Here is a 576,716-nt window from a genome sequence, read left to right on the forward strand (position 1 = left end):
ACCAATTCAAGTTCAGTACCCCGGAGTGGAACTCTTCGCCTGTCATCTCCAAGCGGTCTGTGCTGTCGGACATCTCCCGTCTCTTCGATCCACTCGGCCTTGTAGGTCCTGTGGTTGTGCAAGCAAAGCTTTTCATTCAAGACCTGTGGAAAAATCAAAGCGGATGGGATGAGCCCCTAGATAACAGTCTCCAAGAGCAGTGGCAGGAATACAAGCGTAATCTCACCAGTCTCGATACCCTGACGATTCCTCGTTGGGTCGGCTTCAGTAGAAATGTCGTCGCAATTGAGTATCATGGATTCTGCGACGCTTCCAACAAGGCCTACGGCGCTTGTATCTACCTGCGTTCTATCTCGGAAACGGGTGGAGTTTCAGTGCATCTATTGTCGGCTAAGTCCCGAGTAGCTCCACTACACAACCCGAAAAAAGCGGAAAAGACCGAAAACATTCCTCGGCTAGAACTATCGTCAGCCTTGTTACTCGCGCATCTGTACGAAAAGGTCAAAAACGCTCTGAACCTAGATGCTCGATCGTTTTTCTGGACCGACTCTATGATTGTGAAGTGCTGGCTATCATCGTCACCTTCTAGGTGGAAGCAGTTTGTCTCCAACCGAGTTTCTGAGATCCAACACATCACGATGGGGGGAGTTTGGAATCACGTCCCTGGAATTGAGAACCCAGCAGACATTATATCACGAGGCATGACCCCAGCACAACTGCAGTATGAGAAATCCTGGTTCCACGGTCCGAGCTGGCTGCAGCTAGAACAGAAACACTGGCCGAACGATCGAGGTGTGGAGGAAGACGAAATTCAAAAGGAAGTTCTGGAAGAAAAAAGCGTAACGGTTGCGCTTCCCACTGCTACCCCTAGCGAAGTCTTTAGCTGGAAATCTTCGTTGACGGATCTCGTTCGGATCGTCGTGTTCATCGACCGGTTCTGCTCGAACGCGAGACAGGAAAACCGGAACAATCGACGAGTTGGTGCAATTACGTCGCAGGAGATGGACGGTGCGCTGAAGAAGTTAGTTCGCATTTCCCAGAAGGAGAGTTTCCCGCAGGAAATCGCCGAGCTGACTAGAAAACGAGAAGTTTCAGAATCGTCGAAGATAACGCGACTACATCCAGAGCTGAATGATGGCATAATTTGCGTTGGCGGTCGGCTCGAGCACGCCGAAATATCAGCAAGTCGCAAGCATCCGTACGTTATCGATCACCGACACCCGTTCGCCAGACTCATCGTAGTGCACTACCACCGGAAGCATCTTCATGCGGGACAGCAACTTCTGATCGCCGCAATGAGAGAGCTATTTTGGATCACGAGTGTCCGAAACCTAGTCCGCTCTGTGCTGCACGAATGCGTTCCGTGTTTTCGAGTGCGTCCTAAAGTCCATGAGCAGCTAATGGCAGATCTACCTCCGGAACGAGTCACTCCCTGCCTTCCCTTCCTGCGTGTTGGAGTTGACTACTGCGGACCGTTCTCAGTTAGGTACCCACAACGTCGTGCGCAACCGGTAAAATGTTTTGTCGCAATCTATGTTTGCTTGGTGACAAAGGCAGTTCACTTAGAACTGGCAGCGGATCTGTCAACTCAAGGATTCCTGACAACACTCAAGCGTTTCATGGCTCGTCGAGGCAAGCCGCAGATCATCATGTGCGACAATGCGAAAAACTTCGTTGGCGCGAGACGAGAGATCGCCGAAGTTCATAATCTCGTTAAGTCGAAGGATTTTCAGAGCTGCGTCGTCCAACGTGCCGCAGAAGACCAGATCGACTTCAAGTTCATCCCCGCACGATCGCCGAATTTCGGAGGATTGTGGGAATCGGCGGTTAAATCCTTCAAGACGTTGCTGAAGCGGAGCATTGGAGTGCGAGTGCTCACCAACGATCCAGACGATTTCGAAGCGTTGACACCCGGACACTTCCTGATTCAACGACCTCTAACAGCGTTACCCGAACCTGACCTGGATGGAGTTCCAGAAAATCGACTTTCGACGTGGCAACGGATTGAGCAGATCATGCAGCGTTTGTGGCAGAAGTGGTCTACTCAGTATCTGTCAGACCTGCATAACCGAACGAAGTGGACAAAACGGAGAGACAACATCGCTGTTGGAACAATGGTGGTTCTCAAAGAGGACAACTTTCCCCCACTGAAGTGGCCACTAGCGCGTGTGACCGAAATTCATGCTGGCCCAGATGGGAATATTCGTGTCGTGACTGTCCAAACCAAGGACGGTAATTATCGCAGAGCAATTTCCAAAATTTGCATTCTACCAATCCGAGACAACCTTTCAACACCAGACGAGGAAAACTAGGACTCCTCCAACGGCGGAGGCCGACCGGCCTCCGCATACCAGTTAAGTTATGTAATGTTTAAACTTGCAAAAAGTTAATCCAAATTCTTTTTCGCAGTCACGATCCGCCTCTTTCCCCTCTCTGGAAGATTCACGCACGAAACGCTGAATCTCGAGTTGTCTCTGAGCCTCTGAGGTAATCTGTTTTGTCCGGTGGTGGTTCCTTGTTGCATGAGCATTCAGTATCTGTTCCTGTCTGGCTTTTCTGGAAGCCTCAGCAGCGCTTAGCGCCCGCACTGCGCGGCAGTGCTCTGTCTACGTGGTACTCATTTAAGTCCTGTTTGAACTTTCCGAGGTACTCTCCGCAATAACTGCAATACGGGGAAGGAGTGTACAATCCAACCCCTGGCCCAACGTAGTAGTCGTCAACGAGCTTGGCCAGTTCGTCCATCGACTACACCATCGTTCAGCCATTCGGAGCAGTGAAGGAGAAAATCTACCGTCGGAATGTTATCGTTTGTGGGAGTTCATCGACGCCAGAGGGCGTTCGCGGAGGCCACGAGGGCCTCCGTTCCAGGCAAGTTGTTTTTTGTAACACAAATTCAATTTAATTAGCACCCGCTCATCTGATTCCAGAGAAGCCACCACCAGTCGAACATATGTTCGACCGTTCCGTCAGCCTTAGCCGCAGAGGCAGCTCAAACCGCCGATCGTTCGATTCCGTCTGTCAGTCCAGCCACCGAGGCAACTGAAAATTTGCACGCGATCGAACCACTTCGCCAGTCGTGCCGCAGAGACAACTGAAATCTCCGTTCCGTACGTCAATCTTAATCCAACAATACTGTCAGCCCAGCCGCCGAGGCAGCTGAAATCGTCACCCGCAAGAATATCCGTTCGTCATGCTACAGAACCGAAGTTCCTTCTACGTGTCATCAACATCGTTGAAGTCGTCGTCGAAGTACTGGACAACCCTGGCAGACTATTGAGGAAATATCGTCAGGCAGCCAAAAAGGTCTGCCAGGTAAGTTGTTCCGGTTTTATACTGCACTTCTCCATGATACTATATCTCCGTTTTTCACCATCCCGAGGAAAACCGTTACCGGCGAAATGCGCTACGAGCCAACTACCACCAGCAGCAGCATTCAAGTCAGCTGATCGATGTAGGTCTTGGTCAGCCCGTCCCAGCATCAGCGGCAGCACAATAGCAGCCCAACTGTGTTAGTTTTAAATGTGTTATTTTCATGTCTAGTATATAAGCCAAAAGTAGCTTAGCAAAACAGAAAGGTCGATAGCTAGAGCAGGTAGTGTTTGAAATCAGGGCATTTCAAGGCGGCCGGCAAATGTTGAAGCCAAAAACAAACAACCACTGTTGCCCGACCAACGGGAATCGTGAATGACCAGATGCGATCCACATCTACCGTAGGTAGAGTGGTCCTTTTCTGCTGCAAGCATCTGGTAAGTCCGTCCCACTTGTTCATGTACGTGTATTATTTTCTGTTATGTAAATTACTCTCCGATCGCTTCTCGATCGCCAGCCAGCCAGCCAGCCAGCAATCAGCTGGCAGTTGAAAACTTACCGTCGCGATATATACACATCGCCGTGCGGCCGTAATAAACGGCAATAAAAATTTACTGTTTGTGTTCGCGTGAAATAAAGTGTAGTTCTGTTCTTCGTCTAAATAAACTGTTTAAGTGTTTAAGTTAAAAGACGACTTTTAGTGCTAGTCCGAAAGACCGTAAGTGCGCGCGAACAAAGTCATACAAAATTCGCTCTTTGGATTCCCACGATAACAATCCCTGAAACTAATGATAAACAAAAAATGAATCCGAAAGAGCGAGAACCTTGATGTTTCAATGTATGACAATCCAGCTTTATTGCATGTGAGAAGTTCTTGGTGATATTCTCACAACGGCCATTCAGAATGGTTCGACGGATGTAAATAAAAGATCATTATGATAAAATAAGTTATAAATTATAGCATTTTGTTCAACAATATTATATTATATTAAAAAAGATATTTAAAAATGAAACATTTAAGTAACAACAGTGCCATCAGTTTTCCAATTATTATACATATATCAGTAACACTACTAAACTATCTCTAATACCGCTACAACCTACCTTACTAAATAACGCAATACCGTAAAATGCCGTAATTCAGAACAATTTGGAAAATTTCTCAAAAATCGTAAATTATTGTTAATGATAATTTTAATTGGAACTATGATGCATTACCAGCATATACAAATAGCGGTATGGGCAAATTTCATTTTTTTTCTTAAATTTCGACAAATTTTGGACCAAATAATCGTGTTTCAAACACTTCGCATCAACCAAGGGTTAGTTCACAAATTTCATAACCCCAAAAATAATCATTTTATTTTCCTATGAGTGTTCAACAAATTTTGCATGAGCTGTAACACGCCAAATACACCCACCCACCCCCTTCAGCGTTATGAAATTTGTGAATGGGTTCCAATTGAACCAACGAAAACTGACTGTAATTGTAGTGCTACTCCTAGCCATAGTAGTGTAGTTTTGGTATGAATGAGTGATGCCAAACAAATGCTGCAAAACTCCATTTTTGCAAATTATCGGATCCTATAATTGATGAATAAGCGCAGGGCCGCATTTCAGGGAGTCCAAGGGCGCCAGGCCCCGAGCCCCTACAAATTACGAATTTCTATAGTACAGTGAACTTATACAATTTTATATTGAAGAGAGCATCGAGTTAGGGAGAATAACTAGATAATATAATACAGAACCAGTGCAAATGCGATCCAATCCATTAAAATAAAATATGTATGAACCGTGGTCATTGACTAGATCCCCCTTCCCCCCATAAATGTCCACGTGTCTTGTGGACGACCCCCGAGGAAATAATCTCAAAAATCAAAAATATAAACTCACACTCTAAGCCGAAATTGATTTTATATAACAAAGCATATGCAAGCGGTAAAAATTGCATTTGGGTTTCCTGAATCTGGAAAAGATATCAAAACCTTTGCAACTAATAAATTGTACTATTTTATTACTAAAATAAACATTTAGTAGACATTTACTGCCGTGAATCGCAAGTCAGTCCCATCTGAAAAAAGTAGGCATTGAGAAAATGGGCTGTGAAGTTTTCAAACTCATTTTCCATACGAATACCGTGCTGCATCAATATCCGGACGCTTAAACCGACAGCAATGCTCAAACTTAGATTTAGGTATGGTTTGTTAAAATATTCTTGTAGTGTTATTATTCAACATGTTTTTACACTTCCGATTTTCACAAAAGTGATCAAATTTTCGATATTATCCATGATTTTTACAAGTAAGTCAATGAAATATTGGAGCGTGTCTTGTTTTTAAATCCGGACACCTGATCCAACGATGTTTTTAAATCCGGACATTTTTTTTTTTTTTTTTTTTTTTTTTTTTTTTTTTTTTTTTTTTTTTTTTTTTTTTTTTTTTTTTTTTTTTTTTTTTTTTTTTGTATGGTATTCAGGTGGAGCTGCCTGACAGCTTAACTTGTCAAGGCTGAACCCTCGGTCTGGCTTTTGCCAAGTTTCCCCTCTACCAGGACCAATACTCAGACGGACTAGGCAATGGCGCCCACATGAACACTGTTTTTTTATTAGTATTGTGACGTGGTAGTTTTTGAAAAGTACCCATATTCCCTTGCTTCTGAGAAAAGGAAGCATTGTGAAAATCAGCAGCTCCATCAGAATTTGTTTGAAATAGTAGTGTAGTAGTATCATTACTAATACTGTCTAGTCGAAATGGTTTTGAATAATTTGTCATTCAAGTGCTATTCTGATTACTCCTGTCTTTTACGTAAGCTTAGAGTCTTAAATGTCAATTGTCGTCAAGTCTTAAAAAAATTAGGCTGTTTAGTAGTAGTTCTAGTTAATTTCATTTGTTGTTGTTAAAAGTATTTAATGGTCATTACGTTCATATATCCTTAAAGAAAAAAGTCGCTTTCCTTGTCTGTTCAAAAAAATTTCGAAACTAGCAAGTGTACCCTAATGATCGATCTCAGCGTCTGACTTTCCATAGTCATTTTTATAGTGCATATTGAAGAGTAAAGTTACCTTAGGCTTCTATTACAGTCTCCTACAAGATTCACTTTTCGGTGGCAAATGCAATGCTTCACAACGCCTACTTTCTACTTGTAAATTTTGCGAAAATGAAGCTGGAATTAGATTATTTATACCGCTGTTACAAAAGAGGTATTTCTTATTATGGCAATGTAAAGACCATATTAAAATAAGACTGTCGCCACTTATTTCTACTCAGTGAATCTACTAGTGATTTTCCTAAGAGTTCCTAAGTATTCCCTACGTCGTATATGATAACGATGTATCTAGCTAGCTAATAGTAAGAGTGGCTACGGATCATTCTGGTTAGCAAAAGGCAAACTGAACGTTACCAATAGTATTAATGTCCACTTCGAATAGATTGATTATTTGAAATGGGCATCAATTCTATCAATGACGCAGAATGTCCGTTGGATTACATCCGAGATATTATTGCGTCTATGCCATATGAATTATGACGCGGCTATAAGCAAAAAATGCCAAAATGTGATACCACCACTACAGGTTACGCCTTTGGTTTCCATCATATGGGCTAATGGATTATGCCCTCCCATCGCGGCAAGGTCGCATAACCAAGGGGAGGGTTTTTAAATCCGGACATTTTTGGATCAAAATCCGGACACCTGTGTTTTTATATGATATTTTTGCATATCTTTTCAAGAATATCATACAGATTCGTCGAAATAATATTTTTTAATCAATTCGGCGTACGTTTTCCCCTATACTGTCACAAAGAACAACACATAACTAATATTAGTGACTTAATGAACTGAACTGAAGCGCGTGTAGCTTGAACTCGTTAGCATGTGGCTGGAAACTCTGATAAACACAATTAAGTTTACATTACACCATGTCTTTTAACTTTCAACACTTTATATGTGTACATTTCAAGTCTTCTCTTGTTTCATATATAAAAAATATAATTTACACTAGTAAAAAGTGGGTCTTCCACACGATGTCCGGGTTTCAAATCACTGGCCCGTAATCCCGGACAGTCTCTTCACGTTCCTTGAAATCAGTGTTTCCCAAACTTTTTTGAGTTTCGCCCCCTTGAGACCAATATTTTTTGGAATCGCCCCCTGATATGAAATATGCATTAAGCATTAAACTTACGTTGAAGTATTGATCAATACATAAGAATACCGAAAATTTGTCAAATGTTAAGGGTGTAGCAGTCAAACACAATGCTTTAACAAAAATGCCCAGAAAAAAATTGTCTTCTATTTGTATATCAATAAAAAGTCATGCAATATATATAATATGTCTTATTTGTTTTTGTATCAACAAGTCTATTTTCCTGGCTAATGTGCGATCGAAATAGTTACGAATCACTTTATACCTTTTTCTTTTTTTAATTTTTCTTAAGTTGTTGAAATAAATTTACGAAATTTTGGGTAATACATTTTCGGCTGTTCTGAAAACAGTCCAATCTACATACAAAATAAAAAAATATATCAGTAAACCCAGACTTTTTTCAATTTTTTATTCACTGAAATATAACGTTCAATTTAGATTTTTCTAAGGTTTGATATATGCAGTTTCATGTCGCTTAGACCTATTTTTAAGTAGAGCTAAGTACGCATATGGTATTCAATGATATTATCATTGGAACCCGATTTTTGTCCACCAAAGTCACTTACATTTATTTATAAATGGTTTGTATTGTAAATACTCATTAGAATGCGTGTCAAAAAAACATAAAAATGAGTAGTTTAACAATTGCGTAAGAAATAATAGAAACTTAAGCTAGCTTGTTCAAAAGATCTCCTAGCAAAAAGTCAGAAAACTTTACATTGAACTCGGAAATAAATTTAAAACATCGCCAAAAGTTCTCACATATTTTCTGCTTCAAAATGCATTATTTTTGGCAAAAACCATTCAGAGTTTAATGACAATCGTCAAGTTTGTCTATCATAATTTAGAGGCGAGCGCGTTTGGAGGTAAAGAACCGATGAAATAGTTAGGTTTCAAATAAATTCTTCCTCAGCACACACACTATCATTAAAATATGCTTGTCTCTTACAAACTTTGAATCTATTTTTGTTTTTCAATTGTTCTCACTTTCGCCCCCTTTCTAGCATTTTCGCCCCCCAAATTCAGTTTTACAAATTTTCGCCCCCTTGAACCTGAAAATCGCCCCCAGGGGGGCGAATTTGCCCACTTTGGGAATCACTGCTTTAAATACACTTTTGCATCATAATTCACAACAGCTACGTTACGAAACATTGAAATGTCTCTGTATTTCATTGTGTTCAAAACACTCCATTAAAATATACTTCACACACTCTTTCTTCAAACTTTGGTTTGGTTTGTGCGTTCAAAGATTGTCAATCTTCTAATAACATGGAGCACGAATGAATGACGTCCGACAGAAACGATTAACGTGTTGTTATTTTTATTAATTTTCCGAACTGACTGAAACTCTCCGGATCCAAGGAAAGCAGCAAAAACCTGTCAGGGAAGTGTTGGCGGGCCTTGATTTAGAATATATGAATTTAATCTATCTGTTTTTGAAGCGTATCAATATCCGAGTTTGATTGTGTTCGTTCCCTGTCTTTCTTTTTCCCCTTCAAATTGTCCTCTTCTCGTCGTGTCTCCCACTAACCGTTTCTGTTTAGTTTCATTACAGATCTGGACATCCTGTCCCTTCAAGCTTCATCAGCTTAGTAGTCTTAAGAAATCCCGATAAATCCTTTCCTTCCCTGTTACAAATTTATTAACTAACCTTAAAACTTCCACAAACTAACATAGTATTTAAAATAAGTTCAAATTTCAAAATGTAAATAATGTAAAAAAGAAAAGATTTAGGCTCTGTTATGCCCTACGGCGCCTGAGCCTGCCATATAAACGATATAAGTAAAAAAAAATATCAATTATATAATATTATTATATAATCCCAAACATAAAAGTATTTAAATTATGTATAAATTAATTAATATTATCAAAGTGTCCGGATATCAAAGAACCTCATCAGTTCCACTGAAGTTCCACGTAATAGCTACATGAATTTTCACGTAGCATTTACGAAGTGTTTTAATTGATCCCTGGGAAATTTTCATTGAAAGATATCCGATCCAATTCATGGAAATCAATCCTGTTTTGCATAAGCTTTCTTTTTATTTTCAAATTGAAAGAAGGACCAAAAACTAAAGTATTGTACTTTATACTCCATCAAAGCTGCCAAAGCACTGAATGGCCACTATCGTGGTATCTTTGGTCCGAACGGTCCATGAAACGCATGTTCCTCGCAAATTTGTCCAGTGCCAGTTCAGTTCAAAACGATCAACGTTTCCGACCTTAACTACGTTTCGTATAAAGTCTCCGTCGATGCTCAGTTCCGTGAAACTGCCTTCAAGATAGCAAATTGACCAAGTGGAATACGATGCAGGGAATTTCGTGATATCTCCAGCTCAGCGTGGCGACCTGCAACCCGAATAACCCAAATTTCAGTTTAATTTACTTTTGCAACAATGTATTGTCCAACGTGTGATATGTGATTCATATGTTTAATTTCAATTGTGTTTTATCCGTTATTTCTGATGCAATGTATGATTTAAACTAAGTTAAACAAGCAATCTGTGCGACCTAGTAGGTCGAAGATGGTGTAAATAAATAAATAAATAAATTAATATGACATAAGGTAAAAAGTATTAATTTATTTGGGATTTTACGGATTTTAACAAATATTTACCTTGAAATTGTTCCTAAAATTATGTTGAAGTCTAGCAGCAGCAGCTTCCTGAAAAAATATTGGCCACCATTTTGACATCTGAGCTCAATGAACCTATGCACGAGTTCATCATTTCTCGCATAATTTCTGATCTCGCCCTAAAAGCCATTGGTAACCATGTGTGTAGCGCGTTGTTTTTGAGCATTTGAATGGATTTACACGTAATTTAACAACGCTATGGTGAAGAAAGGATCATTCTCTACCTGCCAGTGATGTGGGTTTGGATGTTTATTAATTCATTTGCTCAGAAACACCGAGCTACACACGCGGTTACCAATGGCTTTTAGGGCGTTATTCCAAATTATGCGAGATTTGAAGTTTTAGCGGTGCCGTGTTATTTATGTGACCATGGCAACCAGTGAATTCGGCACCGCTCAAACGTCAAATTAGTGAACTCGTGAATTGGTCCATAAGGAATGAACGCGATGACCAAATGAATTCTGGCGCCTACGTGATTTTCACGTAAGTGCGATGGACCGATGCAGGAGTTCACTAATTTGACGTTTGAGCGGTTCACTAGTTTCCATGGTGACATAAATAACACGGCACCGCTAAAACGTCAAATAGTGAACCCTTGCATAGGTTCATTGGTTGCTTCAGTAACAATCACCGGGTCTCCATTCAGTGTTCATATAGGGGGAGGGACGTTTCGCATAAGGACGTTTCGCATAATGGACGTTTGGCATAAAGAGAATTATATGCCTTCTTTAAAATGGTACCTGTTCCTATATGAAACTGCTTTATGCGAAACGTCCATTATGCCAAACGTCCGTATGCGAAACGGCCTTATGCGAAACGTCTTTATGCGAAATGGGTCACCCCCGTTCATATATGCTCTAGTGATTATTACCTTAGTCAGGTGAATAGGAGGCAAAATGAATGCGGAATAATCTACGTGATTTTTCACGTAGCAATGATGTTTGGATTATTGGTGAGTATAGAGCATCCCCCACATCACACACGGCTAAATTAAAAAAAAAATGGACGAAGCAATAATAATACGTATAGGTGTTTCTGTTGAACAATTTATTAGACTAAAACCAGATAATATTTATTAAATTTAACATAAGCACAGATAATAATAATTAACTTTTCGAACATAGGAAACGGCAGAAATGTTATGTTTTATGGGCATATCTACTGAATCATACTACCGTAGATGTTTTCAAAGCATATTCATATTGAATGTAATATATTGACGGTACTTGAAAGCATGCCTTCAACTTAAATATTTTTAAATAAATGGGGGAATATCTATCTTAGATCATTATTTTCAAGACAATACTATGAATTGTGAGAATAAAAGACTTGTTTCCAATACGTAACAACTTTTTAGTGTGAAATATGAATAACAAGGAATCAAGCACTATCGATTCGTTTGTAGTACATCTTCGGCATTTAGCACATCAAATAAAAATCAAAACAGATCAACGATATTTAAATCTAAAAATATATCAACGATGTGATCGTTTGTCTCTTATATATTTTTGTTTGTTACTAGGATTATGTTTGCGTTGTACGCAAACAACGCTAATGCTTGTAGCAAATATTTGAAAATAATTTCTGTATTCACTTAAAACAGTAGGTATCTATCATTACGCTGGCTGTTCGATCATTGCCGGTCAAATCGCCTCAAATTGGACCATTTTCAACTTGACTTAGATGGTTTTTTCGCCGATATGGTTTTCGTTGGCGGCTACTTCCGCAAGGGTTGCGAGCGCGAATAAAGCGTCCGCCTCAGGCACCAGGTTGCTGTCTGATAAACTTACATCCCGACGGGTGATGCTTTCCTTGCGAGCCTTCCGCTTACGGCTGCCCACAATTTTCTCCATCTGCTCAACGACGGTTATGTGGGGCTTGATCGTTGATTTGAATTTTCCTGCAAAAAATGAAGAACAATTTTTATATGTATCATTAAACTTGATTTCAGAAATTGGCTTGCGAACAATCGGTTCAACAATACAACAGTACTTTACAGTGCTGCTTCCTATACCTATTGATCTCTTTTCAATCGTTACTGGGCACGTTAGTGAAAATAAAATTTAGTTAGTGACGTTCTTGGACACCTCGTAGAAAAGCCATATAGAAAGTCACGTCTAATTATGGTTTATGGCACAAATCCCTTATTTGGCAGGGTACGTGCCGCTGAAGCCGGACTTCTGATGTTTGCTACTACAAACAAAAGGAATTTATAATTTTTTTTAGGAAAGTGAGTTTCAAAATGATCGTTAAACCATCAAAAATAGCAAGAACTTCGTCTTCGAAATGGACGTTTCTTCCTAAATTTTCTGAGTAACAAATCGATCTTCGATTCCAGTGAAAAAGCATAGTTTCCACCAATCGTGGTCTGTTTTTTTAATATGCATTTATGGAATTTGATCTTGCATTCCATTAAAAGACACGGACACCGTTTTCAGTCAGTTAGCTTCACGGACTGTAACTTAACAGACTTAACGTATAACTCCACTAAAAGTAGAATGGATCCTTCCGATAATACCAAATGTTTCAGATTGGTGTAAAGGAAATATGAGAAAGTGAAGCCCCATCTGAAGCAGTTTCTGTAAGGACACGGCTGCTAGTATTTACACTGGTTCGAGCAAGCTGTGCTGATGTGGATGAAACGGCGGAACATGTCGTATTCAAGTTTCGACACTTCATTATCGCTACGCTCTAGTGTAGCGCTTCAAGAGAAGTCGCCCGAGCTGCTGCAATCGATAATCGTTACTCTTTCCGCATTACCCCACAAGCCCATTCTTCCGACGCCGTATGCGGCATTTAAAGGCGGAGAAGTGGCGTGGGTGACTAACAAAGAGCTGGCTGAAATCATTCGCGTCAAACGAGGCACAGAGACCAAATGTTGCCCTAAAAGCGACAGTCAATGTGGATTCGAAAATGTTTAGAACCGCGATGCAACGCTTCATAGATCAAGGAATATTACCTGATGTATGGAAGCGACAGAAATTGGTGCTACTACCAAAGGCGGGAAAACCAGGTGACTCATCAGCGTATAGATCTATCTGTTTACTAGATACGACAATCAAGTTGTTGGAGAGGTTAGTCCTCAACAGGCTAGTACCGTATATGGTACGGACGGCGTGTCTAACAATCAGTTTGGATTCATGAGAGTTAAATCATCTCTGGACGCTATCCAGTCGGTCGTTCAGACAGCTAAGGTGGCAATCGAGCATACAAGATGCGATATCCATTAGTACGTGGTTGTCACTCTGATTATGAAGAATTCATTCAACTGCCCAAGCTAGAAAGCTGTTTTGATGGTAGGATTCTACTGTATGACACAGAGGATGAGCAGAAAAGCGTTTGAATTACCGCGGGAGTACCTCAAGTTTCAATCCTGTGCCCGATGTACGATGACGTACTGAGGCTGTCCCTTCCTACGGGTGTTAAGATCGTTGACTTCGCCGACGACATTACCCTAGTGGATGAAGTAGAGTTGACAGCAGCGCACTCAATCTCCATAGTTAAGGAATGAATGAGGTCTAAGAAACTGAGACTAGCACTTTACAAGACTGAGGTGGTGGTGGTCAACAACCGCAAGTCCGAGCAAAGGACGCTTATCTCGGTAGGAAATTGCATCTTGAGCTTCTGCCATTTTGATAATGTCTGTAAAAGGGCATCTACGACTAGAGCGGCGCTTTTGAGGATGATGTCCAATAGCTCTGCTGTAATTGCCAGCAAATCCAAGCTCCTGGTAGGTGTGGCGCTATCCATACTGAGGTATAAAGGATTAATCTGGTCAAAAGCGCTTCGAACGATCAGTAACCTAAAGCGGTTGTAAAGCAATCCTATACGTGCTTAAGAGTAGCAAGCGCATACCGAACGGTTTCTAAAAAGGCATTCAACCAAAGAGGTACCAGAGACAACGCTGTAGACAACGTGTAGAGAGACAACGCTCAGATGTTGGCAGCAGGAATGGGATAACTCTGCTAAAGGTAGATGGATCCATCGGCTAATACCAAATGTGTACCAATCTGACACATAAAACCACGAGGAAGTGAATTTCCACCTGATGCAATTTCTGTCAGAACATGGTTGCCATAGGCAGTATCTGTATAGGTTCGAGTACTCAGAATCTCCTGCGTGCCCCATTTGTGCTGGTGTGGAGGAAACAACGGAACATATTGTGTTTGATTGCCCGCGTTTCATTGGTGTGAGAGATCACATGCTCGCTTCATGCAAAGGGAACATGTCCCCGGACAATATAATCCAGAGTATGTGTTCGGATGCCGAGTGCTGGAATGCAGTAACTACGGCTGTCGCTCACATTATGCTAGAAATGCAGCGCCTATGGCGCGCAGACCAACAGTCGACTGCAGAGGACTACTCAGCTTTGCCAAAGCTGGTCCCCTGCAACATTGTTTAGCCCTCTCTTTCCCATGGTAGCACAGGTGATCCACCGATTTTCAACGAACGCGGGCTAAATCGAATTGGTACGAGTAGCTCAATAATAATTGGTATAAATTTATACGCTCATTTGTCTTACTAAACATCGAAATAAGTGACCTAAGGGTCAAACTATTGAAAAACAATCATTTTTTTTATTGTGGTTTTAAATAATATAGCTTATTTGGAACTTTTGTTCAAGCACTTTTTTAGCAACGCCATTTCGATAGGTAAATTGTTGAACAAAGCTGTGGGAAAGAAAGGGTTAAGTCGGCTACGAGAAGCTACTTCTGTTACATGTTTTAAGTGCTATATGCATTGGTTCCTCCCAGAAGTAATACTAAAAGGTGGTCATTAGTAGGTCGGCGGAGATGTATCAACCCCACACTTTGTCTGTTTGCAGATTTCCTCTTGTAACAAAGAGTGAGGAGATGAGTCTTGAGCGTCTGTTCACCTAGCAGGTGCGACGCACTAAATGTTAGTTGGGCAGTCAACTCTATGCGGTGGATAAAGTTTTGAAGGCTGAATCAAGATTTACAAGAGCGTTTTTATTGCGAATTTTGGTTTTGATAATTCGTAATATGCGTATGTGTATATGCGCGTCATGGTTTTAGAGAGATGAGTGAAAAAACGGCGATCTGTTTGCAGATTTTTGTGGCAACAAAGATAAGGTGATCGGGGGTTCGCTATTCCCCCTGCGGCCAATGCGGCTAAGAAGGAAATTGGGCTACGATTTAACATACGCGACTGTAAGACGCCGCAGTTAACCTTCCGGCCGTCGCGCGAATTTTTGTAATGCGAGTAGTCGCACGTTGTACTTTGTACAACACCCTTGGTTTTGCGAATATCCCAGGAGTCAGACCACTTAGAAAGATAACGTCTTCGACAAAATTGTTCCGTAGCTCAAGGGCTATCATTATTTTAGCCGAGAAGTTCGGGGTTTTGCCACAAGGCGGCGCTAGTGAGCATGAAACTATTGTTTCGTACATCTCAGGAGCCTGACCACTTAGAAAGATGATGTCTTCGAAATGTTGTTGAGCTAGTTGATTGAAAATTTTGCCACCAGGCGGCGCTAGTGAGCATAAAACATTTGTTTCGCAAATATCTCAGGAGCCTGATCACTTAGAAAGATGGCGTCTACGGCAGAGTTGTTCAGTAGCTCAAATTCTATCTTTGTCTAATCCTTAAAATTTGAGATTTTGTAAAATAATGATAGTTCCTGAACTTCTGAACAACTTTGCCGAAGGTGCCTGTCTCAAAGTCAAGATTCTGCAGTAGCCGCAACACAAAAATTGTATGCTCACTAGCGCCGTCTGGTGGCAAAATATCCTATTTCTTGGCCCAAATAATGATAGCCATTGAGCTACTGAACTACTTTGCCGAAGACACTATCTTTATAAGTGCCTGACCACTTGAGACACTGAGATATCTGCAACCAAAAGTTTCATGCTCACTAGCGCCGCCTAGTGGCTAAATTTTGAACCAACTAGCTCGAACAATAATTGTCCTCAACTTACTGAATAACTTTGTCGAAGATCTCATCCTTCTAAATGGTTAGGATTCTGAAATATCTGTAAAACAAAAGTTTTCATGGCCACTAGTGCCATCTAGCGGTCAAATTCCGAATTAAATGAGGTACCATAGGATAGTGTTTCACCTCCAGAACAACTTTACTATATTTACTTCTATATTATCTGGATTTTGAGATGTACCGATTTCAATCTCGAACCGTATATAGTGCGTTCATTATTATGCGACTTCCTTGTACATTTGTTGATTTTACCGTATTATAAAGGACCATACTGTAAATAAAAACTGTCGAGTATTGTTCTTAAGAAAATTCTTGAGGAATATATTTTGGTTTGATGTCGATAGATATCTTTGTTGCAAAATGATAGCATATAAATCACATCTGTTGTAAAAAGTACAACAGCGCGACAGCCCGAAGGATTTTAAAGGATTCTTCGTCAAAGATGCGCTAAAGAAAGAACAATGGACCGGCAAGAATAATCTGGGTGGACTGTGCATCCAGAGACAACAGTGTATTACGGGTGCCAGAAGATCGATCAGCACAAAAGTTTCATCCCGCCGGCAGTATTCTGGATCTATCCTGATGAATAAGTTCTCTTAACAAACTTACCTTTGATTTTCTTTTTCTTCTTGGTGTCTTTCTTTTTCGTGAGATACTCGTCCAGATTTAGACATGGTAGTTCATTGATTTTCTTGTCCAGATCGAAATCCGAAGCATCGAAATGCTTCGGATCATTCTTCCCAACGATGTTTGTTTCTTCATACGCGATGCATCCGGAGTAGTTTTGGTCCAGCGTGCCATTTGTTTTGGGTGCCGGATCATCGATGGCGTATTCCGTTACTATAGGAGCAGGGCCACTTTCCACAGCTGCCTGCGGCTGTTCCGCTCGGACGACAGTTGCGCTTTTTGATGTCTTCTTTGAAGCCGAGCTCAGTCTCGTATGTGTCATGAATTCCTTATATCGTTTACCCTTGCATGCGCGCGCAGTCTTTCTTGTATAATCTTCATCATAGTACTCGTAGTGCATTGAATCAAAAGCTCTCTTAAACCGTTTACTATCATAGGCACTCAACTCACGATTTACATCGTTTGGACGTTTGGAATAAAAATGATTCTTCATGTTGATACATGGTTCCATCGTCATTCTGGGTTCAGGTGAACTAGGATCCAGCATTGTGGACTCCTGTTTGGCTTCGCAATAGCCAGGACTTGAAGAATCTGTACCATAATAGAACAATTTTACTAAATTCTAATCTTCAAATGCGAAAGAGCAATGAGCAACTTACCGTTTTGATTGATCTTTCCTTCGTACGCATCCATCATAAGGCTATTCAAACCACCCATTTGTGCTTCATCTGCCAATTTGAAGACAGACATCTCCAAATTCTTCTTTTTCGGGCTTGATTCGGTTGGCAATTCTCCGTAAGTAAGCTCATTGTCGCCGGTAATAAACTCACTGGTGGTGATGTTTGTGCGTTGATCTGTGTCGAATTGCTCTTCGTCTTTTGTTTCAACTGTCTCATAGGATATCCCATAGCCATACTCGTATTCGGAGCCCAACCCTGACGGTTCCGTTTTCACTGGTCGTATACCTTGGGGCCGCAACGGTGGGGCTGGTAATTTGTACCATTTAAAATCCGGATGAGCAGTAAAGAATGCGTCCTTGTACTGTGAAACATAAAAGAAGAAAGACTGGTGTTATCTATGAACCACGAATGAACGACATTTTGATTTACTGTACCTGCTTTGCGAGATTCGTGTAGCTTGCTTTCTGATCTTTGTCTAAATTCGCCCACCAATCGCCAAGAATTTTGGTTATTGATCTGTACCGAAATCATAGTAAAACGGTTGAAATACAATCAAGTCATATTCTATACATGGAGTACTTTGAGATGAAATGGGATGAACAAAACTTAAGCAGTCTTTTGTGTTCTTGAAAATAGATTTTTAGAGGAAACTCGATAGGAGAGTCCTGTATAGCCGGACAGCCTTTATGCCCTGACACTTTTTCCGAAAACCAATGATTTTAATCCAAATATAATTTTTCGCAATCCAAAATCGATCTCATGTCGTTTTGAGGAATGATTTATTTTTACTCGCAAATTTGTGCTTTTCACTAAACATGCACAGCGAGAGAACGTCAAAGAGTTCATGAAGGTATCCTTTTAGGGTCTAATCAAACATCCAGAAAATAAACCTTTTGTTTATTTTTTAGCTATTTCATATTTTTTATAAACTCGTGAAAAATGAAATTGGTTTTAAAATTTAAAAAAAACCCTTCATCCTTATTCAGGACTGGTAAATAACTTGAGATTCTAACGAATAATAATCAAGAGATAAATGGACATGAAATTGAATATTCGAATTTGAAAAACGAGGAGATTTTTAGCATAAAGGAGGACGGGAGGACACATGAGGGTATGTTCTCCAAAAGATACCATCTGGTAAGCCTCTGCAAACCCTTAATTACCAGAACGATAACCCTAGGATGAAAACAGGGCGAACGCAACTTATAATGCACCGCGTAAAGGCGATTTACCTGCGTTACGATTGAATCATAGCTTAGCCAATGAATTAAATTTACTGGTTTGTTTTCCGTTGGTTACCTAGGTACACAAAGAAAATGTCTTTTTTAAGTACTGTAAAAACTAAAATTTATTATTGATGGTAAAAATTATTAACTAGGTAGAAGAGATTTACAATAAAAATAAGAAAAATCTAAAACCATAAATTCATACATCTAACCTGCTTGATTTTGCTTTGTCAATCCTCTCTGTGGCTGATAACTTTGCAAAAACAAATAAATCCAAAATGTTTCTTGCTTACAAAGCAAGATTTGCTGATTCTTTTTCGTACAATACTAAAATATGTTATGAAAATTGAATCAGTTGGCTGTAATAATACGAAGAGAGTAAGCTCTTATAAAAAAAATCAATGTCGCAATTACGATAATAACCTAAAATGTGCTTTGCTCGATTCTAGATACTAAAACTAACTATTGCTTGGTATTATTTCCTAAGTTTTCAACAGCAGGTTGTAACTTGCAGGCCGTGTTACTCCCAGCCTAGATGAGACGCCCCGTATCCAAGCCTCAGGGTCGGCGCTACGCTCGTGACACTCCGCGAAAGAAAACACTTATAGAGAGCTCAAATAAAACTCCCTCTATTTTCGGTCTCGGTGCACACTTGTATTCACACTTTCTTGACGTCCTACTTCCTGTTCTACACCTGACTTTCCCTTCTCTATCCTTGCGTCCCTCGAGTGTGGTGACGGACTCGAGGCTTCAGTGATCCGTGGATTCACTGGAAAGCCTGGGTTTCCAAGCGCACTTGGTTGTCGTTCTGTGGTACAGGTCTTCACGGACTCACTCCTGAATTAGCCGCCTAATGTCAACGTAGGTAGGTTACGGCGCAATGGCGTTTTTAAATAAAAACCGCGAGGTCCTATAGATGAAGTACATGGTACAAAAGCGCGAGTATTAGGAACTGCTTGGTTGGACTTGGTTCGGGGTAATTTGGGTTCTGGTTTACCTGGAAGTCCAGTTATCCCTCACACTTTCCTCCTCTCTACTAGTAAACGCAATTTAATATTGCACAGCACTTGCTCTTAGCTTTTAACAACGACGTTCTTCTCCAATGACCACCAGGCTAATGAAGTGTCGTTCTGGTGATCATTGACCCCGAACCATTGGCCGTTGACCCATCTTCGTCCATCTACGTCATCGATGATCCGCCTCATCATGGCCACCCATTTCGCCACCACTATGGCCGCCCATTCATGTGGTTTAGCGCAGCCTGTGTTGGCTGCGTTCGTGGGGGTTTTCGGGACATTCTACTCTAACCTATCTACAAACGTTTTCTTTTTCATTAAAACACATTTACGAAACTGAACGCGACAAATCTCATCAACACTAGACATCACACTGACACTGGTTACAAAGTACGCAAGGTAATCGATGTTTACCATTCATCTGTAACTTTTCACAGTTAATTTACTAGAATTGGTATCTTTTTTACAGAAGTTTCAACAAAAGAGTCAACAATTTAGATCAAACTAAATATTTGGGTAAAATAAAAAACTTACCTATTTTCCAAATTTGGGTGCCGATCTCTCACTATGGTTCTATGACGTTTGCAAAATATCAGGAAAGCATTCATGGGTCGTCGAGCGTGATGATCTGGTGTCGTAGGGGTAGCATTCTGCTGACTTCTGGCAATGTGATCCGATGACGATGATTGTTTAGCCGGAGAAACGCAATCATTCATGGAATCGGTAGTAGCATGATCGTCACTGTCGATGGGATCATCACATGAAGTATCTAGCTTTAAATCCGGCTGACTATCATAGGATTTGGAATAGTTGTGGTGTTGGTTTTGAAGGTCGTTCATGTTACTATGAACATTTGTACTAAGAGTAGTTGAAATTATGGTAGACTTTTGCTGTGATCCATCTACTGTGTCTTTTTGGTCGACCATGTTGCCCGTAATAGTACTGCTTGACGTACTTTCTTCTTTGGTTGCGTCACGTTTATCATTTTTAGCATAAAAATTGTACAGGCTAATGCTGTTCTGTAGTGTCAAACAGTACGATGCAGCATTTTTGGTTTGATGACTATTCACATTGTAGTTACTATTGTCAGATGTAGCTATGTTGTTATTAACAAAGCTCTTAAGATTATTATTGCCGTTCACTCCGCTGTCCGACGTTGACTGTTGCTGATCCGGTGATCCCAACATGTTTATGATTCTGTCACCGAAATGACTACTCACACTGTTGGCCATGCTTCCTGTCTTATCGTCGTGTGAATTGTTCTTCTCAAAACCAATACAAAATTTAGAAAGCCGACACGTAGAACAGTCGAAGAATAACTAAAAACTTATTTCAATGGTTCTGTGTATTCCAGTGGACTATGGAGGCATGATTATTTGCACTTTATGTTGATTTTATTGGGGCAACACGCATACACCACACATCGAACAGAAGAGAAACTGTTTAGGTAGCTGAAATAAGAGAAGCAAGGGATGCATTACTCAAAGGGAAAGAACGCTTTTGATTCTTATCTAACGTTTTTATGCTGACTAAACACAATGCTAATCCACAAAGCGTCGTCGATGAGAACCTTTGTTTATTTAAGATGAATGCTTCGGCAATCATATGCAGTAATCGAGACGAATGTTATACCAATCATCGTGAAGATATTTTTCTTACAGTTACAATGATTTTCAAATACGTATACAGGGCTGATTCACTTAAAAGATTTTTCCTCTGAAATTTTCCGCGCAGGACAGATTATTAAAGAAACAGATTAATTTTTTTGTGATGTATAAAAATAGATAAATTGGGTCATAAGTACGACCTTATCCTAATAACCAAAATGCCCAGAGAAAAACCATAACTCATTGAATAGAATCAAATATAACACAAAATGGACCTTTGACCTAAGCTACGGTTTTGCTAAAATATGCTTTCCATTATTAGTTTTAAATGTTTTGAAATGAGATGTCAAAAAATAGTCAGACACGAAACACCTTGGAAACCATTGGGATAAAGTTCCTCGAAAAACAATAGAGAAGAAAAAGTCAAAAACAATATGACAACAATCGCAGAAACTCCAGAATTTTCTAAAAAAAAACACATTTTTTTGTTCACTGCTACGCATGGCAATAGCAAAGTTTTTTTTTACAAATACGGCAGTAATTAAAAGTTTAAAAATTATATGTTTTTCATAAACTTCTCATTGAAGGAAAAAAATGACCTTCTAATACTCTTCTTACCAATATTCACAAGGAACTTCCAGCTAATAAATTTTGAGTATCATGGAACATTGCATCACGAGTGCATTTGTTTCTAGAAAGTATTTCACAATTAATACTTTTCAAAATGGAATACTATGGGTTGAGTATTCGTGGTACCATCTCTTACTATGATATGGAAATCAGTCTTTCACTTAGATTCAGTATGATTTCGTCTTTAAACAACATATTTCTTGGTTCATTATTCTAAATACCGTCGTTGGGGGTGAGAATGGGTCAAAAAGGAATATGTACGATTTATTTATTGAATAACTATCGCAATTTAACTTCAATAAATTTCAAATTTGGTGTGTATGTACTTTGATGGTACATTAACAACTGTCCAAAATATTGAAGAAAATTATTTATTCACAGCGTCACCACAAGTGAATGAAAAATTACCCAATCTCACCCCATAGAGGGGGTGACATTGGGTCACTGTAATTTAAATAACTTGTTTTTGAGAATATGATTGCAAAACCATTCACAGCTGTGAAATATTGATGAAATACGACGCAAATATATCTAAGATGTTTCACATAAATTTTTCTTGTTTTTTTTTCTTAAATTATCTTGAAAGTCTCATCCCCATTGCCATAAAGCCTATTCAGTTTCCCCAAAGGTGTACTGAAACAGTGAATATTTTAAACCTTCGCAAATAGTTAAATTTCGATGCGACATTCCACGATCAATACATTTCAGGCAGATGTTGACGTCATAATCCCAGTATCTCAGCGATCATTTGTACTTCCGTGAGATGTTTCGCGTTTGACGTGCAAATCCAACCTAACTGGGCTTCAAATGCGGCAACACAAAGTAACCAAAGGATACTTAGCAACTATGATCAATGTCACCGCCAACCTAGCAAAGAAAATCAATCGTTGACTTCGCCTTCCTTGTTGAAAATCTTACCGCATTTGGTGTTCCCGCATTTGATATTTGCATTTCAAGCGCACACAGCAATAATATGAAAATACTGATAAATAATTAAATTTAAAAAAAAAAAAACATTTGATAAAATTCTACGATGTTGCTGTGCACGAAACACAGTGGTTGGTTGGAGAAGTTGTCAAAATGCGTTGGATTGTTATTCAATGCACGGAAAACTCAAGTAGACTTGTTTGATGTTTCAGAGATGCTGTATTTTGAAAGAATAAACACATCTTAATGAAAAAAGAGAACACCCGCAACCGTAAAATGTCAAAAAAGAGGACTTGCAATTTCATTTACTATCGTTCTTGCTTGACCCAATCTCACCCCCATTCTTGATGTTTTAGACACCGTACCGAAAAAAAAAAAAAATTTGTGGAAAAATCGAATAGATTCCGGAAAATACGTGTGAAGTGTAATGAAAAGACTTTCAACCTTATACTAATATAACAATAGAGGTTACAGTACATGCGTGATACTTTGCACAGGAGAAATTTAATGTGGTAAATTTGATCTAGTTTCAACATACAAGTTTATTGATAAAGTAAACAAAAACTTCTATTTCTAAAAATGTATATTGTGATGAATTACGTGTAATAATATGTTCCCCAACATATGGATTATAAATTTTAGTAATATCAGCGTTATTAGCTGAAATATTTCATAAATCATATTTTTCCGTTTTGACCCAATCTCACCCCCTAGACCCATTGTCACCCCCATCGACGGTACTAAATATTAGCATATCCGACATATGATCCATAATATAGACCTGTTTGTTTTCCTCAATTATGGACCACTTACAAACGAAGTAGATTTCTGCCAATTTACACATTGGGCTTGACATTTCCAGGCAGTAGCATGAACGACCAGAATGCTTACAACATGAAGGATTGTAAATTTCGTTTTTAATCAAACACAAATGGTTCTTGTAGAACGAAAACATTGTTGTTCTACAATTCTCAAAAAAAACTTCAAAGAATACTTTGAAACCAACTTCATTGCTGAGACTCTAATTGCTATTTAAAAATAATACTCATATCATTTTTTGTATAAGAAAAAAGTCGCATTTTTTTAATTTGATTTTTTTTAAATTTAAAATTAGTTAGGACAGTTCATTTTATAAAGTGGACACTTTGTGCAACTTTTTAATTTATCAATAAATCGCAATTGGTTTTCTGCACATCATTTGACAAATATTGCACATTGGTGAGATAATAGAAAGGTCTCCAAAATAATTCAATTTCACACATATAAGGAACAACGTTTAGAACGGTCGATTTTTGAAGGTTAATAAACTCAATTAAGGTACCGTGGGGTAAGTGGATACAGCAAAATCAATAGTCAACTTCTTTGTTATATACAGCTTACGTGAATAATGTAATTCAAACTTTTTTCTGTGGATAACAAAAGAGGGACTAATTTACTTCAAATCGACATTTATTTAGATTTTTCTGATTTGTATGAATTGAGTATGAGGGACTTAAAAATTTGCGCCAAATGATCCACTTGCCCCACCATGGTGGGGTAAGTGGATCACCAATAAAAAAAATCTATTCTCAAAACATAAATGGTGTAATTATGTATACTAAGAACGATATTGCTCTCGTTCTTGTTATTAGTGCTAGTTCTGTGATGTTTTGATACTTTAAAAATTAAAAAGTGTATTTACATTATCAAAATATTATTAAAAATATTTATACATTAGTTCACTCTAATTCGAACAAAAAAAAAACATTGTAGCTGGAATAGTTTGGAGAAAATTCTTCAATATAATCACATTAGTTATACTGAAGTATTGTATGACTATTCCTAACGATGTTTTCGAGAAACACACGTAGTGTATAAATATAAGGTAAATTTAATTTGATTTAACAAACTGGAATCTTATTATCCTATTTATGAATGTATTTGTATCATCTGTCTAAAACAATTTATATAGGCAAATAAGGTACGATAATATGATTTCATTTGAAACATTTGTATATATTGCTCTTCTGAAACTCAGCTTTAATAAACCACGAAAAGTTATGTTTGAATTTTGCAATATCCATTATTTTATATTTTCTTATACCAGAAAAATTAAAATTAATTTTAGGTAGATTTATTCAAATTTTCTATAGTCAATTCGACAAATTAAAGCTAGTAATGAGAAGAAGTAAAAACAAAACAACATATGCGAGTATTCAAACTTATTCAAATTGTCGTAAGCAGTCTGCCAATAAATGATAATAATACTTGATCCACTTACCCCACCCCATTAAAAAGTAGGGGTAAGTGTACCATGTCCAATATATCTGTATTTATTTATGAAAATCACATATTTTTCACTGTGATTCATTCAATTAGAACTGAAATGTTCATCGAGCGTTGAAAAAACTAGTACAATTTGATTGAAGGCAGAGATATAATAGATTTTTCATTAACGGAAAACAATTTTGAAATTGATTGATTTTTGCAGCTATCAAGTTTGCTTGTGTTAGTCTACGTGTGGCTCCAATTTTGCGTTAGTATCAGTATGGACATAAGAACATAACCAAAAACGAAGCAATGGTACGAAAATATTCAACATATTCAAGTATTTATGCTCAATATGGACAAATGATCCACTTACCCCACTGATACACTTCCCCCACTGTACCTTATTGTTAGAAATTGGCTATAAAATTCAACAAACTACATTTTTCATTTTCAAAACAGGCTTGTTCTTTGAAAGCATCATTAATCAGAAGCCTGTAGGAAATTATCAAGTTATTTTGAAGCAACAATTTCCCAGATATCATAAAAGCAACCATTTTGCACACTTTTTCATTGATGTGTATTGTTTACATGCTGTCAAACTCGAAGTCATGTTTTTCGATTCAACGAAAATGGAGGTGAACCAACGCGAGTCGAGAGTACAAGTTCTTTTCAAACACCTGGAATTTCCTGACCTGTCACACCGGCAGTTGAAAAAAAAACATTCACCATTCAACCGTCTCCAGAGTGTTGAAGCTTTGGGGCAGCAGGGACGACAATAAATAAATAAATAAATAAATAAATACTGAAATTGCGACAATCAGTCCTAGCTGCAAAGCAGGACTACGAGAAAGCCAAGGAACAACTGGGCAAGGTAGAAGGCCAAAAAGACACTAGGTCGTGTCAGACCGAAGTGTTTTCCTTCACAAGCAACGCGAATATATCTGATGATATTATTCGATACGCGATGCGGAAGAGGGAAGCTTCCGGGGATGAATACGTGGCGAAAAGACGTATGGTTGCTAAGGGAAAAGTGACCTACGCGGCCGTCCTCCAAAGCGGAAAAGCTGGCACGAGCCAAGCCCCGCGATCAAGAGGACATGGCAACAAAGGAGAGGCCAACACCAATCCTAAGGCCAAGAAAGCCAAGAAAAAGGAGCCACGGGTTAACCGGAACCAGGCAGTGCATCCAAGGAACCACGGGCGCAAGGCAACAGCAACCCGTGGATACGAGTTGGAAATAAGAAAAAACAGAGGAGACCGAAAACGGAGCCCAAGGAGAGCGCTAAACCGAAAACAGCGAAACGTAGGAATTTAGGCGAAGCCCTCGTTATCAAAACGGAGGAAGCAAAATAAGCCGAGGTTCTGAAGGCGATGCGAAGCACAGAGAAGCTATCGCCATTGGGCGCAGACGTACGAAGCATAAGGCGAACTAAGATTGGTGAAATGATCCTAGTCTTAAAGAAGGACGCCAAGGAAAAGGGTGCAGTCTATAAGCAACTGGCACAAGAAGTACTTGGTGACGAGGTTGATGTAAGATCCCTTACTGCTGAAGCGACTCTCCAGTGTAAAAATCTGGATGAGGTCACCGATGCAGCGGAGGTCTCGGCCGCCTTCAAAGAGCAGTGTGACATCGACGTAGCCAGTAAGGCCATCCACCTTAGAAAGGGCCCGCAGGGCACCCAGGTGGCGGCGATCAGGCTGCCGGTCGCAGAGGCCAACAAAGCGAAGAACTTGGGCATACTCAAGGTAGGCTGGTCGGTTTGCCGGCTGAGCATACAACAGCCTCCTGAAGTTTGCTTCAAGTGTATCGGGAAGGGCCATAAGTCGTGGAATTGCAATGGTCCCGACAGAAGTAAGATGTGCAGAAAATGCGGCGCTGAAGGCCATAGGGCAAGCGATTGTAAGCAAATCGCTCAGTGCTTAATATGTGTCGACAGAGCAGACAACGGACACTTAACGGGCGGACCCAAAAGTCCGGGCACAAGCGGAGTATCAAAGCAGCCAAAACGGAAGTAATACAGTTAAATTTAAACCACTGTGATGCAGCCCAGCAGCTGCTTTGGCAGTCAGTCTCGGAAACCAAGACTGACGTGGTGTTATTATCGGACCCATACCGCATACCAGCCAACAACGGGAACTGGGTGGCGGATAGGTCTCAACAGCTAGCAGCTATAGGGACGACAGGACGATACCCAATCCAAGAAGTAGTCTCTAGCTCAAATGACGGTTTTGCGATAGCAAAAATCAACGGCGTGTTCTATTGCAGTTGTTACGCGCCCCCAAGGTGGTCGATTGAGGAATTTTCCCACATGGTTGACAGGATGATGGCCGAACTAGCTAATCGGCAGCCAGTAGTGATAGCTGGCGACTTTAATGCATGGGCAGTGGAGTGGGGTAGCCGCTGCACCAATCAAAGAGGCCAGCTATTGTTGGAATCCCTGGCCGCATTAAATGTAGAGCTGGCAAATGTGGGTACAGTGAGTACCTTCCGCAGAAATGGTGCAGAATCGATCATCGACGTGACGTTTTGTAGTCCTAACCTTTTAGGTACCATGAACTGGCGCGTTGATGACGGTTATACTCATAGCGATCATCAATCGATTCGCTATAGTATAATACCAGGCGGGCAGAAGGCAGCGCGATGTAACTCGACCCAAGCCCGAGGATGGAAAACAGCGCGCTTCGACGGCGAAGTATTCACTGAAGCCCTGAGGCGCGAACGAAACACTCTGGACCTAAACGGTGAAGAGCTAGTTGCTATGATACCACGAGCGTGTGATGCTTCCATGCCGAGAAAAGCCCCTCCTAGAGAGAACAGGCCGCCAGTGTATTGGTGGTGCGAATCAATTGCAAATCTTCGAGCAATCTGCCTTCGGGCTAGACGAAGAATGCAACGCGCACGCACAGAAGCACAAAGAGAGGAACGCGGTGCAGCATTCAGAGAGGCAAAGTTGGCTCTCAAAAAGGAAATCAAGAGTCGAAAACGGGCATGCTTTGAAAGTCTATGCGAGAGTGCCAATTTTAGTCCATGGGGTGACGCCTACAGAGTGGTAATGGCTAAGACCAAAGGAGCCATAGCGCCCCAAGAGAAATCGCCCGAGTTGCTGCGATCGATAATCGATGTACTCTTCCCGCACCATCCCATAAGCTCATGGCCCCCAGCGCCGTATGCGGCAGATGAAGGAGAAGAAGTGGCGAGAGTGACGAACGAAGAGCTGGCAGAAGTCGTGAAATCATTCGCGTCAAACAAGGCATCGGGACCCGATGGTATCCCGAATGTTGCCTTAAAAGCGGCAGTGAACACGGATCCGGACATGTTCAGAACCACGATGCAACGCTGTATTGATCAAGGAATCTTCCCGGATGTATGGAAGCGACAGAAATTGGTGCTACTACCAAAGGCGGGGAAACCACCAGGTGACCCGTCGGCGTATAGACCTATCTGTCTACTAGATACGACGGGCAAGTTATTGGAGAGGTTGATTCTCAACAGACTAGTACCGTATACGGAGAGTGCGGACGGCCTGTCCAACAACCAGTTTGGATTCAGAAAAGGTAAATCTACTCTGGACGCCATCCAGTCGGTCGTTCAAACAGCTGAGGTGGCAATCGAGCATAAAAGGAGCGGCATCCGTTACTGCGCGGTTGTCACTCTGGATGTGAAGAATGCGTTCAACAGCGCAAGCTGGGAAGCAATAGCACACGCGCTTCACCGCCTCAAGGTACCGGTGCAGTTGTGTAAGCTTCTAGAAAGCTATTTTGATGGTAGGATTCTACTGTATGACACAGAGGAGGGGCAGAAAAGCGTTCGAATTACCGCGGGAGTACCTCAAGGTTCAATCCTGGACCCGCTGTTATGGAATGCGATGTACGATGACGTACTGAGGCTGCCCCTTCCGACGGGTGTTAAGATTGTTGGCTTCGCCGACGATATCACCCTAGTGGTCTATGGTGAATCGATGGAGGAAGTAGAGTTGACAGCAGCGCACTCTATTTCCCTGGTTGAGGAATGGATGAAGTCTAGGAAACTAGGACTGGCCCGTCACAAGACTGAGGTGGTGGTGGTCAACAACCGCAAGTCCGAGCAACGGGCGCTTATCTCGGTAGGTGATTGCACCATAGAGTCCAAGCGATCCCTTAGGCATCTTGGGGTAATGATCGATGACAAGCTGAGCTTCGCTGGCCACGTTGAATATGCTTGTAAAAGGGCATCTACGGCTATAGCGGCGCTTTCGAGGATGATGTCTAACAGCTCTGCTGTAATTGCCAGCAAACGCAAGCTGCTGGCAAGCGTGGCGCTATCCATACTAAGGTATGGAGGACCAATCTGGTCAAAAGCGCTTAGAACGAACAGAAACCTAAAGCGGTTGGAAAACACGTACAGGATAATGTGCTTAAGAGTAGCAAGTGCATACCGGACGGTATCCAAAGAGGCCGTGTGCATCATAGCCGGGATGACGCCCATCGGGCTCATCATCAAGGAAGATGTTCAATGCTTCAACCAAAGGGGTACCAGAGGAGTCCGCGACACGTGTAAAGAGGAAACGCTCAGAAGCTAGCAGCAGGAATGGGATAACTCCACTAAGGGTAGATGGACCCATCGACTAATACCAAATGTGTCAGATTGGTATGGTAGAAGCCATGGGGAAGTGAACTTCCACCTGACGCAGTTTCTGTCAGGACATGGTTGCTATAGACAGTACCTGCATAGGTTCGGGCACTCAGAATCTCCTGCGTGCCCCAATTGTGCTGGTGTAGAGGAAACAGCGGAGCATGTCGTGTTCGATTGCCCCCGTTTCATTGTTGTGAGAGGTCGCATGCTCACTACATGCGGAGGGGACACGTCCCCCGACAATATTATAGAGAGAATGTGTGCGGATGCCGAGTGCTGGAATGCAGTAACTACGGCTGTCACTCACATTATGTTAGAATTGCAGCGTCTATGGCGCGCCGACCAAGAGTTGGCTGCAGAGGATTAGCCCTGCCGAGGCTGGTCCCTTGTAACATTGTTTAAGTCGGCTAGGAGAAGCAGTTTGCCTAGGCTACTTCTGCTACACGTGTTGTGCTATATGCACTGGTCCCTTCCCGAAGAAATACCGTAAGGTGGTTCCGGGGAGATGAGGGTCTGAGTCCAAGGGTCATGTCGATGCACTGTTCACCACTTGAGCAATTCTAAATGAATTGCTCATGCACAGTGCATAGGCTGGTTTTAGCGGGTCGTCGTTGGTGCGTCATCCCCGCATTCCCTGAGTTATCTTCTCAGGGGATCTGTTTGCAGATTTCCACCTTGTAAAAAAAAAAGAGTGTTGAAGCCAGGGGGCCAACAAAAGACGATTTCAGCGTAGCTTACAATAAAAACACGTTGAAGATAGTTTCTCCCTTTATTTAGTGGCTTACACAATTTTTTACTCATTTACTTGCATATTTCTAGGAATCGTGTAACTTTTGAGCAACAGCACACTAAAATCAATTTCGTCATTATGCGCCTTACCCAGCTTAAACACACGTTAATGAGTAGTTATAAGTTAACGTGAACAATCCAAAACTGTCAGATTCCCCAAAAGCGTCAAATTCCCAAAAATGTCAAAATCATGTTGGCCACGGTTTATATATATGGGGTGACACGCTTGGAGGGCCCGTGGTTGAAGCGGTTCCAGGAGCGGGTGACGTTGAACCACGGCAAAGGAGCTGGACGAAAACCGGGACCGGAGAACAAAAAGACGTTGGGAAAGGTGAAGCGGATGATTAAAGCAAATCCCAACGTCTCAAGCCGTGATTTGACTAAAAAGATCGGCATATCGCAGAGCTACGTCCAGAATGCAAAGAAGAGAGCTGGACTACATACATACAAGGTACAGAACTTCCCAAACCGCGATGAGCGGCAGCAATCGACGGCTAATACTCGGGCACGGAAGCTCTACGAGAAGATGCTGGCGAAATATGGCTGCTGTGTGATGGACGACGAAACGTATATAAAAGCCGATTTTAAGCAAATTCCGGGGTTGGAGTTTTTCATCGGTAAGAGCAAGTACGATGTGGACGACAAATTTAAGAAGAAGAAAATGTCGAAGTTCGCCTCCATATATCTCATTTGGCAGGCCATTTGCTCTTGTGGACTAAGGAGTGAGCCTTTCGTGACAAAGGGCATAACATTGTAGAATATTAGTTGAACGATTAACAGAAATCCGATTACGATGAAGCATGAAGAAAGTGTCAACTTTATAAAATGAACAGTCGTCAAGCGACACTCTGTTGCTATTAAAATATATTTCAACAGGTTTTCAAAGATTATTATCCACTTTTTTTTTTATTTTTCCCGTTTTACTGTAAATATTGATCCATTTTTTTAATTCCTTTATTAGTATCATTCCAAACGTTAAATTTATTTCTTGGTCCTATAACACTTCCCCGAATATCATTGCCCCGAAAACCATCTCTCCGAAAACCATTACCCCGAATGACACACTACCCTGAATGGAAAATTACCCCGAAAACCAGTTTCCCGAATGTACCACTTCCACGAAAGTCAGTGATGCTCTTTAAGAAATTCTTCAAGGACGCTCGCGATGAGCTCAAAAATCCATCTTCCTCGTACTTTCTAGGACAAGCGAAGTTTCCTGGTAGTGTTAAAATAGTTGTCGGCGTAATAACTACTAACATTCCTATCAGTGATTTGTTATTCTTTCAATCTGTTCCTTCGAGGTTGTTAAATGCCAGTGTAAAATTTTAATCAATGATTTCCCCTTTGAGTTATAGGCTGTTCTTTTAAGTTGTACTGTTTGAGTTAAAGCTGTCAAAAAAATCAATCGACACATTTGTGGCGAATTTCAAAGTTGACAGTGACTTCAGACGAACAACCTTAAAAATAAGCCCCTGCAATATTTGCCGAAGAATCATTCTGGTACCAAAAAAGATTCATAAATATCTGATTGTGTAGCTATTTAAGCTGAGAAGCAGGCTCGGTCCCAGTAGGGAAGTAAAGGCAGTTAGTAAAAATAAGAATAATAAGAAGAGTATGCGTAACCTGTTTCAGTGGTAGCCTCGAAATTTAACATGTTGACTGCTAGCGAGGTGAAAAACTCATTCTACTGCTTAAAACCAAGATTGCGTCGAAATTCAAGATGGCCGCCAGATTTTTCATTCAAATTAATTCTTCACTCGACTCGAAGAAAGCATAGCATAGCATAGACTGACTGTACATGTCAATGGTTGCTACTCCGTGATTGATCGGAACTGGTAAGAATTGCACTACGATCCAAATGAATAAGGGATGGGAGTTTCCGCTTACTCTCGAAGTGCAATTTTAGCAGATCTAATATTATTGATCAATAACGGCGCCGGCCAAGTCCTTACAGTCAGTTGGGATGGGGAAGGAATGTTAGGGTGTAATGATTGTTGCTTCTAGAGACCGAGAATACCTCTGCATCTCCACAATCACCACGGGAAGGGTGTTTATTAGTGAGGGAGGAAAAGATCTGGGAGTCACCTCTGGTCGGTGATGCGATCCATGGACAAGGGGGAAATATACGACTTATATTTAAAGTTAGTTTTGTATTTTTGTCTCGAGAAGTTTTTGGTAGAAGCTTTAAAAAATAGGTCAACATCTATAATGTCGAACAATTCAAAAGACGTTTTTATTAATGTCGAAAACTGAAAATTACATGTATATATTTCAAATTATATGAAACAGGAATATTGCCGACACTTGTAGTGACGAACCATACATAGTTTGTTTGAAACTGACATATGAGTATTACTGTGCATTTTGTCTCGATATGGTAGAAGTTTTAAAAAATACGTCAACATTCACAATGTCGAACAATTCAAAAGATAATTTTTAATAATGTCAAAAAGAGAAAAATATATGTATATTGAAATTGTATAAGAAAATAGCATAATGCCGACACTTATAGTGACGAACCATACAAAGTTTGTTTTAATATTACATAAAAGTTACGCTTTCAAGAAAAAATGTGTTATCATAAGCATGAAACGAACTCACCAGTTGGTAATCCATTCTCGACTGAACACAAAACTGACACTGACAGCAAAACTTCTTGGCGTTCCGAAAACAAACCGTCTTGCTTGGGCCTTCCCAAATACCTACCCAGCAAGACGCAGGGTACAAAAAAAAAATTCTCCGGCGACGAAAACACGCGCGAAACCGTGAGCAAAATCTATCGGACGACGCAAAACCGAACTGTCCTGCTTGGGCCTCACGAAGCACTACCAAATTCTTCACTCGACTCGAAGAAAACACCAAAACTTGTATCTTTGTTGTACAAAATATGATGTTTGCATTGATTGCACTCGCCATATACGTCAAAATCATAGAACATGATTTAGAAAATCGTTCATTTCATAGGGTAACCTAGCTCACCTAGTTTTTGTAGCCTATCTTTCTTAGTTCTTTCAGTTCTGTGAGAATCCTCTGAGGCATGTGTTATACCAATTTAGACTTTTCGGAACAAATTTTATTCAAGATAGATTAAAATTGAATTGCAATAGTGAAGGAAGATTAGAAAGGAAAATTCTACTTGAGCATCTCTTCGATTCAATTCTGATTTTTTTATTTTCAAAGTATGGTCATAGTAACTTTTTAAAAAGAAAACCTGCTAGAATAGCTATTTTTTTAAATTGAATCAAAAGCGGATATATTTGGCTTTGATATGGTATAACTTTAAGTTAGTAAAACAGCCAACGGGACTGATATGGAAGAATCTTCAATGTTATCGAGATGTGGCTCGTGGGTTTTACGCTAGGCCGCTCTGGTCAACAAATTCGACTGACAGTGTTGTGTCGGGCGTTTCTTTTTCAGTCGAATTGATCGACTCGGCTTATAAATCAGGAATCTAAGTCAATATATGTGCAAGATTTTTTATTCGATCAAGTTTTTGTACATACGCACTCTTGTGTTCATGAATTTTAAGAACTATATTTAAATAGTTATTTATGCAACAAGGTGCAAAATGATGATTTTTTCAGCACGAGTCGTACATTTATCCAACGAGGCTCGCCGAGTTGGATAAATACGACGAGTGCTGAAAAAATCGAGTTTTGCAACGAGTTGCATACAACATTTTTTGCAATAACGAAAAATGCCGGTAAAGTTGGATTTTTGGGGATATTTCAAGAAAATCCACATGACCATCCATGCTTTGTAGCAACTCAGTATTTCTCAATCAGGTAGGCTGTGGAATGACTGTCACAAATTTTCACACTTTTATTGCTGATTCTATTTTCAAAGACAAACCAGGTAAGGACGCCCTGCTTAGGATCTTCAACCATATTGTATATGCTGAATTGCCAAGATTACAAAAACCGCCCCATGACGCTCCCGTCCTTTTTTATAGTGAACCTTTAAATCCTCTACTTCCGCAAAACTCAGAATCCCCACGGTCAACCTGCTTCTGATTCTAGGATCTGAATCCGATTTAATTCGGTTCGTCAAATGGATAAAGAATCAACTTATGTTCTGATTATACATCCATTTGACGAACCGAATTGAATCGGATTCGGATACTGAAATCAGAAACTGGTTTGAGAAAATAACAGCATTTCAAAAAATCACGTATGGAGGTGCTCCGACGCCGATTCGGTAACTTCCAAAACAGTACTGAAAAGTGCTACTTTTCGATACTGTTATTAGTGCTGAAAAGTAACACTTTTCAGCACTGTTTGTATCGGTAGGAGAAGTAGGCTGTTATGTAGGTCATTTCGTTGATAAAAAGTAAGCTGATATGCAATCGAATTGCAAAAAAAATATTATCGACCTAATTTAAAAAAAAAAAAGTAAAAATTACACAGTTAAGTTGGTCAATTTTGGTGATATATGAATATATAAAGGCGTATCATTGAGTTATTGATCCATTACTTCATACGTAGACATACTTTTCGGTCAAGCTAGTTAAGGCTAAGGAATCACTTTCACTTTTAAGTTTTTTTGGTTCCTTTACCTAAACATTCACCTTGACTGAAGACTCTGCGCTTGCATTGACACACTTCACAGTGGTTGCCATTCAAAGCCGAAGCAACATAGTTCCTGCATTCAATGACAGGTAGCATAGCAACTCACTCTGCGGATATAATCGTACACCAAATTCACTGACTGGACCAGACACCCCCGTAACACTCTCACAGTCGGCAAAACACGTAACACTGGCCAATTTCATACACTGTGCTATGCACCAGAGGCCAAACATTAGTATGATGCGATTTCACTAGCACAGGTGTCAAGTATCTCATGTTTTAATGTTTTACTTATTGGCGATACTTGATTAACTCGTTAAATAGTTTTTCTTTATGATGTAATGTTAACAGCTCTTCAATAAAATAAACATACAAACCAAATCACATAAAGGCCTTTTCTTACAGTCAAATTTTGGCACAACACATTTACTTTCAACAAAGTCACTTTCATCTGCGCAATCTATCAACTTGATCGTCTCTTAATGAATGTTCAATAAAAATTGAACCATTGAGCATTATTTCTGCTAACGCACACACATTTCTTAGAGGAACCCAAATAGATCCTCTATAAACACTTCCAGACGAGCATACACCCATCTAAGACGCTGACTGGGCGAACGGGTATTAGCTAGGAGCAAATCCAAAAAATGAATGAACGGCATGAAAACAGCGATTCATCATCAACTGGTGTAGGTCATAGAATGGGCGACGACCGAATAGTGTTCATTGCACGATACAGAGGACAAGCGAACCATACGGTCGATGTTCCCAACGAGAGTAAAACTTTACCGTATTGTGGGGCTGATTGATCTTGAACTGAAGGCACAAGATATGCAGATAATGCAAGTTTTCCGGGCAGAGCTTCATTAACTTAGCAAGTTACTTACTGTAATGTTTTATACTAAATTTGTACAAATGAAATCTGAGACTACGCAAACCGTTCAAAGTTGTAAGGGAAGTATGAAAAAAAAAAATATTCAAACGGTTATATGCAGAAATAGTAGTTTACGGAACAAGTTGCAGAATGATTTAAAAATCGAGTTCTGCAACGAGTAACGTACAATATTTTTTGCAATTCGATTGCATATCAGCTTACTTTTTATCAACGAAATGACCTACATAACAGCCTACTTTTCCTACCGATACAAACAGTGCTGAAAAGTGTTACTTTTCAGCACTAATAACAGTATCGAAAAGTAGCACTTTTCAGTACTGTTTTGGAAGTTACCGAATCGGCGTCGGAGCACCTCCATACGTGATTTTTTGAAATGCTGTTATTTTCTCAAACCAGTTTCTGATTTCAGTATCCGAATCCGATTCAATTCGGTTCATCAAATGGATGTAGAATCAGAACATAAGTTGATTCTTTATCCATTTGACGAACCGAATTAAATCGGATTCAGATCCTAGAATCAGAAGCAGGTTGACCGTGGGGATTCTGAGTTTTGCGGAAGTAGAGGATTTAAAGGTTCACTATAAAAAAGGACGGGAGCGTCATGGGGCGGTTTTTGTAATCTTGGCAATTCAGCATATACAATATGGTTGAAGATCCTAAGCAGGGCGTCCTTACCTGGTTTGTCTTTGAAAATAGAATCAGCAATAAAAGTGTGAAAATTTGTGACAGTCATTCCACAGCCTACCTGATTGAGAAATACTGAGTTGCTACAAAGCATGGATGGTCATGTGGATTTTCTTGAAATATCCCCAAAAATCCAACTTTACCGGCATTTTTCGTTATTGCAAAAAATGTTGTATGCAACTCGTTGCAAAACTCGATTTTTTCAGCACTCGTCGTATTTATCCAACTCGGCGAGCCTCGTTGGATAAATGTACGACTCGTGCTGAAAAAATCATCATTTTGCACCTTGTTGCATAAATAACTATTTTGCAATTTAGTAGAAGACCACTTGAGGGTATTAAAAATTATATCGGAATGAATTCACCATTATTTTACAATTTCTTAAAAACTGTTGTGTTATGATTCATTACGCAACTCAAAACAGTTGCGTAATGAGAATGTATTGTTCATGTATTGTTACAGCATCTTGTAAAACTATCCAAATATACATTTAATTTTCAACTGAGAATGCTTGAATGCTACACGATTGTGTAAATTTAAAGTAAATTCAATTGAAAAATAATAGATTTGTCGTTGAAATTTACGTTTATTTTGATGTTCCAAATTTGTGCATAAAAATAAACTTAAATTTACAACATATTTTTACTGTGTAAATTTGATTCATTTGGAGTTTATTTACAAATTTCATAACGCCAAAAATGGCCATTTTTAACACCCACCCCCCCTCATAACGCATATTGTTATAGATTATTTTCCGAATTTTGTGTGATCTGTAACATCTTGAAAAAAATTCGGTTTTTGAACCTAGGTTGGAACTGGTGAAACCCGTTCTGAATTACAGTTTCGACCCCAACCCAAAACCTCGAAATTTCAAGAGCACAAATGTGAAGAAACAGACAAACGTTCACGCCGACAATATGATCTATCACCACCAGCAAGTGAAATATAATCGATCATGTTTACAGCTTGAATATATGTCTTTTTCCCAGATTTGTGCTCTACACAATTGGAGTTGGGGCCTTCCTTAGCCGAGTGGTTAGAGTCCGCGACTACAAAGCAATGCCATGCTGAAGGTGTCTGGGTTTGATTCCCGGTCGGTCTAGGATCTTTTCGTGATAAAAATTTCCTTGATTTCCTGGGCATAGAGTATAATCGTACCTTCCACACGATATACGAATGCAAAAATGGCAACTTTGGCATAAAAAGCTCTCAGTTAAAAACTGTGGAAGTGCTTATACGAACACTAAGCTGTGAAGCAGGCTCTGTCCCAGTGAGGACGTTAATGTCAAGAAGAATAAGACAATTGGAGTTGTGGCTACGACTCCACTTCATCCTAACCAAAAATCCAATTTGGGGACGGACCTGGAGTAAAGGTTAGAACACACGCCTCTCACGCCTGTGGGGCCCAGATAGCCGAAGCGGTAAACGCGCAGCTATTCAGCAAGACCAAGCTGAGGGTCGTGGGTTCGAGTCCCACCGGTCAAGGATCTTTTCGGGTTGGAAATTTTCTCGACTTCCCAGGGCATAGAGTATCTTCGTACCTGCCACACGATATACGCATGCAAAAATGGTCATTGGCATAGTAAGCTCTCAGTTAATAAGTGTGGAAGTGCTCATAAGAACACTGAGCTGAGAAGCAGGCTCTGTCCCAGTGGGGGACGTAACGCCAGAAAGAAGAAGAACACGCCTCTCACGCTGAGGACCTGGGATCACATCCCATCCGCGATATAATCACTTATGACGTAAAAGTTATAGTTGATAAAGTAGCACAGGACTGAATCTCGTTCATGAAGATAAAAAAAAATCCAATTTGTCTAATGCCTTCAGCTGTTGGTACACTATTCCTATACTACCAAGAATCGCAAGTAATTCCCATCAGTTGAAAGTAGGTATGGATTTAAAAATGATTGAATCTCTATTAAAATTTCAGAATTTTGTTTTAATGCCATTAAAAACATTGTTCATGTTATCTGTGGAAAATCCTTGAGAACATTTTTGCTATAACATTTTTCTAATATCTTTACAATGTATCTGGGACAAATTTTCCTATATCAACATTGACTACATATTTGCCTAAGACACCAATTGTCTATCTCAATTCTTCTAAAACATATTTTGCTTATCCGTCTTTCAGGTAAATTAATCAAATATTTGGTACCTGTTGTGCGTAAAGATGATAGCTATCACGCATACCAAATGACTGAGCAGCCAAAATCCACTTTCAGCTTCACTTACAGCATACAGTCTCCGCTCGGAGAACGAAGCGTAAACCGAGAAAAGAAAAAAAAAAACAAAATCATCCCGGACGCGCGAAAGCGAACTCGAGCGCTTGGGCCTTTGTATCGCATTGCCCCGGAGGGTACAAGCCACATTTCTATACAAAAAGATAAATTTTGTTTTTCGTGTTCTACTGTGGAAGCACACTCCGCTACCCTAAGATAAACGATAATGACCATCTAGGCCTCTACGACCGTTCGAATGGGATGGTACACAAAGTATGTCATGTTAAATTGGAACCTTTTCAAAAATCTCCAATCCCTTTTATCATACTTTTTGCAAAAAAAAACCTAATAATTTGTAAGGCTTGTCACACTGTCCTGACCTCCTTTTTCCTGAATGGTGACATAATTGGTGCATGACAACAATGAGTTAGATACTTATTGATTCGAAAAATGTAGAATAAGAGCTGCCCCTTTTGAATTACCGTTTTGTCTCAAATTCCGAACAGACTCATATTCCGAACACTCGGTTTTTGTATGGCGATTTGGTTGACATGTTTCGCTGAAATATGTCATCAAATTACAAGGGAATGGCAGTCAATTGCAATTCAATTTTAACGTCTTCCAATCTATTTTATACCTCTGGAGTAGTGATGATTATCTGGTTCGACACCAGTAGAACAAGCTCAAATACATTTATTTGCGAAATTCTTCTTTTGAATACGATTTATTCGTGCTGTTCGGAATTTGAATCAAGGTGTTCGGAATATGAGACAGAATGGACACAGTGTTCGGCATGTGAATCAAAATGTTGTTGGGTACTTTTACGTAAAAACAAAACTAAACAAGTTAAAATAAACATTGTTAGTAGCACAAACAACAGCTAACCGTTAAACTTTGCGAAGGAATTAAAATTTACACAAATATCAGGTAATTTATGCTCAGCAGATGCAATTGAAGTCACTGTCGTCCTTAAGTGTTCGGAATATGAGTCAAAACGGTACTACATGAGTTGAGAATATGAAAAAATACTGGAAACTACGCCAACTAAAAATCTAATTCCTCCTAATTCATCATGTATACGCGCTTCATATCAAGAGCTTGATATCAGCTTGCCATGAGCGCACAAAAATAATCGCGCGCTTGAGCACGTGCTATGGTGAGACACATTTTTTTAGATCTCATGTAGCAATGTACTAGCTCAAATGATCACATCTGCACTGGCTCATGCGCCGTCTCATGAGAAAATCTCAATGTGACAGTACATTTGAGCCTCGCAGGCGAAGGTTTCAGAAGCAAGGAAAAGGGATTAAACTATGGATCAAACTGCCCGTAGGCAGTTTCAAAGGACTGATGTACTTCAACGCGGTTGAGATTCTAGAATTTGAATCGAAAAACTTGGGCTGGCCAACGAAGAAGCATAGGTATAGACCGAAGTCGTATGCTTCCGTGGAGTTATTGTACTAGGCAAACATAACTGCATAAAAGTACTCCTAGTAAGCGCATGTGACGAGCCTCACGAGATGTCTCATGAGACTCGCTCACTAAGATATATTTTGTACGTATCCGCATCTCGTGTCTCACATAATCTGTGAGCTGCGATATGAAATATCGCATGGCACACTAGCTTATTTAGGTATACATGAGAAACCCGTTAATTCCCAATATATCCCACAATTGCACTTAAGTCCCGAAATTGTTATCAATACCTAATTATGTATTCCATAAAATATGATGAGAATCCAAAAACTTGACAGTTCCATAGAATTAATTTTGCATTTTATTAAGACAAAATTCGTGCTGCTTGATCCTTTAGAGACGGTAAGTGTTGTAAAAAATAATTTCGATTGGAATAGCTCAACTCAACTAATTGGAAGAAAATTTACGATAACTATGAAGGGTCCGGAAAATGTTAAAAGTTCAACTTTAACAATGCATATATCCGTCGTTTTCTAAGCGATTTTCAAATTTTTTGCAGCAATTTGCACCAGCTTCAACAACAGTTATATGTCGAATACGATGCCCACTTTCTTTGGAAACGTGTTGAAGATTGGATCACATGTGTATGAAATACTGCAAAAAAAAGAAAGTCACATTACCAAAACGCATAAAATTAGCGATATGATGTCTTGAGCAATGTTTTTCCTTACCGAATTCACCATCATCTCATTTGTAAAGAATAATACTAAGATTGGGTTTATGGACAAAAGGTCGAAAGACAAAAGGTGGAAAGGACAAAAGGTCGAAAGACAAAAGGTCGAAAGGACAAAAATTCGAAAACGATTTGCATGGTGGGAAATTTTTCCTTCTTCGAAAAAAGATTTTCGACCTTTTGTCCCTTCTTTTTTGTTCTTCGACCTTTTGTTCTTTCGACCTTTTGTCATAGATTCCTAAGATTGATACCCACTTTTGATGATATAAAATAATAATGTACTAAAAAATCATAGTTTTCAAACATTCAGGAACTCAATTTGCAATATTTTCGCGCAAAACAAACAGTAATGATTTTTTTTTTCCAGATAGCTTGAACCCCTAGGGATCTGCAAATATATAAAAACTTTGGGGTTTACGAAATTTTGCTGAACAAGAAATATCTTTCTTTACATTACTCCCGAAAATCTATTTTTTTTAAATCTCAAAGGGCAACCTCTAAACGTCATTTCTCAGAGTAAGGTTTGATTGTGACATCCTTAGCTACCGTATGGTGGTTTAGCACCTATGTTTTGTGGCAAAATGGTATTTTTTTCATTTCATTTCATTTCATTTATTTATATTAATAAGTAACTTAAGACGATTTGTCTTTTCTATGTTACATTGATGCATTGTAGAACAAAAGTGACACATTCGGTAAAGCACGCATTTCTGAAAAATTCTAATATACGTGTTTAAATAAACTACTATTTATCTAAAGTGCTCAAAACATTTCCGTCTAAATCCCATCCCTGATAATTGCATAGTTAATTCGTTTGGCAACAAGTTCCAATATGCAACACCCCTAACGAAAAAGGAATTACCATACTTTGACGTACGGTGCCTTGGTAGTATGAATTTATTACTTCTTCCACTTCTATTCAAAACTAATTTACTATGTAAGTAATCAGGTTCTTTTTGTGTAAAAATATCATGAATAATTAGACAAGATCTAAGTTTCACAAAATTTTCAAAAGAACAACCTATTAATTTACACTGCAAATGTGAAACATGATCAAACCGGCTAAGATTATAAACATATCTCACGCAGGCATTAAGAGCTACACGCAGTTTATTTGTAGCGTTCACTGATGCTTGCGGCAAAAGAAAATCACAGGCGACAAAAAAGGGAAAAATAAAGGTTTTGAATAATTTTAACTTTATTTCAGCACTGAAAAAATATCCGGTAAGCTGTAGTGTCCTCAATTTACCATAAATTTTTCCACATTGTTGAAGAATGAAGTCATCCCAACTAAAATCATTCTTAATCGTAAAACCAAGGCTCAAAGCTTTCTCAACGTACCTTAAAGAACTTCCATTTAAACATAACATAGGAGCGTTTTCACTGTTGGCACGAGTAGTTAAAAACATTGCATGCGTCTTTTCAACGTTTATTGAAAGTTTGTTTCTAACAGACCAATCCAATATCCTTGCCAAATCTTCATTAATGTACCTCGAATTGGTGTTAGCGTCAAATTCCGAACAATCAAAATAGAGTTGGACATCATCAGCGTATATATGAATTTTACAAAATTTCAACACGTTTGGTAAATCATTAATGTATAATGCAAAGAAAAAAGGCCCAAGTATAGATCCCTGAGGAACTCCAGATGTAGTTGGGATAAACGTAGAAAAAAGTCCATTATTGTATACACACTGAAAGCGTTCTGTAAGATAGGAATAAACCAATTGCGTAGCTTCAAAAGAAAAACCAAAATTAGTTTGCAGCTTAGCACACAGTTTAGTATGGCAGATCGTATCAAACGCTTTCGAGAAATCTAATAAAACTAAAACTACTGGTTTTCCATTATCCAACACTATTCCAATGTCATCTAAAACCTTCATCATGGCAGTTTTCGTACTGTGTTTAGACCGATAACCTGACTGAAAACGAGTCAAAAGATTATATTCTTCAACATGCTCACAAACTTGCTTTTTAAGCAAAGCTTCGAAAGCTTTAGACAAGACGCACAAAATACTTATGGGTCGCAGGTTTTGAATTGAATTTAACAAGGGTTTCTTTTTAATAGGAATAACTTTTGCTTGCTTCCAGCACTTGGGAAAACGGCTGCTACATATGATTGTATTGAACATATAAACTATCTGTGGTAAAATACTTGGTAAGCACATTTTTAAAAATTTTAGCGATAAATTATCAAGACCCACAGCTTCAGATTTGATATCAAATAGAGCATTGATAACTTGGACTTCATCGATATTACGGAAATTAAAAGCAGGTAGTTCTGAGTTTCTATGGATAGGCCTGAAAGAACGATCATTATCGCCGAAGGTTTCACAAAAAAAGTTATTTATATCATTTGCATCAACATTGTTACAGGATTTAGTAGTTGTATTGATTCCAGAATTTTTCAATCTCTTCCAGAGAAGTTTTGGGGGTAAGTTCGTATTAATTTGAGAACTATAATATTCAGTTTTTGCTTTTCTTATTAGATAATTAACTTTGTTTCGTAATCTTCTAAACAGAGCATGATCAATTGCGTTTGATGAGACCTTCCATTGTTTAAAAGATAAATCGCGATCAACTATCGCTTTTGCTATGCTATTATTAAACCATGGATTCGATTTTAGATTTCTTAAAACAGTACGTACAGGCACAAAAATTTCATGCATCTCGCAGATCACAGCATTGAAATATTCAGTAAGTATATCAGAATCGTCGATACTGTAAAAAGTGTCCCAATCAACCAACTGCAGTGACTCTCGCAAAGCATTTATATCGACACGGTTATAGTCACGATACTGGAAAGAACTCGGAACCCCGGTATATACCTCTATGTCTAAAGAAGCAAATATCATGTCATGATTAGAGAGCACAGGAAAGTCTATTTGGTTGAATCGTAAAACATTATCAGGAACATTATTTTGGGACACCCCAAAGTTATTTAACAAAAAAATACTTCCCAGTTTTATCTGGTACGGATTTGTGGCACAATTTAAACAATGTTTAAGGTGATAAATTATAATTTTATAGGCAAAAAATAAGTTCCAGAACTCCAACTTAGATGTTTGGGTTGGAATATAAATTTTTGATTTCACTCAAAATTTGTTTTACTCGAGAAATCAAGATAATTCCTATTTTTCAACCTGTCATATAAGTCGAAATTCGACACTATGACATGTAGTTTTTTGACATGAATTTGATTGTAGAAGCCGAGCGAACATACTTGGGCAGAAGTACACATTTTTGATTACACTTAAAATATATTTTAATTATCAAAGTACGGAAAATATCAATTTTTAAAGTTTATAAAGCAAAATTCAGATACACGAAGATAACTGGAGGTTTTCTCGACTGAACCATGACTGTCTAGTGTATATGTTTGTGCAGAAATATAAATTTGTGATTACACTGAAATTATTTCAATTTCTAAAGTACGAAATATCCGTTTTTTGCCAATATATCGAAATTTAAAGCGATGTCTGACATCTTGTTTTCTCACCATACATTTTATTATAGAAGTCTAGTGAACATGATTGAACAGAAATTGAAATTTGTGATCGCATTCAAAATTTATTTTTCTTGAAAAACGACAAAACAACTTTTTTAAAACAAAAATAATACCGTAATCCGGGGGCAAATTGATCACTATTTCACAACTTTTTGTCATGTTTTCTTTTGGAATTCACAAATTGTCAAATTTATTTCGGTAAAATCAGTACTTCATTGATCTCTATCGGTTTATGTAATCGATTTTTTATGAAATAAAATTTAAAATTTCAAAAAAATAATTTTAATGTCAAAAAATGAAAATGACACATTGGGGTGTAATTGATCACTATATAATAAAGCGTATTTTAGAATGTAAAATTTCCCTGTCTACTAAATTTGGGTCTCCTGAATCTGAAAATGATGTCGAAATTCTTACAACTCGTGTATATCATCATTTTATTACCAAATTAAACTTTGTAAATTTGAATAATACGCCTAAATGTATGCAATTTCCCTTGAAATAAGCACGTTACTCAACAGTAAACGGTTTTATGAGCAAAAAACTATTCTTGTAATGCTGTGCGATTTCAAAAATGAGTTCAGCAGTTCTCACTGAAGCTTATGTAACATTTTTAACACTCAAAGTTTACATGCAGGCTTAGCACCAGCGGATTGTTTAGTACCGACATTTCCAACAGTATTGCTAACACCTTCAAAAACTGTGAATATTTCTTTGCAAAACTGACCGTAATAAAAATGAAACAGTTTAAAATAATCATTAGACATCTATAAACCAGAATATATGGAATGTCTGTGATGACAGCGAAGTATTAAGCATCCTTGAAAGGAAATGCTATTTGGTACCGACCTGATCAAATTCACCCCAGTGATCAATTTGCCCCCGGATTACGGTACTAAATATGTGACTTCTGTAACTGGGTTTAGAAATAGATTTCAATAGGATGTTTCCTAGTTTAAAAGTAAAATAAATTTGGAATGTTATCTGAAATTTATGTTTCTGCTCAAACATGTTCACAGGAAATCTTAAAGCAAACTTTGTTAAAAAAACAACATGTCATTGCTTTGCATTTCGGTTTACAGGCTTAAACCTTGTTTTTTTCGTTGCTTTCAAGTAAAATAAATGTTTAATGTACACAAAAAGTATTGATTATGCTCTAACGTATTGACTAGACTTCCACATTCAATGTTGAGAAAAAAAACCTGTCACCACCATGATTTTTGATTTACAGGCGCAAAGAGTCTAAAACAAACAAGATTTTTAATAGCTTTTTTCAAGTACCGTAAAACGGGGTATCTTTGATAATGCGAGTAACTTTGATAGTGCGTTGCCCACCACATACAAAACGAAATATCATAATTTTTGTTAATCGGTCAAGCAAAACGAATGCAAAACTAAAGAATATTAGTATGACACTTAATGTGAGAGCTATTTTCATTTGAATCGAAAACATTTAAGGTTTTATATGCGGATATTACAATTTGATACGGTTTTAGCATTTTCGAAACGCTTATAAACAATCTGTTCTACGATCACTATTTGATGTAGTTTTTAATCGTTTGTCACTCATCCTTGACAGCCTAGTTATAATGGAACTTGAATATGGTCTCAAATCTCTTAGCGAAAAGCATTTTCACAAACTGGGACCCTTTTTGTAATCTACGTCAGAAATTTCCATATAACGTTTAACGCCTAGGAGTATGCAATGCTCTATAAATGTTTCATTATTCATTCAATTTTGTTCGATTTATACTCCATTATCAAAGTTACCCCAAAACAGAAAACCGACTTTCGATTATATGAAAAAATATTCATCCATTCAAAATAAATCTTTTGGCAATCTATCAACTGCAATCGATAGCTAGGATGGCGGTGCTTGTTTTAAAAATATGAATTATAATTCTTTGAAACAGTATGCATAAATATTCAAGTTTTTTTTTTCGAAAAAACTATCAAAGTTACCCCGTTTTACGGTAAAAGAAATACTGAGTGTTTTTCAAAATTTCTATTTCTGCTCAAACATAATTACTACATTTACTATCAAATAATTTTAAACTATGAGGGTTTTCTAGACTTTTTAGTAACACAAATTTTGAGTGTAAGCTAGAATATTTTTTTTTACCTAAACATGTTCACTGAACTTCTAAGCAAATTGATATCGAAAAAATATGTGTCATCGCTTTGAATTTCAATTTATAGGTTAATGGGTCGAAACTCTGAAAAAAAATAGATTTTTGCCTAAAGTCATAAAGTTTTTTTATCCGTACCTATACGTTTGTTTAGGTTCATGAATCCATCATTCAATCATCAGCAATTATCAATAAATAAAAACCTGTTTTTTCATTTAAATTTCAATAAGCTCGCATGAAAATCTATCATTGCATTAGATATAGCAAGTGTAATGCAATGATAGATTTTCTTGAGCATTGCTTCAATATTGAACAAAAAAACTAGTTTAAAAAATGTGTGAAACAATGATGTTTTTTTTTGTCTTAACAAAAAGCTATTTTGAATCAGCGTGTAACCAAGCAGCGATATACAACGGTTTGTTATCAAATGAATCGACGAAAGATTTTATTGCGAATAATTCCGGACATGCTGCCAACACAAGTGTGGATTTGTTTTGACCTGCAGCAAGCACCAATACAAATAGATATAAGAGATACGAAAACTTTCACAACTTCATGAACTTGTTGATATTGTAAATGTGTTATCCTTATATGCATTTTTTACACTGTGAAGGAGTAAACATTTTCAATTTGATGCGTAAATTACTAAATTTGAAATATATGATGTACTTAATTGACAATTTTTTTATAATGCTTCTTTGTAGGTTCTTGTGTACAATATGTCAAGTGTATCGTGAATGAATGACAGATTTAGCAGTATTTTGAACCACTACCATTTAAACCGGTTGAATGCAGAATACAAGTGCATGTGTTCAAAACAATACTCATACTGTTATAACCCAGTTCATTTGGTATGCTATGCTTTATATTTATTAATGAAAGGTATTTCATTTCTAGCCTAACATTCGAAAATCGAACATTAAACACACAAACGATACGTAATGGAGCTTGTAGTACAGAAAACTAAATATTTTACCAACATTTGAGTGTAGAGCAAGCATCAGATTGACAATGTAAAAATGGATTTGTTCCAAACAGTTGATTGACGTCCAGTAAAACAAGTCAAACAATATATATACCCAATTGATTTCTGTTTCATCATTTGGTCATTTTCACCTGTTTCACTTGCTTTCTGTTCTACACACATCTATCTTAAGTTATAACGTGTACATCTATACATCGTAATTTTCGCCATACTATGTATGGGTAATCGGAAAAAGACCACAGAAGTCAAATTAAAGTTACATTCGATTCTTACGGATCAGCTGTTACTGACAAACAAAAATCGAATGATTCACAAATAATAATGCCAAAAGGGGAATATTTTCCAAACACAAAACTATTCAAAAATACCAACTTACATATAGAACCACAGAAAATTCCTTGCATGAACGTGAAATAACTTTCAAGGTCGTTTGAAAACAAAGATGGCTTCAATGGCGCAGACAGTAATCGAAGAAATATAGTGGCACTTTTAAAAACTTCTCACAGTTCAATTATGTTAACTGAAACCATAACTTCTAACACTTTGCTGAGAACTACTGATCATTGATGTATGCACTTTCATCTACCACAAATTAGAGGAAACAATAAAACTTGTGAAATAAGGTGCTTGGTCCTGTGATGCACTCTGTCCGTGCAGAAAATTGAAACGATTTCCCATTCGGATGTCTGAGCAATATTGTTTTGGTCGATGTTTACTAAACTCTGTTCGTTTCGCATCGGTATGTGTAGCACACATCCCGATGTAAACTTCGACTCGACTGAAATGAACACGCGTCATCATTGCCCATGGCTATTCGTACGTGGACGATATAAAAATATCGTTACATGTGTGTCTCTGGCACAGTACCACAATCAAGAAATGCACTTTGTGATACAAATCGTGACATTTTTTTGTTTGAGGAAACTACGATATTCCAAAAGACTAGGCTTCAACGTCGTTTGTTATTCAATTTCAAACATATCAGACTTTTGTCGAATATGGTTAGTTTTTTCATGAAAAATTTGTTTTCGATGTGTTTAGTATTGAACAAAGTTCACTTGCCGAGAGCCTAAGAAAACTAATTGATCCAATATGTTCCCAAGCCCGTTACATTTACTAGTAAAATAACGATCGATCTGATAGGAATGCTATATTTTTAACTGGCTTATTGTTCAAACTAGTTTTTTAGTAGAAAAAATAAAGAAACACGGTCCCACACTAGGTGTATAGCAATTAAAATTATTTTCTTTGCTTAAATTCGAAAGATTATATTGATTGTAGCTCTCATTTGGCGTTATGGCAAAAACTGGTGCTACTAAATTCCCACATATGTTATATTTAAGGGGGCAGGATCCGTCATTGATTTCGGAACTTTCAAAAGCAGTTTTTTCCTTCAAAATTAAGAAAATTTACAGGAAAATGTGTTCACTGTATTCTTTTCTCCAACCAAAACATAGTGAACACATTTTCATCGAATAATTCCTAGTTTTGAACAGAAAAACTGCTTTTGAAGTTTCGATTATGACGATGATTACGATGACGGAGCGTTGATCGTTAATAGATCGCAACGCGTCCTATTTCTTTTTTTTTTTCTACCTACATCGCATCACTTAAACCGCAAAGTGAACTGATGTTTGTCAAAAATAATATAATTTAGGACGCGTTGCGATCTTTCAAATATAACATATATTTTTCCATACAAATTGCAAAGTCGTCAACCCTGTAGTACAGTTAACTCTCCCTTACTCGATATTCCGTATCTCGATATCGAGTTAGAGAACCATAGTAAAAGTTGGTTTTCATGGCTAACTCGATGGTCCCTTAGATCGCAGTTGCACTGGTTTTGTGTTCTGTAACTCGATACCTCCCTAACTCGATGGTCCCTTCAATATCGAGTAAGGGAGAGATGACTGTACTTAAATGTCATTTTCAGTTATCTAAAATTGCTCTAAACACGTTTTTTGGCAATGATTTATTTTTTTTCGCAAATCTAAGAATTTTGGTTTTTATAATTTTTATTTTTGAACATCCCTATTATATTTCATTTTTTCTTGAAGCCTCTTCTAGTTACTGATTTTTAACAATAATAAAAATTTAAGTTTTTTCGGTACTTTTGGAAAAATTATTTTTTTTTAATTTTTATCTGGATTTTTTTTTAATTTTCCGTGTAATTAACCGAAAAACAGGTTTGAAATTATTTTAATACCACCAAGCTTTTCTTCTGTGGTAGGTTGATCGTAGAAAAATATAAAAGGTACGATTTTTTTATATTACATGTTAAATGAATCCCAGGCATTTGGTTGTTATATAAGAAATTTTTCAAAAATACTAAAAAGTTTCAGGTCATAAAAAACTTTTCTTCAGTGATGCATTTTAAACTGAACGCGAGCCAAAAGTGAACTGAACGCGTTCTAATATTTCACGTGAACGCAGTAAAGATTGAACTCTCGTGCAAGATTCGAACGCTGCCCGTTCACTTTAAAATGCACAATGAGGCACAAAACTAAATGAAACTATTTCAAACTGGATTTGATTCATATCACACACAATGTATGGAACCTATCTTGACATCTTTTGTAAATCGTTCTGCATCGAAATGTGTTTTAAATCTGCCATGAAAACAGTTTTCCTTTCGCGTTCATTTTTCAGCTCTTTCGGGTTTTTTTGAACTGAACAATGTTCAAGCCTGTTTGAACCCTCTTTCAAAAGTTTGAACTGGAACGCAAACTGAAAGCGTTCAAATGCAACACTGCTTTTATTATATGCGTGTTATGAGTCAAGGTTTAAGCCAAAAATAAAATCATTTTGATTTCTGAGCTACGAAAAAATACACAAAATTCCAAAGTGAACCCCGTCTAAAGACGGGGTTGGGTATTAGAGGGTTAAGCATCGCCTTAGCCTTGAGGGCTTCAATATGTTGAATATCGGATATAGCACTTTGGATTTAGAACATCGTGTTATAAATATATTTCGAAATCAATTTCTTTGCCCTTATTGCGATTCTCAACATAATTACCGAAATATGGAAATAACCAAATATAAAATTGCAACTATATTTAAAACAGTTCATCACCCCTAAATACATTTATCATCTGACAATATAGAAAATAATGTACCGTAAAATGGGGTGTTAAGGACACGTGGGGTTTTAAGGGATTGAACTTCTCAATCAAGTTCGACAAATCACAGAAACGTTGAAAGTCGATATATAAGTCATCTGAAATGCTCGATTTGTTCGGCGGATTGTGAACTGCATTATGTAATAGGAGCTGTCTATTAATACGAAGTATTGTGGTTTCTAGAAACTGGAAACGTTTCAAAACACTTTTGTTTTGTTTTCAAAACCATGGAATATATTTCAGAAAAAAATTGCGAGTAACATAGAAGATAAGTAAATTTAATTGAGATCATAGTACAGACAAAAACTTCTTAAAATTATAGCTGGGTTTTGATTTTGAAAAACTTTTATGAAAAAAGTCTCGTTTTGAAACACCCAAAAAAGGCAATATGATGAAATGTGTTCCTTCGGTTAGAGACAACTTATATCAATACTAGCTCAAAGGTTTTGAGCAAAACGGATCCGATTATCACACTTATATAAAGGTTCAATCAAAGCTCTCCAAAAGGAACCGTTTTTTCGAAAATATGTTTAAGTCTCCAATGACCCAGGTATGAATCAATTCCATCATTTGGTATGGGCGTATGCTGGAGACAAGGCATGTGAAGAATCTCACTCCATCGTTGATGTTTCAGAAGCTTTTTTCACGCAGATATTGAACTCGACGTCCGTATGATAAAATTTAAAGGGATGTTTCCAATTCCTCTCTGGTAAGGTGAAAGTAACAGATAAAAATCATGTCCAAAGCGAAAAACTAATTCTAAATTGAAGAATATATATGATTCATTCACATTTTCCATGTAAAAATTACCTTAAAACATGATATGACAATTTTCGCATTTTTTTTATGGGCCATACTGTAAATGTCGAGGAGTAGCATACCTCATTATTAACAGATAGGAGAATTATTTTGGTCTGCACAGTTAACCCCCTTGAGTGAGTAGGGAAATAATAAGGTTCTCAGATAACTTCTGTTTTATAAGGCACGAATGCTCCCTAGGGTATTTTTAAATTGTATTCACTAGGTCTCGAGCCATCATAAGTGTTGTATCGTGTAACTGTTAGTTTGTAATAAATTACTGTAAATATGTATAGGTATTAAATATTGGTATACTTTAAATAAAGTGTTAATTGTTGACTACTGGGCGGAGTTTTAACCCTCTAATACCCAAATTTTTATTTTCGATCTTAATATCATTTTTAGTTATCTAAAATCGTTCTAAACACGTTTTGGGCAATTATTTATTTTTATTCGCAAATCTATGGATTTCGGTTTTTGATTTTTATAATTTTTATTTTTGAACATCCCTACCCTTTTTCATTTTTTCTTGAAGCCTCTTCTAGTTACTGATTTTTGGCAATAATAAAAATTCAAATTTTTACGCTAGTTTTAAATATATTAAATTTTTAATATTTTTCTGGAAATATTTTTATTTTCCGTGTATTTATCGGAAAAACAGGTTTAAAATTATTTGAATACCACCAAGCTCTTCTTTTGTGATAGGTTGATCGTAGAAAAATATAAAAGGTACGATTTTTTATATCACACGTTAAATGAACCCCGGGTATTTGTAGGTTATATAAGAATACAATTTTTCAAACAATTTTCAAAAATACAAAAAAGTTTCAGAAGTCAGAAAAAACTTTTCTTATATGCGTGTTATGAGTCAAGGTTTTAGCCAAAAATAAAATCATTTTGATTTCCGAGCTACGAAAAAATACACAAAATTCCAAAGTGTACCCCGTCTAAAGGCGGGGTTGGGTATTAGAGGGTTAAATGAACCATCAACGGATGGAATAGAACTGGATTGGCTCATAGAGCACGAGAATCTCGATGTTGGGAGAGACCCCCCTATTTCAAACAGTCCACTAAACTTGGCTTGGGCCACATCCTAACAGTAAAGTTAAGGGATCTATATCGTAAGTCATTGAATATCACCAAAAATGACTTATCTCGAAATTTGGTAAAATTGGTAGGAAAATGTAGATAAGAACTGATTGATGTGAATATGGGGTTTTCATAATAAGATTTTCAAAAGTTGTTCCATCACAATGTTTAAAAATTCATTCCTATTTAAATGATTATCTTATTTGAGATGGTTTTGAAGCTATTGATTCTATTAAGCACTACCTAGGTCCTAGATAAACAATAGTAATATAAGATTATTTCCGAGGTCTTCTTGGAAAACTTTTTAGGCTTCGTGGGCATGTGTTAAGTGTTGTTGACTACATTGTGATATAGTGTGTGCGATTTCCGCTATATTGAAAACTTTTCGTTAGGATTTTTTTCCGACATGATCGTGGGTGTTACATGCAAGTCCGGTATTCGGTGTGGTGCTTTATTCAAAAGGCAAATTGGACACTTGCCCTATTCAAACTAAAAACTTGCTGAAATTGTCCTTCTTTTGACAAAGTTGCTCTGCATTGTTTTAGGCTAAGAATACTACATATAAGTATTGTGCGATGCACTGATAGCTTGCTTGAAAATAGAATCAATAAGTATGAGAGATTCAGCAGAGAAAATAAAACGGTTAGTAGAAGTTGCTCGAAATTTAAGTAGATTTTTTTATCATCCCTTAACACCCCATTTTACGGTATCATAACTACTTTATGCATAAAACCGCTATCTATGCAGTGCAAAAAAGTAAACAAGAAATGACAATGTTGTTTGTTGCTTCTTTCGTGAGATTTGTGCCTTATAAGTTTCGGTACAATATTGAAAGGCGGCATCCACAAGTTACGTAACGCTCTAGGGGGAGGAGCCTACTCCCGCTCAAGCGTTACGGCTCATACAAAAATTTAAAATTTTTCATACAAAAAGCGTTACGGAGGGGGGGAGGGGGTCAAAAATTTCCAATTTTAGCGTTACGTAATAAATGGACGCCGCCAAATAGGGTCCTAAAGCCCTGTCCCAATTTTAGTGCCAAACGCTTAAGTTTAGACCAATAACACATGTTTACTCAATTTTCTAATGTTTTCCGTTAGTTTGAGTACAAAAAACATTTTTTTTTAGATTTTGTCACACTCTTTGGCTTAAAATCAAATTTTGGGTGTATTTTGTTTTTCGTGTCCCTTCCGAAATGTCAGATAGGAATAACCCCAGTGGTAAAACTAAAACTTCTGTGGTGTTTTTGTCGACTAAGCGAACGTCAAACATGGTCTTAAGTGTCAAGGTCCATTTATGAACCCAATTTTTAAATTAAAGTTTAAACATGATATAGCCGTTATTTAAGCGGGAAATATTGCAAAAGTAGTTGCAGTAAGATGCTCTTTCATGCTATTGAATAAAAACAAGATTTCATTAAAAATTTTAGGACCCAATTGGATTCTTAGATGTTTCACCGTAACGTTCATCCATTTTTTTTTCACCGTAACGTTCATCCAATGTTAAAAAGGGGATTCTTTTTAAAACAGTTTTAGAATAAGGTTGTGATTCTTCTTAATTAACTTTCTCAAAACCGTATGAAAGTTACTTACGTCGATTTGAAAAAATAATCAAGAATTCTTGCTTTGGCTTGAAGGATGTTTGCAAGGGAATTTCAGTTCAAACATAAGAAATACGAACGCACATCATCATTTGTTGCATAAGCAATCGAGATGAACTGAATTTAGTTTTGATCCAAACATAGAGGACAAGAGGTGTCCGGCCATAGAGGACTTGCAATGGTTTACAAAAAAGGTTGATTTTCTTTGAAATAGGGTGCCGGTGCCATTAGTGGACTACCTAAGCTATAAAAAATCATAACAAAATAACGAAAAGCCTTAGCAGAGATCTTTTGGCGTCAACAGAAAGATTTCAACCTCTAATATATGGGAAAAATATAAAAAGAGTGATAAAACTAATTTTTTAACATAAAATCGCTTGAGCCACTATTGGTACACGTGTTCCAGTAGTTGCGCTAGTGCTCCAGTAGTAGACGTTTGGGAATTATACAAGGAATTTTAAACAAAAAGGCAAATTTTTACACAGGTTTAACATTTTTCCCTTCGAACAGCAACTAATATCTTTCGAATGAAGCATTAAGAACATCTCTGGGACTTTTCTTCATTTTTATACATCCATTTTAAAAACTGCTTCCATTCGTTGATCCACTACTGGAACACGACGGCAACTATTGGTGCAAGGGAGCAAATTTTTTGCGTTAACTTAATTATTTATATGACTTTTTGATGAAATAAAAAGCTGAAATTTGGCAAATCGACTAAACTAGAGGCGATCTATCCACCAAAAATAGCACATGTCGTTTTTATCAAAAAATGTACGTTTTATTCCATAGTCCAATCTACTGGTACATTACAACCATTGGTACCGGCACCCTACTACATTTTCTAATAAAGTTTGCATTGCGATTGATGCAAAACTTACTGAAGTTAACATACGTAGACAATTCAGCTTAAATTATATGAAACATTTGCGGCTACACATGTATGAAATTTTATCGTTTCACATTTTTTTGTTAGATCGTATCAGAGTGAAACTTTTAACAGCTACTCTTTGTTTACGTTTGGACATGAAAACGTCATAGTTTGTATACACTGCAAAAATGTGTTTTGGTATAATCCTGGAATACTAAAATCTTGATATCATTATTCGGTTTTGGGAAATTCAAACTGTCCGGCCATAGAGGACTACCCCCTATCAAATATTGAAGAAAAAAAGATAAATAAGCAGTCTTAATATAAATACAACAAGATTTTAAAGCATTAAGAACAAAATCTTGCTACATTAGAAGTCAATAAATTGCACATAGGGCGTTTTGCCAACACACTTGTTTGACTCTATTAGATTGAATTATAAGTAACAAATACAAATTGCAATAACATTACACTAACTGAAATAGCTTAAAAATGCTTTAAAGAAAAAATATATTGCAATATGGAATAACAGATAAATAGCAATCAAAAGGATATTGATAATAGTTAGCTCATCTAAATTTCAAATGTTTTTCTATCGTACTGCTATAATTATCCTTCGAAAAATAACTTGAAAAGTCGAAACCAGTCAGCAATGTGCGTTTGCCGGAACCTTGATAATATTGTTACCCGTTCAGATTTGATGAATTAAATTCAGCTCACCACTCACACCGCTTGATTCACTACTACGTGTTCAGTTTCGTAATCGACAAGATGAAACATGTAGTTTTATTTTTTTTTCACATAATAAAATGCTTAAATTCACTAAAAATCATTATAAGACTTACAAAACTGATATCGAAAGTACAAAATCATCCGCACATAACTAATTCATTAGATTATTAACTTACATCACTGAAGAAATCGAACTAACATAGCTTAAATATTTACAAATTTCACATCTAAGTTTTAAGAACATACTCACCACAAATATATGAAAATCCTGGGAATAGACACAAGCCCTAATCAAATTCAATTATAATGCGTCAAAAATATCCTAGTCTGTAAAGAATGCAAGACAATTTTTGCAGCTGTATGTGACGTCACGTAAATTGCAATTTAAACCATTCCTTTGTAAAACATCCTCTTCCACTTATTTAATTCAATTCATTTATAGTACCTTTAAGACAAATCCATTCATTTGTAAAACTAGTTATGTCACATTAAGGAAGAAAAAGTGATTCAAAAACAATTTTGTTGATTTTTAAATCTCCACTAAAAATGGTGCTTAATTTACTTAAAGTATGTAATGTTTTGTTCGGTCTTCGCACAGCTTTAATGTGATAACAAACACAAAAAGCTACTCGTGATAATTTTGCTAGCATGTGGTTGTGTATCCTCTTCGGAACCAATACTAAATCAACTTTTTGGTTGTGTTAATGGCTGGAAATCAGCTGCAAACGCAGAAAGAGACAGAATTATGTTATGTTGTCATGTAATGCCATCACAGAGAGCGAGTGCACCGTATATACAAAACTACTTGATAATAAATATCAGTTTTTGAATTATAACTCAATTTTTGATCTTAATATTATGTACCACTAAGCAGTAAGAGTTACATATGACAATACTAAATTGAATACCATTTATCATTTGATATTCATTACCAGAATAACATGACATGCAGCCTCCAAAAAATGCAAGTAACCAAATATGTTCAATGTTTACATGGAATGCATCTCATTTACTCGCTTGAAATTATTTTCATTGCCTAAATTTTCACGGACATTACTCGAGTCATACTGCTCGAAAGTGTACTAGGGTTAGGGAGCGATTTCTGTCTACACATTAGTTTTGACTGTTATTTGGTCGCCGTTAAGTCAGAGGGGACCAAGTACAAAACTTGAGAAAATTGGATTATTCTCTCATTAGATGCAAAATTATTTTACCTTCGTTACACTTTGATCAGATTTGAAAAATGCTGTAAACTGCAAGAGATATGTAATAAATTTACTTTGGATGATCAACAAAAATCGATAAAAGTGTGCAGTCAGAATGGACCAAGTGCTTATTACCATAACAGCGAAAATGATCAGCGCGCTTAGGAATGCGAGGAAATGAAAGACATTTCAGGAGATTTGTCAGATTTTTCGACATTGAATCATTCTTCTACTTATCCATCAATAGAAATTTATAAATATTACATGATTCGATGCATTTGATTTTGTTTTTGAACATTTACCATATTCGGATGGGTGGTCAGAAATTGCAACAAATTCTGTGCAGACAGAGCGGACCAAGTGTTGAAAGCAATAAAATTATTGATTATCGCATTTTATGAGTCAATTTAAGAGTCCGATAGAAGTTTACGGTAGTTCTATGGTGTATGTATGGCATGTCCTACGATCCGCTTATTGGACCAGCATATTTTGGTCGGTACTCAAGATTTTCACTAGGTCCACTCTGACTGAACGCATATTTGAATATTTCTGGTCTTCAACGCCCTGACTCTGCGAAACCTTACTTTTCAAGCTATTGTAATGCCACTGATTTTGGTATTTACTATATATGTTATTTGGACGGTATCTAAAGAGGCCGTGTGCATCATAGCCGGGATGACGCCCATCGGGCTCATCATAAAGGAAGATGTTCAATGCTTCAACCAAAGGGGTACCAGAGGAGTCCGCGACACGTGTAAAGAGGAAACGCTCAGAAGCTGGCAGCAGGAATGGGATAACTCCACTAAGGGTAGATGGACCCATCGACTAATACCAAATGTGTCAGATTGGTATGGTAGAAGCCATGGGGAAGTGAACTTCCACCTGACGCAGTTTCTGTCAGGACATGGTTGCTATAGACAGTACCTGCATAGGTTCGGGCACTCAGAATCTCCTGCGTGCCCCAATTGTGCTGGTGTAGAGGAAACAGCGGAGCATGTCGTGTTCGATTGCCCCCGTTTCATTGTTGCGAGAGGTCGTATGCTCACTACATGCGGAGGGGACACGTCCCCCGACAATATTATAGAGAGAATGTGTGCGGATGCCGAGTGCTGGAATGCAGTAACTACGGCTGTCACTCACATTATGTTAGAATTGCAGCGTCTATGGCGCGCCGACCAAGAGTTGGCTGCAGAGGATTAGCCCTGCCGAGGCTGGTCCCTTGTAACATTGTTTAAGTCGGCTAGGAGAAGCAGTTTGCCTAGGCTACTTCTGCTACACGTGTTGTGCTATATGCACTGGTCCCTTCCCGAAGAAATACCGTAAGGTGGTTCCGGGGAGATGAGGGTCTGAGTCCAAGGGTCATGTCGATGCACTGTTCACCACTTGAGCAATTCTAAATGAATTGCTCATGCACAGTGCATAGGCTGGTTTTAGCGGGTCGTCGTTGGTGCGTCATCCCCGCATTCCCTGAGTTATCTTCTCAGGGGATCTGTTTGCAGATTTCCCCCTTGTAAAAAACAAAAAAAAAATATATGTTATTTAAGAATTTACGATACTGGTGTCGAAAGGTCTTGATAATCTGTTTATGTTAGAGATATGCACCCAATTTGACCATGCAAGCATTAAATGATTGTTATTTTTCAAGAAATTGTTCAGTCAGAGTGAACCAGCTCACTGAACGGTGGTTTTTGGTTCAGTCAGAGTGGACCAAGTACACATAGTCCATCAAAAAATCGTTCTATCAGTGGTTTGGGTTATGATTTTTTATGATTATCACTTCACATTATATTGTATGAAAGTAACATAAAGACGTGTAAAAATATTGAACCGAAATTTAAACGAGTTCAAAAATTACAGGGCGTTAAACTTTAAACCCATTTCTCTCAAAATATCAAAAATGTCACTTGGTCCACTCCGACTTAACGCCGACCATTTGGTTGAAACATAACATTTCTAACAGACTAAAGGATGGACCCTGTAGGCATGGTTGAACCGCTTGAAAAACATACAAAATCGAGATATTGAAATTTGTTCTACTGTGCGGAGTATGCGGTGGAATCGTTATCACAGACGTATTAAACATCGACTTTTTTTCGTGATTTCAAATCAATGTTTCAACAGAGTTTGGTAAATTAGCTATCATTATCTACCTATTTGCCTTATTGATGCCCTGGACAGCAAGTTCATTTGCTTCAAACTGTCTTGCGAAATCGACTCGCAGTAAGTTTAAACTATATGCCATTGCATAATGTTTATGTTAACGCGTAGTTAATACTTAACTACATAGAAAATATACATTGATTGATATTGATCAATCAATTTGCTTGGGATTCAACCAAGAGTACATTTTTGATAATTTTGAGGGGAGGGCTGATTTAAAAGAGGTGAGAACTAGGGTGATGTATCCAATACTCGGCCCATTTCATTCTCTTTGAAAGGTTTTTTATTTATTAAAAGATACTGAGCTCATATTTGATCACAATATGCGTCATATTTGAGTGCTTCTTATTGCAAAATTTCAGACAATACGGTCGAAAAAAAACATTCCAATGTGAATCATTAAAGTGCCCAAATAACGTAGATTGGCAATTATTACACAGTTATGGCAGCAGCGTCAGTTATTTGGCCTTTAAAATATGTCAGAATCCTAGAACTTATCAGAATTCACTAGCTTGTGTCATTGAAGATGGCGTAATATAACATTCCAAACAATAAATCCAACGAATTATGACGAGGGTGCATAATAATTGAAATAATGATTTTATCGAAGAAAAGGCCATTCCAAGTGCAAACTGCATTTTGTTTCCATTCTGTAACAATGGGCATTGCATATCTCGCGGAGTTTACTCATAGGCCTTTTCACATGACGTTTCAAATCAGCTGATCCGGAAGCTCTTTGACACTTCTATGAAAATGACAGGCCCGTGTTAGCACCGGTCCTCCACCGATGTAAACAAATGCCTAGACGGACCTGTCACCTGAAAAGGCCTATAGTATATAAATTAGGCTGCAGCTGTTAGCACTACGCCAATTAAGAAACGCTTTAATATTTACAATGAAAAACTCAAGAAAATCAAGAAAGTTTACCACACGTTATAAAACCATAATATAATTCCATTTCGATGAAAAAAGCAACGAAATCCATTTGAATTTGACTTCTGCATAAGCTATTCTATTGCGGGAATATTAAGCTCATAACGTAACAATTTAGGTGCTACTTGAAGTGCGCTGCGTACGATAGTTTTATTCTACTTCAACACCATATATGTAATATTTCCGGAATATGGAAATCTGACAATCTTGACATAATTCCCTGAAGAATAGAGAAGCGCCAAGATTGTACAGATATTTAACCTGCCGATGCACTGTGTTTTATTTTGTCGTTGATTACGTGTGCTTTTTGAATACAATAATGTCCCGATTTTGTCAGGTTGCATTTAGGGTTGAGAAAATCGGGAAAAAGCTAAAATCGGGAAAAGGAATTTCCGTAAAAAACATAAAGTAAAAAATCTGGGAAAAAAGTTATGATAATAAATATGATTTTAGGGGTCATTCACATACAACGGCATATATCTCAAAAAGTATAAGAGATAGAAAAATCATGTCTTCGACAATGTTTTTTTTTTTAATTGCCGCTTCTACAACTTTGCCGAAGACATCATATGCCTATCTAAATGTTTGATAGTTTTTCTATCTCAATGCTAGGTGGATTGATCACACAACTTTTTGCGTCAAAAGATGTGCTTTTGTCCCGAAATTGTTACCAATGTTTATCCCGAAATTGTTACCAATAAATGCGTTCCCATAAAATAAACCTACTTTCCTGCAGAGCGGTTCCACAGAAAATGACGACTTTTTTCCCAAATTTCATTTTTATATTTTTTGATTTGGATGAAATTTTGCACATGCTTTCTTTATGCCCAAAAATGCCTTTTTGCATCATCGGCTCGCCATTTTGACTCTAGCCTTTTGAGAAGGGCCTAAGAAAAAAATCCTTAATAATTTTCAAAAAATTATAACTTAGAAACGATTTATCCGATCAGTTTGGTGCCTTCCGCAAAGTTTTAGGTTATTGTTGGGACTATCTGGAAAAAAAATATACACTGTAAAAAAAAATGTTGTAATTTTTTATATATCGAAAATAAAGCTTAAAAATCATTTTTTTCAAAAATCGTATTTTTGATTTTTTTTTATTTTTTTATATGTTGAAGTAGACAAAAAATGAAGTCTTTTGCACAATGAGTCAAGATGGAGAAACCATGGACAAAAAAGTTATGATTTTTTGAAAAAAGGTGAATTTTTGAAAATGGTCATAATAAACTTTTTAAATATTTTTAAACTCGATTTTATGAAAGTACGCAAAATTTACAACAAAAAAGGTATACGGAAAAATCAGGCTGACTTTTACCGTTTTAAAGATACAGCGATTTTAATACAAAATTATGATATAATTTTCAATTTTCGGTCATTATAATATAACTTAGAAACGGTTTGTCCGATCAGTTTGGAGTCTTCCGCAAAGTTTTAGGTTATTGTTGGGACTATCTGGAAGAAAAATATACACTGTAAAAAAAATTGTAATTTTTTATATATCGAAAATAAAGCTTAAAAATCAATTTTCTCAAAAATCGTATTTCTGATTTTTTTTATTTTTTTATATATTAAAGTAGACAAAAAATGAAGTCTTTTGCACAGTGGGTCAAGATGGAGAAATCATGGACAAAAAAGTTATGATTTTTTAAAAAAAGATTGATTTTTCAATATGGTCTAAATAAACTTTTTGAATGCTTTTCGACCGGATTTTATGAAAGTACGCAAAATTTTCAACAAAAAAGGTATATGAGAAAATTTTGCTAATTGCTACCGAAACATTTGAAAAGTTTATTATGACCATTTTCAACAAATTCACCTGTTGGCGCGCCAACTACAAGTGGCAACCCTATATGAGTAGCTTAAGCGAATGCATAGGACAAAGGAAAATAAATCTCCAGGCAGTTGAATTGTGGCATAGGATTTGATAGGAAGTAATTATAAGATCTTGAAGATTTAGTAATATCGTAGTGAGTGGAAAGAAGCACTGTAAATTGTAAGTAGTGATGATAAGATTCAATGTGAAATGAAATTTAATAAAGTTATTAATAGTTTAAGCTGATCCACAAAAACAACGTATTTTGATCTGCTTTAAAAAGCTGTGAAACGATTGAATCGCCACCACAACATCACCTTTTTTTTAAAAAAATCATAACTTTTTTGTCCATGATTTCTCCATCTTAACCCACTGTGCAAAAGACTTCATTTTTTGTTTACTTCAACATATAAAAAAAAATCAGAAATACGATTTTTGAGAAAATTGATTTTTAAGCTGTATTTGCGATATATAAAAAATTACAATTTTTTTTTACAGTGTTTATTTTTTTTCAGATAGTCCCAACAATAACCTAAAACTTTGCGGAAGACACCAAACTGATTAGACAAACCGTTTCTAAGTTATATTATAATGACCGGAAATTGAAAATTATATCATAATTTTGTATTAAAATCGCTGTATCTTTAAAACGGTACAAGTTAGCCTGATTTTTCCGTATACCTTTTTTGTTGTAAATTTTGCGTACTTTCATAAAATCGAATTGAAAAATATTTAAAAAGTTTATTATGACCATTTTCAAAAATTCACTTTTTTTCAAAAAATCATAACTTTTTTGTCCATGATTTCTCCATCTTGACCCACTGTGCAAAAGACTCCATTTTTTGTCTACTTTAACATATAAAAAAATAAAAAAAATCAAGAAAACGATTTTTGTGAAAATGGATTTTTAAGCTTTATTTTCGAAATAAAAAAAAATACAATTTTTTTTTACTGTGTATATTTTTTTCCAGATAGTTCCAACAATAACCTAAAACTTTGCGGAATACACCAAACCGATCAGACAAATAGTTTCTGAGTATTAATTTTTTGAAAATTGTTAAGGCTTTTTTTCTTAGGCCCTTCTTAAAAGTAACGCTAGGGTAAAAATGGCGAACCGATGATGCAAATATATGCAAATAGGCATTTTTGGGTATAAAGAAACACGGAGAAATATTTTTACCTAATTTTTTAGTTTACTTTACCCAAAATTAAGTATATCGATTATAGTTTCAACGCAAAATCTCTCGGTTTTTTCTTTCTCCCACACGAATGTTGTCAAAAATAGAAAGAGCTGCATCTACCCAATGGAGGTACTTTGGCCCAATAAGCCAAATTTGGGTAAATGCAACTTTTCTTATTTTTGGGTCGAAAGAACTCAATTTTGTGTTAAATCAACCCAAAATTGAGTATATTTTTCTAATGGAATTAAAGCCAAACTACCTAGTGGACCTTGGACCTAGGGACCTTGGAAATTTAGCCAAATTTGAGTTATTGGGCTCAACTACGGAATTGCGTTGAAACAACCCAAAATTGAGTTGAATTCCGTCTCCGTGAAGCATATGCCAAATTTCAGCCAAATCAAAAAATACAAAAGTAAACCGACATTCGAATTCAAATGGAACCGCTCTGCACTGAATCGGCAAGTATCGTTGGAGAAATGTACAACTTGTACTGTAAGAATCGCAGTTCTACAACTTGTTGCAGAATTTAATGCGATGACTCGTGAATTCGTTTATTTCTGTCCAAACAACTTCCGCAAACAAACTTGGGTCGAAAAAACAACATGTCATCGCATTGAGCTCTGATTTAAAGTAAAAAAATGTTAAATAATGTTTCCTAGTTTTTAAAGTAAAATAAATTTTGAGTGTTAGGGGTCGTCCATAAATGACGTAGCATTTTAGGGGGGAGGGGGGTCTTCACGAATGTGTGACGATGTGTGACAAGGGGGAGGGAGGGGTCCCAACTAGTGGACGTAGCATTTTGAATCATGTCGTTAAAAAGAGTAGCGCTGAAAAAAATTGACATACAGTTTTTTTTATCAAACTTTTTTTTTTGTTTGGGTTTAATAGGGTTTTAAAATGGTGATTCAAAAAGATTAAATTAATTTATTTAAATGCAAACAATTTTAAAGTTAAAAACAATAATTTAAAATCAACACTTTAGACTTGGTAAACATTGTTTTCCAATTTGTTAAAAAGACATAATACCTCTACCTAATCAACTTAGCTATTTGTATTGATATTCAATTCTGTTGATGGAATAGCCTGGATAATAAAAAAGGCCATCAAATTCGAGTGTTTTGGAAATGACTCTATCATTCACAGAAGTGTACACACTTAGAATAAATCACAGAATTCTGTGAAATTTCACCGAAATCTCAACAGCAGATTTTTCTGTAAACCGTTCTGTGATTTTTTAATTCACCGAACGATCTGTAAAGATTGAAAATGATCATCTGTCAAAAATACCGAGAGTTCGGTGGTTTTTCACAGATTGTCTTGTGATTTTGTTGTTTATTTTTGTGGTTTTCACAGGACGTTTCGGTGCTTTTCCACAAATTGTACTGTGATTTTTTGAAAACATAATACTCATTTCACCGAAAATTCCGGTGTATTTTAACATTTGTCCTGCAAAAATATTTTTTTTTTTCGGATTTTAAGTGTGCTTTCTTCCTTTTAACTACCTCGATGCAACGTCTAACTTTATTTAAGCCTTTGAATATTTGAATTTTGAATTAGAAGATTTGACATCGTCTGGCCACTCCTCTAAATTGAGTTCTTCGTTTTGCTCAAAATCCATCACTTCACGTGGAGAAATCGCATCTTTTGTCGGATGTTTTTCAATGATTTGCCTTTGAGGGTACAAAACTTTCCATAGCGAGCGGTACATTTATGGAAAGTGCAGTCGAAAAACATTTCACCGGGTCGAAGGTGATTTTTCTTCACATGATCATTCATGTGGCGATGTAATCCTGACACATAACCAGAAACTGCGGCATGGCAGAAAGAACATGAAATCGACTACAAAAAGCCTTGAGTTCAATTTAGTGAACTCGTGCATTGATCCATTGTGAGCTCTGTTTTCACTTTTTCACTGACACTTTAAAACTTAGCACAGATCGCGGTTTTCAATATGGAGGCCAATGCAAGTTTTCACAGATGTACGGTGTAATTCGCGGTGTACGGTGAAATGGTCGATTTTCACCGAACAGCTTGTAAATATTTCACCGAACTCCGTCAGATTTTCGCGTTCACCGTATTTTATGTGAAATTTTGACAGTTCTGTTGGAAAAGTTAGCATTTCGCTGAAAAATCTGTAGAATAATATTTCACAGTTCAGATTCGGTGGTTTATTTTACAGACTTCTGTGATTCATTCTAAGTGTGTACTAAGGGATTTCTGGCAAGGTTCTTGGTAAGATGCTTGTTAGATTTTCATTTAGACTCATGGGAAACTTTTAATAAGATCTTTTCTGAAATCCTAACGGGAGCAGATAATTGATCATTTTTAATAAGTTATTTCTTAGAGATAACTGAAGAAATATTAGTAGATTGCTGATAAGGTAGGTTAAAAAATATCTTTGGCTGATATTGCTTGAAATTCTTAGTAGACTCGAGAAAGGCGAAAAGTTGAACAAAAAAAAAATGTCATATTTATTGGGAAATCTAGTTAAATCCTGAACAGATTAATTAAATTGGCGATTATTAATTGGCGAATTTAAAATCATTCATGAATCAATGGCGAGGTCCTTCAGGTATTCTTGACCATATCTTTGATAAGAGCTTGGAAGATGCAATTTTTTATTTACATCGAAATTTATATCCAGATTGATAGAAGAACAAAATTATATTTTAAGAAATATCGTGTCTGTTAAAAAGATCTCTCCGTCCAAACATGAGTTTTACTAGATCAAGAATTTCTCCAGGAACCAGCCATCGACAAGAGTCTAACTTATAATTCCAAAGGCATTTTTAGAAGTAAATGGGCAGTCTATTGTACTTTGCCATACGTGGAAATATGATCTAATTTTAGATACACAGAGCCGACATTTATCTGTATCTATGAATTTTTATGAATTCTAGGGGGTGGACGGTCATCTAAATATTTCATACATATTTTTGCAAAACTTTAAATTTAAATGATAATAATCCATAAATCAATTAGATCAAGTCTTCAAAATTTGTATGAAAAAAAACAAGTCACATGATCATTTTGTCATCCTCTTTTAATGTTTTGGCAACCGGGAAAAATCCGGGAATGGGAAAACTAATTTTGAATGAACACCCTGAAATAATTTGTATAGTAATCGCTAAGATTTTCGAAATATTACAATTGCTCTAATGCAAAGGGATAAGAGTGACATTTTGATCGGTTTTGAGCTGAGTACACTAAAAATTTCTACTGTTTTTAAGCTCTACAACGATATATTCAATGCACACTTAGAATGAATCACAGAAGTCTGTAAAATAAACCACCGAATCTGAACTGTGAAATATTATTCTACAGATTTTTCAGCGAAATGCTAACTTTTCCAACAGAATTGTCAAAATTTCACATAAAATACGGTGAACGCGAAAATCTGACGGAGTTCGGTGAAATATTTACAAGCTGTTCGGTGAAAATCGACCATTTCACCGTACACCGCGAATTACACCGTACATCTGTGAAAACTTGCATTGGCCTCCATATTGAAAACCGCGATCTGTGCTAAGTTTTAAAGTGTCAGTGAAAAAGTGAAAACAGAGCTCACAATGGATCAATGCACGAGTTCACTAAATTGAACTCAAGGCTTTTTGTAGTCGATTTCATGTTCTTTCTGCCATGCCGCAGTTTCTGGTTATGTGTCAGGATTACATCGCCACATGAATGATCATGTGAAGAAAAATCACCTTCGACCCGGTGAAATGTTTTTCGACTGCACTTTCCATAAATGTACCGCTCGCTATGGAAAGTTTTGTACCCTCAAAGGCAAATCATTGAAAAACATCCGACAAAAGATGCGATTTCTCCACGTGAAGTGATGGATTTTGAGCAAAACGAAGAACTCAATTTAGAGGAGTGGCCAGACGATGTCAAATCTTCTAATTCAAAATTCAAATATTCAAAGGCTTAAATAAAGTTAGACGTTGCATCGAGGTAGTTAAAAGGAAGAAAGCACACTTAAAATCCGAAAAAAAAAATATTTTTGCAGGACAAATGTTAAAATACACCGGAATTTTCGGTGAAATGAGTATTATGTTTTCAAAAAATCACAGTACAATTTGTGGAAAAGCACCGAAACGTCCTGTGAAAACCACAAAAATAAACAACAAAATCACAAGACAATCTGTGAAAAACCACCGAACTCTCGGTATTTTTGACAGATGATCATTTTCAATCTTTACAGATCGTTCGGTGAATTAAAAAATCACAGAACGGTTTACAGAAAAATCTGCTGTTGAGATTTCGGTGAAATTTCACAGAATTCTGTGATTTATTCTAAGTGTGTGGTGATTTTCCGGTCCAACAGTTAAAATAACATAGTTCGTATGAAATTGGCTTGGTGCTCAGACTCCCATATGATTTGTGTGGAAGAAAATAAACTGCAAAAAATTCAAAGTCGATTTTGAATTTTGAATTCGGATAATAATGACAGAGATAAAAAAAATAAAGAGGGGTGTCTTGATATGCTACGTATTTTAAAAGGGGGGGGGGGATTTATCAGAATTTGTGACTAAATTCTACGTGGGGGGAGGGGGGTGTAAAAAATCAGTGAAAAAATGCTACGTCATTTATGGACGGTCCCTTATATCAAATTTGATTTTTGCTCAAACATGGTCACTATACATCTAAAAGCAAATTATTGTCAAGTAAGCATATCATTGCTTTGTATTTTGATTTACAGACTTACAGGTTAAAACCTCGAGTTCATAGTAGCTGAAGAAAGTAGAAAAATAAGTGTAAACAAAAAGAAAGTAAAACAAGTGTAAACAAAAAGCTTTATTTCTGCTCTTACCGAGTGAACCACGTATCGTATGAGAATGTGCTTCCAAAATCACATATTCATACGTCCAAAATCAGAATCGCACAAGATGCCAAATTAAGCGTTATCAATGTCAACACGAGTTGTATATAAATCCCCAATACGATTCATAAACGACAATCTGTGTTGACAACAAAACATGTCAAAAAAAGTTCAACATAGAATCGCGTAAGTTATATAAACTGACAGATCATATATCAATCCAGAAAGCATCGTATGAAATCGCAATGACTTAACAAAAATTGCCACCTAAACTTGATATCTGCTGACGATGGACCTCAAAGAACAACAAATAATGTGTCGCTGTACTTGAAACATGTATTAATATTGGCAAATGATCGCTTGTATGTTATGTAGCCATTGGTGGTACAGTGGTAAGGTGTCCGATTCCTGATCCAGAGGTCCCGCTGTTCGAGACTTGCTGGAAATCTTTTTTTTATTTTCGTCCAAATTTTGTGGCATCGTATTTCTGATCGCAGAAAGTCTGAAAAAGTCGTGCTAAGTACGCATATAGCCTCCACTTTGGTGGGTTTATAGCCTTTTCATGCATTCTATACGATTGAATTGATTCATATAGAATGATGTATAACAAAAGTTATAACAATAAAAATGTTGACTGGGTACGCGTTACCTAGACTTCAACAAACAAAGCATTGTCGAAAAAATACATGTAATTACCCATTTCTCGTATCCGTGAACTCGTCAACAAGCAAAAATACACCGTGAACTAGATCATGTTTATGTGAACGTTGGTGGTAGTTCATGGTGTATTTTTGACAGTTCACGTTTTCCAGAACTCTTTTTTGAGCGTGATCAGCGTCTTGTAGATGGTTAACTTCGTGCGACGGCGAACTTTGCTCGATCGATCGCGTTCTGTGGAGTCAAAAGTAGGCACGATTTCCAGCAACGATGCGTCTCTGGATTTCTCTGCTGGTGTCGTTCCATCCACTTCTCCGGTAATACTTCCTCCTCCCAAATCTTGGAAATAACCCAGTGCAGCGCTCTCCCCAGTGCATCACCACCGTATTGTAGCAGTTCGCTCGGTAGTTGGTTCACTCCAGCGGCTTTGTGGTTTTTCAACGGACCAATCTCTGTTTATACCTCTTGGAGGTCTGGAGGCGGAAGTCTTTCGTCGTCTGCGCGTGCTCCCAAAGTTATTTCCGCTACTGGCCACATCATCATTAAGGTGCTCGTCGTAGTGCTGCCAGCACCTTTCGACCACCTCACGTTCGTTCGTGAGAAGATTTCCGTCACAGTCTCTGCACGCTACACATAGGGAGCCGGATCCTATTCTTGGCACTTTTGATTTACTTCGGCAGTGGATTTTTTTTGAAAGCTATAGAGCTCATAATTGGCCATCACGTGCGTCATACTAAAGCGCTTCTCATTGCCAAAAAAAAATATTCTATTGCTTTATATATTGATTTTAAGGCTAGGGATTGAAAATACAGAAAAAATAGAATCAGGTGATTCTAAAAGTAGAATCAGGTGTACCAAAGTAACTAGAGAATGATTTAGACATATTACAATAATCTAGATATTACTTAGTGCTCGAAGTATCCAAAACAATCGTATTACTAGAGACTAATAAATATCACTTATTTCTACCTAGTTTGAAACAATTAGCCCATTTGCCCATGTGTGTTTAAGCAGCGACTATTTCTATTCCAAAGCATGTATTTGGAACAGAAATAGTCGTTTGAAATCGTAGAGATAAAAGGGTAAGCTAAATTTGCGTATGAATGTCTGACGGATTCGTTGAAAATTTTTAAACCATTTCTTAATAAATTTCTAAAATAGTTTCAGAATTAGTTTCTAAAAAATCGATAAATAATTTGTGGTTTTAATTTTAGGCTTTTTGCTTGAAAGAATTTTGTAGAGCTTCCTCCAAAACCTACCCAAAAGGTCCGTCCGCTGGTTTCGCTAGAAATTTATCTAAATAAACTCAGCAGGTCTGTCAGGAACTGAACCGATATTTAAATTTTCAAACTTTATCAGAACTCTCATCTCAAAACTCAACAAATAAATTCAAGATATTCTATTAAAAAATGTCTATGTAATATTCACCTGAATTCTTCCAGAAAAATAGTAAAGAATCCTTTCCTATCTAGACACTTTACAATGATCAACAAAAAAATTGCATAGAATAATAAAAAAAAGTCAGTAAAACATTATTATCCTGCTATTTAAGTTTAAGAAGCTGTCGTTGATTTATTATCAGATAGTCACGAAAATAATGGCTTTAGTGACATTTTTTTTCTGAAAAAAGTTACTTTAGTGACTTTTCGTTGCAAATAGTGACCTTTTAGTGACCAGATCGAAAAAAGTGACCAGGTCACTAAAAAGTGACTCGCTACCAGGGCTGCATTGCTGAAAGAATTTTCGAAATCGCTTCGAAAACAACAGATATATGCATTGTCATAGCGGACTTCCGAGTTTTTCAGAGGGTTGGATAAGCAGGTATAAGGTATATTTGATCATGCTGTAACGCCATCTAGTGCGTGAATTCCGAAATATAATGCCAACTGAATGGAAGGTATCAGGTCTATGACCAAGTTCTCCAAAAATGACATCATTATATTTTGGGTCGTTTTCAAGTTGTTTGCACAAATTAAGGATGCTGGGCGTTCGGCGCATCTGGGCGTTAACAGGTTAATATACCAAGAAACTTCTACGAACAAACTATAAAGCTAAAAGCAACGGTTTCAGCGCTATTCAAAAAGTACCGTTTTGATTCATATTACGGACAGCTTCAAATTCCGGACACTCTTGTTTGTATGGGAAACATTTCACACGAAATGTTTCAATTTTCGCCGTCCAAAAGTTCTCATTTTCGAGGCTCGTTTTATTAGTTTTTTTTTTCCATAAATATCATTGCAAATTTATAATGCCCAACTAACTTAGACGTCTCTTAAGTGGTTAAACGATTTCAATTGATGATTAGACTGTTCCATTAATGATAATCATGAGCTGTCCGTAATTCGAATCAAAGCGTCCGGAATATGAGGCAAAAGTGAGGGAGCGTCCGGAATAAGAATCATGAAAAGACCACACGTTTTGATTTATTTAAAATTATTCAAGTTGCGGACGCGTATTCTTTACCCACCATCCGAAAGTTAAGGGCTTCCGACGCTCGATAACGCTAAAAAATCATACAGAATGATTTATTTTGTATGGTCCATGCTGGATTATACTTCACTGAGGCCTTAAGTGTCCGTAATATGAATCAAAACGGTACATGTAATTGACAAAATAATGCGATGTTTCTAGCTGTTGTCGAATTAGCTGGCTTTCCTGTAGCACTTTTTTTATTGATTTATTTTCAAAAGAACAATGATTCATATAAACGAAAATTTAATGTTTACCAATGGGCAATTTCGATTCCGACAACTCTTTTCAACTTCTACGTGTAATAAATTAGATTCGTTCCAAACATCTGAAGGCTTTTACTGATGTAACTAATCTAACTAAAAACTAACATAACTGCACTGTTTTTCATGCATACTTAACAAAATTCGCTTTCATTTGATGTAAAAAAAGTTCTCAATTCATCAATTATTTTGTAAAATAAAAAATAGTTTCTTTCAGTAGTGCTACTATAGGAACAATAGGTTTACTATAGGCGCAAAGGAGCTCAAATTTTAAGCAAAACTAATTATTTAGATCATTTTTTGAACAAAATCAAGCTGTGTATCAATGGTACTTAGATAAATAGCTCCTGACCTTCATGTCAAAAAATGTTTTGAAAAGGTTTATAGCAAAACGGCCTTAAAAAGCCACTAGTGCGACTATAGGGGACTGTCCACTAAAGGAACCGACCCTACAGAGTTCTTTTCATAAAGTTCTCAAATTAGTACTCAAATACAGGCAAAACTTTGCCTTAAGTGAATGGCATCGCTTTATTAGAAATCAAGAAGACATTTTTGGGCAATTATTTTTTCAATTTTGCAAAAATAATTAAGCTTACACATGTGATAAAAGCCCATATAAAGCATTAAAAGCGCATGCAAAGTCGTTAATATTAATCACTAATACATGCATACACAAGATGATCAAGTCAGTTGTAAATAATGCTACTCGATCGTACACTGATTAAAACGAACGGTATGAAGGCAGAAACATCTGGTTTCTTATGTTCATATGTTCCACAGTTTTGACCGGTCCAGCAAGGAAGTGACTTTCGATTTCAATGCGCACGGCTGGCAAATTTTCGTATAATCTAGTCATCAAAAATGTGGTTTAAGTGTACATTAACGTTCGCGGTTTTACTTAAAATAGCATGTTCAACAGAAGAAGATTTTGGTACTAGTGATCAAGCTACTTCATTCATTGATCTCTACGAAAAGGGAGTACAGAGCTACTTGTCGAACGAGTTTGAAGATTGTGTATATTTCCTGGAATTTGCTCTCGACAAGTACAGAAATTACTATGAAACAACCGCTAATTGTAGAATCGAATGCGAATATGAGAGCCGAAACATTAAAAACAAAGGTGATTTTCTGCATCCGGATGATGTGGAAAATTTGAATTTTTATGAATTGATACTCAAACGGACTCTGTGCCTTACAAAATGCCGAAAACGAAACTCTAACTATCTTCCGTTTGAGGGTGATTTTGATAACTACTTTATGGATATATTTAAAAACAGAGAAGCATACTCTTATCTACATGTGTGTTACACAAAAGTGAGTGTAATGTTCTACCGTCCCATGTATCAGTTTAATTAACTTGGAATGATCTTTTCAGACGAACCAAATGACATTAGCAGCATCCGCTGCACTAACCTACATGGTTAAGCATCCCGGCGACGAGATGATGAAGAAAAATTTCGAGATTGCTATTGAGAAGCCGGGTGTCGACAAGGAGGGAATCATCGATTTGGAGGAAAAGGTATGAAAGAATGCCGGTTTGCAATTTGGGGCATTTTGGACCAGAGTTGTATCTTTCATGAAGCTGTGAAGGTAGGATCCATAATTTACTTTCCAGAAGCAGTTTTTTTTTATTACAAATCAAAAAAAGTTCATATGAAAATGTGTTCACTGCAACCGAAATATAGTGAACAAATTTAAGTGAAAAAAAAGTTTTGAATAGACAAACTGTTTTTTTTTTAATTTATTGATGATAACGAATATTGAACGTTAACGTATTTGCTTCACCATAGAAGCGATTTATAATGCTAAAAAACATATTCGTAGCGTAAATTCGGGTGAAATTGATTTTTTTTTTCAGATTAATTTGGAAAAAAGCAAGCAGATACGACGTTGAAGCTTATTAACTCATGTGTCGAAATTTTGTAATTAGTTTTACAAATCATCTAAAAAATAATAAAAATAACATGGTCTCCTCATTTCGGGATGAAATTGATCACTTTTCAATGGGATTACTGCTGTCATTGACAACACCTCTCTAATTTCCGCTTGCTGAATCCGGATATGCTGACTACATTATAATAATTATTAAATAAGCTTAAAATATCACGGAAAACGCCTAAATGCAGAGGCGTCGCGTGACCTAATTATCCACCTGTGCACTGCTTACTTAACTTTTTTCTCTTTTTTTTGCAATATGTATGCTCCACGGACCAAGTTTTTTAGTATAAAGAGCGTAATCACCATTCTCGAATATGTGTTTTTCTCAGCTTTTCAATCGAATTGAATATTTTATATTTTATTTAGTAATCAAGCTCTTTAGTTGAATTTATTAATAGAGTCGTATATGGGTATCCAATTTATATATTCTAAATCTTCGTTAAAAATTTAACTAGAATCCTGTTTCAACATTTTCCGTGCCCTGAAACTGTTAATTCCCCTTGGAAAATTTTACTACAGGACGAGCTGTCGGGATGAGATGTCATTGAGCCTGAAATTTGAGCTTGAAATCTATTTTGATTCAGAAATCAAATTTAAATTCAGAATATCAAAAATAAGATGTCGAGCGTAATAATATCGTTTTCGGTCAATGGATCATTAAAATAACCAAAACGGACGCTATGAAAAGCACAGATAGCGCCACCGTAGTCTTGTGTGTTTGACATAACAGCGAAGCTGTCACAATTAGCGTTGGGCAAATTTGTCCAGAACATCGATGTTATTGAATCGATTCACATTTGAACTGCCGAATCGATTCACCGATTTAATCGAAACCTTTGAATCGATGTTTTTGAATCGATTCGAATCGGATAAAAATTGTCATTGTTGAAGCTTCAAATGAGACCAAATGCATTTGCATTCAATTTCAACATTTTTCAACCAAATCAGTTTCTAAAGTCAATGGAACAGATTTGCTAGTTCAAAATAAGTTCAAAATATGATTTCTTTTCCACAAACTCATTAAGAAATATAACACGATTTCAACAAAATGAATCGAATCAAAGAATCGAATGAAGAGAATCGATTCACCCGATTTTAGATGCTCCAAAAATCGATTCAAAAAATCGATTAATCGGAAAGCAAACATCGATTTTCGGAACATCGATTCAAAATCGCCCAACGCTAGTCACAATGTTAAATTCCATATACGGTAGCGCCGCTGTTTTGATGCGGTGAGTACCGAAAGAGTTACTTTCAATGATACATTTATTCGTGATCAAACGTCAACATCCCACCGCAAAATCGTTAGTGTTTGGAGGTGATGTTTTCTTCCAAAATGCGAAATCATCACCTCCAACTTAGTTCTAAACCCATCGTTATATGAATAATGGGGGCGCGTCAGTCGTCGCAAGTTTCTTGTTAAGCAATGAAAAAAAAAAACCGGTAAATTTGTCATCGCAAAATAACCCTATAATCAGTCATCATTCAATGATGAATTCTGAAGAAGTAGTGAAAATTTCAACAGCACTGGTTTCAAACTAATCTTGCAATTTTAAGCGATTTTAAGTGACTATCTATGGTCACCATGGTCATGTATATCTTTACATAGAATTGAACCAAAACAGTTTGCATCGTGTAAAATACTCGCTTTTGTTACATGTAGAACAAGCGTGGTGACGACGATGGCGCTGGGGGTGGGCGCGTCCATTCTGCGATTAATTATTGCAAAAACTACTGCGCAGGATGCGAAAAACGAGGTTTGATTACTAAAAGTCAACTAAAAAATACACACCCGCGCTTCACACCACAAGCATGGTGATGCTGATTGCTGACGGCGCGAATTCCAAAAGAGAGCAAGCAAAATGAATCTCTCTCGTGGATTGATTTCTCTCTTTTCATGCCCATCTGCACTCTCACACTGGTCGACTTGGTTGCTGTAACAATATGTGCACTGGTCGGAGTTGACGCTTTGGCTACTCACACACTGGCATTTGTAGTTCAAAAAGCTCTCTACCACATTGGCAGCATTGCGTGTACGTTACCGGGCAGCCCGTTTACCGATTAAAGTGCACACGTTGGGTTTCATCGTCCCAGCCAACAATGTGTAGCGTGGGATAAAGTGTTGCGTAGCATGCTTCGCGCTGTGCTCGAGCAAAAGAATAGTTCTCAGATCGTGCGTCACACAAAAATGCCTATTTCATTTAATTTGCAAAGCAAAATTTTAACAACTATTTTTATGAATTTAAATTATTTAGCAAACTATTGATAATAGTGATACTTGTAAAGGGCTACATTTTGTTAGGTGAATGAATTATTAAATTGTCATTGATAAGTTGTACATATTGTTGGCGGTCAGGATGAACGAGATGCCATTTGTGCAGTGCACATGTTGCACATGCGGACGCGACGCCTCTGCCTAAATGTAGGCAGTTTCAAAAGGAATGTCCCAACATCAAACAGAAAATGAATCATTAAAACAAAATGATCAAATTGGTACGAATTTTGATGACGAAACCTGTTTTGTGGACATATTTTAAGTATCCTCACAAACTTTCAGGCTGACACCATGCCCAAATCCTTGTTTCGAATTAGAAGTTTATGGAACCATACCGAACATGATTCTGGAATTTACCGTTATTTGCATAGAAATCAACATTTTTCAACACAAGAAACTTTGCAACACGCCATTCGGCAATAGTTAAGACAAATAACGATCACTTAGGGTGCAGAACCACTTGGCCACTTCCATGATTCACTTTGGCATCAAAGGAGCCATAGCGCCCCAAGAGAAATCGCCCGAGTTGCTGCGATCGATAATCGATGTACTCTTCCCGCACCATCCCATAAGCCCATGGCCCCCAGCGCCGTATGCGGCAGATGAAGGAGAAGAAGTGGCGAGAGTGACGAACGAAGAGCTGGCAGAAGTCGTGAAATCATTCGCGTCAAACAAGGCACCGGGACCCGATGGTATCCCGAATGTTGCCTTAAAAGCGGCAGTGAACACGGATCCGGACATGTTCAGAACCACGATGCAACGCTGCATTGATCAAGGAATCTTCCCGGATGTATGGAAGCGACAGAAATTGGTGCTACTACCAAAGGCGGGGAAACCACCAGGTGACCCGTCGGCGTATAGACCTATCTGTCTACTAGATACGACGGGCAAGTTATTGGAGAGGTTGATTCTCAACAGACTAGTACCGTATACGGAGAGTGCGGACGGCCTGTCCAACAACCAGTTTGGATTCAGAAAAGGTAAATCTACTCTGGACGCCATCCAGTCGGTCGTTCAAACAGCTGAGGTGGCAATCGAGCATAAAAGGAGCGGCATCCGTTACTGCGCGGTTGTCACTCTGGATGTGAAGAATGCGTTCAACAGCGCAAGCTGGGAAGCAATAGCACACGCGCTTCACCGCCTCAAGGTACCGGTGCAGTTGTGTAAGCTTCTAGAAAGCTATTTTGATGGTAGGATTCTACTGTATGACACAGAGGAGGGGCAGAAAAGCGTTCGAATTACCGCGGGAGTACCTCAAGGTTCAATCCTGGGCCCGCTGTTATGGAATGCGATGTACGATGACGTACTGAGGCTGCCCCTTCCGACGGGTGTTAAGATTGTTGGCTTCGCCGACGATATCACCCTAGTGGTCTATGGTGAATCGATGGAGGAAGTAGAGTTGACAGCAGCGCACTCTATTTCCCTGGTTGAGGAATGGATGAAGTCTAGGAAACTAGGACTGGCCCGTCACAAGACTGAGGTGGTGGTGGTCAACAACCGCAAGTCCGAGCAACGGGCGCTTATCTCGGTAGGTGATTGCACCATAGAGTCCAAGCGATCCCTTAGGCATCTCGGGGTAATGATCGATGACAAGCTGAGCTTCGCTAGCCACGTTGAATATGCCTGTAAAAGGGCATCTACGGCTATAGCGGCGCTTTCGAGGATGATGTCTAACAGCTCTGCTGTAATTGCCAGCAAACGCAAGCTGCTGGCAAGCGTGGCGCTATCCATACTAAGGTATGGAGGACCAATCTGGTCAAAAGCGCTTAGAACGAACAGAAACCTAAAGCGGTTGGAAAGCACGTACAGGATAATGTGCTTAAGAGTAGCAAGTGCATACCGGACGGTATCTAAAGAGGCCGTGTGCATCATAGCCGGGATGACGCCCATCGGGCTCATCATCAAGGAAGATGTTCAATGCTTCAACCAAAGGGGTACCAGAGGAGTCCGCGACACGTGTAAAGAGGAAACGCTCAGAAGCTGGCAGCAGGAATGGGATAACTCCACTAAGGGTAGATGGACCCATCGACTAATACCAAATGTGTCAGATTGGTATGGTAGAAGCCATGGGGAAGTGAACTTCCACCTGACGCAGTTTCTGTCAGGACATGGTTGCTATAGACAGTACCTGCATAGGTTCGGGCACTCAGAATCTCCTGCGTGCCCCAATTGTGCTGGTGTAGAGGAAAGAGCGGAGCATGTCGTGTTCGATTGCCCCCGTTTCATTGTTGTGAGAGGTCGCATGCTCACTACATGCGGAGGGGACACGTCCCCCGACAATATTATAGAGAGAATGTGTGCGGATGCCGAGTGCTGGAATGCAGTAACTACGGCTGTCACTCACATTATGTTAGAATTGCAGCGTCTATGGCGCGCCGACCAAGAGTTGGCTGCAGAGGATTAGCCCTGCCGAGGCTGGTCCCTTGTAACATTGTTTAAGTCGGCTAGGAGAAGCAGTTTGCCTAGGCTACTTCTGCTACACGTGTTGTGCTATATGCACTGGTCCCTTCCCGAAGAAATACCGTAAGGTGGTTCCGGGGAGATGAGGGTCTGAGTCCAAGGGTCATGTCGATGCACTGTTCACCACTTGAGCAATTCTAAATGAATTGCTCATGCACAGTGCATAGGCTGGTTTTAGCGGGTCGTCGTTGGTGCGTCATCCCCGCATTCCCTGAGTTATCTTCTCAGGGGATCTGTTTGCAGATTTCCCCCTTGTAAAAAAACAAAAAAAAAAAATGATTCACTTTGGCATGGGGGGTTTTTCTCAGCCAAATTGTCTGAAACTTTGCAATAAGAAGCTATGGCAGTATGGCGCATATTGTGGCCACCCAGACAACCAGAAATCACCTTTTGCGTTATGCGTTTATATGTGCAATGTTTCACGTCTAAGATGTCGTGAAAAGGCCTTATACGTACAAAAGAGGAGGCGATATACGTGCATATTTTATATGATGAAATATAGCATGCAATGCGAGTGTGTAGATTTTAATGCGAACTAATGTGTACTCTTATGCGACTTAATTTATGATAACAAAATTTATTTGACAGCTGCTACGGATTGATCCGATTTACTTTGTACGAGTATACGGGACGAAATGAAATGAACAAATGAACTCATAAAATAGCGTTTTATGCGAGGAAACTCATCGATGAAACGATTTCATTCACCATTTAGTGCGGTTGTGATGCAATTTGTATGAGTAACCGACTTTGTTCGTAAACTGTTATACCACTTCTGGGTGTCTGGGCAAATATGAGCTCTGTAGCTTTCAGAAAACCCCACTGCCGAAGTGAATCAAAAGTGCCAAGAATAGGATCCGGCTCCCTACTGAAGGTTATATTGAGATTGGTGATTTATTAGTGAGAAATAAAATCGTGTGGCAATACGAACAATTTCGCTCTAGCAACCCTTTTCACCCGAATTTGCGATAGCTATTCCGATCATTGAGATCGCTTGAAAAGGTCATAGTTACTTGAAAATAGCTACAGCAATTTACAGAAATTTAAAAAGCTTCTTCATTGATAGGTTACATAGATCAAACTTCCAGATCAACCAGCAAGTGACTTGCGATAGCGATCGATACCGATTTGTTTTGAATCGTTGGCGATCGTCATCGTTGGACAAAGATGTAACAAAATATAGAACTGGTTGACCGGGTTACGCATTAAAGCGGATACAAAATATATATTTAGTACTAACTCTAAAATATACACAAATTCCATTTGATTTGTTTGTGGAACAGAATGTCTAAAAACCGTGACTATGTGACCCATAATAATGTAAGCAGTGTATTATGACCATTGCAAATCTCTTTGAGTTCTAAAACTTGTCATTCTTTCGAAATAGGTGCAACATGACTGCATTACGTCTCGACTGGGACAGAGCCTGTTACTCAGCTTTATGTTCTAAGAGCACTTGTACAGTTATTAACTGAGAGCTTTATTTGCCAAAGTTGTCATTTTCACATTCGTATATCGTGTTACAGGCAAGATGAATAATGCCCAGGGAAATCAAAGAATTTTCTTTTACGAAAATATCCTGGACCAACCGGGAATCGAACCCAGACATTTTCAGCTTGGTTTAGCTTTGTAACCCTGCTACAGCTCTGATTAGATTGGGGGATGATAAAACCCATCTAAACAGGCTCCAAACCTGGGGGCACTATTGCTACAAAACTTTACGGATGTGTTAATAATATGCAGTTATATAAAACTTCCACCACCATCGATAAATAAGCGAGCAAAACGTGCTTTATCCTCGCTCTCTCTCGCTGCTGTTAGCTTGAAAACAAGCTTGTTACAACTTGCGAATTATTGTCCGATCATGGAGCGCTACAAATGGTATGTTTTTCTTTGCTTGCTCTGATCGTGCTTCTAAATCAAATGAGTACAAACTCCGCAATGCCTGGCCTTGGGCGATACTTCTCCAGATGCACCGAACGTTTAGGGTCGCCAGATCCTCTTGCACTGCATACAGCCATCGTATTCGTGGTCTTCGCAATTCTTTCTTCAGACATTTTCACTAAGTCACACCAGCCCACTGAGAAGCTCGACAGGGATCTCGTCCTTCCCAGCAGCCTAGTAATTCTTCAGTTTGCTGATAGCCCTTTTTTTAGCTCCTACGGTCAGCGAGTCTACAGCTTGGTCGTCATCATCAAATTTAATCTTGTTTCTTGCTACATTTGCATTTTCAATTGCTGAAAGTGCTCCTTCTATCCGGTAGCCACCGCCGTTTAATCGGTCAGTAAATTCCCTTCTCGATCATTGTAAATGGCGGGCACTGGTACGGTATTGTGCCGCGTTCCATTGACCGTTGCATAAAATCTCCACATTTCGTCCGGTTCATGCTATCTTGAACATCAGCTACTACACTTCCTTCTTGATGCTTTTCCTTTCTGCGGTGGATTCGCTTCTCTTCGGCTCCCGCAGCCCTGTCACTCTCTAGCACTCTTCATCGAACCTGTCGTTTCGTCTTCGTCATTGACCAGTGTCAATCAGTGTCGTAAAAATTCAGCCGAATGATACCCGATCAGTGCGAAAACGAACAAAAACAAACTCCGCTAGCAAGAAGCCAATCTGACTTCGAGTGCGAATGCGATGAGAAAGAGAGTGGGTGCAACACACGCACACATTCAGTTTCACCCACTGTTGGTGTCATTTCAAAATTCAGTTTCACCTAGAGGCACTGAAATTGAAAATTGAATATAAAAAATTACAAATGAATTTTATATTACTGGTGTAAGAAAACGGCAATGTGATGCCTCCAGTTGATGAATCATGATTGTCTTTTAATAAAAAAATACAACTTTTGCAATTTGCGGATGTTTTGTGGGGTATTCTGACGGAAATGATTTTTTTCACTAGTGAAATTGAATTTGAATGTCAGTAGTGGATGAGAATTAGTGTAGCAAAAGTAATTGAAAAACTGAATGCACGTTCTACCAGATTCGTGCATGTATTGTCAAACAAACATTCACACAAAGAAGAATTCAACGATGACGGAGCCTACTGAGGATCGGCGTTGTTGACTGTATATTGAAATATGCAGACACTGGTGTCAATCACTTCCCGCGCAGTTGTTGTTAAAGCTTCCCCGACAACCAAATTGCGTAATGCGAGGCTTACATGTGCAAAATTTCACGTAAATTATTACGCGAAAAGGCACTCTACGTACAAAAGTGGTGGCGATATTGTAGTAAGGATGACTGCAGTGGTTAATGGTTCGGTACAGAACAATTTATTTGACAAGGGTATTCCTAACTTCATAATCTCTAGCCTACTTTAACGGAAATGAAAATAAACAACGTACTAGATCAACACGCTACTACAATATAATGGCGTACAATGCAAGTGTATAAATGTTCTACCGAACTAGTCTGTGATCTTATGCGACTTAACCTATGATAACAAATGTTGATTTGACAGCTGCTACGGATTGATTCGTCTTACTTTGTACGAGTGTATGGGACGAAACAAAATGTACAAAAGAACTCAGAAACAAGTGTTTTATGCGAGGAAACTCATCAATCTCACGATTTCATGCACCGTGTCTTTTGGGTTTGTTGTAATCTGTATGAATAAATAATTATTACGTGAACTTTTATGCGACTTCTGATTGTCTGGGTCGTTGTTCATTTGCTCCTTAAGCGTGTGAAATCTAAGGATCTGTCGGGTATATTTTACGTATATTTACATGATTTCCTCTTAGTTCGCATACATTATACATTTGATGTAATTTACTTCAAATAAAATGTGGTATAATAAGAATAAATAAATACATATATCCTATCATTTCAGAAATTTGTCAAGCTATTCGTTGCTGGTATACTGGCGATAAACGACAAAGAGTGGGAAAATGCAATCTCGTTCTTGGAAAGTTCGATCATGCAATTCATCTACGACGAGAACCAGTGCCGTGCATACTGTGAAGGAGAATTCGATCACGGATTTATGCCAGATTTTGTGTCTGCCATCGGAAGTAAGTAACTATAGAACATGTCAAGAGCTATTTATCGAGTACATAGTCTAGTCACTAATTAAATGCTTGGGTTTTTGTTCATCAAAACGAAAAGACTTTGGAAGCATAAGGAAATTGTTTGTTTGTCTACGAGGAGTAATTTTTCATAAGTCTTCGCAAATTTTTAAGTTCAAAAAGTAAAAATTGCAGTTCGAAAATATGGAAGATGTGATGTATCTTCATTTTAGAGCATTCGATTGTAAGAACCCATTTTGAACATCACTCTTGCTTCTTAAGAAGGCGACAACGAGGAAAGGCTAGAAAAAGGCTGAATAGACACATCCTAACAGAACAAAGCAGACGGCTGCAGGTAGAGGAAGAGGCATTTTCAGTTATGTCAATTCTGGTGTAGTAGATGATGGTGATGTGTTCGAAGTTGTTGAACAAATGTTTACCTTGGAACATTTATGATAACGACAATTTCTGTAAAGTATAGGACGCATTGCTAAACATATTCAGTGCTCAGGTTGCGATAGAACAGAACAAACCCCGGAACTCTGTCAATGTCTACGTTTCGACAGAGAACGCAACGGCGTTGGTTATAGAAAAATAAAACTAATTTGAAGGATTGTCATCATTTGCAGAATTTAGATATACATACACTGATCAATTAGTTTTAACTATAATATAACTCAGATGAGTTATCAATCGATTGTCTTTTTTCTGAGCAAATGATAATAGGAATCTCTATCTGCGGCTTCGTTTTATCTTCACCTTAAGATGCAGATGAGTCGAAGCCAAAGTTCAAATTTTCAAGAGCACGGAGCTGGAGAACCAAACATCCGTTTGAGCTGAAAACCTAATCGACTGGTCACCACCAACTAGTGACCAATCGATTAAGTTTTCAGCTTAAACGGGTGTTTGGTTCTCCACCTTAAGATAACTATCTGAGTTGACACATTAAGATACAATACACATTACCAACGTTTTTGAGTTATTGGTAACGTGTGTTAAAAAATGTTAGAACAATGTCGAACAAAAATTTTCCCCTTTGTAAACTACATTCTTCTACATCTAAACAAACTTTTTCTTTCCAGATCATTTCACCAATGTGTTGTACTGTAAAAGGAACTGCACTCGAGAGATGGGCATGGTACGCGGGAAGTATTATTACAATCTTTTCGCCGGACATTATCAGTATCTGCAAATGGCATATTATGAAGGTAAATTGAGATAGCATTAAAGCGAATTGAATGCATGAAAATATGTTTTTTTTTTTTGCAGTTGGCAAATTCGAAGAATCGTATAGATCTGGTATTAGTTTTTTGATGTTCAACAAGGACGATTTAGACATGTTGAACAGCTTGAAAATGATCGAGAAGGAAATTAAAGGAAAAATGAATGAAAATTTCTTCAGAGTTCGCAGGGTAACGATACGATGGTTGATGTGAAACTAACAATTATCTGATAATGCAAATCATATTGTAGGAGGCCAACGAATATTTCAACAGGAATGTATACGAAGATAAATTGGCATCGTATATCAAAACAGAGTTCAATAGACTTTCGGAATCGGACGAAGACATCACAGATGAGCAACCTGGAGATGTACACAATGATGAAACGTTGAAGGAAACTGCTAATGATGCTGATGAAACTGATGAGGTAAGTGCGATATGAATAGCGTGGAATATATTTATTAAATATTAATACTTACATTTTTAGATCAATCACAAGTCTGTCCAAGAAGATATGATTTACCAAACTCCCAGTAATGGATATCAACGGGAAGAGCTTTAAGTGCCATTTTTATGCCAAATTTAAATTTAATTGTATATAGCGTAACGTTGGATATAAATGGATGTTTTACAAGAGAAATATAGATATGTTATGTTCGGCACGGACATATAAAGCATAGCAGATAAATGAGACATTCGTTTCAGATTTATTTCACTTTATAATATCTCACAAACGAACAAAGGCCAAAAGATTCTAGCCCACTCAGATTTATGTTCTTATTATACAATATGCGTATGTAATTGGTTCGATATAACAAAGGTAGAAAACTGCTACTATGTAGTTATTCTGCAAACAATCGTTCTAACGAATTTAGGTCTGAATTTCAATCGTTTCTCGTAAGTTGGATTTCTCTCTTCATTTGTTTCGCTAATGTTTCTTCTAAATGTTTTGTCTATGTTAATTCATCGAATATATTTACAAATTCCTGTCATTTGTATTCTTGTTATTGATTCTTCAATTTATTCTCATTGGTTGACACAATAGAAGTAATAAACCATAGAAGAAGAATGTCGCTGGCGTCGCAGTAGGAACATCTTTTGCTGGCGGAGATAGGCAGGGCTATAAATGTCAACGCGAAAATGTATGCAGTTTGACACTTATATACCCAACATGTTTCTGAGCGAGAACAAAGGGAACACCAGCGACATTATTCTTCTATGGTTTATTATTTCTATTGTTGACACAACCAAAAAATCACAGCTAATATCTAGTTATATATACTTTTTATCGATTTGTAGATACCTACCGTCACTATCGACTGATCACCAATGTTTACTAAACAACATTGAACAGAGCCCAAAGGCAGTTTGGTCAAGAAAACCTAGTCCAACTAATGAAGAATTCACGCTCAACGCTTTCATTCTCCTAATTGTATTTTACAAGTCTATAGAGTGAGTTCATCGTATTCACATTTTTTCTTGCGTTTTGATAGTTCTCTTTTTCGCATTAAAAAAAAACAAGATAACACATTTGTTGAGATTTTAATTTAAAAAAATCGCAGGGCAAGATTAACATATTTGGTGTTGTAACGAAAGCTACACAGCAAAACATAAATTGTGATATCACTACATATTTTAAACGTAACGCTACGGCCAAAATTAATCTGGCATTCTACAGTTTGAAAAACCCAAAAGAGATCATATTAGGGTAGTCTTCAAACTTTGGTCTAGATTGTTTGGAGACCAATCAAATGAAGCATCAACGATTAACGCCCGTTTTCGCAATGCTAACAAACGTTCACAGCTAGGAAACATGGATGGCGGGATAGGGATTGCTACCCAAACTATGACCTCCAAATCGCTATTGGACATGCAAATGCTCGGGTTGACCACTGGGATGAGTTCAAATTTCATTCTCATCCATCCAACATCCCCAATAACGATTTTGACGTTGTACAGGGTGGTGTCCGTAAATCATTCTTGCGATATTTTTTTACCCTTGAAATCTAAAAGCGATAAATTCAAATGTTCTATCATGATTTGAAATAATGTCCATCCCCAATAACTATTTTGACGTTGTACAGGGTGTCCGTAAATCATTCTTGGGTTGTTTTTTTACCTTAAAATCTAAAAGAGATGAATTCAAATGTTCTGTTATGATTTGAAATAATCTATAGGCAGAGCTGGGAAAAGTTCTGAAATTCACACTACAGTAGACTGTTACATAAGTTAAATTAGTATGCGATTTGATTAGTTTATCGAAATATGCAAGCTCAGAACAAGAACCGTAAAAACATTTTTCCGTGCGTACGAACCCGAATATGCCAACCTTGGCAAGTGAACGAAAAACTCGACGAAAAAGATCATCTGTCACTCGAAAGCGAATGAAAATTGCTGACTGTCCTTCCGGTGAATCACACACACACACACACACACACACAACGCTCGCAGACTCGACAGCATGCTAACCATAAGCCAGCAAAAGTTAATTGGTGGCAGAAAATCGTGCGCTGCGGAACAATCACGGACGGAACGCTCTGCATGGACATTGGTGAGTAGATCGCCAGCAAAAAGGGCAGAATAAGTGCTAACGTGGTGATTTTATCCCAGGAAAGCCGCGCGCATAAAGTTGAGCGAAATCACACCTAGAGTGGTGTCGAAAATCTTCCCACGTGTGAAATTTGGGCAGGACACGAATTACGCCCTCCAACACGCTACTGCTGCATCATTCGATAGAAGGTAAGATCCCGTCATTTGTGGTCATGGCAATCGGCTAAAAGGAACCTTTCCCATAGGTCCACACCAAGTGATTCGGAATCCGATTAAGGAGCGTGCTTCACCACGCATAGCCGTCCAAGCGGCCACGCAACAAGCAAACCCCTTCGAGATTCGTGCCGAGACGGAATAGCGGAACTGAGAACTCCGATAGTTCGACCGCAAACCGTACAGGCAACCAGCGCAGACATTCATCTGTCACGGGAAATCCTGTTGCGTCTTTGAGAGGCGGTCACTGGTTATCCGGAACCTTACAAAAGCCTTCCAAAAGAGAAGTAAGTGGCCGACTCACAATTGGAGGAGAAAATGCTAAGGGATTGGTTCCCCTAGGGCTTTTGTTTTTTGTTTCGGTGCTTACAGATTGCTTCGTCGCTTCGTTTGGAGGATTCGCAGTTGCTGGACGAGTACCGCGCGAGAGCGGGAGGGACAGCGTTCGGTCACAGGGCAACATCCCTTCGAAACCGTGATTGGTGAATGGCGGTGACCCCAAACACGAGCAGAACCAGCTGGAGCTGTTGGAGATCAACAGGCAGTCGATGTGTGTGTGAGCCGGCACGAGGGACGATTGGTACAGCCACGAGTCGTCGGCCAGGGGATGCCCAGCAGCAAGTAGGTGGTTCGAAGGCCCATGGCAGCTCCGGCGACAGGCCGATTGAACGGGTGCACCCAGAAGAACCGTGAGTAAGAAAATTGCACAAGAATGCGAGAAGAAAATATAGATAGGGAATAGTTAGCCAGGGCAGTGATATTGTCTGTGGTCCAAAACAGGGTTAATAAAGCTTGCACGTTATGTTTATGAGAATTTGTGGCGTTTAAGTTGCTAGCCGGTCCGATCAATGCTTCTTTCCATACGGCAGAGATCGTTTCACAACAAGACAAGCGTAGCAAATCACAGTCAGCGGAGCCAGTGAAACTCACGCGTATCGCTGCTGTAGGCAAAATGCCTTGAAAATAGCAAAACATCCGTTGCTAAGGGCAACTCAAAACTACTGTAGAAAAATGTTCTATTTCCCGCTGCATTTACAGCCTTCAATGGCATTACTGATTTAGAAAATTCATGTACCTAACATAGGCTACAAAACTAGGCCAAACTAAAACTGTATGTGATTGAAAATAATCGTTGATTATTTAAATATTGTCGATTGGACTCATTGCTATTGATTTTTAGTGATCTTTTTGATAAGAAATGATATGCGAAAATAGTTTTTACCCAGTTTGTGCTCTCCGAACCATTGTGCACAACCCAAACATGAGAAGAAGAAATCAAAGAAGCCAAGAAAACAAGCCAGTTGTCAGTGAGCTGTCTCCTCTCTCTCAGTTTTGAACTACTGTAATAGAAGAGCTACTGTAATGATTTTCGCAAAAACTCAAGTCTACTACTATTACCATTCCCAGCATTGGCTACAGGTAATTGGCTTCTGAATAGGCTGACAAAAATATATGGTTCAGATCTAGTGAGTTCAATGAACATTTCTCTTCTTCCCAAAACGGCGCGCGTTGAAACCGCATTTTGATTGATTTTAGAAATACAGTCGACTCTCCATAACTCGATATCCAAGGGACCATCGACTTATAGTATTATCGAGTTATAGAACACATCGACACAAAAAATCCTAAAATCAAAGGATCTAATTTCTGTACTTCCACTACTTTTATGATCACATTTGTAAGAAAGCAATATTATTTTGTTGATAGCATTTTAAAAAATCATATTTAAAAAAGCTTTTCTCAAAATTCTCGAGAAATCACTTATTTTTACTAAAAATCAACAATGTTATTGTCGGATTTGTTTTTCAACTTTCATTACAACATGCAAGTCTTTCTTCACTTCTAAACAAAAAGTGATCTATGTTTCCCTGTATAAAAAGGATTTTTAGAGAGATATCGAGTTATGGAGGGAAATTTACCTCACACGTGACATCAACTAGTGGAGAACAATGATACAATCGATCGAGAACAGCTATGGCAGATTACGCACGAATACGGTTTCCCGGAAAAACTGATAAGATTGATCAAGGCGACGATGGAGCGAGTGATGTGCGTAGTCCGAGTATCAGGGACACTCTCGAGTCCCTTCGAATCTCGTAGAGGATTACGGCAAGGTGCTGGACTTTCGTGTTTACTATTCAAGAAGAGCTGGGATAGATACGAGTGGCATGATCTTCAGGAAGTCCGTTCAGCTTTCAGGTTTCGCCGATGATTGGTTCGACGAAATATACAGGTATGTTTTGGAGGAGAAAAATGCAGCGCGGATTGCAATGATGCAACAAGAGACACGTCAGAACGCGGAAACGAAAGTGGAGCACGTCTATTCAGGGAAATTTCTACGGAAGCTCAACGCATCACGAAAACACATCGTGCCGCGAGCTGAAATAGATAGGGAAGATGCTGGAAGCATCTTGACGGAATGGTGTGAGGTGATCGAAAAGTGGATGCAGCACTACGACGAACACCTGGATGAAATGGAGAACACAGGAATTGACCCTAAGAAACCGCTGTTTTACTAGCTTCGGAGACCTATTTTCTACAGTTACAAGGTAAACCAGCCGAGGACCAAAGCCTCGTGAAAATCTGCAGCAGCAATAAACATATTTTTTATTGGTTTCGCTGATATTGAATTGCTTCACTTGGCTACTGCGATATGAATCTCATGAATTTCCCCTACTCTGCTCAAGACAGCGGACGAAACGACAACGTTAACATCACGGATGATGGAAATCAACCTGGCATGTGAAAAAAATCTAGCGTTCACTATCCTTAATGGACAGAAAACTTTCCGCGGACATTTTGATAATACAGTATTTCCTTGCGGCAAAATTAATAAATCGTGATGATTTTAACACATTTGGCTAGTCTAAGACAGAATTCACAAATTCTAATTCACCAAGATTTTAAACCTGGCGAAATTACTCGAAAATTTAAATTAGTTTCAGTAAATGCAGATATTCGAAATAATTTTACTATGCTATAAATTGAGAAAAAAATATACTAATTATAAAGCACTCTAAGGCAGTTTGACTTTTAATGGATCATCTGCTTGACGTAGTTACTAGAGCACTTTGCGATTTTTTTGGTAACAAAAAGCAAATGTGTTACCTTAATTTTGTAGTTGGTTTCAACATGGAAAACAAAAAACGTGGTATCAATGCATCAACTGTACATGTTTTTTCACAAAGAAAATACTGTTTAACTCATCTTCCTCAACAGTTCTTCAAAAATTTCGATAATGATGATCATTCATCATCGAGGACTAACTCATAGTATCTTTTTACTGTTTATCTTTCAATAATCATCTGTTTCTAACACTCTTTTCAACTTTGGTTTTACATGTCGAATACACGATAAATATAAATATATAGGATATTGATGTGGTAAGAAACGCTAAAATTTATAAATATACTATGTAGCATTTTTTTCTGTTTGTAAGAATATGGAATACAAGACACGTAAATTTCTCAATACAGTAGTCATAGGGTCAATTCATACGAATGTACAGTTTTTTTTTTCATGTGTCTTCAGACTCTGATTTTAATAAACTATTGCAATATAGGCTCTCAATGTTTTCGTTATAGATTTTAAGCTACGATGTTCTAATTCGTTTTACTTTTTTATATTTTTTCATTCGTTCGTTTTTAATAAAGGGAGAGGAAATGGTGAGGTATGATTATTTATGTCTTACTTTGAAAAATCACATCGTAGTGAACGGCTTACAGTCACTTCCGTAATTAAAGTGGTCAAGTATATTTTTTTTAAATTCGACAAGCTAATACAAAATAAATTTAAAAATAACGATACAACAAGGTATTTGTATAGCTTTAAAAATAAACTGTTTCTACTACTTACGGCAGGCTAAAAAAAACAAAAGAGCTTTATTTATTAGTGCGTTAAATGCTGTTTGCTTGCGATTATGTTGATGTTGGTTGGAAGCGCCGGCGGTTTTGAATTTTCCTTAGACTATTTAACGGGATTGTTCCATAACTACTGACGGAGGAGAGCGGATCAAAGTTTTGATTTTGCTAGCTGAAAAGTGTCATAACTTGCCTTCTACTATATTAATTAATTAACCTGTTTTTGTTGGATTTTACTGTCGCTTATGTGTGTATTTTATTTGATTTAGGTTTTCACGGCGACTAGTAAAGGAATTTCATATTATATCATGAACAACGCGAATTTTGCAACCATTAGAGTTTTTAATGGAACCGATCATAGAAGAGGGTCTTTCTTTGTTATATGCGTACTATCAAGGTTAAAGCTAGTAAAAAATTAGCGAATGGTGTGATTTCATTAGCCCGCTAGATCTGTCGTTATACTTCATCGAGTTTTGCCGTGGAAGAATTGCTAAAAATACATAATGTGTAATCAGATAGTTGAGCGAAAATTTGGATGAAACATGCAGTGGAGGTAAAACATAGATATAAAAGAATACGAAAATCTTTTCCAATCTTAATGCAGAGCGGCAAAATATGAATGCATATGATGATAAACATAAACTTACTATATAATGAGAATATGTAATTGTCACCTACAATTATTTCGGCACTTTTTAGTGCAGATATATGAATTATTATCGTCTGTGGCTGACCCAATAGCCAAAAAATAATTGGACGTACAAAGCGAATCCTTTAATTATCTTCCAAAACTTTTCTTATAATAGGTAAAAACGCCACATTAAATTGCAGACATGTTCAGATAAAATGAATAAATCAAAAAGAAATTATAAAAAATATAGGAATAAAATAAAGTAATGTACGTTTGTGTCATCAAGTCAACAAGTGGCATCAAGTCGTCAATTTTGGCATTGTTTTTTCGAAGGTCAAATTTTAAGAAATTTGCATGTACAAAATGGATGGCATCATAAGAATAGAAACCAGTATACGAAATCAATATATTATTTTTCTTGTTTTTGGCAGTACGTACCGATGATCAAATGCTTTTCGTTTTGATTGCCGACATTCAAAAGATTAACTTTACATCACTTAAACCGCTAGCTCTTCATGCTGTGCGTACACGAATTCTCTTTGCTCTTGGAAGTTTTTTTTAACTACCTAAAGCAATAAAACAATACTTCTCAGTGCCACTAAAATAGTACTTTCCTGTACTAAAATAAAAAAAGGTGCTTTTCATTGCTACTAAAACAGTACTTTTCAATCCTATTTTTTCTAGTATTGATCCCTTTACGACCCTTGTTTGGACCCGTGCCTTCGATTTTTCGTTGAACCCGTTAGCGAAATCCTTCTTGGACACTATCCTGGGAAAAAACCTCTTAGAGGTTCTCGTTTACTTTCGTTTATTCACTATACTGCCCATAACTGCATATTTGTAACATTCGCCAAAGTAGTCATTGAGTAAATGGAACACTAAGTGTGCATTTTATAGCAGTATGGGAGGAAACTAAAATTTCTAAAAATTACCAAGAACTCAAAAATGCTTATTTGAGGCTGATATTTTGTACAACTCATATCGCATACTAGGTGAATTGTCAGAAAATAATTCTGATAAAAATTTCATTGCTTTCACATTACGAGGCTCATTTATAATCTCAATGTGACTGTTATGCGGTTATAATTACCAATGTGACAAAACTTGGTATTTTTTTCGAATTTTCTAGAACAATCTCACAGATTTCAGTAAATTGATCGAAAGTATTTATCATTTGATAATTCTACATGGTATCACAGATAACAGATGTTCATGCTAGAACAAACGTTTTCTGAAAACCTGTGTAAATATTCAAATTGAAACTCCTTGCAATCACTAGTGCCGCTACACAGCGAATTGCGTCAATCAGTGGTGAATATCAGTGTCTTGAAATATTTCATATTCACCACTGACATCGTCATGGGAACTTAGCGATGACAGCGTCACCATGATGTTGCCACTTGTGTTGTCATTCAAAATGACCATTAATTGTCTTACACAGTTTTACAATCGGACTTCAACGTCTGTTATCTGTGATGGTATTAACTCCATTTTGTCAAAAATTGTCGAATGTGATAGTTTTGCAGTTATGGGCAGTAAACATGGTTGCAACTACCAACAAAAGGAAGGTTGAACCTCTGGATTCAAAACTTCTTTCCAAAAAAGTTGGGTTGAAAAGTGTTACTAAACGCGGCAAGAATGGAAGAAGAGACGTTTCTTCGGAATGCGCGCTTTCTTTCAAGGGTGAAATGGATAATGTTGATAATTTCATCGAAATGAGCAATCAGTTCGATGCTCTAGACAAATTTACCGAACACCAAATCGAAGCAGCTTCTAGCCTAGGCTCTTTGATTCAAGTGAGGAAGCAAAGAGTGCCGCCTATAAATCAAAAAGAAATTATAAAAAATATAGGAATAAAATAAAGTAATGTACGTTTGTGTCATCAAGTCGTCAATTTTGGCATTGTTTTTTCGAAGGTCAAATTTTAAGAAATTTGCATGTACAAAATGGATGGCATCATAAGAATAGAAACCAGTATACGAAATCAATATATTATTTTTCTTGTTTTTGGCAGTACGGTACCGATGATCAAATGCTTTTCGTTTTGATTGCCGACATTCAAAAGATTAACTTTACATCACTTAAACCGCTAGCTCTTCATGCTGTGCGAACACGAATTCTCTTTGCTCTTGGAAGTTTTTTTTTAACTACCTAAAGCAATAAAACAATACTTCTCAGTGCCACTAAAATAGTACTTTCCTGTGCTAAAATAAAAAAGGTGCTTTTCAGTGCTACTAAAACAGTACTTTTCAATCCTATTTTTTCTAGTATTGATCCCTTTACGACCCTTGTTCGGACCCGTGCCTTCGATTTTTCGTTGAACCCGTTAGCGAAATCCTTCTTGGATACTATCCTGGGAAAAAACCTCTTAGAGGTTCTCGTTTACTTTCGTTTATTCACTATACTGCCCATAACTGCATATTTGTAACATTCGACAAAAGTAGTCATTGAGTAAATGGAACACTAAGTGTGCATTTTATAGCAGTATGGGAGGAAACTAAAATTTCTAAAAATTACCAAGAACTCAAATATGCTTATTTGAGGCTGATATTTTGTACAACTCATATCGCATACTAGGTGAATTGTCAGAAAATAATTCTGATAAAAATTTCATTGCTTTCACATTACGAGGCTCATTTATAATCTCAATGTGACTGTTATGCGGTTATAATTACCAATGTGACAAAACTTGGTATTTTTTCGAATTTTCTAGAACAATCTCACAGATTTCAGTAAATTGATCGAAAGTATTTATCATTTGATGATTCTACATGGTATCACAGATAACAGATGTTCATGCTAGAACAAACGTTTTCTGAAAACCTGTGTAAATATTCAAATTGAAACTCCTTGCAATCACTAGCGCCGCCACACAGCGAATTGCGTCAATCAGTGGTGAATATCAGTGTCTTGAAATATTTCATATTCACCACTGACATCGTCATGGGAACTTAGCGATGACAGCGTCACCATGATGTTGCCACTTGTGTTTTTTTCAAAATGACCATTAATTGTCTTACACAGTTTTACAATCGGACTTCAACGTCTGTTACACTGCGGAACACGTTTTTGTCTCCAGCACCAAAATACCGCTATTCACTTAATTAAGGGTTGCTGAATTCGTTGCCGTTTTCAGAAATATCATAGCACGTCTAGTTTTTGAGATATTGACTGTTGAAAATTCAAAAAATGACTATTTCAGCCAACTTGCATGCAAGTTTGCCAGCTTGTAAGGTAATATATTGGCTTAATTTTCCACAGAATTCAAACTTTATGTGTATAACAATACTTATCACCAAAGTTTGTATTACTTTCGATACGGAAAAGTTATTTTTTGATGGTTTAGAGAATTGTTGTATTTTTCCATATAGAAGAAACGGAGAATTTTGTATGGAGACTGCAAGCATGTTGAAAAAATCGGTTTAATCGAAATTTAATCGCGCAATTTCAATCAAATTATGTCTGAAATGAAAGTTCAAATTCTATTTTGCATGTTTGGTGGATTTGATTACAAAAAAGTATGATAAATTGTACCTTAAATTTCATGTAAACATTAATAAAACCAGTGTTTTATACAACTTTGGCGACCTGTAGCTAAAAATTGTGACGTGCTGGAACATTTCTGAGAATGGCACCAGATTCAGCAACCCCAAATCTACTAGAGACACATAATTTGATCCTTGAGACACGCAAAAATGTCATTTTTGTTACGCTGTGTTATCTGTGATGGTATTAACTCCATTTTGTCAAAAATTGTCGAATGTGATAGTTTTGCAGTTATGGGCAGTAAACATGGTTGCAACTACCAACAAAAGGAAGGTTGAACCTCTGAATTCAAAACTTCCTTCCAAAAAAGTTGGGTTGAAAAGTGTTACTAAACGCGGCAAGAATGGAAGAAGAGACGTTTCTTCGGAATGCGCGCTTTCTTTCAAGGGTGAAATGGATAATGTTGATAATTTCATCGAAATGAGCAATCAGTTCGATGCTCTAGACAAATTTACCGAACACCAAATCGAAGCAGCTTCTAGCCTAGGCTCTTTGATCCAAGTGAGGAAGCAAAGAGTGCCGCCTATCGTGATCAGTTGTTCCGAATTTGGGGGATTTAGGCAGGACATCTTGAACTCCATTAGTGGAATCAAGGGCTCCTTCCAAATCGCGAAGAAAGGAGACTGTCGCGTTTTGTCGAAAACTCTTAAAGATCGCGAACTTCTTCTCAAACATCTTGAAGGGAAGAACCACATATTTTTACTTATAACTTTTGTTCAAAGCTGTCTTGAAAGCTCTCTCAAGCGACTATAAGTCACCTGAAGAGATCAAAAATGGGATAAGAATCTATGACAAAAGGTCGAAAGACAAAAGATCGAAAGGACAGAAGTTCGAAAGGACAAAAGGTCGAAGAACAAAAAATAAGGGACAAAAGGTCGAAAATCTTTTTTCAAAGAAGGAAAAAATTTCCACCGGACAAATCATTTTCGACCTTTTGTCCTTTCGACGTTTTGTCCTTCGACCTTTTGTCCATAAACCTTCCGAAAGGGCTTTCTCAAGAATATTGTTTAGTTCACATTAACAAAAACAGATCTAAATAATATTAAAGCTTTGAAAAAGCAAAACGTATGTTCGATGTCCGTGTGACATGGGAACATTTCCAGAACCCCACTCAGTGCCGTCGATGCCAAAAGTGGCTATGGAACAAAACATTGCGGCGTGGATGCTAAATGCATGATTTGCGGAGGTTTTTTTTTTCACGCTAAGGACATCTGTTCTGTAAAGGATGATACCACAAAGCGCTAATGCGCTAATTGCGGGGGCCATCATAAGTCAAACTTTTGGGATTGCCCTTCGCGTAGGAGAGTCGTCAAGGCTCATGCTAGGCAGATGAACGGTAATGTTTTTCGTTTTCGGAATTCCTTTGGTAGAGTATCGTGCAATGCTCATTTTTCAGCTAACGATCGCATGATTAAGAATCATACCCATTAGGAAGATTATAACCATGCTCATTCACAAACTTATTTTATTCCGTCGGGTAGCCGTTCGAATCTTTCTTTTAATTTTGAATGGATTTACCCAAGGAAAATCCTTTGTCGATATCGTAGCAGGAAATTTGAACTCCTCCCCTTTTCATACTACGAGTAATTGTTCTAATTGTTTCAAATCAAATGGAAAAAAAAACCCTGCCACCACGGGAAACTTCTATTCTGCCTCTTCGTCTACCGAAAGTCCTAACGGAAAATCATAAGATAATGTACCTACTTCACATAATATGCTTCCCTCTGATTTTATTTTTCCATTGAACAAATGAATCTAATGATTGATACAATGTTCAAAACGAATCTATGACAAAAGGTCGAAAGGACAAATTGTCGAAGAACAAAAAAGAAGGGACAAAAGGTCGAAAATATTTTTTCAAAGAAGGAAAATTTTCCCACCCAGCAGAAAATTTTAGACCTTTTGTCTTACGACCTATTGCCTTTCGACCTTTTGTCTTTCGACCTTTTGCCCATAAACCGTTCAAAACCACCACTATAACTGAAGCAGTCCAAGTTGGTGTAAAATTTACTACAAATTGTTATTGGATTACGTTTTTCTAATGGATCCAAATAATAATTTTAATATTTTAAATTCGAATGCTTGTTCTTTGAATTGTTTAATTTTTTAGCAGCTAATAACATACACATAGCAGTTATTACTGAAACTTATTTGAAACTTGAATCCTAACTCAAAAGAGATCCAAACGTTTTCGTTTATTGTAAAGATCAACTTGCCCACATGCCCCATATGTGGGGGAGTTGCAAACATCATCCATAGGCGCATAAAACATCAACTTTTTTCGTCATTTGAAACTAAAGTTTTTGAAACTTTAGGTGTTTCTGTTGAAACACAGCTTTGTAAATATACTTTCATAGCTGCCTATTTGCCTTTTAAATACTCTGGGGCCCAGATAGCCGTAGCGGTAAACGCGCAGCTATTCAGCATGACCATGCTGATGGTAGTGGGTTCGAATCACGCTGGTCGAGGATCTTTTCGTAAAGGAAATTTTCTCGATTCCCAGGGCATAGAGTATTTCGCACCTGCCACACGATATGCGCATACAAAAATGGTCAATCGGCAAAGAAAGCTCTCAGATAATAACTGTGGAAGTGCTCATAAGAACACTAATCTGAGCAGCAGGCTTTGTCCCAGTTGGGACGTAACGCCAGAAAAAAGAAGAAGATACTCTGGGCAGCAAGTTAATTTGCTCCAAACTGACTTGCGAAAATTGACTCGCAATAAGTCAAAAAAAAAATGTCATTTGTGACTTTAATGCCAAACATCGATTGCTCATGCTGATTTTGGTTCTGATCATGTCCCTGTCACATTTCAAATATCCCATGAAGCGATTCTCAATCCTATCAGCTCCACTTTCAATTGTTTTCGAGCCGACTGGAATACATATGAAACATATATCGATAGTAATCTTGATGTTAACATTTCTCTACAAACAAAACTTAATATTGACAATGCTCTTGAAACTTTAACAAATTCCATTGTTGAAGCCAGAGGGATTGCAATACCATAATGCTGAATCCGTGATTATAGACGTTGATCTTAAACTCTTGATCCGTTATAAAAACGTGAGGAGAAGGCAATTTCACCGCTTTCGCGATCCTGCTATGAAAATTATATGGCAGCATCTGCAAAAAGAAATAAAAACGTTTTTTGCAATTAGGAAACAAAAATTGTGTAAATAGAATTTCTCAATTGGACCCTGGCTCTTTGGAAATTATCTAAAATTTTGGAAAAACCTCAGGAGCCAATACCGGCATTGAAAGAGGAAAACAAATTATTACTACACAGTTAAAATAATGAAGATTACACGTCATGTAAACTTCATTTTTGCGATGTAAACATGACGTCATATAAATTTAAGTCTGGAATCATGTAAATTTGTGTTATATGTCACGTAATCACACAGGATCACACGTAATCACACATGACATATAATTGAAGTTTACATGACTTATCATCTAAATATCCATTATATTCCATGCTCCAATTATGTGCATTATATGTCTCAGAAATTTAAACGTTTCGTTCGAACTGTGTAACTAATTGTGAAAAAGCTCAAAAACTTGCTATGTAGTTTAAAAGCGCGCACAATTTTAAACTAGGACTTACTTGTCCAATAGAAAATCAAGTTACTCAGGACTTCGAAAATATTCTCAATCAAATCCTGGGAGACTGATTTGGAGGAAGTGAGAACTATTATTAAAAGATTCAAAAATATGAAAGCTCCTTGCAATGATGGAATTTTCTGCATCTTCATCAAGAAACTTCCAGAAAGTAGCTTATCATTCTTAGTTGATATATTTAACCATTTTTTTTTCAGTTGGCATATTTTCCTGACAAATGGAAAAATGCTAAGGTTGTACCAATTTTGAAACCAGACAAAAATCCTGAAAAAGTTTCTAGTTATCGTCCAATCAGTTTGCTTTACTCCATCAGTAAACTTTTTGAAAATGTCATTCTGAACAGAATGATGGTCCACATCATTGAAAATTCATTTTTTGCCAATGAACAGTTCGAATTTTGCGACTAAACATAATAATAGTCCTTGAGCTAGTGAACAACTTTGACGAAGACGTCACCTTTTTAAATGGTTGAGCTCCTGAGATATGTGCAACACAAATCTTTCGTTGACTAGCGCCACCTGGTGGCAAACTGTTGAATCAAGCCCTTGACTAATTGAACGACTTCGTCGAAAACGCTATCTTTCTTAATGGACATGCTCCTGAGATATCTGCAAAACAAAAGTAAATGTTTCATGCACATTAGTGCCACCTAGCGATCAAATTCCGAATTAAATGGGGTACCAGTTAGCGCTTCACATCCAGAACCACTTACCTGAAGACCCCATGTTTCAAAATTACTTGGGTTTTGAGATATATCAATTTAAAATTGTAGTCAACTCGAACTCGAATAGTGTGTTCATTGTAATGCGACCTATGTACGTACATTTATTGATCTGACCGCAGTATGAAGGGTCATACTGTAAACAAAAATTCTTTAATATTGTTCAAAAGAAGCTTATTGAGCAATACATTTTGATTTGGTTTTGATAGATATCTGTGTTGTAAAATGATAGCATATAAATCACAGCTGTTGTACAAAGTACATCAGCGCGACAGCCCGCAGGTTAAGGGGCCCAAAAGAGCTGTAAACACACAGGTATTCAACAAGACCATGGTAAGGGTTGGTAAAGATACATGGAGCTCCTCGAAATGAAAATTTTCATCTAGTGTTGTTATATTGATATTGTATTTACTCAATTTAACTAGAGTGCTCATTTTGCCTTGCCCGATACATATAAAATTAAAAAAAAAAACTAGCCGAAGGTGACTAAAAATAAGTATTTGCTTAATATGACCATTAGGCCTCTGATCCCCCTACCAACAGGAGGGAGCCCCAAGCGAAAGAGCGATTAACTTTTGCAAAGAATTTGTACATCCTTTTGTGACCACGAGGCGTTTTTTCCACTATCGGAGGGAAGGCAATAGGGGATCCCATCGAAGAGCCAAATAAGCACAGGGACCAAAGTTCGTAACATCCCTTCAAAACATGCCTAATTAGAAAAACCTGAAGTCCAAAGACGCAAATGTCAATTTGGACAAATTGAGATGCCAAATTATAATAACTCATGGAATCGTTCTGGTGGGCTTCGATCCCATGACTTAGCGTACTGAGAAGACGCTAGAAGACAGGACGCGTTAACCAACTAAGCCACAGAACGAGTAACGATTCTGTAGCGCTGTCGGCCAACCTGAAACCGTAGTCCTTCACGACCCCACATTCTCTTCCATAACTTTGCATCTCTTTCGGCTCGCTTAGATGTCCAATTCAACGTTCCTAAGCGTCCCTACGGACAACAGAAATAGATTGTTATTTTTAACGTCTACTGGGGACGCGTCCTGGGGAGTATGATTGATGCCCACTAGAACGATTCCATTATTTTCCATAATTTTGCATCTCAATTTGTTCAAATTGACATTTGTGTCTGTAAAGTTCTAAATATTAATTGGCTGGTAAGCCGTAACAGTGACAATAACCCTAGTTATGTAACATGCCTAATAGTTCGTCATTGTAAAGTGCTCGTTTAGGTAAGAAAAATATCAGGAAAAAATTTAAAATCCGTACGTGGACGCTAAATGGTCCTCCAACGGCCCTGAAGGTATAAGCGTAGATAACCCCGTGCGCAAAATAGAGCTCGCTGTTCTAGTGCACGCAGCATGAGTACGAAAAGCCACTAGTAACAAATTGTCCTGCGCACGTTGATAATCAGCATAGAATTTTGTTTTCTTTGGGACGATTCAAATATTACCTGACGCAAAATTGGTCGATTTTAGATCCCCTCCCTCCCCCACGTAACAGCTTTAATATGAAAAATTTGAAATTTTTGTTTGAATCGTAGATACGGAAGACCATCTCCCTTCCCCTATTGCGTAATATTTGAACAATTCCTTTGTAGTTCAGATTTTTTTGTCAGCGTGCAGTGATATGAAGATATCCACAGTATAAAATATTATTTTACTTAAAATTCTATGCTGATTATCAATTTGGTACTAGTGGCATTTCGTACTCATGTTGCGTACACTAGAGCAGCGAGCTCGATTTGGCGCACGGCGGTCATCTACAGCTATTACCTTTAGGGTCGTTGGGGGACCACTTAGCGTCCACGTACGGACTTCACATTTTTACCTGATATTTTTCTTACCAAAACGAGCACTTTACAATGACGAACTTATAACATTTCGCATTTTCGAAAAATAAGGGACGGCCTAATTGCTTAGTTATGCCCTCAAATTAAGGCAAGAACTTTTTTATTTTTTATCTGTTGGGAAGGAAGCTAGATCAAAATTACATTTAACGATACCAACAAATTACCATTTTTTAACAAATGTTTTTAATTTAATATTTGATTCAGAGAATTTAGTTAAGGAAAAGGGTCGTCTCATTCTTAGACCGATCACTTGATAAACCACACAAACGAACGCTGAGGCAATCCTTACAAGCGTAATTGTTTGGGCCAAACAAATCAATTAATTTCTTTCCTTTGCACGCAGATATTTAATCACTTCACATATATAGAATAATTTAAAATCTATGGATTTTATACTATCTATCCGATACTGAAACATGTTTTTATTTTAAAATTCGCTTGAGCTCGATGGAAAAACGATGTTTGATGATTTATGATTGCAATTCTATTTGAACATTCAGATTAAATAATTAACTCTATTAATTGTAAAAGCAAACAAGAATATTCGTTATGCAAACTGTAACTGGAAGTAACTGTAAATATGTTTATGTAGTACTGGGCTTCCATTCTGTTCAATGATCTTAGACTACACATGGCAAATACACTTCAGGAATCACGGTTTCATATAGTCTAAATAATTCCGATTATATAAAACTATGGATTTGGTATGTATATATTTCGGTATCTCATTTTCGCACTACAAACTACCGATGTTCATTTTGACAACACTCATGACGATTTTCGTAGTCGTTTTTGAAATGTACAATTTGATAAAAATATTTCCATTTCGTCAATCTCGCCATGGCCTTTTTTTCTAATATCTAATAGTACCTTAAATATCAGTATGGATACGCATCGATTTTTTTCCGGTTGTTAAAATCCAATCCGTCAGCTATACGGTTACCGGCAAACGTAAGTAGAGAAAAAAATATGTACATAACTTTAACATAGCGTTACGTTTGATATGGACAACTACCCACTATAGAGGTGCTTAAGCTTCTGAGATGAAAGGAAAAGGGCAGTGGAATACTAAACTCATCTAAACTACATCGTCTACAATGGTACTATAGCATTTAGAAGGGCTGTTCAAGCATTAAAGTTAGAAACAAGCTTATTGTATACATGACCTACGCTCTATGTTGATAGTTTGTCGCTGTATTAAAATATGTGGACAATGGCTGCTATGGACTATATAGAGCATCCAAATCCTCAAATGTGTTACATTTTGCTAGTAACGCATTTTGCCGTATTCTGGGATCAGTAAAATCTGTTACGCATAGGGTAACCAATATATTTTGGACCCCTATATATTTTGGACCCCCTGAGCCATTTTCCTGCAAATTTCCCAGTTTAAATCGGAAGACCAACTCAATGCGCATGCCATTTGGAAAGAGAGGACTATACCGCACTTGCATCAACCGTTTGTACATCCAAAATGTGTTTATTTTATCTAAAATTAATTAAATTTAATCGGGTCATCCATGCAACCGTTACAACACGTTACACACAGAAATTGAAGCCGTCAGAAATTTTTCGAATATAAACAAAAACTTTTTTCAAAATTCTGAATCAAAAGCGTAGAATTTCTTCGGTTTTCCATTGTCAATCGATTGATGAGACTACGTGCTAACATATTATACATACAGTGTCGTGGACTTAGTCGCCAAACGATAAAAAATGCCGGAGGTCCAAAATATATACTTTGAGGGTCCAAAATGTATTGGTGTGTCCAAAATAATGAAAAACAGTGCTTCACAATTCAATTATTTTCGACGATTTTTGGGTTGGACATGACCGTATGGGCATTTTTAGCTCGTAGAGGAAGTTTTTCTCTACATTTTGGCATGTTCTTTGACTTGGTTACACTGTGCAATTAATTAATTGGGACAAAAAACTAAAATCACTTCCTTAGGTGGTCCAAAATACGACCGTTACCCTACGCATCGCACGCTTAGGCAAAACATAAGATTTTTTTACTGTTGGAAAACTTTACTCAGTTTGATAACATCAGAACGCCATTTCATTTCTGTACATAAAGAATTGCAAATATTGAAAAATATAAGTAATAGGAACCATTGCAGTTTTATAAATAATGAATTAAATAGAGAAGAGGATTATCTTAATCTAACCACTAACTTTTTATACGGTTTTGCAAATTCTCCATATGATTGCTCTTAGTTGTACAATATCATGTAATGCAGAATAGGCTACAAAAACGGGTGTTCAGTAAAAAAAAATCAATACACTAAATTTTGTTACTTCAGTGTACCTTTCTGTAATTAAAGTAAAGAGCGTAAATTGTTTTCTCTATATACAGAGAGTTGCGCGAAGAGACTTCTTTGAAGGTTTATTCTTCTTCGTTTTCAAAAATTGCCCCTATCTGTTTTGCTGGTCTGCTCGATAGGTAGACAGTGTGTTGGTTTCACTCTTTGCGTAACTCTTCATTCATAGACTCTGCTAAAAAATTAGTGGCATGTTTCTTTTCGCTCGGGTGCTGCCAGTTCGATCGAAAATGGCGTCGAAACAGCAAACACTCCGCGTGCGTGTTGTGCGGTTTTACGAAACGTCGTACTTTCCGAAAGAAAGGAACCCGATCAACTTTCCCCGGTGCCGTCCCATTGAGGATGTTTTCGGTTCCCTCAGTGCCCTAGTGTATAAAAATAATTGGCGGCCAAGGATACGAAGCAGTTGACCACGAGGATCCGGAAGATGGACGTCAGTGCCGTCCAGCGCTCTTGTGAGAGCATCGCGACTAAGTTGCGTCCTTTTCCAATATTCTTAGAGGTTGTTTTATAATAAACAATGTTTTTGATAAAAAAATGAATTCATTGTTTTTAGTAAGTGTGTGAAAACAGATTTTTATCTGCACTAGTTTCAAAATGGCAGTATGGTAAAGTCGTGCCCATACTTTCTGGGACACAATAGGAATGTTTGGATGCGCCACTGCGACCAGTATTTAGATCTATTGTGGCATTACCCGTATCCTTAGTGTATAGTGCATGTCGCATTACTCCATTTCCATTGATAGGTAATGAAGCATCGATTTCTGTACAGTTCTTGTTTGATTCCTCAGATATTGATACAAATCGACTACGATGAAAAGGTCCCGCTATTTATACCGTTCATAGAAATTTACATCTCAGCAAAGGCGCGCCCCTTAGCAAACATAATCGATTAAATTTCTGAGGAACCAAATCGGTACTACTGATATTTGACCATGCAACGGAACTCTAGTCACATCCTTGTTTCGCTTTTAGTTTAGCGTGCGGTGCTTAACGATGGACGTAAAAACAAATTCGTGCGTCAAATTCAAGAATTTGCATTTATTTTACCAAATATGAATTTTTAAATATACGCATCAAGCAGTAGTGCAAATTGAGTAGTTTTCGGTGAAACGATAGAAAAGAAGCAACGGAAAATACGTAAAGACAATTGGAATCCATTTTCGGCGACTCAAAATCTCTGGGTGGCTATGATACCTTCGGTAATCTGGAATATTCGTTATTGCGGAAAAAACAGAAAAAACGTTTTACTCAACCTTGGTTCGGTGGGCAGTACTGGAACATTATGGATGGACTATTGTTTCAAGCACAGTGTTGTTGCTGCTTCCAAAATCGATGGAGTCCCGTCAACGTAAAAGCCCGAGTTCGGGCGGAGGAAGTGGCCTTGGTTTTGCGGATAGGCCAACAGTAAGTCTTGGCGCCCGGTTACATGTATAGCAGATGGAACAATGCGCCAACAGGCTCTCAAAAATGAAAAATGCAGTCTTTGTGGACTACCGGAAAACTCCCAACGATTGCCTCAAGCGTAACTTGCGATCATTGGTGGTAACAGCGGATCCACGATCCTGGAAAAAAAAAGTTGGTGCACTACTGAAATCTGGTGAGATCATGTTTAATACTTTATATTATCATTCTTAAGGGGGCCCAGATAGCCGTAGCGGTAAACGCGCAGCTATTCAGCAAGACCAAGCTGAGGGTCGTGGGTTCGAATCCCACCAGTCGAGGATCTTTTCGGGTTGGAAATTTTCTCGACTTCCCAGGGCATAGAGTATCTTCGTACCTGCCATACGATATACGCATGCAAAAATGGTCATTGGCATAGTAAGCTCTCAGTTAATAACTGTGGAAGTGCTCATAAGAACACTAAGCTGAGAAGCAGGCTTTGTCCCAGTGGGGACGTAACGCCAGAAAGAAGAAGAAGAAGAAGATTATCATTCTTGTACAAATTGCACACATGGTCTCATTTTTGATGAGTGTTTAAATTTATGGGTTACAAAACAGTTTCTGTTTTGTATAGCGGAAAGGGACAAAATTAGAGTTCATCTCGTTTCAGAGAGCGAGCAAAGGCGCTTGAACCAAGGCTCTAGAGCCAGGATATGAGGAAGAAATGCCTATGCCCCATCCCAGGAGAACAACAATGGAGTGTGCATTAACTTTCTTAGCAACGCCACTCCCAAAGATTTTACATATAACCCTGAATCGAAACGGTTGATACGGTTATCCCCGTTTCTTCTTTCTTAAAATTCAATTTTTTTTGGCTGTCAGTTTATTCATGCGTGAATAACCTAATCGTCATGATTTTTTCAATCTTCTTCAACCCCAAAGTCTGCACAGTGGGCCTGGCCATTTTAATATTTGCATCATATCGTTGATATTCTGCAAATATTAATACTGACAAGAAAATACTTGAATAAATTTAGGTATTTCCAGGATGCTTTTCAATATTGGCTGTGCAAGCGCTTAGATTAGATTAGATTAGATTAGAAAAATACTAGAAAAAAGGGCCTTTATGCTAGCAGCAAAACCGAATCAAGCTAGAAAATTTGTTTAGTAATCAGAATTCACGTGAGTCCTAGAATTACACTGCGGAACACGTTTTTGTCTCCAGCATCAAAATACCTCTACAGTCGAAGCTTGTTATAACGACATCGCAAGGGACCGTCGTAATAGGGAATTGTCACTGTAGAGAATGATTATAACATCAAAATATTTTTCAAGGGACCGACAAATGTCGCTATAGAGAGCTTTTGTCGCTATAAAAGTTGTCGTTATAACGAGCTTCGACTGTATTTACTTAATAAAGGGTTGCTGAATCCATTGCCGTTTACAGAAATATCATAGCACGTCTAGTTTTTGAGATATTGGCTGTTGAAAATGCGAAAATTGACTATTTCACCCAACTTGCATGCAAGTTTGCCACCTTGTAAGGCAATTTATTTACTTAATTTGCCACAGAATTCAAACTTTATGTGTATAACAATACTTATCATCAAAGTTTGTAATACTTTTGACCAAGAAAAGTTATTTTTCGATGGTTTAGAAAAGTATTGTTTTTTGCCATATAAGAGAAATGAAGAATTTAGTATGGAGACTATTATCATTTTGAAAACTCGGTTTAATCTAAATTTAATCGTGAATTTTCAACCAAAATACATCTAAAATGAAAGTTTAAGTCCTCTTTTGCATGCTAGATGGATAAGATGACAAAAAAGTTTGATAAAATATATTTCAAATTTTAGGTAAACATCGATAAAATCAATGTTTTATACAACTTTGGCAACCTGTAGCTAAAAATTGTGACGTGCTGGGAAATTTCTGAGAACGGCATCAGATTCAGCAACCCCAAATCTACTAAAGACACATAATTTGATCCTTGAGACACGCAAAAATGTCATTTTTGTTGCGCTGTGTTACCAGTACCGCAAAACGGGGTAACTTTGATAATGCGGGTAACTTTGATAGTGCGAGACCCACAACATATTAAACGAAATAACGAAGTTTCTGTTAATCAGTTAAGCAAATGCAAAAGTAAAGAGTATTAGTATGAAACTTCATGTCAAAGCTATTTTCATTGGAATCAAGTGCATTTGAGGCTTTTTATACGAATATTAAAAATTGACACAATTTTAGCATTTTCGAAACGCTTACAAACAATCTGTTCTACGATCACTAATTGATGTAGTTTTGAATAGTTGGCCACTTATCTTTGACAGCCTAGTTATCATAGAACTTGAATACGGTCTCAATTCTCTTAGCGAATAGCATTTTCACAAACTGGGATCATTTTTATAATCTAAGTCAGAAATTTCCATATAACGTTAAACGCCTAGAGGTATGCAATGCCCTACAAATGTTCGTTATTCATTCAATTTTGTTCGATTGATACTCCATTATCAAAGTTACCCCAAAACAGAAAACTAACTTTCGATTATATGAAAAATTATATATCCATTCATAATAAATCTTTGGAAATCTATCGACTGCAATCGATAGCTAGGATGCCAGTAATTGTTTTAAAAATATAAATTATTATTCTTTGAAACAGTATGCATAAATATTCAAGTTTTCTTCGTAAAAACTATCAAAGTTACCCCGTTTTACGGTACTTACAGTCCTTGTTGAGTTAATATTCATGATTCTTATCCTGGCTTCAAGTGTAGTCTCGGGAATGATCAACTCCGAGTCTTTAACCATCTGTTAGGTAAAATTAATTAATTTTCAGAAACTGTTGCCAGTAACAAGGACTTTGTACCGCGAATCCTTGAATTACCAGAACATATTACCCTAGCCCGACAAACAAGATGAGACTAGGCTTCAAATTGGTAGATCTTACCCAGTAACGCACCACGAAAAGGTGATCTACCCGCGTTACGGGTAGTGCAACAATTACAAAGATATCATATAACAAATCAAGCTGTCCGAAACTGGTGGACAGGAATTGCTAGAGCTAGACCAAAATTGTAGTTTGACCACATTTAGTTCAAATAAGGCAATACATGTGTGATCCAAATTGTTTTCCCATATTTAAAATCATTATCAATTCAGTTCAAATTTCTCTCTCAAACATCTATGTTTTTTTTAAAAAGGTGTGCATAGATCAAAGATGTGTTGTTGTACGCACACATTACTCGTCATAATAGGTGTCTTTTCTTCTGATATGTACATCATCTTGATCGGATCATGATTTCTCATTTTTTCAACGATTTGCAGCATAGAGCACTGCCCGGTACTGGGGGATCTCACCTATTTGGCTTAAAGTCCAAAAGTATCAAAAACTTCAGTGGGCGTTCGTCGACGACGTGAACGTCAAAGATGATCAAAATGACACAGTTGAAGTGTCAACACTTTTTGGAAAATTAGAGTTATTATGAATTAAGCATAAGCATAAGCATTGATGGTCGTACACTTCGTAGTTGCTACTCCGTGATTGACTAGAATAATTGAAGTTGCAGAAGGAACCAAGAGATGTACAGTTGTGTTCAGAATAATAGTAGTGGAAGTCGATTTTCATACAAAATGCTCAACTTAGGCATGCTGTTTCCCTATGTTTCGGCATGAAACATTTTTTTAGCAGAGCATCATAAAATATGAATATTTTCACACTACCGGTTTAAAAGTTAAGCACCAGGTGAAATCGCTAAAAATAAAAGTAGTTTTTATAATTCAAATATCTGCTGTATTTTGAGTTTTTGAAATTTTATCTACTCATCGTTTCAACCATTTCCACTCCAGCTATAATTGTATCAACAACCCAATTGTTTACAAAATTGTTGCTGAACAAAAATTTACAAAAGAAGAATTACTATAATATTTTGAGCGATTTTAACTGGTGTCTAATTTTTTGACCGGTAGTGTGAAAGATTACATATTTTGTGATAATGAAATTGAGTGGTTGTTGGACATTTCCCAGAATGACATTCCCCAGAATCCCATTCCCCAGAATGGGACATTCCCCAGAATCGTTTTTATATATTTTTTTAAGAGCGAGAAGAAATAAGTTTGGATTTATTTAGTCTTTTGTCGTTAAAAAAATGTACTTACCGAATAGGGTCCTAAAGCCCTGTCTTAATTTTAGTACCAAACGCTTAAATTTAGGTCAAAAACACAGGTTTACTCAATTTTTCAATGTTTTTCGTTTGTTTAAGTCCAAAAAACATTTTTTTATGTTTGTTTTAGATTTTGTCACACCCCTTGGCTTAAACTCAAATTGTATATTGCGTGTATTTTGTATAACGTGTTCCTTCCGAAATGTCAGATAGGAACAACCCCAGTGTTAAAACTAAAAGCCCTGTGGTGTTTTTGTCGACTAAGCGAACGTCAAACATGATCAAAAGTGTCAAGATTCATTTATGGACCAATTTTTTATATTAAAGTTTAAATATGATACAGCCGTTATTTGAGCGGGAAAACTTGCTAAAATAGTTGCAGTAACATGCTCTTCAGTGTTGATAAATAAAAACAGGATTTTATTAAACATTTTAGGACCCTATTGATTCGAGTTCCCCGACGCTTCAAATCCCGGACATCGACATCAATACACCCTATATATTATTTCGTTAAAATCATGATTATGGATCTCAAGCGAATACAATCTTCTTCTTCTTTATGGCGTTACGTCCCCACTGGGACAGAGTCTGCTTCTCAGCTTATGAGCACTTATTAACTGAGAGCTTACTATGCCAATGACCATTTTTGCATGCGTATATCGTGTGGCAGGTACGAAGATAGTCTATGCCCTGGAAAGTCGAGAAAACTTCCAACCCGAAAAGATCCTCGACTGGTGGGATTCGAACCCACGACCCTCAGCTTGGTCTTGCTGCGCGTTTACCGCTACGGCTATCTGGGCCCCCTAAGCGAATACAAGTTGAGTCCAAAAAAAAAATTAAAAGGAGAGTGTTTACTTCCCTTGTCTCTGGCAAACCATCTAAGGAGCCGCCCATAAAACACTTGGCCATATATGGGGGTGGGAAGGTGTTGGCCAAAGACTACGGCCCATATAAATTTCAATACGTTTGTTTGAACAGCGGGAATGAGATGGTCTTGAAAATCCAAAATAAATTACTACCGTAATCCGGGGTACCATTGATCATTTTTTTGAATATTTCTGAATATTTCGTTTGAAAATGCAAATGTTGCAAATTTTATATTTTTAAAACAAGTACTGCCACCCATAGCTTGTGACTATATACTGCATTTTCATTTTTTTAATGATTTAAGTATGTTTAAAAAATGTTTTAAGTGATTTTTTGATTTAGCCGATATGGGGTAACATTGATCACCTATGTAAACATGTTGCCGAATAACGACAATGTTACCGAACACATTGAAAATGTCGTTATTTACTTAAATCATGACCCCCGGATCCGAAAATGAAGGTCAAACGCTTACAAGTCATTAACTTTTTGAGTTATTTTAAAATTAAAAAACCGCGAACCACGGAATACGCCTAAAGGTAGGCAATTTCCTAAGTAAATTCTATATTCTTTACAGTAATTCGTTAATGTTGCCTAATTGAGCATACTTATGAAAGTTTTGACAACGAAATCGTTTTCAGCAATGTCATTTATAGTAAGAATTGCATTTCCCTTGTTCATATTGTTTGCAGAACTTATGTGAGACATGAATCTTCGGTAGTGTCATCCTTACCCATTGAAATCATTGTTCCGAAAAGTTGAAAAAATTAACGCATAAGGTAAACGCAATTTTCGCAAAAATCTTCACTTTCATTAGCTCATGAATATGAGAAAAAGAAACACCACAGATAAACAGACGTAACACTTAGAACAAATTGCGATCAAAATCATAGTCGCGAAAACATATACGCCCAATGCTAAAAACACTGTAGTTGGCCGATGGACCAACAGGTGGCGGTAGTGTGTAAACGTCAAACACGAACAAAAACGACGCGAGCGCTGCGGGTGGTCGATTGACCACCTACCAGATATTCGAATCGATCGTTAAAAAGTTGGTCGATGGACAGCGATGAGAGTGTGACGTCTGTTTGTCTGTGGAAACACCATTCATGATTTGGAAATGTTCCATCAATAAATGATGATACGAACTTTTTACGAGACGAGTCATTCCGATCAATGTTATACCGCTGATCAATGATACCCCGAATTACGGTACGTGATTCATGGCCAGACCCAACCAAAATCTGATGGGGAAAATGCTGTTTAAAAGCTGTTTAGCATGATTGTGTTACTTTTCCCCGAAAGCCATTTCTCCGAATGACCCGTTGCCTTGAAAAGCGTTGCAGTTTATAAACAGGTACATAACAAGAATAGACTTTAAGGACTGAATGCTGAACTATCAAGAATGATAAGCAATCAAAAGAAGGAGGGAGATTCGATAGATTATAAGGTCATTTCAGACTAAAAACATCTTTCCAAAAATGCCAAGGACGGTTTAATTCGGAAGAATCGCCAATCAAGTGAAGAAGGGTACATATCAGATGACCGGTTCGTTCATCACCTTGAAACACAAAAAGTTATGACAGCTAAAAACTTTTCGGGGAACTGGGCTATTCGGGAAGTATTTGGGGAATCGACTCTCGGAGAAAAGTAGCAAAACTGTTTAAGATAAACTGCTCTTACATATGTCACACTATGTTTAATAATTAAACTTGACTCAAGCTATTCGAAAAATTGTTTGTTTTGTATTCATAGTTATTCTGCCTTCTTTTAAGATTGGCTGTTCTTCCTAATTGTATTTTCAAAAGGTGACTTGTATTACTGTAATATTCTTTATATTCACAAAATAAATGGGTGTAATTTGTTGTTTTTTTTTGCTTTCATAGCATATTCTCCCATCTTTTGAATATTGGCTGTTCTTCTAAGGTTCATTGTCATCTTAATTATGAAGAATAATGAAACATAGATACTCTAGAAAATTTCTCTTGTCTTTGATAATTTCCTTTTACAGCAAATTTGCTCTTATTAATTAGAGGATGGATGCTGAGCAGCATCCAACCCCTATGAAACCTATGAAAACTGAAATTTGGTTTTCCCCAATTGTCCAGTTAATTGTGTTTCTTATTTACTATTTATCATTTACCTGAATTTTAACAGTCCAAAAATCTGTTATATTTTTTTTTCTGGGGAATGTCTCATTCTGGGGAATGATTTTCTGGGGAATGTCCTATTCTGGGGAATGGATTTCTGGGGAATGTCCCTTTCTGGGGAATGGCGTTCTGGGGAACGTCATTCTGGGGAGCTGGTCCGCTTACAATGATCGATATCAATACATGTGTGTGTATCTGACTTTACATACAGTTCCAGCGAATATCTCTTTTTTCGCTTTCTTTACCATATAAAATTCGGTTTATGGTGAATATATCTTAAAATGTTGATTTTTTATGAATACTTTGTATGAAACACTTTCAGAACTTTCAATTTTGCACATTCTTGCTGAAGGCATCAAAGAGCTATCTCGATTATTTCTCAAGTTATGGACAATTTTCGTTTAAACACATATTATTTTCAAAATTTTTTCAATCTTTTCCATCAAAAAACGTCCTCACAGTTTTTCACCACTAACAGAGAAATAGATTATCTTTCTAATAGCGATAAAAGATTGAAGATCCGTTTGCGCCTTTCGGAAATATCGGCATTTGAAAACAACATTTTTTTCGAAGAAAATTTCTGATAACTCTGTAACCATAAGAGATAGAACAGTAGTTTCTTCGGCAAAAAGTTGCGCAATCTAAAGTTCTGAAAGTGCTCGGAACAAAGTTTTTGCGAGAAATTATCGTATAAAAAGTTATCACGAAAAACCCGATTTTTCAGTACCACTCTAACTTTTTTGTTAAAAATAATCATAACTCGCGAACCATAAGAGATAGAAATTTGTGTTCTTCGGCAAAGTTGCTCCAAATTGGTTGTTCTAAAACATTGTAGAATATTGTGTAGTCCTAAATGCGTCAGCAAAAAAGTTTTTGTGCTGATCTCGTAAATCATGTGGGCCACCCTAATTTCACATCACTGAAAAAAATGTCTGAAAAATATGGAGAAACTTTGCCGAAGACACCGTATATCTGAAATTGACGGTTTAGGCGCAATCATTTTTGTCTCCCTAGATATGGCTTTGGGACCAATAAGCATTGTCATGATAAATTTACGTGCCATAAATATATTGTACGTTTAAAATAAAAGCATGAAACGAGCTTACCAAATAGATCATCCATCCTTGATTGAGCAGCTGTATCTACTTTTATCAGCATGCTCATTTCACAAAAGCAAAATATCACTTCGGCGACGCGAAAACCTGAAATCACGATTGCACTCAGGACGCGTGCAACCCAAAACGAAAAAAAAAAAAACTTCGGCAACGCGACAACAAAGAAAAACCTTTTTCTGGTGAAGATGTCTTCTTCTTCTTATTGGCATTAACGTCCTCACTGGGACAGAGCCTGCTTCTCAGCTTAGTGTTCTTATGAGCACTTCCACAGTTATTAACTGAGAGCTTTCTTTGCCAAACTTGCCATTTTCGCATTCGTATATCGTGTGGATATTTCCAGGTTTTTCCAGGGCTCACAAAATAATTCCAGGTTCAAGAAATACTTCAATTTTATAGGGCTGAATCAAAATAATGACAAATTTTGAAGTGTTTTTGATTTAATAATGTATAAATTCACTTCAAGACATTTTCAACGCATGCTGATGCTTTTTCAATATGAAGGAGCTAACAATACCAAAGTTTAAATTTTATTCAAATTTACTTTATTTCTCTTTAATGAATGTTCGAATCCTCTGAGCAATGATTGCCAATGATGGAGTCTCTGATTTCATTTGTAAGTGCTCTGTTCATCATCGCGAATGTAACGGAACTTCCAAGTGTATCATTTCAGAACTCATTTTAGAACTCTTGAACATTTCATTCGTAAATGTTCAAGAGTTTCAAATTAACATTCCCATTCCTATGGAAGCTCAAGGGCTCCATCGATTTTCGACAAACTTAAGACACACTGAATCAGATAAATTAGTTACGTAATATGATTCTATACACATCAATTAAACTCAACACTCAACTGTTCCAATAAAAAAACTTTTTGATAGACAATAATGTTTCTGTTGGAAAACAAGTAATTAGTTTTGGACTGGTTTCGAATAAGTTAGCCCATTTGCAACCCTACTTGTTCAAGCATTTTTTTTATAAAAACGCTTTTTTGGTAATGAAATAGTCGAATGAAGGCGTACGAAAAAGAGGGTTAATCATAATTGTTACGAAATTGTAAATTTAAATTTGTTTAAAATCCAGATTACTTTCTTTTTTTAATCAAACATCTATATAAATAAAATGTGGTGTTTGTATGTCACGAAATGGCTTGAGAGCGGATTAACAGATTAGCATAAGTTTTTTTTATTGTTTCACTCGACAAAAGGTGCGACATGTTCGTGCGAGGAAAATGTTCAGAAAAGTCCTCGAAATAATCGAAAAAAAGAGGAGAAGACTAATGTATTACTCTGTATGGGGAACTACATGACGTTTTCCAACAGGCTAGTTGATGACAAGACAAAGTTTGCCTTGACCACTATTATAAATATTGTGCATGAAGCTATTCTGGTTGCGAAACAGGAACCAGAAAGAGACTGAAAAGAGACCAAACAGTAAAAACGAAACCTAACAGTAACCAGGAGAAAAGAGTTTTATACGACCAGACATTTATCAGAGAATATTTCTAAGACTTGTTTTGGAAATTTCTCGTGCCTTACGACAATTTTTTTTTCAGGTTTGATGAATGGATATATAACTTTATTTGAAAGATTTCTTTTTTGTGATTATTTCCTATGAAATCTCTCCAACAAAAAAAAAATATTAAAAATAAGGAAATTCTTAAAAAAAAATGTGTTGGATCTCAAAATATTAAAAATTAAATACATCAGGGATTAGTAGGTGCCCAGATAGCCGTAGCGGTAAACGCGCAACTATTCAGCATGACCATGCTGAGGGTCGTGGGTTCGAATCCCACTGGTCGAGGATCTTTTCGTAAAGGAAATTTTCTCGATTCCCAGGGCATAAGAGTATCTTCGTACCTGCCACACGATATACACATGCAAAAATGGTCAATCGGCAAAGAAAGCTCTCAGTTAATAACTGTGGAAGTGCCCATAAGAACACTAATCTGAGAAGCAGGCTTTGTCTGACTTGGGACGTAACGCCAGAAAGAAGAAGAAGAAGACATCAGGGATTCTAACAGGAATTACTTCATGTATTATTCCTGATTTTTTCTAGAAAACCGGGAACGATTTTTCCAACGGATTTTCTAGAACATCCTCCAAGAGTGTCGTTTAAACATGTTGGAATATTCAACCAGAAACTACTCCAGTTGTCTCCAAGGATTTTTCAGGATTTTCTACAAAAGTGTTCTTCAGAAGTTACATAAGATTTTAACTAGAAATTTCGCTAAGGATACCTTTAGGAAATTCTCCAGAGATTACTTCTAAGATTTTTTTGGGAAGTCATCCAATATTTCTAAGACACTTCTCATTGATGTTTTCAAAAAATTGCAAGCATTGTTCCAGAAGTTTTCTATGTATTTCTCCAAGAAAATGTGAATGAAATTTTCCAGGAAGCTGAGAATTTGTTTAAAAAAACTTGTGGCGTATTACTAAAGCGAATCTTAGGGTTCTTAAGTTATCCTTTATGAGTAAGGATTTCTATAAGAGCTCACTGTTAAAGAAGTTTTACAAGATTTTCCATATTATTGCTAAGATAATTGAAAAAAAAATCAATTGAATCTCTGGATAAAATCCCGCAAGATTTTGTGAAGGAACTCCTGAAAAAAACATAGAACGAAATCCACAAAAGTGTGGGAATGATCGGAGGATTTCGTGAAAAAAATCCTGTGGTGTTTACTGGTGTGGAACCTTAAATGAACTTTTGAATATTCCATGGGAATTTTTTGACTAATTCATTTAAACATGTTTGAAAGAGCTCCAATAATCCGTGGATAAAATGCTGGAGAAATTCATAGAAAAAAAAACTAGGGAAGCTCAATATTGAAACACAGGTAAAATTTGAGGATTTATTTGAAATGTTCTTAATAGATTCACTCGAATAATTTCTCGAGAAATTTTTGGAGCAGTTTTTTGGAATAACCGTAGATGAAATGGCGTTATTGTCGTGTTTTTTGAAAAAAAATATCCTTGAACGAGTTTTACCATAAACTTTGAAATAAACATTTATGGGTCTTCTGAAAAAAAAAACCGTGGAAATCATAAAAAGATCTGAAGAATTCGGTTGAAAAGTTAGTGAAAAATATCTGAAGGAAGTCCTAGGATAGTCTTTGGAAAATTGTTCAAAGTTATCCTTGGGAAAATTACTGGAGGTATTAACATTGAAGTACTCGAGGATTTCCAGAAGCAAATTCTGGAGAAATACCTTTAAGCATCATTTGAATAATTATTGAAAAAATTGGTATAGGAATTTCTTGAAGAATTTATGGAGGAAACCCTGTAATAGTTCCTGATAGTATTTTAAATGAAATCTCTGGAAAAACCACTAGGATAATTTCTGGAGCTGTTCTTGAAAAATTTAAGAAGAAATTTAGCATCATAATTATCTGCAAGCAAGATAAGGAATCCTCTATTTTCCTTATCTTGCTTGTAGATAATTGTGATGATTAAATAACTTTCATTAAAAGTAGATATTTTTTAGAGAATTGCATGAAAATAAAGACCAATTCTCTAAAAAGAAACCAGCTATCGGCCCTAGATATATTAATCTTTTACTGATTAAATATAGAGATATTAAAATCGTGATCGTGGGGGCCCAGATAACGCGTAAACGCGTAGCTATTCAGCATGATCATGCTGAGGGTCGTGGGTTCGAATCCCACCGGTCGAGGATCTTTTCGGATTGGAAATTTTCTCGACATCCCAGGGCATAGAGTATCTTCGTACCTGCCAAACGATATACACATGCAAAAATGGTCAATTGGCATAGAAAGCTCTCAGTTAATAACTGTGGAAGTGCTCATAAGAACACTAAGCTGAGAAGTAGGCATTGTCCCAGTTGGGACGTAACGCCAGAGAGAAGAAGAAGATATCAAAATTGTGAATCATGTTTTGGTAAGTCGATAACATTTTATATTCGAATGGATCCTCCTTGAACAGCTCAAAAAATGTTTTGATAGCGGCGCAGCCGAACATTTTTTCGATAGACAAGAATTTTCTTGCAAATAATGGTTGCTCTAGATTTTGACGCAAAAATCCTTTGTCGTAAACACATTCTATCATGCATTAATGCCTCAAAATAATTTCCCTGATTGTAATCGAAATTCCCTGAGAATTCCAGGTTTTTTTCCAGGTTGAATAAAATTCCCTGATAATTCCAGGTTTTCCAGGTTTTTCCAGGTTTTTCCAGGTAGACACCCTGTACTCTATGCCCAGGGAAGTCAAGGAAATTTCCATTACGAAAAGATCCTGAACCGACCGGGATTCGAACCCAGACACCTTCAGCATGGCTTTGCTTTGTAGCCGCGGACTCTAACCACTCGGCTAAGGGAGGCCCCCTTGATGTAACGAGGCCAAAACTCAAATCACAAAAGCACAAATCTAGAGAACCAGACAGTGTTCAAGCCGAAAACCTGAAAATCATTCGATCAAGTCCGACCCGTCTTTCCAGACCTGTGCTCCTGGAAATTTGAGGTTTGGCTTCGTGGAGCACTTTTTAGAACAACATTATTACGCGGAGCACCTTTTCTTCATCACCACCCTTTTTTTTTTTAATTTCTTTATTAGTATCATTCCAAACATTACATGCATTTCTTATATCTAGGTGTTCTGTGTTATTAGACAACACTATCATCCTAATTTGGTAAAACAAATTTAAGGTTTAATTAACATTTTGTTAACAACATATTACATTTCATTTGCCGTAGCAGTTCAGTTTTTTTTTCAGGTGAGTTGATTTCACCTGCTTATAAGAGAAAAAAAAAACGTTTTTAATATACTTAACCTAACTTAACCTAAACATATAACTCATTAATCGTGGCAATAGAAGATTGTAACGATTTTTGCCTGAAATTATTAATGATTGTATTTGACATTTGTTCCAATGGTTCAACATTGGATATTCTATGTAACTCATTGGTACTATACCAGGGAGGAAGCCTCAGAATCATTTTCAAAATTTCATTTTGAATTCTCTGCAGAGCTTTCTTCCTGGTATTACAACAGCTAGTCCATATTGGTACAGCATACAACATGGCTGGCCTGAAAATTTGTTTGAATATCAAAAGCTTGTTCTTAAGACAAAGTTTTGATTTTCTATTCATAAGGGGATAGAGACATTTTACATATTTATTACATTTGGCTTGAATGCCCTCAATGTGATTTTTGAAAGTTAAATTCTTATCTAGCATGAGCCCTAGATACTTAACTTCATCTGACCAATTTATTGGAACCCCTCTCATCGTGACAACATGTCTACTTGAAGGTTTCAAATAAAGAGCTTTTGGTTTATGTGGGAACATTATTAGTTGAGTTTTGGAAGCATTTGGAGAAATCTTCCATTTTTGCAAATATGAAGAAAATATCCAAACTTTTTTGCAATCGACTACAGATGACACGCAGGCTTCGTCCTTTGGCGGAGAGGCCTGTGTCATCCGCAAACAAAGATTTTTGACATCCCTGAGGTAGCTCAGGTAAGTCAGATGTGAAAATATTGTATAATATTGGTCCCAAAATGCTGCCTTGAGGAACACCAGCTCTTACAGGAAGTCTTTCAGATCTGGAGTTCTGATAATTAACCTGAAGTGTACGATTTGACAGATAACTTTGAATTATTCTAACAATGTATGTTGGAAAATTAAAGTTTTTTAATTTTACAATCAAACCTTCATGCCTAACACTGTCGAATGCTTTTTCTATGTCTAGAAGAGCAAGACCAGTAGAATAGCCTTCAGATTTGTTGGAACGGATCAAATTTGTTACACGTAAAAGTTGATGAGTGGTCGAATGTCCATGGCGGAATCCGAACTGTTCATTGGCAAAAATTGAATTTTCGTTGATGTGGGCCATCATTCTGTTCAAAATGATCTTTTCAAAAAGTTTACTGATGGAGGAAAGCAAACTGATTGGACGATAGCTAGAAGCTTTTGCAGGATTTTTGTCTGGTTTTAAAATTGGAACAACCTTAGCATTTTTCCATTTGTCAGGAAAATATGCTAATTGAAAACATTTGTTAAATATATCAACTAAAAATGATAAGCTACTTTCTGGAAGTTTCTTGATGAGGATGTAGAAAATTCCATCATCGCCAGGAGCTTTCATATTTTTGAATTTTTTAATAATAGTTCTCACTTCTTCCAAATCAGTCTCCCAGGCATTTTCGAAAACGTTCTCTTGATTGAGAATATTTTCGAACTCCTGAGTAACTTGATTTTCAATGGGACTAGTAAGTCCTAAATTAAAATTGTGCGCAATTTCAAACTGCATAGCAAGTTTTTGAGCTTTTTCGCAATTAGTTAGTAATAATTTGTTTTCCTCTTTCAATGCCGGTATTCGCTTCTGAGGTTTTTTCAAGATTTTAGATAATTTCCAAAAGGGCTTAGAGCCAGGGTCCAATTGAGAAATTTTATTTTCAAAATTTTTGTTTCTTATTTGAGCAAAACGTTTCTTGATTTCTTTCTGCAAATCCTGCCATATAATTTTTATAGCAGGATCGCGAGTGCGTTGAAATTGCCTTCTCCTCACGTTTTTAAGACGGATCAAGAGTTTAAGATCATCGTGTCTATAATCACGGATTCAAATTTTACTTCACATTTTGGAATTGCAATGCTCCGGGCTTCAACAATGGAATTTGTTAAAGTTTCAAGAGCATTGTCAATATCAAGTTTAGTTTCTAAAGAAATGTTAACATCAAGATTAGAGTCAACATACGTTTCATATATATTCCAGTCGGCTCGTAAATAATTAAAAGTGGAGCTGATAGGATTGAGAATCGCTTCTTGGGATATTTGAAATGTAACAGGGACATGATCAGAATCAAAATCAGCATGAGTAATCAGTTGGCTACAAAGATGACTAGAGTCGGTTAAGACCAAATCAATCGTAGATGGATTTCTAGAAGAGGAAAAACATGTGGGGCTATCAGGGTATTGAATTGAGAAATATCCTGAAGAGCACTCATCAAATAAAATTCTGCCGTTGGAATTACTTTGAGAATTATTCCATGACCGATGTTTGGCATTAAAGTCACCAATGACAAAAAATTTTGACTTATTGCGAGTCAATTTACGCAAGTCAGTTTGGAGCAAATTAACTTGCTGTCCAGAGCATTGAAAAGGCAAATAGGCAGCTATGAAAGTATATTTACCAAACTGTGTTTCAACAGAAACACCTAAAGTTTCAAAAACTTTAGTTTCAAATGATGAAAACAGTTGATGTTTTATACGCCTATGAATGATGATTGCAACTCCCCCGCATGCCCCATCAAGTCGATCATTACGATAAACAAAAAAGTTAGGATCTCTTTTGAGTTTAGATCCAGGTTTTAAATACGTTTCGGTAATAACTGCTATATGCACGTTATTAACCGTAAGAAAATTAAACAGCTCGTCCTCTTTACCATTCAGAGAACGAGCATTCCAATTTAAAATATTTAAATTATTATTTGGATCCATTAGAAAAACGTAATCCAATAACAATTTGATTTGTAAATTTTACACCTACTTGGACTGCTTCAGTCATAGTGGTGGCTTTGAACATTGCATCAATCATTAGATTCAATTGTTCAGTTAGAAAATTAAAATCAGAGGCAGACATGTCATGTGATTTCCCATTAGAATTTCCGGTAGACGAAGAAGCGGAGTTACCCGTGGCGGTAGGGTTTTTTCCATTTGATTTGAAACAAGTAGAATGGGTACCCATGGATCGAACAGGGAGTTCGAATTTCCTGCTACGATATCGGCAAAGGATTTACCGTGGGTAGATACATTCAAAATTGAAAGATTCGAACGGCTACCCGACGGTTTAAAATTAGTTTGTGAATGAGCATGATTATGATCTTCCTGATGGGTATGATTCATGAAAAATGAGCATTGTTCGATACTATACCAGGCAAATTCCGGAAACGACCGTTATCGTAACGGATATTATCTTTCATCTGCCTGGCACGAGCCTCAATGACCCTTTTGCGTGAAGGACAATTCCAAAAATTGGACTTATGGTTAGCCCCGCAATTACAGCATATGAATTTGGTGGTATCTTCTTTCACTGGACAGACGTCCTTAGCGTGAGAAGAACCTCCGCAAATCATGCATTTAGCATCCATGCGACAATTTTTTGTACCATGACCCCACTTTTGGCACCGACGGCACTGAGTGGGGTTCTGGTAATTTCCTCCAGGTTTCTGGAAATGTTCCCATGTCACACGGACATCAAACAAAAGTTTTGCTTTTTCTAAAGCTTTAATATTATTTAGTTCATTTTTGTTAAAGTGAACTAAATAAAATTCTTGAGAAAGCCCTTTCCGAACAATGCCAGATTGGGTTCTCTTTTTCATAATGATTACTTGGACTGGGGAAAATCCAAGTACCGTCAAACGGGGTGACTTGCAACGGCGGGGTGACTTGCAACACATTGTAACTTACAACTGAATTTCGCTATAAAACACAAATTTCAAAAGAAAATTCGTTTCAAATCCGTGCTTCAATACGTTTGACTTACAATTCAAGTAAGAGTCACGATTAAAGCTGTTATCATAAATATTTTTATACATTAAACATGATTCATTTGAATTACTTGAAACTGATGCTTGATGAAGGTTCGAAATCGTGACTTAAAAACATGGGATAAATTTAATATACAAAAGTAATACTCTACCTGGTGTTTCTGTAACTAATAACTGATAATATGACGAATTTTATTTTACGAAATTGTAGCAACAAGTTTTTAATAACAATATTTTTAATAAAAATGTACCTATGCGGGGTGACTTGCAACACTTTATTTCCAAGCAATTTAGAGTTTTATAAAAGTGAAAAACTTTTGTGTTAGGTCTACTTTATAATCAAAAGAGTAATAATGCATCAATCAGCAACAAACACTCATTAAAAATATTATTCAGTTAAGGTATTCGACCTTGATGATTTAACACATCTTTTTCCCATACAAAAGTAGCTCAATTATTTTCTTACAAAAAGTTATTCAAAATGCTGTTGTACTGTTTCCAATGCTTTAAATACATGAATAACAATACTTAACAAGTGTGACAAATAAAAAATACCAACATTTTGTTGGCAAAAAGTAAATTAGCATTGAGTGTTGCAAGTCACCCCGCATAAGGACATTTAAAAAAATTCACCTTTTTGATGACTTTTGATATGATAAAATAATTCGATTCAATCTTCTGTCATCCCATTCTGTAGGTGGGCCAGCCATTAAAAGTTCTAAAAGGAATTCATAGTTTTATATAATGTTTAGATCATGGTTTTGGTTGATTGAAGTTGAAAAGTGTTGCAAGTCACCCCGTTTGACGGTATATCATTTATTCCATTTTTGATCTCTTCAGGTGATTTATAGTCACTTGAGAGACCTTTCAAGACAACTTTGAACAAACGTTCAGTTTTGTCGTCATAAGTAAAAAATTTGTGCTTCTTCTCTTCAAGATGTTTGAGAAGAAGTTCGCGATCTTTAAGAGTTTCCGACAAAACGCGACAGTCTCCTTTCTTTGCGATTTGGAAGGAAACCTTGATTCCCCTAATGGAGTTCAAGATCTCCTGCCTAAATCCCGCAAATTCGGAACAACTGACCACGATAGGCGGCACTCTTTGCTTCCTGGGCTAGAGGCTGCTTCGATTTGGTGTTCGGAAAATTTGTCTAGAGCATCGAACTGATTGCTCATTTCGATACAATTATTTATTTCACCCTTGGAAGAAAGTTCGCATTCCGGGGAAACGTCCTTTCTTCCATTCTTGCTACGTGTAGTGACAGTTTTAAAACCCACTTTTTTGGAAGGAAGTAGGGAATTCAGAGATTCACCCTTCCTTTTGTTTGTTGTTGATACCATGTTTAGTTAATAAACGAAAGAAGACGTGACCTTCGAGAGGTTTTTTCCCAAGACGGTGTCCAAGAAGGATTACCACCCCTAGCTTTCGCCAACGGGTCCAACGAAAAATCGAAGGCACGGGTCCAAACAAGGATCGTAAAGGGATCAATAGTAGAAAAAATAGTACTGAAAAGTACTGTTTTAGTAGCACTGAAAAGTACCGTTTTTAATTTTAGCACTGAAAAGTACTGTTTTTGTAGCACTGAAAAGTACTGTTTTATTGCTTTAGGTAGTTTTTAAGAAAACTTCCAAGAGCAGAGAGAATTCGTGTACGCACAGCACGAAGGTACGATGCGCACTGTTCATCACCACCCTAATATTCCCACCACGTGATATTCATGTTGGTCAAACTTCCATGTTTTGATAGCGTCCATTTATTACCCATTGAAAATTTTTGACCCGCTTTTTCAACGTCATGTGATTTGTGTATGGCGCCATTATACTTTTAATTCTAACAAAAAAAGCAAGGATTGTTTTTTTTATTTGATTGAACGACCTTTTTCTATTTCAGAGTTTAACCACTGGCTTGAAAAGAGCACGGCAGCATCGGGACAGGATTTTTTCTTAGTTTGTTTTAATTCGAACAATTGAGCGAGTTTCTGTGGCAAAACATTTTTGTTTTACCTCTCATACTGCCCATAAAAGTATAACTGTCCCATATGGATTTCCGAACCAACACCTTTTTTCATCGAAACATTCATGTTTTAACATATACTTTACGACGCATATATAAATTTACACATTTTGTTTGAAAATGTTGTGGAAAAATATGAAGTTGGTTCAGTCCCATATTGAAAAATAAAGGCATAACAGTCTCTATTTGTACTTCAAATCCAAATAGCAACTGAAAAACGTGAATTGTGTTTAAGTTTATATTTTTTGCTGATCAATAGAAGCAAAATGAGTTATCTGTACGGTAATGCCAAATGAATGTGACATGCAGAAATGTACTAGAAAATTATGAAAATTTGTATGAGAAGACAAACTTCAAACTTTGAGCGCTATTTTCTCAATGCCTACTAATTCAATATGGGACAGTTATGCTTTTATGGGCAGTATATATGTGTTTCAATGGGATAATCACAAGTTCAACAATCACGGTAATATTCCTAATTTTGTAGCACAGTGTCAACATTTTTATTAATAACGAAGTTGACCGGATTTAAGAATCTCGAAAAAACATTCACACCCTGATTGTTCCAAAATATTCTGTCTGTGTTTACGTAAAAAAATATTGTACCTCATATTTCGATAATGATCGAGATTGAAACCATATCTAAACTTCAAGTGAACAAATCTAGCCTTAACAGAAGCTTCTCTGCGACGAAAAAACGAAGTAATTTCGAGGTTTTTCTGAGCAGTAAAAAATGAACTTAAAATTCACAACAAACAGTTTATCCAAATGATGTCTTTATATAGCCTTGGTAATAGTTGATTGTTTGAAGAAGAACCCTTCAACAGTTCATTGAACATTTCTTAAAAAAAAAACTGTTTTGTATTGTATAATTATCTTGAATGTCAAACCGAAGTTAGGAACACCAAGAGCAGCTATCAGGTAATGTGACATTACATAAATTGTGGTCATTGAAAACGGATCATAGCTATCATGACAGTTTATATATGAGGGTACGGGAATGATCAAGTTCTCCCCACGGATCAACTACACCCCGAATTACGGTACAATTTTTTAAAACTGTCGCGAAGCACGTGCCAAGGATGCGCGGAGCACGATCTGAAAACCGCTGCTCTACCATATACGGAACAAGCAGACGACATTTTTAACAACTAGTTCGGATTCAGGAAAGCTATATCTACTCTGGATGCAATCCAGCCTGTCGTCCAGGCAGCCGAGTATGCAAATCCAGTATTAAGGTGAAACAATTTGGAATCAACTTCTAAGATTGCATTGAAACTTCAAAGGCACAAATCACGCGAAGAAAGCATCTAACAACAGTGAACTTTTTATTTTGGCTTTGGGCACTAGCAGAAAGCTTAAAATAAGAAAAGCAGTCTTGATAGTGTCATTCTCAAAACACACCCAAGCCGTTCCCATAGGGGACGTTAACCACAAGGAAGGACGTTTCAAGTAATACTGTTTCATATGGTATGCCCTCTTGAACATCTGATCCAATTTCTCTCGCCGTTCCCTTACGGTACCTATCCATCTAGTATTCATTGCTTTCTTCTCCATGCTCCCTTTTACTTCTAGCAAAATAGACCGATATGCCTGGTAAACAAATTCAAAATAACTCTTATATTTATACAAACTACATCCCTCGCATAAAACGCTACTTTCTAAGTTAATTTATAAATTTCGTTTATTCCCGTTCAAAGTGAGTCGGATCAATCCGTGGCAGTTGTCAAATCAACATTAGATATTATAAACTAATTTGCATAAATTCTTTACACTCGCATTCAATGCATTTTTTTTAACATTTATTTATCTTCTTCTATATACAGTGACTCAATCTCATTTTCGTACGGGGAACTGTTTTCATATCAAGTTGGTATAAATCTATTAAATGGTGCTTAAGGTCTACAATAGCTTTATTTAGCACGAGACATGAAAAATGAACTGTCGCACGATATGTATTAGAGTTCAATTTCAATTGTCCCTAATTACAGGTTCCCTCTGGAACATCCGGTGGTCCCGGAAGTAGTCACTGTAGTCAACTATCCATTTTGAGTCTACAGTTGCCCTATTTACGACAAGACATGAAGAATGAGCCGTCGCATGATATGCTTTGGTGTCAAAATCGAAATGTACCCTATACAAGGTTCCCCCGGGGCACTTGGCGGCGCCATGAGTGGCCAAATCTGTACAAGACTCATTTTCAACTTACAATAGGGTATTTAATGATGAGCTAAGGAGAATACAATATTGCGCGACATATTTTGAGTGAATAAATTGTTTGATCTCAATTCGGATCCACTACCGGCACCGATTCCGGGGAAATGGCCATATATTAATACTTGGCGCACCAATCGCTTCAGAATTTGATCTTCTATCTTCATGTGTAGTAAAATTATGATTTTTTAGCCGAGACATTTGCTAAAAACACATCATAATTTAACTACATTAGACATGCTTCCGGAAATCCAGATTATTACCGGTATCCGGTGGTCATAGTTCATCTCCGTGGATGCACCTCAAAACTAGATTAGTTGACCCGTCCATTACTTCTTAAAGAATTGAAATCGGTCATTTTTTGTCAAAGTTACAGCATTCCAAAGTTGGCCCAATTTTTGCCTGTCCCAGTTATTTTGACAACCCCCTGTATATCAAATATTCCATCATTTGCGATACTTTAAAAATGGGGAGGGTACAAAAAAAGGGGGAGGGCTCCCTGCAAATCTTATTACAACTCTTCATGTTGTATTTAAAGTTGAAAACATTATATGGCACATGAATTCCGCTGTCCTGAATATAAAACACTGTGTCGGTTTATTGATTAGATTAGATTTTTAAATAAAAAATGCTAAAAGTTCAAGTATATTTTAAAAATGACCTGGGGCAGACACGAACATTCTGAATACGCCATTATTTTTGTTTATTTTTATACTTTCAATCCCGGGGTGTCCGGTCTCTGTGCATTCAGATCGACTTTTTTTGTCGAACAGTGTAATGCTTGTCCGATGTCTAGTGTTGAGTTACAGTCTGTGCAGCTAAATGGCTGAAGACGGTGTCCTTGTCTTTTATATTATAAGAAAGTAAGACTGGATAATGAGGTTTGATTTCCATTTGGTCCAAAACACAATGATTTTTTGCACAGTATAATGGATTTACAATTGTTCAATACAATTCACAATGCTCCGAAATGGCAGCATTTTAAGTGTGGAAAAGTCAGCAAAATTAGACTGCTTCGAATTCATCTACTATGGTTCACCTACCAAACTTTGAAAAAAACTGATGTATCTCAAAAAAATCATAAACGATTTGAACTCAATAAGCTTTAAGGTACCGCGGGGCAAGTGGGTAAATGGGGTAAGTGAAAATAATCGGTATATTTAACTGAATATGTAAATTAACGTTTCAAACTCATGCGTAAACATTCGAGGCCATTGAGAACATTACGGTAGGTAAGATAATTCTGAGATTTTTCAGCCATTATTGCATAATAGAGCGAAAGATTGTTAACCTGTCAATTATCACTCCGTAACAAGTTGGCGGCGTGCAATCTTATTTTAATATTTTCAGAGGAAAAAAGTTGCGGAAAACAACTTTCTGTACCACTTCTAAGTTGTCCTCTCTGACAGTTTTAAACTGCAATAAAAAAAAGTTTCAGAATTGATTCGACATAGAACTAAAAATAACTAAATTGAAACACCGTCAATTTTCTCATCAAGTGGGGCAAGTGAAAAGTTTCCTATTAGAGATCGAATTTGTGTTTTCTCTTTAGGTATCTATAAGTATACAAGGTTCACAACTATCATAGAACAACAGAACGTGCTGATAATTCAAGAAACACTATACTCAAAGTGTGAAAAGCTATTATCATGGCCAAATCATGGAACTTCTCTAAAAAAAGGTTGCCAAATATTACGATATTGATATATTTACTGTGGACAGCCGATTGAAAGGAAGACGTTGATTGAAAAGTTCCAATATAAGAGAACGCACGTAAATCTCGGAATGCCTATGCAAAGCTAGTTCCAAATATAAAAAAAATTGGATATAGGTGTATCCACATAACAAAGTTTCTAAATACTTTATTGAAGGATTCCGTTCGATTTCTCCCGAAGAGTTATCCGACATCATATCCGATTTTCTTAACAAATAACAAGCGGTGTAAATTCTACAGAGCAGAAATGCAATTGCTGTCCCATGATGTAAGAAATAACATTGGAAATGTTCCGGTTATAATTTTGTCGAATCATTTGAACAAACATAACTGAACAGAAGAAAATTCAAGTAAAAGGAATAAAATTTTCTTTGTTACTTATATTATAGTTCATTGCGACGCCTTAACAAATGTTAAAAGTAATAGAAATCGTGAATATAACTGTTAGTTTTTGAATTTATTGTTCAAAACGATGAACTTTTCACTTGCCCCACTTGTGGGGTAAGTGAAAAGTAAGGAAACGTTTTTCGAAAACTTTTTCTGTACCTTTTTCTTCAATTTTTCATAAAAATAAATTTCAGCATACTGCTTATATTTGGTGGGAGTCAAGCTAAAAAATATACACGACCTCATTTGTTTTAATTTAAAGTCTCTAGGATTTGAAGAATCCCAACTATGCTAAATCCATTACCCACTTGCCCCACGGTACCTTATTCCAAAAAGTAGTCTTAAGTCTTCTATTTGAGGATAGGTTTACTTTATTATTAAATTAAGTTGCTATTTGTAACAAAAAATGTTTTTTACTATACTTCTTCAAAATTTTGAATATGTTTTAATACTCCGTGCATTCAATGTGAAGTGTTTCGAGAAAATGAGTCACTTACTATAAAGCAGTTTATGACCTATACTTTTTCATTTGATTAGTTTTACTTGCTACTTTTTGCCTCAGAGGTGAAAATTTCATTTTTATATTTCCTTATAATTTAACTGGCATCCTGTGTCATAACTCATTTTAAATAAAACGGATATTATTATAAGGAAGTTAAATTTGTATGTCTAGTTAAGGTTAATGTACAAATATTTGCATTACGATTACATTTACATGGAATAAATTTATATGATAGAATAAAAAAACTGGATTTGGACAAATTGCACTATTGAACAATCGAATTTTCAATATCACATGTATTACCAACGGGATAAGATCGGGAATCGACAAAAGTTAATAGAGTCCCATTTTCAAGTGATTTAGGGTGTTTTTGAGGTTTTGTCCGACTTTTATATGGAGGCGCGCCACCGTGCGATATCTTAAGGTGTCTTTTTTGCCCCCAGTTCCCTATCTCAATTTACGGAAAGGGCTGATATAAATTTAAAATTTGATGGCTTCAAAATTGAACTCATTTGTAATTTTGTGTAGAAGCTCAATTGTTTGTGTTTGTATTTCTGTTTTGCTAATATGTAGTATCTTTGAAAGAAATCGCAATTTGGTCCCGAATTGAGCAATTTCTTATGACCTCGGATTATCTCAGTATCTATTGATTTTCAGCGTTCCAGCACAAAAACCTTAAATAAATGGTTTTGAATATGATATGTAGGTATACAAAGAGCATCGTACTGGGGAAGTGTTTCGATGGTTCAATAATATCAACGGGTAAATTTCGGAAACCTTTCATTGTGCAAGTTCTTGGAAGAACATTCACCAATGGAAAAGAAACTATCTTTCTTCAAAAATAACTAATACTGAGTAGAGAAGGTTGCGGTATGTTCGTAACAATGCAGATTCAGAAGATTCCAACTGTCACAACTAAGTCCGAGTTTCAAAAGGAATTCTAATACCACTACATTAAAAAAAAACGCTATTCATTTTCATCTGTAATAACTATCAAATTTATTCACCATTTTTAAGACGTCAAACTACATCTATTATGCTATGACTAACGACATAGGTTTGATAGAATATTATTTCAAGCTTTTCAATTAGAATCTTAGTAATCATGTAGGTTGACTCAGAGTCAGAGATTACCTCAGTATCTGTTGATTTTCGGTGTTCCAGCACAAATATGTTTTGAATGTGATATGTATACAAAGAGCATTGTTCAAAACGCCGGGAGAAGTGTTTCAATGGTTCAATGATATTAACGGGTAAATTTCGGAAACCTTTCATTGCGCAAGTTCTTAGAAGAACATTCGCCAATGGAAAAGAAACTATCTTACTTCAACAATAACTAATACTGAGTAGAGAAGATTGCGGTATATTCATATCAACGCAGATGCAGGTAAACTATTTCCATAAAACACAAGAGACATTGCAATTCCAAACGGAAATAAGACGCCAACTGTCACAACTAAGCCCGAGTTTCAAATGGAATTCTAATACCACTACATTAAAAAAAAACCGCTATGTATTTTCATCTGTAATGACTATCAAATTTATTCACCAATTTTATGACGTAAAGCTACATCTATTATGCTATGACTAACGACATAGGTTTGATAGAATATTATTTTAAGCTTTTCGATTAGAATCTTAATAATCATGTAGGTTGACTCAGAGTCTCTAAATTTCTATTGTATTAATATATTATACAGCATACATGACTGTAAAGAGTGCCAAATTGCACTCAATAAACATCTACGTATCATATACAGCATTACAGTTTCATTTAAAGCACATCAGACACACTAAATCGGTCACTCTTGACCTTATTCTATCAAACAAGTGCCCTACTCAAAAAGGTGAAGAATCGCAAGTCGATATACAATTGTTATCAAAGCTTTGTACAGCTATAATGTATGTATGGAATTGATGATAATGTTGATCAGGGAAAGCACAGCAATTGCATTTTTGTCACATTGATAACATGCATTTGAATGATTCAAACGTAAATGAAGGATTTTTAAACAATCTCACCAAAATAAGTAAAATAATTCTTGCTTTATTTTCTTTTAAGCTAATAATTAACTTAAAGTTTGTATTATCAGAAATTAATCTTGTTGGTAATTATGAGGCTACATCTAACTTAAAATATTTCAAATCGATTTCGTAACAAAAATGAAACGTATTTCAAATTCTGTACTAATAATAACCAAGGTAAAGTAAAATCAAGCTTCAACATTGAAAATGGGAAAATCATGAGCATAAGCATTAACTGTAGATTCATTTTTGATTTAGTAAGGATTATTACGCATTCGTACTCTACCTCGGTTGTTATGTACTATTGAGTTATATGAAGGAACGTAGAGAGCAGCCTTTGCCCGTCCATGATCCTCTGCCACTCGGACGATCAATGGTTGAGTACCACCTTGTGGTATTACATTGTTCAATGCTGATATCGCCTCCTGGGCTTCTTCTCTCTTATTGAACCTTTAAAAAAAAAAAAACAAAAAAAAATCTATGTGAACATTTCCTTTAGAGTATATAATCTATCTACAAACCTAACGAACGCCACTCCACGCGGAAAGCCAGTCAGTTTATCTCTCAAGATATTCTTTTGTACTATGGTACCGTATTTACCAAAAATAATATCTAACTGCTCGTCAGTTATTGTTCGTGGAAGATTTGTGATATAAAGATTTGTTTCCTTGATGTCGTCACTTTGGGGCCTTGCATATGAAACCTTTAATCGCTTATTCCGAACAGAGTAACCATTCAAACATCTGATTGCGCGTTGTGCCGCGTCTTCGGACAGGAAGTTAACGAAACCGAATCCGTAACTGTAACCAGTCTGAAAAGAAGCGTGGAGAATGATTGTAGTACACAGTTTATTCATAATCATGGCTAAACTGAAATTACAGCTTATCCTTTTACAAGATTACCTACAAAGAAGAAGAATTTAAGATATGTTTCGAAAATATGATACATCGATCGGAATCATTAATTAACATTAAATGTATAAATGTATCGTTTTCTAAACATATGACAATCGTATTAAACTGGATTTATAATCTATTTAGAAGTTTTTTTTAATAGTATCATTCCAAACATTGCATTCATTTCTTATATCTAGGTGTTCGGTGTTATATGACAACGCTATCATCCTAATTTGGTAAAACAAATTTAAGATTAAAAAAAAAAAAAAAAAAAAAAAAAAAAAAAAAGACAATTTACACCGTCTTCAGCCATAGGCTGCACAGACTGAACATAACTAACATTAGACAACGGACACACAGAACGACCAGTGGACCAGTGAAGAATTTTTCGTTTGACGAAAAGTTTTCTCCGACTGGGGCGGGAATCGAACCCACACTCCGTAGCACAATACGCCTAAACGACTGACGCCGCTAACCGCACGGCTACGAAGCCCCAAACATTTTGTTAACAACATATTACATTTCATTTGCCGTAGCAGTTCAGATTGTTTACAGGTGAGTTGATTTCACCTGCTTATAAGAGAAAAAAAACGCTTTGAATATACTTAACCTAACTTAACCTAAACATATAACGCATTAATCGTGGCAATAGAAGATTGTAACGATTTTTGCCAGAAATTATTAATGATTTTATTTGACACTTGTTCCAATGTTTCAACATTGGATATTCTATGTAACTCATTGGTACTATACCAGGGAGGAAGCCTCACAATCATTTTCAGAGGCGTCTATTCCACCTGTTCTTGGAACAGGTACGTATTTGAACTGGAATTATAATTATATGGAATATAAACAATAAACACTGATAAGTATTTAATCTCAGTTGTACAGCGGAATCTTGAAAACTTGACCGCTTGTTGTATCCCCGCCCGTTCCATGTGCATGGAGAACGATATTAAGCATTCATCAAATTAAGCATTCATCTGAGTTCATTTTACTCTACACGGAGCCGCAAATCAACCCAACTTTGACTTCTTTTGACGCAATTCGGCTCTTCCGTGGGATAACCTAAATTTGGGTTAACTGCTATATACCTATCATTAGGTTGTTTCCTTTTGACAGCGGCAAAACACACAACTCAGTGCAAAAAAAAATAATCTACCCAGCGTTAGCTTTCGAAGTCTCCGTGATGGGTTAAAACAACTCAACGTTAGGTAAACTCGAAAGAACCCAAATTTGGCTTATTCTATTGAACTTCGACGCTGGGTCGGTGCGTCTCTCTCTGTTTTTGACAACATTGCTGTTGCGAGAGAGACATGCGAATTGATGCGAATGGTTGGTAAAGGAGAATTGTTACAAACTTCAAAAAAGGAGCACATTCCATGATAATATAATTGATTTACTTGGCAATCGTATTCAAAAACGCATTCCACTATTGTTTGAACACAAGAAATATATGTTGACTGAATGCAAAATACTTATTTTTTATGAGAATGAAACCTATGCATTTTTGTTCTATAACTCAGTATTTCCATGAGTCTGTGGTCTCTTCAATATCCACTCATGAAAGTATAACTGTAGCTATGGTGTAAAAACAGGTAGAACTGAAGACCACGAGACGCCTCTGATCACTGTTGTAAGCAATCACGGTAGTCGACACGTTTTCGCTAATGTGTGTGTTTAATCACAACACGAACGATCAAACGAATGTCGAACAGAAAAATGTCAATTGAATGCCACTGACCACGATAGCATCGCTAGGAACGTTACGTTTTTTTTTTGTTTCTGTTCTGCTTTCTCTGTATGAGTGTCACGTTCGACATAACAGGCAAGATCAAACTATTCATGTTGTTTATGATCCGATGTCTGAATTCTATACAAAACTTATGATTGATGCAAATGTCATCGTGTAAGACGACATTCAATTGATACTTTTTTGTGTTTGTCGACGTTCATTCTAACGCTCAGAGTCCATTGTGAAGATCCAAGCAGTCCGATTCATTTTCGCGCGCTCGGAGTGTGTTTTCGGTGGCTCCGATCGTTTGCCCGGGGCTTTACAGAGGCCAGAGCAGAGTGCGTGGTCTTTTGATTTGGTTGCGTGTTCCGATGGAACGCGCGACGGAATCAAAACAAAGCGTGTTCGATTCGCGTCATTTGAGTGCGGACAAAAAAAAAACGACAATAGTGCGTGGTCTTTTGATTCGGTTGCACAACGGAGTCAAGACCAATCGTGTTCGGTTTGTGTTGATCAAATCAAATCAAGATCGTTTCATGCTTATGATAATTCATTTTTATCGTTGCTATAAGTAGCTTTTATTTTATTTTCAAACAAGCTATGAATGGTTCGTCACTACAAGTGTCGACTTTTTCGCGTTTCATTCAAACTTAATATACCATTATGTTTTCGTCATTGATCAAAATAACCTTTGAGTAGTTCGACATTTTTTGTTGCAACGTAACTTTTTTTTTTAATTTTATTTTAATTTTCAAACATATTTTGAATGGTTCGTCATTACATGTGTCGACAATACCCTTATTTCTGTTACATAGGGGAAGACGGGGTAAGAGCGCCCGCCGGAGTAAGACGGACCACCTTCAGTTTGGCATGAAAATGGCAATTTTCTTAAAAGTTCACCAAGCACTTTCCATGAACACAAGATTTTTGACATTCCGGAGCATTTAGTGTGATATTTACATCGAATTTTTCATAACAAATGTCAAAAACAAAGTTTCTGCTTGTCGATAGTGAATTTGATCTAAATTTAGCAGATGCTTACTTAAGGATTTCGGAAGGGATTTTTTTGGTAAAACATAACAAATTACCCGTTCACAGAAATGTGAAATATGCTTCGGTGAAATGAAATATTAATTGTAAATATTAAGCTTTGAAATAAGGCCATAGTTGTGAAAATTGCGCAAGCGGGGTAAAACCGACCACTGTTGACGGGGTAAGACCGCCACCCATGATTTATACCAAATAACTGTGTAAACCATTTTAGAAGTTGTAATTACGTTGTACATTACTGTTCAAGTGAAATGAAATCAATTTTGTGAAAAATACAAGCTAAATCCGCATAGTTTTTCCAAAATATGGGTGTTTCAAGGTACTAATAAGTATATATTCAAGTTTTTAGGAATATTTAATCCTAAAAATGATTCAATATCCACGTTTATCAATGTAGAATTCATAAAACATTATACTTTTTAGAATCACAGGGAACTGATAAATTTTTTTCGCAAAATTGTGTACGAAAATCGTGGTGGTCGCTCTTACCCCGTGGGTGGGCGGTTTTACCCCGTTGCTAAAAATAATCATGATAAGACATCACTTTTTTAAAGCTTCAAGAAATAAATATTTTTCAGAAATACAACACCTGTGATATTTTTTGATCATGCCTAAGGCTTCAAAATACGACATGCTGCGTCGAAAAAGGATTTATTGATTCTTGATTTTGACATATGAATAAAATTGCTTAGGCGGGCGGTCTTACCCCGTCTTCCCCTACACTTTTAAAATACGCAATCTTTTCGTCTTCGTCATTACTAAAAATAACCTCTGAATAGTTCGATATTATGAATGTCGACTTTTTTATAGTTTCTCTCAATATATTTTTACTACGATACAAAAATGCAACACTAGTTTTAAGTTTCGTATTTTCCCTCCTAATCCATGGATCGCATCACCGACCAAAGGTGACTCCCAGATCTTTTTCCTTCCTCACTAATCAACCTGTCCCGTGATGATTGTGGAGATGCAGAGGTATTCTCGGTCTTTAGAAGCAACGATCATTACACAATAACGTTCCTTACCCTTTCCAACTGACTGTAAGGACTTGGCCGGCGCCGTTATTGATTAATAATATGAGAGCTGCTAAAATTGCACTTCGAGAATATGCGGAAAATCCCATCCCTTATTCATTTGGATCGAAGTGCAATTCTTACCGGTTCGGATCAATCACGGAGTAGCAACCATTGACATGTACAGTCAGTCTATGCTATGCTATGCTTTGTCGACGTTCATTCTAACGCTCGTGTTGTGACTGCTGACCATGGCAACAAAACGAACGTCGCGCATCATTTTCAAAATTTTATTTTGAATTCTCTGCAGAGCTTTCTTCCTGGTATTACAACAGCTAGTCCATATTGGTACAGCATACAACATGGCTGGCCTGAAAATTTGTTTGAATATCAAAAGCTTGTTCTTGAGACAAAGTTTTGATTTTCTATTAATAAGGGGATAGAGACATTTAACATATTTGTTACATTTGTTACATTTTTTTACCTCGTCCTTTGGCGGAGAGGCATGTGTCATCCGCAAACAGGGATTTTTGACATCCCTGAGGTAACTCAGGTAAGTCAGATGTGAAAATATTGTATAATATTGGTCCCAAAATGCTGCCTTGGGGAACACCAGCTCTTACAGGAAGTCTTTCAGACCTGGAGTTCTGATAATTAACCTGAAGTGTACGATTTGATAGATAACTTTGAATTATTCTAACAATGTATGTTGGAAAATTAAAGTTTTTTTAATTTTACAATCAAACCTTCATGCCTAACACTGTCGAATGCTTTTTTTTATGTCTAGAAGAGCAAGACCAGTAGAATAGCCTTCAGATTTGTTGGAACGGATCAAATTTGTTACACGTAAAAGTTGATGAGTAGTCGAATGTCCATGGCGGAATCCGAACTGTTCATTGGCAAAAAATGAATTTTCGTTGATATGGACCACCATTCTGTTCCAAATGACCTTTTCAAAAAGTTTACTGATGGAGGAAAGCAAACTGATTGGACGATAGCTAGAAGCTTCTGCAGGATTTTTGTCTGGTTTTCAAATTGGAACAACCTTAGCATTTTTCCACTTGTCAGGAAAATATGCTAATTGAAAACATTTGTTAAATATATCAACTAAAAATGATAAGCTACTTTCTGGAAGTTTCTTGATGGAGATGAAGTAAATTCCATCATCGCTAAGAGCTTTCATATTTTTGAATTTTTTAATAATAGTTCTCACTTCTTCCAAATCAGTCTCCCAGGCATTTTCGAAAACGTTCTCTTGATTGAGAATATTTTCGAAGTCCTGAGTAACTTGATTTTCAATGGGACTAGTAAGTCCTAAATTAAAATTGTGCGCACTTTCAAACTGCATAGCAAGTTTTTGAGCTTTTTCGCAATTCCATTAAAAAGGCAAATAGGCAGCTATGAAAGTATATTTACCAAACTGTGTTTCAACAGAAACACCTAAAGTTTCAAAAACTTTTGTTTCAAATGACGAAAACAGTTGATGTTTTATAAGCCTATGAATGATGATTGCAACTCCCCCACATGCCCCATCAAGTCGATCATTACGATAAACAAAAAAGTTAAGATCTCTTTTGAGTTTAGATCCAGGTTTTAAATACGTTTCGGTAATAACTGCTATATGCACGTTATTAACCGTAAGAAAATTAAACAGCTCGTCCTCTTTACTATTCAGAGAACGAGCATTCCAATTTAAAATATTTAAATTATTATTTGGATCCATTAGAAAAACGTAAACCAACAACAATTTGATTTGTAAATTTTACACCAACTTGGACTGCTTCAGTCATAGTGGTGGCTTTGAACATTGTATCAATCATTAGATTCAATTGTTCAGTTGGAAAATTAAAATCAGGCAGACATGTCACTAGGAGTGGATACATTATCTGATGAATTCCCATTAGAATTTTCGGTAGACGAAGAAGCGGTGTAGGAGTTACCTGTGGCTGTTTGAGATGTTTGAGAAGAAGTTCGCGATCTTTAAGAGTTTCCGACAAAACGCGACAGTCTCCTTTCTTTGCGATTTGGAAGGAAACCTTGATTCCCCTAATGGAGTTCAATATCTCCTGCCTAAATCCACCAAATTCGGAACAACTGACCACTATAGGCTGCACTCTTTGCTTCCTCACTTGAATCAAAGAGCCTGGGCTAGAAGCTGTTCGGAAAATTTGCCTAGAAGTGTTCGGAAAATTTGTGTAGAGCATCGAACTGATTGCTCATTTCGATACAATTATTCATTTCACCCTTGGAAGAAAGTTCGCATTCCGGGGAAACGTCCTTTCTTCCATTCTTGCCACGTGTAGTGACAGTTTTAAAACCCACTTTTTTGGAAGGAAGTAGAGAATTCAGAGATTCACCCTTCCTTTTGTTTGTTGTTGATGAATAAACGAAAGAAGACGTGACCTTCGAGAGGTTTTTTTTTTCCCAAGACCAAGGATCGTAAAGGGATCAATAGTAGAAAATAGTACTGAAAAGTACTGTTTTAGTAGCACTAGAAAATACCGTTTTTAATTTTAGCACTGAAAAGAACTGTTTATGTAGCACTGAAAAGTACTGTTTTATTGCTTTAGGTAGTTTTTAAGAAAACTTCCAAGAGCAGAGAGAATTCGTGTACGCACAGCACGAAGGTACGATGCGCACTGATCTATTTAGAAGTTATACACTACACTAGCCTACCCCAGATCACGGTGTACTATATTTAAGAAGGTGATATATTCCGAAAACTGACAGCTACTTGACGACGTCATTCCTATCTACCTCGAACAAATTTGCGAAAAAAATGATCTAGTGGTCCGGAAGGTATATGGTACGATAGGAGTGACGTCAGATGTTTACAATCAAACACGATATTTACATCAGTGAAGAGCCTGCCTTGTTAATTTTTATGTCGTGCCCCAGATTATAGAGTTTATGTTTAAGGTGAAGATACATCGAAGCTAAACCTCGAATTTTCAAGATGACAAATCTAGAGAACCAGACAACCGACCAAGCTGAAAATTTGATCGATTGGTTACTTGCTGGTGGTTATCAATCGATATAATTTTCAACGCAGATAATTGTTTGGTTCTTAAGATTTGCGCTCTTAAAAATTTAAGCTGTGGCTTCGATTTAGCTTCGTCTTAAAGAGATTTTTCACGATTGATCTCGGTTCCCAGTTATGGTGTTTTTTTTTTTACAAAAACAACCAATTTCTCTACGACTTTCTTTTACTATTAATATGGTCTAACTATTCATAGTGTTTCCATCCAATATGTTCAAGCAAAAATGATCTCTCCGATGCACTGAAGATCCGCGGTTTCGGCATCGTAGCGCAGGAGGTGTGCTGGGCAGGTTCGATGGTGCGAACGTTTAGAGGTAATCATACCATCTACCAGAGCTGCAGCAACACACAAGAGCTGGTAACAGCTTTTATAGTGATGGGTGATATGCAAAGGCGCGTGATCGGATGGTGGCCGATCAACGAAAGAATGTGCAATTTTAGGATCAAAGGCTTGTTCTTCAACTTCAGCATCATGAACGTGCATAGCCCTCACTCCGAAAGCACTGATGATGACAAGGACGCATTTTACGCGCAGCTCGAACGCGAGTACGACCGCTGCCCACGCCACGACGTCAAGATCATCATAGTTGATTTGAATGCTCAGATTGGCCAGGAGGAGGAGCTCAGACCGACGATTGGAAAAATCATCGCCCATTGGCTGACGAACAAGAACGGCCTACGACTGATAGATTTTGCCGCCTTCAAGAACATGGCCATTCGTAGCACCTACTTTCAGCACAGTCTCCCGTATCGGCACACCTGGAGATCACCACATCAGACGGAATCACAAATCGACCACGTTTTGATCGATGGACGACACTTCTCCGATATAACCGACGTCAGAACCTATCGTGGCGCTAACATTGACTCTGGCCACTATCTAGTGATGGTGAAACTGCGCCCAAAACTATCCGTCATCAACAATGTACGGTATCGACGCCCGCCTCGGTAGCGTTGCCGGAAGAGGGCGAGCTTGACAAAGCCCTTCTTGAGGACTGCTGGAGCCCCATAAAAGCAGCATTTACAACGCAGTCGAGGGCATCGTCTGTACGTGGAAAGGACGACATGTAACGATTGGTTCGACAAAGAATGCAGGCAGGTTTTCAAGGAGAAGGATGCAGCGCGGGCGAAATAAAAGTAAACGAAAGCAAAAAAAAACGCATATTCCGGGACAAAAAGCGTCGTCTGGAAGAAGCGGAATGTGAAGAAATGGAGCAGCTGCATCGTTCACACGAAACGAAAAAGTTCTACGAGAAGCTTAACGCATTCCGAAAAGGCTTTGTGCTGAAATGTGTAGGGTTAAGGATGGACGCATCTTGACGGACAGACGTGAGGTGATTTAAATGTGGAAGCAGCACTACGATGAACACCTGAATAGCATGGAGAACACAGGCGCAGAGGGTCACGATAGCGGAGGAAGTGACTAAGTCAGCACGGCCGATGAAGGAAACCAACCTGTTCCCTTATTGAGGGAAGTTAAGGATGCCATCAACCAGCTCAAGAACAACAAGGCAGCTGATAAAGCTGAACTCATCAAAAAGGACCCGGAGAAATCGAGCAGACAGGCGCTGATTGTCAGAATCTGGGAAACGGAACAACTAGAAGCAAGGGGTAAAATGCCCCATCTACAAGAAGGGTGACAAACAGGAATGTGAAAACTATCGTGCGATCACTATCCTCCGTCTACAAAGTGCCATCCCAGATTATCTAACGTCGTCTATCACCAATAGCAAATAAGTTTATGGGAAGTTATCAATCATCAACGGCCGCTCTACGACGGATCAAATCTTCACTGTACGGCAAATCCTCCAGAAATGGCGTGAATACCAAGTCCCAATTCATCACCTGTTCATCGATTTTATAGTGGCTTATGATAGCATCACCGCAAAGAGCTATGGAAGATCATGGACGATACAGCTTTTCCGGGAAGCGCACAAGACTAATAAGGGCAACGATGGACGGTGTGCAGAATAGCGTGAAGATTTCGGGCGAATATCCATTTCGTTCGAATCCCGCTGGGGACTTCGACAGGGTGATGGACTTTCGTGCCAGCTGTTCAACATCGCGCTAGAAGGTGTCATGCGGAGAGTCGGGTTCAATAACCGAGGTACGATTTTCACAAGGTCCAGCCATTTTGTTTGTTTCGCGTATGATATGGATATTGTCGGCAGAACATTTGGAACGGTGGCAGACCTGTACACCCGCCTGAAACGTCAAACAACAAAAGTCGGCTCGGTGGTGAATGCGTCAAAAACAAAGTACATGCTGATAGGCGGAACCGAGCCCGACAGAGCCCGCCTTGGAAGCAGTGCTACGATAGACGGAGATACTTTTGAGGTGGTTGATGAGTTCGTATACCTCGGACCCTTGTTAACGGCTGATAAGAACGTTAGTCGTGAAATTCGGAAACGCATCATCAGTGGAAGTCGCGCCTACTATGGGCTCCAGAAGAAGTTACGATCGAGAAAGATTCCCCAAATGTACCATGTACAAAACGCTAATACGACCGGTGGTCCTCTATGGACATGCAGCATGGGCGCGGGCGTAGTGGTCGACCCTGCCCGCTTTCAGCGGACAACGGGAGGTGAGGACCACTTGGGAAGCTGGCAAAGCGCCAGCATGCTACCTTGGTGGACCCCCCTAAGCGTGTCATCGATGTTCGTTGCTGCATGGCTACGCAGCTAACCTGGAGGATGCGATGTGCAATAGCCCCTCTTCGAAGCAATGCCTTCTTGGTGGTCCCGGAGAGACGAAGGGTTTGGCGGCAATGGAAATGGTTTAGTGGGTCGGGGGTGTAGTCCTGTTTACTGCTTGCATGTAGTAAATGGTCCCTAACCCCACACGGCGTCTGTTGAGCAGATTATCCCCCCATTGCTTAGAAGAAGAAAAAAAAAAAAAAAAAAAAAAAAAAAAAAAAAAAAAAAAAAAAAAAAAAAAAAAAAAAAAAAAAAATGGACCATGCTGGAAGAGGACCTGCAAGCACTTGGAGTGTTCGAACGAAGGGTGCTTTGGACCATCTTTGGCGGTGTGCATAAGAACGGAGTGTGGCGCACGCTATGTCTAAACCAACAGATTATGCAAATCGAATGTACCTCGGGTTTTTCCCGCTAGATATCAGTATTTGATCTATAAATTATAGACTATAATTTCATAATCGGAAGGTTATTTTTTCCCATACATTTTATGGGCCCCCATACATTGTATGGGCTGAAATGTGTAAGAAAACGTAATTTTTATTAATTTTCATAGCCTGTCTGTATATGGAAAAACAACTATTAAGTGGAAAAAATCAAAATTTCACCGATGGAATATTTTAAAACCTTTCGATTATGAAAATATAACCCATTTTCTGAACTCTAGCGGAAAAAAATCCGAGGTACATTCGATTTGCATAATCTGCTGGTTTAGACATAGCGTGTGGCGGCGGAGAATGAACCACGAGCTAGCTAGGCTCTACGGCGAACTCAGTATCCAGAAGGTGGCGAAAGCCGGAAGGGTGCGCTGGGCAGGACATGTTGTAAAACTACCGGACAATAAGATGCAAAGATGGTATTCGCGTCCGGAGCGAGGTGGCTAGATCAAGTACAACAAGATCTGGAGAGCGTGGGCCAAAATCGCCAACAAGTGAATAAATAAATCTCCATAGATTTTAGCACGCAGAGTCCCCAAGCTGCCTAGATTGCCTGAACATTGAGGAGAATTCTCAACGTGATTATTTAACTACCCAAGATTTGAAGCAGCGCGGATTGAAATACTAGCAAACAGCGACGGAGATGGCGTGCAAAAAAATTAAAATATCGGCTAAAGTACGTCGGGCCACGATCGAAGTTAACGAGATTCATCGTCTAGGGACGAGGCAAAGGCATTCTCCACCGGAACCACAGGACCGACCTTAGCATCTGCCCGGATTGCATCAGATCGAGGAAATCTTTGTCAGAGTAAGATAGTTTGGTCATCTAGTACTATGTATTTCGAATAGTTGAGCCAGTGAACCGGAAGGCATCTTCAACCTTGAATCGTTGGACTGATTCCAGCACTCTGCCGGCGAGCAAAAGTAGTAACTTACAACGCGAAACTCTTTCTGTTGCGGGCAGTGAGATAAGTAATTTGTCAAATAACAAATCAAACGCGCACACAATCCATAGGGCTCTGCATTGTTTCGATTTTGTTTGGGATTTAGAAGTTTACGTGACTTGTTGTTTACTAGTTTTATGAGAGAATAAAAGACAGCAAACAATTTTAGAGCAGTTCAATTATCATTGCCCATTGCACGGTGACGTCGTAAGAAAGTCGCTCTATTTCTTTCCTTTGAGAAATCTGTAAAGGGGTCGTCCATAAACCATGTGGTCATTAAGGGGGGGATGTTCTTGTTAATGACCACGGTCCATACAAATTGTGAACTTTTTGTATAAACAAAAGGCCACGAGGGTGGAGGGGCGGGTCTGAAATCAAAGTTGACAGGTAGTGGAACTCTGGCAGATAGAGATTAAGGGACCCTTAATTAAACTATTGATATGAATGATCAATAAAAAAGAAAATCATTTGCTCAAGCGAACGGGGGGGGGGGAGGGGGGTGCATTAACCTTGAATAACCAACCCCTCTCTCCATTTTCACCCCTTCTTTCTAGCTCCAATGCATATAACATCTCATATAAGAGTGCTGTTTAAGAAATTTCGGAGTTATTCGGGCCCTATTGATCGCAAGGTTCTTGAATCCATTCCAGGTTACCGCGAAAGCTTGTTTTTCCATAAGGCGAACCTATGAATTTCAACCCGGTTTCTAATGGCGAAATTTTATATTTTTTTTCTCATGTGTTTCGATGGTTCATTTGCCTGAGTGTACGCTCGGTTCATAAGTTTTTCAAATTTCCAACACAAGCTCATAGAAAAAATAAAATGATAGTCGCGAAATTTCAAATCGTATAGTATTCATTTAAAATGTTAATTACTACTTCATAATGAGTTGAGTTGATGTATCGAAAAAGTAATAAACAGAAATAAAGCATAGTGCGAACAGTAGAGTGATGCAAATTTTGAAGTTTTGGGTCCCCTATGCTTAAGGTGAAACATCTCGGAATCCAAAGATGGCCGGCACAATGTCCGACTTGTGCCCCTACTCACGTTTTCAAAGGCAATAAACTGGAGAAATAGTTGGAAAACGCTTCTGATCTTCTCATTTTAAGCTTTCTGCTAGTGCACAAAGCCAATATAAAAAGTACACAGATTTGTGCCGTTGAAGTTATAGAAGTTGATTCTAAACTGTTTCACCTTAAACGATTTCTATTATGAATTGAAGTTTATATGAAGATTACTATGGAAAGGGCAAAGGTTCAGCCCTCTATGTCTTCGTCATAATATTTTATGGAAAAGTGAACAAACTCTTCTCATGTGAAATCCTTTCAGCTACAAATTTGCCGAAGACCACATTTTGATTGGACGTCAGGATAAATTGTTATTCATCATCATACTTCACCAACTGTTCGGCAGGCAACATTGGTGCTCCTGGTGGGAAGAATAGATTAAAGGCAACTATGTTTTACACCAAAAAGCAGTGTTGCTCTGAAAGTAATTGAATGATCATCTCAGCATGATTTAGACTTTGTTATTAATAATAACAAATTATCCTTACGTCTCATCAAAATGTGGTCTAAAGTTGTAGCTGGGAAGATTTCACATGAGAAGGGTTCTTACAATTTTCATAGATTATTATGACGAGCAGTTAAAGGACTGAACACAAAAGGTTTGCCCTTTCCATGTAATTGCCACATGAACTTCAAATGGCGTGTGGACAACAAAATTTCTACCAAATCTCTTCAAATTTTGAGAGAATGATTTTCATCCTAATTGACACCGTTAAGAAATAGGGGAGCAAAAGCTTCAAAATCTGCATAATCTAGTGAACAGGTAAAATTAAGTGTTTGTTTTATCTTCCGTAGTACTTTTTTCGCTTCATATTTTTGATTTTACTACTACTAAAAAAAAAACATCTGTTGTCATTTTAGTTTTGACTGCCGCCCTATTAGGTGGTCCATTAATAATAATATGGTATCGTTGTTAAAGCTGGAATTATAATTTGCTGGAATGTGTTTAGCTATTTAGATGATATAGGTAAATTTAATGCGCCGCCATCGTAGAGGTCGTTAGGGAAGGAGAGAAATGTCATTGAAAATGTTTGTTTACGTGAAAAAATCAATTTTTCGATCCAAAAATTAGCTCACACTCAATTAATTATTGAACTATTTTCCATTGGCATAATGATGTTGACCCTTCATTCTTGCGATACGCGTCATTTCACAATAAATTTAACCACTAACAAAGAATCCGGAAGTTTATAACCTATGTAGCCAAACACCTTTTTACCAATTTTATCCCACTAATCGTACATGAGCACTGACCGGATCTGTACATATTCGAAGGAAAAGAAGTTTATCATGTTTTTCAATGCTCTCTGATCGTCCACAAATCAACTATTCTGAGAAAAAAGTGTAATATGTGTGCTCCTTCCTATGCTGCAAACGGTGCGTTCTTAATCCAACCTCTTTTATGACGTTTCTCCTACTATCCACCAGATGTCGAAGTGATTGTTAGCTTTGAAAAAGACCGGCATAAACTGAAGATATAGTGAACTTGGCTGATCTTCTTGTGTTAAGCTTTATACTTGTGCACAAAGCTAATAACACTGTTGTTAGTTTTTTTGTTAGAGAAGTCTGTGCCTTTGGAGTTTTCGAACAATGGTAAAGCTGGATTCAAGGCTGTTTCGCCTTCAGATATACTTATTCTTCCTAATTACACTAACTATAGATGTACGAAAAATGTTTTACGGGATTATGTAAGCACAATCTCAGTTTTGATTCGATTTTAAATATGTAGAAGTTTATAATATGTTAGAATAAACTTCGATCGCATTAATACTTGATTTCAACAATTAGAAATAACATTCAAATCAAATATTAAAATTTTCACTTACCTTCACATCTCTCATGATTCGACAGGTCTCGATTGGACCCATGGTGGAGAACATCGAATACAGCTCGCGCTCGGTCAAGTCCTGTGGCAGATAATTGACTATCAGATTCGTTCCCGCATTGTTGCTGCCAGGGCCAAAGTTCATTCCGGATAGCGAACTTGTGCTCGAAGACGATGTTTGTGGAGCGTTTCCACCGAACGTGCTACTCGAAGGCATATCAAACATTCGGGGCCGTGAAGAGTATGAGAAATCTGAATCCTGTCCATATGCATAATTCGACTAGAAAATTTCAAGCAATTTGAACTTGGCAGTTTAACATCAGTGACTAGAGTAAAGACGGATACTGGCTAAAGCAACTTCAGTACACATTTTTATCTGATTTAGCAAGGATGGTTTCGGTTTATCACATTTGACTGTTATTGCTGTTTTACTGTGTTTTGTATGCATCTTGAGAGTCTTGTAAGAGTGATTTAGACAGAATATGAAAGAAATGTAGACCAATGAATTCAGTAAGGATGATATAGAGAAGAAGTGTGAAAATGTGTAGCAGAACTTGTGTATATAATTTGTTTATATAGTCAATAAAAGGAAGATAGAAGTAAGATATAGAAAAATCTCATTTCTGCTAACATTCCTTTTATTTCATGCAGTAGGTATTATCTTTCTAGGCTTTTCATTATTGAAATTGGTTCGAACTTTACGATAGCGCAAAACAATGACGTCTTTAAGCGATTTTGTATCGATTATTGCCGGAATATTTTTTCCATCCCATTCGCATCAATTTATATTCCCCTCTTTGTAAAGATTTACCGTCATAGATGGAAACCGTACAGCATCACTGTGAATAAGCATCAAACTTAGCGTTGGTACAACGACCAGGATACAAATAAGTACCACATAAACCAATAGGTATATGCCGAACTTTTGATATTGATGTTAACACGGTTTCAGGATTCGCTTGAGAAATGCTTAATCTTTAGCTTTGACAACACACATGGATTTATGTTTAATTTTCAAAAAGCAGCGAGTGGATGATTCTAATCATTCCTCTGTATTACTTGAGTTGGCGAGAATATGTTACTTGGCTACATTCTATCTTTATGAGGCATCATACCGAAAAGATTGACTTGTCATTCAGTATGCATGAGGAAAGAGATAAAAGCCGCAATGTCGGGTTCAGTGATTCTTTACTACAATATACACTTGTGTCGAAAAGCTAATTCAGCTTCTATAAATTGAGAAACTAGTGGCAGTCTAGTACTTGGTACAAACATTTGTAACGTTGTCTAATCGTGGCATATTATTTAGAAATAGAACACTAACTGTTGTTACCATCAAAAGCTACTGCAAAAACAACAATCAATAAACTTTCCATTAGCGGTACCCTTTTGTAAATTGGAGAACACGTGTTAGTAACGTGTTTTGCATAATTCAGTAGATTGACTTCAAAGCACATATGTGTATGCCATCTGAGACGAAGGATAATTTTAAGGAAAATCAATGTATGAGACACATTCACACTACTTTTACGCATTGCCAAAAATCAAGACACCAGAGGAGGAATGGTTGAATAATGGTAATGTGGAGCCAGCCAAACATAAGTTCGCTCCTGCCAGATGATGACGCACCATTATGCTTGTGCTTGATCTGCATTTAGACACAATTCCAGCGGGACTTTTGCGCTAAGCGTCGTGGTGTCTAGCGTGAGATGTTACAAATCGTATCCCTTGCTGTTAATCATAGGAGAGAAACTGTTTGGAAACATAGGCTGTTTTCGCTGGATGTAATGATATTGGGTATTATGAATAACAGTAGTAAACTTAAGTTGACTACACTGAATCGGTGATGAATGTCGCTTATGGAACACCATTCTCAAATACCAGTGTAGAACTGGAAATGCTATAATGCCAATGAGAATTTCATGACTGTGATAACTTTTCTGAGATTTAAGAAAGAATTCTCAAATTTCAGTGGGCGTCCTAGAATTCCGAAAGAAATATTTCGATTTCTACGGTATATCCATTAAAAATATTATACTATTCTAAAAATAATCACAGGAATACAAACCAAAAATTTTCATCGGATTTCTAAGGATAACAAGTTTTTTCTCAATTCCCCCAGTACATCTATGGAAAATCAAAGGTATTGAGTGAAATCACCAGAAATACACCAATAATCAAAACAGAAGACTGAATAATAGGATATCAGCATTATCATTGAACAAGTTTAATAAATTTGTAACTGTGTAAGCTGTTCGCACACGTATGGAGTTGATCGAGATGTCGGGTTCGGGTTTGAAATTTTTTTTCTGGTTAGGGCTAGAAAAAAGTCGGGAATAGTCGGGTTTGGTGAACAGAGTAACAACCTGAAAGCTTCCCTATGCATCAGTAACAATGAATTTGTCATCTTTTTGAACTCGAGTTTAATTTTGTTTTTTTCTTAGAAAACTTTTTCGGGTTTCGGGTCGAGTTCAGGTTTGAACAGCGAAAATTTTTCGGGTTCGGGTCGAGCAAGGGTTTGAACCACCTCTATAACTATTAGAGTAAGATGGGGCCAAAGTTTAACCTTAGTGGTATAATCAATATTTTGACCATACCACACAGTGAACCTTCAACATACTGGCTACAATTTCGCTGAACAAACTTGTGTTGAAATATTTACCCATTTTTAGTTATAATAGTTTTCAAATTGTCTTAAACGAACATTTGCTCTACCGCCTGCAAGAGTTCAAATCTAGTGTGGGGTAATTTTTCGCTGGCCGAAACACGAAAAATCGATACTTTTTTGACAGGTATACTTTACTTCAGCCATAAACTTATGTTTACAGAGAATACACACTAAATTTTCATCAAAAAATGTCCAAAACAGGTTCAATTGCAATATAGGGAAAGTGTACCAGTTATGGCCATAGTGGTTCCCTATTTGGCCATATGTGAAATTTTAATAACTTTCACATTTTAAATCTTTTTGAATGTTTTAACATCAAGATATATCTTAAATCTAACTACTACAACACACAAAAATTTTCAAAGTTTGAAGACATTAAGGTAATCACGTATAGCGAAATAGGGAACCACTATGTCCATAACTGGTACACCTACCCTACTCAAAATTAGCAGTTTTTCGCAAAATTGAGTGAATACGTAAAATTTTGGTGACTTTTGTTTTGCACGATCAAGCGAATTTCGCTAAATTTGAAGACAATATGTAGATTTAAGGCAATTCGCAATTTTTTTTCACTAGATTATATGTGGGTTGAGCTTTTGCCCCACTATGGATCAAAAATGGTTTCCAAATATTTATGCAAAAACTAATACACTTCAAAGTATCCTTATTATAGGCCTAGAAACGCCCTTACATAAGAAATCAAAAAAGAGTTTATCTTTATTTGATTACATGCAATGGAAGTTCTACCGAAAATTACAATTTCCACGCCTAAAACCAATCCATATTTTTTTTTCAAATCGTAATCCATTTCTAAAACAATTAAACCATTTGTTTTGTATTTAGCTAGAAATCTTAAAAAGAAACTCTTGCTCCACTTCATTCTAAAAATATTTCCCCAATGCCACAATGGACCGAATCGACAATTTAGCCGGAAAAAAAGTGTTTTCTTTGTTCTCGTCTATTTTAGACTGTCGATGTCTTCAGAGAAGTTATCTGTAATTGAGTTTTGCATCTTTTAAGAAAAAATGTGAATATGGTGGCATTTATTTAAGTTAAAATTATGGCTCAAACATTTTTTTGATGAAATTTGTGGCTGCGCTCTTCTGCAAACTTTTAGAAAATGGTATTTTGAACAATATTGTCGAAGGCACTTTTGATCTAACTCTTCATTTGAGCTAAGTAAATTGATTTTGAAAGTTTTAACTTAGGGTGGATCCAAAAAATTAGTTATTTTGGTCTAACTTTTTTATTTTCAGTGAGTGTGAGTTACAGGCGAATTTCGAGTTTTTAAGTGTATTTTTGAAGTGAATTTTCTCAATTTACAAAAATTACGTTCTCACAGTTTTATCAGCAAAAGTTGTCTGTTGTATGGCCTTTCGAATGTCACTAAAAGAAAAAAATTATCGAACCAACTCCATGAGTTATGGGTAGAGTAAGGTGGGGCAAAAGTTCGACCTTAGTGGTATAATCAAAGTTTCCAGGAAAACAATAGCAGTTGAAACAAAACAAATACCATACATTGAATCTTCAACGTATTGGCTATAATTTTGCTGAACAAACTTGTGTTAAAATATTTACCCATTTTTAGTTATAACAGTTTCAAAATTAATTGTCTTATTCGAACTTTTGCCCCACCGGTGGGGCAAGAGTTCGAATCTAGTGTGGGGCAAAAGTTCGCTGGCTAAAACACAAAATATCGATCTTTTTATGATAGGCATACTTTACACCAGCCGTAAACTTAAGTTTGACGAAAATACACACTAAATTTTAGTCAAAAAATTGCCCAAAATCGGGTTAATTGTAATATACTCAAAAATAGCAGTTTTTCACAAAACTATGTGGAAATGAAAAATTTTGGTGACAATTTTAACACGATCAGACAAATTTAACTGCATTTGAAGATAATATGTGGATTTTAGGCAATTTGCAATTTTTTCCGTGATTTTATACATGGGTCGAACTTTTGCCCCGCTGATTCGAACTTTTGCCCCACTATGGGCTAAAAACTGTTTTAAAGCATCTATGCAAAAACTAATACACCTCCATGCAGCCTAGAAACGCCCTCACATAAAATATTGAAAAATATTTTAACTTCAGTTGGTTCCATGCAACGAAAGTTTGACCAAAAATTACAATATTCACGTCGAAAAACAACAAATAGTTATAACTTTTTCAAATCTCAATCGATTTTTATGATATTTGGATTGAAAGTCTCTTACTTGAATAGCATTCGAACCACCATGACATTTATAAGATTTGTTTTGAATTGAACTGGAAATCTTAAAAAGAAACTCTTACCCCACTCGAACTTTTGCCCCACTTTACTCTATCTAAAGATTTCATAGTTTTTCACCTCAATTTGCTTATAACTTCAAAATCACAAGAGCTTGAGCTTGAGCTTGATTGGCCGCCCATGGTTGCTACTCCAGTATCGCCAGATCAGCTGCACTAACACAAGGAACCAACCAGATGACTGCTTGGGATTAACAGGCACCCTCAGTGTATAAGTGCTGGTGATCTTCTATTTTTAGGCGACAATGGTGCCTGCCACGTCAGAATGCAGACCAATGAGGGGAAGGGGAAGGAATTGATGATGCATTCAACTGGCTCCCAAGGTTGACCGTATATACCACTGCGTCACCGCCAGTTTATGCGGGAAGGGTGAAAGGGTGGGGTATTTTTTATGGCAGAGAAGCTTGCTGGTTTGGTTAGAAGACTGCCTATGTATCAGGCGTAAAGGAATAGCATGAATGATGAACGAATGGAAGCGTAGGGAAACGGTTAAATTCTGTCCGTCTCGGGTTCTAGCAAATGCTATGAACTGTGATAGATACATCAACGTTGATATATTAGGAGTGGTAGATAGGAGCAAGTGAAAGATACAACTACAAAGTACGAGGAAAGGGACGGGCCTGGGATTGAACCCATGACCTTATGAATATGAAGCATAAGCAGTAGCCATTAGATCACCAACCCCGTCATTGCTTATAACTTCAAAATCACAAGAATTACAAACTTGCGATGTTCAGCAAAAATGTGTATCTTTACTTCCTCTGCAACTCTTTTGAAGACTACATTCACGTAAAACTGAAAATAAAAAAGTTAGACTAAAATAACTGATTTTTCGGGTCTACCCTAAGTTAAAACTTTCAAAATCACACAGCTAAAATGAAGAGTTAGATCAAAAGTGTCTTCGACAATGTTGTTGTTGTTGACAATGTTGCCACAAATTTTATCAAATACAAAAGTTTGAGCCATAATTTTAACTTAAATAAGTGCCACCATATTCACATTTATTCTTAAAAGATGCAAAACTCAATTACGAATAACGTCTCTGAAGACATCGAGAGTCTAAATTCGACGAAAACAGAGAAAACACTTTTTTCCGGCTAAATTGTCGATTCAATCCATTGTGCGATGATTACTCTAAAATGCTCTAGCTCGTTCTTTCAAGCATTCATGGGCTTGAGATAACCAGTAAAATGTGTACAATGAGTCTTGTATATAATGGGCATGTATTATTGAACAAATCTTGAAATTAATCCTTAGAGTATTCTTTGGAAAAATTGCCAAATGAAATTCTGAAAGAAACTCTGGTGGTACCTTTAAAAGAAAATCTTTAAAAAAAATTGAACGCGCATTTGCAGAAATTCTTCGAAGAGGGAAATTCCTAAAAGAAACCGAGGGAAATTATTGAATAATGTATGAATTGTATTAGATTATTTGCTAGAGAAATACACAGAGAAATACCTTGAAAATCTCCTGAAAGGTATGCAATACGAGTTCATGAAAGATTTTCTTTTAGGAGAAATAAATCCTGAAGAATTACATGAGAATCCCTAGTAGAATGAATTGCTCAAGTAATGCGAGGAGATATTTCGGGATGTGTTGATTGCAAATTGATATTCCTCATTACTTTTTCTAGAAAACTGATATTTTTTTTATTATTTTGTTTTTATTTCAATATAAGACTGTTTTAAGAAATTTAACGGAAATTTTATAGAGAAATCTCTAGAGAAATCATTTTTTTTTTGTCGGTAGCGATAGGGGTAGTACTGGCACTCTTAATCTGCCCTAAGCTCCTTCCCAGCATTTGCTTTTATAAGCCTCTATTGCGTTCATCACACAGACGTTCCTAAGCAATGTTGCTCAAATGGTCACTGTGTACTCTAGCAGCAATCAGCCCTTACCGTAGTTTTGCAGTCTAGTACTTTAGACTACTATCAAACTATGATAAGGCCTGAAATGCTACTAGAGTGGTTAAAGTGAAGAACGGAATAGTTTTATTAAAAGGTCCTCATTCCCCATTTCATTTCATCACTCACTATCGTCACTTTTATTTTCGACACTATCACGTTTATCACCGATTATCTCTCATCAACTTTCGTAATACACTTCAGATATACTTTCCATTATATCACTTTTCAAATCACACCATTTTCATATAAATTCATTGTTATTAGCATTTACCATCTGTTAGCATTACTAAGTAATTAAAATATATTCAATTTAAATGTTTCATTATTTTTGTTGCTGTAGAGTCATTACTATTCAAACTACAATTTAGCACTATCAACAAAGTTACAGTAAAACAAAATCACTTCGATCAATTTTTCTGCACTCGCTGTCATTATTAACACTTTTATCATGCATGTTTGAAGAACTAGGCAATAATGTTTATATTCAGAGAAATGATTGCAAAATGTATTATGGCCTTTATTAAATTAGTAGAGTTCACATCATTATACATCATCATTTTTATATTTATATTAAAACTATCAAAATCACTTCCAATTTAATTTTCAAATTGTCATCACCATAGATTTTATTATAAACACACTATTAGCACCAACACAATCACTAAATTTAATAACAACAAGTGTTACGCACAGTTCCACCAAACACCAATTTTTATGTTGCATTATAAAACGATTGATCACACGTTAGCTTCGAAACTTAACAACCATTACTGATTAGTACAAAGGATGCTACAGCTCGTGGTAAACGAACTGAACCATCAACAACCAGCACTGGTTTATAAGTAACTAATGACCTGATAATATGCCGAAACATATTAACAGATCCTCCGCCTGAATGCAGCCGTTTCATGATAAATCATGAACCGTTAGAGGTGTGCCAAAGTATTGGGAAGGTGATATGTTTCACAGACGGGTATTATTATGGTGCACCTTCTACTTTGGCACCGTCAAACCCTGTGATCGTGGCCAGGGAGAGAAATCTCTAGAGAAATCATCTTAGAATTTCTAAAGATATTATTACTGATCAAATTCTTTGGCGTGTCTTTACATAATTACTCTAACACTTTGAGGATTTCTTGATCAATTCTAACCTAAATTTCGGAATAAATTTATTGAGAAGTCTACAGAAAATCTCAGCTAATATTCTATAATGAATCTTTGGAGAACAAAAATTTACAAAAGAAAAACTACTATTATTTTGAGCAATTTCACCTGGTGCTTAACATTTTAGCCGGTAGTGTCAAAATTTTCAAATCTTGTGATAATGAAATTGAGTATATTTGTAGTTCACTGCCAAAATTTCATGCCGATTGCTCATATGGAAACAAAGTTACAGCATGTCAAAGTTGAGCATTTTGTATGAAAATCGGCTTTCACTACTATTATTCTGAACACAGCTGTACGAATGCGAAAATGGCAACTTTGGCAAAGAAAGCTCTCAGTTAATAACTGTGGAAGTGCTCATAAGAACACTAAGCTGAGAAGCAGGCTCTGTCCCAGTGAGAACGTTAATGCCAAGAAGAAGAAGAAGAAGCTTTTAAAAATTCCTCTGCCGAAGTGAATCGAAGATATGAAGAATAGGGTCCAGCCCTACTTTTTTTTCAAAATTATTGCGCGGATCACACAAATCGTCCCTGAGGGCAACAATTCTTGAAAACTTATGCAAACATCCGTAGTAAACCAACTTAGGTTATCGATCGTACGTGTTCTGCAGATGAAATTCTAAACGTTGCATTCTAAACCAACTAGATTTTCACATTTAGAACGTTTGATTTTCGAAATAAGTCAGATTTTCAATTTTCGCAACCTAGTCACTACTTTTAGGGAAACATGGGGCAGTATGGACACCCTAAGGCAGCGTCCATTTATTACGTAACGCTAAAATTGGAAATTTTTGACCACCTCCCCCCCCCCCCCCCCTCCGTAACGCTTTTTGTATGAAAATTTGCAAATTTTTGTATGAGCCGTAACGCTTGAGCCTACTCCCCCCTCCCCCTAGAACGTTACGTAATTTGTGGATGCCGCCTAAGGAATTTTCCTATTTTGACTGTAAAAACACGAATATTATACAGTTTTTCATGTGCAGTATGCTTAGAGTTCTCAAGCATTTGTTGAACATTGTTGCAAAATTTTGAAAAAAATATTTTCTTTGCAAAAATGGGTTTAAAAAAAGCTTATATTTGGTAGTCACCATCAAGCTAGCGGGGCAAAGTGGACACCCCCATGGGGCAGTATGAACACCTTGACGTTTATAGGAAAATTGTCCCACGATCATTCCCAAACCTCGAAAAATGAAGGACACATTCAGGAAACCATAGTGATAGATCACTGTGCCACTGAAAACATGATTAAAACCAATTTACGACATTTTTCGTAGTGATGCTTTCAATATTGCCTCCAGATTAGTTTTAAAACAGAACTGACGATTTTCAACCGATTTGTGGTTCCGAATCATAATCATTGCATTGCACGCTAAATATTTGTGGATAGTTTTGTGTATGAAGTTAAATTTCTTTTTCTTTAAAGTGTCAGCTCTACTTTGTCACTCGGTGTCCATATTGCCCCAACAGTATAGGAAATTTTCATATAAGTTTTTCAGTGTCTCAAAGTAGCAGAAAAAATATCTACTATATTTTTGAATTAAGCATAAATAATTGAAGATTCAGTCAAGAGCTACATTTTCGGTCAGCTTGCAGTCATTTGCCTCTGAAACCTTATTTGGTGAGGTGTGAATGTTATAATTTTAAAACCCAATAAAATCATGCTCCATTTTTTGGTTTAAAATCAATGTTTAAAACAATTTTTCTGAAATTTTAGTGGACAACTTACTCTTTCGACAGGCAACTGAAATATTGTTTGCATCTAAAGTATAAAATTATTCGCATATGCAAAGATACAGGGGGTGTCCATTCTGCCCCGGGTGTCCATACTGCCCCCGGTACCCCTACTACTGTGTTATATGGATAGACAATGTGACTTAACCACGAATCAAAACAAAACACTACTTGAGTCAATCTTACACTAGTACAAAAACGTCGTAAGTAATTGAATAAAACGAAAATGATACAATATCAGAATTTTTGAACGCGTTTGAGGAATATATGAGAATATCGGACTTCAAGCGGTGAATGAGATTATTTTTGGGTGTTTCCAAACGATGAAATTTCGTTTTGAATTATTCGAATAAAAAGCTTTGAATATGTCTAAAATTTCAATGAAAATATATCTGGCATTAAGTGTAATATGACACTACATTCATCCATGTAGGTGTTCCTGTTGCTCGACTAATTATTGATGATGTGGTTATTACATCAAGTCTGCCAAACCTTCCACATGTCTAAAGTAATTTTGATTTCCGCTATTTATAATTTGATCATTTTCTGCAATTTAAAATTTTGATAGAACAAGCTGTTATCAATTTAATAAATTATGATTAGAAAACTTCTAAAAATGAGATAATATTGATAAATTAAAAAAAAAATAACATGTAGATCTGTTGAATTTGCGGTAATATGCAAGTTTAAAAAAAAACACATGTAGATTGCCATTTAATGAATTTTAAGCATGTATTTAAAACTTCTTCACTTTTTACTTGCCCACGATACTTTACACAATGTTTTGGTTCAAAAACATAGCATTGATTAAAAATCAGAAAGTTTTGATAATAAAAAAACATAAGTTTGAGATATTTCCTTAAGCAAAATACAAATCCCTAAGTACATACTCTACACATATTCTTTGTAGTGATATGCGAGATCGATTTTACCATATTTACCTATCATGGCTTAGAATAGTACATCAAACATTACGTTTAACGCTTGTTTCAGTTGTTCCAATTGTTCAGTGCTTTGAACCGAGTATGTACAAGATCCATCGTATCATTGAAACTCTATCTCTTTGCACATTCTTCTGCTTCATATTATTGCTTAGGAACACATGCCAAAATGTATAATTATGCTCACAATCGACAGATTGTCGCCCGTATTAGTACTTAGTAGAGAGCAGAACAGCCTACGGGAGAAAGCTGTGTTATTTTTCTCCTTCCGTATGATTTCTATGAGCAGCACGTAGCATTATCTTATTCACCATAGCACACTCCTACTACCTCCACCCTCAATGACAGGTATCTGTCTGGGCTGGAAGTCTAGCCTTATTGGAATACAATCCTCCTTCACGATTAGTGTCACCGTTTGACGCCTTGACTATAACGTTCGAAGACCAATTTCCTTATACGACGGTTATTAAGTGTTTCTTTTAGTGATTTATATACAATTTTTAGCCAGTATCAGCCTCAACTCCACTCTGCAAAAAGGATCCACTTAAAAATTCATACCATTCCTGATGGAAGCGAGTGCGACATTCCCCACAATCGGCCGCCACTGAGATTCAGTCCATGAAACAATAGGAAAACATAGATTTATTTAGTATATTCGCGAGCACAAGTAGTCCTTCTGATTATTATCTGCTTTCAGAAAACTTATCCCTATTCCTAACACTACATAGCATGAGATTGATCTTTATTGATACTATAAATTTCCACACTTCTAGCGTAACATGTGACAATGACCTAAACACAAAATGAATTTGGAAAGCATAGAATAAGGTAGGCAGTTTATAGATTGTTATTATTAGTATGATTTACACAACTGAATAGTCATAATATTCATACTACCGATAGCGACTGATATACAAACCATTTGAAAATAAGATTCTGTGGTAGGTACACTGTGTTAGATACTCAGGTGTCATAAACTGGTGACTTCACAACTAGCAAAACCCTATTTGGATTTTGATAGATTAGTTCGCAATTTGGAACTACGTCTTTTTCAATTATTCCTCGCACAAAAAGGCACAACTTTTGAGAACATGTCGTGGCGGTATTCTTATTTTCGTAGTGTTCTATTATGAAAACTTTGGAGGAATGTCATTTTTACATTTACATTTTTAAATAAACCGTTTATATTTTAGCATAAATATCTCACAAAACTATGGTCATATAACATATAAAGGATCCTTATTTTAGTTTTGGTCAGATTAAAACTTCATTGTTCGTGCCGTTGGAGATGGAATAACCTCGTTCTTCGTACACAGCATCAGAGCGAGTCTTGAAGGTGAAACAGTTTGGAATCAATTTCTGAGATTGCACTCAAACTTCAAAGGCACAAATCTCGCGAAGGAAGCATCCAACAACAGTGTACTTTTTATTTTGGCTTTGAGCACACGCAGAACGCTTAAAATAAGAAGATCAGAACCGATTGCAAACTATTTCCCCAGTTTAGTGCCTTTGAAAACGTGAGTAGGGGCACAAGTCGGCCATTGTGCCGGCCATCTTTGGATTCCGAGATGTTTCACCTGAAGGTCGCATGGCAAAATCAAGGTTAACGAATTTTGCATCTAATTAATACATTTCAAAGCATCCAATAAACCCTTTAATGGTTTAGTATGAACACTACGTATGCATAAAAATCACATTTTTATATTTCTTCTTCTCCATAACAGCAAGTATTAGACATTTATGACTTTTGTATGTACCAGATGCGGGGGGTTGTCTAAAATGCATCGTGAACCTAATATTAAAAGATCGACATGTGACTTTTCATAGAATTAGTTCGACTTAAATACACACAGTATTACGTGAAACTTGTGTATCAAGAAGATTCGTTCCTGTTGGATACAGCATAATTTCAAAAACCAGCACAATCAAGCTCATGTTAATTTGTCAATATGAATGTTGAGAAAATTCCATCGTGAAGCTTCAAAATGTACAATTGTGATGATACGGATCATACAAAAATTATAAATGTTGTACATCCAGTGTTTTTTTTTCGTGTTACGTATTAAATGAACGCCACCAATTTTTCTAAAAACTTTGATTTTCCGGATGATAGGTACTGAGCAAGAAGCCGGAGCAAGAGCCGGAGGCTGGTTCGTCTCCAATGGTAAAATATGAATTATGATCAAACCATTTGAAAAAATGTCATTTTTTAAGGATTTTGTAATTTAAAAAAAAAAATAATCTATCGACACGTGATCACAAAAGTGGGAGAAAATTCCCAATAGTTTGAGAGTTTGTGAAATCCCAAAGGAGGGAAGTTGGTCAAGAGACGATTGCTCATGTTTTAGAAGCTCTCATCATCATAGTTCTCAATTATCCTTTTATTTCGACGAATAGTGACCAGGTCGAAAATAGTGATAAATAATAGTAAAATAGTAAGAAAATATTAAAACAAACATCGTTTGTTTTGCTTAAATCTAGGTGGCTCATTTTGCCCCGCCCCTTCATCATGAAAATAATATATTGTTTTTCAATTATTGTTTTTACGAACAAATCTAAATTCGCTCACGAACTGTTCATTATGATCAGAAGTTTCAATGGATTGGTAAAATTTACCAGAATTATAAATAAAATTATCTTATAGGCTTAATTAAAAACTGCCAAAATTATAAGCTTTTCATGAATAAGGAAAAATTTGTACATTTTTGTAAATATCTCGAGTGTTCAAACGAATATTCTTACGGTTTTTATTGTGGTGGCTATTTGAGGCATCCTTTAGCAGATCATAATGGTACTAGACACTAAAACACTGTTTTTGAGGTCAAAACCGGGGTGGCTCATATTGCCCCGTATGTTCATATTGCCCCCATTGCCCCTTACTAAGTCCCTAAATAAAGACACAATATCTGAGATTTCAAATACCTGAACAAGGATTCGATACGTTGTTCATAAGACGACAATTTGATGCTTTATTCAATAGGATAACTGCAGGTCAATTAAGGCTGTTTAAATTTGTATAATTTAGTCGAAAATGATTAAGTTTGTTGTTTTATCGAACAAACTTAATCATTTTCGACAGAATAATTCTGCAATTTTCGACCTTGTCACTAAACACGTCACTTTGCGTAACAAAAAGTCACTAAAGCCTCTCTTTTTTTACGAAAGTTGGCACTTAAGTCACTTATAGTAAACAAAAACTGCAATCTGGATTAACTCCTCAAACTGAAACAGTAAGACAGTAACGTTTTACAGAAATTATTTCTTCTAAAGATATTCTTTCTAATTTAAAAATCGAAGAGTCAAGAAATTATTGTTAAATAGAATTATACGTAACGTACCACAAGTCTGGTAGCGATTAAATGACTTAAACATAAGAATTTTAGAGACCTCGTCATTATTTTCTCTCGGAATTAAGTCAGGTATTTATTCATAGTTTGCTTCAGATAATTCAAATATTTCTTCTAGAGTTTGTTTAGTAATTTTTGCAAATTTTCTAAGAAATCCTACCAGAAGTTTTGTTGAAAATTCCTTCAAGAATTCAATTAGGAAATGTTTTCAGGATAATCACAGAAATTATCTCATATCCGATCATGAATTCCTTCAAAGATTCTTTCAGATTTTTTCTAAGAAAATCCTAAGGTCCTCCAGGAAATTGACCTAGAATTCCAGCATTATTTTCTCAAGATTTCCACCAATACTTCCATTTAAAACGTTCGCAAAAAATCAACCGGAATATTATCCATCGTTTCTAGGATTTCCTACACAATTATAGTTGATGGTTTAACCAGATATTTCTCTAAAAATACTTTCAGGAATTATTCTCAAGGTTATTTCAAAATTTATTCGAGGAACTTATCAAACAAGTTTACCAATGAAGTCTTCAAAGATTTATTCCAGGGATGTTTTCAAACATATGTCCAAAATTTTTCCTTCATGAAATTTTGGATACCACCATTTTTATTAATCCGAAAGATATTTTAGAAGGTAATTCTAAAGTAACATCTGATGACATTAATTAAGTTCTAAAGAAACCCAAGTTTCTCTGAAAGAACGCATGGACTCTTGAAGTAGTCTTGGAGGATTTCGTAGATAAATTGCTAATTGAAAAAATAAACAATCAGGAATTAATAGAATAATTACTGTATTATTAGCTGGTGTGAAACCTTAAGGTGAAGATGCATCAAAGCCAAATCTCGAATTTTCAAAAGCACAACCCTAGAAAACCAGACAACCGTTTCTGCTGAAAATATAACTCACTGGTCACTCGCTGGTGGTGAGCAATCGAACATATTTTCAGCGCGAACAGGGGTCTAGATTTGTGCTCTTGTAAATTCGAGGTTGGCTTCGATGAATCTTCACCTTAACTTGCCAGTTGTCACGCGATTAATCACAGAAAAAAGCACAGCTAATGCTGTGTACAAGGAATTTTCTGCTAACACGACTATTGAAGTTTTAAATGATCTTTAGAAGAAGAAGAGAAATTTATGGAGGAACTTCATAAGGAATCTCAGATCGAATTCAATTAAAAAAAATTGGAAGAGTATTAAATATACATTTGGTCTAAAAATCCTTGGAAGATTTTTTGGAATAATTGGCCGTAAATGTGGATGATTTTTTGAACGAATCTGTATGGAAATGCCTAGAAGGCAAACTGGAGAAACTGACATGGGAATTCATGGAGATATTCCTGGAAAAATCTCTTATCGAATTTCTTCAAAAACCGTGGAATGATTCTTTGTGAATTCACTTGAAAGTAACAATTAGGGAAATCAAAGGAAGAATTTGTCAAAGCATATCTGGGATAGTCTCTTGTAAAATTTTCACAGTAATCCTTGACGAAATGACAAGAGATAGAAGCGTTGGAGTACTCAAGGAGGCATTTTCTGGAGGCAATTCTGAAGAAATTTCCCCATAAAACACTTGTTAAAAATGAAATAAATTTAAACAAGCATCTTCCCATAGCAATCCATAAACATTTTTGTCAATAACTTAACGAAAATTACTATTCATTTACAGAAATAAAATTCCCTGAGATTTCCAGGTATTAAAAAATAATTCCAGGTTAGAGAAAGTCCCAAACATATACGAATAGTCAATTTTAGATGAAAACACATTTTTTATGAAGGGTATCTTTGAAAATAATGTTTAGCTAACAATAAATTTCAAAGTATTTTTTACTTCAATAGAAACAATTATCTGTTTTGTTTTAACGTGTAAACATATAATTCAAGAATCAAATTTAAAAATATTGTGATTTTTTATTTAATTGCCACCAAACCCAGATTTTTTATAAAATGATCTGAAAGTGCCTTCAATCATGAAAGTCAGAAATGAAAAAATAGTCTATTCGATCTTAAGAAAAATATCCTTTCTTTTGAATTGGGATTCAGGATTTCTGGAGAGTATAACTGTACTAGAAATAAGAATTTTAAAGACCTCTTGCTTGGAAAAAACGAGACCATACATGAATTATGGATACTAAAAGAAATCTAAGGGGGGTCCCGTAGCCTCGAGGTTACGCTTTCGCTTCGCAAGCGGAAGGTCATGGGTTCGATTCCCAATCCCCCCACACATAAACTCCGTCTAGCCACCAGAAGACGCCGCACGAAGGACCGTGTATTGGGGAAGAACACATCCATCCTTCGTCAGTATCGGATGGTGACTGAGACAACCTGACCCTCTTTGTAGGCCGTTGCCTCACACTACACTTAAAACATGGTAAAATGAACCACCGCACACCAATGGACTTCGATATGGATATGGATAGGACCAATGACAGCACTCTCCTCTACCTGCTTGGTATGAGAGAAATAGCAATAAGAATTATAAATAGATTCTGTATATATGATACTCGGCATAGTAGTGGCCAAAGTGCACGGAGTGCCTAACAAATAAAAGTAAAAAAAAGTAAAAGAAATCTAACAAGAAGCACGAGATGAGATATTGATTTCTAAGTCGAAAAGACATTTTTCTAAGTATAATTCTAAGGCCCTTTTTGGAATTTCTCGTGTCATTACAAAAAGTAGACCAGCTCGATTTACTATAGATTTTTTTACAAATTACTCCGTAGATCTTCATGAGTTTGGTTTGAGGTTTTTCACGAACCTTAATTAAGCGATTCATTCAAGATTTTCATTTTATATACCTTTAATAATTCAATTTGAAATTTTTCCAAAGATAATCACATCAGGATCATCCATAAAAAAAACATTCAATTGATTTCCCTAGGACTCCCTCCAGCATTCCCATTCAGAGCATCTCCAAGGTTTTTTTTTGAAAAAAATCTCAATGAAGTCTTCAAATATGATTTCTAGTCCAGTGAAATCTCAAGGAAATTGTTTAGATTATTTGGAGCAAATAAAAAAAATCTGCGTTGAATTTTGAAAGAAAATCCTAGAGTAATCTTAGATGAAACTTGTGCGAGTCCTAAGTACGTCTTGAAGAATTCTTACGAGAATCTCTGAAAAATCTCCTAAATTGTTGATGAAATTATTCTTAAAATATTAAAAATAAATAGAATCTCCAGATAATGTCCTACAAGACGTTCCGAAGAAATTACTTGGGGAAATTCGGATCAAATCCCTGAGCCTTGAATAAAGCTTTGAAAAATCCATGGAGACCGGGCAATTTTATTTGAAAAATATTAGAGAAATGTTTGACCCTCAGCAGCAACAATATTTTGATGATATGTTGAAGACAATTCAAGAGAAATTTATTTAGGAACCTTATGAGGAATCCTATGTAAAATATATCCAGGAATTTCTGAAAAGCTTATAATAGATATCATTGAATAATGCCAGGACTTATGAAGCAATTGTGGATGAATATTTGAAAAAATCCTTTTGAAAATGCCTGGAATAAATGAGAAAATCGGCTTAGGAATTATTGTAGGATTTTGAAGTAAAATGTCGAAGCGATGGAAAAAAAAATTGGAAGCAATGGAGTGCTCTAGGATTTTTGGATTAAAATCTGGAGAAATTCCTCTAAGCATCCATTGAAAAATCGATAGTAGCATCTCCGTACAAATTTCTGAAACTATTCAAGAAATTACTGGAATTCCTGAAGCATTCTTCGGGATCTGAGAAAAATATCATTAAAAACTTTTGGACTAGTCGCCTAATAGTTTTTGTATTGCTATTTTTGACTGAACATGTCAACTAGCGTTTTAATAGCGGCGCAGTCGATTTTTTTTTTTGATCAAGTATATTTTATGTCACAAGAACGACATGTTCTACCAGCTATTACTTTTTCAAAATAATTTCCCTGAGTGTAGCCGAAATTCCCTGAGAATTCCAGGTTTTTTCCAGGTTGAATAAAACTCCCTAATAATTCCAGGTTTTTCCAGATAGTAGACACCCTGAGAAATCTACAAAAAAGCGTGCAAAATCTCGTCAGGGATCTCATAAGAACTTTGTCGTAGAACAAGGACTAGTCAAGTTAGTTATCCAAATTAAGGCTTCTTTATGAATTAGTATCAGTATCTTCAGGAATCTCCCAAACAGATTTCATTAAAAAACAATTCCAACAAAATTTCCTATTTTTTTTTTTCAAAATTATTTTTTATCAATCGCTGGAAAATCAGCCAAAAGTATTTAAAAGAAACCACTCAAAATATCATTTGCAATCCACTAACCACCTTTTCAGCTATTTTCGGAAGAACTTCGGAGTAACTGTAATTAATCAGTTTCATTTCGATTCTTGTTAGGATTCCTGCAAAGATGTCATCAAGAATTTGTCATGAATTTCAATAGAAATCCACCAAATAGTCTTGTTATGAATCCCTTGCCCTAAGTATTATTAAACAAATGTTTATGGATCCCAATAATGTTTCAAAAGAGCTCCTTTGAATCTGCTCAATATCTTCATCCAGACATTCATAAAGCATCTTTCGCGGCGAAAAACCTGCCAAAAAACAACCAGGATTAAAACAAAATCTCCATGAGGTTTCCTTTACGAAACACTTTTTTTTTGTTTCAAATAAGTTACTGAATCGAAAAGATTCGATTCACTTTTGTCAGTGAGTCGCCTAGGATTCGCTCCCAAAATATGACCTTTTTGCCCATCTTTATTCTCTATTCAATAATCCGGTGATTATTGATATCTCCAGGAATCACTCTAGAGAATAACGAGTTTTTTTTTCAGAATTTCTTCTTAGAATTTGTGTACAATTCATCCAGTCATATCTTATACACATTTCCTTCAGTAATTGCTATGAATTCCCCATGGAATCTGTTAGAATAATAAAGCCATAATCAGAACACACAGTTCCATACCATTGTTATAATTCACTATTTTATACTGTCTTTTTTTTTTCAAAATTCATTCACGTTGTTGTGTGCAAAATTTACCTTCATTTAATCGAAAATGCATGTTTCATTGAAAAGCTGGGAAGCCTCGAGATTTTCCGGTACAAGCTTTATTTTTGTCCCGAAGCCCGGAAAAGCAGAACGGCCGAGAAATGGACACGCTATTCTCCAGATATCTATTCTCCAGATATTGCTGAATTGTTTGTTAGAAAAATATCATACGAAATCCAGGATAATAACCTTTAGGATTTCCTTGAGACATCCCTGGAGCATAATCTTTGTAGAAATGCAGAATGCTTGAAGAAACAATCGGAGAAATTACTGGCCTTTTTTTCAGCAACATTTGCTTATAGAAAATTTACAATAAATCTATGCAGAATTCATTTGAGAAATTACTCTAAATCTTCGGAAGACTGCACGAGTGACTTCTGGATGACTTTATAGAGAAATCTCTGAGGGAACTTCGTGAGAAATATCTGAAAGAATTTATAGAAGAATTTAGGAAGATAATCCTAATAGATTTCCTTGACGTATTTCTCGAGAAATTCTCATAAGGATTCGTGAAGAAATTGAAGGAATTCCTATGTGATAATACAGTCGACTCTCAACATCTCGATGTTCCATATTTCGATATCTCTCCTTATGTAAATGATTTCTTCGGTCCCTTAATATGCATACGTTTTCACTCCCCATATCTCGATATCCTCTATATCTCGATATAACCCTATCTCGATGTGTTCCTAGTTGATTTTCGTTCCAAATTTCCTCTCCGTTTGTGATAATGCCCAATATCAAAGGTTACTAGACCCAATTTTATTGATTCAAAACAGTCCGGAAAAATGAAGCAACATCTGCTTGTTTATTATTTTCCTGTTAACGGAGTGGTTTTCAATCTAGTATTCATTACAAGTGTGTTCTTTGTCTCGACCTTTCCTAAGGTGAAGATGCATCGAAGCCAAACTTCAAATTCTCAAGAGCACAAATCTGGAGAACCGAACACCCATTTCAGCTGAAAACTTAATCGATTGGTCACCACCAGTTAGTGACCAATCGATTGAGTTTTCAGATTAAACGGATGTTTGGTTTTCCAGATCTGTGCTCTTGAAAATTTGAAGCTTGGCTTCGATTCATCTTCACCCTAACTCGATGGACCCTTCAATGTTGAGAGTGTAGAGTTGATTGTAGTTGGAAGAATTTGTAAAAATATTAGCGTTGGAACTCCCTCCTGGAACCTTTTTTTAGGATTTTCAGAAGAATGCGTGCACAAATTTCTCCAAAAATTCTGAAATAATCCTTTGTGCGTTCTCCTGAATAATTCTTTTGGGATTTTTGAAATAACTTCTATAGGAGTAACATGGCGAAAACTATTTTTTTCTCGAAAAACCTCAGAAGGAAGATCAATAGTTTTCGAAACAATCATTGTAAAAATTACTGGAAGTATCAGATTCTGCTGGAATTCGTGAAAGCATACTTAAAATGTTTATGTATACCTGGCGAAATCTACAAAGAAATTTCTGGAAAATTCATTAAAAGAGTCTCTATGTATTTTTGATGAGCTCTTTTCGAGGTATCTAGGAAGAAATTTCTCAAGAACCTGTGGAGGATATGCGTGGAAATTTCTAAGAGAATCTCTTGATTTTCAAGCATTCCCACCAGGATTCATTGCAAAGATTCTTACACGCTATGTCATCTAAATTACTCAAGGAAGAATGGACAAGAAAATCCAGCTAAGATTTCAAGCAGAAGTTTCTTCAAAGATATTCCGAGGAATTGGGTCAAAAATATCCTGTCAAATTCTTCTCAAGTACCCCTGCTAGCTAATATTTCAAAAGGGGCTCGTTTCAAGTCTTTTTTTATGAATTTTTACAAACAATTTTTTCAAGATGAAGATGAATCGAAGCCAAACTTCAAATTTTCAAGAGAGAGAACCGAACACCCGTTTGAGCTGAAAACTTTATCTAGTCACCACCAGCTAGTGACCAATCTTCATCTTAAGGATTCCTAGAAAAATGTTTATAAAATAAAAACATAGAATTGAAAAATGTTTGATTTCTGTGGATAGAACTAAATCCGCGCGAAAGGTCAAAATTCACTTCCAATATCGCGTCAAACACGCGAAAATCGTGAAATCCAAGTAGTTGTAACAAACCTGTAATTGAATAATAAATAAAATTCGAAATACCAATATGATAATCGCACACCGTATTTTGCGGGTGAAAATTTTTAGGAAAAATCACATTAAGCACATTGGTTTTTTTCACATGTTACGCTAGAATGGTGCTCAAAATTAACATCCCTTGGCGTCCTTTTTTCAGCTCCCAGTTTAGCCTATTAGCAATAAGCACTTTCTTCTCTTATTGTAAACTAAATATATATACCTCGACCTGAATGTAGATGATGGATATCCATTCATTTTACTGTACATCTTCACAATCTTCTATTTTTCTGCTTGTTTTCCGATTTTCCGAGGCGTTCCTTCCACTCTCTCACACAAACACTCTTTTCCGCTGTTCCGTTCTGCTTCCTGCGTCTCTCTTCCACACTTCAGAAACTTCTTTTTTTTCTCACTCGATTCACTTGCTTGCTTGCTGGTGGAGATGGGAAAAAACGCGAAAACTCCTTCGAATCAAGAGAAACACAAAAACTAATGCCCAATTCAGCTAATGCTGTGTCATTTCTTTCTTTGCATCGCGGAATTTTGAAAGCCAAAGCAAAAAAACGGACCGAAATTTAGGGTAGTAAATTTTCGGGAAAATGCACTTCACACTTCTGACGGCTATCTGATCACGGATAACGACGAATGAAGAACACAGGACGATGAGCTCGGGTAAAAAGTTGCTTTCCCACTGAGTGAGCTTCTTTGAAATTACACCAAACTAATCACGCACACACAGGCAAACTATGAGTCGAAAACTGTTGTACGGTTCCTGGAACTACGTCGCCGATCCGCGAGTTGACAGCTCTCGGATACGCTCTTCTCTCTGCTGCTACCGCGTATCTTTCCTCACACTCACACAAAGTTCGAAAGACAAGAAGCTGTCAGGGGACACTGTAAACTCGGCATTACTCTTTAATGTGGAAAAAATACCCATTGTTACCACGTAACAAACTACGCACTGTCTTGATAGTCGAATTTATTTATGAGTCGCTTCAAGCTATAATGTAAAGGAAGATATTAAATATACGGAATAAATTTCCAATTATCTTATAAGAGTTCCAATTATTCGCTTACATTAACAGTGCGCCTTCTAATTATCGAATCCACTGATGACCCTTAGATCATGAACTAGCGCCTTTCACGTATAAATCTGCTGGGTTAATTATAGGCATATAGTTTAGCTTGAGCAATCATCAAATCCCAACCCACCTTTTATGCTTCCTGCATGGACAATTCACTTCAGTCGGGCGATGATATACTAGGCACTTAATTCAAGAGTTTGCTACGAAAATTCAATGAATTATAAGCTGATAGCGGATAACTAAATGAATTAACATACTTAATTGTAAATATGATGATTTGGAAAGCCTATTTGGTAAATATTATAACTCAAATTCAGATCGACGCACAAAACTGCTTCGTAATTGTTTTGTTCACATACATCCACCTATTTTAGTTTACTACCTACAACTGTTGGGTTGTGTGGAGCCCATTACCACTATCGCACTATTGGGTCTCTTGTCTAAGGCAAAAGCGTTGCGTGCCGGGTTGCCGGTATGGCGGTCGCATTAACATCCCCCTCCCCGTGAGGATCGGTAGGATCCTTCACCTTTTCTGCCAGATCGAGCACCGCCAATTTGGATACTGGCCGTCGAAACAGTCCAGCTGACGTTTGTACTAACGCTTGTCGAACCCTTCCGTCTTTGCCAGCAGTCACGTCTAGGACACGCCCTCGTACCCAGCCGTTCCTCCTAGTCTCGTCGATCACGATGACCAAATCTCCAGGCCGCATCGGCTTCGTATCATGCAGCCATTTGACTCGTTTCGTTAGGGTTGGAAGGTACTCTAGGATCCAACGCTTCCAGAAGTGATCAATATTCCGTCGAATCAGGTTCAGAGAAGGTCGAAGTGCTGCCTCTGAATCTATAAGCTTCACCGCAGGTTGCTTCACCCCTGTTGAACTTCCAAGGAGGAAGTGATTTGGCGTGAGAGCCTCTTGTTCCGCTGAGTCCAGTGGTAGATACGTTAGGGGTCGTGAATTCACTATCGCTTCCGCCTCTACTATCAGGGTCTGTAGTCCTTCATCATCCAGTTTGTCGTCCTGAGGCATGCTTCTAAACGCGTTCTTGACGGAACGTACCATCCGCTCCCAAGATCCACCCATGTGGGGGGCTGAAGGCGGTATGAACAACCACTTCGTTGTTGCACTCGTGAAGGTCGTCGCCGCTTCCTCTTCGAGGCGCCTGACTTGTTCCCGTAAAACACGATCTGCTCCGGTGAAGTTACGTCCGTTATCGGAATAGATTTCAATTGGCGCCCCTCGTCGACAAACGAAACGGCGAATGCAGGCGATGCATGACTTCGTAGATAGGTCGTACGCTACCTCGACGTGAACAGCACGCATGGTCAAACACGTTATCAGGCAAATCCATCGTTTCGCTATTGCACGACCTATCTTCACCTGGATAGGCCCGAAATAGTCGATGCCAACATAGCTAAACGGACGAATTCCGGGCGATAGACGGGCTGTCGGAAGTAGTCCCATCATCGGTGTCTGTGGACGAGCCTTGTGTATCTTGCACCATTGGCAGTGGCTGACTACACTTCGCACTGTGGTACGTAGTCGGGGAATGTGGTAACGTTGACGCACTTCGTTGACTACTGTTTCAAAATTGGCGTGTAACAGCCTCTTGTGGTAATCGTCAAGGATGAGATGAGTAATGTAGTGCTTCCTTGGCAGGATTACAGGAAACTTTACGTCAATAGGCATCCCTTTCGCCGCAGAGATGCGGCCGTCAACTCGGAGAATTCCATCGTCGTCCATCATGGGAGTTAGATTCAACAGCACACTTGACTTCTCCAGGCCTGCTTGTTTTCCACTGGACAGATCCTTATTTTTCGAAAGGACGGCTACTTCGTCGCGATACGCTTCGGATTGAACCAGTTTCCAGATCAGAATTTCTGCTGCATGTAGTTCATCTTGCTGTAAGGCTGAGTTACGGCGATTTCCATCAGTTCCGGTGCGTTTCAGCCCGCCGATGAACCGAACTACGTATGCTGCTGTCCTCAAAAGTCGATTCCATTTGGAGAACCGTTCGAAAGTAAACGGATTGTGCAGAACTGTTATATTCTGGTGCAGGTAACACGCTCGAAGATCCTCGTCGGTAGCTACAATGTTCTTTTCTTGGGCGGGCCACATTTTCTCTGGGAGTTGCAGAAATGGTGGACCGCTGAACCATCGACTTGACGCATCAAGACACGGCCTTTCATTCCATTTCGTGGCATCATCTGCAACGTTGAGTTTGCTCGGGACGTATCTCCACTGTTTAACATTGGTCGTCGATAGAATCTCTCCGACACGGCAGGCTACGAATGGTCGATATCGTCGATGCTCTGAACGCATCCAGGCCAACGTAACTTGCGAGTCCGACCAGTAGACGCAGCGCTTGATTTGAATGGTGTGGCTCTCCTTCACAAATGACAGTAAACGTACTCCCAGCACCGCCGCCATCAACTCCAGACGAGGAATCGACACGTATTTGAGAGGAGCAACCTTCGTTTTGGCCGACACTAAAACGCACGTTGCTGTTTCGTCCGACCTGATGACGCGGAAATACACTAGTGCAGCGTACGCCACCTCACTCGCATCGACGAAAATGTGGGCCTCCACCGAATCGTACAGAGCAGCAGTTGCTCCGTTAAAGTAGCACCGTGGAACGCGAACTTCGTTGACGTCCTGTAGCAACTCAATCCACTTCACCCACCGCTCGTTGATCTGTTCGTCGATGCATTCGTCCCACTTGATCGCGCTCCTCCAAATGTCTTGCATCATTATTTTCCCATGCACGAGAACGCAGGCCAGCAGCCCTAAGGGGTCAAATAGACTCATTACACACTTTAGGACTTGCCGCTTCGTTGGCTTTGTACCCGCCTCGATCAGTGTGGCGATTTCCTCGCGAAACGATGTCGAAAACAGTAGAATATCGTCTTCAGTGTGCCACAGCATTCCCAGCACGCGTTCTGAATCTGACTTTGGGGCGAGATTCTTGGTGGATTGCTTTGGATGCTCCCCTAGATACTCTAGGACAGCCCTTTGGTTGGAGGCCCAGTTACGCAGCTCAAAACCACCATTCGAGTGAATCCACCTTACTTCGACCGCCACTGATTTCGCTTCGTCGGTTGACTCAAAACTATCCAGATAGTCGTCAACATAGTGGCACTTGTGAATCGCCTCCGATGCCCGTGGGTATCGCTCGGAGAACTCCTGCGCGTTGCGGTTCTTGATGAACTGAGCGGATGAGGGGGAGCTAGTGGCTCCGAAGGTGAGAACGTCCATCATGAATACGCTGGGCTCATCGCCGGGATTTTCACGGAACAAGAAGCTTTGTGCCGGTCGGTCACGCTCAATGACTTGTACCTGGTGAAACATCTCCTTAATGTCACCACTTACTGCCACTGGATACTGTCGGAAGCGGAATAGCACGGAAGGGAGCGATATCAGGAGGTCTGGACCAGGGAGTAGCACGGAATTTAGGGATATCCCGTCGACTTTTGCTGCTGCATCCCAAATTAAGCGCACTTTTCCTGGTTTCTTAGGGTTGCACACAGCGCCTAGCGGAAGATACCAGGTCCGTCTGGGGTCAGCATTCGCAAGCTCTTCTGTAGTCGCTCGGTGAGCATACTTCTTCTCCTGGTACTCGCTAATTTGCCGATGAATGTTTTCCTTTAAAAGGGGATCGCGAGACATTCGCCTCTCAAGGCATTCCAAGCGTCGAAGGGCCATAGAGTAACTGTCCGGCAACTCTACAAGATCGGATCTCCAGAGAAGTCCCGTCGCAAATCGGTCACCCACTCTAATCGTCGTTTCCTCCATGATTTGTCGTGCTTTCAATTCTTCCCTGGACTCTAACTTTTCCGGGAAATTTGTCGGACAATCTTCGGCGTTGAAGAAATGTTTAATGAGACGATCCAGTTTCTCCTCGGATTTACACTCGCAAACGTGGTAGCTGTATTCTTCCGTTTTCCCTAACTTATCCAAACTTCCGTAGACGCACCATCCTAAGCGAGTCTTTGTCGCTATGACACCACTGTTTCCTTCCTTGATCTTCTGCGGGACGGCCAGCTGTAGGTTTCGTAGGCCGACTAATATCTTCGGTGTAGCGGCCTCGTAGCTCCGAATAGGCAATCCTTTCAGGTGGGGGTGGTCCGCTTGCAGCTCAGTGAATCGTATTGTTTGCGTCGGCAAGTTAAGATTCCCGACGGTGCGTGCGTGCACCAACTGGAACGTCTTCTTTCCTCCAACTTCCGAAACTTCCAGCGACACAATCTGTGACTCGTCCTCGCTTCTCGTCATGTTAGCGGTCCACCTGAGGCACAGCGGTACTGTTGGTCCTTCTATTCCCAGCTCTTGAACCAGGCTTTGCTCCACCAAAGTCGAAGAAGATCCCTCATCTAAGAAAGCGAACGCATTTACTGACTTGGATTTTCCGTGCAGTGTCACGGGAACGATTCGGAAAAGTACGGATTGGCCACAATGGTGATGAACATGGTTCTCTGCTGATGACCCAGCTGTGTCGATCGATGTGTCAGGTTTTCCATGTAACAGTTGATGGTGACGGAAATCACATCCATTAATTCCACATCGGCTGGACACTCTACAAGGGCGGCGACCGTGAGGATTAAGGCAGCTGCGACACAGTTTCAATCGTTGAACATTTTTCCACCGGTCGTCGACCGAGAGTTGCTGGAATTTTGTGCAGCTTTTCAGACGGTGGCCGACGCTTTCGCAAAATAGGCATGGCTTTTCACCTTCCCACTTTTCTTGCACTGGAGTGCTGATATTGTTGCCCTCGGAATGGGTGTTGACGAAGCTTTTATCTTTATATCGGGGCTTTTCGCTCCTGGCTTGTTGACCCCCCGTGTAAATCACCACCTTGCTGACAGACTCAACAACTGTCCCCATGAAGTCACTGAAGGTTCTCAAACTCGCTTCAGGTTCGAACATCAGATGCTGGGCCCATTGCAGCTTCACGTTGGCCGGCAATTTTTCCACCATTTCTTGTAGAAGCGCTGGGTTCGACAGGTGTGCTTGTTGCCCCGCTGCTATGAGATGCTGAGCCAGATTTCTAATCGACATTCCAAAATCGATCAGCGAATCCAACCTCTCTGGCTTTGGCGCGGGTGTTTCGCGCACTCTCTCGATCAACTTGTTAATGATAACCTCCGGACGACCATATAACGTTCGAAGAGTCTGTATCACATTAGGCACCGACTCTGGCGACAGCAAATAATAGCGTACCGACTTAAGCGCGTTGCCTTTCAGGCACCGCTGCAACCGTGCGAGGTTTTCAATGTTGTTAAATCCACACGCCTCGGTGGAGTTGTGGAAGCTGCTGTAGAAAATTGGCCATTCTTCTGGATCCCCAGAAAAGTCCGGAAGATCCCTCGGCATGACTTGCCTGGCTGCCAGTTGTTCGGGGGAAGGCCGACGTAAGTTGATTTGTTCCGGATTCAACGCTGGAGGTTGACTGTTTTGAAATCCCGTGTCGAGGTTGAAGTTCATAGAGGGAATATAGGGATTTGGCGGCTGAACAAAACTTGTCGCACTGGTGTTCGGAATCGTGAAAGAACTATCACCGAGTTTCACGCTTCTACCGACATTTTCGGTGGTTCTTGGGATGACACCGTTCGCGGGAGCGCTCAGGCGGGTATTTTCGTGTAGAGGAGTATTGAAACGAGTAGCAGGGGTTTCCAATTGGAAATTTCGACCCGTCGGCTGTAGCGTGCTGTTGAGTGGTGGAGGAATTGAGTGCGCGTGTCTGAATCGCGTCTGCTCAATCAGCGTTGATTCTACCAACGGCGGCTTCACAGCGTTTTGCTTAGGGGCGAAACGAATTCGGGGGCCCGCTCTACTAGTTCCTTTAGATTCGTCTCCCTGGGCGAGCAGAGTTGAACTGCGATGTCTTTGATCTGGAATTCCACTCTCGGTCAATCTCGTCTGGTTCGAACTCACTACAGAAATTTTGGGCGGTTTGATGGCATTGCGAACAATCGGAATCTTTGGTCTTACTCCTTTATTGGCAGTGGTATCTTGGCGAGGGTTGGTGAGGGCGTCGCCACCTGAGACTTCTTCTTCCTGCTGCATCATCTCCAATCGGCATTTTCGCAACTGGGATTCCAGGCTTAACAATTGCTCTGCTGAAAGGGGCTGTTGTCCGCACTGAGACAGCTGCTGTTGCAGAGTACGTAGAACAGCATTGCCTGCAAACGATTTGCCAACCTCACTAGCAGGCTCAGTAACGATGGGAAGCTGAAGCAGTGGATCAGAAAAATGTCCGACTTTATTGGTCGAGATATCGATGCCAGCATCCTGGGCTAACCGACGGTACAGATTTAACGATCCGATGGGTGGATCAGCGGTTGTTAACTCAGGGTTTGAATACTTTTCAACCCATTCTTCGACCTGCTTATCACGATCTTCGATCTCGATCATGCGGCTTCGGACGCTACAGTCGTCGGAATCATCCCCCACAAGCGACTCTTCCAGCTGATACATTTCCTGCGAATGTTTTTTCTGCAACTCTAACTGCTTCCTTTCCAGCTCCAATTCTTTTTTCTCTAACTCCTGTTGTTCTGCCAAGCGTTTGCGTTGCAAATCTGCTCTTCTGCTAGAAGTCGTCGACCTAGATGAAACCGGAATGGAGGGTGGGCGGCACCTCGGGCAGATCCAGTCACGGCTTGAAATAGACTCGCTGACCCCAGCGCAGGTGAAATGCCACCATTTGTCGCATTTGTCGCATGCCACCAGATCATCTTCCACTTCTGGGTTGTCACAGGCCACACACGTACAGATTTCGGATTGTTCCAAATCCATTGTCGATCCACTAGGCCTATCAGTGGTCATGATGTTAATCTTGAAGATTTGTTACCACGTAACAAACTACGCACTGTCTTGATAGTCGAATTTATTTATGAGTCGCTTCAAGCTATAATGTAAAGGAAGATATTAAATATACGGAATAAATTTCCAATTATCTTATAAGAGTTCCAATTATTCGCTTACATTAACAGTGCGCCTTCTAATTATCGAATCCACTGATGACCCTTAGATCATGAACTAGCGCCTTTCACGTATAAATCTGCTGGGTTAATTATAGGCATATAGTTTAGCTTGAGCAATCATCAAATCCCAACCCACCTTTTATGCTTCCTGCATGGACAATTCACTTCAGTCGGGCGATGATATACTAGGCACTTAATTCAAGAGTTTGCTACGAAAATTCAATGAATTATAAGCTGATAGCGGATAACTAAATGAATTAACATACTTAATTGTAAATATGATGATTTGGAAAGCCTATTTGGTAAATATTATAACTCAAATTCAGATCGACGCACAAAACTGCTTCGTAATTGTTTTGTTCACATACATCCACCTATTTTAGTTTACTACCTACAACTGTTGGGTTGTGTGGAGCCCATTACCACTATCGCACTATTGGGTCTCTTGTCTAAGGCAAAAGCGTTGCGTGCCGGGTTGCCGGTATGGCGGTCGCATTAACACCCATTATTTTCTGATATATGGAAACGTCAAATAAAGGGTACTTTATTTTTTTCGAATAAAGGGTATTTTATACCCATTTATATATTCCGTCTATTTACCCTTTAATGGGTGAAAAAATTCTTGCAATTTTGCAGATTAGATCAACGGAACAGCGTTTGTTGTTTTTTAGTTAGTTAATATAATGCATTTAAAAATGCGGATACGTTGAAGGTAGGTTACTTTTCTTTCCTTTTCGTGTCATTTATATAAACAAACAATAACATATTTTATAGAACGACTGCTGCCCAATACATCCCGTTACATGTCCCGCTGCATAAAACTACCAGGAGCACCAGCCCCATTAAGCTTGTTAACGAATGGATGGACATGAAAATAGGATCAGAATTGTTAATGTTAATCTTTTATTAAATAAATCTCTCTTATATTTATGAGTCTTGAAGCTGATGATTTTATATATACGAAAATGAACATTAAAATTATTATAATTTAATATTTGAAAAAAGGGTAAATTTTACTCTGTTTCTCAAAAACTATTTTTTGGATAATGGGTAAAATTCACTCGTTGATTTGACGTACAAGCCGTCTACTCTTTAATGAGTAAAGGTCCTTTACTCTTTTTATGAGTTAAACTAGTTTCTCTCAAAGAGGGTACTTTTTTACCCTTTAAAGAGTACTTTGATCTTACAGTGCAAGGTACTCCAAGGAAGGTTCACATAAAATCATGAAACGTATTCGCTAGGACAGGACGTGACAGCTCAACTAAGACTGCCCCGTTGTTTTTAAGTCGATAACCTTGACGATACAAAAGCCAGTGTTACCAGTATCCTTTTTAAGCAAATCTCAAATTTAAATATTAGGGCTCGTAATTTGATTGTTTCTTGCATGCTTCCTTTATTTAGTGCTATAGAAGATGCTATATTAAAAAAAAATCAGGTTTTATTTCAAGACCGACGATATTTTAGAGAGAAATGACACAGTTTCTATTATTAGATCTCAATTAGGTATTTTTTTTATTTTAGCATTGTAGGAGCACATGCTTTTAACTCAACATTGAATATGGATATATTTGAAACAAAACGATTTCAATGAAAATTTCCAAACTTTCGATAAAAACTCTAACCCTTGAACTAGCAACACGGCCGGGCTAGCAACAAAATGCCCTGTTGCAATCCAACTCAACGATGTGAAAGTAGGCCTTTGCCAAAACGACCAATGGGAAGTGGTCTTTTTTGACAGACATTTGGTTTCATTTTTGTACTTTGACCTGTCCGGTCTTGTCTTAGCGTATTCGTGACTACGAAACAAAAAGAGATTTACAAAGCACTCGCACTTATGGAAAACCTCGTAAGGAACTGTCATCGTGTGCGTGAAAAAAAAGCAAAAAATATATCTCTCCTTGTTTTTCTCACAGAAAACCGAAGAAAACATCAGCAGCTTCGTAGTCCCGAATAAAACGTATTTTTTTACACTGAAATGAATTTTATTGTAGAAACCACTGAATCCATGGTAAAATTAAGAACTGCACCAACGATTTTCAACCGGCTACATTAATCTGTTAACTCTACCAAAACATAGTCAACATCACTACACAAGAAAATTACTTCTGTTGATTTAACTAGAGTTCTCGCATAATCTGGGATAACGCCCCTAAAAGCCATTGGTAACTAGGTGTGTAGCTCGTTGTTTCTGAGCAAATGAAAGAATAAGCATCCAAACCATCACCACTGGCAGGTAGATAAAGATCCTTTCTTCACCATAGCGCTGTTTAAAAACGTGTAACTCCATTAAAATGCTTAGAAACAACGAGCTACACACATAAATACCAATGGCTTTTAGGGCGAGATCATAAGTTATGCGAGCAGTTGTAGTATTTTTGACTAGAAACATTTTTGATTTGAGAAGTTTAGCATCATACTTTTGACCACACTGTGTTGTACGGTGGGTGTCACGTATTGAAATACAATGCTTTGTAGTGGATGCTACTATGGACATAGTCAAATTTATTGCACTGTTCATTTTGACCAGATTATAGTAAACTTTACAGATTTTTGTAGTCGGTTGAAAATCGTTGGTGCAGTTCTTAATTGTACCATGGATTCGGTAGATTATACAACACAAATTGTTTGCGTGTAGCTTTCAAAACACGGAACCACACACGGAGCCACGAATCAACCAAGCTGACTACGCCAATTCTTGAAACTACCATGGAATTTCAGACCAATTTACTATGTTTACGGTACATCCCACCACATTACTGCACGCAGCAAACTGGACTATCGAATATCATACATTTTGCCTTATGAAAGGTGGAGCATAAATTGCAATAAGAACGCTTTATGTATCGTTTTAGCATCACTCTATATCAAGGCGTCGATAGGCGCGCGGTGTACACTCGGGCGTATCGATTGCACGATTTTCTTGGTTCGATTCCAGGTTGCCGCGTAAACGTTTTTTGTTTTCAAATTCTGGATTCATAAGGCAAATTTATGAATTTCAACCCGATTTCTTGTGGCGAATTTTCATAAGGGGTTCCTATGTTTATCGATAGTCCATTTGCCTGATAGTGGTATATTTGACAGAAATATTTTACAACAATCTAAGTTCGACTACAGACATGGTAAAATCAAGCGCATTTTGGTCTGCTGAAAACTTCCGGTGCGAGCGCTTAAGTTAACCCCCTAAAATGGTAGTTTTTACGAACAATTTTTTTGCGTGCAGCGTTAGATTTCGAAGTCTCCGTAGTGGGTTAAAACAACTTATTTAATGTTGGGTAAACTCGAAAGAACCCATATTTGGCTTATTCCATTGAACTTCGACGATGGGTCGGTGCGTCTCTCTCCCACTGTGTTTGACAACATTGCTGTTGCGAGAGAGGCAAGACAACCCAATCCCCAATATTTTTTGCCTTTTTTCACGCACACGATGACAGTTCCTCATTCATTTATTTAGTTTATTTATTTATTTATTTTTTATATTTTTTTATTTTCACAAATTTTCATAAAAGTTCGTATAGACTAGCCGAAATCAAAGAAATCAAAGAAAATAGTGAAGCGAAAACAGCCCGAATATGTAAGAAATAAGTGCAAAGTCTTTAACTGTGTAGGGGGCAGAAAATTGCATCCGTAACATCTTTTTTTTTCTCAAATGATATGGTGTACCGTCTTCCATACAAATGACATCACGGTTTTAGCGTAGCACGCAAGGGTGGAAAATTTAAAACTAGGCTCATGGATGAAAAGAAGAACAACTTAAAGAAGCCAGTTGTCCGATCTTATCTTAGATTTTACCATGGATTCAGTAGTTTCTACAATAAAATTAATTTCAGTGTAGAATCGTTATTGCCATTTCGCCATTCTTGCCGTTTATAGGCCTTTTCATCAGACAGCTCCATGCATGCATTTGTTTACATCTGCCGAAGAGCGGTACATACACGGGGCTGTCATTTCCGAAGAAGAACTGTCAAACAGCTTCCGAATCAGCTGATTTTAAACGTCTTGTGAAAAGGCCTATGCCGTTGCATTGTTTTTGACCAGGCTATCGACATGATGGAGACACCATCTTCTGTGGTGACAGAGGGCTCGATTGGCTTGTCAGATAGATCGGGCCCGGGACATCCTGTCTACTGCAAATCGCTGCAGTTGATATAGGGCATGTCCATTTCCTGTTTTTGACCCTTTGCCCGGATAAAAACGTATCATTCATGTAGGGAATAAGATTAGTAACGAAAAGTAATGTTTTCCATGAATTAGGATCAATCACAGTAATCAAGAAAATAACAGATCGTAGGAGTCAAGCATAATAAGAAAAGTTCAATAAATGAGTCTTAAAAGAGATCTTGGAGAGGAAGCACCATATAACACTTGTTCTGATTTAAAGTTTCATCAATTTGTCCGTTTGTCCCATCGTCAAGATCCTTTCCAATTCCTGTATGTCGTCTGAAGTCCGATCAATCCTGTCGTTGTCCAGTTATTCATTCAACTGCTTGTCCGTTCATCAAGTTCCGTCCAAGTTGCTGTCTAGCGTCTGCAGTTTGGTCAATTGCCCGTTCGTCAAGATTAGTCCCTGTTGCCGTTTGTCGTTCGAAGTCCCGCTTATCCTGTTCGTTCGTACATTGAGTCCATTTGTTGGTCGTCAGCCATTAATACCATGGGAGGTCACTACAATTCAGTGAATGGAATAAACCATTAATGTACAATATAACGTATTGGATACAATACAGCGTATTGTAATTGAATGTCAAAGCAACATTATTCTTGTTTGGATATACAATTCAAAAACTATATAATATATTGTAACAGAACACTGAATTGTTTTTAATTGGTTTTATACCTTACAATTTTGGTCAAATTCCTATTTTCGCGTAAAACAACTCTTGTTTTTTTCTATGTAGCTTTGCTGAAAGAAGCAAACAAAACAAGTTCCGAAAGCAAGAAATGTTGGGTGAAAAATATTCAAAACGTAAAAATAAGTAGTTTTTTAGAAGTCAGTTGACATTAGCTGTAACGACGAATGCAACCATGATAAATATCTTTACTTCTGTAAAGTTAAAATTATTTTGCTACTTTTGGCACTAATATTCGGTAAGTTGGGGACAATCCATACAAAATACAAATTCTACACTTTTCACCACTAATTAAAATACAGTTCGTTGATTTGTTTTTGTATTGTACAACAATACACGAATTGCTATTCAAGACAATACATGAACAATATATCGTATTGTATTTTCAAAATGTATGTATGAGAAAATATCTAGATTTGTATTGTTACGATACTTAACCACCCATACATTATATTGCAAAAATCTCATATACCATACAGTGAACTGTTCAAAACAATATATTGTACTGTCATTGTATTGTCATTTCACAATATACTGTATTGTATTTCCAATATATTGAATGGTACTGTTCCAATACGTTATATTGTTTTTGTATTGTATTTTTTATCCGGGTGGCTTTAATTGTGTTCCGTCGTTTTTCGACGTCCCCAAAAATGCATCTTTCAAAGTCCAACTGTCCAACACAAGGTATCAATCTTGGTCCAACAGCTGATATCCGAAAAATTCGAAACGTCAAAATCCTGTGTTGATTTTTTGTCCGCTGGCACTGAGTTCAATCAAAATTTGTGCAGAATCCTGAATAATTCGTTCATTTATTATAAAAATACCAAACAATGTCGAAAGTAGTGCGTCGAGACATTTCCCCCATGCTTCAAGAGCTTCGAAACTTCCTTCTGGGTGTAAGATATTCACGTAGAATGCTTCCATTGGAGTGCCCTGCACTAAGAGATTATATAATTTCAGAGGAAACACAATAATGCTCTCCGCTGGGAGGATGGCATTGCCGCCAGGACGCAACCGCCGCCGAATTTGCCCGAAGGACCACACCACAAGTAAATTATGGTTTGAAAGGTTTTCGTTCGGATAATTGAACTTGTTTTTCGTTCCAGATTATCTGCCAACCATTATGTTTTGCGTGATGCTCGCCGCGAAGTGACCCATCCGATTAATTTGTCTTCCCGAGTTTTGCTCGGTGAAAAGGGGTGAGTATCATGGGGCCCAGATAGCTGTAGCGGTAAACGCGCAGCTATTCAGCAAGACCAAGCTGAGGGTCGTGGGTTCGAATCCCACCGGTCGAGGGTCTTTTCGGGTTGGAAATTTTCTCGACTTCCCAGGGCATAGAGTATCTTCGTACCTGCCACACGATATACGCATGCAAAAATGGTCATTGGCATAGTAAGCTCTCAGTTAATAACTGTGGAAGTGCTCATAAGAACACTAAGCTGAGAAGCAGGCTCTGTCCCAGTGGGGACGTAACGCCAGAAAGAAGAAGAAGATCTAGGGTCGATGTATCAATAACCGCATAGCTAAGAAGAAATATTCGTATGAATTCGAGAAATAATGCTAGCGTCATTATTTTTACATCATCTGAAAGCTTTTTATCTTGATTTTGTGGGAAAAATATGAAAACTACGAAAACTCATGTTTGTATTTATTATCGCTTGTGCCACTATAGGAATACATGTGCCTATAGTAGCACTATTTCTAATTTCTGTTCCTATAGTATCACTAGCAGCACGGCGTTGGCAAAATACTAATCAAAACGTATTTTTACAAAGCTTTTATATTTTTCCTTCAAAGTGTGGATCAAAAGCTATTTTTGGATGTAAAAAAAAGTTCTTAATTCATTAAACATCATCGCTTTACAAATTTTCAAAACCAGTTTTTTTTTGCTCAACTTTGAAGGAATGTTCAAGAAAATCTATCACTGTATTGTGCTTGCTATCTGTATTGACCATTGCACGAATTTTTAGATTCTAATGAAATTGTTCACGTGCTAGATACAATTTGCACACTCACCAACATCAGCAGGCGTATGCCTCGAAAGCTATAGTGGTTATCACGCCCAATGGTATGGGTGCCCTAGTGTAGATGTAGTTGTGAACCTTAGAGGAAAACAATATGCACTCTGTCTCGAAAAACACCCAGAATCCGGGTGTAAATTTTTCAAATTGGGTAATATTTCCATATTCATTTTGATGAGTCTGGAAAGCGTGTGCAAGTTTCTTTGAGGAAAACAAAAACAAACTGTGTATGACGAGTGTATGCTAGTCTACGTGTGTTCAAATGTCACTAAGCTCTATTGATGACGTTTCAAAATAATTCCAAGCAGTCAAATAGATTGCATGAAAACTTCTTCATAGTTATGTTTATTTGAAAGTAACCAGCATTGGTATGAATAAAAGCACAGAACGGAAGGGTAACTTCGAGCAAATGAACCTAATGAAATGTGATGACATTCGTGTTCGAAAATTCAAATAATTTTATTTTGGTTTTCACCTATTTCATTTCAATCGTGTGATAAAACGTCAAATCATCTGGTATAAATGTTGCGCCATTATAGTCACAGTCGATTCCGTGAATTACGGTTTATTACATCAGACTATATTTACATTTAAGCGTTACTAAGGCTGATCGCAATGTTCAAAACCCCCACAATGGCTGAAGCAGTCCAAGTTGGTTCAAATTAACTAATAACATTGTTATTAGATAACGTTTTTCTAATGGATCCAAAAATTTGTTTAAATATTTTGAATTAAAATGCTCGTTATAATATGGTAAATAGGACGATCTGTTTAATTATCCAACGGCTAATAACACCACGGAACGGAAGTGTATCTTTGAAGTCAAAAAGTGATGAAAATTAACAGTCGTTAGTCACGACACCTAGCGGTAGAAGGCACACATTTTACACAGTAAATTGATATGGAATTATACAACATATTAGTCAACCTAGTATAAACAAGAATGTATCGAATGTATCAATCGAAAGGTGCAAAGATTTATTTGAAGAAGTCGTTGCGTTGCAATTTTACAAATTGTGTATTGCTTTAAAAATCTCTACTTGCTACACGTTACACGGACTACAAAAACAAAACTTAATTTGACTTCTTTTTAGTTAAATCGTGGATAACTTAGATTTGAATAAACTGGCATATAGCTCTCAGTAGGGAGTTTTTGCTTGGCAATGACCAAGGACAGGTAGGTAGTTTTTGCTTGGCAAGGACCAATGCACGAGCTCACTATTTGACGTTTGAGTGGTGCTGTGCTGTGGCTATGATAACAGGTGAAGTTAATAAACTCGTGCATTGGTCCATATCGAAAATGGCCAACACAGTATTTTCTACCCAACGTTAGCGTTTGAAGTCTCCGTAGTGATAAACTTTAAAAACCAAAATGTGTCTTATTTGACGGACTTTCATCGCTGAGTCGACGTGTCTCCGTTTTTTGAGAACATTGAGGTTGTGAGAGAGGCAAATCAGCCCAACTGGGGGTAAAAACTAAACGCGTTTTACTCAAATTTAAATTTCAAGAACTTATTTTTGGGGTTTCATTATTTCCGTGATTATGATTATGTAAGAGGTCCAGATAAGAGGAGGAAAAGTGTGAGATAACTTACGTGCGTCATAATTAATTTCAGATTTTCACACAAAACATCTTACCATTAGAGAAGATGGTGGTTCAAAAATAATCAATAAAAGTGGGTTCAATGGACCTACTTAAAAGGAAATTCTGTTGAATTGAGTCAGCATTTTACTTCGGATATACTAGTGTGCCCAAATATTCAATGAGTAATGACGTCACGGGGCAACATATATTATTTCTGAATACCGCACTATTTCGTCTCCTTGATGTTACTAGATAACTCGAAATTTGAATTTTTTGACTTCAATATGTCAAAACATTATTCTCAATTAGATCTGCCAAATATCCACAAACAAAAAAAAGAATTGTGCTTTGATTTATGTTTTCAGCATTAAGCAAATAATCACAAACGGAATAGTATGTGCATAAACAAGTATCACAATATTTCATTAATTAAACATGACGTCACCAGCTCCTACTTGATAAAGGATCGAACGGTACAAAACCATATATCGTGCGGATGCTTGTCCAAGGGGCAGGTGACCGACAAGGCCTCTTCGCTTGTTGGCAATACGTACAAATCCGTGGTACAAGCGAGCCAAGCGATATATATATTAAAATAAATCTCATATGTGAACGCAAATCTCATTCCGGAATAAGACGCTGCTTGAAGACAATAATGACGTCACCATCTCGTTCATAACAAGCTAACCTATTATTTCGTTTCATCCGTGGTTATTGTTGGATCAGATTCGGTTCGATTCCGTAGTGGTTTCTGCACTCGTGTAAATACACGTTACATGTCACGAATACTACTCAACAGTTGTAATGGAAAACATAAACAAAGATCAGCTGTCCCCGGCAAATTCAAAAGGGGATATTTTCCACTATCAACTCTGCGTTTGTGTTCGTGACACTACCCGGAGAGAGCTCAATTGTTGACGTTGTTGAGCTGGTATAAGTATACCAAAAACAGGGAACAGTTCGATTCCAATAATCCGTACCAGTGAAATTAAAATGAAAATTTGGGCTTCGGAGCCGAGGTTGAAGATCGTGTAAATATATTGTTCTTTGCATCTTTGGGGCTATAAAAGTATATTTACCAAGCTATGTTTCAACAGAAATACCCAAAGTTTCAAAAACTTTGGTTTCAAATGACGAAAAAGTAGATGCTATGATTGCAAATTCACATGCTCCATCTAGTCTATCATAACGATAAACAAAAATGTTTGGATCTCTTTTGAGTTTGTAACCAGGTTTCAAATAGTTTTCAGTAATAACTGCTCTATGCGTGTTATTAGCCGTTGGATAATTAAACAGATCGTCCTATTTACCATATTATAACGAGCATTTTAATTCAAAATATTTAAACAAATTTTTGGATCCATTAGAAAAACGTTATCTAATAACAATGTTATTAGTTAATTTGAACCAACTTGGACTGCTTCAGCCATTGTGGGGGTTTTGCACATTGCGATCAGCCTTAGTAACGCTTAAATGTAAATATAGTCTGATGTAATAAACCGTAATTCACGGAATCGACTGTGACTATAATGGCGCAACATTTATACCAGATGATTTGACGTTTTATCACACGATTGAAATGAAATAGGTGAAAACCAAAATAAAATTATTTGAATTTTCGAACACGAATGTCATCACATTTCATTAGGTTCATTTGCTCGAAGTTACCCTTCCGTTCTGTGACGGCAGTCAATATCCAGCAGGTGTAATGGGGATGGGCAGATTTTTTTTTTCTTTGTGAAGATAGTGTCTGATGGATCCACAATGATAACATCATCTAAATCGTCTTCGAAATCAGTGCCGTTTCCGCATATACAAGATATAATCGATTAGCAATTCAGCATTCCTCCTAGCGGAAGAACTTTTAGTAACTTGATCCTCGTCGCTGTCCAACGTCTCACTCAAGTATTCCACGTTGAGGATCGAACTCAGCTCGTTATCTAGAGCTATACCGGGTATAAATTCTGCACTAGTCATTGCATCTTTCTTTCGGTGGCATTTATGGCTTTGTTCTGATTGCATTCCTGGACCGAGTAAATTTAGTTCATCGGTTAATAAGTAATACTAATCCTTCCCCCAAACCAAAACAAAGACGAAAAAATTAATATCAAAGCATGCTGCCAAACTCGAAAGTAAGTGGATGTGTGTGGTGTGCAAATGTTCACTGTGCAAAAATTTTTTGCACAGTAGTCTAATAAGATGCAAAATGCTCAATATTGCGATGATAGATTTTCATGTACTTACTTACCTTACCAGTCAGGTTAAGGCCTGGGTGGCCTCTGCTGTACGGAGACGTCTCCATTCGACTCGGTCCATGGCTGCCCGTCGCCAGCCACGCATTCTGCGAAGGGTCCGCAGATCGTCCTCAACTTGATCGACCCATCTTGCTCGCTGCGCACCACGTCGTCTTGTGCCGGTCGGATTGTTTTCGAGAACCATTTTCACCGGGTTGGTATCCGATATTCTGGTGACATGCCCGGCCCACCGCAGCCTCCCTATTTTTGCGAGGTGGACAATGGTTGGTTCTCCCAGCAGCTGGTGCAATTCATGGTTCATCCGCCTTCTCCACGTTCCGTCTTCCATCTGCACTCCGCCGTAGATGGTCCGCAACACCTTCCGTTCGAAAACACCAAGGGCGCGTTGATCCTCTGCACGTAGAGTCCATGTTTCGTGGTACTTACTGGAGTACCGGTCTAATCAGCGTCTTGTAGATGGTCAACTTCGTGCGATGGCGAACTTTGCTCGATCGGAGCGTTCTACGGATTCCAAAGTAGGCACGATTTCCAGCAACGATGCGTCTCTGGATTTCTCTGCTGGCGTCGTTGTCGGCGGTCACCAGTGAGCCCAAGTACACAGTGCTGGAATAGTTCGCATCACGAAGCAGCTCACGAGTGTATACCAACGCATAATAAACATCACAGACTCGGGAACTGGCTAGGTGTGAGTAAGTCCGCATCCGTCTGCTCGGGAGAGCATGTCAAAAGCAGTAGCAACAAGCTCGGGAGCGTTTACTCGCGAGTAACCGAACAGGGTGTGATTTATTATGGTTTTGACAGACAAATTAAATGTATAACCATCATATCGACAGTAAACTACTAGTTTGTAGTCAAATGCGCTTGAAAACCATAAATCTCTGAGGGGAAGAAGCTTTTTTCCCAAAAGCACAATATGACTCTGAACAGCTCCGAACCAGTTCACGAATCACTTTTCGCTTCAGTTACTCGGGAGCCGACAGATGCGAGTAAACCAACGCTCTGACGCTCGGGAACGTTTGGTTTTGTTTTTGTTCCAGTTCAGAAGAAGTGTTCGCCACTTTCCATCACTGCAAGTACACGAATTCTTCGACAACCTCGTTTTCATCACCGTCAATATGAACTCGAGGTGGGGGGCGTGCCGTGTCTTCTCTTGAGCCCCTCGCTATCATGTACTTCGTCTTTGACACATTGATGTTCAGTCCGATTCGCCTAGCTTCAGCCCTTAGTCGGATGTACGTCTCCGCCATCGTCTCAAAGTTGCGTGCAACAATATCAATGTCGTCGGCGAAACCAAGTAACTGAACGGACTTTCTGAAAATCGTGCCACTCGTGTCTATCCCCGCTCTTCTTATCACACCCTCTAAAGCAATGTTGAACAGTAAACACGAAAGGCCATCACCTTGCCGTAACCCTCTGCGAGATTCGAAGGGACTCGAGAGTGTCCCTGATACTCGGACTACGCACATCACACGCTCCATCGTCGCCTTGATCAATCTTATCAATTTGTCCGGGAAACCGTATTCGTGCATAATCTGCCATAGCTGTTCTCGATCGATTGTGTCATAGGCCGATTTAAAATCGATGATTAAATGATGTGTGGGTACATTGTATTCGCGACATTTCTGCAACACCTGGCGGATGGCGAATATCTGGTCCGTTGTTGCTCGTTCGCCCATAAATCCTGCCTGATATTGTCCAACGAATTCTCTAGCAATTGGTGATAGACGGCGGCACAGAATTTGGGAGAGTACCTTGTAGGCGGCGCTCAAAATTGTGATCGCACGATAATTGGCGCAATCCAACTTGTCGCCCTTTTCGTAGATGGGACACACGACACCTTCCATCCACTCCTCCGGCAATACTTCCTCCTCCCAAATCTTGGAAATAACCCAGTGCAGCGCTCTTGCCAGTGCATCACCACCGTATTTTAGCAACTCGCTCGGAAGTTGGTCCACTCCAGCGGCTTTGTTGTTTTTCAAACGTCTAATCTCCGTTTCTACCTCTTGGAGATCTGGAGGCGGAAGTCTTTCGTCGTCCGCGCGTGCTCCCAAAATTATTTCCGTGCCACCTCCGCTACTGGCCACGTCACCATTAAGGTGCTCGTCGTAGTGCTGCCGCCACCTTTCGACCACCTCACGTTCGTTCGTGAGAAGATTTCCGTCACAGTCTCTGCACATGTCGGCTTGTGGCACAAAGCCTTTGCGCGAACGGTTAAGCTTCTCGTAGAACTTCCGTGTGTCTTTAGCGCGGAACAGCTCTTCCATCGCTTCGCGATCTCGTTCTTCTTGATGGCGCTTTTTTCTTCGAAAGATCGAGTTTTGTCTGTTCCGCGCCTGTTTATACCGTGCCTCGTTCGCTCTCGTGCGGTGTTGCAGCATTCTCGCCCATGCTGCATTCTTCTCATTCTTCAACTGCTCGCATTCGCCGTCGTACCAGTCGTTTCTCTGATTCGGGGCCGCTGGACCTAGTGCTGCTGTTGCGGTACTACCTATGGCGGATCTTATGTGCCTCCAGCCATCTTCAAGAGTGGCGGCGCCAAGCTGCTCTTCCGTTGGTAGGGCCACTTCCAACTGCTGAGCGTATTCTTGGGCTACTTCTGAGTCCCGTAGCCGCTCGATGTTAAGCCGCGGCGTTTTGCTTCGACGCGAGTTGTTCACCGTCGAAAGTTTTGAGCGCATACATACAGCAACTAGATAGTGATCCGAATCTATATTCGCACTGCGGTATGTGCGAACATTGGTAATGTCAGAGAAGAATTTTCCGTCGATTAGAATGTGGTCGATTTGGTTCTCGGTTAGGTTATCGGGTGATCTCCAGGTAGTCTTATGGATATCTTTGCGGGGGAAGAAGGTGCTTCGGACTACCATACCACGAGAGGCTGCAAAGTTGACGCATCGTTGGCCGTTGTCGTTAGATACGGCATGCAGACTGTTCCGCCCGATCACCGGTCTGTACATCTCCTCTCGTCCTACCTGTGCGTTCATGTCGCCAACAACAAGTTTCACGTCACGCGGAGAGCATCCGTCATAAATCTGCTCCTGCTGCACGTAAAACGTCTCCTTCATGTGGGCAGTGTACGTTGATGATGCTGTAGTTGAAGAAACAGCCTTTTATCCTCATCTTGCACATCCTTGCGTTGATCGGCTGCCACCCGATAACGCGTTGTCGCATCTTGCCCAACACTATGAAGCCAAAAGATTTTCATGTGGATTCCCTTAAATTTGAGCTTAGCTTAGCTTAGCTTAGACTGACTACACTTATCAATGGTTGCTATTCCGTGATTGACCGAAGTCAGTGAAAATGCACAAAGAATCAACTAGAAGTTCGGCTGGGATTGGCCATAATCTTCTTCAGTGTGCATAATTCAGTGCCTCTATTTATACAGGGTCAATAACGGCGCCGGCCACGTCCTTGCAGTCAGGTGGGATTGGGGGAAGGATTGTTAGTGTGTAACCTTTGCTTTTTGGAGACCGTGTTTGCCTCTGCATCTCCACAAAGGTTACTGGGAGGGATGTTTATTAATGGGATTCACTTTGATAATTCGAACCCACGACCCTCAGCATGGTCATGCTGAATAGCTGCGCGTTTACCGCTACGGCTATCTGGGTCCCAAAAATCTCCTTAATAAAGATTAAAAAAATAATGGAACGACATCAAAACAACAGCATGGAATTTAATTATAATAAAAAATAAATAAATCAATAACAGCTCTCTTGAAATGTGACTAACAGTTTCACAAGGATTTTGAAGTAATCTTTATGCACATTAAAATCGTAGGGGGACGCCATTTGGCATAAAGCCGTTTGGCATAAAATAATTTAGCATAACGGTCGTTTGGCATAATAGTCATTTGGCATAATCATTGAAAACTAAGTTGCTATGTTTTTGGCGTTACCACTGCTAACATTCTCATATGTGATTTTCAATTCAATTTCAATTATTTTTATTTTTACCTTAGCAATTACAAATTGTGTTTAGAGGTTAACAATCGAGATATGGAATTCCTTACAACAATGACATAGAACAAATGAGCAAATTTTGTGTTAATGAACGACAAGCAACTATTTGGACCGGGAAGGAAAAGAACAAAAAAAAACCTTCGAATTTACTTAGGAAAAAGACAGAAAAGAAAAGCTTAAATCTAATATCACATCAATCTATGCGGCCAGCTCTTGTAAAAGAGGATTTACAGATGACGAACAGCTGTTCATGAATTTGGGCATTAATCTCCGAAACCAATCATCGATCCGCTCAACGCCAGCAAGTCGGTGTACGTCGTCAGTCGGATGGAAAGGGCTTAAATCCAGCGTCATCTTGAGCAAACGGTTTTGCTTAACTTGGACTTTGTTCCGGTGGGATTGTGCACAGTCATTCCAAGCAGGAAAGCCATACGCAACCGTTGGCCTGAGAACAGTTTTGTATAGCAGGATCTTGGTACCAGGGTCCAAACGGGAGCGTCTTTTAACAAGAGGATACAGCATTTTAACGAGCTTATCGCATTTCTGGAGGCAGTTGGTCACGTGACAACCAAACTTTAGCTTCTGATCCAGGGTTATACCAAGATAGCCAACATTTGGTGACCATGGAATGTCCACGCCGTTACAAGACACGTTACTTTGGGGTAGGTGCCGAGGGCTACGACGCCTAGTAAAGAATATGGCTTGCGATTTCGTTGGGTTGACTTTTACCTTCCATTTTCTTTGGTACTCTTGAATGGAGTTCTGAGCATGCTGTAGCGTTTCGATTATCGTTCCTGCATCGCGATGTGAGGCAAGGAAACCAGTGTCATCAGCGAAAAAGTAGTACTGGACTCCGTTGACTTTTACTATGTCGGCGGAAAAAATGTTGTATAGTGTTGGGCTCAGAACAGAACCTTGAGGAACACCGTATGGTACGGACATTCGATCGGACGTACAACAGTTTACAGCCACTTGGAAGGAACGATCCTTCAGGAAGCTTCGCATTATTTTCAGAATCGACATGAAAATTGCCCACCAACATTTTATGCAAGATCGCTTCATGCCATACTGAATCGTAGGCTTTCTCTACATCAAGGAGGATTAAGCCTGATGATTTTCCTTGCTGGAAGTTCCGTCTTACTTCCTTCACCAGCCGTACGATTTGGTGGCTAGTAGAATGCCCTTTTTGAAACCCAAATTGTTCATGAGGAATCAAACGAACTGTCTCCAGATGTTTCTCGATACGCGTCAAAATGATGCGTTCGAAAAGTTTGCTTAATGTTGGCAGCAGGCTGATCGGTCTGTAGTTAGAGGGGATGGAATGGTCCTTATTCGCTTTCGGAATGGCGACAACTATAGCGTGTTTCCAGTCATCGGGAAAGTAGCATAGTTTCAGGCAAGCGGAGAAAATTTTAGCGAGAACCACATACCCTTTTCGAGGAAGTCGTTTTAGAAGCATGTTTTTGATTCCATCGTGACCAGGCGCTTTTTTGGGTTTCAAATTACGAATAATTGTGGCAATTTCCTTGGGGCGAACTAACCAGGAGTTGTCGGCAACAGGCGGAGAAAGGTCGATCTGTTCAACGGAACGCTCAACAGCTTCAACCGTGTCCCTGTCGCTAGTGGATTGATTGTTGTGAGCAAGTGCAAAACTTTCAGCGAGCAGTTTGGCTTTCTCCTTATAGGACAAGCGAATAACGTGTCTCCACTGCGCAGTGGGGGGCTGTACTTGGTCGTTTTCTTCAGCGCTTTGGTGATGCGCCAAAGTTTATTATCGCCACGCTCCATTGTAGCTAAGGTTTGAGAAAACTTGCTGAACCGTGCGTTTGCGCACTCCCCACGAATGCGATCGTTGAACGAAAGAACAATGTGTTTCAGTATAGGATCTCTGGTTCTCATCCACTGTCGCCGACGTCGATTACGAAGCTGGATGAGGAGTTTTGTTTCGTCAGGGATTTGCGCGACATCGTACGGACGAAGGGTGACTAGTGGCACAGCAACAGATTCTGCGTCGAGAAGAGCATCTTTGGAGAAATTGAGCGCAGCATTGATTCCGTTTTCATCACGGATGTTTGAAAACATTGGGTTATTCGAGCAAAGTTTTGTGTTTATCAACCGTTGGAAAGCAAGCCAATCTGCACGTGTGTAGCAGCGAACAGATTCAGTAGTTGTCACAGGATCGGACGACAGACTGATCTCGAAGGTAACGGGCAGGTGGTCAGACGACAGCTCGTTGTGTACGGTTGGTTTCGACATGTTGATCAAATTATTGGACAACACAATGTCTAACGTGGACGGGTGCCCTCGCCCTGAAGGAATAAACGTAGGAGAGTCCGGGAAGTTGATGTTAAAGCCGAAGTGTGAAGCCTCCTGAAACAAGATAGTTCCAGCTTTGTTATTCTTGGCACAGTTCCAAGAACGATGTCTGGCATTTAAGTCCCCAATGATGAAATACGGTGAGTTTTGCGTAACCAGAGAGCGAATTTCCCGTCGAAATTTGGACCACTCAGTGCTCCGACGCGTTCCAGGAAAATATGCAGCGATAATGCAAAGATCATTACCAGCTGATGAGATGGTAATGCCTGTTGCCTCGATTTTTTTGGTCGAAATATTCAGCTGCTTGAAAGCTAATCCTTTTCGAACAGCTATTAGTACACCTCCTCCTCTGCTGCCTTCATCACTTGATGGCCGATCGAGACGAACACAGGAGAAATTTGGATGAAGAAATGAAATATTTGGGCGTAACCAGAGTTCTGTTTGATCTTCCGACCTTGACGCTTGCTCCTGCGGGAGCGGGTGACGAGGGCAGGATCAAACATATCGCGCGTCGGTCGAGTGAAGTGAAAAAGTTCCGCGATCGGTTAGTTCTGTTTGATCTTCCGACCTTGACGCTTGCTCCTGCGGGAGCGGGTGACGAGGGCAGGATCAAACATGTCGCGCGTCGGTCGAGTGAAGTGAAAAAGTTCCGCGGTCGGTTAGTTCTGTTTGATCTTCGACCTTGACGATTGCTCCTTGGCAGTACGTCAAGAAAGCCCGAGCAGTCGTCAGTTGTTTTTCCTCTCGGGTCGTGCGCCTATTTTCTTTGAGTGCTTTTATATAGCCGAGCAAACGAGTTAAGCTGAATGCGGATTGTTGCTGCTCAGTCAAGGATGACGGATCAATTGGTGAGCTCGTTTCATGCTACTATTTCTAATCTATAAAATTTGTATGACTGCACATTTAATCGATACAACGGTGGGACGTGGATATGATTTTTCAGCAGGCTATGAATGGTTCGTCACTGTGAGTGTCGACATAAACTCTAATTCATGAATTATTTATGTTTAACATTTTTTTGTTTTCAAAACACCCCTTTCTTTTTATCTTTATTTTTGTAATTATAAAAAGAAACTTTGAATGATTCGACACTACAAGTGTAGACTTGCGAAAGGTTCACTTTATTCAACAAACTTTGGATGGTTCGCCACTGTAAGTGTCGGCATAAGAATAAGAGTGTTCTATGATGTTCCAGCCAATCGAGTTTTTGTTTCTTTTCAAATAAGTAAAATATGATAACACATGCTTTCGTCCTGGCAGCTGTGGGAGTGTTGCGTTTGGATATTTGTTCAACAAACTTTGAATGGTTCGTCACCTCAAGTGTCGGCATGGTTTTCCTTTACATGGAAATTTTTCATATCAAATGAAAATATTATATTTTCATAAAAGCATACTTATATTTGACAAAAAACTATTTATCATGGTCTAATCACTTATCAAAGTGAATCCTTTGACCCAACGATCCTCCCCATTAACAAACATCCTTCCCAGTAACCTTTGTGGAGATGCAGAGGCAAACACGGTCTCCAAACAGCAAAGGTTACACACTAACATTCCTTCCCTCAATCCCACCTGACTGCAAGGACGTGGCCGGCGCCGTTATTGACCCTGTATAAATAGAGGCACTGAATTATGCACATTGAAGAAGTTTATGGCCAATCCCAGCCGAACTTCTAGTTGATTCTTTGTGCATTTTCACTGACTTCGGACAATCACGGAATAGCAACCATTGATATGTGTAGTCAGTCTAAGCTAAGCTAAGCTAAGCTAAGCTAAGCTAAGCTAGCTAAGAAATGAAATATTTGGGCGTAACCAGGTTTCGGTGACGACAGCAACATCTATGCCATGACGTTGTACAAAATCGAAAAATTCTAGCGATTTGCTGTGAACGGATCTTCCGTTCCAATTAACTACGCGCAGACATGGTAGGCTAGTCATTGTAAACGTATTTGATTATTAGCTCGGATAAAGAGGTTGACGACAAACTTCTGTTTAAGTCGTCAACCAGTTCGGACGCGTTTATTAATTGCTCCAGCCCACCTGTGCGCGTTTTCATTTGTCATTAAATTTTGATTACATCAGCTTTAAGTAGCTACAGGTGCCGTGCGCGATATTGTTTATAATCGAATCATTTTTTTTTGTCACGCGTAATGAGTTGCGAAATTTGTGCTTGCGACACTTCTGTCGACTCGGTCTTGTGGTCATGCGTAGGCTGCCCGCGGAAGTTTCATGCAAACTGCATTGGTGTCACCGTGCAGAGGGGTTCACTGCGGAGAAGAGACAGAAAGGTAGTGGACTTTAACTCTTACGTACTTCCATGCTGTGAATCCTGTCAAGAGCTAATCCAGGCGAAGTTGGATTTTAACGGACTATTGGAGTAACAAAAAGTTCTCGAAAAACAGCTGAATGCCAATACGGAAGTGATGCACAGACTCTCGCTTCATCAAGAAAAACCAAATGTTGTCCACGAAGCTATTGAAGGTATGGAGATTTTGCTTACTAGCGTGAGGAATGAACTGGCAGCAATAAATAAAAACAGTAGCTTGACTGGGAGTGTCGTTGCCATCAAGAATCATATTACCGGCCTTCTTGATACCGCAATAACGGCAACTACTGAAAATATGTACTCCACGCTAAAAACGGTGACATCCGATATATCTACTGACCTGCGCAACATAAACGACGAAATTAGTCAATTAAATCAATTATCAATTGACACAGCGGCAAGTTGCGCGATGAATTCAAATCCAATGCTGGGGCTGGACATCCTCGATGAATTGAAGTCTTTGTCCGCAAATATATTGACAAATAAAAATACGTCGGCTCCACCATCAATAGAATATCCAAGTTTGGAAGCCGAATTGAATAACAAAATTGCTGAAGTGTCAGGATGGCGCCTACTTGGAAACAGAAAAGTTTGGAAAGCCGATTGGACGCAATATGACATGCGCAAAAGCTTTCACAAAAGGCAGCAAAATATGGCCGATAAAGCGAAAAAGCGTAGAAAGCGGAGAATCAGGAACGCTAACAAAAATTGTAATAAGAACAACATTAACAACAACGACGTGAACATTAATCACCATTGCCATAATAATGTCCGATCCAAAATTCATCACAAAGTAAGCAAACAACAGAATAAGAATCACGGAAATTTCGCCTTCAACAATAGCCAGGAAAGGAGTCATCAACTTCCTCCTGACAGAGAGCTTCTTGCAGCAGCGAAACATCATTTCTCAAGACCGCCAACAAATTATCGACCAACCATGCAGTTTAAAAGAGGAGAAATTTTAAACCCATATCCGGCGAGGGAGGCGCCCCGGCAGTCCGTTGCAGTACCACCCCCGAACTGGACGACGGAAGGATCTTCAACTGGTGGATCTAGTAAAGCATGTGGTGCATGCCGGCATTCGTGTTTTCTACGGAATTGACGGACCCCTCAGAGGCAGAAAACAATTCAATTCAACCCGGTAAAGCTAATCAGCACTTGGTAACAAATAATAATGACAATTCACCATATGGTTTAACAGACTTAAATAACGAACTACCAATAATTTCTTCTGAAACACAGCCAACTGAAATTTTAATCTATTGTCAGAACTTTAATCGCATGAAAAGTGCTTTTAAAATTAATGAAATTCATAAAAATATACTAAGTTCATCGTACTCAATTATTTTGGGAACAGAAACAAGTTGGAATGATGATGTGAAAAGTGAAGAAATTTTTGGTAGCAATTACAACGTATTTCGCAATGATCGTGACTTACTTTTGACACAAAGAAGATCGGGCGGAGGAGTCGTCGTTGCAATATCATCAAATTTCAGTTCTGAAATCATTGATTCACCTAAATTTAAAGAATTTGAGCATGTGTGGGTTAAATCAAATATTGGTAATGAAACTCATATTTTTGTATCAGTTTACTTTCCCCCAGATCAGGCTTGTAAGTCAACATACGAGAGTTTTTTCCTGATAGCAGAAGAAATCATAACTCAACTTCCTCCCGAAAACAAGGTGCATATTTATGGCGATTTCAATCAACGTAATGCAGATTTCATTCCTGATTTAGAAAACGAGAGTATTCTACTCCCTGTTGTTGGCGATAACGAAACTTTGCAATTTATTTTTGACAAAACTGCATCCTTAGGCCTTAATCAAATAAATCACGTAAAAAATAAACAAAACTGTTACCTAGATTTTTTATTGACAAATATGCATGAAGATTTCTGTGTAAGTGAGTCAATTTCACCATTATGGAAAAATGAAGCGTTTCACTCGGCTATAGAATATTCTATGTTTATGCATATTTATCATACTCCTCACGAATATGTGTATGAGAATATTTTCGATTATAGTAGAGCCAATTATACTAATATTAGATTAAAATTAGATAACGCAAATTGGCAATCTGTTTTGAGAAATCAAAATAATATTGAATGTGCAATAGAGATCTTTTACAATTTATTGTGGGAAACCATTAGGGAGGAAGTACCTGTTAAGAAGAGACGAAGGAATCACAACTCAAAAAATCAAATTTGGTTCAACAAGCAAATCATAAATTTGAAAAATCGAAAACAAAAAGCTCACAAAGTTTACAGAAGATATAAAAAAGACAAGACAATTTACACCGTCTTCAGCACATAGGCTGCGCAGACTGAACGATCACTAACATTAGGCAACGGACAACACGAAACACCCAGTAGCCCAGTGATGAATTTTTCGTTTAACGAAAAGTTTTCACCGACTGGAGCGGGAATCGAACCCACACCCCGTGGCACAATACGCCTAGACGACTGACGCCGCTAACCGCAAGGCCACGAAGCCCACCAGACGATTTAGAAAAATATTTGGTTATTTGCGACCAACTCAATTTAGCCATTTCTACAGCACTTACCGAGTACAACATAAAAACTGAAAATGAAATAAAGTCATGTCCAAAGAATTTTTTCAGTTACGTTAAAACTAAACTCAAATCGTGCAACTTTCCATCAACAATGACTTTGGATGAAAAATTAGGAAATAATTCTGAAGATATATGCAATCTTTTCGCAAAATTTTTTCAAGAAAATTATACAACATTTTCGGAAAACGATCGAGATTATTCTTACTTTTCACATTTTGCTGACATTCCGAGTGATGTTGGCGTTAATTCTATAAATGTTCAAGACATTTTGTTTGGTCTTAAAAATTTGGACGCCACTAAAGGATCAGGGCCAGATGAAATTCCACCCGGATTCATAAAAAACTTAGCAACTGAACTCACAACTCCATTATTTTGGTTATTGAATATGTCTCTTCAAACTGGCCAATTTCCAAAGGTATGGAAAAAATCATTCCTCATACCAATATATAAATCTGGTAAGAAATCGGACATTCGAAATTATCGCGGTATTGCTATTATGTCATGTATTCCAAAACTTTTCGAGTGAATTGTAAACAAAAATATGTTTGCCCAAATAAAAAATCGTATAACAAACGCTCAACACGGCTTTTTTAAAGGTCGTTCGACCACTACGAACCTTCTGGAATTTGTAAGTTACTCACTGAGTGCAATGGATAAAGGTTACTTCGTAGAAGCTCTTTACACTGACTTTAGTAAAGCATTTGATAAACTTGACATTCCAATGTTGACTTTCAAGCTTGAAAAAATGGGAATCGAAATGAGTCTCCTTAAGTGGATCAAGTCCTATTTAAACGACCGTCAGCAAATAGTAAAATTCAATGGGAAAAGATCAAATCCAATACATGTTACATCTGGAGTACCTCAAGGCTCACACTTAGGACCTCTTCTTTTTATTTTATATGTTAATGACGTTTCTTATATTCTAAACAAACTGAGGGTCCTTATATATGCTGACGACATGAAGCTATTTTTAGAAATAAAGAATGATGACGATCATAATGTTTTTAAGAATGAGATACAAATTTTCTACACGTGGTGCTGCAAAAGTTTATTGGAATTGAATATAAAGAAATGTAACCTCATAAGTTATAGCAGAAAACGAACCACACCAAATATGTCTATTGTTTTAGGAAAGGAACATGTAAATAAATGTGATAAAATAAGAGACTTAGGAGTTATCTTAGACTCAAAACTATCATTTGTAGATCACTATAATGCAATAATTCATAGAGCAGGAAATATGCTCAATTTCATAAAACGATTTGGCCAACACTTTCGTGATCCTTACACATTAAAAATACTTTATGTTGCATATGTAAGATCAATATTAGAATATTGTAGTATTGTTTGGTCACCTTACACAAAAAAACATGAAGAACGCATAGAATCGATACAAAAGCAGTTTTTATTATACGCACTACGTAATTTAGGCTGGTCAGTACTTCCTCTACCATCATATGAATCACGATGCATGCTTATCAATATGAAATCACTGAAAGTGCGTCGCACAGTGCTTCGAACGTATGGCACTTGGGGACAAAAGTCAGAACTGGATGTTTAATGCGGTTTTGCCCTACGAAGTTGAGGAGAAAGTCGTTGTACACAAAAATTCTCATTACTGGCATGAATGACACATATTACATCAGGAATGGCATAAGTGGCTTATACGTCACGTTTTACATTTGACACCATAGAACAGTGCTCGATTTTAAATAAATATTTAAAATAAAAACGCATGAAAACGTACTTGAGTCGTTTGCATATGTGGTATGAGTAAATGTAAAAGTATTAAAGCACGGATTATTCCAACGACTAAAATCAAACCCAATAAAAAAGGTTATATAAAATTTATTTTTATTAGCAATACAATTCATTCACCAGCTATTAATCATCCAAAAACATATCAATCGAATCATTATCTTCTTTTCTACAAAGATAGTTGAAATGTCGTGGGTTTCTGTTTGATGATTATTAGAAACAATTTGATACATAGGCTACGAACGCGAGCTCTTCAGGTTCATTATTGTTGATGAGATATATTCATTTAGGTTTTTCTTGAACATTCATTGAACGGTGTGAAAGGCCTTCCTATGCCAGCCTTTACAGCCGAATAGGATAGCTCTGCATCGCCAATTTTCTGTTGGCGCGGAAGCGAAACTGGCTTTGCTAATCAGTCGGAGTTTTGCTTCACAAAAATATCGTATGAACTTCTATATTTACCCCATTTTTGATGTATTTTGCAGCAATAAAATTTGCTAAACGTATTTAACTTGTTTTCAAATATCTGGGAGAAAGAATCAGTGCTATAACAACCGTACATGAAATCCACAACATGATTTTTTCGAATACGTGGATTGTCAGAATACCTTGAAACAATCTTTATTGATGATAGTGGCAGCATAACTTAAAAATCATAAAATGACATACAATCGGCAAACATATGCAGCTAGAATCACTTTCAGAATTTGAAAAATACTTAAAATTTAATTTTAAAGTGGATTTCAGAGAGGTACTTTGAGGTACTTTTTTGTATGGGCTAGAAGAAGATAGGAGTTTTAATTTTCTTCTGTATTAAAGAGCTTATTGTGCACAAGCATCTTTTTCTACAATTTTTAAAATAAATCACAGAAAATTGAACGGAATGACTCCTACTTACTTGTTTCAACACGATCCTCAACGACTTTCACTTTGAAAATGGGATTAGTATGGGAATAAAGCGAATTAAAAAGGGATTGGATTGACACAAAAACAATAAATTATATATAACGATGAAACAACTTGTCAACACCTGGTGTTTTGGTTTGTTTTGATAAGCGCACGGACTTTCTTGTATCTGTATTACACGCTCAAAATATATGTCAACACCATGGCCTACTTGATTCTTTCGAATATGAAAGTTGATTTTTTGACTTTTGGTTTCTTTTGTTAACGATATTGTTTCACAGCGCATTGATTCTGCTGATATACTTTCAAAACTGAATTTTTATACTCCAACTCGTCACTTGCGCAATCGTTACTTGTTTACAGTAGGTCATCATCGCACGAATCACGCTAAATTTAGTCCGTTGAATCAGATGATGATTATATATAATCAGCATTGTGAAATGATTGATGTTAACATGTCTCGAACAAAACTGAAAAAATACTTTTTTGATATACAAAACAATAGTAACTGAGGAATGTATTATGAATCGAGTATACTCAACAAATTTATAATGGTCTACAAAATGCTTGACGTCAAAAATAAATAAATAAATAGAACGCGAAAAAAAATAGCTAGGAATTGTTGCTCCTTAGAACAGCAGCCTTGCAAACGATGAGAAAGATCCCTCGCCAGGCAAAGAAACTCGCTGACCGAAAAAAGATTTGCGCATCGATCTGGTTGGTCAGAACCCTGTAGTACTTGCGAGTAAGAAGGTCCTCCGGCAACACTACGATTGTTCAGACGATTTTGAATGTTGGAATTGATCCTAGGGAGAGAGGTCGGTGGTGCGCGGGTGTTGGGCGCTGTAGTTTTCTTCGAAGCACGCTGACGATTTTCTTCGAGTTGTTTGATATAACTCAGCCGGCAGGGGCAGCCTCGGAAATTGGCTGTGTGATTACCACTGCAGTTAGCGCACCGAATAAGACTGCGTGAGACGGAAGCATCCTTGAGGTTGGCCTTCACCGGGAGCTTGCAGTTTGCTGTGAGATGTTTCTCCCCGCATTTAACACAGGATGGAGAGATGTTACAGAAGCGCATTCCATGGCCGAAGCGTTGACACCGATGGCACTGGACGGAATCGTCAGGTTTTCTGGTGAAAAATCTCCACTTCACCACCGTGTTGAACAGTGTCTTTACTCCTTGCAGCTCCGAGAGCTTGATAGATCCTTTCACGAAACAAAGCAGGTACAGCACACTTTCTTCAGGACCACTTTTTTTTCGAGAGAAAATTTTGAGGTCCAACGGGCGCACTTCATTGAGCAACAATTCCTCCTTCAGCTCAGCCAAATCATACAGTGCGAGACCTGAGAGTATGAATCGCACGGGCTGTTGGTGCGACGGAGTGTAGGTGAAAAATTCCGTGTTGGAGTCTTGTAGTACCTTGATGACGGCATTGAAAACATCCTCGTCCGTGGCATTAAGCTGCGTACCAGTTTTAACAGCTTTCAGTTGGTAGCCGGACTGCGGGATATTGGCAAGATTCATCAGCTCGCGAGATTGTTTGGTGCCCTTGTTTACAATAGTGATTGGAGGAGGGCGACGATTCTTCTTCGGGGCATTGAGTGGCGATTGCGATCTGTTGTTTACGTTTCCATCTGGGTCTTCAGTGGACAGCGTTTCGAAGAGGTTCTGAGTAGCAACCATAGGTTGAATTGATGGTCCGATCTCCATCGGGAAAGAATTGCGATCGTCGGCTAGAGAAGGCTGACAGTGAGTACGTTTTAGCCGCTTGGCATCGTTGCGATCACCGGAGTCGACGATTGAGGTTACCGACGGAGTTTTATCGTAATCACGGCGAATAATTATGTTGGATTGCGAACTTTGCACATTATTGCGCGGAATATTGCGACCCGAACCGTGGTTATCCACTTTAGTGGCACGAAGTTAATTATTCGGCGAAAAAAAATGAGCGAAATCAACGAAAAACAACGCATCAAATTTTGCTGCTTGTGCATCAATAGCTTTGACAGCTCGAAACTGACCATATGTGATTTTCCCTTCTTTTGGTCATAGGCTATTCTTTCTCATTACGTCGTTAAACTAGTGATTTGCATTGTAACTACTAACATTTTCATTGAAAATGTTGCCTTCTTTCCTACGTTGGCATTATAACTACTAATTTTTCACTTCTTTTGATCACCAGATCTTCTTATAAGTAGCACTATTGAAGTTTCTAATTTATTTTCTTTTATACCAAACGTCCATTATACCAAATGACCATTATTCGAAATGACCATTATGCCAAACGACTTTATGCCAAATGGCTTTATGCCAAATGACTTTATGCCAAACAGGGTAGCCCCATGCAAACAGCGTTTAGGAACATCAAAGATTCCTGCTTAAAATTATGTAAAAATCTGTCTGATATTCTTTCAACATGACACCTACTCGGAGACGCGGAACCATTCAATTTTATTTGTTTTAACGCACTTCCATAGTTGAGTACAATTTGGTTGAGACAAATATTAATTTTCTGTTAAATCAAAGAGCATTATGTTCGAGAATGCCTATAATACAGTGGAAAATTATTTTCTAACTTCGAGTTAGTAGATTCTTAATGTGAAAATTTGTATGCATAACCTGCACACACTAAAATAAAAAAAAATCAGCCACACCGTGTGTAAAGTAATTTACTTATAAGCGGTTTCTTCACTATCGCTTAGGCCTTAAACCTGGTTTAATCGTATGGGTAAACGTGGTTTACGGCTTAAGCGAAGGTGAAGAAATCGGCCCTAAATCACAAAAATTTTGTTAGTCTTGACATCGTCGTTTGTCTGTTGGTTTATGCTTAGCCAAATATTTGCACATATGACTAAGCGTGTATTGACAGCTTAATGCGAAGTAGGCCGTCATTGAAATTTGTACGCGTCGTTGATGATGGTTACTAAATCATGTCAAAATTCGAATTGAAGAAAATCAGTTGGTATTGCACTGAAGCGTCTGAAAAAGTATCAGCATATTTTCTGCATATCAGCGCATACAGTGATACTTTTCCGGATCAATGTGAACTATGAGGGCTGAGTTTTATCACTTTGAAATTACGAACTGCATTGTCAACATGGCTGCCAAAATGAATGACCGGCTACTTAGTCTTAAGGTGAAACATCTCAGAATCCAAAGATGGCCGGCACAATGGCTGACTTGTGCCCCTACTCACGATTTCAAAGGCACAAAACTGGAGAAATAGTTAGCAAACGTTTCTGATCTTCTTATTTTAAGCTTTCTGCTAGTGCACAAAGCCAAAATAAAAAGTGCACGGTTATTGGCTGCTTTCTTTGTGAGATTTGTGCCTTTGAAGTTTTAGTGCAATCTTAGAAGTTGATTCAAAACTGTTTCACCTTAAGGTCTAAGTAAAAATGGAGCAAATGTCAAATAGTGGAAAACCAAAATCTTCTTCTTTTTCCTGTCGAGTTTCAACTGGCAGAGCCTGCTCCTCAGCTTAATGTTCTTAGCTATGAGCACTTTCCACAGTTATTAAATTAGAGCTTTCTTTGCCAGTTGATTATTTTTGCATGTGTATATCGTATGGCAGATATACACATGCAAAAAATACTCTATGCCCTGGGAAGTCGAGAAAACTTGATCTTGCTGAATAGCTGGTTATCTGAGCCCCTAATTCCAAATCGCAAAATTTGTTTATAAATGCTTCCGTTTGATTGTATGTATGTATGTATGTATGTAGGTAGCCACCAATCCTTGCTTGAGTCTTGCTCTGCATGCGGCTCCACTCAACAGTAAGGTCAAATTTTATTACCAATCTGCATTCAACATATCGCTGTATGAAGGGCCAAAAGGGGGGTGGCGGACCCGTAAGTAGAAACACTTACGCGAAACCCGCGGGAAATAGAGAATCTCCTTCCAACCATATGATCCAACAGATTGAGTATTAGAATTTGCAATACTTGTTGAGCTTTCCACGGAAAGGTTTGTTTGAAGAAGGGCGCGTCAAATCTTTTACAACTGTTGGAGAGAAAAGTACTAGACGCGAACGACTAACACTTTTCCTCCTGACTCCGATTGGCACTCCACTTCATTGTCCAGTTGTAAATTCAATGATGCCCTGATGCTCCCTCCCTCCCCAAAACATGATAAATTCAATTATAGTGATATGTTATATAGTAGATAAGATTATAATATATAATAATATGATAATAAAATATGAAAATAAAATGGGAGTAACAATAAAATATGACGCAGTAAAACAGCATCTGAATGCATGCGGTATTATATCGGCCGACATATATTTTTCTGTTGAATATTTGTCCTACTGATGACATTAGGCTGGTCGATGGAAGAATGATAAAAATAACCAAATAATTTGAATAAAAATAAACAATCAGCGATTTGTTAATATTTTTTCCGGGTACATCAAAAACAAAATTCCAACTTCCATATGTTTAGGGAGGACAAACAAAATAATATTACATCCCACGCTTCGTTTCATTCGCTAAACTGTAGTAAACAGAGACAATTACATTAAAGTCATTTTTAAGTAGCATTATGTAGTGCAAGGATGCTACGGCACATTCTCCTAGATTCCGGCTGACACCCTACTACATCGTCCATCTGTGACTTCTCTGATGCCCTAATGCACCCTCTCAATACCCAGCATATAATAAATGAAATAAATATAATAAAATATATAAAATGGAATATATAGTTGTATATGATATGAATACAGATGTTTCAAAATTTCCATTCTTTAATTGTGATGAATTGAACCTCGTTAGGTAGTCTCCAAAATAAGGACGTATTACAATTTCCGGAATAGAACGACATGCTGAAATATTAATAGCAGTGATTATGTTAGTATCTCCGATGACTCCATGATGTTTCTGCAAATTATGCCAATATTGACTCCGATTGGCACTCCACTTCATTGTCCAACTGCAACTTCATTGATGCCCTGATGCTCCCTCCCTTTCCCGTATATGTTATATACAGTAACAGTGAAATGTTGTATATGATATAATATATAATATATATAATAATATAGTATTAAGATATAAAAACGATATATCTAACAAAATTCCATGATATACAGTACAACACGACCCAATGAAATATAACAAATCATAAAAAATATATTTATATATTGACACGGCCCACGTACGATCTCAATCAAGAATGGGTTTGCTCAATCTGTCTGTGTTGCACTACGAGATTCTATGTAAAGAATGTTTATAAGAGCACGATCAAATTTGAAGCCAGGTTTGTTAAGTGAAAATTACAATCCATATACTCTGTAGACAAAGCCTGTAAATGTTAAAAGTTATTTTTCCCGAAATATCTGGTTTGATTTGATATGAGGACTGTGACAAACTTAATTAAAACCAAAAAAAAATATTTAACCAATTTTTATGCACACTTCAAGCAATGATCATGAATAAGTCAAACGTGTAAAAAAAAACTCTTCAAACCTGTGCTACAACAATCAAAAAAAACTTAAACAATTTGATTTCGTCAATTTAGTAAAACCAAACTAAGGATAAAAAACTGAGCAATGTCACGTATTGTTGGCAATTTCCGTAATAGACCGTTAATCTGAAATTAATTCATTTAACATAAAGGGTCTACTGTTCCACATTTTCGGTGCATTGACACAGATTGGACTAAGCTTAATTATCAAAAAGCTGGTAAATATTCAGGAGAAAATATTTTGTTCTTTTCTTTTACGGATGTTGGAAATTGAGAGATACCATTAACGTGACATCAAAAAATCATGTGGTGAACCTTATGGAACAGGTTGGTGTATCTTTTGGTCAATCATGAAATAATAAATTAGAGTTACGTTAGCTAATGCTACAATTATTCTGCAGCATGTTCTACAATGACGTTTAAATAAAGGCAATTGCGCTGTTCGGAAAATTTACAGGGCATTTAATTTGTCAAAATTTAGTTTGCCACAGTCTTAAACAAAGTATAATAACAGACAAACAGACGTAACACTTAGAGCAAATTTATGCATTTATACATCTATGGTCAATGCTAAAATCCGTGTGTTTGGTCGATAGGCCAACATATGCTGGTAGTATGTAAATGTTAAATACAAACATAAACGATGCGAGCAATGCGCCATAATTTGAATCTGCCGTTGAAAATGTGCCCGATAGACAATAAGAGTGTGGCGTCTGTTTGTCTGTGGTAAAATTGAATATAAATTATTAAAATATATTATAACGGATAATATAATACAATACATAACACTACACTGTATAGCCTAATATAACACTGTATAACACAAAAGAATGTAATAAAATATAATCAAAGACACGCCGACGTAACATCTAGAACAATTGTCAATTCAAAACCTAGTCACGAATATACTACCGCCCAATGCTAAAACCGAAAAGTTGTTTGAGCGTCGCAGGTTTGCTTCCGAATGAGTCTGTGAATCAAAACTATTATTTCACTGTTGCATTTGCTCATGAATCCTAAATGTTTTTGCGAGGATAAATTTCAGAAAATTATTGAACAATAGAAATAAAAATAATAAAAAAAATCATTTAATTGAATTTCAAATACATAAAAAAATAAAATCTGGAAACCATGTAAAACTGAAAGTGTTACAACGCATGGTAAAATAAGCTACAAGCATACTTGCATACTAAATATAAAAAAAATAATATAAGACCATATGAATTAGAAAAAAAAAACACAAAATTAAATTTAATATACGAGTTAACAGTATATCAATTATGCACTACCTCTCAATACATGTTACATAATATGAATTGATTAATATAGTTAAACATAATAATCTAATGAATAATGAATGATAAACAAACTTGAAAAAAATTACTTCAGCAACTACATGGGCTTGAAAACAGCAGAATTTGCAATCTCAATCATCGTCGTGAAAACGTATAGACGAATGCTGAAATCATGATGTTTGGCCAAAAGAGGGACCGGTTTGCTATAGTGTGAAAACATGAATTGTGAATAAAAAATATGTGACCGCAGTGGATTACTTAATGAGCTCCTAATATATATTTGAACTGATCGTCAATAGATGGTCCATGTTTTGCTGAAATGATGTGAGATACTGAGCTACTTTATCTGAAATAAAAAAATACGTAACGTACATGTAACTAACAATTGAAATTATTATTCATAAAAAAAACATTTAAATAACGAAAGCAAAAGTGATAAAATCATCAAAAGTTTTGGTTCGTTTGTTCCAAAGTGATAAAGTTGCCAAGATGTACATAATAATACCATATATCAATGTATTGGAAACTGTGAACGTGTAGAACCATTTTTACGTAGTCTAAAAGGTTTTTTTTTTAATTATGCATAGAATTATGCAGTTATAAATACAACTGCATTGGGGTAAAAGCACTAAATTTCTACCTATAAGAAATCAAATTCCCAAGCAAGTAGGCCAGATCGTATGGATGGGTCGAAAACCAATGATGGGTCGAAAATTGGTACTCTTCCCCTATCTCAACCATGCGCAAAAATCCACGTGTCGCATACAGCATATGGGGCTCTGCACAAAACTCAATCCCTCTATTTCAAGCTTCCATGAAATAAGTAAACAACAAGACCAGTAAACGTCAAAATCCTATACAAATTCAAAACGGTGCAGCGCCCTATACCGTACCAACACTTTCTAAATACAAGATTGGCGCCCCTACTATGAACATTTACACCTTAATACTGTTACATGCTCAACAAACGTGCGCGTGTGAGTGAAACAACTTTTTCGTGTTATGTGTATTAGTAATTACGGTACGGCTGAAAGCCGGGCCGACCGCGAAACAACACTTTGAATCCGGGCACTGAATTCAGCATGCTTCGACATACACACACTGCCCCTCTACGCCTACTTGTCCCATGTTGTATGTAATGAGTGCGGGACAAATATGTGTAGAACGGTAGCACAGTACATCACAATGAAAAGACGCACAAATGGATCGCTCTCACATTCACTACGATCTGCCTGCTCATGATTACCCGTCAGTACTGCAACCCCCATCCCAAATTTCAACAACCACAATGAATCAACCTGAAACGCTACGAAGGATGGAAAAATTACTTGCGCATATGGTGTAGTTTCTATGTCCTAATACTCCACATCGGTGTAGATTGGAACAAACTCACCGGATTTTTCTGCAATCTGATCAGCAACTCCATCAGTCATCGTTCCGTTCCTCTCATATGGACAAAGAAGTACATAATTCCAATGGTGCGTCGTTCACTCTTTCACACACCCACACGTTTATCCGATTTCGGATGCCGTACGGCAGTCTGCACTTCACACAAACAACGGGTACACAAAACTGGAAGCACTTTTTTTTTTCAACTATTCAGCCACGTTTTTAAAAAAATGCACGGATTTAATTACAACGAAAGCCCAGTCAAAGTATGCTAAAGAAGACACATAGTATTCCTCCCGAAAAATCACACATATTTCTGTCAATTCTTTGATTAAAATATGAGACGAATGCCTGCACTTGCGGAACCTAAAAAGGATCGACTGCTCGCGACGGCGTTCTAAGCCGAACTGATAAATGCTTCCGTTTGATTGTACCAAAAAACATATTTAACATTAAGTGTTTTTCTCTTGTATTACAGTTCAGCCAAAAAGCTACCAACCCCTGGAAAATCTTACGCATGGGATAAACACTAACGCAAATAAGACACATAATGTGACAGAATAAATTGTTAAATTATGCGATATGAAATCAATAAAAAAAAATTAGAAACAATAAAACATTGAGAAGACCATAGTTCGAATCAAAGAAGTTACCCTTATTAATGATGTATTGTTTTTATGGATGTGGTAATATCATTGTAACCTGTAGAAGGAAAAATCAGATAGTTGGCAGTATGAACTTTTTTCTTTATTTTCTTCTTGTTAAAATGCATGGATTACATGTGCGCCTACAAAACACGCAACGCTGGCTGTTGGCTACTGACAGATTCGAATTGTTATCAAAGATAATGCTGATCATCAACATTCAAACGGTATGTACTAGACTGGATTATTCACTATTGTAAATATTTTGGGACTATATATGGCGTTTTGTTATTATGCGTTTAGATTGCACTATTGATGACTTTCTTCCTTGATTGCGGACGAATCCAGTTGCATGTCTTTGTTTGCTCTTTGTTGCATCTCTCCCGTCAGATTCGCACTCTATTGCTTGTTATTCTAACTACATATAGAGGACATATGTTAGCGAGTAAAGTTTAGAAAAGTTAGTATTGTTTTGCTTCAATAGCAATATTAGAGAAACTTATTAGAACTTTACAGTCTATTCATAATAAATGTAGTGCCTTACACATGTCTTTCTATTTTGCTTCAAAAATCAACGTTTTTTATTCAATGCCAACAGAATTGGTATTCATAACTGAATAAATTTCTCTAAACAAACAGTTTGAAAAGCACCGCTTTTGTGATAGTACTGAATTTTATAGTCTAGTTCTTGGGAATGCTTTTCTTGGATTTCTTAGTAGTTTCGTAGGAGCACGCGATCTCATAGTGGAACCTCTATTGTGATTTTGAAAAGCATAGCACTGACAGAATCGACTTTTGGCGAGTAAAAATGGAACTTCTTTATTAACAGCTCTTCCAAATAACACACAGTTAAATGATATGGATATTGCGATGAAATTGATGACACTAAGCGCGGATGATGCCAACTAATAAGGGATACACTATATCGTTGAACATAGATTCAATCGTGCCTTCCTTTGGATTCTGTAAAAAAAAGAACAAAATATTATTAAACACAATTGGTTGGTGTTCAATAGACTGATGCAAATTTTGAAGTTTTTGCTCCCCTATGCTAAAACGATGTCAATAGGGTCCTAAAGTCCTGTCCCAATTTCAGTGCCAAACGCTTATGTTTAGGCCAATAATACATTCTTCTTCTTCTTTGTGGCGTTACGTCCCAACTGGGACAAAGCCTACTTCTCAAATTAGTGTTCTTATGAGCACTTCCACAGTTATTAACTGAGAGCTTTCTTTGCCGATTGACCATTTTTGCATGTGTATATCGTGTGGAAGGTACGAAGATACTCTATGCCTTGGGAATCGAGAAAATTTCCTTTACAAAAAGATCCTCGACCAGCGGGATTCGAACCCACGACCCTCAGCATGGTCAGCCAATAATACATGTTTTCCGTTAGTTTGAGTCCAAAAAACATTTTTTTTATGTTTTTTTTTTTAGATTTTGTCACACCCCTTGGCTTAAACTCAAAATTTGGGTGTATTTTGTTTTCCGTGTCCCTTCCGAAATGTCAGATAGGAACAACCCCAGTGTTAAAACTAAAACCCCTGTGGTGTTTTTGTCGACTAAGCGAACGTCAAACATGATCAAAAGTGTCAAGGTTCATTTATAGACCCAGTTTTTAAATTAAAGTTTAAACATGATATAGCCGTTATTTGAGCGGGAAAAATTGCTAAAGTAGTTGCAGTAACATGCTCTTTCATGTTATTGAATAAAAACAAGATTTCATTAATAGTTTTAGGACCCAATTATGGTGAAAATCATTCTCCTAAAATTTGAAGTGTTTTGGAAAAAATTTGGTTGTGCACACGCCATTTGAAGTTTATATGGGAATTACTATGGGAAAGGCAAATCTTTTGTGTTCAGCCCTCTATCTCTTCGTCGTAATATTTTATGAAAAAGTGAACAAACTCTTCTCATGCGAAATCTTCCCAGCTACAACTTTGTCGAAGCCCATATTTTGATAGAATGTAAGGATAATTTGTTATTATTGTTAGCAAAGTCTAAATCATGCTGAGATGATCATTCAATTACTTTCAGAGCAACACCGCTTTTTTGCTGTAAAACATAGTAGCCTGGATTACTTTGCTCTATTCTGCCCGCCAGGAGCACTAATGTTGCCTGCCGAACAGTTGGTGAAGCATGTGAAATGCAAACCAACTTTATGATGGTGAATAACTGATGTCCAATTAAAATATGGTCTTCGGCAAAGTTGTAGCTGAAAAGATTTCGCATGAGAAGAGTTTGTTCAATTTTCCATAAAATATTATGACGAAGAAATATTTGGCTGAACACAAAAGTTTGGCGTTTTCCATAGTAATCTAACTTCAAATGGCGTGTACACAGTCAAATTTCTTCCGAATCACTTAAACCTTTGGGAGAATGATTTTTACCATAATTGAAATCGTTTAAGTATAGGGGAGCAAATATTTCAAAATTTGCATCACTCTAGTGTTCAAACAGACCGAAATAGATGACTTGTAGAACTGCTGTAGGTATGTACATCAAAAATACAATCAAACACTACTGATTTATGCTAACTACGAATTCTTGTATTCGTGATCAAACGTTAACATCCCACCGCAAAATCGCTAGTGTTTGGAGGTGATTTTAACCTCCAAATTGCCAAATAACCTCCAAATCATCACCTCCAAGTTACTTCTAATAACCTCCGTTATATGAAATATGGTGGCGCGTGGATCGTCGCAAGTTTATCGTTAAACAGTCAATAGCTACGCCAATGATGATAGGTGCTCCAGATTTCCATACACCCAAAAACGTTACACTCGTGACGGTTTCGATCACTTCCTTAAAAGTATTGGAAATAGGCCGAGTTGAGAAGCAATTATTAATGGAATAATTGGCATTATGTATTCCATTCAACCTACTCAGATGTTTGATTTAGATTTGGTATTCCAGACGAGATCGCTTTGTATCGATTTATAAGGTGTACCAATCAAAATCATTTGAATAGAATATGACCCATTTTGGGACGTTTAAAAACGACACTCGAGGTATGTGATTGGAATAAATAATTATTGACGCATTCGGCTGCGTCTGACGATTGCATCTCGATCGTTAAAGATTTCGCTTTATATGTAAATACTTAGGTGTATCTGATACATTGCTGACGAAACTTGATTTGAAATCAAGCCCCATGAGCGTAGCCAGGATTTCCGTCAAACGAAGAGGTGGGGGATGCTCTTTGAAGTTATTTTAGGAATTTGAAGGGCGATCTTTAAATTCAAAGGTTTCAAGGTTCACTATTAACTTATCCGAGGAATTCACAAGCAAGTTTTTTAAACATCCTTTATATCATTCATCTAAGAACTCCACTAATGATACATACATGAATGTATTTAGATAATCTTTAAATAATTTCCAGAGATACCACAGCAAATGCCTCCAATAATTCTTTCAGGATTCCCTCCAAGTTTTTTTACCAGAGTTTTGGGGAAATTATAAGTCTTGAAACAAACAACAATAGATGAAATGCAGTCCATGAAGGTAATTGAAAAAAATCCTACAGAAAAAATTGTTGGCATTTTAGAAGAGTTTCAACCAAAAAATTTAAGATGAATTATATGATACTCCTCGCAGAGTTTTACTCCTCTGGCGAAGAAATATCATGAGAAATTCCCTTAGGTAAATCTTTAGAAATACCAGAAAATATTTGAAATTTTACAAGAAATCAAAGGAATCCCAGTAATATAGCAACTTCTTGTGGAATTCAAGATAATACATGGAGCTGTTTCTTTAGAAGTTTCTATACATTTTTTGAGAACATCAGAGGTATAAATGGATGAATTTCTTTGAAAAGTATTGAAGAACATCTGCAGTCAAGTGTGCATAGTAGTTCCTTTCTCATGGGAAAATAATGTAGCAAATCATAAATCAATACATAAGAAAATTTTTGATGAAACCGTTGAATGAATTTTTCAATCCTTGTAGCAAATTTTGCCCAAATCCCTGGATATTTTTTGGGCAGGACAGCTTTTGGTTTTGAGTAACCTCTCGAGTGGATTTCAGAGCAACTCAGAGTAACTCTTGTTGCTCGATTTCATGTCTGCATAGCAACCAGTGTGAAAACTTGTTATTATGTGAAAACCGATTTCGCCACTAACGTGCGTTTGCGAAGACAAGCCATTTTTCTTCTTGATTCACATACGGATGGTTGGCCATAGAACCGTGGAATATTTTGTAATACTGTACTTTTCCTTGAAATTTTTGGACTCCGAGTTGCTAGTCTACAGATAGCAGATACAAATGCGATGGGTTCGTTTTCCATTGGCTGGAATTATGGGAGAGAAACATGTATAAATTCGTTTCCAAAAATGTTCTATTCCAGAAGAGCTGAGTTAAGGTTGAATATGGTTCCTGGGATGTCCAGGATTAATTTGTCTAGGACACGGAATGAAGCCGTGCGTGGCATCCATAATTACTGATTATATTATGGTTGTTATTTTTAATCAGTTTTTCATTGCAGTCCAGAAAAACGATTGTTATGAACGTTTTCCGAACCAATCAGCATTGCAAGCTAGTCCGTTATCCCATTTGCTTCTTCCAACAGACAAAAAGGCATTGAGAGTCGACTTCCTTGCAGATAAAACCCTTCCAGTTCGCAACCCCATTTCCCAGAGGTTTTAAAATAAAATTACAAAAGTTTTATACATTGTTTTATTATCACAACAAATTAAGGATTGCTTCAACACATGAATGATTCATTTGAATGGTCCTTTCCTCCAGAATTGACGGAATATTACTGCAAAACGGTACTCATATTGGCTGCAGCAAATAAAATTCCAGTACTAGAGATGTTATTGAAGTGTTGCAATATTGGCTTTATAAAATTGAGTGAAGAAACACTTCCACTGACACACTTAAATTTGGAACATCGCCGAACTTCACTTTTGTTGGACAGAAACACACAATTTGTTCAATTTATTATTGCTAGCTGAAAATAAAGTTTGACATACGAAATGTGCAAACTAGATATCGTTAGAATTCCAAATCCAAGTACCGTTTTGTCTCTAATTCCGAACAGACTCATATTCCGAACACTCGGTTTTTGTATGGCGATTTGGTTGAAATGTTTCGTTGAAATATGTCACCAAATAACAAGGAAACGGCAGTCAATTGCAATTCAATTTTAACGTCTCCAATATAGTTTATACCGCGGGAGTAGTGATTGTTCTCTAGTTTCAGACAAGAAGAACAAGCTCAAATAAATTTATTTGCGAAATAATTCATTTGAATACGATTTATTCGTGCTGTTCGGAATTTGAATCAAGGTGTTCGGAATATGAGACAGAATAATCACAGTGTTCGGCATTTGAATCATAATGTTATTCCACACTTTGAAGTAAAAGCAATACTAAAACTAATTGAATGAACATTATTATCGGTACACCCAACAGCTAACAGTTAGGCATTGCGAGGAAATTAAAATTTACACGAATATCTGCCAATTTATGCCAATCAGATGCATTTGAAGTCACTATTGGCCTTAAGTGTTCGGAATATGAGTCAAAACGGTAATCGCGAATAGTTCTGAGCAAAATGCGAGTAACTCAAACTTGCTCTGTGTTCAAAGTGTTGCTCTGAGCAAAGCTGTCCCACCCCTTGTTTTAGTATAATAGGAAGTGTTACCTTTAGATTATGTTTTGGTTAAATACCCTGAAGAAACTTATTACTTTTTAGGAAAACCTTAAAGAAAACTTCTAGTAATGCTTGCAAACAAATCTTACAAGAATATTTGACAGATTTTTTGGAAATTTTTTTAGTAGAATTACAGTAATATCAAGAGTAAGTCCTTAACGAATCCGAGAAAATCAAACATTCCAAGAGGATTGCTAATTACTCATAATTCTTGGTTTGTGCTAACGTAAGAACTGGACATCGTCCTGTAGATGGGCAACATCGAGCCCGAAACCGGTCGACGGAAAAGGTAAATTTTAATTCCTTTTTATGTTTGTAAGAACAATAAGTGTTGTGTCCAGTCTCGCGTCGTGTATTGTAAATGATTGCTAATTACCTGATAAATTCTTGCAGACTTCTGGGATGAACACAAGAAATAAATCTCAACGGGTATACAGTATGACCAGCGAAAAAAGATCTCTTTGCCTTTTGCCTTTTTCATAAAAGGGCCAAGTTTGGAAACTTGAATCTTGACTCTTAGAGCTCCGATTGTTCTGAATGTTTTTTTTTTTCGATAACTTTAAAGTGGGTAATCAAAATGCTGTGAATTTTTCACTGCACAAATTTAAGTTATTTCCTAGTTGAGGTACAAATTTCAGCCCAATTGGAGCTCTAGGAGCCAAGACCCTAGTCACTTAACTTGGTCACAGTTGGCAATCGCTCTTCGTGTGCGACACACGTTCTTTTACTGTGCTCTGGTTTAACTTTACTGTTTACCACGTCTATACCTACATTGCATTCAATTTAGAATGACATCTTATAGAAAGAACACCTTGGTGGTAGACTTTAGTGTCCTGCCGAAGCGACCAGATGTGGACCAGGTAGAGGAGTTTCTACGGGACTTTGTCAAACTTGACATGGCGGACGTTCTTAACGTCCAATTACACAACCTTCAGAATCGTGTGTACATAGAGATGAACGACGCTGGTGTAGCCCCGCGGCTATTCAAACAACATCATCTCCAGCATTGCATCGTGTACAAGGGAGTGACGTACCACATCCCAATTTACGCGGATGGACCTTTAACGACCTTGAGGATCCACGATCTTCCTCCGCAAATGGCAAACACTGCCATCAACGATATCACATGGAGCAATACGGTAAAATGATATCTATTGAAAATGAAGTGTGGAAAAATTATTTCAAGGGTTTACCGAACGGCGTTAGAATTGTACGTATGCGGCTGGATAAAGCGGTACCGTCGCACATTGTGGTCAACGGGCAGCATACATATGTAAGCTGCCAGAAAACAAATGAACCAAAGGCACAGCCGCAAACACTTCCAAAGTCGAAAGAGCAAAACAATAACGACACCAACCAATCCACTACAATAGAGCGCTTGCAGCAAATAAAAGTGTGCCCAACGGCTCCCTTTGATTTTGCTGGGTAACGGTTTGAAACGGAAAACACGTTACGAAACGTTTCCCAGCAAAATCAAAGGGGTCCGTTGGGCACACTAAACAAAGGCTGCAAGTGGCCTATGGGCCCATTACCGCCAGCTGAAGCTGAAACGAGCGACGACGACAACGACGACAGCACCGATGACGACAACGTAGACGATGGCACGATAGAAACCAGTAAGGAGTTGGACTTTGCGAAGAGGCGATTGTCAATCGATAAGGCGGATGGGACGAGAGAAGAACAATCATCAAAAAGAGCATGCAATGAGAATTCGGAATCGGTCTGGTAGGTGTATCATACCCGATCAAGAAAAAATAAGATTGTGACAAAAGATTAGAATTAATATTTTACGACACGAATGCACTATTCCAGTGTAAAGTATCGCTAATAAATAAATAAGAAAAAAGAAAACAAACATAGTCATTTTGTATGGAAAACAATAAAATGATCTTTGAAATTGAAATTTTATTATTTTTTCAAACGAATATTCGGCCGAATATTTGGCTGAGTTAAATTTCAATATTCGGCTAATTCCATTGTTATATTAAGTATGAATTAACATTCTAAATTTAATTAAGCCTGGATTAACTTTCATGTGTTCCAATCAGGCAGGAGACCTGTTAAATAGATAATGTGTCACCTCTTTGCATGATTCGAGCCTATTTACTCTTGTTTGGTCTCTCACTACGCGCCTCTTTAATGTCACTCCATGTTCTCTCATTTTCGCGCATCGGTCCGACTGGTTGGTGTGCTTTTCCTGTTGTCTTAAAATGCGCCAAAAAGTTATAAAATGGCCAAAAACAAACGTTCATCGATCGAAAACACAACGTTCATTGCGAAGTGGTACCGGGAAAGCGGCTATCTATCAGAAAGTTGTTCAAGATGCTATTGCAAAATCACGCAATATTGTAACGCACTTTAACCACTCACCGTTGGCATGTTCCAAATTAGCAGAAATACAAGAGAAAAATGAATTGCCCAAACGAAAACTATTACAGGACGCACCCACCCATTGGAATTCCCCATTTTACATGATAAGACATGACCAAAGGCCAGCTATACACACTTAGAATAAATCACCGACGTCGGTAATTTGTTTACCGAAATCTCAACAGCTGAACAGTCGGTAATGCGTTCGGTAAACGAAAAAAGTACCGAATGGTCGGTAAACTGTGATTTGCCATGAAATGTCAAAAATTGCTGACCGCTTCGGTAAATTTTAGGTCCACCTACCGATCTATACGGTAATTTATTTTTTTTTCCGCTTCGTTCCCCAGCTATTGGATCCATGAATAACAAAACAAAAACAAAAAACATCATCCATTTGATGCGATTTGTATTAAAATATTCGTTTATTCCTGTATTCATTTTACACGATTGAGTATAATATTTTCACCAGCGCCGCACGTTTTGCCAGTCCTCTCATTCTGATTTCGACCTCCATGGTGCTCGATGAAAGAGGAGTGAACGTTTGCTTCTAGAAAGAAAACACCGACGAAATTGTACAAACATCTGTCTCCATTTGCTGATCACGGAGCTAAAGAATACTTACAAACAGTTTCTGATGAATTATCGCCTTCGTTGCGCCTTTCAGGAGAATTGCGTTGCACTAAGTATTTGACTTTTTCTGTCACAGGCCGGAGTTGACAGTTCAAATTTACTGATGGTTCAGTCGTTCAGTAATACTTTACCGAACTCGGTATTGGTTCCGTTTTACAGATATTTTCGGAGAATTAAATTACCGTACTAGTTAAAATGGGACGAAATCACCGATACACTGTAGATTGATTTACAAATTTCGGTAATCTAGCTGGTAATTACCGAGACAACTGTAATATTAGAAATTACCGGTCTGTTTCGGTAAATTGCTTTACCGAACTCTGAAAGTCTGTTTGAGTGTGTAACATACTAAGCAGGATAAGTTTGTACGGTAAAAAATTTGACAGAGTATGAATGGAAATTAATCGGTCGTCTTCTCGAGCTTTTGAAACCATTCGAAGAAATAACAAGAATCGTCAGCTCAGAGGATTCATGCATTTCGGAAGTTATTCCATATTTCGCAACCCTTAAGCTTTACCTGGAGAAGCCGAAAAGCGAACATAAGGGAATCGAATTCTCAATAGAAACCATGCTGGATGAGTTTGAACTCTAGGTTCATGCATGTTTTTGACAATAATGTGTTCACTTTTGCTACAATGTTGGATCCACGATTCAAACTGAATTTTACACTACCTTAACCGATCAAACAGTAACCGAAATCCACGATCAAACTGAAAATCAACCGACGCCAAATGAGAAGCAACATTTAGCGCAGAACCATGAAGATTCCTCATCCTGTTTCTGGAAATGCTTCGAGGAAATTGGAGCAAATAAACCGCGGAACAACGAACCATCGCTATGCACCATAAAAAAAAGAACTTGGACAGTATATTTCGCAAGATATTGAGAGAATGAAAAGTCCGTACGCTTGGCGGACTTCAAACAAGTACAAATTTCCAAAAATCTAAGCTTGCCAAGCGGTACCTCTCAGCCCCTGCAAGTACTGTTGTAAGCGAAAGGTCGTTCTCCACAGAAGGGCTCGTGTATGAACAGCATCGTAATCGCCTGCTGCCAGAGAATGGAGAAATGCTTACCTGTATGAAACGTAATTTTAAGTATTTGGAATCAAATTGATCCGTAAATCGCAGAACTTTGATGTATCACATTTTCAATAAACCTGTACATGGTTTAAGTTTAAGGTTAAGAATAATTTTCAGAACAGAACAGATTCTTCGAGGAAGCGCTTGAAGAAATTTGCTGGAGTAGTTGCTTATATTCTGACAGTATAAATGCCTGCAAGAATCTCAGGAAGAACCACTGAAACAATTCTTGGAGCTGTTTTCTTAAATAGGTAATCTCATAAAAATCTAAAATAATTTGTCAGGAGTTAATTAGATACCGAAGATCACTCTGGGATAAACTTGGATCAATTATGGTAGTAATCCTATGATGATTTATGGAAGTTATTTATAAAGAGTTCTTAGTAGTATTCTTGTAATAAATCTGGAAGAAATCCATTTGTAAGGGTTTGTTCATAAATTTCATAACGCTAAAAATGGCCATTTTTGACACCCACTCACCCCCTCGTAACACTTTTTCTATGATTATTTTATAAATTTTGTATGAGCCGTAACATCACGAGGACACCCACCCATCCCCTTTAGCGTTATGAAATTTGTGAATGGGTCCTAACTGGTCATAGGGGAAAGGGAGGAATGTTAGTGTAACTTCCATTGTCACTAAGGATCGAGTATACCTTTGCATCTCTATGATTATTACACGTAAAAGCTTTTGTTAGGAAAGAGGGTTCAAATGAATGTGTATTTTTGAAACCATTCATCCTAACGAGCAACCTACCTTAGAGTAGTGTAAGAATCGCATCATCGGCAATCATTGCTTAGCACCAAAACTATTCAATGACTGGTTGCGTCGGTGTCAGTACAGTCCGGTGTTGGACCGAACCGGTGCTGGAATCTTCGAGGCACCCTTGTCCCGTCGCGGTGACATGACCGAGGGAATTTCCTTGCAGTTCGCCCCTTCGGACGTGGTGGACACAGTTGAGCTTCGCTTGGATTGCGTTTTCGGCGAATTGCTAATGGTCCGGTCGACTACTCCGTTATTGTTCACCCAAGCGGTAGTAAAGTCGTCATACTCGGTTCCACCCGGTGTCATGGGCTGCGGTTGATTCGAGGAATATTTAGAGAGCAGTTGCTTCACCTTCTCAATGATTTGCGTATCATTTTGGGCTCCGGCTGCAGCTTCCATTAGCTGTTGTGCCAAAGACGACGTTGGTCCTGTTTTGTTCGGAGATGTGTTGACAGAATTGCTAACAGGCTTAATCTTTCTGCCATTCTTGTCGTACTGGGATGTCCTCACTGGGGAATTACGGGATAGTGGAACTTGTGGAGAGCTTACTTTGGTATCAAACGTATCTGCTGCGAGAGGTGTTCGTTGCTTGGTGGTCCTGCCACTCCAAGTATTGTCTTTTTGATCCTGCGATGGATTTACTTTACGAACAGATCTATAAGTAGGGATTTTCCTACTCAAAGTCGACGCTTTGTCACTGGCGGCCGTTGACGAACCTTCGGCGCTCTTGCGCCTCGATGGCAAGGGTGACTTGGGAATTTTAGAAGCCGTAGTCGTTGGCTTAGGCGTTACAGGGCCATTTGAATCGTACAAATTTTCTGAAAATCCAGTCTTTCTTAAACCAGTGCTACTAGCGATATCAATCGTGATCTCATCATCGGTAATGAACACGCCGGATTTTGCGAAATTGGACTCTGGGGTGCCTGCGGAATCTACGGTGTCCGGAAGCTCTGAAACCCTGTCAACCTCGTCGGATTTGGCTGTCACTTCATCCGAGATTGTAGTTAAATCCTCATCATTTGCCTTGGAACTGTTTTCATCGGTTGGTGTAACCTGCGAGTCTGAGGTTGTTTGCTCGAGATGCACTAGATCATGATAAAGTAAAAGGAAGGAGAAGAAAAGGCATTACAATAGACTTATTGGAGCATTGGCATAATATATTAGAAAAAGCGATTATAGGATTCCGTTATACCTATGTTACAATACTCCATCATAAAACATAAAATACTGTGCGTTGCGCAAAAAATTCTTGCGTTGACGAGCTTGAGAAATAAATGTAGATCTCCGTAGTTATTTAAAATCGTGTGGAAGTCTTCTGTGCGATCATTCCTTGCTTTTTTTTGTACCAGAATGCGTTAAACTACCTACGGGAATCTACAAGCATTGTAAAAGGTATGTGTCGTATTTTCACTTGAAAACAATTTACATTCCTACAGTGTGCAAGATCTCCGAAGCGTGAATCTGCTGTGCCATGCACAGTGCAACTACTAGTACGAACATTCAAATAGCACTGAGGGAACTGGCATGGAGGTTCCAGGTAGCCGTGCAAATGACCACGTCAATTGGACATGCTGGACATTGTTGACAGGACATGATGGACAAATCATCAATGTTGAGTGAACAACCACTGCAACCAAAGGTACATTACATGGAGCACTGACTGTGTCTCATATCGCTTTGACCTCACTGTATCTGTCATGTTTATTATTAAAAGAAACCTACGAGACTTAATACACGTTTTTACTTTTTCGTTCAATTAAATTCTGTGTTCGTGTTTTCTCTGGTCCATCCGAAACCAAACCACTTTAGGTTGTGGACCCAGTTCGATTCCGGTTGTTACGGATGGAAGTGATTGGTACGATGGTAGAGGAAGGACACAGTGAGCGCTACCATTTGGCGCTGTTCGATGGAAGCAATTTCAATGCATGAAAGTTCCGGATGCAAGTGTTGCTTGAAGAGCATGAACTGCTGGAATGTGTAGAAGTGGAAATTGCCGATATCGATGAACTGAAAGAACTAGTAAGTGATAGTACGGATGTTAGAGCGGAAAAGAAGAGGTTGCGAGAGCAGAGGAAGAAAAAGGATCGAAAGTGCAAATCCTTAATTATTTCCCGGATTCATGACTCGCAACTAGAATATGTGCAAGAGAAGAGAAGCCCGAAGGAGGTGTGGGATGCCCTTCGGCGAGAGTTCGAGAGGAAAAGTATTGCCAGTCGAATGCATCTCAAATGCTGAGTATGCGTTTCGTTAGTGGCACTCTGCAGGAACATTTCCTGCGCTTCGATCGGCTTGTTCGAGATTACCGGAACACGGGAGCTGAGATGGAGGAAATTGATATTGTTTGCCATCTGTTGTTGACATTGGGACCGTCGTACTCGACTGTGGTGACGGCTCTGGAGACTATGCCAGAGGATAAACTCAGCCTTGAATTTGTTAAGTGTCGTTTGTTGGACGAAGAGGTTAAGCGTCGTGGCATTGGTGCGGAATCGTTATCCTCGCAAGACGACGGCGCTGCGTTTTCCGGTTCGAAGCAACAACAGTTCAAGAAGAATTTCAAATGTTTCGGTTGCAAAAAGGAGGGCCACAAGCAAGTGGATTGCCCTGAAAGGAAGAAGAAGTATTCGTCGAAAAAGCCTCAGCATAACTCGAAAGCAATTTTTTCGGAAGCAAGTGATAACAGTGTTTGTTTTGTTGGTGTCAGTGGTGGTGTGGAATCAGGAAAAGGTCATCATATCCGGTGGTATTTAGATTCCGGTGCATCGGATCACCTGGTCAACGATCGAGAGCTGTTTTCGGAGCTTCGACCACTGAAAGAACCGGTGGAAATCGCTGTGGCAAAGGATGGCGAAACAATCGTTGCGAAACACAGTGGTACCGTAAAAGTGGTTTCATTGCTTGCTGATAAGAAGATTGATTGCACGATCAAAGAAGTGTTGTACGTACCGAAACTGCGCTGTAATTTGTTTTCAGTGGTGAAAGTTGAACGGGCAGGTATGAAGATAGTGTTCGAAGCCGGCAAAGCGAAAATATACCGCAACTCCGAACTCGTTGCTTGTGCGGCGTGTCGGAATAAGTTGTATGAACTGCAGTTTCAGTCCGCAGAACAGTGCGAAAGTTCTTTGATATGGTGTCGGGACTAACGATGAAAGTATCATCAAAAGGAAGTGTCGTTGCGTGTGAACCGTGTATCGCTGGCAAGCAAACCAGGAAATCCTTTTCGGTCGGTGAGGGTAGACGCTCGTCGCGTGTTCTTGAACGAGTGCACACGGACGTCTGTGGGCCCGTGTCGCCAGTCGGATTGAATGGTGCCAAATATTTCGTGACCTTCGTCGATGATTGGAGCCATTTCACGATGGTTTATATAATGGAGTCCAAGAATCAGGTGCTGGAATATTTCCGGCAATACGAAGCGCTGGTTACCGCCAAGTTTGGTGTGAAGATTTCTAAACTGCGATGCGACAATGGTGGTGAGTATCGTAGTAAAGATTTTGAGCGTTTCTGTAAGAAAAAGGGAATCCTGGTAGAGTGGACGGTGCCTTATACCCCAGAGCAGAACGGGGTAAGCGAGCGGATGAACCGAACGCTGGTCGAGAAGACAAGAGCTATGCTCGAGGATTGCGGCATCGATAAGCGTTTTTGGGGTCAAGCAGTGCAGACGGCGGCCTATTTGGCAAACCGGAGCCCAACGAGTGCCGTTGATGTGAAGAAAACTCCTTATGAGCTGTGGGAGTCCAAGAAACCGGATGTGTCAAAGCTTAGAGCGTTTGGAAGCAAAGTTTTTGTTCACCTACCGAAGGAGCACAGGAAGAAATTGGATGCCAAGTCATGGAAGGGGATTTTCGTAGGTTACTCGCCTAACGGATACCGTGTTTGGGACCCGGTGCACAAGCGAATTGTCACAGCTCGCGACATTGATTTCGTTGAAACCGTTACGTGTTCGGGACGAAATATCGATGGAGGTGCTACGGATGATTATTTTCGAGTGAAGAGAGCAGCTGACGACCACGAAGCACCAACGGATGCAGAAGACGCTAACAATGTGGAGGAGGATGATGAGTGTTTGGAAGAGCAATCATCAGAAGAGGAAGAATACGACAGTATTGTGGAAGAAGATGAATCTGGAGATGAACGTTCTGACGAAGGTAGACCGCAGCGTAATCGTGTTGCGCCAGTGTGGCACAAGGATTTTGAAATGGAATATGCTGATTTTGCGTTGAGTGCCATGAGTTTTGTGGACAACATTCCGAACACTATTGCTACATTGAAGAAGCGCGAGGACTGGCCTCAGTGGAAGATTGCAATCGACGAAGAAATGGATTCGTTGAAGCGGAACAACACCTGGACATTGAAGAAATTTCCTGTTGGACGTTCAGCAGTTACCTGTAAGTGGGTGTTTGCTATCAAACGAGGACTTGATGACCCGAAAGGTACAAAGCGAGACTGGTGGCGAGAGGTTTCAGCCAGAAACCGGGTTTTGACTATACGGAGACTTACTCGCCTGTAGCAAAGCTTGATACTCTTAGAGCAGTTTTGGCGATTGCAAATCAGGATCGGATGCACATTCACCAAATGGATGTGAAGACAGCGTTCTTGAACGGTGAATTGCAAGAAGAGATATATATGGTTCAGCCTGACGGATTTCAGCAGGGGAAGGATCTCTATTGTCGTCTTAATCGTTCACTATATGGATTGAAGCAGTCGTCGAAGGCATGGAACGATAAATTCCACAAGTTCATCGAAAAGCTGGGATTTGTACGAAGTTCCAATGACCAGTGTCTTTACGTTCGAGGAGAAGGTTCGGAGAAGGTGATACTAGTGATTTACGTTGATGATGTGTTACTTGCAAGTTCGTCAATGAAGGTCTTGGAAACTGTGAAGCGGCTCTTGTCTATGGAATACGAAATGAAGGACATGGGAGAAGTTCACCAGTTCCTGGGAATGAAGGTTGAGCGGAACGTGGGAGAAGCTCGAATGAAAATAAGTCAGCGAAATTATTTGGAGGATTTGCTGAAGCGTTTTGGAATGTTCGATTGCAAGCCAGTATCGACGCCTATGGAGAACAAGCTGCGTCTGCGGAAAGGCGTAGAAGAGCTGATAACTTCGAAACCGTATCGTGAGCTTATTGGTTGCTTGATGTACGCCTCTCTTACAACCAGACCGGATATATCAGCAGCAGTAAACTATTTCAGTCAGTTTCAAAGCTGCCCGAATGAGGTCCATTGGGTGCACCTTAAGCGTGTGCTAAGGAACATCAAAGGTTCGTTGGATGTTGGATTGATCTATCAGGAGAATGCAGATATTCAATTGCTGATGGTTTATTGTGATGCAGACTGGGCCAATGATTTAGTTGATCGTCGATCTGTTACGGGATGCGTGTTCAAACTGTTTGGCTGTACAGTTAGTTGGATAACCAGGAAGCAGCAAACAGTCTCTTTGTCATCCACCGAAGCTGAACTTTCTGCGCTTTGCACGGCTGCTTGCCATGCCATCTGGATGATTCGTCTACTGGGTGATCTAGGAAAGAAACCTGAAGCAGCTGTTCAAGTGTTTGAGGACAATCAGTCCACCATCAGGATTGCTGAAGATTCGGAAGGCTGAAGCATGTGGACACGAAGTTCCACTTCTTGAGAGATTTGGTGCAACGAGGAGTGATCAAAATCAATTATGTGCGAACCACAGAACAGCAAGCCGACATCATGACCAAGGGTCTACCGAAAGGTGCCTTCAATCAAATGTGTTCCAAGCTAGGGTTGGATAGTTGCCGTGTTTGAGCAGGGGTGTTGAGTGAACAACCACTGCAACCAAAGGTACATTACATGGAGCACTGACTGTGTCTCATATCGCTTTGACCTCACTGTATCTGTCATGTTTATTATTAAAAGAAACCTACGAGACTTAATACACGTTTTTACTTTTTCGTTCAATTAAATTCTGTGTTCGTGTTTTCTCTGGTCCATCCGAAACCAAACCACTTTAATCAAGACGGATTCAGAGAGATTGGCAGCTCGTCTGCATCGTCTTATTATTGTCTCACCACCACCAAACCGGATCACGCTAGTTAGACTTGCGACGCGCCTCAACTCGCCGCATTTTGAAATCAGTTTTTTGGTGTGGCGCTGCATTCTTACGATTTTTATAAACACAGCGCACTATTCACATATTAGATGCGACGCTCAGGGTTCGAGAAAATAATAATTTTAAATAATTGTGGGTCTTGATTTCTACCGGATGCATAATATAAGAATGTTGTAATCAGGATAGCTAGCGGATGAGTGGAAGCAAATCTCGCGTAACTTTTCAAAACGTCCTAAGTAACAAATGTAAACAAATCGAGATTTTCATTGCAAGTCATTTGCGTTGCACCACTTAGCAGCACACTAGAACACTCGTTCTGATATATTAACAACAAATTAATCTATTCAAAGCTTAACAAAATGACCAATGTTCAAAACTGCATCGCTTTTAATCAATTGTTACATTGGACCTTTGATCAGAGAACCAACCACATGTCCTATGTAACATTTATGAATAAACACGATTCTAATGTTACATTGGACATTCTTTAGAATGGAGTTTAAAAGGTAGAATGATTTGTAGAAGCGTGTCTGAGACACTACTTAGATGCATAGAATGCCATAATAACTGCTTCTCAATCATTTCAGTCGATATTTTCAGAGTCGCACTGCCTCGCAAAATTGAAAACGCTCAAGTGACAAAAAGAGAATGAGTTACACAAAACTGTATTTTGGTCTTTTTGCCAAACCATGTTTTACCGTTTCGCTGGATTGGATCAGCTGCAACATCTCTTTTCATATTATTAGTGCATTGCGTGCATATAGGGGAATGATATTGAGCACAAGATTGAGCATCATGATGTCATTGTATCAATCTGATTCAGATGCATGGTCGATCAAGCATATAAATATGCTTCCCGGCAGCAACACGAGCAACGAACATGCGCGACTTGCTCACACATATTTGCAGAGCGATCAATCACCGAAGAGAGGAGAAGCTGTATGTATTTGTTAGACGTGGACTCCTTTTTCGAGTTCCTACAACAAGATGGACGGCGTCGTCATCGTCATCATTTCCCACCGCTATTTCTTGTTTGCGCCGACGGCTGGTGCCGAATGCAACACAGTCGTCACCACCCGTCGTGCAGTGGGTAACTCACACACGAACAAGTGTGGGCGAAACCAGCATTGAAACGGGGGGAATATTGAGAGAGAAACAGTGAGAAAGCAAAAAGTCCCAAATACAGCTCAACGTTTCCCCTCCTTCTGTTGTTACATAGGACACATAGACGGGGGGGAAAAAGTGACGGCGTGGCATTGAATGAATCAAATTGTTGTTGTTCGTGAGAGACTTTAACCCGAAGGTCATTCGTCTCTTCTTCAAATGAATAAAAACAAAGCACAGCTGGTGCCTGCGATTATCACACCGCAACAAAATGAGCAGTTCAACTTGAATGTTGAAGCAGTTCAACGCTCGTGGATACAAAATGAAATAAAACATGATTGTTGTGTGCTCAAATCAAAATATCCGATGTTACTATAACTGAAACAAAATGACATAAATGAATGTCCAATGTAACAATTGTTGAAACAGAACGACCTATGTGATTTATCCTATGTACATAATTTTTGGTCAAAACGTCCTATCTGATGTTTTTATAGATTTCAGTGTAATTTCCAAATAAATTGACAAAATTTCATTTCATCGTTGAACTGCTTCCCTCTACAAGCAACACAGTGGGGAAAAATTGTTTCATTTTGATACAGTTTCAAAATATATTTTCACAACCTTCAAGCTCGATTTACTCGAAATGTGTGAATTGTTAGATAGGCCGTTTTGAAAAGTTACGCGAGAAATGGTTAAAAAAAAAACTATCATCTGGAATGTGGGAACTATAAAAAAAACCTCTGTTGTTCTGAATGCTGCCAATATCGAAAGGGTCGTCCATATACAATGTGAAAACAAAAACAACGATTGGACACCCTCCCCGTGGACATTTCGTAAATCTCTACCCCCACCCTCATAAATGCTCACGTGAACTTATTAATTTGAATACCCAGCAAATTTGATCAATTGTCAAAAAAAGCTAAAAACGCTGGAAATTCCCCAATTCTGTTTAAGCGAGCGCATGAATCTTTAGAGGATTCCCAATATAAAAAAAATACTAGAAATGCGCTTTTTATCGTTATCGAAACAAACTTCAATGCACACAAGGAATTCGTTGAATTTTCACTAAAATGCTCCATTGTAATAAATATTCGTGCTGTTAAATGGAAGCTGAAACACGGCCTGCAAATAAAGCCTTTTGCGAATTACGAATTCAACTTAGGTCCCGCAACTTGCAACTTGCAAAATTCGCTGTATATAAAACAATGAAACTTTCGAAAGCAAATTGTAAGCCTTCAGGAGCTTCTAGCGTCTAGTGCGAACAACACTCAGTAAGAAACTAGAAAATGATGTGTGGTGCATAATATTATTAAGTGTATGGAATACGGCAGAATTCAATGGGCGGGTTACTTAGTGCCAGTGATGCATTTTAAACTGAACGCGAGCCAAAACTGAACTGAACGCGTTCAAATTTTGCACGTGAACGCAGTAAACACTGAACTCTCGTGCTAGTTTCTGACGCTGCTCACGAACGGCCCGTTCACTTTAAAATGCAAAGTGAAGCACAAAACCTAAAAACACTACTTTTAATTACATGGAATTCATATCACGCACAATGTATGGAACATTAAATGTTCCTTGACATCCTTTGTAAATCATTCTGCTTTTAAATATGTTTTAAATTAGCCATGAAGACAATTTTCCTTCAGCGTTCATTTTTCAGCTCCTTTGGGTTCAAATTTTTGAACTGATCAATGTTCAAGCCTACTTGATCCCTCGTTCAAAAATTTGAACTGGAACGCAAACTGAACGCGTTCAAATGCAACACTGCTTAGTGCGAATAATGTCGGAAGAAAGAATTGAGGATATAATATGCAGCAAGGAATCAATAAGAGGTCGGAGACTTCGTGAAACACCATGCATACGTTGGCTGTATGCAGTGGAAGAGGACCTGGGAACCTTAAACGTTTGGGTAAACTGGAGACGTATCGCCCAAGACCGACAAAGATGGAGGTCCACAATACGCCCGGCTATGTCATGATGGTACGATATACAGACAGGTCTCCTATAAGGCGCTGCCATCCACTTTGCTCCCTCTGCAATTTCTCAACTGTTTTCAGTCGGATGAAGCTGATATTGCTTTTGTAACTGAGGCATGGCATGAGCTTATCACCTATCAAATTTCACTAGAATAAATTTAACGACAGCTAAGGAATTACAGCGGGTGTAAAGTTAGTGGCACTTTACAATTTATATGTCAGAGACATTGATGATTGTCTCGTAGACAATTTTTCGCCATGTCCAGGGGCGGATGATTTGCAAAGACTACTGCAAGATACTCTAGATAATTTGTCTACTTGGGCTTTGAAGCTGTGTATCGAATTCTCTCCGTAGAAAACTGAGTTGGTTGCCTCTTCTAAGTAGCGTGTTAACAAGTTTTGTTATACGGCCAATTTCCCTCATTGATACCTCATTTTGTTATCAATTAGTTATAAAGATCGAATTATGATAACAAGCATTTGACGTCATTCAACCGTCGGTGGCAATCTTGATCTGACAGCTCGAAATTCGTTGATAACAAGAGTCTTCCTATTGGTAACAAAATATAACAAAATGAATTCATGATGTTTATCTTGTTATCACTATATTATGCGGTTGTTATTAGACTTTGCTCGGGTTCCTCATCGATTGTTAGGTGTTAAATCCTAAAACTTACTGATCGACCATTGTCGTGTTCTTCGCCGATCTGCGTTCATCACTCCATCGGCCCTACTGTACAATGGCATACCGACAAGCTTGTGGTAAATGCGCTTTACCAGTAAGTGGAATGGATGAGCACATCGTGTGTGATGGATGTAGCAAGCAATACCATTTGATTTGTATGAACATGAACCCATATCAGCTGCGAGTATGCGTCGAATTCAACAATGTACTATGGTTGTGCGACAATTGTCTTGCTTCTTTTCGTAAACAGCGCTCAATGTCGAAAAACGATGTAACAGTACGAGATCATGATCAAAACGCAAGCAATATTGAACGCACCGTGAGCCAGCTACAGTCTGAATTTGCTACAATGAAACAGTGCTTCGCCGAATTGAAGCAATCGTTCAACGGTGGCCAGAATACAAATGATAACACCGTTGATGTCCCTTCTACATCTACACCGCAAGGAAACTCGTGTCGTGGAAGAAGTTTTTCGCTGCATTCGAACGATACTGCTCACTTGCAAAGGGGTTCAAATGCCGAGATTTCAACTGGGTCCCGAAAATTTTGGCTATTCTTCACGAAAGTTGCGAAACATGTTTCTACAGATGCCATAGGCGAAATGGTAAAGCATTCATTAGAAACTAACGATAAACCCGAAGTAATGCGATTGGTACCACGTTGGAGCAACCTCGAAAATCTACGTTACGTTTCTTTCAAAGTTGGAATTGATTGGAAGCATAGAGGGAAAGCCATTATGGAATCGACGTGGCCGACTGGATTGCTGTTCAGGGAATTCGAACACCGTGAATCTTGCTGGGAACCGTGAATTATTTGCAATTGTGCATTGAAATGTGTTGTTTCACTATGTTGAAGTTCATTTGTTGTGTAGCTCTTGTTTAAATGTTTAGGATTATGCTTGATGTTTACACGATTATGTTGTTATATAGTAATAAGTTACTAGGGTCATTGGGGCTAAATCAGCCTGTTGATCAGTACCAAATAAATAAAAAGGTTTGCACTTTGATAATCCATTGGTGATTGAAAATTTTGCAAAACTAATCGAACGAAATTCTTAAACAAAATTTATGTCACTGTACTACTGGTACATGAGTCTGGAGGTTGACCTTTCATTGAATGATCTAAATCGTATTTGTTTCCCAGACTTCGCCAGCTCTACTGTAGGTTTTGATCTGATCATGAAGCAAGAAATCCATGGAATTCCAGATCGGTTCCGTTCGTATATTTTGTTACGTGTGTTACAAAATTGGCAAAGTTGTAGCTGACGAATGTACACACTCAATCACGATTTGCTTGTTCGGTAATTTTTTATACTGGGTACGAATTGTAAATCATAAAAAATACCGAACTTTCAGCTTTTTAATTGAAAACTTCTGAGGTTCAGTACACACTCAATCACGATTTGCTTGTTCGGTAATTTTTTATACTGGGTACGAATTGTAAATCATAAAAAATACCGAACTTTCAGCTTTTTAATTGAAAACTTCTGAGGTTCAGTATACTATATATGTAATTGTATCAGCGTAGCTCTAACCATCAAGAGCACATGGGCAAACACTACACAGCCAATTCAGATTACCGACCCCAGTAAAATTTTACTGGGTTTTGGAACTACGGTTTTTTCGGTAATTTTTACGATTACCGAAAAAACCCAGTAAATCAAAATATGTTTTGATTGATGGAAATTACTGACTTAGTCAGTAAAATTGTAAAGCGTTTTTACTGGCTTTCCAGTTTCCCATGCTCCGATTTGCTTTTCCGGATACTGTTTTTTTCAGAAATCAATACAAATTAACACCCAATCGACATGAACATGGACATCGACATGCATTTTTCGTACGAATAAACATCTACGGTATGCTCATATCTCAGTGGAAGTAATCGAAAAATGTGTGACAAAATCATTATTTGGATGGTTTGCATACAAGAGGCAAACTCAATGATGCAGATGACTTCACCTCTTGTATGGAAACCATCCGAATTTACCAACGTAAGCAGTCCTGAGCCTTTTTGGTTGCTTAAAATGGTTGAGTTTCTCACTAAATTTCGATTACTTACCACGAGAAAGCGCAAAATAGGTGCAGGAAAAGCATGGTTGCCAAAGCCGTGACTCCCGGCGCCGGACGATTTTACAGCAGGAGATTCTCATTTGACACTTTCCCGCATGCGGATCAGTTTGTTTTGATTTGATTTTGACGACAAGTCAGTAAAAAACATCAACTACTGAATAGTCGGTAATTGTTTTTACTGACTTTTCGGCCTGTTCGGTAATGTTGCAAAATTGGGTCTGACAGCTACCGTAGTTCAGTAAAAAGTAAAATTTATTACTGAACCTCAGAAGTTTTCAATTAAAAAGCTGAAAGTTCGGTATTTTTTATGATTTACAATTCGTACCCAGTATAAAAAATTACCGAACAAGCAAATCGTGATTGAGTGTGTATGACCGATTTAATGAATTGCTTCCTTTTCCCATAATAATTTCCATACACACTTTGAAGGGCTTGTGCAGTGTCAGTTTTCATCGAAATGAGCTCAAATTTTGGGAGCACACTCCGAATTCGATCTAGAATCGAATGAACAGTGTGGAGCAAAAACGATTTTTTGAACTACCTTACTATACACTATGCATTAGAGCGAATTGCCTCTCTTCCCTCTGATCGATATTTCATTTCTACGGATAGCCTCAGCTCCATTGAGGCTATACGTTCAATGAGGCCGGTAAAGCACTCCTCGTATTTCCTCTGCGAGATACGATCTATTGAGTGTTTTATCGAATCACACCATCACCTTGGTATGGATCCCTTCACATTGCTCGGTACTGGGCAATGAGAAAGCAGACTCGCTCGCCAAAGTGGGCGCTATGGAAGGCGATATTTATGAATGTAAAATCGTCTTCAATGATTTTTCGCAATTGCTCGTCAGCAAACCAGTTGGCAACAAAAATGGGACAATGGTGACTTGGGTAGGTGGTTTCATTCCATTATCCCTCAGGTGTCCAAGAAGCCGTGGTATAAAGGGTTGAACATGAGTCGAGATTTTATCAAGGTAATCGAAATACGTCTGTTTGTACCGTTACAGGTTGTCATGTCCACTCTACGGGTGACCTGCAGCAATAACGCGAAACCCTACACTACGCTGCTGAACGTCAACGATCATCCCCTAAGTCCTATCCTTCCCCGAAACTTGTTGTACTTCCTTACCTCGACCAAAACGCGAGCTTTGCGATTCCCCAAAACTAACGTAGAACGTTAAGAAGCAAATACGACCTTATAAAAAAATCAAAAGAATTCGGCATTTGTTGATTTTACCGCATTAAACAGGGCCATACTGTAAATAAAATTGTCGAGTATTGTCCTAAAGACGAATTCTACCCAGAACTAGTCGAAAAAAAAAATCGATAATTTTCAATTTGGATGAAATTTTGCACATGTTGGTATGGTATATAAGTGTTTTCCGTAGAAAAATTGATCAGTTTGACTCAAGAATAACTTTTGAAAATGGCCTATAATTTTTTGCATGCAACTTATTTGAAAAGTTCTAACTCCGAAACTGTTGATTTTAGAGAAAATGTTCTATGGAGAAGTTGAAGTGAACCGTTTGGACTATAAGAAAAAAAACTCACTGAAAAAATATGTTATATCTCTTCATAAAAAAATCCAAAATAAAACCTAAATTTTAAACTACACGAAAACCCCATTTTGAATATTGTTTTAAATTTTCACCATAGAATCTTGATAGACAGATGTTTGATATTTTTTTTTTCTAAGAACGACTTTAGGCCAATTTTTAAAATTTTGATTTTTTTGTCAAAATAAATATGTACGTTCTGATGATACAATGAGAATCTTGAAATTATTCTGAACCATAATGATTATCCTGATCACTTTTCTAGACTCATTTCTAAATTATTTAAAGTTTAATACATAAATATAAATTAAATAATAAAATAGGTCATTTTCATTTGTTATTCGCGATTCTCTACCAAGTTAAATAAGTAAGTGGGAAGAAATATGGTCTTTACTCACGAAAACTTAATATAATTTATGGAGAATCGCGAATAACTAATGAAAATGGCCTATTTTAATATTTATATAATATTTTGATATAATTCGAAAATGACTACTTCTAGAAGTTATCTAGATAATCATTATGGTTTAAAATTTCAAGATTCTTATTGTATCATCAGAACGTATTTATCTTGACAAAAAATATCCGAAAATCGACCAAAAGTTGTTTCTAGAAAAACTTTTTTATTAAAAATTTCTCTACCATGAAACTTTGTCCCAAACATCTGCTTACTATCAATATTTTATGGTGAAAATCTAAAAAATATTAAAAATGGGGTTTTTATGTACTTTATGTACATTTAAGTTTTATTTTTGAATTTTTCATGATAAAATGTAAAGTATTTTTTCAGGGAATATTTTTTACTTGTAGTCCAAACGGTTCACTACAACTTTTGTATAGAATATTTTTGCCAAAAATCAGCACTTTTGGAGTTAGAATTTTTAAAATAAGTTGCATGCAAAAATTTATAGGTCATTTTCAAAAGTTATTCTAGAGTCAAAATGATCGTTTTTTTCTATGGAAAGCATATTGTACCATACCAAAAACATGTGCAAAATTTACTGCAAATCGAAGATGGTCGAGTTCAGGGATTGACCAATTTGAAATGGAATTCGTCTAAAGAAGATTCTTGAGGAATACATTTTGATTTCTCGATCGATATCTCTCCTGGAAAATGATAGCATATAAATCACAACTGTTCTACAAAGTACAACAGCGCGACAGCCCAAAACATTTAATGAAAAAATAAATAAATAAATAAATAAAAGGCGCTTTTTAGAATAAACCATTTTCCCGTAAAGTTTATGGTAGTCATAATTGCGATTATGTGTTGGTGCAGATTTGTATGTTATACATTTATAATGGCTCAATTTACAGTTACCCAGTTAGGTAAAGGAAACTATTTTACATACCGCTAATTTCAGCATCTTCGTTTGAGGCTTGACTGTACAGGGACGCTCGCTTCTGTGCTTGATTTGTCGCTGTTCCGTTGGCCTGTATTATTCCCAAACTGCGATAGCCTTCATCGCTGATTTCGCTCCCATTGTCACTGATGTTTTCGTATTTGCTGGTTTTGTCCTCCCCGGAGGACTCAGTCTTGCTGCTATCAGTTATGATAGATCCATCACGATCGCACTCAAAGTGGACCGTTGCCTGGTGCAGTTGATTGCTTCCGCTATTATTAACAGTAGTTGCTTGTGCCTGTGCTGCTACCGTTGAACTCGAATCCAGCGAGTTTTGCTTTTTCTTCATATCTAAACGACGAGGACTAGGCGACATCGAACGGCGAGTCAAATTTGGTGAAGCGAGGTAGCCCTTCTCGTGTGTCTGTAAAAGAAGAGAACAATTTGGCATTTAATTCCAATTATTGTTTGCTCCACCGGGTAGTGAGTCACTTACGGTTGCCGCCGCCGTCGATTCATTGTTCTGGTTAATTTTACGCTGAGCACTTGGACTGCGGCTGCGACTGCGTGCGCGGGAAGGTGGCGACAACGTGCTGCCTAGGCTATCCATATTGGGCGATCCAGTCTGTGCGCTATGAGTGTTTGACTTCCAAGACGGCGTTGGTGATCTATTCAGAGCAAACAAATATGATACGAAATTGTTAAGGCTTGTTTTAGTTAAAAGTAGAAAAAATAGAGCTCTTGGAAAGGCATCACTGGCATTAAGTTTGGAATCGTTTTACTGATAAATTTATCGTCCCAACATATTTATAATCACATACATACAATACTGGACCGAATAAAGTACACATTGGTCGTTTTTCATACAAAATTGTCATGTTTAGAGGCTTGAATCTCGGCTTCTTGTGCTTCGACTGACCTGAAATTTTCACAGCAGCTTAAAAGTAATTTGCTAAGCTAAAATTTCAGCGCTTTTCATAAAAAAACTTTTGAGTTATCAAAAGTCTCAAGTTTTGACAGAAATCATAAAATTTTGAATTAGAAGTAATTTTTAAATGGAAATACTTACAGCGGTATACTTTACGACTCTGTTCATCGCGTGGCAACCAGTCTTCAAAATTGCCTTTGCTTTGCGTTGCTTTGATTTATAAAACAAGGAAAAGGAGAATGCGCGATCCTATTTTTTCAATCCAACAAGGCTCTGATTTGTTCCTTTCATTTTGGTGAAAATACGGCATCATTTATTTGAATCATTTGTGGCTCATTCAACAAAGTGGACTATGCAGTAGATGGGTCACGAACATTGTTGGTAGGCCTAGCAACCAATACTGTTTTCTTTTCATCGCGATTTCACTAAGTGCGCGTCAATGAACAAGTGAAAATATTTCTCAACATGGTAAACGATCTTGAGTGAACAGAGTGATTCTTCCGAAACATCTAAATATTCAGAATTCAACTCATGTAGGGTTGTTGATCTACGCTGTTGTTGAGTACCAGCTGAATTCGCTCATGTTAAATAGACGTTAATGTAATCTTTTTATTACAGCCACAAACAGTTTCAGTTGTCTTTTCTGAAATCATGTTGGCACAAGACAAATGGCATGATGTTTTATTGAATATGCTGCTCATGACATTGGCTTTATGCTCGAACAGAAACACCACCTCTATAGGGCTTGTAGAGGCATGGATAATTTCACGGAGCCCATATATTCTTGCCACGTTCAGAACATGGTTCTATGGAATGGACCCTGATCTTCGACACACTGTTATTCAATAATTTTATCTTATGTTTTATGGCAATAAAAATCTCTTGAAATGTGTGGAAAAGATCTACCACATTATCATGGAAAAAGTTCTTTTGAGTCAAAATAAAGTTTTGACATATTACACGCGCTTCTATTTGCACCCCAATTTGAACAAACATATCAAAATTCCTCTTTCAAATTCCGTTTCACCCGATAAGCAAGTTCTATTATGCCTGGATGGTCAAGTTCGACCAGTAACGTTACATATAAATTATACATTTTGAACTAAACTATTTTTTTTCACAGATATAGGTAATCTTTTAACGATTTATGTTACTCAAAGAAATTATTAGTTTTCACTCATGATAGGTACACCAACTTATTTTTCTCCTTTTGTTCTCCTTGGTATTACGTCCTCATTGATACTATGCTTATGATGCACTTCTATAGTTATTGACTGAGAACGTTCTTTGTCGACGTTACCATTTTTAGCTTTTGTATATTACAGGCACGATTATATTTCCCTATTCTTGTTGATGTTTGAATTCACTTTCGATCGAAAATCGTTTCGCCGTCCCGTTTACGTCAGCAAAATATTATGGGACACGGATTCGAATGAATAAGATTCTATTGAAATTTGGATACGCCGTAAACAAGAATAAGGGTGATAACCTGTGGGAGATTCTACGCCCAGGAACATCAATGAAATCACCAGGAGGCTCGATCGCAGACACCTTCAATTGAAAACCATTATTGTACACTGTATGTATGCTTACCGAGGTCTATGTCTAGAGTATGCAATTTGCTTTGAAATGATTTGAATCAATGATGCATTATTTTTGATCAAGTGAGCAAAGGAGCAATTAAATGCAAAAAGCGTGAATCCAATGCAAAGCATTGATTTTTTCAAAACATGCTTTTCAAAGTATCTGTGCAACAATGATGATCTTTGAAGACTGGTGGCAACCGTGACCGTCATTCGTTTTCCTCTTCCTGGCAGATACAAGTAGGATGCAAATGCAGATTCAATTCATCGTAGTTTTATTCGTTTCTGTATAGAATAAGTGAATAGTTATTTATTAATTTCATTTCTTTTCCAGGGTCGTTCTAATGAGAAAATAATTCTCGAAAATCAATGATGTAATACTGTCCGAACAATGGCGGTTCTCCAAACATCTCTTATATGGTCAATCCTTGACCAATATTCTAGAGTTTTCATTGGCACAAATATCCGATTGCGTACAATAAATATAACACGGATCTTCGGATAACAAGCATTGCTACTACGCCACGTCGGATCTGATCGTATGACTGTCTTCCGGTTTCTCGCAGCGTTCAACCAAAGAACGAATACACAGTTCCGAGGGGGTTTTATATCTATATGCGTGATTCTTGATCATTCATTCTAGATTTCAGTTGGCTCAATTAGCGAATACAATTCCCTTGTTGGAACGCAACTATGGCCTAATCGGATCCACGCTGCACCAAAATCAGTGTAGAAAAGGTAGATTGTGTGGTGGAATCGTGGGATTGAAAAATCAAAGTGTTTACACGAGTTTGTCAAACATTGTGGAGAACACGTTTCCGCGATCAGTCTAGTGATCCATGTGTTTGTTCAAAAACTGAACATGAACACGAGAGCAATCAAAGGAACATTTATGAACGCTCATAGAACATGAGCGTTCAAAATGCATCTCTGGCTGCTGACAAGAAAAGTAATCGCCAATCAAAATACGTGGGAACTTACCGTTTTGATTCATATTACGGACAGCTTCAAATTCCGGACACTCTCGTTTGTATGGGAAACATTTCACACGAAATGTTTCAATTTTCGCCGTCCAAAAGTTCTCATTTTTGAGGCTCGTTTTATTAGGTTTTTTCCATAAATATCATTGCAAATTTATAATGCCCAACTACCTTAGACGTCTCTTAAGTGGTTGAACGATTTCAATTGATGATTAGACTGTTCCATTAATGATTATCATGAGCTGTCCGTAATTCGAATCAAAGCGTCCGGAATATGAGGCAAAAGTGAGGGAGCGTCCGGAATAAGAATCATGAAAAGGTCACACGTTTTGAATTATTAAAAATTATTCAAGTTGCGGACGCGTATTCTTTACCCACCATCCGAAAGTTAAGGGCTTCCGACGCTCGATAACACTAAAAAATCATACAGAATGATTTATTTTGTATGGTCCAAGCTGGGTTATACTTCACTAAGGCCTTAAGTGTCCGTAATATGAATCAAAACGGTACTTGCATGCAATGGTCAATAAAATCCCATTTTTTTGATCGCAGTACGCAGTTGAGAAGAAATGTTATTTCAAATGGGGCTCTTCCCCATTCAGTCAAGGAAATTCGTGTCCAGAATTCTGTTCTGAAAGTCGTGTCCAGAATTCTTTAAAAATCTTGTTCAAATTTTGTCAAAAGCCTGCCTTTCTTATAATCCTGTTGGACGGTAGCGGGTAGTAGATTTTGTCAATTTATTGTTCGACTCAGATATAATTACAAAATTCTATGGTGTTTGCTACCCCTCAACTATACAATACGGTTCGTCGAATCCAACTTTATGGTCACTGTCTTGTCTGGTCTATACTAAATGTATGATTGGACCCTAGACTTGTCAATCGTAATACATCGATAATTTCAGTCGCTAAGGCTCATGCCCGCAAGCTAAGAGCGATTAAATCTATCAATATTAGTTCAATGGCGCATGTTTGTCTTACTCTGTAATAGCAAACATAGTTAGGTGAGCATTTAGTTCATTTCATAATCCATTATATCTCACATTTAATCATAAATTCAAGATTATCTGTATACTATATTATAAAATTCCCTAAGTGAACGGAATACTAACTTTAGATAAAGCAAATTAAAGGTGCACTTAAGAGGTAATTTCACAACGCTTTAGATTAGAAGTCGTCACGTGGCTGTATGGCTATTGTCTCTCCTTCATTGTGTCATTCTGCTGAATGTTGTGTTTGGTAGATAAATGACAACGCCGTGTTTGATGTTCAACGTCAGTCGCCATGGGGCATGAAGAGTTAGATGGGTTATTTGACGTGGCGCAATCAACACTCTCCCCCGGAATACGCTTCTGGACATCCTGACGCGTATGATGTTTAACGCCTACGTCAAGAACGGCTATTTTCACGACTGGTCGCTCGTATATCCCGCTGCAAGTATGTATCGTAGCACTCCGTACTTGCCCGTCTTTCCCACGCTTGATGCCGATGATTCTGCCTTTGGGCCAAGTATTCCGAGGTAATTTAGGGTCCACTAGAATGACAACGTCGCCAACTTCAACGGGTTTCACCTTCTCAAACCATTTTGTCCTTCGTGATGATGGCAAATAGTCTCGAATCCACTGTTTCCAAAATTGATTCGCCATGGCTTGGGATAGTTGCCAGCAATTCTTCAGCACTGTGGAACTGTCGTCGAACTGAACCCAAGCCCTCATTCCGTTACTGGACCCCAAAAGAAAATGGTTGGGCGTCAACACTGGTGACTGATCGTTATCGATAGGAATGTTAGTCAGTGGGCGAGAGTTAACAACATTCTCTACCTCTGCCAACATATTTTCAAGAACTTCCATAGATACACTGCGATTAGACTGGAATTTGTAAAGGTTTTGTTTTACCGTACGCACAAGGCGCTCCCACGCACCACCCATATGTGGCGACGCAGGAGGGATGAAAGTCCATGTTGTGTACGGTGTAGTAAATTCTGTCGCAACTCTTTCGTGGTCGATGTTTTCCATAGCTACCATAAGCTCTTTACTCGCACCTTGAAAATTTGTGCCTCTGTCGCTATAGATGACTGCTGGTATTCCTCTCCTTGCCATCACATTCCTTAATGCCATTATACAGGAGTTGGTAGTTAAGGAATAAACCACCTGAAGATGAATAGCGCGGACGGTAAGACAAGTAGCAAGCAGAATCCATCGTTTTTCTTGTCGTCGTCCGATGCTGACCAATAGCGGTCCGAAATAGTCAACACCCATATGAGTGAAGGGACGAGCGTAGGCGTCTAGGCGAGACAGGGGCAAATCACTCATCAGCGGTGGCTGCGGTTGAGCACGATAGTTTTAGCACTGTTGACATTCCTTTCGAACCCGATTGTACGTAGCTTTCAACCGTGAAATGCTGTAGCGTTGGCGCAACTCGTTGATAATTGTAGTATGATTCTGGTGTTGGTAGTTACGATGGTAATGGGCCACGATAAGCTTCGTAATTTGATGGTGCCTTGGGAGGATTACTGGATTAGCTGTATTTGTGTCTATATATTTACACGCGGCGGTTCGACCGTGTACGCGTAGCACCTTGTGTTCATCTAAGAACGGACAGAGTCGGTATATTGGGCTGGTCTTTAGAACTGTCAACTTCCAACTACCGGATACTTTTGAGTTAGATAATGCTGCTATCTCATCTGCGTAGGCACTGCACTGGCTTAATCGATATAGATAATTTTCAACTTCTGCCAACTCCGGTTGTGTCAGGGCTCCAGAGGTTTTATGTTCTTGGCTTGCTGCTCTCACGTTTTTGATGAAACGAAACACGAAAGCTGTGCTACGTAGTAGTGATGTCCACTTTGAAAATTTATTCGGATCTATAATCGGTTCCGGTAACAGCATGTGTACCAGTAGATGTGGTCGCAGCTCTACCTTAGTTGCTTCTGAGATGTGCTTCTTTGAAGGCCATTCGCTTTCAGTTTTTTTTTTCAAAAACTGTGGTCCATTGAACCAGCGACTATTTTTAGACATGTCTGGTAGCCGTTTCCATTTTGTTCCTTCGTCTGCGACATTCTCTTTGGTCTGTAGCCACTGCCATTCACTTACATCCGAGGACTCGAGTATCTCGCTGATACGGAAAGCGACAAACTGGCTATATCTTCGGTGATCTGAGTTCAGCCAACTAATTACGTCGCTTGAGTCGGTCCAAAAATATCTTCGATTCACTCTAATTGAGAGAGACTGTCCTATACTGGTCGCTAATCGAACTCCTATAACACTAGCTTGAAGTTCGGATCGAGGGATTGACAGAAATTTCAACGGCGCCACGCGGGTTTTTGAGGCTACTAAGGCAACTTCAATGTTGTCATCTTCGTGAAATCTCAGGTATACAACCGCTGCAAAACCTTGTTCACTTGCGTCGACAAATATATGCATTTGGACATCGTTAGAGCTTCTGACTGAGGTAGTCGTTCTGTAACATCGAGCAATCTCTACCTTCGTGACTTCTGGAAGTACCTTCAACCACTGCAACCATAATTCAAATTGATTTTCTTCAATGGGATCGTCCCATCCGATGGACGTTCTCCAAATTTCTTGTAATATCCTTTTCAGAAACATTAAAAAGTGCCCGATCAGTCCTAAGGGATCAAATATCATCATCAAAGTCCTTAGCACCTCACGTATCGTTGGTCGACGAATACCCGATATGAGAACAGGATCATATCTTGGCGATATTTTAAACGTAAAGCAGTCGGTAGCCGTATTCCACCACATTCCAAGGACTTTTTCGGTGCTAACTCCTTCTGCCAAGGTTAATTCTTTCTCCTCAGTTCCCTGCTCATTCAGAGCTGATAATACTTCCGGGCAATTTGAAATCCAATTTCGCATTTCGAAACCGGCTTCAGCGTGGATTTTTTTCACGGTGCGTGCTAAATCCGTAGCCTCTTCTTCCGTTTCAACGCTTGAAAGCATGTTATCCACGTAGTGTTGCTTGACAATAGAATTAACGGCTGTGGGATGCTGTTCTTCGTATCTCTGTGCATTGACGTTTTTCACGTATTGCGCGATACTAGGCGCACATGATACTCCAAACGGCAACACCCGCATCGCATAGACGCTGGAATCGATGTCCTGTTCATTTTCCTTCCAGAAGAAGCACAGTCGGGTATCTCCTTTCAACAGTATCTGCAGGTACATTTCCCTGATATCTCCACAAAGCCCGATCCGAAACTCTCTGAATTGAACAAGGACAGTCAGGAGGGATGTCAACAGGTCGGGCCCTTTCAACAATAACGAGTTGAGTGCTACACCGTGTGTTTTTGCCGCAGCGTCCCATACAAGCCTTACCTTGCCCGGTTTGTTGGGATTAAAAACAGGAAACATTGGTAAATACCATTCCCTTTGTTGGTTCTCATTCTGCAGCTCCTTGTATGTCAGCTTACAAATATATCCCTTAGACTGGTAGTCTGCTATCTTAGATCTCACTGTTTCTGCAAATTGTGGGTCTCGATTCATACGCTTTTCGAGACATAACCATCTCCTATACGCCATGCCTTTACTCTCTGGGAAACGAGCGTTGTCATATTTCCAAAGGAGTTCTGTTTCGTAGCGTCCATTCTTTAGAAGGGTTCCTTTCTCGAGGAGGTCGACAGCACGTTGCTCGTCAGTTGACAGTAAAGTCTTTTCGGGTTTGGAAATTCCAAGACTGTCGAGAGCAAAATAATTTTTCATGGCATTATGGAGAGTACTATCGATTTCGTTGTTACATTCACACAGAGAGATGCTGTGGAAGTTAACGTGATTGAGCTTTGAGTTTGTTTGTGAACAACTTCCATAGAGTATCCACCCTAAACGTGTTTTGGCAGCAATTGGCTGATTTAGTCTTCCTTCTCGACTTTTCATGGTGTGCCCTAGCTCAGCGTGGTCGAGACCAATTAGTATTCGAGGACTAACATTGTTATAAGAAGCGACTGGCAAACCTTGTAGGTGGCTGAACTTCTGTCGCATTTCCGAGAATAGCAGCATTTGTGGTCGAAGTTGCAGGCTCGTAATTGTATGTACGTTATCCATCTTGTACTGTCTTGATTGTATCCCAATGCCTGAAATTTTGACGTTGACTAACTGCGATTCTTCTTCCACCCTTTTAGTCCCACCAGTCCACTTCAAACACAATGACGATCTTATAACAGCAACACCTAGCTCTTTGGCTAGATCCTCTTCCATGAGCGTTAACTCCGAACCGTCATCTATAAATGCATATGTATGCACTGACTTCTGTGGTCCATATAGAATAATAGGCACAATCCTAAACAGAACATCATTGGTTTGCGTTTGATGGATGTTACAGCTTCCGGCTCCGTCAGCTTCGGAATTGGTGTTTTTAATTGCTGGTTTTTCATTGTGCAACAATGGGTGATGCAGCAATGTGTACTCCCGTACACCACATGGTTTTTGCTGCCTGCATATTCCGTTGTGTTTACGCAAGCATTTGCGACAAATCCTTCCTTCTCGTACTACATCCCATTTCGCGTCTAAACTGAGCTGTGTGAATCGTTCACATTTCGGTATTGAGCTACAACTCCCTTTACAAACTATACACTCGGCCGTATGAGCCGATTGTGATCCTTGCGATGTGGTTTGTGATGACTGAGTCTCATTTAGCTCACCTTCAGAGTGGGCGTTGATAAAACCATCGTTCTTAGTCCAACGATTCTTTGAAATACTACTTGACGTCTGCATAACAGTGAACGCATCTTCAGCGATCGCGTACAACCAACGACTGAAGTCCATTAAGTTGGGTGCGGGGTGGTTCCTAGAATGCCTAGCCCAGTCTAGTTTTAGCACAGGTGGAAGGCGTTCTATCAACTCATATTTCAAAGCAGCGTTGTATATGAAATCCTCAACATCACATGCTTCAATGGTGGCTACCAGATTTTCTATTGTCAAAGCGAAATTAATTATGGTGTCGAATTTTTCAACTTGTGGCGGTGGTAAATTACGAATCTTTTTTATCGATGCTTGAACGATGGCTTCTGGTCTTCCATATAACATTCTAAGAGTTGATACTACACTGGAAACGTTCGATGGATGCAGCAGCCGGCATCGGACGGCTTCCAGCGCTTTTCCTTTCAAACATTTTCTTAACCGAAGCATATTTTCTTCGTTCGAGTAGCCGCACATCTGTGTTGAGGATATGTACATTGAATAAAAGAGAGGCCAATGTTCGGGATTTCCGTAAAATTCTGGTAGTTCTTTAGGCACAGCTTGGCGTGCTGCCAGTTGACTGTGATTAAGTGTAAAGCGTTCTCGACAATGTTTGAGTCGTGATCGTGTATGCTCGGTTGTCTGCCTGAAAGTGTTTGATTGCCCATCACTGATTGCGTCAACGTTGATCTTGCGTTGGTCACAGTGGGTTGGCGAAACGGTATATCTGTTCTGAATGTTTGAGAGGGACCGCCTGCACCTCCAGTCGCTGACGTCGCATGAAACTGCACTCTTGAGGTGATGGGGGCTGCAACTGTATGAGGTTGGCTCCGATGGGGATTGCCATGCATAAAATCGAATCGGTCGAGCGAATCTATTCGGGGTTTCGTCATGAGTTGTGTAACTACTTCTCGGGGAGTAGAACGCAGGTTGGGAACAAAACTATGCTGCCCTCTCTGTGCAAGATGATCGATGGGTGCTTGCCTTCTATGGTCAGGTAGATTCACGTTTGCTTTCGATTTGTTCAAATGTACTCCACTATGAGGATCCTCTTCGACTAAACCGGAGTCATAGTCTTCTCCACAGTTTTCTGTATCCCGCAGCCAACCTTGAACTTTTGACATCTCTGCACTTCCCATAATTTCATCGCTCGTCACGGTTGCTTCATCATCATCCGCAGCGTCCAGCAATCGATACTTTTCCTTCAGATATTTTTGCTCAATTTGCTTCATTTCCTCCAGCATTTGTAACTGCCTATCTAGTTTTCGCTGCTCACTTCGCTTGCTACTTGTATGGCTGGTGGCTTTCCTCGAGTTTGGGGGATTTGGAAGCAATTCCTGAATTGAAGTTTCAGAACGTACCTCTTCTGCGCATGCTGGGTTACCTTCGTTCAACGAACACATAGGGCAATTCCAACTTTGGTTTGCAATCCCACCAGTAACTTCGACACATGTAAAATGGTACCACAGATCGCAGTTGTCGCATTGTACCATCCTGCTGTTATCGCGATCGTTGCAGAGTTCGCAGTGACTGAACCGAGTCACTCTGACGCGGATAGTCGCATTTGGTGGTTTAACGTGTGTTCTATTTTGCACCAGACGATTACTATCCATGCTTCTAGCTTCGCTCAATAATGCATTATATTTCGGCCTACTGGTCCCACTGCCAGCCGCGTTAGTGCTCTCCTGTACTCTAGACGGTAAATCGAATCCCTGCACTGCTGTTGCGCTCGTCGCGCCAGTTACCGATTTCACCTCATCATTCTTCGCTCCGCTTGCCGCGTGTTCCACGATTCTGAGGTTGGTGATTCCGGTTACTACAGCTGCTTCAATGGTAGGGGGGCTGGGGGCAAGAAGGACACCTTAAGATATATAGGTTCAAATCATGGTTGATTAGCACAATTTTTGAAGATTATTCCAGTGTAGGGACAAGCTCATCTCTTGTTCTAAATGATGTTATCGATAGATTTCAAAAATAAAAGAATTACATGATGATTTGAGATTTTTGAAAATGTCCCTTCTTATGAGGTTTTTCAACGAGGCACGGGGCAAGAGTGCCACTCGTATGGGGCAAGAGACCACCAGAGCAAAATGCCACAAATTTTGCATATTATTATTTCCCCACTTAAACGATAAATTCTAGAGTAAGTAAAGATAAAAACTGAGGGATAAAAGTTGACTTATAGTTAAAAAGTAATTTTACGAAATTAATTTAGTTCTTATCTTATTTGACTGTAACAATGATAGTAAAAAAATTCAGAAACGATTTTGAATGTCCAAGATGGTTTATTTTGATTTTATTTAGTAGGAAGCATTGATTTAATGCAATATTAAACAAGAAAAATAAAAGTTCATGTGATTTTATATGAGAAAATTGCGGTGTCCCTCTTGCCCCATAAGACATACTGTTCTTATATATGTAAAACTTAATGTCAAAAGAACTTTTTCGAAAAAAATTCCTCACAGCTATATTAAACAATTGAAAATCATCAATACTGTGCGGAAAAACAAATATATTTTGTATTTATTGGGAGTCAGACCTTGTTTTCCAGTCTTACATTCTTATAATATTTCGCATTTTTTGCGTTGGTGAGTTAAATACATTTTTCTAATTTTTTGTACTAAACATTTTTAACTGTAATATTTACACAACCCTCAATTAGTACTCAATTTATTCTTATCCTGCGTTAAACATCAAAAAATTGATTTGAACTACGTGAAATTAGAGGTGGCACTTTTGCCCCGGGTGTCCTTCTTGCCCCATGTCCCCCTACGTATTTTCGACTCCGGCCCTGTTACACCCTCCACGGCTGTGGCCGCGTCCAGCTCAGGCCCGGTTGGCGATGTCTTATTAGACATTTTGTATGCTTAGCATAGAATTTTGTAAATTGTTGGGCGGTAGCGGGTAGTAGATTTTGTCAATTTATTGTTCGACTCAGATATAATTACAAAATTCTATGGTGTTTGCTACCCCTCAACTATACAATACGGTTCGTCGAATCCAACTTTATGGTCACTGTCTTGTCTGGTCTATACTAAATGTATGATTGGACCCTAGACTTGTCAATCGTAATACATCGATAATTTCAGTCGCTAAGGCTCATGCCCGCAAGCTAAGAGCGATTAAATCTATCAATATTAGTTCAATGGCGCATGTTTGTCTTACTATGTAATTGCAAACATAGTTAGGTGAGCATTTAGTTCATTTCATAATCCATTATATCTCACATTTAATCATAAATTCAAGATTATCTGTATACTATTTTATAAAATTCCCTAAGTGAACGGAATATTAACTTTAGATAAAGCAAATTAAAGGTGCATTTAAGAGGTAATTTCACAACGCTTTAGATTAGAAGTCGTCACGTGGCTGTATGGCTATTGTATCTCCTTCATTGTGTCATTCTGCTGAATGTTGTGTTTGGTAGATAAATGACAACGCCGTGTTTGATGTTCAACGTCAATCGCCATGGGGCATGAAGAGTTAGATGGGTTATTTGACGTGGCGCAATCAACAAATCCTGTCAAGGAAGAATGTCGAACCATGACTAGAAACATTGTTGAAACACCCTGAATTTGAGATTTAGAATTTGAATCATTCATAAAATAAAATATCTAAGAGGATTTAAAAACAAAACAATTTAAAGATTTACTAGGTAGAATATTAGGTTGAAACTAAATTGAAAATTAAATAGGCTTAGTACCGTCAAACGGGGCTTTTTTTTACATTATTTCCACATTCTTCAACTTTGAGGATTTGTAGCATTAAAATGTATGGATACACACTAAAAAAATCTCAATTTTGACAGTGACTTATTGGCAGAATCTGACTGATTGAACCATGACGGAAATTGAAACATGATTCAATTTTACTTCATATGTTAAACAAACGTGATTGTCGACATTGTAAAATTAATGTATAATCATTTCGGATACATTCTTGGAATATTGAAATGCTGAACTCAATTTTGAGGCATGAGCCTTGTAAATTTACAAGACCGGGGACACAACCACGATAGCTCCGGTGATCTCAAATGTCATCCATGTTTTGCAGTCGTGCGTAATAAAAACATTCCTTGCATTCTAACTATGTTTCTTCCCTTGTTTGAGGTTTTACTCATTATCTATAAATGTGAACTGGTGTTTTTGGTGGCCGTAGTGTAATGACAGATATATACATATTTAGAATTAATAAGCGATAATTGGATTCCATCGAAAACAATAGTGCTGAGCAATAAAATAATATGGAAGCATCGGGTGGTCTATCAAAATAGCACATTTTCATTGTGACAAAAACTACCAAATAAAGTGCAATTATAACGATGTAGTATTTTGCTTTATATTATTTTTGCCCGAACAAGGCATGGGTGTTAAGATGATATAATAATATTTAGATTTATACATGTGATTTAGAAGGCTGACATATTGGCAAAAGTAGAGTTCACACATCATGCAGCATTGAAGTATTGCGTTGTTTGTTGCAAAGTGGTTCACTATACAGCCGCACGGTTCCGGATCGGAAGAAACATCAAGGGTTCATTGGCTTTCCTAGTGCAGTAGGCAGGATTTGCTGATTGAGGTTATGTTGACAACGAAAATACGTCTACGTGTAAAATTACACGAACAAAATATTGCCAAGTAATTTTACAAATCTGTATGATCTGGTATCGTGTAAAATTAAGTTCATACCTAATTTCGTGTCATTTAGCTCGCTTTAATTTGTCGGTCTTTAATGACACAAAATTACACGATTTTTTCGAAGTGTGTAGATTTTGATAATTTTTGCATATATCTAAGTTGTATACTGCCCATAAAAGCATAACTCATATGGATTTTCGAACCAACACCTTTTTTCATCGGAACATTCATGTTTCAACATATACTTTACGGCGCATATACAAATTTACACACTTTGTTTGAAAATGTTGTGGAAAAATGTGAAGTTGGTGCAGTCCCATATTGAAAAATAAAGGCATAACAGTCTCTATATGAACTTCCAATCCAAATAGCAAGTGAACATTGTGAAATATGTTCAATTTTATATTTCTCACTGATCAATAGATGCAAAATGAGTTATCTTTGCGGTGATGCCAAATGAATATGACATGCAGGAATGTACTAGAAAACTGGGAAAATTTGTATGAGAAGACAAATTTCAAACTTTGAGCGTTATTTTCTCAATGCCTACTAATTCCATATGGGACAGTTATGCTTTTATGGGCAGTATATGTGCGTAGCAAATGTGCAATATATGAGAAAATTTCCATCAAGAAATTAAAAAGTTGCTTGAACAGCGGAAAAAAATCTGTCCTTCAAAACAAAAAAGGGGCTAGTTTGGACACTTTTGAAAATTAATACGATTTTATATGATTTTTTAAATGATTTTCTCTCATGAATTTCACACTAATTCTATAGATTATTGTTCATTATGATGTTTTACAATGTTTTTTCATCGATAAACATGATTTAGAAAATTGTAAAGCTCGGAAAAATTACACATTTCAAACACTTTTCTGCAAAACATGCTATTTATATTTTATGTAACTTCAAGTTAACTTCCTTCTAAATCGAGCTGTCAGCTATTGCTTGGCTGTTTAAGATGATATAAACGGATGAAGTAAGGATTCATTCAAATATTACGTAACGCAAAATTTGACAATTTTAGACCCCATCCACTCCTACGTAACAGCTTTTGTACGGAAAACTATTATTTTTTGTATGGACCGTAACACAGGGGGCTCCCCCTGTTGCGTTACGTAATATTTGAACGGTCCCTAAGTACCAAGTACTGCGATGATGATTAACTAGTTTTGTACAAAAACATTCGTTCTGATTCTTAATGTTAAATGATTGATATGTAGAAGGATCTCATTGATTCCTGTAACTAAAGGTAATTTTTATTAAAAGTGCAATTTATGAAGTATAATAATAATGTTTGGAGCCTTCCTTAGCCGAGTGGTTAGAGTCCGCGGCTACAAAGCAAAGTCATGCTGAAGGTGTCTGGGTTCGAAACCCGGTCGGTCCAGGATCTTTCCGTAAAGTAAATTTCCTTGACTTCCCTGGGCATAGAGTATCATCGTACCTGCCACACGAGATACGAATGCGAAAATGGCAACTTTGGCAAAGAAAGCTCTCACTTAATAACTGTGGAAGTGCTCATAAGAACACTAATCTGAGAAGCAGGCTCTGTCCCAGTGAGGACGTTAATGCCATGAAGAAGAAGAAGAATTATGTTTTGCGAGATTAGAAACAATTTAAATTTTACTTATCCTGGAAACTCCTTGGTTTTATATAGTTTTGAGATGGCATAAGAGTAGTTTATTTGTAGCATATGAAGGATGCAATTGCTTTTTATAGCGGATTCATGTAAAATATGACCAACAATTTTTTTTAAAGATTTTGTTGTAAGTTTACTGTTTTTATGTATTGAAATATACGTTTTGTATACTTATTCATTATTTTGAATTTTTTGTTAATTATTTTGTGTTGTAAAACATACAAATCAGCACTTCAAAATAAACAAAAGAGTCGTAAAATCAAGACCTTTTATCAATTATTTTAACAAAAAAACAAGTTTCAATATAAAATTATCAAAAATTTCTTAAATATTGTTGATGTTGTTCCAAAACTATTCATGCTTGGTTGTAGAGCAAATATTGGTTAATAAAAGTGCTGAAGACACAAAATGGCTCAGATGAATATTTATGCTGCAAATAAATCCAAAAAGTGAATGTCCAAAGTAGCCCCATCCGACGGTATAGCAAAGTCTGTGCCTTGCCAATGAACTATGGTGTCTGCTCGCTCGAATCCCGACTCAGTGAAATATGCGCTACAGTACCACTCCGGACTTTGGTGAACGAAGGTCATAGCCTACATAGGCCTAAACCGTCAATCCCCCGCCCCCCTTATTATTACGTTCGTGAAGTTGTGGCTGTTTAGGCGATCACAAGAAGCTGAATATCAAATGGAGCAATCATCAAGAACCACAGAATCAGGCGCTATGAAGAACATCAATTGCAGCAACGGCCGCAACGTATCGGTGAGCCCACTCCAATACGAAATCCCTGTTAAAATAAATACCCATAACCTTCAAATTACTTTTGGTTCCCTTTTATTTTATTTGTATGACGCTTCTGAACCAAAGGTTATTTAGAAATAAATCTTGTTTTCTATGTCCTCCCATTGTTGTATTGTTCCTTCACCACTCAGTTCGGAAATTCTCCCGGGCAGCTTGGGGCTTTGGCAGGTCCCCTTCTGGTACCTCGCAAAAATACCTGGAGCAAAATAGGCGTATTAAAATTCACGGATTTGTATGACATTCGGCATGTTTACTTTACGTTATATGAACTTCAAAATGAACGTGGTATTTGGATTTAAAAAATGTTTCAAATCAAGAAAAAACTGTTTTTTATAAAATATTTTTTTTTCTCAAATCGTTTTTTTTTGTCAACCGAACTAGATTGAAAAACTTAATGTAGGGCAACACAAGGGCTTTCATTTGAGGCGTTCCGCTGTGAATCAAAATTGGGACGGTATCAATATCCTTATTATATTTATCAATAAAGGGGCCTTCCTTAGCCGTGTGGTTAGAGTCTGCGACTACAAAGCAAATCCATGCTGAAGGTGTCTGGGTTCGATTCCCGGACGGTCCAGGATCTTTTCGTAATGGAAATTTCCTTGACTTTCCTGGGCATAGAGTATCATCGTATCTGATATATGATATACGAATGCGTAAATGGCAACATGGCAAAGAAAGCTCTCAGTTAATAACTGTGGAAGTGCAACACTAAGCTGAGAAGCAGGCTCTGTCCCAGTGGGGACGTAATGCCAAGAAGAATTTACCAATAAAAGGCAAATTGAAGGTTAACAGGACATTTACCACACAATTCTCGTGAAGGGAATTGTGTGGTAAATGTCCTGTAAGGAAAATGACAAGCAATTGTGAGATCACTTGGAGCAAGGACAATTTTGTCCCAATTCAACAAAAGTGGTAAAAACGAAGTGTGTGTAAATCTACGATTCACTGGATTTTTCACCAGTAGCTGCTGTGGGAGTTGTAGAGAACGCACCAGACATCGCCATCAAGCACATACTTTGGAGATGGCCCAATTTTGATTGGATTGTTCTCACTTCGCCCTATTGCCACCACACAAGACATCCATATGCCAATATTGGTCGAACAACTGTTGTGTAAATCCATTTGATATATTTGGGTTTGAGGTCCCAAGTTTTACCAATGGTTCGCCGGCATTGACCGAAGGCCATGCAAGCTTTTTTGACTCTGAAATCAATGTGAGGTGTCCATGAAAGTTTGGAATCTAGAATGACTCCGACATACTTTACTTGATCAGTCACATTAATCTCAGTGCCAAAAAGACGTAAAGGTCGAATTTCAATAGATGTTTTATTCGGGTTAACCGAAAGGCGACATCAACTCTCGACTACCTGAAGAGCACTTTGCATCAGGTCGAATAGGGTGCTTATGCACATACCAACTATCAGAGCTAGATAGTCGTCGGCAAATCCATAAGTTGGAAAATCGCAATTATTGAGTTGCCTCAATAGCGTATCTGCTACGAGATTCCACAAAAGTGGTGTCAAGACTCCCCCTTGGGGGCATCCGCAAACACTCAATTTTCGAATCGCTGCTTGACGCAATGTCGAGAAAAGATGTCGGTGTTTGAGCATTTGATGAATCCAATTGGTAATCATTGTAGGTAGCCCATGGTTTCGTGCGGCTTCCAATATGGCATCGAAAGACACATTATCAAAGGCACCCTCAATATCCAAGAAAACACCCAAGCAGGATTGCTTCTGAGCGAATGCTTTCTCGATATCGTATACAACTTTGTGTAAAAGAGTCACAGTGGACTTTCCAGATTGGTAAGCATGTTGATTCACATGAAGAGGCATGTTTGACAAATAAACATCACGGATGTGATGATCGATAATGCGTTCCAGACATTTCAGAAAAAAAGAGGTCAGACTGATTGATCTAAAACTCCTCGCTTCTTCATACGACGCAATTTCGTTCACTTGGAAATCCTTAGATTTTGCAAGGATTTTGTTCAGCCGACTCACTTCACTCAAACTGGAAACATTTGTACAAAGGTTTTTCCAGCCGGATCGTTCAACAGAACGAAGAGCCTTCATGTAAGCCTTGCGAGCCGACTTGAACAACTCTGATCCAGCTGAACGGCGTCTGTTCCAACTCCTTTTACGTTGTTTCCTGAGTCTAGTCAGATCGGAATTCCACCATGGGATCCCTCTTGTAGTTTTTACAGACCGCAAAGGACATGCTTCTTCAAAAGCTTCCATAATGTAGTTGTAGTATCAACGGCATCATTCAGATCACTTGGATTTTCAATGGACGGAGAATATCCATGAAATTTGGTCGCAACCAATTCAATATAAAGTTCCCAGTTTGTTGACCGGGGATTCCTAAAACGCAAAGTCTGCACAGTTACATTTGAATGTTCAAAGAAGATGTAGCGATGATCAGATAAAGATTCCTCATCTGATACATGCCAATTCGTCAACTCGTGACTTATTCTATTCGAGCAGAGCGTTATGTCTAACACTTCTTCTCTATTAGAAACCCTGAAGGATGGGCGATTGCCTATGTTAAGCAATCCAAGGTCTGTACTACTTAAGTAGTACCCAGATAGCCGTAGCGGTAAACGCGCAGCTATTCAGCATGACCAAGCTGAGGGTCGTGGGTTCGAATCCCACCGGTCGAGGATCTTTTCGGGTTGGAAATTTTCTCGACTTCCCAGGGCATAGAGTATCTTCGTACCTGCCACACGATATACACATGAAAAAATGGTCATTGGCATATTAAGCTCTCAGCTAATAACTGTGGAAGTGCTCATAAGAACACTAAGCTGAGAAGCTGGCTCTGTCCCAGTGGGGACGTAACGCCAGAAAGAAGAAGACTACTTAAGTCTTCCATCAGACTGGAGCCTCTCAAATTGATATCTGAACTGCCCCAGATGATGTGATGAGCATTGGCATCACTGCCCACAAGTAGCGGAAGGCCTTTTGTTACGCAGTGTACGACAACTCGTTTGAAGTCATCCGTTGGGGATGGTTCATCATGAGGTAAATATACCGAACAATGAGGTCACCAACAAAAACATCGATTGTGACAGCACATACATCTCTGGTAGTTAACTCAGAAATGAGTGTAGCAACGATTGCTTTATTAACGAGCACGCATGCGCGGGGCATGGAGCGCGAGTTTGTCATTTCAAGTTTGCTGAAAGTAGCAAAAACTGGGTCCACAAGGTTACCTAGATAGAAGTTCCCTCTACGAAAGTAGGGTTCTTGGGCTGCACCATTTTGCATGAGTCTGCAAAGATTGATCGTAACTGTTCTTTTATGCTGAAGATTGATCTGAGCTAGCCTAACCGTAGCCACTACCCAAACTAGGCAGGATTAGGCTTTTTGCAATCTCAGCACGAAACAGACCAGCAACGAAGGTGAAAATTTAAACTAAATTACAACGTATTAATAATCCCACCCTTATTTAGCCTCAGGGCTTGAGACTGAAGAAGGGCAGCCGATTAACTCGGAGAAACACAAGGACACCTGCACCATTGCTCCGGGTAGCACAGGAAGGACTCAATACTGTGGAGGGCGCCCTGGTACCCCACAGGATCCGTTAGCGGTTAAGTTTTATTTAGACCCCCCTAACCATTCATTCCTAGGCACGGTACGCATCACACCATGAATTAGGGGTCACCTGTTAGGTGGACTTTTACCACCGGAACAGGCAGTCCGTAGTGTTAATTCTTAGCCAGTTGTAACAACCGCTACCGACACTACGCGGCTATCTAGGCTGCTCGGGAAAAGGAGGTTAATATTGGTGATTAACTCCTGACGTGCCCAAGCAGCCGAAGAATGGAAAATGAAGTGAGAAAGCCAAATGTAACGGGATTGAGAAGGGAAGATAAGGTTCGGCAAAAACAACCTTCACTTAAGCGCCAGGCGCGAAGATGCGTGTTCAAAATCTCTTCAGGAAAATCCCGTACCCGGCCAGGAATCCTCAGGGCGAGTCCTTTCTTCAAGCCTTAACCCAACTATCGAAACCTAAGCACACTCAAACCAAACCAAAAGAATAGTTTACAAGAAATATATACAGTATTGGACAAAACATTTGCAACTTTTTCGATTTTCCATACAAAATGACCAACTTTGGTAAGCTATATCTCAGTTATTTATAGACCGATTTGAATGAAATTTTGACAGAACATCAGACAAAACTTGAATTTTAACATATATTTTTGAGTATTTTTTCCAATCACAAGTTCAAAAGCAGTAACGGTTTGACTAAAGTCAGTTTTTTGACGATTTTTTATAAATGACATAACTAAACATATTGAAAGAATAGCTTCATGGTATCTTCAGCAAAGTTGTAGATTTTAACGAGGTGAACAAATTTGCTGAAGACAGTTTTTGTGTAGGGCTATCAGATTTTGAGAAAAATAGTTTTTAATTTTTCGTCGAAAATTACACTTTAGATAAACCGTTATAATTTATAAACCCGTGATTGGAAAAATCACTCAGAAATATATGTTAAAATTCAAGTTATATCTGATGTTCTGTGAAAATTTCATTCAAATCGGACGATAAATAACTGAAATCTAGCTTACCAAAGTTGGTCATTTTGTATGGAAAATCGAAAAAGTTGCAAATGTTTTGTCCAATACTGTACAAGTTACAGGGTGGGCAGGTTACCATTAAGGATTTCCTTTCCAGAACCTATTCTAATCCGACGAAAATAAAGAAACCGAATTGAAATTCCTCTCACTCCCAACTGATACGATTAACTTATAATTGATAAAACGTCACGCCATGCGCTTTTATTCACTTCTTAGATCCTTATGACAGTTGCTCAAAAAGGAAAGAAATAAAATAATCATATTAACCTTCAATTTGCCTTTTATTGGATTCCATGGAAATGGGTATCCACCCATTTCCATGGAATCCAATAAAAGGCAAATTGAAGGTTAATATGATTATTTTATTTCTTTCCTTCCGATATAAACTCAATCATTTTACATGCATTTTTTATTCAGTTACCATTGATAAATAATCAACAATAACAAAAATAAAAAGTTGCTCCAGACTCTCCGTAGTCCAACTTATTTTAGTGATAGTGCCAACGAATGCACCACAACGTTTATACAACTAAATTGAATGAAAAATGTACTATTTATGTAGTGATTGTAACATAATAATATTCGAAGTTGGAATTGGAGCCAAATGTTTTTAAATCAAAACATTGTATTGGAATCGTATGTTTCGATGCCATAAGTATACCATTTAAAATAAACTGAAATAATACTTTTGAACATTATTAAAACATTAGGAATATGTAATAAGAACAATACTGTGCGTCGTTCGTTAATTTCACTAGTGTTTCAATGCTAGTAATGGATCCCTTAGTAGCTGAAATTCATTCTAGACTAGACTGGCCCAGCTCAGTATAGGAGAAAAATAAAGTTGTATAATTCCACGGGGCACCCCTCATAATTGTTCCTTAGGGTTAGAGGTAGAGTTCCTGAAAATTTCAGCTCATTTGGTCGCTCCATAAGCTGGCGCATTTGAATTGAAGTTTATATGGAATTTTCAGCTCAAACATATGGGAAACAGTATATCATCTACTGTTTGGTTCAGGAAAATTGTTGACCGCGTTCAATTGAACCCAGAATGTCAAAAACACTACTTGATACCATAGCGAACAATATTGTAGAAGGTTGTATCATGATAAAAATGAATAAAGTTAGTGTTTTAACTATCTGAAGTAGATCTGCATTACTGCTCTGTATTTCTTCAACATAGCATGATGGTTACCACCTGGGAGGGAGACACCGATACTACACACTAAATATACAACAAACTTCAAGATAATTCTAGCTCGCGAACGATAATCAAGGTACGCTTGGTTGAAATCACCATTTTCGTTTTGATGTGTGCCTTCGGACTATCCGGACCAGCATTGAAAAAGGGCTACATTTCTCTATGCATTTAATTTCACTCATTATAGAAAAAGAGTAAAAATAAGCATGTTTCACTACTGTTTTTTAATTTAAATCAAAGATTCTATTTTGACATTTCTTTTGAATGTGTAGAAACTAAATCTTATCTGCTTTTTTGGCACCTTCAACAAAATGCAAAAACATGCTTTAATTAATTACGCGCTTTTATCATGTTAGTCCATTGTTTTAGTAGGCGGCTCACACTGACACTTCGTGACAGCAGAATCTCGGCTCACCTTGACGCACACAAATTTCGTATTGGTTTCTCCCTCCCAGGTTACCACTAGGCGCATCATAGCCACCTATGACGCTGGGCGAGCTGCTGCGCAAGACGCATGTGTATATGTGGCTGTACGGGAGTTCTGATCTAAACCTAACTTTCAACAACTGAAATGGTAATGAAAATGAGGTTAAATACAGATACAACCTTCTGGAATTATGTTCATTAGGGTATCAACTAGTGTATTTGTCATTCTGGGCTCAATTGAATACGATCAATTAGTATACAGAACGAAACAGTAACAAAGGGTCAATTTTCAATGTATTTGAAACGAATATCCCATACAAACTTCGAATTGAATGCGCCAGCTGGTGGCGCAACCAATTGAGTTGATATTTTGAGATACCATTTTTCTCACCTTAAGGCACATATGTTAAGGGTGCCCGTTGAATTTTACAACTTTTTTGTTTAAGGGCCAGTCTATTCTAGACGCTTTTCCGCAATGATATCTCAGACGCATATACGTTTTGTGGAGTCTAACAACAAATTCAATGTCTTTACTTCATAGTACGTCTATGAAACATACAAAATCATAAGATTTTTCCAGCGAAATATGCATTTGAAAAACTGTTGTCCGAATGCCTATTATGGACCCTCCCGGGGTCCATAATAGGATTGTTTACAAATTTGACGTTGCGTATTATGGACCCTCCATTTGATTCCCATGTAATCCGGCTCGCTGCCGACGAGCCTATTATGGACCCACCTGGAAATGCGTATTATGGACCCTCTTGTGTGGTTTCATTCACAAAACTGTTCGAATATTTGTATTTATGCGTCTCAAACCAAATATTTTGCCTGAAACTGCTGACTAACAATTTAATCGAAGTTCCCCCGGTGGATTTTCATAGGAATAAAGTTGCTTTGAGTGTTAATTTTATGTTTTTCTGTAGGGGTCCATAATACGCAAAGGGTCCATTACCGGCATCGACTCCCTATTTCCTGTTAAAACATAGCTGTCCAGATTTTGATTCATAAGTGTCCGGATTTATAGCCATGCTGCACACGAATGCAAATTTAAAGACAAGACAAGCTTTATTTTGTTATAATTTCCATGTCAAAAATTCTAATTATATCGGGAAATTTATGATTTTTAATAAGAACTGTTAGTTAAGTAGAAAAAAATAATAATTAATTCCGAAGAAAACTTATTCAAAACAGATTTTAAACAAATGCGTCATCTTAAGCGTCCAGGTATTGATGCATTATGGTAATCTAGGAACGCCGTTTCAAGAATTTCTTAAAAACAGTTCGTTGTAGTGTTTGAACTTAAGCAGGCACCAAGTTACAATATGCACAACCTTAAAACATGTCAACTATGTATCTCATTCAAGATATAAACAGTACAGTGTCTCATAGCAGCCATATCTGCAATCCGTCCAAACTAAGCTAAGCTCAATTATTTACAAAACGATCTCTAGCAAACATACCATCATATAAGGTACACACACATGTGGCCCTTCCATCGAACCCATCAAAACATGTCCCAAATTCCAATAAAAAAAATGCAGAAGTTGATTCCCAAACAACCAGCGTGAGAAGAAAGAACGCTTACTGCTGAACCGCCGAGGCTGCTAACGAAAATATTGATGCAATAGAGCTTAGTGACATTTGAACGCATGAGGACTCGTATACGCCCTTTTCAGACTCATCAAAATCCATATGGAAATATTACCCCTATTACCCAATATGATTTTTTTACCCAGATTCTTGGTGTTTTTCGAGACATAGTACATATTATTTTCCTCACGGGAATGAACTAATCTCGGGCTAAATTTCAATCAATTAATTAATATTTTCCTCTGAGTTTCCCAACTACATCTACACTAAGCCACCCACACCATTGAGCGTGATAACCACCATGCCTTATTGTTATCCACATCATCACTTTTGCAGGAAACTGACATTTCTTTCAGAAAGTTCATATAACGTAAAGTAAACATGTCGTATTTCATACAGATCCTTGAATTTTTACTATAGCTGTAGCAGTTTAATTGATTTTGTATTTTTTACATTAAATCATTAGTGGTTATTTTGTACCACTTCCCCTGATATGAAAATCTGATATTTGGCGAAATATCATATTTTATGATGGAAAACAATTCTGTAAATTTCAACTCGATCGGAGAACATCAATACAACCTCTATTAGCAAACTGGCTCAAATTCAAATACTACACCGAAAAAAAAATCCGAAATTTTTGAAACGACGTTTCTGGATTACACCTCAAATGAAAATAATTTCCAGAACATGATGACTATGCATTTCTAAAACTCAATTCTGTTCAAAGATACCTTCTATCTCACGAAAATAAATTGTAAAAAATAGGTTATTAGGAAGCACATTCGTAAATCCGCTGTGGGTGAGCCAAGAACACCACCATGAGCTTCAAGGAATGTAAAAAATGAACACGTTAGCACTGCTTTTCCTCAGTCGATGATAATGATTGTTTTCAAATCATTCTGAATAGTCAGTGAAATACGATCAAAACAATCATCAATCGGAAAGAAAAAGCAAGGCTAACTTGTTCAATTCATTTATTCGACGGTACATGTGTCATGCACGATCATCAGGTTGGGATGGGTTGTTCGATCTTTGGGTGTTTTTTTGTAATTTATTTCCTAAAGCAAAATGTAAGCTGTTAATGGTTAATGATTTCATAAATTTATTATGTTTGTTTCCCGTCGACTAGGGCCTGGAAAAATAATGCTAATCTAGGGGGTGCGAATTGAATATCAAGAAGCAGCCAGGCTGCTGTCAAGCTCAATTTTTTATCAAAATGATCCGAGTATGCCTAGAAGTGTGCGATCATTATTTCGTCACGCTAAACAATGTTATACATTTTATATGACACAGAAACAATCAACTATTGAAGAAACGTTTTACTTGGTCTTATTGATGCGTAATATTTTTAAAACTGTTGTGAAATATATTTATGCCAACATACGGTCAGAAACTATCTGTTTCAGCTGATTCATTGGTCTCATTGCCCTCATCAAATTGCAGAACCTTAGTGTGAAGTATTTCAAGTGTGCACCTTGAAAAATGATTTCCTGCGATACCAGCAAACAAACAACGGTTAGCACTAGTGGAAAACAATGTGTTCAAATTGAATGACCAAAATGTTCGAGACCGCACCCCTCAGATGCTAATGTGTATTTTTTATAGCATACATATTCAGAAAACCGTGATTTCTGGGTACGGTGGAGAACAAATTTCGATCAAACAATGTTTAAACTTAATTTAATCTTATTGGCGTGTTCGACAAACTTTAACAGAATAGAATTAGCCATCAATAGGTGGTAATAGCAAGTGATTTTTATTTATGAGTATTAAGTTACGATTTTTTAAACCTTAAAATAAGCCTAAAAACACATTTTTAACTTGAAGCATAGTGAAATTTCTATCAAATGAGCTGCAAATTTGACCAGACATTGTTCTTAGTTTGAGAATTCAGAATTCTGCTTGACCGAAAGATTTCCAGACATTTTTTTTCAAATATGAACAGGTCTAATGAAAACCCATGAGTTGCACTACAAAACGTCATATTTAGTTTTTCGACCTAGATCGGTTGGCAAGAAAAAAGTCGATTTGAAAATCACTATTTTTAATTTCTAATTTTTATTTTTTTGAAGCACTTATCCATATACCAAGCTTATCTAAAAGTTTATATAACGTGGACTGATCATGTCAAATTTTAACCTAATCTGTGCATGTTTACTATAGTAATAGCAGTTTTTGTGATTTTGCATGTTTGTGACATGAAATCGTTGAGGGTCATTTTGTCCTATTTTTCCCAAATATAAAAATTCAAAATTTTGCAAAACATCTTCTTTTAATAAGAAAACAAACCCCGAAAATTTCAGCCCGATCAAAGAACATCGATACAAGATGGGGCTGCGGCTGTCACGAACTGGTTCTTAAATTAAATCGATTTTTCCATCATAGAGACTGCACCATACAAAATTCATGGTTTCTCTTATATAGAAAATTACAATACTTTTCGAAACCTTTGTTGATAATAATTGTTATACACATGAAATTTGAATTCTGTGCCAAATTAAGAAAATAAATTGCCATACAAGCTGGCAAACTTGCATACAAATTGGCTAAAATAGTCTATAGCTAAAATTTTGTATTTCAAAAACTAGACGTGCTATGAAAACGGCATTGAAATCAGCAAACCCTAATTTGGTAAATGGCGATATTTTAGTGTTACGCAATGTTGTAAAACGTCGAAAAACAAGAGGTCTTTTTTACATCGTTTTTTGAAACAACGCGGTTTTTTACGTCGGGTTTTGCAATAACGTGCTTTTTTATGCGATACGCAATGACCAACGTAAAAAAACCTCAGTGTATATAGAAACGCCTTGTGAAAAATCGCCATAAAAATTTTAACTGTTTGTTTTACATTTTATAGGGGGGTCTGTAACCTTGAGGTTACGCTTTCGCTTCATAAGCGGAAGGTCATGGGTTCGATTCCCAGCCCCTCCACAAAAAACCCGTCCAGCCACCAGAAGACGCCTCACGGAGGACCGTGCTCTGGGGAGCACATCCATCCTCCGTCAGTATTAGATGGTGACTGTTCGCTTTGTGTAGGAAATACACATAAAACCGACAAAATTTCCAGCCTGAAGCTTCTGTGTTATAAAAATATCTCAATCTCAATTAGAAGAAACAATAAATACCTAATAGTCATTTTTGAAATTGCTATAGGTAATTGGTTGTGCCTGTTTCTTAACGTTTTAATCCAATTTGCGTGTGAGCATCTCATTCTCATATGTCGTTCAGACAAATATTAGTTCCCGGCGAAACTTACCTCTCATAAACCACCTGTGCCTTGTGCAGCTCAATGCCGTTGTTCAAATGGTTCGTTTTAGTAATTAGTCTAGCGGCCACCGAAGAGCGATGCTGCGCCTTACACCGGCACGGGTCATGCTTATCCAAATAGTGTGAAAGCGTGTCCCAACCACCGCCAACCCGAACCATCACGTGCGACCGTAGAATCTGCAAGGACGAGAAATGTACAAAAGAGGAAATCAATTAAAAACTGCAACGCGGTAAAAACCTGAGAGAGAGGAGACAGCTCAATGACAACTGGCTTGTTTTCTTGGCTTCTTTGATTTCTTCTTCTCTTGTTTGGGTTGTGCACAATGGTTTGGAGAGCACAAACTGGGTCAAAATAATTTTCACATCTTATTTGTTATCAAAAAGATCATAAAATTAAAAAAAAAATAATAGAAATTTGAGTTTCATCGACAATATTTATATATTCAACGATTTTACATGCGAGAGCACAGGAAAACAACCTGAATTTTCAATCTATCTAGTTTTAGTTTGGCCAAATTTTGACGGTTTTTTACGCTCTGCCCTTCAAATGTGCGGTTTTCCAGTGACAGTTGATGACAGGTTCCCTAGACTTTTGGGATCTCGCCATCTAAGCCAGCTGTCTCCTCTCTCTCAGGTAAAAACTATGTGAAGTGAAAAATCAATAGGCTCCTCTACAATTCGTTGTAGGTCATAGAGTGATTCATGCAAATCGTTGTTTTCTTTCTTGCCAGTTTGTTGGTATTGTGGTTCAAGCACTATATTTGATTACCGATTATGAATAGAATAAAGCTTCGGTTGCTTCAAGTGTACATACTTTTGTTTACACTAATCGATAAGCCATGGAAATAGAACCATGAACTTCTTTCTCGAAGGACTTTTACCTAGTTTAAGAGAGACTGATAATAACAAGCCAAAATATTGATACACAGTGTTTGGTGGCCTTTCCGTACCTCGACTTGAGTTGCTCGACTCGATCTTGAGTTGCTATTAGGGGAAGTGGTGGAAATATAAACAGGGGTGGTAAAATGAACACCGTGCCTTTTACCGAGAAAAAAACAAATTTGATTGAATTTTTATCACGCACCGACGATTTAGAGCATAAATCGGAGTGTTCGAGTTGATACAAAGGTCAATTGAAGTGAAAATGTCAAAGAAAGCTGAGATTTTAGAAAACCTGAGATTTTAGATTTTTGAAAATTAGAACTGGCGTAACTTTTAGCTCGGGAGTCTAGAAGTTTTAAAGTGAGGTCAATATCGTTATGATATGATGTCAAATCTGATGCCTTTAGATTTCTTTTTGAATGGGATACAATCATTTATGAAAGAAAGGGTATGCAATGCAAATTTTCAAAAATATTTGTTTCGTCTATGTTTTTTGCATGATGTTCATTTTACCACCAACTACCCACAAAGTGCAGGTAAAATTAACATTTGCATCGTTTTTTGCCAGCGATAAAAATATGTGAAAATTTAATTATTTCAGTCTGACTTCGTGTCGCTGCTATAGATAACATCCCTATGTTTGATGTTGTTCAATAGAACTGTACAAATTTTTCGTTTTTCTATCAGAAACAAGTTGATATCCTTAAGGTGTTCATTTTTCTACCCCTTCCCCTACAATATTGGACATAACATTTGCAACGGTTTCGATTTTTCATACAAAATGACCAACTTTGGTATGCCAGATCTTAGTCATTTATGGACAAATTGGAATGAAATTTTCACAGCGCATCAGAAATAACTTTAGTTTAAATATATATTTGAATGATTTGTCCAATCACGATTTTAAAGTAATAACAATTCGACTAAAGTGAAATTTTTGACGAAAAATTCAAAACATTTTTTCTGAAAATCTAATTGTTTTACACAAAAAATCTATAACTTTGCTGAAAAGTCCATGAAGCTATTCCTTGAGTTATCCGCCGTACGGGGTGACATTGGACCTAAGGGGTGACTTTGATCGCCCTTTTTGACATCTCATAACTATTATGAACGCCAAAAAACTAATATAGCACCATTTAGTGGCTATTTAAAACGTATTCTTGAAGATTGCCATCTTGTTTTTATTATTAAAGACTTAGTTACTTAGTTAGCACACATGGCGAATTAAAGTGTTATTTGGTTGCTTGGGTATATGACGTGATTTTTAGATGGTCGTCTTGCAGGCTAAGCGGAATTTAGATTACTCATGTAAATGTTGTAAATGCCATTCATTGGCAATGAATTACTATTGGGAGCCATCTGCTAAGCTTGGTCAATTTGGTGCTAACATACATCATCAAATTCGATGTCAAAATTCGTATTCATATTTTCAAATTGAATTTAACACGTTAAAGAATGATAATATTTATCATAAATGGGTAACAAGATAGCATAAAAACAATAATATTGGAATTTCGGCTTAGGGGACCGGAACTGGTGGATCTCCCCCTAATTTTGAAGAGAAAAATGCTAAAAGTTTTAAAATTGATTAAAAAAAAGTGATGTTAACTCCACTAAAGTAGACATTTCGATTTAAAAGTTGTCCATAAAATCGAAGCAAATTTATTAACACTCTTTTTGTTTTCAATTCAATAAAAATTTAATTAGAATGTACAATTATCGCTGCAAAAATAATTTTCAATACAAGGTTCTAATGCTGTCTTGAGTTAATAAATTCTTGATAAAAGTAGGCGTCGTTCGCATAGTGAAATAGTGATAGTGTATTGCTCACCACGGTATACACAACAAGGTAGGCTATTCCCACGTGTAAACAACGGTTTTCAATCAAAACATGTGTCGTCAAGCATGAGGCTTACATGATAGTAAAAGAGAGCAAGCCTTGCTTTCTTTTGCACTCGTTCGAGTTTGCGATAGGAATGACGTCACTGCCAAATGTCATTGTTCGTAGTATAATACCTTGCTTCTTTTTACAGTATTGCTCGCGTAGTGTAGTGAAATTATGTGTTCTTTTATATTTATTTTATTAAACCTTTTCTTTCAGTTATGGTTCGAATATATCAGGTAAACTCAAAATCAATATTTATGTACTTATTACCATATATTATCATAAAATATACTCAAAATTGTCGAATTGAACGCATTCTCCTATACACCCTACCCTACAAACACAATCTCTCTATCTCGTGAAGTCTATTAAGATAGTTTGAGTTCCCTGTATCTTCTTAAGTAGAGTTGAACTAACATTCCTTCCCTTTCCCCAGCGATTGTAAGCACATGGCCAGGTGTACAATGTGATGCTTGTTTTGTTTATTTCTAATATGTAGAACAAGACGTTCCTACAAAACGATTTTCTGTGACAGTACATATAGATTTGTCAAAACCGATAGAGCTGAGCATTGTACAGTCACCCACAATTTGTACAGTCGTTAATGCTATGCTAAAACTGCTTTTATTTTGTTTTACTTATTTGTTTATTTGAAGGCTCAAGCGCCATGAGGTATAACGGAGCCAAACTTATTTAAAATTGTATTACAACTTTTAACTTACGTTTTTTGGGCGCTTCGTTCTCTTCGTCTTAGGGTTGTTTTGTCGGCAAAATCTTTTGAAATTCGGCATTGAGATGCGCTTATATGCTCAATGCATTGAAACAAATTTTGTGTCTAACAGCTTTTAGAAAACTACCCATGACGAAGAAAACAAAGTTGCTGAAAATACAATAAATCAACCTACCGTTTTGATTCATATTATGAACACTTAAGGTCTAAGTGAAGTTTAACTCGTCAAATAGCATATAAATTAATAATTCTGTACGATTCCTCAGCGTCATCAAGCTTTGAAAACATTTTTCTTATGGTGAAGTTTCATACTTGAAGTGTTCTTAGTGTATGTCATGTATCACACGTTAATGAAAACAAATGGCATGAAATTTAATTTTTGAAGAATTTTTAGGACAATCACTTTGAAAGTAGGGAAAGTGTACCAGTTATGGCCACAGTGGTTCCCAATTTGGCCATACGGGAAATTTCGATAACTTTCACATATTAAATATTTTTGAATGTTTAAACATAAAGATATATCTTGAATCTTACTACTACAACACAAAAAATCTTTCAAAATGTTAAAACATTCAAGTAATCCCGTATGGCGAAATAGGGAACTACTATGTCCATAACTGGTACACCTACCCTATCTTGAAAAATAATTGAACGAATCCATTAATGGAGGCTCTGAAAAACTTAATGTAAATATCCAGCATGAATCATTGGAAAAGTTTCTGTACCTTTGGAAAAATCCGTTGAAAAACTTATTGTAGAGCTTCAAGATGAATTACAGGAATAGAGAAACAACCGGTATAATTTTAGCAGGCTTGTCCAAAAAAGAATCTGGTAAATTGATGCATAATCGTTACAGTATTCTGTTAAGCAATCTTTGTTGAACTAGATTGAACAACTCCTAAATTTGAGAAAACTCTGGAAGAGCTCTTGGATCAATCTCTGAATCACATAAAATCTACGAATGAGAATTTCGAAGTTGTGGAATTTTCAAAACAAACCATAGAATAAAACGTTTTACAATTATAATTTGCGCATATCACAACATACTTAGTAGTAATACTATTGAATGCGATAAAAGGCCTCATATTGAATGTTATCCTTTATTTATATCACGCTATACAGAGAGTGTTCACTGGTGAGTACAAGACCCAAAAAAAGCCCTCGAATGTCTGAAAGGGATTAAGAAAAATCGTACCAAGATCTCTTTATGTTCATACCCCTCTCATCTTGTAAGGACTTTATTGTACACACTCAATGGAAACCCCATTTACAAAGTTTTAGATCACATAACGCATGTTCAAAATTTGTTAAATTTCGTAGATCAAAACATGGAATTTCAATGTTCATTAAATCAAGGTGAAATGTACATAAAATCGAGGGTCCACTAAATCGAGATATACCTGTATTCTGTAACTTGGAAATTCACGTATAAGTCGCTTGCGCTAAGTTTTGATATTTTTGTTTAAGGTTTTTTTATGTGATGTGAATTCAAGAGAGCAAAAGATTTTTTTTATTTTGAGAACTTTTGTAAAATAAGCGCACTTTACAGAATACATTTTTTTATTATGTTGAGAACTTTCGTAAAATAAGCCGCACCTTACAGAATACTTACAAGACGAAGCAAATCGCAGAACCACAGACAGACAGTCTGTACTAGAACTATGATATTCCTGCATAAGAAAGGCATGTCTCTTCATATAAGCTTTAAGATTATTAAACATCTCCTTAAGGCTCCAATAAGAATCTATCATAAGTCAAAACTGAAAAGCAGTTTTATTCCGATTGATCAATAAATCAAGAACGTCCATTTATCATAATTAAAGAAACAGTCGTTTTTATTTTTATAGAGTTTTTGTCCGTTCGGAAGAAAACTGTTGTTTTAATTTTGGCAAATCACCGATTCTAAATAAACCTTAACCATAATCGATTTAACCTAAATTTTCCGAGTAGCGTCTATAGATACATAATGAAAAATCATGGGAATGTATAGTTTTTAGATTGAACTTTTTTCCGTTCAATGTAAGGTAATGCAATCAAATAACCAAAATCAATTATCAATTATAATTATATAAATTATCCTTCAATACTCGTAGTTATACATAGCTCAGCAAAAAAATGAGAACAATAAAAGCGTCCTTGTACTTACCCGAACAAAAATAAGCACTTTGGTATCTCCGATACGATATTTTCCCTCTGACACTCGTACCATGGGGAACTGCGACGGGCAGGTGCACTTTTCCACCAGATCTCGAACCTGAAACGAAACAGATCAGACGTAACGAAATTATTAGAATAATTTTCATTATTCAGACAAGTGGACAGGAGTGACACACATTTCCATCAGCTGAGGTAGCAAAACATGGTATGGTTAACCTATAAGGTGTATGAGCTTTAACTGGATCCATCAGAATGAGAACCTGTTTGAGAATTAGTGTCTTTCGGTACGCGTTATAATAAATAACGTCATAGAAATATTTGCGATAGCTGTAAAATGCCCCCTACGTGCGCTTGTTCCGAACAAATGTAGGTATATCAGCAGTAAAAACGAGGCGATGAAGTCGATTGAAATAGAGCAGAACTGAATGGAAGATTGGCCGTAGATTAGATTTTTTTTAATGGATTCAATTGACGACTATTTGGAGATTCGTATGCGCCATATAAGTCCAGGACGACACTAAAGAAAACCGGAATTTTAAATGCATATACATTTGCTTTCTTTGAACACTTTTATAGCTAATCGTGTTGAACGAATGAAAATTGGAAATCTCATCAAATTGTTGCAATCTGCTTTTCAACCTCTTTCGATTCATATGGAAAAAAATGATTTTTACGGTCAAACAATATTAAACTTAGAACACAAATTTTAATATTAATATAAACCCAAGGAAACATTTTTTTTATTTTTTTTTAAATCTTATGATGAATATTTGATAAAATGAAAATTGTACAACCTTCATGATAAAAATTTGAATATGATTTTAGTTATAAAAATAATATATTAATCACGCAAATATAATACATATAATAATAATAATCATAATTTGAAGAACTCGAGACGATTCTAGTTTGTATCCGGTATTGGATTCCAACTTTCAATGGATAAAAATTCAAGTTTAATCCTAAATTTTCCTCATTAGGTAGACTTAGATATTTCTATTTTTGTCAACATTTGTGGGAATACCAAAAGACTTTGGAATTTACTTGATTTTGAGTACATTAAATTAAAAACTTAGGTAATTATTCTCCCCGTGTACTTTGAATTCTACTACAAGTATTCCACAAAAATGTGGAGCATTTAAACTTTGAATTTCATTAAACAAAGATCTAACATTATTAAAATAAATTTTGACATATAAGTTTTTATATATTATTTTAAAGCTTCTTTCCTCTTCAATTCGTTTTCTGGAACAATTTGTGATGCTTGCCAACTACGCGATCATAAGCAGTTATTCTACAAACAGCACGTTAATGATAACCTCAATTTTGTAATTATAGGTTGTAAAGTTGTTCATCCTAAACAAAATACGACAGCTTTAAGGTGAAGATGATTTAAATCGGCATTCATCCATATCCTATTATAGTTTAAAATGTTTTGAATGCCACCTGAAAGTAAAAGTGCCAATTATGTCCATTATAAGCAGATTGCCGATGGTGACCTCGCATCTCTTTCAGTGTCCAGTGTGGCAATCTGATGTAACTCCTCTAGCCCTGACCACTAGTGCTGCTATGATCAGCCCCAAGTATGCCTACTCCCAAAAAGTGTTAATGTCGCTTGTTCAAAGACACAAATTAAACCGCTATTCGTTGGTATTCATCAAACTCCGGCTTAGATTGCACGCTTCTAAAAAGCAAAGCACATTCATCAAAGGAAGTCAATAGCAGGTGAAAATTATTGATTTCACCTTTCGCAAAATGCTGTTACAATTTTTGCCCGGATTGGATTGGCGGAGAGTTTGCGCCCGTGAAGAATTAATTTTGATCGGTTGTCCCTCGCAATCTTTCTCCTCATTATTGGTTCCCAGTCTCACGTGAGCCGGCCTATGATGGGCTGGGGGGTAGACAAACAGGGGCCGATGAACTTGCCTCACTGGTATCGTGCGGGTGGTTGATTGACATGAAACGAATTCGAATTAAAATCACTCTATTTTTCAGTGGAACGATAGCATCGTGACAGGCTATGAGCATTCCCACGTAATTTTTGACCATTCATAAATACGTTGTGGGTCGCTTTGTTTTCTCAAATGCTTTATGAACAGGCAGATTACACAATCGATTTGTAAAATGTATCGATTTCACGTGCATGTTTTGCTTGTGAGATATCCTGTAAAGGACCTTCTTTAGCCAAGTGGTTAGAGTCCGCAGTGTCTGGGTTCGATTCCCGGTCGGTTCAGAATCTTTTCGTAATGGGAATTTCCTCGACTTTCCTGGGCATAAAAGTATCATCGTACCTGCCACACGATATACGAATGCGAACATGGTAGCTTTGGCAAAGAAAGCTCTCAGTTAATAACTGTGGAAGTGCTCATAAAAACACTAAGCTGAGAAGCAGGCTTTGTAATGCCAAGAAGAAGAAGAAGATATCCTGTAAACATCCTAAATAAATGTCAGGGAAACTGTTTTATCACGTCTGGCATATATGGGTCATTCCATACCAAGTAGAGTAAAGTGGGGCAAAAGTTTGAGTGGGGTAAAAGTTTCTTTTTAAGATTTCTAGCTCAATTCAAAACAAATCTTATAAATGTCATGGTGGTTCGAATGCTATTCAAGTAAGAGACTTTTACTCAAAATATCATAAAAATCGATAGAGATTTAGAAAAGTTATGGCTATTTGTTGTTTTTCGACGTGAATATTGTAATTTTTGGTCAAACTTTCGTTGCATGGAACCAGTTGAAGATAAAATCTTTTTCAATATTTTATGTAAGGGCGTTTCTAGGCCTATCATAAGGTTGCTTTGAGGTGTATTAGTTTTTGCATAAATGCTTGAAAACAATTTTTGGCCCATAGTGGGGCAAAAGTTCGAATCAGCGGGGCAAAAGTTCGACCCATGTATAAAATCACGGAAAAATTTGCAAATTGCCTAAAATCCACATATTATCTTCAAATTTGATTAAATTTGTCTGATCGTGTGAAAATCACCAAAATTTTACATTTCCGCTTAGTTTTGCGAAAAACTGCTATTTTTGAGTATATTACAATTAACCCGGTTTTGGGAAATTTTTTGATGAAAATTTAGTGTGTATTTTTCGGCAAACTTAAGTTTACGGCTGGTGTAAAGTATGCCTGTTAATAAAGGATCGATATTTTGTGTTCTATCCAGCGAACTTTTGCCCCACACTAGATTCGAACTCTTGCCCCACCGGTGGGGCAAACGTTCGATTAAGGCAATCAATTTTGAAACTGTAATAACTAAACATGGGTAAATATTTTGACACAAGTTTGTTCAGCAAAATTATAGCCAATATGTTTAAGGTTGACTGTATGGTATTTGTTTTGTTTTAACTGCTGTTGTTTTCCTGGAAACTTTGATTATACCACTAAGGTCGAACTTTTGCCCCACCTTACTCTATCCCCAAAAAAGTTCAAACGTGTAAACGACCATCACCGATTTTAAGCAAATTTTGGTTAGTTGTTCATTCGCTTGATATTTACAAAAATTTTGATTGTCTGACATATTTGTCAGAAAAACGTTTGCCAGAATGATATTCATCAGAAAACCATTCCCCAGGACCATTCGCTAGAAAACAGGGATTGAATCCTGAGAAAATTGAAAGAAGCTCACACTTATCGCTTTTTGTAACAAAAATAATCAGCAACATAAGGACTGTTCATTTTATAAAGTGGACACTTTGTGCATGCTGTATCTTTAAAAAAAAACAATGAAATTTCCATCGGTGTTCTCTACATCATTCGACTAGTATTGTACAATGTTGTGATAATAAAAAAAATCTTCAAAATAATAAAATTTCACACGAATATGGAACAACGTTTAGAACGGTTGAGTTCTGAAGGTTATCAAAATCAAAGGTTGTTAGAAATTGGCTGGAAAATTCGACAATCTATATTTTTAAGTTTCAAAAAAGGCTTGTTCTTCGGAAGCATCATCAATCAGAAGCTGATGGAAAAAATCAAGTTATTTTTCGAGCAAAAATTTAACAGATATAATAAATTATTTTTTCCCCGATAGTTTTAGAGAAAAATATTTTAAATTTGAAGGGAACTGATATGACTAGAATTTTTTGGTTTAAAGTACGTCCCCACGTCACATACAAAGCACAATAGAAAAACAATTGTCTTTTTTTAGAAGACCTTTCAAAGTACATTGACAATCAGCAAAATTGGCAACACTGCTATAATAAAATCGATTTAATTTTCCACATATTATTTTCATAATATGTTATTCTGAGATTACCAATTGAAATATTCGAAGAAAAGCGTTTACAATTCGCTGTAGATCGATAAATATGCGTACATGATTTTAAAAGTAAAACACTTTTTAGTAAAACGACCATAAAGAGTAAAATTTATACTTAAGGTGAAGGTAAATCGAAGCCAAAGTTCAAATTTTCAAGAGCACGGATCTGGAGAACCAAACATTTGTTTGAGCTGAAAACCTAATCGATTGGTCACCACCAGCTAGTGACCAATCGATTAAGTTTTCAGCTCAAACGGATGTTTGGTTCTCCAGATCCGTGTTCTTGAAAATTTGAACTTTGGCTTCGATTCATCTTCACCTTAAGGTGAAACATCTCGGAATGCAAAGATGGCCGGCACAATGGCCGACTTCTCCACCTACTCACGTTTTCAAAAGCACAAAACTGGAGAAATAGTTGGCAAATGTTCCTGATCTTCTTATTTTAAGCTTTCTGCTAGTGCACAAAGCCAAAATAAAAAGTGCACTGTTGTGGGTTGCTTTCTTCGCGAGATTTGTGCCTTTGAAGTTTTGGTGCAATCTTAGAAGTTGATTTCAAACTGTTTCACCTTAAGACTGCGGTTTAAACTCACGATTTAGCTCTAGTTTATACAAATATAGTTTCTTTAGTAATCTTGACTAATTTTGAACACGCTTTTTACTTTTCTCTTTTGCTGGGAGTGAAAGGTTAATGTATCAGCAAATTTGGCTAAATCACTAAAGTTACCTAATGCCAGAGAAAGGTGGAATATAAATGATTTTTTAAGGTGATTATAAAACGAAGCCAAACTTTGAATTTTCAAGTGCACAAGATCAAATTATTTGCTTGCTGGTGGTGACCAATGGGATAAATTTTCAACGCGGAGTGCTGTTTGGTTCTCAAGACTTGTGCTCTTGAAAATTTGAGGTGTGGCTTCGTTCTATAATCACCTTAAAGCTCTATCTTTAGTAGAATAGTACAGTATACAAGCATACAATTTGTTCATAAAAATGAGGATGTTTGTTTAGCAAAAAATAATGTTAAACTTTGACTAACAGCTTTTCTTAGGAGTTTTTGGAAAAACTATTTAGCTCTTCAACCAAATTCACTTTCTAAGATCTTATATTTTCATAGCATTGTAGAATAATAGTTAAACGATGCACAGAAAACCGAATACGATTTTATCAATAAATATAAATGATATAGCATAAACAAAGTATCCCTTTTATAAAATGAACAGTCCTTATCATGATAGCTTGTTATTATCTTCTGCAGCAGCTCTGTATATCGGGGTACAGTGAATCAAATTGTCATCAAAGCAGACGAAAAACAATCAACAAAACAAGCGCGCTCACAACCGTTTGTCTCAACTTTTGCGAGTTGGGATACAATCTAAAGAAAAATTGTCATGACAATTACAGGGGAAACATTGTTGCAACCTTTTCAACTCGTGAAAACAACTACGCACTTCGTGTGCAATCATTGTCATATTCTGATAAAATGGTGATAATCTGTTGTAGCGGAAAAAATGGTAACAAGAATAGGAGAAGACAATGTCTTTGTTGCTGCGTGTTGGTTGATAATTGATTCACTGTCGGGGGGATAACAGTGAATGATAAAATCCATCTAAACCAGCCCTAAACAACCTGGGGGACACTATTGCTATTAGATGTTCGGGGATTGTTTACCATGCCAGTAAAATGATATACCTATCCCCAATGGTAAATAAGCGAGAGAGGTGAGTTTTATTATCGATCTCTCTTTGGGGTTCCTGTTCACTGCGGTTTTTTTATCAAGCTTGTTACAACTTATGAAACATTTCCGATCATGGAAGGACACAGATGGGATGTTTTTCTTCACTTGCTTCGATCATGCTTCGGAATCAAATAAAAACGAATTCCTCAATGCTTACTAGAAAAGCCATTTCCTATAATGGACCATTTGCCAGAAAACCATTCCCCAGAATCGTTTTATGGAATTAATTTTAAACATTGATAAGAAATCTATTGATTAATAAATTTATAGGAATCTTAAAGCTGCCAAATTTTCCAAAACTGCGCATTTGAGTATTTTGATTATACTCATACTATTGTCGAATTCGTTTTTGAAGCTAGGTTGGAACTGGCGAAACCGGTTCTGAATAGCAGTTTCAACTCCAACCCGATGCAGGTTCAACCGAACTACAATTGCTTGCGTTGGTTTATTTATGTGTTGATCACCTACCCAGTTTCTAAAAACGAAAACTACATATAAGTACCCTTAGTACGAAACATTGTAGAGCCAAGTTCCGCAAAGCAAAAAAAAATTGAAATTGGTCGACGTAAATTTCAGCTATGTACAAATATTGAAACGTAAGTTTCATTCGAACACATACAATGTTCTACAATATTCTGCTTCAAATGTAAATTAGTGGCATCCGTGTAAATGCCAACATACCCTCTCGATTAACACTTCAGTCATCGCGCTGTTGTATTTTGTACAACACAGGAGGAACAACCTCGCTTGTCGTACAAGGCATCAGCATGGTGGTTTTGACGGTGGCGAACCGCGCGACGACTGGAAGGTTAACAACACACAACTTGTTTCAAATTTATCAATTCATCTTCAAAGTTGTGAGATAACCGAGAGGTAACGGTCATGGTTCTCATACGCTGCATCGTAGTTCAAATCCCGTTCAATTTTTTACGTTTTTTATTCATTGTTCAAACCGGCTCTATCGATTGTTAGAACAATTTTCTGCTGCCTCCGGCTAGTTTTTGTACGTTTGAAAGATGTAATTGTACATCATATTTGCGACGAGATACTGACAAAATTATGGTAATGGTGGGAACAAAAATAGATTTTTCTTGCTGTTTCATTAGAACATAACGGCTTATATTCACAGGAATTATAAACCTATTTGTTTTTGATGATAAGTAAACCTTGATAAGAACATTCGTGCAATAAGCTTCGAAAAATGAACATTTGAAAATTTTGCCTCGCACATATGTCACCTTCTTGGTAGTGCATGCTAAAGGACATCCGTTACGAAATTTATGTTTTATGTGTTATTTATGTCCCACTACCTAGTCCATAAATGGTACACTTTAATGTCGAATGCTTGGAACACTATTGTCATTATTGGTACAAAGACAACGCTTTTTAAAACCAATTTTTAAAAGCTTTAAGTCAATTTATTACTAAAACAGTTTATTTCAACTATTTAGGCTTCAAACGAGTAATCAACATCAACAAGTCATGTTTACGTTAAAATCGGTTAAAATCTGATTTTTCTCCATATTGTTCCGTCCATAATTGTTATACCTACCCTATGTGCATCTAAAATGACGTGATATTACAATAAATTTTTGCTGTGCAGATTATTTCACCAAGAAAAGAGGATTACTAGCACCGTACAGTAACAGCAAAAAATAAATTGTAACATCACGTAATTTTTGCAACCCATAACTTACGTCATGAATGTTACACAAAATAATGTTTGAATTATTTTAATACCATGTATAAAACGACGTAAATGGTCGATTTGCGTTGTTTAAACTATTTTATTCCGATTTCTCGAATGTAATTTTAGGCAATATGCACGACGTGAAAGGTGTGCGACGAATCTAACGTGAGGATACCATTATATTTTTGCTATTCAGATCAGTGATACATTTTAAATTGAACGCAAGCCAAAAGTGAACTGAACGCGTTCTAATTTTGCACGACAACCTAGTAAGCATTGAACTCTCAGGCAAGATTCTGCATCTGCACATGAACGGCCCGTTTATTTTAAAATTAACAGTGAAGTTGTAAACCCGTATAATACCACATCAGAACACATTGAATACATGTCATTACATATACATGGAACCTCGAATGTTTCTTAACATTATTTGTAAAACATTCGCATTGAAATATGTCGTGTGTCTGCCATGACGACAGTTTTCAATTCAAGTTCAATTTTCAGCTCGCACGTGTTCAAATTTTTAAACTGCTCAATGTTGAAGCCTACTTGATCCCTAGTTCAAGAGTTTAAACTGGAACGCAAACTTAACGCCTTCAAATGCAGCAATGATTCAGCTCACGGTATAAAAATTAACAAGGCATCGAGTTTGATTGTAAACATGTGACGTCACTCATATAGTACCATATACCATCCGGACCACAAGATCATTTTTTTACAAATTTGTTCGAGATGGGTAGGATTGACGTCGTGAAGTAGCTGTCAGTTTTCGGAATATATCATTTTCTCAATACAGTAGGGGTAGTCGGGGCGGTTTGGCCAATGGGGTAGAATGAGCACCCATAGAAAACTGCATAAATTTTCGAAATTTCATCTGAAATAACATGCAACCCCAAAGCTGATAAGGAAATTAAGCAATAGTCATGTTAAAAGTCAGTGTTCAAAATTCAAAGAAAAAGAAATAAATGAAGTTTGAAAAAACTGCCCATATTGCCCCGAATCGGTCTTTCTAATTTTATTATTTCAGAATGATAATGTTTGACTGCTAAAATATTTTTTAAAATTTAATCTTTCTGCACGGAGTGTTTATGAATACTAATAACTTTCAAGTGTTATTTCTCCTTTCTCCATTTTTCGTGGTAGGTAAGAAATTCGATATGCTACCTTACCAGGGTCGCGATACCTACATCATGATGGTGGGGCTGCCACCTTAGCTGTAGCTGACGTGATACAGCATTTCATACTCAGCCGCTGGATGCCAGAACAGACGCTGTTTGAGCCGCACCTCCTTGGTGGACAGACGCTCGCTTCAAGTGCAGTACAAAAAGTAATTGAATTTTTAGATTATATGAGATAATTTTTCAACCGAAAATAGGGTGCTCATATCACCCCATCAGCAAAAAATTCAGCTCGAAAAATGACAAATTTTGCAAAATCATTCATTCATTCGTAAATGTTATAAGACAACAGAAATCATTCGGGACTAGTATATTCATCTAAAAATAGTTGGAAATCATGCAAAAATCCAAAGATTTCATAATATTTTCAGCACTTTTATCGACATTTCCTTAAGGTGGCCAAACTGCCCCACTTTCCCCTAGACCGTGGATTCAGCTGACCTGAAACGTTTAGCATAAATACGATTAGCCGAATAATGTATATTTGCGAAATAATACGAAACAACTCTAACGAATTCAAAAGAAGGAAAATTATAATTTAAATATGATTAGATTTGTATCAATAGTAATTTTAACAGTATAACTCAATAAAATAGGCTAATATTATAAGAAGGGAAAACTCGGTCAAACGTCCGGTCGGCCATATATCCATATACCAAGCCACCGGTAAACTCTTCAATTTTTAGTATTTGCCCTGATTATGAGTTTTGATTATCTGGTTCCGGAGATATATCGAAAACCCTTGGAGGGCCGTCAGCCATTACTCACGGTGAAAACCTCTGCTCACAGATTTTTACTTATACTCAGTTACTATTCTAACTATTCTAAGCAAAACATGTGAAAAAATGACATTGATTGGTGTTAGCGTTTCAGCGAATTGTAGTTTTGGATCTAGTTCGTTGAAAATCTTAAAAACCTTAGAAAACATTATTTTACAATTTTGCTATATTTAGGAGATAATTCTAACGATCGCACATTAGGCCAGACCGCAAAATTAGGAGGAAACAATTATTTTGACTATGAAGATGGTATTTTTGAACACAAGTGTCTTCGGCAAAAATGTTACATATAATGAGAACTACATTTTGACATTATGTGATATTTGTGGGTGGTCCAACAAAATACGGAAATATTTTTGCCTTCAAAGTGTTCTAAAGAGTTGTTCTTTGTTTAATTTTGAACAACTTTGCGCAAGACACCAACATTGTAAGTCCACAGTAGCCCTAGCTATGACGTTTTCAATGATCCAGGGTAGGGTGGACCATGAAAAAAATATATTTTGCCCATAACTTTTTTATTTCAAATTCTATCAAAATTACGTCTTCTACAAAGTTTTAGAACTAGTTGAAACGCGTATTTTGGTGAAAGAATTAAGTGATTATATTCGTTTGTTTATGAGATATGATTATTTTCATTAAAAAAATCGTATTTTTCAAACGTCAATATCTCGAAAAGGGGGAATAACGGGGATGCAATTTGCACAGAATCTGAAAGGTATACTTTGGAGGTTCAAATGGTATATTGTAGCGAACATTTTTTACTGAAAATTTATGATGCCAGATGAAATATTTAAACATTACGACTAAGTTCTCAACATAATTTGTTGCAAAACTGTTCAACTAAATGTTTTTCAGCATATAATACTCATTTATGCAATGTTTTAATTCATATTTCGATCATTTGCGGCTAACGCTGACTTGAAATGCAACTAATAGGCAAAAATCAGCTGATATTTAAGATTTTTTTTTGCATAATTGAACTGTGAACCGTAAATTTACCCTGAATTGATGATGTAAATGTTTTGATTCGTTGTACATATCCAATAGAGATGGTCGGGTTTCACATTTTCCAAACCCGAACCCGACCCGTACCCGACTTATTTTATTCCTTCAAACCCGGACCCGACCCGAACCCGAGACGAAAATTAAAAAGCAAACCCGGACCCGACCCGAACCCGAAAATTTTTCGCTGTTCAAACCCGAACCGACCCGAAACCCGAAAAAGTTTTCTAAGAAAAACCCGAATAGAATCCGGGTTCGAAAAGATGATAAATTCATCGTTTCTGATGCATTGGGATGCTTTCAGGTTGTTACTTTGTGAACAATTCTCACCAAACCCGACCCAAACCCGGCTAAACCCGACATTTTTCAAGCCCGAACCCGACCCGTACCCGATAATTTTTTAGCCTTCAAACCCGACCCGAACCCGAACCCGAAAAAATAAAAAATTTCAAACCCGAACCCGACCCGAACCCGTCGGGTTCGGGTTCGGGTCGGGTTTCGGGTTTGAAAACCCGAGACCCGACCATCTCTAATATCCAATGAGCAGACTATGTATGGTTGAAAGTGATTTAATTGAAATTAAAAAAAAATAATTAGACTATGCAATTGGCAATGCCTTTTAGTTTTGTGTAACAATTACTTAGCAGGTTAGATCAGTTTACATTACAAAAAATGAACGTTTACAGCATGTGTACATGCTTGTAAAAGCCATATCACAGTATGTCGTTATGCCATAGATATGTACTCTGAAAATCTTGAACCTCTAAGTTATACCTTTTAGGTCCTGCGCAAATTGCATCCCATTTTTTCCCCTTTTCGAGATATTGACGTTTGAAAAATTTGATATTTTTGAACAAAAAAGGTCATATCTCATAAACAAATACATAGAATCACCTAATTCTTTCACCAAAATACGCGTTTTTACTAGTTCTAAAACTTTGTAGAAGACATAGTTTTGATAGAATTTGAAATAAAAAAGTTATGGGCAAAATATAAATTTTTCATGGACCACCCTACCCTGAATCATTTGAACGCTATAGCAAGGGCTACAGTAGACTTACAAGGTTGGCGTCTTCGACAAAGTTGTTAAAAATTAAACAAAGAACAACTCTTTAGAACACTTCAAAGCGCTAACTTGAAAAGCATAAAAGTTGGCAAAAATATTTCCGTACTTCCACCCTAATATCATTTAATGCCAAAATGTAGCCTTCATCATATGTAACATTTTTGCCGAAGACACTTGTGTTCTAAAACATCATCTTCATAGTCAAAATAATTGTTTCCTCCTAATTTCGCGGTCTGGCCTAATGTGGATTGGTATGAAATTTTCAGGGAAATTCCTTGATACATGATACTGTGTTGCCCATATTTTATTTTTTGATAAATTGATAATTTTGAAGAATGAAGAACATTGTCAAAGACCTTAAAGCAATCCGATGCTTGTGAAAAAGTTATTAAGCATTGAGTATTCGTAAACTTTGCCCAATTTTGTTAATTGTGTGCTAATGAACAAGGATGGAAATCTAGTGATCATGACAAAATAAATTATGCATCGCGGTTGTTCTTTATCCTGCGATCATATCAATAACGATTAACCTGTTGTCGTCAAGTTATCATAACAAACTACGCTCCGCGAATAATGCATCATTCCGCATGTGTGCTAAGTAACGATCAAATGTTCGCAAACCGAAGTCGTAATTTTTTGAGAATTTTTGTGATTTTACTCCATGATTTGACTCCTGGTATGCAATTCTTGATCCGAAAGTATATTTGGCATGGTTTGGACGAAAATCAATGCCGTGAATGTGTTCTGATTAACGTTAATCGCAACATGTTACATTATCCGACAAACGGTTTGTCCCACGACAAACAGTGCATCAGATGCTCCATGTATCTTTGAAATGCGCGCGTATTGAGGAGTTTCAATCATGATTTTGCAAGAACTACGGCCCTCTTGGACCGTTCAAATATTATGTTGTTAGTCGCTAGAGACGATTTTTTTCCATCCTTGCTAATGAACGTCACCTTGCCAATTGATTTTTATTGAATAACTTTTTTCAGTGTCGGATTGCTTCGCGGAAATAAGTTTCCCATAGTAAATCCCACACAAACTTTGATCGGCTGGCGCTAAATTATAGTTTCTGCGATCGATCTGAAATTCCGCACAGTTGTTATGGATCCCAAATGCAAACCGAAAAGTGCACTGGAGCGAGAATCTGAATTTTGTGCCACATTAAAATAACATGCTCAAGTATTATTATGCTAAGCATAGTAATGATGTAATAATTTTATTTTTCTGGGAAATGTCTTCCTGGAGGATTATTTTTGGGGTAATGGTCCACTCTGGCAAATGGATTTCTTGTAAATAATCCATTCTGGCAAATAGAATCGACTGGTAATTTACTTTCGGCTCATAGGACTGGCGTAATTGAAAATTTATCAAAAACCCATGATTTTGCCAACCTTATTTAATTTATATCTTCAAAACTGTATTCTGAGATTTTTCGCCTTGAAAAGGAAAGGAAGATGCATACATAATTACTCAATTACTAAAAAGCAGTCGTTGGATTAAGACAATCATATTTAAGAAATTGCGGGTATAATGCGCCACCTTAGCTTCAAACGGATTTTTTGTGGCAAAATCCAGCTTTTTTACAAATTCTTATGTATGCAGCAAATACTATGCAGTTCTATGTCTCGTTTTAGTTTAGGTTTTTGTGGTATAATTTGAATTCCAGCATTAAATATGGCCTATTTTGCCCCGCGACCGCCGAAAATTTTTCAACAAAAATGTCATGTATTGTTTAATAACATTTGATTAAAAACTTTCAAAGAATACATTTTTGTATTATATTAATAGAAATCTCTGTTTAACAAAATGTTGTATGAAGTACAACATTGTCATATCTCGATTGTTATGCGGAACTTATTATTGATAACTAAATCATCTACACAAATTTTTATTCTGAATTGTGAACTGCTCATGCTCATTTGACTAACCCGATGTTCACAGGGTATCCTTAAGGATCTGTCTGTAGTTTTTTTCTGTGTCATAAATTAGTCTTATCCACAGATTTGTGATCATCGTAGTGCCTGAATTCAACTTGTCACAAGTTTCACATCTTAAAACTGAGCCGGAACTTATGGACGTACTCAACAAAAATAAGTGGCTGACAAATTGATTTGGCATATCTCAAAACGATGGCATTGTATAAATATGTTTCAGCATAGACGCGTACAGCAACACGTGTACTTCGGTGCCTAACGATAAAGAGCGCCTATTCAAAGGGACAGCAAACTCCATCTATCCCATCAATTATCTACCAAAGAGCAATCAGTATTGTGGGTACTTTCGCTTTCAGTGTATGTAAATAGACCTAGAGCTCATGCAAACAGTAATCAAAGCGTACTCAGAGCTCTGACTTTTCAAACACTTGACAAATATGATTGACACGTGGTTTGTCCGTTTCTCAGTGATGCTGACCATTACGTAAAGGTTTGAGCAGCACAGCGGTATATTTACTTTACCCTTGTAACAATGAATATAACTATTCATTAATCACCCAATCACTTGAAAAACAAAAAATCGCTCGATGATAATTTGATTGGAGCAAATAATTCAAACCTAGGCATTACTCGTCAAAGTTAGAGATTTACATTCCGATTGTGTAGACGACTGAAACGTCTTCTGCGATTAGCCATCATTGCCATATTCGAGCCCCATTGACAGAGGAAATGCGTATTGAATGCTTTCCGTTTCGCCACCGGCATTGAATTGACGCATCCAAGCGCCTCAAACAAAAAGTGAAAAAAATTAATTAATATGCTAATAGCACACGGATGCCAAAAGTGCCTTTGCTATATAATCATTTATTAAGTCGTTAGCACGGCTCACTACTGCCAGGGTAGGTATGCTTTTTATTGAATTGACTGTGTGCAAAAACGATACGAGCAGAGACAACATTGGACAAGTTAACTTTTTGTGCCTCCGTTGTATGCATTAAGATCTTGTTAACTACCGTAGAAACCTAACAGGACTGTGCTGGTGTATAGATGAAATAGAAGTTGTGGAAATGCCTGATAAAGTGATCTACAAAATCATTCCAAATTTATTCTGTCTTGCACTATTAGGTTATGTTCTTAACTTAGTGTTATATGGACACTTCCATGTTTATTAACTAAATGCTTTCTTAGCCGAAGTTGAAAGCTATACATCTGTATAAATGGGAATATCAGAGCGGTAATGATTGGGCAGAATTTAAATCATTAATGATAATGATTGAATTTCAATTAGGCCTGAATGCCTCTTTGGCATCACAAACACCAGAGACGCGTCCACGATCAAAACCATGGGTTGGAAAATATTTTGGGCACAGTGAAGCAAAAAAAAATTTTAACCCTGGACGGGAGATTGATAGTTACTATATTTAAGGGACTCAAACACAAAAGGGTGTACAGTGGGGGACCTAAATCCGTACAGAGTCAAAATCCGTACACTTCATACAAATAGTAGGCGTATTGTATGGAGTGGACGGATTTCGATTCATTTCTTAGGTGTATGGATTTCGATCCCTCACGGTAAGTGAATTTTGATCGGTTTCGACTTGAGTTGAGTTGAGGAAATTCTACTATGGTTCTCCGACATTACCCGGAAAACCATTACCCGGAATGTAATTCACCGGAAGACCATTACCCGGAAAACCATTTACCGGAATGAACCATTTACCGGAAAACCATTACCCGGAAGGACCATTTACCAGAAAATTATATCTCCATTTCTCAACTTGTTTCATTACCGTCCTTGTAATGATTTAACGGTCATTCAGGTCAGTATGTTAACTTAAACATATTTAAAATGACTACCAACGATAAGGTTCTTATTTCAAAATACATAAGCACCAGAGAGAAGCCTAAGATATCTTCATACTTGATCATGTCAATATGCACCCTCTTCATATATTTGCATTTCATAAATGATTCACCCTTCTTTTAAAAATAAGCTGTTCTTTCAACTTATGTTCTCAGCTTGTCTTGGCTGAACTGGCTAAATTTGGCTACAAATATGTAACTTTACGTTTAATATTCCACCGTCGATTCTCCAAGTGTGCAAATGTTAACAAATAAGCAATGATTAGAATTTTTAATACTTTTCGCCAAGTGTCAATTCGCCGAATGTCGTTTCCACAAACGACAATCAACCGATTGTAAATCCCCCGTATATGACTTTTTCTAGAATGACTTTTTTCGGGTCATCTGTTATTCACCCTTCTTTATTTGGTTGGTGGTTCTTTCGAGTTCCACCGATCTCGACATTTTTTTGCAAAATGTGTTTAGTCGAAAATGACCAAATATCTTATTATTTTGATTGCTTATTGTTCTTTCTTGTTTATTACACTGACATTGAATTCGGGGTACAGACATTCAGAGTTATGACATTCGTAGAAAAATAGCACAATCAATTTGAATCAAAGGAAATGTAGATCTATTGAGGTTCCAAAGATGGACGTTACAATGGCGAATAGTGTCCCTACTCTAAATCACCAAGGCACTCCTAGTTTTCGTCTTGTTTTTTTTAGCTTTTCCCAAACCATAAAGATGACATGAGAATTAAACTGTTGTATGTTGCTTCCCTCGCAAGATAATTGTTTTTTTTTTCAATTTTGATACAATATTGAAAATGGATTCTGATCTATTTCAACGTAAGGGAATAAGAAAACCATCAAAACGCCAAACATTTTTAAATGCTGGGATGTTCTATTTACTCAAATGCAACCTACCTTATTTGTTAGGCTTTTTTTTATTTCGATTTATAATTATGGTACCTTCCAAGTGGTCTCAGACATAAAAAAAAAATTCTTTTAATTCTCTCTGTCCTTGCCTGTAATGAGCGGTTCCATTTGAATTCGAATGTCGGTTTACTTTTGTATTTTTTGATTTGGATGAAATTTTGCACATGCTTTCTTTATGCCCAAAAATGCCTTTTTGCATCATCGGCTCGCCATTTTGACTCTAGCCTTACTTTTGAGAAGGGCATAAGAAAAAATCCTTAATAATTTTCAAAAAATTATAACTTAGAAACGGTTTGTCCGATCAGTTTGGTGTCTTCCGCAAAGTTTTAGGTTATTATTAAGGATTTTTTTCTTAGGCTCTTCTCAAAAGTAAGGCTAGAGTCAAAATGGCGAGCCGATGATGCAAAAAGGCATTTTTGGGCATAAAGAAAGCATGTGCAAAATTTCATCCAAATCAAAAAATATAAAAATGAAATTTGGGAAAAAAGTCGTAATTTTCTGTGGAACCGCTCGATATTTAGTTTTCTGGCCTAAACTTGAAGACATGGTTTTCCGATCTATATCAGGCGATTCTTTTCTAATTAGGTCGCCAACAAAATTACATGGTCAATCAAATTTTGGTATCGTGATATTCGTTAATAGTTTAAGGCATGCGTTGCGGCAAAGTGAAGTTATTCAGAAAGATCAAGCTGAGGTTGGTAGAATTGAATACCGCCGGTTCAAAATTATTTCTGATTGACATATTCACTCAGGCAAATGGACTATTGAAATACATAAGAACCCCTTATGAAAATTCCCCACAAGGAATCGGGTTGAAATTCATAAATTTGCCTTATGAAACGAAAATTTGAAAACAAAAAACGTTTACGCGGCAACCTTGAACCTTGCGATCGGTAGGCCCGTGCGTATACCACGCGCCTATCGACGCCTTGATGTGGTATGATGCTAGAACGATACATAAAGCGCTCGCATTGCAATAATCGTTCCACCTTTCATAAAGCAAAATGTATGAATTTTGATAGTCCAGTTCGCTGCGTGTTTGACAACGTTTCAGAGCTAGAGCTAACATACTTGTCAAACTATGAACGAATGCAAAAATGGTCGGTAGACATTGGCTCTTAGCTAATAACTGTAGAATTGCTCCTAGAATAGCTGAGAAGCAGGTTTTGTCCCAGTTGAGTCGTAACGCCGGCAAGAAGAAAAATATATTTGGTCCATAGCTGTTTGGAGATGTATATTGAAATAGTGTTTTTGAAACCGAGGGAGTCGAGAATATCCATGGTTAGTGTGACATAATTTGTACTGCGCATCAATGAAAGGTCGTCGAAAATGGAAGATTTGGCTTTCCGGGTAATGGTGCATTCCGGTAAATGGTACATCCGGTTAAATGGTTTTCCGGGTAATGGTATATTCCGGTAAATGGTCTTCCGGTAAATTGCATTCCGGGTAATGGTATTCCGGGTAATGGTATAGAATCTCTACTATTTCCAAGCGATATTTTCTGTTGATTTTTCCACTCAACAGAAAAAAAAAACATAATTCTTAGAAGACTGGCATGTTTTTTCGACTCCCATATGATTTGTATAGAATGAACAATTTCTCATTTTCATGCCAGTTGTTACCACGAGACTAAGAATGCTTTTCGTCTTTACAGAGCTGGTAGTGATTGAGTGCCTTAAAATAGTAAATTAGAGACCACTTGCCAGAGAAAGAAGACTTGAAAAAAAACAGGAGAAAGAAGAAAATAGATCAAATAGGAAACAAGAAAGCAAAACGCAACCTAATAGGAGCCAGGAAATGAGAGATTGTTTCTTCATAACATTTCTCTAAGATCTAAGATTTTTTTTAGAATCCCTCGTGACATAACGACAAGTATTACTGTTACGTAAGAATGGTTTTGCGTACCCCTGGACATCTGTCGGACTTAGGTTTAGTATGTGTTTGTCAAACTTCGGTGTTTTCGGCTTTGCTTTGTGACAGTTGACAGCTGCGAATGCATAAACGATATGCTTACAAACAACTGGAGTACATAGAACCAATTCTGTACTATAAGCGAAAACACCGAAAATGTAAGTAAATGTTGTAATGTTATGATATATTTGAAATTACCAATAAAATTTAGCTTTATAGCATTGGACAGATGAACACCGCTGTGATTTTATTTGTCCTGCTGAAAGAACGGTGCCCTTCGCTGCGGTTTGTAACAATTACTGTATGTGTTTTTTCATAATTTTCTTTAGAAATTCCATCAGAATATTATTCTGATATTTGCTTTAATGTTCAGATATATTACTCCGGAACTTTGAATGTTTATTTTAATAGGAAATTGTTCCACAAATTTTCCAGAGGAATTTCTCCAAGTATTATGTTTAGGATACCTCAAGAATTCAACCTAGATTTTCCCAAGGAGAACCTCAGAAATGGAATTTATCCAAAGATTATTTGGATTTTCTGAATTCTTCCAAAACTTCGTTGAGAAATTGTTCAAAAAAAAAATATAACGCCTCCAAGATTTTATCCAGTAATACATCCATCGATTTCCTTGGGACACCCTTCAAGATTCCCGGTCAAAACGTCTTCTAAAATTTGATCAATAACTTCTCCTGAAATTTCTAGGGATTTCCTTTAAAGTTGTCTTTCAGGCTTTATTTTCAACATTTCTACTAGGAATTTTTCTAAAGATACCTTCAGCAATTTCTTCATGGATTCTTTCAAAAAATTCTAAAAAAATCTTTCAGTAATTCTTTGAGATTTTCTCAAATTAGTTCAGGATGTTTTTTTTGCAGGATTTTTTCCAGGAAAGTTTCCAGGGAAATGCCAAAGATTTTTTTCTGAAAAATCTCCTAGAGCAACAACTGGAGAATTCGGTTGAATGATTAGTAAAATAATATTTCAAGTAAATTCTAGGATAGTTTTGGAAAAAAATAAACTAAAGTAATACCTGAGGAAATTACTGGAGGTAATAGCTTTGGAGCTCTCAAGGATTTCCTTGATGCAAATTCTGGAGAAATATTTTTAAGCATCCTGGGAGAATTGATAGGCCCTGAAAGTATTCTAAATAAAATGATAATTCCTAAAGGTTTTCCGCACTGAACCAACATAAGCTTCTAATCATCAACTAGCACACAATTGCAGACAAAGAGAGTCTGAGCTACGAACTACTAGCCAACAAGGTGTCTTGTGTTAGCAATTGGGCAAGCATATCCTCAAAAAGTTGTGTTAGCTCTGCCGGTAGGCACGTGCTATCGATAATCCAAAGGTTTTTTTTCAGCTCCGGAAGCGCGCTTATTTTTTTTTGCGAGTGGTTTTTGATTTTTATAATTTTTATTTTTGAACATCTCTATCCTTTTTATTTTTTTCTTGAAGCCTCTTCTGGTTACTGATTTTTGGCAATAATAAAAATTTGAGTTTTTACAATACTTTTGAAAATATTTTTTTTTATTTCTGGAACATTTTTCATTTTCCGTGTAACTGACGGAAAAATAGATTTGAAATAATTTTAATATCACCAGGCTCTTCTTCTGGGATAGGTTGATCGTAGAAAAATACAAAAGGTACGATTTCTTGTATCAAACATTAAATGAACCCCAGGCATTTGTAGGTAAGAAAAAAATACATTTTTCAAACATTTTTGAAAAATACAAAAAAGTTTCAAAAATCATAAAAAAAACTTTCCTAACATGCGTGTTATGGTCCAAGGTTTATGTTAAAAATAAAATCATTTTGATTTCAGAACTACGAAAAAATACACAGAATTCCAAAGTGTATCCCGTCCAAAGGCGGGGTTGGGTATTAGAGGGTTATAGTATCTGAAGGTTTCTTTGGAGCCTTTACAATTTAGCATCAGGAGATTCAATGCCAGCAGAATAAGGAAACAAGAGACTTTAGAGACCCTTTTGGTTAGAATAGATACCTTTCATTAAAAATAGACACATTTTAAAGACTTGCATTAAAATGGAGACTAAGTCTCCAAAAAGAAACCAACTACCAGTCTTGCCTGTGGGATCATTCATTGGATCAACTTTTGTTTTCATTCATATTAAAATAATATTCATTAAAAAATATTCATTAGACTGATGCAAATTTTAAAGTTTCTGCTCCCCTATGCTTAAACGAGGTCAATTATGATAAAAATCATTCTCCTAAAATTTGAAGTGATTTGGAAGAAATTTGGTTGTGCACACGCAATTTGAAGTTTATATGGAAATTACTATGAAAAAGGCAAACCTTTTGTTTTCAGTTATCTAACTGCTCGTCATAATAATCTATGGAAAAGTGAACATACTCTTCTCATGTGAATTCTTTCCAGCTACAACTTTGCCGAAGGGGCCCAGATAGCCGTACGGGTAAACGCGCAGCTATTCAGCAAAACCAAGCTGAGGGTCGTGGGTTCAAATCCCACCGGTCGAGGATGTTTTCGGGTCGACTTCCCTGGGCATAGAGTATCTTCGTACCTGCCACACGATATACGCATGCAAAAATGGTCAATGGCAAAGTAAGCTCTCAGTTAATAACTGTGGAAGTGCTCATCAGAACAATAAGCTGAGAAGCAGGCTCTGTCCCAGTGAGGACGTAATGCCAGAAAGAAGAAGAAGAACTTTGCCGAAGATCACATTTTGATTGGACGTAAGGATAATTTGTTATCATTGATAACAAAGTGTAACTCAAGCTGAGATGTTCATTCAATTACTTTCAAAGCAACACTGCTTTTTTGCTGTAGAACATAGTAGCCTGGATTACTTTGGTCTATTCTAACCGCCACTGTTGCCTGCCGAGCAGTTGGTTAAGCAACTTCATGATTATGAATAGCAATTTATCCTGACGTCCAATAGAAATGTGGTCTTCGGCAAAGTTGTAGGTGCAAGGATATCACATGAGTAGAGTTTGTTCACTTAACCACAAAATATTATGACGACGAGATAGAGGGCTGAACACAAAAGGTTAAAGGTTAAAAGGCTAATTAGCGTTTTCCATAGTAATCTTCATATAAACTTCAAATGGCGTGCGCACAGTCAAATTTCTTCCGAATCACTTCAAAGTTTTGGAGGATGCTATATACCATAATAAAAATCGTTTAAGCATAGGGGAGCGAAAATTTCAAAATTTGCATCACTCTAATATTCATATTCTATTTAAATCAATTGTATCAAACAAATTTGGTAAAAATAGACCAAACTGCTTGCCTTTACAACCAGTGAGGTTGTTATATTTTCCTCATCTATTTCTAGATAAGAAATGGATGTACAGTAAAAAATCTAAGAATTTGTGTATCACCAAGTATTTCGTTAGAATTTCTTCAACAGTTCTGCGTAAAAATCTTTCAAAACATCATCATAATCTAAATATTTTTTTTTATAAATGATGCCACAAAATATCAGTAGGAAATTTATCAAATTATTTTTTTCAGGAATTAACTGAGATCTATTGCCAGAAAATTCTATGGCAATCCTAAATCAGACAAGAATTTCTTTCAAGAGTATTGCATAGGGTGATTTACCGCTTCGGCACCATTCGGTTGTTATCGGCAACCAAGTTCCAAACGCCAAATTCACACCCATGAAAACATGCAGATGATCTTTAATCTGTCAGCTTCCCGCTGATGAGATTTCCGAGACTGAACAAACAATATCGCCAGAGATGTCATCAATTCAAATGCCAAAGAGATTCACCAACAGGAAAGCTGCCGAAGAGAATGAGGCTGCCGACAATAGTCACACCGACAAGAGATGTTCAAAACGTCGTTAAACCGTTTGCAAAAAGTTTTCGGCAAATCTGTCGGTGTGAATCGATAAAGGATTGGGATAGCGTGAATAAAAACAGACAAACATGTAATTTGTGTGCGTATGACCGAGAAAATTACAATAGAAGAGCGACATCGGCTTATGTGCTTATTCTGTGCGGCGTGTGAGTCGAGACGAGTTGCTTTCACTGCGAGTGACGTGAGACGACTAATGTTAATCAAATAGGAGCGAGTCGACAATTGTCACCTCATTCGACTCGTCTCACCTCACACGCCGCGCAGAATAAGCACATTAAACTGCCGAGAATACGTAAATTCCTCTATTAAAAATAGCATAGGCGATTCGAATCTTGCTTTCTTAATTTCACGACTATTATCCCACAACTATTATTTGAATAAAACTGTAAAATTACGAAACAGGTATTATCATGAGTTAAATATTAGCCCAAAGGCAAAAACTATATAAAACAATTTAGGAAGAGAATCTGTGACAGAAGCAAAATTGCGACCAGTCGCTAGCAAGGCTTACTGCGATCTCCCTATCTCGAAATTCTTCCTTCAAGTCAATCAACCTTAAAATGTTTGACTCAAACCATGAGATTTTGTTTGTTATATGATTGAAATACAGAAAACTAAACGCCCAAAGTGATCCGAGGAATCATTTAGGTTTACGATCACTGTATAAAACAATGCATTAAAACCTACTCAAACAACGAGTTCAAGTGTGCCGGAACGTTTGCAAATTATGACCGGTGGTCCGTAATGCCGCTTGCTGGCCCATATAAGGACGATGCGCTTGGAATAGTAAACTCATAACCGCAACTGATCGAGCAGTTTCATCGATGATGATGGCGTCCATGTTGAAGACTGATTGTAAAACTGTTAATAAGCGGTGTAGAGACAGTCCAATATAGTTAGGGGCGATCCATTAATTACGTAAGACAATTTTCAGGGTTTTTCAACCCCCCCTCCCCCTATGGTAAGATTTTTTGTATGAAAATTAAAAATAAATTGTATGGCGCGTAAGAAATCACAAACCCCCCCTCCTCCTATAAACCCTTACATAATTAATGGACAGCCCCTTACTGACGGCGGCGGCGTCACGTTTGCCGCTATCTAGGCTCAGCAGGTGGGCGACGCATGGAGAGTGCACTTTTGAGCTGTCGCCAATCGATAGGTATGTGAATTTGCACTGGACCTTATAAATAATTTATAACTCTGGAATTATCATAAATCTTAAATAGAATGATGTGACATTTTTACTTAGTTGGAGATGGAGTAAAATAGAATTATTATATAACAGTAGTAAAATATGATATTGGATAATTATGATGAAATGTAAGACTCGTAACTTGATGGCTCTTGCAGAGTGATCAAAAGATCAAAACATGATTTGGAATATCTCAGCAAATATTTGCACTTTCGATGTACAATTTCAAAGTATTATTTCTGTACGTTTTTTATCTTTATTAACTAGATGTTTATCTCTAGACCATCGGCTTCACTTCTTTTCCGAATAAAGTCGTCACTTCAACATTTATGTATGTCATAAGCTAAGTTGGGAAAAGGCATGGGATTCACACTATAACAGGTGTTCAGTAAAAAATGAGAATGATTTCAATTGTTTTGGTTGGGAAGTTTTTCGACTTTTGATGTTAGTTCGAACAACTGCGCGAGTTTCTGTAGCGAATTTTTTCTTTTTGAGGCCTTTATTTATGAAACTCGTGAGATATTCCTAATTTTGTATTACAATGCAAAATTTCGATTATTATCGGATTTGCATGTACCTCAGATTTCTTTCGGCAAGTATTTCAAAGAAACTTTCACACCCTGAAAGTTTCAAAATACATACATTGTCGGGAAAAATTGGACTCTTTCCTCAACTTCAAGGGTTGGTTTTATATTGGAATTCAAGAAAACCCAATTTTGCAGCTAAAACTGTCCCATACAAAATGTATGGAAAAAAAATTCGCCGACAGAATAGTTTTAACCTTTCAATTACATATGTTAGCTAGAATGCTGAACGTTATCGTAAAAAAACTGAGCTACATGACAGTTCAATACTAATCAAGATTTTCACACCGTGTGTAAAGACTCGTAAAAATTGTGTTTTGTCATCCACCATAACGTTGAACACATGTATTCAACACCAAGTGTTCCGCGGAGCACGATATGAAAATCGCTGTTTTATACAGATCTTTACAGATTTACAGATTTTTCGAAAGCTTACTCAAAGAGTCATCTTTGAATATGAATAACATCACGAAATTGTCATGTTGTGAGTGAATTTATTTCCCAAAACCTACTTGAACTTACCCAGTGCATTACATTTTACAAAGTAAAATTTTTGATCCAGAATTTGAAAATTTAAAAAAATATGCGATCACTTCTTCCAACTTTGTTCGGTTTTCAACGTAAGTGTGCAGAATTTTTTCACGTCCTTCGCGTACCATTTTCGATATGGAATCTTGATTAAATTTCCACCACTGAATAAACAATTCTTCCGGATAAAAAGCTTGTAATAAGTTTCTCGCTATGACAACTTGAGGCGCCACAGTAAATAAAAATCGGCCATATTCTAAGTGTTTCTGAGTGTTCTAAGTTTTAAAGTTCTTCTTTAGCACCATTCGTACAGTTCGTTTGGCATGTGGGCGTTAGGTCGAACCGTCTCTTTTAATAATACGATAGTCTTTGAACTATACTGTTGAACAATTGTTGATACTTCGTCCATATTTTTTTATTCCTATGCAAAGATAAATAACATAGTTTTTAATCAATGTAATTATATGTAAAGCTAAGAAGACTGAACACAAATTTGTCAATGTCGAACGTTGAATAAATATGTTTCTTTTCTCTAATACCGAAAAAAAAACTTGAAAATTTATCATCATGACTTACCATTTCGTCCAAGCTTTTCAGATCGTTGGTAACAATCTGCGGCTGTGGCCCGTACATCAGCATAGGGCCGTTGGGATCGTCTTCGTCCTCACTGTCAGAGTCGAACAGATCTTCCTCTGTTCCGGTTGATATGGAGTGCGAATTTCCTTCGGTTTGAGTACCACAAACGATACCATTTGCTTTATTGTCGGCGGCAATTTCTCTGTCGATTTGCCTTTCCATTTGGACTAACATTGGAGCAAGCATACCTGTGGAATAAGATGGAAATGGCAAAAAATAGCACAATAGCACAAAATTAAAGAAGTATGTCTAAATTGTTAAATTACATTGTGCTCTCCATAACTCAATGAACTTTGTTCCTTCATAAAAGTATTAACAAGGAAAATTGATAAACACATAAGCATGGAAAAACGAACCAACTGATACTTACCGAATTTAGCACCTCTTCGGGCCACCTCTAGTAAACATAGGATCACATGTTTTTCGTTCTTTCGCATTATTAAATCATCAGTTTCAAAAAGTAAGCATTCGAATATTTGAAGACTTTTTCTGGAAAGAGAATGGGAAAAAAGTACAGCATTTTAGTATGTGTAAGGCTGCAGCTAGGAATTGACTGTATTTCAATAATACCCCTAATAAATCAAATTATAATGATTAGTATTGTCATCAGTATTCAGAATGTTGCACTTGCAATTCGTTACTACTTCTTCTACTTCTTGGCATTATGTCCTCTTTGGGACAGAGCCTGTTTCTCAGCTTAGTGTTCTTATGAGCACTTCCACAGTTATTAACTGAGAGCTGTCTTTGCCAAAGTTGCCATTTTTTCACATTCGTAGATCGTGTGGCAGGTACGATGATACTCAATGTCCAGGGAAGTCAAGGAAATTTTCATTACGAAAAGATCCTGAACCGGCCGGGAATCGAACCCAAACACCTTTAGCATGGCTTTGCTTTGTAGCCGCGGACTCTAATCACTCGGCTAAGGAAGTTCCCGTTACTACACCATTGTTAAATCAAACTCGACGCGGAATTTTAAAGTCGAAATGTTACATTTTTCATGGAAACGGCCAGGGTACGAGTAAAGTTATGGGAAATCGAATAACCATCCTCGGTGTGATCTTTCCCGGGAAGAAAATATGCTAGCCAATGACAAGTTTCTTATTTGAATTAACTAACAGAAAGTAAATTTTGACATACGTTTGTTTGGAATAAATGTGTGTTTTGCTTCAAAGCGTTATCGTTCACGTTCGTCCTACAGTGTAAAATATGCATCAAAGATCTAAGTTTAAAAGCAAACGCGCAAAAAAAAAAAATGATTGCAACTTGTTAGAAATAATAAAAGTTTCTATGAAGCTACAATCTTACGCAAATATAGGCCAAAACATAAATAGGCTCAAGGATTTTAAATTTCGAGTATCTTAATAGAAATATAAATGAAAAAAATCTCTAGAAATTATTACAAAATACAAAACAGAAATTATTACAAATGCGGCCCACAAGCATAACTGTGGTCCATAATTCCGTAGAATACACAAATAAGCTTTTCATCGCTTCAATTAGAAATGAGTTTTAATTGTGCTTTAGAAGTTGAGCTTGGATATGAAATCAACAGAAATTCGCAGGATTTCATTATGAAACCCCAAGAGCCCTAAAAGAATCTACAGAAACCCGACAGAACTTTGAAGTAGCTCGCTAAGAATCCACAGAATCTTGCTTAGAATATTTCTGATCTTACCAGATAGTAATTGACATCTTTCAATATCCAATATCGCTCAGAATTTAAAGATTCCGTTGCGATATAACTGAAAATTGTCAAGTCTCCAATCGAAATTTTCGAAAGCTCATAAGGGCTTTCCAGGCTGCCGCAAGTAATATCTTCTGATTCCGCTGGAGACCTATTAAAAATCCTAAAGATCATGCCAGAAAAATATAATTAGAAATCCACAGTATTCCACTAGAAATTCACAGGTCGCCTTAGAAACCTTAGGAGTTCACAAGGAATCGACAGATTTCGCACAGCATCCCCAAAAATTAATTATACATTCACAGGATCCTACAAGAAACCCCTTACGTCCAATAGGAATACCCCGATTTCTCGCTCAGCATTTTCGAGAATTCACTGAAAATTCTCAGAAGCCTATTATGAAAACATAGGATCCCGTAAGGTTTCCCCAGAATCCAGTTAGCGAACTCCTAGACCCAGCCAAGCGTTACCAGAATCTCGTAACGATCTTTTTGATAATTTCATGCGGACCGCATACTTAAAATCTTGATATGGCACTCAGAATACTCTAGCCTGAGCAACACTGGTAAAAAATGTTGGGACGTTTCTTAAAAGTCGAACGTCAACGCTTTATTGACCTTTTTGAGAATAAAGTGTAATTTGCACTGAATTTGTCATAGTGGTGCTATAAACGGCATATAGAAAAAGCTGGTAAGCTTATATTTCTCTAGGTATTATCAAAGTTATGGATCATATGTTGACACTTCTGAAAATTACAAAATACGTAATTTATTTTATGAAAATTCATAAAAAGTTAAGAAACACGACTTTTTGCTTGGTTTGTTTCTAGTGCTATGGTATGTTTCTACATATGAAATGAATGTAATTCCATAATAAAAAGAACAGTGAGCTGAAGAATCGAGACGAAATTTTTTGATAGAAACTATGTGTGAGTTATAGACTTCTTATTCCTCTTATCAGCATTGGCGTTTGTTCAAACTAGTTTGGCATAAGGCCGTTTGGCATAAAGTCGTTTGGCATAATGGTCGATTTAAAACAAAGTGACCAGATATGTTAGACCTCAATGCGGGACACATTTGGTAAACTTATGAAAATTTGTGTGCGAATTATTAAATAGTACACATTGTTTTATTAATGTTTTTTTAAATCAATATAAAAAAAAATCTATGAAATAGATGAGATTTTTTCATTATAGTTTTAAGGTAGGTATTTTTTTGAAATTTTTAACTTATTGCTCTTTTGCTCAAAATAACACATATTCTAGTGAAATTTTCTCAAACTGTCGTGGAATAATTTTAAACATTCTACCCATAAAAATATCAAAACAAGTTTAAATTTAGATCTGAATCACGCGGTATTTTCGAACTAGATTTCTCATGGAGTTTTTTTGTAAGCTTTTCGAATAAATTTCAAAGATATTCAAGCAAAAAATAATAGCATTTCGAACTGAATGCTTTCAAGATTTTGGATGAAAACATTCCATGACATATTTCTAATCTAGAATGATTCTGAGCTATATTCGGTGCTTAAAAAAATCTCAGAGTTCAGACATGATGATTGGCAAAATGCAGGAATTGGAAAAATATTTTGTAAAACAGAAGAAAATTATTGGAAGATTTTGAACAGTGCCATGAGAAGATTATGTACCAAATCATGCGCCTCAAATTAATGAATGCTGTTTCATATCCTGTGAGTATTTTTAAGAGACTGTGCCAGAAATTTTGTGGAAATTTTTACTCGTGTACACTGTGTAAATTCTGATTTTACCAGAACTATGTTTAGATTCCGGCTGTAGGTAAATCTGTGGATTCCATTAATTTCGATCAGAAACCAAACTGTTACAGAAATGTATAGAGCAATACAGCGTTCAGAATCATATTAGAGTTCAAATAATATTTTGTAAAGATTCCAACATAAATTATGTTAGAATAAGAATAAATGTCTGTGAATGCTGTTAGGATCTTGAGTACAGTTTTGTTGGTACATTATATTTTAACTACAAATTCCATTAATTTTGGTTATCTCTTCAATCCGGGACGTTTTCCGGGACGCTTGGTGATGCGGGACAGGTTGCTCAAATCCGGGACTGTCCCGCACAATCCGGGACGTCTGGTCACTTTAATTAAGAATGAATATCAGCATTTTTTTGAAGCCTTCACCGAGATCAACGCCAACGATCCCATAGAAAAAATGGAAAGGTACTAAACTAGCGTGGTGTTTGTTGAAAGATTTGACAAGCTCTGGATGTCAAAAATTCTTATGACATTAGAGAGTATAACTAAATGCAACTTGTGACGGGTCTGATGAAAGATCTTTTCAGATTAATAATTTTACCTACATCCCAGAACATAGAGAATCATTGAGCTTGTTGTAAATTGGCAAAGAAATATTGCACATAATAATAAAGGGAACGATCTAAGAACATTTCGTTGCGGATCGAGCTCCGTCCCAACTTGGACGTAACATTTGATGAAAATTGCTAGGTTAAAGAAGGGAAAATTTATTTGCAAAATATTGAAAGCTCTCACCGTCTATTACCGAAAGAAGGGAAAATTTTGTGATTGAAATAATATTGTTTCCAGCATATCTCGAAAGTAGATCTTTTTTGGAAAGAACAATAAATGTTTGGAAAAAAGGGTAAATTTGTCCTAAATCTATCAATTTATTCCAATAGCGCAACTCAAAAGAATAACTTAGGGGGAGATCCCCCAGTGCCGGACAGCACCCAATACCGGACAAAGTTGAAACATTGAGAAATCATGGTCCAATCAAGATGGTGTATTAGTAGAAAAGAAAGCTATTATGTAGACTAATGTTTGCGTAGAATAACACATCCTTGAAATATGCATCCCTTTTTAAAAAAAAAAGTAGAAAAGTTTGAAAATCTTTAAAAAATTGACGAATCTTCTTAATTTTGAGCCTATTTAGTGATTATTTTGTATATGAAAAAATACTTTGGATCCCGCTAGCATGATCGAACATAATCCTAATTTGATAGTATGAATGTATTTTGTACCATAATTGAAGTAAATATGGACAAATTACAATTTTGGTTAAGCACCTCCTGTCCGTCAGTTTCGGACAGCTTGATTTGTTATATGATATCTTTGTAATTATTGCATCAGTGTCTCAAAATACTTTCATTTTTCATGGGTTCCGTCGACCATGGTATCAAACATGCAATAAAATTAAGAAGAATGAACATTCATAACAACATCGTAAAATGTGCTATTTTTCATCATATATGAAAGAGGTTTTTGATGGCCATCTTGCAAACTAAGAAGAACTCAAATTATTTTTGAAAAATTTGCAATTGCATTGAATTGGTAATTATAAACTATTTCTATAGTGTACACATTCAATGATGTTCAAATTTACAGAATTTGAGGCATTTCCAGATCGTGTCCGGTATTGGGTGCCACCTTTCAAGATCGATCAATTTGGTACTAAAATACATCATCAAAACACAATGTCAAAATTCATATTTATATTTTCAAATTTATTTTTGTACACTATAAAAATGATAATTTTTATCATAAATGGGTAACACGAGCCCATAAAATCAATATTTTTCGAATTATGAATTTAGTGGCTTAAGTGTCCGGTACTGGGGGATCTCCCCCTACACGGAGAAATCGGACTACCTAAAAAATAAGTTCTTTTTACTCAAATTTTGGTAAACTGCATTTAGTATTTACCCACGGATGGGTTGTTTTGCCTCTCTCGCAACAGCAATGTTGTCAAAAACAGAGAGAGGCGCACCGACCCAGCGTCGAAATTCAATAGAATAAGCCAAATTTGGGTTCTTTTGAGTTTACCTAACGTTAAGTTATTTTAACCCATCACGGAGACTTCGAAGGTAACGCTGGGTAGATTTTTTTTTCGAACTGAGTTGTTTTTTTTTGCCGCTGTCAAATTAAAACAAGCTAATGATAGGTATATATCAGTTACCCAAATTTGGGTTATCCGTATTGCGTCAAAAGAAGTCAAAGTTAGGTTGATTTGCGGCTCCGTGTAATTTCAAACTAATTTCTGAATAAATTCTCGATTACTTTTTCAAATCGACGTAAGTCACTGTCATACGGTTTTGAGAAACTTAATTAAGAAGAGTCCCAACCTACCTTCTTAAACTGTTTTAAAATTAATCCACTTTTTAACATTTTTTTTACCGTGTACATTGCCTAAATTTTGCATACAATTAGCTCGCATTCAAAAACTAACTAGTTTCTATTATTTCTCATAAAAAAAATATGACAAAATGATAAGTTTTATTCAGTTACTTGCGACGTATTTGTACCAGTGTAAAATCGACTCAAGTAGTGTTTTGTTTTGATTCGTTGTTAAGTCACTCTGTCTCTCCATACAGCGGAGCGACAAAACTAGTGGTTAGGTTGCGAAAGTTGAAAATCTTACTTTCGTCGTTTTGTGAATCCGGAAATTGAACGTTCTAAAAGAGGAAAATCGAGTTGGTTCAGAGCAGAACGTATAGAACTTCGTCTGTGAAACGCGTAGAATCGATAAAGTAAGTTTGTGAACTTTTTGACTTGAGTCTGTTTGAATAAGTTTTCGAGAAGTAATAAAATACTATTGGCAATAACTTTCCTAATATGCTTTAGTTTATCAAAGATGGTTGAATAAAGTGTCATTTTCATTCAATTGACTTCAAAACAAGACATCAGGCTTCAGAGGGACATAATAGAAGCGTAAACATAAATGTCTTTTTAAGAAATTTTCGGTTTCAGACTCGTTATGCCAAACGACCATTATACCAAACAATCATTATGCCAAACGACTTTATGCCAAATGACCTACCACCACCTACCGGCACACTCAAGTGGGCTGCCCATACAGCGTGAATACCTGAGAAAAGATGTTGGAACTCTAGTTGAGATACTCATAGAGATTAATGACCTCATGAAACATAGCAAACACATGATCATCTAGAAGTTGGTGAGATTTGGAGAGGAATATCGGCTTGCTTTTCAAATGACTAAAACAAAAGACACAATGACATTTATCAAAAAATTACAATTTGTTAAAGCTAAGTATGTTGGTTTGCTCAAGAAAAGTTAAGAAATTTCTTAAGATTAGATTCTTAAGTTAAGAATTTTACTGCGATCAAATAAATGTGATTTCCTTGACTATTTCTTGGAAGAAGTTTTCCAAGTTTTCTGGAAAAAGTCCAGCGCTGTTGTGGTCACAGTTTCGTGGATAGGGTTCCACATTCTGTTGACATCTCCAGAAACGTTGATTATTCTCAACTGCTCATCAAGCTGCTGGCACTGTTTTGTTGCTTTGAAACGCTTCTGAGCAGAAGAAAATAACTACTGAATACCAAATTGAGGTATTCCATACCAGATAATTTCCAACACTTATAACCTGAATGAGGTATGAATGAGCCCTGCATAAGAAATAATACCTTCTGCATATTCTACAAATACCAAGCTGATATTTATACCAGGTATTGTAATACCCAAATAATACATGATGGATTTTCATATAAAAATGAAATTTTTCAATAGTATTTCAATAGCTCTAGCAGTCCTCAATTTAAACTAAAATTAGATAATGATCCTAGTTGATATCCAGCTAGACAAAGAGTCTTCAAAAGACACCCTAACCAGAGTTGCGCCACTTACTGTGTGATAGAGAGGCTACATCCTCGGACTAACACGATACAGCATTATCTGTTTCTTCGTTGCATGATGACCAAGATCATAGACATCACTATTATTCACCTTTATGAAGGTTGTGGACTTGTAGCTCCTGGTACTGTTGGTATTTCAAGTTTTTTCGGACATTCTGCTATAGTGCATCGTCATGCACTAAGGTGGTAGCACTCCAGAGTTCGTTAGACATTAACGGGTTAATGAACTTTTGTGCCAGTAGTATAGCATCTAGCTAGAAGGTGTCATGCGGAGGACAGCGCTTAACAACCGAGCTAAAATATTCACACGATTCAGTCAAATTGTTTGCTTCTCGGATGACATGAATATTTTCGGCAGGACATTTGAAACGCCTTTGCTTGAAGCGTCAAGCGGAAAATGTTAGATTGGAGGTGAATGCGTCTAAGAAAGAGTAGAAGGCCGGCTACATAGACACTATCACCGCCAATTGTGAGATTTGTGCCATAATTGAGAGCAAAAACTTGAATACTTTCGAGGTTGTAGATATGTTCGCCTACCTTGGGTTCGGTTGACAACAACAAAAAACCTAACACTGTGTAAGACTTTTGGATTTTGAAAATATGTAAAAGATTATGAATGTAATTTAGTGATTTGATATCTCAAGTACCAATAGTTAACTTTTATTTTCCATAATCCCTAAATAACGATACGACATGAAGCTTCTTGTTGACGCTTTAATGCTCATGGTTTATGCATCACTTTTCATTAAATCCGACATAAAGTAATTCACTAAATTGTAACTTATGTATTGGGATTAGATTGTAAGCATATTTCAACACTCATACATCCTACTTGTTGCTAAAATGGTACAGTCAACTCTCCATAACTCGATATTGAAAGAACCATCAAGTTAGGGAGGTATCGAGTTACAGAAAACACAAAACCAGTGCAACTGTGATCCAAGGGACCATCGAGTTAGTCATGAAAACCAACTTTTACTATTGTTGTTTAACTCGATATCGAGATACGAAATATCGAGTAAGGGAGAGTCAATGATATAACTATTAAAAAAATCAAATCACTCACGAGCAACACATGCATGTACATGTACTTATAAAACTAAAAAATAATATATCAAATTATAAAACATTTTAAAAATGTTGAAATCTTTAATTTAAAGGAAAAAACAAATCGAAAAAAATACCCTATAAGTGAACAGTGAAACCTGACTTAAAAAGATCTTCAATGCAAATATCGCAGAATATTTCAGATGATGATTTTATGATAACGTAAAATCTCGACTGTTCATGCATTCTATAACGTATTAAATCATAATCTCATCTCATTTTTTGATTTTCAAGGTTTTAATCACTGAATTAGAAATAAATGTATCATAAACAGTGATTGTATGGTATTTATCGATAATGCACAGGCCTTTGCCATTGCCTCAACAATAATTAGCCTTCACAGCTTTTCACAACGACATAATGCATTCTATAAGTCACAATAAGACATTTTAGTTAACTTCGTTTCATTCAGCCAATAACTAACTGACACGTGCGAACATTTTCATATTAGTGGATGATTTGCAACTTTATCTAACCGTTTTGATTTGACATTCGCACTTACCGGCACCATGCGATGAAGTTTGAGACATTATCTCGTGCGAAAAATGTTCCACTTTTGGCCGCCGGCAAAAAGTGGACATTGCCCATGCTCAGTATGGGGCCCGCCAAGCCGGATGTCATCGATTTCGTCATAGATTTATTACGGGCTTGTCTCCGCGCTAGGTATTCCTCCGCGGCCTGTCGGACGTTGTTTGCATGCTGAGGAATAGACAAGAAAAAACAACGAAACATTAGTTTTAGTGTATAGGTCAATATGGTATGTTGTTCTGATCATATCGCAATATCTTTTTATTGCTTATGTGCACAGTTAAAAATTATGAAGATTACACGTCATGTAAACTTCATATATGCGATGTAAACATGACGTCATGTAAATTTGAGTCTGAAATCATGTAAAAATGTGTTATATGTCCTGTAACCACAGAGGATCCTGCTGGATTACATCACATATAATTGAAATTTACATGACATATCATGTAAATATCCATGATACTCCACGCTCCAATTATGTGCATTATATGTTCGAACTGTGTGCAATCTTAATGATATTTTTAGCATCAGAAGAAGAAGAAGATATTTCGAACAAAATCGAGAAAATTACTTTAACTATGTTAGATAGTTAAATACTAGATCGTTGCATAGCTCAACGTGTTTAACGTTATATGGAAATTTCTTACTTTGAATACAAAAATGGCCCCAACTTGTAAAAAACCTTTTCGCTAAGACCAAATTCAAGTTCTTCTATAACTAAGCTGTCAAGAATAAGTGACAAACTCCTTAAAACTTCATCAAATAATGACTAACAGAAATTATGTTGTTTCATTTAGTATGTTGTGGGTCCCGTACTATTAAAGTTATTCGTATTATTAACCCCTCTACTAGCAGCATATTTATTTTTACAACCAAAATATTAACATTGCGATAACTTTTTTATTTCTCAACATTTTTGCACCATGGTTTTACAAAATCTCAAAACTCTTCTACTTTTAAAATCTGTGTCGATTTTAATCATTGGTCGTCTATATCCGAAGATATTCCGAAATGTTAACAGTAAATTAAATTTTGACTCCAGTCTAAAGTTTACTTAACACTTCAGTCGTCGCGCTGTTGTATTTTGTACAACACCGCTGAAAAAAACCTCGCTTTACGTACACGACAGCAGCTCGGTGGTTCTAAAATTAAAAAAAAAACATTTCATTTTGTCCATTAAGGTTTTGTATTTCTTCATATAAAATAGATCGATATAAAACGCATCGAATAAGGGAGAATTTTACTTCTCGGTCCAATACATCGGAACTCTTCAAATAATATGATACATACTGTAGCCGCTCAAAGCGATTAACATGCGCGATGAAAATTCAATATTTATTGCGCTATTTTACTGCCGAAAATAATCCGCACTCAGCCACCTACATTAAATCCCATTCAAATGATCAGGTTGAATCCTCTAACCAGTTTTCACTGGTACGTCCACATGGTTCAGAAGATCGACACAAAACACTTCTGCAAGCTTGCGTTTCCATACGAACATAAGCTCCAAAAAGTCCACTTTGTTCTGAACATTCAAGTGGAATTTTAAGTGGACTTGTTCTAAGAACCGAGCGAACTCACTCCACTATATTATCCCGGCTTCTTTCGTGGCACTCTTCCCACGCACTATTAACACCGAGAAGGTGCTGCTTTGATAAAAAAAATATCTTTATGAATCTTTGAAAATATAACCACTTCGACCATTCGAATTTCCGATTGCGGTTGAAGAGGTTTATCGCTACTTATTATGGAGGGTTCGACTTAATAAAATATCGATTTTAATCTCGTTCTCATTTTGGCGTCGTTCAAAAAGAAAACAGTTTTCATGATCGCAAAATTATTAAGTTATGGCTTAAAATATATAGATGCTAAATAATAGAAAAAAAAATGTTTCAAGGAAGCAGGGAAATTGAGTAAAACCAACACCCATCGATTTCTTGCAAAAGTGATATTGATTTGATGGACCACTTATAATGATCTGGAAATTATATTTTAAATTTGCTTTTGGAATACCATTAGCATATCATCAAGCTTAGTTTTGTAAGATCTAACCAATAGCAGCGAGCAATTATTTCTGCAAACATAACATTTTCCTTTGATTCAGAAGCTACAGTATCAACATTTTTATTTATTTATCTCTTAAATCAATCAAGTCACTATCTTGTTTAGATTATCAGTATAAGCCTCTAGTCGGGATGAGCAAAAATGATAATTTTAAAAATTGACGTAATTGATCATCACAATCGATTATGGAGATCCAACGAATGGGGCTTGGAAGTAGTTCAATATTCTCAATATGCACGAAAATAGAGTTCAGAAACTAAAAAAGTGTACAACAGCGCTGGGGAAGAATTAAACAACTATCGTTACTACATGATGTCCGTAGATAACCCGTAAACTTTTGAGGGTTTTTTAAATTGCAAGATTAATTATGAATACTCTCAGTTGAGCTTGGCTAACTTTCAGTCATTTACCGAGATACACACAGTTGCTGACCACTCGTAACTGAATTTTAGCTGATATTTTAGCAACAAATCAAGTTTGTTCATAGTATTGCTGTGTGCGTTTGAAATGCAAATATTAAATGCGGGAACAGCAAATGCGGTTAGATTTTTAACAAGGAAGGCGAAGTCAAAGATTGTTTTTCTTTGGTAGGTTGGCGGTGACAGGGTTGTTAAGTATCCTTTGGTTACTTTGTGTTACCGTATTTGAAGCTCAGTTAGACTGGATTTGCACGTCAAACGCAAACATCAATAAAACATTTGAGTGCTGCTGATATCAAACGTCACTTTTGCTGAGATGTCAGCAGTTGGACTTTAACCGAGATTTGAACAGCTGAGATCGGCATTTTGATTGAGATGTGAAATAATGATGAATGCATTCATTATTTCGCTAGGCAGATTTTTTTCGTAGTATTTACTTACTTATACTTTCAGGAACATCCATGAATTCCTTCTATAATTCTCTGGGAACTTATTCATTGGTTTATTTAGTAAAATTCAATTTTCAGGACTTGTGTTATGACTCTCTGGGATTATGTTTAGGAGTAATTTCCAGGTACAGCTCTGAGAGAATCTCCTAATTTCTGGAACAGTTCAAGGATAAATATATGGAGGCCCTCCTAGCAAAATTTTGGACGAAAATCTTGAGGAAAACTAAAAATTTTATGGAAATAGTTCTAAGAAATTCATCCAAAATATTCCCCAAAAAATGCAAAAAGGGATCCCCTTTTTGCATTTTTTGGGGAATATTTTGGATGAATTTCTTAGAATATTGTTCAAAGATTCACTCAAGAAGCTTATTGATTAATCCATGTAGAAAATCTTGAATGTATTCCTTAACGTTGGTAGTTCGACTGTAGTTCCTTCTTGATGAAAGATTGGCTTTTCAGTCTTAACAAAATTAAAAAAAGTGTTATTTTATTTTGTCCAACGTTTCCGTCCGTTTGGGACCTTCCTCGGGGACTCAATTGTAACTGTAACAATTAAGTCCCTGAGGAAGGTCCCAAACGGACCGAAAGACTGAAAAGCCAATTTATTCCTTAATACATGTTCTGTCCCAGTGAGGACGTAAATGCCAAGAAGAATAAGAAGAAGAAGAAGAAGTATCTTTAGAAAGCCGGAAAATATTTATTTGCATTTATGTAGCTTTATATAAGGACATATGATAAATGACTGATATTCAATGATGCATTATGAACTGTACGTTAGTCAAAAGTGAACGGATCCCGAGCCAAATTTGCACGAGAACGCAGTAGTCAATGAACTTGCGAGCAAGAGCCTGCCGTTGCTCAAGACCGGCCCGTTCAGTCGGCAATTATGATCGGAGCTCTCGCATGGGAAATAAATGGATGAATCGCCGTAAACTTTCATGAAGGGAAAAAACATACAACCCTTGATATTATGCATATTAAAAACAAAGCTTTGGCATATATATTTGTCCTAAACCAGTCAACATTTATTGGGTTCATATATTTGACCTGAACAATGTTCAAGCCTACTTGATCGCTGCGTCCAACGAATTTAACTGGAACGCGAACTGAATACGTTCAAATGCATCACTGCTTATATTTTGTATGTAGTCTGTGTTTAGAAAGAATGCACCTAGCAATGAACCTCGCATTGACAGAGGTACATTAAATATTGTACCAGCATTTACAGAGTTTCGAGAAAAGAATGAGTTACATTTAACAAAACATATATTCATAAATAGCTTCGTTGTCCCTTTGATAGGTCGTCCGCCGAATTTTATTTCTTCAAACAGTTTTTGAAAAAACTCGAACTCCAAATACTACGAGAGAGATGGGGATCTACCTTTTTGAAGGCCCTAGGATATGCCCTCGTTGATTTTGCTACTCTTCGTCAAATAATGTGTCACAAAGCATTTCCGAAAAAGATAATGCGAAGCAGTATTTATAAAAAAAATGCAGAGTAGCTTCCATCTGTGTTTCGCAAAACTAAATATTTTTTTAATATAATGATTTACTCATGCAACACACTCGTGTACAGTCAATTGAAATTGTCGCATTTAACGAATATCAAGTGGTAACCCGAGCAAAAATCTCGAATAAAATGATATCTGATTGTTATTGTGATCTTAGACATCGATGGCGATAACTGAATTTAATAATCTTAAAAAGATCGAATCTCCTTGGGAAAATAATTTTGTTTAATTATTTCCAAAAAAAAAAAAATAAGATTATCTAGGGTTTGAATTTTAGCTTGCACAATAGATTGAAACAAAATCAAGTAAAACAAAAAAGAAATCGAATTAAATCATGATTTTGGTATGTATTAATGATGATATTTCCATTCACGATTATGCTTGGGAAGCACTTTCCGAAGACGGGCAGTTGGCAATGGGCACACCTTTCAAACCGATTTTATTTTCCATTTCAACGGCTAATCACTGTTGGCTTGGTGCAGAATATTTTATGACGACTGACTGATCACAGAAGCAGTAAAACGCATCGTGCGATGCGTTTTACGAAACATTTTGACAATGTCAGCTCATGTTAATGCACATGATGACCCTGACGGGTTGAATCAATTGCATCATTAAGTATCAATTATTGCCGAGGCAACTTAGCCGGGCAGACGGTCGAACGCGAACTGGATGGACAAGACACAAAGAGTTTAACTATCTTCGATCTCGGTGGGTTGGGCTTGGTAGAACTGAAATGTTCTTCCTGCTATAAGCTTCCTTGTAGTCACTGCTGCGTAAACAAGTGTAATAATCCGTAAAATAATTCAATGGCTTTGTAGATTGCGCAACAACATTACTCCATTTCGGTTTACAATTATTACTAATGTCATCATATTAATAGAAACATGGTCATAAAATGTAAATAACAGCTTTAAAATCATTTTTGCAAGCCCAAACATATTTGAATGATGAAGAAATTAATTGTAGTCACAACTATTGAAGCGAAATCAACTATTATCACAGACTCGTTGGAAAAATTGTTTAAAAGTTTATTTGATTTTCAAAACTCTATACCAGTGCAAAGTTCAATTTATTCCAATGCTTTGTTTGATAAAAAGATAGAAACAACGATGCCTACGACATATATCAGCCGTGAAGGTTGTCCAAACCTTAAAACCATGCTAGAATGGTTGCGCCTAAAACGAAGTAAGTTTAATTAATGGATCAGTCCATAAGCTTTCGATCACATCACGGAAATAAAAACACAAAAATCACAAAGATGTCACAATTGATACTCGGCGCAGTATAACTGGAAAATCAACCGACTCTATATGGAGTCTATTTGAGTGATGCCTCGATTACTACGTTCGCCATCATTGGTCTAATTAAGTGTGAATAAGGTGCGCAAAGCTGAGACTAGCCTTCACCGTCGGCAAAATAACACATAATCCAATCCATTCGCTAGTTGAGCATCAGGCGACAAGCGATAATTATTATAATTGTTGTTTAATCACCTTTGCGAAGTTTGACCCACACAAAACATGATTTGTGCATTTTGTTATCTAGGTTTTTACAGCAACTTACTAAGTTTATTTCATCTATAAATCCATGTAATTTTTCGTTTACAAAATTTTCCTTGCGATTTGACATTTTTTGACACTCTTACCATAGAATAAATTAATTGATTTAGTTGATTTCCACAAATTGTTTAGCTATCGAGCAGTGGCGTAGCTAGAGTTTTAGGGGCCCGGTGCGGAGCTAGATTTGGGGGCCCCTAAAATAGAGGTTCGCATAATATTACTTTTATTACCGAACTCACACGAAACTTCAGAATTTTTTCGGAAAACGTTTACCATTTGGAATAAAAGTTCCTGATTTATGGGTTAACAAATATTGTGCCGATTAAAATCCACCCAAACGAGGGCGTAGCCAGAACTTCCGCCAGGAAATAGTTTTTGATGCAACGTTTTATGGAATCGAAAAATATAAATGGAACAATTGCTTCAGAAGTGTCTATATGTTTCTGTTTAATAGATCTCTTTTGGATCTTGATATTCTTGAATAACTTTCAGTATTGTAAGAGGCGAACCAGCTACGGAAGCTGAAAACTTATGTAAAATAAAGACACACAAAAAACTTTCTGTATGTTGTACGGTATCTAGTAGTATACTAACGATTATTCCTACACCCAAAATAAATCGGATGGCGGATTTCCCTCCTAGCGTATTAGGTGCTAAATCCACCTATTGATGGTAAGATTCGCCTCCTAAGCGTAGACGGGCAAACCCGTCAATTGAAATCGAGCACATTGGACTTGAAAATTCGAGCAATCTAAATGTTTACGCCCGACCCACACAATTGCACAACCAATCCGAAGCCGAATGATGGCATCGGAAACGCACACTTAGGCAAATGGTCACGCGGCAAATGGATGGTGTACATGTCAGAGGAATGGAATGAATATTGCAATATAAAACGCTTTATATATTGCTTTTGTCACTTCCCCCATCAAGCTGCCGATAGGTGCGTGGAGTTAGTACTGGTTTATGAATCGGGAGGTCTTTGGTTCGATTCCGAATAAGCGCGAGTGTTTATTTTGTTTTTATTTTTTGCTTGTTTTAATTATGAATCGTGGTTTACGGCCAACCAGCCGAGTGGAAGTTTAACAACTACCGAAAAGCTAAACATTACATATAATTATTGGATTAGATGGACAAATTGATGTGAAGATTTGCGAAAAAGTTACACGTCTTCTCAGTGAGAATCGAACTCACGACTCCCCGATCTCTAGTTGGGGCGCGTTAACCACTACGCCATGAGAGGACTCATGAACGCAGAAGTTAACCTGAATTCGATTTCAGCTCAATAATCACGTGGTCCTCTTTCGCAAAGTGCACCTCTTTCGGAAGAATTAGATGCCCATCCAAACACAACGCTTTCTATATATATCCAATGCCTAGCCCGAGAGCGCATTGTTTTTTAGATATAGGAATAGCACACTACACTAGCCAGCAACTGCGCTGGCTGAGGTTTCTATTGTGTGGGCTTCCAATGGGTCGCGACGTTCTCAAACGACCGGTTACGGAACATGAGTCCGTTGCTCGATAAATACTTGTTTTAATTATGAATCGTGGTTTACGGCCAACCAGCCGAATGGAAGTTTAACAACTACCGAAAAGCTAAACATTACATATAATTATTGGATTAGATGGACAAATTGATGTGAAGATTTGCGAAAAAGTTACACGTCTTCTCAGTGAGAATCGAACTCACGACTCCCCGATCTCTAGTTGGGGCGCGTTAACCACTACGCCATGAGAGGACTCATGAACGCAGAAGTTAACCTGAATTTGATTTCAGCTCAATAATCACGTGGTCCTCTTTCGCAAAGTGCACCTCTTTCGGAAGAATTAGATGCCCATCCAAACACAACGCTTTCTATATATATCCAATGCCTAGCCCGAGAGCGCATTGTTTTTTAGATATAGGAATAGCACACTACACTAGCCAGCAACTGCGCTGGCTGAGGTTTCTATTGTGTGGGCTTCCAATGGGTCGCGACGTTCTCAAACGACCGGTTACGGAACATGAGTCCGTTGCTCGATAAATACTTGTTTTAATTATGAATCGTGGTTTACGGCCAACCAGCCGAGTGGAAGTTTAACAACTACCGAAAAGCTAAACATTACATATAATTATTGGATTAGATGGACAAATTGATGTGAAGATTTGCGAAAAAGTTACACGTCTTCTCAGTGAGAATCGATTATTGAGCTGAAATCGAATTCAGGTTAACTTCTGCGTTCATGAGTCCTCTCATGGCGTAGTGGTTAACGCGCCCCAACTAGAGATCGGGGAGTCGTGAGTTCGATTCTCACTGAGAAGACGTGTAACTTTATTTTTTGGTTCTTCAGGCAAATTTATGAAATTCAACCCGATTTCTTGTGGCGAATTATCATAATAGATTCCGGTCCCTGTATTTAGATAATCATTTTGCTTGAGTGACTATCGAAATAAGGTACCGTGTGACAAATGGGTAAAGGAAATCGTATAGAGAGGGTTCTTAAAAAAATAAAGTAAATAAGATCTACTATATTTTTCAGATTGTTTCCTACTAAATCTATGCTATATTTAAATTTAATGTTTGTGCCAAAGTTCAAGGTAAATATTGAAAATTTTGGAAACTAGTGGGACAAGTGAAAATATTGTCGTTTTAAATGACTGAACTGAAACTAAAAAAATAACAGTCAGATCTGTGATTTCAAATGGCCTATACACAAAAAATCACACATAAATAATAAACATTTTGTTCTTTTTAGAACAATTTTCTTGAGTTAAGTTAATTATTTAGCAACAATGTTACTTTTATTAAAAGTAATAACATCATCGAAAATCAAACACCATTCTATTTTACCGATTTTCTACTACTCATTTTATATAAAGTTAAGTTATCTCTTTTCTAAATAATGTATTTATTGCCTTTATCGAGCGGATTTAACCCGGTCAAAAGTGTCAAAATTCTTGTACCTACTGAATAAGTCATTATTTGAACTTAGTATCCAAACTCATGCGTCATCCGTTGAAGCCATTCAGAACATTACGATGTACATGTTTTTTTAATTTCTTTATTAGTATCATTCCAAACATTACATTCATTTCTTCTATCATCCTAATTTGGTAAAACAAATTAAGGATTTTATTAACATTTTGTTAACAACATACTACATCTCCCTGGCTCATCACCCGAAAGGCTTTGGGGTTTTACATATTTCGACATGTTGAATCCAACAAAAATAGTCCGGTTGAAAACCCCGTGTAACACCATCGTGACCTTCCCTTGTTAGCTACCCCATATACCCGATTGCCCCAAGGCTCCGCCACAAGAAATTTGCCTTAGACACCAAAATATAAAAAACAAAAAAATAATAACGAAACTGGATTCGGAACCGCAACCTTTGGATCTTCAAACATAAACGTACACCACACGCCTAACATAGTTTCACATGTGTGAAGTTCTCTACATCACACAAAATGGAACCATCTTGTCCCGGAGGACAACCTGCAAGAGGAGCAAAATACAATACCCGTTAGACAGCCAAGTGCGAGAAGGGGTGAGATGATATGTTCTATAAATATATTTAAAGTACCAACGCGGTGCTGCGGGAATTTCTTACTTATACCAGAGTCAAAATCTATATGTTTGTATATCTATATTATCGGCAATAACTTATACATTTGCAGTGGAAATAGAATTTCATGCCGTGCGTGTTAATTTGGGTAATATATTAGGGAGAAACAAATAAACACACTTGACTATAACAGTCGGGCGCTTTATAAGCTGAATTTTATCGTTGACGTTTGCTGATTGATTTACTTTTCATTTATTTACATTTTGGTCTCCTATTAGTCGCATGGTTGGGGACGGTATGAGACTCCTCGAAGTAGGAGACCCAGGGTTTTGTGGGATTCGATTCATTTGACGATGTAATATTGTAATCAAACATCTAAGTGTGCATACAGCAAACTGGATTACCGTAATTCTTTCGCAATATTAGAAGTGGAACAATTATCACGACATGGATGTTTTATGTATCTTTTAACAATTACTTATCAAAAATAATCGTTGATAAACCATGTGATCATTTAGCGGAAAGGGGTATCTAGCCAAAGACCACGGTCCACTTATTTGTGTTTCAAAGAAAATTCCACCATCAACTAAACCTGAAAGGTTTCATTAGCAGTCGGATGGTTCAAATTAAAAAAAAAATTAAATTCAATATTTCATATCTTCTTAACCAACAACGTTTAGAAGACGATTAAGATTTCTATGGAAATTACTATGACAAAATTTGAAAAAAATGTTCCCCACATGTTAGTACTGTAATGTTAATACAAAATTATCTCTAAGTGAAAACTAATTCCTCAAACAATAATAAGGAACACTGCAGTAGCAACAAATCTTTTTTGAGCTAATTTTGTTAGGGATTTTTGCAGAAGTTTGTCACACTATAATCTCACATTTCGCTTAATAATAGCAAACCAATTTATAAATATCTCTTCTCCCATTTTTCAAATTTCTGTTTCATTCATGAACAAATGAAACACATGATCATTGGGCGAGCGGGGGGTTATTCGTCAAAACCACACAAAAGCACGAGGGGGGAGGAGGTGACTGAAAAGTCAGGAAAAATGTTCACGTGATTTATGGACGACCCCTAAGAAAGATATGGGGATTGGAATTTCAAACTTTTTTTAAATTTTAAACCGCTCTTATTAGCATTATTAGCTCTTATCATTTACATTTACCGTTATATTTTTTTTTTTTGTAAAGAAAATGCAATAGTACCTAACTGGAATTTACAGAAATTACAATAAGGTTTAATTATCGCACTCAACATTTTACACCAAAGCCAGATTTTCTATATTTTTGGAATTGATATACATAAATAATAATTCTCAAAAAACTTATGTGAACAACATAATCGCAAAATAATGGTGAACGCGTCACGAAATGATTTCTTCTACCCTTAAGTGGATTTTTTGGTGTTGGTGTTCGTTCAGAGGTTTGCCAAGCCGCATAACTAAATAAAACTCGTGAAGATCTTTTCCGAACAATATTTTGTCTACATCCCAGAAAATAGGGTGTCTTTGAGCTTGTTGTGATATACATATTTGAAAATAGTAAATAGGCAAAGAATTTTCGCAGTTAATAATAAAGGGAACGCTCATAGAACATTCCGCCGTGGATCAAGCTCTGTCCCAGTTGGAACGAAACACTTGAAGAAAATTACTTAGTAAAAGAAGGAAAAATTTTGAATTTTGAAAGTGTACATCAAAAACATTATCGAAAGAATGGAAAATTGATTAAAATAATGTTTTTTCAACATATCTCGAATAGATATCATGTGTTTGTTATAAAATTATTAATATAGAAATATTAGCAGGTTCTAAAGTAATGATCATTCTAAATGCGTTGCTTGCAAGAATTGATAAATCAGTAATATATAAAAATGTCTATGTATTAGCTTTACTAAGTGTAAAAGTCACGTAGGAAATTGATTGAAGTGAAATTATGAAATCTAATTAAGGAAGATTGGATTGAACAAATGTGTAGTGAAAATAAATCACTTTGTTCAGCAGAGTGTGCTACTACAGCCTTGACAATCGAAAAAGTGTCACGCTGTCGGCCGGAAGGTGAAAAATTTGATGCAATTGATTTTGCTCAACACGTGTGTTTCCAAGGAAACTGACTGTGATGACTTGTCGGCTTACTAGGAGAATTCAATATTTTGTTTAAATGCTATGGCCTGCTATGATACGTACATGGTATATGAAACCTTGTGAAGACATAACTTCTAAGAAGAAAGAGTGTGGTATGATCAGTTTACATATTTGATGTGAACAGAAAATGTTCATTTTTTTCTAATGCGTTGCATTATTTAGTCTACCGTTAACGGGTAATAAAGTTTTTGTTTATGAAAACTTAGAGTTTGTATGTGTTTGATCGAAGGCACATTCAGGTAAGATAATAAAACATTCATGTGTCATTCATGTTGCCCCCAAATTTAGTTTATGCTGCATAAGAATTGATGCAGAGTTGCAGTTTTGGTGAGAAATTTCAAAATACTTTTTTTTTGTTCAATGTGATGATTTTGTGGGTTTTTATACACATTTATCTGAATTCACAGCATAATAGGAGAGGGATCAGATTTAAATTTCTTTTCGTTTCAGAGAGCGAGTAATGGCGCTTAAGCCAAGGCTCTAGAGCCAGGACATACGGGGGAAATACCTGTGTCCCATCCCAGGAAAAGGAACACAGCGATGAAGTGTGCATTAACTTTCTTAGCTACGCCACTTCCAACGATTTTACCTTTCCCTCTTAATGAAACGGTCGGTACGGTTGTCCCCATTTCTTCACTTATAAAATTGAAAAATGTTCGCTCACCATGTTATTCATTCGTGAATAATCTGATGGTCGTAAATCTTTCAATTTTCTTAAAACCCAAGTCTGCACAGTGGGCCTGGCCATTTTAATGTTTATGTCATATTGTATACGATATGCTGCAAATATGAATGTCGACAAGAAAATACTGGAATCATTTCCAGTATTTCCAGGATGCTTTTCAATATTGGTTGTGCAAGCGCTTAGATAGATAGATAGATAGATAGATAGATAGATAGATAGCTTTACAAAATTTTATCTTATGATCTTATATGAAGAACAACCTATTTTAAAAAGAAGGCAAAAATTATTATTAAAACATTAGGTTATTGGACGTCAAAAATTATTGTGACATAATAAAACGAAAGAACATCAAAAACAATGCGTTCAGAATCATCGGAGTAACTGCAGTAATCGATTTCTCTTTTCGATTTTTCTCTTGAGCAGATCAATGTTATCGATTGTTGCTTTTATATTAGTTGGAAACAAAAAACAATATCTAAAAACAATATAGTTCGAAAGAACAGCCTATGCATAAAAGAAGGCGAAATTCATTTTAATTTTAAATCTTCAGTTTTTATATTTATGGTTACATTTTATTTTGAAATGTTTGAAGGAAGGGTAAATTTGTGCTAAATATTTTATTTATTGATATATCAAAATCTTCAGTGCAAAAAATTATTCCAATAACGAAACTCAATAAGGTTTGTTCATAAATTTCATAAGACGAAATATAGTCATTTTGGACACCCACCCACCCCCTCGTAACGCTTTTTGTATGAATATTATAAAATTTTTGTATGACCTGTAACAACTTACTGACCCCCACCCACCCCCTCAAGCGAATGAGCCCAAAGAAGAATAAATATTTGAAAGAAAGGATTTCTGGATAAGTAATGAAATAGTTTTAGCAATAACTTTCCCAATATGTTTTAGTTTATTCAATTATTTAAAGTCATGCTTTAGAGCATTCATGATGTCAAAACTATGTATCATTGCTTGACAGTTATCGAATGAGTGCAATAAAACTTATTTTAATCTGCATTTTATTATGCATATAAAAATAAACACACATTGTTTGAAAATGTATTGGCAAATATAAAGTTGGTGAGGTCCCATATTGAAAAATAAAGGCATACCAGTCTCCATATGAACTTTTAATTTAAATTTCAGCTGCAAAACGTGAATTGTGTTCAAGTTTATTATTTTTTGCTGATCATTAGAAGCAAAATTAGTTAGCTATGCGGTTGTGTTAAATATGTCAGGAAGAAATATAAGGGGTCGTCCATAAATGACGTAGCTATTTAGGGGGGAGGGGGATCTTTACGGGGCCCATATAGCCGTAGCGGTAAACGCGCAGCTATTCAGCAAGACCAAGCTGAGAGTCGTGGGTTCGAATCCCACCGGTCGAGGATCTTTTCGGGTTGGAAATTTTCTCGACTTCCCAGAGCATAGAGTATCTTCGTTCCTGCCACACGATATACGCAAGCAAAAATGGTCATTGGCACAGTAAGCTCTCAGTTAATAACTGTAGAAGTGCTCATAAGAACACTGAGATGCAAGCTGAGATGCAGGCTCTGTCCTCTGTTTTGTTTGACTTATAAACTTGGTTTATAAAATGATGATTCAGCTTCGAAACATTCATCAAGATTGAAAAGAAATCTGAGAAATTTTAGATTTTCTTGATAAATGCAATCAAACAGATTTTTCAAAGCTTTAAATGGTTATGTAAATATTATATTATATTCGTGTCTTAGTTGATAAATTTGTAAATAAACAAAATCAAAGTTTAATAAATAAATTAAAAATCAATGCTTTAACTACTTGGAGTACATTGTTTTCTCATTTGTTAACAAGTCATAAAGTCAGCCGTTTTCAAGACAATAAAATATGCTCTTTTCGGAAAATATTACATGAAACAAGATATTTATACCGTGTATTATGCATTCAATGTTGCAGGAGATCTCACTCAATCAACTCATCGATTTGTTTTGATGTATCAATGCTCTTGATGGAATAGCCTGAATATTAATAAGGACAACAGATTCGATTGATATCGAAATTGCCCTATCATTCAATTTTATTGATAACTTGGTAATTTGATATTTTTTTTTATTATTTAACTGTTTCATTATAGGTTGTGTAGGTTTATTTTATTATGAAGAAAGATAATGAAGTTCAGCTGAAATATTAATAGAGATAAATAATTTGTATAATAATCGCTAAAATTTTCTAAACATTCCAAATATATCAAGTGTAATCTTTTCTATATCTGGCCACTGATTGCCAAATGGATTTGAATTTGGATAATAATTCATTTCGAATTAATATATTTTATTGTTCATTTTCATTGAAATCTATTTCCTAACAAAGAATAATTAAAAAAAACAATCCTCTAATAACGAAATTTCTGTTCTAACTAAAAATAAACTAGAAATATATTGTACCCTAACTCGACAATAACGAGCTTCATCAATCCAATCAATTTTTTTCACATTTTCTATAGTAAACTTGTTTGTCTTGGTAACAACAGCAAAAGTAATACAATTTAGCCTATATGAAACTAGATACCAAAATTATGTACAGGAACTGTGTTTATTTGAAACTGTTTTCCAAATTACTTTCGAGCGCTACTGTATATCATACTGTTATATTAGATTATCCTTACATTTTAGTCAGTAATTAATATCAAATTTTGTATTGAACTTCTGAATTCTAATTTTTTGTTTTAACCCAATCACTGAGGAAAATAATAAAAAATATAAAGGGCGGCCTTCCTTAGCCGAGTGGTTAGAGTCCGCGGCTACAAAGCAAAGCCATGCTGAAGGTGTCTGGGTTCGATTCCCTGTCGGTCCAGGATATTTTCGTAAAGGAAATTTTCTGGAATTCCCTGGGCATAGAGTATCATCGTACCTGCCACACGATATACGAATGCGAAAATGGCAACTAATAACTGTGTAAGTGCTCATAAGAACACTAAGCTGAGAAGCAGGTTCTGTCCCAGTGAGGACGTCAATGCCAAGAAGAAGAAGTGGGGGGGGGGGGGGGGTGCTTTGTATGCTACGTATTTTCCAAGGGGAAGTATCAGCATTTGTGACGAAACGGTACGAGAGGGGAGGAGGGTGTAAAAAATCAGTGAAAAATACTACGTTATTTATGGACGGCCCCTAATAGAAAATTATAAACATTTGTATGAAAGAAAAACTTCAAAGTTTGAGCGCTATTTTCTCAGTGCCTACTTTTTTCAATATGGGCCTTTATGGGCAGCATAAGTTGTTCTTAGAAAAACTTTCTTATCGAAAATGTCTCCATCATAAAATTTTGTCCTGAACAACTAATTCCTATCACAATTCATAGATAGTCAAAATTAAAAATGATAAAAAAAAAGATTATTGCGTTATATAAAAATGAAATTTTGTTTTCATATTTTTCATGATAAAAAAAATCAGTATATATGTTCTCTTGACTTCTCCAAACGGTTTACTACAATCTCCCCACTGAACGTTCTGTTCTAAAATCAACATATCGGTGCCATAATTCTCAAAATAAATTGCTTGCAAAAACTCATAGCCGATTTGCAGAAGTTGTTCTTGAGCCAAAATGATCGATTCATCTATAGAAAACTCTTTTACTATTATACTAAAACCATGGTTAAAATTTAATCCCATATATGGGGCACGGTTCCTTATAATCGGCTCATTCTGGGTAGCATTCATCAGCATTGGATCGATATTTTTTTTATCAATGGAAAGTAGAACCGTGATCTTGTTTTCTTTGAATAGCACCAGCAAAAGATTCCACAGAGTTTTCATGTTTTGAAGACTATTCATTTTATAAAGAGGACACCTTGTTTATGCTATATCTTTTTTATCATGTATATAAAATCCCAGAGTTGTCTGTCTGTCAGTAACGCTTTGAAAGGTTTCATTGAGCAGCATACAACAGCAATTTAAGAGCACAACAACAGTCAAATTAAGAGCACTGTAAAAGTCAATTTGAATGTTACAACATTACAATAGGGTCCTAAAGCCCTGTCCCAATTTTAGTGCCAAACGCTTACGTTCAGGCCAAAAACACATGTTTACTCAATTTTTTAATGTTTTTCATTTGTTTAAGTACAAAAAACATTTTTTTATGTTTTTATAGATTTTGTCATACTTTTTGGTTTGAACTCAAATTTTGGGTGTATTTTGTTTTCCGTGTCCCTTCCGAAATGTCAGATAGGAACAACCCCAGTGTTAAAACTAAAACCCCTGTGATATTTTTGTCGACTAAGCGAACGTCAAACATGATCTCAAGTGTCAAGGTTCATTTATGGTTCCAATTTTGAGCGAGAAAAATTGCTAAAGTAGTTGCAGTAATATGATCTTTCGTGTTATTAAATGAAAACAAGATTTCATTAACCATTTTAGGACCCTATTGCAAATTGTGGAGCACTATAACAGCTATTGCACAGGGTGTTCTAGGGTTTCCGGAGCTTTGTCCTTCCTAATTCGTATAAAAGTCACGATCTTTTTATCATTGTAGTTTTCCGGTTTTATGAACTTGGACGGTAATCAAAATGTAAACAAACCAACTTTATGCTGTTCGACCGCACTTAAATTCCGATGCAAGTTGAAAATGTGATTCATTACGGGTTTCGTCATTTCAATATAAGGTTCAAAAACAAATAAGATATATGCAAAGGAAAGATAAGCATGATTGTGGGCCGAATATTCTAGTTTTTTTTTTATTTACACAACCTTCTTGATTCGATGTTCCATGGTTCGATATCGACTTATGAAGGCAAAATAAAAATATTTTTTCATGGTAACTATAATGGTCCCTAAAAAGAGCTTACCAAAGCATTCCTGTTCGATGACTCGATATATTCATTAGTCGATAGTCCCCTAATTACAATTCGATTCGTTTTAAATCGTTGACGATCGCCATCGCAGCACAAAGATCTATACAGAAATTGTAGCACTGGTTAATCGGGATTCAATAGAATATTCTAGAATTTTAAGTCAGATTCTTCTCTCTAATTTATAGAAGCTTCTGGAACTTTTGAAATATTTCACAACAGCATTTAAGGCTGTAATTATTTCAGATCAGAATAACGGCACTATAACAATGGAGTATGGTTAGAGCATAAATTTGGGCGATTTTGCGTTCATAAATATCATGCGTGTCTCAGCTTATTATTCATACACCAATGGCATATTTATCAACAGAGAAATTTCTCTGTCCATGTTATCATTTTGCAATTGAACATAAACATTATTAATCTTTGAAAGAGGTTTTTGCTTGAAAATTCTTATGGAACGTGACTAGCCACGCTGGGTTAGCTAGTTTATCAATGAAATCATAATCGGTTTTCTGTGCATCGTAATACTATTATTTTCCTCTTATATGGAAATATAAGATCTTACAAAGAAGAACAAAGAAGTTTCGACAAAAACTTCCTAGAAAAGATGTTCTTCAAACTTAAACAATATTTTTCACTTACCAAAAATCCGATTTTTTTTGAATGAATTGTGTTTTGGTATACTCAACTCAATCTTTGACCATTCTAAACATTGTTCCTTATTCGTGTGAATTATAATTATTTTGGTAGCTTTTTTGTTATAACGCCATCGTGCAATAATATAATAGTCGAACGATACTGTATACAGAAAACCGATTACGATTCTATTGATATATTATAAAGATATAGCATGCACAAGGTGTCCACTTTATAAAATGAACAGTCCTCAAGTAAGTTCTACAATAGAGAATGTGGCTACTCTGGTAGGTGATAAATTATTATGAATATACATTAAACTTGTTCAACATACGATGATTAACGCTCTACAGGAGACTTGACTGTATATCTTTATTTTGCTGGGGATAACACATGTTCACATGTTTATCAATAGCATGAGCAATCATGCATATGAAACGTAAAACCACATCGACTTTGGTTACTCATCATTTCAGTAGTAAGTTTGGAGCAGTAGATACATTGTGTGCTAGTCGATCCGATGATTATGGTTCGAATCTGGCTTGCACCCTTTCGGTTTTTTGCGTATTTCCATACTTCCAATACATGCACTTATAAGACATATTTGTGGAAGTTTTATTTTTTAATACATGTGTTGGTGATGCACGCACATGAAAAAAATACACATGCGACATCAACCAGGATCGATCCATGGTTATGAGCGTGAGAACCAAATACTATACCACAGCACTAAACCCGCTTGTTGGTATGCGTGGTGCAAAAAGCATATCAAGTTGTACTTCTCCATTTGTACCGTAAAAACTGCTCGACTCAATGACCGGATTATTTGCCTATCAATAGACGCTTAAAAACGTCATGTCGCTCAGAAGAACACTTTTCCGCCATCAATAGACGCAGAAAACGCCTATAATGACGGTTTCAACTTTTGGGTGTAGTAAAACTCTTTGACGACTCGTGAAAAAATACCATGAAACGATTCGCCAAATATTTTGGTGAAATAGCAGTACATATTCTTGAAATTCATATATTGCGCAAATCCCTGAAATTTTGTTGTCGTGGTTTTCGATGAGATAAATCTCAAGAGCTATATGTATTTGAAATAAATAAAATAATTTATTGAAGAATCTCTGGAGTTCATGGTAAAGAAATACTTGAAAAAACCACGGGATTTCTCGGTCAAGGGTTTGCCAAGAAATCCCTTCAGTGGTTTTCAGGGGAAAATGCTCAGAGGTCTCCTCAGTGGAATTTTCAGTTGAAAGCTTGATAAATTCCTAGAACGATTCCTGTAGTGATTCTTGAAGAATCCTTGAAAAAAACCAGATAAGAATTATCGAAATCCATGTTAGAACGCCACATAGATTTTTACTGTATTACTAAAACAAAATCCTGGTGGCGTTGCTCTGAATATTCTGTACTATTTCTACATGGAACTGTTGAAAAAATTCCCTGGATTTTTTGCTACTGTTGATTCTGAAGAAATCCAGTTAGAATTTCTACAAAAGTTCCCGAAAGAAATCTAAAACGAAGTCTTGGAAATATGGTCTCGTTTTTTTTTTCAACGAAATCTTAGATGAATCTCCGGTTACGTTCAGTAAAAAAATGTTGGTAAAATCCACGGCATAATTTCACATAAATTACCAGGAGAATTTTTTTAAAGAAATATCTTAATGAATTATTTGAAGTCACCCGAGAATAAATTTGGACGTTTTTTGGTAGGTATAATTGAATGATTTAATTTAATCCGGGGTAACATTGATCATTTGTTTTTATGTTTCTTTAAAATTTCATTTGAAATTGCATATGTTGCCGGTCTTATATTTTTAAAACAAGTACTGACACCCATTGCTCGTCCAAGTGAACCACATAAGGACTGTTCATTTTATAAAGTGGACGTATTATTTATGCTATAATTTTATGCTATATTTATTGATAAAATCGTAACCGGTTTTCTGTGCATCGCTTAACCATAATTCTACAATGTAATAAAAAATAAAAACTTACAAAATGCTTTTGGCTGAAGAACAAAATTCAAATTTTTGTCAACAAATTGTATGCTGGTATCCTTTACTATTCTACTAAGGGTATTCTCGCCATTCTCTGACACTAGGTCATTTTGGTGATTGATTTCTTATGGCCAAATTTGCTGATACACCAAGCGTGTTAAAAATTGGTTTAAATTACTAAAGAAACTATATTTGTATGAAAAGAGCTAAATCTTGAGTTTTAACCGCATTCTATGGTAAAAATTTTACTCTTTATGGTCGTTTTATAAAAAAATCCCATACTTTTTAAATCAGCTTAGCTTAGCTTAGCTTAGACTGACTACATATATCAATGGTTGCTATTCCGTGATTGACCGAGGTCAGTGAAAATGCACAAAGAATCAACTAGAAGATCGGCTGGGATTGGCCAAAATCTTCTTCAGTGTGCATAATTCAGTGCCTCTATTTATACATGGTCAATAACGGCGCCGGCCACGTCCTTGCAGTCAGGTGGGATTGGGGGAAGGAATGTTAGTGTGTAACCTTTGCTATTTGGAGACCGTGTTTGCCTCTGCATCTCCACAAAGGTTACTGGGAGGGATGAGGATCGTTGTGAGCTATAAATATGCTTATATGTAAATATAAAATTTTCTATTTGGTGTGAACAATATCTATGTAGAGAAAAATTATGCCGACACTTGAGGTGACGAACCTATCAAAGTTTGTTGAATAAAGTGAACCTTTCGCAAGTCTACACTCGTAGTGTCGAACCATTCAAAGTTTTTTTTTCAATTACAAAAATAAAAGTAAAAGGAAAAAGGTGTTTTGAGTAAAAAAAAATTTGACGTAAATAATTTATGAATCAGAGTTTATGTCGACACTCACAGTGACGAACATTTCATAGTTTGTTGAAAAATTATTAAAGGTGCAATCATACATATTTTATAGATTAGATATAGTAGCATGAAACGAGCTCACCAATTGATCCGTCATCCTTGAGCAGCAACAATCCACTTTCATCTTCACTCGTTTGCTCGGCTATATAAAAACACACAGAGAAAATAGGCGCGCGACCCGTGAGGGAAAACAACTGACGACTGCTCGGGCTTTCTTGACGCACTGCCAAGGAGCAAGCGTCAACGTCGAAAGATCAAAAAGAACTTATCGAACGCGGCACTTTTTCACTTTACTCGACCGATGCGCGACATGTTTGATCCTGCCCTCATCGCCGGCCCCCGCAGGAGCAAGCGTCAAGGTCGAAGGATCAAACACAACTCAGCGTTATCAATGTCCACACAAGTAGTATATAAATCCACACTACGATTCATCAACGACAATCTGTGTTGACAGTAAAATATGTCGTTAATAGTGCAACATAGATTTGCTTTAAGTTGTATAAACTGACAGATCATATATCAATCCAGAAAGTATCATATGAAATCGCAATAACTTAGCAAAAATTGCCATCCAAACATGGTATCTAGTGACGATGGGCCTCAAAGAACAACAAGGCTAGTGTTGCTGTACATGAAACATGCATTGCATGTGGTATGGTGTCCGATTCCTAATCCAAAAGGTACCGAGTTCAAGGCTGGCTGGAAACGTTTTTTTTTCATCCAAATTTTGTGGCATTGTATTTCTGATCGCAGAAAGTCTCAAAAAGTCGTGCCAAGTGCGCATATAGCCTCCACTTTGGTAGGTATATAGCCTTTTTATGCATTCTATACGATTGAATTGATGTATAACAAAAGTTATACCAACCAACATGTTGACTGGGGTGTCTATATACTGTATTTTATTATCTGAAAGTTTAACACTTCAGTCGTCGCGCTGTTGTATTTTGTACAACACTGGTGAAAAAAGCTCGCTTTTCGCTCACAACAGCAGCGTGGTGGTTCTGACGGTGGCGAACCGCGCGACGACTGGAAGGTTAAACATGTTCAAAATAATGTTTTATGTGATTTTTATATTTAGCTGATATGGGGTAACATTGATCACTCATGAAAAAACGTGTGCTAATATATTAAATATAATTTTTTGCTAAAATAATGGTCTCTGAAACCAAATATAAAGGCCAAACTCTTACAACTCATGTACTTTTCGAGTTATTTCAAAATTAAAAACACCCTGAATTGTGGAATACGCCTAAAAGTAGGCAATTTACTAAGGAAATTCTGCATTTTTCAAATTTTCAAATTTTCATTGTAATTTGTGACTTATGCTTAACTGAATATGTTTATGAAAGTTTTTGACGATGGCATTTTTAGTAACACCACTTTTCTCTTGCTCATATCGTTTTCAGATCTCATGTGAGACACAATTCTTTAATCGTGTCATCTTTAATCATTAAAATCATTGTTCCCAAAAGTTGAAAAATTTACGCATTGACACAACTCAATTTTCGCAAAAACCTTGATGTTTAGAGAATCACCATTCATGCATAGAAAATATTTCATCAATAAATGTTGATTCGAACTTTTTACGAAGAGTATCATTGCGATCAATCTTACCCCGCTGATCAAAGTTACCCCGGATCACGGTACCCTAAATATCTTTCTTCGTTTTGAGTCTCCCAAGTGCTCTCGGACATAAAATAAAACTAATATTTGCATCATTCCGAATAGTAGATAAAAAATCAAAATCCTTAGCTTACTCATTCTACAAAATTCATGATTATGAATATATCTCAAACGTTGTAATCTAACAAAAATGTACACGTTTGATTTTTAACTCACGTATATGCTATTGAGAAGGTCTTTGTATCATTTCTAATGGCGATAAGAATGATTCAGATAGTAAGAAAATATGTACAAGTAAAAAAATCATCAATGCTTCAGATTTTTGAAGGCTTACTAAATTGGGTTGATTTGATTAGAAATCAGAATAATTATTCATGAAGTATCATATAAATATGAATATTTATGAATTCAACATACGTTCTCAATCATCAACATCTTCAAAATAGGTATTAGGTTCAAAATAGCACGTTTAGTTATTAGAAGGCTCAGTTCTCTCATGCGTGCTATCGATGTAACGACAAAAAAGACAATAACTTACAAAACAAATATTTATGAAGGCCCCCGAAATGTGAGAACCCAAAGCCACGATTCACTCTAAACCTAGGGATAGTGAAGGGGCCCCTGTACATCTAAACAAGAGATTATCAAGGGGCCCCTGTACATCGCTTATTCAAGTTTCATCCAAAACTTATGGTTGTCATACTTATTTTCTTTTTGGGATCTTACAAATGTCAATTTCCTTAAAGCTATGTCGATCTTTTAATGCTATGAGAAATCCGCACTGCGATTTTGGGGCCCCTAGGATCTCGGGGCCCGGTGCGGACCGCACCCACCGCACCCCCCTAGCTACGCTACTGCTATCGAGCATACGAGGGGTCTACCAATTTTAATAAATCGAAACGACAAAAAAAAGTAATCAAAAAATGTCTTCCCTGATGACTTTTTTCATATTACTATTGGTTGGTAGTATGTGCTGATGCTGTATTTCGCATGGAAGGATGCTATAAGCATTCGGATTTGTCCAAAATTTTAAACTTATATTGGCTAATTTGAAAAAATCGTCTTGTCAGATGATAACAATTGACAAAAAAAAACATTGCGAATAATAGGTAATCATATTAAGACATCTGTAACGTATGTGTACCACTTTCGTGAGATGTATAATAATATTACTATTAGTGACTACTGAAAAAAAAGTCATATGTTCTAGAGTTCCAGGAACATTTTGTTTGAATTAATACAAATAAAATTCAACAGAGATCCTTTAGCTAATCAGTAAATCAAAACCGAAAATTTCCCTACATCAGATGTGTACATCAGATGTGTTTCTGTTTATTATTATATAATTTGAAAGATATAAGCTGGCAACACTTGAACTCTCAACTAATATACACGGAGCCACAAATCAACCCAACTTGGACTTCTTTTGACTCAACTCGGATCTTCCGTGGGATAACCCAAATTTGGGTTAACTGACATATAGCTATCATTAGGTAGTTTTTGTTCGACAACAGCAAAACAAACAACTCAGTGCAAAAAAAAAATCTTCCTAGCGTTAGCTTTCGAAGTCTCCGTAGTGGGTTAAAACAACTTAAAGTTAGGTAAACTCGAAAGAACCCAAATTTGGCTTATTCCATTGAACTTCGACGATGGGCCGGTGCGCCTTTCTCTGTTTTTGACAACATTGCTGTTGCGAGAGAGGCAAAACAACCCAACCGTGGGTAAAAACTAAATATAGTTCAGCCAAATTTAATTTAATGAACTTATTTTTTGGGTAGTCTGATTTCTCCGTATACAGATATACAGACATTATATTTGTGATAGTTAGTCTCGCCAAATAAAAAAGTGTTTATAAGAAATAAAATAATTTTATAAGTGTTTATAAGAAATAATATAATTCTAATACCTCTTTAAAGTACTGTCGTTGGAAAAAGGGATATGTACGATTTATTTATTGAATAACTATAGCAATTGAACACCAATAAACTTCAAATTTGGTGTGTATGTACTTTGATGGTACATTAACAACTGTTCAAAAAATTGAAGAAAAATATTTAATCACAGCGGCACCACAAAAGAATGAAAAATGACCCAATCTCACCCATATAGGGGGGTCACTGTAATTGAAATAACTTGTTTTTGAGAAAATAATTGCAAAATCATTAACAGCTGAAAAATATTGATGAAATACGAAGCAAACAAGACGAAAAGATGTCTAAGATGTTTCACAAGTACCAATACCAAAAAATTGAAGAGCTATGAGAAAAAATATGTAAACCCAACATTTATCGTCAAGTTTACATAATTTTTCTTGTTTTTTCCCTCAAATTGTCCTCAAAGTCTCATCCCCATTGCCATAAAGCCTATTCAGTTTCCCCGAAGGTGTACTGAAAGAATGATTATTTTAAACCTTTGCAAATAGTTAAATTTTGGTGCGACATTCCACGATTAACACATTTCAGGCAGATGTTAACATCATAATCCCGGTATTTCAGCGATCCAACTTATTTGTACTTCCGTGAGATGTTTCTATAATATGAAAACACTAAAAAATAATTAGATGCTGTATTTTGAAAGAATAAACACATCTTAATGAAAAAAAGAGAACGCCCTGCACCGTAGAATGTCAAAAAAGTGGACTTGCAATTTCATTTACTATCGTTCTTGTTTGGCCCAATCTTACCACCATTTTTAATGTTTTAGACAGCGTATTAGTACACCGTGTAAATAATATGTTACCTAACATATGAATTATTAATTTTAGTAATAATAGCGTTATCAGCTGAAATATTTCATAAATCATATTTTTCCGTTTTGACCCAATCTCACCCCCTAGACCCATTGTAGTCTATGAACCACTTTTAGAGCTTCAACATAATATTGATTTTGCAAGCGTCAAGGTCGAAGGATCAAACACTACTCTAAGTTGCATGCAAAAATTTTTAGGCCATTTTTAAAAGTTATTCTCGAGTCAAAATGATCGATTGTTCTATGGAAAACACTTATTGTACCATACCACAATAACATAATTAGATATAACATTTTTGTAAAAATATAAACCTGAGTAAGTAACTTCAGAATATCTGCAGCAAATCTATCAAGAATTCATTCAATAATTTCCACAAATCATTTGATCGAAAATCTCTCTTGTTTTTGCTCCACCAGTCATTACTTCAAATTCTTCAACTAATTTGTGGATATACCATTTTCTTCTTAACACGACAGATTTCCATCCAAAATTTGTTTCAAGAATTTCCTTCTGAACATAAAACAAAAATTCGTCATGAAATTAAACTAGAAGTGACGTGTGTGTTGGGTTATCGCTAAAAATGTCTTCTTTCTACTCCTAAATCTTCTATCAATAAAACAGACAAAATAATTACTCAATACTCTTGTTGGAAATTTACTCATAAAATCAGTTGGACATTCTTTTTGGAGTTTTTAATAACTTTTCTGTTAAGCTTTCAGGATACATTCATGAGTTTTATCTGCCAAAAAATCTTTAGGACTAGCTTCCTCTCTAATTTCACTCGCATATTAAATTGTGCTAAAAATTTGCCGGCAACGCCGTATATTCGGCAATTATTTAAACGTATTTTGGTAAAAATGCCTGTTGGAAATAACTGAATAATTTCCTCCAGTATTTAGTAACTCCAGACTTCTACAAGATGTATTGTTTGTCCATGAATAATATCAGACTGTCAACTGCACAATCATAAGGTAAAATAATAGTGAGAACAGTTCGAAATATACAGTCCACTTAGTTAGCTCGTGCATATTTTCAAATGAATAGGTACTTGAATTATTCCTTATTATCAAAATTTAGACATTATATGCCAAAATCGTTACTCATTTATAAAGCAAGGTTAGGCGAGCCGTGTCTCGGAGAGATAGCCGCGAAACTTAAATGTATGTATATGTACTATATTGTAAAATAGTTTATAACGGATTAATTGAATTAAATTTACAGTCTTGAAGCTGCTGAAACCTTAAGCTGCTATCGAGAGGTTTTCATTGCTCCCGAGAGAGTAACGGCCCTAACAATGCCATTTGTTAGTTTGCAATTCTCGATAAAAAGCAATGAAAAATGCCAAGATCGGGAAAAAAATAACTGTGTAGATTTTTCTTTCTTTTTATTCTTATTATTTCTATCCCTCAAAGTACATCCCAACTGATACAATACAAAATTCAGCACAGTTTGTTAAAGCTTCCACTATTGTCAATTGAGAACATTCTTCACTATTTTTTCATAAGAGTGTTGTGTGTTACCGTCGATGGGGGTGACAATGGGTCAAGGGGGTGAGATTGGGTCAAATCGGAAAGATATGATTTATGAAATATTTCAGCTAATAACGCTGATATTACTAAAATTATTAATCCATATGCTAGGGAACACATTATTACACGTAATGCATCACAATATACATATTTAGAAATAGCAGTTTTTGTTTACTTTATCAATAAACTTGTATGTTGAAACTAGATAAAATTTACCACATTAAATTTATCCTGTGCAAAGTATCACGCATGTACTTTAACCTCTGTCGTAATATTAGTAGAATGTTGAAAGTCTTTTCATTACACTTTACACGTATTTTCCGGACTCCGGATTTGATTTTTCCACAAAAATATTTTTTTTTTTTTCGGTACGGTGTCTAAAACATCAAAAATGGGGGTGAGATTGGGTCAAGCAAGAACGATAGTAAATTAAATTTCAAGTCCACTTTTTTGACATTTTACGGTGCCAGGTGTTCTCTTTTTTCATTAAAATGTGTTTATTCTTTCAAATTACAGCATACCTGAAACATCAAACAAGTCTACTTGAGGATTCCATGCATTGATTAACAATGCAACGCATTTTGACAACTTCTCAAACCAGCAACTGTGTTTCGTGCGCAGCAAGATCGAAAAATTTTATCATATGTATTTTTTTTTTAATTTAATTATTTATCAGTGTTTTCATATCATAGAAACATCTCACGGAAGTACAAATGAGTTGGATCGCTGAAATACTGGGATTATGACGTCAACATCTGCCTGAAATGTATTGATCGTGGAACGTCGCACCGAAATTTAACTATTTACGAAGGTTTAAAATAATCACTGTTTCAGTACACCTTTGGGGAAACTGAATAGGCTTTACGGCAGTGGGGATGAGACTTTGAAGACAATTTGACAAGAAAATTTATGTAAACTTGACGATACATGTTGGGCTTACATATTTTTTTTCATAGCTCTTCAATTTTTGAGGCATTGTATTTCAATAATACATTTCCGTCTATGCATTTGTTTACATGTGTGGAGGACCGGTGCTAACACGGGCCTGTCATTTTCATAGAAGAACTGTCATAGTGCTTCCCGATCAGCTGATTTGAGACGTCATGTGAATAGGCCTATTGAGGTCAGCCAAAATATAAACAATAAAAACTAGCGTCAAATCGTAGAAAGGACAAAAGGTCAAAATGAATGGCCAAGTGAAATAGATTCTTTTTCAAACCTAGGGTTTAACCTTCTATCCCTTTTTTAAATAATTGCCATGACAATTCTCTTATTTTAAATAACGAACAAAAATTGGTACCGCACAATAGGTTAAAAAGCGGCAACAAATGCAGCGTCATTTGCAGGTCACCTTATTTATATCACACAAGTTGAAATAGGAAACTAACCATGTTAGTAAAAATAATTTGATCGTAATCGAACACAAAGAGATCGCCTAATCATACCTCATCACATCCATGTTGTACGTTTCTCTTAACCTTCAGTAATCCAAAGCTCCGTTGTCGGTTGACCAGCGTCTATTGGCTTTGCATAAGCGCACATCGGATATTGAGTCAATCCCAAAGTATGCAAATAAGCCTGTTAAGACTATACTGTACGCGTCGAATAATGATAGACTACGGCGCCGGATTAATGGCTGGCTTCATGTATCACCCCTAAACCGGCTGCCATGTGAGATCTTGACTCCTAACAAGTTTAATAAAAACAGCTAACCAGCCAGGCGGTCGTACTTTTTGCCCTTTATATCTTCTAAGCAGATCGGGAAACAAAAGACTGTCATAATTCATCGCCTAGATCCGTCAGTGCAGTGTAGGCCAGTATGACCATGCGTAATTTACCTTCACTTTTCACGACCGCCATCCTAGCCGAGTTTGCCTATCGAGTACCATTACTGCGCACTCCAAGAGTAGAAAACAATGATTGGAAACATTTCACTAGTCTCAATGCCAGTATCGTTGGGATCAGCTTGACAATCGCACAATTTAACACGGTTAACATTTGTATGTTGAACTGATTTTCACGGATAATTTGATTAGTATATACCACAGTACATTCTTCGTTGAACTTTTAGTGATCATATATATACATAAGGTCATGAAGAATTGACATAGAACGACTCCCAAAAACTAGAGGACGGTGGGAAGTTGATGACCGTGTGGAGTTGATGGCCACTTCAATAATTTTGAAACCGTTATTGCTAAATTAATTGTAATTCATGCCAAACACAACTTATGATAAGAGCTCACTTTACCAGTGACATTTGTCTCAAACTCACGTGTACCTAGTGTCTGGGTATTGTTGGTGCAAAAAAGCACTATTTTTTTGGCTAAACCGGTAAGTGTAATGAACGCAAAAAGAAACACTTTCATTATGATACATTTTTTTTTTAATTGTGGAGTTACTGACTATCATAAGTGGGAAATTGTTGGCCACCTGTGACAAAATGTTTTTATCCATCAATAAAATTAAAAAAAAAAAATATCTTTTGAATTACATTTGGCGTACTCTATACCAACTTTTGACTTATTTTAGTTTGACCATCTTATTCTTCTTCTTGGCATTACGTCCTCACTGGGACAGAGCCTGCTTCTCAGCAGTGTGAGCACTTCTACAGTTGTTTTCCAATTTGCCATTTTCGCATTCGTATATCGTGTGGCAGGTACGATGATACTCTATGCCCTGGGAAGTCAAGGAAATTTCCATTACGAAAAGATCCTGGACCGACCGGGAATCGAACCCAGACACCTTCAGCATGGCTTTGCTTTGTAGCCGCGGACTCTAACCACTCGGCTAAGGAAGGCTTCTTTTAGTTTGACCAACTTTTGACTTATTTTAGTATTGACACATACAGGAAAAGCTTTAAGATTTAAATAGTGAAAATATTTATGAAACAATTGAGAAGAATATTCATTCAATTGGAAGTGTAATGTCAAAAAAATAACATTTTCAATTCACTATCGAGTATAGTTTGACTATATCACTTAACTTCTATCCCTAACATATAACTTATAACTTATCTTAAACTCTGCTTACTTTTTATTTTAGAAGTCACCAACTCCCCACCAATATTTAAAAAGACCGGTTTTTTACAGTTTCTTTAAAACATCATGCTTCCAACATTCCAGAATCTCTTTGCTAGTTGTTCAATTTAATGGCCTCCTAAGCATGCCTCTTGAAAATTGAAAAATCTGCTTTTTATCGCAAGATTTGTCCCGAAAACAACACCTGGTCAAGAACACCTCACCTTCCCCTATACATTTCGATGATCGCAGAAAAATGTCAAAAATGGTAACATCAAAGACATTTCATTTCGATATCAAGATTTGAAATAAATGGAATTGAACAGCTTTTCACGTTCATTTAGCTTTTAAGCAAGCAAGTTTAGAGCTGTCTGTAACTGACGAGCAAGTTACAGGCTAGAGTATAGAGTTTCCAATCCCGGGAACATTTTCCCGGGAAATGAGATTTCCCGGGATTCCCGTTTCCCGGGAAATGATTTTCTGTTTCCCGGGATTCCCGTATTTCCCGGAAAGCTCTATTTCAATAAAAAAAACCATCTCACAATTTACTTTTCATATCGTACCCACCAATATCCTCATTAGATCACTAATTACATATATTTCGATGTTTATTGGTTGCTTTTCGTTATCAAATAGTTAGCAAAAAATGCATATATTTTTGAAGACATGTTTTTCCATGAAAGTTTATATGTTGTACAATATAAAGGAATTTTCAAGAGATTTTTTTCATGTTTTGAGTAGAGTTATAAACATTTTATGGTTTCTATTTACTGTATCATTCACAATTTTCAACGGAAGATTCCAGTTGGTTTTATTATAGTGTTGAACACTATATGAGATTGATTAAATATTGGCAAATATTATTGAGCTTCTTAGATTTGTCTAGAATGACCTCCACATGGATTTATAAACTTCCGTTTTAATCGGAAAACAAACATCATCGTTTTACAAATTTGCTATCTGCAATGCGATAATAGATTTTCATGTAGTTTTCTTTAGAATTGAACGAAAAAACTTCAATTTTTGATTATCGTTGATGATTGAATGATAGATTCTTGAGCCAAAAACGAAACCAACAGAATTTTTTTAAGAAACATATTTATTTATACTTAGAAAAAAAAGAAGAAAAACCGCACAAAGTTACAGGACTAAAATATTATGTATTATGGTTATATGGTAAATAATAAAAAAAATGAAAAAACTTCATCAAATTAGCTTGATTTTCACGTGTTAAGAATTTCCCGGGATCCCGGGAATTCCCGGGAAATGGAAATTTTATTTCCCATTTCCCGGGAAGTCAAATCCCAGGAAAATTGGAAACTCTACTAGAGTATGTATTTTTTTGTGACCTAAAACCTGTTTTCATACGAAAGGAGAATATTTTAGGTCTTACTTTTTTTTAGGTCTAACTGATTTTTTGAGAAATAAACACAAAATATCTTTCCAAAAGCTTTCTTTGCTATTAAATGGACGGAATTTCAAACAAATATTGTCGACAGAAAGTTAAAGGTCACACTCGATTTCACTGAATAAAAAGGTGAATTCTCACAGACTTCTGAGCATTATTTTTATACCTGAGAAAAATTACAATGAATGGTAAGCAAATCTAAAGGCAGATTAATGAATTGTATAATTTTGGGCACGATTCTCACACAAATTTAGGGCCAGACTGTCGCAGGATCCGTAGTAGGACTTCACAAATTCCTTGCTATCACCGAACCCGAGACATTATCTTCGAAAAAGATCAAGAACAATCTGTTAAGAATATCTTAAAGAATTACGAGCGAACAGTCTTCTGCAGATACTAGAATGGAATTTGAAAATGAGTCTCCACTGACGGAATCCTAATCTAAAATATAATAGAATCCTGCTAAGGATTCTTGCAAACTCTGGTCTTCAGTCCAAGAAAATCCTAGACAGGATTTTCAAATAATAATAGATGAGATTCTGACAAAATTCAATGAATATTTGTGACAAACCTTGAGAACATTACAATGTACAAGCTACTAAAAGGTGAAAAGAGCATGGGCAGGATTCTGACAAAATTATTTAATATGACAGAATATTTGTCAAAATTATCAGAGAAGTAAATGTCTTTTATTTACCTCTTCGAAAGATATTTTTGTAGCTCTTCAAAAGATTTTTTGTAATTTTCATTTGATTTTACCTATAAATTTGAACTTACTGCAATAAAAAATTGGCCCACCACATAATATTGTACCTAAGACTTGGCCCACGATTTAAAAAGGTAAGGAAGGCCTGGTTTAGGACAATAAATTTTCAAACTGTTATAACTAAAACTAGAATGATCAGTTAACTAAATATCGCTTTCTCATTACGCAACTGTTTTGAGTTGCGTAATGAATCATTACAACTTGTAGAAATAGCTAAATAATGATCCTGATATGATGTCTGATACCCTCAAGAGGTCTTCTACGAAATTGCAAAAAAAATGTTGTAGGCAACTCGTTGCAGCTTGTTACGAAAACTACTATTACGCACTAGTTTTATTTTTTTTCTATCAAAACATGAAAGCCTACAATTTTTAATTTTTCATTTTTTCATGAATGATAAAAATTATTCTAGTTAATGGCAATTTTTGTAATTCGAATAAAATAACGGGATGAAAAATTTAAACATTGTTTTTTTTTTTTTGAAAAAAGAGCCAAAAGAGGAAGTGACTTTGTTTGACAAAATAACAAAATAACCCCAGTAATCACTAGCCCGTTAATTCGTCTTTTTGGGCATAAGGGGCTATTTCAGACTAATATAGGGCATGTCAGGTATATAATAGCACTATATTAGCATGCAGGACGAATTATTTTTTGATTATTGATTTTTTGATTTCCCTTGGGACACATAGCAAACTTAGTGACATCGTATAAAGAGGAAGAATATTGCTTTCATTCATTCATTATTTTAACGGCTTTTTCGAATTTGTCTGAAATCCCGTTTTTTTCACCATTAGCACACCGCTCGTTTTGAATTCTGAGTTCACCATTAGGAAACTGAGAAAAAAAACTGAATAAGATAGGCTAAGTGAGCAATGGTATTTACACTATGAAATGAACGATTTTCTAAATCATGTTGTACGAGTTTGACGTATATGACGAGTGCAATCGATGAAAACATCATATTTTGTACAACAAAGAAACAAGTTTGCAATGGTTGGTTTTCTCTTCGAGTTGAGTGAAAAACTAAGAGTTTTAAATTATAGGTGAAAATCTGTCGGCCATCTTGTGTTTTGATTTTAAGTATTAGAATGAGTTTTTCACTTTGTTAGCACTCAACATGTTGAATTTGGAGACTACCACTAAAAATAGATAACGTATACTCTTCTTCTTGTTCTTCTTTTTCCTGACGTTACGTCTCTTCTGGAACCGAGCCTGCTACTCATATTAATTGGTCATAAAACCAGGTTATTGAATAGGAATTTTATTCTATTATGCGTTTTTGATAACAGAATAATTCTTTGATTTATCTTTGAATTTAGGAATAATGAATAAATTGAAAAAAACATTGATTGAAATAAACAAAAACAAATTACCCGTTTTAGGGCCTTCCTCAGCCGAGTGGTTAGAGTCCGCGGCTACAAAGCAAAGCCATGCTGAAGGTGTCTGGGTTCGAATCCCGGTCGGTCCAGGATCTTTTCGTAATGGAAATTTCCTTGACTTCCCTGGGCATAGAGTATCATTGTACCTGCCACACGATATACGAATGCGAAAATGGCCACTTTAACAACAAAGCTCTCAGTTAATAATTGTGGAAGTGCTCATAAGAACACTAAGCTGAGAAGCCGGCTCTATCCCAGTGGGGACGTTAATGCCAAGAAGAAGAAGAAATTACCCGTTTTGGTGTTTATTTTATGATATTTATAGATTGCGCGTTGGGACATTAGTAAGTCTTTTAGTGATATGTGTAGTTTTAATGTGAAATATTGCTAAAAGTGTATTTATTTATAAAGTAAATCTGAAGTTTTTGAGCTTATAAATTCCTTGATTTTCTGAGCCAGAATAATAAATGAATGAGAAAATAGCGAAATCAAACAGCAAAGAAGCAGGCTTTATTCCAATGTATATGTAATGCCAATACTCAAGTGTATTATTTTGAGATTCATAAATGTGGTGGCTATCTTGGAATTCGACGCCACCTCAAATTTAAACAGTTGAATGATTTTTTTATCATATTGGGCCAAAATGTTAATTTACGGCTGATATAATACCTTTAAGCCATTAAATATCACTATATACGGCATGGGAGATTGGGCTCGATATACGGCTTATGGTTACTTGGGTTATTGTGCAGGAAGTAAGCTATCATATTATGAATAAGAAACTTCGAATGGTATCCTTGGGCAGTTTGGATGCCTAGTAAAATTTTATTAGGGTTTGCGACAATACTTTACAATATGCATTCGCATTTTTACAATGTTTACAATACATGATAAATTATTTGCAAGCATTTAAATCATCCAAGTTTCATAGATATCTGCACAGTGCAAGCAGCGTTTGATAGATTTTTTTTAATTGTAAAGAGTATAGTGCGCAACAATTGTTTCAAGATGAGTAGCTTTGGGGAGTTGACCGCTAAAATCTCACGTGGTGGACATTTTCAGTCAAGAGTTCTTCTTCATCTTCTTGGCAATACGTCCCAACCGGGAAAGAGTCTAGATTGTAGACACCCTGGATTACCTGTTGGCTTTCAATTATTAATCTGATTTCAAACAATAGAATTTATGGCAATTTAAAGTGAGTTTTGAATGTTTCAAACCGAACGCATTAATAAGTCATAGTCGATTATGTGTAAAAAGATAAAACAAATGCTATGAAGTCACATATGTATTAGGCCATGATGTAGTTTCATTTAGATAAAAAACAAAATTAGATGTAATGATAACATAAAACATAACTTAGATATCAAATTTTGATGTGAAGATATATCCTATGCAATCATAAACTAACCTTGTAATAGTTATGATATACTGGTGATGTGTTTTCAGATCGGTACTTAGCAAATTTTTACAAATATGACTAATGTTGTTATAAATACCAAGTTTGAATATAACTGACTTATTTTTCTGTTATGTTTTTCTAATCGGAATATTGTTCTGCTTACTAATACAAGTGTCAGTTAATATATTAGCATTTAATCGAATCGATATTTATACAGGTGATACCCATGATCAAGAACTCTTTAAGCCTTATGAGTTTGAATCAACACTTTCTAGCACTCAAAGGTACAGCACATTCCCTACAGAGAACAAATTATCCCAATCGCTGAAATTTATATTGATTCTGTCTGATCACTCAATTGGTCGTGTGAAACGCTTTTATTATTCTAATCACTTTGCGCATACCCAAGCCATTCCATTCACGAGGGACATAAAATTCCACTTAGCTCGCTTACCCGTTTCTCCAGTTTGTGTGCATACATATGTGTGTGATTCGATTATTATAGGAATTAATAGGATTTTTAAAATAACACAGTTGACCACCACCGTTGTAGCTGCTCCAAGACACGATTCATTGATAATAATAGTGTTTAGCATCATTCAATTTGTACGCAAGATATGCGCTGACCATTCAGATGTATATTTTGTATTCAGACTCTCTGCCTATACCTAATCTTCAGTGGGTACGTGATGAAGAAACAAACAAAATAAACGCATGGGGTAAAAGACTGGTCCAGATATGCAAGGAGCATTTTGTCTTCATCATTATGAAATTGCGATTCAATCGATAATATCGTGTCAAATTTTGTGACCGATCAACGAAAGAAAATGCAAGTTGAGAACTAAAGGCCGATTCTTTAACTTTAGCATAATCAAAGTGCTAAAAGAAAGCTGTTGTAGGTTACTCAAACCTTTTCTCAATAAGACATGACAGACTACCCGATGTTGATGACAAGGATGCATTTTACGTGCAGCTCGAACGAGAGTACGACTACCGCCCAAGCCACTACGTCAAGATCATCATAGAAGATTTGAACGCTCAGTTTGGCCAGGAGGAGGAATTTAGACCGACAATTGGAAAGCTTAGCGGTTGACGAACGAGAACGGCTGATGATAGATTTTTCCGCCTCCAAGAATTTGGCCATTCGTATCACCTATTGCCAGCAGACAGAATTTCAAATCGACCACGCTTTGATCCATGGACGGCACTTCTCCGACATAACCGACGTCATAACCTATTGTGACACTAACATTGACTCCCACCACTACCTGGTAATTGTAGAACAGGGCCGATGTACGATACCGTCGCCAGCCTTGGTACAATCTTGCGCGAATGAAACAACCAGCCGTTGCCAATGCGTACGAGCAGCCGTACCGTTCACACACTACAATAATGGAAGCCCAGATGATACCAAAACTCAATGTATAATATTCCCACATAAACCAATAGCTCTGTAATTGAAACATTCAAGTGTACATATTTTCTCAATCAAAGGAGCTTCAATGAATTGGTTAGATGAAGTTAAGTATCTGGGACTCAAGCTATATAAAAATTGATACTTCAAAAATCACATCAAGGACATTCAAGAAAAGTTTAACAAGTTTATAAAATATCTGTACTGCCCATAACTGCATATTTGTAACATTCGACAAAAGTTGGCATTGAGTAAATGGAATACCAAGTGTGCATTTTATTGCAGTATGGGTGGAAACTAAAATGTCAAAAAAATGCTAGGAACTCAAAAGTGCTTAATTGAAGTTGATATTTTGTACAACTCATATCGCATACTAGAGGAATAGTCAGAAAAAAATTCTGATAAAAATTTCATTGCTATTACATTACGAGGATCATTTATAATCTCAATGTGACTGTTATGCGGTTATAATTACCAATGTGACTAACCAACTTGGTATTTTTTTCGAATTTTCTAGAATAATCTCACAGATGTCGAAAGTATTTATCATTCGATGACTCTCCATGGTATTAACTCCAATTTGTCAAAAATGTCGAATGTGACTGTTATGCAGTTATGGGCAGTGTACCCACTTATTAATAGAAAATCGAAACAATTCGATTTTCGTAGGTCAACGAACAAGCATTTGATTTGAGTTCATGCCATCAATGTTGTATGCTGTACCAATATGGACTATTTATTTAAATATCATTATTTATAATAAAATTTTGTAGAAGATTTGAATGATGTCTTATGGTACAGAATTAATGTATTATACATACGTATGCGTTATGAACTAAGACTATAAGTAAATTATAAAATTAATTAAAAGCAACGATCAACATAGGCGCAAAACGAATCAGTCTAATGAACAAGTTCACATGCTCAGTTCATTGTGAAAGATCAACGGCATTGGGAATATCTACATGTGATGCTCGTTCGAGTAAGCGCGGTTCTTCGATCGTCATCAGATGAATGATCTTTGCCCTGGTGGAACGCTTGTTTTCTTTTCTACCATTCCCACATAACCTGCCTTCTTGTCTTGTCTTTTTGGGCCCCGTCACGTATACACAGTTTTGCATCATAATCGACAGTTAGGCATCAAAACCTGTGCTGTCCAGTGCAACTATCGTGTCAAACCATCATTATATTTTTTCGCAATCTAAAGGCGATTATTCAACGTTGTTTGTAGTTTTGATAGAAAAGTCGTGACCGCAGAGAGCATCTTTTACGAATCCGTATAATCGGACCACCACTGTGCACTAGGGCAATTCAAATTTAAAAAATGTTTGAAAATCCAATCTCCCATATGCTCCTTACCATCCTTACCATAAAAATAGTGTTCTGTGAAATTTTCAGCTTTCTAGTTGATGATTTGAAGGTGGCTCAAAGACAATATAGGTTTATAAGGAAATTACTATGGAGAAATTTAGAGAAATGTTCAAAACACTCTAGTACTGTTATGTAAGTAGAAACTTATCATCCCATATTGAAAACTCATTCTTCAAACCTTAATGAAGGATGTTGCTGAAGAAACAAATCCCTTTTGAGCTAATTTTGTTTGGGATTTTTGTACATATTTGCAGGGCTATAATCCCATATTAAGCTTAATAATAGCAAACAAACTCATGGATATCTCTTCTGCTATCCTTCGGATTGAATTTCTCTCTTCAGCAAATTTCTTCATTATGGTTTGAAGAGCGAGTTTTCAATATGGAATAATAAGTTTGTATTAATATTACAGAACTACCGTGTTTGGAACATATCTCAAAATTTCTCCATAGTAATTTCCATACAAACCTATATTGTCTTTGGGCCACCTTTAAATCACCACCTAGAAAGCTGAAAATTTCACAGAACACTATTTTTATGGTAAGGATGGTAAGGAGCATATGGGAGATTGGATTTTCAAACATTTTTAAATTTTGAACCGCCCTACTGTGCACTTTAGTTGTCGCAGAACCATGTGATTATGCAGTGGGTCAAAGATGAATTATTGTGGTGAGAAAATTCCAAATGGATTCCTTGATTGTATCACTTAAATGAACAGATAGGTTTCTTTATTTTTTATAATTCAACAATCCTAAATCGTAGGCAAATTGATCATATTTTAGAAGTTCTTATCATTATCATTATCATATCATCCTTGAGATTCTACATACTGTCTAACTTATGTCGTGGATCACTGTCAGCCTACGTGATTGATTTTTTATCAAACAAAATTTAACAATTGATAAAATAATGTAAAAAAAATGACACTCTGGGGTGAAATTGATCACCATTTAACAAATCTTGTTGAAGAGATCTCCGAATCAGAAAAATTTGTAAATAATCTTACCCCCGAAGAAATACCGTAAGGTGGTTCCGGGGAGATAAGGGTCTAAGGCCACGGGTAATGTCGATGCACTGTACACAAGTACAGTGCATGGGCTGTTTTTAGCGGGTCATCGTTGGTGCATCATCCAGATTTCCCCCTAGTAAAAAAAATCATATGAACTCTAGTGGAATTGAACGGTATAGTACTTTACTCGGTTTTCATTTACTTATAGGTATTCGACTGAACAACTCGAATATTTATCAAAGATTTTAAGTCTGTCTTTTTCGGCAAATTCGCTCCAATGATCAATCTAGCTCCGGATTACGGAACTACTTTTTAATATTTAGAATTTGGGCATACTCCATGTCGTTTCTGTTTTCATTCCAATTCCACGGCCCACAGTTACACCAATCAGCTGGAGGGCAAGGTTTTGCTCAAGATTGAAGTCAACCGAACATATCTGTGGGCATACGCGATTAATTTTATACCGTAGGTTGTTGTATGGTACGGAGCATGGAACGGGATTGATGTCAAGAAAAAGAGAATTAGTTTGCCGTTGCTTGATTTTGCCTTGTTTGACCAACAAATATGATCGGCTTGCGGGGATTGCTATTTAGACTACAGTCACGATTGTTAGTTTTCTTTTTGGAGTTTTTTTCTCATTCTATGATTTTTTTAATACTACAATATACTTCATAGGATTACAACAGAACATTCCAGTCATTGATATGAACTCTTAAACAGGAAAACTAATCTTTTTGTCTAACGTTCCGCTATTTATGCATCGATTTATGTTAATATCGATTAATAACAGCGGCTCGACTTTGAGTTGCTAATTTGCAACTTACACACCATCATTAACTTGTTAGATCGTGCCGAAAGCATGCCGTCGCTAAGAACGCAAATTGTTGGTTCGCAGAATAAATTAGTAACACTCTTTATGTAACAACTTACTACATCGTAACTGGTTTGTTTTTAACATTGATAATTCATAAATTCCTGTACCACTATTAAGCATGGATTCATATTAGGTTTAGACAGTTGAGGGGGTTAGAAGCAAAGTGTTTCGTCTTGACATTACGTTCTCACTGGAAAGAGTCAGCTTCTCAGCTTAGTGTTCAATGAGCACTTCTACAGTTTTTAACTGAGAGCTTTCTTTGCCAAAGTTATCCATTTTTGCATTCGTATATCGTGTGGCCCAGGGAAGTCAAGGAAATTACCGTTACGATGCTGGACGCCGTTTGGCCGAACGCCATTTGGCCGAATGCCATTTGGCCGAACGGGTCATTTAACCGAATGCCGTTTGGCCAAATTACGAACAAAATATCTAATTTTTTCAACACTGGTGTGTAGCATTCATAAGTGTGGTCCAATAACTGATCAACTAATTAATTTGTTGATCTTTACGATGAGGCGGAATGTCATGTTTGTCTATATAAAGGGTGCAGAACCACTTGGGCACTTCCGTGATTCACTTTGGCATGATGGGTTTTTCTCGGCAAACCGTCTGAAGCTTTGCAATATCAAGCGCTTCAGTAAGACGTACACAGAAAAAAATATTTAATTTTCAATGTAATGTAAACTGCAGTCTGCTGTAAAAATAAATCAAATTCGTGTGTTGTTACAGCATTGTACAAATTTAAATGAATATACATTCAATTTTCAACTAAAAAAGGTTGAATATTACATGATCGTGTAAATTTAAAGTGAATTCGATTAAAAAATAATGGATTGGTCGTTGAAATTTAGGTTTATTTTGATGCTCCAAATATGTGCATGAAAATAAACTTAAATTTACAACATATTTTTAGTTGTGTATATTGTGGCCTGATATGAGCTCTGTAGCCCCACTGCCGAAGTGAATCAAAAGCGCCAACAATAGGATCTGGCTCGCTAAGTGCTCCAAGAGCATAATTAACCCTTCTAACGGCAGCTTCAACCGGTAAACTTTTTTGTTTCTCGATATTTTTGCACCATTTTTTCACAAGCTCTCAAAAAACTCTTCTAGTTTTAGAATATGTGTCGATACTGATCATTGCTCATCTGGATCCCAAGGTATTCCAAAATTCCTTTGGGGACCGACGCGTAGCCATAACTCACGTACAGGCTACAGAATTTTTATCGTATTCGGATATTCACTCCTCGGAATGATCGAGTATGTTAAGAAAAAATGTAGCAATTTGATGCAGCCGTCTTTGAGTAATGAGCATTTATGTTTCTGGTACCACACTGAACAAATAAAGAATCCAGAATACTGAACCGATTTGTATGATTTTTTCAGAGTAGCTCCTTATTACCTGGCATTGTATAGTACACATTATATTATTCAGATAAATTGACCAAAAACAAAATTGCTGCCAAAGACATTTTGTATGGAGAATGTCGGTCCCCCAAGGAACATCGGAATATCTTCAAAACTAGATCACCAATGATTAATATCGACACGGTTTCTTAAATTGAAAGGGTTTTTTGAGGTCTTGTAAGAAAATGGTGCAAAAATATTGAGAAACAAAAAAGTTATCGCGATTTGAATAGTTTTTTAGCGGTAAAAAATTAAGCTGCCGGTAGAGGGGATAATACGATCCGTTCATTCAGCACGAAGCTGTGAACTCGTGTCAAGACTTCAAGCTCTGGATTATCAACGGCGTGCTAGGGTTTGAGTTGTTTATTGATATTTTTATCAGCATTTTTTCCTTCTCTCAAACATAGGCTTTTCTTTCGATTTTTATTGGTTTCATTATTATTGTCAATAATTTAGCTTATATTTTGAAAAAAAAAAAAATTACCTTCTTTCAATCATCGGCAGTTCTTTGTAGTTATACTGATATAACAATTATTTGCATTACGCTAGCTTTAAATTTTATAAGAGATTTTTCCTTCTTTTGATCATATGCTGTTCTTTCATATTTGAATATTTTTCATAGTTATACTGCTTCGCGACTAAAAATGGATGAACCAACGTGCGAAGTTCGATTTTTGACCAACTTCGCCGCGTCGCGAGTCACTTCGCTATAGTGCGCATCTATGCCCTCCACCGTGTGCATCATGCGCACTATTGAGAATCGAGTTGCGACGAGGCGAAGTTGGTCAAAAATCAAACTTCGCACCTTGGTTAACCCATTTTCTAACGCGAAGCAGTATATTAGAATTAAGGCTTATATAGGGTGTTCCAGAAAGTATGGGCACGACTTTGATAATGAAAATCATAGTACTTTTCCAAACAATTTAATATTTTTATATTTTTGTATTTTGTCCCGAGAATAGACCCTTTGCAAATCAATTCACTTATGACTTGGCACAAATGCACCATCCTCTTGTCTGTAGAACAACAGGAGTGTTGCCAAAATAGTTAAAGGTTAAACTATCAAAAGACGTATATTTTATATGTTTCTCAGTATATTCAAGATAATGCACTACAATCTTCAAATAAGAAAGTCTTTCAATGTTCAATTGTTACAAATGCATGCTTTGTTGCCTAATTTCAATGAATGAATTAGTTGTGTTTGATTATCTCTGTGAATTTAAATTGTGAATAATAAAAACAACGCAATTGAAAATGGTTTTCTGGCAACCTGGTCCTGGTGATTGCCGAGGAAATCAAAGTGCATTAATTTTAATTTGTGATTTTGTAACCATACATGAATGCACATCATTCATTGACACATTGTGAATTCGTTTTTATACCATCCATTTATCTTGCTGACACCAATACTCTGTCAGTCGAGTATGATCAATGCTGTCAGTAGATTGCAATGTTGAAAACAATAAATGCTGCATGCGCCACCTAGCAGGTAGTAGCGTTAGCAATCGGAAATATTTCAATTTCAAATATATTGCGTCGTAGAGAGTCAAAAAATTCCACTATGGAAAATTCCGATTAAAATAAAAGGCTATTGAAATATAGACTCTCTCTAATCCACCAATCGCAGTAAATTGCGAAGCAAAAATTAGGCTTAACCCAATCTAGAGCGCGTCGGTCTATTCATTCTAGTGGAGTGCTTTGTCAAGAACAGCCGAAATTTTTAGATTGGAGTTAAACTGAGAGAAGAATTAGTTAACGGTGTGATTCAAATAAATTAAACTAGGAGTAAGTGTCCGTGCGTTGATTAGTGTAAATATCATTTGTGTTTTTCTTTAGCGACTAAATTTGTCGAGGAAATATTTGAAAAGAATTTGAAATTAATTGTGAATTTTCCAACTGAATAAATTCAGGTAAGCCTAGATTTCAATCAAAAATGTGAGCATATAAGTGAAGTTATAACACGTTGTCTAGGACAAGCGTGCCCAAGCAACGTGGGCACTTAGTTTGGTGTGGAGATTTGTCCAGAAACGTTGCGCATAGTTCGGAGTAGAATCTGGTTTGGGGCTTAGGCCCTAATTCGAACTACATCGTGATTCCGTGCAACCAGTAGTGCGCCAGTGTGGACTCCCACCGTTGATCGACTGAAGTTTATGCTGTCGGCGGCTTACCAATCTGCCAGTCGTCTGAAGCAATCGTCTTGCAACAACCGGATGTCACCGCCGTGTCTTCGCTAGTCGGTAAGTCGCAAGGTGTAGGCCACGCTACATTCAACGGCCGTCACTCCACGTATCAAGGGGACGCATCCATCCTTCTGGCATTACGTCCCCACTGGGACAGAGCCTGCTTCTCAGCTTAGTGTTCTTATGAGCACTTCCACAGTTATTAACTGAGAGCTTACTGTGCCAATGACCATTTTTGCATGTGTATATCGTGTATCAAGGGGACGCCTTCACCCCGGTTCATACACCAGCGCGCGGAACACGTGAGAACGGTGAGAAGAAGTTAGAGCTCAACGCCGGCAACTCGTTGGTGACGACCATCGAGTTGGAAGCAAGCACTTTCGATTTGAGGAGCGAACACGTGGACGAACTTCGCGGGACATCCTACGTGGGACCCAAGAAGAATTAAGGTCAGACCTGAACATTTTTGCTCACTTGTTCTAATTAGAAAAATCAATTTAAGAAGCGTGACGTCACCCTAGGGAATTAGGTTTATTTTAATTAAATAAATTCAAATTAATAGTCGAGTAGTAGAATTAAACACACTCGATAAATTTAGTTGATTTACTTTTAGATACGGTCGTAGTTGAAATGATTAAAATAAATTACTTCTAGTTTAGTTCCGCATTCCATTTTCATCACGTCACGCAATAAATTTGAATTGATTATTAGACTGGTTTAAGTTTATTTTAGCAAGACAATTTCTCATTTGGTGAATCATTGAGAGTATTTTTGTTTCGCGTTCATTTTTAGATGAAAATTTCGTTTTTTGGTGAATTTGTTTGATTGCCTTGTTTGGGTTCAGAGTGAACTTTCGTTTCTGTAGAACTGAAAGACCTGCCCTGAGAAGGCAGTCTCATTCCGGGCTAACGATCGGAGTAACGGTCCTTCTTTGAAGGTGGCGCGTAAGCCGTTTACTTAGAAACAGAAAGGAGCGTTACAATTTGAAGCATAAAAATTAAGTATTTTCAAGTGCTTTATATACAAATAAAAAGTTCAATAGTGCATAAGTGATCGGTACGTAGCTGTAGTGAAAAAAATTGGCATTGGAGCAAAGAATTGGACCTTTCAAAGTGGTGAGTTTTTGTAAGCTGTTCTTGTGTCATTTTATTTGGCAACTCACAAATGATGTCAATTTCGTAAGCATTTATTTCATTTAATAACGATAGAATTAGTGTTGCCGAAAATACTCTCAGGGTGCCGAAGGAATTATTTACCCTAAATGTTTGATTAAGCATAAACATAAGCATAGATGACCGTACAATTCGTAGTTGCTACTCCGTGATTGACCAGAACAATCGAAGTTGCACAGGGAATTGATGAAATGGGCATGGGATTAGCTTACCATTCTTCAATGTGCACAAACCGAGAGCCCAAATTTAAAAGTCAATAACGGCGCCGGCCACGTCCTTACAGTCATCGGGGAAGGGAAGGAATGTTAGTGTGACTACCGTTGTTACTAGAGACCGAGATCACCTCTGCATCTCCACGATTGTCATGGAAAGGATATTGGGTTAGTGGGATAAGGTAGAGATCTGGCAGTCACCAATGTTTGGTGATGCGATCCATGATATAATCACGCCTAACCGGATTCGCGAAATAATTCGACAATCTCATTGTACGCCGAACAAGTGTTCCTCACTCACCCACGCAAGAGCAAGCGACGCGATCAATAGATCAAACTACTACTAACGATCCACGGCGCTTTTTCATTTCTCTGAGCGCACGACGCGCGACAGGTTTGATCGTGCCCTCATCACCCGCCCCCGCAGGAGCAAGCGTCAAGGTCGAAGGATCAAACACTACTAACGAACCGATCACTTTTTCACTACCGACGCGCGACATTTTTGATCCTGCCCTCATCGCCCGCCCCGCAGGAGCAAGCATCAAGGTCGAAGGATCAAACATTACTCACCCTAAATGTTTGATTACAATCAAAATTTCTTTTAATTAAAAAACTACGAAAACCCCTATTTTTAAACATGTTTGCCTATATTTCCAAATTTAAAGTGATGACATATAGTTTCTTTTACATAAATTTGAATATAAAAGACTTGTTAATATGTTTGAGTAGAAATCAAATGTTTTCATTTCACCCCAAAGGGATCGTCCATAAATGACGTAGCATTTTAGGGGCCCAGACAACCACAAATCGCATGAAAGTTCACGTTACAACTCGTTTATTCATACTAATTACATCAAACCCGCAAAACACCGTGGATAAATTCGTCAGATTGATGAACTTCCTCGCATAAAACACTTCTTTTCTGAGTTCACTTGTAAATTTTGTTTCGTCTCGTACACTCGTACAAACAAAATCGGATCACTCCGTAGCAGCTGTCAAATCAACATTTGTTATCATAAGTTAAGTCGGATAAGATCACAGGTTAGTTCGGTAGAAAATTTATACACTCGCATTGTATGTTATTATTCATCACATAATGTATGTACGCATATCGCCTCCACTTTTGTACGTAGAAGGCCTTTTCGCGACATCTTATAAGTGAAATGTTGCACATACAAAGTCTCCAGGTGATTTCGTTATACGTACATTTTGGTTGTCTGGGGGGGGAGGGGGTCTTCACGGATTTGTGACAATGTGTGACGAGGAGGAGGGAGGGAGCCCAACTAGTGGACGTAGCATATTGAATAATTTTGGTAAAAAGAGTAGCACTGAAAAAACTGACGCACAGAATTTTTCTATCAACCTTCTTTGTCTGACTTATCAAACTTGGGTTATGAAATGATGATTTAACTGCAAAATAGGTTGAAAACTTCTAAGAAATTTCAAATTTTCTTGGTAAATACAATCAAACAGATTTTATGAAGCTTTAAATAGTTATGTGAACATTATATTGTATTCGTGTCTAAGCTATTTTATTTATAAACAAACAAATTAAATTTAATAAGTTAAGTAAAAATCAATGCTTTATCGTCTTCGAAAATATTGTTTTACCATTCACAAGACATTGAATTAACCATTTTTGGTTTTGCTCATATTTTCTGTTGAAGTTTTAATCATTCAAAAGAATACAATATGCTCATTTAGGCAGTGTTGTGAAAAACTCAATTTCTCACAACTCACGCTTGAGATTTTTCATGCGTGAGTTGTCAATCACGCAACTCAGCAGTCAAAAAATCGTGGATGAGTTGGCTCACCTTTTTGACTCATTGTCTAGTATTTCCACAGTTTACTCACACACGACAATAGTTTCTTGTTAGTCTGGTAAAATTATAGTAATCCTTTCTTACGTAAACAACAACATTCGGATTTCATGAGGTTTAGCCGGGTTTTGCGACTGAATCATTTTTTACGGTTTGAGTTGATTGAGTTGATTTTGCATCGAAATCTCAAGCGTGAGATTTACGAAGTAGATCTCTAATGAGTTTGCTCTCACGGGAGAGCGTATTGATTGAGATTTGAGTGTGAGTCTATCACTTACTTACTTATTTGGCTTTACATCAATTATCTTGATAAAGCCTCGCCAACAATATTTCGCCAATTCCCTCGGTTCATGGCCGCTTCTCTCCATCATCGACTGTGACCCACGCTCTCCAGGTCCTGGTGTACCTGGTCAATCCACCTAGCTCGCTGCGCCCCACGCCTTCTTGTTCCGAGCGGATTCGTGGCGAACACCATCTTTACAGGGTTGTTGTCCGGCATTTGTGCAACATGCCCTGCCCAGCGTATCTATCAACACTGCATTTAGGCAAATATTAACGTTATTATAGTAAATAAAACATGTAAAACAAGAATTTTATTCAGTGCGTTCAATGTTGTAGGAGATCTCCACTCAGTCAAATCATCGATTTGTTTTGATATATCAATGCTCTTGATGGAACAACCTGGATACAAATGAGGACATCAAATTCGAGTTTAATCAAAATTGTCCTGACGTTCAGATTTCTAAATCACTCGGTAATTCAACGAAAGAGCATTTTTATTATTTTATTGTTTCATTATGAGTTGAGTAAGAATAATTCAGTATGGAGAACGATGATGTATTTTAGATGAACTATTAATAAAGGAGGTTGCAAAAAAATCGCTAATTTTTGAAACATTCCAAATATTATTGCGCAGTTCCCACCTTATTTGGACCCCGCACTTCAGAAGTGCGGGCGGGTTCATATGTGCGGAAACGTCAAACCCTTTGTTTTCGCCGTTGGCGGGCAAGAAAAGGCAGTAAATCGGTTTCGCGCCAACGAAAATTGTTTACGTTTTAGCAAAAGCATGTGCTCTCAACAGGGTTGCTAGTTTGTTTTATTTGTTTCACGAAAACTTGCTTGTAAAACATTTGTAAAAGTATGTCAGCCATTTGAAATAGGCTTGTTCGGTTATAATTAATTGTGGCAATGATGCAGTCAAGTGCAAATCTGCATTTGGATATGAAAAACCAGTGTAATTTGTCGCGTAAATGTACATTTGAAGAACTTTGGGTATGGATCCATTTGCTTGGAAACATATTTGGAACCACTGCTTGGTGACCTTCGAAGTGCGATACACAACTTTCCCAATAATCCATTTATAAAAGCAAAGCACAATACAACTGTTATTTTTTCTTTATCTGGCCACTGTTTCCTGAATGGATTTGAATTTTGAGAATAATGACGAAGATCCATTCCAAATTAAATTATTTTGTTGATCATATTCACTGAAATTTGCTTCTCAACCACGAACAATTTAAAAAAATGCCTATTATATAACAAAATATCTGTTCAATATATTATAAAAATTTATGAACCCTAACTGAGTGCTGTTAGCTTTATCAATCCGAGCAAGATTTTCAGCTTTTTTTCTACATGTTTAAGTTAACAACAGCAAGGGTACTACAAATTACATTACTGGATATCAATATTATGTAACATAAACAGGAGATATGCTTGTTTGAACTATTTTCCAAAGGATTTTTTAGCGTTAGGGTATATCAAACTATCATTCGTCAGATTATCCTGATGTTTCAGTGTTTAATATCAATTTATCTCTATATTTATGTGGAAATTTCTGGATTTTAATGTTTTATTTTAGCCCAATCGCTGAGGAAATCAAATAAAAAATTTAGGAGGGTGGGGGAGGGGGCTTGATATGCTACGTATTTTCCAAGGGGGAGTATTATCATTTGTGACTAAATGCTACAAGGAGGGAGGGGGTGTAAAAAATCAGTGAAAAAATGCTACGTAATTTATGGACGGCCCCAAATTTATTTTACTTAAAAATCTGCGGAATCCTCTTTTTTTAAACATTTTACCTGTAAAAATCAAAGTTGTGTTCAGAATAATAGTAGTGAAAGCCGATTTTCATACAAAATGCTCAACTTTGGGATGCTGTAACTTTGTGTCCATATGAGCAATCGGCATGAAATTTTGGCAGTGAACTACAAATATACTCAATTTAATTATCACAAGATTTGAAAATTTTCACACTACCGGCAAAAAAGTTAAGCACCCGGTGAAATCGCTCAAACTAATAGTAGATATTATTCTGAACACAACTGTATATCAGTTATAAGTTATCTAGATGAAATCCAAAGTGATCAACATGTTGTGCAACTGATTCCAAAATTTATGGTACAACTGATATTTGATCTAGGACTCCTAGTGTTAATATCCAAAGCCTGCATTCCTGGACATCAAACATATTTAAGTATAGTGCAATATTTCAAAATGTTGTTTTATTCATCTGGTGAGTTAAACGTTACCAAATTGTGAAACAACGTTTCTGTATTAATTTCGTTTAAGCAAATATTGTTTGTTTAACCGTTTTACCAAACTGAACAAACCCGTTGCACATCACAAAATACAGGATGAACAGTTCACACAAAATATAAGTGCTTTCTCCAAGGTGTACATAGTTATGAGCTTCAGAGGGTCTAGGTCAATAAAATAGCTCCGTAGTTGTAAATAACAGTTTATTTAACAGACGCCACTTATTTCCATCGTGAACCATTTGGCGGCAATCTTCTTCGAGAGAGTAACTACAACAACTCTGAGAAGCGTTGCCACTCTTCCATAGTTTGTTGAAACTACAGTGATGAAAGCAATTTTAACAACCTCGCATCCACCATCAATATTTTAAAAATTAAATTCAATGAAAATAAACACATCCATTAGTGAAACAGTATACAGCATGGACCGTAAACATGATCTAAAAATGTGAGACGATCACCCAACGCAAGCCGAAGAAGCAGCTGGAAAAAAGTGTTTGTGTGGTAAATTCTTAGGCAACAAAGCGACATGCTCCGGAATGCTCCCAGTAAGATTGGGCGCGAGTAATTTGTCGAACCCCTCACGTGTTAGGATTCCAAACGACATGATGAACCCGGTAGCGGCGCGGCAGAGGATGATGCACCCGCATCGCATCACACGCGCCAGATATTTATAATTAAATTAAACACAGAACAAGATGCAAGAGCATTCCAATTGTGTTTGGGTATCGAAAAAAGGCATTTAGTCGATAGGTTTGATAGAAAAGATTTGTACTGCTTGGCTGATAATTGTCACCAAATGTGTTTCAAGGAAATTCAAGCGGTCGTCATGAATTTGTAAGAACAATAAAAAACACTCAGCTCCGTAATGCCTAATGACACATAGGTCTAATAAGTAAATGATTATGCTCAATATTTCAGGATTTCCTCCAAGATTTTCGTTCTGCAAATCTTTTAAAACATTGTGGGCTTCATGGCCGTGCGGTTAGTGTTACCGAGCATTTAGTCGCATCATGTCAAGGAGTGTAGGATCGATTCCCGCTTCAGTCCGGAATACTTTTCGTCAGGAAAGTATTTCGACTGTGCCACTGGGCGTTGCATGCTAGTCCGTTGTCTAGTGTGGTGCTTCTTTCAAAGGGCAAATCGTCTGGAAGCATTAATGTGTCAGTGTCTTTTTTTAACACAATCAGTAATTTATCTCCAAAGAATTAGTTCATAAATTCCTTCAAAGTACCTTTAGAATATTTTTAGAGATTCTTCAAGAAGATTCTTGGTGATTTTTCAGGCTAACTTCCAAATTTCACAATGAATTCATCTAGTATTCAAGGAATTCATTCAAAGAACTATCAATGAAACTTTTTTGAAATTGTTAGAGCAATTTCTGAAAAAAATCGAGGGGCCCTATTTAGAAAGCAAACCCTAAAATGTTCTTTGCTGAAAATCCTTGAACGAACATCTAGAAATTCTCTTGAGTGATTTCTGGAAACTTTAGGGCGGCTTGGAGTGTTCTCTGGAGTCTTGATAAATTACTGCAATACTTATTGGGACAGTTTTGAACAGAGAATCTGTATAGGAGAAATGTGGATGAAACATAATTCAACAAACATCATTGAAGCAATGCAATTTTATTCATTTCTCAATGCAAGCACTTCAACAACACTACTCGATTGTGAAAACATTTCGGGAAGTAGTAATACTTTTGATTTTATGTTTTTATTAAATACTAGTGGTCCCGGCAAACTTCGTCCTGCCATCAAGTAGGCTGCTGAAAAACGCTATGAACGTCCCTTACAAAATGACAGTTCCGTTCACTCCCGTTTTTCGACATTCCCGCCGAATATCCTAAGTTTTTATACACATAAACACGTCGGAACACTTCAGGAACATAACTAAGAGCGAATTTTTTAAATCCGATAGCCCGATCTCAAGCCATCTCGTGACATACGAACACCATTCCATTTTTATTTATATAGATTTCCAAAATTCAACTTTCAATAAAATTCAACTCAATTACTTATAAAAATTTTATTTTGCAAAAAAACAACTTCTACATAATTCATACAGACCCAATTTTCACAAGAAATTACGAAAGGATTTTCTTCAATGATATCTGCAGATAGGTAAATATAATCATGCCCTAGGAAAAGGATAATCATCACAAATTTATCAAAAAATAACTAGGGTAAGTGATCCATTAGTTGTGGGTGTCCCTATAGTTGCAATAGTGTCATTTATACCGATTTCCTTAAATGAGCCACAGAGTCAACAATGCATAACGAGGTAGTGGCTAGTGGATACACGCAAGAGGTTAAAAATATATAATATTGCTTTGAAATCACTGAAATACCACCAGAACTGCTTAAACTGTTCTCACTTGTACCTATAGTTGATGTAAAGTGTTCCTTTAATGGCGGAGGCTCCACTCCATTACTCCAAACGCCATTACCCCGAATGTCAATACTCCGAACGTCACTACCCCAAATGGTTAACCATAACCCAGAAAGTCATTACCCCGAAAGCCACTACTCCGATTGAGCAATTACCCCGAATAGTATGAAATATAGTGCAATATCTTATTTGTCTTCATCCCATTACCCTGAACGCCATTACCCCGAACGCCACTACTCCAAATGGGTCACTATCCCGAAAGCCATTACCAGTGTTTTGCGGGCAAAAATGTTGGCCATACTGTTATACAAGATTGGCCATTCATGTATGCGTCTCTAATGTAAAGTAAATGGTGCGTTCAATTCGTCAGTAATATTTTCATTACATATTTTCCCTTCTTTCGTACGTCAGCTATTCTTTCGAAACACTTTTTGTATGGAAATTCTACATATTCTGTTTGAGCTATTACATTTTGAGGACAACCGCCCACCAGCCTTCATCGTTATGAAATTTGTGAATTGGCTTTTAATAAAATAAGCCCTTTATTGACTGAGAGCTTTCCTTGTCAATTTACCATTCTGGTACAAGTGCCTCTAGGGTAACGTATATAATTTGGACATGTATATAATTTGGACAGGCTGGTCGTTCAATGTTCATATACAATGAGATGATGAGGAATTTATGTTCGGAAAATCATGTATTGCATTATTAATACACTATGCTACTCATTAATGATAGCCATTTTCATAACAATTACAAATTGGCTTCAAAAACACCAAAATTGTAAATTGTATCAACAGAACATTTGTGAAACCTACGAATGCAAGAGGATGTACATTTCAAGAACATACATTAAACGCTATAATAGCGCTCAGAATTAGCATTGATAAAAAGTTTAAAGGCGGCAATATGATAAAATACGTCTAAAATTGAAGCTAAGTTCATCTAAAATTTTAACATGAGTATATAAGGCATAAATCAGGTGGTGTCCAAAATAGATTACGGTCTATGTTCAGGTGATCTAATTTGGCCATCTGATGAAACACACTGGAATGTCGCATGCATGCATACTTGCAGGCGTATTTCGTGGATCTTATGATATTTGCTTGCATTTGATGAAATTATTGATTATCACTAATATACACATACAATAAGCGAAAAAACGCATGAGACGCATGTAAACTCTTAGAACATTATGATATGACCGTCTTTTTAAGAAACCATTGAATAGATATTGAGATAACGCCGCTGTCCAAATTATATTCACATGAGGGTGTCCAAAATGTATATTTGATGTCCAAAATGTATAACGGACAGGCCGCTGAAAACGCATTTTTTGGCAGCTAATGCTACAGTTGGTAAGCTTTTTCTCTCCAGAAACTCAAAGTACAATGATGTATTAAGCATATAAGTGTCATAACGTAATAACATAATAGTATCTAAGGCAGTTAATCGATCGCCGTTTCCAGACATTTCGTTAGCCTGTCCAAAATACATAATTTACCCTATGCCCAGGGAAGTTGTAATTGATTACGCAATCAATGTCCTCCGCTACCGGATGAATTTGAACTTATATCCCTCAATATGGTCTTGCTGAACAGCTGCGTGCTTAGCGGTATTTGGACTCCTTGGTGGTGTTTAATATTTCAATTTTGTTTTTTTTTTTACTATAAATTTGCCCTTTTTCTTAGATAGGCTGTTCTTTCAAGTTTTCGTACGATAAGCAAGTCACTAATATTTTTGTATGAAACAGCTATTTTTTTTTTGAAAACAGACTACCCTCAAGGCATGCATTGAAGTTAATCCTTCTATATATCTAATTTGGTTTGGCTTCGAGGCAGCTTCACCTTAGCAAGAAACATTATAGATTTATCTAATTTAGCGAAGTTATTAGCAAAAGAGAGGATCGACGAAGAGAAATCGCTCATGTCAATTAGGTCCTATTGAAGTAACAGTATAGAAGTAACGCTGTCACCCGTAACGCGGGTAGATCACACTTTCGTGGTGCGTTACGGGGTAAAATCTACCAATTCAAACCCAAGTTCGATATTGTTTGTCGGGCTAGGGTAATATGTTCTGGTAATTCAGGGTTCGCGGTACAAAGTCCTTGCTTGTGGCAACAGTTTCTAAAATTGAATCTATTTTACCTAGCACTCGGAGCTCGGCAGTCCCAAGACTACATTTGAACATGCTGATGCTGAATTACTAAACAAATTTTCTAGCTTGATTCGGTTTCGCTGCTAGTACACTAAACCGAAAGCGAAACAAAAATGGGACTAGAGTTCCGTTGTATGGTCAAATATCAGTAGTACCGATTTGATTCCTCAGAAATAAATCGATTATGTTTGCTAAGGGGCGCGCCTTCGCTGAGATGTAAGTCTTTATGAATGGTGTAAATAGCATTCATCACATTCGATTTTTATCAATATCTGAAGAATCGAAACAAGAACTATACAGAAATCGAGCTTCAAAAATGCAGGAATGCGACATGCACTATATACTAGACTGGCCCTAAAACAAAAATGTTGTAAAACTCAACGGGGCACCCCTAGATATGTGCCTTAGGGTAAGAAAAAAGCGCTCACAAAATTTCAACTCGATTGGTTGCTCCACCAGCTGGCGCATTCAATTTGAAGTTTGTATGGAATATTCGTTCCGAATATATTGAGAATTGACCCATTGTCACTGTTTCGTTCCGTATACTAGTTGATCGCGTTCAATTGAGCCCAGAATGTCAAATACACTAGTTGATACCCTAATGAACATAATTGCAGAAGGTTGTATCTAGATTTAAGCTCGTTTTCATTAACATTTCAGTTATTGAAAGTTAGGCTTAGATCAGCCTCCCGTACAGTCACATATAGGCATGCGCCTTGTGCAGCAGCTCGCCCAGCGTCATAGGTGGCTATGATGCGCTTAGTGGCTATGTTAAGGAAATACAAAGCAGTATAGCTTGAGCTTAGCAAATCTACTTCAAATAGTTAAAACACCAACTTTATCAATTTTAATCATGATACAACCTTCTCCAATATTGTTTGCTATGGTATCAAGTAGTGTTTTTGACATTCTTGGTGCAATTGAACGCGATCAACGATTTTCCTGAACCAAACATTAGATGATGCGCTAAATCCCATATGTTTGAGCTGAAAATCCCATATTAACTTCAATTCAAATGCGCCAGCTCATGGAACGACCAAATGAGCTGAAATTTTCAGGAAGTCTTCTTCTAACTCTAAGGAATAATTCTGGAGGGTGCCCCGTGGAATTATACAACTTTAATTTTCTTTCATACTAAGCTGGGCCAGTCTACTATATACTAAGGATACGGGTAATGCCACAATAGATCTCAATATTGGTCACAGTGGCGCATCCGAACTTAAGAAATCAAAAGTAACGCTGGTTTAAGGGTAATTGTTTGAAAATATAAGCCGCTATTTCGTCGCCAGTGATGCTTAGGAGACTATAAATATGATCAAAATATATCATATTGTTGATTCTACTTCAGTGTAACATGTTTTCCTGGACAAAATTGAATAAATGCCATATTTGCAATTCAAATTTCTGTTAACATTGAACAATCAGTTTTTAAGCAAATAGAAAAGATCATGTATAAAGTATACTAGTCTTTATCGGCAGTATTTTTTTTTATTTTTTATTGGAATTTATGTAACGGAGCGAAACTCCTTCTTGAAATGTTACACTGTGGTGATTCCATTAAAACTATTTAACTAACTCGAATTATGTTCCTGAATTTGATTTTCCTGAATGTTCTACTGCAAGCGCTCAAGTTCTCTAAGCAAACCCCCTTTGAAACCATAAATATTAGCAGTTGACTTGAGGGTAGGAAACAAACGATTTTAATTGTTAATGCCTCTCACAAACAATTATTGTCCGTAATATGCAGAAGAGTGATTGGGTATTACTAGGCTCATAGTTCTCGTATTTCTCATGAATTGAAGCTTGTCGTAGAGATAGCGAGGCGTTTTACGTTTGATGATGATGTACACTTGTAAACAGGCTCTAAAACTGTAAAATTTAGAGAACTGGAGGATACATGATAAACTTAGAGGATACATTTAGATAAACTTAGAGGATACATGAGAATACTTAGTAAGATTGAACACATATCTAACACATGCATTAAGCGCAACCCGTAGTCTGTTGAGTGCAGAAGCTGTCGCATTACTAAACAAGAAATCACAATATATAAAATGAGGCAGAATTAAGGATTTGAACAATTTAATTTTCATAGCTGTGTCTAAGTGTTTTGTAGTTAGATTCAGCTTCTTTAAAGTACCGTATATTTTACCGCATTGCCCATTAATAAATGCATCCAAACATAAATTTGAAGTAAAAATTACTCCCAATTTTTCTAATTTATCATAAAACTGTACTCTTTTATGTATCATGAACTTTGATTAAAGCTGAATTTGTACTGTGATTTTGACGAAATCAATAATAAATTTAGTATTTTGGATTTTGAGTAGTTTTTCAAAAACTTTAGACTTATAGGCCGTAGATTTGAAAAAAAGCACTGTTTCCTTTCTTTCTTATTGGTATTACTTTAGAGTTCTTCCAAACTCTCAGGAAAACAGGTATTTTAATAATGAAATCAAACAGAAACTTATATACTGGCAAAGCAATAGGTAACAATCTATATAAATAAAAATGGAGTGGTGTTTGTATGTCACGAAATGTCTTGAGAACGGCTCGACGGATTAGAATGATTCTTCCATAGTTATGTTCCTGAAGTGTTCCGACGTGTTTGTGTCTATAAAAAGCAAAGTATATTTAACGGGAAAGTTGAAAAAAACAGGAGTGAACGGAACTTCCATTTTGCACGGAGAGTTCCATGGCGTTTTTCAACAGCCTACTTGATGGCAAGACGAAGTTTGCCGGGACCACTAGTATTTCAATAAATCTAATCGGAATATCATCCAAGCCAACAGCATTCGACTTAATTGAGAAAATACTGTTGATAATATCTTCCTCATGAAAAACATTGAATTTGAAATTATCAGAAGAAAATGGTATTGGAACAGACGACGAGACATTAATATAATTGGAGATAAAATAGTCATTAATTTGGTTTGCATTTAAACAATCTTGATCAAGAAAACTTGAATCATTAGATATTCCTAATTATTTAATGTTTTTCCATAGTTGCTTGCTAGGCAAGTCAACGTTGAAGTTTTGCTTATCGTGATTGATTTTTGCTTGCCTGACCAAGTCAATCGCAAAATTTCGAAGGCGCTTGTTAGTGTTTCTGTCAATCTCAGTTCTAGACCGCTTCCATTGATCGTAGGCCAGATTTCTATTAATGAATGCATGAGAAATATCACTGTTGAACCAATCCCATATTGAAAACTCATTCTTCGATCCTTGATGAAGAATGTAGCTGAAGAAACAAATCCCTTATGAACTATTTTTGTTTGGAATTTTTGTAGATATTTGCAGGGCTATAATCCCATTTGCAGGGCCCGTGAGGGGCCCAGATAGCCGTAGCGGTAAACGCGCAGCTATTCAGCAAGACCAAGCTGAGGGTCGTGGGTTCGAATCCCCACCGGTCGAGGAATTTTTCGGGTTGGAAATTTTCTCGGCTTCCCAGGGCATAAAGTATCATCGTACCTGCCACACGATATACGCATGCAAAAATGGTCATTGGCATAGTAAGCTCTCAGTTAATAACTGTGGAAGTGCTCATAAAGAACACTAAGCTGAGAAGCAGGCTCTGTCCCAGTGGGGACGTAATGCCAGAAAGAAGAAGAAGAAGAAGAAGAATCCCGTATCACCACCCAGAAAGCTGAAAATTTCACAGAACACTATTTTTATGGTAAGGATGGTAGAAAAGATATGGAAGATTGGATTTTCATACTTTTTTAAACTTTGAACCGCCCTAATGACTATCATATAATTCAATCGTATTAAACACTTTTTGGTAAAATTTACAGGATTTCATGTCAATCAAGCCATTTAAGTTTGTAAACTCTATAACCAAAATTAAAGAATCCAGAGATGACACCGAGACAATGAAATACGTTAAAAATTCATGCTCTAAACTGTATAAAGATACTGAAGATAACCTTAATAGAACGTCTATCGATTTCAAATAAACTGGAAAAATGATTTTATTGAGATAATGATTAATCTCAATGGGAACTATGAAAATAATTTTCAATTTTGATTCATTTTTTTTTGACAGAATTTAGCTGGAATCTATTAGGCTATATTCACATAATATGTATGATTGGCTACTGCCAATTCATTTTTGGAATTGGATTCTGTAAATTCCGATATTATTAATGAATGAAGAAATTTGCACGTTAAAAAATCACAATTGCACTATTTTAGCCTAAGAACCTTATATTGATGAATCAGTTTAATCCATTCATACTTGCAATCACTACTAAAATAAAACAATATATGGTCCAGTTAATAAAAAAAGAAATAAATTTACAGCTGAATCTCATGTGGTTATTAATAGTCCTCACAAATCAATCATATATTGCTCTAGTTTATATTAAACTAATGTGTGCTCATTTAACAGTGGACGAACATCAAATTGATTTTCCAAAAATTGTCCACGTAGCAGTGGACGGTGGTGCTATTTTGATTTCACTGGGTGTATTATGCTCGCAGCAGCTTTCATATGCCAGAACCAATTTAAATTTTTCTGGGATTTTTGAAAGTTCTTTCTAGATGTTGATCAAACATTTTATTTTAGACTTCAATTTTGATTCAAAATATATCGATGAGAAAAAAGTTTTATTCAAGATTTCTATAGTTTTTTTTGTTGTTCACGATTTCCAGTTCTCTTGGTTTTTCTTGGTTTGGTAGTCACTCTCGGTTTTGAATTATTCAATACAAGATAGCTAAGTAAGCAGCTTGAGGAAAACAGATACCAATTTGTATGATGCATTTGTTCCAACATCATAACTAACTCTTTTTAAAGTATTTGAATCCTCTGAGCAGAATCTCAATAGAGAAACTTAAAAGTAGATTGGAGTACCTTGTACCTTGTAATTCCGCCCTAAATGCTTATATTTGACAGATACGCGTATTTCGACTACCACTTGCAGTCTTCTTCAGGAGTGGATACGAGTAAGTAACACTGAAGAAGACTGCAAGTGGTAGTCGAAATACGCGTATCTGTCAAATATAAGCATTTAGGGCGGAATCATAACTAAGTTTGTTCCGTGAATTAGGTATTTCATTCATTAAATTTAAGGACTCACAAGAGTTTCACAGAACATGTATTGCTACAAGTAGTATATTAATTGCGTACCAGTGGAACATGTGCAACTCAGTCATCTTAATTTTTCTCGTTCTAAAACACTAAATGGGGGAGTGATTAAAAATAGCGGCTTGTATCCATCATCAACAAGCATAATTCAACGCAAAGAAATTAATCCCATTTATACCCGACCAGAACCACATAACAAGATTATAACACATTCCTATCAGCAGCAGTTACATATAACAGAAGTTGATAAAATTTTGCTATCAAGGTGGCTTTGTACTCAACTTGTTATATTTTTAGTAACACATTTATAACAACATTTGTTATATTTTTGACATCGCATTTATAAGTTTGTTGCAAATAACATCCGATGTCATAAACAGAAACATAGTTTGCAATAATTTTGTTATTTTGTAACATTCTTGCAACACAGTCTGTAATAATTTTGATATAATTGTAACAGTGTTTGTTATATTTAAGTTTAATTTGGTGCAAATTTTGTTAGAATTTTTGTTATTTTAACTACTAACGGTACATGTTTTATAACAGCTGGTGATATAAAAAAATCATATCAGGGGAACACATTCTGTTATAATCTTGTTTCTTCCGTCTGGTCGGGTATGGCTCCCCAAATAGTTTCGTTTCGTGATTCAGTTTCAACTCGATTGTTCGCCCGATTTTCAAACATCGAACCCGAAACTCGAGCAAGAAACATATTTTTGACGCGGAAAAACTTACGTATCGGCTGGAGTTCTGTTTGATCTTTCGACCTTGACGCTTGCTTTTGCCGGAGCGAGCGACGAGGGCAGGATCAAACATGTCGCGCGTCGGTCTCGTAAGTGAAAAAGTGGCGTGATCGGGAAGTTCGGTTGGAGTGAGTGAAAAAGTGCCGCGATCGGTTAGTTCTGTTTGATCTTTCGACCTTGATGCTTGCTTTTGCCGGAGCGAGCAACGAGGGCAGGATCAAACATGTCGCGCGTCGGTCTAGTAAGTGAAAAAGTGGCGTGATCGGGGAGTTCGGTTGGAGTAAGTGAAAAAGTGCCGCGATCGGTTAGTTCTGTTTGATCTTTCGACCTTGACGCTTGCTTTTGCCGGAGCGAGCGACGAGGGCAGGATCAAACATGTCGCGCGTCGGTCTCGTAAGTGAAAAAGTGGCGTGATCGGGGAGTTCGGTTGGAGTAAGTTAAAAAGTGCCGCGATCGGTTCGTTCTTTTTGATCTTTCGACGACCTTGACGCTTGCTCCTGGGCAGTGCGTCAAGAAAGCCCGAGCTGTCGTCCGTGTTTTTTTTTCGAGTCGCGCGCCTTTTTTTTTTTTTTTTTTTTTTTTTTTTTTTTTTTTTTTTTTTCTGGGTGCTAGCCGAGCAAACGAGTGAAGCTGAAAATGGATTGTGGCCGCTCAGTCAAGGATAACGGATCAATTGGTGAGCTCGTTTCATGCTACTATTTCTAATCTATAAAATATGTATGACTGCACATTTAATCGTTACAATGGTGGGATGTAAATATGATGTTTCAACAAACTATGGATGGTTCGTCACTGTGAGTGTCGACACAAACTCTGATTCATGATTTATTTATGTTTAACATTTTTTTTTTTTTCAGAACACCCCTTATATACCTTTATTTTTGTAATTAAAAAAACTTTGAATGGTTCGACACTACAAGTGTAGACTTGCGAAAGGTCCACTTTATTCAACAAACTTTGGATGGTTCGCCACTGTAAGTGTCGGCATAAGAATAAGAGTGTTCTATGATGTCCCAACCAATTGAGTCTTTTGTTTCTTTTCAAATGAGTAAAATATAATAACACATGCTTTCGTACTGACAGCTGTAGGAATGTTACATTTAGGTATTTGTTCAACAAACTTTGAATGGTTCGTCACCTCAAGTGTCGGCATAATTTTCCTCTACATAGAAATTATATGAACAATTATATTTACGTATAAGCATGTATATATCTCACAAATCATTGTTTATCATGGTCTAATCGCTTATCAAAGTGAATCCTTTGACCCAACGATCCTCCCCATTAACAAACATCCCTCCCAGTAACCTTTGTGGAGATGCAGAGGCAAACACGGTCTCCAAATAGCAAAGGTTACACACTAACATTCCTTCCCTCAATCCCACCTGACTGCAAGGACGTGGCCGGCGCCGTTATTGACCTTGTATAAATAGAGGCACTGAATTATGCACACTGAAGAAGATTATGGCCTATCCCAGCTGAACTTCTTGTTGATTCTTTGTGCATTTTCACTGACTTCGGTCAATCACGGAATAGCAACCATTGATATGTGTAGTCAGTCTAAGCTAAGCTAAGCTAAGGAAAAACTTACGTATCGGCTGTTCGTCGCATTCAGTGTTGTAGAAACGAGAATAACACATTGCATTGGGGCGACATTCATATCTAGCACACTTGGCACAATGTGCGTTGGTTTGCATCAAATAATCACTGCAGTCGCTTTTTATCACGCTTACTCTATCCATGCAATCGGCCGGTCGCAATACGTTCTACCCACATTTAACAAGTAGCAACAGTTACAGAAGTATAGTAGCCCAAACGCATAGCATGTAAATACGCCATTAAACCCTAGGAATTAGTAGGATGCAGTTTCTGTCGGAACCACTGACTGCCGAGCTGCCGGACGAACGCTGCATAGAGTGACATCTATTTTTATCAGAAAACATTATGCTCGGTGATACGGAATAGGTAGGCCTCACCGAATTACGCAATGAATGACTTTTCCGCATCCTCCTTAATTCAGATTAAATTTAAAAGTAGCAGCAGTAGGTACGGCTCCCAGAATAGTCAGACGCTATGAAGTTTCAGCATAATGACCACCAAACGTTTGAGATTTGCATGCACTCATTCACTTGTTATTGTCGAGTCGTTGCAGGAATTCTGAATTGAGTACGGTTTAGTGCTCGTTTGATAGATCGCGTTATTTTAAGAGCCGGTGGCGTTTGTCGTACTCATGTGATCAGGTAAAAATGGTTTGGATATTGAAGATAGGAAAGAAAAAAATTTCTAGAAAATTTAAACCAGTAGTCTTAATATACGTAGATCCAACAGTAGGATAATGTTAGTAATAATTTATTTTTCATTGCATAATTGAAGTTTGACGGATATGGCGTTAATTGAAATTTTCTTGTCGGAAAATGCTGGGCATAGTGTATCATTGGTACTCCGCGTACCTGAAGAAACCGAAAAGGCCCTTTTGTGGTCATTAGCCTCTTGCCCAGCATCTCCTATCACAATCTTCTCGCGGTACTAGCCAGGGTACGAGCAAACTAAGTGATGATGGGGTAATTAACCCAGGTGGGAACTAGGAAGGGGAGGGAAGCGTCTGTTCTCAATCTTATGAGCGACGCACAATAGCGTCTGTTCCCCATGTCAGGGGCGGCTGTCATCGTCCGAGTTCGGAGGACTCTATGTTAAACTATGCACTTATGGTGTTCCAAAAATTTAGAGGGAATGGTCCTCCAGAAATATGAGGGATTGGTGTCAGGACCTAGCAGCCAGCCGTTAAAACTCATACAACGGTAATTTAATGCAAGAATACGGGCCCAAAATATTCGGCGGAGTACACAGCCACAAAGGGACAACTAGGGATTGCATGCCCGGTACGTGAAATTGTAAAACACATTACTTCTCCTGATGATGACACGCATATTTGCCGATGTGTTGAAGAACCGTGGATTCGAAATCGTAGCGTTGCAGGAGGTGTGCTGAAAGTGATCAATGCAATGGTCCGAACAGATTTTATAGTGTTGAGAAATATGCAGAAGAGCGTGATCGGGTGGTGGTAGATCAACGACAGAATGAGGATCAAAGGCCGGTTTTAAGATAGAGAAGATAGAGCCGGTTTTAAGAAACGTAGATGCTCTGCCAGAAACTCTGGCAATGGGGGTGAAATTATGTGAAATTTCAGGCAAAAAAATCAAGTTAAGCCTTACACACATCGAATTTCGTCCTTACGGTACTCAGGGAAAGAGAATGTTAGTGCGACGTCCATTGGCTAGAGACCGAGATCACCTCTGCATCTCCATGGTTTTCACAGGAAGGAGTTTTTAATGGGAGGGTTCAAAAGCTACATGATCAGAACTCACCTTGGTAAGTGATGCGATTCATGGGACTACAATTAAAAAAGTTAAACATCAATGCGTCGACATTTGTAATGTCGAACTATCCACTAGGGCGGTTCAAAATTTAAGAATGTCCATGGTATGTTTAACGATTAAATAAATGTAACATTGTAATTCACCAATTAGTAATCCATCCTCAACTGTTGTCACAATCTCGGCATCTACACGTAAAAGCTGGGATAAAAAATCACACTTCTCTTTCATATATTCATGAGCTAATAAAAATTGAATTTTTCGTAAAAATTGAGTTTCGTTCATGCGTAAATTTTTCAACATTTTGAAATAATGATTTCCATGATTATGGTTGACACCTGGATGGAAGGCATAGATGCTACACACGAGTTCTTCCTTTAATCAACGGATCAAGCAATTGTTAGGCAGTGTTTACAAATTACGTTACGCTCGAAGGGCGAAGTGGAAGGCTCAAGCATTACGACTCATACAAAATTTTGAAAAGTTTCATACAGAAAGCGTACAGAGGGAAGGGGGAGGGGGCAATTTTTTTTTTTCCTAATTAATGGAGAAACGCATATTTTTTCATCCGTGTATTTTCCACCTGAACACGCTAACAAACATTCTTTTGAATTATTTTTCATTTTGTCGTAACTATTATTTCAAATATGGAACCTGAAGTAAAACTGCATATTTATGGCGACTTTAGCAAACGCAATGCGGACTTCATTGCAGAAAATGAATAACTTTTACTCCCAGTCGTAGGCGAAGACAGTACTTTACTATTTTTGTTCGACAAATCATCATATTTTGGCCTAAATCAAATTAATCACGTAAAAAACCAGCAAAATTCTTACTTGGACCTCTTATTTACAAATTGCACAGAAGATTTTTGTGTGTATACATCATTATCACCCTTATGGAAAAATGAAGTATTTCACACAGCAATTGAATACTCAATCTTCATACATAAAACTTCTCTGATCCCCAGCGACTGGGAGTACGAGGAAGTGCCGAAATACAATAAAGCAAATTAGAAAGAAGCCAAACGTAGACTATGTACAATTAATTGGCAACATATTATAAGTATTGAAGGAAATGTCGACACCGAAGTAGACAAGTTCCATTTAATTATTCAACAAATAATTAATGAAACTGTGTCAACAAGAAGAAAAAGACAGATACAAAATAACAAATTACCGGTGGGGTTTAGCCCACAACTGAAAAACCTAAAGAACAAGAAACAGAAAGCGCATACATTATACAAAAAAGAAAATACTGCCACGAACTTACAAAATTATCATGACATATGTAACCAACTCAACTCAACCATTAACTTCGCACATGAAGAATATAATCGTTAGGTCGAATCCGAAGTCAAATCATATCCTAAAAACTTTTTTAATTATGTAAACACAAAATTAAAAAGTAGCAATTTCCTTTCGCGAATGCATTTTGACGGAAACGTAGGTGAAAACTCTTCCGATATCTGCAACCTCTTTGCAGATTTCTTCCAAGAAGTGTATACCACCTACTCTGAAGAAGACCGCGACCGTAATTTCTTTTCTTTTTCCACAGAAATTTCTAATAGTGTATCTATTGAAATACTATCACAACAAGAAATCTTATCGGCACTAAAAAACCTGGACGCAACTAAGGGAGCAGGACCGGATGGCATTGCAACCGTGTTCTTCAAAAATCTCTCATAAGAACTTACCCTTCCCTTAGAACGCCTTTTTAGAATTTGTATCCTTCATTCTCAACGCAATGAACAATGGCAAGCACGTAGAAGCCCTCTACACTGACTTCAGTAAGGCATTTGACCGAATCGACATACCATTATTAATCTTCAAATTGCAAAACATAGGAATGGAGCCAGAACTCTTGAGTTGGATCCAGTCATATCTATCACATCGGAAATAAATAGTGCGCTTTCAAAATAAATTATCAGCACCGATTTCTGTAACCTCTGGTTACAGGTTCTCATTTAGGCCCACTTCTTTTTATTTTGTATGTGAACGACATTTCCTTTTTACTTAGCAAAATAAAATTTCTTATATATCCAGACGACATGGAAGTGAGTAATTCTAGCGAAGCAGAAGAATTCCAGAATGACATTAACTTATTCTTCACTTGGTGCAAAAAAATTCTACTCCAGCTCAATATCAAAAAATCTAATTCAATAGCATTTAGTCGAAAATATGTAACACCTCCAATTGAAGTATTTTTAGGAAATCAAGTAGTGCAGAAGTGTAAAATTGTAAGGGTAATCCTAGACTCTAAACTCACTTTTGTAGAACATTATAATTCCATAATAAACAAAGCAAACAGCATGCTTGGCTTCATTAAGAGGTTCAGCAACAATTTTCAAGACCCGTATACTATTAAACTATTGTATACTACATATGTAAGACCAATTCTGGAATATTGTCACCTAGTATGGAACCCGTATCATGTCGTACACGAAGAACGCATAGAATCAGTACAGAAGCAATTCCTTTTATACGCCCTTCGAAAATTGAATTGGACTGTACTGCCACTTCCGTCATATGAAGCACGCTGCATGCTCATCAACTTGGAAGCACTTAAGCAACGCCGGGAATTCGCAATGATTCTCTTTATAAACAACCGTGTAGACTCTGCTGCACTTCTTTCTCAACTAAACTTCTACACACCCTCTCGGCATTTAAGAACAAGAAAATTATTTTCAGAAAAATCATGCAGAACGCATTATGCTCAAAACGGACCAATAAACCGTATGATGCGTCAGTACAATGTACATTGCGAATTCATTGGCATTACAATGTCAAAAGAGCAGCCTAAAACACGACTAAAGAACAATAGAAGTAATCCATAGCATGTAAGAAAGTATTGTAATTATTGTAAGTAGTCTACCTATGCTTGACGAAATAAATAAATAGTAAATAGTAAAAATTTCCATATTAAGCATTACGTAATAAATGAATGGTGCCTAAGGAGAAGTAACGGTATAGACGTTGAGGCTGACAGCGACGACATTCTACTCCATTAGCAGGGTCGGGTGACACTGGTCTGAAACGGCGAGTGGGCTAATGGCGCAGGCTGCACCGTTCCGTAAAACCCTGGCAGGCCTTAGAGTACGTTCTAAATCCGTCGCTTGGTTGTTTCAACTGGGCAAAAGTAGGATCAGATGCCATTACCTCACTTGCGCCGATCCGGCTCAGAACATAGTACCCCATGAAGGACCAGGCATTGAAAAAGTTCAGCTCATGAGCAAAAATCGGACGATTTCATGCTAACTTGATGCTCATTACAGAGGTAGGCCGTGAGCAACGCCGATTGGTGAACTTTGACGTTCATCTTCAGAGCCACATGTGATCGTCGTCGCTCATCAATAAAAAATCAACTGATCTTACTGGCAAATTACTACTTTTGGCTTATTTGAAAGCATCAAATGGTAATTGTATTTTGGTGTAAAATAATGCAGGCAGTCCCTTTAACTTTAAGTGACCAGACGTCCCGGATTATCCGGGACAGAGCAATTTTTAACTTGACAGTATAGTGTCAATACTTTTTTATTTCAAATAACTTTGTATTTAGTACATGTTTTAGATTGAATATGAATGTAAATTGCACATCAGATATAGGCAGTGCTTCATTGGGGATGAGATCCGACAAGCGTCCCGGATGTTTTCCGGGACACATCTGGTCACATTACTTTAACTTATTGTTCATCTTCCCGATAATATTTTCTTTTGGTTAAACGGAAATAGTTTGATAATATGGAATCTCCCTAAAACGGAACAGGGTAATTTTCAAAAGTGATGTGGAACCGGCGCCAACGATTCATTTTCCCTGATTGATCCTAAATCGAAAAGGTTTCCGATCTAGATTGTCCCTACGGCTGAAGAGTTATTTTTTGTCTACAGTCGAACTGATACGTCATTTTAATTTACTATGTAAGCAGAACAAGGAGCGGATCAATCCCAAAAATCTATGGTGAAGTGAGCCTTCGTGCTTTCCCTTCAATATAAATTTCCTCCTTGGACATGGACATCAACATGGGATGAGACCACTGTAATGCTAAGAAAATAATACCACAAAAGCTAAACTTTGTAAATGTTTAATTAGTAGAAAACAGTATCTTGCAGAAAGTTTGAAGATAGCAATGCGAACACAATTACTTTTGTACCGTTTTTGCAGATAATGTACCAATACGTTGGTCGTGAACTGATTATATAAAGATGAAAATTAGATATTTATAAGATTAAATAAAACAAAAAATACAAGTTAAGTTGATTTTTGTTAAACCAATCAAACGATAATGTAGACAAAAAAATGGCGCTTCTCTGGTACTATCGAAACGCTGTTCCCCTTCAACATGATCGCCAAACTTCATGATATTATAGACAATGGATGAAGGACCTAGAATTGGCATACAAAATTTATAATTTTGTAGGATTAAAACTATTTTTGGGAATACCGGCAGTGGCAGCTTTCAGCATCACTTCCCTTGAGCATTGCGCGGATTTGCGTGACATTTTGAACATTCGCTGTTTTTCATGCATCTGATGTCAGGTTAATTTTAAAAAGCACACTTCGATTGAGTTATGCGAAAAATCCAGCTCATTGTTTATCATGGCAACGAACTTCCGTGATCATTCAAATAGGAAAATAACCATCATCGTTTTTCAAAACCAGTTTTTTAGCTCAAAATCGATGAAATGTTCATGAAAATCTATCATTGCATTGCATCCTCTATCTGTAATTCAATGATAGATTTTCATGAGGATATCTTTAAATTTGAACAAAAAAACTGGTTTTTAGTTTCCGATGATTGCTGATGATTGAATGATGGATTCTTGAGCCTTAAAGCCTGAGCGAGCAGCATAGTTCGCTCGCAGAGGGTGGGTACTATGATCATTGCAGGATCGCGCTCGCAGTGCTCGCTCGCATCTTCAATGCCTGTGAAGGACTATGTCAACCCTAGCATGGCATCCCTGGTTGCATAGTTGATTGTGGAAGCATAATGGCGACTATTCCAGAAATCATCCATCAACACAAACAACTAGTGGAATGTAAAGGAGAGGCTTCTGGACCCATCAGTAATCGGCTAAGGTTTCCGCCAAGAAAGGAAGCGACCAACATCAACTTAAGTGAGAACAGTGTGGGCAAAAGCCTAGACACTGTGACAACGGCAGGCACTGGCTACTCCAGTGCAACATATGAGGTGATTGATTGCCCGGGACTTATCGAGGCCATGGATTGCAATAGGGAGTACCTCCCGAAAATACAGGTGGCAGCTGAGCAATTCGATGTCATCATCGAGTTTGTTAAGAGCAAAAGCAATATCAGCAAGGAGTTGAAGACAAGTCTGCTGCAATTGCGATAATCAGTCCTAGCTGCAAAGCAGGAATACGAGAAAGCCAAGGCACAACTTGGCAAGGTAGAAGACAAAAAGGCACTAAGTCGTGCCAGACTGAAGTATTTTCCTTCACAGGCAACGCACCTTTTAGGTACCATGAACTGGCGCGTTGATGACGGTTATACTCATAGTGATCATCAATCCATTGGCTATAGTATAATACCAGGCGCGCGGAGTGCAGTGAGATGTAACTCGACCCAAGCCCGAGGTTGGAAAACAGCGCGCTTCGACGGCGAAGTATTCATTGAAGCCCTGAGGTGCGAACGAAACACTCTGGACCTAAACGGTGAAGAGCTATAGAAACTATAGTTGCTGTGATATAACGAGCGTAGGATGCTTCCATGCCGAGAAAAGCCCCTCCCAGATAGAACAGGCCGCCGGTGTATTGGTGGTGCGAATCAGTTGCAAATCTTCGATCAAGCTGCCTTCGGGCTACACGAAGCATGTAACGCGCACGCACAGAAGCACAAAGAGGAGAACGCGGTGCAGCATTCAGAGAGGCAAAGTTAGCTCTCAGAAAGGAAATCAAGAGTCGAAAAGGGGCATGCTTTGATAGTCTATGCCAGAGTGCCAACTCGAGTCGGTGGGTTGACGCCTACAGAGTGGTAATGGCTAAAACCAAAGGTGCCCAAGATAAGTTGCCCGAGTCACTGGTTGATAATAGATGTACTCTTTCCGCATCACCCCAAAAGCCTTGGCACCGTATGCGGCAGATGAAGGAGAAGAAGTGGCAAGGGTGACGAACGAAGAGCTGGCAGAAGTCGTGAAATCATTCGCGTCAAACAAGGCACCTGGACCCGATGGTGTCCCGAATGTTGACTTTAAAGCGGCTTTCGATGATGATGTCTAACAGCTCTGCAAACGCAAGCTCCTGGCAGGCGTGGGGCTATCCATACTAAGGTATGGAGGACCAATCTAGTCAAAAGAACGAGCAGAAATAAGCGGAGATAAGGGTCTGAGGCCAAGGGTAATGTCGGTACAGTGTACGCCACTTGAGCAATTCAACAAAAATTGCTCAAGTAAAGTGCATGGGCTGGTTTTAGTGGGTCATCATTGATGCGGCATCCTCACTCTTCCTGAGTTATCTTCTCAGGGGTATGTTTGCAAAAAAGTAGCTGTTATAGATATAATGGTTCCCTATTTCGAAATACGTGAAAATTACAGTCGAAGCTCGTTATAACGACAACTTTTATAACGACAAAAGCTCACTATAGCGACATTTTTCGGTCCCATGAAAAATATTTCAATTTTATATCTATTCTCTATAACGACTTTTCTCTATTGCGACGGTCCCTTGCGATGTCGTTATAACGCGCTTCCACTGTATACACTAAACAACCGTTAATGGTCTCGAAGAATTCTGTTCTTAAAATGTTGGATTTTTTTAAAACAAGATTACAATCTAAGCTTAATTAACAGCACTATTATTAGTAACGTTTTCTAATAGAGCATACTTAAGAGGGCGATTTTACACTGTTTGAGATTTTTTAATTGTAGAGAAGCACTGCCCATAACTGCATATTTGTAACATTCGACAAATGTAGGCATTGAGTAAATGGGGTACAAAGTTTGCATTTTATTACAGTATGGGAGGGAACTGATATTTCAAAAAATCACTTAGAATTGAAAAGTGCTTATTTGAGACTGAAATTTTGTACAACTCATATCGCTTATTGAATAGTCAGAAAAAAAATCTGAGAGAAATTTCGTTGCCACTGCATTATGAGGCTCATGTATAATCTCAATGTGACTGTTATGCGGTTACAATTGCCAATGTGACAAAACAACTTGGTATTTTTTTCGAATTTTCTAGAACAATCTCACAGATTTTAGTAAGTTGATCGAAAGTATTTGTCATTTGATGACTCTCCCCGGTATTAACTCGGAATTGTCAAAAATGTCGAATGTGACTGTTATGCAGTTATGGGCAGAGCACCAGTTTTATGAGCAATTTGCGAAATTTTAGAAATAAATTGTACATTGAACTAATAAACAAAGTACAGAGTACATCTGCATATAACACATTCGTAACGGTCCCTCTGTATCTGTATCTCTATATGGAATGTCACTTTTCGTGCCCAACGGTTGGACGAGGTTTAGTAAATAATGTTATTAGTCCTTAAGTCTATCCCGTAAATATTTGTGTTTAGGCTGAATTATTTTTAGTCGATAATGCTGTCTTTATACCCAAAATTTGGTCTAGGATTTTTATTCCTGAAGGGCAACTTTAATCGAATTAGTCCATCTGACAACATGTGATGTCTGCGTTCAAGAAACATTACATTATATAAACATATATTGGAACAAATTGAATATGTAATTAATTCAACTACTTTCGAATATTTGTCCACTTGACCAATAATGTGCTTTCTTGTAAGTTTCCAGTTAATTAGCTTGGGAATTTTAAAACATTTTTTATGTAAATAAACAAACGTTCAACAATTTATATATTTTGCAACAAAAAATTGTAATAAACTAATAAACTTGAAAAATACTGAAAATGCTTGTTCCAAATCGTAAGAATACCTATCAGACAATAAACAGCTTCAATAGAAAAAAATCATAAAAAACCCGCGCAAATGAACGAAATATATCTTTTAATTGCACAGACAAAACACGAACACAGCACGATTCAATCCAGCCAGTAAATTATGGGCGCAAAGATCGAGATAAACATGATGATCGTTTTGCTCTGACACGAACTTGCTCAGTATGTTTGTACGTGGAATCATTTGGAAATTGCTAATGAGTGCTCGTTAATTTAATTGAAAATGTTTTACACTTGTCAAGAGGAGCGCTCGCTATCCATTCATGGCACTGGCTGGGAAGATGGATTTGAGATAATGTTGTGAGGAGATCTCTCAAGCTAAATTAACTTACAGCACTATTAGCAGTGTTTGTCGGTCAGCGGATCACTTATTGCCAGTTCTTGTTCTAAACCGTCAAAGTACGACAAAATATAAAAACCTGGGTCCCCACTATTAACTTCAATCTAAAATGTGATTTTGGTAACATACGCAGCAAAAATCGTTGAATGAGGCATGACCAAGAATTGTCAAACACTATTCGAATAAATCAGACCTATGACTCAGTCAAGCTTACCTTGCAAAGTGCGACGCCAGTGTCCAATCGATCCATAAAGTTGTCTACGTTCATACGCAGCTCCGGGTACATCGTGTTCATCCATTCCGCCAAATCTTCGCGCATGGCGTAGAGGTACTCTTCACTAGATTTGAACGGCCGGTAAGGGCGTGCCTCGAGCAGAACGGTCGACATTATTGCTGCTTTTGTAGGCGTCTGACCTCCAAATCGGGAAGGGAACTAGTAGACTCGAGTGCTTGACAAGCTTCAAGCAACGTGAACAAAGCGGAGAATTCTCTTATCTTTGTTTTTTTTTCAATTGCCTTTAAACACTATTTGTACCCTGATAGGCCACACCGAACACTCACGCACTCGATCGGGGACAACAAATTTGCTCAACCACGACCTTATCAGTAACGATTTCTTAGTTACTTCTGCCTTGCCAGTGATTGACGCCTCTAACAAATGAAGTCATTGTTATGTGCTGGATTTTCCCCCGACGAGTGGTTAACTTTCTCCGAATCGAACGCAAGGTGGGCGCTGTCAAACGCCTTGGAGGCTTATCGGTGACGCGTGAGGGTTCTGCAAATAACGAAAAATAAACGATTTAATAAACAGAGGTAACGCAATTTTAATAGTACAAAAATGACGTATTCTGTATAGGAAAGAATGGTTTGAATTCAATCACCGGACTATTTCTATTTTTGAAGTCGAAGGATGAATTTTGCATTCAACATTTCAATTTTCACCTTTTATCTTTTCGAACATGTGCCTCTAAAACGTAAAAAAACGCATCGTTTCGTAGGTCTGTAGATAGTACGTTCTTCTGTCTAGTGCTACGTCCCCACTGGGACAGAGCCTGCTTCTCAGCTTAGTGTTCTTATGAGCACTTCCACAGTTATTAACTGAGAGCTTACTATGCCAATGACCATTTTCGCATGCGTATATCGTGTGGCAGGTACGAAGATACTTTATGCCCTGGGAAGTCGAGAAAATTTCCAACCCGAAAAGATCCTCGACTGGTGGGATTCGAACCCACGACCCTCAGCTTGGTCTTGCTGAATAGCTGCGCTTTTACCGCTACGGCTATCTGGGCCCCACGTAGATGGTACGTCTCGTGGTGTTATTATGAGTTTTGATATGGCTAATCCCGATCCTATGTCTTTCTGAAAACATAAATATAACAACTTCACTTTCACTTTAGAGGAATTGTTAGAGTACGTATAAACAAACCTTCAAAGCCGAGCACTTGACACTGAAGAGGTATGTAAATCAAACGTCAGAGGTCTTTCTGTCACAAGATAAGTAATATACCACGCCTACTTGTCCCATGTTCTATATAGACCTTATGAACTGCGGGACAAATATGTGTGGAACGACAGTATGTGTATTAGAGTTTAAGGCTAAGTAGCCCGTCATTCGTTTTGGCAACAATGATGACTTTTCAGCTTGCATTTCAAAGTGATAAAACTCAATCTTCATAGTTTATATTGACTTGAAAAAGTATCACTGTACGTGCTAACATGCATAAAGTATGCTGATACTTTTTCAGCTGTATCAGTGTCAAACCAACTGATTTTCTTTGATTCGAAATCGGGAGATGGATTAGCAACAAACATCAACGTCTTACTAAGGGATGGTACACAAATTATGTCACGCTAAATTTCAACTTTTTTGACTCCTCCCTCCCCTTGTCACGTTTTTTTGTATGAGCCCTCCAAAATTTTTGTAAGGCTTGTCACGCTTGGCTTGGACATCTCCCGTACCTGACCGTAATTTTTGCATGACCCCCAAATCTTTTTTTTTGCTGTTTTTCGTTTTGCAAAGTGATGTTAAATGTTAAAAGAGCGAGAAGTGGTGCTTAAGTCTAGGCTATAATAAAAGCCAGAACATTAGAAGGAAATTCCAGTGTTCCAGTGTGTAACTTCTGGACTATCGGATAACTATGGAATAAAAATAATAATTCTTAGTAATACTACTCCCAACGGTCATAACCCAGTCGTATCACTCGATTATGGTGAATCCTAGGCCATCACCTTTCCACCCACATAAATCCTAGATATCATAATTATCCTTTCCTATCCCAGTAACGAAGAATATGGGCGTGGCCAGCAATGGAAGCTCTCGTCTTCTCAACTCAGAACTCTGATCGGATGACTATTCACTCTAAAATAGCCCTCCATGAGCAATCGGAAAAAGATTGGGAAAGCAAAACATGAAAGCTCAAAGTTTATCCTTTTTAACAAACTTTTTGAATATATTTAATATGAGAGTTCCAGATCAGTTTAAAATCAAACCAAATACCAAGATATTTATATTCATCAAATTGTTCAATTTCAATACCATTTTAATATAAATAAATGAAAGAAGTCGAATATTTTCTCGAAAATACTTAATATTTTGTTTTTTGAACAGAAAAAAAAAACCATTTTCATGAGCCCACATACCAATAGTGTTCAGGGCACATTGCGTAAAATGTCTAATGGACTTCGTGGCCGTGCGGTTAGTGTCGTCAGGCAATGAGCACATCGTGTCATGGGGTGTGGGTTTGATTCCCGCTGCAGCCAATGAAACTTTTCGTCAGAAATGATCATTTTTGTTATTTGAATGGGTGGAATCTGGGAGGGAGAAACCAATACAAAATTTATGTACGTCATAGTGAGCCGAGATTCCGCTGTCACGAACTGTCATTGTGAGCCCAGATCTCAAACATTGGACTAACATGAAAAAAGCGCGTAACTGATTAAAACACATTCGTATTTCTTCAAAAGTGATAAAAATCGAATGAAAATCAATTCATGCACATAACGCAAGTAATGTCACGTGAGCACCATTTAATCTGATTGAACATAAAGCATTGAAAAACGCATCGTTCTACTTTTTCCAATGAAAATGAATATTTAGTGCATAGAAAACTGTGGCCCTTTTTTCATGTTTGTCAGAAAAGATCGAAGGTGCACAACAAAAGGAAACTACCGATTTTCTCGAAGCCTGCCTTGATTGTTGTTGGCAAGCTGGAGTTATCTTGCAGTTCAAAATAACGTTGTCTTATATTTCGTGTGTAGTATCGGTGCCTCCCTCCCAGGGTGGAATCAATTCTTTGAAATCCAGGATTATTATTGAGAGGAACGGATGCACTAAAGGGAGGGAAATTCGTATTAAAAGAAGTAGATGGTTTGTTTGGAAAATAAATTATGGTTGTTTAAATATTTATTGGAAATTCTTTTCCTTTTACTAGGAGGTAAACATAATTATTTAAATTTTGTGATGGTTCATTCTCAACTTCATCATGCAAAATATCAAATGAATTGGGAGATGCAAAATTATCAGTGGATTTTGTTATTTCAGCGTAGGACAATAGAATTTTATTCTTAATTTTTTAAATTGATTTTAGATTGATGATCAATATAAACAACACATTCTTTCAAAGAATTGTGTTTTTGTTTACCTGCTACATATGAAAAAAGTCCCTTTAGAGATCCTTACTTTGACGACCTTTAGTTTCGTAATATGGGACCACAAAGTTTTAGCACCAAAAGTAGGCATGCGACGGCCCAATCTTCATGATTTGTATCCCTGTGATTCTGCTAGTTCAATTATTGATAAATGACCACTTTGGTTCTTCTGGCCTACCGAAATAAACCAAGAATGGCCATAGGAGATACCGGCATTGTGGGACATTTCAGTTTTTGTACCAAAACTAGGCATGCGACGGCTCAATCTTCATGATTTTGAATACCTGTGACTTTGCTAGTTCAATTATTGATGAATGACCACGTTGGTTCTTCTGGCTCACCGAAATAACCCAGGAATGGCCACCGGAGATACCCGTATTGTGGGACATTTCGGTTTTTGAACCAAAACTAGGCATGCGACGGCCCAATCTTCATGATTTTGAATACCTGTAACTTTGGTAGTTCAATTATTGATGAATGACCTCTTTGGTTCTTCTGACCCAAACGAAATAACCCAGGAATAGCCACCGGAAATACCCGTTGTATTTTGGGACATTTCGGATTTTGAACCAAAACTAGGCATGCGACGGTTCAATCTTCATGATATTGAATACCTGTGACTCTGCTAGTACAATTATTGATGAATGACCACTTTGGTTCTTCTGGCCCACTGAAATAACCCAGGAATGGCCATCGGAGATACCCGTATTGTGGGACATTTCGGTTTTTGTACCAAAACTAGGCATGCAACGGCTCAATTTTGATGGTTTCGAATACCTGTGACTTTGCTAGTTCAAATATTGATGAAGGACCACTCCGGCTCATTGTTACCACGAAATAAAACAAGAATGGCCACCAGAGATACCCGTTGTGTGCGATATTTAGGCTTTCATAGCAAAACTAGGCATGCGACGGCTCAATCTTCATGATTTGGAATACCTGTGACTTTGCTAGTTCAATTATTGATGAATGACCACTTTGGTTCTTCTGGCTCACCGAAATAACCCAGGAATGGCCACCGGTAATAGCGGCATTGTGGGACATTTCGCGTTTTGAACCAAAACTAGGCATGCGACGGCCTAACCTTCATGATTTTGAATACCTTTGACTCTGCTAGTACAATTATTGATGAATGACCTCTTTGGTTCTTCTGGCCCAAACGAAATAACCCAGGAATAGCCACCGGAAATACCCGTTGTATTTTGGGACATTTCGGATTTTGAACCAAAACTAGGCATGCGACGGTTCAATCTTCATGATATTGAATACCTGTGACTCTGCTAGTACAATTATTGATGAATGACCACTTTGGTTCTTCTGGCCCACTGAAATAACCCAGGAATGGCCATCGGAGATACCCGTATTGTGGGACATTTCGGTTTTTGTACCAAAACTAGGCATGCAACGGCTCAATTTTGATGGTTTCGAATACCTGTGACTTTGCTAGTTCAAATATTGATGAAGGACCACTCCGGCTCATTGTTACCACGAAATAAAACAAGAATGGCCACCAGAGATACCCGTTGTGTGCGATATTTAGGCTTTCATAGCAAAACTAGGCATGCGACGGCTCAATCTTCATGATTTTGAATACCTGTGACTTTGCTAGTTCAATTATTGATGAATGACCACTTTGGTTCTTCTGGCTCACCGAAATAACCCAGGAATGGCCACCGGTAATAGCGGCATTGTGGGACATTTCGCGTTTTGAACCAAAACTAGGCATGCGACGACTCAATCTTCATGATTTTGAATACCTGTGACTTTGCTAGTACAATTATTGATGAATGATCTCTTTGGTTCTTCTGGCCCAAACGAAATAACCCAGGAATAGCCACCGGAAATACCCGTTGTATTTTGGGACATTTCGGATTTTGAACCAAAACTAGGCATGCGACGGCTCAATCTTCATGATTTTGAATACCTGTGACTTTGCTAGTTCAATTATTGATGAATGACCACTTTGGTTCTTCTGGCTCACCGAAATAACCCAGGAATGGCCACCGGTAATAGCGGCATTGTGGGACATTTCGCGTTTTGAACCAAAACTAGGCATGCGACGACTCAATCTTCATGATTTTGAATACCTGTGACTTTGCTAGTTCAATTATTGATGAATGACCACTTTGGTTCTTCTGGCTCACCGAAATAACCCAGGAATGGTCACCGGTAATAGCGGCATTGTGGGACATTTCGCGTTTTGAACCAAAACTAGGCATGCGACGGCCTAACCTTCATGATTTTGAATACCTTTGACTCTGCTAGTACAATTATTGATGAATGACCTCTTTGGTTCTTCTGGCCCAAACGAAATAACCCAGGAATAGCCACCGGAAATACCCGTTGTATTCTGGGACATTTCGGATTTTGAACCAAAACTAGGCATGCGACGGCTCAATCTTCATGATATTGAATACCTGTGACTCTGCTAGTACAATTATTGATGAATGACCACTTTGGTTCTTCTGGCCCACTGAAATAACCCAGGAATGGCCATCGGAGATACCCGTATTGTGAGACATTTCGGTTTTTGTACCAAAACTAGGCATGCAACGGCTCAATTTTGATGGTTTCGAATACCTGTGACTTTGCTAGTTCAAATATTGATGAAGGACCACTCCGACTCATTGTTACCACGAAATAACACAAGAATGGCCACCAGAGATACCCGTTGTGTGCGATATTTAGGCTTTCATATCAAAACTAGGCATGCGACGGCTCAATCTTCATGATTTTGAATACCTGTGACTTTGCTAGTTCAATTATTGATGAATGACCACTTTGGTTCTTCTGGCTCACCGAAATAACCCAGGAATGGCCACCGGAAATACCCGTATTGTGAAACATTTCGCGTTTTGAACCAAAACTAGGCATGCGACGACTCAATCTTCATGATTTTGAATACCTGTGACTTTGCTAGTTTAATTATTGATGAATGACCACTTTGGTTCTTCTGGCCTACCGAAATAACCCAGGAATGGCCATCGGAAATACCCGTATTGTGGGACATTTCAGTTTTTGAACCAAAACTAGGCATGCGACGGTTCAATCTTCATGATTTTGAATACCTGTGACTTTGGTAGTTCAATTATTGATGAATGACCACGTTGGTTGTTTTGGCCCAACGAAATAACCCAGGAATAGCCACCGGAAATACCCGTATTCTGGGACATTTCGGTTTTTGAATCAAAACTAGGCATGCGACGGCTCAATCTTCATGATATTGAATACCTGTGACTTTGCTAGTTCAATTATTGATGAATGACCACTTTGGTTGTTTTGGCCCAACGAAATAACCCAGGAATAGCCACCGGAAATACCCGTATTCTGGGACATTTCGGTTTTTGAACCAAAACTAGGCATGCGACGGCACAATCTTCATGATATTGAATACCTGTGACTTTGCTAGTTCAATTATTGATGAATGACCACTTTGGTTCTTCTGGCCCACTGAAATAACCCAGGAATGGCCACCGGAGATACCCGTATTTTGGGACGTTGCAGTTTTTGTACCAAAACTAGGTGCATACCTAGTGCGGCTCAATTTTGATGGTTTCGAATACCTGTGACTTTTCTAGTTCAATTATTGATGAATGACCACTCCGGCTCATTGTTACCACGAAATAACACAGGAATGGCTCAATCTTCATGATTTTGAATACCTGTGACTTTACTATTTCAATTATTGATGAATGGCCACTTTGGTTCTTCTGGACCACCGAAATAACCCAGGAATGACCACCGGAGATACCCGTATTGTGGGATATGTAATTTTTTGTGCTAAATCTAGGCATGTGACGGCTCATTCTTTATGGTTTCGAATACCTGTGACTTTGCTAGTTCAATTATTGATGAATGACCACTCCGGCTCATTGTTACCCACGAAATAACACAGGAATGGCCACCGGAGATACCCGTTGTGTGCGATATTTAGGCTTTTGTACCAAAGCTAGGCATGCGACGAGTCAATCTGCATGATTTTGAATACCTGTGACTTTACTATTTCAATTATAGATGAATGGCCACTTTGGTTCTTCTGGACCACCGAAATAACCCAGGAATGACCACCGGAGATACCCGTATTGTGGGATATGTAATTTTTTGTGCTAAAACTAGGCATGTGACGGCTCATTCTTTATGGTTTCGAATACCTGTGACTTTGCTAGTTCAATTATTGATGAATGACCACTCCGGCTCATTGTTACCACGAAATAACACAGGAATGGCCACCGGAGATACCCGTTGTGTGCGATATTTAGGCTTTTGTACCAAAGCTAGGCATGCGACGAGTCAATCTGCATGATTTTGAATACCTGTGACTTTGCTAGTTCAATTATTGATGAATGACCACTTTGGTTCTTCTGGCCCACTGAAATAACCCAGGAATGGCCATCGGAGATACCCGTATTGTGGGACATTTCGGTTTTTGTACCAAAACTAGGCATGCAACGGCTCAATTTTGATGGTTTCGAATACCTGTGACTTTGCTAGTTCAAATATTGATGAAGGACCACTCCGACTCATTGTTACCACGAAATAACACAAGAATGGCCACCAGAGATACCCGTTGTGTGCGATATTTAGGCTTTCATATCAAAACTAGGCATGCGACGGCTCAATCTTCATGATTTTGAATACCTGTGACTTTGCTAGTTCAATTATTGATGAATGACCACTTTGGTTCTTCTGGCTCACCGAAATAACCCAGGAATGGCCACCGGAAATACCCGTATTGTGAAACATTTCGCGTTTTGAACCAAAACTAGGCATGCGACGACTCAATCTTCATGATTTTGAATACCTGTGACTTTGCTAGTTTAATTATTGATGAATGACCACTTTGGTTCTTCTGGCCTACCGAAATAACCCAGGAATGGCCATCGGAAATACCCGTATTGTGGGACATTTCAGTTTTTGAACCAAAACTAGGCATGCGACGGTTCAATCTTCATGATTTTGAATACCTGTGACTTTGGTAGTTCAATTATTGATGAATGACCACGTTGGTTGTTTTGGCCCAACGAAATAACCCAGGAATAGCCACCGGAAATACCCGTATTCTGGGACATTTCGGTTTTTGAACCAAAACTAGGCATGCGACGGCTCAATCTTCATGATATTGAATACCTGTGACTTTGCTAGTTCAATTATTGATGAATGACTACTTTGGTTCTTCTGGCCCACTGAAATAACCCAGGAATGGCCACCGGAGATACCCGTATTTTGGGACGTTGCAGTTTTTGTACCAAAACTAGGTGCATACCTAGTGCGGCTCAATTTTGATGGTTTCGAATACCTGTGACTTTTTTAGTTCAATTATTGATGAATGACCACTCCGGCTCATTGTTACCACGAAATAACACAGGAATGGCTCAATCTTCATGATTTTGAATACCTGTGACTTTACTATTTCAATTATTGATGAATGGCCACTTTGGTTCTTCTGGACCACCGAAATAACCCAGGAATGACCACCGGAGATACCCGTATTGTGGGATATGTAATTTTTTGTGCTAAATCTAGGCATGTGACGGCTCATTCTTTATGGTTTCGAATACCTGTGACTTTGCTAGTTCAATTATTGATGAATGACCACTCCGGCTCATTGTTACCACGAAATAACACAGGAATGGCCACCGGAGATACCCGTTGTGTGCGATATTTAGGCTTTTGTACCAAAGCTAGGCATGCGACGAGTCAATCTGCATGATTTTGAATACCTGTGACTTTACTATTTCAATTATAGATGAATGGCCACTTTGGTTCTTCTGGACCACCGAAATAACCCAGGAATGACCACCGGAGATACCCGTATTGTGGGATATGTAATTTTTTGTGCTAAAACTAGGCATGTGACGGCTCATTCTTTATGGTTTCGAATACCTGTGACTTTGCTAGTTCAATTATTGATGAATGACCACTCCGGCTCATTGTTACCACGAAATAACACAGGAATGGCCACCGGAGATACCCGTTGTGTGCGATATTTAGGCTTTTGTACCAAAGCTAGGCATGCGACGAGTCAATCTTCATGATTTTGAATACCTGTGACTTTACTATTTCAATTATTGATGAATGACCACTTTGGTTCTTCGGGCTCACCGAAATAACCCAGGAATGGCCACCGGAAATACCCGTATTGTGAAACATTTCGGGTTTTGAACCAAAACTAGGCATGCGACGGCCTAACCTTCATGATTTTTAATACCTTTGATTCTGTTAGTACAATTATTGATGAATGACCTCTTTGGTTCTTCTGGCCCACCGAAATAACCCAGGAATGGCCATTGGAATTACCCGTATTGTGGGACATTTCGGTTTTTGAACCAAAACTAGGCATGCGACGACTCAATCTTCATGATTTTGAATACCTGTGACTTTGCTATTTCAATTATTGATGAATGGCCACTTTGGTTCTTCTGGACCACCGAAATAACCCAGGAATGACCACCGGAGATACCCGTATTGTGGGATATGCAATTTTTTGTGCTAAAACTAGGCATGCGACGGCTCATTCTTTATGGTTTGGAATACCTGTGACTTTGCTAGTTCAATTATAACTGAATGAGCACTGCACAATGGTCTGAATCGACAATTTAATCGGAAAAAATGTTTTCTCTGTTCTCGTCGATTTTAGACGTTCGTTGTCTTCAGAGAAGTTATTTGTAATTGCGTTTTGAATCTTCGAAGAAAAAAGTTGAATAGGGTGGCCCTTATTTAAATTAAAATTTTGACTCAATCTATTTTGTTTGATGAAATTTGTGGCTGCGCTCTTTCGCAAACTTTTTAAAAATGTTATTTTGAACAACTTTGTCGAAGACACTTCTGATCAAACTCTTCATTTTAGCTAAGTAAATTGATTTTGAAAGTTTCAACATAGGGTGGACCCGAAAAATCTTTTTTATTTTCAGTTATACGTGAATGTGGTCTTCAGAAGAGTTGCAGAGGAAGTAACTTTTGCTGAACATCGCAAGTTTGAAACTTTAAACTTGAATAGGGGCCACCCCATTCATATTTTTTTGTAGAAGATGCAACACTCAATTACGAATAACTTCTCTGAAGACATCGAACGTCTAAATTCGATGAGAACAGAAAAAACATTTTTTTTTCCGACTTAATTGTCGATTCGGACCATTGACCACTGGCTCTTCGAGACCACCGAAAAAATTCAGGAATGGCCAATGGAGATACCCGTATTGTGGGACATTCCAGTTTTTTACCAAAACTAGGTATACGACAGCTCAATTTTCATGATTTTGAATACCTGTGACTTATAGACAATTATAGATAAATTACCGCTTTGGTTCTTCTTTACTACACACTTAAATTATTTCACCGACCTCAGTAAAATTTTTCGCCGAGAACCCAACAGCTGAGAGCTCGGTAAATTTTAACGCCGAATCTCGGTACTTATTTTACCGAGATTTCGGCAATCCGAATTTTTTGCCGAGATCTCGGCGAACGTTACCGAGATTCGGTAAACGTTTACCGAGATCTCGGTAAAAGTTTTACTGAGAATCGTCAAATTATTACCGAGATATCAGCTGTTGGGTTCTCGGCGAAACCGTTTAAGTGTGTACCAAAATAACCCAAGAATTACACCTTAGATACCCGTACTGTGCGATATTTAAGTTGTTGTACCAAAACTAGGCATGCGATGGCTCATTCTTCATGATTTGCACTGCCGTGAATCGCAAGTCAGTCCCATCTGCATTTTTGTCAAAATTGAGTTGAGTTCAGTTTTCAACATCTCTTCCAATGCTCTTTCAGCAGCACTAATGAAATAGTATGCCTTGTTCGGAAAGTTAAAACAAAATAGCAAGTCAAATTGTCCCATAATGAAAAGTAACCGCATATCAGTCCCACTACAGACTTTCCCACCGTGAAACACAAAAATGTGACTTGTTTTGATCATCTTTATATTTTTCTCTGAGAGATATCGTAAGGAAAAGCATGTTGTGAAAGTTTCATTAATATTGGAACATGTTCTAATCCTCTGACATTTTTTGAATATTCGTCTGGAAAACGAGTTTGATAACTTCACAGCAGTGCTGGGAATGGTAATAGTAGTAGGCTTGAATTTCGAGAGAGTCACGTGGCTCTCTGACTACAGTAGTTCAAAAACGTTGAATCTCATCAAGTAGCCTATATTGGGTGTATGAAATTTCTAAATCGTTAGTTGCTTTAAATGCGGGAAATGCAGCGGGAAATTAAACATTTTTCTACAGTAATTTTGGGTTGCCTTTAGCAACGGGTGTTTTGCAATTTTCAAGGCTTTTTGCCTACAGCAGCGATGGGCGTGAGCTTCACTGTGATTGGCTTTTTTTGGCTACTGTAGAGTGAATTTCAGATTTTTTCCCAGCCCTGCTTCACAGTTCATTTTCTCAATGCCTACTTTTTACAGATGGGACTGACTTGTGATTCACGGCAGTATAATTCTTTGACTCTTCTAGTTCAATTATAAGTGAATGACCACTCTGGATAATTGTTACCACCGATAAATCCCAGGAATGACCACCGGTGTAATCTCTATGGTGGGACATTTCAGATTTAATTCCAAAACTAGACATGTGACGGCTCAATTTTCCTAATTTTCTGAGCACGTGATACATCTGACATAATAATGAATGGATGGCCAGTCTGGTCTCTGGAATAACCCAGGAATGTCCACCAAAGAAACCCGTATCGTGGGGTACATTAGTTTTTGTACCAAAGCTAGGCATGCGACGGCTCAATCTTCCTGGTTTTTCGGGCATGACTTTTCTCACACAATAATAAGTAAAAGTCCACTCAGGTCCTCAGGTTTCAGGTTGGGTGACTACGCTGTAGAATCGTTACCCGTTCTGTGGCGAAGTTGATTAACGCACCCAATCTAGTGTATTGAGGGTCGTGGGATCGAAGCTCACCAGAACAATTTCATTAATTTTCATAAATTTTACATCTCAATATGTCCAAATTGACTTTTGTGTCTGCGACCTTCATGTTTTATTTTCGGTCACAATTAGCCAGAATGATCATACATCTATAATTGAACTAGAAAAGTCACAGGTATTCAAAACCATGAAGAATGAGCCGTCGCATGCCTAGTTTTGGTACAAAAACTGAAATGTCCCAGAATACGGGTATCTCCGGTGGTCATTCCTGGGTTATTTCGTGGTAACCATGAATGGTCATTCATCTGAAATTGAACTAGAAGAGTCACATGTACCCAGAATCATAAAGATTGAGCCGTCGCATGCCTAGTTTTGGTACAAAAACTGAAATGTCCCACAATACGGGTATCTTCGGTGGCCATTCCTGGGTTATTTCGTGGTAACAATGAGCCAAAGTGGTCATTCATCAATAATTGAACTAGAAGAGTCACAGATATTCAAAATCATGAAGATTGGGCCGTCGCATGCCTAGTTTTGGTACAAAAACTGAAATGTCCCACAATACAAGTATTTCCGGTGGCCATTCCTAGGTTATTTCGGTGGGCCAGAAGAACCAAAGTGGTCATTCATCAATAACTGAACTAGCAGAGTCACAGGGATGCAAAATCATGAAGATTGAGCCGTCGCATGTCTACTTTTGGTGCTAAAACTTTGTGGTTTCCCGGTGCTCCAAAAGCACCAGAATAACCATCTATTCATTCTTTTGACAAAATACATCCAAACATAAAAAATCGTAAAGAATTGGACACAATTCATTTGGTTTTGGGGTTCAAATCTGAGTAATTTCATCGAATTGTCCAGATTGGCCACCTCCCGGGACTTTAGGAACCGGTTCCACATGGACCATACTGGACCGATTTTTTCAAGGAATGTGCGCCGGTAATTGGTTCCTAATTACAGAAAAAAATTATGCCAAAATATCCATTAACCGAATAGTGTCGATGTGAATCACATATACAGAACAGCGATGGAAACGATGGAACCGGGTATGACTAACTACGTGATTTGAGTCCGCGTGAATACCTATTCAACAATATGAGAACGGTTCAGATTACTTATTTGGTTAGGAAACTAAAGGTCGTCAAAGTAAGAGTCTCTAAAGGGACTATTTTCATATGCAGCAGGTTCCCGGTGGCCACAGTGACCAAATCCGGATCTCCGGGAGGGTTTCTGAAACTAGACATGTGTGCCCTTCATTTAAGCCCAACAGAAATACATTCGGTCAATACACTGATTTTTGCGAGCTGTTTGAATTTTCGGGTCATCTAGGGGTCATTCAAAACTTTTGTTTCCGCAAAAACAAAATTTCCCACAAACAAATAATTGTCAGAAAGTTTCAAATTGCTAGGTTATTTCAATCAAACGTTACATTTATTTGAATTTTGAAATGGGTCGAAAAAGACCCAAGGTCCTTACTAAGGTTAAAATAACTGATTAATCGCGAGTTGAAAAGGTTGCAACAATGTTGCACCCTGTGATTGACATGACAATTTTGCTTTTGATTGTATCCCTATCTGTAAAAGTTGGGACAAACGGTTGTGAGCGAGCTTGCTTTGTTGTTTGTTTTTCGTCTGTTTTGATGACAATTTGATTCACTGTTTAGAACACTTCTGTTTGTTTGAACAAAACTTTGAAATGTCCAAAAAGAAGACATTCATCACAATGCACGAGCTTTGAATAATAAAGTCTAATGCAAAATTTTATATTTTCAATCATAACGTAATCCGGAGGAACACAATCCAAAACCTTAACATGAGAAATGGATTTGTTCTTAAAAACGCCTGAACCATGAATTCTTATATCTTCACAATCATCGTATATAATTTCATTAATTTCGCATACATTAGAAGGAGCCAAAACGCGATAGGAATCAAAAAAATATGTTGATTCAAGAAGAGCGTTTGCATCATCTCTTTATCCAACGATTAGGGCGCCAGTGTCATTAGTGGACTATCTAAGTTATAAAAAATCATAACAAAATAATGAACAGCCTTAACAGAGATCTACTGGCGTCAGCAGAAAGATTTCAAGCTCTACTATATGGGAAAAATATAAAAAGAGTGATAAAACTAATTTTTTAACATAAAATCGCTTGAGCCACTATTGGTACACGTGTTCCAGTAGTTGCGCTAGTGCTCCAGTAGTAGACGTTTGGTAATGATACATGGAATTTTAAACAAAATGGTTAATTTTTACATAGGTTTAACATTTTTCCCTCGGAACAGCAACTAATATCTTTCGAATGAAGTATAAAGATCATCTCTGGGACTTTTCTTCGTTTTTATACATCCATTTTAAAAACTGCTTCCATCCGTTGATCCACTACTGGAACACGACGGCAACTACTGGTGCAAGGAAGCAAATTTTTTGCGTAAACTTATTTATTTACATGACTTTTTGATAAAATAAAAAGCTGAAATTTGGCAAATCGACTAAACTAGAGGTGATCTATTCATCAAAAATAGCACATGTTTTTATCGAAAAATGTACGTTTTATTCCATAGTCCAATCTACTGGTACATTACAACCATTGGTACAGGCACCCTACAAGTAATTTGTCCAGAGATTTTAATTTTTATATTTCTTTAACGGACGTGTACAATTTGTATATATAAGAAGAGATCAATAAAACAGAGAGCAAGCCAAGCGCGCGGGCGGCTGAGTTTTGAGTTTTGTGTCACGTCTACCTCGTCCGCGTTCTTTTTTCTTTTCAATTTTTTTTCAAATCCGCTGGTGAAAATTAGATTCGGCGGTGCTACGCCACGTGCAAATGTTTTGTGGAAACATGTTTTTCGAAGTGATAGATGTGTTTTTTTTTATCGTAGATTATACCTGAAGATGTTGTGTGAAGTTTTGTTTTTTTACTTTTATTCGATTTGCTTGAGTTTTGCTCGAGAGTGCTCTGTAACGGCACCATCAATAGGGCACTTGCAGCCTTTGTTTAGTGTGCCCAACGGACCCCTTTGATTTTGCTGGGAAACGTTTCGTAGCGTGTTTCCCGTTTCAAACCGTTACTTAGCAAAATCAAAGGGAGCCGTTGGGCACACTTTTGTTTGCTGCAAGCGCCCTATCGAATTCTGTTCGCTTGACTTGTTTTTTTTTATCTCCCGTGCGTGTTGATTCAAAAATTGGTTCGTGGATGCTCGATTCGGGATGGATTAAGAACTGCAGTGCGTGCATTTTGATGGGCAGTGCTAAAATACGGCTCACACTATTGTTTATTATTAGAGGAGCAACAGATTGCGCGGATATTCGAAAAAGGAATTTGGTGAGTTTGTTCTAATCAGCAGCGCATGATCGCAATGCGTAAATAATTCATTTGTCTGCCACCGTCTACCAAACGTATCCCATGGCTCTACCCTTTCCATCAACATTCCACAACATCCCGTAACACCTATGAGAGGTCGTAGAGTTCTCTGCATCTTTCTTAAGTAGGTGTTCAATCAATCATCCTTTCCCATTCGCAAGGACGTGGCCAGGACAGCTCTCTACTATTGGAGGATGCGTCAATCTTGTCTAAGAGTTAGAGGTTAACCCCAAATTTCTGACTTTGGTAACGGACGGGAAGGAGGCAACCCTCATACAATGGTCTAGGACTGTACCACCTACGAATTTGTGCGAAATGCTCAATGCTAATGCTAATGCTAATAAGAAGAGATCAATAAAACATTGATAGGTTTCTCTTTCTTACGAAAGTAAATTACAAAAGGTCCAGGAAAACTAGACGGATAAACATTTACTGAAAAGGATTTATCCGATGAAGAAGGATCATTAGGTAGAACATTTTCTTTTGACCCCTCTACATCATCAGTTTCCATGGTGGAAACCCTAACAATTAGTATCAACATATTGTTATAATATAGAAAAATATAAAAATAAAATTGAAAAATACTCAATAAACTTCTGCTGAACAAAACTGCAACTAAGGTGGCTTCAATTTTCAATGATCCAAAGCGAATTACGTCCTCTTGATGTACTCCTTACGCGCCACACAGCAAATTTGTTTTTTTTTTATTTTTTTTTATTATTATTTTTTTTTTATTAGTGTCATTTCAAACATTACATTCATTTCTTATATCTAGGTGTTCTGTGTTATTAGACAACACTATCATCCTAATTTGGTAAAACAAATTAACGATTTAATTAACATTTTGTTAACAACATATTACAGTTCAGTTGCCGTAGCAGTTCAGTTTTTTTACAGGTGAGTTGATTTCACCTGCTTATAAGAGAAAAAAAAAAACGTTTTTAATATACTTAACCTAACTTAACCTAAACATATAACGCATTAATCGTGGCAATAGAAGATTGTAACGATTTTTGCCTGAAATTATTTATCATTTTATTTGACATTTGTTCCAATGTTTCAACATTGGATATTCTATGTAACTCATTGGTACTATACCAGGGAGGAAGTCTCAGAATCATTTTCAAAATTTTATTCTATTATTTTATTTATTATATAAAATTCTCTGCAGAGTTTTCTTCCTGGTATTACAACAGCTAGTCCATATTGGTACAGCATACAACATGGCTGGCCTGAAAATTTGTTTGAATATCAAAAGCTTGTTCTTAAGACAAAGTTTTGATTTTCTATTAATAAGGGGATAGAGACATTTTAAATATTTGTTACATTTGGCTTGAATGCCCTCAATATGATTTTTGAAAGTTAAATTCTTATTTAGCATGAGCCCTAGATACTTAACTTCATCTGACCAATTTATTGGAACCCCTCTCATCGTGACAACATGTCTACTTGAAGGTTTCAAATAAAGAGCTTTTGGTTTATGTGGGAATATTATTAGTTGAGTTTTGGAAGCATTAGGAGAAATCTTCCATTTTTGCAAGTATGAAGAAAAAATATCCAAACTTTTTTGCAATCGACTACAGATGACACGCAGGCTTCGTCCTTTGGCGGAGAGGCCTGTGTCATCCGCAAATAAAGATTTTTGACATCCCTGAGGTAACTCAGGTAAGTCAGATGTGAAAATATTGTAAAATATTGGTCCCAAAATGCTGCCTTGGGGAACACCAGCTCTTACAGGAAGTCTTTCAGATCTGGAGTTCTGATAATTAACCTGAAGTGTACGATTTGACAGTTAACTTTGAATTATTCTAACAATGTATGTTGGAAAATTAAAGTTTTTTTTTAATTTTACAATCAAACCTTCATGCCAAACACTGTCGAATGCTTTTTCTATGTCTAGAAGAGCAAGACCAGTAGAATAGCCTTCAGATTTGTTGGAACGGATCAAATTTGTTACACGTAAAAGTTGATGAGTGGTCGAATGTCCATGGCGGAATCCGAACTGTTCATTGGCAAAAATTGAATTTTCGTTGATGTGGGCCATCATTCTGTTTAAAATAACCTTTTAAAAAAGTTTACTGATGGAGGAAAGCAAACTGATTGGACGATAGCTAGAAGCTTCTGCAGGATTTTTGTCTGGTTTTAAAATTGGAACAACCTTAGCATTTTTCCATTTGTCAGGAAAATATGCTAATAGAAAACATTTGTTAAATATATCAACTAAAAATGATAAGCTACTTTCTGGAAGTTTCTTGATGAGGATGTAGAAAATTCCATCATCGCCAGGAGCTTTCATGTTTTTGAATTTTTTAATAATAGTTCTCACTTCTTCCAAATCAGTCTCCCAGGCATTTTCGAAAACGTTCTCTTGATTGAGAATATTTTCGAACTCCTGAGTAACTTCATTTTCAATTGGACTAGTAAGTCCTAAATTAAAATTGTACGCACTTTCAAACTGCAAGTTTTTGAGCTTTTTCGCAATTAGTTAGTAATAATTTGTTTTCCTCTTTCAATGTCGGTATTGGCTTCTGAGGTTTTTTCAAGATTTTAGATAATTTCCAAAAGGGCTTAGAGCCAGGGTCCAATTGAGAAATTTTATTTTCAAAATTTTTGTTTCTTAATTGAGCAAAACGTTTCTTGATTTCTTTTTGCAAATCCTGCCATATAATTTTCATAGCAGGATCGCGAGTGCGTTGAAATTGCCTTCTCCTCACGTTTTTATGACGGATCAAGAGTTTAAGATCATCGTCTATAATCACGGATTCAAATTTTACTTCACATTTTGGAATTGCAATGCTCCGGCCTTCAACAATGGAATTTGTTAAAGTTTCAAGAGCATTGTCAATATCAAGTTTTGTTTCTAAAGAAATGTTAACATCAAGATTAGAGTCAACATACGTTTTATATATATTCCAGTCGGCTCGTAAATAATTGAAAGTGGAGCTGATAGGATTGAGAATCGCTTCTTGGGATATTTGAAATGTAACAGGGACATGATCAGAATCAAAATCAGCATGAGTAATCAGTTGGCTACAAAGATGACTAGAGTCGGTTAAGACCAAATCAATCGTAGATGGATTTCTAGAAGAGGAAAAACATGTGGGGCTATCAGGGTATTGAATTGAGAAATATCCTGAAGAGCACTCATCAAATAAAATTCTGCCGTTGGAATTACTTTGAGAATTATTCCATGACCGATGTTTGGCATTAAAGTAACCAATGACAAAAAATTTTGACTTATTGCGAGTCAATTTACGCAAGTCAGTTTGGAGCAAATTAACTTGCTGTCCAGAGCATTGAAAAGGCAAATAGGCAGCTATGAAAGTATATTTACCAAGCTGTGTTTCAACAGAAACACCTAAAGTTTCAAAAACTTTAGTTTCAAATGACGAAAACAGTTGATGTTTTATACGCCTATGAATGATGATTGCAACTCCCCCACATGCCCTTATCAAGTCTATCATTACGATAAACAAAAAAGTTAGGATCTCTTTTGAGTTTAGATCCAGGTTTCAAATACGTTTCGGTAATAACTGCTATATGCACGTTATTAACCGTAAGAAAATTAAACAGCTCGTCCTCTTTACCATTCAGAGAACGAGCATTCCAATTTAAAATATTTAAATTATTATTTGGATCCATTAGAAAAACGTAATCCAATAACAATTTGATTTGTAAATTTTACACCTACTTGGACTGCTTCAGTCATAGTGTTGGCTTTGAACATTGCATCAATCTTAGATTCAATTGTTCAGTTAGAAAATTAAAATCAGAGGCAGACATGTCATGTGATTTCCTATTAGAATTTCCGGTAGACGAAGAAGCGGAATTACCTGTGGCGGTAGGGTTTTTTTCCATTTGATTTGAAACAAGTAGAATGGGTACCCATGGATCGAGCAGGGGAGGAGTTCGTATTTCCTGCTACGATATCGGCAAAGGATTTACCGTGGGTAGATACATTCGAAATTGAAAGATTCGAACGGCTACCCGACGGTTTAAAATTAGTTTGTGAATGAGCATGATTATGATCTTCCTGATGGGTATGATTCATGATCAAGCGATCATTAACTGAAAAATGAGCATTGTTCGATACTATACCAGGCAAATTCCGGATACGACCGTTATCGTAACGGATATTATCTTTCATCTGCCTGGCACGAGCCTCAATGACCCTTTTACGTGAAGGACAATTCCAAAAATTGGACTTATGGTTAGCCCCGCAATTACAGCATATGAATTTGGTGGTATCTTCCTTCACTGGACAAGCGTCCTTAGCGTGAGAAGAACCTCCGCAAATCATGCATTTAGCATCCATGCGACAATTTTTTGTACCATGACCCCACTTTTGGCACCGACGGCACTGAGTGGGGTTCTGGTAATTTCCTTCAGGTTTCTGGAAATGTTCCCATGTCACACGGACATCAAACAAAAGTTTTGCTTTTTCTAAAGCTTTAATATTATTTAGTTCTTTTTTGTTAAAGTGAACTAAATAAAATTTTTGAGAAAGCCCTTTCCGAACAATGCCAGATTGGGTTCTCTTTTTCATAATGATTACTTGGACTGGGGAAAATCCAAGTATATCATTTATTCCATTTTTGATCTCTTCAGGTGATTTATAGTCACTTGAGAGACCTTTCAAGACAACTTTGAACAAACGTTCAGTTTTGTCGTCATAAGTAAAAAATTTGTGCTTCTTCTCTTCAAGATGTCTGAGAAGAAGTTCACGATCTTTAAGAGTTTCCGGCAAAACGCGACAGTCTCCTTTCTTTGCGATTTGGAAGGAAACCTTGATTCCCCTAATAGAGTTCAAGATCTCCTGCCTAAATCCCGCAAATTCGGAACAACTGACCACGATAGGCGGCACTCTTTGCTTCCTCACTTGAATCAAAGAGCCTGGGCTAGAGGCTGCTTCGATTTGGTGTTCGGAAAATTTGTCTAGAGCATCGAACTGATTGCTCATTTCGATACACTTATTCATTTCACCCTTGGAAGAAAGTTCGCATTCCGGGGAAGCGTCCTTTCTTCCATTCTTGCCACGTGTAGTGACAGTTTTAAAACTCACTTTTTTGGAAGGAAGTAGTGAATTCAGAGATTCACCCTTCCTTTTGTTAGTTGTTGATACCATGTTTAGTTAATAAACGAAAGAAGACGTGACCTTCGAGTGGTTTTTTTCCCAAGACGGTGTCCAAGAAGGATTACCACCGCTAGCTTTCGCCAACGGGTCCATTGAAAAATCGAAGGCACGGGTCCAAACAAGGATCGTAAAGGGATCAATAGTAGAAAAAATAGTACTGAAAAGTACTGTTTTAGTAGCACTGAAAAGTACTGTTTTTAATTTTAGCACTGAAAAGTACTGTTTTTGTAGCACTGAAAAGTACTGTTTTATTGCTTTAGATAGTTTTTAAGAAAACTTCCAAGAGCAGAGAGAATTCATGTACACACAGCACGAAGGTACGATGCGCACTGCCACACAGGAAATTCTATTTTCCTTTCGCACCACACAGGAATTATATCCTCCGACAAAGAGTCCTTTCAGAGGCCAAACTTACGGGCAAAGTTCCACAAAGGCTTCAAGTTTGCAAACTGCCCCTCGAACAATAACTCCTAACGTACCACACAGAGAATCGTCTAATACCGCACCTCACAGGCAAAACACTCTAAATCCAAACTTCGTAGGTCTTGGATATTTTCTCACCTAGAAAAAAGAAAAAAAATCAGTCGTTAGGAAAATGACGTCCTGCCAGTTCAAGACCTACTACACCAATGAACAACAACTTTACTAAAGATCCCAAATCTAGATATTATCTGGATTTTCAGATATACCGATTTCAGATTGTGGTCTACTCGAACCGTACACACTAAACTCATACGGTGAATTTCACCGTAATCTCAACAGCTGAACAGTTCGGTGAAATAAAGCACCGTAATTCCGTCGAACTTTGACGGATTCCGGTGATTTTTCACAGAATACTGTAAGAATTTATCGTACTCCGTTAGTTTATTTCACCGAACTGTTCAGCTGTTGAGATTTTACAGGAATCCGTAAAATAATTTTAGTGTGTATATAATGCGTTTATTATTATACGACTTCTAGGTACATTTGTTGATTTAACCGCATTACATGATGACGTAAGCAAATACGTTCTTAAGAAGGAATTCAGATTCTTTTAGTTTGGTGTCGATAGATATCATTGTAGCAAAATGATAGCATATAAATTAGCCTGAAGATTAAAGAAGGGGATAAATAGTGAATGTTTTAAATTCAATTTCATGGCAAAACATACTACCGTTGAAAGTAAGTATGTAAAATTCGAATATGACATTTACTTCTTTAGCCAAATACATGGTACAGGAAAAATCGGAAAGGGTGTAAATTTTTTGAAGGAAATCCTGGAATTGCATGATGGAAAATTTTCATAGTAATTGATATGGAAATTCATGGATAAGTATTTCGAATTAAAATTCACGCATAGAGAAGGGAAATGGGGACCTTAGAGACCATTTTGGTTAAAAAAAAATAAATTTCAGAGAGTTTCCATTAAAAAAAGAGTTTTTAGAGACTTAAAATAGAAACCAGGTCTCTAAAAAGAGACCTGCTACTAGCCCTGATGTACCGGTTATTAACTGCAGTACCGTAGAATCACTACTCAGCAAAAGTTATCGGTAGCGTAAACCCTAATTGGGTATCCGGATATCATTAACAAAAATTGTATGAATTTGTTTGTTAAAAACAACTGTTTTTAAATAAAAATGTTCAGAATTCCTTTGAAAATTGACTATTACTGGACGTTAGTTTCAAATTCGAAAAAATGTTGTAATTTAAAACAAACGGCTGATCAATTTTACCTCGACTTGAGGTCTACCAAAATATTTGGTCGAAAATAATTTTAATTACTTCTTTTTACCAAATTGTTTCCAATAACTATTTGGCTAAAACAGGTAACATCGCAGAAAGTGAGCAACAAAAACTCTGAAAATGCTCAAATTCTCACAAACAGTCGATACTCTACAACAGCAATCCGTAACAGTAGTGCTGCAGTATCACGAATCTGTAAAGTGTGTGAAGACAATTTCCCACATATTGCTCCATCGAACTGCATTGCATTCGACTTAACTGATATGTTTGTTTTATCCCCATAGTGCACCGTCTGGCGCAGCCATCGTGCCCATTATTTCAAATCGATTGTGCATTATTTATTCTTCTTGTGCTTTATGTAATTGATTAGCTTTTTATGTTAATAAATGTAAAGTCTACACGGTCATTGCGGCAGCAGCAAACTGCGGCCCAGTGAGCAGAATAGAAGCCAAAACTGTCTATGCGAGATAGGGCGCCAGCGAGTCAGCCAGCATAGCACACAAACTCCATAAAGTGGGTTGACTCCAGAAGACCCCTGGGACTCGGCTTTCCCATCATGCCCTTAGATGTCGCAGCCGCGTTTATTCCATCGCTGTCTCACGGTATGGCCTCGTGTCTCACGCTGAAATACGGAATGAGATGGCTGGCGTCAAAGTTTGGCTGCCAGCGTTTGTTTTGCTGGTCGGTTACCAACATATCCCCATTTCTGGTTTGCCTCCGTCCTTCCTTGTTACGTGTAAACCCTGCTGTTAGAAGAAGAATACGTTCTGCTGAAAAATATAAGTAATGCCGCTTTCGTGCATGCCACGAAATACAAAAAAAAAAAAACACGGAACAAGACTACGAAAATCAAATTGAAAGAGTTCCTGAGAAAATTACACCTGTCCTTTTTGGTTTTAAAATTGCATGTTTTTATATTTTTATTCCAAAGCATTCTGCAGACGCTATAAATTTCTTTCCTGTTCCAAAGCCGTCGGAAATATTTAAACATATGATATGCCCTCTTAAGTACACAGTGGTTGGCATATGTCTACATCATGCGATGAAATGATGAAATGTCCAAATTCATTGTATTATTTACAAGTACACCATGAAACAGAGATTGTTGGGTAGAAAAATAAATAGGGGCAAAAGAATTGAGCGCTAATTTGCTGTACAATGAAAATTATTCTAGTGTTACGCCTGTTTGTCTATGCTTATTCTATATTCTGACATATACTTTTGTCTCCAAAATTGTAGCCATTGTGGTGGAGATGCACGGTGTGGTATTTGTTTCTCTTCAAATGTTATTGTTTTCCTGGTAATATTGGAGGGTTCACTAAGGTCGAACTTTTTCCCTGCCCTTACTCTCCATTTGCCAGTATGTTGACAACCAGCCTCCTACTGATTGTGATATTTCCGAACCACTGTGCAACGACAGGCGTTCTGTTTCGCGAAAGAGTGCAGCATTTGGCAGAATGTAGGCATCTGAAACCAGTTTCGACGGCAGCCGCCAACTTAATTATTATTCATTCGAAAGCTTTCGAACCTCTTTCAAAAGTTAAGAATGAACCGCACTTATCTGGTGGCGTGCCAGACGTGTAGAACACAACCGTTCTGAAGAACAATTTAAATCCTACTTTCTGTGCCCTGGAATGGTTTCCGTGTGGTAGCAGGTAGTAAGAACCAACGCCACGTGATGGAGTTTTGCAGTTCTTCTTCTCTTCTTTTCTGGCGTTACGTCCCCACTGGGACAGAGCCTGCTTCTCAGCTTAGTGTTCTTATGAGCACTTCCACAGTTATTAACTGAGAGCTTACTATGCCAATGATCATTTTTGCATGCGTATATCGTGTGGCAGGTACGAAGATACTCTATGCCCTGGGAAGTCGAGACAATTTCCAACCTGAAAAGATCCTCGACCGGTGGGATTCGAACCCACGACCCTCAGCTTTGTCTTGCTGAATAGCTGCGCGTTTACCGCTACGGCTATCTGGGCCCCAAGCAGTTCTTGCGGTTTCGTAATCAGTTAAGTTTGCTGCATAGCCGCGATACCTTAAATGTGGCCCACGGTCACTATTGCCGGATCAAACCAGTTTTGTCCCTCATTCTACGTGAAACTATAATCCTACTCACTTTAAATGCTATTTTTTTTTGACTTACAAGATGTTAGATCGTTTTAACTAGGTTTCAAAGCTACCACATTTCCCTGATATGTCGGAACCGGTACCAATCGTGCACTCAAGTAAATTATGGACTTTACAACCGTTTAAGAATTTGATATCCCTGAAACTGATATTCTTTGAAAGCCACATATTATTGTCGCCATGTTTTGAAGGACAAATCACTCACATCCTCAATGAAACCCATTTCTAAGCATCCAGAACTGTGTTGATTTCTGTTGTCGTGTCTTGCTTATACTTCTCGGACCACTTGCAACCTTCTTCGTCTCCAATCTCATAGTTCATAACCATTTTTATAGTCTACTGGTGGTGCACAAAACAACGCAAGGCATAAAACGCCCACTTCTGGTTCGCGAGAGGTAAATCCATGTAATTGACAGCTATTGCGTTACAATCGACGACGACGACGATGCTGGTAGGTGACCAACAGCGACGGATAGACGTCGGATGGAGAAATCTGTGCGTCAGACTGGACGGGCCAATCTTCGATGGAAATCAGCTTGGAGACCTTGTCTTTAACGACACTGGAGTACATTTTCGTTAGGAAGCTAGAAACTTCTGATAGAGCTGGGGAGAACTATTTTTTCAAGAGGTTTACAGTTCGATTTGGTTTCTCATGTTTTGCTTTATTCTTATTAATTTATATGTAACAAATATGAAATGTGGCTTTTTGAAAAAAGCTTGTCACACATTCAAAAACGATATTTTTGGTATAATTCCTAATGATTGTTGCTTACTTTTGTTTGCTGGTCATTCACGATAGCGGAACAACTAGATGAATGATTCGTCAATGCATGCAAATTTGTTTGATAGGGTATAGTACTATTTGGGTACTTCAAAGGTTTACTTTGGCATGGGGGAATTTTCTCGACCGAATTGTCTCAAACTATGCAATAAGGAGTACTTCGACTTGACGCATAATATTCCAAAATATTAGCTTAGTTGATTTTAAAAACCTCTCTGACGAAGTGAGTAAAAAGTGCCAAGAATAGGATCCAGTTCCCTACTATTGGATTATTGGCTTTTTATAATGGTTTTTGATAACCATTCTCTAGATATGAATCTATCTCCAGAAATGCATATTGTTTTGATATACTTAAATTTAAATTTAAATTTTATCATCCAGCTCAATAAATTTCATTGAAAATACATGAATTCTTGATACAGTGAAATTTCCATGAGTTCATATCCTAACAATCGACAGCAACTGATGAAACCATACTAAAAACAAAATTTCTTGAATACTATAATGTTCCCCTCAAATAAGGACGATACTAATTTGACTTTGGCTTTTTGTCACTGTAACAGCCGAAATTTTCGGACCCGATTTGGTACTTTTTGGAGGCAGTTAATAAAATATCTAACAAAATCTGTACAAAATTCCTGTACAAACTGCACTACTACCAAATACCATTCAACAGGGGTTTGTAATTTTATTTCTTGAAACTCAATGCAACAAGCTGGCATTTAGAACTAGGCTCGAAAAGTACCAACAGATCGGAAAATTGTGTTTTTTGTCTTGATAGCGAAAATTATTGTAACCTAATAAAGGATATACCATAGCACAGACTAACTTTGAGATCAGGCGGGACAAGATGAGCAGTGCTCATTGAGCACCCTAAGGATAAGCGAGATTTAAGCCTACTTAAACGTTCTTATTTTTATAAAATTGGTAACCATCTTTATCTTTTACATTATTACTTTGACCTCCAACCATTAAAAGTTTAAACAAAAAGTTCTCCAAAAACACGTTTTAAAATAACTTTTTTTGTCATCGGTCAAAAATAATCCGGGAAAAGATGGGCACCCCCATTTACAGATGAAATTTACTAAGCAAAACTATTATTTTTTGATGCTTTTAATATCCGAAGATATTATCATTAATTTCTGATGGTATTCATCTTCAACATATTTTTTAAGCTTTTATCAAAAATGAATAACTTCTAATACATTGCTAAGATTTTAAAAACGATTAAATTTGTTGTTTGTTGATATATTTTTTTTAGAAAAATTGTTTTTATTAAAGCGGCCCACAGCTAAATGTGTTTCTATAATTTCACACTTTTACTTAATTTTGAACATGGTGCTCATCTTGCAAACTTAAGCAAAAACTCTTGCAAAAGTGTAAACTTATTAAAATAGTCAAACCAATTGAAATATTTTTTTCAATTTTATAAAAGTTTTGCTCTAGATTATCTACAGAAGATTGTTCTATAACTATACGGCCAAATACATGTGAATGAATTTGTTTACGCAACAAAAATATCATTTTTAAATGATCAAATCTTATATGAAAGGGTACATTTTTGGACTTCTATGTAATTTTGACAATATTTTCGTTGTGTTGTTGATTTTTAGTTAAAATTTATGACCTTCATATAAATTTAATGATATTGATCAGAACTCCAAATTATTTAATGAAAAACTTCGGTAAGAACAACAGAAACAAAAGGTGCTTATCTTGCCCCACCTTCCCCTACATGTCAATGGTTGCTACTCCGAAATTGATCGGAACTGGCAAGAACCGCAATACGATCAAAATGAATAAGAAATGAGACTTTCCCCTATGCACTCTTATATTATTTATCTATAACGGCGCCGTCCAATTCCTTACAGTCAGTTCGGATGGGGAAAGAATATTAGTGTGTAATGATCGTTGCTTCTAGAGACCGAGAATACATCTGCATCTCCACAATCACCACGGGAATGGTGTTGATTAGTGAGGGAGAAAGTAATCTGGGTTGATTGTTGATGAAGGTGTACTTAAGACTATTTTTGCATTTTTCTCTCGTGGTGTAAAAACATTGTAGAAAATTAAAAAAGTACCTTATCATTCATTATGTCGAACTATTCAGAGGTTATTTCTAGTAATGACGAAAAAACAAAAGTATGTGTATATTAAAATAATATGAAACAGGAACAAGGGCTTATGTCGACACTTGTAGTGACAAACAGTACCTTCATAATTTGCTTGAAAATTACACAAACGTAACGTTGACGCGATAAATATGTGTTTTAACAAGCATGAAACTAGCTCACCAGTTGTCAATCCATACTCGATTTAAAACGAATATCTTTTCGCACTCGCACAACCTAAACCAAACACTGTCATCATATCTGTCAACGGGTGCAAACTCTAGTGGAATTAAATGGTAAAGTACTGAATTCAATTTTAATTCACTTACTTTCAAAAATGATCCGCCAAGATTTCTACGCACAATTTTTGGAGCACATATTGTAGTGTCTTTCAAAAGACTTACAAAGCTAAAAACACTAGAAATGACGATATCAATTATTTACTACACGTTTTGTATTCTGAATATGATCAAATTAAAAAAAAAGAACAAATTAAAAAAAAAAGTTGAACAGACTGAGATGTCAAAGTAGTCACAGACAATTTGATTTATTTTGACACAAATAGGCTAAGAAAGGATTTAAATAAAAAGACGGAATTTGACGCCTCTGCTTTTATTTAGACAATCAACATAAACCGCTGCATTATCTGCAAAACGTAGGTGATAGCACAAAACTAAAGCCTAAAAGCATGATAAGCTTGTTCGTCGGCCATCATCACTGCAGTGTGAGAACTAGGCGTACCAGGGGGTATCGTGTTTGAACTGTTTTGTTTCTACATCGCACGCCATTGTTCCCTGGACGAAACATTTCTTGCAGCAACGAGAATATAATTTATGCGATGATTTCTGTGCCATCGGCAAAACATGCGCAAAAAATGTTGCACAGAAGCATCTTATGTCAGAGCGGGTTGCACCCTCGCAGAGTTGCTCGCGGGATTTTCTCACCGTTAGAAAATGTAGTTCTATTGGGGTAATCTATCACCGGCAAAGAATAAGGTACGCATAGTAAAACACTGGTGTCTTCGTGCTCTTTTGAGGTCTCTGTTTGAGATGGTTTCCCATCATTTATAATTCATAGTTTACAGTTATTGCAGCACTATTTGCATCAAACAGAACTGACAAAATGATTTGTAACGGATAATAAGTGCTCAGAAAGTGCATTCGCATTTTTCTCAATCCAAAGAAAAGCACTTTGTTGTTTGCACATTTTGTAGTGCAGTTTAAGTTATGCAAAAAACGCGACATTGATAGTAATTATATGCATTCAAAAGGTTCACAGGTGATGGAGAGAGCACTTTGATGCCAATTGGAAGAGCTTGGATAATTGCTAGACTTCTACTTTAGCTTATCTATGCTAAATGGTTGTAAAGTTATGTTCTGTTAGTTGGATTTCAAATCAAGGCTAGATTATATCATGATAACAACTTGTCGTGTCACCTTATCAGAGTTGTCGTGGTTTAACGTAACGTACGTGATAATGCCATATCCGGACTCGTAACAGTAACAGTCATGAATTTAATGTGGATTTGTATGACAATGTGAGTTTAATCAATAACATATAAGCATTGCTTGAGCCTCCAGTTAGCGGTTGGATTTCATTTGTGTTGCTAGAATATTTTCTAGAAGGGCTAGGGGGTCTAGCATATTCTGTTTTTTTGCCATGTCTGCGGAGCTGTAGTGAACAACAGTTCATTATTAAAATCCAGATTTTCTTCACAGGTTCCACTTAAAATTTCTTTAGCTTTTCCTTCATAGATTCTTATATACGTTCGCTTATTTGTTTCTTCCAAACAATTGCTTCCAGAGGACTATAACCCTTTGTTTGTGTTTGGGGTCAATATGATCCTAGAGCATTTTGACAGGACTGTTACTTTTTTGTTACCAAACCGATTTGTGAATTTTTTCCACACGTCAATGAGTTTCCGCGAGTTTTTTTATTCGCGCAAGAATTTTTCAATTATCTTGAAAAATAGTTTTCAAGAGTAATTTTCATGAAAATAGTACGTTATCTGTGCCATGGGGTCGTATTGACCCCAAATTCAAATCGCTGTAATTTTGCGAAACACAAATGGATTTTCGATTTCAATTGAGAATTCAATTCAATTCAATTCAATTGAGTTTACTAAAAAATATAAGAAATTCAAAAAAGGGCTGATTCATCGCTAGGAGGGGCTATTGAAAAAGGTCTGAAAACAGCGAGTTTTTGAAACTTTAAATTATACTTTCTCTGGTGAAGATTTCCATCAGGGAAAGGACCTGTTACTTGGGAGTCGTTTTACACAGCTTCATTACAATTACTCACAATATTTATGTGGATTTGTGTGGGTACACTGGCCCAGCTTAGTATGGGAGAAAATAAAAGTTGTATAATTCCACGGGGCACCCTCCAGAATTATTCCTTAGAGTTAGGAGAAGGCTTCCTGAAAGTTTCAGCTCGTTTGGTCGTTCCATGAGCTGGCGCATTAGAATTGAAGTTAATATGGGATTTTCAGCTCAAACATATGGGATTCAGCACATCATCTAATGTTTGGTTCAGGAAAATCGTTGATCGCGTTCAATTGCACCCAGAATGTCAAAAACACTACTTGATACCATAGCAAACAATATTGTAGAAGGTTGTATCATGATCAAAATTGATAAAGTTGGTGTTTTAACTATTTGAAGTAGATTTGCTAACCTCATGTTATACTAATTTGTATTTCCTCAACATAGCCACTAAGCGCATCATAGCCACCTATGACGCTGGGCGAGCTGCTGCACAAGGCACATACCTGTATGTGACTGTACGGGAGGCTGATCTAAGCCTAGCTTTCAATAACTAAAATGTTAATGAAAACGAGCTTAAATCTAGATACAACCTTCTGCAATTATGTTCATTAGGGTATCAACAAATGTGTTTGTCATTCTGGGCTCAATTGTATGCGATCAACTAGTATACGGAACGAAACAGTGACATTGGGTCAATTCTCAATATATTTGGAACGAATATTCCATACAAACTTCAAATCCCCAGCTGGCGCGGGGGAGCAACCAATCGAGTTGAAATTTTGTGAGCGCTTTTTTCTTACCCTAAGGCACATGTCTAGGGGGTGCCCCGTTGAGTTTTACAACATTTATGTTTTAGGGCCAGTCTAGGGTACAGGTGGTTGGTCGGCTGGCTTCTTTACGGCTGCTACTGCTATGGATGGCAAATGCGGTGCTGGGGGACGTGCTAATGGGCTTGGTAACCGGTAGCAGCTTTTAATGTGTTCTGCATTGTGTACTAATTGTGTTTTGCAAACTTTGTTTTTAATGTTACATATTGAAGAAATGGGGTTTTAATTCAAATATTATGTGTACATGCTCATGTTTTATTCCTAGCTAATTATTTTCATATTTTTTTAGGTAAATACTGTGTACATAGTATTTTAATAACAAATAACAATCTAGAACGTTACAATTTTTACGGACTATTTTAATACGTTTATTAGCATAGCATAGCATAGCATAGACTGACTGTACATGTCAATGGTTGCTACTCCGTGATTGATCGGAACTGGTAAGAATTGCACTACGATCCAAATGAATAAGGGATGGGAGTTTCCGCTTACTCTCGAAGTGCAATTTTAGCAGATCTTATATTATTGATCAATAACGACGCCGGCCAAGTCCTTACAGTCAGTTGGGATGAGGAAGGAATGTTAGGGTGTAATGACTGTTGCTTCTAGAGACCGAGAATACCTCTGCATCTCCACAATCACCACGGGAAGGGTGTTTATTAGTGAGGGAGGAAAAGATCTGGGAGTCCCCTCTGGTCGATGATGCGATCCATACGACTTATATTTAAAGCTAGTTTTGTATTTTTGTCTCGAGAAGTTTTTGGTAGAAGCTTTAAAAAATACGTCAACATCTATAATGTCGAACAATTCAAAAGATGTTTTTATTAATGACGAAAACTGAAAATTACAAGTATATATTTTAAATTATATGAAACAGGAATAATGCCGACACTTGTAGTGACGAACTATACATAGCTTTCAAGAAAAAAAAATGTGTTATCACAAGCATGAAACGAACTCACCAGTTGGTAATCCATCCTCGACTGAACACAAAACTGGCACTGACAGCAAAACTTCTTGACGTCCCGAAAACAAACCGTCTTGCTTGTGCCTTCCCAAATACCTACCCAGCAAGACGCTCCAAAACAGACAAAAAAATTCGCGAAACCTTGAGCAAAACCTATCTGACGACGCAAAATCGAAACGTCCTGCTTGGCCTTCACACTGTGAACTCGGCATTACCCTATAATGTGGGAAAAATACCCTTTATTTTCTGATATATGGAAACGTCAAATAAAGGGTACTTTATTTTTTTGAAATAAAGGGTATTTTATGCCCATTTATATATTCCGTCTATTTACCCTTTAATGGGTGAAAAAGTTCTTGCAATTTTGCATATTAGATTCACGAGACAGCGTTTGTTATTCTTTAGTTTGTTAATATTATAACAGTAATAAGCATTTAAAAATGCGGATTCATAGAAGGTAGGTTACATTTCTTTTTCGCGTCATCTATCTAAACAAACAATAAAATATTTTATAGAATGACTTTGCTGCTCAATACATCCCGTTGCATGTCCCGCTGTATAAAAGAGCACCTGCCCCATAAAGCTAGTTGACGAATGGATTATTCTCTTGGATCAACATTTTTATTGTAAATCTTTTATTGAATAAATCTTTCTTGTATTTATAAGTCTCAGAGCTGATGATTTTATATACGAAAATGAATATTAAAATAATTAAAATTTAAAATTTGCAAAAATAAGAGTAAATTTTACTCTGTTTCCCAAAAACGATTTTTCTGGATAATGGGTAAAATTCACTCGTTGATTTGACGTACAAGCCGTCTACTCTTTAATGAGTAAAGGCCCTTTACACTTTTTATGAGTTAAACTAGTTTCTCTCAAAGAGGGTATTTTTTTACCCTTTAAAGAGTACTTTGGTCTTACAGTGCACGAAGCACTACCCAGCAAGATGCTCCAAAACAGAAAAAAAAAAACTTCGGCAACGAAAACACGCGCGAAACCGTTAGGAAAATCTATCCGACGACGCAAAACCGAACCGTCCTGCTTAGGCTTCACGAAGCACTACCCAGCAAGACGCTCCAAAACAGGAAAAAAATCTCCAGCGACGAAAACACGCGCGAAACCGTGAGCAAAACCTATCTGACCATATTTTAATACGTTTATTCTCGGCAAACTTAATAAAGATTTTATGCTCCAACGGTAACAGACCAACATAGTACACAATAGTTAGTTGGAAATTTCATCACTTGATGGTGCTAGCTTAGAAATATATACTTACTATATGGAGCTCATATATTTCTTATGACGTTCTATATCTAAAGATACTGAGTATCTCGTTGAATCATGGGCTATGAGCTGCATGTCTGCTTAACTCAAAAATCTGCCCATGGGAGGCACTGGTGAGCATCAAATATTTCAAACTTATATAAGGTACCCCGGGGCAAGTGAGAATCCGAGGTAAGTGGGACGTTCTGTCATAGCTCACTTAGGAAAAGTTTTTCATGGGGGTATTCTTCTAGAAAGTTGAAGGTATGTATTAAGTACAAAAAATATTGTTATTTTTATTACCATGATGTTCATGCAACTGTTGTCAATTCAGCGCCATTTTCAACTTGCATGATAAACTGTGGCACGTTTCACGTCTTGCATTGACTCGCAAAATATAAAAGTGTTATAAATCGAATATCCCTCAGTAAGCTACAATTTTAAGTATTATTACAAGTTATTAACGATAAACCGGTTTTTTGTTATCATTTCATATGAAATATTTGATGGTCTAACTTACCCCAAAATATCTTTACCAGGGGTAATTAGGACCTATCACAACAAGCACCAGAATCAAAACTTTTCCTACACGTTTCAAACATTGTCTTGTAGAGTAGCATTAAAACTTTCAAATAAATGATTTTTGTCAAAAAATATCAATCTTAAATCACGTAATTGCATAAGAGGGAGAATGAATGTGTAATTCTTCTTATTTTTTCTATTTATTTTTTTATTTTTGAACTACGAATTTAAAATTGAACAAAGACAAAGATGAAATTTGAAATGCATCATGAGAACGATTACTTTTCTATTTTAATTGAGCTTTGTTTGTTATTGCCACCAAATTTAGTAATTACGGAAAACAATTCCACCCCATTAAGTAGTTTTCTGCCATGCATATAAATAATAACATATTAATAATTTCGTCAATTGGAAGTTTATGTGATACTTTTAATTAATAACTTATAAATTATATATGTTGAACATGTTTTATTCCGTTCTACGCTTTTATTGAGGAATTTTCAGTTAATATTAAATACGATGTGACATACTATTAAACAAACGTTTTCTTCATATAGCGTTACGTATTTTGTGGATGATCCTTTATGTACATCACAAATGTACTCAGAATTACAAATCTATGATTTAACAATCCTATTATTGTAATGGTTTTGGCTAATGAAACACAAATATCGAGATTGCAGCGCTTGCAAAATAAAATTATGCGCTTGATTTTAAGATGTGATAGACTCACTTCCTCACTTTTTTTGTTAGACGCTCTACAATGGCTGTCAGTGAAGCAAAGAATTGTTTATTTGACAATGGTGTTCGTTTATAAAGTAGTCAACGGTTTGCTGCCTCGATATTTGTGTGACAGAATTGAAAGAGGAAGTGACATTCATAGATATAACACAAGAAACGCGGACGAAATCAGAACACCCAATTTTCTGCATGGTGCTTCACAAAACTCATTATACTACAAAGGAATAAATGTTTTCAATTCTATGCCAATACAAATAAAGCGTGCAACGACTCTGTCACAGTTCAAGAGACTATGCATTTCACACGTAAAAGCTGTATTTTGAGCAGCCAAATGGTAATTTTTTAATAATGACTAATTTTGTATCTTGACGATGTTTTTACAAACAGATTATTTGATTGCATAATTTATTTGTTTTATTTCATTAGGGTATAGACAAACTATTATGTTCACCCTGATGATGATGATGGATTTTTATATTGTTGACGTAGCTTTAGCTTAAAACCTATTTTTTTGTGAAGTCTACAAAAGTTTGAGTCTCGCGCGCGGTACACAGGTATAAATGACTATTTTATGATTTGTAAACAAAATTGGACAATTGCACTGTTGAAGGATTCTTTGGATTATTAGTAGGCTCACTGGTTGAATGTCGGAAACTTCTTGAAAATGCGAATGTTGTCGATAGTTTTGAAATCGTCTTGCGGAGTTTTCAATCCTGACAAGGTTTTGGATTTTGTTGGAATTTCATGATCACTGGTTATGCTTATGAACATCTGTGGTTAAGATCAATGGTGTTTACAAAATTTCTTTGTTGCTGTATAGTATGAAAATTTCTATGTTATTTATATCTGTCAAAAATAATCAGACCGTTTCGTATTGGAATATCTGATTAAATTGATCATAATAATTATCTTAAAGATATATCGTCTAGCTCAAACTTTTGTAGGGGTATGTGGCGGGACCATCATCATCATCATCAAATGGTTGACTTAGGGGTACCGGGGGCAGTATGAACACCCGGGGCAAAATGGACACCCCCTGTATCTTTGCATATGCGAATAATTTTACACTTTATATGCAAACAACATTTCAGGTGTCTGCCAAAAGAGTAAATTGTCCACTAAAATTTCAGAAGAAATGTTTAAAACATTGATTTTGAACCGAAAAATTGAGCATGATTTTATTGTGTTCAAAAATTATAACATTCACACCTCACCAAATAAGGATTCAAAGGAAAATTACTGCAAGTTGGCCGATAAGGTAGCTCTTGATTGAATCTTCAATTATTTATGCTATATTCAAAAATATAGCAAATTTTTTCTGCTACTTAAAGACATTAAAAAACTTATATGAATATTTCTTATACTGTTGGGGCAATATGGACACCGGGTGATAAAGTAGAGCTGACACTTTTAATTAAAGATAAAGAAATATAACTTCAAACACAAAATCATCTAAAAATATATAGCATTTAATGCATTTAATTTAATGCGTTTGTTATTCTTTAGTTTGTTAATATTATAACAGTAATAAGCATTTAAAAATGCGGATTCATAGAAGGTAGGTTACCTTTCTTTTTCGCGTCATCTATCTAAACAAACAATAAAATATTTTATAGAATGACTTTGCTGCTCAATACATCCCGTTGCATGTCCCGCTGTATAAAACTACCAAGAGCACCTGCCCCATAAAGCTAGTTGACGAATGGATTATTCTCTTGGATCAACATTTTTATTGTAAATCTTTTATTGAATAAATCTTTCTTGTATTTATAAGTCTCAGAGCTGATGATTTTATATACGAAAATGAATATTAAAAAAATTAAAATTTAAAATTTGCAAAAATAAGAGTAAATTTTACTCTGTTTCCCAAAAACGATTTTTCTGGATAATGGGTAAAATTCACTCGTTGATTTGACGTACAAGCCGTCTACTCTTTAATGAGTAAAGGCCCTTTACACTTTTTATGAGTTAAACTAGTTTCTCTCAAAGAGGGTATTTTTTTACCCTTTAAAGAGTACTTTGGTCTTACAGTGCACGAAGCACTACCCAGCAAGATGCTCCAAAACAGAAAAAAAAAACTTCGGCAACGAAAACACGCGCGAAACCGTTAGGAAAATCTATCCGACGACGCAAAACCGAACCGTCCTGCTTAGGCTTCACGAAGCACTACCCAGCAAGACGCTCCAAAACAGGAAAAAAATCTCCAGCGACGAAAACACGCGCGAAACCGTGAGCAAAACCTATCTGACCATATTTTAATACGTTTATTCTCGGCAAACTTAATAAAGATTTTATGCTCCAACGGTAACAGACCAACATAGTACACAATAGTTAATTGGAAATTTCATCACTTGATGGTGCTAGCTTAGAAATATATACTTACTATATGGAGCTCATATATTTCTTATGACGTTCTATATCTAAAGATACTGAGTATCTCGTTGAATCATGGGCTATGAGCTGCATGTCTGCTTAACTCAAAAATCTGCCCATGGGAGGCACTGGTGAGCATCAAATATTTCAAACTTATATAAGGTACCCCGGGGCAAGTGAGAATCCGAGGTAAGTGGGACGTTCTGTCATAGCTCACTTAGGAAAAGTTTTTCATGGGGGTATTCTTCTAGAAAGTTGAAGGTATGTATTAAGTACAAAAAAATATTGTTATTTTTATTACCATGATGTTCATGCAACTGTTGTCAATTCAGCGCCATTTTCAACTTGCATGATAAACTGTGGCACGTTTCACGTCTTGCATTGACTCGCAAAATATAAAAGTGTTATAAATCGAATATCCCTCAGTAAGCTACAATTTTAAGTATTATTACAAGTTATTAACGATAAACCGGTTTTTTGTTATCATTTCATATGAAATATTTGATGGTCTAACTTACCCCAAAATATCTTTACCAGGGGTAATTAGGACCTATCACAACAAGCACCAGAATCAAAACTTTTCCTACACGTTTCAAACATTGTCTTGTAGAGTAGCATTAAAACTTTCAAATAAATGATTTTTGTCAAAAAATATCAATCTTAAATCACGTAATTGCATAAGAGGGAGAATGAATGTGTAATTCTTCTTATTTTTTCTATTTATTTTTTTATTTTTGAACTACGAATTTAAAATTGAACAACGACAGAGATGAAATTTGAAATGCATCATGAGAACGATTACTTTTCTATTTTAATTGAGCTTTGTTTGTTATTGCCACCAAATTTAGTAATTACGGAAAACAATTTCACCCCATTAAGTAGTTTTCTGCCATGCATATAAATAATAACATATTAATAATTTCGTCAATTGGAAGTTTATGTGATACTTTTAATTAATAACTTATAAATTATATATGTTGAACATGTTTTATTCCGTTCTACGCTTTTATTGAGGAATTTTCAGTTAATATTAAATACGATGTGACATACTATTAAACAAACGTTTTCTTCATATAGCGTTACGTATTTTGTGGATGATCCTTTATGTACATCACAAATGTACTCAGAATTAAAAATCTATGATTTAACAATCCTATTATTGTAATGGTTGACTTAGGGGTACCGGGGGCAGTATGAACACCCGGGGCAAAATGGACACCCTTTGTATCTTTGCATATGCGAATAATTTTACACTTTATATGCAAACAACATTTCAGGTGTCTGCCAAAAGAGTAAATTGTCCACTAAAATTTCAGAAGAAATGTTTAAAACATTGATTTTGAACCGAAAAATTGAGCATGATTTTATTGTGTTCAAAAATTATAACATTCACACCTCACCAAATAAGGATTCAAAGGAAAATTACTGCAAGTTGGCCGATAAGGTAGCTCTTGATTGAATCTTCAATTATTTATGCTATATTCAAAAATATAGCAAATTTTTTCTGCTACTTAAAGACATTAAAAAACTTATATGAATATTTCTTATACTGTTGGGGCAATATGGACACCGGGTGATAAAGAAGAGCTGACACTTTTAATTAAAGATAAAGAAATATAACTTCAAACACAAAATCATCTAAAAATATATAGCATTTAATGCATTTAATTTAATGCGTTTGTTATTCTTTAGTTTGTTAATATTATAACAGTAATAAGCATTTAAAAATGCGGATTCATAGAAGGTAGGTTACCTTTCTTTTTCGCGTCATCTATCTAAACAAACAATAAAATATTTTATAGAATGACTTTGCTGCTCAATACATCCCGTTGCATGTCCCGCTGTATAAAACTACCAAGAGCACCTGCCCCATAAAGCTAGTTGACGAATGGATTATTCTCTTGGATCAACATTTTTATTGTAAATCTTTTATTGAATAAATCTTTCTTGTATTTATAAGTCTCAGAGCTGATGATTTTATATACGAAAATGAATATTAAAATAATTAAAATTTAAAATTTGCAAAAATAAGAGTAAATTTTACTCTGTTTCCCAAAAACGATTTTTCTGGATAATGGGTAAAATTCACTCGTTGATTTGACGTACAAGCCGTCTACTCTTTAATGAGTAAAGGCCCTTTACACTTTTTATGAGTTAAACTAGTTTCTCTCAAAGAGGGTATTTTTTTACCCTTTAAAGAGTACTTTGGTCTTACAGTGCACGAAGCAAGATGCTCCAAAACAGAAAAAAAAACTTCGGCAACGAAAACACGCGCGAAACCGTTAGGAAAATCTATCCGACGACGCAAAACCGAACCGTCCTGCTTGGGCTTCACGAAGCACTACCCAGCAAGACGCTCCAAAACAGGAAAAAAATCTCCAGCGACGAAAACACGCGCGAAACCGTGAGCAAAACCTATCTGACCATATTTTAATACGTTTATTCTCGGCAAACTTAATAAAGATTTTATGCTCCAACGGTAACAGACCAACATAGTACACAATAGTTAGTTGGAAATTTCATCACTTGATGGTGCTAGCTTAGAAATATATACTTACTATATGGAGCTCATATATTTCTTATGACGTTCTATATCTAAAGATACTGAGTATCTCGTTGAATCATGGGCTATGAGCTGCATGTCTGCTTAACTCAAAAATCTGCCCATGGGAGGCACTGGTGAGCATCAAATATTTCAAACTTATATAAGGTACCCCGGGGCAAGTGAGAATCCGAGGTAAGTGGGACGTTCTGTCATAGCTCACTTAGGAAAAGTTTTTCATGGGGGTATTCTTCTAGAAAGTTGAAGGTATGTATTAAGTACAAAAAAATATTGTTATTTTTATTACCATGATGTTCATGCAACTGTTGTCAATTCAGCGCCATTTTCAACTTGCATGATAAACTGTGGCACGTTTCACGTCTTGCATTGACTCGCAAAATATAAAAGTGTTATAAATCGAATATCCCTCAGTAAGCTACAATTTTAAGTATTATTACAAGTTATTAACGATAAACCGGTTTTTTGTTATCATTTCATATGAAATATTTGATGGTCTAACTTACCCCAAAATATCTTTACCAGGGGTAATTAGGACCTATCACAACAAGCACCAGAATCAAAACTTTTCCTACACGTTTCAAACATTTTCTTGTAGAGTAGCATTAAAACTTTCAAATAAATGATTTTTGTCAAAAAATATCAATCTTAAATCACGTAATTGCATAAGAGGGAGAATGAATGTGTAATTCTTCTTATTTTTTCTATTTATTTTTTTATTTTTGAACTACGAATTTAAAATTGAACAAAGACAGAGATGAAATTTGAAATGCATCATGAGAACGATTACTTTTCTATTTTAAATGAGCTTTGTTTGTTATTGCCACCAAATTTAGTAATTACGGAAAACAATTCCACCCCATTAAGTAGTTTTCTGCCATGCATATAAATAATAACATATTAATAATTTCGTCAATTGGAAGTTTATGTGATACTTTTAATTAATAACTTATAAATTATATATGTTGAACATGTTTTATTCCGTTCTACGCTTTTATTGAGGAATTTTCAGTTAATATTAAATACGATGTGACATACTATTAAACAAACGTTTTCTTCATATAGCGTTACGTATTTTGTGGATGATCCTTTATGTACATCACAAATGTACTCAGAATTAAAAATCTATGATTTAACAATCCTATTATTGTAATGGTTGACTTAGGGGTACCGGGGGCAGTATGAACACCCGGGGCAAAATGGACACCCCCTGTATCTTTGCATATGCGAATAATTTTACACTTTATATGCAAACAACATTTCAGGTGTCTGCCAAAAGAGTAAATTGTCCACTAAAATTTCAGAAGAAATGTTTAAAACATTGATTTTGAACCGAAAAATTGAGCATGATTTTATTGTGTTCGAAAATTATAACATTCACACCTCACCAAATAAGGATTCAAAGGAAAATTACTGCAAGTTGGCCGATAAGGTAGCTCTTGATTGAATCTTCAATTATTTATGCTATATTCAAAAATATAGCAAATTTTTTCTGCTACTTAAAGACATTAAAAAACTTATATGAATATTTCTTATACTGTTGGGGCAATATGGACACCGGGTGATAAAGTAGAGCTGACACTTTTAATTAAAGATAAAGAAATATAACTTCAAACACAAAATCATCTAAAAATATATAGCATTTAATGCAATGATTATGATGTGGAACCATAAATCGGTTGAAAATTGTAAATTTTCTGGATTAAAACTAATCTGGAGGCAATATTGAAAGCATCTCTACGAAAAATGTCGTAAACTGGTTTTAATCATGTTTTCAGTGGCACTGTGATCCGTCACTATGGTTTCCTGAATATGTACTTCATTTTTCGAGGTTCTGGGAATGATCACATGACAATTTTCCTATAAACGTTAGGGTGTCCATACTGCCCCATGGGGGTGTCCACTTTGCCCCGCTAGCTCGATGATGACTACCAAATATAGGCTTTTTTTAAAACCATTTTTGGAAAGACATATTTTTTTCCAAATTAAGCAACAATGTTCAACAAATGCTTAAGAACTCTAAAAAGCATACTGCACATAAAAAACAGTGTAATATTCATGTCTTTACAGTAAAAATTGGCAAATTCCTTAAGGTGTCCATACTGCCCCGTGTCCCCCTACTGGTGTGGATTAACGCATGAAATTGGATGTGTCCCTCTTGCCCCGTTTAGCGAGGTAACTGCGTCTAATCGCTCATTCTAATATTTTCTGCTAAAGTTTTCACAATTTCAAAATTATTCGATCAAATTCATGGACACACCAGCAAATAATGTGTTGTTGGAATTGAGAAATATTGATATTAGAAAATTTCATTGAACAATTTGTTTAAACTATCGTTTTTTTATGTCCCACTTGCCCCGGGATACCTTATCTCTAATTTGAGTTATGTTAGAAGACTAGGGGCCCAGATAGCCGTAGCGGTAAACGCGCAGCTATTCAGCAAGACAAAGCTGAGGGTCGTGGGTTCGAATCCCACCGGTCGAGGATCTTTTCGGGTTGGAAATTTTCTCGACTTCCCATGGCATAGAGTATCTTCGTACCTGCCACACGATATACGCATGCAAAAATGGTCATTGGCATAGTAAGCTCTCAGTTAATAACTGTGGAAGTGCTCATAAGAACACTAAGCTGAGAAGCAGGCTCTGTCCCAGTGGGGACGTAAAGCCAGAAAAGAAGAAGTAGAAGACTAGTGTCTTTGACAATGTTGATCAATTGTTCGACGGTTACAAAATGCTTATTCAGATGGTTCCATATGTTGTCAAGGAGCCAGTGGGCATTAAAGTTAAAAACTCATCTTTTTCAGGATGAAGATCAAATTGCAGACTGTGTTTTTAGTAAAGTTACTAATTAAGGCAATAGCAATGATTAGTATGAAATAGTGGCACTATTTGGCATTTATGAGCATCAAATATTCAAAACCCATATGTCTCAAGATTCCCTTATCCTTAATCAAGCATGTGAAATACGACAGATTTCACGGGGCTGGTCACTTAATGCGAATGTCGGAAGAAAGAATCGCGAAAATAATATTCAGCAGGGAACCAAGTAGTGGTCGTGGCTTTTAAAGCGACCCCCAACTTTCGGAGCAACTGGAGTAGTATGCCTCAAGATTCTTAACTCAGTCTTGAAGTCTTAAGATTTTCAAGGCAATAATAAATAAAATTTTATTCAATATGGTGAAAACCAATGTAACTCATACTCAGCATGAGTTTTAAAGGACGCACAACATGCACAAACTTGGTTCATTAATTATTTTTTGACAGCCATGGATAATGGTAACCACGTGGAAGCTCTCTATACAGATTTCAGTAAAGCTTTTGATCGCATTGACATACCAATGTTTAAAACTTTTATAGGTATCTGCCGGAAAAGGACCACGTGATTAATGAGCTATAATCGAATTCAGGTTAACTTCTGCGTCCATGAGTCCTCGCCCTAAGATCAAGGAGTCGTGAGTTTGATTCTCACTGAGAAGACGTGTAACTTTTTTGCAAAATTTCACATCAATTTGTCCATCCAATTCAATTGCAAACTATATGTGGTCGGGGTTCTGCCAAACCGCACCAAGCGCCAATTTTTTCAAAAATGAGTTATTTACACACGAGGGTTCATATTATCGGAACCTTTCCACATTACGAAACCTTTCAATTAGAATCCTGCAATCAAGTTACAAATCACAATTGTAAGAAAACAGAATACTTTATCACTTCTCAATAGTGATAATGTAACACGATATGCACTAAACAAAAGACACGGGATATACTACAATAGATCAGTGGTTTATGTTCCGAACAGAAAAGAAAAAAAAGGTCCCCAACATTACATTATGGGAAATTACAAATCCTTCACATTCGTAGTGTATAAACATTGAAAAAAAACAAACAAATTTTGTAACATGCATTTCAAAATGCACGGCGATGAAACTAATCGTGTGTCTTCTTTTTTTTCTTGTATTGCTGGAAATTATGAAACTCATTCCGCCAAACCGAACTGAAATCCATTTTCTCCTATTTTCGTTCAGCCAAAGTGAACCAAGTGCCTTTTAATTTGAAATCTAATCTAATTACATGGAAAATATATGATGATTTTCTTGAATATTATATCTTGACTTACTGATTGTACCTTGTTAGTCATTTGTGAGCGATAAAATTTTAAAAAGTGTAATTCGCGATCTATTCGCAGGTGAGTGGACTTTAAAGTTAAATATCTCAAAATAATGGTTTTTATACTTGGTGCGGTTTAGCAGAACCCCGACCATGTAATGTTTAGCTTTTCGGTAGTTGTTATACCAATGTTGCATTTCAAGTTAGAAAAAAAATAAATTTCAACCGGGTATGAGTCAATGGGTAGAGTCTTGTCTTACTAATCGTCAACAAACAGTTAGATGCAAAGGAGTAAAATATATTCCAATCAAAGTTACATCGGGAGTTCCTCAAGGGTCTCATTTAAGGCCATTATTCTTTATATTATACGTTAACGACATTTCCTTCATCCTTAAAAAAGTGAAAGCTCTCATATATGCTGATGACATGAAACTGTTTCTTGAAATAACAAACGATGAAGATATACACACTTTTCAAAATGAAATTGATATGTTTTACAAATGGTGTAATAAGAGCTTTCTCCAATTGAACGTGAAAAAATATCATTCTATATCTTTTAGTAGAAAGCGTAGTATACCTAAGACAACAGTCTACCTAGGGAATCAACTAGTAGAAAAATGCGTAAGAATAAGAGATTTAGGAGTGATTTTAGATTCCAAAGTTACTTTTATAGATCACTATAATACAATTATCAACAAGGCAAACAAGATGCTAGCATTTATAAAACGGTTTAGCTATAATTTTCACGATCCATACATTATAAAAACATTATACATAACCTATGTGCGTTTTGAGAATACTGTAGCATAGTTCGGTGACCATTTTCATTATCCCATGAAAATCGTATAGAATCAGCTCAAAAACAATTTCTGTTGTTTACACTTCGAAAATTAGGTTGGACAAGGTTACCTCTACCATCTTATGAAGTACGATGCATGCTCATTAATATTCAAACATTGAAGAAACGTCGCGAATTTGCAATGGTCTCGTTCATAAACGATATAGTTTCGCATCGTATTGACTCGATGACACTTTTGCCAAAATTAAATGTTTATGCTCCTTCAAAACAACTGCGATACGTAGTATTTTTACAAACCATCACTGCACAAATTATGCCAAATTTGAGCATTAAAATCTAATAATGACTGTTTATAATAAACATTGCGAAACCATTGACTTTACTATGACGAAATCGTAACTAAAACAAAAAAATATGTCAAATCAAAATTCGTACTAGATTAAGAAAATAACGTTTTAAACTATAAAATAATAAGTTAAAAATTGTAAAAGAATGGTCTACTTCTGATTGACGACATAAAATAATTAAATAAATAAACCAAGATTGGTGCTTTCGGAAAAGTTGAAAATTTTTTCGCCATTATAGAATTAAATCACCTAAAATCGTAAGCACAAAATTCAATGGAGAGAAGTAACGAACATTTTTGTCGACAATACCTACAACTAAGTTATTAACATTTCAATGCACAAGGTTTTGGAATATTCAGCTCACTATGTTCCCTCAGTTGCCAAAAATCGAACTAATTAGTCATGTATCGCAAAGGCTGACTATCAAAAAACTACCGAAAACATCAACCTTCATACTGATCTGCATCGGCAGATATAAAAGTTTTAAATTTTCAAAGTTTACTAGCTCCACTACCTTTTTAGCTCCAGGACTATGTGCCAACATATCGTATAAACAAAGAGTGCTGAACCTAACAAACAATTTTGCTGAAAACATTGGCTTAACCCGTATAGGCCTGAGTAAAAGAAAAAAATACTTAAACACTTACCGCTCAGCGAATACTTAACGGATTTCAATTATTTTTTGTCAGTATACTCGTACGCATATCTAGTTTCTAAATGTGGTCAAAGGATTTCGGCATTGTTCCTGTGACCGGAGCTATTGCGGTGGATAACTGGGTCAGGTCAGGTGACAAGGGTTCTGTGCTTCTGTGCCCCTAGAGGTAGCAAAATTTCACAGATAACTTCCGGAATTGGCTATAATGTGGCCACTATATCAAAGAGTTAAAAAAAACGCATCAGCTTAAACCTTCTGATAAACGATTAAATTGGATAACCATGTCTCCTGCATTTGATCGATCCTACAAATAACCATATGCAGGTCCACAGAACGCCTGAAATTCATGATAAAGTGCAAAATTTGTAGTGCCTCCTAGTTACAGAATGTTGAACTAAGCAAATATGTAGTGTATTAGCCTTTAGACTAATGAGCAAATATTTCAACTCATCAGAATTTAGAACCATCGTGAGATCTAGTTACAGAACGTCACAGTCGCCTGGGGGAATAAGAAAACCATGTTTTTTTGTTAGCTCCATCATGCGGTGAAATTTCCAACTAACCAGAGCAAAAGATACTAGCCTTTTCCGTGTTACAAATCTGCACCGAAAAAAGAAAATATTACTAGTGGCCCCAGCATACTTCGTCTTGCCATCAAGTAGGCTGTTGAAAAACACTATGGATCGTCACATACAAAATGACAGTTCCGTTCATTCTCGTTTTTCCGATTTCCTGATGAATATCATGGGATACACACAAACTAACTTGAGTCATTCAAAAAAGAAGTTAAAAATATGTTATAGATAACATTTTATAATGAACTGAACCAATAATTTGATGACTCTCATGTGCACACATATAGGAGAAGTTAAGACCTCCAAATCAGTCTTCAGGCTGTCTGTGGTCTATTATGATTAACATTTTGCACTATTAGTTAGGGGAAAACCAATAATTGTAAACTAATTTTAAGGAACTTTGTACACCCTAAATTGGGGTTTCTACGCCTAGGATTCAAACATTATAATGAATATGAAAATGTTTCCATCTTGGCATTCCTCTTGCTGAAAAAATGCATAATAAAATAAAATAAATTAATTAATTATTTCGCTCTGGTTTTGTGTTCTGTGACTCGATAATTCCCTAGCTCGATGGTCCCTTCAATATCGAGTTATGGAGAGTTGACTGTAGTTTTCCTACACCTCTAGAACGATTCGCAAAAAAATCGTTAGACGAAATTCCGAGTTACGCCCTTTTGAAAGTGTAACCGTCGAAAACGTTGATTATTACTACATAGAATGTTAATGTTTCAGTATCGAAAATCATCTCTAATTATTTTCAATAACATTTAGTAAATAGATCTTATGTTATCAGAATAAATTGTTTATTGGCGGGCTCAAGCGCACTGAGGCATTACGGAGCCAATAACATTGTTAAATTAAGTACTTAAACCATTTTTCAATATAAAAATATCAATAGTTGACATCATACGATCAAATGGTAATAACTCTTCCACGCACTTAATGAATTACATGCTATATCACAAGATGAACGTTAATGTGAAAGGATTCTTACAGTCCACGTTTGCCACTGAAATAAATTGTTTAAGAATGTTCTAACAAAATCGGTTTTATTTAAGTTTTTTAATGAATTTGGATTAGAATTCCTTTTTATTTAAAGTACTTTTTGTCTTAGGCAGATTCATCCCTGAAAGAGAGTTTATGTATAAATTTATTGTAGCATGCTTTGCGGAGTATTTCGATGGAATTTTTGTTTATGAATGAAATCTTAGGGACTTTTTCCAGAGTTTCTAAAGGAGCTTCAAACAATAAGTATATCACGGAATATTTTTTTGTTGAATTCAAGGAATTTTTGGTTGAACTGATATGTTCATATGAAATTTGTGAACAAATTGTTTTGGAAATGTAAATGGAATCGTTGAATTACTGAAGTAATTTCTAGCAATAATCTGAAAAAAAAATCTAGGAAAAAAAACATCTATAGCAAAATGGTTACCGTAAAACGGGGTAACTTTGATAATGCGGGTAACTTTGATAGGGGCCCAGATAGCCGTAGCGGTAAACGCGTAGCTATTCAGCATGACCAAGCTGAGGGTCGTGGGTTCGAATCCCACCGGTCGAGGATCTTTTCGGGTTGGAAATTTCCTCGACTTCCCAGGGCATAGAGTATCTTCGTCCCTTGCCACACGATATACACATGCAAAAATGGTCATTGGCATAGTAAGCTCTCAGTTAATAACTGTGGAAGTGCTCATAAGAACACTAAGCTGAGAAGCAGGCTCTGTCCCAGTGGGGACGTAACGCCAGAAAGAAGAAGAACTTTGATAGTTCGAGATCCACAACATACTGAACGAAATAATAAAATTTCAGTTAATCAGTTAAGCAAAACGAATGCAAAAGTTAAGGCTATTAGTATGACACTTCATGTCAAAGCTATTTTCGTTGGAATCAAGTACATTTAGGGATTTATATGCAAATATTTAAAATTTATGAGATTTTAGCATGTTTGAAACGCTCACAAACAATCGGTTCTACGATCACTATTTGATGTAGCTTTGAACAGTTGGTCATTTATTGTTGACAGCCTAGTTATCATAGAACTTGAGTACGGTCTCAAATCTCTTAGCGAAAAGCATTTTCACAAACTGGGACCATTTTTGTAATCTAAGTAAAAAATTTCCATATAGCGTTAAACGCCTAGAGGTATGCAATGCCGTAGTGCATTCAATTTTGTTCGTTTTATACTCCATTATCAAAGTTACCCCAAAAACAGTAAACCGACTTTCGATTATTTGAAAAATGATATATCCCTTCAGAATAAATCTTTTGGCAATCTATATACTGTAAACGATAGTTAGGATACCAGTACTTGTTTTAAAAATATGAAATATAATTCTTTGAAGCAGCATGTTAAATATTCAAGTTTTCATTGAAAAAACTATCAAAGTTACCCCCTTTTACGGTACCAATAATGGGATATTTTTGGCGGTCATTAAGCTAACATTATGACTTAACTTCAAATGAAAATATCAGCTTCTTTCAAAGAAACACAACTGAGAAACTGTGGTGGTATTTTTGTAATGACTTCTTGTCTTAAATATTATCTTCTACTAGTGGTCCCAGTAAACTTCGTTTTACCATCAAGTAGGACGTTGAAAAAAAGGTATGGATCCCATACACAATGTCAGTTCCGTCCAAGCTCGTTTTTCCGACTTTCCCGGTGAACATCTTGGAATTTTTATACACACAAACACGTCAGAACCCTTGAAGAACAAAACGAAGAAATAATCATTTAAATCCGTTGACCCGTTCGTAAGCCATTTCGTGACATACAAACACCATTCCATTTTAATTTATATAGATAGATTCTTTCTCTCCTTCTATCATCCTTCAGTAGCTTGTCTTCAAGCCCTAAGCATCTTTTATGCAAGCATTACTGAAAGAAGGATAATCAGATAGATAGACACTCTCCTTTTTTAAAAATAGGTTATACAACCCCTTGGCTCCACTTATCTAACAGCTATTATTTTGGAGGTTTCAAAAGACTACATGCCGAAGGTGACTAGATTAATTTTCGATCCAAATGAAGTAATATTATTGGTTTGAACAATAACGAAAATAGAAAAAGATCGGACACGAATCGTGGCCCCAAATAGCTTCAGAATAAAATCGATGTTCAAAGCAGTCGTGAGTTCTTACAAATCAATAACAATCGGACTTTCTCAATTCAAGCGAGGTCTATGACATTGCACCGCGAGCCGGCAACGTGACTTCACTTTCGTGCAGCGACTGAACTGAAGGCAAGGGTTTCTCGACCGAACGTCCGGAATACTAATTTAATTTCATGATTGCCTTCACGCAGCAGCTGATGTGCTGGCTTGGCTGGCTATTGGCGTTGGGTCACATCACTCCACTGTGCTCCACACTCACCAATACACTCCACTATCAAGGAACCACAGTCCAAAGAGATGCTCACTGGGTACACTCTCGGGCAAAAGTTTGGGGTCAACCTCTAGAAAACATACAAAAGTGGTTTGTCAATATCTCAGGGATTACACGTCTAATTGGAACTCTCAATGCCTCATTTTTCAAGGCGATGAATTAATACTTCTCAGGTATGTTGACAAACACATTTTTTTTTTAATTATATTCACTAAATTTTTACTTAGAGCTGTGACATGTTTCAAAAATTACACTGAAAAAACCTGATTAATTTCCCAGCATTGGATGGACCAAAGTTTTAAACCGGCATTGGCAATCTCATAATCCTTGAGGAGCACTTTTTGAAATCATTGAAGTCAATGTGCAATAGTTCAGGGTCACAAGAACTTACTTGAAACACGAAAAATCTGTAAAATCTAACACCAATTATACACGCCTCATTACTTATGTTCAAATGACCCATAGACTTTTGGAATCGATTGAAAATCAGCAGAGATATTGACAAAAAATTCTCATAACTTATTATTTCGCCCTAAAAGTCGTTGGTAACCGAGTGTGTAGCACGTTGTTTTTGAGCAAATAAACGGACCAAGTGATTTTTAAATATCATAAGATTACGGTTTTAATGCCATTCTTGAACCGGTATGGTAGTTTTGATCGATACTGAAAAAAATAGCCATGTTGGAAAAAAACACAACTTCAAGTAAAAATATTTATGATTAACTCATTGCCTTTCGAATGAGTCAAAAAGATTTACAATTAGACTTGTAATCTCAGAGACTCTTTTGTATATTATTTAAGGGGGTGACCCCAAACTTTTGCGCGGGAATGTAGATGAGCGTACCGGAACAATCTGACTTCGGCCTGCACGAATCGGTCAGCGTCCTCGTGATTCATCCTGAACATGTTTTTCACGACGAAGGCATCATTTCAGCATATGTGAATTTTGCGATCATATCGTGTTTAGCCGATGCCATCATAAGAACGAAACGCTTCAATTTTTATTCAGCTGACGATTGCTCAACTTCAGGACAAGTACCATGTCGAAAGAAATCAACAAGGTCACGATATAAAAATGTTTCAGCAGAAATGTGTGTCTCTCTTGCTGGCAAGTATTGCTCGTCTCTCGCATTTAATTTTGTTCTGTGGAGCAAAAACTGCTGATATCGATTTTCGTACAACGACTCTTCCTGTCTAGACAGACGATGACAGTCGCGAATCAACGCTGAACCATGCGACCACACATCAGTTCCAATTCCACGAGGAATGATTGAACTCTACAACAACAGCTGAATATGTACAAAACCCCTCACCATAATAGTCCAAGGAAGTAGAAATAGTATCTTCAAGAGTGTGGTTCTTTCTCGGCATGAATACTAATAGACGAACAAAGCGAAAAAAAGCATGCTGCTCCTCGACATCTACCGGAACTTTTGAGCATACATACACCACCGTAGAGGCACGTACGCTTAGTTTCCGTAAATGTGCCGCACTATGACGAAATCCGCAACGCAGCAGTTTGAAAGCGAATTTCGCGGTTTGTGTCATATAGGTATTAAATTTGATCTGCCACGTGAGATTCACATTTCTAATGGTTTCATACAGGGCAGGCAATAGTCAGATTCGTCACAGTGCGATGACGAAATAAAAAAAGACATCGTCATTCAGTATAATAACTCAGGTAGGTCGTCGTCTCGTCATCGACGAAGGGATGCACGACGAACGTCAATCCAGAATCGTCAACGAACAACTTTGTCTTCATTCCGTTCGCTCCCCTTTCTCAAACGAAGGAGGCGTTTATTGTATATTCGCTTGCTATGCACAAAAAGGCGAATGCAATCCCAGAATTGCTTGTATTGGCAATTTAACCCGTACTCTTCAAGCTTCAACAATAGCTCTGTTGGTAAGCACGTGACGTTGACAATTCAGAGATCGTTTGTTCAATTCCGGACACGGTTTGTTTTTTTTTTTTGTTTCGGTTTTTTTTTTTTCAAAAAAGGCTCATAACCTATCGACGCCACGATTCATATTTTTAGTCGGTTCAGTGCTCCCGAACGAAGATTCGACCCTAACGAAGGAGGCTTATTTGTTCGTCATGACGCCAAGCCTTTGTGGCGAACCACAGCAGCAAATCGTCATCCAACGCTGGTTGAGTGACGATGACGATTCTTTTTTTAGTTTCGCCGACGACTTTTTCCATTTGACGGTGACGATTGTCTACCCTGGTTTCATATATATATATATATATATATATATATATATATATATATATATATATATATATATATATATATATATATATATATATATATATATATATGTATATATATATATATATATATATATATATATATATATATATATATATATATATATATATATATATATATATATATATATATATATATATATATATATATATATATATATATATATATATATATATATATATATATATATATATATATATATTTAATAGTAATCGACTTCATTTACATAGGTTTACAAAGTTTTGATTCCAGAAAAGTAAAAGCGGTTTACTGAGTTACCGGACACCAACATCCGGTACATATTTTTAAATATCACAGTTTCTGTAGATCTAGGTTAAAATAGGATAGAGTACACAGTTCGAACGAAACGTGTAAATTTCTGAGACATATAATGCACATAATTGGAGCGTGGAAAATCATGGATATTTACATGATATGTCATGTAAACTTCAATTATATGTCATGTAACCCATCAGGATTCTGTGTGGTTACATGACATATAACACATTTTTACATGATTTCAGACTTAAATTCACATGACGTCATGTTTACATCGTATAAATGAAGTCTACATGACGTGTAATCTTCATTATTTTTAACTGTGTAAGGTAGGGCAAAAGTTGTATCTTAGTGGAATGAACAGCTTTCCAGTTCAAATGAAACAAATACCTACAGTAGTTAACGTTTAACCAATTGGCATCAGATTTGCTGAACAATTTTATGCCAAAATAAAAGTTTTCAAATTGATTGTACTGTTAAGTTATCAGTCACTGTGCGGCCTCCATTCACCGTGCACATATACAAATTCCAACAAATTTCACATATTATTCTTTTGTTAGCAAAATAAGATAACACTGATGAAATGAAGTAGTTTTTGTCACTAAGCATTTTGAAAAATCTAGTTCATGTTGTCAAAATCATAAGAATTCTGTTTAATGATGGGATTTTTTTACACTTTTGGTAGAAACGCAAAAATTCACATTTTTCATTTTAACGTTAGAGTATCAAATTTTTCATAATTTCAACAAGTTTTCGCTGTAGATACTTCTATTAAGATGTATTTCATCGTATGAAAAATGAGATTTATTGCTAATTAGATTTTTCATTGTGGTGCAGTCCAGAACACAAATGCACAGAAAATGGACCCTTTTCAATATTTATGGTTCCTATTACAGTGCATTAGTGTGAAAGGCTTGAAATTATTGGATCATATTAGAATTATTGTTATGTCGTGATTTAACTACTTCATACAGGTAAACCGCATAGAACGGTTTCAATGAAAAAATAATGGAATAGCCATTTTTTCAACTTTCTATGATTCTTTCTAGATTTGAATACCCTAAAAAATGAGTACACACACTATTAGTAATATAGTTGCTCCACCAACAACGTTTCTTCAATATACGAAAATATATCATGACGAAAACTATACACACGGTAAACGGTGCACCAGCGTGCACGGTAAATGGTGACGTAGAACGGTACGAGGTGACCTTAACATTACATTTGTAAACATTATTTTTGAGTATTTTTTGTTTGTTCTTCTTCTTTCTGGCGTTACGTCCCCACTGGGACAGAGCCTGCTTCTCAGCTTAGTGTTCTTATGAGCACTTCCACAGTTATTAACTGAGAGCTTACTATGCCAATGACCATTTTTGCATGTGTATATCGTGTGGCAAGGGACGAAGATACTCTATGCCCTGGGAAGTCGAGGAAATTTCCAACCCGAAAAGATCCTCGACCGGTGGGATTCGAACCCACGACCCTCAGCTTGGTCTTGCTGAATAGCTGCGCGTTTACCGCTACGGCTATCTGGGCCCCTTTTTGTTTGTTATGCATCTCTAATTCTAGATTTTCCCTGAATTATGGTATAATTGCACGCTTCGTAGTGGTATTGTAGTTCACATTAAAAGATTTAGAAAAATCATATAATTTTTTGACGCGCAGATTTTTTTAAATGCATGGTGAATGATAGTACTAAATGAAAACAAATTACAGTAGAAAATTGCCCAAAAATAATTTATTGCAATGTATTAATTTTAATTTCAAGTGTACATCCTGCTTTTTACATCCACAAAGTTTGTCTTGACAAATAAATGTCAATTACCTCAATTTTTGGTCACAAGCGTTCTGAAGGTGTTACACTATAGGCGAGAACGTTTTCCACATATATGTGTTTTAACCACACGACGCTAAAAAAGATCTTATAGTTTTTCAAAACTGGATATATACTGGAAATTAAAATTCATTCAAGCGTATTTTTTCTATGATAACCTATAATTATGCTTACATTCTTCAATTTAGAACTTCGCCTTCAGTACTTCTGAAGAAAATCGTTTAAGGAGTCTAAAAAATATTATGATTGGATACAGTATTGCCAAATATACTTAATTTCAATTTTAAGATTATACGACGTTTTCCAGAAATCCATTCCCCAGAACGCCATTCTCCATGGGACATTACCCAGAAAAATATAAGATTCTAGAGCTGCTAAAATCCAGATAGACACCGATAGTATACAACAGCATTGAACTGGAAATAATACTAGACGATAATTAGTTCACATTAGGATGGTTTTGATATTAAGAAAAATGAACTTGTAAAAGTCTCAAAATAGTTACACCCCAAATTGTTTCGTTTAGACCCCAGAAGCTTGTAAATATGATTGTATGACATTTCCCAGAAAGAGTGATGTGAAAAACTCAATTTCTCATAACTCACGCTTGAGATTTATCATGCGTGAGAGGTCAATCACGCAACTCAGCAGTCAAAATATCATGGATGAATTGGCTCACCTTTTTGACTCATTGTCTCGTATTTCCACAGTTTATCCACACACGGTAATAAATTCTTGTTTGTCTGGTAAAATTATAGTAATCCTTTCTAACGTAAACAAAAAATTCGGGTTTCACGCGTTTTTGACGGGTTTTGCGACTGAATCATTGTTGACGGTTTGAGTTGATTGAGTGATTTTGCAGCAAAATCTCAAGCGTGAGATTTGCGAAGCAGATCTCTAATAAGTTTGCTCTCACGGGAGAGCGTATTGATTGAGATTTGAGTGTGAGTCTATCAACACTACCCAGAAACCCATTCTCCAGAATGACATTCCCCAGTACGCCATTCCCCAGAACGGGACATTCCCCAGAAATCCATTCCCGAAAGAACAGCCATTTTTAAAAGAAGGAAGAATAACTATGAAAAGAAAAAAAATCGAGTCAAGTTTGTTCATAAAACATAGTATGTAAGAGCAGCTTATCTTAAACGGTTTGGTTTTGCTACCTTTCCCCACATTTCAGTCCCTTGAATATCGTTTTCCTGAACGTCAGTTCCCCGAATACCAGCTCCACAAATATCCTGTTTCCCCAAATATCCTAGTTCCCCGAGAAGTTTTTAACTCTCATAATTCTCATAACTTTTTGCTTTGTTGTTGAACGAACCGGTCATCTGATGTGCACCCTTCTTTACTTCATCGGCGATTCATTCAGATTTAACCGTCCCACACTGTAGCCGTCGCTGAAAAAACGTGATCGAAATTGTTTTGACCTTGAAAACATGATTTTAGTACTATAGTGTCTTCGGGAAAGTTTTTCCATAAAATAATCGCTATTTTATGAAAGTGTCAGTTTGGTGATTAATCCACCTATAAGTGAGAACGAAATTTTATTTTTCGTATTTATGAATTTAAAAATAAACTTTATTCGGGAAAGTTGTAGGTAATATTAGAAGAAACAACTTTGCTGAAGACACCGTATGCATATTTTTTGATTTTCATGTACATTTGTGGAGTTTTTTGTGGAACACCCCTAAAAATCACTTTTTTCATCATAACTTGGTTATATGATTTTGTACAATTTTCAATTGTTCTAGTGTTATTTGTTACTTGCAAAAACACATAACTTTCTCCAAAAGAGCATATTTTTATCTCTCATACTTTTCGAGTTATTGAAGGTTTTATATAAAATTTTGCACCTTTTTGACACTAAAAATCATTTGGACGCGCACATTTCCGCAGTCTGAAACATGTTCATCCAATGGTTTGAAACTAATACTATGAAATGCAGAGAAAGCCGTTTTTAGCCTGCTTTAGCCTGACGGTCAAAAGAAAGTCTGAAAAAATGTTTACTTACATGCAGATATAATTTACACTTATTCACTACCCCCTATAACTTGAATATCTGGCATCACTATATCGAATTTTATGCAATCAAATCAACAATGACATCAATCAACAACAGATCGGAATAATCTGTTCAGACAGGTTTACCACAGACAAACAGACTAAATATCATACACTCTTTTCATCGTTCACTTTTCTAACGTTAGTTTCATTTATGAAGTAGGTGGTCAATTAGGGATTCCGGCTCCGACTACTTTTGCTGAATACCGATTCAACGGTACTACATCGATCAGAATCGGTAGGGTTCATGGACAAAAGGTCGAAAGACAAAACGTCGAAAGGACAAAAGGTCGAAAGACAAAAAGTCGAAGGGACAAAAGGTCGAATATGATTTGCTTGGTGAGAAATTTTTCCTTCTTAGAAAAAAGATTTTCGACCTTTTGTCCCTTCTTTTTTGTTCTTCGACCTTTTGTCTTTTCGACCTTTTGTCCTTTCGACCTTTTGTCTTTCGACCTTTTGTCATAGATTCATCGGTAGTACTAGTAAAATACCGATAATGATATTTTTTCCCACTAAACCAATAAAAAATGTTATAGTTTTCGTTTCTTCATAAGAAATCCCTATATTTTAGTTTTATTCACAATTATAACATTTATGCATTTTACAATAAATAGTTGATAATTTGTGGAGAATGAAAAAATATACATTTGTTGAAATATTTTAGAATATTTGTAATAGTTATCGTGTTATGTGATTTGCCATCACCAGAACCGCTTGATTGATGATACGATTGGCGAAGGTTATTTATCAGCATCATACAAAATAAAACAGCGGAATTACTGAAATCTTAAGATGATCATATTAAAGATCATGTAACAAAATTTGTTCATACATTTTTCTATGATAACATTTTGTTGAATTTGTTCATTTGTGGTGATCGAACCCATGTATAAAAGGGACCATTAATAAATTACAACCTGCTTACACTGCTCATCTACAAGTAGGTGTCCCATTTTCTATGTAAACCTTATGAGCTGCGAGCCAAATATGCGTAGAACGGCAGTACACGAAGGCGATTGTGGATTGTTTCTTCATAATTGTGTAAATATGTTTTAATGCGAGAAAGTCGGTAAGTATGCATTTCAAACTGTTTAATTGCTTTTTGGTTTATATGAGTGGCACCCAATATCAGCATCCGTACTAGCTTTGGCTGAGTTTAAATTGATATTTCGAATATTTAACTTGTCATTACGATTAATCGATATTTTGAATCGATGTTTGGAGCATCTAGTATCGAATGAATTGATTTTCTTAATTCGAGTTTTTGATTCGATTTATTTTGTAGAAATCGATAAATGTTTTTTAATGAATTGATGGGAGAGAAACCAAATTTTTAATTAGTGAATTTGTTGTATCGAATATGAAAACTGATTTTATTGAAAGATGTTGGTGTTGACTGCTAATTCATTTGATCCCATCCCAAACTTCATAAATTTCAATTCAAATATATAGATGCAAAGGATTCGATTAAATCGATAAATAGATTCGACAGTTCAAATGTGAATCGATTCAGTAACATCGATGCTATGAAGAAATTTGCTCAACGCTTTGTACACTGAATCCTTATACGAGGATGTGAGGTAATTGTTGTTGTTGTTGTTTGAGAGGGACTTTAACCCGAAGGTCATTCGTCCCTTTAATACTAGTGAGGTAATTTCTTTCTTGGTCTCTATTGGACAGTTGACCGAAGAGGCTCAAGAGGATGTAACAAGGATATTAAGAATTGCAGGGAGGATTTCCCGAATTGATACTGACTAAGAATTATTACACTGTTTGTTGGCGACATCAAATCCTGTGATTACATCTATTAGAGCATTCCCGAGAAAAAAATGTTTCCTTATCAGGATGGGACAATCTTTTGGTTAAAAAATATAACGAACAAACCAGTGATAGCGGAGCTAAAAATAATGATGATAATCTTAAACATTAATATTTACTGATTTATGGATTGCATATGAATTTTAAAGGAAAAAATAAATGTTTCATAGTTATATTATACATTTTAGTTTTTGCTGCGAGCTCCGAAAAATTCTCAAGAAAGGACTGAGACTTCCTGCAGAAAAAATAGCAATAAGTGTTTTTCTGCAAAAAAATAAACAGCTAACGTTGGAAAGGTGAACGACGAAAAGTGTGTTGGATATGTTGTCTGTTTGTCTGTGATAAACTTGTCTGAATAGATTATTCCGACCTTTTGTTGATTGATTATATTGTTGACTTTATTGCATAAAATTCGATACAGTGATGCCAGATATTCAAGTTAAGCCAATATAGGGTGTAGTGACTAAGTGTAAATTATATCTGCATGTAAGTAAACATTTTTTCAGACTATCTTTTGACCGTCAGGCTAAAGCAGGCTAAAAACGGCTTTCTCTGCATTTCATAGTATTAGTTTCAAACCATTGGATGAACATGTTTCAGACTGCGGAAATGTGCGCGTCCAAATGATTTTTAGTGTCAAAAAGGTGCAAAATTTTATATAAAACCTTCAATAACTCGAAAAGTATGAGAGATAAAAATATGCTCTTTTGGAGAAAGTTATGTGTTTTTGCAAGTAACAAATAACACTAGAACAATTGAAAATTGTACAAAATCATCCAACCAAGTTATGATGAAAAAAGTGATTTTTAGGGGTGTTCCACAAAAAACTCCACAAATGTACATGAAAATCAAAAAATATGCATACGGTGTCTTCAGCAAAGTTGTTTCTTCTAATATTACCTACAACTTTCCCGAATAAAGTTTATTTTTAAATTCATAAATACGAAAAATAAAATTTCGTTCTCACTTATAGGTGGATTAATCACCAAACTGACACTTTCATAAAATAGCGATTATTTTATGGAAAAACTTTCCCGAAGACACTATAGTACTAAAATCATGTTTTCAAGGTCAAAACAATTTCGATCACGTTTTTTCAGCGACGGCTACAGTGTGCGTCCTCGGCATTTATGGCAATATTTGTATATATCTCCTTCTTTCGATTGCTTATATGCTTTCGGTGAAACGGGTCTTTCGGAGAGGTGGTATTTGGGGAAATGAAATTCGGAGAAAAATAGCACAATCATGTTAAACAGTTGTAAAATTGATAAACAACTGTTTCCACTTAAGATTTTGGTCGGGTTTAGCCATGAATCACGTAGTCGTTTATTTTGGATTTTCAAGATCACTTCCCTCCCCCTTCGTGATCTTTTGTTCATACAAACGTTTTGAAATTTGTATGGGCCGTAGTTTTTGTTCGTAAAGGTTTTGGCCAAGATAGATGACCAAGTGGATTATGGACGGCCCCTTAGATGGTTTGCCTGAGACAAAGCACTCAAAGCAAACTCGAAGCAAACACTCGCCTTTTAAAAGATTTTTTTTTATCTCAATTCCGATTTCATTCCTTTGAGATCCAGGGATTCGAAGCTTCTGGGATTTGAATCAATTCGATGAGTACATTTTTTCAACGACAAAAAACTAAATAAAACCAAATTTAAGTTTTCCCTTTCTTTAAAAATGCATAAAACCGATTCTAGAGAATGTACTATTCTGGGGAATGGAGTAGTGTTTGATCCGTTGAATCTGTTGCTTGCTCCTTTGTGGGCGAGCGACGGAATCCGAATCAATTGTGTCCGGTTCGTGTATTAACCGCACTATCGGTATAGATCATCCGTCTATATGCTTACGTGTTGATTTCAAATTATATCTTTATCGTTTACCAAAACGAATCCTTGCCCATATACAAACTCTCAGTATTTTTTCTTGTGGAAGTGCAGAGGACTCCTCAGGTTCTATATAGCAAGTTACACGTCAACATTTCCCTCTCATATATAATCTCAATGTGACTATCATGCGACTACAATCAATGTGACAAAACTTGGTATTATTTTTTTCGAATTTTCTAGAACAATCTCACAGATTTCAGTAAGTTGATTGAAAGTGTTTATCGTTTGATGACTCTCCCTGGTATTAACTCGAAATTGTCAAAATGTCGAAGGTGACAAATATGCTGTTATGGTCAATTCAGCCAGTTCATCATTTTATTACAAATGTCTTATTTTCTTTTCTTTTTATTTTTTCAATCTAGTTGCTATAGACACTTGGTATGGAATGACCCCCATGTAAGCACCCAAAAGGACGTGGCATTTCTGAAGAAATGTCTGAACGAAAAGCTAACACCCGTTAGCCATAGGATTAAGATAGGCCCCCATATCCCACAACATATTAAGAGGACAGCAGAGAAGGAGTACATCACGGCATCGATTAAATCCCACTATGCGAAACTGGACAAGCTGACGACGAAGTGCTATTTTCTGCATTTAAAATTGGCTAAGGAATATCCGGAAGGATTCCCATTACCCCTGACCAAGGTTAAACGAGCGGAAGAATGCGAAGCCGACAGGAAGACTAGCCTACATGCGATCCAAGATGACGGAAGTTAACTGCGTTCATGCTCCGATTATAGAACCCATTGAAGATTTCGTAGTTAACCGTTCGACGCAGCAGTTCACAGTAGAGCAATTGACACACCTCAACAAGGGGTTAGGATGCGGTGACTACGAAGCCTGACGTGGAGAAAATCATCGTAGACATGGAAACAGCAATCATGCAAAACGTACCAATAAAGGACCAGAACACAACGAGGAGCATCGTAGCAAAGGCCATTACAACAGGACAACGAAGCAGGGCAGACAAGGACGAGACGAGGATCGTGAAAGAACTTAAGGATAAACCAGTGTTCTACATCAAGGCGTATAAAGGCAACGCAGTCGTCATCATGGACAAGACGGATTACGACGAACAAATGGCGAAAAAGATCAACGAAGGCCCCTACCGACATTTGAGAGTGGATCCACTACCCGGACTCATCAAGCTCACGGACAAAACCCTGAAGGACTGCAAGGCGATTATTGGCGAGGCTCGTTTGAAAGAGTCAAACCCCATTCTTCCACGGATTAAAGGACTACCGAAGATTCACAAACCAGGAAAGGAAATGCGAGAAATTATCTTGGCCGACGGATCCCCCACTCATAAACTGGCGAAATGATTAGTCAAGGAATTCCAGAGTATGCCGAATCCATTCCCCACTAGGTCAGTTAAAAACACCCAGGAGTTCTCCCAGAAACTATTAGAGTCAGGACACATCGAGGATGACGAGATGATGGTTTCTTTCGACGTAGCAGCTCTTTTCCCCAACAAAACGGTGGAGATATGTCGACGGCATTTTCAGCGTTATCAAGCGGAACGATCTGGCTAAAATTTTGGATACAATCAACAGCGTACACAAGGATATCAAGTTCACCCACGAGGACGAGAAGGATGGAAAACTACCATTTTTGGATCTAAATGCCACCAGGGAAGAAAGTTCATCTTACAACTTTGGAATCTACAGGAGGCCCACAAACACCCAGCGAGTTATCCCTTACACATCGAATCATTCGTTCCAGCATAAGATGGCAGCGTTTCACCACATGATCCACAGGATGCAGACTCTACCCCTCAGCGAAGACGGAAAGACCAAGGAACTGGAATATATCTACGAGACGGCAAGGATCAACGGATACAAAAGGAACGAATAAAAACCATCATCGACAAAAAGGAAAGACAGCAAATTCGGTGTGCTTTGACGACACTAACCCCTATCACCGAACCCATGAAGAGAGTCTCCATCCCATACGACGTACACATCAGCAAACAGCTCCGCTCAAAGCTAAGGAATTTCGGAATCGAATTGGTATTTTCCAGCAGAGACAACCAACTTAGGACTTCGTTAGGCTCTACCAAGGATCCGGTAAACACACTAAACAAGGCTGGTGTTTACAAAATCAGCTGTTCCCACTGCAGCAAGGTCTACGTTGGTCAAACAAAGCGGTCTCTCGAGGTTAGATTCAAGGAACACTTAGCGGAAATAGAAAAGCTCAGAAGACGATAGACAAGGGGATGACATACGATTTCAAATCTAAGGTGGCAGAACATATCTTTTATTATTATTATTATTATTATTTATTTTTTTTAATCAAAAATTTTGAAAGAGGGAAAAATCCCTTTGAGTGATTTCTTTTTGGAAATCTTTCTCAAAGAGGCACAAAACCTCTTTATCTTTTCACAAAACGTTATAAAACACACTTAAAACTAAAGGCTCACACGGTAACGAACCATAACAGAGCCATTGTCTTGAAAGGGACGTCAATTAGGTATGGAATAAGGGCATCAATTCAGTCGAATAAAAACCAGTTGGGGAACGAAGCACAACCTTATTGATATCTTAAAATAAATTGAAAAGAAAAAAGCAACAACGAAGTATCAAACAAAATATGAGATTTCATTCAAGAAATTGAACAATAATTTTTAAATTGGATAACATTTTGCACCTAGTATGTCACGCACAGATACAGGAACTGAGAGACCAAAATTAGTTATGCTGTTCAATAATTTGTTTCTTGGAGAAATATATTTGTCCCAATGAAATACTATATGATCAATGTCTTCATAAGATTTCCCACAGTCGCACAAATTGGAATCTGTAATGTTGATACGATACAAATGGCTGTTGCAAGTGTAATGATTTGACATTAACCTCGAAAATGAGCAAATAAAATTTCTACTAACTGTCATATTATTAAACCATGGAAAATGACTTACTTTAGGACAAATCGAATGACACCAACGTCCTTTATCACTAGAGTTCCAACAATTTTGCCAATTGGAAAAAGATATTTATTTAAATTTTGAATAATATTCAGAAGGCGCAATATCACGATTGAAAATTACGCCACGATTCACACCTAATTTAGCTAAAGAATCAGCCAGTTCATTTCCATAAATATTACAATGAGCTGGGACCCATACGAATTTTATGACGAATCCTTGAGAGTTGAGATTAAATAGTATTTTTTTAATCATAAAAATGATATGATGAGTTTTAAAATTAAAATTGATTGTATTCAATGCATGACGACAGCTCAAACTGTCAGAACAAACAATATACAGGGTGTTTGGTTCCATGTTTTTAATAATTTGAGGGTCGATAGGTCTCCATGAGATATGAAAAAGTGCCCATGGAACATAGGGTCGCAAATCACTGCTAAGTGAGTTATTCACGATTTTAAGATTTTCAACTTGTTCATCTTTGAAACCTCATATCTAATTAACTATGCGTCATACATTTAATCTCTGTGCATGAATCGAAAGCTTATGATCTAATCTATCTTAGTTTCTTGGACGTGATTTTTGTAGAAAATGATTCAAAGGCTCAAATTACGAAAAGTTTGCAAAAAGTGACGGAAAAATCAGCATTTTTTGACGTATTTTCATGAATTTTATTAAAATTATCGTAATTAATGTTAAAAAAGTTCTTCTACAAAATATGCATTAACTTGTTAGCTACCAAAGTGTCTTTGAGAGCAAAAGTGTATCTCTTGTAGATTCGTCACAATATCATGTTGAAAATTGTGCTTCAAATAGCAAAAAAATCAAAAATATTACCGGCTTTTTACTCTATTCGTTCGTCCGTTCGTGTGTTGATGCCTCCGCGTGTGAATGAAGTGCTCGGAAACGACAGATGTCGGTCGTGCCGAAGCGAAGGGAAAATGAAATCGCTTCGCAACATGCGCCATTTTATCTTCTCTTCGCGGCGTTTAGTTTGCAAACATTCGAATGAATTAGATTTAGTGCGGTCGCCGCACGACCATCGCAGTAGCGAAAGTGTGGTCATAAAGACTGATCCTTTTAAATTCCTCGCACTAGTAGCTGAGCTACGGTGCAGAGCAGATGGGGGGTGCGCTTGCGCGTGTAGCGAGAACTCAATTTATGCATTTCTCGCCTATGACGTTGAACTTTTGATGCATTTTGAAGGGTTTTAGGTCGTCTATTAATTACATAGAGGTGGACAAGGGAGAGTAGAATTTATGACGTGCCATTCACGCCATTCTAAAAGTACAACACTACCAAGTAAACCTCGCCCGTGATACACAGCACGAGCGAGGTGAATTCTTAGGTTCAATAAAGTAATTTACGTATCGCATTAATGCTCAGCGTAAACTGTTGGAGCAGCAGGATGAAATATCTCACAAAATTAGTGACCGTCTATCCTACTACAGCTTGGTTTTCTGTATAAGGTTGCTTACAAATTATGTTCAATAGATCAATAATCTCTCAGTTAACTATTTTTATAAAATAAAATAATAGACCTACATGTAATATTTCATATAATTTGTAGTGTCGTATCCAGAAAATTGCTGAGGGGAGACGAACGACGCAAAAAAGTGGATATTTTTTACAAAAATTGGGATGGCTTAAGACGGTTCAACCAAATCATTTTGTTTTTGTTTTATCCTGCAAAATAATAGAATAACTGCATAAAATTAAGATTTTTTTTTTTTAAATTGAGACTTTGGCATTATTGAAACAATTTATGATAGATTGAACGAAAACGACACAATTTTATCAAGCAGGGTGATGCGGTTCTTGTACAAGAATAATAAAATATAAATAAACCTTTTGTTATGCTCTTAATCAAACAGTCAACAGATCAGTATCCAAATATTTGTAGTTCAAAATTTCATTTATTTTCTCTCTCTGTTGAGCTACTGAGTCTTATTTTTTTTTTAATTTGAATTAAAAACCAAGAGAAGTGTTAATTTTGAGCTACTGAGTCTTATTTTTTTTTTAATTTGAATTAAAAACCAAGAGAAGTGTTAATTTTGAACGATAACATTTGAAATATTTGCAATGCTAAATTAGAAATCAAATTGAATATAATTTAACGATTGAATGTATTTAAAAGAACTTAAAACAGTCACAGTCACAATTAGAAATTGAAACTCTTTACAAACTTTAGTCAAGTTTTAATCATCAAGTTAACTGTAACTCTAGCGATGGCAAAATCATTTGAAATTTGATTCATGGAACATATTTACGGCATAAATGTGTATGATTATAAAACCCGGAAATATGAGAATCTGTCATTTTTTCAAACAAAACTAGTTTCATGTTATTTAAAGCTCCCGCAGCAATTTACGGAAGTTAATGGTCGTCACTATGGCAAGCCTGTAAAATTTCGTGAAGGAAAATATCCTTCATCATTTTAGTAACAGAGCCTCCGAATTGTCAACCCTCCGAGAGGGCGTAAGTGTAAACACGACAATTTTTTTGGGATGAACAATATTTCATTAATAGTATGTCTCACTATCAAGAACTTTGGTGATCACCAAAGCCTCTCACTAATTTGAATTTCAAATCCAAATGTTTAATTTTAAAAATAAAATTCAATTCACATTTTCAAAACTGAAAAAGCCAAACATGCTTCTAAGAGCGTTTTTCGTATTTCAAGTAGTTTCACACCAAAAACTTACTCCAAAATCCACTAAGGTGGAGAGGGAGGGAGGGTTGACCCTCAAACACACCCCCTCCCACTGATCACTTGTTTCTGTTTTGTAGACAATATGATCTTAATTTTCTTTCTGGCGTTATGTCCCAACTGTGACAGAGCCCTGCTCCTCAGCTAAGTATACATAGTTGTTAACTGAAAGGTTTTCTCAGCCAAAGTTGCTGTTTTGTATGCGTATATGGGCAAAGGCATATACATTTTAAATGTTTTATATGGAACAAAGTCCACGAGACCCCTCCCAGCTCTGAAATTCTTTGGAAAGCTTAAGCACAGCCATAAAAGTACTGCAATATTGAATAAATGAAAAAAAAAACTCTAGTGGAATTAAATGGTAGAGTACTAGATTCGGGTTTTCTTTTATTTATAGGTATTCCACTAAACAGCTCAAAGATTTATTACACAATATTTTTAATTTTTCTCATGATCTCAATTAAATGTTTTTCACACAAATCAAAAGCATGATTACTGCATCCAGATGAAAATATCAATTTAGAAAATTTTCAAGAGTCTATCCTGCAATTTCCAAGTTGTTCATTAGTAAATGACCAATTAACTATGTTACAAATTTAATATGAATATAATTAATTCCTGGTTTCTTTGGACACCAAAAATATGGAATGGATTCAGCGGGTAAATCTTTTCTTTGGAAATCATCCAAGAATTTCTCCACAAATTCCTCCAGGAATTCTTTCAGTTAATGTTCTCAGGAATTTCCCAGGGATACCTTCAGACTGAGACCACTTGAGGAATCCTTTGTCGGAACATATCATTAGCTGTTGTCCCAAATATGACCTACTACGTAGACAGCACGACATAACATCGACCAGCCGAGCTTTACAAAACAACTCTGTCTACGAGAGAACTCTTATAAACTTCCTTCGGGAAGCCGGACTTTTCCTGGAAATCTAAAACCCTAAGAGACGGTCGAACGATTATGATAACCGCTGAGAACCAAGGACACGAATAGACAAAAATACGCTAGACAGTCTAAATTCATCATATAAAAACTCTGTAACTTACACTTGCTAGCTGGTTGTACCCTTAAGGTGCCTTCAGTATTTTCCTTCTTCTCGAGATGAACCAGCCTAGGGCTGAAAATCTCTTAAATAAAGACAATAATAATAATAATAATAATAATCCTTTGTCGGCCAATACCAGGCTGGTTTTCGGGAGGGCCGCTCTGACAACGAACCAGTTATTACCAGATACATCTTGCAAATGAACTTAGATAAATTCTTGGAGTATAACTAACGGACTCACCATCTGTTTGGATTGGAGACGAGGTGTCAATGTCGTTTGTGAATTTAGATGGAAGCAAGGAGACGCACTTTGGAATTCACTGTTCAACATTGCACTCCAGGGTGATATAAGGGGATCAGGCGAGCAAAGAAATGAAACTATCATGACAAGGTCACATCTTCTTCTTCTTCTTGATATAACGTCCTCACTGGGATAGAGCCTGATTCTCAGCTTAGTGTTCTTATGAGCACTTCCACAGTAGTTAACTGAGAGCTTTCTTTGCCAAAGTTGCCATTTTTGCATTCGTATATCGTGTAGCAGGTACGATGATACCTTATGCGCAGAGAAGTCAAGGAAATTTCCATTACGAAAAGATGCTGGACCGATCAGGAATCGAACCGAGACACCTTCAGCAGGGCTTTACTTTGTAACGCGGACTCTAACCACTCAGCTAAGGAAGAGCTACGGTCACATATGGTCCTTTATCTTGCGGACGATATCGGCCTTATTTAAATCGATCGCATGTCAGTGGAGGAGGTTTTCGAGGCTCTGAAGAATCTGAATATCCCCAAGAATTCGTTGAGGAATATCTGCAAAACTTCCTTCAGCAATATTTTTAGGGATTAGCCCTGATACTCCTTCAAAAATTATTTTATGAATTTCTCCAGGATTTTCTCCAGAAATTGTTTGGTAAATCTTGGTAAATTTTTTTTCAGGGATTACCTATGAGATACATCAAAGGATTCCTCTAAAATTTCTTCGTGGATTTCGCGGATTTCACCTAGCACTCTTTCTCTTAGGAATTCCACTAGGGATTTGTTCAGAATTTCCTCGATAGATTTTAACAGGAATTCTTCCAAAGATTCTAGCAGGAATACCTCTTTGAATGCCTCCAGAAATATTTACAAGGATTTCTCGTGAAATACTTCCAGAGCTCCCTCCAGGAATTCCTTAAATTACATTCCTTCAGCATTTTCTCCAGAAATACCACCAAGAATACCTCCAAGAGTTTCTCTAAAGATTCCTCTAAAAATACGTCCAAGGTTTCCTCCACGAACTACACAAGAAATAACTTTAAAATTCTACTAAGAATAGCTACAGGGATTCTTTGGATTAACTTCATGGTTTCTTCCAGGAATACCTTCAGGTAGAGGAATATCTTTCAGGATTCGTCCATAAATCACTGCTTAGATTCCGATAGCAATAGCTTCTAAGATTCCTCCTGAAATTTGACCATGGGTTCTTCCTGGATAAACTTCAGGATATTTTTATCAATTTCTCCGTGGATTTGTATAGGAGCTGTCTAGTAACCTCCTGTAACTCCTCCGGAGATTCTTTCGGAGATTCCTGCAGAAATTCCTCCAGAAATACTTTCAATTTTTCCTCCAGGAATATCTCCAATGAATTGTTAGGAAAACCGTTAGGGTTTTCTCTAGCAATCAATAACATATTCGTTGATTTTTTTCATGAGTACCACTAGGGTTTTCTCTAGGAATACCTCCAAGGATCCCGTCAGTTATAAACCCATGAAGCCCTACTGGAAAACGTTCAAAGATTTCTTCAGAAATATCCTACCTCCATGAATATCTCAAAAGATTGCTCCAAGTAAACTATGAAGATTTCCTTCAGGGAGTCTTTCTGGAATTCTGTTTAAACTTTTCTTCGGTGACTCCTGCAGGCATTCCTCTAAAGAGTTCCTCCAAGAATTCTTTTAGGGTTTCATCCAACAATTTCCTTAGGAATCTCTCCAAGGATTCCATCCGGAGCTTCTCCATTGATTTCTCCAAGAATTCTTCCAGATTTTCTCCCAATTTAAAAAAAAATAACGATTTGGATTTTCCCTTGGAACTTCAATGATGCCTTCAGGAGTCCTTCTAAGAATAATTTCAGGATATTTTTCATGATCTTTTCAAGAACTCTTATCGAGCTCCTGGAGGAGTTTCCGGGTATAATTGAAGAAAACCTTAGAAATTCTATTGAAGGAATGTTTGGAGGTATATTTGGAAGAACCTTTGAAAATATCCATGGAGACACTGCTGGAAGATTTTTTGGAATGATTCCTGGAGGGGTCACTGTAGAAATCTCCATAAGAATTCTTGAAAAGGTCATGAAAAATATCCTGAAATTATTCTAAGAAGGACTCCTGAAGGCATCTTTGAAGTTCCAAGAGAAAATCCAAGAAGTTATTTTTGAAAACAGGGAGAAACTCTGGAAGAATTCCTGGAGAAACCAATGGAGAAACTCCGGAAGGAATCATCGGACAGATTCCTAAGGAAATTGTTGGATGAAACCCTGAAGGAATTCTTAGAGGGACTTCTGAGAGCAGTGTTTCCAAAACTTTATTAACTTTCGCCCCCTTTAGGCTAATATTTTTTTTGGAATCGCCCCTTTGATTTATGAAACACATATGTATGCCAAAAAATGTCTTCGATTTGCATATCCCTTAATATTGTCGGTTATTGGACAATGATTAAAAACGATTAACTGAACAGTATTTTATACAGTCAACCATCCACATCTCGATATCTCACCCTATGTCGATGAATTCTTCGGTCCTTTTATTCTGCATATAATTATCCTCTCCATGTGTCGATATCTTCGTCGATCGATGTATTGCCCATAACTGCATATTTGTCACATTCGACATTTTTGAAAATTTCGAGTTTGTACCGGGGAGAGTTATCAAATGACAAATACTTTCGATCAACTTACCGAAATCTATGAGATTGTTCTAGAAAATTAGAAAAAAATGCAAAGTTGTTTTGTCACATTGGCAATTGTAACCGCATAACAGTCACATTGAGATTATACATGAGCCTCATGATGTAGTAGCAACAAAATTTCTATCAGAATTATTTTGTGACTACTCATCCTATACGCAACATGCGTTGTACAAAATTTTAGCCTCAAATAAGCCCTTATGGATTCATATTGATTTTTTGAAATTTCATTTTCCTCCAATACTGCCATGAAATGCATACCGTTTTGATTCATATTACGGACAGCTTCAAATTCCGGACACTCTCGTTTGTATGGGAAACATTTCACACGAAATGTTTCAATTTTCGCCGTCCAAAAGTTCTCATTTTCGAGGCTCGTTTTATTAGGTTTTTTCCATAAATATCATTGCAAATTTATAATGACCAACTACCTTAGACGTCTCTTAAGTGGTTGAACGATTTCAATTGATGATTTGACTGTTCCATTAATGATTATCTTGAGCTGTCCGTAATTCGAATCAAAGCGTCCGGAATATGAGGCAAAAGTGAGGGAGCGTCCGGAATAAGAATCATGAAAAGGCCACACGTTTTGATTTATTTAAAATTATTCAAGTTGCGGACGCGTATTCTTTACCCACCATCCGAAAGTAAAGGGCTTCCGACGCTCGATAACGCTAAAAAATCATACAGAATATTTTATTTTGTACGGTCCAAGCTGGGTCATACTTCACTGAGGCCTTAAGTGTCCGTAATATGAATCAAAACGGTACTTGGTATATTATTTACTAAATGCCTACTTTTGTCGAATGTTACAAATATGCAGTTATGGGCAGTTTAGACTTGTAGTTTTTTCATTCCTGATTTTCTTTCCGTACGTCGCTATGCCCATTATCAAAGGATACTAGATCAAATTTTCGTAATTCAAAATAATATAGGTGCATAAGATGACGTCTGCTTGTTTATTTTTTGCCTATTTTCCTTTCAATTAAGCTGGTTACCATTCATTAAAAATCTGATCACTAGTGTCATTCGCAAAACACACCCAAGCCGTTCCCATAGGGGACGTTAGCCACAAGGAAGGATGTTTCAAGTAATACTGTTTAATATGGTATGCCCTCTTCAACATCTAATCCAATTTCTCTCGCCGTTCCCTTACGGTACCTATCCATCTAGTATTCATTGCTTTCTTCTCCATGCTCCCTCTTACTTCGAGCAAAATAAACCGATATGCCGATAAACAAATTCAAAATATAATTATCACGGTCGATACCTTTGTATGTATTTGATTAAGAGCATAACAAAAGGTTTATTTATATTTTATTATTCTTGTACAAGAACCGCATCACCCTGCTTGATAAAATTGTGTCGTTTTCGTTCAATCTATCATAAATTGTTTCAATAATGTAAAAATGTTGGAATTTGATCAATTATTTGATTTTTTTTTTCAAAATATTTGATTTCGTATTACAAACATTGCAAGGCTTAAGCCTTTTTTTTTAAGAAGAGTACTGATCTACAAATTGTGACTTTTAATTGTTGTGACTGCACAAAGTACTTATTAAACTGCCAAAGTCTCAATTTCAAAAAAAAAATCTTAATTTTATGCAGTTATTCTATTATTTTGCAGGATAAAACAAAAACAAAATGATTTGGTTGAACCGTTTTAAGCCATCCCAATTTTTGTAAAAATATCCACTTTTTTGCGTCGTTCGTCTCCCCTCAGCAATTTTCTGGATACGGCACTGCAAATTATATGAAATATTACATGTAGGTCTATTATTTTATTTTATAAAAATAGTTAACTGAGAGATTATTGATCTATTGAACATAATTTGTAAGCAACCTTATACAGAAAACCAAGCTGTAGTAGGATAGACGGTCACTAATTTTGTGAGATATTTCATCCTGCTGCTCCAACAGTTTACGCTGAGCATTAATGCGATACGTAAATTACTTTATTGAACCTAAGAATTCACCTCGCTCGTGCTGTGTATCACGGGCGAGGTTTACTTGGTAGTGTTGTACTTTTAGAATGGCGTGAATGGCACGTCATAAATTCTACTCTCCCTTGTCCACCTCTATGTAATTGATAGACGACCTAAAACCCTTCAAAATGCATCAAAAGTTCAACGTCATAGGCGAGAAATGCATAAATTGAGTTCTCGCTACACGCGCAAGCGCACCCCCCATCTGCTCTGCACCGTAGCTCAGCTACTAGTGCGAGGAATTTAAAAGGATCAGTCTTTATGACCACACTTTCGCTACTGCGATGGTCGTGCGGCGACCGCACTAAATCTAATTCATTCGAATGTTTGCAAACTAAACGCCGCGAAGAGAAGATAAAATGGCGCATGTTGCGAAGCGATTTCATTTTCCCTTCGCTTCGGCACGACCGACATCTGTCGTTTCCGAGCACTTCATTCACACGCGGAGGCATCAACACACGAACGGACGAACGAATAGAGTAAAAAGCCGGTAATATTTTTGATTTTTTTGCTATTTGAAGCACAATTTTCAACATGATATTGTGACGAATCTACAAGAGATACACTTTTGCTCTCAAAGACACTTTGGTAGCTAACAAGTTAATGCATATTTTGTAGAAGAACTTTTTTAACATTAATTACGATAATTTTAATAAAATTCATGAAAATACGTCAAAAAATGCTGATTTTTCCGTCACTTTTTGCAAACTTTTCGTAATTTGAGCCTTTGAATCATTTTCTACAAAAATCACGTCCAAGAAACTAAGATAGATTAGATCATAAGCTTTCGATTCATGCACAGAGATTAAATGTATGACGCATAGTTAATTAGATATGAGGTTTCAAAGATGAACAAGTTGAAAATCTTAAAATCGTGAATAACTCACTTAGCAGTGATTTGCGACCCTATGTTCCATGGGCACTTTTTCATATCTCATGGAGACCTATCGACCCTCAAATTATTAAAAACATGGAACCAAACACCCTGTATATATTTGGAGTACAGTCTATGATCAAGATGCATGCAAAATATAAGGCAATCAGCTCTGCTATGAAAATAGAACAGGGAGATTGTAATTTAAAAAAGTGAGCTGAAAATAAATTTTACACACCGAAGCCAGCATCATCATGAATCAACTGTATAATAAAATTGTGCAGGAGTGATTCCATTAAATTTCCGCTCGAATAAAAATTTAGAAATATTAGAATGTTGAATTTTTGGAACTTGTTTCAATTCATAAAAAAGAGACAAGTCAATGAATGGTTGATAAGTATGAATGCTGATATTAGAATTATAAAATGCATTCCAAGGAATTTGCATTCCAGGCACATTGCATAAAATGTCTAATGATCTCTCTATTTTTGCCACTAATAGAAATCACATTATCATCAGCAAATTGTAGTAAGTAACAACCATTAGGAATAATGGAAGCAATGTCACTTGTGAGTAAATTGTACAAAAAAGGACTTAAACAAGACCCTTGTGGAAGGCCAAAATAACTATAACGAATAGTTTTGGAACATCCATCATGGAAAAAAATTCATAATTTTGAAAGAAAACAAATTACATAAAACAATTGAAATCAAATTTGGAATTTTTAAATTGTTCACTTTATTGAACAATAAATCAATTAAAACAGAATCATATGCTCCAGAAACATCCAAGAAAGTTGAAACAACATCCTGCTTTTTATTGAAGGAAAGTTGAATTTGTGAAGCCAAAAGTGAAACACAATCACGGGTACCACGACCTCCTCTAAAACCAAATTGAGAAGATGGAAAAAAATTATTATCCTCAGCCCATAATTCAAGGCGGTTTAAAATCATTCGTTCAAACAGTTTACGAAAACATGACAACAAACTAATTGGTCTTCTACTATCTGCAAATGAAGGATCTCTACCAGGCTTCACAATACTAATAACTTTAATGGAACGCCATTCAAGAGGTACAATGTTCTGATATAAGAAAGAATTATAAATTGAAAGTAAATGAAGTTTTCCTTCATCTGGCAAATTCTTTAATACAATAAATTTAATATTATCAATTCCAGGAGCAGTATTTTTGGTAATGGATAACGCCATATTAAATTCAGCCAATGAAAAAGGATTGCAAAGTTTCGGAAAATAATTAAAAGAATTTGCCTTGAAATGTATTGGAGGAGGTACAAAATCAGGACATATTTTTGAAGAAAAATCATCTATCCATTTTTCCGAATATTCCAAAACAGTGGGAAGAGACGATTTATAATTCCTTAAATTACGAGCTACAGACCATAACTTCGATAAAGAAGTCTCTCTATCAAGATTTTCAACATTTTGTTTCCAATAATTTGTCTTTTTAAATTTTGTAATTCTTGTAAACAGTGCTTCAGCTTTACAATATAATAAATAATGATTTCTGGAACCAGATCTGCGAAATAATTTGAAAGCAACTGATTTATTCTTTAAAGAAATGGAACACTCATCATCCCACCAAAAAGAAGGAAGATTTTTCTTTACAGTACCAGACACTAATTTCCTGTTCTGTGAATTCCGTAAACAGTTATTCAATAACTTTGAAAAAGTATTATAGTTTTCAATTGGTGAATCAGAATTAACTATATTTATCAATGAATCAGATATAAGGTCAGAAAATTTCGTCCAATTGACATTTCTACAGAGATCAGGAACACATGGTTCATTTAATATATTATTGTATTTAGATGTTTGAATTTCAATTAAAATAGGCAAATGATCACTACCATTTGGATCATCCATAATTTTCCAAGAAGATTGCATTGATAAATTATTTGAACAAAGGGATAAATCAACACATGAATGATTATTGGGAGGCACAACAACCCTAGTAATCGATCCATTATTAAGAATATTTAAATTAAAATCATCAATCAAATCCATAATAAGAGAACCCCTATCATCCGTTTTGTCACTACCCCAGGCAAAATTGTGTACGTTGAAATCGCCCAATACATAAAATGGAGAAGGAATTTCATTCAAAATACATTTTATTTGAGACAACGAAAAACTTGCATTTGGAGGAATATAAAAACAAACAATAGAAAACTCACATTTTTCTTTTCTAATAGATACAGCAACGTATTCTATTTGTGATTGAAAAGATAAAACTAAATGTTTGAATTCAATATTTTCACGAACACCAATTAATACTCCTCCAAATGATGAATCCCTATCTTTCCTTATTAAGTTAAATTGTGGAATACGGAAAAATTTTGATGTTCCTAACCATGTTTCATTCAAGCAAAATACATCTACATTAAAATTTGTATTTAATGCTTTCAACCGATCAATTTTGGGAATAACACTGCGGCAATTCCATTGTAAAATGTTCAAATTATTGCAATTGTTTGAAGCCATTAGGAAGAAAATAATGAGGCAATGAGGGGAACAAATGAATTCAATTTATTCAAAAGAGTGGCCAAAAATGGTAAAACCATTTTAATGATTTTTTTCCAAAAATCACTTAATCCCAAAAAGTCAACAATTTCTTCAAGGATTCTCAAAATTGACTGACTGGAATTTTCGTTATTTTGCTCATTAGAATTAGTCTTGGACTGCTCATTAGGCTTGGATGAACAATCAGAATCAAATCTTTCAAAACCTGGAATATTTTTGTGAGGTGCAGATGCCTTAAGGGAAGGAAAATTCATATCAAAAGAAGTTGATGGTTGAGGTTCATCAGAAATATTATTTTGTTTGTTCGAAGAAACATTAACAGTTCTTCTCCTCTTATTGGGAGGTTTGTGAACAAAATTATTGAAATTATCAAATGATTCAACTCCATCATCATTGGGTAAAATTTCAAAAACATTAGCTGAAGAAATGTTATCTGAAGATTTCATTACTTCAGCATATGATAAATTGTTCTTATTTCTTTTTTTTTATTTAATTTGGATTGATGATCAATGTAAACAGCACAATCTTTCAAAGATTTGTGCTTCTGTTTTCAATAAATACAAAGGTCCGAATTTTTATTACATTCAGACGAAGAATGCGCTTCGCCACACTTAGAACATTTTTGTTTATTGGAGCAAAAACTGGAAGTGTGACCAAAAAGGAGACATTTGTCACAATGCATGAGCTTTGGGTAGTTGAATTAACAAGTCAAGTTTTTTCATCGTCCAACTTTTTTCTCCGTTTTCAGGAGGAGAAAATTTTCCGAACCATAGAAGCTGTTCGAGGTTTCGGTTTCCGTGTGTGCTGTGGCGTTTCGGATACAAGTTCCAGGAGATTCTAGCGAGCGTTTTGATGTGATCCGTTTTCTAGATTTGGAGTTCGTGACGAGCCTTTAGAAGTGATCCGTTTTCCAGATTAATCCGTTCTGGAGAAGAACTTTTGGATCTGTTGGATGCAAAATATTCAAGAGGTCGTTCAATATCAGAAGCTTTCCATTTTTTGATGTTCATTTCATGTTTCAAACTGGTTGACTTTCAAGCTTGAAATACTTTCCCGGACGTTTTTCTTTTTTTTGAGTTTATTTGGATTAAGCTGAGTATAATTTTTAATTTCTTTATTTATATAATTTTAGGGTAAGATACTTTAATAACACTATGTATGATATATTACTATATATTGGGTATTGGGGAGGGGTAGCCTAAGGGAGTTAATTGAACTGTTGACTGGATGAAAGTGCGTGGGGTCGCCAGCCTTTTGTCATGAGAAAACAGCTTTAGTGTTGTCTTCCAAAGGTCTTCAAAGATATTAACTAGCCCTGCTACAACAAACCATCAGGTAGATCATACCATCCCGGTACGATTCTGCAGCCATAGGTAATCCTTGCGCTGATGGTGGCTAAATAATCATCATCATCATCATCATCATCATGCATGAGCTTTGGGTAGTAAAGCCTCACGCGAAATTTTACATTATCAATAATTACGAAGTCTGGCAGGACTGAACCAGAAAACGTAATTTTGATGCAATTCAAATGCATATATTTGGAATCATTATATGTTTTGACAAACGAACACAATCCAGGACTCCAACAGGAGAAAGGGATTGGTTCTTAAAAAATCCTGAACCATGGTTCCTAACATCTTCGCAATCCAAAAATTCATCATAAATAATTCCGTTTATTTCGCATGCGTCACAAGGAGCATACACGCGATAGGAATTAGAAAACATTTTGTATTCCAAAAGAGAGTTGGCATCATCTCTTAATCCAAAAATTACTCTCAACTTATCGAGAGAAATTTTTTGAATTTCTTTTATCGATTTGTTATTTTATATATTTCAGAAGAAATCAATAAAACGTTAATCGGATTTTCTTTCTTACGAAAATACACTACAAATGGACCGAAAAAACTGGAAGGATAAACCTTCACACGAAAAGGTTTATTCAAAGAGGTTTCAATTGATTAAAGATCATCTGTTGACCCCCCTTCACCCTCGTGGGTTTCCATAACAGAAACTCAACGAGGGAAAATATGTGAATTTGTTAGAGAAAGTAATAAAAATAGTAAAGTGAAGAAATAAAATAAGAAATACTTATACTTATGTTGGAAGTTCAACAACAAACAAAACTCCAAAAAAAAAGACATATCTTTTCAGAAGGACATACAATTACGACGGCCGATATCAAAGTTTTGAGAAATGTTTCTTCTCCTTGGAAACTGGATGTGGAGGAGAGTCTGGAAATTTGCAAACAGGTACCTACGACGCTACTCAACAGAGACAACGACAACGGCAATACATGGCTATTCAACTTGGTACCTACTAATCGTTCCCGTGATGTACATGTACCTATGGAATGTACTTAAAACTCATAAATTTTAAGTTTATAAAAAAAATGGGTGGAGAATAACGTTTAGACCTAGTTCATACAGACTCTAGTGGAATTAAATGGTATAGTACTAAATTCGGTTTTTTCATCTACCCCCATGTATTTTAATTGAGGGGCCATAACGCAAAGTGATGTAAGTAATATTTTAATCGATTTTGAGTAAAGTTTAATTGAAATTCTACTGTTTTGAAGCTTTGCATCAGTATTTTAGGTTTTCTTTTACGTCCAACAGAAAAAGTAACATAACTCGTAGAAGATTGGCTTGTGTGCTTTGGGTTCCCATACAATTTGTATGGGACAAATAATTGCCAAAAAAACTTCAAATTGATTTTCTCAACACTAGGGACGTGTTTTTTATACCTCTTTGCGTCTTATCACCTCAATTTATGTTGAATTGTGTCAAAAAATGTACCATAATAAAACTTTTCCCGTTTAAGCAAAGTTTGTTTTTTTTGACACCTTACAATTTTTGGACGAGTTGACAAAATCGAATTTCTCGCAAAAGTAATGAAAACAATGAGTATTTGTCTCTTTTTCGCGATCAGGCATATTTCGCTGTTTAACTCACTATGGTAAAAACTATTTTAAAAAACTAATACTGATCAAGCATCTCAACGCACAATAGACCTAGCTATGTTCTTACATAAAAGAAAAGAAATAGCTTTTATTTCGCATTTGGTCCATGTGGTAAAAGAACGATCGAAATACAAAAATAAACTACAATTTTATGAACTCTCCATAGATTTTGTGAGAGCCTTTTACTTGAACAGCACTCGAACCACCATGAACTTTATAACATTTGTTTTAGATTGAGCTATAAATTTCAAAAATTTCAAAATAAAGAAACACTTGAACCCTTTTTTTTATTAGCAAGGGGCATCATTATGGGACTAACGACTTTACAACCAATTCGAAAGAAGTTATTACAATCATCATCATAATCCAACCACAATTCGTTTTTACAAAGGTAATGTCATTTCTGAAATTTCATTAGATAATACAATGAACAATATTTTAGGAACATGTTTTTTGTATTTGGACATGAGGTTCCGTGAGCAATTCCCTGGATGAGTACATGAAACAATCTTTGAAGAAAAATTTGGATAAATTTATGGATATATTAGTGAGAATGTTGACGTACTTTAAGGTTGTGCTCCATTCAAAATCCATTCATTAGAGGCTGAGATCAAGGTGAAGATGCATCGAAGCCAATCCTTGAATTTTCAAGACCACAAATCTAAAGAACCAGTATTGAAACATGCATCTTTTAACTATTTTCCGATCAAAATGAAATTTGAATGCAAGGTACACAACAAAAGAAAATTAGCGATTTTTCCCAAGCCTGCCTTGATTCTCGTTGGTGAGCGGGAATTATCTTGCAATTTAAAAAAATGTTGTTTCATATTTCATGTGTAGTATCTGTGCCTCCCTCCCATGTTCAGCGTAAAAAGAGGTTGCTATGACAGTGAATTGGTGTTTACGTCAACTTTCGAATTTCTTTAGAAAATGCACAGATTATTTGACCGTTATAGTTGAAAGATTCAAAAATGCAGCTGGGAACACAAAAACGCATTTTCTTAGCAATGATAGTGTTGGTGGTTAAGTCGACCATGCGAAAATGGGGAGTAGGGTCTAGTAATGTAACTAGTTCGTATTCTGTTTACGCGTCCAGTTTATACAGTCCATTCGTCATTCAGTTCTTCTTCTTACTGGCATTAACGTCCCCACTGAGACAGAGCCGGCTACTCAGCTTAGTGTTCTTATGAGCACTTCCACAGTTATTAACTGAGAGCTTTCTTTGCCTAAATTGCCATTTTCGCATTCGTACATCGTGTGGCAGGTACGATGATACTCTATGCCCAGAGAAGTCAAGGAAATTTCCATTACGTCATTCAGTTAAGTTCAAGTTCAATTTGTGTAGTAAAATAAACGTTTTGTAGAAGTCCACAAGAGCCGTAGTAAAGAATAGTTTATGTCTCAAAAATTACCAAAATTATGGAACAACATCACCAAAGAAACTCCAGGGAGGCGTAACCAGGGTCTATTTTCCCACTTCCCATTATGAAAAAAATATTGCAAAATAGCTTGCAGAATAGCTTCTCTTATATGAAAACAAACCATGAAAATTTCTCGCGAACTAGCCCTCAAAATTTGACAATATTTAATTTTCACCGATTAAATTGAGCAGTAAATAGTGATAGTAAATACGAGGAAGAACAAATATCATCATGACATATGAATGAATGAAATTACAAAATAACTAGCCTTTATATAGTGGTGCGTCATGAATCTCTGAAAGCATCTTTTCTTAATCCAATCTTACGCTGCCTTATAGTTGAAAAGGGTATATTCTGGCCATAATAGATAATTATTATCGCGAAATAAAAGTTTTGTGTAATGCAATTCGAGGCGAATAGAGTAAAGTGGGGCAAAAGTACAACCTTCTTCTTCTTCTATCTGGCGTTACGTCCCCACTGGGACAAAGCCTGCTTCTCAGATTAGTGTTCTTATGAGCACTTCCACAGTTATTAAAAGTACAACCTTAGTGGAATAATAAATATTTCCAGAAAAACAAAATTGAAATGATAATTGTAAAGTATTCATTTCTTTTCAACTGTCAAAGTGAAGTTATATCATATTGGCTTCAAATTTTGCTGACCAAACTTGAGTCCCAATTTTAGTTTTAACAGTTTAAAAGCTGTTTGTCTTAAATGAACTTTTGTCCTACCGGTGGGGCAAAAGTTCGGTTATTGAAACATAAAATATAGCAAGAATACCTTTTCCAAGTATTAACCATGTTGTTTACAGAAAAAATAAACACTAAATAGATTTATGAAATTTCTCAAAAAGCCATGTTTTATATATTCAAAAATAATAGTATTTCGCGAAGCTATGGTAAAACGTGAAATTTTGGTGCCCTTTTTCACACGATCAGGCATATTTTGCTTAATTTAAAGCTAATATTTAGATTTTTGAGAATTTGCAAAATTTTACGCATTTATGTTGCCTCACTTTGGCCCAAAGATGGTTTCCAAGCATTTATTCAAAAACTAATACATCTCAAAGCATTCTTCCGATAGGCCTTGAAATGCCTTTACATAAAAAATATGATTTTCTTTTACTTTGTTCCATGCAATGAAAGTTCGACCTAAAATAATAAATTTTACGTCTAGAATCAACAAAAAAACATAATTTTTCCAGATCTCGATCGATTTCTAAAGTATTTGAAGTGAATTACTTTATTGGCATTCGAACCACCAAGACATTTATACCATTTATTTTGAATTGAGCTAGAAATCCTAATAAGGAACTTCTGCCCTACTTTACTCTATACGTGAACAACAAATCTGGACAAACATTTCAAAAGGGCACATCGACATTGGTAAACAATGGCTTTGCAAGACGCTGTGGGGCTCAATTCCACTCGATCATACTCACCAATACCACTATCAGGAAGAGCTAACACTAATCTTCTTGATAGTGGTGTTAGTTTGCGTGGGCGGGCCAAAATGGGCTCAACAGCAACGTTTCCGAAAAAAAGGCTCAAGACCTCTTGAGCCCTTTTCAAATGTTTGTCCAGAAATACACATTATTTTGTTGATGTATTGACATACATGTCTTAAGTGGTCTTGGTGGTGTCTTAGTCAACCTAAATATTACTAATCTGTAATAGCCATTTTCTGACGTCATGATCCCTTTTTTACTCAGAACTGTTCAAAGTACACAATGTTCAAAAAGATAACAATTATCAATTTGTGACACATCAATAGACTTACCTTTTCCAAGATTTTTGCTGCTGTTATGTAGAGTGCCCCAGGAAGGCGTGACAGGCAGCACTTTTGTTCTTATCAGCTGTCACAGATAACTTTGCCACTAGTCCGAATGTTAGGTTACAAAAGATCAATCATTATCCACAAAACAAACCGCTCACATATGCATGTATGTGGTGAGCCACAATCTGAATAATTCTCCAGTCCAGTCAAAACCGCTAACGCTAGTGGATATCCTTCGAAGCAGATTTATGATTAAAATTCACTCTTTTGCTCTCTCGCACACCGTCATATATCAGAAGAGGCACATTATTATCAGACTGGTTTCGCTTCCCTATAGTTTTGACCGTGGTATATCGATGCTGAGGCTGTGAAGCTGGGGTGACTGTCGCTTCCTATTTAGTATTAATGGGCACGTTCGGCTGTGTCAGTATTCTAAACAGCAGAAATGTAAAATAGTAACACTGAGCAATCTTCGACAATTGAATGTGATTTCAAGTTATTACTCTTTTCCTTTTACACACAACCGTCACATAAAACTGTAGCACGAATAAAATTGATAATAAAAATACTCCACTTCGTTTCCGGTCACTGTATTACATACGTTGCATCAACATTAAGAGCACAGAAATCTTTCGGTCCTGCGCCTGTCACACTTCAAGAATCACACACACCCGTCACAGACTTCAGGAATTCAGCACCCGGTGGACCAGCCAGACGTCAAGGTCGGCTTTTCAATAGAATTTTTCCAGCGCTGCACTAGCACAACATCGAATCACAGAATGATATGAGAAAGTTTTTATTCTAAAACTTCAGCATTACAAAAACGTCCAAAGAACGATAGTCCATTTAGAACTCAGTGGAAAAGAACCTCTCAGAACTCGCGCAAACTCGAGAAAACACACATCCGACAATCGCAAAGTAAGTACAAAAACTGAACTCCAACGAAATGAAAAGTTGGTTTATGTTCCAACCTCTACAAGTCCCCTTTGAGCATTCGCTCGCGTTCTTCTCAACGGTGTCACTCTCGCGCTCTATGCACGCTTCCAGCCAATATAGAAAGAGAAGCACAAAGTGCAACACAAAAAGAACTCCGATAGAGAAAGAGTAGCACAAAGTGCAGCACAAAAGAGACTCCGATGAGAGCGCGAGAGCATGCCATGTGCTTGGTCAGGCTGTTCTTGACTGCATGCCTGCTCGCTGAATGATGCTGCGATGCAGTTGCATTGCGGCATAAGCGTGCAAACAAATCGTCAGAATGAATCATAGTTTTCAACCACATTCGCTTCGCTGGCTCGCTCGTGCCACCCCACTGTACAATGAACGGCACCAACAAGAGGGAGAGATTGACATGGCAGCCGCTCTCGTGGGTCTCCTATAGGTAGGTTCATTCATATTATCGTCGGTTGCGAGATAACGGCCTGGTTGTTTGACTCATGTTTATCTCCAGCTATTTGCAACAGACGCATGCGCTTTTGGCAAATTGTTGGCTGACCAGTGGCGCAACCAAGGGGGGGTTTTGGGGGTCAAACCCCCCCCCCCCCCCAGAGCCGAAAAATTATATGGCTTGCCAAGTACATGTTTTAAATGCAACACTACATATCATACAACTACAGAGCAGTAACTTAGTTTGATTCGTATTAACACTGGGAATGTTAGTGGTTTTCACAGTTATATTATTCTATGTTGTGTTTATTTGAATTATTGAACTCTTCAGGAAGTAATAGTAATAACAAAATCATCTGTGAATTATTACTACAATAAGCTGATAAATAACAAAATTCTCTAGCCTGTTTTGAAAACAAACTGATCAGAAGGTCGGTTCCAAAGGCACGTTCCCCACCATGCTTCCCCTCCATTCTTCCCCACCATTGCCTCAGCATTTTGCCAAATTTGGCGACCTTCAGAGAATACGAATTCTTTGATTTGAAGAAACATCTGTATTTAGCTGGCAGTGGAAGCATTTGGCACCTTTGAAAATTTCGACAATTATTAGATTTTGTTAGTGTGGATAATGAATATTTTTGTTTATTTTTTAATTAATCGTGAAAATAGGGTGTTAAAAACTTTTGGAACAATGTGACTCGGATTTGTCCATAAGAAATATGGATGCATTAGCGTCCTACTCAATATCAAATCAATCGGATTACAAAATCATCCAAAACAAAGTTTGTAAGATGTGACAATTATTTTTCCACCGCAGTTTTAGTTTTGCAATGTTGATCTACTTTCGACCTACTGCAACAATAATGTGAATGATTCCTATTGCAAATTACTGCGCTTAAAGATTGTTCTCGAAGTCATTCTCATTGTTGCAAAACTCGAAAACATAAAAACAACACAGGAGAGACATATAAGGAACAGCACGGAAAAAGAGTGGATAAATAGCATCACGATAATTTACTAAAATAATTCCTATATGCAAAAACATAAAACTTACTTAAATGCTTCAACTCGATTTTTATATCAGAAATATCTGCTCAAAAAGTATTTTAGAATTTGCAAAACCCCCCCTAGAACCAAATCCTGGTTGCGCTACTGTGGCTGACGTATAGATGAAATCATATGTTCAACCAATATTCTACCACCAAACTTAGCGGTACACACGTTTCGATAGAAGGTTATTTCTGCAGACATTCCGTCAACTTATTTCGTGCCTACAGCGTGCTTTGGATTATTGAAACTAGTTCTTCGAAGCTGGGAACGCGCATGCATGGTATTCATGCTGTTGGGTGGTTTTCAACACCTAATTTAATCTCTAACTTTTTTCCCACAAATTAAAAATGTATGGCATTTATTGAAATACCCGAAACTACCGATCTTTCAGAGAACGACTAGTAGCATGAACAAAACATTACGGAACACTGGTTTCCAAATAAATTAAAAATACATCATTATACAACAATTATACAAATAGTGGTTTTGAATTCGTCACCTCCCATAAGAAATCAATGTAGGTGGCTAATTGAGGACTAGAAAAATATGGCTTATACTGGTGCAAATGATCCAGAATTTGCCATCAAAATTTACAATACAAAACAAATGTGACCAGTTGAAAGCTTGCATTAAAACCATTCACAGTATTCAGAAGTCTAACCTTTGGTTCTGTTTGAAGGTCATTTGAAACATTGAAACATTTTAACCAGTTCCTGGGGCATCATTCGGGGACCTAAACTTGATCAGCTCAAACCATAGCATGCGACATATTAATCTTCAAGATTGTCCACCAAAAGTGTAATACAATGCATATTGAATAATTGTATGCAACTCGGGGTCATTAAAAAGAACTTCCAATATATCCTGGAGCTGATTCTGAGACTCCAGAAAAGGACGTCAACTCGATGAATATAACCCATATCATGCGATATCTCAATTTTTAAGATTTTTTATAGGTAGTATTATATTATGTATATTGAATAATTGTATGCAACATAGGGTAATTTACAAGTACCTCCGGGATGTTCTGATGTTGATTCCGGGACCCAGGTAAAGGACACCTATCCGATGATTGCATACTCTATCATGCGCCACAACTATCTTCAAGGTTTTTCACTGGAAGCATACACGATGCATACTGAAAAATTTCGTGCAACATACTGTCATTTACAAGTATATAGGAGCTAATCCCTAGACCCTGGAGACGGACATCAATTCAATGAATTCAAACCATATCATGCGAAACATAAATCTTCAAGATTTTTCACCAGTAGTATAAAATGATGCATATTGAGAAATTGTTAGAACTCTGGAAAAGGACGCCAATCCTATGATTGCAAATAATATCATACTGACGTGTCATAAAGATTGATGTGTCGCATAAAATGGTTTTCGATCATTGAATTGATGTCTTTCTCCAGCATCCATCAATTGACTCCACAACATCCCGGAAGTATTTGTAAATGAACCTATGTTGCATGATATGGTTTGTGCTGATCAGGTTTTGGTTTTGGATGCAGAGAATCCGGAATCGGTCATAATGAGCTTAAAGAACCGTCCGTCTAATAGATTACCTGCTTTGCTCTTATCCACAGTTGATCAGCAGAAGTTTTCTCATTTGATTTTGTATTGAGAAAGGCATCTAACTTCAAATGCCTTGTGAATGAAAGCTTCAATCGAAAAAATAAATAAAGATCAGGAAAATTTGGTTGCAAAAAATAGGTCAGGGATGCAAAGGTTAACTGATTAATAAAACATATATTTTTTACTTACGGTAGCAAAACTGGCACATCTACCCTATATTGAAAGCATACAGTTGATAATCATAGCCAACAAGCTGTGAATCAAAATGTATATGTAACTATACGTTGTCTTCACTTTACTGTTACTTTACGGTTCTCTAAGGTTCTATATTCAATAGAAGAATATAATCAATCTTCGAGCTGTTTAGTGGAATACCTATAAGTAAATGAAAAACAAATTTAGTACTAATTACTTATTTTTTACCATTTAATTTCAATAGATACGCATGTCGACCTCAATTTAAAGGCCATCTCTAGTCACTCGACTAGGATAAATCCATCATATTCACGTTTTTATATTTAAACTAGATATAAAGGTCGTTACAGGTCGTCAAAGTTGTATAAAGTATTGTTTATTTATTTATTTCGTCCATCAATTATAGACTACATGTTTGCTTAATACTATGTTGTATTATATCTCAGGGAATTGAAATATTATTTAAGCTTTGTTCGCGACATGGTCAAATCAATTTCTGTGTAATGCTGATTATAAAGAGACATCATTTGACTTATGGGTCCGAATTTGTCATATTTAGTTCGATGATTGTTTGTTGCAAACAAATTCCGATTTCTTAACTGTCTGGTGGGCGTGTATGAATTCAAACTAGATAAAATATTGGTGGAATCAATACGATGCGATACAATATAATTTGCAAATGAAATCATGGCTAATGCTAATTCGCAACGCTCATTTAAAGTTAGATTAAGCATGCATCGAGCCTCATATAATGGCAGAGGAAACGTTGTCCAGCCTAATTTGCGTAAGGCATATAAGAGAAATTGTTTTTGTACTGATTCGTGATATCCTCATGTGTTATCATCTGTGGAGACCACACAATACTACAATATTCTAAAAATGATCTTACATAAGTAATGTACAAGGCTTATAATCGTATATGGATCCCGAAAGAGGCTAAAAAAGAAGAGCTAAAATGCTTAATGAAGCTTAACATATTGGTTGCTTTATGGACAATAGTATTATAATGGTCAGTAAATGTAATGGAATCTAATATAAAACCTAAATCTCTAATCATACCGCACTTTTGAACATCTTGATTTCCTAAAAAGACAGAAATCTGTAGTGTATTACGTTTTCTGTGATTAGGTTACATTTGTTGATGTTTTATTGAAGTAAGCTTGTACTACACCATCTATCAAATACTTATTTCATTCAGATAAATGTCGATGTCTTTTTTGCTATTGATTTCCATAAAAAGTTTCATACCGTCAGTATAAATAAGAATTTTAACATGTTTTATTACATATGAAATATCGTTAACAAACAATATGAATAACAATGGACCTAAATGTGAACCTTGGGGAACCCCTGATGTAGCGTGAACAGGTTTGGCGATTTGTTAAATACGATTTAATCCATTTGAAAAGTCTCATTGCAATTCCCATTTTATTTAGCTTGAAAATCTAAAATTATTGATTTGATGTTTGAAGAAAATTTAAGCCATGGTTTATGATCAATTATCCGAGCATGCACAATAGGAATTAAACTTTTGTATGAGGCATAGTTTGATTGGAATTCCCCAAGTACTATACTTTTCCGAATCATCAAAATGTATCGCTTTAATAACAAGAGTATTATTGAATTCGTTGGTTAGTACTCTTCAGTACTGAATCAAAGCCAAACCTCAAATTTTCAAGAGCTCAAATCTAGACCCGTCAACCGTTCGCGCTGATTTGATCGATTGGTTATCACCAGCGAGGGACCAGTGAGTTAAATTTTTAGCTCAAACGGTTGTCTGATTCTGTAGATTTGTGCTCATAAAAAATCGAGCTTTGGCTTCAAAACATCTTAACCTTAAGCACGAAAATCAACTTATAAGTTGGTAAACTTGGATGCAAATTGACTCAAATCGATAAACAATTTTCAACTAAAAACCGGATGTGATATGACATTTCTTTAAACGTAAGTAGATTCTGAGAATAGTGGTATTTTGGAAATTGAGACAAAAACTTGAGCCGCAGTGTTATCAAAAACTCTCTTCTATTTGTGAACTCTGTGTTTTTGGAATGTGTGTACTCATCTGGTGATATTCCTTGCGGACCGACATTTACCATACTAAATCTCTTTTTTATCGTCATTTTGTTTGCAGCCAAATTATCAAAAAATGAATAAATAAACAAAATTAAATCTGTGCTGTGCTTCTTTTTCAACATTTTTGCACCATTTTTTCACAAGTTCTCACGAAACTTTTCTATTTTCAGAATCTACATCTATATTGATCATTGGTCATCTAGTCTTGAAGATATTGTGATTTTCCTTGGGGAACCGGCATTTCTCACATATAATATATTTTGCCGTCATTTTGTTTTTAGTCAATTTATCCAAAAAATAAACAATGAGCTGTACAATGTTAGGTAATACGGTAAGTGATCCATTAGTTGTGGGTGTTGCCATAGTTGCGGTAGTGCCATTTTTACTGATTATTTTTACGTCAGCCACAGAACTCTTTTTTTTCTTTTCTTTGGTATAATTTTGATGAATGTGGGATAATCCTATGTTTTAGTATTTATTTATACTCTGGTAGTATTAGACTAAATTAGAATAGCATGGGCTTATCATTTTGTCATATATTTAATGTGAAAAATAATACAAACTACCCATTTTTTGAACGCGAGCTGGTTGTATGCAAAATTTAAGCGATGTACACAGCAAAAAAAATGTTATCAACTTTTCAATACAGTTTTAGAAGACAGGTTGTAATTCTTCTTAATTTTTTTTTCCAAATCGTATTTTTTATTTGGTAATATAAATTTTAGAAAAAAAAGTTGTGTATGAAGCGAATACAGCATCCCAGGTTTACATTTAAATGTTGTTTTATAATTTAATACTTCTCTTCAATTTTGAACAAACTGCTCGTCTTGTTACCTAAATTTAAGAAAAGAGTTTGGACGAATTATTAATTAACGCAGCAAAATTATTAATGTTGAATTATTAATTAACGCAGCAAAATTATTAAATTAATGTTTTCAAATCGTACTTAAAGAAGCATTTTTTTTAGAGTGCGATGTAGTTTTGATACAGTAAACTCTCCATAACTCGATATTGAAAGAACCATCGAGTTACAGAACACAAAACCAGTGCAACTGCTATCCAAGGGACTATTCAGTTAACCATAAAAATCAACTTTTGCTATGGTTCTCTAACTCGATATCCCATGTACTGTAATATTGATTCTGCAATTCAAATCTTTGCCAATCATTTTATTTTTTTTTATTCATCAATATCCCAAATAATTTATTTCAAAAACATTGATAAAACCTCACAATTGGTGGCCATCTTACCCCTCCTATCCCTTTATTTATGATGTTGCGTAGTATTTTAGTTTCGAATTGTTTTCTTTTTTTTAGTAAATAGCAAAAACTTTCTGCATGACTACACAGAGTCTTATTCAAAACAGTGTTTTATTAACTAACATCGGATGAACTTCAATTATAATACTTAAGTAATAATTTATATTATTTTATCTTAAGAGACACTTCCAGTACGATTTAAAATATCGTCTTCATAAACTGTCTTTCAATGATGGTCATCCTGATCATAAGCGCCTGATGAATAAGAAGCCATGTTCGTTGACCCTTCATTTACCTTTTCCGATTCGAAGCAACATGACACTATCGAATGTATCATCTCATCTGGAACCGATCCGGTGTGAGAGCGTGACTTCTGGCTCAGTGTCTGTCGACGTTCGGATGACCTTAGTTGGATAGCGGAATTGAACTCTTCATATGGCACCAAAGACTACCCCTGATTGTTGTAAACAAGTATTATAATGGCACCGACTGATTGGCCATTTGTCACTCCAAAAGCTATAGGTTTCGACTCGCAACATCCACGCGGGTGCTGATGACTGCTTATATAAACTAATATGGGCATCCTCCTGATAGGATGCTTTTGTGTAAAATAGTGAAATAGCTGCTCCGGGAAAAGAAATATAATAACATTACTTCCTCTTACGGTGGCCGTTGACTTTTCCGTCGTTCCATTGCACATATCCGAGCACGATCTGGAAACGTAGTGGATCATTCACTTCAATGTCAATGACGAAACCCTTTTGAGTAGCCGTATAAGGGCATTTCAAGATTTCACGATTATTTATATACCGACACGCAGAACTAGCTGGTCAGCAGCCAGCACTAAGGCTTGACGACATACACGCCAAGGGGTAGCTCACGACCACGTCGCGTCGCTATGGATGGCGGACGAGCTCAGCGGACTTGTTTCACGCCAGTGCCACTTACAGGGCTGGTAGCAGACAGATAGCAAAATCTGTAAGATATTTATCCAGGTTTTCACCAAAAATTTATTCAAATATCTCTTCTAGAAAATTCAGCCCAAAGTCGTTTCCTCCGGTTTTGTTAAAATGTTCTGCAAAATTCTTTTTCATTAAATTTTTTCAATTTTCCATTGGAATTTTCTACGAAATATTCCCCTAAATTATTCCAGAAAGTTTGCCAGGAAACCATATCTCTCTTGACACTTTGATTTCTAAACCAAATAACAAAGAACTTCTTTTTATTCGAATTGAAAAAGCTGACCCAGTCTATACTTTTCTCATCATTAGATCACAAAAACTGTAACTAGAGGTCACTAACAATTCTTTAAAAACATTTTGTTGCAAACAGTGACTTTTTTGTGACCAGGTCACTATAAAAAGTGACTCGCTACCAGCCCTGCACTCGACCCGGACGGTGGGTTCCAGGATGGTGGTGAGTCAGTATTCAAGTCATACCTACATACATATTTGCACAAGGCGTCAGATTGCTTGATACCTTTTCTCGTTTACCGATATCGATCCATCGCAAATCATGCTCTTCAAACGCGACAGAGAAGGATCAAAATCAAAGGCGTCGCTCTAAGGCACCTCTGTCTCCGTTGCTTGCTTTACTTATGTTTTATATTCCAAACTATCTTTGGAACCGCTTTGTGGTTCGAGACATATTTTCCTTGTTTGAATAGTATGACTTAACAAAAAAATATGTAGCTACATATCTTTTATTTTAGTTATGCTTGTCTTGGAAGGCTACGTAAAGCATAGTTTATTGATATTTTGAGAATTTCGAAATGAAGCTAATTACCACGAATAGTCTTTATGAACTTCAGTAATTAAGGTAATTTGTTTGTCAATATTCTGGCGAAATTAGCCATTTTGCCCAATGAAAAGACTGGCATATTCCATTTGAATTGACAACTTCGTTAAGTTCCAAAAATAATGTATAATCCTTTGTATCCCACTGGTCGAGGATCTTTTCGTAATGTGAATTTTCTCGACTTCCATGAGCACACGAAATATACATACAAAAAGCTGTAAATAGCTAAAACACCTTGATTGTGACAAAAAATATTGCTAAGTGAAGGAAACGCCATGTGGAAACTTAATTTTGTATTAATTGTTGTGGTTACGTCCATAAACCACAAAAATGTGAAAAAGATTTACATTGCGCAAGATTTGCCGGAAATCATGATATAATATTATTATTATATCGTCTGAACAAGAAAAATGTATAAACTGCCCAGTTTCAAATAAGGATAAGAAAACAACGCTAGATTTTAGTCATACTGCATGGAGCTCTGAGTGTCCAATCTACTTGAAAAAGTTTAGATTATTTACTGTTTCAGTTATAATAAATATATTTAAATAGCAATCAAGCGATATAGCGGGCATTATTTTGTTGAATATTGCTGTGTGTAGTTACATTTTGGCAAATTGAAACTTCTTGAAACCAAAATTTATTATGCTTACTGAACACTTGACAACTGATATAACTAATATATACGACATGAGAAATTAAAATAAAGAGAATTCAGCTAGTAGTATAGGTTTCAATGGGTCAAGCATAGAATATGGCAATGAAATTTGCAATAAATTTGATTCGTACTGTGTAGAAAGCGTTCAAGAAATAAATAACAGCAAAGAAAACGTTCCAGATACCTATAATGATCATTTATCAGATCAATATAGTGTATTTCGTCAAATTTTGTTGGAAGATATCAGAAAAGAAGTATAAAGCATAAATAACTCATCTGGTGTCGATAACGTGAATGATAATTTATCCTTCTTTGAGAATAAACTGTTCTATGAAATTTAGTTTTGAAGTTCATTACAAATGCATGCTAACTGTAGTTTACTATTGTTTCCAATTTCGGCCAAACGGCATTCGGCCAAAAGACCCGGAACCGGTATTGCAGGAAAAGTTCTAAGTTGGTTTGAATCATATTTATCAAGTCGGAAACAAATATACCAATATAACACAAAACATTCATTGCCCAGAGTAGTAGGGCTATTAGGTATTGTGATATTAACCTGTTTGCTGACGACACTGCAGTGTCTGTTCTATTCATTGGCAAGACATTATCAGCAATAAGAAAAATTAGAGCGGATATTCTTACATTGACCAACTGGCTAAAATTAAAAAAAATGAAATTAAATGTGCAAAAAACAAACCCATGATTATTTCTAATAAAAAATATCCAGAAAATGCTGGATACACCACAGTACCAATCTGTCAAGCAGCGTTTAATATTCTTTTGCTCATTTATTTACAAATTGACGAACAATAAGTTACCAGACTACCTTAATGATATTATTTTGTCTGTTATAGTATTGTAAAAGGGCCCAGATAGCCGTAGCGGTAAACGCGCAGCTATTCAGCAAGACCAAGCTGAGGGTCGTGGGTTCGAAATCCACCGGTCGAGGATCTTTCGGGTTGGAAATTTTCTCGACTTCTCAGGGCATAGAGTATCTTCGTACCTGCCACACGAAATACGCATGCAAAAATGGTCATTGGCATAGTAAGCTTTCAGTTAATAACTGTGGAAGTGCTCATAAGAACACTAAGCTGAGAAGCAGGCTCTGTCCCAGTGGGGACGTAACGCCAGAAAGAAGAAGAAGTATTGTAAAAGGGACAAAATATACACCAACATCGAACGAGACGGATTGATGATTTTCGTGTTGTGCCACTCACAATGCCTACCAACCAAAACTCGATATATTATACCGGGTAGCCAATTAGGCGGCATCCACAAATTACGTAACACTCTAGGGGGAGGGGGGGGGGGCGGTAGGTTACGACTCATACAAAAATTTGAAAATTTTCATACAAAAAGCGTTACGGAGGGGAGGTAGGGGGTCGAAAATTTCCAATTTTAGCGTTACGTAATAAATGGACGCCGCCTTAGTTACTCATGCTGATTTTGATTCTGATCATGTCCCTGTTACATTTCAAATATCCCATGAAGCGATTCTCCATCCTATCAGCTCCACTTTCAATTATTTACGAGCCCACAGTGGCCCAAGGCTGGCCAAAAGTCAAAAAAATGATGTTGGCAAATTCCTTCTCGAATATTTTTTCTTGATTTCTTCAGTATTGAATAACAATTTCCCAAAGTTTCAGATCGATCGGTGTATATTTCGATTTTTCACAGCATGTGACCTGGAGAGATGTTAGCTGAAATTGACCCTTTTGAATTTTTCAAATTTCGTGAAGTTCGTTCTATAGAAATTGCAGTTTCTGTACTAAATCATAACCAAATCATTCTCAACCGATCTCATTCGAAAGATTATATAGTAGGCTTTGTTTCGAAGATATTTCGAACCATATTTGATATGTTTACCATTTGAGAATGTCAAGAAGTGTATAACATAGAGCTCCTTCAAAAATAAGGCATTTTTTCAAAGGTAGTGCAAGATATCTGGGAAACGCTCTAAAATGATCATTTACCCCTCAATGTGTCTCAAATATTCCATAGTATTCGATGTACTATGGCTTCACTTGCGCTTTTTTGCGCCAAGATACGAACAAATATTTTTAAGTTACACTACGAATTAGCCCATTAGACCATCATACTTGTTATAAATATCGCATATTTTACCATTATATGCTCCCCAATAGATTTAAAAACCACCTCGAGGTTTCCCACGATATTAAACTTCGAATTAGCATCGAAATAATGATGCTTCATTTAATTTTAACCTGGATACGGATTTCATTTATTGAATTAAAAAAATGTGCTATTTTAAACTAATTCTGTCAAATGCACCGGAAATATCGATTTTCTGGTTCAGCGGCTATTTCTATCAAATTACCTCTAAAAACCATGTTTTGTCAAATAATTAGCATTCGTGAACGTTTTAAGTGAGAATTGTACTTTGGCCAGCATTTGTATGGGATGCGGCCACTGTGGAGCCGACTGGAATATATATGAAACGTATGTTGACTCTAATCTTGATGTTAACATTTCTTTAGAAACTAAACTTGATATTGACAATGCTCTTGAAACTTTAACAAATTCCATTGTTGAAGCCAGGAGCATTACAATTCCAAATTGTGAAGTAAAATTTGAATCCGTGATTATAGACGATGATCTTAACCTCTTGATCCGTCTTAAAAACGTGAGGAGAAGGCAATTTCAACGCACTCGCGATCCTGCTATGAAAATTATATGGCAGGATTTGCAGAAAGAAATCAAGAAACGTTTTGCACAATAAAGAAACACAAATTTTGAAAATAAGATTTCTCAATTGGACCCTGGCTCTAAGCCCTTTTGGAAATTATCTAAAATCTTGAAAAAACTTCAGAAGCCAATACCGGCATTGAAAGAGGAAAACAAATTATTACTAACTAATTGCGAAAAAGCTCAAAAACTTGCTATGCAGTTTGAAAGTGCGCACAATTTTAATTTAGGACTTACTAGTCCAATTGAAAATCAAATTACTCAGGACTTCGAAACTATTCTCAATCAAGAGAACATTTTTGAAAATGCCTGTGAGACTGATTGGGAAGAAGTGAGAACTATTATTAAAAAATTCAAAAATATGAAAGCTTCTGGCGATGATAGAATTTTCTACATTCTCATCAAGAAACTTCCAGAAAGTAGCTTATCATTTTTAGTTGATATATTTAACAAATGTTTTCAATTAGCATATTTTCCTGGCAAATGGAAAAGGTCATTTTGAACAGAATGATGGCCCACATCAACCAAAATTCAATTTTTGCCAATGAACAGTTCGGTTTCCACCATGGACATTCGACCACTCATCAACTTTTACGTGTAACAAATTTGCTCCGTTCCAACAAATCTGAAGGCTATTCTACTGGTCTTGCTCTTCTAGACATAAAAAATGCATTCGACAGTGTTTGGCATGAAGGTTTGATCGTAAAATTTAAAAAAAAAAAAAAACATTAATTTTCCAACATACATTGTTAGAATAATTCAAAGTTATCTGTCAAATCGTACACTTCAGGTTAATTATCAGAACTCCAGATCTGAAAGACTTCCTGTACGAGCTGGTGTTCCTCAAGGCAGCATTTTGGGACCAATATTATACAAAACACGTTCTCTAAGAACTCCTTCATCCTCTGATACCAAACAAACTAAAATTTTCAACAATAAAGTGTGATTTTTGAAGGTGGAAAGTTTATCACCAGAGTATACGACAATCAGACGCTGTTTCTAGCTTTGGGCGGACAAAACCTTTGAACTTATTTGCTTTATAACATTATTTAGGACAGTAAGAAAAATATGACAAAAATTGTCCTGGATAGCGAAGTTGTGTCAGAATATACTACAATAATCAGAAATTTCATTCACTATCAAAAACAATGAAAATAAAGCTTGTGGATGCAATATTCACGTTCAAACAATTCAAACAAAATATACAAATCGGTTGAATTGTCTCCAAGAAATCTTAGAATTACAATATCATGTTTTTTTTTTTTGAGTTTTCTAGACGGCGAGAGTGTTAACACAAACATAATAGCTTATATCTTTAAAATAATTGCACCAAATCGCTTATTTTTTCACAATAGACTCTAATCAAAGTATTGTTTTGAATAATGAATAACCGAAGACGTGAAAAAAGCTTTAGCATAAGACATTATAGTGGGTTATAGCTACGCATCGGTCCCTCAGGAATTTCGTAATATCTCAGGATCCAAGACATTCAATGATTAAAATGGACATTGATTCTAAAAGTAGAACAGCTTTTTGAAAACTTGTTGTAAAATGGTGCAATAATATTGACCAACTAAAAAGTTATTGTAATGTGAATTTTATATTGATGTAAAAATGATGCTACTAGTAGAGGGGTTAATGCATGTATAACCCACCATGTAACTCTCTATAACTGATCCATAACAAAACTTATTAATTTCTTAATATAAATTAAAACTTCCCATGTATACGCCATTGCTCAATTCATTAATTCAAGGAAGATCTCCAATAGCTTGTTATACGGGCGTGTTTCTAGAATTAAGGAACATTTTGCTTAAAATAAATAATCTTTGGATAACATATGAATAACATGAATTGGAACAAGTTGAATAGAAGGAAATTGCAAACCTAACTCTTCTTCTTTGGTTTGGCATTACGTCCCCACTGGTACAGAGCCTGTTTCTCAGTTTAGAGTTCAATGAGAATTTTCACAGCAATTAACTGAGAGCTTTCTTTGCCAAAGTTGACATTTTCGCATTCGAATATCGTGTAAGGCCCCAACCCAACTCATGGATACGTTCTTTTTGGTCTACTTCATGTTCTAAGTTTCAACTCAATCTCCAACAGAAAATTTTTACAGTTTGCTAATTTGTATGCTATATGGTAGATAACGGGTGTTCAGTAAAAATGAAAATTATTTCAATACCTAATTTTTTTTTTTTTGCTTCCAGAGAATTGCTCTCTGGACTCCCTAAATATGGGTGGCATGTTTCTTTTCTCCGAGTGCTGTCAGTTCAATCGAGAATAGCATCGAAACAGCAGGTACAGTGGTTACACTTCTATGGGTCAATTACATTTGAATGGATCATTGAAGGTAATTTTTGTCAGTGCTCACCGCATCAAAACAAAAGCGCCATTCGCTGTTCTGTCAAACACACAAGGCTACGGTGGCACTACCTGTGCTTTCCATAGCGGCCGTTTTGGTTATTTTAATGATCCATTGCATGTGAAACAGAGTGACTAATAATCGTGACTAGGTGACATATAATAGTGTGACCAGTGTACTCCGCGAGCGTGTTGTACGGTTTTGCCGAAAGAAAGGAACCCGACCAACTTGCCCAGTGTCATCCCATTGCGGATTTTTTGGATCCCTCAGTGCCCTAGTGTTCAAAATAATTGGTGGGTCAAGGATACGATGCAGTTGACCACGAGGATTAGGAATTCTATCCGGAATATGGACGTCAGTGCCGTCCAGCGCTCTTGTGAGAGCATTGCGACTAAGTTACGTTGACGGCTGATCTAAGCCCCTTCTCCTATATTCATTGACGTTTTTTAAAGAATGAACATTATGTTTTCAATAAATAATAGTGAACTCGTTGAAAAAAAAATGATTTTTTTTACTATATTACTGAAACAAATCTCATTTTTTTTATTGAAGGGGCTGTTTAAACAAAACTTGAATTAATACCTATATTTTACATTTTCAAAATTAATAACAATTTGACCAGAGTAATTTTATGACAGATATAATTTAACAAACTGCCATCAGATTTAAAGATAACTTTCCATCCAAAACATTAATTCAATTGACAAATTGTCATTATTTTCAAGCTCACATAAGATAAAATAACAAAAAATGTGAAAATCGGGGCCCAGATAGCCATAGTGGTAAACGCCCAGCTATTGAGCAAGACCAAGATGAGAGGCGTGGGTTTGAATCCCGCTGGTCGAAGATCTTTTCGCAATGGAAATTGTCTCGACTTCCCTGGGCATAGAGCCCTGCCACACACGATATAATGTACCTACACATGCAAAAATGATTAATGGTCAAAGAAAGCTCTACGTCAATAACTGCGGAAGTGCTCATTAAAACACTAAGCTAAGAAGTAGGCTCTGTCCCAGTTGGACAAAACGCCAGAAAGAATGAGAAAATTGAAGTTTAAGTACACTGGGATTCCGTTTTTGGCATGCTCCATTTTTGGCACCCCCCGATTTTGGCAACAAAATGGATCCGTTTTTGGCAACATTTTTGAATACCATTGACATTTATAATTTTTTGTAAATATTATTGTGTCTGTTGCTTTAGTCATTTGAATAGCAAGTCAACTACACACCGACTACATACCAGAGCTCCATATTTGTCGATATTTACTTCGGGATGGTCATTGGTCATACATTGGCAACGTTTCATGAGGCCATTAATTTCCATCAGTATCTCAACTAGAGAACAACCTCTTTTCTAAGGCATTCATACTGAATGACCAGCTCACATAAGTCTGCCAGTAGAGGACTTAATTAAACCACTTTTCTTCAGATTTAATACAGCTTGTTTGAACAAAGCCAAGAACTGACACAAGAGTAACAAAAAGTCTATGACTTACACAGAGTTTCATTCATAAATTGTGTCTCACCTTTTTAGCTTACTGTTCTTGTAATTCCATAACATACTTTGCGTATTGTAAAAAAAAAACATCACAGAAATAGTAAAAGTGTGCATATTTCACTATTTTGTTTTACATTTTTGATAATTCCAATGTGCCGTTTAATACCGCCATCATGACAAATGCAAACACAGTCCCAACAACACTTTATTCTCAACAATATCATTAAACCGTGCGATAAATACGATTGAGAGTATTAAAATGTTTGACTGTAGTATTAGTGTAAAGTGACCAGACGTCCCGGATTATGCGGGACAGTCCCGGATTTGAGCAACCTGTCCCGCATCACCAAGCGTCCCGGAAAATGACCCGGATTGTAGAAATAGCCAAAAATCATGAAATTTGTACTTTAAATATAAACAAAGAAATGCAATTTTTTTTCATATGCAAATTAAACATTAAAATTCACATACTAGTCGGTTTTCTCCATGAACCAACAAACTTCTAATCCAGATTCATACAGGATCCATACAGATTGCTGTAACTATTTGATTTCTGATTAGAATTTATGAAATCTACAGATTTAGCTATAGTCAGAGTCCTAACACAATTCTGGTGAAAATCAGAATATTCACAGTAGGTGTTCATGGGTAGACATTTTCACAATATTTTAGTCAAAGTTGATCAAAATACTTAGAGGATACGGAACAACATTTATCATATTTTCAGCTCATGATTTAATTCAGAATTTTATCTTGGCACAGTTGAAAACTTTCTCTTGATTCTGTTCAGAAGCTTCCAATAATTTGTGTTTGTTCTGTTCTCAAGATATTTTTTTTTTTCAATTCCTGCAAAGATTTTCCCATAATCAATTCTAGATTCTGAGGATTTTTTTAGCATACTAACTCACCGAATCTAAATATGAACCATTCTTGATTTAGATTCTTTCTTTTAGAATATTCAGTCCAGAATCTTAAAAGGATCAAGTTCGAAAAAAATATACATTTTTGCCTCAATGTCTTTGAAACTGGTTTAAAGAGCAGTCAACATACTAGTACTTCAGAATTCTGGCTCGAAAATAAAACATAATGCAGATCTCAATTAATACTTGTTTTGATATTCTTTATTCATTTCATTTATTTAGTTAACATCTTAATAGAGAACATTGAATCAACAATTTCATGCATGTTATTCTTTACATGTATATTCAATATCGAACAAACAACAGGTTATGAAAATAAATGTTAAATTTTGATTAAAAGTGTAAAAAATCCTGTATACATTGAGTTTTTATATCTATTTTAAAAATTAATAATAAGAAAATGAGTAATGTTCAATGTTATTTACACTAATTTTCAAAAGTTCATAATTGGTGTCCCGCTTTGAAGTCTAAAATATCTGGTCACTTTATATTAGTGTGTATATATCTTTCTGCGTCAACTATTTAGAGCTACGTTCCATATTTGTTAGACTGCTGTTAAATATGTTAAAATACGATCCAACATTCTATACAATATATTAAATCAAGAATATGGGTCTCATAAAATAATAATAATCTACGAGTTTCCTAACTGTACCCTGGAGAAACCTTAAGAGATTATCAGTTTTAGAAATTCCAACGTATCCTTGAGGATGTCTGCAGATTTTTAGCGGGATACTGTGAATGTATAATTGGTTATTAGGGATTATGTCAAATATCTAGTGATTCCTAATAAACTCTTAAGATTTATAGGGCGTACTGTGAATTCCCAGCGAGATAGTAGAATTCTAGTGGTATTTTGAGTATTTTTGGAGAAATTTTGGGGATTTTGGAGAGATGGTTTCCTGATGAATTCAGTAAATGCTAGTGGTAGAATAATAAATTTTTGAAAATTTTCATCGGAGACTTGAGATTTTTCAACAACATCGAAGCGAGATCTTGATAATTCTGAGGATTCCTAGCAGGATGCTTCAGAGTCCTAGCGTGCTCCAGTAGATTTCATACGAGCACCCGAAGATTCCAGTCAGGTCTGAGGTTTCATTGCAAGATCCTGTAAATTTTCGCCAAATTTTATAAGGTAGGATTATAACATATATCAATCTCAATTTAAACTCATTTCAAATAAAAACTATTAACAGTTTGATTGTTTATTCTACAAAGTAACAAGCCGCTTTTGACTGCAGTCAATTATTCGTTATGAGATGCTTTGCTTTATCAGAAACATAAACTTATTCTAAACTTACCAAAGTTTGTCAAATTTTACGCTAGAATCTTAAGTTATACTAAATTTTAAAGTTCATTAAATTGAAAAAATCTCATGCGGTTTTGTAATACCCAGCGCCTTTGTTTTATAAGTACGTCTACGTAAGAACACGGTAATACATTTCTTTTTTTGTTGTAATCTTACACAGTTGTAAGGAAAAGTCCAGTTCTTGAATAAAGGTCACTCATGCGATTATTGATTTTACATGACCCACACATACTTCTAAAAATCATCGAAGCCACTAAAGCGGCAAAAACTATGTAGAACGCTTGTCACAATACATATTACTATGAATCTATAATAGCATAGTCTAACCATACGGAAATCTGATTCGAAGTGAACCGTTCTGAAGTCCCGATGTCATATGGTTCTATCAAAATGATGTAATAACTTTTTTGCAATTCCGTTGCAAATCAATCAACTTTTCATTGAGAAGTAGATCAACATAACGGCCTACTTTTCCTACCAAATAAAACAGTGCTGAAAAGTGCTACTTTTCAGCACTCTTTTCGGTGCTGAAAAGTAGCACCTTTCAGTACTGTTTTGGTAGGCGTCAACCGAACAACCCAGTGTCCTAGTCTCTTCATGTCATGCTTATTGTGCGCGGCGTGTGAGTCGAGACGAGTCGTTCTCACCTCGGGTGACGTGATGCGACTAATGTTAATCAAATGGAAGCGAGTCGACACCTCACCGACTCGTCTTGCCTTACATGCCGCACAGAAAAAAGCACAATTGCATCTGATTCTTGAGTTTGTTCTATGCCTGACATGAGGTGAGAATTGCCGGTGTCCTATAGCGAGGTGACAATTCTCGACTCGAACGAAATGACTTTCCATTTGGTTTACACGGCGAGTCACTTCACTAGAGTCTACATCCGTTGTGCGATCAGGCTCCGACACAGGTTGGCGGGGTTGCAAAATGGTGAGTCGACAACCAGGAAGGAGCGTCCAACATAGCTCTGGTCCTCACAAGCCCCTACCTCACGCTTCCACGGGTCTAACGATGACAAAGACCGCCAGCTAAGGGTTGCGTACTTAGCTGGTAGTGCAACCTGGGCACTGTTGTCCTTCTGACATCAGCTAGAGTGAGGAGGTGCCAGGTGGGAGCTTGGGATTTTTACCCTTCCCAAGCGAAACTTGTACATACAGCCGTATGGAATACCACCTTTAGTACTTCCTTCGGGAGGTGGCCGAGCGTCTGGTCCATCTGACCAGGGGCTCAAGCACGGTCTACCTAGGATGTGGCGGGGGTTCATCAGTGGGCTCTGGTGAATCTCTACAAAAAACCACATATCTGCAAGTAACCCTGAACAAGCGACCTGGTACCGCTTTCAAAGTGCCTTAGCCCAACCATTGGAGTGCCAACCGGCACATTAGGATCGATGCCAGTAAGATCCTAATTACGGCATACTGGCTGCAAGGACAAGGACAAGGTCAAGGACTGTATCAACACGACGCTATAGAGCTGACAATCGCTCTATTCCACTTCCTTAGTAAGAATAGGTGACACTATTCTGAAACGGCAGGTGGGCTAATGGAACGGTTGCCCCCGTCCCGTTAAAACCGTGGCAGGCCTCCTAGTACGTTCAAAGCTCGCCACCTTAGCTGGTGGAAGTAGGCTCAGATGGATATTCCTGACTAGCGTCGATCTGGCTCTGAACCCGGTACCCCATGAAAGACCGTGTCAGCCCTCGCGTGGACCTCACTGCAAGCAAAGATACCCACGGGATCATAAGGACGACTACTTACGACGGGTGGAGATAGCGGCTTGGAGGGGGGACCCTTAAGAATGGAAGTGAATAACATCAACGTAGGTGAAGCAGCGAATCCGTTCGCAAAAAGTGGCTTGCCGAGGTCGCCACCGAAGCAAGGCCAACAGCAGGAGCTGGAACAGCAGCAGCTGGAACACCAGCATGGCGAAGATGAGCTGCACGAGCAGCGAACACGTGAACAGGAGCGGCGGGATAAGTCGCAAAGTGATCAGGAGCAGCGTGAGAGACAGCAGCAACATCAGCTGCAAAGTGCGTGGAAGTTACCCCCGAGCCAATCTAAGGTGGAAGCGGCGAAAACCGTCGTAGATGAGCTTCGGGAATTCGTCGATAAGAGGCACAACGTGCACAAAGACATTAAGGACCTCGTGGCAAGGATTCAAGGAACCCTCGGATCCGCCGTCAAGGACTGGAGGAAAGTGATGCAGAGGATTGATGCTGTTGAAACCGAGTTAGCGGCGACCAAAAAGGCCCTGGCAGCTGCGGTAGTGCAGCCGGCAAAAACCGGCATAGCCCCTCGGAAAGATAGCAAGGGGAAAGAAAGGTCAGTGGGAATAGGAACTACGCCAAGTTTCACCCCTAAAAGACATAGGTCGTCACCAGGAGACGAAAGACAGGCTGTACCCAAGAAGCCGAAAAATGCAAATCCAAAACCGGCGGATGAAGTGCTCAGTGGGGGACCCGGCGATATCCCATGGCAAGAGGTCCGGAACAAGAAGAAGAGAGGCAAACAGGAGAGTGCCAGAAAGCAAAGGCCAATCAGGAAGAAGGCAAAATGCGAAGCTGTTGTCGTCAAAACTAGCGAGGACACTTATGCTGAAGTCTTGCGGGCCATGAGGACGGACCCTCAACTAAAGGAGTTTGGTGCCGACGTTCAGAAGATCAGACGCACCCAGACGGGAGACATGCTCATCGAGCTAAAAAAAGACTCGGTGAACAAAAGCTCGACCTACAAAGAGCTAACCGAGAGAGTCATGGGCGAAAAGGTGCAGGTGAAAGCCATGTGCCCTGAAGTGACACTCCAATTGCGGGATCTGGATTGGATCACCACCGAAGAGGAAGTGAGGACCGCCATAAAGGAACAGTGCGATCTGGAAACGGTGCAGATGACAGTACGGCTAAGAAGAGCACCGCTTGGAACACAGGCGGCGTCGATAAAGCTCCCAGTAGACGCAGCCAACAAAGCGCTGGAAGTCGGGAAAATTCGGGTCGGTTGTTCAGTATGTCCACTGAAGATCTCCCAGAGACCGGAGGGATGCTACAGGTGCCTAGAATACGGCCACCTGGCACGAAACTGCGAAGGACCAGACAGAAGTAAGCTCTGTAGATGGTGTGGCGACGAAGGTCACAAGGCGCAGGATTGCAACAATAAGCAAAGGTGCCTGATCTGCAAGGACAAAAGTCGCAACAGACACGCGACGGGAGGCCCTAAGTGCCCGGCCTTCAAGCGAGCGAGAAATTCTAAACCGCAGTGGAAGTAACTCAGCTAAACCTCAACCACTGTGACACAGCGCAACAGCTGCTGTGGAAGTCCGTATCGGAATCGAAATGCGACGTAGCTATCCTTGCCGAGCCGTATCGAGTACCAGCTGGAAACGGTAACTGGATCGCTGATAAGGCGAAGACAGCGGCAATCTGGACGATGGGGAGGTATCCTATCCAGGAAATAGTGTTCCAGGCGGACGAAGGCTTCGTTATTGCAAAGGTTAACGGGGTGTACGTGTGCAGCTGCTACGCACCCCCCCGCTGGACATTGGACCAGTTCAACGAGATGCTGGACGAGCTAACCGATAAGCTAGCCGACCGGAGACCAGTCGTCATCGCTGGCGACTTCAATGCTTGGGCAGTTGAGTGGGGCAGCCGTCTCACCAACCCAAGAGGGCGTAGTCTACTAGAAGCGCTGGCAAGGCTGGACGTAGACTTGGGTAACGAAGGAACAACCAGCACCTACCGTAGAGATGGCCGGGAATCAATAATCGACATCACTTTCTGTAGTCCTGTGTTGACGGGAAGCCTGAACTGGAGAGTCTGCGATGGGTACACTCATAGCGATCATCAGGAGGTCCGGTATAGAATTGGTGGAAGAACACAATGCTCACAGAGAGCGAGTACACCTCATGAGCAGATGTGGAAAACGAAGCGTTTTAACGAAGAGCTTTTCGTGGAAGCCCTCAGAAGAGAAGAGCAGGTTCTGAACTTGAGATCGGAGGAGTTAACGGCTGCGATGGTACGAGCATGTGACATTGCCATGCCACGGAAGGTCGAGCCGAAATACAGACGTCGTCCGGTATACTGGTGGAATGAGACACTTGGCAACCTCCGCAAAAGATGTCTCCAAGCCAGGAGACGGATGCAAAGAGCCAAAACCGATGGTGAGAGGGAAGAGCGAAGAGTAACATTGAGGGCGGCGAAAGCCGATCTGAAAAGAGAAATTTCGCTGAGCAAGAGAACGTGCTTCAAGGAGTTGTGTCGCGATGCCAATGCAAATCCGTGGGGAGATGCATACAGGGTGGCGATGGCCAAGATCAGTGGTCCAGCCGTATCCGCTGAAACATGCCCAGAGAAGTTGCAGATTATCGTCGACGGGTTGTTCCCACAACACGCGCCAACGGTCTGGCCACCGACACTGTATGGCCAGGAAGGTGAAGAAAGAGCAATCATTACCAATGAGGAGCTCATAGAGGCGGCCAAGAAAATGAAGCCGAAGAAAGCGCCTGGCCCAGATGGTATTCCCAACGTAGCGTTGAAAGCAGCTATCACGGCCAACCCAGATATGTTCCGGACATCACTCCAGATCTGCTTAGATGAGGGACATTTCCCAGCACAGTGGAAAAGGCAAAAACTGGTTCTGCTACCGAAACCGGGTAAGCCCCCCGGTGATCCAGGCTCGTTTCGGCCGATATGTTTGCTTGACACACTCGGAAAGCTGTTGGAGAGGATCATCCTCAATAGACTGATAGCGTTCACTGAGGGAGAGCGTGGTCTGTCGGAGTGGCAGTATGGATTCCGGAAAGGAAGGTCAACGGTAGATGCCATCAAAACAGTGATTGACACAGCCGACAAAGCAAGGACAAAAAAACGTAGAGGTAACCGTTACTGTGCTGTCGTGACGATAGATGTGAGAAACGCCTTTAACAGTGCAAGCTGGGAAGCCATTGCTGTGGCGTTACATAACATGAAGGTTCCGGATTATCTGTGCAAGATACTAGGAAGCTACTTTGAAAACCGGGTCTTGAGCTACAGCACTAGCGAAGGACAAAAGACGAGGTCGGTAAATGCGGGAGTTCCACAGGGCTCTATCCTGGGTCCAACGTTGTGGAATGCTATGTACGACGGAGTGCTGACGCTTAGGCTGCCAACAGGCGTCAAAATCGTTGGATTTGCAGACGACATCACGCTTGTGGTCATTGGTGACTCACTGGAAAGGGTGGAGGTTCTCGCTACAGAAGCAGTGGACGCAGTCGAAAACTGGATGTACGAGAAGAAACTGGTGATAGCCCACCAAAAAACGGAGCTGTTGCTTATCAGCAATCGAAAAGTGGTGCAGAAGGCTGAGATTACAGTGGGAGAACACACCATAGCCTCAAAGCGGGAGCTAAAACACCTCGGCGTAATGATCGACGATCGGCTGAACTTCAACTGCCATGTCGATTACGCGTGCGAGAAAGCAGCAAGGGCAGTCACGGCGCTGTCCAGGATCATGCCGAATAACTCGGCCATTTGCAGCAGTAAGCGGAGGCTATTGTCTAGCGTGGCTACGTCGATCCTGAGGTACGCTAGCCCAGCGTGGGGAACCGCAATGAAGACGAAGAGGAACCGAGTCAAGCTTAGCAGCACGTATAGGCTGATGGCCATGCGGGTAGCGAGTGCCTACCGAACCATATCTTCGGAGGCAGTATGCGTGATTGCCGGAATGGTCCCTATCGGCTACGTTTTGGAAGAGGATAAGGTGTGCTACGAAGCTAGTAGTACTAGAGGAGCCCGGAAGATTGCCCGAGCCGACACGATGGTGAAATGGCAACGCGAGTGGGATACCGCTGAGAAGGGAAGGTGGACTTATCGCCTTATTCCAAATCTGGCGAAATGGGTGAGCAGATCCCATGGAGAAGTCAACTTCCACTTGACGCAGTTCTTGTCAGGTCACGGCTGCTTCAAGAAATATCTGCACAGGTTCGGCCACGCAGAGTCGCCACTCTGCGCTGAGTGCCCAGTCGTAGAGGAGTCGCCGGAACACGTCATTTTCGAGTGTCCACGTTTTGCTGCGGAACGTAGCGAGATGACAGCGGTCTGCGGTGCTGACGTAACCGTAGACAACGTAGTGGATAGAATGTGTAGCGATGAGGTGATGTGGAACGCGGTGAACATGGCGGTGACGAAAATAATGTCATTGCTTCAGCGGAAGTGGAGGGAGGAACAAGCCGGTGAACCGGAAGTCAGTCTCCAACCGGAATCGCCGAACCGACCTCGGCATCCAACCGGTAGGTAAGCTTGATCCACCGTCGGTGACAAGACCGAGTAGATCGTGGAAAAGCCCCGGAAATTGTAGGCTTCGTGGCCGTGCGGTTAGCGGCGTCAGTCGTTTAGGCATATTGTGCCATGAAGTGTGGGTTCGATTCCCACTCCAGTCGGTGGAAACTTTTCGTCAAACGAAAAATTCATCATTGGGCTACTGGGTGTTTCGTGTTGTCCGTTGCCTAATGTTTGTGATTGTTCAGTCTGTGCAGCCTTGAGCTGAAGACGGTGTAAATTGTCTTGCCAAATTGGTCGTCAGGGCACCTGTGAACCGGAAGTCATCCACCAACCGGAATCGCAGGATCGACCTTGGCACCTATCCGGGCAGCATCGGTACCGGAAGAACTTCCACCTCCGGGGAAGTCTTCGTCGGGGTAGGGTAGATTCACCGCCGGGGACTATCCGAATAGTGCGCGAGAACCTGGAGTGCTAAATGGCATGCGTCCAGCACCGAGAGAACTTCCTTCGTCAGGGAGTTTCTGGCACCCATGGTATCGTGAGCCGAATGGCTGAATATGGCATGTTTAGATCACAAACTAGGAATACTAACAAATTATTAATGGGAGCCGAAGGGCTCAGCATGGCATGGATTAGGAACTAACAAATTAATGATGGAGCCGAAGGGCTTAATGAAGGGTGCGCGTAGCATGTGTCGCCTCTTCTTCGAAGTAATACCGCAAGGTGGTGCCGGAGAAGAATTCTTTACGGTGACGGTGTACCTAGGAGACTGTTTTTTAGTGGGTAGGCGCCCCATTGCGAATCCCACACAGTGCCAAACCATACACTGTGGCATGAGCATGAACAAATACAGGCCAGTCTTGAGAAGATTTTTTAACTCCTAGAGATGCATGAAAAAAAAAAAAAAAAAAAAAAAAAACAGGTTGGCGATACTGATGTGGGGTCGGATCGTCCAGCATTTGTAGTCACTGTGCTTTCATACCTGTTAATTCCTCTAATAGGGAATATAGATCTGCATGGTACCGATGGGAACGAGAGGAATTGTGACATTCATGGGTACTTCTGTGTCACAGCCTACGTGATTGAAAAATACTGAATTGAAACTACGCATGGCTGTATGCCCATGTGGGTTCTCTTGCAATGTTTGTTTGTGCTTTTAGAGTTCATCGAGTTGAAACGGAATTTTTCGAAATAGCAAAAAATGTTGTATGCAACTCGTTGCAAAACTCGTTTTTTTCAGTACTCGTTGTATTTATCCAACTCGGCGAGCCTCGTTGGATAAATGTACAACTCGTGCTGAAAAAATCATCATTATGCAACTTGTTGCATAAATAACTATTAAATAATGTTTTATAAATTAATAGTTGAATAATAATATTAAAAAATGGGTTCCGATTTTGGCACGGTTCCGTTTTTGGCAACTGAAAATTTCGACTTTGTTGCCAAAAACGGAATCCCACTGTGAATAGTACCGTTTTGTACAAACATATAAAAAGTTGCAAAGGCATAATTGTACAACCTGCGGTAGGTTAGTTGGTAGATCACTTCGAAAGTTTTCAAGATTGTCGCACATCGAACGTTCAGTGTGCAGAGGAATTGAATAATGAGGTGATTTCAAGGTTGTGGTTGCAGATTAGATACATGAAACTCACCAAAAACATGATAGAACAAAATTTGAAACATCAACACATGATCTAATGCAAACTGGAAGAAGTATGTTTAGGAAAAATAAAGATGAGAACTGTTAATTACATCGCTAACAAAGTTTCAATTTGCATGTCATAACGAGGAAGCATTAAGCATGTAAACGCTATCAAGTACAGTTTATACTAATATTAAAGTACATAACATACTAGCAGTCCTCTGCATGTTATTCATGTGTAGCTTGATTTTTACAGGGCGTCTAGATTTATATTGGCGGGGCGCCACAAATCTGGAAAAAATAAACGAACGTCGAGAATAATCATGATTAACAATTGTTGCTTTTTTGCTACTTCCGTGTACGATCATCGAGAGCATAAGATGTTTATACGGCACAGGAAGTTGGAGCTGCCTCTCGTGCCTTTTCTTACAGAAATATGCGGACGGCCTCAGCAGAAATTACAGTTTTTTGATCTACCGTACAAGTTTCTCCTTTTTTGGAAGACGCCGTGCTGGGCAACTTTATTCTCCGTTCGTTCGGAAGAATATCTCTTGAAAGACAAGTTTACTGCTTCGAGAGCTTATGCGCGAGAAAGAGGGTTCAACAAACGTTTATGAACTTCAAATTTCGCGCGTTCTTCAACCAGCTCACGGGGGAACTATCACTATAACGAAAACCGCCCGAATAACGTTGTCACACCTAAATTGCTTTTTTTTTGTGAGAAGTGAAAAATTAATAAGTTTGGTCATCTGGGTTGAAATAGACGATAATTTATGCTTGTTTATGTTTGCTCTATATGGCACTCGATAATGACCTTGGTTGGCCAGCATCTCGCCGTTTACTCAACTACAATCGTAGCGCTTAGAGCAGCCATTCTCAAATGATGTGATGGTTGTTTTGTACGTTAAATGGTTTATTATGTTGTTTGAATATTGGCGACGCATTTGCCTTTGTGTGTGTCGATTTGGCGTAATTGGTTATTCATTTTTTTCTAATTCTTACTTAAAATTGTAATGCATTTTGTCTACATTTTGTCTATTTTTTATTACAGTCAGCAACTTTGAAATGTGGCAGCATGAGAACTTCCATATTAAATTCTGATCATGGAAAACTCCTACTTGCATAGGTGCTTGTTAAAGTCTACATTTTGATTATCAGTAAGTATGTTTAAATTGTACATTAAATCGAACGAAAAATAATATCAAATCTTATGAAATACTTAGTCACAAGGTAAACAGTAAGATTTATGTGACAGTGTTAAACAAATATTTAACCCTGCAATGGATTCATATCAAGTTTTTTTTTCGATTCAGCATAACGTACACTCTCGTGCAAAAGTTTAGGGTCAACCCAAATAAACATACAAAAGTGAAAAAAAAACCTGAAGTTCGTAGACCCAAAAGTCAATTTGGACAAATTGAGATGCTATCGTCCAATACTTCTTTACATTTACATGCTACATTTAGTCCACATCAACGAAAATTCATTTTTTGCCAATGAACAGTTCGGATTCCGACATGGACATTCAAACACTCATCATCTTTAACGTGTAAAAAAAGCATTCGACAGTGTTTGGCATAAAAGGCTTGGCTGCAAAATTGAAAAACTTAAATTTTCTAACATGCATTGTAGGAATATTTTAAATTTATCTGTCAAACCGTACTTTTCCGGAAACTATAACAGTCCACGGAATGATGAAGTGGACTGCGCCCGGATCGTTGGAGAATCACTGAACCTTAGTGTACGTCTCCGAAAATGGAATTGTTTACCATGCTAATAATCAGCCACCTTCTTCTCGGACGCGGAATAGTTATCGTTCACGGTGATTAGATCATCGAACATCCACCGAAGCGATCCTGTTTGACGAAGTACGAAGTTTGTGCTCGCTCGATTCCTGCTAGGTTCTTGCTGTAGATCTCCGTTGCTCTCCTCCTTACTGAGAGTACCATAAGCATGTCATACTCAAAGTGCGATGAGAGGCCGTTCGTAGCCCTTTACACCCCGACTAGCTGATCCTATCAATATTAGACAATAAATATAAATATCATATTGAGATATAATTATCTCCCATTCATAAAATTTAGATACGACACCTGTTTTCTAATGATTCATAACAGAATGTTAGCTTCGTTCATCATCATTACAAAATTATAACATAGTTTGCTATGAAGGACATGATACACAATATGGTCCACTCACAACATTTTTCATTTTCACTGTAAATTATTTTGCTAGAGTCATAGTTTTAGAACCAGTGTGAGTAACCAGTTGGCCACAAAGGTGAGTAGTGTCAGTTAAGACCAAATCAATCGTAGAAGGGTGTCTAGAAGAGGAAAAACATGCCCTACTTGAATATTGAATTGAGAAATATTCTGAAGAGCACTCATCAAGTAAAATTCTGCCGTTGGAATTACTTTGCGAACTATTCCATGAACAATGTTTTGCAGTAAAGTCACCAATGACAAAAAAAATGACTTATTGCGAGTCATTTTAAAACATATTAACTTGCTGCCCAGTGCATTGAAAAGGCAAACAGACAGCTACGAAAGTAGCTGTGTTTCAACAGAAACACCCAATGTTTCAAAAACTTTGGTTTCAAATGACGAAAAAAGTTGATTTCTTATACGCCTAAATGATGATTGCAACTCCCCCACATGTCCCATCAAATCGATCATTACAATAAACAAAAATGTTTGGATCTCTCTTGAGCTTGGATCCAGGTTTTATATAAGATTTGGGAAAAAAATGATTAGCTGTTAGAAAATTAAACAGCTCGTCCTCTTTACCATTCAGAAAACGTGCATTCCATTTTAAAATATTTAGATCCATTAGAGAAACGTAATCGAATAACATTTTTTTTACTTCAAGTGTAATCATACCATCATGTTAGGAGCGTCAGGTTTACTCATTATAAAACAATTTCCCAAAAATGAGTAAACATTTATAGTTTTTACCAAAATTGAGTTGTACATATGTTACAGTTTTTTATGCTTTAGTGCAAAATATTAATTATTTTTTATAACATCTTGCGTCTATTATATACTAGAGATAGGTAAATTGGTCCAATTTTGAAAGTGAATCGAAGGTGACTTTCTCGCAAAAGTGATTTGACACTTCTGATCAATTCAGGACCCATTAAGGAAAACAATCGAAAATAAATTCTAAAAAAAAAACAAACATACATAACATTTTCTGATTTATATATTTTTTCATATATCAGACTACTTCAAATATTTATACATGTCTTGTGCACTTGATTATGATAAATCCAGCTCAAAAATATTATCCCTGGTAAATTTTCACATTTTCTGGTTTTATTTATTTATTTATTTATTATTATCGTCAATCAAAGTAGACTACATGTTAATACTTAAATCTATATACTGCTATATCTTACAGAGTTGAAGTATATTCTTAGGTTACTACGCGACATTGTTAAGTCTATTGTTTCGCAATGTTGATTATATAAACTCATCATTCGGTTTAGAGGAGAAAATTTTGCCTAATTAGTACGACGGTGATTAATAAAAAACAAGTTACGATTCCTCAATTGCCGGGAAGGAGTATAAAAATTTAAACTGTTTAATAGGTTAGGAGAATCAATACGATGCGAAACAATATCGTTCACGAATGAAACCATAGCGAATTCGCGGCGCTTTTTCAATGTCTGAATATCAATGAGCATGCATCTTGATTCATAAGATGGAAGAGGGAAGGATGTCCAGCCCAATTTACGAAGAGCATATAACAGAAATTGCTTTTGAACTGATTCAAGACGTTCTTCATGCGTCTTCATAAAAGGAGACCATACAATACTACAATACTCTAATATAGACCTCACGAAAGCGACGTACAAAGTTTTAATAGTGTATGGATCATTAAAGTTAGAACCAAAGCGTTTGATAAAACCAAGCATATTTGTTGCTTTATGTATAATGGTGTTGTAATGATCGATAAAAGTGAGTTTTGAGTCTAAAATTACGCCTAAATCTCTGACCCTATCGCATTTTTCAACGATTTGATTTCCTAAAACTACAGTTGTTTCTTCTGTGTTTCGCTTTCTGCTAAAAGTAATTAAATTACATTTTTTAACATTTAACTGAAGTAGGCTTTTACTACACCATTCATCAAAAATAGATATTTCACTCAGATAGATGTCAATGTCGTTAGCATACTTGATTTCCATGAATAACTTCATATCGTCGGCATAGATAAGAATATTTATATGCTTAAGAATGTAGGAAATATCATTTACAAATAATATGAAAAGAAGAGGTCCTAGATGTGAGCCTTGAGGAACTCCTGATGTAACTTGGATAGGATTCGATTTTTTACCATTATATCTCACTATTTGTTGCCGATTTGTTAAATATGATTGTATCCAGTTTAAAGATGGTTTATCAAATCCTATTTTTTTCTAACTTGAAGAGTAACATAGAGATATCAATGCGGTCAAATGCTTTGCTGAAATCAGTATACAGAGCCTCTACATAGTTACCATTGTCCATAGCATTCAAAGTATAATTGGTGAATTCTAGTAAATTTGTAGAAGTGGAACGGCCTTTAAAAAATCCATGTTGTGCATTTGTAATTCTGTTCCTTAATTGCCCAAACAATTTTCTATTAACAATGGATTCAAAGAGCTTTGGAATACAGGAAATTATAGCAATTCCACGATAATTACGAATATCAGTTTTCTTCCCTGATTTGTAAATAGGTACTAAGAATGATTTCTTCCAGATTTTAGGAAATTTGCCGGATTTTAGTGACATATTGAACAGCCAAAACAAAGGAGATGTTAATTCAACAGCAAGCTTCTTCATAAATACTGGAGGGATTTCATCAGGTCCTGCACTTTTTGTGGCATCCAATCCTTTCAAGCCTGATAAGATGTCTTGTACACTTATCTGGTGCACACTAATGTCATTTGAGGGGGCAGGGAAGAATGAAAAATAATTTTGGTCCCGATCCTCTTCTGAAAATGTCGTATAGATTTCTTGGAAAAACGTTGAAAAGAGGTGGCAAATTTCTTCCGGATTGTTAGCGTCTTTATCGTCAAGTTGCATTTTTGATGGTAGATTGTTTGATTTTAATTTTTTTTAGTATAATTAAAGAAACTTCTTGGGCATGACTTTATATCGCTCTCAATTTTTTTATTATACTCTTCAAGTGCAGAATTTATAGCAATGTTCAACTGTTCACATAAGTCCAGGTATTTCTGCATATTATCATCACTTCCATGTTTTTTATAAATTTTGTGAGCCTTTTGCTTTCGATTTTTTAAATTCCTGATATTTCTATTGAACCAGATGGGATTTTTTGAATTACCAAAAAGTTTTTTCCTTTTCAGAGGTACCTCTTCACGAATAATTTCCATTAGTAAACTGTAAAATATATCAACAGCTTTTTCGACATTATTTTCTTCTCTGATCAGTGATTGCCAGTCAATTAAGTTTATTCTATTTTTTATGTTTTCATAATTTGCATTATCGTATTCATAGATATCCTCATATTCGCACACTGTGGGTCTGCAGTTATTGTGAATAAATAATGAGTATTCCAGTGCTGTATGAAATGCTTCATTTTTCCACAAGGGTGCAATACTTTCAGTAACGTAGAAATCTTCTTGGATGTTTGTCAATAGAAAGTCAAGGTAACAATTTTGCCGATTTTTTACATGATTAATTTGGTTCAAGCCCAAAATTGCAATTTTGTCGAAAATTAATTGTAACGTTTCATTTTCCCCGACCACTGGAAGCATGATGCCCTCATTTTCAAAATCAGGAATGAAGTCAGCATTGCGTTGGTTGAAGTCACCATATATGTGTACTTTCACCTCAGGGGGAAGACCAGATATGATATCTTCAGCATTTTTGAAAAAGGAGTCGTAAGCATGTTTGTTGGCATGATCAGGTGGAAAGTACACTGATGCAAATACATGTTTTTCGTTTTCTATATTTACTTTCACCCAAACATGTTCAAACTCTTTGAATTTCGAAGAACAAATAATTTCAGAATTAAATTTTGAAGAGACTGCAATGAGGACCCCTCCTCCTGATTTTCTTTGTGACATAAGAAAATCGCGATCGTCTCTAAAAACGTTATAATCACATCCGAAAACTTCTTCGCTTTTTATAGATTCGTCCCAACTTGTTTCTGTGCCTAATATGATCGAAAAAGATGACGCTAATATGTTTTTATGGATTTGCTTGATTTTTGAAGATCCTCTCATACGATTGAAATTCTGACAATAAACAAGAGCCTCGGAAGCTTTTGGAAGGTCTACATCATGCCTTGCATTATCAGATTCATTTAAGTGTTCATCATTTAAATTTATACAATTCCTATCACAACTCGAATGGTTGCCGCAGTCATTTGAACCTTCGTCATAGCCTAAATTATTGACAATACATTCATTGCGTGTTAAGATACTAATATTACCTTCCTCTGTGAAGTGCGTCAATTCTGGCAAAAACACTGGCAGGAGCACCTTCCATTCAAACGTGCTGGTGCTGCATTTGTTCGGTGTGGCGTATTCGGTTGTCTGTCGCTAGGGTACGGGTTCAGCACTTCTCCTCTCTGGAATGCTATGGTTGGACGATACGAAGTGGGAGGTGGTCTCGAAAATCTTTCCTTCGCTGCTGCTAGTAATTCTCTGTCTAGAAGAGGAGTATTTGTTCTGAAGTCAATATCTCCTGCGGCATTAGTATTGCTACGGTTGTAACAGTTCCTACTGGTATTTCTCTGATGGATGATGGAACATCTGTTGTAGCTCGGCTCATTGTAGTTTCTTCCATTAACGGTGGTTGGACGCGGGTGACTTTTATTCATATATTTACTCCTTGCGGGTTGTTGTATGTTTTGTGGCAATCTGTTTCGCCTTTTACGTTTTTGCTTGGCCTTTTCAGCCAGTTTTTGCTGCCGCTCGCGATGCATTTTGCGCGCATCATATGAAGTCCAATCGGCCTTCCATATTTTTTTGTCACCTAATAAACGCCATCCTGAAGTATCTTCGGACTTTTCCATTTCAACTTCTAAACTAGGATACGCCTCATGTGTCAACGGTTCAATGCTTTTTGTAGACAATATGTTTGCTGACCATGCTTTCAGCTCGTCGACAATATCCACAAATAAATTTGGATTCATACTTGCAGACGTTGTGGCGGCCATGTCCAATTGCAGCTGATTTATTTGACATAGATCGTCATTTATGTTCCGCAGCTCAGTGGATACATCGGACTTAAATGATGTTAACGTATTTGTCAAATAATCATTGTTTTTCTGGGCAACTATGTCAAGAACCGTCGTTATGTGATTTTAAATGTAAATTGGTAAATGTCCCTTCCAAAAATTGCCTTGCTTGTAAATCGTAACTCTTTGAAAAAAAAATCGTGATACGTTCACTCAATTTTGAAAGCCGACTCTTTTGAATTCGTAATTGAGTCGCCCATCTCTAAATATACCAACCAATGTTACAAAAAATGACCGTAATTACACATCAAGCAATAATTCTGAAAGTTTCAGCTAGTCGGGACACGACGAAGATTTCATATCCGCTTTGCGTAACTGTTAGTTGATTTGTGTAGTCGCCATTGGATGTCCTTCCACAAATGCATTTAAGGCAATAAGCGGTATTTCATAATTGATTCACGCAGCATGAATAGTACTTCCTCCAAACGGTTGTAATGGATTCGGCTAAACCTAATATGGCTGAGGTTCTATTTATAAATTAATTACGTTTTACATTAAAGATATATTTGGGAAACTTCTACTTTTTCTTCTTGGCTTTACGTCCCCAATGAGACAGAGCCTGCTTCTCAGCATAGTGTTCTAAAAGCGCTTCAACAGTTTTTAACTGAGTCATTTTGCGCGTTCGTGTTCCAGGCTCGATGATACTCTATGCCCTCCTTAACAATGAGTTCAGAAGCATATCCTACGGATCCAAAAAGTCCAGGAAACCGGGCATTAATCAAGTTAGGTACATAGGTGTCAAGTTACAGAACATGAAACCAGAGCAACACTGATCCAAGGGGCCATTGAGTTAGCCATAGGGGCTGTCCATTAATTATGTAAGGGTTTATGGGGGGAGGGGGGTTTTGAGATTTCTTACGCGCCATACAATTTATTTTTAATTTTCATACAAAAAATCTTACCATGGGGGGAGGGGGGTTTTGAAAAACCCCGAAAATTGTCTTACGTAATTAATGGATCGCCCCATATCGAAATACGGAATATTCATAAGCATTGCTGACCCGAGCAGAAGAAAATAACTTCTGAATACCAAACTGAGGTATTCCAGATAATTTCCAATACTTACAACCTAAATGAGGTATGAATTAGCCCTGCATAAGAGGTAAAATACCTCACATAATATCTCAAGCATATTCTACGAACACCAAACTGATAATTAGATCAGGTATTGTAATACCTCAATGATACTTGATGGATTTTCACATAAAAGTGAAATTTTTCAATAGTAGTTCAATACCTCCAGCAAACCTCAATAGCTGTCTAATACCTCAATGAAGTATTTTTAATTGTTTTAAAGATGTTTTTCAATACCATTATAATATCAAATTGAGGTATTGACAACTGAACAATACCTAATTTTGGTATCATACCAAAACATGGTATGCATAAGTTATTCAGGAGTTATTTATTCCTCCTCGGGGACCGTACAATGGATTACATGCATGCCCTGATTCGCTACCCGCCACATAGTAACGCACTTGCGCTAGTGTCTATGCACCAAAAATCGCAAAAGGTAACGCGAAAATATTTGTATTTCAAAATGAATCTAACGAATTATTTCTCAAAATTAGGAACTATTTTCGAAAAAATATTCGGTACCGGTTGTGCGTGATGATGATGGCTATCATGCCTACCAAATATTTTTTCGATTAATGTTTTCATTTACGAGTAACTTGAAGTTAGATGCCTTCCCCCATACAAAATGAAACGAGAAAACTGCTGCTGATCAACTGTGGGCAAGAGCAAAGCAAGTAACCCATTCGTAGTTGCTACTCCGTGATTGACCAGAATAATCGAAGTTGCACAAGGATGTAACTGAGAGTAGCTTTCCATCTTCAATGTACATCTTCGAGAACTCCAAAGGAATAATAGTGTGACATCCATTGCTACTAGAGACCGAGATCACCTCTGCATCTCCATGATTGTCACGGGAAGGAGTTTTATTTATGGGAAAGGATCCTAGCTGCATGATTAAGATTCACCTTGGTAAGTGATGCGATTCATGCACCTCAGTTCAAAAAATCACCTATCAGTACTCTGAAGACAACATGAACATACGAACAATTCAAAGCTTATTTTTGTAATGAAAAAAAGAACAGGTAAAAGGAAAGGTATGGGGTTTTAATGTTAATGTGCAAGTGTCTATGTCGACACTTACAGTGACGAACTGTTCATATTTTGTTGAATAAATTCTTTTAAGCAACATTCCCACCGTTGTCATGATAAAAATACGTTTCATAATATATTGTAAATTTAAAATAAAAGCATGAAATGAGCTCACCAAAATTATCATCCATCCTTGATTGAGCTGCTTTAGATACTTTAATACGCATATTTATTTCACAATAGCAAAATATCACTCCGACGACGCGAAAATTTGAGCTCGATTGCACTCGTGCGACGAGATAAAAAAAAGTCCGGCGGCGCGACGACGCAAAGAAAATAAAACATTTTTCTGGTAAAGATGAAACGAAGCCAAAACTCAATCCCTCAAGAGTACAAATCTTGAGAATCAGACAGCGGTTCAAGCTAAAAACCTGATCGATTGGTCATCATCAGCGAGTACCATTCGATCAAGCCCTCAGCCCGATCCACTGTACGGCTCTCCAGACTTGTCCTGAAAATTTAAGGTTCGGCCTCGATGCATCTCCACCGTTTTTTTTTTCCTTCTTAGCAATGGGGGATAATCTGCTCAGACTCAACAGAGGTCCGGGAGTGTGGGGTTGGGGACCATTTACTACATACAAGCAGTAAACAGGACTACACCCCGACCCACTAAACCATTTCCATTGCCGCCAAACCCTTCGTCTCTCCGGGACCACCAAGAAGGCATTGCTTCGGAGAGGGGCTATTGCACATCGCATCCTCCAGGTTAGCTGCGTAGCCATGCAGCAACGAACATCGATGACACGCTTAGGGGAGTCCACCAAGGTAGCATGCTGGCGCTTTGCCTGCTTCCCAGGTGGTCATCTCCCATTGTCCGCTGAAGGCGGGCAGGGTCGACCACTACGCCCGTGCCCAGCTGCACCGCAGGTATCAAGAACTGATACTGCGGGCTTCGCAATTTGACGTACTGAAGGCTCAGGCCCTATCAGCTAGCACCAGCTGGGATTGCCTCCACCTGCCCCGAACAACTAGAGGCTCGTATCCAACCCAGTAGGCCGGCGCCACGACAGCAGCGCTACCAGGATGTTCTCCCCGCGGCCACTTAATCGCTGTAAGGGTCGATTTCGACCGTAGGGCACCGGTATGACCTACGTAGCCGACTGCAAACCCTTGGACCACCTGTTGTTTAGCGTCTGCACTAGCCACTCCTCGAATCCACTCGCCACCTCTTTTGTAGTTCCGAGACGATGTGGGTGATAGCCGATAAAACGGCATTCCAGCCAAACTCGTCTTCACACATCCTCTGAACCAAATTGTCCGAAGTCGTGTCCCGACCGCATGTGGCAAACATGCGGTCACGCATTGTGCGGAAACGCGGGCACACGAAAAAAAACGTGTTCCGCCGTTTCCTCTAAACCTGCACAAACTGGGCATTCGGGAGAACCCGCATGACCGAAACGGTGTAGATACTGTCTAAAGCAACCATGGCCCGAAAGGACTTGTGTCAGGTGGAATGTTAGTTCCCCATGGCGCCTATTGACCCAGATATCTAACCTCGGAATCAACCTGTGAGTCCACACTCCCTTGGTGGAACTGTCCCACGCACGCTGCCATTGGACCATAGAGGCCAGTCTGGCAGTCCTGCGTATGCCTCATGTGTTATGGACTAGGCGACACTGGCCAGAAGCTTACGCTTACTGGCGTACACCGAAGAACTATTGGACATCATCCGGGACAGTGCCACAATAGCTGTGGACAGTGCTGTTAAATGTCAAAATTTTGGAAAAATTAAAATGCTTATAGCACCAACTCATACGAAATATAACATCAGCAAATAATGGCAACCCATAGAATTGTGGAAAAGGTCACCGGGAAAAACATTTTCCGATGACTTTATCCACTAGGAGCGATAATATTAGCAATATTCAAATGTCAAAGTCACGTGAAATTCATGACATTTAACAGCCCTGGCTGTGGAGGCTCTCTTGCAGGCATAATCAACGTGGCTACCGAAGGTAAGCTTATCGTCGATCATCACCCCCAAGTGTTTGACGGAGCGCTTCGAAGTGATTGTGCCTACACTGATCACCGCTTGCTGCACCGACTTTCGGTTGTTGACAACAACCGCCTCAGTTTTGTGGTGAGCCAATTCCAGTTTCCTGGAGCTCATCCACTCCTCCACAATTGCGATCGAGTGGGCTGCAGTCAATTCCACTTCTTCGATCGATTCACTGTAGACCTTCAGCGTAACATCGTCGGCAAAGCCAACGATGACCACACCCGCCGGAAATTTTAATCTCAACACTTCGTCGTACATGACATTCCATAACACAGGACCCAGGATGGAACCTTGCGGGACTCCTGAGGTTATGTAAAAGCACTTCCGACCCACCTCTGTGTCATAGTAGTAACTTCCGAGAATCTTGTACAGGTACTCTGGTATCCCCAGACGCAGGAGCGCATCAACAATAGCCGCCCAACTGGCACTATTAAATGCGTTCCTTACATCCAGAGTCACTACTGTGGAGAAGCGAATAACCGTCAGAATAGCGTCTACGGTGGACCTCCCTTTCCGGAAGCCGAACTGGTTGCTTGAGAGACCATTTACACCCTCAGTGTACTTCAACAGTCTGTTGAGGATGATCTTCTCGAGCACCTTCCCCGCCGTGTCAATCAAGCATATTGGTTTATACGCCGACGGGTCACCGGGTGGTTTTCCCGCCTTTGGCAATAGTACCAGGCTCTGCCTCTTCCACACATCTGGAAATACTCCCTCGTCCAGGCATATCTGCATAGCAGATCTGAACATCTCGGGAGCCTCCAAGGTTGCGACTTTGAGGGCCAGGTTTGGAACTCCGTTCGGACCTGGTGCCTTCCCCGTGCTGAGGGATTTTGCAATCCCTACAAGTTCCTCATCGTGTTGTCGTTTGCTTCATTGTACGCTGTGATTAAGCTCTTGTTTCTGATTGATTTGGACGCAGTTTTTTTACCGTTTTATTGTAAAAACTAGTGTATTCTGAAGAATTGTGTTGTATTTCTATGTGAAACTCATGTAACAAATTTAATATTTGGACTTAATTTGCCTAAAACTTAACCAATGGAAACTATCGAGGAACAAACGAAATGCAAAAACTGCGCGCGTCGAATTTTGGTCGAGGTTGGATTGTATGTTGTGTGTGCGGGCCCGTGTAACCAATCGTTTCACATTACCTGTATTGGTCTCAGTAGAGAACAAATGAACGCACTCGAGAGAGGAATCATATGGCTATGTGATAACTGCTTAACTTGTTTTCGTAAGTGGAAAGACAGTGTTTTGCAAAGCCCTCCACTGCCCGATGCGAGTATGATGTATCATGAGATAACCGAATTGAAAGGACAAGTATCTCGAATAATCAACGCACTTGAGGATATTACCAGGTCCGTCACACTCGGGCTCAGATTGGGTACCACTTCTAGTACTGCATTTGGTCCCTCGGTAGTACAAAAGGTACCCAAGTTTGACAGATCGCAGTACACTTTGAACGGCATTCTAGATTACCTTATGAGCCATAAAATTTTGGGCAACTGCATGGAACATGGGGGTCTTTAATTTGTCTTTGATATTACGCCAAATGGATCATCATCTTCGATTTTGCGGCATTCTACGCCCGTGGCTTCATCTAGTCTGTTGAACGGATCAAACCAAAACGACACTGTAGGGAATGAGATAATAAGATGTAAGGAATTAAAGTTATTTGAAAAATGTTAGTAGGCGTTGAAATACAAAGTGTCAGCAGTCAGTTGTTAGGGAATTTGCAGCGAACGGATGTACAATAAAAATTATCCTGTCATTGAAGAGAACGAACGAAGATTTATTCCTATCCTTTTTCATTGAGCACCGATCAAAATATCAAATCTAGTTTCACCGATATATCAAACCCCAGGTCACGACATGGCGCAGAAGCTCCCAGAAAAAGATTAACATAGCTGATTTGATGGTTTTACACGATTCCAGGTGACATGGAGAAAGAATCGTGTGGAAAACTACGGTCAAATAAACAAGGTAACAAGCATAGATACGGTCAAATAGAATCAAAAATCACCCTCCGGAAAACAAAGGACAACAAGGTATGGAGGTATTTTTTTGCGGTATTTCTTAGAAATTTTATTTTGTTTTCTTAATGAAATAGATTTTCAGCCATAGGAATATTTAATTGAACAATTTTCATTTTGTTGAATGTGTTTCAGAATGTTCAAATTTTAAATGCATTTTATTAGATCAACAAGTTTTGACAATCCTCTTGATAATTAATTTCAGTGCTAGATTAATGAACTATTTCAATCCATCTGACGGCAAGTTTAGTAGCCTTCAAAAAAAAAAACATTTAAAATGATTAAATAATTTCCAAATATTGAAATTCTTCTAGATTTATGCAGCCGATTGAGTTTCTGTGCATCCAAAGTTGGAATACATTTTGATGATTAGTTCTGAGTCTTACAAACAGTGTTAGGCGATAGGTTGATAAGGTAGTAGGTAAGTTAACCACAGGCTAACTTAATCAAGTGTATTTGAAATAAAAAGGACTATCTGTTATTGAATAACCGTAACAATTGTTGATATGCAGCCTTTAGGTTAGGGAATATCATTTGAAATACATGAAAGAGATATTTATTTGTATGAGTTATTCATTTAAAAATAACTGGTGCTATTACGATATTATTTGCATATGTGTAGTTCACAAACGTAGCATAATATAATACAAAATGCCATATAAGGATCTCGAAATTGGGCATATAATTCATAGCAGAATCGTTGAACACGTACTATGACTAATTTGACATAATTATTGAATAATATGTATAAATAACATAAAGTATATGAATCAGTATTTGAATGTTTATTATTGGAGCGAACTACCAGGTTTGATATTTTTCAAGCAAGAACAGAGGAGTTTTCACTGTAGTAGAGTGAATATGTTTTGTAATCAGAGCTTTAACTGTTTTTGTAATGTGACCATCCGTTGTTCATCTTATTGTATACGATTGTAAATATTCAGAGGCTGACAGGATATGTTTTCTAAGAATTCTACGTGTAAAGTGCAATATGTAGGGCATACAGTATGTCTCGGTGCTCTTAATTTTGTTAGATTAAATCAAAATTAAATTTTTCAACTTGTGATTTTGATTATGATTATGAGTTCATCATTAGCATGAAAATGTATATAATAACTGCGGGAAATAATATAACATTCACACTTAAACTGATTCGCCGAGAACCCAACAGCTGATATCTCGGTAATAATTTGACGATTCTCGGTAAAACTTTTACCGAGGTCTCGGTAAACGTTTACCGAATCTCGGTCAGTGTTGTGAAAAACTCAATTTCTCACAACTCACGCTTGAGATTTTTCATGCGTGAGTTGTCAATTATGCAACTCAGCAGTCAAAAAATCGTGGATGAGTTGGCTCACCTTTTTGACTCATTGTCTCGTATTTCCACAGTTTACTCACACACGGCAATAATTTATTGTTAGTCTGGTAAAATTACAGTAATCCTTTCTAACGTAAACAACAACATTCAGATTTCACGAGTTTTTGCTTGGTTTTGCGACTGAATCATTTTTTACGGTTTGAGTTGATTGAGTTGATTTTGCATCAAAATCTCAAGCGTGAGATTTACGAAGCAGATCTCTAATGATTTTGCTCTCACGGGAGAGCGTATTGATTGAGATTGTGAGTGTGAGTCTATCAACACTGATCTCGGTAACGTTCGCCGAGATCTCGGCAAAAAAAAATGGATTGCCGAAATCTCGGTAAAATAAGTACCGAGATTCAGTGCGCATCGTACCTTCGTGCTGTGCGTATACGAATTCTCTCTGCTCTTGGAAGTTTTCTTAAAAACTACCTAAAGCAATAAAACAGTACTTTTCAGTGCTACAAAAACAGTACTTTTCAGTGCTAAAATTAAAAACGGAACTTTTCAGTGCTACTAAAACAGTACTTTTATGTACTATTTTTTCTACTATTGATCCCTTTACGATCCTTGTTTGGACCACAGGACTGAAACGGCTGTCATCCACGAACAACTGGAGTGAAGCCAAAAATTTGGTGCTGATGAAGGTGCTGATTTGACAGCTCGTCCAAAAATACTGTTTTAGGCACGAGACACATTAGTTTTGGTATGCGACATTCATATTTTACTTATCATTCTGGTAATAAGTGCGTAGTACTTCATCTAATTTTCTGTAACTGCTAGATAATTTGACCACATTTTATTAGACACAATAGTAAACGATTATCAATAGTATAATTGTATTCTCATACGACATGTGTCGCTTCCGCGCGGGGTTTGATGAGGGCAAAGCCTAAAATTTGTTTACTCAGCACTAGCGCCACACAGATGGTGGCGGCTTCAAAAACTAGTGCTTCCTTCAGGGGGTTGGTTTGGACCCGTGCCTTCGATTTTTCGTTGGACCCGTTGGCGAAAGCTAGCGGTGGTAATCCTTCTTGGACACCGTCTTGGGAAAAAACCTCTCGAAGGTCACGTCTTCTTTCATTTATTAACTAAACATGGTATCAACAACAAACAAAAGGAAGGGTGAATCTCTGAATTCACTACTTCCTTCCAAAAAAGTGGGTTATAAAACTGTCACTACACGTGGCAAGAATGGAAGAAAGGACGTTTCCCCGGAATGCGAACTCTCTTCCAAGGGTGAAATGAATAATTGTATCGAAATGAGCAATCAGTTCGATGCTCTAGACAAATTTTCCGAACACCAAATCGAAGCAGCCTCTAGCCCAGGCTCTTTGAATCAAGAGAGGAAGCAAAGAGTGCCGCCTATCGTGGTCAGTTGTTCCGAATTTGGGGGATTTAGGCAGGAGATCTTCTTCTTCTTCTTTCTGGCATTACGTCCCAACTGGGACAAAGCCTGCTTCTCAGATTAGTGTTCTTATGAGCACTTCCACAGTTATTAACTGAGAGCTTTCTTTGCCGATTGACCATTTTTGCATGTGTATATCGTGTGGCAAGTACGAAGATACTCTATGCCCTGGGAATCGAGAAAATTTCCTTTACGAAAAGATCCTTGACCAGCGGGATTCGAACCCACGACCCTCAGCATGGTCATGCTGAATAGCTGCGCGTTTACCGCTACGGCTATCTGGGCCCCTCGCAGGCAGGAGATCTTGAACTCCATTAGGGGAATCAAGGTTTCCTTCCAAATCGCAAAGAAAGGAGACTGTCGCGTTTTGCCGGAAACTCTTAAAGATCGTGAACTTCTTCTCAAACATCTTGAAGAGAAGAAGCACATTTTTTTTACTTATGACGACAAAACTGAACGTTTGTTTAAAGTTGTCTTGAAAGGTCTCTCAAGTGACTATAAATCACCTGAAGAGATCAAAAATGGAATAAATGATATACTTGGATTTTCCCCTGTTCAAGTAATCATTATGAAAAAGAGAACCCAATCTGGCATTGTTCGGAAAGAGCTTTCTCAAGAATTTTATTTAGTTCACTTTAACAAAAAAGAACTAAATAATATTGAAGCTTTAGAAAAAGCAAAACTTTTGTTTGATGTCCGTGTGACATGGGAACATTTCCAGAAACCTGAAGGAAATTACCAGAACCCCACTCAGTGCCGTCGGTGCCAAAAGTGGGGTCATGGTACAAAAAATTGTCGCATGGATGCTAAATGCATGATTTGCGGAGGTTCTTCTCACGCCAAAGACGTCTGTCCAGTGAAGGAAGATACCACCAAATTCATATGCTGTAATTGCGGGGCTAACCATAAGTCCAATTTTTGGAATTGTCCTTCACGCAAAAGGGTCATTGAGGCTCGTGCCAGGCAGATGAAAGATAATATCCGTTACGATAACGGTCGTTTCCGGAATTTGCCTGGTAGAGTTTCGAACAATACTCATTTTTCAGTTAATGATCGCTTGATCATGAATCATACCCATCAGGAAGATCATAATCTTGCACATTCACAAACTAAGTTTAATCCGTCGGGTAGCCGTTCGAATCTTTCAATTTCGAATGTATCTACCCACGGTAAATCCTTTGCCGATATCGTAGCAGGAAATTCGAACTCCTCCCCTGCTCGATCCATGGGTACCCATGGAAAAAACCCTACCGCCACAGGTAAATCCGCATCTTCGTCTACCGTAAATTCCAATGGGAAATCACATGGCATGTCTGCCTCTGATTTTAATTTTCTAACTGAACAATTGAATCTAATGATTGATGCAATGTTCAAAGCCACCACTATGACTGAAGCAGTCCAAGTAGGTGTAAAATTTACAAATCAAATTGTTATTGGATTACGTTTTTCTAATGGATCCGAATAAAAATTTAAATATTTTAAATTAGAATGCTCGTTCTCTGAATGGTAAAGAGGACGAGCTGTTTAATTTTCTTAGGTTAATAACGTGCATATAGCAGTTATTACCGAAACGTATTTAAAACCTAGATCTAAACTCAAAAGAGATCCAAACTTTTTTGTTTATCGTAATGATCGACTTGATGGGGCATGTGGGGGAGTTGCAATCATCATTCATAGGCGTATAAAACATCAACTGTTTTCATCATTTGAAACTAAAGTTGTTGAAACTTTAGGTGTTTCTGTTGAAACACAGTTTGGTAAATATACTTTCATAAATGCCTATTTGCCTTTTCAATGCTCTGGACAGCAAGTTAATTTGCTCCAAACTGACTTGCGTAAATTGACTCGCAATAAGTCAAAATTTTTTGTCATTGGTGACTTTAATGCCAAACATCGGTCATGGAATAATTCTCAAAGTAATTCCAACGGCAGAATTTTATTTGATGAGTGCTCTTCAGGATATTTCTCAATTCAATACCCTGATAGCCCCACATGTTTTTTCTCTTCTAGAAATCCATCTACGATTGATTTGGTCTTAACCGACTCTAGTCATCTTTGTAGCCAACTGATTACTCATGCTGATTTTGATTCTGATCATGTCCCTGTTACATTTGAAATATCCCAAGAAGCAATTCTCAATCCTATCAGCTCCACTTTCAATTATTTACGAGCCGACTGGAATATATATAAAACGTATGTTGACTCTAATCTTGATGTTAACATTTCTTTAGAAACTAAACTTGATATTGACAATGCTCTTGAAACTTTAACTAATTCCATTGTTTAAGCCCGGAGCATTGCAATTCCAAAATGTGAAGTAAAATTTGAATCCGTGATTATAGACGATTGATCCGTCTTAAAAACGTGAGGAGAAGGCAATTTCAACGCACTCGCGATCCTGCTATGAAAATTATATGGCAGGATTTGCAGAAAGAAATCAAGAAACGTTTTGCTCAATTAAGAAACAAAAATTTTGAAAATAAAATTTCTCAATTGGACCCTGGCACTAAGCCCTTTTGGAAATTATCTAAAATCTTGAAAAAACCTCAGAAGCCAATACCGGCATTGAAAGAGGAAAACAAATTATTACTAACTAATTGCGAAAAAGCTCAAAAACTTGCTATGCAGTTTGAAAGTGCGCACAATTTTAATTTAGGACTTACTAGTCCAATTGAAAATGAAGTTACTCAGGAGTTCGAAAATATTCTCAATCAAGAGAACGTTTTTGAAAATGCCTGGGAGACTGATTTGGAAGAAGTGAGAACTATTATTAAAAAATTCAAAAACATGAAAGCTCCTGGCGATGATGGAATTTTTTACATCCTCATCAAGAAACTTCCAGAAAGTAGCTTATCATTTTTAGTTGATATATTTAACAAATGTTTTCAATTAGCATATTTTCCTGACAAATGGAAAAATGCTAAGGTTGTTCCAATTTTAAAACCATACAAAAATCCTGCAGAAGCTTCTAGCTATCGTCCAATCAGTTTGCTTTCCTCCATCAGTAAACTTTTTGAAAAGGTTATTTTGGACAGAATGATGGCCCACATCAACGAAAATTCAATTTTTGCCAATGAACAGTTCGGATTCCGCCATGGACATTCGACCACTCATCAACTTTTACGTGTAACAAATTTGATCCGTTCCAACAAATCTGAAGGCTATTCTACTGGTCTTGCTCTTCTAGACATAGAAAAAGCATTCGACAGTGTTTGGCATGAAGGTTTGATTGTAAAATTAAAAAACTTTAATTTTCCAACATACATTGTTAGAATAATTCAAAGTTATCTGTCAAATCGTACACTTCAGGTTAATTATCAGAACTCCAGATCTGAAAGACTTCCTGTAAGAGCTGGTGTTCCTCAAGGCAGCATTTTGGGACCAATATTATACAATATTTTCACATCTGACTTACCTGAGCTACCTCAGGGATGTCAAAAATCTTTGTTTGCGGATGACACAGGCCTCTCCGCCAAAGGACGAAGCCTGCGTGTCATCTGTAGTCGATTGCAAAAAAGTTTGGATATTTTTTCTTCATACTTGCAAAAATGGAAGATTTCTCCTAATGCTTCCAAAACTCAACTAATAATATTCCCACATAAACCAAAAGCTCTTTATTTGAAACCTTCATGTAGACATGTTGTCACGATGAGAGGGGTTCCAATAAATTGGTCAGATGAAGTTAAGTATCTAGGGCTCATGCTAGATAAGAATTTAACTTTCAAAAATCACATTGAGGGCATTCAAGCCAAATGTAATAAATATGTAAAATGTCTCTATCCCCTTATTAATAGAAAATCAAAACTTTGTTTTAAGAACAAGCTTTTGATATTCAAACAAATTTTCAGGCCAGCCATGTTGTATGCTGTACCAATATGGACTAGCTGTTGTAATAGCAGGAAGAAAACTCTGCAGAGAATTCAAAATAAAATTTTGAAAATGATTCTGAGGCTTCCTCCCTGGTATAGTACCAATGAGTTACATAGAATATCCAATGTTGAAACATTAGAACAAATGTCAAATACAATCATTAATAATTTCAGGCAAAAATCGTTTCAATCTTCTATTGCCACGATTAATGAGTTATATGTTTAGGTTAAGTTAGGTTAAGTATATTAAAAAGGTTTTTTTTCTCTTATAAGCAGGTGAAATCAACTCACCTATAAAAAAACTGAACTGATACGGCAAATGAAATGTAATATGTTGTTAACAAAATGTTAATTAAATCTTAAATTTATTTTACCAAATTAGGATGATAGTGTTGTCTAATAACACAGAACACCTAGATATAAGAAATGAATGTAATGTTTGGAATGATACTAATAAAAAAATTAAAAAAAAGTACCGAGATTCGGCATTGAAAATTACCGAATTCTCAGCTGTTGGGTTCTCGGCGAAAAGTTTTGCTGAGGTCGGCGAAATAATTTAAGTGTGTTAAGAGGAAAATAACCATCATTGTTTTACAAACTATCAAAGTAGTTTTTTTTGCTCAAAATCTAAGCAATGTTCAAGAAAATCTATCAGTGGCTTGTATTTGCTATCTGAAATACGATAATAGATTTTCATAAGGATTGATTTAAATTCGGACGAAATACCTTGAAATTTGGACGAAATTTTCTGAAAATAGAACAGTGAAAGCAAAATTGTGTGTGAACATTAATATAGTTCAAATGAATGAATACTCTCTGAATTTGGAAAAAGGAAGACATGAATAGAAGAAAAGATAATATTTATCACTTTCCCAATCGATATCCATACAACATAGAATCTTGATGTGTAAATATAATACGATTAGCTTATAATTAGAATATATTTCAATGTTTCTTTTAGTATAAAGTTATTTTGATAACTTCTTTATGCTATTAGAACTAATTAAAAATTCAATTAAATTCAATTAAAAAAAATTAGTTCGGATCACTACAAAATGTAGTCAAAAGCGGCTTCTAGAACATTATTCATGATTTTTTTTAGCAAAAGATTCAAGAGATTGAATATGCGAATTGGTTTAATTGATGAGCCTTTTATTAGTTGTAGGATCAGAACATATGTACTGCCTTTGGACATGATTTAAATATATTAAAAATAATGTTATACCTTCCAGTAGGTTGACAAACAAATAGTATATGAATTCATCCATATTTGAATGAAGTTTTAAAACATCACATACCGTCAAACGAAACTTCTATTAACATTATTTCCACATTCAACAACTTTGAAGATTTGTAAGTCTAAGAATTATGGATAGATTTCGATAATATATATCTATGTAAGTAACAAATTGGCAAAATATGAGGCAAATCCATCAAGAAATTAAAAATTGCTTGAACAGAAAAAAAAGCCTTCCAAATCAAAGTAACTCAAAGTAACCTTTTAGACACTTTTAGAAATCAATAAAAAAAAAATTCATATAAAATTTGAATTAATTCTATAGATCATCATTTCTTACGATTTTTTGAACGTTGTTTATGCAACGTTGTTCTTATTATGCAGTATGAAACTTCAAGTTAACTTCCTCATCAAACTGTCAGCTACGAATGCTTGATTATTTAGGTTGGTACAAACGGATAATGTAACTACCAAGTACTGCGATGATTGTTTAGTTTTGATTCCTAATGATTAACATTCGTTATGATTCTTAATGTTAGGCATTGGCGTAGGAACAGGGGGGGCCAGGGGGGCCTGGCCCCCTCTAGAATCATCCAGGCCCCCCCCAGAAAATTTTTATGATAATAAAAATGAAAATTTTAACAAAAACTATTTAACATGAAAGTGAAATCTTCTGATTCAATGTACATGACTCTTGTTATTGACAAAAATCTCTTCTATAGTAACGTTATTTTATGTTGAACATCTATAGTGATGAAACCTCGCTTGTCTTATACAACATCAGCGTGGCGGTTCTGACTTCGGTGAATCGCGCGACAACCGAAATCTTAACCGTCCGGCCGTCGATTGAATGGTTATTTGTTAGAAATAGCTTCTTGTTGTTTGCGATAAGCGCAATTTTTCGACATTTCCGTTGCAAAAAATATCGTGGTACAAAAAAAGGCAATATCCGGGAAAATGGATTCCCAAAATTCGTTTTTTTTTCTGAATAATCCAAATAAATGCTGTTTCAGCATAAAGCAGCATATTCACTGCATTATAATTTCTCATGTTTTTTGAGGATACCCTGCTCAAGGTAATGTCCGAAAAAAAATTGAAAAAATATACAAAATTACTAAAGGAATTTCTCAGACAGTACATAGCGGGAATTTTTGTCGTAAAATAAGGCTTGACTTTCAAAAAATTTCAGCATGGCCAAGTTTTCTAAAATTTTCCAAAAAACTTTTCGACATTTTTTATGAAATTATAGTATGATGAAATTCTTGAAGAAATATTGAAAGGTGGCTTCAGAAATTTTGAAAATCTCTTGAAAATTAGTCGAGTAATATTGTGGGACTTGTTCATACTTTCAAAGCAATTTCCTCCTGATGGACATTCGTTCTATGTCTACTATTTATTAGAAAACTGGTTCCAGAATATAATCCCGGATTTACCAGAAAAAAATGTTACCTAATCTTTTAATCAATCTTTTTTCTCTGAAAGTTGTATAAGAAATTCTTCTGTTCTTTCAAATAGTTTTCCCAAAAAATTGATTACTAATTCTTTCGCGAAGTTTGTCAAAAGCCCTTGAGAAATATTTCTAAAATACATAAAAAATTGCGTCAAAAATTATCTTATGTTTTCCTTTTCTAGAAATTTTGCTTCAAGTCCCCGGATTATTGAACAATTGAAAAGAAAATTGTCTTTGGAATGTCTCTTGCCTGCGAATCGCCGGAGGAAATTAGTTGAAAAACTCCAGGAAATTTTTGCTTCCAAAATAAGCGGTAAAGAAATCTGTAGAGAACCATGTAGCGAAATAACAGAGAAGGGAATGAGGATTTATTAAGATATTCATAAAGACATTTATATTGATCTTCCTTTAAAAAACTTCTTCAGAAATAATTTTACTATTTTTTGGCAGAATCCATATTTTTGGTTTGCATTTTTCAGCGATACGAGGGCGGAATTTTAGGAGGCTTATTGGCAGAATTGCAGAAAACCAGAAGTCAAAGAAGGATAGATTCCAAAGACAATTTCCAAAGAAGATTCTGATGGAAATTCTTGAGAAATTTGTTTTATTTGTAAATTCATTAAAGAGGTTGCAACTTTCCTGTAATTTTCTAAGTTATAAATAATACGGACTGTTCATTTTATAAAGAGGACACTTTGTTTATGCTATATCTTTTTAATTTATTGATAAAATCGAAATCGGTTTTCTGTGCATCGTTCAACTATTACTCTACAATGCTATGAAAATATAAAATTTTAGAAAATGCTTTTGGTTGATGAGCTAAATTTTTCCAAAAAATCATAAGAAAAGCTGTTCGTCAAAGTTTAACAGTATTATTCACAAAACAAAAATCCTAATTTTTATGAACAAATTGTATGTTTGTATTCTTAACTATCCCACTGAAGGTATAGCTTTAAAAAAATCAATTATATTCCACCATTCTCTGACATTAGGTAACTTTAGTGATTTACCCATTTATGGCCAAATTTGCTGATACACCATCCTTTCACTCCCAGCAAAAGAAAAAAGTAGAAAGCGTGTTCAAAACTAGTTTGGCTTACTAAAGAAACTATATTTGTACAAACGAGAGCTAAATCGTGCGTTAAACCATAGTCTTAAGTACAAATTTTACTGTTTATGGTAGTTTTACTAAAAAGTCTCATACTTTTAAAATCGTGTACGCATATTTATCGATCTACAGGAAATTGTAAATGGTTTCTACAAATATTTCAATTGGTAATCTCATAAAAACATACTATGAAAATAATATGTGGAAAATTAAATCGTTTTTCTTACAGCAGTGTTGCCAATTTTGATGATTGTCATTGTAATTTGAAAGGTCTTCTAAGAATAAAGCAATTGTGTTCCTAATGTTCTTTAAATGTGACGTGGGGACTAGATAAGTAACTTTATGAAGGCGTAAGTTGTTTTTCATATTAATACTATATTAGGACTTCCGTCAGGACATACCTTTAACCAAAAAATTCTACTCATATCAGTTCCCTTCAAATTCTAAATTGTTTTCTAGGAAAAATATAGGGGAAAAATGATTTTATTCTATCTGTAAAATTGTTGTTCCAAAAATAGCTTGATTTTTTTCCATCAGGCTTTTGATTGATAATGCTTTCGAAGAACAAGCCTTTTTTTGAAAATAAAAAATATAAATTGTCGAATTTTCCAAACAATCATTAATTTTGATAACCTCCAAAAATCCTACGTTCTAATCGTTGTGCCATATTCTTGTGAAATTTAATTATTTTGGAGAATTTTTATTATCACAACATTGTACAATACTAGTCGAACGATGTGCAGAAAACCGCTTGAAATGTCGCTTTAAGGAACTTCGTTCAAAAATCTTTCCATGCTACAAAAACCAACATTTCAAAGAATCTATAAAAAGGTAAATTATGATAGTTGCAAAAAAAATGCAGAATTCTTATACGTATGGTTTTGGATTTCTCAAAGTCCATCAGGAATTCCTCAACAAATTTTCAAAGTAATGCAAAGTTTACCCAAAGATTTAAATTCATTAAAATCTTAGATAACGAATTTTACCACAATATATCTTCCGTAATGTTCTTAAAAAATACCGGCAAAATTTTCGCGTTAAATTTCTACAGAACTACCAAATAATCGATAATACACCCTTTAAAAGAGTTTGCTTGGAATTTCTAAAGTAAGGAAAATGGGCTCTACATTAATATGTTCAACATAGTATCATGAAACTGTCGAGTTCATACAAAATGTTATGTAAGATTTTAGTAACAAATACTTCCAGTTGAAATTCCATCCATTTTAACATTAATCATTTTCTGTTATAGAAGACGAAGGAAAAAGAGCAAGAATGTTTGTAGTAAATCTTGCATGGACATGTTTTCTCTGAAATACATCGTCAACAAATTTCAGAAATTCTACGATACATTACTTGAATTTTACGACAGGAATTTAGTATTTTTTCGCATATTATTTTTAAGCTGCAATTATTAAAAAAAAAATACCTAAAAGTTCTTTTAATTTTATTTTTTTTTGTTTGTTTATTTTTTATGGAGTGATTCGTAGGAGGAGTTTGTAAAGCAATCGCTGAAAAAAATTAATATGGATAGCGGATACATTTTTAAATGTTATTTATGGAAGAATCCTGAGATTACGATTTGAAAAAAAATTGGAGTTATTTCTAGAGCCCGAAGAAATACTTGATGGAACTGTAACTTTGATGAAAACTTTCTTTGAAAATTCCCATTTGGTAAAGAAAATGTAAAGAAAAAAATCTATGGAAAATACTTGGAAGAATCTATGGTAAATTTTTCGGAAGAATTTCAGCGAAACAATAATATAATTCTTTGAGAAATTCCTGAACTAATTTGAGTATTTTCGCGGAAGAGTGAAAGAACAGTTGAACGTATTCAATTGGAATGTACCTATATGTAATAAGTACGTAGAGGACTTTCCATGAGAAATCATTAAAAGAATTTCTAATGCATTCTCTGGCGGAATTCTTCAAGAGATTTTTTTAATCCAATTTGCTCGAGAAATTTTCTGGTGAGATCAGAAAGCCTGGAAATGATTTTCCGTTGGAATCCCTTGACAAACTCAGTTAAAACTAATAAATAAGTTCTTTAAGAAAGCACTGAAAACTACGAAAACAATTCATGTACAAATCTCCGTTGGAATTCTCAGAGAAATCTCTTGAAAGCACATGTTTAAGTACTTGCGAAATTCGTGGAGAAATCACAATGGACATTCCTTGTAAGTTTTTTATTTCTAGAAATCTTGACTGGATTACAAAAAGAATGAATCTTTTCCGTTGTGAAAATTGAAATAACAAATATCACTGATGTGCCGTGAAATGAAACAAAATAATAAATAAATAAAAATCCGTTGAAATTACGAAATTTGTGAAAATCCTACTTATTGCTGTTGACAGTACTTTTGAAAAACATGTATTTGCTAGGCCCCCCCTAGGCCCCCTCCAGAAAAAAATCCTAGCTACGCCAATGATGTTAGGATCCTGATATTGTGATTCTGCGACGACCTTGAATGACACGTAATCCAATGTTGAAATGTTCATCCATGGAGATACTAAGCGTTTGACACTCAACACTTTATCGGCTCGTAATGCTTCGCACACTATGAGACTAATTTCGTTTTCGGTGACGTCATTTGCTAGGGAATCAATGCCGGTTATGGACCCTTTGCGTATTATGGACCCCCTACAGAAAAACATAAAATTAACACTCAAAGCAACTTTATTCCTATGAAAATCTACCGGGGGAACTTCGATTACATTGTCAGTCAGCAGTTTCAGGCAAAATATTTGGTTTGAGATGCATAAATACAGATATTTGAACAGTTTTGTAAATGAAATCACACAAGAGGGTCCATAATACGCATTTCCAGGTGGGTCCATAATAGGCTCGTCGGCAGCGAGCCGGATTACATGGGAATCAAATGGAGGGTCCATAATACGCAACGTCAAATTTGTAAACAATCCTATTATGGACCCGGGAGGGTCCATAATAGGCATTCGGACAACAGTTTTTTAAATGCATATTTCGCTGGAAAAATCGAATGATTTTGTATGTTTCATAGACGTACTATGAAGTAAAGACATTGAATTTGTTGTTAGGCTCCACAAAACGTATATGCGTTTGAGATATCATTGCGGGAAAGCGTCTAGAATGAATTTTTGCTACTAAGGGGTCCATTACTAGCATTGAAACCCTATATTAGAAATATATAGTTGCAAGTTCAGGTTTTCTATGGTATCGGGAGGTTGATCGATGATAATGTCGACAGCATTGGTTTTCGTAGAAGTCATTGGCAAGAGAGTGGACGATGAAGCGTTCGTAGCATGTTGATTTCTACTTGATCCAACCGAGGTATCAAACGTAGATGCAAAGCTCGAATTGAATTGCGATACAATTTGACTAATTCTTTGTACCTCCGTTTTCAAATGATCGATTTCATTTTTCGTTGCAAATCTGTCCGTTTTCAATACAGTTGTAGGCTTCCTGAAGGCCGTTTTCGATGGAATGCCGACATGAATCACACATCCAAAAATATTACTGTGTAAACAGGCGCAACCCTCATCAAATGATAAACCAACACACTTTGCGTGAAAATAGTGTTGATTTTCACAGAATTCTTCGCAGTAGGGCGTCTGTACCAGTGATAGTGACAATAGTAACGGGTTGAGGAATAAAAAATCGCCTGAAAATAACGGAAGCTCGTTTTTCATATCTGAATACGTCATACGAAAGCTTTTCTATTCTATTTTTCGTAAAAAATAATTTTAGAATGATAAAATCATTGAATCTTTCAAAAAAGCATTTCCTCCATTACTGGAACATGTTCCAGTAATAGTGGTATTTTCTAACGTCTGTTCCTATTATAGTGGTTTACATTGATTTCCCATTGAAACCCACTATTATAGGAACGTCCCACTATTACTGGTGCAAAGGAGCAAACAAGTTAAGGTTTTTAATTGTTTTCTACTATTTCCTTCCTATTTTCCAAACAAATTTTATACACATTCATATCAATTTAACAAGGGCCATGTTAGAAAAATACACATAAAAATAAAAATTGCATATAACACGCTTGAAACCGCACTACCACTACTATTGGTACACACACTACCACTGGATCAGCCACCCTATATAACAATATCCTCGCGACACGAATTTTTTTTTTGCATGCGAAGCACTGATTCATCATTGTGCGGTATGTTGAACCCTATCAGTACGTTGCATGTATTCCATCTAATCGACTGAAGAGGCAATGAACAATGGGGAGCACGTTGACTGCCGATGATTATGATGTTCGATACATTGAGGGCTTCCGAAGGAAATAGGTTGCAAATTTTACTATGTCGTCTCACTGGATAGTCTTCTATTGTATTCGATAATACATCAAATGAAGTGATCAAAATTTGTTGATACGGTACTAAAACGTTAGCACAACAGGACACAATTCACGAAAAAATCACAACACTTGCGGAAACGAAACAAACCGGTCGATCACACACACATATTGAATAATATGTAGAAGGATTTCAACTAAAAGTAAATTTTGTTTAAAGTGCAACCCATGAACTGAACTTCAAGAATAATGTTTCGCAAGATCGTAAATAATTTAAATTTTATGTTTACCTACCTTATTACCTTGAAGATATGTGTTCGGACTTATTTCTCGCGAAACATTACTAAAGGACCTATCTAACATTGAGAGGCTCTCTTTGTTTACTTTCTCTTTCATTAATAACTGAGTCACATTAACCTCTTCTACTGCGTTTTTTGTATGAAACGCTAGTCAAGAGAATTGACTTTCGATCTATAGTGAAAAACTTCCCAAAATCATTAGTATTCCACTGTTATAATCGAAAGAGAACGAGAGAGGAGAGAATCTCTCATTTGTACATAGGTCCTTTAGTAATGTTCCGCGAGATTTGATGTATTTTCTTGTTTATCATGTTATTGTTGATGTTGTTCAAACAAAATTTTCAGGTCTGGTTGTAGAGCTAATAATATAACTGCTGATAAATGTACTGAAGACACAAAATGGCTTCGATTAATATTTATGCTGCCAATAGATCCAAAACGTGAGTGTCCAAAGTAGCCCCCAGAATCAAAAATAGCACCGTCTGACGATATTCAACTCTTGATTGAGTGGATTTACGAGTGTCTGAGTGAACTGAAAATAAATATTTAACCTCCGAGTTGGTTGATAGGGTTTCAATGCTAGTAATGGACCCCTTAGTAACTGAAATTCATTCTAGACGCTTTCCCGCAATGATATCTTAGACGCATATACGTTTTATGGAGTCTAACAACAAATTCAATGTCTTTACTTCATAGTACGTATATGAAACATACAAAATCATTCGATTTTTCCAGCGAAATGTGCATTTTAAAAACTGTTGTCCGAATGCCTATTATGGACCCTCCCGGGGTCCATAATAGGATTGTTTACAAATTTGACGTTGCGTATTATGGACCCTCCATTTGATTCCCGTGTAATCCGGCTCGCTGCCGACGAGCCTATTATGGACCCACCTGGAAATGCGTATTATGGACCCTCTTGTGTGGTTTCATTTACAAAACTGTTCAAATATCTGTATTTATGCGTCTCAAACCAAATATTTTGCCTGAAACTGCTGTCTAACAATGTAATCAAAGTTCCCCCGGTGGATTTTCATAGGAATATAGTTGCTTTGAGTATTAATTTTATGTTTTTCTGTAGGGGGTCCATAATACGCAAAGGGTCCATAACCGGCATCGACTCCCTAAGTCTCTGTGTGGACTCATTCGAATGTACGGTCTCAAGGAATCAGAATGATTATATGGCCTCGAAACGGACTCAAATTTGATATCCGATATCAGAGCAGACTAAGTGTTGGTAAACATTAAAAAACAACCTTCGAGTGGGTTGATGAGTCTCTGAGCGGACTAAAAATTAATATTCGACCTCTGAGTTGGTTGACCAGTATCTGTGTGGACTCATACGAATGTACGGCCTCACCAGAACGGATTGAATGTTTTTTGATGAGTCTCTGAGTGGACTCGAAAAAAAAACATGGCTTCAAAACGGACTCATAATGAATATAGGATCTCAGAATGGACTCAATGTTTGAAAACATTGAATATCAATCTTCCAAGTGAGTTGATGAGTCCCTGAGGAAAGTATATGGCCTCAAAACGGTTTCAAAGTGAATTAACGGCTTCTCTGAGAGAGCATTGAATATTATTGGCAATCATTATTTAATTGCGCTTCTCTATTCGAAATAGGTAAACAGGTAAACAAGCTAGAAAACTCATTCTCAAGATTCGTGACGAAATAAATGCATGAAGAATTAATGAATGAAGAAGAATTAGCATCAAGTTGCCTATAGTGTTCATGGATTTACCTGTTCTAAAAACAAGTATCTAAGAGTAATAATAGTGCGAAAAGTATCTTCCAAAGAGCATGTTATTCTTAGATGAAAAAACCGAATTTAGTACTATACCATTTAATTCCACTAGAGTTTGTATCCTTTGACAGATACGCGTATTTCGACCTCAACTGTAAGGCCGTCTTCAGTGTCGTGTACTAGACTCGACTTGCGAGTCTAGTACACGACACTGAAGACGGCCTTACAGTTGAGGTCGAAATACGCGTATCTGTCAAAGGATACAAACTCTAGTGGAATTAAATGGTATAGTACTAAATTCGGTTTTTTCATCTACTTATAGGTATTCTACTAAACAGCTCGAAGATTTATTATCATGTTATTCTTCTTGAATATATTTTTTACTTTTTTAATTTTTATAGACTTGAATACCAATGGAAAGGATGAATAGCATATTTTACAAGATATAATTGAGATAACCAAATGGAGAATATCCGGAATGTGGGAGTGTTTCAAGTCTGTGAAAAAAATTAATACTATATTATTGCGCATTTCTTCCACCACTGGACTATCGCAGAAGTTTTTACAAGTGCGGAAACGCTAATAAAAGTGCGCAATTGCATCAAATCGGGTAGGTGTCTATGGAGGACTTATTCTTTGTAAATCAAAGAATAAGTGCTCTGAAGACACCGACAGGATTGAATGCAATCCCGCACTTTTATTCTCACTTTCGCACTTATGAGGCCGCACTTCGCAGTCCAGTAGTGAAAGAAATACACAATATTACACAGTATAATGTATAATAAAAGAGTAAATGAGAAGGCGAATGTAGGGAATGAGATAATAAGATGTAAGGAATTAAAGTTATTTGAAAAATGTTAGTAGGCGTTGAAATACAAAGTGTCAGCAGTCTTGTTAGGGAATTTGCAGCGAACGGATGTACAATAAAAAATATCCTGTCATTGAAGAGAACGAACGAAGATTTATTTATGTCCTTTTTCATTGAGCACCGATCAAAATATCAAATCTAGTTTCACCGATATATCAAACCCCAGGTCACGACAGACACATCCACTGCTGCAAATTGTGCGCCGATAGATTCAAACGATTTGTCGACGAAGGAATCGTATACGAGTTCGGGCGATAAATGCCGGTTTCAATTATTGTCGACAAACATTGACTGCTCAGCATCCGAGAACGATATCAAGGAGATGATTTGTCGACGTTTAGGTGCCCCTTGGGACGACTGTGACGGAGTTGTTAGATTAGTGTCTAGAAGAATTGAACACAGCTTGTTAGATTATGTCTCGTTCAAGGTAGTTTTGAAAAGGAAATGGAAAGCTTTAGCAATGCAATCTTCTACATGGCCTACTGGAATAAAATTTCTTGAATTTATCAGTCGAAATAATGTATGGAAACCTGAGAACCTGTATTTGCTGTATTCCAACATATGTGTAGTTTTCGAGTAATTCAGTATACTTTGATGTCTTTTGTTATAAAGTGAGTTTGCGATTGTTGTAGTTTGTTTGTATTAAACTCGTATGATGTTTTTTTATGGATATAAGTAACTCGTAAGATGTTTTTTTATTTTGTGTGAATCATGTTGATGAGTATTTGTTATATTTACGTACCAATTTAGAATAAGACATTCAATTAGACCTTGGAGGTTCGTTGAATTAGATACCAAATAAAGAATCGGTTACCCTATCCTCATCGCCAGCCCCAATCCCAGGCTGTCCTACGAAAGCAGGCCATGGGCTAGGGTTGTGGCGCAGAAAGAGCCCCTCGATGATCCCCTCCAGCATCTCTGGAGATTGCTCTGTAGGAGCCATTGCACCTCTTGTCTTCGCCATAACGATCCTGTAGGCATCACCCCACGGATTCACGTTGGCACTCTGACAGAGTCCCTCAAAGCAGGCCTTTTTGCTTGTCCTTATCTCGGACTTCAGCGCGACTTTGACAGCGGTGAACACCGCCCGTCGTTCTTCACGCTCCTGCTCGGTACGTGCTCGCTGCATCCGCCTCCTGGCCCGTAGGCAGGCACGGCGCTGGTTCGCAATTGATTGAGTCCACCAGTACGTCGGAGGTCTCACATTCCTAGGGTGGACTTTTCTAGGCATGGTCGCATCGCATGCACGCGAAAGCACCGCTACCAGTTCGTCTCCGCTTAGGCCGAGTAGGTTACGCTCACGGCGGAGCGCCTCTCTAAGTACTTCGTCATTGAAGTACGATGTCTTCCACCTACGAGGGCTTGGCCTTGACCTAGCCGCTTCCTCAACCCGCTGCCTGCTGTTGTTGTAGTCGATACTGTAGCGAACCGCCAGGTGGTCGCTGTGAGTGTAGGCATTGTCTACCCTCCAGTTCGAACTACTCGTTAGGCCAGGACTACAAAAAGTAACGTCGATAATCGACTCCGCTCCGTTTCGGTTAAAGGTACTTTTGGTACCAACATTAGCCAGATCGACATCTAGCACGGCCAGTGCCTCTAGCAGGATTTGACCTCGCTGGTTCGTGATACGGCTTCCCCATTCCACGGCCCAGGCATTGAAGTCACCCGCTATTACTACTGGCCTTCGCCCTGTCAGCACGGTCGTCATACAGTCCAGCATCTGCGACCAACTCGGAGGCGCATAGCAGATACAGAAGAGGACCCCGTTTACTTTGGCGAAAACGAAGCCCTCGTAGGTAGTAGACACCAACTCCTGGACGGAGTATTTATCGGTCGTCCACATCGCCACCATTTTTCCGGATCCATCAACGACCCAGTTGCCGTTGCCGGAGGGTACTCGGTATGGGTCCGATATGATGGCGATATCCGTCCCCCACTCAGCAACTGACTGATACAGCAGTTGCTGAGCTGCGTCATAGTGATTCAGGTGATTGTATCCCGTTTGGCATAAAGTCGTTTGGCATAAGGTCGTTTGGCATAAAGCCGTTTGGCATAAAGTCGTTTGGCATAATGATCGTTTGGCATAATGGTCGTTTGGCATAATTATTATTATTATTATTATTATTATTACATCTCTATTCATCTGACTGCTTAGTCTACATGAACATATTAAAAAACTTATAATCTATTAAAAATTATTTTGAGTCTAGTTATAAAAACATCTTCAGATACATTGAAATCGAACACACTGACAACACTATTAAAAACGCTACACATTGCTCTTATAGGCTCATTTTGTCCATAATCTGTTCGGTGATAATCAAGTCGTAAAAAGTCACGATTCCTAAGTAACCGAGGAGGAACATTGAAACTGATTTGCCTCAATAGAGTGGGGGAGTCGATGGCGTTCAAAAGCAGTTTTCCGACGAAGGCAGCTTTCGATATACTTCGTCTGTTGGAGAGGGTTTCTAGACCCAACAATCGGCATCGGTCTTCATATGGTGGCAAGTTTTCTGGATTATTCCAGGGTAGAAATCTAAGAGCGTATCTGATAAACCGTCTCTGTACAGCTTCAATCCGTCTACCCCAGTTGTCAGTGTAGGGACACCAAACAATAGATGCTGACTCTAGGACTGATCGTACCAGCGCTACATAAAGAGCACGTAAGCAGTAAGGGTCTCTAAATTCGGATGAAATCCTAAAAATCAATCCTAAGTTTCTGTTTGCTTTTGATATGATCGACGAGTAGTGATCCGTGAACGAGAGCTTTGCGTCGAGCAGCACTCCCAAGTCTTTCACCACAGATGTTCGTTCCAATGGTTCTCCACACATTGTGTAACTCCAAACAATAGGAGTCTTTCTTCTTGTGAAAGATATGACGGAACATTTCGAGATGCTTACTAACAATAAATTCCTCGAGCACCAGCCTTGGAATACATCTATTAACCGTTGCAGCTCTTTACAGTCTTGTACAGACCTGATTCGCAAAAATATTTTGAGGTCATCCGCGTAAAGTAGCCGGGTTCCATCTGGCAGCACTAAGCAGAAGTCGTTGAAAAAAATCGAGAATAGGAGCGGCCCCAGGTTGCTCCCTTGTTGTACTCCCGATGTTGCCTGGTAGCATACCGATGTTGCATTGCCAACCTTCACGTAGAGAACACGGTTATATAAATATGAGCGCAACCATGAGACGAATCTTTCTGTTGCACCAAGACGCTCAATTTTTGCTAGTAGAAGGTCGTGATTCACCCGATCGAATGCAGATTTTAAATCGGTATAGATGGTGTCAAGTTGTCCTCCTGCCTCCATTTCATGTATTGCAAACGATGTAAATTCAACCAAATTTGTGTTGATCGATCTTCCTGGGAAGAAACCGTGCTGATTGGTTGTGATGTAATTTCTCACTCCAGCGAATAGTACTCGGCCCACCAATGTTTCTAATAACTTTGAACCAGCGCATAATGAAGTTACCCCTCTATAGTTTTGCACGTTCCGCTTATCACCTTTCTTGAAAGCGGGAAACATTACGGAAAGTTTCCAACTCTCGGGAAATCTACCAAGCTCAACAGATTTGTTGCATATCATTAGTAAGGGCTGGCATAGAGAACTTGCACATTGTTTCAGGACGATCGGTGGGATACCATCCGGTCCAGCAGATGTAGATGGTTTCAATTTTTTAATCGCATTGAGGACATCTTCTTCGGTAAAGTAGGTAAAGTTCAAAGAAATTACATTAGTGGGGACGTTCCTAAGAGCCACTCGAATCAGTTCATCATCAGACGGAACTAATTGAAAAGCGTCTGCGAAATGTTCAGCGAAGAGGTCACAGCTTTCCTGTTGAGTGTTTGCCGCTTGCATTCCTAGGAACATGCTGCACGGAAGCCCACTTTGTTTGCGCTTGTCATTAACAAATGACCAAAATTGTCGAGGATTTCGTTTCAGATTAGATTGCTTTTGTCTAACGTGTCTATGGTAGAGCTTACGGTTGAGTGATTTATACTTGTTGCTAGCTAACACAAATATTCGCTTCGTGTACATATTCCTGTTGATTGAGTAACGTCGCAAAGCAGCCGCACGCTTTCGTTTCAGATTTTTGAGATGATTGTTGGACCACGGAGGTCGAAGACGACGTCGGAAAACGGGAACGTATTCCCGAAACATGCTCGTAAGTGTACTATTGAACATGGCTACAGCGTCATCTACATCGTCGCTGGTCTCCAGTACAGACCAATCAGTATTTTGAAGTGCTGAATTAAGAGCATTGAAATCAGCCTTACGAAAGTTAAACTGTCCTGACTCATCCGGTTCAACAAAACGTACTGGTGGCGAGCAATCCAGTAAAGACAGTATCGGAGGATGAAAAGAATCCGCAGTAACTAACGGGTCAGATACCGGCAAAATTTTACAAGACGCATATTTATCACCTCCTATGAACGCCAGATCTAACGTGCGACCAATCGTGTTTTTGATAACATTCAGCTGTTTGAGATCTAAAAGCGACATTCCATCTAACAGAGTTGAACTGGCAACGGAAAAGCGGGACTCAACTGGATCGGGATAAGCGAATCCCGATGGAGCATTGGACCAGACAATATTTGGCTGATTGTAATCTCCGAATAGGAGGTTGATATCAGAGGTCGACACAATATCAGAAACAGCCCTAACAGAATTGAGATGGTCTTCAATCTTGGAGGGAATAGCAGCCTGATCTGGACTAAAGTACACAACACCGATAAATATCCTGACTTCTCTCAAATCAATTTTGACCCAAACTTGGTCCAAGTCGATGGCGGTGTGAACATCAACACGACTTGAGGACAAGTGATTCGCCACAGCGATTAGTACTCCTCCTCCTCTGGACATACCGGTGACTACAGGATCTCGATCGTCTCTATGTACTGTATAGCTGTTTCCGAATAGCTGGGTGGACAGATGTTGGTCGTTCAGCCATGTTTCGGTTAGAACCACTACGTCGTATTCCATCTCCGATACGGTCAAGAAGAAATCCTCCATTTTGGTCCTCAACCCACGTGTGTTCTGGTAATAGATTTTAAGCGGCGGTGACGAACTCTCAGCAGATTCCAGATTACGTGATGCATTGCAGTCGCAGTGGTCGGTATTTGCGCAGTTTCCAGATGACGTCGGGCAGTGATTCGATTGGTGTGACTGCAAATTACGATGAATCAAAATGCGTGCAGCATCTTCGTCGGCTTCGGCCGGACATATACTTGTTCTATGTTTACCTGAGGGGCCATAGCTGTCGCCAGATGTTAACGTTGATGTAATCTCCGTTGTGATGGGGTCCAAATAGTTAGTCTGTAATGCAGTCTTTTTTTTTTCCTTCTAAGCAATGGGGGGATAATCTGCTCAACAGACTCCGGACCGAGGTCCGGGAGTGTGGGGTTGGGGACCATTTACTACGTACAAGCAGTAAACAGGACTACACCCCCGACCCACTAAACCATTTCCATTGCCGCCAAACCCTTCGTCTCTCCGGGACCACCAAGAAGGCATTGCTTCGGAGAGGGGCTATTGCACATCGCATCCTCCAGGTTAGCTGCGTAGCCATGCAGCAACGAACATCGATGACACGCTTATGGGGGTCCACCAAGGTAGCATGCTGGCGCATTGCCAGCTTCCCGGGTGGTCCTCACCTCCCGTTGTCCGCTGAAGGCGGGCAGGGTCGACCACTAAGCCCGCGCCCAGCTGCACCGCAGGTATCAAGAACTGATACTGCGGGCTTCGCAATTTGACCTACTGAAGGCTCAGGCCCTATCAGCTAGCATCAGCTGGGATTGCTGACGAAGGGGCCTCCACCTGCCCCGAACAACCAGAGGCTCGTATCCACCCAGTAGGCCGGCGCCACGACAGCAGCGCTACCAGGATGTTCTCCCGCGGCCACTTAATCGCTGTAAGGGTCGATCTCGACCGTAGGGCACCGGTATGACCTACGTAGCCGACTGCGAACCCTTGGACCACCTGTTGATTAGCGTCTGCACTAGTCACTCCTCGAGTCCACACGCCACCTACTTTGGAGTTCCGAGACGATGTGGGTGATAGCCGATGAAACGGCATTCCAGCCAAACTCGTCTGCACACATCCTCTGGACCAAATTGTCCGGAGTCGTGTCCCGACCGCATGTGGCAAACATGCGGTCACGCATTGTGCGGAAACGCGGGCACACGAACAAAACGTGCTCCGCCGTTTCCTTTAAACCTGCACAAACTGGACATTCGGGAGAACCCGCATGACCGAAACGGTGTAGATATTGTCTAAAGCATCCATGACCCGAAAGGACCTGTGTTAGGTGGAATGTTAGTTCCCCATGGCGCCTATTGACCCAGATATCTAACCTCGGAATCAACCTGTGAGTCCACACACCCTTGGTGGAACTGTCCCACGCACGCTGCCATTTGACCATGGAGGTCGTTCTGGCAGTCCTGCGTATGCCTCTTGTGCCGCGCCTTTCGAAACACTCTATGTCTTCCATGATAAGGATACCAATAGGCATCATACCGGTGATGACACAAAGTGCATCGTGTGACACGGTACGGTACGCGCTCGCAACCCTCAGGCACATTAGCCTATAAGTACTCTCTAGCTTGCTACGGTAGCTATCGGTACTCAAAGCCGTGCCCCAAGCCGGGCCACCATACCTCAGTATGGACGAGGCGACACTGGCCAGAAGCTTACGCTTGCTGGCGTACACCGCAGAGCTATTGGACATCATCCGGGACAGTGCCACAATAGCTGTGGAGGCTCTCTTGCAGACATAATCGACATGGCTACCGAAGGTAAGCTTGTCGTCGATCATCACCCCCAAGTGTTTGACGGAGCGCTTCGAAGTGATTGTGCAGTCGCCTACACTGATCACCGCTTGCTGCACCGACTTTCGGTTGTTGACAACAACAGCCTCCGTTTTGTGGTGAGCCAATTCCAGTTTCCTGGAGCTCATCCACTCCTCCACAATTGCGATCGAGTGGGCTGCAGTCAATTCCACTTCTTCGATCGATTCACCGTAGACCTCCAGCGTAATATCGTCGGCAAAGCCAACGATGACCACACCCGCCGGGAATTTTAATCTCAACACCTCGTCGTACATGACATTCCATAACACCGGACCCAGGATGGAACCTTGCGGGACTCCTGAGGTTATGTGAAAGCACTTCCGACCCACCTCTGTGTCATAGACTAATACCCGATTCTGGAAGTAACTTCCGAGAATCTTATACAGGTACTCGGGTATCCCCTGACGCAGGAGCGCATCAGCAATAGCCGCCCAACTGGCACTATTAAATGCATTCCTTACATCCAGAGTCACCACTGCGCAGTAGCGAATACCCCTCCTCTTACGCTGGAGTGCTATCTCAGCGGTTTTCTTAACCGTCAGAATAGCGTCTACAGTGGACCTCCCTTTCCGGAAGCCGAACTGGTTGCCTGAGAGACCATTTACACCCTCGGTGTACCTCGACAGTCTGTTGAGGATGATCTTCTCGAGCACTTTCCCCACCGTGTCAATCAAGCATATTGGTCTATACGCCGACGGGTCACCGGGTGGTTTCCCCGCCTTTGGCAATAGTACCAGGCTCTGCCTCTTCCACGCATCTGGAAATACTCCCTCGTCCAGGCATATCTGCATAGCAGATCTGAACATACCGGGAGCCTCCAAGATTGCGACTTTGAGGGCCAGGTTTGGAACTCCGTCCGGACCTGGTGCCTTCCCCATGCTTAGGGATTTTGCAATCCCTACAAGTTCCTCATCAGTTACTCTATCCTCATCACCAGCCCCAATCCCCGGCTGTCCTACAAAAGGAGGCCATGGGCTAGGGTTGTGGCGCGGGAAGAGCCCCTCGATGATCCCCTCCAGCATCTGTGGAGACTGCTCCGTAGGAGCAATTGCACCTCTTGTCTTCGCCATTACGATCCTGTAAACATCACCCCACGGGTTCGCGTTGGCACTCTGACAGAGTCCCTCGAAGCAGGCCTTTTTGCTTGCCCTTATCTCAGACTTCAGCGCGACTTTGGCAGCGGTGAACACCGCCCGTCGTTCTTCACGCTCCTGCTCGGTACGTGCTCGCTGCATCCGTCTCCTGGCCCGTAGGCAGGCACGGCGCAGGTTCGCAATAGCTTGAGTCCACCAGTATGTCGGTGGTCTCCCATTCCTAGGATGGACTTTTCTAGGCATGGTCGCATCGCATGCACGCGTAAGCACCGCTACCAGTTCATCCCCGCTTAGGCCGAGTAGGTTACGCTCACGGCGGAGCGCCTCCCTAAGTACTTCATCATTGAAGTACGATGTCTTCCACCTACGAGGGCTTGGCCTTGACCTAGCCGCTTCCTCAACCCGCTGCCTGCTGTTGTTGTAGTCGATACTGTAGCGAACCGCCAGGTGGTCGCTGTGAGTGTAGGCATCGTCTACCCTCCAGTTCGAACTACTCGTTAGGCCAGGACTACAAAAAGTAACGTCGATAATCGACTCCGCTCCGTTACGGCTGAAGGTACTTTTGGCACCAACATTAGCCAGATCGACATCTAGCACGGCCAGTGCCTCTAGCAGGATTTGACCTCGCTGGTTCGTGTTACGGCTTCCCCATTCCACGGCCCAGGCATTGAAGTCACCCGCTATTACAACTGGCCTTCGCCCTGTCAGCGCGGTCGTCATACAGTCCAGCATCTGCGTGAACCGCTCGGTCGACCAACTCGGAGGCGCATAGCAGCTACAGAAGAGAACCCCGTTTACTTTGGCGATCACGAAGCCCTCGTAGGTAGTAGACACCAACTGCTGGACAGGGTATTTACCCGTTGTCCATATCGCCGCCATTTTTCCGGATCCATCCACGACCCAGTTGCCGTTGCCGGCGGGTACTCGGTATGGGTCCGATATGATGGCGATGTCCGTCCCCCACTCAGCAACTGACTGGTACAGCAGTTGCTGAGCTGCGTCACAGTGGTTCAGGTTCAGCTGCGTTACCTGCACTGTGATTTTTCGTTGATGGCTCGTTTGAAGGTCGGGCACCTTGAGCCTCCCGTTGGGTGATTGTTGTTCACGGACTTGCCGGAACAAATCAAGCACTTGGGAGGGTTCTTGCAGCCTAGTGCCTTATGACCTTCCTCACCACAACGCCTGCACAACTTAGTCCTATCAGGGCCTTTACAGCCCCAGGACTTGTGTCCAGGTTCCCTGCACCTAAAGCAGATCACTGGTTGCTCATGTATGTTCAGTGAACATACTGACCAACCAACCTTGATCTTACCTACCTTAGCGGACTTATTTGCGTCTGCCACAGGTAGGTGTACTAAGGCCACCTGAGTACCTGCCGGACCTTTCCGTAGCTGAACGGCGGTGGTGGGCACCTGCACTTCGCACTGTTGCCGCAGTGCCGTGACGAGCTCTTCTGCGTTAGTGATCTCGTCAAGGTTCATCACCTTCAGAGTCACTGACTGCGTCAGAGCCCTCACTTCAACACCAGCGCCAAGGACCTCTTCCGCCAAACTTTTGTAGGCGGCGCCCTTGCGCTCCTTGTCGCGCTTAAGCTCGAGGATCATTTCACCTGTACGAGTGCGTCTGACACTGCGTACGTCGGCTCCTAGATCCGCAAGCTTCGCGTCACTGCGCATCGCCTTCAGGACTTCCGAGTAGTTGGACTCTTCCGTCTTGATGATGATCGCATCACCCTTTTCGCGCTTGGCACCTACCCTCCTACCTTTCTTAGGTATGGTATCCCTGCGCTCCTGTTTCTCCTGTTTCTTCTTCTTCTTCTTCCTCACGACGGTTGTCCAGGGGGCGTCCCCCCCCCTGCTCCGCCCTGACCTGTGGTGATGGAGGACCTCTCAAAGGTCGCAACCCCCTGTTCCCATCACTCCGTGAGGGGCCAGCCTTTTCGGGCCCACCCTTCTCGGCTTTCCGGGACGCCTGGCTGGGGTCCGATTTTCCGGCACTTCTGCCGGTTTTCGGGGTCAGTATCCGCCTGGCCTTACGAGCGCCGCCGGGTAGCTCCTCCCCTGTAATGCAGTCTGAATAAGGTTGTGTGCAGTATCACCTCCTGCTTCGGCAGGACATATACATATTGTGTCATTACCTGGAAGAACACAGGTGTCGCCAGATGACACACTGCAGAGCGTTGTTGGGGTGCTTCCTCGAGTCACTATTGGTTGCTATGATGAGTAATCGATCCTTTGCTTGGCACGATTCAGACGACGCAGAAAAATCGGACAATCGGTGCTCCAAGATGAGTGAGCGATGTCCAACTGGTTTTCCTCATTTAGCTTGAATTGCCTGTTATGGTTGTAACAGTTTACACACTTCTGAAAGTCAGACTCGCATTCGTTGAACTCATGGCACTCCGCGCATTTAGGACAGCAAGCAGGAGCAGTACAATCACACGCTTTATGACCGTATTCGAAACAGTTGTAGCACTGGTTCACGTTTATATCTTCCACAACGCGGCAACGAAACTATCCAACATTCACCCGCTGAAGCTTAATCAACTTCACAAGCAAACTTGCGTCCACTTCTACCAATGCCGTCATCGGATTGGATTTATGCCTCTCATTTTTCTTCAATCGAACTACATTCATATCGACATCTTGAAGTGATGAATTTTGCTTCTTGATGGTATCAACCAGTTTATCTTTGGACACACTCTTATCAAATCCTATAATTTTCACTCGCGGTTTGAGTGCATTCTGGATGTCGATAGCATATTTTTCGGACAAAACCTTTTTAGCAGCAGACATCATTCTGAGAGCCAATTCTCTAGATTCGCAGCGAATGGACGCTTCACCCGTGTCTTTGAAGTGAACGTTTTTTACAGCAAAGCTGACTGGATCCAACTTTTGTTGAATGTTACGTTTCGTAATTTCGGCAGATTGGACTTCGATCGGCTTGAATGTGACTGTTTGTTCTATTTTGGTTATCGCACTTGTCTTAGGGGCTGGCGAGTTGCTTATTACGGTGGACTTAATCTGGTTGAGTTTAACATTCGTGGTGCTAGACGACTTTGATCCACGGCGTTTTCCAGAGCGGAGCCATCCCCGGTCATCATCCTGATCAGTGGCCACGGGGGTGCATGAATCCTGTCGATACATTGTGGCGTTGGAAGGTGTGATTAATTCAATCCTCGTATTTTGCGCTGTGGGTATACCAATCCCACTACGGGTGACGTCAGCGTATGAACTTGCGGTTGAAGCTGTCTTACAGACATACGTATTGGCAACCTCCTTTCCAATCAGCTGTTTAACGTGCGATAGCAAAGAGTTTTGGAAATCATCAAATTGGGTTTTGAGTATTGCATTAACTTTCGAGTCGATATCATCCATTGACTTTCTCATAACATCTACAGTTGAAGCAATCTCAGAGCAATGGTTTTTCACCGCATTTAAGTCGGTTTGATCTTTGCGACAGTCAAAGCACATATACTTCAGCCCTACATTTTGCCGCAGAGCAGCCACGGCAACTGAATTCAGCTCAGAACATTTTGCATGAAGAATCTTGTGACAGCCGCCGAAGCAATAGACACGATCGCTTTCAATAGCAATCTTCTGTATGCACACGTCGCACAATACCGTCGTCATATTGTGGAGCGGCACTCCCGCCGCCACGCAATCTTCACCCTGTAGCGGGCTTTTATGATGAGGCAATTTTGTTGTGGCTGATGATTATTTTCCAACTCGATAAAACTTCCGATGGAAGTAACTCATCCAAACCTAATCGCACGATTTAGCCCGAAGTATCATTCAAAAGGTCTTCCTAAGAGCTACACGAACGTATAAATGTTGACTAATACCGTACGTTACAACAACGAAAAAAACCGGTAAACGCGGACAATCGTATCACATGCGGACTTGTTATCGTGATCGGCGATCTTAGAATGGCCGCTTGGCATAATAGTCATTTGGCATAATGGCCATTTGTCATAATGATTTACTTAGAATGAATATCGGCATTTTTGAAGCTTTTACCGAGATTAACACCACCGAGCATAGCAAAAAATTTTAATAGGTTCTTAATAAGCGTGGTGTTCTTTCAGATATGTTTCGAGCTATAAATGTCAAAAATTGTTGTGACATTAGAGAGCATAACTTAATAAAACTCGTGACGGTCTCGTGGAAGAACTCTTCGAAATAATATTTTTTTCTATATCCTAGAACATAGAGTATCTTTGAGCTTGTTGCGATATATATATATACAGGGTGTTTGCTTCCTGGTTGTGCATATTTTTAGGGTAGATAGAGGCCCTTGAGACATGAAAAAGTGTCCATGGAACATAGGGTCGGAAATCACTGCTAAGGGATTTATTCAATATTCGATGTTTTAAAACTGGCTCAATTTTGCTTGTCGTTATCTCACTAACCACTTATCAAAAAAATAATCTGAGCTCATGGATGATAAGCCTAAACCTTTATGCTTCAAAGCCTCTTAGACGTAAAAATTGTATAAAATGTTTTAAGTACATTAATTTTGACATCTTTGAAGCGGATACCCGAAAAAATACGCTTTTTTAAGGTATTTTGCTAGTTTAATGTATGGCAATATCGTTTAAACAAAAAGTCTTCTTCTAGAAAACATTGATGATACTGTTTTCTACCAAACTTCCTTGGAGACCAACATTGGTTGACTTACCGTTTGACCACAATCGATAGGTCAAAATCATGCATAAAACTCATCGAACAGCTGAAATCATCGCCATGATTTCATTAAATTGTGCCTTTGGCAGCCCTTCCTCTTCGCTCTTTCTCTCGCAGCGTCGAATGTTGAATTCGTTTTTGAATCTTCGTTGGACTGGTGAAACCCATTCAGAATCATAGTTCCAGCTACAACCCGATTCAGGTTCGACCGAACAAAAATTAGCCTGACGTTGGTTTATTTACATTTTCATCACCGACAAAGCTCACAAAAAGAAAAATGACATAAGACTTCTGGCGTGAGAACGAACGCTGGTATTGTTGTAATAAGAGGGTAATCGCATCCTCAAATTGCGTTCCGTATCTCCTCTGAGGGAAAACATTGGTGCGGAAGTTTGTTTCTAAAATGCGCACAGCGGAGAATTAGTTCTATGCGCAACAATAAAGTTCTCGGCTGGTGTGAGATGCGAGCGTATGACGATGCGTGTGATTTAAAATTCCTTGCTGACTTCATATCCTTGCACTTGCAGTCGTGCTGCGGTGCAACACGGTTGGCGGGAGGGTACGCATGAGTTCGAAAACTAAACTTCACCATGCCATGAAACTGCATGAGATTCATTTAAATATTCATAAGAAGTGTTTGATTTTTTTAGAATAGGTATTTTAAGAGTAGCAAATTTGCTTCCTTTCTCTGGCATTATGTCCCAATTGGGACAACGCCTGCTTCTCAACTTCAAGTGTTCAACTCAAGTGTTCTTATGAGCATTTCCACCGTTAATAACTGAGAGATTTCTTTGCCATTTTTACACGTTTATACCATGTGGTGGGTACGAGATACTCTATGCCCTGGAGAATCGAAAAAAAAAATCTTTTCAAAAGTTCCTTGACGACTTTCAGCATGGTCTTATTGAATAGCTGCGCGTTAACCGCAATGGCTATGTGGGCCCTTAGAAAATATGGGCCAAGAGTTCCTCTTGGTATTCTTCTAGGAGTTCCTCCAAGGATTCCTCCAGGAGTTCCTCCTGGGATTCTTCCAAGAGTTCTTCCTGGGATTTTACCAGAAGTTCCTTCTGGGATTCTTCCAGTAGATTCTCTTGGTATTCTTCAAGGAGTTTCTCGTGGGATTCTTCCAGGAGTTCCTCCTGGAATTCTTCCAGGAGTTACTCCAGGGATTCTTCCAGAAGTTTCTCCAGGGATTCTTCCAGGAGTTCCTTCTGGGATTCTTCCAGGAGTTTCTCCCAGGATTCTTCCAGGAGTTCTTCTAAGTATACTTTCAGGAGTTCCTCCTGGGATTCTTTCAGAAGTTCCTACTGGAATCCTTCCAGAGATTCCTCCTGGGTTTCTTTCAGGAGTTCCTCCTGGGATTTTTCCAGGTCCTCCTCTGGGAATTCATACAGGAGTTCCTCCTGGGATTCTTCAGGAAGTTTCTCCAGAAATTCTTCCTGGACTTCTTCCAGGGATTCTTCCAGGAGATCCTACAGGGATTCTTCTAGGGGTTCCTCCAGATATTCTTCCAGGAGTTCCTCCTAAGATTCTTCAAGGCTTCTTCCAGAAGTTTCTCCTGAAATGCTCCCTGGAGTTCCCCCTGGTATTCTTCCAGGAGTTCCTCCTAGGATTCTGCCAAGAGTTCCTCCTGGAATTCTTCCAGAAGTTCCTGCTGGGATTCTTCCAAGAGTTCCTTCAGGGAATCTTTCAGAAGTTCTTCTTGGTATTCTTCTAGGAATTCCTCCTGGGATTCTTCCAGGAGTTTCTCCCAGGATTCTTCCAGGAGTTCTTCTAAGTATACTTTCAGGAGTTCCTCCTGGGATTCTTTCAGAAGTTCCTACTGGAATCCTTCCAGAGATTCCTCCTGGGTTTCTTTCAGGAGTTCCTCCTGGGATTTTTCCAGGTCCTCCTCTGGGAATTCATACAGGAGTTCCTCCTGGGATTCTTCAGGAAGTTTCTCCAGAAATTCTTCCTGGACTTCTTCCAGGAGATCCTACAGGGATTCTTCTAGGGGTTCCTCCAGATATTCTTCCAGGAGTTCCTCCTAAGATTCTTCAAGGCTTCTTCCAGAAGTTTCTCCTGAAATGCTCCCTGGAGTTCCCCCTGGTATTCTCCCAGGAGTTCTTCCTGGAATTTTACCAGGAGTTCCATCTGGGATTCTTCCAGTAGTTCCTCTTGGTATTCTTCCAGGAGGTGCTCTTGGGATTCTTCCAGGAGTTCCTCCTGAGATTCTTCCAGGAGTTTGTCTTGGAATTTTTCCAGGACTTCCACCTGGGATTCCTCCAGGAGTTTCATCTGGGATTCTTCCAAAAGTTCCTCTTTGTATTCTTCCAGAAGTTTCTGCAGGGATTCTACCAGGTGTTCCTCTAGGATTCTTCCAGAAGTTCTTCTTGGTATTCTTCTAGGAATTCCTCCTGGGATTCTTCCAGGAGTTCCTCCCGGGATACTTCCAGGAATTCTTCCAAGGATACTTCCAGGAGTTTCTCCTGGGATTCTTTCAGAAGTTTCTACTGGGATCCTTCCAGAGATTCCTCCTGGGTTTCTTTCAGGAGTTCCTCAAGGGATTATTCCAGGTCCTCCTCTGGGAATTCATACAGGAGTTCCTCCTGGGATTCTTCAGGAAGTTTCTCCAGGAATTCTTCCAGGAAATCTTCCTGGGATTCTTCCAGGAGATCCTACAGGGATTCTTCTAGGGGTTCCTCCAGAGATTCTTCCAAGAGTTCCTCCTGAGATTCTTCAAGGCTTTTTCCAGGAGTTTCTCCTAGAATTCTTCCTTGAGTTCCTCCTTGCATTCTTCCAGGACTTCCTCTTGGAATCTTTCCAAAAAATACTCCTGGGATTCTTTCCGGAGTTCCTCCTGAGATTCTTCAATGCTTCTTCCAGGACTTTCTGCCGGGAAACTTCCAAGAATTCTTACTGGAATTCTTCCACGAGATCCTTCTTGGATTCTACCAGGAGTTCTTCCTGCAACTTTTCCAGGACTTCCTACTGGGATTCTTACAAGTGTTCCTTGTGGGATTCTTCCAAGAGTTTCTTATGGTATTCTTCCAAGAGTTCCTCCTGTGTTACTTCCAGGAGTTCCTCCTAGGATTCTTCAAGGAGTTTCTCCTGGAATTCTTCCAGGAGTTCCTCCAGGGATTCTTCCAGGAGTTCCTCCAAAATTCTTCCAGGAGTTTCTCCAGGGATTCTTTCAGGAGTTCCTCCTGTGTTTTGTCCAGGAGTTCCTCTTGGGATTTTTCCAGGTCCTCCTCTGGGAAATCATCCAGGAAATCCTCCAGCGATTCTACCAGAAGTTCCTCCAGGGATTCTTCCAGGAGTTCCTTCTGGATTTTTTTCAGAAGCTCCTCCAGGGATTCTTCCAGGAGTTCCTTCTGGAATTCTTCCAGAAGTTCCACTTCGTATTCTTCAAGGAATTTCTCCTGGAATTATTCCAGGAGTTCTTCCTAGGACACTTCCAGGAGTTACTCCTGGGATTCTTACAGAAGTTACTCCTGGTATACTTCCAGAGATTCTTCCTGGGTTTCTTCCAGGAGTTCCTCCTGGGTTTTTTCCAGGTCCTCCTCTGGGAATCCATCCAAGGGTATCTCCTGGGATTCTTCAGGAAAATTCTCCAGGAAGAGTTCTTCTTGGGATTTTTCCAGGAGTTTCTCCAGGGATACTCTCAGAAGTTCCTCCATTTATTCATCCAGAAGTTCCTCCTGGAGTTCTTCCAGTCTTTCTCCTGAGATTCTTCAAGGCTTCTTTCAGGAGTTTCTCCTAGAATTCTTCCTTTAATTCCTCCTTGCATTCTTCCAGGACTTCCTCATGGAATTCTTCCAAAATTTACTCCTGGGATTCTTCCAGGAGTTCCTCCTGGGATTCTTCCAGGAGTTCTTCCTGGGATTCTTCCAGGAGTTCCTCCTGGGATTCTTCCAGGAGTTCATTTAAGGATTCTACAAGAAGTTCCTCCTAGAATTTTTCCAGGAGTTCCTTCAGGGATACTTCCAGAAGTTCCTCCAGGTATTCTTCCAGGAGTTCCTTCAGGGATTCTTCTAGGAGTTCCTCCAGGGATTCTTCCAGGAGTTCATCCTGGGATTCTTCCAAGAGTTCTTCTTGGGATTTTACCAGGAGTTCCTTAGGGATTCTTCCAGTAGTTCCTCTTGGTATTCTTCCAGGAGTTCTTCCAGGGATTCTTCCAGTAGTTTCTCCAGGGATTCTTCCAGGAGTTCCTTCTGGGATTCTTCTAGATATTCCTCTAGGTATTCTTCCAAGAGTTCCAACTAGGATTCTTCCAGGAGTTCTTGCTGGGATTCTTCCAAGAGTTCCTTCTGGGATTCTTCCAAAAGTTCTTCTTGGTATTCTTCTAGAGATTCCTCCTGGAATTCTTCCAGGAGTTCCTCCCGGGATTCTTCCCGGAGTTTTTCCAAGGATACTTCCAGGAGTTTCTCCTGGGCTTCTTTCAGAAGTTCCTACTGGGATCCATCCAGAGATTCCTCCTGAGTTTGTTTAAGAAAATCCTCCAGGGATTATTCCAGGTCCTCCTCTGGGAATTCATGCAGGAGTTCCTCCTGGGATTCTTCAGGAAGTTTCTCCAGGAATTTTTCCAGGAGTTCCTCCTGAGATTCTTCCAGGAGTTCCTCCTGAGATTCTTCAAGGCTTCTTCCAGGAGTTCCTTCTAGAATTCTTCCTTTAATTCCTCCCTGCATTCTTCCAGGACTTCCTCATGGAATTCTTCCAAAAGTTACTCCTGGGATTCTTCCAGGATTTCCTCCTGGGATTCTTCCAGGAGTTCCTCCAGTGATTCTTCCAGGAGTTCCTCCTGGAATTCTTCCAGGACTTCCTCCTGAAATTCTTCCAGGAGTTTGTCTTGGAATTTTTCTATAACTTCCGCCTTGGATTCATCCAGGAGTTTCATCTGGGATTCTTCCAAAAGTTCCACTTTGTTTTCTTCTAGAAGATCCTCCAGGGATTCTACCAGGAGTTCCTCGTGGGATTCTTCCAGGAGTACCTCTAGGATTCTACCAGGAGGTCCTCTTGGTATTCTTCTAGAAGTTCCTCATCGGATTCTACCAGGAGTTCCTCTATGATTCTTCCAGGAGTTCCTCTTGGTATTCTTCTAGAAGTTCCTCCAGGGATTCTTCCGTAGTTCCTCGTGGGATTCTTCCAGGAGTTCCTCCAGGGATTATTCCAGGAGTTCCTCTTGATATTTTTCCAGGAGTTCCTTATGGGGTTCATCCAGTCTTCCTCCTGAGATTCTTCAAGGCTTCTTCCAGGACTTTCTCCCAAGATACTTTCAAGAGTTCTTACTGGAATTCTTCCACGAGATCCTCCTTGGTTTCTACAAGGAGTTCTTCCTGTAACTTTTCCAGGACATCCTACTGGGATTCTTTCAAGTGTTCCTTGTGGGATTCTTCCAAGTGTTTCTTATGGTATTCTTCCAAGAGTTCCTCATGGGATACTTCCAGGAGTTCCTCCTAGGATTCTTCAAGGAGTTTCTCCTGGAATTCTTCCAGGAGTTCCTCCAGGGATTCTTCCAGGAGTTCCTCCAAAATTCTTCCAGGAGTTTCTCCAGGGATTCTTTCAGGAGTTTCTCCTGTATTTTGTCCAGGAGTTCCTCTTGGGATTTTTCTAGGTCCTCCTCTGGGAATTAATCCAGGAGATCCTCCAGGGATTCTTTCATAAGTTACTCCAGGGATTCTTCCAGGAGTTCCTTCTGGATTTTTTTCAGAAGCTCCTCTAGGGATTCTTCCAGGAGTTCCTTCTGGAATTCTTCCAGAAGTTCCACTTGTAATTCTTCTAAGAATTTCTCCTGGGATTCTTCCTGGAGTTCTTCCTAGGACACTTCCAGGAGTTCCTCCAGGGATTCTTACAGAAGATACTCCTGGTATTCTTCCAGAGCTACTTCCTGGGTTTTTTCCAGGAGTTCCTTCTGGGATTTTTCCAGATCCTCCTCTGGGAATCCATCCAAGGGTACCTCCTGGGATTCTTCAGGAAGTTTCTCCAGGAAGAGTTCTTCTTGGGATTTATCCAGGAGTTTCTCCAGGGATACTCTCAGAAGTTCCTCCCTTTATTCTTCCAGAAGTTCCTCCTGGAGTTCTTCCAGTCTTTCTCCTGAGATTCTTCAAGGCTTCTTCCAGGAGTTTCTCCTAGAATTCTTCCTTTAATTCCTCCTGGCATTCTTCCAGGACTTCCTAAAGGAATTCTTCCAAAATTTACTCCTGGGATACTTCCAGGAGTTCCTCCTGGGATTCTTCCAGGAGTTCCTCCTGGGATTCTTCCAGGAGTTCCTCCTGGGATTCTTCCAGGAGTTCCTCCTGGGATTCTTCCAGGAGTTCCTCCTGGGATTCTTCCAGGAGTTCCTCCTGGGATTCTTCCAGGAGTTCCTCCTGGAATTCTTCCAGGAGTTCCTCCTGAGATTCTTCCAGGAGTTTGTCTTGGAATTTTTCCAGGACTTCCGCCTGGGATTCGTCCAGGAGTTTCATCTGGGATTCCTCCAAAAGATCCACTTTGTATTCTTCTAGGAGATCCTCCAGGGATTCTACCAGGAGTTCCTCGTTGGATTCTTCCTGGATTTCCTCTAGGATTCTTCCAGGAGGTCCTCTTGGTATTCTTCTAGAAGTTCCTCATCAGATTCTACCAGAAGTTCCTCTAGGATTCTTCCAGGAGTTCCTCTTGGTATTCTTTTAGAAGTTCCTCGAGGGATTCTTCCGTAGTTCCTCGTGGGATTCTTCCAGGTGTTTCTCCAGGGATTATTCCAGGAGTTCCTCTTGATATTTTTCCAGGAGTTCCTCATGGGGTTCATCCAGTCTTCCTCCTGAGATTCTTCAAGGCTTCTTCCAGGACTTTCTCCCGGGATACTTTCAAGAGTTCTTACTGGAGTTCTTCCACGAGATCCTCCTTGGATTCTACCAGGAGTTCTTCCTGCAACTTTTCCAGGACTTCCTACTGGGATTCTTCCAAGAGTTTCTTATGGTATTCTTCTAAGAGTTCCTCATGGGATACTTCCAGGAGTTCCTCCTAGGATTCTTCAAGGAGTTTCTCCTGGAATTATTCCAGGAGTTCCTCCAGGGATTCTTCCAAGAGTTCCTCCAAAATTCTTCCAGGAGTTTCTCCAGGGATTCTTTCAGGAGTTCCTCCTGTGTTTCGTCCAGGAGTTCCTCTTGGGATTTTTCCAGGTCCTCCTCTGGGAATTCATCCAGGAGATCCTCCAGGGATTCTTCCAGAAGTTCCTCCAGGGATTCTTCCAGGAGTTCCTTCTGGATTTTTTTGAGAAGTTCCTCCAGGGATTCTTCCAGGAGTTCCACTTGGTATTCTTCTAGGAATTTCTCCTGGGATTCTTCCAGGAGTTCTTCCTAGGACACTTCCAGGAGTTCCTACTGGGATTCTTACAGAAGTTACTCCTGGTATTCTTCCAGATCTTCTTCCTGGGTTTCTTCCAGGAGTTCCTCCTGGGATTTTTCCAGGTCCTCCTCTGGAAATCCATCCAAGGGTACCTCCTGGGATTCTTCAGGAAGTTTCTCCAGGAAGAGTTCTTCTTGGGATTTTTCCAGGAGTTTCTCCAGGGATACTCTCAGAAGTTCCTCCATTTATTCTTCCAGAAGTTCCTCCTGGAGTTCTTCCAGTCTTCCTCCTGATATTCTTCAAGGCTTCTTCCAGGAGTTTCTCCTGAAATGGTTCCTGGAGTTCTTTCTCTGGGATTCTTTCTGGAGATCATCTTATGATTCTACAAGTACTTCCTCCTAGAATTTTTCCAGGAGTTCCTGCAGGGATATTTCCAGAAGTTCCCCCTGGGATTCTTCCAGGAGTTCCTCCAGGGATTCTTCCAAGAGTTCCTCCAAAATTCTTCCAGGAGTTTCTCCAGGGATTCTTTCAGGAGTTCCTCCTGTGTTTCGTCCAGGAGTTTCTCTTGGGATTTTTCCAGGTCCTCCTCTGGGAATTCATCCAGGAGATCCTCCAGGGATTCTTCCAGAAGTTCCTCCAGGCATTCTTCCAGGAGGTGCTCTTGATATTTTTCAAGGAGTTCTTCCATTTACTCTTCCAGGAATTCCTCCTGGAGTTCTTCCAGTATTCCTCCATAAATTCTTCAAGGCTTCTTCCAAGAGTTTCTCCTAGAATGCTTTCTGGAGTTCTTCCTGGGATCATTCCAGGAGTTCTTCCAAGGATTCTTCAAGGAGTTCCTCCTGGAATTCTTCCAGGAGTTTCACCAGGGATTCTTCCAGAAATTCCTTCAGGGATTCTTCCAGGAATTCCTCCTGGGATTCGTCCAGGAGTTCCTCCTAGGATTCTTCATGGAGTTCCTCTTCTCCTGGAATTCTTCCAGGGAATCTTCCAGGAGTACCTTCTGGGATTCTTCCAGAAGTTCCACTTGGTATTCTTCTAGGAATTCCTCCTTAGAATTTTTTCAGGAAATTCTCCTAGGATTCTGCAAGGAGTTCTTCCTAGGATATTTCCAGGAGTTTCTCCAAAGATTCTTCAAGAGATTCCTCGTGGGTTTCTTCAAGGAGTTCCTTTTGGGATTTTTCCAGGTCTTCCTCTAGGAATTCTTCCAGGAATTCCTCCCGGGATTCTTCCAGGAGTTCCTCCTGAGATCCTTCTATGAGTTCCTCGAGGGATTCTTCCAGGAGTTCCTTCTGGGATTCTTCATGGAGTTCCTCTGAGTATTCTTCTAGGAGTTCCTCCAGGAATTTCTCCTGAGATTCTAATAGGAGTTTCTCTTGGGATACTTCCAGGAGTTCCTCCTGTGTTACTTCCAGGAGTTTCCAGGTCCTCTCCTGGGAATTCATCCTCGGATTCTTAGGGAGTTTCTCGTGGAATTTTCCTAGGAGTTCCTACTGGGATTCTTCCAGGAGTTCTTCATAGGATTCTTCTAGGACTTCCTCCTGGAATTCTTTCAGGAGTTGCACAAGGGATTCATCCAGGAGTGTTTCCAGGGATTTTTCCAGGAGTTCCTGCTGTGTTTCTTACGGGAATTCTTCCTGGGATTTTTCCAGGTCCTCCACTGGATATTTATCCAGAAGTTCCTCCTGGGATTCCTCAGGGAGTTTCTCCTGGAATTCTTCCAAGAGTTCTTCCTGGGATTTTTCCAGGAGTTTCTCCAGGGATTCTTCCAAAAAATCCTTCATTTAATCTTCCAGGAGTTCCTCCTGGATTTCTTCCATTCTTCCTCCTGAGATTCTTCAAGGCTTCTTCCAGGAGTTTCTCCTGAAATTCTTCCTGGAGTTCCCCCTGGGATTCATCCTGGAGTTCATCCTAGGATTCTACAAGGAGTTCCTCCTAGAATTCTTCCAGGAGATCCTTCAGGGATATTTCCAGAAGTTCCCTCAAGGATTCTTCCAGGAGTTCCTTCTGGGATTCTTTCAGGCATTCCTCTTGGTATTCTTCAAGGAGTTCCTCCTGAAATCCTTCCAGAAGTTTCTTAAGGCATTCTTCCAGGAGGTGCTCTTGATATTCTTCCAGGAATTCTTCCATTTATTCTTCCAGGAATTGCTCCTGGAGTTCTTCCAGTCTTCCTCCATAGATTCTTCAAGGCTTCTTTCAGGAGTTTCTCCTAGAATGCTTTCTGGAGTTCTTCCTGGGATCATTCCAGGAGTTCTTCCAAGGATTCTTCAAGGAGTTCCTCCTGGATTTCTTCCAGGAGTTTCTCCAGGGATTCTCCCAGAAATTCCTCCAGCGATTCTGACAGGAATTCCTCCTGGGATTCGTCCAGGAGTTCCTCCTAGGATTCTTCAAGGAGTTCCTCTCCTCCTGGAATTTTTCCAAAGTTCCTCCAGCGAATTTTCCATGAGTTCCTTTTGAGATTCTTCCAGAAGTTTCACTTGGTATTCTTCTAGGAATTCCTCCTGAGTGTCTTTTAGGAATTCTTCCTGGGATTCTTCCAGGAGTTCTTTTTAGGGTATTTCCAGGAGTTTCTCCTAAGATTCTTTCAGATGTTCCTCCTGGGATTCTTCCAGAGATTCCTCCTGGGTTTCTTTTAGGAGTTCCTCCTGGAATTTTTCCATGTCTTCCTGTGGAAATTCTTCCTGGATTTCCTCCTGGGATTCTTCCAGGGATTCCTCCCCGAGGGATTCTTCCAGGAGTTCCTCCTGGAACTTCTGGAAGAATCCTAACAGGAACTCCTGGAGGAATCCTAGGAGAAACTCCTTGGAAGAATACCAAAAGGAACTTCTGGAAGAATCCCAGAAGGAACTCCTGGAAGAACTCCTGGAAAGATCCCACGAGGAACTCCTAGAAGAATACCAAGAGGAACTACTGGAAGAATCCCAGAAGGAACTTCTGGTAAAATCCTAGGAAGAACTCCTGTAAGAATCCCAGGAGGAACTCCTGGAAGAATCTCTGAAGGAACTCCTAGAAGAATCCCTGTAGAATCTCCTGGAAGAATCCTAGGAAGAATTCCTGGAGAAACTTCATGAATATGAATTCCCAGAGGAGGACCTGGAATAATCCCTGGAGGAACTCCTGAAAGAAACCCAGGAGGAATCTCTGGAAGGATCCCAGTAGGAACTTCTGAAAGAATCCCAGGAGGAACTCCTGTATGAATTCCCAGAGGAGGACCTGGAATAATCCCTGGAGGAACTCCTGAAAGAACCCAGGAGGAATTTCTGGAAGGATCCCAGCATTGGCGTAAATAGGAAGGGGCCAGGGGGGGCCTGGCCCCCCGAATCATAGGGTTGGCCCCCCCGAAAAAAAATAGAAAAGTAATGACTATATAGTTGAAACTAGTGTTCAGTATCGAAAATACCCTTATGATAATAAACACGTTTAATACATGTTGATTGAATATACATTTCTGGATGGTCATTGTTTGACAGGTAATAGCAATATGTACTTGTAAAATGTCACATACTGCCATGCTGTTTCCTTTCCGCCCTTTCCCGATTTGAAATTCATTGAAGAACGTTTTAAAATTGGCAGACCTGGTTCGATCCATTTGTAGTTCTATTGTCAATTAGAAAACTAAAGTCTCTTCAAATTTTAAAACAAACTGCGATATTTTGTGATCCATTATCTTGAACGAATTGTATGAGAGTTATGGTAAATTGAAACAAACATGTCTCAAAAATAAAAATTGATGCATCAAGCCAAGATTATATTTTCACGAAGTTTGAATTATTTTGTATAATTCAGGAGCTATTCGATAAATTTGTATCTGAGTCGTTAGGAACAGATATTAGCTGCTGGTAAGTAGACGTCATAATTGATTATCTCGGGGATGGGATGCGATCCCAGGTCCTCGGCGTGTGTTTTAACCACTACACCAGGTCCGTCCCCACATCAATCCTGTTCAGAGTTGTTTTATTGTTTTAAATATATCTGAATTCATGTAAAATTTCTGTAATTAGAAGACGTTGCGTTACTTAGATAAAACTTGCCTCTAGATTGATGACGAAATATCGACGATGTACTGCTTTGTTTTATGTATATTTTTTTATTGCAAGTTTGAACAAATCTAGAAAGACTAACTGCAAACGGTTTTCTGTAAGTTACACTAACATTAGAATTTTGTGCATGTAAAATCACAAAATACTTTTTTAATTTCTCTTGGCTAAGATTCCTTATTTTACCAAGTCCAGCGACACAGCCGTTTGTTAGACATTCACTTACATCTATGTCAGTCTCCCTTATGAAAATTGATTGTTTTTCAAGAATGAGCTTTTGTATTTTTCAGTAAATATGTATTTTTCAGTCTTACATATTAATTTTGAAACCGGATTACTTTTCGATTTTTAGTAGCCTAAAGTTGAACAATAGAGTAATGTGGGCCAAAGGTTCGAGATTTGGAAAAAAAAAATAGTTATTTGTTGTATTTTAACGTAAAAATTGTAATTTTTGGTCAAACTTTCTTTGCATGGAAACAAATAAGGATAAAATCTTCTTCGATTTTTTTATGTAAGGGCGTTTTTAGGCCTATCATCAGGATACTCTGAGGTATATTAGTTACTACATAAATGCTTGGAATCAATTTTTGGGCCATAGTGTGGCAAAAGTTCGAATCAGCGGGGCAAAAGTTCAACCCACATATAAACTCGGGGAGAAATTTACAAATTACTTAAGTTTAGCAAAATTTGCCTGATTGTGTGGCCAGTGGCCTTTTGCTTTACACTAGATTCTAACTCTTGCTCCATCGGTGGGGCAAAAGATCGTTTAAGACAATCAATTTTGAAATTGTTATAACTAAAAATGGGTAAATATGTTAATGCAAATTTGCTCAGCAAAATTATAAAAAAATAAGATGATGGTTCACTGTGGGTATTTATTTATTTACAACTGCTATCGTTCTTATGAAAAAAAAAAAAATGATTATACCACTAAGTTTGAACTTTTGCCCTACTCTACTCTAATTGGATATTATAAAATCTTTGAACAAAATACCTTCCATTTTGCTTTCTTCAAACCACTGTAATCAAACGAGTTTAATGAAAACAGTTTTTTGAAAAAAAAAAATAAAAAAAAAAAAACTTTCAATCCTTCAATATGATGATCGCCAAGCAGCTTTAAGATGTAAAGTCCTTAACTCTAATAAAAAATGGTATTTTTCAATGCTATGTTAAAATTTTGGTTTAGAGAGGTTTAGAGAAATGAAATGTCGAGCAACAATAATCCATATTTTCTAACGAGCAAGCAGTTTTTTTTTCTTTAAAGGCTAGTTTTTTTTTTGGCTTCAAGAGGGTAGAATTTCACATTGATATTGAACCTTGATTGAGATTGGGTTGAATACCTACGTCATCTTGGAAATATAACAGGAAAAAAAATAGATTTTTGAACACGTTTACTATTTTTCCATAAAAAATGACATTTGGTAGCATGGAAAGTTGATCAATCAATTTTAGACGATTTTTAGGTTTTGGTAGAGGTAGATCTGTATGAAAGTGCGCCACTTTAATCAGTTCACTAATATTATCGAAACAAACACTGTAAACTTATCTAAATCCTTTACGAATTTTATCTCTCATGAGAAGGGGCCGTGGCCCCCCTCAAGTCTGACGGCTATTTACGCCCATGGATCCCAGTAGGAACTTCTGAAAGAATCCCAGGAGAAACTCCTGGAAGTATCCTTGGAAGAATCCTGGAAGAATCCCGGGAGGAACTCCTGGAAGAATCCCAGGACGAACTCCTGAAAGAATCTCTGAAGGAACTCCTAGAAGAATCCCTGTAGGATCTCCTGGAAGAATCCTAGGAAGAATTCCTGGAGAAACTTCATGAAGAATCCCAGGAGGAACTCCTGTATGAATTCCCAGAGGAGGACCTGGAATAATCCCTGGAGGAACTCCTGAAAGAAACCCAGGAGGAATCTCTGGAAGGATCCCAGTAGGAACTTCTGAAAGAATCCCAGGAGAAACTCCTGGACGTATCCTTGGAAGAATCCTGGAAGAATTCCGGGAGGAACTTCTGGAAGAACTCCAGGAGGAAATCCTTGAAGAATACCAAGAGGAACTCCTGGAAGAATCCCCGAAAGAACTCCGTGAAAAATCCCTGGAGGAACTCCTAGATGAATCCCTGAAGGAACTCCTGGAAGAATTCTAGGAGGAACTCCTTTTAGAATCCCAGGATGAACTCCCGGAAGAATACAAGGGGGAACTCCAGGGAGCATTTAAGGAGAAACTTCTGGAAGAAGCCTTGAAGAATCTCAGGAGGAACTCCTGGAAGAATCTCTGGAGGGACCCCTAGAAGAATCTCTGTAGGATCTCCTGGAAGAATCCCGGGAAGAATTCCAGGAAGAATTTCTGGAGAAACTTCCTGAAGAATCCCAGGAGGAACTCCTGTATGAATTTCCAGAGAAGGACCTGGAAAAATCCCAGGAGGAACTCCTGAAAGAAACCCAGGAGGAATCTCTGGAAGGATCCCAGTAGGATCTTCTGAAAGAATCCCAGGAGGAACTCCTCTAAGTATCCTTGGAAGAACTCCTGGAAGAATCCCGGGAGAAACTCCTGGAAGAATCCCAGGAGGAATTCCTAGAAGAATATCAAGAAGAACTTCTGAAAGAATCCCAGAAGGAACTCTTGGAAGAATCCCAGGAGGAACTCCAGGAAGAATACCAAGAGGAACTACTGGAAGAATCCCTGAAGGAACTCCTGGTAAAATCCCAGGAAGAACTGTTGGAAAAATCCCAGGAGGAACTCTTGGAAGAATCCCTGGAGGAACTCCTAGAAGAATCCCTGGAGTAACTTCTGGAAGTATCCCTGAAGGAACTCCTGGAAGAATTCTAGAAGGAACTCATTGTAGAACCCTAAGATGAACTCCAGGAAGAATCTCAGGGGGAACTCCAGGAAGCATTTCATGAGAAACTCCTGGATGAAGCCTTGAAGAATCCCAGGAGGAAGACTGGAAGAACTCCAGGTGGAACTTCTGGAAGAAGAAAAGGAGGAACTTCTGAGATATAAAAAAAAAAACTTCTGAGGGTTTCCCTGGAGGATCTCCTGGAAAAATCCCAGGAAGAATTCTTGGAAAAATTCCTGGAGAAACTTCCTGAAGAATCCCAGGAGGTACCCTTGGATGAATTCCCAGAGGAGAACCTGGAAAATCACAGGAGGAACTCCTGGAAGAAACCCAGGAATAATCTCTGGAAGAATCCCAGGAGGAACTTCTGTAAGAATCCCAGGAGGAACTCCTGAAAGTGTCCTAGGAAGAACTCCTGAAAGAATCCCAGGAGAAATTCCTAGAAGAATACCAAGTGGAACTTCTGGAAGAATTCCAGAAGGAACTCCTAGAAGAATCCCTGGAGGAACTTCTGGAAAAATTCCAGAAGGAACTCCTGGAAGAATCCTTGGAGGAACTTCTGGAAGAATCCCTGGAGGAGCTCCTGGATGAATTCCCAGAGGAGGACCTGGAAAAATCCCAAGAGGAACTCCTGGACGAAACACAGGAGGAACTCCTGAAAGAATCCCTGGAGAAACTCCTAGAAGAATTTTGGAGGAACTCCTGGAAGAATCCCTGGAGGAACTCCTGGAAGAATTCCAGGATAAACTTCTTGAAGAATCCTAGGAGGAACTCCTGGAAGTATCCCATGAGGAACTCTTAAAAGAATATCAAGAGAAACACTTGTAAGAATCCCAGTAGAAAGTCCTGGAAAAGTTGCAGGAAGAACTCCTGGTAGAATCCAAGAAGGATCTCGTGGAAGAATTCCAGTGAGAACTCTTGGAAGTATCCCGGGAGAAAGTCCTGGAAGAAGCATTGAAGAATCTCAGGAGGAACTCCTGGAAGAATCCCAGGAGTAACTTTTGGAAGGATTCCAGGAGGAAGTCCTGGAAGAATGCAAGGAGGAACTCAAGGAAGAATTCTAGGAGAAACTCCTGGAAAAAGCCTTGAAGAATCTCAGGAGGAACTCTTGGAAGAATCTCTGGAGGAACCCCTAGAATAATCCCTGTAGGATCTCCTGGAAGAATCCCAGGAAGAACTCCTGGAAGAATTCCTGGAGAAACTTCCTGAAGAATCCCAGGAGGAACTCCTGTATGAATTCCCAGAGGAGGACCTGGAATAATCCCTGGAGGAACTCCTGAAAGAAACCCAGGAGGAATCTCTGGAAGGATCCCAGTAGGAACTTCTGAAAGAATCCCAGGAGAAACTCCTGGAAGTATCCTTGGAAGAATTCCTGGAAGAATCCCGGGAGGAACTCCTGGAAGAATCCCAGGAGGAATTCCTAGAAGAATACCAAGAAGAACTTCTGGAAGAATCCTAGAGAAACACCTGGTAGAATCCCTGGAGAAACTTCTGGAAGAATACGAAGAGGAACTTTTGGAAGAATCCCAGATGAAACTCCTGGACGAATCCCAGGCGGAAGTCCTGGAAAAATTCCAAGACAAACTCCTGGAAGAATCTCAGGAGGAACTCCTGGAAGAATCCCAAGAGCACCTCCTGGAAGAATACCAAGAGGAACTACTGGAAGAATCCCAGATGGAACTCCTGGTAAAATTCCAGGAAGAACTCTTGGAAGAATTCCAGGAGGAACTCCTGGAAGAATCCTTGGAAGAACTCCTAGAAGAATCCCTGAAAGAACTCCAGGAAGAATTCTAGGGGAAACTCCTTGTAGAATCCCAGGATGAACTCCTGGAAGAATACCAGGGGGAACTCCAGGGAGCATTTCAGGAGAAACTTCTGGAAGAAGCCTTGAAGAATCTCAGGAGGAACTCCTGGAAGAATATCTGGAGGAACCCCTAGAAGAATCCCTGTAGGATCTCCTGGAAGAATCCCTGGAAGAAGTCCAGGAAGAATTTCTGGAGAAATCTCCTGAAGAATCCCAGGAGGAACTCCTGTATGAATTCCCAGAGGAGGACCTGGAAAAATCCCAGGAGGAACTTCTGAAAGAAACCCAGGAGGAATCTTTGGAAGGATTCCAGTAGGAACTTCTAAATGAATCCCAGGAGGAACTCCTGGAAGTATACTTGGAAGAACTCCTGGAAGAATCCCGGGAGGAACTCCTGGAAGAATCCCAGGAGGAATTCCTAGAAGAATACCAAGAAGAACTTCTGAAAGAATCCCTGAAGGAACTCTTAGAAGAATCCCAGCAGGAACTTCTGGAAGAATTCCAGGAGGAACTCTTGGCAGAATCCTAGGAGGAACTCTTGGAAGAATACCAAGAGGAACTTCTGGAAGAATCCCAGAAGGAATTCCTGGAAGAATCCCTGGAGAAACTTCTGGAAGAATCCCTGGAGTAACTCCTGGAAGAATTCCAGGAGGAACTCCTGGAAGAATCCCACGAGAAACTCCTTGAAGAATACCAAGAGAAACTACTGGAAGAATCCCAGAAGGAACTTCTGGTAAAATCCCAGGAAGAACTCTTGGAAGAATCTCAGGAGGAACTCCTGGAGGAATCCTTGGAGGAGATCCTAGAAGAATACCAAGAGGAGCTCTTGGCCCATATTTTCTAAGGGCCCACATAGCCATTGCGGTTAACGCGCAGCTATTCAATAAGACCATGCTGAGAGTCGTCAAGGAACTTTTGAAAAGATTTTTTTTTTTTCGATTCTCCAGGGCATAGAGTATCTCGTACCCACCACATGGTATAAACGTGTAAAAATGGCAAAGAAATCTCTCAGTTATTAACGGCGGAAATGCTCATAAGAACACTTGAGTTGAACACTTGAAGTTGAGAAGCAGGCGTTGTCCCAATTGGGACATAATGCCAGAGAAAGGAAGCAAATTTGCTACTCTCAAAATACCTATTCTAAAAAATTCTAACACTTCTTATGAATATTTAAATGAATCTCATGCAGTTTCATGGCATGGTGAAGTTTAGTTTTCGAACTCATGCGTACCCTCCCGCCAACCGTGTTGCACCGCAGTACGACTGCAAGTGCAAGGATATGAAGTCAGCAAGGAATTTTAAATCACACGCATCGTCATACGCTCGCATCTCACACCAGCCGAGAACTTTATTGTTGCGCATAGAACTAATTCTCCGCTGTGCGCATTTTAGAAACAAACTTCCGCACCAATGTTTTCCCTCAGCGGAGATACGGAACGCAATTTGAGGATGCGATTACCCTCTTATTACAACAATACCAGCGTTCGTTCTCACGCCAGAAGTCTTATGTCATTTTTCTTTTTGTGAGCTTTGTCGGTGATGAAAATGTAAATAAACCAACGTCAGGCTAATTTTTGTTCGGTCGAACCTGAATCGGGTTGTAGCTGGAACTATGATTCTGAATGGGTTTCACCAGTCCAACGAAGATTCAAAAACGAATTCAACATTCGACGCTGCGAGAGAAAGAGCGAAGAGGAAGGGCTGCCAAAGGCACAATTTAATGAAATCATGGCGATGATTTCAGCTGTTCGATGAGTTTTATGCATGATTTTGACCTATCGATTGTGGTCAAACGGTAAGTCAACCAATGTTGGTCTCCAAGGAAGTTTGGTAGAAAACAGTATCATCAATGTTTTCTAGAAGAAGACTTTTTGTTTAAACGATATTGCCATACATTAAACTAGCAAAATACCTTAAAAAAGCGTATTTTTTCGGGTATCCGCTTCAAAGATGTCAAAATTAATGTACTTAAAACATTTTATACAATTTTTACGTCTAAGAGGCTTTGAAGCATAAAGGTTTAGGCTTATCATTCATGAGCTCAGATTATTTTTTTGATAAGTGGTTAGTGAGATAACGACAATCAAAATTGAGCCAGTTTTAAAACATCGAATATTGAATAAATCCCTTAGCAGTGATTTCCGACCCTATGTTCCATGGAGACTTTTTCATGTCTCAAGGTCCTCTATCTACCCTAAAAATATGCACAACCAGGAAGCAAACACCCTGTATATATATATATATATATATATATATATATATATATATATATATATATATATATATATATATATATATATATATATATATATATATATATATATATATATATATATATATATATATATATATATATATATATATATATATATATATATATATATATATATATATATATATATATATATATATATATATATATATATATATATATATATATTAGAATGGCCGCTTGGCATAATAGTCATTTGGCATAATGGCCATTTGGCATAATGATTTACTTAGAATGAATATCGGCATTTTTGAAGCTTTTACCGAGATTAACACCACCGAGCATAGCAAAAAATTTTAATAGGTTCTTAATAAGCGTGGTGTTCTTTCAGATATGTTTCGAGCTATAAATGTCAAAAATTGTTGTGACATTAGAGAGCATAACTTAATAAAACTCGTAACGGTCTCGTGGAAGAACTCTTCGAAATAATATTTTTTTCTATATCCTAGAACATAGAGTATCTTTGAGCTTGTTGCGATATATATATATATATATATATATATATATATATATATATATATATATATATATATATATATATATATATATATATATATATATATATATATATATATATATATATATTTGAAAATATTAAATTGGCAAAGGAAGTTCGCAGTTATTGATAAAGGGAACGCTCATTATATATTTCGCTGCAAATCAAGCTCTCTCCCAGTTTGGACGTTACATTTGATGAAAAATACGTGATAAAAGAAGGGAAAATTTATTTGCAAAATATTAAAAGCTCTTATCAAAATATCTAATATTGCAGCATAATGCAAAAGTAGCCTATATACTAGAGCTCATTATTTTTCGTTTAAAATGTTTAAGGCTCTAACGCAAAAAAAAAATCTTCCCACAGCATAACTCAAATGAACAATACATTTTTAAAAGAACATATGTGCAGCAAAACTTTTGAACGATTCAGTATAAATTTTAATTTTGGAAGTGTACGTAAAAATCACCGTCTGTTATCGAAAGAAGGAAATTGATTTTTTTTTCCTGCATGTCTCGAAAAAAGATGACGTGTTTGCAAAAATAAATATGTTGAATATTGGCAGGTTTTAAAGTAATTATCATTCTAACAGCACGTCTTGCAAGAATTGATATAACAGCAAAATATTAAAATGGTTAATGGTTAGCTTTAATTAATAATAAAATTTAAAACAGTATAAATATGAAGAACAGTCTATTTTTAAAAGAAGGCAAAATTTATGAATAAACCAATAGAAGATTCGACCCCAAAAATTATTGCGGCATAATAAAACCACAAGACAAACAAAATTGCGTTCGGAATCATCGGATCCCCGAATGCCAGTTCCCCGATGCAATTTAAATAGGTGCTGTAAAAGTCTTCAGTGACTGAATAGTGAACGAAAAAAACGATAGGTAATCAAAAGAAGGCGGTATTCTGGCATTCTCGGCTATACACATGTTGGAAAAAATGATGAGCACGGTAAAACTAGAAAGAACCGCCAATTAAATAAAGAAGGGTGCATATTAGATGGTCAGTTCGTTCATCACCCTGAAATATATAATATTGCGACAATTATGAGTGCTAAAAACTTTTCAGAGAAGTGGGCTAGTCGGGGAAACGGGATATTCGGGGAACTGGCATTAGGGGAACCAAACTTTGACATTCGGGGAAAAGCAGCGCAACCCATCGAAGTAACTGCAGTAATCGATTTCTCTTTTCGCCAATAACTTGAGCAGATCAGTTTTGTAGATTGCCGCCCTTTTGTCAGTTGGAAACAAAAAAAATATCTAAAATATATAGCTCCAAAGAACAGTCTACGTATAAAAGAAGGTGAAATTTATTTAAATTCTAAATCAACGGTCTTTATACCTATAATTACAGTTACATCATATTTAGGAAAAAAAAGAATAGAATGTTTAAAAAAAGGGTAAATTTGTGCTAAATATATCAAAATCTTCTGTGCAAAAATTCATTCCAATAAACACAAAAGAAAAATTAATATTTAAAAGAAGGGTAATTTCTGTATAAGTAATAAAACTATTGGCAATAACTTTCCTAATATGTTTTTTGATTCTTTGTTTCAGACTCATTATGCCAAACGACTATTATGCCAAACGGCCATTATGCCAAACGACCATTATGCCAAACAACCATTATGCCAAACGACTTTATGCCAAATGACCATTATGCCAAACGACTTTATGCCAAACGGCTTTATGCCAAACGACTTTATGCCAAATGACCTACCACCGGTTCAGGTTCAGCTGCGTTACCTGCACTGTGACTTTTCGATTATGGTTTTTTTGAAGGTCGGGCATCTTGAGCCTCCCGTTGGATGCTTGTTTTTCACGGACTTCCCGGAACAAATCAAGCACTTGGGAGGGTTCTTGCAGCCTAGTGCCTTATGACCTTCATCACCACATCGCCTACACAACTTGGTCCTATCAGGGCCTTTACAGTCCTAGGACTTGTGTCTTGGTTCCCTACACGTTGGTGATCTCGTCAAGGTTTATCACCTTCAGAGTCACTGACTGCGTTAGAGCCCTCACCTCGACACCCTCGCCAAGGACCTCTTCCGCCAAACTTTTGTAGGCGGCTCCCTTGCGCTCCTTGTCGCGCTTAAGCTCGAGGATCATTTCACCTTGCATTCTGCCGACACGAATGTACCCTTCTGGTGTAAAGCGTTAGCGTAGTTACGGTATACTTCGTAGATTGGATACTACACTTACTCGATATTCCGTATCTCGATATCGAGCTAGAGAACCATAGTAAAAGTTGGTTTTCATGGCTAACTCGATGGTACCTTGGAACGCAGTTGCACTGCTTTTGTGTTCTGTAAGTCGATACCTCCCTAACTCGTTGGTCCTTTCAATATCGAGTAAGGGAGAGATGACTGTAGCAACATTCATATTTCTCTTTGATAATCTCATTCAGACTGCTTTCGGGACGAATGCACCCTTCTGGTGTTAAGTGTCGTAAACACAAAAAAAAACTTCTGCTTGACCTTTAACGAAGCACTGCCCAGCATGACGCGTGCAGAATAAACCGTTTCATTTCCACTACACTATTTCTTAAAAAACTACACCAGCCGTTTCACCAGCCAAATCTAATATTTTACGGAGACGAAAAAAATGTGACAGAACAATTTTCACCACACCCGTTCGCGCGCTGCCTACTGCGATCCTAACTCGATATCGAAATACGAAATGTCGAGTAAGAGAGAGTTGACTGAATCAACTTTTTGCTCAAATTATGTATATTTGTAAAAATATAATATTGGTTAAAATTTACCTGCCCAAATTATAAATGATTTGTAGGTTCCGTATTTTTGGTCGAATACAACAACAGCAGTCTATAGTTTAAACCATAGGTTTTTATTAACAACATACATATTACATTTGCCGTAGCAGTTCGGAATTTCAATAGGGGAATTGAATGGATCATTGAAGGTAGTTTTTGTCAGTGCTCACCGCATCAAAACAAAGGCGCCACTGTATATGGAATTTAACATTGTGACAGCATTGCTGTTCTGTCAAACACACAAGGCTACGGTGGCGCTATCTATGCTTTCCATAGCGGCCGTTTTGGTTATTTTAATAATCCATTTATATTAATAATTTTATTTGACATTTAATCCAATATGCATGGATATTCTATGTAACTCATTAATACTATACCAATAAGGGAGCTTCAGAATCATTTTCAAATATTTATTTTTAAATCTGCAGCGCTTTCTTCCTGGTGTTATAACCGCTAGTTCATATTGGTACAGTATACAACATGGCTGGCCTGAAAATTTGTTTGAAGATCAAAAGCTCATTCTTAAGACAAAGTTTTGATTTTATGTTATTAAGTGGATAGAAACATTTTATATATTTGTTACATTTGGCTTGAACGCCCTCAATGTGATTTTTGGAAGTTAATTTTCTATCAAGCATGAGCCCTAGACACTTATCTTCATCTGAAGAAAAAAATACCAAACTTTTTTTGCAATCTACTACAATCGACACGCAGGCTTCTCCCTTTGGGGGAGAGGCCTGTGTCATCCGCAAACAAAGATTGTTGACATCCCTGAGATAACTCAGGTAAGTCAGATGTGAAAATATTGTATAATATTGACCCCAAAATATTGCCTTGAGGAACACCATCATTATCTTTATTAAGGCGCTTTTGAGGAACACCAGCTCACAGGAAGTCTTTCAGACTTGGAGTTCTGATAATTAACCTGAAGTGTACGATTCTAATAATGTATATTAAAGTTTTTCAATTTTACAATCAAGACTTTATGCCAAACACTGTCGAATGCTTTTTCTATGTTTAGAAGAGCACAGCATCAGTTGCATAGCCTTTAAATTTTAACGAATCTAATTCGTAACATGTTAAAGTTGATGAGTGGTCAAATGTCCTTGTCGAAACCTGAACTTCTTTGGCAAAAATAGAATTTTCATAGTTGTTATCCATCATTTTGTCAAAAATAACGTTTTCAAAAGGAATACCGTGGACGTACCATATTTGACGCGGTTAAGAAAATTCTAAATTCAAACACTTGTCAAATCGTCTAAATCTATCCGATTTTGTTGAAATTTGAATCTATGCTAGCTCAACTATTATAGAATTAGGGAAAAATCAGTAAAAAAATATTAAACGATTTTTTCTTCATGTTTGATTGACTTTTTGTGGAACACATTAGGTTCCTTAATTGACGCATCAATTCTTCAATGTGCCTAATTTGACGCATTATGTTCCTTATTTGACGCACTTACAAATAATTGCTAAAGTTTAAAATATACAACAGTTTCAGTATTCAATAGTTCAATTAATTGAAAAAAAGCGTTTTAGAGAGGACATAAAAGTTAGAACCTTTGGAAAAAGTTTTGAATGACGTCATCCGGTAGTCACTTTAGCTATGTGTTTAGTTAGTGTAGAAAGTAAAACCGGCGATTGAGTTCAATCCATAGTTAAGCATTATTGTTTAGTTTAATGTATCTTCGTCGTGATATTAAACAAGGGAAAGATTTGAAAACTATGTTGCGCTGGAACGGGGAAGGTAGTTGCTAAAATAAGGACAAATTGGTCAAAAACTAGAACGAAAACAATCGGTTCCAAAAATGGCCGTTTGATAATCTTCGTTACTTATAACACGTGAACTACGCCTACTTGTCCCATGTTCTATGTCACCCTTATGGACCGCGGGACAAATATGCGTAGAACCAACGGCAGTATGGGCCTCGAAATAGATCGAGAACCATATATGGGTCATACATTAAGTACGTCATGTTATTAGGGGGAAGGAGGTGTTCTGCAAGATGTGACGAATCATACAAGTTTTTTGAAGGCTCCATATAAAAAGTGTGAAGTAGGGCGAATGGGCGGGGTTTTTGTAGAAAATGGTATGTTTTTGTGACACGTATCTCATGGACACACCCCCTATTGTATAAATTATACGAAACAAATCATTGAAGCTACACCTCACCTCCTGACGCATTTATTGAAGCTTCCTTGAAACATTAGGGGACGTCCATAAACCGCGATAAATTGTACAATTTTCAACCCCTCTCAACCTTGGCCACATTTATTTTATGAAAAGTGCGAATATTTTGTATGAATCGTTGCGTTTCCTTGAACCTCCTCCTCTTCCTAAAAACGTGACGTAATCTATGGATGACCCTTTACATCCGATTACATAAAGCCTCGGATTGTTCTGTGGACGGATTTTTTGAATGCAAGCACCATAAATATTTATTTTCCTATTTTCGATTCAACAAAACATGCTGAACAAAATAGCAAATAATTAGGAACATTGTGTGCCTAACTTGACGCACAAGATTTTCATACAACAATATGTCTTAAAGCTTAAAAGTAGAAAACTTTCGACGTCAATTCATGAATAAAATAATATTACTGACTGTTGTTGATTATATTGCTGTCAAACAGCACAATAATTTCACGAAAATTGATCAACAATAGTTAGCACATTCACTAAGGAATGAAAAAATTGACGCACTTGTCGGATGCATTTTCAAATAAATTTTATTTTTTAACTATTATCAATCAAATATAAACTTTTTTCGATTGGAATCCTTCAATAACATGTAAATAAAGATTAAGCAATACATTTTTGAGTGCTAGTCTGATCTAGAATTAATTTATGATAACATTAATTAGAAAATGCGTCAAGTTTGGACCCGCGTCAAATATGGTACGTTTACGGTACTGATTAATAAAATCAAGCTACGCACAATTTTATTATTCTGATGGTTCATTGATTGAAGGAATCGCAGATTTTGGAGTCTATAATTTATTTTCTGGTCATTTTTTAAAATTGCAATCTCCTTGTTCTGTTTTCTCAGCAGAATAAATTGCTCTTTATTTTGCGTTCATTTAATTAAAGATTGTATACCAATTATTTATATTGTTTGTTCTGATAGTTTGAGTTGTCTCCAGGCTTTGAATACAATTAATTTCAGTTTCAAAACTCATCATATTATATTATTAATGAACAAAATATTGCTTGAACTTAGTTTTCAAGGATTTATCATCAAATTTATTTGGATTCCTGCTCATTGTAAAATTTATGGTAATGAACAGGCAGATACGTTAGCTAAATTTGTTGTAGATCACGGAATAACTTACAGCCCAGTGGCGCAACCAAGGGGGAGGGGTATCCAAAATTGAAAGTTAAATATCTTTTAAATTGGCAAACGTGTTGGAATACAAGTGACATAGGACGTTGGTGTCATTCTATTTGTCCAAAAGTTAATCGTTTTCCATGGTTTAATGCTATGCATATGCATTAACGACTGTACAAATCGTGGATGGCTGTACAATAGCCTGGGACACGGTTATATGAAAAATGTAGATTCTCGCTCCAGTCCACTTTTTGGATAGCATTTAGGTCCCATAACAGCTGTGCAAAATTTCAGCTCGATCGGAGTAACTATATTTTAGCGCCAGCCGTTCAAAGTTTGTATGGGATTTACTATGGGAAAACTTACTTTTACAAAGAAAAATCGGCAGAGATCGCCCATTGTCCTCTATAAAAATTCTGAACACAGATATCGATAGGTATTTCTACGATGAACAAAATTGCCGAAGACCGCAAAGCAATCCGATGCTTGTGGAAAAAGTTATTAAGCATAGACTATTCGGAAATTTTGCCCGATTTTGTTATTATTGTTATTCCTTTACGTGTTAATCAACGTCGCCTTACCAATAGGTTTGCATTGAATAACTTTTGTACAGTCAGTGTACACTGCTCAATTCTATCGGTTTTGAGAAATCTTTATGTAGTGTCGCAAAAAAAACTTCTGAGATGAACGTCTTTTTCTACATAATAGAAATAAACAAAACAAGCATCACAGGTGTACAACACCTGGTCACGTCCTCACAATCGCTAGGGCAAGGAAAGGAATGTTAGTTCAACGTCTACTTAAGAAGATGCAGGAAACACAAACTATATTCGTAGACGTCACGGGATAAGGAGATTGTGTTAGTAGGGTCCATGGTTGAAAAATATGCCAGCAAGTACAAATTTGATTTGCTCTTTATAGCCATTTGTATCGCATCAACATAATAGATTCCAATTTATGTGATTGTGGGGAATTTTATGAGACATTGATCATATTGTATTTCAATGTCACAAATTCAGAAATAAATTAATCAACATCCTATTCCTGTATCTGTACGTGATATTCTTGGTACAAAATGGTATCCTGTAATAAAACTTTTATTTCAGTTTTTGAATAAGATCTTATATTTGGTTTGATACTCTTTGTTTTTATTTTTACATTTATTTTCAGATATCACGGATTCGACTTTGACTCTCTCCCTCATAAGCTTCCGATGACCCTCTTATTTTAACGCCGATTTTTATCTTTCAAGATGTTGGCTCAGTTATGGTTTGTAACTGTATGAGCCTTTAGTTTTAAGTTTGATTTGTAACGTTTATTGAAAAGATAAAGAGTTTTTGTGCCTCTTTGAGAAAGTTTTCCAATAAAAATCACTCAAAAAAGTTTTTCCCCTTTTTATTTTTTTTTACTAAATAAATAATAATAATAATAAAATAAATAATAATAATAATAAAATCAAGCTAAAAGCTTTTTGTCCGTTGTTTTTACACTCGCCCGCCTACGATATTCATTACTTATACGGACGACGAAGCTCTCGGCTGTCCTAAGCCCGATTTACAAAATTTTGGCACCAACAGAAATGTATGGGCTTCTAAATTCATGTAAAATTTTTATATTATTTTAGAATCTATTGTTTGATTTGTAGTACTAAAACAACATAGCAAGTCCCACAAAAAAAAACAAATTGTACGCACATAACTTGAAGTTTATCGCGATGGCATATTTTTTTTTTGCTGATTTTTTGTGATCGTATGGATATAAACAACAATTAGCATTGATGTTTTTATTGTTGGCCATTTAAATAATAATATATTCACAGAACTTCGTAGAATACATACATTTTATGATTTTAAAATATTTTCATGATTAAGTTTAACAAGTTTGCAGAATACTGATGATGATTTTGTGTTGGAAAAACTACAATATTTTCACAAATTTTTGAATTAATGCACTTTTTCTTATGTACTTCGGTATATGTCGCGATGACAGTTTCACTATTTTAAAACCATTTTTATTTTCTCGAGGAATAAATTTGCCGAACATTGTTGGTGGGCATTCGTTCAAGGAACTTCAATATTTTCACAAAATCATGTATGATACAGAAATATCTGGGATTTCTTCTGCAATTCGATTATTGACTTGTCAATTTTATTACCTAAAATTTTATCATAGTGGTAAATATACATGTGCAGAATATATTTGATGTTTTGTTGAAGAACTACAACATGTTCACAAAATTTGGAGTGATACAGAAAAATATGTGGGGACGGACCTGGTGTAGTGGTTAGAACACACACCTCTCACGCTGAGGACCTGGGATCGAATTCTATCCCCGAGATAGTCACTAAAAATTTCAGTGACGACTTCCTTCGGAAGGGAAGTAATGCCGTTGGTTCCGAGATGAACTCGCCAAGGACTAAAAATCTCGTTAATGAAGATAGAAAAAAAATAGGTTTATAACTATAACAAAAAAATCTAAAATTCTAAAATTCTAAATTGTCCATAAGTTTTGTGATATTCATATATTTACATATTTGTAGTTAATAAGTATGCACAATACTGTTGATGAGTTCATAATCAAAGAACAATAATATTTTCACAAAATTTAAAAAAAAAATTACATACAAAATACTCCTTTCTACAGTAGGTTGATGTTTATCGCGATGACACATCGATTTCATTGTTTTAAATTATTTTTACGTTCATGAGCAATAACTTTGCAGAACATTGTTGATGGCTGCTTGTTTCATAAACTACAATGTTTTCACAAAATCATGTATAATACAGAAAAAATCTAAACATTCACGGCAACTTAACAGTTGTTGCAAAGAATTATTAATTTTATTACCTAAAATTATTTTATATTAATAAATATTAATTCTGAGAATAGTTTTATCGACTTTTTCAAAGAACTAAAATATTTTCACAAAATTGTGAATAATACAGAATAAATACATTTGTTGATTTGACTTGATATTCATCGCAAATACCAATGGATTTTTTAGAGGCCCAGATAGCCGTAGCGCCTCTGGTTGTAAACTTGACAACTGTTGTATTTTAAACTGATCGTTAAATTCGTGGGCGATGGAAATTTATCCAGTGTTACGTCTGTTTGTCTGTGGTAAAACTTATATTAATTCTCAACAATATTCCAACAATCATCCTGTATCTTTCGAACAGTTCATCCAACCGTCTAAATGTCAAAGAAAAAGTAGATGGGATATTAATGTGGGAAGAGATTAACGTAACATTGTTGATGGAGCATCTGGAATAATGCAAGAAACGGGCGTATTTTCTTAAGTTTTATGATATTAATATAATTCAATCCCAAATATCTTGAAGCGGTTACTTATAGGAAGATCATTGATATTAGAGTTTTGAATTGTTTTTGGATAAAGAATCATATTGCAGCATCAAAACGCCTTTTCTATAACCAGAAATTGAATTTTCAGAAATACACCAAAGTTGCCCTTAGAAAAACTTTTTATTTTAAATTGCACCATGTTGAAACTGCCCTTAAAACATGGGATATTAATGTGGAAAGAGATAAACGTAACATTGTTGGTGGAGCATCTGGAGTAACTTATGAAACGGGCGTATTTTCTTAAGTTTTATGATATTAATATAATTGAATCCTAAATATCTTGTAAACGGCTAGTTTTAGGAAGAACATTGTTATTAGCATTTTGAATTGTTTTTGGGTGAAGAATCATATTACAACATCAAAACGTCTTTTCTACGGCCAGAAATTGAATTTTCAAAAATGCACCAAAAGTTGCTCTTAGAAAAACTTTTTTATTTTAGATTGCACCATGTTGAAACTGTGCTTAAAACATCTGGTTTTACATTGAAATTTTACAGAAAACATTTGAAAAAAATCGAAGATACCTATTTTTTGCAATTTGTGTTTTAAGGTTTAATTTCGATATTTTCATGAAAATAAAAGTATTTTTTTTTCAGTGTATATATTTTTTACAAAGCCTATCCAGCTTTTTAAAAGCGCTAATGGCTGCCGCAAACAGGCTCGCTTTCTGGTAGGGATCAGTCGATTTGACGTTTGGCTTGGGTCGTTTTATATTGAACGGTCCCAAGCCAAACGTCATATCGACTGATCCCTACTAGAAAGCGAGCCTGTTTTCGGCAGCCATTAGCGCTCGTAAAAACCTGGATTTGATTGTCTACCATCCCTCCTCAGACACTTTTTCTCTATAACAAACGGTTTCCGAAGTACATTTTTTTAAATGGTGATGCTAAAAATACTTACGCCCTTATCAGAAGTTACTCTTGATTTTAAATGGTCTCTCCACCAGTGGAAAAAACTTATTCTATTATATCGAAACTATGTGAAAAATTCCATTTGAATCCAAGGTAGTCGAGTTTCATCGTTTACCGATTTGGCGTGGAACCGCTAAAATATTAATTCAGAGAATAGTTTTATCGACTTTTTCAAAGAACTAAAATATTTTCACAAAATTGTGAATAATACAGAAAAAATACATTTGTTGATTTGACTTGATATTCATCGCAAATACCAATGGATTTTTTAGGGGCCCAGATAGCCGTAGCGGTAAACGCGCAGCTATTCAGGTTCGAATCCCACTGGTCGAGGAACTTTTCGTAAAGGAAATTTTCTCGATTCCCAGGGCATATAGTACCTTCGTACCTGCCACATGACATATACACATGCAAAAATGGTCAATCGGCAAAGAAAGCTCTCAGTTAATAATTGTGGAAGTGCTCATAAGAACATCTGAGAAGCAGGCTTTGTCCCAGTTGGGACGTAACGCCAGAAAGAAGAAGAACCAATGGATTTTATAACTCTAAAATATCCACATATTAAGAGTTAACTAGTCTGCAGAACACTTTAGGTTTGCTCCCACTAAAAGATGGACATGGCCCTCGGGCCCCCACAAATCTCGACATACATATTTGTAGTTGAACTGTCACAAATAATAAGAATCAATGTAGTAGTACATACACTCCCGTGCATAAGTTTGGGTTCACCCCCTCAAAAACATACAAAAGTGTTCTGTCCATATCTCTGTGATTACACGTCCAATTGAAACTCTCTAAGTCGCATTCGAAAGGCAAAGAGTTATTCTTACTTCGTATGTATTTTTCCAAAAACATTTTTTGAATTTTGTATACTAAATTTTTACTTAAAGTTGTGATATTTTTCAAAAAACACACTGAAAATTCATATTCAATTTCCTCAGCATTGGGTCGACCAAAATTTTAAATCAAAGTGTCATTAGAATCGTAATCTTATATTCTTTGAAGAGACCCCACAAAATTTTGGCGGAAAAATCTGGAAAGTATTCAAAATCAATGAAACAGTCAGTCAAGTCATCGTGCAAAAGTTTGGGTTCACCCCTCAGTATGGTGTATCGTGCAAAAGTTTGGGGTCACCTGAACTTACCTAAATCTGTGAAATCTCAAACCGATCATGTACGCGCCATTATTTGCGCTCAAAAAAGCTTTAAACTGTTAAAATCGGTTGAAAAATGGCAGAGATATTGACATAAATGATGTGCATGCGGCTCAGGTGAACCCAAACTTTTGCACGATTTGTATCATACTGAGGGGTGAACCCAAACTTTTGCACGATGACTTGACTGACTGTTTCATTGATTTTGAATACTTTCCAGATTTTTCCGCAAAAATTTCGTGGGGTCTCTTCAAAGAATATAAGATTACGATTCTAATGACACTTTGATTTAAAATTTTGGTCGACCCAATGCTGAGGCAATTGAATATGAATTTTCAGTGTGTTTTTTGAAAAATGTCACAACTTTAAGTAAAAAATTAGTATACAAAATTCAAAAAATGTTTTTGGAAAAATACATACGAAGTAAGAATAACTCTTTGCCTTTCGAATGCGGCTTAAAGAGTTTCAATTGGACGTGTAATATATGGACAGAACACTTTTGTATGTTTTTGAGGGGGTGAACCCAAACTTTTGCACGGGAGTGTACTTTTTGAAATTACAATATTATTTAAAAGATTTTTTTTATTATATATCCGGAACAATAGGTGAAATTTATGCAAATAAGCTTAAATAAAATAACCGAGACAAAATATTAGAACAGTCGAAATGGGATTTTGTTGACTTCAGGAGAAACAAGAAGATAAAGTAAGATTCAAATACGAATTTGATAATCAAGTAGAGTGCAATCCTTTTGCTTAAATTCCAAACGATTTTCTAACGTGGAATAGTCACTGTAACAAAAGCTTTCTCATCGAAGTTTAAGACTAGATTCGGAAGTAATGTATATACCTGCAAATCAAATAATATAATTTTATTATTAAAATATTTATTAAAAAAGGCTCTATCGAAAACACTGTTGGGCTGGTAGTGTTAAAGTGCCTTGAATATACACGGGAAAAAATTCTATGGTAAAAATAACTATTTTAGCTGACTACGCCCATTCTTGAAACTACCATGGAAATTCATACCAATTTACTATGTTTACGATACACCCCACCGCATTACTGGTACATTTGACAGAAATAATTTACAACAATCTGATTCCGACTACAGACATGGTAAAATCAAGCGCATTTCTGGTCTGCTGAAAATTGCCGGTGCGAGCGCTTGAGTTAACCCCCTAAAATGGTAGTTTTTACCGCACAATTTTTTTGCGTGTAGGAACTTTAGAGACTTGTAGCTTTAAAAATAAGGAGACCAGACAGGAATCAAGAAAATACCGAAAATAGACCAAACAGAAAAAAAACAGAAGATAAGAATTTAATTCTTTATTATATAATCAGGCCAGACAATTTCTCTCATTTCTTGTAATTCCTAGTAAAATTACGACAGTATTGCTGGTCGTATAACTGTATGTTTTTTTCATGTTTTTCTCTAGAAATTAAGTAAGAATTTCGGTATTTTACCAAAAGATACAGAGATTATTCCGAAGATTTGTGCAGGAATTCAATAAGTAATCAGGAATTCCAGTGCGATTCCTCCAACATTTTCCCTAAGGAATCCCTCCAAGAATTTATATCTGAAGAATATAACCTGGATTTTTCCATAAAAATTGCATCTGAAATTTCCCCAAAGATTTTTTTTAGATGTTTTTCAAGGAAGTTCACAGTTCTCCAAGATTTTCCGGTGATTCTTCCATCGATTTCTCTAGTATATGCCATTCATTTAAAGAATTAGTGAAAATATCTAGAAAACTCCTAGTATAGTCTTAGGAAAAAAATCGGGGTAATTACTGAGGAAATTATTGGGGGTATACCGAGTGCTCAAGCATTTCTTGGAGAAAATATTCTAAGCATCCTTTGAAAAATCGGTGGATAAATTTCTGGGAGAATAAGTAAAGGAAATTCTAGAAGAATTTCTTGAGAGATCCCTGTATGAGTCCCTGAAAGTGTTCTAGATGAAATCTCTTGACAAATCACTAGAAGTTTTATTGATTTTTTTCCTCGAGACATGCGAGAAGAAATTCTTGAAGAATCTGCTGAATAGTCTTCTATGAAGCCTGTAATATTTTGCATCAGGATTCACTGCAATCAGAATAAAGAAAATATGAAAAAAAAACTGCTACCAGCCCTACACCAATTTTTTCGACTCATAAGTGTTAAGTAATTCTGTATGTTGAATGACTTTATTATTTAATATAAATAGAATTTGAATAATTAAGGTACAAATTAGGAGGGAATCATTAAACGAATTTTATTTTTGACGAATAATCCTCAGACACATCGAATTTATCCTGTAAACTACAATATCTACAAAGATATGTAAAATATTAAAGAAAATATTAGTTACTTCAATTCCAATTTCAAATTGGTTTACATAAGGGAATGAAAGCATTTTTTACCGTTTTAACATAATTTAACTTCTGATAATGGAAATCTTAAAAAGTATATTAAAAATATCTAGTCTATTCTCAAGTATCAAAACGTTCTTGTGGGAAAAAGGCCCTCGCAAGACAATGGCCCCCAGGTCCCCACATTGGTAAATCCGGCTCTGGATGTACATAAAAATCTAAGATTGCTTCAGCAATTTGATGATATTTGTAATGATATCAACTGCAATTTCGGAAATTTCTCGCATTGATTAAATCAAATTTGCTAAACATCTTTGATGGCTCTTCAAAGTAATTCAATATTTAATAAAAATACCCTTCTAACTCATCTTCATCATGAAATTCATGATTATAAAACATTCTTTTTTTAAGACATTGTAATAATCAATCATTACCCTTACCATTTAGAGCACTCTAATTCCCAATTATGCCATAGAAAATCTCATGCTTTGGTGCACCATAGCATGAGATTTTCTATGGCATAATTTTGATGATTTTTGTCAAATTGAAACGAGAAACAATGACCCATGGATTTGAAAGTATTCGCATATATCAGGTTTACGAAATTTTAGATCTCAGAAATTTTTACTGTAATCTGACTATTGTTACAAACACATCAACTTTTATTCTTCTTCTTCTTCTTAGCATTAACGTCCTCACTGTGATAGAGCCTGCTTTCCAGCTTAGTGTTCTTATGAGCACTTCCACAGTTATTAACTGAGAGCTTTCTTTGCCTAAGTTTGCCTAAAATTTCCATTACGAAAAGATCCTGGACCGACCGGGAATCGAAACTAGACACCTCCAGCATGGCTTTGCTTTGGCCCCACAAATCAACTCTATGCTTCAAAATAATTTAAACAAATTTGTAGGACATTTTTAATGGCTCTTCAAAAAAAACTAAAAATGGCTATCTAATAATGCCTTTCATAAATTAAAAATAATTACTATCCGCATTCAAAGAGCTGATGTGCAAAAAAGACCATATCGTGAAGAGGTCGGATGTATTTCTAAGTAATGCAGACAACATATCTTGGAGTTTGTTCTTACAGAGATGCTTACTGGGAATGTTCAAATATTCTTCTTGCCACTTTTCCAAAGATATTTTTTTCGAGAACTCTTTTAAGTCATTCTGTTAGTATTTCACACAAAACCAACTTGGTGTCGTTTTATACGGCTTAGTGGTCACTTAGTGTTACAATACGTTCGTTAGCTACATATCATACTTATGAATTCGTTTTTTTAATTTCAACATCACAATGATTACATTGTTTTTGTAATGTCACAATATAACAAATAACCAGATTAGTTATTTATATTTTAGAAAAAATAACTTTTCGGTTTGATGTGGTGCTATCAAAATCTATTATTCTGTTTATTTACACACAAAAATTTTGATCTCATATTGAGTATTTCTTCCACTACTGGACTGCGAAGTGCGGCTTCATAAGTGCGAAAATGCGAATAAAAGTGCGGGATTGCATCGAATCATTTCGGTGTCTTCATCGGGGTTGTTGTTTGGACTTCGAGGAATAACCCCGCTGATGACATCGACTCGATTTTTAAGCAATCCGGCACTTTTATTAGCACTTGTAAAAACTTCTGCGATAGTCCAGTGCACTATGGTTCAGAAAACAGTTTTACGCGGAAAGATGCATTTTAAGCTTTAGAATGAAAGATTAGACGAAAAAAGTCTTCGACAAAGTTGATTGTATTTGTTAGGCGCTTTGTTTGGAGTTATTGAAAATTAGGGTGGTCCACGTTTTCATACAAATGGTGTAACTAACTTTCTTATTTGTAAAAATTATATTATACATGCTTCAGCAAAGTTGTAAACCATTCAATTTCAAGCAACTTGGCTAAAAAAAGTTTTTTTTTGTGTCTTTAAAATTGACCGATTTAGAGCTCTTTTCCTAACATGTCTACTTGAAGGTTTGTAACCGTTGGTTCCAATTGCTACTTGCAGCTTCCCCGCAAGACAGTTTTCCTTCCCATTAACCCCACTGTGCTCGTCACTCACCTTATGCAGTCAAGTGGTACCCACTTGTCGGCATAAAGGGTGAGTACCAGTTAGATCCCAACACCAATACGCATCAGAGAAGTAACCCATTTGCTGCGGTTTGAGCGCGAGTAAATCATAAAAGCTCGCCGTACGTTCATCATTTGCCCACAGATGGAGTAGGGTGGAAGGGTTGCCAAATTGGAAGAGCATTATAGGTACTTCGGCAATTTTCGTGCTCGGTCGTATCAATTAGATAATTAAATACCTCAGCTTTCATCTCGGAGAGATTATTCTGTCCGAAACACTAGTCGGAATTGCAGTGCGCGCCGGAAAATAATTATTAAGTTCGATAAATAGCATGCGTAGTTAAGCTCAAAACCGCATGCAGAGTTAGTATAATAGATTTCAGTGCAAATAATCATTATAAAAGTTATCCGTTGTGACTATTGTAACGTCGCGTCCAAAAAGAAGGTCAAGTGTTAGATTGACAAGAAAAAGGTCCATCTCGTGGGCCTTTTTCTTTTTTCTACCCTCTCTTGGCGGAGCAAGGGCCGTTCTTCTACTCAATAGGATCGAGCATCGGCGATTTCCACGGACAAGCGCACCAGAAAACTCCTCGACACGCCAGTTTGGGACAGAATTGGGAAATTCGTCGAAGCGTGGCCCTGTCGGCCTATTGTTCCATTGTTCGGCCGGTATTCCTGGTCAAACCATCACCATCGACCATATTGCCACGCCACGCCCGGTCCAACCACCTCGTCATTGCTCCTCGCCAAATCCGCCACGTTGACTGCTGGCCCTATCAGTCGGCCGACCTTATCATCACCATTGTCCAGTTGCCCCATCATGGGAGTATAATCCGCCGAAGGGATTTAGGTGGGCCCTGGGCCCCTCCTATACCTACGACCGACAAGGACTCGTTTCGTCGGTGACTGACCAGCCAAGCCATCAACCATCAGCGCAAGCCTCGCCTCTCCTCTCAGCAACAGAATTCGCCTGTCATCATCATCAACCCCCAGCTGCTACCACCATGGATCGAGAACAAGAATGAACCGCAAGTACCCCATTGATACGTTGTGACGTCACTCAAAAATGCCATAATTGGCGAATAAACAGGCATGTAAATTGAATTGCTTTGTAGGTAGCACACTTTATTTAAGATTCGGCTATCCATTTGTCTTCTCCACCACTCTTAACCTTGCTTCGTTTGTTCGGACTCATAAAGGAGTCGCCAGGCCTCGCCTACTGTGTATCGAATGTGAATTCTTCTCTTCGAGTAGCTTTTGAGCCCCTCCTAGGTACGGCACTGTTTGTCAGTTTTTCCACTTTGCAACATCGGTGGGCACGTGTCGCGCAACACACGTGCATGTGTGTAGCTCCCGCCGTAGGTGAGTACCTTCTGTGGGTGTATAGTGTTGAGATCTAAGGTAAACGACCCTGTAATTGTCACTCTTCCCTAGTCTCGGGGAGCTAGCAGGTAACAGGTTTCAAATAAAGAGCTTTTGGTTTATGTGGGAATATTATTAATTGAGTTTTGGAAGCATTAGGAGAAATTTTCCATTTTTGCAAGTAAGAAGAAAAAATATCCAAACTTTTTTGCAATCGACTACAGAAGACACGCAGGCTTCGTCTTTTGGCGGAGAGGCCTGTGTCATCCGCAAACAAAGATTTTTGACATCCCTGAGTTAACTCAGGTAAGTCAGATGTGAAAATATTGTATAATATTGGTCCCAAAATGCTTCCTTGGGGAACATCAGCTCTTACAGGAAGTCTTTCAGACCTGGAGTTCTGATTATTAACCTTAAGTGTACGGTTTGACAGATAACTTTGAATTATTCTAACAATGTATGTTGGAAAATTATTTTTTTTAAATTTTACAATCAATCCTTCAGTACCAAACACTGTCGAATGCTTTTTCTATATCTAGATAAGCAAGACCAGTAGAATAGCCTTCAGATTTGTTGGAATGAATCAAATTTGTTACACGTAAAAGTTGATGAGTGGTCGAATGTCCATGGCGGAATCTAAACTGTTCATTGGCAAAAAATGAATGTTCGTTGATGTGGGCCATCATTCTGTTCAAAATTACTTTTTCAAAATGTTTACTGATGAAGGAAAGCAAACTGATTGGACGATAGCTAGAAGCTTCTGCAGGATTTGTATCTTGTTTTTAAATTGGAACAACTCTAGCATTTTTTCATTTGTCAGGAAAATATACTAATTGAAAACATTTGTTAAAAATATCAACTAAGAATGATAAGCTACTTTCGGGAATTTTCTTGATGAGGATGTAAAAAATTTCATCATCGCCAGGAGCTTTCATATTTTAGAATTTTTAAATAATAGTACTCATTTCTTCCAAATCAGTATCCCAGGAATTTTCCAAAACGTTCTCTTGATTGAGAATATTTTCGAAGTCAATTTTGAAGAACTTGATTTTCTATTGGACTAGTAAGTCCTTAATTAAAATTGTGCGCGCTTTCAAACTGCATAGCAGGTTTTTGAGCTTTTTCGCAATTAGTTAGTAGTAATTTGTTTTCTTCTTCCAATGCCGGTATTGGCTTCTGAGGTTTTTTTTTTCAAAATTTTAGATAATTTCCAAAAGGGCTTAGAGCAAAGGTACAATTGAGAAATTTTATTTTCAAAATTTTTGTTTGTTAATTGAGAAAAACGTTTCTTGATTGCTTCCTGCAAATCCGGCCATATAATTTTCATAGCAGTATCGCGAGTGCGTTGAAATTGCCTTCTCCTCACGTTTTTTTAAGACGGTTTATCATCATAGTCTATAATCACGTATTCAAATTTTACTTCACATTTTGGAACTGCAATGCTCCTGGCTTCAACAATGGAATTCGTTAAAGTTTCAAGAGTATTGTTTATATCAAGTTTTGTTCGAAAGAAATGTAAACAGATTAGAGTCAATTTATGTTCCATATATATACCAGTCGGCTTGATAGCTATCATCATTATATACAACCAGTACCATATATGTTTTGATTTATTTTTGTTCTCTTGAATTAATTAATTTAACTTTTTAGTAGTTGTTTTGATAATATGTGATAGTGATTCATATTTAAAAACTATGTCACGAAAATCTATTCATTGGTTATTTAATTAATGTAGTCAATCGTGTATTCAATCAGATTAACAACAACTTATTTATTCTGTTATATTTTTTCCAATTTTTATGTTGTACCATGCCCACACAGTTACGAATCACCCACAGTGACGGATCACTTTGGCGTTCAACATCAAATAACTTGCCTAAAACATAAACGTTGACGTAAAACATATTTTTCCCATGTTATACTATTTGTCTTCTACCATTTTTAATGTTAAGCACAACATTCAACCGCTAAATAACGGTGTATTTGACAAATGTTTAGTTGGTATCACACAGCTATCATTTTATGGTCGTTTTCTGTAAGAAGTGCCGTCAGCATTGATAGGCTCCCACAGGTGGTAAAATTCAAATGTTATAGCATAAAACATGCTTGTTCGCTTCGATTCAGTATGAATTCATCATTGGAAAATATTTTTCTTGATTGTTGATTCTAAATACCAAATATTAGCACTTCTAACTAGTGATCCATATTATGGACCAGGAAATGATTGTTTACCACAGTTATGGATCACATCCAAAGAATGTAGATTTCTGCCATTTTATGCATTGGATTCGACATTTTTAGACAAAAGCACTAAGGATAAAACTAATAAAACATCAAGGTTTGTCAATTTCGTTTTTTAGCAGACAAAAATGGGTGGAAAACTTGGTATGGAGCGAAAACAGTTCATGTCTCAGTTACTACAATGTAGTATCACAAAAAAGGGCATTTTACCCTTGTTTCCAGCACTAATACTGCTATTTTTTTTTTTTGCAGTAATATGTGACACATTGTTAACTTTCGCCAAATCAAGCAAAACAGATGCATTGAGTTGAAAATCTCTTGATTTTGCGCACTGATCCGTAATATGTCACAATTTGATCCATAATATGAAAATTGATCCATAATATGGTTTTCAGAAACCGATACAATTTTTAATTTTTATGCAATCCTATGTAAATATTACATTCAAAACAGTTTACTATATGAAGATCCAATTTGAAACGATTCAATTCGTGCTTTTAAATTACGTTTACCATGTAGTTTTATTGAATTTTATAGGTTGGACTCCACACTATTTGATCCATAACTGTGGGGTCATGGTATATACTCTGAATGATAGCCTATGATTGCTATTTCTGCTTGTTTCATCCAAGTTGTATCGGCCCTACATTGTAATTTCTAGCGGACTTAAGTGCGGATGATGACGAAAAATAAACATGCTTAGTGATTTAAATGGTTTTCTTCGCACGCCATCGAGAAGCAGTCTTCCTGCTTGATGAGAAATGATTTTTACAAACTTGCTACATTCTACAGAGTCGCCTTTACAGGCCTCTGTTGATGCGAATGGGACATGGGAAAGGAGAAGACACCGAATAAAGCAGCCGTGCGCGCTCTCTCTCTGGTCGCAGGCAGCATGCTGCTGCCGAAGCACAAAATCAATGAAAACACGGAGCGCATTGAAACTCTTTCGAAACCTCTCCCAGTATGCCATACCATTTTAACCTCTTCTCTTCTCTTTTCGCCAACACTTCACTTCACTTCTCTTCTCTTTCGGTATGCCATCGGCCTTACGGTGCGGCCATAGTAACGCGTCCGCGTCCGCGAACGCGATGCGATCAAAGGATTTCCTGTTGTTGATATTCTGCTTTGCGGGCTCGCACACGCGCACGCATCGCTCGACGCGTTTACTATGGCGGCGCCCTTATTCTTTTGGCCGGGGAGTATGTTCGCGCCAACGCGAAGTTTCCGTTTGTATGTGTGTCCCTCACACCCCTGTCCCTACTAATCTCGAGCCGCCACGAGTATATCGGCCTCCAATACCAAACTAACAACCACCCCAAATAACTCACACACACGCACCACGTCGTTAGTTTTGCTTCCCCTTTCCATCCTTCCGAGCGACATGATCGAATATGTACCTGTACGCAGTCAAGCCGACCAACCATCCATCCCAGCTATGTATTGCGTGAAGACACCCGCCCGAGCATCGTTCGCTCAGTAATACATAGCATGCAGTGGAAATTTCCACCATCGTCCCCACACCGCTGCGCATGCAAAGTTGTTGTTTACCTACAGTCTATTTAAGAAACTTGCATGCGCAAGATTCCATTCAGTTTTCTTTCAACCTTTGTAATATCCACATCGAAGAGAAATACAGTAGTTTAGTTCAGTGATTCCAAACCGCCTTTCCCTCCACCAGTGGAAGCCAATCAGCCTTTTTAAAGGCTAGAGTTGCTTAGTCCCCACTCCAGTCGAGCTATCGGTCCTGTGCCCTGTTGCTCCCGGCAACAGGTTGGCGGACGATCAACCGATCGTTCCGTTCCCGCTCATCTGAGCAAAAGTCCCAGTTGCACGCCGCAACAGTCCTCATTTGATGCATGTGCCAACCCATATGGATTTTTGCAATGGGGGTTTGCACATGGAAGGTATGTGCGAAATCAATGAGGTGTCGCCAATGTTTATTTCCATTTAAAGTATGATTACTTTATATCCGATTCATAACCCAGACACATACTTTACATGGGCGGCTTCAATGGAGTATATTGATCAGACAAATCATATGAATGGAGTTTTTGGGTTTCCTTGTTATATTCAATAATGAGCAAAAATAAAGAAAAATAGTTTATTATATAGATTCATGGACACATTGCAACGGCCACAATATATGTGGTATGATATAACAATTAATTATAATAAACGGTAGAAGCAGACGAACTAAAAATTGGCAACTTGTTGAGGCAACTCGTATTGGTCATAATTCTACGTCACATCTCTGTGGACAGCGAGGTGGATAGTTCATCAGTCGATTATCATTTATTGCTTCTGATGAAATTCGATTTATTCCTCTGCATAAAAGTAGATTAAGTTAAAACAATGTCATAGCGGTGATTTTCAGTCATAATTACCTTTCGATGCTAACAAAGTATCGCTGGACAAATGCAGCTTATTAAGACCACTACCACGAAAACTTTTTACGGATGCCATATTTTTGCACAATGTGCTTCAGAAGAATGTATACATTGCACATACTTTGAATATGTTTCAAATGGTGTATATGTGCTGCAAATAGAAGGTATTTAATACTATCATTGTGAGTATATGGCACAAATAAAACTAATGATTTTGGAAATTTGAGCAACGTATGTGCAAATCCACATGAATTCAAGGGACCCATTTTCTTGAGTGTACAGTCTGAGCACCAATGGTATAGGGAGTCGATGCCGGTTATAGAACCTTTGCGTATTTTGGACCCCTTACTGAAAAACACAAAATAGGGGTGATCGGGGCAATATGGGCCGCCTAAGAAAAACGTCATGGAATGCATAGAAAAACAACAAAAAATATGGTTTAAATGCAAGTGACTTGTACTATAAAATGTTATCTTCCATGTTACGTCGATAATTAATGTTAACATCAACTTGAAAATTATTTTAGGAACTTTTTGGAATTCAAGTTTTTGTACGTGGTCACCAACCATATATGGCATTATGAGCCACCCTACGGGGCAGTATGAGCCACCACATTCAATCGAATGATTTTGAGTATAGAGTGTGTTAGTGGTGAAGAGTACATTATTGGAAAGGTAATTTTATAAGCTTTGCTTGAAATTGATTCTAGCGGCTTTTTTTTCAAGATACATAATATATAGTAAACAGACCATGTTATACTAGTACTAAATTGCGATACTTGGTTCAGCGTATTTTCTAGCAAAGTGTTCCACTTATAATGGTGCATAAAGATGACTATGCAGTTAAAAAAAATATCTGGTCTATTTAGGCAATGCATTTTTAGGTTCAAAACATCGTTTGTTTTGCTTAAATCTAGGTGGCTCATATTGCCCCGCCCCTTCATCTTGAAAATAATACATTGTTTTTCAATAATTTTGTTTACGAACAAATCTTATTCGCTCACGAACTGTTCATTATGATCAGAAGTTTCAATGGATTGGTAAAATTTACCAGAATTATAAATAGAATTGACTTAATTAAAAACTGCCAAAATTATAAGCTTTTCATGACAAATAACAAATGTGTACATTTTTGTAAATATCTTGAGTGTTTAAACAAATATTTTTACGATTTTTATTGTGGTGGCCATTTGGAGCATCCTTTAGCAGCTCATAATGACACTAGACATTAAAACACTGTTTTTGAGGTCAAAACCGGGGTGGCTCATATTGCCCCGTATGTTCATATTGCCCCCATTGCCCCTAAACACTCAAAGCAACCTTATTCCTATGAAAATCCACCCGGGGAACCTCTATTGCATTGTTAGTCAGCAGTTTCAGACAAAATATTTGGTTTGAGGCGCATAAATACAGATATTTGAACAGTTTAGTAAATTAAACCATTTAAGAGGGTCCATAATACTAGGGTTACCAGACGTACTCTTTTTAGAGTACAAGTACTATTTTTTGCCTTACAAAATTGTGTATTATTCTTTTTTGCTAACCGGGCTCAAGTGTACTCTTTTTTAGTTATTACTGACGATAATCGACAAATCAAATAACCTGTTGAATAAACCACATCAACATTTTTCCCACGCTCGTTACCCCACCCAACACAATAAATGATAAAACCAAAGACAAATTAAAGACCCCCATGTCCCTTGCAGTTGCCCAAAATTTTATGGCTCATGAGGTAATCTAGAATGCCGTTCAAAGTGTACTGCGATCTGTCAAACTTGGGTACCTTTTGCACTACCGAGGGACCAAATGCAGTACTAGAAGTGGTACCCAATCTGAGCCCGAGTGGGACGGACCTGATAAAACTACTGGTATGAAATCAACTTACTATTAATTTTCAATCAAATACAATCAACTTACTAAAAGTATTCGGTTAAAGTTCAAAATTACTTTGTTTCGAACAATTTAATCTTATTGGAGCCACTTTTTCTTGAAACGTCGTTTGAGCGATGCATTTTTTATGAACAAAGAGCTCCCACAGCTCTGGGGGAATGAAAAGGTTTCACTTTGAAGTGTAGTATAAACTATTAAATCAATAAAGTTTCAAAGTTTCATAATGTTTTAACAAGTCATAATTTGAACTTAAATCAAAGTGAGGTTCTTTTTATATCCACGTTTTTCTCTCCTCATTTCATCTGGTTCCTTCACAAACTACATTTTTTTTAAGAATATTCTTACTAAGTACTAAGGAATATTAGTTTACGGAACAAGTTGCAGAATGATGATTTTTACAGCACTAGTCGTAAATTTATCCTACGAGGCTTGCCGAGTAGGATGATTACGACGAGTGCTGTAAAAATCGAGTTCTGCAACGAGTTACGTACAACATTTTTTGCAATTTCGGAGAAGACTACTTGAGGGTATCAGAAATTATATCGGAATGCATTCATCGTTATTTTACAATTTCTGGAAAATTGTTTTGTTATGATTCATTACGCAACTCAAAACAGTTGCGTAATGAGAAAGCATTACGTAATGAATCATTACAGCAATGGTTTCAGTTAGGTAATGACTATTTTGCAATTTCTCATCGTAATAGGCTGTTTTTCATCACGCCAATCTGTCATGAAACGGCCTACTTTCCTACACTGAAGTATGCAGTGCGGGAATAGTCATTACCTAACTGAAACCAGTGCTGTAATGGTTCATTACGCAACGCTTTCTCATTACGCAACTGTTTTGAGTTGCGTAATGACTCATTACCCAACTATTTTCAGAAATTGCAAAATGATGGTGCAAGCATCCAGATGTTATTTCTGATACCCTCCAGTGGTGTTCTACGAAATTTCAAAAAATGTTGTACGCAACTCGTTGCAGAACTCGATTTTTACAGCACTCGTCGTAGTTATCCAACTCGGCAAGCCTCGTTGGACAAATGTACGACTCGTGCTGTAAAAATCGTCATTCTGCAACTTGTTACGTAACCTACTATTCCCGCACTGTATACTTCAGTGCAGGAAAGCAGGCCGTTTCATGACAGATTGGCGTGATGAAAAACAGCCTATTATTATGATGAGAAATTACAAAAAGAATATTTTCAACAAACCTTATTTGAAAGATAATATTATTACAAAACGGCGAATGACTTTCGGTATTGTAAATGTATAGCGATTCTTTTGCAGATATTCCGTACCATGGTAGCGGCCAAGTTCTACCGCAAGCTTGAAAATCGTTGGATCATTGAACGAAACCATCTAACCAAAGTATGTTAGTAGAGCCCAAAGCTTTGAAAAATATCAGAAAGCAACAGTCATTAGCGTGGTTTCCAAGGTATCATCGCTGCCGTGAGAGATGCGGTAGCTTTCTGTTCAACCGTAGAACCAAAAGTTATCTATAAAATTGAAATAATAAAAAAATATATTGATTGAATATTGTTCCATATACAGTAATTTCTCGATTATATCACGGATCCAAAAATAATTTGCGTGATATACCGAAGCGTGATATAATGAAAATGGTTTTTCTGCCATAAAATTTTCATTAAAATTTGAGCTTTATTTTGCAGAATAAGGCCGAATGACATGAAAAGCACGTGAGAGATGGGTCAAATAGATACATGTTGATTGTTTAGAGTTATTTTTCACTGTAAAAAGTATGAAATCCAAGCATTTATTAAGGCGTGATAAAATCGAACAGAAAACTGTGCTAAAATCGAGAGTGATATAATGAAGCGAAACTAAAGAAATAAAAGAAAGCATATTAAAGAAAACGTTGACATTATTAATAAGTAGTGCATTTAATTTAATGTAGGCTAAGTGTCATTCGACATTCGTCTTCTCTACGATATCTCACGACGCCTTAGCGGGGCAAAGATGAATACGACGATGCCCGTGAAAGACACGACTGGACAACTGTTAACCGACCCCACTGACCAGCTAAAACGCTGGTTTGAGCACTTCGAACAACTTTTCCAAGTGTCAACCCGGCCACCAACACCTCAGCATGATCCGCCTAGGGTTCGGCGTATTAGTCGCGTTAACACCGAAGCTCCATCACTGCACGAGATAGAAACAGCCATCCAAAGTATGAAATCCAACAAAGCCCCTGGGGTCGATCGCATATCAGCCGAGATGCTCAAAGCAGACCCCGCAATATCCGCACAACTGTTGCATCAACTATTCCGCAATATCTGGGACACCGCGACTTTTCCGGCCGACTGGATGCAAGGCGTGTTAGTGAAGGTACCCAAAAAGGGTGACCTCACTGTATGCGATAATTGGCGGTGCATCATGTTGCTATGTATTGTTCTCAAAGTTCTATGCAAAGTGATCCTAAACCGGATCCAGGAGAAGATCGATGCGACTCTCCGTCGACAGCAAGCGGGATTCCGTGCCGGACGATCCTGTGTGGACCATATTGTCACGCTCCGTATCATCTTGGAGCAAGTCAATGAATTCCAAGAGTCCCTGTATATGGTATTCATTGACTACGAAAAAGCTTTCGACCGACTCAATCACGAAAATATGTGGGGTGCCCTGAGACGCAAGGGTGTTCCTGAGAAAATCATCGGCCTCATCGAAGCGCAGTACGAGGCCTTTACGTGCAGAGTATTGCACAACGGGGTCTTGTCTGAACCCATCCGGGTTGTAGCTGGAGTGAGGCAAGGATGTATACTATCACCACTACTGTTCCTCATCGTAATTGACGAGATCCTGATAGGCGCCATTGACCGTGAACAAAACCGTGGGCTGCTGTGGCAGTCTATTACTATGGAGCACTTAAATGATCTCGATTTGGCTGATGATATTGCTATACTAGCTCAACGGCGCTCTGATATGCAGAGTAAGCTAGACGATCTTGCCGAACGCTCCTCAGCGGCAGGTCTCAACATCAATGTCAACAAGACCAAATCGTTGGATGTAAACACGGCCGGCCCTTCCAGCTTCACAGTAGCCGGGCAAACAGTGGAGAACGTCGAAAACTTCCAATATCTTGGTAGCCAACTGGCGTCTGACGGCGGTACCAAGATCGACATAGGTGCACGGATCAAGAAGGCGAGGGCTGCTTTTGCGAGCTTAAGAAATATTTGGAAAAACAGTCAGATTAGTCAACGCACCAAAATTCGAATATTCAATTCCAATGTCAAATCTGTGCTGTTATACGCCAGTGAAACGTGGTGTGTATCAGCGGAGAACACTCAACGGCTGCAGGTGTTCATCAACAGATGCCTGCGGTATATAATTCGGGCATGGTGGCCACACAACTGGATTTCTAATGCTGACCTCCATCGTCGGTGCCACCAGCAACCGATACAAACCGAAATTCGACAACGAAAGTGGGGGTGGGTCGGCCACACTCTACGTCGGGGCGGAAACGAAATCTGCAAACAAGCGCTGGAATGGAATCCAGCAGGACATCGCAGCAGAGGCAGACCCAGAGGATCATGGCGGCGCAGCCTCAACAAAGAAATAAAAGAAGTCGACGGCAATTTGACCTGGCCGCAGGTCAAGGCGATAGCTGGTAATCGCCCAGGATGGAAATCTTTCACGTCGGCCCTATGCACCAGAATGGGTGCCCAGGACCCATAAGTAAGTAAGTAAGTAAGTGTACTCTTAAGTACTTTTTAACAGAGTTGAAAAAATGTACTCTTTTCAGTGAGAGCAAATATGGTAACCCTACATAATACGCATTTCCAGGTGTGTCCATAATAGGCATGTCGGCAGCGAGCCGGATTCAAATTGAGGGTCCATAATAGGGAACGTCAAAATTTGTAAATATTCTTATTATGGACCCCGGGAAGGTCCATAATAAGCATTCGGACAACAGTTTTCCAAATGTTTATTTCGCTGGAAAAATCAAATCATTTTGTATGTTCCATAGGCGTACTATGAAGTGAAGACATTGAACTTGTTATAAGACTCTGAAGCTGAGCTGGAGAGACGATGGAGGCGAGATTAAATTTATGATAGAAACTCTGTGTGAGCCATAGACTTTTTATTGCTTTTGTGTAAATGCTTGTGCTTTGTTCAAACGAATTGTTACATATCTAGAAAAAAAATGTTCTCACACATCGGCATATCCAAGTGTAAGGGCATTGTGAACCTACTTTGAAGCGTTTGCTTTTCATGTTTGTTTTTTCTGTATTGCTGTCAGTCTGGGTAAGTCCAGTACAATGATGTCACTTGTAGAAGTTGTCCATAGACAACAACCAACAAAACGACACCTAGTGGTTGAGCATGTAAACCCAATGGAATATTCCTAAATTTAAATCTAGTGGACAGAAAATGCCTAATTGCGTCGTAGAGAATAAATCGGGGCATTATAGTCCAAATAATAGCGAGAATTGACGATTTAGATAATGCATCTCTCTTAAATTGAACAATAGATGGGATTTTCGCTGCAGCGATTAGGATCAGCCCAATCTTACTCGCGTCGGTTTCATCATTCTTGTGGAGTGTTTAGTACCGATCAGTCGAACTTTTTGAAAAGTGAAATTGAAAATTATTAGCAGTATATTATAGTGTCTTATACTAAACTCGAAGTAAGTTCGCGTCCGTTTTAGTCTATTTAAATAGTTTTAAATATTTAATTTGAATTTATTTCTGTGTTTAGCAAATCAATTTGTCGAGTGTGAACGAAATTGGTAGAAAGTTACCATTATTGTTAAAGTGAGTGTTGAATTCAAGTCCTAAATTCAGGTAAGCCTATTTGATTAACATGCAAGTGAGCTAATAAGTGAAATTATCCGCGTTGAGCAGGACAACCGAGCCCAGTCAACGTGGGCGGTTAGTGCGGAGTCACTGCAATCCAGCGACCACGTGATCGTTATACTACCCCAGTCTACCAAACCGACGCCTACTAGACGCCGTCCAATCTAGTGTGAAGCGTAAGCCACATCTCGTCGCATTGCTGTCGCAATAGTCGTGCAACGAAACATTCTGTGTATCACGACTCGCAAGTCAATCAGTCGCGTGGCGCAGGTCGTGCCATATCTAATGGCCATCACTCCACAGTGCTATGGGATATCTGTACCCGAGAAACGTCACCAGCGCGCGAGTCTAATCAGTGGCGCGAGTTGTTGGATGCAACATTTTGGGTGAGTCACACTGGTTGATCGACTTTCGTCTCGCAACAACCGTTGGTAGACTGCTTGTTCCTTGAATTTCGACGTGGATTGTCACCGTGGTGCGAAAGGACATCCGTCGCGGGATCTCGAAAGAAGAAAGGTCAGATCTGTCCTTTTTAGTTGCTCACAAGTCAGAAGCTAGAAAGAGTTGTAAATTTAAAACGTGACGTCACACACGGTTAGGAAATTAGGCTTTCCTTAATTTAATAAAATCTTTGGGCTCATTCATTTATTTCATAACGCTAAAATTGACCATTTTGGACACCCACACACCCCCTTGTAACGCTTTTTGTATGAACATTATTCAGTTTTTGTATGGGCCGTAACATCCTTAGGACACCCACCCACCCCCTCTAGCGTTATGAAATTTGTGAATGGGCTCTTTTCTGAAATCTTCTCGATCATTTCTCGATAAATTGATTGCTTTGTACTTTCGCGTTCGCAACTTGAATTTTGAAATAAAACGTTTACTTCTAGTTTAGAACACACTACATTTTGCTTACGTCACGGATTCTTTTAAAATAGATTTAAGATTGGATTTTTCTTATTAGTTGCTAAGCTTATTCTTCTTTGTTTGATATTTGAGAGTTGTAAATATTTGCTTTAGTTTTTAGTGAGAAATTGATGTTGGTAAGTTTGAGTTGTGTTTGATCCTTCGACCTTGACGCTTGCTCCTGCGGGGGCCGGCGATGGAGGCAGGATCAAACATGTCGCACGTCGGTCAAGTAAAAGTGAAAAAAAAAACCGCGATTGCTTAGTTGTGTTTGATCTTCCGACCTTGACGCTTGCTCCTGCGGGGGCCGGCGGTGAGGGCAGGATCAAACATGTCGCGCGTCGGTCAAGTAAAAGTGAAAAAAAAAACCGCGATCGCTTAGTTGTGTTTGATCTTCCGACCTTGACGCTTGCTCCTGCGGGGGCCGGCGATGAGGGCAGGATCAAACATGTCGCGCGTCGATCGAGTAAAGTGAAAAAGTGCCGCTTTCGATTAGTTCTTTATGATCTTCCAACATTGACGCTTGCTCCTGGGCAGTGCTTCAAGAAAGCCCGAGTAGTCGTCAGTTGTTTTCCATCACGGGTCGCGCGCCTATTTTCTCTGAGTGCTTTTATATAGCCGAGCAAACGACTGAAGCTGAAAGAGGATTGTTGCTGCTCAATGATGACGGATCAATTGGTGAGCTCGTTTCATGCTACTGTTCCTATTCTATAAAATATGTATGACTGTACCGTTAATCGTTACAACGGAGAGATGTAAATATGATGTATCAAAAAAATATGAATGGTTCGTCACTGTGAGTGTCGACATAAACTCTGATTCATAAATTATTTATGTCTAAATTTTTTTTTTATTCAATACACCTTCTTCTTTTTACCTTTATTTTTGTAATCAAAAATAAAACTTTGAATGGTTCGACACTTCAAGTGTAGACTTCCGAAAGGTTCACTTAAATTTATTCAACAAACTTTGAAAGGTTCGTCACCTCAAGTGTCGGCATAATATTGTTCATATCAGATGAAAATATTATATTTACATATAAGCATGTTTATATCTCACAAATAATTATTTATTATGGTCTAATCGCTTATCAAAGTGAATCCTGTGACCCAACGATCCTTCCCATTAACAAACATCCCTCCCAGTAACCTTTGTGGAGATGCAGAGGCAAACACGGTCTCCAAATAGCAAAGGTTACACACTAACATTCCTTCCCCCAATCCCACCTGACTGCAAGGACGTGGCCGGCGCCGTTATTGACCATGTATAAATAGAGGCACTGAATTATGCCCACTGAAGAAGATTATGGCCAATCCCAGCCGAACTTCTAGTTGATTCTTTGTGCATTTTCACTGACTTCGGTCAATCACGGAATAGCAACCATTGATATGTGTAGTCAGTCTAAGCTAAGCTAAGCTAAGCTAAGAAATTGATGTTGGTAAGTTTGAATCGGTTTATTGCCTACGACGTTTTAGGTTTGTTAAAGTGCGACTTCGGTTCGTTTCAATAATTGACCTGCGCTGAGGAAGGCAGTCTCGTCCGGGTAATTTAGCAGAGCTGTCGGTCCTTCTTTATGAAGGTGGCGCTAAAGCCGGCCGCTTAAGGAACGAAGAAGATCGTTACACAAGTGGGTGGTCATATAACGTGAATGCCTGAGAGGTTGGAGCTCTAGTTGAGATAATCATAGATATTGATGACTTCGTGAAACATTGCGAACACATGACCATAACCAAAAGGGGCCTTCCTTAGCCGAGTGGTTAGAGCTACAAAGCAAAGCCATGCTGAAGGTATCTGGGTTCGATTCCCGGTCGGTCCGGGATCTTTTCGTAATAGAAATTTCCTTGACTTCCCTGGGCATAGAGTATAATGGTACCTGCCACACGATATACGAATGCGAAAATGGCAACTTTGGCAAAGAAAGCTCTCAGCTAATAACTGTGGAAGTGCTCATAAGAATACTAAGCTGAGAAGCAGGCTCTGTCCCAATGAGGACGTTAATGCCAAGAAGATCAAAAAGAAGAACATGACCATCTTGCAATAAATAGGTGTATACGAGACCTCTATCATTTGGTGCGATTTGGGGGAATTGAAAAATTGAGCTCTGGAATGCGGTAAACGTGCAGCTGATTTGTTTTTCAGATGACTAAACCTAAAGAAACAATAAAATTTGCAAAAATTTACAAATTTCAACGTTATTAAAATATGTTCGAGCAACGGACTCATGTTCCGTAACCGGTCGTTTGAGAACGTCGCGACCCATTGGAAGCCAACACAATAGAAACCTCAGCCAGCGCAGTTGCTGGCTAGTGCAGATTTTCCTGTATTACACAGATTTTCCTATTCCGACACAGATTCAATTTGTATGGAACACAGAAAAAAGCTCTAAATCGGGCAATTTTAGAGGTACAAAAAAACTTTTTTTGGCAAAGTTGCTTGAAATTAAATTTGTCGAAGACCGTTTTCGTCTAATCTTTCATTCTAAAGCCTGATTCGCTGCTGACAAGTAATTTCTCGGCCTATCTTGATGCATGGGAAATTTCTGCCGGGAATCGATCAAGAATGCGCTTTTTTCTGATCGCAGTACGCAGTTGAAAAGAAATGTCAGTTCAAATGGAAGTCGCTGTAGAAAATTTCTGCAAGGAATCGGCGAGAAATTTCTTTAGCGATTCCTTTTCAGTAGCAAATCAGGCTTAAAGCTCAAAATGTATCTTTACGCATAAAACTGCTTCCTGGACCACTGTGCAGTGGTGAAATAAATGCGCAATATTTTGTTATGATTGTTTAAACTCGATCAGAATATTAGAGGGAGATCCCCCAGTACCGGACACTTAAGCCACTAAATTCATAATTCGAAAAATATGGGTTACATGTGCTCGTGTTACCCATTTATGATACATATTTTCATTTTTATAGTGTACAAAAATAAATTTGGTGATATAAATATGAATTTTGACATTGCCTTTTTTATGATGTATTTTAGTACCAAATTGATCGATCTTGAAAGGTGGCACCCAATACCGAACACGATCTGGAAATGCCTCGAATTATGTGAATTTGAACATCATTGAATGTGTTTACTATATGAATAGTACATAGTTGCCAATTCAATGCATTTACAAAAATTGAGTTTTTCTTAGTTTGCAAGATGTCCATCAAAAACTTCTTTCATATATGATGAAAAATAGCACATTTTGCGATGTTGTTCTGAATGTTCATTCTTCTTAATTTTATTGCATGTTTGATACCATGATCGACGGAATCCAAAAATGAATGTATTTTGAGACACTGGTGCAATAATTACAAAGACATCATATAACAAATCAAGCTGTCCGAAACTGGGGGACAGGAAGCGCTAAACCAAAATTGTAATTTGTCCATATTTAGTTCAATTTTGGTACAAAATACATTCATACTATCAAATGAGGATCATGTTCGAACATGCTTGCGTGATCCAAATTATTTTTCATATCTGAAATAATTACTAAATAGGCTCAAAATTAAGGCAAAACGTAAATTTTTTTAAAATTTTCGTTTTTAAAAAGGCATGCATATTTCATGGATGGGTTATTCTACGCAAACATCAGTCTCCATAACAGCATCCTTTTCTACTAATACCATGCACATGGCACGGGACGACATTTAGCGAAGTCAACATCTCCATGTGTTTACCCATTTTCGGGTAATTTGAATCGAGAGTGCAATCAGAATGTGAAGTTTTGTTTAATGTTTATTTGTTTATTTGTTTATTATATAATTCAACTGACATTCTTTGTCTTATTGAATATTTTAATAACTATGTGAACAATCAAACTTATCACATTAATCTCCACAGAGCATCGAAATTACAATCAAAACAACATAACGTTTTATAAAACCTCCTTAATCACAATTACATAATACATAATATTTATCGACAACAGGAACAATAAAGCATATAAACAAAAGCATTACAACATGTAAACAAGAATCATCATAACATATTAACTTTTATGATCAAGGTCACCAAGTTTCGTTTTGCCTATTGATAAATTCTCTGATCTTAACATTGACCGGAAACGTCGAAGCAGAAAGCGCTAGATTTTTCCATTATCTTTGAACAATTACTTTGAATGATATGAAATCTAACATACTTCGATTTTTCCATTTTTTGGTTAACTCTACCACAGTTACAGGTTCATTTTCAGGAACGTCTAGTGCACTGCATACCATGCGATGAATATCCCGCTCCGTAACACTTGGATCGATGTTCGAGAGGTAGATCGCAAAATTACCGTTGTTTGTCGTTGCGCCATCGCTCACATCAACGTTACTTCCATTCATTCCGTCCGACAGCATGTATAATGAAATCGGTGTTGAGTGCACTATCTTCGGTAGAATAGGGGGGACAACGGGTGCCATTTTCGAAAGAGAGTCCAAAATTTCGCTTACTGCAAGCTTTAGCTGTTTCACTTCTTGCTATCCAGCTTTTTAAAAAGCGCTAATGGCTGCCGCAAACGGTCTCGCTTTCTGGTAGGGATAAGTCGATTTGACGTTTGGCTTGGGTCGTTTTATATTGAACGGACCCAAGCCAAACGTCATATAGACTAATCCCTACCAGAAAGCGAGCCTGTTTGCGGCAGCCATTAGCGCTCTTAAAAAGCTGGATACTGTTTTTGTAATCTTCGTGTTTGCGCTCTCATAGCATCATCATCTCGCATTTTACGGAAAACACTCATGCACGCGTCACACATCCAGATAATATTTTGCGTTCGTGCGAGTGTATCGAAATCTCCTTCCTTCAAACCAACGCAATCAGCAAGGAAGAAGCAAGCGCAGTCACCTTCGCATACAGTGAAGAAATCAGCGTGACTATATATACCCTCAGAACATTGCTTGCATTTTCTGATGTCCTTCGCCATTGCCAGAAAATCACCGAGTCGTAATTAAATTCAATTTACTGTCTTTTCGTGACACTTATACGGAGTTCACTATGTGCAGCGATAAGAAGGAATAATATTACGAAACTTAGAACGGACTGAGAACTTTTCACAATCAAACAACAACAAATATTTCGAATAAAACAAGAGCACCAGCAATAGCTGCGACCAGCGAATTGAGCGAATCACGTAATCCATTGTCGAGCAAGAGTCACAATCAAATCACTGATTGCTTGTTTGGAGGCTTGCAGGATGCCTTTTAATGTTTGCTATCCTTCCAAAACCATCGAAATGTTGAATGTGCTTCAACTTTTTGGCAATAATGTGCCAATATCAAAAAATGATAATCAAACCATAGCAAACAATTAAACAAAACAATGGTCTTAATTTTCACAGTTCTTACAACTGACAGTGGGCGATATTCACTTTATCGCCCGGGACATCCTGGCTACGAAGAACACTGTGTATCGATATATGGTTGTCATGGGCCTGACTGATACACTATCTTAATTGGACCATGATTTCTCAATTTTTCGACTTTGTCCGGTATAGGCCTTTTCATGTGACAAATCCGTCTATGCATTTGTTTACATCGGTGGAAGACCGGTGCTAACACGGGCCTGTCATTTTCATAGAACGACTGTCAAAGTGCTTCTCGATCAGCTGATTTGAGACTTCATGTGAATAGGTCTATGAACTAATCTACGATGACGTCACGCTGCAACTTCCAGCGGGAAGAAAACCTTTTTCTACGGGCCGTGATTACAAAAAATGAACGATTTCGTTGTGCATTCATCCACTTCATGTTCATCCGGTGAACATTCGTTGTCCGGATGTTGGACCGGATGTCATTTAATGTAAACATTGCTCGCATTTAGTGCAGAAAAGAAAAAGAAAGTCGAGTATAAAAGAAGACCGTGGATAAGTCCATAAGGCTATCCATTAGGACTTTCCGCGATAGGACTGACAGCTAAAAGTGTGCATAGCACCGAAACAGCTGGATAAACAACACATGCGAGTGTTATCAGAGCTCGCAAAACGTCAAAACCTCGTGATAAACAAAAAACCAGCTGATCGCAGCTGTCTCATGGATTGCCTTATTGGGTGCTGTCCGGCATTGGGGGATCTCCCCCTATAGATCGTTTCACGCCTGACCTAACCTCGGAACTCCATATAAAAAAAAATGTCAATAATTCCAGCAGTGAATGTCAACTCCATATAAAAAAAATATAAACAATTCCAGCAGTGAGTGTCAAAGAACAGGACAGTCAATTGAGCGTGATGAAGGAGGGACAGAGAAGGAGAATTTTTCGTGACGTCACCATGCACTCTTCTATATTGAGTAAAATATTACACGGAGAAATATTTTCACCTAATTTTTGAGTTTACTTTACCCAAAATTAAGTATATCGATTATAATTTCAACCCAAAATCTCTCGGTTTTCTCTTTCCAACATCATGTTTTATAAAATTTTAATAATTTCCATGGCCAACCTTTGTTAAAGCATTGTTCACACAAATTTGGAGAAACTTTTAAGCATGTCGTTGAATACCAACTTTATTTTTCAGCTTTAAAAACGTTTTACAAGCATTTAGTTCAGCTTTTATACGGCTGGTCTAAAAATAATTAAAGACTTATAAAAACAAAAAAATATTTTTCTAGACACTTTATAAATGTAGTGTGCACTATTATTATGATAGTATAACAATCTTATTTAAAAATCGCCTGTATACTGGATTCGAACTCGAGACCTTCCAATCGTCAGCGGTTTGCCTTGCCATCTGCGCCATCCTAGAATTGATGATTATACCGTCCAGTGCAAAATATAAACTTCTCATAGCTGAATATTGACCATGTTCGAGCTTTTATTCGACAACGTCTAATCAACACATGGTACGCTAATCCACAACTGAACAAGCATATTATTCAGCTGCTGTTTAGTGCTGATCCAAGCTGAGTTCAGTCGGCTATTTTTAGCGCACAGTGAGAAAATTTATGTCGATGTTGGTCAAAATAATGTTTATTTACACAAAGTAAAAACAGTCTGAAATGATTAATCTAATATCATGATAAGTTTTAGTTTGTTCAATAATGATTAATTATTATTATGTATATCCACTTCAATGTTGGATTATCCCGTCTATTTGGAAGACTGTTCAAAACAGTCGTCGGAAATCGAGGTGAATCTTAATGTATTCCATCCAGATGAAACAATGTTGGCAATAGAGGTCCCCAAGTAAACTGCCACACTGAGAAAAATCTACACGTCAAGGTCGTGTGTTTTACTTATAGATTTGCGCAATGAGGAAAACCACATGATTTGAGTGTGGTAGCCATATGGATTTCATCATTGATTTCACGGTATAATAACATGTTTATCAACATTAGGTTGTCATGTGAAACAAACATGAATTTCCAAATAATAAATCATGAAAACCAACTGATTTGCTTATTGAATTCGAAATGTAGTAGCTTTAGATAGTCATGTGTGATAGAACATAAATGTCATGGGACTGAAAGAAGAAATTTGGTAGAAAAACTTTTGCTCCCCAAAATATGGATCCGAGGCTTCTCTGCTTGTCGCAAGCTCTCTTGATTTTTTTTTTCAAACCCGTAAGCCAGCAACAAGCGGGGCGCCGCAAATCCATAATTTAGGAAGCCAGGGATAAGCATATTCCATTTTTTTTTCGAAACTGAAAGCCAGGAAAATTTGTTAGTGGAATCCGATTTTTCTACTAAACTATACATTATAATCAATGTTTTCTTATAGAAAGGTAGAATTCTCGTATATCGGTCAACTTCACTAATAAAAGAAAAATCGAATTCACAAATTT

The 576,716-nt window shown here is 37.5% G+C and overlaps 5 protein-coding genes and 2 long non-coding RNA genes across 12 annotated transcripts; 2 read left to right on the forward strand and 5 right to left on the reverse strand.

The window, feature by feature from the left end:
- Positions 1-9,503: 9,503 nt before the first annotated feature.
- On the reverse strand, positions 9,504-10,226 carry LOC110679670. Its single transcript, XR_002502696.1, has 2 exons — positions 10,068-10,226; positions 9,504-9,799 (listed from the first exon to the last, which is right to left on the reverse strand). It is a non-coding gene; the product is annotated as an uncharacterized LOC110679670 (long non-coding RNA).
- Positions 10,227-11,117: 891 nt separating this feature from the next.
- LOC5574435 lies at positions 11,118-56,355 on the reverse strand. 5 transcript variants are annotated; one of them, XM_021848841.1, is made up of 7 exons: positions 56,194-56,355; positions 55,999-56,075; positions 20,122-21,038; positions 17,780-17,861; positions 17,325-17,706; positions 16,648-17,256; positions 11,118-11,985 (listed from the first exon to the last, which is right to left on the reverse strand). In XM_021848841.1, exons 3-7 carry the CDS (start codon positions 20,817-20,819, stop codon positions 11,765-11,767), a joined length of 1,992 nt encoding a protein of 663 aa, XP_021704533.1. In that variant the 5' UTR covers positions 20,820-21,038; positions 55,999-56,075; positions 56,194-56,355; the 3' UTR covers positions 11,118-11,764. The 5 variants fall into 5 exon arrangements, with proteins under 5 accessions (XP_021704533.1, XP_001661442.2, XP_021704535.1 ...); XM_001661392.2 differs by lacking the exons at positions 55,999-56,075; positions 56,194-56,355 and adding an exon at positions 47,919-48,252; XM_021848843.1 differs by lacking the exons at positions 55,999-56,075; positions 56,194-56,355 and adding an exon at positions 35,344-35,542.
- A 15,615-nt stretch (positions 56,356-71,970) lies between these two features.
- Positions 71,971-83,850, forward strand: LOC5574430 (cartilage-associated protein). The gene is made up of 7 exons (XM_001661394.2): positions 71,971-72,565; positions 72,627-72,770; positions 81,762-81,942; positions 83,019-83,144; positions 83,206-83,348; positions 83,410-83,586; positions 83,647-83,850. Exons 1-7 carry the CDS (start codon positions 72,113-72,115, stop codon positions 83,719-83,721), a joined length of 1,299 nt encoding a protein of 432 aa, XP_001661444.1. The 5' UTR covers positions 71,971-72,112; the 3' UTR covers positions 83,722-83,850.
- Positions 83,851-89,262: 5,412 nt separating this feature from the next.
- On the reverse strand, positions 89,263-101,460 carry LOC110677707. Its single transcript, XR_002501144.1, has 2 exons — positions 101,038-101,460; positions 89,263-90,272 (listed from the first exon to the last, which is right to left on the reverse strand). It is a non-coding gene; the product is annotated as an uncharacterized LOC110677707 (long non-coding RNA).
- A 27,547-nt stretch (positions 101,461-129,007) lies between these two features.
- Positions 129,008-166,089, reverse strand: LOC5574431 (protein sex-lethal). 2 transcript variants are annotated; one of them, XM_001661395.2, is made up of 5 exons: positions 165,605-166,089; positions 155,479-155,524; positions 144,220-144,498; positions 130,040-130,329; positions 129,008-129,968 (listed from the first exon to the last, which is right to left on the reverse strand). In XM_001661395.2, exons 1-5 carry the CDS (start codon positions 165,649-165,651, stop codon positions 129,773-129,775), a joined length of 858 nt encoding a protein of 285 aa, XP_001661445.1. In that variant the 5' UTR covers positions 165,652-166,089; the 3' UTR covers positions 129,008-129,772. The 2 variants fall into 2 exon arrangements, with proteins under 2 accessions (XP_001661445.1, XP_021704539.1); XM_021848847.1 differs by having other exon boundaries at positions 129,143-129,968; positions 144,220-144,477.
- A 12,890-nt stretch (positions 166,090-178,979) lies between these two features.
- Positions 178,980-206,790, forward strand: LOC5574429 (NADH dehydrogenase [ubiquinone] 1 alpha subcomplex subunit 7). The gene is made up of 4 exons (XM_001661396.2): positions 178,980-179,188; positions 179,253-179,341; positions 179,399-179,491; positions 206,611-206,790. Exons 1-4 carry the CDS (start codon positions 179,123-179,125, stop codon positions 206,663-206,665), a joined length of 303 nt encoding a protein of 100 aa, XP_001661446.1. The 5' UTR covers positions 178,980-179,122; the 3' UTR covers positions 206,666-206,790.
- Positions 206,791-207,050: 260 nt separating this feature from the next.
- On the reverse strand, positions 207,051-451,198 carry LOC5574432 (GAS2-like protein pickled eggs). Its single transcript, XM_021851764.1, has 11 exons — positions 450,262-451,198; positions 369,996-370,556; positions 299,141-299,337; positions 290,571-290,689; positions 290,141-290,388; positions 265,066-265,173; positions 259,412-259,599; positions 232,587-232,758; positions 232,100-232,514; positions 217,266-218,359; positions 207,051-207,739 (listed from the first exon to the last, which is right to left on the reverse strand). The coding sequence occupies exons 2-10, from the start codon at positions 370,167-370,169 to the stop codon at positions 217,344-217,346; spliced, it is 2,637 nt and encodes an 878-aa protein (XP_021707456.1). The 5' UTR covers positions 370,170-370,556; positions 450,262-451,198; the 3' UTR covers positions 207,051-207,739; positions 217,266-217,343.
- Positions 451,199-576,716: the final 125,518 nt, after the last annotated feature.

The sequence above is a fragment of the Aedes aegypti genome, chromosome 3 (genome assembly GCF_002204515.2).
Source record: "Aedes aegypti strain LVP_AGWG chromosome 3, AaegL5.0 Primary Assembly, whole genome shotgun sequence".
NCBI classification, from domain to species: domain Eukaryota; kingdom Metazoa; phylum Arthropoda; class Insecta; order Diptera; family Culicidae; genus Aedes; species Aedes aegypti.

Coding starts and splice junctions, on each gene's coding strand:
- LOC5574435 (XM_021848841.1), bottom strand. CDS start 20,819: ATGGCCAACAGTGTGAGTAGTCATTTCGGTGACAGAATCATAAACATG. Junction 17,862..20,121: donor CACCCAAATTTGGAAAATAG/GTAAGTTTTTTA, acceptor ATTTCGGTACAG/ATCAATAACCAAAATTCTTG. Junction 17,257..17,324: donor AGGAAAGATCAATCAAAACG/GTAAGTTGCTCA, acceptor ATTATGGTACAG/ATTCTTCAAGTCCTGGCTAT.
- LOC5574429 (XM_001661396.2), top strand. CDS start 179,123: ATGTCGAAAGTAGTGCGTCGAGACATTTCCCCCATGCTTCAAGAGCTT. Junction 179,189..179,252: donor TTCGAAACTTCCTTCTGGGT/GTAAGATATTCA, acceptor ATATAATTTCAG/AGGAAACACAATAATGCTCT. Junction 179,342..179,398: donor CCCGAAGGACCACACCACAA/GTAAATTATGGT, acceptor TTTTCGTTCCAG/ATTATCTGCCAACCATTATG.
- LOC5574430 (XM_001661394.2), top strand. CDS start 72,113: ATGTGGTTTAAGTGTACATTAACGTTCGCGGTTTTACTTAAAATAGCA. Junction 83,145..83,205: donor GCAAATGGCATATTATGAAG/GTAAATTGAGAT, acceptor TTTTTTTTGCAG/TTGGCAAATTCGAAGAATCG. Junction 83,587..83,646: donor ATGCTGATGAAACTGATGAG/GTAAGTGCGATA, acceptor TTACATTTTTAG/ATCAATCACAAGTCTGTCCA.
- LOC5574431 (XM_001661395.2), bottom strand. CDS start 165,651: ATGTACAGTAAAATGAATGGATATCCATCATCTACATTCAGGTCGAG. Junction 144,499..155,478: donor ACTCGCTTCCATCAGGAATG/GTATGAATTTTT, acceptor GAAATTTTCTAG/TCGAATTATGCATATGGACA. Junction 129,969..130,039: donor CGTGGAGTGGCGTTCGTTAG/GTTTGTAGATAG, acceptor TTTTTTTTAAAG/GTTCAATAAGAGAGAAGAAG.
- LOC5574432 (XM_021851764.1), bottom strand. CDS start 370,169: ATGTCGACCGTTCTGCTCGAGGCACGCCCTTACCGGCCGTTCAAATCT. Junction 290,389..290,570: donor CCGAAGAGGTGCTAAATTCG/GTAAGTATCAGT, acceptor CTTATTCCACAG/GTATGCTTGCTCCAATGTTA. Junction 232,515..232,586: donor AATCGACGGCGGCGGCAACC/GTAAGTGACTCA, acceptor CTTCTTTTACAG/ACACACGAGAAGGGCTACCT.